This window comes from Bos javanicus, chromosome 26 (assembly GCF_032452875.1).
Source record: "Bos javanicus breed banteng chromosome 26, ARS-OSU_banteng_1.0, whole genome shotgun sequence".
Lineage (NCBI taxonomy): Eukaryota > Metazoa > Chordata > Mammalia > Artiodactyla > Bovidae > Bos > Bos javanicus.
The window spans coordinates 8,663,970-9,202,257 of NC_083893.1; the positions used below are offsets into that span (position 1 = coordinate 8,663,970).

A 538,288-nucleotide genomic window follows, 5' to 3' on the forward strand; every position below is an offset into this window, starting at 1 on the left:
CACTACTTTTTGCAATCACTTTCTACAACATGAATACAAACATATTCTGCCTTAATTTAAAATTGGCACAAATTCTTGAGGTGTATCATAACTCTTAGCTTTGCCTCCATGTAAACACAAGTATGGACCCTACAGCGACCTGTCTCCTATTTGCTATATAATAAATTGGGGAGGAAAAAACCCAACTCAGTTCAATAAGTACCGAGAATAAACATGCATTATTGTGTGTGTCCTCATTCTGTCATCTCATAAATAAATATAGTAGATATTCATAGTCTTATTCACAACCCATAAAAGATCGATTTCCAAATTACAGAATGTTTATTCTTCATAAAATTTTAGTTAGAGCTGCATCATAGCTGACTCACTTGGCTTTTTATTATATGTAAATTAGTTTCAGAAAACTAATAGTCTGTGATAGTGATGGATGATACTCACTGGCAGTCAGCGATGTAACAGATGAGACCTGTTGCAAAAAAGCGACCATATTATCCGGGAGAGGAAAGGACACATCTCCTAGGTCCTCCAAACTGGGAGCCTCAAAAAAGTTTCTTTTGGCAAGGTGCCTTAATCCACTGGCCAGTGAATTTGTTTCCTAGAATTGCCGTAACTAAATGCCACACACTGGTAGGTTTGAACAACAGCTATTTCTTGCCTCATGGTTCTGGGGGCTGCAAGCCACCAGGGTTGGTTTGTTCCAAAGACTGTGAGAGAAGATGTGTTCTGTGCTTATTTCCTTGATTCTGATGGTTTACTGGCAATCTTTGGCATTTCTTGGCTTGCAGACCCAGCACTGTGGTCTCCACCTTCTGGTTTACACGGTAGTCTCCTGTGTACACCTCTTTACGCGGCATATTTTGTGTAAAGGTACCAGTCATTTTGGATTAGGGACCTACTCTACTCCAGTATCGAAGAAGGCAAAGGCACCCCACTCCAGTACTCTTGCCGGGAGAATCCCATGGATGGAGGAGCCTGGTGGGCTGCAGTCCATGGGGTCGAGAAGAGTCGGACACGACTGAGTGACTTCGCTTTCACTTTTCACTTTCATGCATTGGAGAAGGAAATGGCAACCCACTCCAGTGTTCTTGCCTGGAGAATCCCAGGGACGGGGGAGCCTGGTGGGCTGCCATCTATGGGGTCGCACAGAGTCAAACACGACTGAAGCGACTTAGCAGCAGCTACTCCAGTATGACCTTGCTTTAACTAATTACCATCCGCAATGATCCTTTTTCCAAATTCTGAGGTACTGGGGTTGAGGACTCAGCATACCTTTTCAGGGAACACAATTCAATCCATAACAGGCAGAGAGTCAAAAAATAGAAAGAGGTCACCATACTGTTTTCTTTAGGTCAGCTAGTAAAGATCTGCTTTCTGATTTTATGCAAATATATTGATATTTGTTCTAGCTACAGCAGAAGAAAGGGTCAAAATTACAGTCCTCATGGGGGTTATAATCAGTATACCAGTTAGAATACTGCTTTCAACTGTTCTAACAACAAAATGTAACAGTGGAAAATGAGGTGGAAATTTATTTTCTCTTCACTTAACCATCTGAGAATAAGCAGTCAAGGAATGATTTGATTATCAGGTACTATCATGGACTCAGGCAAATAGTGGGGCGGTAGGCTGCCTGTTCTTCTCTGACTAGTGTTAAGCCAATACCCCAAGCTTCTAGTTTGCTTATTATCTTAAAATACAGCCAGAAATTTAAAAAAAGAAAAACAGAGACTGGGAATTATGCATGCCAATGTACTGTGAAATTCATGTGGGCAGATCAGTTTTTTCAGTGCTTATAAGTACTTATAAGATACAGGATATGGCTCTGGAAGTCCATCCAAAGAGAGAGTGGTCTTTATTGGCTACATTTGACAACTCAGCAGGTATGAAAAAGCAAAAGGAACTCAAGATTTGAAAACATGAGATGTACAGAAGCAAAGGAGTCTCTTAAATTCAATTCCAAGAACAATCCATGAAGACAGACGGGTGGTATCCAATATCACTGCAGACTGAGAACCAAAATCAGTTTCCTTGGGTATAAAATATGTCTTTTACCAGCACAGCAAAGGGGAAATACATTCAGGCATCTTTGTAAGTGACAAGTCTCAAGGAGAAAAAATGCTAATACAAATCTAAAACCAAATTGCTTTTATGAAGGCAAAGTTCAATGCTGCATTTCTGACCACTCCTCCCTTGCAATCTAATTACAGCCTTGAGAAACTACTTGGTATTCCCTCTACCTAGAATAGTTACTTCTCTTGCACACGTGCAAGCACGCACATCACACATGCACACACCCTGTTACCTTCCTCCTAGCTAATACTCTTTAGGTCTTAGCTTAGATGTCACTTCTTCCACAAAACCGACTGCAATATCACCTTCCAACCTGATTTATATATAATCTACCACCATTTGCTCCATCTCTTAAAATGAAAAAAATGGCTCAAGTGTCTACACCTCTCATTAGAAAATAATGTCCCAGGTGCAATTATTAATTTATTAAACATTCTATTGAATACTAACAATTACATAATACTGATTGAAAATATAGATGGATCATACAGTACTTTTAAAAAAGTCATAGCATCCTTAACACCAGAGTAGACAGAGTACAACAAATGAAAAACAGACACTTTGACATGAGAAACAAAATCTTCAAAAGAATTCTCCCACACACTCAATCGTCCTTTATACATTCTCCACCAATTTTCAGTTTCTCCATGTGCTTTGGCTCCAGTGAGCCACTCCCAGCAACACCCCCAGACACTGACTGGATCTGTTTTTATGTGGACAGATCAGATCAGCATCTATGTGCTGTTTTTCACGTTCAAATGAATAATTATAATATCTATGATGTAGAGATCTGGTTCTGTTTTTACTTACAAACTGCAGAAATGGAACTTCAGTTGGAAGAGATGGCAGCAAGTGAGAACACAGGTTTCTGGGGTTACATGTGGCCAAGAGCACTGGTGGCAGAGGGTGGGGTGTAGAAGGATCAGTAGGCAATAGAACAGCTGCTTTGGCGCAGCTGCAAGTAAACAGCAGGGAATCACAGGCCGGCTGAGAAAGTTTCAAAGGGAGGCACAGAGGTGGTGGAAAATAATTCAAAAGCTCTTCTGAGTCATAAGAAATACTTTTAAAAACATTATCATCAGCTGTAACATAATTTGTCTTTCTGAAATCAACTACTTTCAGAAGCATCTACTCTTTTAGGTCTCTGAATTTTTATCCTAAATAGTGTGGTGTCATTTGGAAAAATGACCATTACCCACTGAAACTGTAACTAGTTAATTCACCACAATTAACTTGCACAGAAACAGCCTCTAGAACAGCAGTCCTCAACCTTTTTGGCGCCAGGGACTGGTTTTGTGGAAGATATTGATTAGGAAGAGGGGATGCTTTCAGGATGACTCAAGTGCACTGCATCTCTTGTGCACTTTATTTCTATTATTATATCAGCTCTACCTCAGATCATCAGGCATTAGATTCTGGAGGTTGCGGACCCCTGCTCTAGAGCACTGATTCATAAAAAAATGTTCCAGGTACAATATAGCATGTTAAGTCTTATGTAAATAGATGTAAATATTATTGTTGATATCATTATTATTTTCAAACTTGAAAGCTATTTTTGAAAGAAAAGTTGATTTTTCCAAAAAATGCTAAAGCATTTATACCCATGCAAAAGCATGACTCAGCTTTAAGAAATTTATTTTGCAACCTGGAGCTCCTAGCTAACTTGGATAATTTTAAATGCAATTACTTTCAGGCAATCAATGTCAGATCATCATAGCTTATTCTCTGGGACATTAGACTGGATATTTCACAATACCCAAAAATAGCTTTCAAAACAGGTTTTTCCAAATTGCCTGGAGCCTCAGTTTACCCGCTAAATAGAATACTCAACAAAGGTGATATACAAGATGTGACTTGAAGATTATTGATTTTTCAATGCCTCCCCAGAATTTACACGTTGAATTGAATATTTTCTCCTTTGAAATAGTGACCTTTTGACACATACATTCAGCCTAAATATGATCTGTCAGAGCCACACTAGTATAGTGCTGGGAATGAGAATATGCCTTCATAAATATTCTATGATTGAACAGGTCCATGAGTGAGTGAATAAGTAATGACAGATAAATGACAGATAAATGAATCCAGAGCCTCTTCTTTGAGGACTCCTTTTCAAGCCCATATCACTTTCATATTAGTATCTACACTAGTAACAAAACTTTGTGGGTTTTCAGTGAATTTGATTAGTGAAAACAATCCAAAATCACTGAGAACAAGTCATGGGAATATGAGACTCAATTCAGTGGGATAAGGGCACTTAGAGAAACATAGGCAAGATCAAAATATTACAAGTCTGACTTTCCCACAGTTGGGCTCTGAAGGCAATTCCAGAAATGATTTGAACATTCAAAACAACTCTGGATCAGCCATCTCAATGCCAGGGTGACTGCTTGGAAAGGCTACCCCTCAATATAGGAAAAACTGGCATGCTAACTTTCTCTAACTGGGCTTATACATTTATGGTCAATGTTTATATAAATACTTTTTAAATGTGACTGAAGGGAAAGGCCCTAGCCTTATGCTAATCTTAAATCCATAAAACTTCATTTTCCCATCTATAAAATGAAGGATCCAAGTAGATAACCTCTTTCAGCTTTTTAAGTGCTAACATTCCATAATTTCTATAAATAAATAGTTTAAACATTGTTCACACATCTTCCACCACTCTCACTAACATCTCAGAGGTTCCATATTGAGGGGAACTGTCTCTTAAAATAGCCACAGGGCCCCAAGGGAAATTATGCTTTAGGCAACAACCATAAGGTAAAGTAAGCTACAATAGCAAGGTAAACAGGATACACCTCTCTCTCTCTCTCACACACACACACACCACACACATACCTGTCCCATTAGCTGTAAACCATCTGTCCCCAAAGGACAATTATTGAAGTCATCATAATAGATTACATTCACATGAAATCAGTCATATAAATCATACAGAGTACAGCTGCTCTTTAAATGTTTTATCAACTTTCACCAAATAGTTGTGACTTCAAAAACAGAGGGAGTGCTTTCAAATGAAAGTAGAACAGCGGGCTTGAGTAAGTCCTGCTTCCGACTGTGTCCAAAGTATTTTATTCTGTAGGTTCCAGGCTGGGCAGTATCTGGAATGTGCCACTGTATCGTCGCATTGCTAAGACCCAGTGAGCCTTTGTGCCAGTAGAAACTGTTGGTAGGAAACAAACAAACCCAATTTTACTCTTAAAAATGTGCGATTAAAAAGTGTTCGATTAGTCAATAAATGAATATTAAAAGAATACTGACAATAAGCAAGGCACTCTACTAGATATTGAGAATATAGCAATGAACAAAACAGAGATAAATATTTCCTAGAAGCAGATCTTCAAGAAACAGTCATTTGTAGAAATATCTTGACTTGTTCTACCTAACCTCCTAAATTCTATCCATCCTAGGATAGCTTTACCTGATATTCAGAACAAAGGATGTCCCCTGCTTTAGAACTGCTACAGCTTCCCTTCAGCCCTTGCCATCCTCTACTTCAACTTGACACTTTTTGCATCTAGATTCATTTGTTCAAAATATGCATTTCATGAGCTCATGTGCCAGACGCTATGCTAGAGGTACTGAGAATACCGTAGTGAACGAGACAGGCATGGTCTAAAGTTTCACAGAGCTTATGGTCAAACTAGGACAAGATAGTAAAAAAGCAATAAAAAAGCAAACCAACAAATAATTTTAAAAGGGAAATGTGAGGGGCTTCCCTCGTGGTCAAGTGGTTAAGAATCCGCCTGCCAAGGCAAGAGATATAATTTCCATCCCTGGTCTGGGAAGATCCCACATGCAGCAGAGCAACGAAGCCCAAGCACCACAACTTCTAAGCCCATGTGCCCTAGAGCCTGTGCTGCCCACAAGAGGGGCCACTGCAAGGAGAGGCCCATGCACCACAATGAAGTGTAGTTCTTGCTTGCTGCAACTGGAGAAAGCCTGAGGGCAGCAAGTGAAGACCCAACGTAGCCAAAAAGAATAAATAATTTAAAAGTAAAGCTAAAAAGATAAGTGAAATGAAGAAAGTAAGAGAGGTATCTCTAAGGAGATGTCCTTTATACTGAACGCACACCTGTCTAGTGGAAGAACATTCTAGAAAGAAGGAACAGAGACTGCAAAGTGTCTGAAGCAGAAGCAAACTTGGTGCAGCCAAGAGACAGAATGCATGTGAGCAGGATCAGGGCAGAATGGTTGAGATGACAGAATCGGATGGAATCAGATCACGTGGCTCCTTGTAGATCATGGCAGGGAGGTCAGCTACTAAATACCGAGAGGCACAATGGGCAAGCTGACTGATGCCCTTGGTTATGTAGAGGATAAATGCCCTGCGCAGAAAGGATGTGCTCGGCATCCTCTGTTTCCTCAGTGACAGGTCCAGAGTTCCCTAAAACAGCTGGTAACACTGCTGCTCGCGAACAAGGCTGACTACTACATTTCCTGGGTGTTAACTACCGTTCTGACTTCAGGCTTTTGAAACTAAATTATCCTTTTTTGTTACCTGTATAACCATATTTTAACAATAAATATGCATGTATTACTTGTTTAAATATTACATAGAGTCTTAAAGATCAGAGTAAACATTATGCCCATAATTTTGGGAGGCTATCAAATAGGCCACAATAAGATCAAATCTCTATTTTCCATTAACCATGGAAACCAAACTAACATACAAATAATCACTTAGTTTGAGGTCATTTGAATTAGACCAAATGACCAAAAATTTTGCTCATGTCCATACTACTGTTCCATGGTGTAAAATTTATATACATAAGAATGGAAGTATTTCCAAATGTATTTTAAAATCTTCATATTATCTATTCAGCTCAGGTATTTGATAGCAAAAAGTACAGAGAAAAGTTTCTCTGAGGAAATTCTATAAGCATATTCCTTTCCTACTGGGTCAGCAAGAATTAAACACTCAAGCTTATTGTATTTTAGTAATTCAAATGAAGAACCACTGACCACATATAAGCATGCAACACATGGTAAGTATAGACTCATTATTATCTCAGGAGAAATATCAAGCTCCACAGAACTATCTCACACACCTTCACCCAGCAGGCCTTGCAACCACTTTGCAGGAAGACTAATTAGCTTTTAGGGGTTGTGTCTGCGACCATGGAAAAAACAAAACTAACAGATATTTGCAAGCATGGAGGTCATAACCTCATTAGCACCTAATCTTACAGACACACAGCACATTGTTTTGTAGAAAAATAGGATCAAGATGAAATCTAATAAATCAACTAAATAAAGCCAGAAGGCTTTTGGGGAATTTGATATCATTAATATCATGCAGTGAGCCAGTCTTGCCATTTGTCTTCTCTGCATTACTAACCAACTCTTTTCAGGGCTTGAAAGACAAAATATTCAATAGACATGCTCACCGAGTCTCCCAGGAGGCATCATTATGCATTATCTGCCATGTTGCTGATGTGGCCTCATATTTCTCCACAGTGAGGAAGGTCTGATGGGTCTGAAATGCAATTAATATAACTAATCAGACACTGCAGAGTCACAGAAGAAATCTAACTGTAGAAACCCCATAATCCCCTGTTGACCATTGCTAACCTCCCAAGACCTGATGAGTATACGTATTAGAATTTCATACAAATCCTCAGTTGTTCCTTTTAACAATCTATGCAATGTCTTCAGAATGTTAACTCATCCAGTCTATTAAAAACCATGACTTCTCTTTAGAAAATTGAATGAAGAACAATTTTAGAGCTGACAGCAAATTTTGGAAATTATAGCAAAGAAAAGAGTAAATAAAACAAGATTTAGAAAAGGCAGCAAACCATTTCTGACACGTTCACTGATCTGTATTCTAAGACTTTCTCTAAGTCACCTCCAGATTCAGGGGGGGAAAATGGGATAATTTCCTCATCTTTACATCTCCAGGTAAATGAGTTATTAGTATATACTGTCTGAGTAAAAGAACTGAAAAGCATATGTAAATCTTCTTACTCCTGGGGAGCTAAAAGCAATCCTTATGTTTTGTCATAATGGATGCCTAGAAACCACATCATAAGCAGATTTTATTTTCCCAGTGGAAAATAAAATTTTCCACATTGGTCATAGTAATTTGTTTTAGACCAAGAATTCAGCTTCAAATAAACCACATATTTAAATAATATAATAATAAAACATACAAAGGCCATGAATCTCCAATTTTCCTTAAAAATCTTTAGATCGTGGCCCTTAAGATCAGGTTGTTGTTGTTTAGCTGATAATTTGTAGCCGACTCTTTGGTGACCCCATGTAGCCCGCCAGGCTCCTCTGTCCATGGGATTTCCCAGGCAAGACTCCTGGAGTGAGTTGCCATTTCCTTCTCCAGGGGATCTCCCCAACCCAGGGATCAAAGTTGTATCTCCTGCTTGACAGATGGATTGTTTACCACTGAGCCACCTGGGAAGCCAGGACTTGTGTCTAATTCACCTTTATCCATTACAAGCTTGTCATTTACAGGTGTTCAAATAAACCTTTGCTGAATGAATCACTTATTTATAGCTGGACCATAGGATTCTTTAAAATTCTTCTTTAATTACTCAACTTTAATTACTCAACTTTAATTACTCAGTTGTGTCTAACTCTTTGTGACCCCACTGACTGACCCCTGCCAGGTTCTTCTATCTATGGGATTCTCTAGGCAAGAATTCTGGAATGGGTTGCTGTTTTATTCTCCAGGAATTGAACCTGGGTTTTTGCATTGAAGGCAGATTCTTTACATCTGAGCTACCAGGGAAGCCCCGATTACTCAACTAATGGATAATATTCAATAAAAAAAAGTTTCCGTAACTACAGTGACTTGAAAAGAGAATTGTTCATGGCCATTTAGGGCAGAGTGACACTGGGAAGGCCTTCAGTGGAGAAGGAAACAGAAGGGCCCCAGTGTATGGTCTAGAGTGCAGATCAGAGAACAAAGCTAGGATGCCGAATGTGCAAACTCTGTGACCATCCTCTCCTCGCCTCCCAGGCTTAATCTCTTCTAGATACACAATTAGTTTGTGCAAGTTACTTAATTTCTCTCAGTCTCACTTTATTCATCTGTAAAACAAAGATAATAAAATGTATCTCACTGAGTAGTAGGGAGGATTAAATAGATTCATGTGATGATGTATGTAGATAAAGCCTTTAGCCTAGTACCTGCACATGGTAAGCATTCAGCACAGTGGTAAGGATGTGATGATCACTAATAGTACAGGGTACCAGAAATAGTTTTATGCCAAGTCCCAAAACAGCCTCAGGAATTAATTCTGTTCTCATAGTTCTTTAAGTAACATAGTCTCCTGCTTCTCCAGGCAATAATGATGATAGTATTTCTCCACCCTAAGGATGTCAGGTAAGAGCTAATTCTGCATTCTTGCTACAACACTTTAACATCTTTAGAAAATAATGCTGTAAACATGTAAATATTCTGGCATGACTTGACTGCCTAGAGAAATTATTTCAAACAGGTGCATGTTGACTATCCAAGCAGTAGAAAAATCTTTCCCAATATAATATCTGACAATGTCACATTGTCACAACTTTTGTCAAAGGAATCCTATTTTAATAAACAGAAATGGGAAGGCTCACTTGAAAGAAAGGCATTTTGGATTATAGGCAACAATGGGCTCTGGGAGGAATGACTCTTCCATAGAGTTAATGCATTCTCTGCCACAGAAAAAAATCTCACCTTGAAATCACTTTCATGGACCCATTTTCTTTTTCCTCTATATATTTCTCTATTGTTTGAAATCTTACAGATAGAACATATCTAATTATTGCTTGTATAGTTATAAGAACATTTCAAGGGAGTTCCAGAGGAATAAAACTACTTCATTTTATTCATAGATATTATATACTTTATCATATACATAAATACAGATATATGACAAAAAAGTATGAAATGGTATGTAAGAAATTGGAAACAGCATTGCCTCTAAAAATGTTCATGAAAAGAGAGATGTTTCCGCAGTCTATTTTAAGAACTTCTGTACTGTCTGTTTTTACATGGAATCTGTATTTCTTGTGTCATTTTTCAAGATTAATAAATAAACACTCTATTAGTGCCTGTAGCAAAGAGTAGGGAAAAGGCCAGTGCAAGAAAAAGGAAAGCATGTGGGCCAGGGCTCCAGTCATTAGAGTGTCCACTCAGGGATCCATGGTCATCCCACAACAATGGAAGCAGGACCAGAGTCAGGAGTGCAGAAGAGGAGAGGAGCCAAAGAGGGGTGGAAAGGAACCAAAGATACACTTCACACTGGCTCTTGGATTATTTAACCAAATTCAGTAGAGTTTTAAAATTGGGATTCGTAAATGGGAATTGTATTCAAATCTACATCATCTCAAGAGACCACGCAGTTTTCTATACATTGTGCTCTACGTGGTCCTAAGTAGAGTCAATTGAATATTTCCTGGCGTCTATCTTTTTAGACCCAACTCTACATTAACTGTTCCCCCTGAAAATTTTCACACCTATAAAATACAATGAAAAGCAAGTTGAAACATTTTATCTTTATTTTTTAATCTTCAGAGGGATACGCAAGTGAAAGGCTAAAGAAGTGGACTTAAATTCATAAAAAGAATCATTAATGCTTACCCGGTTTTCTGCTGAATTCTTTGGGTTAGCACCTACAAAGGTAACTTCAACAACTTCTCCCTGAAAATAAAAACTGATTTCATGAGTTCTAATAATAGTACTTTTCCATGCTCATATTTGGGCCATTATTTATGAAACATTCCTAGGAATCTGGGTACCTGTAGAGATTATATTGTATTTAATTGAATCTTCTGAGAATATTAGAGAACATATCCTTGTAACATGGGAACAGGAATTTGGACCCAGTAAATTACTTCAGAATTTTGGACAAATAATTTGCTTTTGGTAGATTCAGATATAGATGAAGATATAGAGCTATATATCTACAAATTCAAATAAATGAAATGAAATGGAAAAATTCCTCAAGATATAGATTACTAAAGATTACTCAAGAAGTAGATGCCCTTAATAGTAAAAACTTACCAAACTGTACTCTTTAAAGATGTATTACTGTATGTCATTTATACATCAAAAAATATTTTTAAATAACAAACTAACAAGTCTTCACAGGACTTACCATGGTATACAAGACCTTTTACAGGTAAGTTCCCACCTGCTGCTCCACCTTAAGCCCTCTATAGTCTATATACCTACAGGTGGTATGTCTTGGGGCTTCCCTGGTGGCTCAGCCAATAAAGAACCTGTCTGCAATGCAGGAGATCCAGGTCTCTTGATGAGCACTATAAACTCCTACCTATTCTCGAAGACCTAGCCCATATTAAAAACATTTTTTAATAAAAATATTCCATGGGTTCATAATCAATGATTACCATCTAAATAGAGATGTGCAGCTCAATTACTTACTGTTAACTCCCCTGAATAACTATCATCAATTTATTTTTTCTAATTTTCTTCATTTTCACCAGTGAGATTATCAAATTAGCCAGCCTCACCAATGGCCAGAAAAATGTTTCAACAGCAGTTAGAATTTTCTGCAAAAATCACTCTATTCTTTATATAGAGAAATCATCCCTGCAAACCATACCATGGTTCACTTAAAAAAATAAAATTTTCATGATTAGCCAAATTTTCCTAATCCTTACATGTTCTTGTCCTTGATTTTTTTCCTACCATCACAATTCCTGTTCACTCACACTCATCTTAACAACAAGAGACAACCCCACTACAGATATAATGTGCCAATTGAAATGGTGAGAAACGTCTGTTCAGCATGACAGCATGAGGAGGTCAGTATGTCCTCTCCCTGAAAAGCAACTATGTATACTGACAAAACTATCAAAAATAACCACTTTTAAATTTTATTTTATTTTTTAAAATATAGTCAGTTTACAATGTTATATTCGTTTCTGGTGTACAGTTATCAATTATATATTTTTTTCATATTCACTTTCATTTTAGGTTATTATAGGTTATTAAAGGAGAAGGCAATGGCACCCCACTCCAGTACTCTTGCCTGGAAAATCCCATGGAAGGAGGAGCCTGGTGGGCTGCTGTCTATGGGGTCGATAAGAGTCGGACATGACTGAGCGACTTCACTTTCACTTTTCACTTTCATGCATTGGAGAAGGAAATGGCAACCCACTCCAGTGTTCTTGCCTGGAGAATCCCAGGGACGGGGAGCCTGGTGGGCTGCTATCCATGGGGTCGCACAGAGTCGGACACGACTGAAGTGACTTAGCAGCAGCAGGTTATTAAAAGATATTGAATATAGTTCCCTGTGCTATACAGTGGAACTTTATTGTTTATTTTCTACATAGTAGTTTGTATCTGCTAATCACAAATTCCTAATTTATTCCCCCCATCCCTTTTCCCTAATGCTCAAAATTCTTCAAGCCAGGCTTCAGCAATACGTGAACCGTGAACTTCCAGATGTTCAAGCTGGTTTTAGAAAAAGCAGAGGAACCAGACCAAATTGCCAACATCAACTGGATCGTGGAAAAAGCAAGAGAGTTCCAGAAAAACATCTATTTCTGCTTTATTGACTATGCCAAAGCCTTGGACTGTGTGGATCACAATAAACTGTGGAAAATTCTGAAAGAGATGGGAATACCAGACCACCTGACCTGCCTCTTGAGAAATTTGTATGCAGGTCAGGAAGCAACAGTTAGAACTGAACATGGAACAACAGACTGGTCCAAATAGGAAAAGGAGTATGTCAAGGCTGTATATTGTCACCTTGCTTATTTAAATTATATGCAGAGTACATCATGAGAAACGCTGGGATGGAAGAAGCACAAGCTGGAATCAAGATTGCTGGGAGAAATATCAATAACCTCAGATATGCAGATGACACCACCCTTATGGCAGAAAGTGAAGAGGAACTAAAAAGCCTCTTGATGAAAGTGAAAGAGGAGAGTGAAAAAGTTGGCTTAAAACTCAACATTCAGAAAACGAAGATCATGGCATCTGGTCCCACCACTTCATGGGAAATAGATGGGGAAACAGTGGAAACAGTGTCAGACTTTATTTTTTTGGGCTCCAAAATCACTGCAGATGGTGACTGCCACCATGAAATTAAAAAACGCTTACTCCTTGGAAGAAAAGTTATGACCAACCTAGATAGCATATTCAAAAGCAGAGACATTACTTTGCCAACAAAGGTTCGTCTAGTCAAGGCTATGGTTTTTCCAGTGGTCATGTATGGATGTGAGAGTTGGACTGTGAAGAAGGCTGAGCACTGAAGAATTGATGCTTTTGAACTGTGGTGTTGGAGAAGACTCTTGAGAGTCCCTTGGACTGCAAGGAGATCCAACCAGTCAGTTCTGAAGGAGATCAGCCCTGGGATTTCTTTGGAAGGAATGTTGCTAAAGCTGAAACTCCAGTACTTTGGCCACCTCATGCGAAGAGTTGACTCATTGGAAAAGACTCTGATACTGGGAGGGATTGGGGGCAGGAGGAGAAGGGGATGACAGAGGATGAGATGGCTGGATAGCATCACTGACTCGATGGACGTGAGTCTGAGTGAACTCCGGGAGTTGGTGATGGACAGGGAGGCCTGGCGTGCTGCGATTCATGGGGTCGCAAAGAGTCGGACACGACTGAAGGACTGAACTGAACTGAAACTTGGGATAAGCACAGTACAAGTTCTTGGTTTTCTTACCAGGGTTGTGCTCACCCTCTGTGTTACTACAGTTCAACCAGAGCGGGGAAGGCTATCAGATCTGTACTAAAGTGTCTTTCTGGATGAAAATAAGATGGCTGGTGGCTGGGGGCTTCTGCATAACCTCAGAATGGGAGCTAGTTGTCAGGGGAACAAACCAGGTGATTAGAGAGTTGGAACTTTCAACTCGAACTCCCTGATCTCCAGGGAGGGAAAAGAGCTACAGAGTGAGTTAACCACCCATGGCCAGTGATTTAATCAATCATGCCCAGGTAAGAGAGCCTCCACAGAAGTCCCTGAAGCATGGGATTCAGAGAGCTTCCAGGCTGGTGAACGTGCAGAGATTCTGGAAAGCAGAATGACTGGAGAAGCTCTGCATTCCTTCCCCTATACCTTGCTCTACGCATCTCTTCCATGGGTTGTTCCTGAGTTGTATCCTTTTATAATCAGCTGGTGATCTAGTCAGTAGACTATTTTCCAAAGTTCTGTGAGCTGTTCTAGCAAGTTATTAAACCTGAGGAGGAGAATCTCCAATTTATAGCCAGAGCATCTTCAATTTATAACCAGGCTGGTAGATGCACAGGTGATAACTTGGATTTACCACGGGCGTCTGAAACACGTGTGTATGTTGGATTTACCACGGGCGTCTGAAACACATGTGTATGGGGAGGAGGAGGTGGGAAGAGAGGGTGCTGTCCTGTGGAGCTGAGCCTTTGTGAAAAAAAACAAACAAACAAACAGTGGAAGTGTTAGTAGCTCAGACAGGTCCAACTCTTTGCAACCCCATGGACTGTAGCTCCTCTGTCCATGGGATTCTCCAGGCAAGAATACGGGAGTGGGGTAGCCATTCCCTTCTCCAGGGGCTCTTCCCAATCGAACCTGGGTCTCCTGCAGTGCAGGCAGATTCTTTACTATCTGAGCCACCAAGAAAGCCCACTGAGCCCTTAACTCCAAGTAAATAACATCAGAATTGAATTGAGGGCATCAAATTGGTGTCCACAGGGAACAGGAGAACCTCTACACAATTACTGTGGGGGGAACCTCCACACAATTGCTGTCAGAAGTATTGAGAGTGGAAGGTTAAGAGCAGAAAGAGAGTTCTTTTCCAAGTCCCTAATATCAGGAAAATAGCTAAAAATATACATAGTAAAAAACCAACAGAGGAATTTATAAAAGGACACTACACATAAAAATAACCTAAGCATCCACCTTAAGAGATGAGAAGTGCAAAATAAAATCAAAGCAGGCAGAAGGAAGGAAATTAAACACTAGAGCAAAAATCAATGAAATAGAAAAACAACAGATAAAATCAATGAAGCTAAAAGATGGCTCTTTGAAAACACAAGTCAGCAAAACCAGGAAGAAAGAGGGGACATCATTATTGACCTTACAGGAATTAAACGAATTATAAAGGAATGCTATGAACAAGTTTATCCCAACACATTAGACAATTAAATGAAATGGGAAAATTCCTAAAGACAAATTAAACTGCTAGAAAGACATACAACTGACACAAGAAAAAATAGAACATCTAAATATGCCTAAATTGTGTAAAGAAATTGAATTAGTGATTTAAAATTTTGCCATAAAGAGAAACCCAAATTTAAATGACTTTGCTGGTAAATCTGATCCAATATTTAAAGAAGAAATAATATTAATCTTTTGCATACATTTTCAGAATATGAGAGGAAACACTTCCTACTCCTTCTCGGATACCAGTATTACCCTGATAGCAAGAGCAAAGACAACACATGAAAAGACGAGAAATGCCCCTCATAGACACGAGTACAAAACTCTCTAGAAAGATATTAGCAAACCAAATTTGTGAAGTGAAGTGTTGGTCGTGAGGCGTTAGTTGCTCAGTTGTGCCCGACTCTTTGTGACCCCGTGGACCGCAGCCCACCAAGCCCCTCTGTCCATGGGATTTTCCATGCAAAGATAACTGGAGTGGGTTGCCATTTCCTTCTCCAGGGGATCTTCCCCACCCAGGGATGGAACCCGGGTCTCCTGCATTGCAGGCAGATTCTTTACCAACTGAGCTACAAGGGAAGCCCACATGTTGTTAAACCAAATTTAACAACATGTAAAAAGTATTGTATATCATTACTGCTGCTGCTGCTGCTGAGTTGCTTCAGTTGTGTCCGACTCTGTGAGACCCCATAGATGGCAGCCCACCAGGCTCCCCCATCCCTAGGATTCTCCAGGCAAGAACATTGGAGTGGGTTGCCATTTCCTTCTCCAATGCATGAAAGTGAAAAGTGAAAGTTAAGTCGCTCAGTCGTGTCTGACTCTTCGAGATCCCATGGACTGCAGCCCACCAGGCTCCTCCGTCCATGGATTTTCCAGGCAAGAGTACTGGAGTGGGGTGCCATTGCCTTCTCTGGTATACCATGACTAAAGGGTATTTATTTAATATGTGAAAATCAACTAATAAAATACACCCTATTAATAGATAAAAAACAAAAGCCACATGATCATCTCAGTAGACACAGAAAAGCGTTTGGAAAAAAGTCAACACCATTTCTTCATAAGAACTCTCAACAAACTAGACATAGAAGGGAATTTTTTAACCTAATAAAAGGCATCTACAGAAATTCTGATGAAAACATTATACTTAATAACTAAATACTTTTCCTCCTAAGATTAGAAACAAGATAGGGATGTTCATTCTTACAACTTCTTTTCAACATTGCACTGGAGACTCTAGCCAATGCAATAAGGAAAGAAATAAAAGGTATCCAGAAAAGAAACTCAAAAAGAAGTAAACCTGCTTTTATTCACAGATGACATACTATACATAGACATTTCTAAGGAATCCACACCAAAGAAAATCTATTGAAACTAATAAATGATTTAGCAAAGTTACAAGAAACAAGATCTATATAAAGTACTAGGGGTAGAAAACCTGCTTCATTTCCGTGTTTTCCCACCCTTGATTTAAGAAACCACTTTTCTATGCTGCAATGAATGGTTCCATGTCTATCTCTTAAAAAAAAAAAAAAAAGGAATAATTTGAATTTTAGAAATTCAAGTTTTCCAAAATTGCCATCTGAAAAATAAATACTTCCCCATTCTCATGTGTGCAGAGCCTCTGCAGAGATAAGAACAATTTTCAAAATCATTGCTAACAACCGGTCCGTGGCATGATTCAAGGCAGGTGGTGACTTTTAAACAACGTCTTTCCCCCACCTTCAAGTATAGGCCTCATAAGGATCCCAACATCCCTTTCCAAGTCTTACCACTCTGTATATAGTGTTCGCTGGTAGCAGGACATCCCCAAAAGTTGTGCCTTCAGGTGCTCTATCCACAATATTTGGAATTAATGGAGACATCAGTTCTTCAAAAAATGGAGGCTTTGGACCACTGCTCAAATTGGCTACAGTATCCTAGAACAGAGAGTATTTGCTTAAGGGGCGTACAATACAGAATGGAGACCTTTTTCCCTGACCACTGCTTCTGCTAAGTCGCTTCAGTCGTATCTGACTCTTAGCAACCCCATGGACTGCAGCCTACCAGGCTCCTCCATCCATGGGATTTTCCAGGCAAGAGTACTGGAGTGCGGTGCCATTGCCTTCTCCACACCCTCCCCAAAATGTCTTCACTGGAACACACACACACACACACACACACACATACATTCACTTTCACTTTTTCTCTCTCTTCCCAAGAGCTAACAAATGTAACAAAATATGAGGGGAACTTTGCTGAAATTGGAGCCTAGAGGTCCATAATTTTAACTTTTGTGACAGAAGAACATTTCGGTCACAGGAAACACTTTCACTCCCCTCGTCAGTATAATCTGAGTGTAAGCTAGGAATCACGATACGTGAGTTTAGATTCTGGGACAACCATTCTTTACGTGTATGACTCTCAATAGGAACACATGGTCAGCCTCTGTGACATGACATTGTAATTATTCTTTTAAATGTTTAAAAAGTGTTAAGTCTCTCTTAACCAAAGTCACTACCAAGTATTTTCCTAAATTCTTCTCTGTGCTAATTAATGAATATAATAAATATAGTTTTAATTTAAAAGTTAAGATCAGCCTATAACATGCCCAGTTTAATCTATGTTTTCCATAAAATGTGTCACCTTTAATAGTGCCATCAAAATTCTAATCTCTAATCTCTAATAGCCCTTCATACGTATTTAATATACTTTAACCTTTGCTCTATATACTTAATCTTTATACCAGCCATATAATCTACTCATCATCATTCCCATTTTGCAAATGGGAAAATAGGTTTGCAGACACTCAGTGGTATTTTTGCCCAAGATCACATAGATATTCTTAGACACATAACCATAATATTCTGAAACAAATTTCTGCAAAGTGAATCACACTTCCTAAATATCACTATAAAATTTGATGCCTCTCTTTCTATGGGAAGAGCTATAAACCTGTAATTGCATGAAAGTTAAACAGTGGTTATCTCTGCTGCCGCTGCTGCTAAGTCGCTTCAGTCGTATCCGACTCTGTGTGACCTCATAGATGTCTGGCAGCCCACCAGGCTCCTCCGTCCCTGGGATTCTCCAGGCAAGAACACTGGATTGGGTTGCCATTTCCTTCTCCAGTGCATGAAAGTGAAAAGTGAAAGTTAAGTCGCTCAGTCGTGTCCGACTCTCAGCGACCCCATCGACTGCAGCCTACCAGGCTCCTCCATCCATGGGATTTTCCAGGCAAGAGTACTGGAGTGGGGTGCCATTGCCTTCTAGGGTGGTTATCTCTAGATATAGCTTATAGGTTTATACATATCTTTATAATCTGGATATTCTACAAATAGGTACAGGTTTTATGATAAAAACTAAAAATAATTGAAAAGAAAGTATCAGATTTAAAATTGAAAGGCATATTATGATAAAACAATAATCAGGTAATTAAGATATTGGGTTGGCTAATAAGTTTATTCAGGTTTTTGCATAAGATGTTACAGAAAACCTGAATGAACTTTTTGGCCAACCCCATATACCTTAAAGTAGATTCCTTCTACTGAGATTTCAAATACACAGTCAATAGCTAATTAGGTGGAGGCACATGAAATTTCCAATATTTCACTGTTTTGACCTACAGAAATAGCAGTTTTGTTTCAATTTGATATATCCAAGCTTTTTCTTTGAAAGGGCTTTATTGTCTTGGCTAAGCCATCCCTGCCTCACAGCCTTTTGGGGCTTATGTGGTATTATACAAGGATCATTTATTATCTTAAAGTCGTTATCCTGCATATTGACTAATCTTCTGCCACCAGAACGCATCTTTGTATATAAACTATATACCAGAGGTAAGATTTACAGGAGTGTTGTTTCTTTAAATAAACTCATTTAGGTGTACATATTTTAGGTAGATACAATGTATATGTACATTTGAAGACAACTCTTATACTTTATCAAATCTAAGGCTCTATTGATTATAATAACTATTATTATTTTTGAGCCACCAAGAAAGTAAAAACATGCTAATGTATAATTGTAAGATTCCTTTGATTGGAAGATACATCCCAATTTCAGAGATGTTCTAATAAAGAAAATGGACATGTCAGAATTGATAAACCACTCAATTCATGAAGCAAATGGAGAGAAACTGACCAGGGTTAGGGAGCACTGGTTCAACTCTCAGTTATAGTAAGCTTGATCACTTCTCATCTCTGAACCTATTTGCTCATCTGAAAAATGGGGAAAAATGATAACTCTATACTTCACACATTGATTGCGAGACTAGTATGAGATAATATATATGAAAAAAGTGGTCACCACCAAAAGATGACTAACTGACTCTGAATTCATTTTATCGGTTTCAATTTTTAGAGATACCTCACAGCTATAATATTTTTAAATATAAAGGAACCGAACACTCAAAGCGAAGGTCTTTTTGACTTCCCTCTTCATCTCCCCACTCCTGAGACATGCAAACACAATGTTTGATTACCGTAGCAATGGCCTTGGCAAGGACTCTGTAAAGCTGGATGTAGGCAGACAGAGTATGCGGTCCATAAATTGTGGATGCGGCCTCGTACCGCTGCGCCTGCAGGAGGGGCAGAGCAGAGTTGGACACCATCCCGCACAGTTCGATCCGTCTGCAGGTGCTGATTTTAGTGACAGGTGATGATTGTACATCTTGCATATCCAAACTGATGTCATTCAAAGCTAATTATGACAAAGGAGGGCGAGCATTTCCATTTACCAGCTGAAGTGAATGGTTCCCACCAACTATTCGTTAAAGGCAATGAATTCTCTTGGCGCGTGCCATTTGGAGAGTCAATCCATTTTATTTGAAAGAGGGATTTATTTGAAAGAAACCATCCTGAATAAATTGGATGGTTATAGAACCATCTGGAAAAGGACATTTAACCCATCCTCTTCTTGTTGTTTAGTTGCTAAGTCATGTCTGACTCTTCTGTGACCCCATGGATTGTAGCCTGCCAGGCTCCTCTGTCCCTGGGATTTCCCAGGCAAGAATACAGGAGTGGGTTTCCATTTCCTTCTCCAGGGGATCTTCCTGACCCAGGGATTGAACCAACATCTCCTGCATTAGCAGAAAGATTGTTTACCACTTCCACCTGGGGAGCCCATTTAACCATCACAGAACTATAAAATAAAATCAAATACATCTCCTTTCACCTGCGGTCCAAAGATTTGGTTATTCACAGAAACCTTCAATTCATCAAATCTAACATGGAACTTATCCCTCCAAATATATCCGCTTTCCCTGTAACATTCTTCATCTCAGTGAAGCCTATGCCAGGATCGTCTGGCAGTCATCCTGTAAGTCTCCAAGTCATCATTCCTTAAAAACCTCTTGAATTCTTTCATTTTCCTCTTTCTTTACTGCTTTAACCTTGGTCAGACCCTTACCTCTCACCCAGATCATAACTACAGCTTCTTCATCAGTTAGTTCTCTGCCTCCACAGTTCTCTGCCTCCACACTTGCCCTTCCAATTCATTTTCTACACTGCCATCCTAGTGAGCTTTCTAAATCACAGCATTCCTTCCTTTGAATTGGACTAGAGTGCCCTAAAATCCTCCTTATTGAGTCAGAGCTCTGTGGCATAGCACAGAAGATTCTCCATTGACTAACCCCTGCCTCCCACTTTAGCCCATCTCACTACCCTCCTCATGTTTATCCCAGGGTATTCAGTTAAGTACAGCCCCTTAAATATACTAAGCCCGCCCCTCTGGACCTTTGCATATGTAACTCCCTCAATATGGAACACTTTCCATTAACTTTCATTATATTTGCTTAATCAGTCCTTATTCATTCTCAAGAACCTGGACAAACAATATATCTTCATGAAAATTTGCCAGTCCCCAGTGTCAAACACCCAGTCTAAACTGCTGCTCTTTCTCTTTGCTTTCATAACACCTTGTGCATCTCTTTCACAGAAATGGGAAATGGAATCATCTGCTTTCTTCTATGTCTTTTATGTCTTCTACTGACCCATAAATTCTAGTGGGCTTGAGGGCAGGAGCAGATTCATAACCATTGTCATGCCCAGATAGTGGCTAATACAATATCTGTCACAAAACACATCTGTTGAATGAATGAGTGAATAAATCAATTAATTAATACTAATTTTTGCATGTCCCTAATCAGGAGACAAGCTAGTAGGAGTTTCTAACTATTTGTACCATGGTCTCCTTTGGCAGACTGTTGAGGCAATGGACCCTGCTAATAGTAATGTTTCTAAACACATAAAATAAAATAAAATACATAGGTAGACAAAGGAAACCCATTAAATGTAATTGAATAATAAACTAGCTTTGTGACAGAGCAATGTTTGTGTTTCTGTGTGATGCCCTTGAATAACAAGATCTTGTAGGAGATCTAATAACTACTGTGATTTTAAAATAGCAACGAGAATAAAAGACTTCCCTGGTGGCTCAGCTGGTAATGAATCTACCTGCAATGTGGGAGACCTGGGTTTGATCCCTGGGTTGGGAAGATCCCCTGGAGAAGGTAATGGCTACCCACTCCAGTATTCTGGCCTGGAGAATTCCATGGAGTGTACAGTCCATGGTGTTGCAAAAGTCAGACACAACTGAGTGACTTCCACTTTCAATGAGAATAAAAGATATTTCCATATATGCAGTAACTAGGTGGGATATAAAAATACTCATGGTTCCTATTGATGACAAAAGTCATAGTACTGATCATGTTACTGTCATTTGTTGGCTACATTCATAATTGAAAGAAGTGCTAAATAACATGCGAGCCTGCTCAGTCACGTCTCACTCTTTGCAACACCATGGACTATAGCCCATCAGGCTCCTCAGTCCATGGAATTTTCCAGGCAAGAATACTGGAGTGGGTTGCCATTTCCTCAGTTCAGTTCAGTCACTCAGTCATATCTGACTCTTTGCAACCCCATGAACCGCAGCATGCCAGGCTTCCCTATTCATCACCAACTGCCGGAGTCTACCCAAACCCATGTCCATTAAGTCAGTGATGCCATCCAACCATCTCATCCTCTATCGTCCCCTTTTCCTCCTGCCCTCAATCTTTCCAAGCATCAGGGTCTTTTCATATAAGTCAGCTCTTCGCATCAGGTGGCCAAAGTACTGGAGTTTGAGCTTCAACATCAGTCCTTCCAATGAACACCCAGGACTGACCTCCTTTAGGATGGACTGGTTGGATCTCCTTGCAGTCCAAGGGACTCTCAAGAGTCTTCTCCAACACCACAGTTCAAAAGCGTCAATTCTTCAGTGCTCAGCTTTCTTTATAGTCCAACTCTCACATCCATACATGAACACTGGAAAAACCATAGCCTTGACTAGACGAACCTTTGTTGGCAAAGTAATGTCTCTGCTTTTGAATATGCTATCTAGGTTGGTCATAACTTTCCTTCCAAGGAGTAAGCATCTTTTAATTTCATGGCTGCAGTCACCATCTGCAGTGATTTTGGAGCCCCAAAAATAAAGTCAGTCACTGTTTCCACTGTTTCCCCATCTATTTCCCATGAAGTGATGGGACCGGATGCCATGATCTTCGTTCTGAATGTTGAGCTTTAAGCCAACTTTTTCACTCTCTTCTTTCACTTTCATCAAGAGGCTCTTTAGTTCTTCACTTTCTGCCATATGTCATGTGCGTATCTGAGGTTATTGATATTTCTCCCAGCAATCTTGATTCCAGCTTGTGCTTCTTCCAGCCCAGTGTTTCTCATGATGTACTCTGCATATAAGTTAAATAAGCAGGGTGACAATATACAACCTTGATACACTCCTTTTCCTATTTGGAACCAGTCTGTTGTTCCATGTCCAGTTCTAACTGTTGCTTCCTGGCCTACCTATAGGTTTCTCAAGAGGCAAATCAGGTGGTCTGGTATTCCCATCTCCTTCAGAATTTTCCACAGTTTATTGTGATCCACACAGTCCAAGGCTTTGGCATAGTCAATAAAACAGAAATAGATGTTTTTCTGAAACTCTCTTGCTTTTTCGATGATCCAGCAGATGTTGGCAATTTGATCTCTGGTTCCTCTGCCTTTTCTAAAACCAGCCTGAACATCTGGAAGTTCATGGTTCACATATTGCTGAAGCCTGGCTTGGAGAATTTTGAGCATTACTTTACTATAATGCTAAATTACAGTTACAGATAAGGCAAAAATGGAATTATTCTCATCTAACTTATTATTCTCATCTAAGTTTATCCCAGTTAAGAATCTTTATTCAACAGGAATCACTCAAAAGCAGGGACCTTCAGTAAAGTCAACAGAGGGCAGCAGGGCAGACTCCACTGCTGGAATTACTGAGCATTTGTCAAGAGGCAGCCTGTGTGCCACACCATGAATTGCCAAGTTATACCTCAGATCTATTAGAAACTAGTAAGTATGGACTTCTACCCTGTTTTCACGTTTTTAGCTACTGGTGTTTAAAAGTACTTAGGCTACTTTTTGTACTATTTGTAACAAACAAAATAAAAACATCACCAGTCAGCAGCCTCCCTAATTTTTTGAGGCTCTGTTTCTTAATCTGTATCACGCTATAATAATACCCTACTTCAGTCAGGGCTAATTGAGAGGATTACATAAAATGACATTTGCAAGGTGCTTAGCCAGTGCTTTCTCTAGATAGTAGCTGCCAATGGGCATTTTCTCAGGTTCTACAGAAGCTTAAGGCACCAAAAGCATTATGGATCGAGTTAGAAATGTTGTATGCCATAACCCAGGCTTATTACCAGTGCCCTTGACCAGGTAATTTATTTCAGGGAAAGTGGAAGTTAATGAGACTAGAATTCTCTACTGAACTTGGAAATGGTCAACCTAGAACTCCCAAATATGACCTCTGGCTTATCCTTTTCTTACCTGCTCTAAAACAAAATCATCTCTCAAAAAACATGATTAAGGAAGTCCAGAAAGAAAATCTGCATTTGATACAATAGTCTTGACCAGGATATAATTCATTTAAATGATGAGAACTTTCTACTTTACCTGGTATTCTTCATATGTGGTAATGTAGTGTGTATATACATTACATAGACCTGAAATAACAACAGTCATATTCAGCATCCCATAAGCTTCAAATTCCTAGGGCAAAGGGGAGAGTGCACTAAAATTACTCTTCATCTTAAAGTGTATTATCATTTTTGTTATATTTAACATACAATTATCAATATGAATTTTTATTGTAATATATCTATCTTAATATTTTTCCAATGGTCAAAATTGCCCAGGAATACAGGAGTATCAGAGAGTCCTTGGTGAAAAGTTAAAAGCCTTAACTCTGCACTCCAGTTGGACAAGTCAATGGATCTATGAACACCCTAATGACTCTACTTCCTAATGCAGAACTTTATCACTAAAAATATAGATGTTTTATCAATTTCCTAAAAAGTCTAAAGGGAGCATTATTAGCTAACCACAGTAGCTATTTCCAGCTCCAAATAATAAGACTTTTGATGGTTATGTCATTTTAGAAACATGGACAATACTTTCTGAAATAAAAAAAATCACAAATACAGATAAAATACATAATTTTCAATGTGTTAGATTTTTTTATATAGGACTTTAAGATATTAATGAACTTGGGGTCATTTACTACTGAATCCATAAAACTCATAAATTTTAAAGTATTAGTACATAAATACAAATAAACCATTTTAATCCTACTATATTTCCTTTATATTTTTAATTTTATTCTTATGCCATCAATATTTCATATTCACCTCCAGCCTTTACTTTCAAGAAGTGTAAAACTCTTATCATCTTAGCAAAGATTAATTTAAAAGGTATCAGATCACAAGGATAGGGAATTCTTCTTCTCTTTTCCAAATAAAAATGCATAGGTATATTATTTCATTTGTAACTTACTTCTCGAACTGCCTGCCGAAGTCTCCGTCCAGACATGGTCCTGAGTCAAGAAAACAGAATTATCTAAGTGGTTTCCTATTCAGAATGTAGGCAAGGTACACAGAAAGGAACAGAAAAGGTGCGAGGTACACACAAACTTGTAAGGAAAGCCAAAAAGTTAGCCTGGCTACACCACAGTAAAGTGTAGAGAAACAACGCAAGTTCTGGCTGAGCTTTTTTCCACACTGCCCTATCTTCAAAATAAATCCTAAACCAAAACCAGATAAGTTAAAGGAGGAAAACAGAATCAGTGAATATCACTGGCAGAAGATCACAACTGTCTTCCATTCATCGAGTCAACAATTGGTTACATTCTATGTTAACAAGAGCTGAGGCAAGTAGAGTGCACACTATTCCTGCCTACAGAGAACTTACGCTTCATTCATTTACTTAGCTCAGATGGTAAAGAAACCACTTGCAATGCAGGAGACCTAGCTTCAGTCCCTGCGTCAGGAAAATCCCCTGGAGATGGGAATGGATATCCACTCCATTATTCTTACCTAGAGAATTCCACGGACAGAGGAGCCTGGGGGATTACATGGGGACACAAGTGAGCTACTAACTTTATACCAGACCCACTTGAAATTGCTGAGGACTCAACAGTATGGAGCTTACATTCTTGGAAGAGAAGATGGTCAATAGAAAATTAAAAAGTGAGATGACAATAAGTGCAATGCAGAATATAAGGCAGGATAAGGATGAAAGAGGATGGTGGTGGTCATTGTGGTGGTGGTGGTAGCGATGCAATGATGCTGGTAGAAGTACTGAAAACAGTGTCATGTACTGTAAGCAGGACTGGCATCTCTGTTAGAGTTTTCAGCAGAGAAATGAAGGAATGAAAGAGTTGGCCATGGAGATATATGGAGGGTAAGTGTTGCAGGTAGAAGGAGCTGTTTAAGTTCAAAAGCCCTAAAACAGGAGCATGCTTGGTAGTCTGAGAATTGTAGTGGAGCCAAGGTGGCTGCAGCAGGTGTGACTGAGGCAAATTAATTTTGTACAGAGTGGTACAAAATCAGATCAGACAGTTTGCTGAAGAGAGGATCGCAGAGGGCCTTGCAGCATATTATAAAGGTGTGAAGGTTTCTCTGGAGAGTTGGGAAGCTATTGAAAGGTTATGATAAGTGACATTATTTCACTTAGCTTTATAGGGATATCTCTGGCTATAATGTTGAGAAAAGACTATAGAGGAGTAAGGCAGAAGCAAGAAAGTGAGATGGTTATTGCAGTAATCCAGGGAGAGGCAATGGTGACTTAGACCCAAGTGGGGAGGAGGTGGGTGGGGGCAGAATGATGGAAAGTGTTGAATAGAACATGCAGAATTTGCTGAGGGATTTAAAGCAGGGAAAATTGAAAAAGAACTCAAGGATGACTGAGATTTAGGCCCTGAGCAACGGAAAGACACAAAATTGCTACTTATTAAGACAGGAAATATGGCATAAAGAGCAAATTTAAAACATGTTTCCATGCTTCTAATACCTAAACTGATTGTTTCATGTTCCTGTATTTTAATATTATTTAAAGTCTTTCTGCTAACATAATAAGTCACTGCACAATTTTAATCTAGAATGATAACTTCTCAAATTTTTACATTTACTTCAAGATACCCACTCAGTTCAGTTCAGTTCAGTCGCTCAGTCGTGTCCGACTCTCTGCGACCCCATGAATCGCAGCACGCCAGGTCTCCCTGTCCATCACCAACTCCCGGAGTTCACTCAGACTCACGTCCATCGAGTCAGTGATGCCATCCAGCCATCTCATCCTCTGTTGTCCCCTTCTCCTCCTGCCCCCAATCCCTCCCAGCATCAGAGTCTTTTCCAATGAGTCAACTCTTAGCATGAGGTGGCCAAAGTACTGGAGTTTCAGCTTTAGCATCATTCCCTCCAAAGAAATCCCAGGGCTGATCTCCTTCAGAATGGACTGGTTGGATCTCCTTGCAGTCCAAGGGACTCTCAAGAGTCTTCTCCAACACCACAGTTCAAAAGCATCAATTCTTCAGTGCTCAGCTTTCTTCACAGTCCAACTCTCACATCCATACATGACCACTGGAAAAACCATAGCCTTGACTAGACGGACCTTTGTTGGGAAAGTAATGTGTCTGCTTTTGAATATGCTATCTAGGTTGGTCATAACTTTTCTTCCAAGGAGTAAGTGTTTTTTAATTTCATGGCTACAGTCACCATCTGCAGTGATTTTGGAGCCCCCCCCCCCAACAAAAAATAAAGTCTGACACTGTTTCCACTGTTTCCCCATCAATTTCCCATGAAGTGATGGGACCAGATGCCATGATCTTCGTTTTCTGAATGTTGAGCTTTAACATTCTAATATTTCTGCTTTATTGACTATGCCAAAGCCTTCGACTGTGTGGATCACAATAAACTGTGGAAAACCCTCAAAGAGATGGGAATACCAGAGCACCTGACCTGCCTCTTGAGAAACCTATACGCAGGTCAGGGAGCAACAGTTAGAACTGGACATGGAACAACAGACTGGTTCCAAATAGGAAAAGGAGTACATCAAGACTGTATATTGTCACCCTGCTTATTTAACTTATATGCAGAGTACATCATGAGAAACACTGGGCTGGAAGAAGCATAAGCTGGAATCAAGACTGTCGGGAGAAATATCAATAACCTCAGATATGCAGATGACACCACCCTTATGGCAGAGAGTGAAGAGGAACTAAAAAGCCTCTTGATGAAGGTGAAAGAGGAGAGTGAAAAAGTTAACTTGAAGCTCAACATTCAGAAAAAAAAAGATACCCACTAGTGAGAGGCATAAAGAGGTTTATTCTTCAGAGGCCCCACCAAAAGAGGGTTGGGAATATTTGTCACTATTGGCCATACATAGCACAGTAGGATACAAAAGAGTCAGTACAGGGTTATCTGCCCATGATAAGAAGTGATTTCAAGAGAAACACATCTACAACTATCACAAAAATCTCACAAAATAAAAAAGAGGAACTTACGTGAACTCCCCAGGGATGGCAGTGATGGCCAAGAACCCAAGAGTAACAATCTGAACGTCAACGATATCTGGGTGCCAGGGATGAGGATTTAACAGCTAGGAACCAAAGCATGAAAACTGTGTTAGGAATATTACTCTCTTTGCTCGAGACCAATGCTGCTCACAGAATTTCCTTTGTTAATGGATATTCAATGTTTCCAGTTGTTTGAGTGTCTTATCCTACAGTCACAGGTGTTTTTCTAAGTCATGTAGTATTAAATATTCTATCTAGAATTAAAATGTGAATTTCAAATACCAGTGTCCCATTAACCTGGAATTATGTTCTCATCAATGAAGTTTTTGGTGGCTTTATGAAATCACAATGTGTAACAGATAACCAAGGTTCTCCTATATTACCATGGTGACTATCCTTATACAAGACAAACAAGGAATTACCATCATTTGAAAATACTTAATTATTTCTCTTTTTACTCTAAATAACACTTTAAATCTTCAGTTGCTAACTCTTGCCTTACTTTTCTTCTCCAAGAGACTATATCCTTTACCATGTTCAGATTAGCACAGAATCTTTCCCTCTATTCCTTCTATTTCTTCATTGCCTCTCCTTCTTGAAGAACTTCTAAGTAAATGTTAGAAAAAAAAATTATATTTAAAAATTGTTTCTACATCAAAAATTCATGGTATTATGAACACTGGCATGAATATGAAAATCCATGTTCCAAAGGGTATTTAAAGAATATTGCTTTAGTTAATAATGTTGCCTGAGTTCTGGAAAATAACCTGAGATGTCTTTCTCTGTGAGGAATTCTGTGCTCATACATCTTAATCTTATTCTTCCTTTTCCTCTGTTCTAATTGTTTCAATTATTTACTATGGATGTAAAAGTCTAAGTCAGTATATTTAGTAATCATACCCCTTATTTCCTTAAACTTATGGCATCCATATTTTTAATATTAAAAATTTAATTTGGGAACATTTGTATAATACACAGATCTACTATTCAACACGGACCTATTCATATCTGATAATTCATAAATTTAAAAATAACAATATACTAATTTCACCATGATAATCCAAATGCATTACCTCTCCAGTCTGAAGAAGGACTGGCTTTGGTTTATGGCATTCTTTGATTTCTTCAGATGGCTTGCCCAGAACCTGATCCCGAAGAGTGTCCCAAAATGAATTGCCTTCTGTCATCCCTATTAGGAATGTTATGATTAATATGATTGCAACCCTCTGAAAAATACCATCATTTTGACAAATGTTGTACAACAATGCTTTCAGAACTTTGAGAGATTTTATTAAGTTTGCTGTTCAATGATTTCAAACAGTTTGCAAAATAGAAGAGGTAAAATTTCCTGTTCATATTAAAGTAGGAGCCATTATTTAATTAGATCCTCAATGTGGTTGATAGAGTAAAAGAATATACATGTTCTACATCTTTCAGGTTTTGTTTTTATTGCTCTTCCTCAACCATGTTGCCAATTTTTAAAATATGATATAATTAAATGCAGGTCAATGAGCTGAATTATCCTTTTCCTATTTTGAGAGCTATAAAAGATATCTCCAGTTTGAAGTACCAGTTGTTTAACTTGTGGTCTCTAAAGACCCTCTCTTGATCTCCACTTAATTATGTGTATACACACACACGAGCAATTAAAAACCACCAAGCCTAACACCCATAATCTAGGAAAAAGCTATGTTAACTACAAAACCTAAGAACATAGAATACATAATCAGGAAAATATAATTACTATGAACTTATTTGGACCTACTTATAGAGCACACATGGGACTCTCAAAGAACTCTTCTAGCTCAGTAATAAAAAGACAAATAGACCAATTTAAAAATAAGAAAAATACATGAACAGATATTTCTCCAAGTAAGACACAATAATGGCCAACAAACATAAGAAAAGATGGTCAATATCCCAGGAAAACGCCAGTTAAAACCATAATGAGATACCACTCCACACCCCAGGGGTAGCTAGAATCAAAAAAAAGGAAGATAAACACAAGTATTGGTGAGGATGTGAAAAAATTAGAATCTTCAGAGAGAAACTGATGAGAACATAAAATTGTGCAATGATTTGAAAATACTCTGGTAGTTCCTCAAATAATTAAACATAGAATTTTACCATAGTGATCCAGCAATTCCACTTCCAGGCATGTATCAAAGAAATGAACTCATATGCTCACACAAAAGCCTGGACGTGAATATTTATAACAGCATTATTCCTAACAGCCCAAAACAGAACAACCCAAATGTCCATCAGCTGAGGAATGCATAAATAAAATCCGACAAAACCATACAGTGAAATATTATTCAGCCACAATATGACATAATGAACTTATCTACAAAATAGACTCACAGACATAGAGAACAGACGTGATTGCCAAGGGGGAGGGCTGGATTGGGAGTTTGGGATTAGCAGATGCAACTATTATATAGAGAATGGATAAAAAACAAGATTCTACTGTATAACATAGGAAACTATATTGAATATCCTGTGATAAATCACAAGGGAAAAGAAAATGAAAAAGAATATATATATATATACATTATATATATACACATTTGTGTATAACTGAGGCACTTTGCTGTACAGCAGAAATTAACACTACACTGAAATCAACTCTACCTCAATAAAACAATTTTTAAAAAGAAAAAAGGCAATGAAATTATTTTAGAATCCATGATACAACAGGGATGAACCTTGAAAACATGATGCTAAGTGAAATAAGCCAACACAAAAAGCCACGTATTTTTATGATTCCATTTATACGAAATGTCCAGAAGAGGTAAATATAGAGATAGAGATTCGTGGCTTCTTAGGCCTGGAAGAGATGGGGACTGGGCTGTGATGGCTAAAATGTACAGGGTTTCTCTTTGAGGTGATGACAACGTTCTACAATTGATGGCAGTGACGGTTGCATGTATCTGTGAACACATTAAAAACCACTGAATTTTATGTTTTGTGAATTACATCTCAATAAAGCTATCAAAAATTATTTTTTTTAGAACATTAGACCAAGCTAGATGAAATATTGCCAGGCAAGATGATGCCAACTGTATTATGTTACAATTGTATTTATTTTTCAACTAATGGTTCCAAAATATACATGTATATAGAAGACCAGAATAAAATAAGCCAAAATATTGCCTGTTGGTGCTACTTTCCAATTTTTTTAACTTTGTGTACTTTCCAATGCATGTTATCACAGTGATAATCAGGATAAAGTATAAAACCTACAATAATCATGGAAATACACACAGGAAGAAAACCCAGGATCACATGCTTTATGCTTCTAAAGTCTTCTGTTCTGAGGAATTTGGGCTCCAATAAAGAATTCCAGGAAAAAGACACTAATAACCAGATGGAAGGGCCAATTCATATTGTGGGTGTTAAAATGACACTCCTACTCTGCACCATTCCAACTCCATTCCTGCCCAATTTAAAACTATTCCTCCACAGGTTGAAATGCAGAGAGAATCTCTGATTCTTATCTGAATCCATGGAAAGCTAAATTATGAAAGATACTGACCCTTGAGAAATCATGTACAAACCTGGAAAGCCTACCTACCCTTAAATTTTAGAAATTAAAATAGTAAATGTAGTGGCTATGTGAAACCCTGTTAAGGAAAAGAATCCTGAAGTTCAGAATCTAGAACCATAAACCTGATCAGACTGCACCTCACCCTGAGTAAAACTGACGGTTCCAAATCCATCGATTGTACCAGCTGCAAAACTGTAGCCCAAGGCTGGTTTACACGTTTTTACCTAAAGGAAAAAAAAATTAAAACAAACAAAAGAAACAGAAGTTGAACTTCAATGATAAGATCAGCCCAGAGCTTTTCCCTTGTGGCACATAATCAGTATGACTCAGTGACACTTACTGTGTGTGTTGAATTGAGCCAGACAGTGACATCCGTCATATTCACCCACTGATGAGCTGAAGCCAGTGGCCCAGTTACCTCCTGGGAGGCAGACTCATACAGTTCCTAGAAAACCCACACAGCCTTACCATGAAAAGCAAACGAGCTAAAATGAATACTATACACTTTTACCCAAAAAGTGCCAATTTGGAAAAGCATCTTTCAGTCAAGTAATGTGGTGCTGGCTGATTAGCCAGAGCATTTTCAACTCTCCACCAAACCCACAGTGACTTCCCAGAAACCTGAAGGCCCTGAGACTGTTGACCTGGGTTTATTGCCCACAAATACGACATTCCAGCAATGCAGGCTATGGCACAAGATGCTCCAACCTCACTGGAAAGACAGTCAAGAAATTTTAAGGTTAGGAGTGAAAGCCTTAGTTGCTCAGTCATGTCCAACTCTGCAACCCCATGGACTGTAATGTAGCCCACCAGGTTCCTCTGTCCATGGGATTCTTCAGGCAAGAATACTGGAGTGGGTAGCCATTCCCTTCTCTAGGTGATCTTCCTCATCCAGGGATCAAATCCCAGTCACCTGCATCACAGGCAGATTCTTTACCATCTGAGCCACCAAGGCAGGTTAGGAGTAGACGGACCAAATTATCTTCTTTGCAGAGAACAAGAATTTTTCCTCAGGGACTCTCATGGAGTTTTCCCTCTCATAGTCCTTGAGTTCTCTGGCAGGGGCTAATACCAAAGAGGGACTTGAGAGAATTAAGGAGCCACTTCATCTGCATCAGTTCTCTCACCCACTGTCCATCGTTTGATGGTCTTTTTTTCCAATAGGATCAATTGATGCTTTTTTAATCTTATGAGAAATATATGAATTCCTTTTTTAATCTTATGGGAAATGTGAATAAAAATATATTTAGAAATGCTTGTGTTCTTTCAAGTCTTTATTGTATCGGTTACAGTATTGCTTCTGTTCTGTGTTTTGGTTTTTTGGCCTGAGGCATGTGGGATCTTAGCTTATCTACCAGGGATCAGTCAGCACTGGAAAGTGAAGTCTAAGCATTGAAACACCAAGGAGGCCCCTGGCAATGTTTGTTTTTATTCATCTCTATCCTACAGTAGAGGAGGCAAACCCTGCTTCAGCACCAGTGCCCATGCCTGACACCTAACTCATTTTCATTCTATTGCCATTCCAGTTTCCGCTGCTGTGTGGGAACTCAAGAGATAAGTCAGAAACACCAGCTGCAGCCCACCTCCCCTGATTTTGTTGTTGTTGTGTTGTTGAGTCTCTTAAGACCTGTACGACCACCTCCCTCATTAAGAGGAAAGTTGTGCCTTGCTGAGAATGTGGGACCGATCTCAATGTCTCTAGGCTTAGAATGGTATTAAAATTTCTGATGCCAAATTGTGTCACAGGTGTACACCCTAAATAGAATCTGTTAATTTAGAACAATCCGCTGATGAGACCACAGTAATTAAAAAGAAACTGCAGCAATTAGGCTGGCTGGTGTCTTCTGTTTTTAAAGGTGCTTTTGTTCTTCCTTAATTGCTCCTGAAACAGTTTAGAACCCTTGAGACACAATATTTACATAAACACACACACACACACACACACACACACACTGATGGGCATGCTCATTAAAGCCAGAGGTTAAAGTGACTGCCTGCAGTGCGGGAGACCTGGGTTCGATCCGTGGGTTGGAAAGATTCCCCTGGAAAAGGAAATGGCAACCCACTCCAGTATTCTTGCCTGGAGAAACCCATGGATGGAGGAGCCTGGAGGGCTACAGTCCATGAGGTCGCAAAGAGTCGGACATGACTGAGCGACTGAACTGAACTGAACTGAAGCTATAAAAAGGCAGAGATTTAACTATCTTTATTAGCGATGGTTGAGCTCAAAGCTATCCTTTGTCTTTTCCCCTGGAAACATCTTCATGGGAGCTGATACAAACTATGTGAGCATACTAGAAATTTAGGAGAGGTAAAATTTAGGAGAGGAAGGAGGGTGGAGTAACTGGTAGTAAGCTCTCTGGAAACCAGATTCTTCATCAAAAGATCTTTTAAATAAGATGGATGATCTGTGCCATATCAAAAAAGACCAAGGGCTAATCTGAATGCAAACTGCAAGAACTGGGAATTGTGCCACTCAGCTTTATCTTGTCCCAAAAGAAAAGATAGGAAATGGTCAGGGGACTTGGCAGGCAAAGGCCCCAGAGACTTCTGAGAATTTGGGTCAGTATGGTCATATCTGATACTACATTAATTGAAAACTACAATCTATCATCTAACTGCCTGAAGCAAGCACTCTGGCTGAAAGAATGTTTTCCTGATTACCTGCTTTTAAATGTACTTCCTGTAGGAAGTCAGTCACAAGCAGTCAGAGAGAGGCTCCTGTGCGGTATGTGAAACAACCTTCCTGATTGACAATAAACAGCATTCATACCTTCAGACTCCTTGGCGCAGCTTGAGCTCTTGCTGTCTTCCTCACAAAGACCAACTTCCCAATGAAAAATGTCAGTGGATTTTAAAGTATAGTTTTGAATGACGATAAAAGCAGCAGGGCCCACAGCTTACCTTTGCTTTGTCATATATTATCCGTCCTATGATTTGTGTACTTTCGAATATATCCTGCCCAGGTCCCATAGCCACACACATGCTAGGCTGGAACAAAATGACGCGAGATATGTTCTTAGTGAAATAAGTGATTCTTTCAAGGGATGGAAAATGAAAAGCGAATCTGTGCAAACAGACTTTCTTTTTGGCTGTGTGGCCTGTCGGACATTTGTTCCCCAACCAGCCAGGGACTGGATCCAAGGTCCCTGCACAGGAAGCGGAGTCTTAACCACTGCACCACTAGGGAAGTCCCGGCAAAAAGAGTTTTTGTAAAGCCACATTCCAGCATCTCTTTCCAGATGTTCTCCCAATTTACAGATTATGAAAAACAAAATCATTCTGGAATTAGAGCAATGAACGTTGCTAGAATTCATCTATTTCAACATAAGACATAAAATTGATGCATAATATTCTATTGCAAATACGTATCATAATTTATTTAACCATTTCATGTATGAATTTTGGAATTTAACAAATAATCATCCACTCTAATGTGAATTAATAATGTGTAAAAATTTTGTAAATGAAGGGTAACAAAGACTTTTTTTCATTGAATTATAATTGATTAAAAATGTTGTATTAGTTTCTGGTGTAGGAAGACTTTTTTCTTACTTTTTTAAAAATTGGGGTATCATTGCTTTACAATAGGAAGACTTTATAAAATAGTAAAGTATAAGAGAAAAGTATAATTGTTAAAAATATATTTCTCATTGGGTGGATGAACTTGACTGGGATAAAATAAATAGCCCAAACATAGTGTTTGATAAAAGCAATACCACAGGTGAAATATTCTGTAAACACAAAGAATAAGAACCAGAAACTAGACCCTGCTGCTCATGTCAAAGGTGGAAAATCTAAATGCAGATGAGGGGAAGCAGTTAAATAAACAGTGGTATAGCCTCACTTGTTGAGTGTAAAGCTTACTACACAGAACTATCTCGAGTGATAAAGAGATTTTTAAAAGACAAATTAGGTAGAAAACCCAAATTCTGGACAAAAACAAAAAAAATCTCAATAAATAAGTTATAAAATATTGTTCATGGATGCACACATGTAGGAACAGGTGTGATAGTGGTAATTTGGGGGAAAAGGAGCAGGTGGAGGGGAGGAAGGTAAGCAGGGACTTTCACTTTTTACTGCTCTTTAAGATTTCCATGTGGTTTGAGTTTTTGTGGTGGTGGTGGTGTAGTTGCTAAGTCATATCCGACTCTTGCAACCTCATGGACTGTAGCCTGCCAGGCTCCTCTGTTCATGGGATTCTCTAGGCAAGAATACTGGAGTGGGTTGCCATTTCCTTCTCCAGGAGATCTTCCTGATCCAGGAATTGAAACTGGGTCTCCTGTATTGCAGGCAGATTCTTTACCAACTGAGCTACAAGTGAAGCCTCAAGTTTTCACAGCAACACTTTTTTTTTTTTGTTTTGTAATTTATAAGAAAAAGAATTTTGATGTTACATTTTTAGAAAAACCCTAAAGACGTGATAATCGGAGAGAAATGTCTCAGGCAGGCAGTTTTTGTACTAAATTGTGACTTCAGAAATGCCAAGGCAAAATGTATCAAGCTGTCCAAGTTTAGGAAAGGATATTTAATCTGTGACATTTACTAAATTGTCTTACCATTCAAAAAATATAAGCATCAAATGGAAAACTATAATTTTATCCAATCAAAATTTAGTGGGTGCTTTTGAGAAGAGCAAATGCTAGCAGTAAGTAGGCCAGAGTATACTTGAGGAGAACATAATTGTAAATAAACAGTGATTACTTAAACATAAAATGTCTGTGAGATACAAAAACAAAGATTTAATATCATTATTACCTACCCCACCAATGGGACAAGAGCTATTGGCGTTATCACAAGACTCTCCCGTATTGGTGCATTGCGGGCCAAGAACATTGGGGGAAACATCTCCCAGATTTGATGAAGCAAAAGCTGCTACATACGGTCCCTGCCAAAAGAAACATCCAATTGCCTTGTATACTTTCTTATTTACTGCAATGAGTTCCATTAAAAAGGCAGACATTCAACCCACTCTGGTGAACTATTCAAAATCATTTGCACAGGATAAAAGGAGGATATTTCTCAGGTACAATATTCTGAGAAAGATTTTTGTTTCTGTAAAGACTCACATTGCAGTCAACATATATATTATTACTCATAATATTCCAATTATCAGTGAAACTATTTTAAGAGAGTTTCAAATTTGTGTCTCAAACAGCAACATTTTGACAAGAAATACAATGTGCAACAAGTTATAAAATGCCAACCCATGATCTCATGTTTGGTGTTGTACCTGGAACTCAGAGACCCATTTTTCCTTTAAAAATAAATAGCCTATTGGCTTAAAAAGTAAAGAGTCAATCTGGATGTTTCTGCTGTACAACTGAACCTAAATATTAGCATCCACCATCCAGACTTGCCCTCCACATATCTTTTCTCTATCTCTTCAACCAGAAATAACTACATATAATCTTTTTTCAGTAGGGTAAGACCTTAATCTCAACCTAACTGGTCTACCATTTCACCTTAAGTGTCTTAAATTTACTTAAGGAAAGAGATAATCAAGCATAGGAGACTATGTGTCATTTCTTATACTAAAAAAAATAATGGGAAATTACTTCCTTTTTCCTAAAAAACAGGCTAAAATTAAAAAACAAATAGAAGATTGTCAATAAAGGAGCTAAAAAGTCAAGCCAAATGTTCACGGGGCTAGTATTGTTATAACAGAACACTTAGTCTAGTCTAGGGCCTGGGGTTCTCATCTCGTCATATATCCTCCTGCATTTCGGGTTTGGATGCTGTGGTCAAGCAGAGCAGGGTCCTTCCTCACCACTTACCTATCAGCAGTCCACAATCTACACAGAGCCGACAAGCTTCCTGAAGTACACGGACTAGATTCTGGGACCGCCCCCCCCCCCCCAGCTCTGATCCCATCACTCACTGCATTTCAAATACCAGTCTAATGGATTAGGATTGTCTCTGACTTAGGCCATATTGCAGGAAAGTACGGAGAAGGCAACGGCACCCCACTTCAGTGCTGTTGACCAGAAAATCCCATGGATGGAGGAGCCTGGTAGGCTGCAGTCCATGGGGTCACTAAGAGTCAGACAGGACTGAGTGACTTCACTTTCACTTTCATGCATTGGAGAAGGAAATGGCAACCCACTCCAGTGTTCTTGCCTGGAGAATCCCAGGGACGGAGAAGCCTAGTGGGCTGCCGTCTATGGGGTCGCACAGAGTCGGACACGACTGAAGCGACTTAGCAGCAGCAGCAGCAGCAGGAAAGTAGAACAAAGTCTTTCAAAGGAACTTAAGAGGGAAGGCTGGACCAGAGAAGAGAACTCATTCCCGGCCCTCATTTGGATTCCTACAGCATTAAGAAGGTGCTTAATAATTTTATATTTTTTGAAAACAAAAGTAAACATCAACAGTTTCTCATATCTCATATCCAAGTTGATCAAAAACTATTATATGTTGCAAAAATCTTTAATTTGTTCTTCCTAATCCAACTAACTGAAACTTTATGAAGTCATCAATATAAATAGTATTTGACACAAAGTCAATAATCATTTAAATTTTTTCTTTCCTGATAAGAGAGGATGGAGAATTCTCAGTATGTAATATCCATGATGACACTTTCCTCTGAAGATCTGAATCAGCTATTCTGAACATGCATGAATGATGATACTCAGTGATTAAGATGAAGCTTTCAGTGACATAAATTCTCACCTCTCCAGGTAGATAACCTTTGTTCTTCTCTTGCTCAAAAAGGTAAGATGCATAACCTACGTTGTCACTATTTACAAGATGATTGGTGTTTTTCATGCTAACTGGGTGGATGGCAAACCAGCTGTAAAAGAACAAGAAGACCCAAGTTAATGGTGAGAACCAAATAAATGGAGGCACAAATGATATCTGGGAGCTTAAGTTTCCACCAGCAGGGAAAAAAAGGGCTTTTGACAATAGGTATTCTTTCATTGTTAATGAACTTAAATTACAAATAATATACTCAAGAAGTCTGATCACTTAAATTAACAATACAAAATTATTATTACAAATATTCCATTACTGTCATCTTCATTGTAAGCTTTTAACAAGAGCCAATACTGGTTAGTTACCGGACAATATACCTACAGAATTGTATCAACATAGACTTTGTCCTTCAAGCATGTACATACATAATAATTATTTGAATCAATCCTATCCAATTCAATAGACATTTACCAAGAGTCTGCAGTGTACCAAGCACTGAATCAATCAGTTTACTCTAGAATCCTGCAGAAGACAAAGATGTAAACAAATGGCCTTGATACAGTGTGACAAATGCTATAAATAAGGAGTCATAAAGTGTTTGGGGACCACAGATGACTAGCAATTAATTCTTAAAGGCATTCCAGGGAGAAAGAACAGCAGAATAAATGCACAGGGGTATGAAAGAGGATGCTATGCCTAATTCAATATACCCTTATGCATGGTAATACCTTGTTTAATTGTAAAGCTATAGAGTTTACAAGTTAATTTCACATCTGTTACCTCATTTTAACTTCACAGCAACCCTGAGAGGTAGGCTCTTATTACCTGCACGGTACCAGGTATCTCAAAGAAGCAATATGGTGGCCCACTTGTCATAGAGGACCAAGGCTAAAGCTTGGGCCTTGTGACACCTTGTCCAGTGGCTTTCATAGGATCAAACCTCCACCCAGGTGAAAAAGGTGTTTACAGGATAGAGGGCTGTGAGGCAGACTATCAGGAATACTCAAGAAAAGAGAGATTCCAATTCATAACTTTTCAAGCTAATTTAGGATTTTTAAAAAATCTTTTGATTTTTCTTCACAAAAAGCTTTTAAAATATTTTTACCCAAGTCATACGGTGCACAAAACTGAACATTCAATAGCTCGTTCAATATACATGTAGTTAACTCTGGCTCTGTGCCAGACACCAGGAACATAGAGATGAATGAAGCATCACCTCACCCTTGAAAAATGCTTCACCCTTGAAAAATGTGACATCTGAGCTGGCACTTAAAAGATGAGTAGGAACTTGGCAGGGGAATGACTAGAGAAAAGTCATCTGCAGCAAAAGTATAGAGATAGGAAGGAAAAGATGCAGTGTGTTCAGAGACTGGATGGTCAGGGGCACCAGGGTAGAAAGGATGAGGGGAAGGAGAGAGGGCAGTTGATCTTTTCATTCAATCAAAATGAATGCATAATGTGGTTGGCATTATGTTAAACCTCAACACTAGAGTCAGGTATGTTCTCTGCCATCAAGGAACCATAATATAATATCTGCCATCAAGGAACCATAATATCTGGGGAGAAAGCAAAAGCAAAAAATTTTGGTCTACTAATTAGACTATAAACTTGAATTATTAATTTTTATTTACTTTAGGCCTCAGAAAATTGATTGAACTTTTCTCTACCAAACTGAAAAAAATAGTAATCAGAAAAGTTATTTGCATTTCAGAATAGGAAGATGCTGTATCTTTCCTCCTCTGTCCTTTAAAATATATGCTATAAAAATATCAGGCTTGTTAAAGCAAACAAAGTAGTTTGGTAAGAGATGAATATTTATAAAGATATGCAGAAAAGTGGTCATTTTAATTTTAAAAACACTTACCATTTATTTTATCTGGTCAAAAAATATTCATCTAAGTAAAGTTCAAAAGAGAGGAAGAAAGGTTTAGGTAGTTTCAAAAGAAGTGAGAATACAGCCATAAAAAGATGTCGATGTCCTTGATAATAAGCATTTCGAAACAATGACTTTAAAATAATGTCACAGCTAGAGCAAGACTCTACTTGATTCACCATGACGCAATCCCGGTACTGAGAAAAGTCAAGAGATTTGAGATCTAATCATTGTAAGTAACAAAGTTAGTTCAAATTTCTAAAAAACTTCTGAAAAATCAATTTCAATCATGCTCAATGGTAAAGAATCTGCCTGCCATTGCAGGAGACTCAGGAGACAGGGGTTTGATCCTTGTGTTAGGAAGGTACCCTGGAGAAGGAACTGGCAACCCCCTCCAGTATTCTTGCCTGGAAAATTCCATGAACTGAAAAGCCTGGCAGGCTACAGTCCATAGTATCCCAAAGAATCAGACACAACTGAGCACACACACACACACAGTGAATCGATAAACTGCAGATTAATACAGAATAATTATCCTCTCCTCCTGTGTAACTGAGGTATTTCTAGTGTTTCTTTCAATTCAGACATTGTGTATTTCCTGTTGTGAAAAGCCAAATGCAGAAATGAGCTATTTAAACATTCTGAAACAGTAATAACCCATCGCAGGTTCTGTTCTCTCAGATCTGAGCTGCCCTCTTCACATGGAAGCCAAGGTCTGAACAAAGGTGACTGGCAAAGGGGTAGGTGAAGGCTGAAATCTGGCTCCCACTCAGCTCCCAACTGAAGCACACCTCCATCAGCCCAGAGAACGCAGCCTCTTTATGTGCTATGCAGCAAGTCCTATGCGCCAGGTATGGCCATCTCCAACCTAAGTGTCCACCAAAGGGGAGAACAAGAACACTGTACCTCCATTCAAAGGCAGTGGTCATGGAAATGTGTGACAACATGGGAGATCTTTGGACAAATACAATATAGTACACTGTTCAGTTCAGTCGCTCAGTCCTGTCCTGCTCTTTGAGACCCATGAACCACAGCACGCCAGGCCTCCCTGTCCATCACCAACTCCCAGAGTCCACCCAAACCCATGTCCATTGAGTCAGTGATGCCATCCAACCATCTCATCCTCTATCGTCCCCTTCTCCTCCTGCCCTCAATCTTTCCCAGCATCAGGGTCTTTTCAAATGAGTCAGCTCTTCTCATCAGGTGGCCAAAGTATTGGAGTTTCAGCTTCAACATCAGTACTTCCAATGAACAGCCAGGACTGGTCTCCTTCAGAATGGACTGGTTGGATCCCCTTGCAGTCCAAGGGACTCTCAAGAGTCTTCTCCAACACCACAGTTCAAAAGCATCAATTCTTCACCACTCAGCTTTCTTTATAGTCCAACTCTCACATCCATACATGACCACTGGAAAAACCATAGCCTTGACTAGATGGACCTTTGTTAACAAAGTAATATCTCTGCTTTTTAATATGCTGTCTAGGTTGGTCATAGTTTTCTTTTCAAGGAGTAAGCATCTTTTAATTTCATGGCTACAGTCACCATCTGCAGTGATCTTGGAGCCCAAAAAAATAGTCAGCCACTGTTGCCACTGTTTCCCCATCTATTTCCCATGAAGTGATGGGACCAGACGCCATGATCTTAGTTATCTGAATGTTGAGCTTTAAGCCAACTTTTTCACTCTCCTCTTTCACTTTCATCAAGAGGCTCTTTAGTTCTTCTTCACTTTCTGCCATAAGGGTGGTGTCATCTGGACTCAAAAGTGTCACCCCAAAATTCATGCCTAGCAGAACCTCATAATGGGATCTTATTTGGAAACAGAATTTTTACAGATGTAAACAAGGTAAAATCATACTATCTTTGGTTGGGTCTTAAGTCCAATGACTGGTGCCCTCATAACAAGAGGAAAGCGACAGAGAGACACCCAGATATGAGGAGGTAGGAAATGTGAAGATGGAGGCACAAACTGGAGTGATGTATCTACAAGCCAAGGATAGGATTGCTGGCAGTCACCAGAAGCTAAGAGGAAGGCATGGAAGTGATTCTGCCTCAGAGCCTCCAGAAATAACCAACCTTACCGTTAGGTAGGAAGTTAGGCATGAGCAGCCAGGAGTGTCCTAGACAAAAAGGATGCAGGTTGATCTCTAAACCCCATCCCAGACACATCCAGGAGGGCTCACAGATATACTACAAAAATAACCACAGAGACTTTTCCAACTTCTACGCAGGTGCTCTCTGCACACAGTGGATACAAACTAACCTCGGGGGCTTCCTCAAGTAACCTTAGACATCTAGGAGCCCATTAAGGATTCATAAATATTCTACATATGTATATGTCTGATTATAACAGACCGAATTATGGGAAGACATGTGCAACAAAGCCTGGTGTTACATAAGTTGCAACTGTCAATCAGCCTTGAGTATATGCCCATTTGCATTTCCTTTCCTTATTGGTGGTGGATACAAGCCCTATGTTGCACAGTTCAGTTCAGTCGCTCAGTCGTGTCCGACTCTTTGCGACTCCATGAATCGCAGCACGCCAGGCCTCCCTGTCCATCACCAACTCCCGGAGTTCACTCAGACTCACGTCCATCGAGTCAGTGATGCCATCCAGCCATCTCATCCTCTGTCGTCCCCTTCTCCTCCTGCCCTCAATCCCTCCCAGCATCAGAGTCTTTTCCAATGAGTCAACTCTTCACATGAGGTGGCCAAAGTACTGGAGTTTCAGCTTTAGCATCATCCCTTCCAAAGAAATCCCAGGGTTGATCTCCTTCAGAATGGACTGGTTGGATCTCCTTGCAGTCCAAGGGACTCTCAAGAGTCTTCTCCAACACCACAGTTCAAAAGCATCAATTCTTCAGCGCTCAGCCTTCTTCACAGTCCAACTCTCACATCCATACACGACCACTGGAAAAATCATAGCCTTGACTAGACGGACCTTTGTTGGCCAAGTAATGTCTCTGCTTTTGAATATGTTATCTAGGTTGGTCATAACTTTCCTGCCAAGGAGTAAGCATCTTTTAATTTCATGGCTGCAGTCCACAGGGCACCACCAAAAGGAGGAAGAGATGGGAAGTATAAAAAGGGGAAGTCAAGAGGGATTGCTACAATTCCTATGTCTGTTTAATAAAAGATCTGTCTGCCTGCGCTGTAATTTGTCTGTTGTTTTAAACTCTTTCGTCCATCGCTCCACATCTTTGTAGGAATGAGACAAGAACTGAGGGAGAGAAATCAACTAACCTGACACTTCCAAGACCCTGACTTCAGACTTCTGGCACTTCTTGATCTGCGACAGAAAAAATTTCTGCTGTTTTAAACCAGCAGGTCTCTAGTGATTTGTTATGGAAACCCTAAGAAACTAATACAGAGACCATACATTTTAGTGGCTTAGAGCTCTGGCATTGGACATAAGTTATTATACCTAACCTATTTGAAACTCAGTGTTCATATCTGTAACATGATAGGTAGTATCCACCTCATGGCATTTGACAATTAAGAGAACAAATGTATCTGAAGTGTTTAGCACACAGACTGGTCTATGCTAAGAATGGAATAAATCTTCACTGTGATGATGCTATGTTGATTTTGACACTGCTGCTGCTGCAGTAAAGATGATGATTTAAAGGAAAAAAATTATACAAAGCTATGTGTACATATATGTATAGTTAATAAGATAAATACAATATTAAAATATATGATGCATGTGCCTGTGTGTATTCAACACATGTATATCACCCCATATAATATAAGCTTTAAATAATTAAATGAAGAAACCCTTTCCTCTTATGACAGGGACTTGAGAGCTTACAAAATACCAGTGTGCCCTCTAGTTCTCAACTCCACTAGTAGGGTGGAGCATGTGAATCTTGCTAGTAACATATGAGCAGAAGGACCACCCAAATTTTATGACATTTTGCATGAATGGCAAATGTGTACATTAAAATCTGTCATGTGTTAAGCCACTGTAATTTCAAGGTCTATGGCATCACCTGGCATTAGTTAATTCGTCTCTTAACACACACCTAATCAACACATCTCTTTTTCACCTGTCTTATGTTCCTCCTTGCCCCACCCCATGACAGACAGTTGGGAAAAGGAAAGCAAAGAATGTTTCATTGTGCTATATTGGAAGGGCTATTAGACCCAGAATTTTATGCAAAAGACAGCTTGAATGCAAAACAAGCAGATGCCATGACTACAGACCAGATTGCTCAAATTAAAGAAGGACAATGAGCCATAGCCAGAGAACAGCTTCTGAAGTCATAGGTAAACTCGGTGGCCAGTATCCTGGAGAACTGACCATCTCTACTCCAAAGGAGAGATGTCCATTCTCACCTACTCATTTTGTTTTCTTTAAAAGTCCTGGATGGGAAAAAAAAAAAAAACTCCCAATAATGTTAATGGAGAGATATTTGGTTTGGGTGGATTTCATTAAGTTCATTAAGTTACTGCAATCAAAATTCTTGCAACCTAAATAGTATGATTAAACAAGCAACAGTAGTAAAGCAAGAAGTGGCCAATAAGAGTATTTATTTTAATTCAGCCTAACCACCCATGGGCGGAGGAGCCTGGTAGGCTGCAGTCCATGGGGTCGCGAAGAGTCGGACAGGACTGAGACTTCACTTTCACTTTTCATTTTCCTGCATTGGAGAAGGAAATGGCAACCCACTCCAGTGTTCTTGCCTGAATCCCAGGGACGGCGGAGCCTGGTGGACTGCCGTCCATGGGGTCCGCACAGAGTCGGACACAACTGAAGCGACTTAGCAGCAGCAGCAACCTCTACCTCTAACTTTTAATTCGCAACACACTACCTCACTGTCCTCTGTACTTCAGCCACACAGACCTTCTATCAACTCCTCGAACAGGCTACATGACTTTTGCACATATTTTTCTGTGTTAAATGCTCTTTTCCACCCCCACATTTTGCCAGTTAATTCTCAACCTGCCTTGGTCTTCAGTTCCACTGTCTTATCCTTGGGGACAACTGATGTCTGTGTGTGTACTCAGTCATGTCTGACTCTTTGCAACCCTTTGGACTATAACCTGCCAGGCTCCTCTGTCCATTGGGATTTTTCAGGTAAGAACACTGGAGTGGGTTGTCATTTCCTCTTCCAGGGGATCTCCTGACCCAGGGATAGAACCCGTGTCTCCTGTATCTCCTGCATTGCAGCTGGATTCTTCACCCACTGAGCCATCAGGGATGCCTTTCCCAACTTCCCTGATCAAGTCAAGTTCCTTCACAGCTCTGCATACCTTCCTTTTTTAGCACTTAATGCAGTTATAATTATACATTGGTTTGTATGACTACTTGATCACCTTTGTCTCCACCAATAGACTATAAGTTCTATAAGGAACAATACCTAGGACATCGATTTTTTTTCTCATTAGTGTATTCTATAGTATTAGTTCAGTTCATAACACATGTATTCTACAATATTTAATAAATAAATGAATGCATAACAATCTGTATGTGAAGGGATGTTATCATATTATACATCTACATTTGAGAAATGTACAAGTGGAGTCTCAGATTTTAAAGGATTTGCTCAAGAAGCGCAGACAAAGGTATTTGACTTCTGACTTTAGGACCTTTTACTAGAAATGAATCATTTCAAGGACTGGAAAGCACTGCCTGGCATACAGTAGATGAGTGGTGCAGACTTTTAAGTGAAGAAATGAAAATGAGAGTAGCGAAGAATAAATGATGAGCTTCAACATGGTTTTCATAGTGAATAGTCTTAGCCATGACACTGGGCAGGTTGCATCACTTCTGTAGGCCTCAGCTAAAATTTAAACTTGGTGACTTTATACTCTGTAAATCTGAGATGCTGTGCTTCCAAACTCCTCATACCTTGGGATTCTATCTCACAGCAGGTACCTACATATGGTGGCTGAGTTACTTAGCAGCCCAGATTTGACTTTATGTTTTGGATCATTTTTAATGTATTCAGAGAGTAATTATCCCTATGCAACAAGAGGCAATTGCAAGGGCAATTACATCAAGGATAACATATGGGAGCTATAGAAACAATAGAAAGTTATTGCAGGCTGTTAAGCACAGCACATGGAGAAGCATCATTATAACCTTGACAGTTGACCCTGGGACTTCCAGATATATTATATAGTTACATGCAAGGAAGCAAAGAACACCTGGCCCCCAAAGTATCCCTGAGTGTTCTCTTGGCATCGTTCAATGACTCAGAAACTAATAAAAGGGAATTGTGAGTGATCTCAGTCATTCAGCCAAGAATTAGGTAGAAACTATAAGGGAAAAGACATCTTTTTCTAACAAATTTGGGGATTTTCCATCTAACTAGTCATACATACTAGAGAAGGTGATGGCACCTGACTCCAGTACTCTTGCCTGGCAAATCCCATGGATGGAGGAGCCTGGTAGGCTACAGTCCATGGGGTCGTTAAGAGTCAGACACGACTGAGCAATTTCACTTTCACTTTTCACTTTCATGCACTGGAGAAGGAAATGGCAACCCTCTCCAGTGTTCTTGCCTGGAGAATCCCAGGGACGGGGGAGCCTGGTGGGCTGCCGTCTATGGGGTCACACAGAGTCGGACACGACTGAAGTGACTTAGCAGCAGTAGCAGCAAGTTAGAATAACAATGTTCATCATCATCTTTAATGTTTCTCTTCACCTCTTATTTCTTTCAAGTTACTTAATTTTACTCACATAGAAACTTTCACCTAGATAGTTTATAATCCTCCCTGATAGATCCCTAGTTCCTTTACAAAGTTAGTATCAGTATCTAAGGACTCATTTTATCCCTCAATTTTAGAGTAAGAAAACAGACACAGAGAAGTTAAGAAACTTGACCAAAGTCACACAGCTGCCAAGAATGAGAGTCCAGAATGAACCCAAGCCATTTGACCCTGGCACCCATGTGTTATCATCCACCTCCTTAGGACATTCGTGCATCAATCTGGAAGTCCACTGGACAAAGTGTCTGGGACTGTTTCCTACCCAGGCAACTCCTTAGCCAGTTCAATCACAGCAACCCAAATCACATAGGAATACAAATGACTTATTGTCAAAGAAAACAAAATCCATGTGTTTTCTTACATATAAAATGGAGCCTAAAGTCTCTGCCAAGCTGGAATTTTACCTCATCTGCTTCCATTGGGTGGTCTCGGTTCTGCTTTCATCACTAATTGGCATTGTACCGCATTAGACTTAACTTATTCCTTTTAGACGGAGAAGGAAATGGCAACCCACCACAGAACTCTTGCCTGGAAAACTCCATGGATGGAGGAGCCTGGTGGGCTGCAGTCCATGGGGTCGCAAAGAGTCGGACACAACTGAACGACTTCACTTTCTTTCTTGCTATAGTTCCTTTTGGAGAAGGAAATGTGGACCCACTCCAGTGTTCTTGCCTGGAGAATGCCATGGACAGAGAGGCCTGGTGGGCTGCCATCTATGGGGTTGCAAAGAGTCGGACACGACTAAGCAACTAACACACACACACACACACACACACATTCCTTTTAGAAAAACAAAGGTCAATAACCTCAAACTCATAGTCACTTGCCTGGTTGGTCAGATTGTTTTCTCATTTCCAAGAGATCACTGTCCTCTATCTATGATTATCTTGATAAAGTAATAATAACCTCCACATGAGATCTTGATACAGTAATAACCCCTAGCATTTAGGTTTATGAGTCTATCATATGTCAGACACTGTGCTTAACTCCTTCACTCAGATCCTTCATTCATATAATCCTTTTATTAGACCTAGGATGCTGAGAACCATACCCGAGGGCCCATGGCTGGATCCCAGCTCCAACTCAAACACTCAGCCAATTCTTAGCCTCTGCTGCCAATATTCTGGTCTCCTTTTCCCCTCTCTGTAATACAAAGAAATTTATCCAAACAGAATTTTTTTTTTTTAAAAAGTAAACAGTACCTGATAAGACCCAGCTCTTCTCCATTCAGATCTACCATTTTCAGGAGCACCATTTCCTTGTCTGTATTTGAAGAATACCTAGTCAGCAAAATAAACAAACTTAGTGAGTTCTAGGCTAGAGCCTGGCCCTTGTGTATGACGAAGCAGAAGCTGACACAGAAAACAAAATGACTCTCAGTAAGCAAGGTTCCCTGACACCTGTAATCCTATGAACTGTATCCAGGGTCTTATTTCTTAGCTAAAGAAATGTTTGCAAATGTGACCAAAGTTAGGGGCATAGGTCAGCTAACTGGAGATGAAATATACATTTTTGAAATATTATAGGACATATATTATTTCTCATGGAAAGGATTAGTTTTTGAAATTTCTATTCATGTAAAATTTTAGTGAAATCTCTTAAAAATAGCAGGGAATGTGCAAAATCAAAAGCATGCCTGACCTACAACTTAAAGTGTTCTTTTATGTCTTTTGAAGGGAAATCAGAGTATATTTTCTAAAAATCAACTTTGAAATCTATCAAAAAATATGTAGACAAATGTAAAATATCAGGTTGGACTGAGATATTATTTTATTCTGCCATAGTAACCAAGTACTTCTCTTCTGTCAAAAACCCAGTTTATCACATTAAAAAAATTTTAAATAATGGCCTTTCTTAAGTTGTCCCATTCAATTATGCCAGTTTCATGGTTTGCTCTTCATGCCAACTTCTTTATTTTTTTACCTTATCTATCTTCCTACATTCCCTTGGACTAAAATGATTTCTTCTGAATAATGTAATAAAAAGAGCTATTCATTAATTGAACAAATATGCATATTTTTATATTTTATAGATGAGAAGCTGAGAGCCAAGAAATTAAGGTTTAAGTAAATCAATAAAGGTCACACACCTACAAAGTGATAAAGACAAGACCACAGGTGCACCTGATTTGAAAGCCTAGAGTCCTTCAAACATTCACATCCAATTCCCACAGCCAGCAAAGTGGGAAGATGCGTACACAGGTTTTTCTGTGCTTCTACAGTCTCATTTCTGGTTGTCTTAGATTATAGACATGCTTTTAAATTATTTCAGCTTTAATACTCTTTCAGGCTCTCACCATATCCATCAACTAACAACGCTGTTCTTAGATTTTGTTAATAGTTCCTAAAGGAAAGCACATGCATTTCATTCTGATAAGTGGACCCCTCACCTTGCTCTCTCTGACTGTGGATTCCAAAGGTAAGAAGTAGGACTTCGGTTGATCTGTGCACCATCCACAGTCCCTTTATTGATAAAGATTTTGCCTGGTTTCATATTTTTGTGTGCTATCTCAATGCTCTATGGGTTAAAAAAGAAAAAAGTTGTAAAGTTAGAAATCCTAGTGTGCATAAGAACTTAGTTGACATAAATAGAAGAGCCCTGTGGACAATTTCTTTCGTCTCCAACTTATCCCTGCTATGGGATGAAAGCTGGAGAGCCACAGAGCTGGTGTCATTCTGGGCTGGTATCCAAGATCCTATAGGAACACTCTGTGTCATAAGAGACCTCTCCTAAAGTGCTGTAAGCAATGCTAAACAACAGTTGCCTCTAAGTCCCCTTGCCTACCTCCACAATGCCAGTGACCATGTACTCAAAAGTTCGATTGCTAAATCCTTCACTGGCAATTACAAATGTTGTGTACTGGAAATATCCTGCTGGACCCGAGTGTGTATGAGTGCCACTCAGAATAACGTTGTCTCTTCTGTACAGGGAGCCGTATTTATTCTGCAGCCTGCTCAGGACCTTGGAGGAAAAAAAAGAACAATCAGAACTAAGAAGAGGAATAACGCAGGTGCTTAGCCTGAAAAAAGCTCTGATGAGGCTAATCACTGCGCCGGACATCCCCGTCAAGAGACCTTTCACTCTGTGCTTGAGTTCATCATCTCAGTAACAACGACATCAACAATTGCAATTGCTAACATTTTATAGATTCTTGCCGTGTGCAAGCACAATGCTAGGTATTACATCATGCCATTTAAAAATCTTTATAACACCACCAAGAGGTAGGTGTTTTTAATCTTATCTTTTAGCTAAGAACATTGATGTGTCCAGAAGTAAAATAAGTTGCCCAGTGATATAATAAATAACAGAGTCAGAGTCTAGATCCAAATCTCCCTATTGACTTAGGAATCTCACCAGTTCATTGTCCAGACACTGTTTTAAGTACTAGGGACATATGAGGTCCCTACCCTGAAAAAGTTTTTATTCTAGTGAGGGAAAGATAAATATGTAATATTATATTACAGAGTGATAAATGATAAGAAAAAATATTGCTAGGTAAGGAAAAAGAATGTGATAGGCATTAGTGAGGAAAGATCTTTCCAGAGATGTTATCTTTCATCAGAGGCTTAACCAAAGAGAGCAAGATGGTCATGGAATGCCAGAGTTGGGTGGGGCAAGCACCCTGGGAGCAGTGAACAGACAGGGGAAAAAGCCCCTTTACTGTCTCATTTCCCAAAATGAAGAACTCAGTATTCCCAGACACAAACACTTACACTTTTGGTCTGGGGAAGACCGCCTGCTATGACCTGAGAACACCCCAGCAACCCTGTGGGTAGGTCCATGGGGAAAGGAATCATCATGCCATCATGAACTTGCCAGCCACTTGGTGAGCAACCATAGAAGGTGATCCTGCAGCTCAGTCAAGCTTCAAACACCTGCAGTCGCAGCCAATATCTCGAGTCAAACCTCATGATAACGAAAGTAACGATATGTGACTGTGGCTCTAACACAAGTCAGACTCACCCAACACAGCCATTCACCAAAATCCTGAGCAATAATACATAATTATTGTTACTTTAAGCTACTGAGTTTTCTGATGACTTGCTGCACAGCAGTAGATACCTAATTCAAAGAGTCAGTAAGTGTTCATTGAATTAGTCAATGAACATCCAAAGAAATAATAAATAATTAATGTCTTTGAAGGATATACACACATCAAGAAAACAACAGAAAATTAGTGATGTTGCCGAGTACCTATTTCTCTCTCTCTCTCTCTTTTTTTTTTTTTTTTGGCTAAAATGTCTCTTTTTATTGAAATATAATCGACTTCAAAATACTGCATTAGTGCTGAATACCTATTTCTAATTTTGCTTTAATCATCTGAAATATAAAGCTTGGTATCAGTGCGGTTTGTGAAAGATGTTTTGACTTTTTTGTGTCAAAAATTATTAAAATGTTCCAGCAAAAGTGTCAATCCCAAAGCAACCTTCTTCAATGTAAGATACTATAACCTAATACCAGGGACAAAAGTGAAAACTCATTTATGTCAGAGCTGGCAAATAGTGCTTATCTTGTGCATTTAGTCCTGTTTGTGGGTGGCTACTATCAGAAGTAGTATGCTGAGAAGGATTCTGAATCCAAATCTGGGCTTAGCAAAAAACAGTACTTTTGGGGTGGGGGTGGCATGTCATGGGGCTTGTAGGATCTTAGTTCACTGACCAGGGATCAAAACCAAGCCCCCTGCAATGGAAGCACAGAATCTTAACCACTGGACCACCAGGGAAGACCCCAAAGAGTGCCTTTTTTGATTAGCAGTGCTGTCCACTTCCAGTATGGTATAGGCAGTAGTATGCTGATAAACAGTTTTTCTGAAAGATAAAAGAAAACCCTTATTTGTATTATCTGCCAATTTCCATGGTGTAAATACTCTCACCATAGTGAATTTCAAGCTACCAAAAGTTTAACCACCAGTTCGCAAAGTTTCTAAATATTTAACAATCAACCCTCATGAGGTGGTACCAGCCAGTTCCAGCACACCACGGGTACGTAAGGAAGCAGCAGCAACTGGTGTGTTACCTACTGATCCCACATAAACACATCAATGTAACTTCTTCTATTTTAGGTAAAGAGCTCCACCACCCTTATTCTAGTCATGTGGTCATTGAATCAGGAAGAGATATCACAAACCATCTTGTCTCCTTAACCTCTCCATGCCTCAGATACTGATTGCTAGGTTTACCACATCCACGTAAGCAACCATACCATATCAGGAAAATGTGGAAAGGAAATTGAAAGTAATTAGACCAACACTGGGCTTCCTTGGTGGCTTAGTGATAAAGAATCTGCATTGCGGGCCAATGCAGGAGACACAGCTTTAACCCCTGATCTGGAAAGATTCCCTGGAGAAGGAAATGGCAAACCACTCCAGTATTCTTGCCAGGAGAACCCCATGGACAGTCCATGGGGTCACAAAGAGTAGGATACAACGGAGTGACTGAACAGCAATAAAGACCAACATTACAAGCCCACATTCTCCATCCCAGTAAGGTTCCATATTCTTTCTGTTTGATTCTAATTCCAGCCCAACTCTTCATCACTCTTACAAATTCTTTTACACAGTAGCTATTACTGCTTCATGAAGAAATGTCTGTAGGGAGAAGAGGAAATCATCAATGAATGGACAACATGAAAGCTTAAGCAAAGTTAAAAAGCTGATGTTCTACACTGCTATACTTAAAATGGTTAACCAAGAAAGACCTACCAGAAAGCACAGGGAGCTCTGTTCAATGTCATGTGGCAGCCTGGATGGGAGGAGAGTTTAGTAGAGAATGGATAAGTATATATGTATGGTCGAGTCGCTCTGCCGTGTACCTGAAGCTATCACAACATTGTTAACTGGCTACACCACAATATAAAATAAAAGTTTTATTAAAAATAGAAGCTGATATTTTTACAATTCTGTAACCAAGGCAAGAAGATCGTGGAAAAGAAAGAACTGCCAGTCAACTTTAAAGCTCTAATGTCCCACCCATTTTTATTTCTAATGAACTATAACAGGATTTTTAGAATTAAGTACATTAAGTACATTCTATGCAAGAATCAAGCTCTTAAAAACATAGAAATTATGAATCTTGAATTTTAAAATGAAAAGACTACAAACAGCTCACAGAAATCTTCTCCTAAACTATAGTCTCTGAGATGAAGTCAGACATGTGAGACTTCTGGAAAAAAGAAAAAAATTAAAGACTCCATCATCTAATAACAATGCCTGCCAATAACCATTATAAGTAGCATGTTTCCTACTTCATGAAAAGAGGGGTATTTTTATCATAGACCTATAAAGTTATATTAATGTCTATAGCTCAATTGACTTCAGTTTCCATTCCATTTCCTATTGCTGACACTCTTGGAAACGTGACATAGAAAGAGCTAGAAAAGTCATTCTGTTTTCCTGTCCAGCATCACTGCTTGGAGATCTTTTCTTTAATCTTTTCTCCATGCTGAAAATGTTATCACTCTTAAAGGTGAGACTGAGAACCTGACTAAAACTGGGTGTTATAATAAACTTAATGGCCTAGTCTAGTTAGATTTATTTTTCACACTTTCCCCTTGGATTAACTTGGGATAAGTAAGTGGGTTCATTTCAAAGTCTTTCTTCTGGGTCTCAAATTGCAGGGGGGAAGTAAACATTGGAAGAGATGGTTAAATGGTGCTAACTATTGACTGGATAGTGATCTCTAACCCAACACATTAAATCCCCATCCCCTCCATACTGTACCCCCAAAGGTAGAGTGTGGAGAGGACAGAAGTTCAAAGTCTTATTTCCACTAATGACCCCACCATTTCCCAATCAGAACCATTTTTGATTCCTCAGAAAAAACATTATAGTGCAGTGGTAATGACCATACTCTCGAGCAGGAAGACATCAGTGTTTGAATCCCAGTTCTGATGGTTCCTAGCTGTGTAGCCTTGGACAAGTTACTTGGTCCCCCAACACTCAGTTTCCCAATCTGTCAAATGACAGAATAATAGTATGTCCCTCATACAGTCTTTTTGAGGATTAAATGAATTCATATATATGGAGCACTTAGAACAATACCTGATTTATCACAGGAACTATGTTAAGTGTTAGTTCTTATGCTAACTCATCCCCAAATCACATTAACATTTGACTTTCTAGCACCATATAGTCTCACTGCTGTCCCCCTGGCTTAAGACTTTTCTGCCAGCATTACACAATACAGGGGGGAATTGCCAGGAAAAGTGGGAATCCTTCCTGCAGAGCTAGTTTCCCTTTCCAGTTCTTTTAGCCTTCTAACACCTTGTGAAATCTCCCCATTCCTTATCCCCTGTTTGAAATGCCTGGTGTGATAACTGTTTTCCCAACTGAACTCTCATCGGTAGAGCCTTGATGTTAATTTAAGGACTCTCCCGATGTGTGTCTTCACCTCTAGCTCTGGTCTATTTCAACCCACTTCAAACATCACTGTCTGATTAATCATCCTAAAGCAGAATTGTGTTTGCATCACTTCCTTGCAAAAGTTTCCTAAGAATCTCCATCACCTAGAATCATTAACAACCAAGCATTCCAGAGACCTACAAATTATGACCAACATATCTTCCAGGCATATCTCCATTTGCATTTCTCCCTGTGTTTCTGTGTATATGATTTGTACATGTACAAATCAAGCTGTCCCCTTGAGTTGATAGCTCTCTCCCCCAAATCAACCAATTCTACTCTTTCAGGGGCTTCCCAGGTGGTCCAGGGCCTAAGACTCCATGCTCCCAATGCAGGGGGCCTGGGTTCAATTCCTGATCAGGGAACTAGATCTCACATGCTGCAAGTAAGACCCGGTGCAGCCAAATAAATAAATAACAACAAATATTAAATAAATAAAACTCTACCCATTCAAGTGTCATTTCCACTGCTCTTTTGAGTTACTCACTGTAAGGGAGGCCAGTTGCTCTGTCATGAGGATATGGACAATGAGGAAATGGTCAGTAGCCACAAGAGTGGATCATCCTGAAAGTGGACCTTTTAGCCTGCTTGAACCTTCAGATGACTGCAGCCTTTGCCAACACCTTGACTGCCAACTACCCTAATTCAGAACCACCTAGCTAAGCCAGCTCCGAATTCCTCATCCACAGAATGATGAGATAAAACAACAGATGTTCATTAAGTCCCTATTTGGGAGGAGCTATTTATTATTCATGAATAGATAACTATAATAAACCATTGTCCTTTATTCCAATAAATTAAAATTAGTTGTATTTCTGGTACAGTCCTTCCTTTAATCCCCCGACTAGGTAGTGAGTTCGTCAACATGGCTTATGATTCATTTAGCTGTGTGCCCTCTGAAGTGACCAACAAAGTGCCTTGCAAAAAGTCAGTGCTCTCCAAGATAACAGAGTGACCTCCTTTTAAGAATGTAGGCTCTGGTACCAGGCATATATATGTGTTCAGAATTCAGCTCTACCACTTGCTAACTGCATGAACTTTGGAAAGTTACTCAACCTTCTCTAAGACTCAGTCTCTTTATCTATAAATTGGGGATAACAACAGATCCACCTCATAGTTGTGGTAAGTGCAGGGCTTGGAAAATCACTGCATTCTCTGCTCAGCATGTTTCCACAGATGTGAGAGGCTCCCATCCTACTCCCCATAAGTGGGTGACAATGGAGACATGTTTTTAAGCTCTCTCGTCACCCCTCTTCCTGGCTCCTTCACACAGCCCTTTCACACAAGAGGAGCAACTGTTTATTTGGTGAGGTTAATAGAACATGACACTGAATAGTGGATATTTGATGGCCATCATTCTGGATGTTCTAGACTCTCCTCTTTCTCACATTTGTGAATATGTGAGAAGACACTGAGAGTATACTTTCTTTCTGTGTCCTGATCCGTGGAGAAAATACAGTTGGATCAGGGTCTAGAAATTGGCTGAGAGACAGACTTGGAAGTCCATCTGTCTATCACCATTTCTCTCTCCCTCCTTTGCCCCTTGCATCTTACGAGCTGCCTGCCCAGGGCTCCCAGGTACCTTGCTGCTGAGCTCATCTTTCCCACAGTGGGGTAACATGATCTAAATTGGGGGAAAATCACAGGCCCTGCGATATTCCACAATACAGTTTAGAGATTAAGAGAGCTAATGTTGTATTCTTCTAAATTTTATTATGGACATTTTCAAACATGGGCACATCAGAATAGTACAATGTGTCTTTCACCCAGCTTCAGCAATTTATGGTCAATTTCATCTCAGAGTTGCATTTGAATTCTCTTTCATTCCTTGCAACTATTTTCAATTGTCTAAAACCTTGAGGGAAGGGTTAATAATTAATTGGCACTCTCAGACTTCTAACAAGGAAGATTAAATGACAGTGTACAGGAAAGTAACCTGGGACATAATAAGCTTGTGAAATATATTGGCATTAATGATGATGACAAGCCATCAGCAGTATGGAAAGCAAGTTCTGACCAAGCTGACTTACAATGGAATAATGAGGCTCATCCTCCTCACTTGATTATCAGCTGGATTGTCAAGAGCTTATAACCCTGAGGGTAGTGGAAATTCACTGGGTGAGAAACCCAGGAGAGCTTAGATACTTAGTTAAATTCACCTGCAGGCTTTACCTTTAAACCACGGCAACTCTTTCTCACTTACCTCCAGCCTGAGTCGCTGGGATACCATGCCTATGTCGATGCTGACAAACACTATGCGATTGGACCCATCCGGCTCCGCCATGATGAACGCACGACTGTACAACCTCGTGAGGATGCCCCGTGCATACTGGCCAGTTTTGGCGTAGCCCATCTAAAGAGGAAGAGAGCATCAGACCACCCTTCACTTCTTCTCATTCCCCTGCTACCAGAAGCCAGGCACAAACACACAAGAGACTACGTAGGCAAAGCAAAGCAATCCATGTGACACTGTGGCTCTGAGTGAGACAGGATATGTGTTTTCAAGAGTAAAGCCAACATCACACTCACAAGAAAAGTCTTTACTGTTCTGTGTAGATAGAAGCAAAGCAATGGCCGGGTTGGAAGAAGTTATTCGCTGGCCTGTGGGCAAGGCAGGAGCTGGTGTGACTTGGGAATTGTGTTATAATGCTGGAGACCTTTCAGGGTTTTTCTGTTCTTTGAAACAGGATCTTTTCTCCAGCCTATGTAAGGACTACAGAAGGAAATACTTCCTCAACTATCATCCTACATTTCCAGGAATACCCTGAAAACTGAAGGCCTCTTCACTTTGGTTGTCTGGTGTGTGGCTTTTTTTTTTTTTTTTCCCCTAAAGAAAATGGTTTCTTTAGGACACAGTTATCTTTACTGAGGGTACCTCACCCTGGCTTTTACAATGTTGCCCCTCCCAATGTTGTAGCCCACCAAATACATCAATCTTAAACCCCTTCTCTCACCATGTCACGAAGCGTACCCATAAAAGCTGCACCCAGGTCTTCAGCATGGTCGCTCTGCTGCTTGCCTTATCCATCATGCAAGTGCTCATTTAAAGTTTACATTCCAGAGCCACTTTTCAGAACAGACAACAAGGAATACTTCCTAGAATCTAAAGATTATTTGGTTGGAGGGGGGGAAAAATCCTATCAGGAAATCTCATGCTCTGATTCCCTAGGAAAGGGTAGCTAGAAGTGTGTGTCTAACGTCACCGCCAGGAGGTTGCATGCCAGCAGCCCACAGGCCACCCCTGGCCCCGAAACCGGTTTTACTTGCCTAACACAGTGTTGGATCACACCAGATTTCCGGTTTTAACTAGAGTTGCTTACATTCTCCAACAGAGAGATTTAAAACCTCAGATTTTCAATCCAGAAATGTTTTCACTCTCTCTCTCTTCTGTGTCTCTCAGTCATGTCCGACTCTTTGTGACCTCATGGACTGTAGCCCGCCAGGCTCCTCTGTCCATGGAATTCTCTTGGCAAGAATACTAGAGTGGGTAGCCATTTCCTTCTCCAGGGTATCTTCCCAACTCAGGGATCGAACCCCAGTCTCCCACATTGCAGGCAGATTCTTAATCTGTCTGAGCCTCTAGGGAAGCCCTGGCTTCTCTTTAAAAAACTGTAAGGTGAGGCAGCCCTAGTTTCACACTCTTACATGGCAATGATCGCTAAAACCACTCAGACTTTCTAGTTGTACCACAGTCCCCACCACTTTCTGTTGCCCCCCACACTTCAGATTTACTAGACATTTCTCTTGTATTGGCCTGCTTCAGTCATTTAGGGTACCTGCCCATCCCCTGTAGTATCAGAGTTTGCCCACCCTGCCACTTTCATTCATAAAAAAAGGGCCAGTTGAATTTACAAGGGAGTTGTGCTTAAGTAAAAGGTCCCTCTTCCTTATAGTACAATATTCAAAATGTTAGATAGCAGTGAAGGCAATACAAATGGAGAAGATTAAGACATGACAATTAGGAATAAATGCAGAGTATTAAATAATAAAATCATTTGTTTCACAGTCTCTTCAAGGATCCCATGATTTACCTACCAAATTAATATCTGATACTTGTCCTGTGCAGTCAGCTCGCCCAACACCAATATGGTAGCCACTGAAGTTCTGAAACAGGGTAGGCTCTGGGGTGCTGGGTGTTGGAGATGCCTGGGTAGTTGTGGGGCCCCGGGAGGGTGTTGAGTTTTGAGGGGCTGCAGAGCCCTGGGTAGCTGGAGGGCTCTGGGTAGCTGGAGGGCCCTGGGTGGATGGAAAACCTGAATCAAAAACCAAAATAAGATATTTAAGAAACAACATTTCAACCCACACACTTGGCCTCAGTTAGGACACACAGATTCAGCTTCCTAAGGAAGAATCTCTGTATATTCTCTTACATTCAAGATACACTGTGAGACACATCTCAGGAACTTGGTTTATATCATAATCCCAAGGAGGATCTTTTTCATGGCTCAGAAATGTTTCAGCCTAACAATAAAGGTCTCTGACAAATGTCCTTCAACTTCTCCCTCAGGCTGTTCCTGTTAAACCTGTAGCCCTTCATTCACTCACCTGGCACTTCTACTCCAGCCAAACAAATCAGGCACCAGGCTCCTGGCACACAGTCTATTAAACCCGGCCTCTGGGTTCTAATGTTCTCTCCATCCAGAGACCTTACTCCTCTCTGTTTTACCAGTCAATCTCCACTACATTTTACAGGGGTTCATTTCCACCCTACCCAAATCCAGCTCAACCCCTTACCTCCAGAATGTAACCCCAACTGTCTCTACCCTGCTCTAGATGTTTATTCTTAATGCAACCTAGATCTTTTATTCTTAAGGCAACTTAGATTATCGTATACTTGCTAACACAGTCCCACCTTATGTCAACTGTTCTCATATCACCACATAGGTATGCACATTAATATATATACCCTATATTAACATCATACACACACCCCAATATAAGGGAGGCAAAATGGGATAGAGACTAAAAGGGCAGATGTGAGAAACAACTGGGGTTTGAAAATTAACTCTACCTTTACAAGCTGAATAAGTGACTTAATCTATTTTACCCCAACTTTTTTCATCTATGAAGAAAAGTAACATAACTTTCTCATAACATGAATCATCTCCTACTTACTAGGGTTTATTGACAATTAATATCTTAATACATAGTCAAAATTTAGAACAATGGCTGACATATAGCCTCAGTTTTATTTACACATTTAGACATCTTATATATTTCATTTTGTCTGTTTCTACTCCAGAAAACAGCCAGGGTTGGCCAAAGGAACACATGTCAGTGTTACATGTATTAGTGGTCAGAAAGTACTTAGGCAAGAGATTAACAGCAGACTTCTTCTGAGTTCCAGAATTCTGGAACTCAAGAAAGTTTAGAGATCACATCATTCAATCACCTACATTTTACTTATAAAGAAACTGAAACCCGGAGAAATGATTTAACCAAGTTTCCACAGAAAGCATATGATGAATCACGTGCCCAATCACACCCTCCAACCCAGAATCAGCTGCTCTTTCATCCACATTTAAGCGCAGTTAGAATCCATACCTTCCCACCCCTAAGCCCAAGTGTTCTACAAAACATCAAGTATTGCAAGGAAGGAAATAGGCACCTTCGCTACTGCCTCACTGATACCAACATAGAAATGTGGTGCAGGCCAACGCCAAATCTAGTCACATAGCCAAGCGGCTTATTTTCCATCTCGGAGTTTCAGAAGTCTAAAATGTCACTAAGGCTAGCACCTACTTTTATGGGAGTTTTGTAGGAATTAAATGAGAAATTTACATAGAATGCTTACTATTTTCATCATAGAAGTTATTGTTTATTAAAGGATTGCTTCCCATCAACCACTATGGTAAGCATTCTATGTAAATTTCTCATTTTATCTGCCTGCAGTGCAGGAGATTTGGGTTTGATCCCTGGATTGGGAGATCCCTTGGAGAAGGAAATGACAACTCCAGTATTCTTGCTTAGAGAATCCCATGGACATAGAAGCCTGGCGGGCTAAAGTCCATGGGGTCGCAAAGAGTCGGACACGACTGAGCAACTAAACACACCTGTACACTAAATGAAAATAGTGGCTAGTATTTTCACTATTACCTCTCTGAGCCTCAGACTCTAGATTCTCTAATTTTGAAACAGAAAACTAGGTGAAGTCCCATGGATTCTTTCATTTCTAGCAATAGAACTCATTCTGTCCACTGCCAGAAAAGAGGATCTCTGTTTCTCTGGGTTTTCAGGGAATCTGAAATATGAAGACAGGTAGAGAACACACTAGAAAAGAAAAGAGGCCGCAAAGGAGAAAACTGAGCTGAACAACACTGCCTCTTTCTCCAGGGGGCCTGAGGACAGCCCTCTCTCCGCCCTCCCCCCTTTTGTTGGAATGCATTTGCTTCATAATGTTGTGTTAGTTCCTACTCTACAGCAAAGTGAATCAGCTGTATGTATACATATATCCCCTCTGTTTTGGATTTCCTGCCTATTTAGGTCACCACAGAGCACTGAGTAGAGTTTCCTGTGCTACACAGTAGGTTCTCATTAGTTTCCTATTTTATACACGGCAGTGTTTATATGTCAATTCCAATCTCTGGAATCTAGCAAAACGATAGAGGCAACCTGTTTGTAAAGCCCACCCTTTACTTTGGTCAAAGCATTCAATCCCCACCTGTCTTTTGCATTGTTAATTAGTTGTTGTTGTTCAGCCACCAAGTCATGTCTGACTCTTTGCAACCCCATGGACTGCGGCATACGAGGCCTCCCTGTCCCTCACCATCTCCCGAAGTTTGCCCGAGTTCATGTCCATTGCATCAGTGATGCCATCCAGCCATCTCATCCCATGATGCCCTCTTCTCCTCTGCCCTCAATCTTTCCCAGCATCAGGAACTTTTCCAACAAGTTGTCTGTGCGCATCAAATGATCAAAATACTGGCACTTCAGCATCAGTTCTTCCAATGAGTATTTAGGGTTGAATGCCCTTAAGATTGACTGGTTTGATCTCCTTGTTGCCCAAGGAACCCTCAGGAGTCTTCTCCAGCACCACAGTTCAAAGTCATCAATTTTTTGGTGCTCTGCCTTCTTTACAGTCCAGCTTTCACAACCATATGTGACCATTGGTAAGACCAGAGCCTTGACTATACGGACCTTTGTTGGCAGAGTAATGTCTCCGGTTTTCAACACACTGTCTGTCTGTCATAGCTTTCCTGCTGAGAAGCAATTGTCTCAGCAGGAAAATCTCTGCAGGTTTATTAGGTATATAACCTATCAAAGAAGAGGCACCATCAAAGGCCTATGGACCTGATTGCCTGTAAATGTAGCCTAGATAGTTTCCAAAATCTAAATTAGTTTCCAAGGTTAAAAAAAATTGGAAGGGATCTAAACTGCCTCCCCCAGTTTCTAGCTTTCACTGAAAACTCAGGAGAGTTTGAGTCCATGTGACACCATGACAACAGTTGGCACTCAGGAGGGCCTGTGGACCCTTTTCACCAGAAATACACCTGTCCCCACCGTGGGCCATCTCCCCTCCTTTATGGAACTTGATTGACCTTCACAGCATTTGAGTTCAAGATCCCTTCTCTAAAGTTTCACAGACTAATTGACATTCAGCAGGCCTTTCCTTCTCCTTTTGCCCCCCAGGAGAAGATGATGCCAGAAAGAAGGCAAAGAGAAAAAGAAGAGGCTCAGGAGTCACTGGGTCTTGAAGACTCCTAAGCTGTACTTAGATCAATGGAAAAGCGAAACAAATAAGTGCATGTCAGAACACCACACTGGCTATTTGGGAGCAAAGGTAAACGTGATAAAAATTTCTATCATTGCGTAAAGAGCAACTAATGGAAAGGCTGGATGACCATCCCTTGGTGCTTAAGTACACCGTGAACTGCCCTATTATCAGCAGTATCAGTACACTGTTTCTTGCCTTGGTATTCCCCACAATGAAGACATTTCCTACTGGCTAGGAACAGCATCTAAGAGTACTCACGATACTTGCCTGTGTGATTTTCAATGGTCCCACTGGTGATAAACAACAGGCTGAGAAGAGCCACCGTGATCCCTGTCGTTATCACAAGGAGGAAAATCAGGAATATTTCGAAGCTGGAAAAGGTGCGTTTGGCCATTTTTTCCGAGGAAAAGAGTCAGAAGGAGAACTGTGAAAGAGACAGGTAAAAGAAAAACAAAATACACAGGTTTCAAGCTGCAAAGGCAAAGGTATCTTAGCTCTTTCATAGAACAGATTGTGCCAGGAATGCCGCTAGGTCCACGTCCCATATCCTCCATGTCTTCGTGGAAGACATGACCAATCAATTACAGCACTGTGCGATGAATTCACACGGGGTTTCCAAATGCTTTTCAGCACAGTGCTCATCTTGGGAGCCCCCACCCGTCATCTGGTATTGACGCCAAAGCTAAAACCTATATGTACTCCTAGGATACATCATAGTGCTTTCATTCACGGCAGTGCTGCTCTCTGTATACTGGTCTAGGCTGAAGCATTTCTGCCAACAAGGATAACTGATGTACCCACATGGCTTGTACTTGTAAGAAAGCTGGCTGAGGTTAGGGCCGCGCTTCGTGGCCAGTTAAATAACTTGTCAACAAGGAGGTGAAACACATAACTCTGGCCTTTAAACCTCCTGTCTTAACTTTTGATTTCTACCCGAATAGAAAACAACATGGAAAAGGAGATTGGCATCTCTGATCTAAAGCCAGGCATTTGTAAAATTTCTCTCTTCAGTGATTGGAAGGATCCCACACATTTTGCAAACCCCAAGTCAAAGGATGAGGATAAAGAGAATGCTATTGTGTGCTACAAAAGCAGAAAATGTCCTTACTGATTCATGAAGACATTTTAGGCCTGGAATTCATCACAACTCAGAGGGACTAGAGAAGCTTCATAAATATGTGAATTATGCAGATTCACATAATGCAGCAGGAGAAAGTATAATATGGTTACAAATTGGGTTGTGAGATCTGGTGTCAGAGTTCAAATCTCACGTCTGCCACTTACTAGATGACCCCGGGAAATTATGCCTGACCCTGAGCCTCAGTTTCCCCATCTGGAAATAGGGATATGACGATGATACTTTTGGTACCTATCGTATAGTTTTTATAAAAATGAGATGACACAGTAATACTTTGTTACAAGGAATGTAGTAAGTGTTCAGAATGTTAGCATTTATCAATTAGGTTCTAAAATAGCAAAGGGTCTGTGCTCCTCACTGGCCTAAGAGAGTTTGTATGAGAGTAGTATTCAAGAATCCCAAAACCAAGGTGGGAACTTCAGAATCTATTTTCTTAACCTTAAGGAAGCTTGCGTAGTTGGGTGGGACTGGAGTCCCAAGCCTTGGGTAAGATGGTGCTACCCCCAAGAGCTGTAAATTGGCAACAATCAGCTGTGTTTATTATGGCCCAATTTTTCGTTTCAATTTGACTTAGTCAACAAGAGGAAAGATAGAGGTGACAATTTATTCTGTAAAAATAGAATCTATATTTACAAATATGAATTTTCAGGCTTCCTTTCAAAATATTCCATAATATATGGCAACACTGAGCCAGCATTCCTGTGTGCCAAGAGTTTTGTAAAGCTTATTAGCTGCTGTTCCCTTTCGATGGGGCAGCCCTTCTGCAGCCTGCCACTGTCTGTACCAGTGAGCCTTATCTATATGGTCTTTGTCATCATTTGATTTGGCAACCCTTGGACTAAAGGTTACTAATCGGTCTGACGGCAAACACTTCAGAGGTAGTGCTGAACTGGGAGTGGACGAAGAGCTTGAAACATCTTCTTGTACCTCCTGGTTGTGGGTAGGCATCGCTCACCATTTATCACCACTGCAGTCAGTCTCACCACCACCGGTAGGGACATCTTCAAATTCAGGGCAAAACAACTTTCACTCTCAGCCCTGAGTCAGAAAGTACATCTAAGATGAGCATCTAAAATTTTGATAACTCAAAGAAGTTTGCTAGTCCGTTGCTGTTGTTTTCAGTAGCAGACTTCAGACCTTGTAAACCTAGTTCTTGCTTAAAGCTTTGGTTCCTATGAGCCTTCCTGCTAGCTGAGATAGCACAAAGAAGGCCATTAAAAATGGTCCAGACAGGCAGCTAGACCCCTCAACCCTAAAGCATGTATATGCAGATCACATGTGGAAATGTGGCTACATGGTAAGAGCCTATGTAATAGACATGATATGAAATATGTACATGCCCGTGTGTATACAGATTTTCTTTTCTACCTTTGCTCTGCTGAACTAATTGTCACCACTGACCTTTTACACAAGTCAACAGTGGCACTTGATTTAACATTACAGTTTGCTTCTTACGTGGATTACAGTGATATATCTCGTGTATTTCACCACTCTATTTAGTTGCCAAAATTACCACCAACATATTGGGTTGGCCAAAAAGTTCATATAGAAAAACCTGAATGAACTTTTTGGCCAACCCAATATTACCATTTTTTTTTTTTTTCAACGCACTATCCTTCGAAAATGATTAAAATCTGAATTTAAACATGAAAGCAAATGCCGTATACCTCTCTTTAAAAGGTAAATGTGCCTTGGAGAGTTGAACCGGTGATTATATTTTAAAGGACTGTTATACTTCCCGTGGTGGTCCTGCGGTAAAAAATCTGCCTGCCAATGCCAGGGGACATGAGTTTGATCCCTGGTCCAGGAAGATCATACATGCTGTGCAGCACCTAAGCGCATGCGCCACACGCGCTCTAGCGTCCATGAGCCGCAACTGCTGAGCCCAAATGCCGCTAGGGCCCGTGCTCTGCAACGAGAAGCTACTGCGATGAGAAGCCGTGCACTGCAACTAGAGAGCATCCCTGCTCACTGCAACTTGAGAAAGCCCACTCACCACAAAAAGTAAAAAAATAAGTAAATTTTAAGAACTGTACATTTTCAAATACTTCCCACCTACTCTAGAATAATCCTGCAAGGTCAATGGTAGGGCACAATGATACACTAGCATGTCACTTGCCATATCACCCTGAGGTCCCCTACTTTTCAGGACTGCAACGGTAAAAAGTAGTGTTTTGGCAAAAAGGGTTTCCAAAGCTAAGAAAACCGGGTGTAATTAAGATCCCTGAGACAAAATGATTCAAAATCCCTCCCTCCAAAAAAATGCATTCTTACCGACTCAACCACTCAGATGAACTTGTGTGTCCTGGTAAAGCAAATGGTGGCCCAGAATCTCGTCCCCCGTCCCCTGGAACGCTGCTCAGTTGAGACTGCTCAGCACTTTCTGAAACCTACCCAGGAAAGATCTTCACAGTCACGTTCAAGCAAGTTAAGAGTTCTCATTAGCACAGTTTTGTGGGTTTGGTATTTGGAAGAGATTAGTGTATTGATAACAAATGGCTTATTAGCCAATTCTCCCCTGGCACAGCCTGATACTGAGGAACTGAACTGCAGAAGGCCTGCCAGGCTGAAGGTCATTTCAGATTTCAACACAACTCTTCCAGCCCATCAAGGTCTGTGCAATAGCTCTAGCCTGGATCACATACACACACACACACACACACACACACAGAGTACCTGCTTTATTTATTTACCCCTGGTCACTCAGCCAGTTTATCAAGAGGGAATGAAAATGTATGCCGGACCTTAGTGTGGGCTATGGGCTCCACTAGGCAACATTTACAACAATTTCAAGACATTTAATTTTTTTCACATCATTAAATTTTCAGAACATTATGACCTCATTTTTGTAAAATATACAATATTTACAATATTTTGCAAAATATACAATATATATAAAATGTATAATACTTATGTGTGATCATAAAGACTATAAAAAAGTATAGCAAAAAAATATTAAGAAGCAATTATCTGGTGAGAAGATCATGGGTGAGTTTTTTTTCAACTTTTTGGTTCTTGGCATTTTCTATAAGCCACGTAGCTTTTTTTGTAAGTATCTATCTTACCTCATCTCAGAGAATGTATCCTATATAACAGCATGAAGTTAATCAATGGCCCACAAAAGACAGAGACGAGAAATAGACCAAAGTTCTCCTTCTTTCCTGGTAAATCCATGTTGTTCAGGAAGCAATCTGAAGACCACATAGGCTGCTAAGTTCTACACAGAGTTTTAAGAGAGACCAACTCCAAAGTTCTGTGGAAACATTAGATTCAAGTGCTTTCAGATGGGGCATTTAGTAATGTGTCTTAGCTACCTCTGCTACAACAGAGTGGAAAAGGCTAAACTATAGTATTAGATAAGATTTTGTTTCACCTTTTCATGCTTATTTTGTTTGTTGCTTGACACCAAGAATTCTGAGACCAAATCTAGCTAACTTAAAGATAGCTGGGGAAAGAGAAAGAAAAAAATTTACCAGAAAGCATCAAAAGAAGTTCAAAATGAAGGCTAAGGAAGGCCAGAGGGAAGCTCTAAGGATCTATGTGGCAGGAGCTATTGAATCATCTCTTCAGGGCATCGCCATCAAGATGGATCCATGCCCGCTATGTTAGGTCTTTCGATTGCTCCACTCTGGATTCAGTACCTAAGAGACAGCATCTGCCTGACTTAGCTCAGATCATATACGTGTCCATATACATACCTCCCCATCCCCATATTCCACTTGGGGGATATTTAACAAGACCACACCCGAAGAGGGAAGGTTAGTTCTCCAAAATACAATCAAGGTAGAACAGAAACAACATATCCACTAGTGACTTGGCATTGGACGTCCTTCCCCCGTCCTTCCCTCTTACGGGGGAGGCCCTCTACACTGGCCCTTTGATCTAAAATGTGGTGTCTTCGGGACCTCTCCAGCCATCTTTCTCTCTATAATATGGAGCCATGCCATGATCGTTCCCACTGAGTCTAGCAAGATGATCCACCATGGAGTCAGATAAGATCACTTTAACCAGGGTGTTAGAAGATAATCATGGCATAATATACCATTTCTCCCATGCAACAGTTGAATGCCCATACCAGAACACTAAGGACGTGGGAATCAAGGAGATTCCAAGCACTGTGACACAGTCAGTGAAGGAAAAATGTTGGGCCAAGGGGATTTGTGGTGTCCAGCAAGATGCTGGGCTCCAATAGTCAGCAATAAGACTATCTCCGGGTGAGGGGAAAATGTCATCACTGTGAATATTTTGTACATGTATTTTATTTCTGTCTGAATGGCCACACAGCCATGATCACATAGTAGTTAGTACTCTGCCTTGTGAATGGCCAGACAAATCCTGTTTGGATAAGGATGGCTATCCTTTTCAATTCATCACCCCAAGACACTCACTTATGTTCTACTCATTTTACAGATGAGGAAACACACAAAGTTTAAAGGGCTTCCAGAATAAGAAAGGATGGTTAAAAGTGAGCATGATTAAATAATAATTATTCTAGGATGTGAATCCAGGTCTCCAGATTCCCAGACAAGACCTCTTGCCTTTCATCAAGTGTCTACTGCACTCCCACCCTGGCCCTGGCATTGCAGCCTCTGGGGATAGATAAAGTCATGTGTTCACTCCTCATCAGCAGATGACAAAGCTGACCATGCCCTCTGTCTCTTAACATCCTGACACTGAGGGAGACTTTCCCAAGTACCCAACTCCTAAACCATTAACCAATAGTTATTAACACTAGGAATTCTCTTAATATTTTACTTATGCCTGTGGGGTAGGGGCCTTAAAAGGTTTCACGCTAATTTCATATGCTCCATGCTAATGGTCACATCCTTTTTCATTCTTTAATTCTTGGAATACTTGAAGAATAACTTACTTTTAAAAAGGAAAGTTATGACCAACCTAGACAGCATATTAAAAAGCAGAGACATTCCTTTGCCAACAAAGGTCCGTCTAGTCAAGGCTATGGTTTTTCCAGTGGTCATGTATGGATATGAGAGTTGGACTGTGAAGAAGGCTGAGCGCCAAAGAATTGATGCTTTTGAACTGTGGTGTTGGAGAAGACTCTTGAGAGTCCCTTGGACTTCAAGGAAATCCAACCAGTCCATCCTAAAGGAGATTAGTCCTGGGTGTTCATTGGAAGGACTGATGTTGAAGCTGAAACTCCAATACTTTGGCCACCTGATGAGAAGAGCTGACTCATATGAAAAGACCCTGATGCTGGGAAAAACTGAGGGCAGGAGGAAAAGGGGACGACAGAGGATGAGATGGTTGGATGGCATCACCGACTCAATAGACATGAGTTTGGGTGGACTCCACGAGTTGGTGATGGACAGGGAGGCCTGGCATGCTGCGGTTCATGGGGTCGCAAAGAATTGGACATGACTGAGCGACTGAACTGAACTGAAGTATTTCGTATAACACCCAGATTGTGGTCTCCGTGGAACCTGATTCAAACTGTTTTTCAAAATTATGAGACAATTAGGAAAATGTGAACACTAACTAGCTATTTGGTGATACTAAGGGATTATTATTTAGAATGTTAGTGAGATAATGCTGATGTGATTATATATTCTTTGAAATCTTTATCTTTCAAATACATTCAGTATCAGGTTTTGTTTTTGTTTTGTTTTGCAAAAGGAAACAATACCAAAAGTGCAAAACTCAGATCAATGGGTGGGTGATAGACAGAGAGGACAGATGAGAGGACCAGTGGAAGGGAAGTCAGCTGTGCTCTTTAACATGCCGGTGGACAGCAGACAGGCAGTTTAAAGCCCTGCAGCAGCTACTGTGGCAAACTTCACTCCACACCCTTTCTAGGCCCACCTGTGTGCAGAGGCTGGATCCTCATTTGCCTTGAATGCCAGATGTAGTTTAGGTTTTGCCTTTCAGAGGCACTCGGTGAGACCTTGATTCAGAACTGAGCTACTTGGGGAGAGAGGGCATGGGACATCCGTCTTACTAGTTTATGGCATGGCAGCATGACTCTGAGCTGCTTCCTTATTCCATGACTATGACCAAGACAGCCCATCCCTAACCAGATGAGTTCTGCAGTTTAAGTTGATGGTGGCGGGGGTGGGGAGATGTTCCTAGAAGCTCAGGTCTCAATTCTCTGTCTTCAACCTTCACAAAGATTCTGCAAGTGATCTCTCTCCCTTCATAAAGTCCTTTCTTCTTTAGCTAACAGGAGGGGACTCTGTTATCTCCAGTAAAGAATTCATCCAAGCTAAATCTCACAAGAATGAGTATTGGACCTCTTTGGAGAATATGTGCATTGGACACTGTGTACGCCAAACCACCTCTGGGAACACTTTTAAAGTTAAAATTGATGAGCAGTTTGGCACAGTGAACTTTTCATTATGCTAGCAAAGAGATTAATTTTAAGTACACAGGGCTGACATAGTGATACCTTACCACGTTATGGGTTTTACAAAGGACTGAAAAATCCCTTTGAACCCAAAAGCAGTCCCATCATCAGCGGACTGATGTTTTCACTTGTTGCAGCTGAATCTCGACCTCAAACCACAAGGAATAGAAGAGAGAAGAGAGTTCTCACTGTTCCAAACTGGAGAGAATGTTTATTGATTTCCTTATGTACCTGTCATATGTTCAACCTAGAAATACAACTAAGGAATGTCATTCTCTTCAGTTGGGAGCCCAAGTTCTATAAAGGAGGTCCCAGCTCTGACCATAATGGAAGGAAGACTGTGTGTGATAGAGGAACTCACCATAGCTCTCCTTCCCCTAGGAATTTCCAAACCCATATTTCCAGGCATGTTCCCAGGCTTCTCAGGTGGCACCAGTGGTAAAGAGCCTGGCTGCCAGTGCAGGAGACATAAGAGATGTGGGTTCGATCCCTGGGTTGGGAAGATTCCCCAGAGGAGGAAATGGCAACCCACTTATGTATTCTTGCCTGGAAAACCCCATGCACAGAGGAGCCTGGCAGGCTACAGTCCATGGGGTCATAAAAGAGTCAGACATGACTTAGCTTAGTCAGAAGCAACTTAACATTCACACACATTCCCAGCAATACTGACAGTCCTGCTTTTCTCAGACAAAAGGGTAGACACACTATTCCAAGTCTACAGAGCTCCTCTTCACAAATTTACCCCAATCCTACTTTCAACACAAAGGGCAAAAGATAAACAGAAACATAGGGGATATGGGAAAGATTGTGATTTGGAATCTGAAGATTGAGGCTTTTTTCTCAGTGATCTTCATCCAAGTTTCATTTTCCTTGTGTGAAAAATAAAGACTAACACAAAAATCACCTGATTAATATAGGTGTTTTCTTTTAAGTTCTTCGCTAACTCTACAGCATGATGCAAATGAGTTATTAAATTGAATGTGGATGCCCAAGTGGGCAGGTTCCGTACCTTTAAAACCTTATAGCACAGTCATTTTCTTGGTGTATTCCTCAAGCTTGGTTCTATAGATCTCCCTATTAGAGTTTGACATACTCAACCTTGGGGAGAAGGAGATTTTTGCTATTTTTCAAAACTTCCAGAGGATTTTAAAATTTAGATAAAATTGAAATTGCCAAACTTCCCTATTTCTCTACCATTAGATAAACAGTGTGGAGCTATATACCTTGGCAGAGCATTTGGAAATTTTTCTGATGATTTGTCTCTTTCCAAAACCACCCATAAGAATCTACTGCCTTTGGCAGTGACAAATTTGACCTGTTTGCCATACAAGATTATGAAGGCCGATTGGAGGAAAGCGGGCTACAGCTGCATTTATCATGATGATTTCAGGGACAGAGGACAATATCTTTGATGTAATTTTTCCTTCCACATAAATCTCAGATGCATAGCATCTCCCACCTGTACTGTGCACTTGTAGGGAAAAGTACCTCACTTTCCTTTTCGTTGCTGTTGAGGTTTTGGCTGCACCTCACCACATCTGAGATCTTAGTTCCCCAGTTAGGGATCAAACTTGTGCCCCCTGCATTGGGAGTGCAGAGTCTTAATCACTGGACCACCAGAAAAATCCCAGCACAATCCTTTGATAGAACTTGGGGAAAAAGAGGACCAAATGAAACGGAAAGCAACTTGCTTATCAAAGTCCAATGGGACTCAATGCTCTCTAGGGCCTAAAGCACATTGTCGGAACCTCCCTGGTGTCCCAGTGGCTAAGAAGCCCCTGCCAGTGCAGAGAACACAGGTTCGATCCCTGGTTGAACTAAAAGTGCCACAGCTACTGAGCCTGTGCCCTCTAGAGCCCGTGCTCTGCAACTAGAGAGCAGCCCTCCACTGCTTTAGAGAAAATCTGCCACCTAAGAAAACCTAAAGGGCAACAAAGAGCCCATAAGCCAAAATGAAGACCCAGCATAACCAAAACTAAATAAAAGTAAAATTTTTTAAAAAGAGAGATAAGCAAAAATGTTCTTATTATTATTATTACACTGTCTTTCTTGTATTGAGCAGAACCAGCCTGAGGAGGAAGCTTGCCTGGTGAGAACTACTGTCTCCCCTGCCTAGAGCAAATGTACTCGAACCATTCACAGAGGATTCTATCCCCCCTCCCACCCACCACCCACCCCCGCCTTGGATCAGCCAAAATGCAAAGGGGAAGGGAAGCAGGCCATCCCCATGCTATGGAGCAAATGCATACCAATCTCATGCTCTTTCTTGTTGCAGTCTGTCTGACTTTTTCCCAAGGATAACCCACTTAAGATCTAGGGGAAAGAAGAAAAAGTTCTTACTCATGTGTTCTACCTGGAGTGATAAAATGTCTGCAGGAGAACTTAACATTGTGGGTTCGTCATCGATTTGGGATGGTTATCACTGCAGATGGTGACTGCAGCCATGAAATTAAAAGACGCTTACTCCTTGGAAGGAAAGTTATGACCAACCTAGACAGCATATTCAAAAGCAGAGACATTACTTTGCCAACAAAGTTTTGTCTAGTCAAGGCTATGGTTTTTCCTGTGGTCATGTATGGATGTGAGAGTTGGACTGTGAAGAAGGCTGAGCACCGAAGAATTGATGCTTTTGAACTGTGGTGTTGGCGAAGACTCTTGAAAGTCCCTTGGACTGCAAGGAGATCCAACCAGTCCAGTCTGAAGGAGATCAGCCCTGGGATTTCTTTGGAAGGACTGATGCTGAAGCTGAAACTCCAGTACTTTGGCCACCTCATGCGAAGAGTTGACTCATTGGAAAAGACTGATGCTGGGAGGGATTGGGGGCAGGAGGAGAAGGGGACGACAGAGGATGAGATGGCTGGATGGCATCACTGACTTGATGGACATGAGTCTCGGTGAACTCCGGGAGTTGGTGACGGACAGGGAGGCCTGGCGTGCTGCGATTCATAGGGTCGCAAAGAGTCGGACATGACTGGGCAACTGCTCTGATCTGATCTGATCTGATAAGCTTACGTGGCCTCTGAGACAGCCAGACTCAAATGGTATGGCCAATGAATTGAGAGGGGTACCTGTCTGATACTCCCTCCACTGTGTGAAGCCAGAACCAAGCCTCACTGTGAACCAGAAGCTGAGGAAGGGTTTTGATCCTGAGAGGCTGAGATTAGGGTAGGGAGGTCCCACTGGAGGTAAGTGGATTCCCCAAGAATCAAGGAGGTCGGCCTATGAAGTCAGAACCACGCAGGAATCTCAAGCTTGCAGGAGTCAAAGGCAGGATCCATCAGATATGGAGTCAAGACAGGTCCAGGCAGGGATGAAGTCTAAGCTAAAGCAGATGAGACACAAATCCCAAAGGGTGAGCAGTCTTGTGTAAAGACCCAGATCACCTATAGGTAGTGTTTGTGACTCCATTTTGCACATCAGTAGATTAAGGAGATTTGCATGGGTTGGGCTGGCTAATCACACCAACACAAAGGGTGACAACTTCCTGAGCTGCTGCCACGTAGAAATTTATTAAAACAGGACAAGGAGGACTTTTTAAAATAATAATAAAAAATAAAATGAAATTAATTTATGGAACTCTTTGTATGTTCCTGACCTCTTCTAAAAACATGGCACAACCTGCCTCATTTAATACTCATACTTTGAGGATGGTATTATTCCTATCCCTAGTTTCCATTTGGATGAAAAGAAAAACAATCATAGAGAAGTTAAATAGCCAAGACTCCTACTGCCAGTAGGAGATGAAGCTGGATTCAAAACCAGATCATCCGTCTTCAGAGCCTTCCAGCTTGACCATCAGCTACACCATGCAATACAAGTCTTTTACTACTAATAGTATTAACGTACCCGACCTCCTTTGTGAAAGTGAAAGTGTTAGCCACTCAGTCATGCCTAACTCTTTGCAACCCCATGGACTGCAGCCCACCAGGCTCCTCTGTCCATGGGATTTTCTAGGCAAGGATACTGGCGTAGTTTGCCATTTCCTTCTCCAGAGGATCTTCCCAACCCAGGGATCAAACTCAGACCTTCTGCACTGCAGGAAGATTCTTTACCAATTGAATGACCAGGAAAGACCAACCTCCTTAGGGTAACAATCAAATAATTCCTATAAAGTAGTCAAAAGCACAGAGCTGGGTCTTCCCTGGTGGTCCAGTGGATGGGAATCTGCTTTGCAATTCAGAGGACATGGGTTCGATCCCTGGTTGGGGAGCTAAGATCCCACATGCCACAGAACAACTAAGCTCATGCACCACAGCTAGAGAGTCCATGGGCCAAACAAAAGGTCCGAAGTGCTGCAAGTAACACCTGACCCAGTCAAATAAATATATAAATATTTTTTATAAAACCAAGGCTAATAGGAGGTCAAATATTTAGACTCAGGAATTGTGAGAAGAGGTAAGGATTCTAAAATCATCTAGTCCAACCCCCATGTCATACAGATGAGTTACTTGCCCAAAGTCACTGTCATTGAGACTTTATACTCATCCATATCTGATTCTCCATTCCTCTGCAGACACACAGGAAGTTCACACTTCCCAGCCCTCTGGAAGTCATTTCATTGGTCAATGGACTGGAGATGGCATTGACGGGTGTCATCTCTGGATTGAAGTATTAATGTGGAGGCATTTGAGACCAAGTGTGAGTTCTCCATGATCTCTCTGCTGTGGTGCAGAGATCATGGTAACTGCAGATCCCCCAGGTTACAAGATCTCCGAGGCACCATTTGGAAGAAATGTACCTCAGAGTCCTCAGACAGAAGTGTGCTTTGCATAAAGAAGGAAATGCCTATGTGTTAAGCAAATAAAGATTTTACCACGGCAAAGACCCCCATCCATCATGATTAACACAGCCACCTGATTGAATTAGCTAATGACACTGACTTCTTATCCAAATTATAAATCTTCTTTTACAATTTCCTTCAGTCCAATAAATGCCATGAATCAAATGGTTTTACATCCACATATAGAAAATTGAAATCGAAATCCTATCTCACAATACTCACACAAATTAACTCAAAATAGATGAAAGGTTTACACATAACACCTGAATCTATAAAACTCCTAGAAGAAATATAGGGAAGATCACTGATCTTGGCAATAATTTTTTGAATATGCCCCCCCCAAAAAAGCACAAGCAACAAAAACAAAAATCAATACTATAGCAAATGGAAAAGCTTCCCAACAGCAGATGAGACAATCAACAAAATGAGAAGACAGCCTACAGGAGAAAATATTTGCAAACCATATGTTAGATAAGAAGTTAATATCCAAAATATAAAGAACTCATACAACTCAACAACCAAAAAACAAACAATTCCATTGAAAAATAAGCAGAGGAAATACAAAGATTTTTTTTCCCAAAGACATCCAAATGATGAAAGGGTATATCAAAAATGCTCCACATTACATTTTGAAATATATTAAAATTTCTCTAATTTAGAGATCACATTTCATGTACTCTCAACTCTAAGACATGGCTAAAATAGGGAGGAAATGGGCTCCCAGGTCATAGAAACTTATGAAAGGAAACCCATGCATTTTATACCATAGGAGAGTCTCTTCAGCTCATGCAGGGCTTGGTGATTTTTAATTTACATAAAGTTCTAACCAACCTTTCTCTGTCTTCCAATCACAGATTGTTTCTAGAAGCAGGCACACAGGTAGCAAAAGCGATAGCCAAAAGAGGGCTCAGATGAAAAATAACTCAGTCTATGACAACAGTCAGTGATCACAGAAACAGCTTGAGTCATTTTTGCTTGATAGTCTGTAAATCAGCAGAAGAATGTGTACCATATTTGAAAACATTTTCCTCCAAGATTTTTTTTTTTTAAGTTTGGGGTTTAAAAGAAAGAACTTCATGTTTTAAAGCTATTTAGAAAGTAAAAATGAAGATGGAGACAAAAACAAACAAATCTGTTTCCAAATGCTACAAGGTTTTATTAAGTCGGGATTTGGAGAATTTTTATTTTCTGCATTTTACTTAAACATTTAATTTTTGTGCTATGATCATGTATTATTTTTGTGATACAAAGATAATTTTTTTAAAGGATGAATGCAGGGTATGAAAAAGTCACACTGAGTAACTAATTCAACTAGGTTAAAAAAATGGTGTCAACCCTGCTAATCTACTCTTGGACAAGGACATGCTTGCATGCTTAGTTGTGTCCAACTCTTTGCAGCCCCATGAACTGGAGCCTGTCAGGCTTCTTTGTCCATGGGATTCTTCAGGCAAGAATACTGGTATGGGTTGCATTTCCTCCTCCAAGGGATCTTCCTGAGCCAGGGATCAAACCAGCATCTCCTGTGTCTCCTGTATTGCAGGCGGATTCATTATCCACTGAGCCAATATTCAGTTCAGTTCAGTTGCTCAGTCGTGTCCAATTCTTTGCAACCCCATGAATCAAAGCACGCCAGGCCTCCCTGTCCATCACCAACTCCCGGAGTTTACCCAAACTCGTGTCCATCGAGTTGGTGATGTCATCCAGCTATCTCATCCTCTGTTGTCCCCTTCTCCTCCTGCCCCCAATCCCTCCCAGCATCAGGGTCTTTTCAAACGAGTCAACTCTTCATATCAGGTGGCCAAAGTATTGGAGTTTCAGCTTCAGCATCAGTCCTTCCAAAGAAATCCCAGGACAGATTTCCTTTAGAATGGACTGGTTGGATCTCCTTGCAGTCCAAGGGACTCTCAAGAGTCTTCTCCAACACCACAATTCAAAAGCATCAATTCTTTGGTGCTCAGCTTTCTTCACAGTCTAACTCTCACATCCATACATGACCACTGGAAAAAGCATAGCCTTGACTAGATGGACCTTTGTTGGCAAAGTAATGTCTCTGCTTTTGAATATGCTATCTAGGTTGTTCATAACTTTCCCTCCAAGGAGTTTAATTTCATGCCTGCAATCAGCCAATCTTAGGCATCATCAAATGAAAAACACCACTGAAAATAGTTTTTTGTGTTTTTTTTTCCTTGGAAACGAGGCAGACAGTGCTCACCTTACTCCATCTTGGTTGAGCTCCTAACCAACCAATCCATCAATGATCAGATCATGTGGTACTTTTAGAAAAACTAAGACATCAACTAGTGTAGTCAGGTCTAATGGAACAGAACAGGTTCTACCTACTTATTAATTTCTCTAATCAGTAAACAGGCTGAGCTGCCTCTTCATGCCCAGGTGAGCTAAACCTTGGATTCATCATAAGAGAGCAAGGTTATCCTGAATTTGATAAGGATATTGGTGTTTTCCTAAAAGAACAGGTACCACAATGTGACATAGGGCTCTGACCATTGCCTAACAAATGAGTCCACAGATAAAGATGGGATGGAAGATTCATATTGTTTCCATTCCATTGTGTCAATTCCCACGTTGGTATACTCAGAAGATTTAATTACTGAGGTTCAGCCTGATCACTGACATATTTGAAGAGATGCCAGGGTAAACAACCGGTCTGTTTATATCAATGCATTCTTGCTGAACATCAATCAGCCTTAGTGAGTTTCTTTTTAAAAGCTGGAATTGTGAATTGGCTGAGGAACTATTTCTTTCAAAAACCAAACCATTGAGCTATAAGCCTTTTAAATAGAATGAGCAGTCAACCAAAAAAAAAAAAAAAGAAAAAGGGCTTCCAATCTCACCTCACACTGCTGAAAAACTGCCTCAGAATATCTTGAAAGAGACAGGCCACCAATAGCAGGTTTATGTAAGCCCTTAACAGCACCATTAAAGGGAGAAAAAACCATCAGAAAATTGGCATGATGTTCCTGACAGTCTGGCCAGCACTGCTGGGAGAGGACATCTCTAGCCAAACCACAAGTCCTGCCATAATCAAACTGAATTATGAAACAAAAGAAAACATCTTGCTCTAGTTTAAGCAGGTCATAAGCCAAATTATCCTTGAAAAGTCTTTGCAGGGAGAAAAAACAAACCCAATTTGTAGAGGAGAAAATGAGATGCTAAGCGATGCTTAAAATCTTGCCCAGGAAGGAGGCTGCCTGCATCATACACGCGTTGAAGGTGGAAGTAAACAAGTGGACGTGTGTATCAGCAACTCTCCCAAGGACTGAGGTGTGCTTTAGCTGACTGAAACTCAAAGACATCTGCAAGATAAGAGTATCATAGCAACACTTGGTGCTGAGGAGAAAACGGGATCAGTGAGGACTGTCACAGTCAGAAAGCGTGTGCCCGTCTGAAGGGCACGAAAGCCCGGTGTTGATGGGTTTTCTCATTTTTTAGTGAAAAGTCAGTAGGTAAAGTATAATTGATCTATGACGTTGTGTTACTTTCAGATGTACAGCAAAGTGATCCCATTATACATACACACATGCAAATACATACATATACATATTTCTCAGATTCTTTTAAATCATAGCTTATTACAAGACACTGTATATGGCACCCTATGCTCCAACAGGTCCTTGTTAATCTATTTTATATGTAGTAGTGAGTTTGCTAATCCCAAACTCCTAATTTATCTCTCCCCTCCCTTCCCCTCAGGTAATCATAAATTTGTCTTCTATGTCTGTGAGTTTGTTTCTGTTCTGTTAATATGTTCCTTTGTATCATTTTTTTTAGATTCCACATATGAGGTATCATGTGATATTTGTCTTTCTCTGACTTCACTTAGTATGATAACCGTTATGTCCAAAAAGCCAGTGATATCAGTGTTTATCTTAATTTCTTGATTTCAAATGCAGGCAAACAATTCTGAATAAATATTTTATCATTATTTAGGTCAACACTATGTGTGACAAACTTAACACATGTCAACCATAAGTTGCAACTGCCAATTTAATCCATTGCTTCCTTTATTCAAAATTATTTTCTGAAATAAACTCACAGACATAGAAAACAATAAAAATTAAAATGAAAAAACTAGTGAAAAATAAAAAAATAATGAAAAATTAAAAAAAAACTAGTCAGATAAGGAAGGGATGTAGAGAGAGGTTGGGGTTACAAGATGTAAGCTTTTATGTATAGAATGGATGAACAAGGTCCTACTATAAAGCACAGAGAACTATATTCAATATTCTATGATAAACTATAATGGAAAAAATATTTTAAAAAAGAATGTATATATATCTAAATCACTTTGCTGTATTGTAGAAATTAATACAAAATTGTAAATGAATTATATTTCAATTCTTAAACATTGATAATAAGGAAAAAAAAAAGGATGCTGAAAAATATTTTGGAAGCTAAAAAAACATTTTGGAACCTGGGGTTAGAGATGGACAACCGTTTATAAAGAAAGGTGGAATCCCATTTGGGAGGGAAGCAGAACCAAGGTGGTGCATGGAGGTGGCAGTGGGAATGGAAAGAGGGCATACATTTGAGAAGTACTGGTGAAGCCTGTCACCAGGATTTGACAACTGCTCAGTGTGGGAGGTGAAGGACGGGGGAAACCAGACGTCACTTTAATTTTTTTAAGATTGAGAGAATTTGATGCCACTAACCAAAGGAGATGTGGGAAAACAAATTGTTAAAACGGATTCAATTTGAGTACCGGCTATTCAGGCAGGTCTAAAAGCATTAGAGTGAAACCTGAGGTTAATGTTTGTGACTACAACGCAGAACAAAAATCTCATGAATATAGCAGTTCTTCCAAGATTCTAGCAAATTGGAATTTAAAAAATGCATATGGGAGAGAAATAGATTTAATTTCCCCTAAACGTATTACAACCTTGTTCAAGATTTCTGGCAGAATCCAGAAAAGGGGAAAAGGTGAAAAAACATGGTTGCCCAAGAGTGTTGTTTTACTTTTGCATAAGAAACACCGGGAGGAATGACTCCTGTTTTGCCTAATGGACCACAGCTGAGCAAGCTGAAACCTGATGTTTCACATTCCATCTTCCAACCTCTGCTCTGTGTCTGAAGTTTGCACTTAATGAGATACATGAGAGACTCCAGTAAATTATGAAATCTGCTGCTGGCTGAGATAGGTTTTCATGCTACAAAAGTGGGGTCTCATGTTCAGAGGAAAGAGGCTGGAGTTTTAGCCCTTTCCTTGGGGTCACAAAGAGTTGGACATGACTGAACATGCACGCACATCAAATTCGCATGGAGAGGATAAATAACTGTGGTTTAGAATACGGGTTTGGTAAGTTCAAATCCCACTACTGCCCTAATGAGAGGAAGTCACTTAACTTCTCTATGCTTCTAGTCTCTCATCTGTAAAATGATGAGAGACTAGACAACAATCACCTTTAACGGCTGTTGTGAGGATTAATTGAGAAACAAATGGTAAGTGCACTTAAAAATTATTAAATAGGATTGCTTCACAATTACTCTTTTTGGTGTAGATACTTTTACCGAGCACTAATGAATAATTCCTCTCATACTTTAGTCTTAACCCATGAGATCTCCTATTTTCTACAACAAAAATTTCCCTTGACTTGGCATGAGTATTTAAGACCCGTGAATGAATTAATGCCTTCAGTAAAGGGAATTCTCAGAGGCCTCCCCACTCTGAGGTGTCTTTCCTGTATAGGAAGTTAGGCAGACAATTACTTATCCATGAAACAGAATGAAATAATGCCATTTGTAGCAACATGGATGAACCTAAATATTATTATGTTAAGTGAAGTAAGCCAGACAAGAGAAAGATAAATATCACATGATGTTGCTTATATGTGAAATCTAAAGAACAAATAAACTTATTTTCAAAACAGAAAGAGACTCAGACAAAGAAAACAAATTTATGGTTACCAAAGCAGAAAGGGCAGGGGATAAATTAGGAGTTTGGGATTAACATATACACTCTACTATGGTTTTTCCAGTGGTCATGTATGGATGTGAGAGTTGGACTGTGAAGAAGGCTGAGCGCCAAAGAACTGATGCTTTTGAACTGTGGTGTTGGAGAAGACTCTTGAGAATCCCTTGGACTGCAAGGAGATCCAACCAGTCCATTCTGAAGGAGATCAGCCCTGGGATTTCTTTGGAAGGAATGATGCTAAAGCTGAAACTCCAGTACTTTGGTCACCTCATGCAAAGAGTTGACTCACTGGAAAAGACTCTGATGCTGGGAGGGATTGGGGGCAAGAGGAGAAGGGGACGACAGAGGAGGAGATGGCTGGATGGCATCACGGACTCAATGGACGTGAGTCTGAGTGAACTCCGGGAGTTGGTGATGGTCAGGGAGGCCTGGCGTGCTGCGATTCATGGGGTTGCAAAGAGTTGGACACGACTGAGCGACTGAACTGAACTGAACTGATATAATATATGTAACCAATAAGGACTTACTGCATAAAACACAGGATACTAATAACCTATGAGGAAAAAGAGTCTGAAGAATGTGTGTGTGTGTGTGTGTGTGTGTGTATAACTGAATCACTGTGCTGTATACCCAAAACTAACACATTATAAATCAACTATACTTCAATTTTTTTTAAAAGCACACAACACAAAAACTACTCCTACCATGGCTGATTTCAAGCAACCAAAGGAATGTTAAGTTGGAAGATCTATGCACAATTTGCTCCAGTGGGCCAAAAAAAACTTTTTCTTCAATAAATCATTGTCACTACCCAAACCACCTCTTAAGCCACCAAGGATGCATTTCTCATGTATAGTCTCAGATGACACTGCTGTCCTGGGGGACACCTTTTGGAAAAGTTTGGGGAAAATTTCCTCATCTGAATGGGAAATTAGCTGAGAGGCACAGCCAGAAGCATCCTGCACCACAGGGAGCCTGGGTGTCACAAATCCATCTCTTTAGGGTGACCTCACACATTCATGTCCAGTGACATGGGGTAGTTGTCCTCCTGATTTGGAGTTTTGATCTTGGGAATGGAAAACTGGCCATATCAAAATTCCTATTACAATTTTTTCAGGGATACCCATTCTGCCCTGATGCCTGCCCTGAGAGATGGTCCACTTAAGCTTAGTTCCTCCCATTCCTCTCAATAAGGTATTTGCACTCGATATTTGATGTGTTCTCCATTTTTTCTCACCTAGTGTTGACTTGTCCTTGGCTCTTAGCAGAGAACCAGGCACCTCCTTCTCTGATGGGGAGATGGAGAGACTAGCAAAGAACTCACTGCAGAAGAGCTCTGGAATGGTGCCTATTTGGAAGGAGCGGTGGTGAAGAGCTACCCCACGTCCAAGGTCAGGGGCGGCAGCCAAGAGGAGCTACCCCACATCCAAGGTCAGGGGCGGCAGCCAAGAGGAGCTACCCCACATCCAAGGTCAGGGGCGGCAGCCAAGAGGAGCTACCCCACATCCAAGGTAAGGAGCAGCGACTGTGCTTTGCTGGAGCAGCTGTGAAGAGATACCCCACGTCCAAAGTAAGAGAAACCCAAGTAAGATGGTAGGCACTGAGAGACGGCATCAGAGGGCAGACAGACTGAAACCACAATCACAGACAACTAGCCAATCTAATCACACGGACCACAGCCTTGTCTAACTCAGTGAAACTAAGCCATGCTGTGTGGGGCCACCCAAGATGGACGGATCATGGTGGAGAGGTCTGACAGAATGTGGTCCACTGGAGAAGGGAATGGCAAACCACTTCAGCATTCTTGCCTTGAGAACCCTATGAACAGTACGCAAAGGCAAAAAGATAGGACACTGAAGAGGAACTCCCCAGGTCGGGAGATGCCCAATATGCTACTAGAGATCAGTGGAGAAATAACTCCAGAAAGAATGAAGGGATGGACCCAAAGAAAAATCAACACCCAGTTGTGGATGGCACTGGTGATAGAATCAAGGTTTGATGCTGTAAAGAGCAATATTGCATAGGGATCTAGAATGTTAGGTCCATGAATCAAGGCAAATTGGAATTGGTCAAACAGAAGATGGCAAGAGTGAACATCGACATTTTAGGAATCAGCAAATGAAATTGGACTGGAATGGGTGAATTTAACTCAGATGACCATTATATCTACTACTGTGGGCAGGAAATGGAGTAGCCATCATAGTCAACAATAGAGTCCGAAATGCAGTACTTTGATGCAATCTCAAAAATGGCAGAATGATCTCTGTTCGTTTCTAAGGCAAACCATTCAATATCACAGTAAACCAAGTCTATGCCCCAACCATTAATGCTGAAGAAGCTGAAGTTGAACAGTTCTATGAAGACCTACAAGACTTTATAGAACTAATACCCAAAAAAGATGTCCTTTTCATTATAGGGGACTGGAATACAAAGGTAGGAAGTCAAGAAACACCTGGAGTAACAGGCAAATTTGGCCTTGGAATACGGAATTAAGCAGGGCAAAGGCTAATAGAGTTCTGCCAAGAGAACACACTGGTCATAGCAAACACCCTCTTCCAACAACACAGGAGAAGACTCTATACATGGACATCACCAGATAGTCAACACCGAAATCAGATTGATTATATTCTTTGCAGCCAAAGATGGAGAAGCTCTATACAATCATCAAAAACAAGACAGGGAGCTGACTGTGGCTCAGATCAAAACTCCTTATTGCCAAATTCAGACTTAAATTGAAGAAAGTGAGGAAAACCACTAGACCATTCAGGTATGACCTAAATCAAATCCCTTATGACTATACAGTAGAAGTGAGAAGTAGATTTAAGGGACTAGATCTGATAGACAGAATGCCTGATGAACAATGGATGGAGGTCTGTGACATTGTACAGGAGACAAGTATTAAGACCATCCCCAAGAAAAAGAAATGCAAAAAAGCAAAATGGCTGTCTGAGAAGCCCTTACAAATATCTGTGAAAAGAAGAGAAGCAAAAAGCAAAGGAGAAAAGGAAAGATATACCCATTTGAATGCAGAGTTCCAAAGAATAACAAGGAGAGATAAGAAAGCCTTCCTCAGTGATCAATGCAAAGAAATAGAGGAAAACACCAAATGGGAAAGACTAGAGATCTCTTCAAGAAAATCAGAGATATCAAGGGACATTTCATGCAAAGATGGGCTCAATAAAGGACAGAAATGGTATGGACCTAACAGAAGCAGAAGATATTAAGAAGAGGTGGCAAGAATACACAGAACTGTACAAAAGGATCTTAATGATGCAGATAATCACGATGGTGTGATATCTCACACTCACCTAGAGCCAGACATCCTGGAATGTGAAGTCAAGTGGGCCTTAGAAAGCATCACTACGAACAAAGCTAGCGGAGGTGATGGAATTCCAGTTGAGCTATTTCAAATCCTGAAAGATGATGTTGTGAAAGTGCTGCACTCAATATGTCAGCAAATTTGGAAAAATCAGCAGTGGCCACAGGACTGGAAAAGGTGTTTTCATTCCAATCCCAAAGAAAGGCAATGCCAAAGAATGCTCAAACTACCACACAATTGCACTCATCTCACACGCTAGTAAAGTAATGTTCAAAATTCTCCAAGCCAGGCTTCAGCAATACATGAACCATGAACTTCCAGATGTTCAAGCTGGTTTTAGAAAAGGCAGAGGAACCAGAGATCAAATTGCCAACATCTGCTGGATCATCAAAAAAGCAAAAGAGTTCCAGAAAAACATCTCTTTCTGCTTTATTGACTATGCCAAAGCCTTTGACTGTGTGGATCACAATAAACTGTGGAATATTCTGAAAGAGATGGGAATACCAGACCACCTGACCTGCCTCTTGAGAAACCTGTATACAGGTCAGGAAGCAACAGTTAGAACTGGACATGGAACAACAGAATGTTTCCAAGTAGGAAAAGGAGTACGTCAAGGCTGTATATTGTCCTCCTGCTTATTTAACTTCTATGCAGAGTACATCATGAGAAGCGCTGGGCTTGAAGAAGCACAAGCTGGAATCAAGATTGCTGGGAGAAATATCAATAAACTTAGATATGCAGATGACACCACCCTTATGGCAGAAAGTGAAGAACTAAAGAGCCTCTTGATGAAAGTGAAAGAGGAGAGTGGAAAAGTTGGCTTGAAGCTCAACATTTAGAAAACTAAGATCATGGCATCCAGTCCCATCACTTCATGGCAAATAGATGTGAAAACAGTGGCTGACTTTAATTTGGGAGCTCCAAAAGCACTGCAGATGGTGATTGAAGCCATGAAATTAAAAGACGCTTACTCCTTGGAAGGAAAGCTATGACCAATATAGACAGCATATTAAAAAGCATATTACTTTGCCAACAAAGGTTCATCTAGTCAAGGCTAAGGTTTTTCCAGTAGTCATGTATGGATGTGAAAGTTGGACTATAAAGAAAGCTGAGTGCCAAAGAACCGATGCTTTTGAACTGTGGTGTTGGAGAAGACTCTTGAGAGTCCCATGGACTACAAGGAGATCCAACCAGTCCATCCTAAAGGAGATCAGTCTGGGTGTTCATTGGAAGGACTGAAGTTGAAGCTGAAACTCCAATACTTTGGCCACCTGATGTGAAGAGCTGACTCATTTGAAAAGACCCTGATGCTGGGAAAGATTGAGCGCAGGAGAAAAGGGGACAATGGAGGATGAGATGGTTGGATGGCATCACCGACTCAATGGACACGGGTTTGGGTAGATTCCGGCAGTTGCTGATGGACAGGGAGGCCTGGCGTGCTGCGATTCATGGGGTCACAAAGAGTCGGACACGACTGAGTGACTGAACTGAACTTGGAGCTTGCTCTTGACATCTCTGCTTTAACCAATGGGGCTCAGTCTCCTGGTATGCCTTCACAGCACAACTGTTTCCTTTTGGCAAAGATGACTGGGTGGGGGGCATGCCTTTCCTCATCTTCCTGTCGAGAACCTACTTCACAGCATGTGGGAGCTGTACACAGAGAAAATGTTGATATTGCTGTGAAAGCTGCAGAGTGCTGGAAAGGCATTAATTATCCTAACAGTGATCCCCCAGATGGAGTCAAGGGCTTAATGTATTTCTTCCTCTTAAACTTTATACACTCTTCTATTCAGGAACTTACTATTTAATGAGCATATGTCAATTTGGTGTTCGAGTCCCATTCTGTTCTTCCCTCTATCACTTGTACCATCCTAGAGTTTCACACACAGAGCCCAAGGTTTACCAATGACGCAACTGAGGCTCAAGGAAGTTCAAAGAGCTAGTAAGTTGCAGATACAGGGTGTGAATTCACACCTTTGGATTCCAGTTGCAGCTGCCACATCACCCTGACACAGGAGAGGTGATCAATAACATGCCCGATAAACCCTCCTCTTCTTCAGCCCTTGCCTGATGAAAATTTTGCTCTACCATTCACACTCTATCTTCAAATCACCAGGCAACTACTAAATACAGAAATCAATCAATCAGCTGGTTCATAGAGGAAATGATATGGGGGCTGAGTGATGGAAATGGCAGGATCCTGAAGCTGGGGTTGGGGGTAAGTAAAGATGCAGGAGGCACAAAACAAGGAGACTCTGGGGCTCTCTGAGGGCAGAGGCACTTGCTGTCAGGCAGGCATATACAGGCATATCCTCAAGGATAATACAGACAAGTGGTCTTCAAAAGCTTTGGCTCCTGAAACCCCTAAAAGAAATTTCTACTTCCTTGTGTATTTTTTTTTATTAATTTATATTTTAATTGAAGGATAATTGCTTTACAGAATTTTGTTGTTTTCTGTCAAACCTCAACATGAATCAGCTATAGGTATACACATGTCCCTTCCCTCTTTAACCTCCCTCCCCATCCCACCCCTCTAGGTTGATACAGAGTCCCTGTTGAGTTCCCTGAGACATACAGCAATTCCCACTGGCTATCTATTTTACATTTATGGCAATGTAAGTGTCCATGTTACTCTCTTCATACATCTCACCCTCTCCTCCCCTCTCCCCATGACCATAAGTCTGTTCTTTATGTCTGTTTCTCCATTGCTTCCCTGAAAATAAACAAAAATATGGAATGCTTCACAAATTTGAGTATCATCCTTGTGTAGGGGCCATGTTAATCTCTGTATTATTCCAATTTTAGTATATGTGCTGCCAAGGTGAGCACTCTCGTGTGTTTCAAAAGAGGACATCTAAAGCTCTTACATGCTGAAATACTTATAAAAATTGTATTTTCTAAATTCCTGTATACTGTACACATATTTCAAATTTATTTTGGCCAAACATAAGCAGAAGAATCTGTATGTTAGATTTACCAAAAAATATCCACAGACCTTAGTCAAACCCATTTTTATCAAATTGGGCTGCCAAATAGTAACCAGAATTACTATTAGAAACTATCAGACTTCAGTTTCAATTTCAATAGACATATTCATATATACACTTCAACTATGTGATAACCTTCTCACTCCTTCACTGAAACTCTGAGACAAGACACAGTACTTGGCACGAGTTTGAAACCTAGAGAAACAAGATGCGGTCTGTTTCCGCTTGCTTTGGGCTTACCAGTCTCCCTCTCTGGAACAATCTGCTCTGAAATCATCTCTGGGGTGATGCCCAGGAGATTTCTATATGTCTTAAAACCAGAGTGAGACTATATGCCCGGAGTGAGACTATACGCCCGGAGTGAGGCTATACACCCGGAGTGAGGCTATACACCCGGAGTGAGACTATACGCCCGGAGTGAGGCTCCAGATGAGTAGACGTTTGCCTTTACTTTCTGAAGCAGAACTCATATGGATCCTCCAGCAAAAAAAGTTCTTGGAAAACAGTTCAAATGCAAGTTGAGAATCTGAAAGTTGATCCCCTTCAATGCTAACTATGCCCAGCAGCCCCTTAAATCTTTAGGTACCTTCACCTGCACCGCTGCGAACGATGCCTTCTAGACTCTGCTCTCACATCCCAAATTTCCCTCTTTCATGACTCAGGATTCTCAAACCGGCCCCCTGGCCACTACTGCAGTACCCATCTAGATTTCTCTCTCTAACCCTCTGCCTTCAGAACCTAGGCTTCAAATTCCTGATTCTCACCACCTTTCCTTCATTCTGGAAAAACGCCTTTACTTCAGGAAGAGAGATTTTAAAGAAGCACTAAACTGATTTGTATGAAGGTATTAAGGACTGAGACAGCTCACCTAAATCTTAAAGTATTGTTTGCATTTTTCAAAGAAAAACTTGTTTACCAGAAGGAGTCTCCCATGGGCTGGGAATTCAGGTGAATATATGAGAAGCTGTGGGCACTGGGGGCTTCCCTCATAGCTCAGTTGGTAAAAAAAAAAATCCACCTGCAATGCGGGAGACCTGGGTTTGATCCCTGGGTTGGGAAGATCCCCTGGAGAAGGGAAAGGCTACCTACTCCAGTGGGCACTGGGGAGGAAATATTCTAGGTTAATTCCAGGATGATTAACGACCAGTTTCGATCACTGTGCTGAGAAGCAGTAACTTGTTAAGTAGGGTCTGAGCCTGACATGGGCTTCCCTGGTGGCTCAGTGGTAAAGAATCCTCCTGACAATGCAGGAGACACAGGTTCGATCTCTGGGTCGGGAAGATCCCCTGGAGAAGGAAATAGCAACCCACTCCAGTATTCTTGCCTGGGAAATCCCATGGACAGAGGAGCCTGGTGGGATACAGTCCATGGCTTTCAAAAGAGTCAGGTATGACTTAGTGACTAAACAATAAACTCGACAAGTAGCAACCCCCCCGGAGAAGGCAATGGCACCCCACTCCAGTACTCTTGCCTGCAAAATCCCATGGACGGAGGAGCCTGGTGGGCTGCAGTCCATGGGGTCTCGAAGAGTTGGACATGACTGAGCGACTTCACTTTCACTTTTCACTTTCATGCATTGGAGAAGGAAATGGCAACCCACTCCAGTGCTCTTGCCTGGAGAATCCCAGGGACGGCAGAGCCTGGTGGGCTGCCATCTATGGGGTCACACAGAGTCGGACATGACTGAAGTGACTTAGCAGCAGCAGCAGCAGCAGCAGCAACCCCTCCCCCCAGCCCTGCCACCATTTTAAATCTTGCAGGTACTAACTGGTGAAAAGGTCATCAGTGTCAGCTGATCGATGTTGCTGCAGAGTCAGAATGGAGATACAATGAGATGCAGACAAACTTAAGTCCCTGTATCCCTGGAAATTCGATCCAATCCAAGTTTTGGGAGTAGTTCTAGTCCACTCTAAATCTGAGTTGTTCTAAAATCAACAGAATAGAGAAAGTCACTAAAAGTGTTGGGAAAGCCCAGGAGATTCAGATGAGGGGATTCATTTAAAAAAAGAACTGAGATTCTAAAGGTTATTTCAGGTCATGCTGCACACACCTGAGATGAAAGTCAAGCTGTAAGAAAGATAAATACCACATTCAAATGCGACTGGTCTCACTCAGGCATTTGGTAAATTTGGAGAAGTTTGTTCTTTAAGCTTAAGAATATGAACCTCGCTTTCCAAAATGAGGTAGGAAAGTGGATTTCTGCCACTTGGCTTCATCCATTCAGCAAATAATTCTGCAAACTCAATCCATATCTCTGAATGTAGATATGATCATTCACTGAAAGAATTGCCAAAATGATACCTTTTGAATTCTACTATAACCATGACATTCAAATGACCTGACCACACAGCACCAGAATTCATATAAAAATTAAAGAAACTCAGCCACTGCAATCAGAAACATAATGAGTATTAAGAATCTGTTTCCCTGCCCCTCTATTATTTCATTACAAATAGCAGCTAATAAACAGCTGTTCCTTTTCAGTGTGCAAGGGTTCTTGTTTGCAAACATGAAAAACCACTGCTTTGTTCTCACGGGAGAAAACAAAACACTATCAATCAAAGCAAAGCTACGTACGTACCTAGACCCACTGCGGCAGCTGCTTGTTCAGCACCGCGTGTCACTGCTCCCTCAAGCCCGAGTGCCAGGACGCTTCTGAATCCTCGGCCCCTGCTCTTCTGAGTCAGGCTGCAGGCTAATGCTCCGAGGCTGAATGCTCTACCCCAGCAAGCCAAGGCTCGCCAACCAACTTAACTACTTACGTGCTGACTCACGCACGGGGCAGGGCGCACCCCAGCCGAGCCTGCTTACGGACTGAAGTCCTGCACCATCCTTGAAAGGTCACACCTGGAGCTCATCTCATCTTTTTGCATCCTGCATAGTCGGGGAAGGATCATTCATTGTCTCACACTGAACTGCTCCTTCCATTTGATTTGGAAAATACTAAATTTTTCCCCCACCACACCCACCACACAACACTAAGAGAAGACTTTGCAGGACAAATCAGCACAGAGATGTAAGTTAGGACCTTGTTAGATGAATGATTTCAGCTTGGCATCCCTGGTGGCTCAGACGGTAAAGTATCCGCCTGCAATGCTGGAGACCTAGGGTTTGATCCCTGGGACGAGAAGATCCCCTGGAGAAAGGAATGGCAACCCACTCCACTATTCTTGCCTGGAAAATCCTATGAACAGAAAAGCCTGGTGGGCTAGAGTCCATGGGGTTGCAAAGAGTCGGACATGACTAGGCAACCAACACTTTGGGCAAGGAGATGCCCCTTCTTTTCTAGAAAGCTTGTGACCAGAGAAACTTGATTATACATAGTCACCTTGGTAATTTGGAGAAGCATCTACTGGGACAGTGTTTACATTTTCCCTGATGTCTTTCCCAGGCTAAACCAAACATCAGTTTCCCACAAGTGTCTTTGTTTTCATCACATGGTTACTAGGATCCCTAGTGAAAATGTTGTTCATTCTTCTAACCCCTTGGGGCCCAGATCAGCAGGTATCGAAGGCAGGGAAAAGAGAGCAAAGCAAAGATTTCTAAGGCTTGATTAAGTCTTTGAAGTCCATTTCATTCCACCCAGGTCACACACAGAAGGCACAGAAGGTTAGAATTCCTAAAGAAAACCCATACTGCTTTTCCAGTTATTGGTGGGCCCCTTGAATTAGAAGCTTTCGGGGCAAAAACTTGCTTCCAGCCTAGGTCAAGTCCTTGTTTTTCTTCAGGCTCTAGCTGAAGCCTAGGATTCACATGGAGAGGAAGTTGAGGAGAGAGGAGTTTACAGGGATGGGCATTTGTTTGGAAATGATTATTGCAGGCAGGCAGGAAATAGACATCCAATTGTGTGGGGACTTAGTGCAAGAGTTCCCTCTTCTTCCCCCTTTGACTGTAGCTGCAGAGTTGCCAGCTCAGGTTTATCAGCTACTAATTGGGCTCCAAAGCTCTAGGGCCTCCTTTGCATAAAGTTGCATCTACCTGGGGGCCTGTAAGCTCCAGCAAAGGTAGTATAAATCCATCTGTGCACAGAACACAGCCTGTAAACTGACTGTAATAATGGTGATATTGTAGCAATAGGAACAGCTACTATGTTAAATGCTTACTGTCTGCCAGCCAATGAACTAAATGCTTTACCTATGTTCTGTAGCAAGAACTCAATAGTTCTTGTTACAGAATCTGTGTTCCTCTCTTCTTCACCTCCCCTGCCATCAGGAATAACCATGCAACTCGAAGTCTGACCAATGGAAAGTGAGCAGAAGTGGTATGTACCAATTTCATTTTTAACCTATAAAATCTTCCTGTGTGTGATCTTCTGGGCTCCAGGCAAAGATTTGGAGGGAGGTACTGCTAGTGACCTTGGGGTTTTGGGAAGAAGAAAGTGAAAAGCCTCCATCAGCCTGAATGACCACATAGAGAGAGTGGCTAACCTTTGTAATGACAGGCATACTTCATTTTATTGCTTCACTATACTGTGCTTTGCAGCTGTTGCAGTTTTCATCAATGGAAGATTTGTGAGGACCGTGAAAGGAGCAAGTCTAAAGGAGCCATTTTTTCCAATAGCATTTGCTCACTTACTGTCTCAGTGTCACATTTTGGTCATTCTCACGATATTTCAAACTTTTTCATTATGATCAGTTGTCATGGTGATTTGTGATCAGTGAGTTATCTTTGAAGTTACTATTACAAAAAAAAATCACAACTTTCTATAGGTTCAGATGATGGTTAGCAATTTTTAGCAATAAATTACTTTTAATCAAGGTATATATATTGTTATTTTAGACATAATGTTGCACACTTCATAAACTACAGTATTATATAAACATAAATTTAGGTGCACTAGGAAACCAAAGATTTCATGTGGCTCTGCATGGTGCTGCAGTATTTGCTTTATTGAAGAGGTCTAAAACTGAACCCACAATGTCTCTGAGGTATGCCTGTGTTTTTAAATATGAGGGAAAAAATTGGATGCCAACCTAAAAATGCATGTTTCTGAATTCTTTTAGAGATATGTAAGCAGAACACTTTAAAGACCACTTGTCTACAGAACAAAGACTAGACGCATTAGCCAGGTATTCAGACTCACCCAGTCCAAGCCCTTTCCTTTATTTTTGATATTTCTCCTGCTCAGTCTCCCACTCTGGGCACATGGATTCTCTTTACGGTTCCTAAATGCACCTGTCATATCCTACCCCTGCTCAAACTTTTACCCTCACCCAGAACACTTTCCCAACTACTCCTCACTTAACTGAATCATACTTTGCTGAAGCAGTTTGAAAACGTGGTTGCAAATCCTCTGACATGCCATCCATAGAAAAGTGGGGATCTATGTCATCTTCCCTTGAGTCTGGAGGGCCAGTGACTGCTTATGTCTGACAATAGAGACTGTAGAAGTGAAGCCACGTGACTTCTGAGGCCAGGTTGTAAAAAGGCATGCAGCATCCACGTTTCCTAGAACACTAGCTCTTGGAAATATTAACAAAATTCAACTGAGTACAATGTAAAGATCTTACTAGGTTTCATTTAGTCATTCATGAATCAGGGAGCATGGAGATTTTGCTCCAGATCAGAAAGTCATCACAGACTTTGGAACAGTGCAGCTGCATGATCTGGCTTTTAGAAAGCTTACTCTAGTATCCATCACCTGGATTCTATGTCAAAACACACACAATGCACAGGTTTTAATGTGGAGCCTTTTGCAATACCCAAGCAAGAGCCTTAGACTAGAACGCTAGAAGAGGAGATAATGTTAAGTGGTTATCACATGGATGTGTTTTGAAGGCAGAGTCAGCAGGGTCTCCTGTTGGGATTCATAAACGACAGAGAAAATAAGAGTCAAGAATGATTCCAAAGATTTCTAGAACTGGTAGAATGGAGTTGACTTCTGCTGAGATGGGGAAGAATATGAGAGAAGTAGGTTTGGTTGAAGAGAATCAAGCACTGGGTATCTGTAAAAATAATTCTGGAGGGATTCTTTAGCTCAAGACCTTACGAAAATGACCAGCAGAGGCTAGTCAGAAATGATGTAATATCTGCAAAGATAATGAGAGCAAAACTCTGTCCCAGAAGGTAATAGGATTCTATGTGGTACAAGGTGGACATTTTTGATAGCTATGAATTGGTTTTTATGTGAATTAGAAATATAAATTATAGAGTGAATTAGAAATATAAATTATAGAGTCAGGCTAAAGCAATTTTTAAAGGAATTTATTGCAAGAAAGGTATTAATTAATAGTACATGATAAACAGTTATGGGGAAAAATCATATCAACTATTCACTAATGGATGAACTTTGGGACAAACTGGTATATAATTTAATATCCAATTAATTTAAGTATCTTTAAAGGTCAGTCTCTGAGAAGCCTTGACCATTGAATCTGTTCTGTTCCATCCAAATTCTTACTCATTTACTGTTGACTAATTGTCTTCGGTAATTTTCCCCCAAACATAATTTTTTTTCACATGAGATTAGTGCAGGAGGGGTGTGTTCTATATCAAAGGCCAAATATAGAATTTGTAGATAATTCTCATTCGGAAGTGAAGTGAAGTCGCTCAGTTGTGTCCAGCTCTTTGCGACCCCGTGGACTGTAGCCTACCAGGCTCCTCCGTCCATGGGATTTTCCAGGCAAGAATACTGGAGTGGGGTGCCATTTCCTTCTCCATCTCATTCGGAGATTATATGCAATTATTCAAAGTACACTCTAATTGCCGTTCTTGTAGTTCATTTCTGGAAAAGAAGATGCTTTGCTTCCTAAGTCCTGCCTTAACCCCCATCCTCACATCCCAGCAAAAGTCCTCACCTGAGTCTGTCGGCAGCTCCTGTGGCCCCATGATCTTCAGTGCTTTCAGTTCAGTTCTGTTCAGTTGCTCAGTCCTGTCTGACTCTTTGCGACCCCACAGATTGCAGCACACCAGGCCTCCCTGTCCATCACCAACTCCCGGAGTTTACCCAAACTCATGTCCATCGAGTCAGTGATGCCATCCAACCATCTCATCCTCTGTCGTCCCCTTCTCCTCCCACCTTTAATCTTTCCCAGCATCAGGGTCTTTTCCAATGAGTCAGTTCTTTGCATCAGGTGGCCAAAGTATTGGAGTTTTTAGCTTCAACATCAGTCCTTCCAATGAACACTCAGGACTGATCTCCTTTAGGATGGACTGGTTGGATTTCCTTGCAGTCCAAGGGACTTTCAAAAGTGCTTTAGCCAACAGCATTTCCTGGGAAGAATTCCTTCCTGCTTAGGGTAGGAACTGGAAAGAAGTTATCCCACAAATCCCAGAATATGACCCTACTACTGCACCCCTTAAATACACATAAGTTCTTCACCCTCAATCCTCAAAGCAACCCCTGTGAAGTAGCTACTATTAATCTACCCAACTCACAATGAACACCCAAAGCTCAAGTACTGGCACAACCAAAGTCACATGGCTGGTGAGTGACACAACTCGTTTTCTGCCCCCTACTTTTTCACTGTTCAGTGGAGACAGCAAGCACTTTGCTGGGTCCCTTTCTCATAGTTTTGCCTCCTTCTCAATTCCCCTCACCCGGCACCCAGGACATCTTGGGGGATATTTTCAGGGATTACTATTTTAGCTAACGATAAAGCTTTTGCCTTGCTGAATAAAGCATACAAACGGAGAGGAATATGGAGAGAGAATACAGAAGAGAAACCTGTGCCAGTAGCGGGGCTGCAAGAGGAGGTTTGGGGGAGAGAGAAGCCGGGAGAGAGCTGGAGGAGGACTGAGGGGTTTCTAATGCGGCTGTCGGTTTCATCTTTGTGGAGCACTGGTATAATTTCTTTTTCCTGAAATGTTTGGTAGAATTCACCAGCAAACTCCATGGGGCTTCCAATTTAATTTTTTCACATCTAATTCTGATGGTGTGTGATACAGCCCTATTTCCTCAAGGCCCGTGATACAGGTAATGCTGCTGCTCCATCTGGTGACCAGCTACGCAGGTATGCTCAGTTTGTGAAAATTAATCTGTGTATACTTTTCTGTGTGTCTGGAATACTTTGGTAGATTTTCTAAAAATAGTTGCACTCTGTTCAATTTTTTTAAGTATCTCTGGTTCAAACTGACTTAATAAGGAACACTGTTAACCCACATAACAAGTCCAAGGAAGGAAGCCCCAGAGTTGGTTACTTAAGCATCTAATAAAATCATTAAGGACCCAGTTCCTCAATGATACTAAGTCAGTTATGCCCTCAGAACTTCTAGGCATTATATCTAGACTCAACCTTGCCAACGTGAAGTGGGTATTTTCAATGTTGGGTCCCTTTTTAAGAGCAAGAAACATTTCCTGAAAGTATAATAGGTCTGCTAATTTTTTACAGAATCAAACACACCCTGACCCAACAATTCCACACCTGGCTATTTACCTATGAGAAAAAAAAAACATATCTACACATGGGCATACCTCAGAGATCTTGCAGGTGTAATTCCAAACCATCGCAATAACACAAGTCACATGAATTTCCCAATGCTTATAAAAGTTATGCTCACACTATCCTATATTAAGGGTACAATAATAGTATGATGTCTAAAAAATGCATATGCCAGGATGTAAAAATACTTTCTTGATAAAAAATACCAACTGTCATCTGAGCCTTTCTGGTGGAGGGTTTGAAATATTGCAAAAATTACCAAAATGTCAGACAAATGCATGAAGTAAGCAAAAGCTGTTAGAAAAATGGTGCTAATACTTGATGAAATGCAGGGTTGCCACAAACCTTCAATTTGTAAAAATAAAGTATCTCTGAAGCACAATAAAGCAAAGTGCAACAAAATGAGGTATGTCTATATATACAAGCATATACATATACACATGCACACACAGAAAACGTATACAAGACTGTTCTGACCTGCCTGATTTATAACATCCAAAATTTGGAAACAGTCTAGGTATCAATCTATAGAAGAGTGGATAAACCAACTGTGATATATTTATTCAATGAAATACTAATAAAAAATAAATTATCAGTACACATGACAACATGAATAAATCTGAAAATATTATGCAGAGTGAAATAAGCGAGACACAGAGTGCTTACACAGTACATGGTAGGAACAAAAAAATCAATGGCGGAAAAAAAGGATACATGCCTCTGGAGTGAGAGGGAGAAAGACTGGCCAGGGTTGACTGGGAAGGCAAAGAGCTCTCCAGGGAGATACTAATGTTCAAGGTCGCAACAGGTGTTTGAGTTGCATTTGTCAACTTGGTAAATATGCACTTAAGATTTGTGTATTTCTTCAGTTATAAATTTTACCTTGAAAAAAACTGAACAAATTTTGAATTTTGATTAATGAATGCCAAAGTATTTAGGCAGCAGTAAAGTGACATCAGCAATTGACTTTCAAATGAATTTGTAAAGATAAGAATAACTGACAGATAAAAAGATAGACAAATGGATCGGTATGTGTTACAGCAAGTTAAAAAAAAATTAAGGTAGAAGCTGGGTGGTGCCTCCAGGGGTTCTCAAGGTGAAATTCTTCTCAATTTAGTGCACACTTATATTTTCTCATAATAAAACATTGGCAAGGAATGAGTTACAACAAAAAGGATTTCAACGCCAGATAAATTTGGGAAATATTAGTTAATGAAATTTAAGTAGATTTCTTTAAAGGGAAGATTTATTAGAGTCTTAAATACACTGATATGAATGCTGAATTTATATACATGTGTGTGTGTGCCCGTGTGTATTTTCTAAATTAGATTTTCTCCAACATTGAAACCAAACTGCAAGGGAAGGGAGAACTGGGAAGTAGAGAATGCTGTGCTCTCTGGTCCCCAATGGCCCCTTGCCCTCCAGGGACCACCACCCAATGCCTCTCATCCCCAAGGCCTCAGCCCCAATTCCACCAGCTCATTTGCCTTCAGTCCTGGGCATATGATACAAGCTGCTCTAAATCAGAACAGAAACCAGCAGGTCTTTCTAGTGAGCTTGGCTGCCTTTCCTGCTCTGACCTCCTTTCAGCAACAGGAAGATTGCCATCCATTCCTCATCATTTTTGTCAAATGAAAAAGACCTGGATTCAGACTCCTTTCATTCTCAAGAAGGAAATGAATTTCCTAGGGTCCAAGCAAATTCATTGTCATTACTGATTTTAATTGGTACTTAAGCTCTGAACATCTTGAGAAATTAAGCCAGTTTTGATAGCCCAGATCTATGGGAAGCCAAATTGTCACAGTTCTCCATACTCACCATGTGTTAAAGTGACATTTCTGCTACCTTCCAATTTTGGTGACTTTGTTTGAATTCGGACTTGTGTGGAGGTTATATGTGCTGAATGCACCGACATTTTCTCTCCTGAAGAATCGTATCACCACCCCACACCCCCAACAACAACTTCTGCTGTGTGTTGGGTGCAATTCGTGCAGAGGATTGTACAAGAACAAGACCTTCTGGCTCTATTCCTGGCTTCAATTCCTCTGCCTCCAGCAGCAGCTTCCCTCAGGGCTCAGGCAACAGGAGCCCCAGGGGAAATCTCCCCAGGGCTCTGAGTGTCCACTGCAAGCTGAGTGAACAGGAACATGAGCTCTGTGGAATCATCCAGTGTCAGCTCACGAGCTCAGGAATGCGCTCCAGCATCCAGAACCAGCAATGCTTCCAAAGCACACATGTGCCAGGGGCACTAATTGGACACAATTCCTTTCAAGCCATTCGCTTTTACATGTTCATCCCTGGAGCCCGTGAAGAAACAGAGCTAGCAACCACCTGCAGATTTATCTGCCCGCCTCTGGTAGGGAGCCTGCAAGGGTCATTGAAACAGTGTGTAATGTTGCCTGCTGTAAAAAGGAAGTTTATGCTGCAAACACTCTTGTCTTCTCACTTCTTAGCCCTGTCAGGGGCCTCAGTTGCAGCCAAACACCAGCCAGAGGTCAAAAGTCTCTCGGCCAATAAGGTGTATAATGAATACATTATCAAGCGTGGCAGTGATTTGACTGTGGCCTCTTAAAGCCAAAAAGGAAAAAAAAAAAAAAAAGGAAACAGACAAAACCCCTAAAGGCCAATGATTTCAGAGACAACTTCAAAACAAACATTTTAAGTCAGATTATGCATTTTCCAAAATGACTTTTTCCCCACTTGAACCACCATCCTAAAGTATCAGGAAGTTTTTGCTACACATCCCAGTGGGAAACCCAATACTTGTCTTTCCACGGTCACAGGCTCTTCATTACATAAAAGAATGCATAAAAGACAGACTGCTTTGGCTGAAACCATCTTTTCCTCTCCTCTTTCAGGCTGATAAATAGTATTAGCAGAAAACAACTCAAATACAGTTCTTTCACGTGACAGCACAGAGCTAGCCTAGTGAGCAGACTCTTAAGTGCCAACAAATCAAGGTAGCCCATCCATGTTTTTCTTCATTGCTGCCCTGGCTCATCCACAAAGTGTTGTTGCCATGTGTTCCGGGAAATAAACTCACTCAGAAGGACAATGCAGAGAGTGGAGGGCAGTTCATTACACTGGTGGGCCCAAGGCAGAGTCTTCTCTTAGCCAAGGACCCCGACCAGTTTTTGTGAAAACTTTATATACCCTAAGTGTACGTGCACAACCCCACCTCCCCAAATTCCCTGACAATCAAAGTTAACCCGTGATTCATATGCCTTAAGCCTAGGTAGTTCAGTTCCGTTCAGTCGCTCAGTTGTGTCCAACTCTGCAAGCCCATGAATCGCAGGACGCCAGGCCTCCCTGTCCATCACCAACTCCCAGAGTTCACTCAAACTTACATCCATCCAGTCAGTGATGCCACCCAGACATCTTATCCTCTGTTGTCCCCTTCTTCTCCTGCCCTCAATCCCTCCCAGCATCAGAGTCTTTTCCAATGAGTCAGCTCTTCGCATGAGGTGGCCAAAGTACTGGAGTTTCAGCTTTAGCATCATTCCTTCCAAAGAAATCCCAGGGCTGATCTCCTTCAGAATAGACTGGTTGGATCTCCTTGCAGTCCAAGGGACTCTCAAGAGTCTTCTCCAACACCACAGTTCAAAAGCATCAATTCTTCGGCACTTTCTTCACAGTCCAACTCTCACATCCATATACGACCACTGGTAAAACCATAGCCTTGACTAATCAGAACTTTGTTGGCAAAGTAATGTCTGCTTCTGAATATGCTATCTAGGTTGCTCATAACTTTCCTTCCATGGAGTAAGTGTCTTTTAATTTCATGGCTGCAGTCACCATCTGCAGTGATTTTGGAGCCCCCCAAAATAAAGTCTGACACTGTTTCCACTGTTTCCTAATCTATTTCCCATGAAGTGATGGGACCAGATGCCATGATCTTTGTTTTCTGAATGTTGAGTTTTAAGCCAACTTTTTCACTCTCCTCTTTCATCAAGACACTTTTAATTCCTCTTCACTTTCTGCCATAAGGGTGGTGTCATCTGCATATCTGAGGTTATTGATATTTCTCCCGGCAATCTGGATTCCAGCTTGTGCTTCTTCCAGCCTAGCGTTTCTCATGATGTACTCTGCATATAAGTTAAATAAGCAGGGTGACAGTATACAGCCTTGACGAACTCCTTTTCCTATTTGGAACCATTCTGTTGTTCCATGTTCAGTTCTAACTGTTGCTTCCTGACCTGCATATAGGTTTCTCAAGAGGCAGGTCAGGTGGTCTGGTATTCCCATCTCTTTCAGAAGTTTCCACAGTTTATTGTGATCCACACAGTCAAAGGCTTTGGCATAGTCAATAAAGCAGAAATAGATGTTTTTCTGGAACTCTCTTGCTTTTTCCATGATCCAGTGGATGTTGGCAATTTGATCTCTGGTTCCTCTGCCTTTTCTAAAACCAGCTTGAACATCAGGAAGTTCATGGTTCATGTATTGCTGAAGCCTGGCTTGGAGAATTTTGAGCATTACTTTACTAGCGTGTGAGATGAGTGCTATTGTGTGGTAGTTTGAGCATTCTTTGGCATTGCCTTTCTTTGGGATTGGAATGAAAACTGACCTTTTCCAGTCCTGTGGCCACTGCTGAGTTTTCCAAATTTGCTGGCATATTGAGTGCAGCACTTTCACAGCATCATCTTTCAGGATTTGAAAGAGCTCCACTGGAATTCCATCACCTCCACTAGCTTTGTTCGTAGTGATGCTTTCTAAGGCCCACTTGACTTCACATTCCAGGATGTCTGGCTCTAGGTCAGTGATCACACCATCGTGATTATCTGGGTCGTGAAGATCTTTTTTGTACAGTTTTTCCGTGTATTCTTGCCACCTCTTCTTAATATCTTCTGATTCTGTTAGGTCCATACCATTTCTGTCCTTTATCGAACCCATCTTTGCATGAAATGTTCCCTTGGTATCTCTAATTTTCTTGAAGAGATTTCCAGTCTTTCCCATTCTGTTGTTTTCCTCCATTTCTTTGCATTGGTCGCTGAGGAAGGCTTTCTTATCTCTTCTTGATATTCTTTGGAACTCTGCATTCAGATGCTTATATCTTTCCTTTTCTCCTTTGCGTTTCGCTTCTCTTCTTTTCACAGCTATTTGTAAGGCCTCCTCAGACAGCCATTTTGCTTTTTTGCATTTTTTTCCCATGGGGATGGTCTTGATCCCTGTCTCCTGTACGTCACAAACCTCAGTCCAAAGCCTAGGTAGTTAACAGTGGACAATTATCAATAGGCCTGTGGTCATACCGCAATAAGCGTAACAGCATGTATGATTCTATTCGGTTACACAGATAATTAGGGTATTTTTTTAGCAAAGGAAGAGCCCTGGGGCTCTTCCTTCTGGGGGTCTGGTTTTCCAGTTGGTATGTTGTTTCCATAGATACTGGGCAAAAAGCTCAAAGTCCACAGTCCAGCCCAAGATGGAGTCCTGCTTTCAAGATAGTCTTCTTTTGAAGGAAGAAACAGAACAGGCTCTAAGTCACACTGTTTCAGAGTCAACCAATTCTTCTAACAACCATTGTGCATGCACATCAGACATTCAAAATTCTGGGGCAAGTATTTTACCAGAAACACTAAGATATATGAGCTTCTCTGGTGGCTCAGCAGTAAAGAATCTGACTGCCAGTACAGGAGACCCAGGTTTGATCCCTGGGTTGGGAAGATTCCCTAGAGAAGAGAATGGCAACCCACTCCAGTATTCTGGCCTGGAGAGTCCCCATGGACAGAAGAGCCTGGCAGGCTACAGTCCATGGGGGTCTCAGAGTCAGACACGACTGAGTGGCTAAGCAGGCAGGTTCAGATCGCTGATAATGTATACTCACTCGGAAGTTCAAATAAAGGATGAGAGTGGACTTGGTTTTTCTCGGTGTTTCAGTCTCTCTCTGGCTGGGGCCGGTCTTTTCCTTGACTGGGACTTCTTTCATGGCTCCACACGGCCTTCATCTCTCTCATTTTCCTCTCTAGAATGACAGTGGTTATCAATGAGCACTTAACTTGAATGCATGCTGCATCACTGCCCCACGTTACACCACAACGTAAGTAAAATCATCTCTATTTTATAAGGGAGGAAACAGGCTCAGAAAAAATTGGTCCAGGCATACAGCGCCTATAAGCTTTCAAAGATGGGATTTGAACACATCTGAGTCCCCAGTTCATGCCCTTAAGGATACACCCCATTTTCTCTTTGAGTTTTTATCCTGCCCTACAAAATTACTTCCATTCTTCATAAAACAATGGAGCCATTCATTTATTGACCCTTTCAACTACCATGTCTTTATCAAATACCTAATACAAATTTAAACAGAAAGAAGTGCTTAGTTTACTTCCCAAAGAGAAGGTTTTTCCTTTGAACCTGTTATTTTCCTCTACTTCCGCCCCAAAAGGCTTTTTCAGTTTCCACAAACAAGCAGGCACCTACACAATCCACGATGATCTTCAGAGTCCATGGTTGCATGGTTTTGATTCCAAAATGGCGCAAAAGTAGATGGTCACATTAAGGGTTTCTAGAGAATGTGTGACTACAGCAGACTGTTAAAATCAGAATGTCTCTAGATTAGATTACTCTAACAATGACCTAAATGATTTGTGTCCTTTTAGGAAGCCCCCTGGGTTTATATCTGAATGTGCCTTCCTGCGTCTAAGAACTAATGCATCTAAGACTCAAATTCAAGAGAGAGGAATTGGACACAGCTCTAGTTGGGAAATAAAGGCAAGTGTGATATCATGGTTGAAGTTTTTGCTGGAAATAATATGGGCTGGGATATCTAAAGACATAAAAAACAACAACCCTTGCTATTTCCTACTCACACAGGAAAAATGTGTTGGGTTACCAGATTAAAAATATTTAGAACTTGTATTCAGTTCAGTTCAGTCCAGTCGCTCAGTCATGTCCAACTCTTTGCGACCCCATGAATCGCAGCATGCCAGGCCTCCCTGTCCATCACCAACTCCCGGAGTTCACTCAGACTCACGTTCATCCAGTCAGTGATGCCATCCAGCCATCTCATCCTCTGGCATCCCCTTCTCCTCCTGTCCCCAATCCCTCCCAGCATCAGAGTCTTTTCCAATGAGTCAGCTCTTCGCATGAGGTGGCCAAAGTACTGGAGTTTCAGCTTCAGCATCATTCCCTCCAAAGAAATCCCAGGGCTGATCTCCTTCAGAATGGACTGGTTGGATCTCCTTGCAGTCTTCTCCAACACCACAGTTCAAAAGCATCAATTCTTCGGCACTCAGCCTTCTTCACAGTCCAACTCTCACATCCATACATGACCACAGGAAAAACCATAGCCTTGACTAGACGAACCTTTGTTGGCAAAATAATGTCTCTGCTTTTCAATATGCTATCTAGGTTGGCCATAACTTTCCTTCCAAGGAGTAAGCGTCTTTTAATTTCATGGCTGCAGTCACCATCTGCAGTGATTTTGGAGCCCAGAAAAATAAAGTCTGACACTGTTTCCACTGTTTCCCCATCTATTTCCCATGAAGTGATGGGACCAGATGCCATGATCTTCATTTTCTAAATGTTGAGCTTTAAGCCAACTTTTTCACTCTCCTCTTTCACTTTCATCAAGAAGCTTTTTAGTTCCTCTTCACTTTCTGCCATAAGGGTGGTGTCATCTGCATATCTGAGGTTATTGATATTTCTCCCGGCAATCTGGATTCCAGCTTGTGCTTCTTCCAGCCTAGCGTTTCTCATGATGTACTCTGCATATAAGTTAAATAAGCAGGGTGACAGTATACAGCCTTGACGAACTCCTTTTCCTATTTGGAACCAGTCTGTTGTTCCACGTCCAGTTCTAACTGTTGCTTCCTGACCTGCATATAGGTTTCTCAAGAGGCAGATCAGGTAGTCTGGTATTCCCATCTCTTTCAGAATTTTTCACAGTTGATTGTGATCCACACAAAGGCTTTGGCATAGTCAATAAAGCAGAAAGAGATGTTTTTCTGGAACTCTCTTGCTTTTTCCATGATCCAGTGGATGTTGGCAATTTGATCTCTGGTTCCTCTGCCTTTTCTAAAACCAGCTTGAACATTGGGAAGTTCACGGTTCACATATTGCTGAAGCCTGGCTTGGAGAATTTTGAGCATTACTTTACTAGCATGTGAGATGTGTGCAATTGTGCGGTGGTTTGAGCATTCTTTGGCATTGCCTTTCTTTGGGATTGGAATGAAAACTGACCTTTTCCAGTCCTGTGGCCACTGCTGAGTTTTCCAAATTTGCTGGCATATTGAGTGCAGCACTTTCACAGCATCATCTTTCAGGATTTGAAATAGCTCAACTGGAATTCCATCACCTCTACTAGTTTTGTTCATAGTGATGCTTTCTAAGGCCCACTTGACTTCACACTCCAGGATGTCTGGCTCTAGGTCAGTGATCACACCATCGTGATTGTCTGGGTCGTGAAGATCTTTTTTGTACAGTTCTTCTGTGTTTTCTTGCCATCTCTTCTTAATATCTTCTGCTTCTGTTAGGTCCATACCATTTCTGTCCTTTATCGAGCCCATCTTTGCATGAAATGTTTCCTTGGTATCTCTAATTTTCTTATAGAGATCTCTAGTCTTTCCCATTCTGTTGCTTTCCTCTATTTCTTTACATACATCACTGAGGAAGGCTTCCTTATCTCTTCTTGCTATTCTTTGGAACTCTGCATTCAGATGCTTATATTTTTCCTTTTCTCCTTTGCTTTTCGCTTCTCTTCTTTTCACAGCTATTTGTAAGGCCTCCCCAGACAGCCACTTTGCTTTTCTGCATTTCTTTTCCATGGGGATGGTCTTGATCGCTGTCTCCTGTACAATGTCATGAACTTCATTCCGTAGATCATCAGGCACTCTATCCATCAGATCTAGGCCCTTCAATCTATTTATCACTTCCACTGTATAATCATAAGGGATTTGATTTTGGTCATACCTGAATGGTCTAGTGGTTTTCCCTACTTTCAATTAAGTCTGAATTTGGCAATAAGGAGTTCATGATCTGAGCCACAGTCAGCTCCCGGTCTTGTTTTTGTTGACTGTATAGAGCTTCTCCATCTTTGGCTGCAAAGAACATAATGAATCTGATTTTGGTGTTGACCATCTGGTGATGTCCATGTGTAGAGTCTTCTCTTGTGTTGTTGGAAGAGGGTGTTTGCTATGACCAGTGCATTTCTTGGCAAAACTCCATTAGTCTTTGCCCTGCTTCATTCCGTATTCCAAGGCCAAATTTGCCTGTTACTCCAGGTGTTTCTTCACTTCCTACTTTTGCATTCCATTCCCCTATAATGAAAAGGACATCTTTTGGGGGTGTTAGTTCTAAAACGTCTTGTAGGTCTTCATAGTTCAAACTAAAACAGGGTACTCATCAAAAGAAATGAGAAGCTACTGACTAAACAAATAGAAAATACTGTACAAATATAAAGAGTAGAACTTGGTAGATATCAATTCAAATATATATATATATATATATAGTAGCTTAAATGTGAAAGATCTAAATACACTAATTAAAAGGCAGAGATTCAAAATACATTTAAAACAATCATATACTATCTATAAGATCAGATCAGTCGCTCAGTCGTGTCCGACTCTTCACGACCCCATGAATCGCAGCATGCCAGGCCTCCCTGTCCATCACCAACTCCCAGAGTTCACTCAGACTCACATCCATCGAGTCAGTGATGCCATCCAGCCATCTCATCCTCTGGCGTCCCCTTCTCCTCCTGCCCCCAATCCTTCCCAGCATCAGAGTCTTTTCCAATGAGTCAACTCTTCGCATGAGGTGGCCAAAGTACTGGAGTTTCAGCTTTAGCATCATTCCTTCCAAAGAAATCCTAGGGCTGATCTCCTTCAGAATGGACTGGCTGGATCTCCTTGCAGTCCAAGGGACTCTCAAGAGTCTTCTCCAACACCACAGTTCAAAAGCATCAATTCTTCGGCGCTCAGCCTTCTTCACAGTCCAACTCTCACATCCATACATGACCACAGGAAAAACCATAGCCTTGACTAGATGAACCTTTGTTGGCAAAGTAATGTCTCTGCTTTTGAATATGCTATCTAGGTTGGTCATAACTTTCCTTCTAAGGAGTAAGCGTCTTTTAATTTCATGGCTGCAGTCACCATCTGTAGTGATTCTGGAGCCCAGAAAAATAAAGTCTGACACTGTTTCCACTGTTTCCCCATCTATTTCCCATTAAGTGGTGGGACTGGATGCCATGATCTTCGTTTTCTGAATGTTGAGCTTTAAGCCAACTTTTTCACTCTCCACTTTCACTTTCATCAAGAGGCTTTTGAGTTCCTCTTCACCTTCTGCACCCACTTTAAATATAGACTAAAAGAGTCTAATGATAAAGGGATGGAGAAAGATCTATCATGCAAATATTAGTCAAAAGAAAGCTCAGTTATCTTAAATTATCTTAATTTCAGACAAAACAGACTTCACAACAACAAAAATGATCAGGAATAAAGAGAGAGACGGCTGGATGGCATTATCGATGCAATGGACAAGAACTGGTCAAACTCCGGGAGATGGTGAGGCACAAGGAGGCCTGGCGTGCTGCAGTCCATGGGGTCACAAAGAGTCAGACACGACTGGGTGACTGAACAAATAAACAGAGAGATGACAGATGATATAATAAAGGGGTCACCAATATTCATTGCAGCACTGTTTACAACAGCCAAGACATGGAAGCAACCTTTATGTCTGTCCATTGATAGAGGAATGGATAAAGAAGATGTGGTACATACATACAATGGAATATTACTCAGCCATTAAAAAGAATGAAATAATGCCATTTGCAGCAACATGGATGAACCAACTGTCATACTGAGTGAAATCAGTCAGAGAAGGAGAAATACTGTATGACATCCCTTTTAAGTGGAATCTAAAAAAGAAATGACACAAACGAATTTACAAAACAGAAAGAGACTCACAGACTTAGAAAACAAACTTACAGTTGCCAGGGGGAAAGGATAGTTAGGCAGTTTGGGATGGACATGTACACACTGCTATGTTTACAATGGATAACCAACAAGGACCTACTCTATAGCATATGGAACTCTGCTCAATGTTATGTGGCAGCCTGGATGGGAAGGGACTCTGGGGGAGAATGGATACATGTATATGTATGGCTGAGTCCCTTTGCTGTTCACCTGAAATTAAAACAACATTGTCCATCAGCCGCACCCCAATACAAATTAAAAAGTTCAAAAAAAAATAATAAAGGGGTCAGTTCTCTAAGAAAATGAGAACAGCCCTAGTATGTGCACACCTAAGAACAAAACATCAAAATACGTGTGGTTCTGGGCCACCATGGGGTTACGAGGGGACTCTGGGTGGGCTCCTCTGGGGTGCTGGAGCCTTTCCTTACCCTCACCTGAAATGCCATTCCTGCTCCCTGTGGCCACACACCTTTGACACAGAAACCATGACGCTGGAGGTTACACAGGCCTCTGGATCTGCACTCTTTTTTTTGGTTGTTGTTAAACTTCTGGGGGAAAAAAAAAAGGGACCCTGCCTATTTCACGGAACTCTGCCTTATAATCTCCAGTAAGCTTTCCCCAGGAAGTCTCAAGAGATCCTCCAATCTTTAGACACAAAAGCCTTGGTGTGTTAATGGAGCAATGGCTCTTATAAGTACTGTTCCCAGTGACCACAGTCCACATAAGCTACTGTGATTAACAAACCACAGGTTCTCTCGAGGACGTTTCTAATTCGTAAGCGTGAATTTTCTCAGTCATTTGATGCTAAACCATACCTCTGTGCCACATCAGGGCTCCAGAATTAACAGGATTTCTGAAACACACGATAAGTAGGAACTCTTACAATAAATCCGCACTACATTCTTCTCACCAAGAGCAAACCAGAGCCATCTGCAACGTCCTTCTGTGCCTTCCTGGAACGCTGCGGCCTCAGCCACTCTCTGAACCCTCTACGTCCTCTGGGGCCCAACTCCAGCCTTCTTGTCGCTTCCCCTCTCTTAGTCCACCTCTCACTCTTTACAGCCATCTCTGCCCTCCTGTGGGAGCTGGAGTCTGGGCCCTGTGAAGGCAGGCACTGTTTAAGTTTCTGCTTATTTGTTCTCGCAGACAGACAAGAATGTTAAGGGGCTGATAAACAGAATTTCAGCTTTGATTTGTTCAAAACGAGTTTCCCCACCAAAAAGAGAAAAAGTGTGTCAATGTGAAGGGCTCCAAGGAGCATATCCCATTTCCCAGTTAATTGAAAACCTGACTTTTTGTATAGTGGTGGTCAAATTAGTGTTAGCAGGCTGACAAAGGAGGCAAGAATATACAATGGAGAAAAGACAGTCTTTTCAGTAAGTGGTGCTGGGAAAAGTGGACAGTTACATGTAAAAGGATGAAATTAAAATATTCTCTAACACCATGCATAAAAACCACCTCAAAATGGATTAAAGACCTAAATGTAAGGCCAGACACTATAAAACTCTTAGAGGGAAATAAAAGCAGAAGATTCTTTGACATAAATCACAGCACATCTTTTTGGATCCACATCCTAATATAATGAAAATAAAAGCAAACAAATGAGACCTAATTAAACTTAAAAGCTTTTGCACAGCAAAGGAAACCATAAACAAAATGAAAAGACAACCCACAGAATGTTAGAAAATATTTACAAACAAAGCAACCAACAAGAGATTAATCTCAAACAGCTCATGCAGCTCAAAAAAAAAGAAAGAAAGAAAGAAACTTCATTCAAAAAATGGGCAGAAGATCTAAACAGACATTTCTCCAAAGAAGACATATGGATGGCCAAAAAGCACATGAAAAGTGCTCAGCATCATTCAGTTCAGTCGCTCAGTCGTGTCTGACTCTTTGCGACCCCATGAATCACAGCACGCCAGGCCTCCCTGTCCACCAACTCCCAGAGTTCACTCAGACTCATGTCCATTGAGTCGGTGATGCCATCTAGCCATCTCATCCTCTGTCGTCCCCTTCTCCTCCGGCCCCCAATCCCTCCCAGCCTCAGGGTCTTTTGAGTCAACTCTTCACATTAATTATTAGAGAAATGCAAATCAAAACTACAATGAGGTATCACTTCAAGTAGGTCAGAAAGGCCATCATCAAAAAAATCTGCAAACAATAAATATTAGAGAGGGTGTGAAGAAAAGGGAACCCTCCTACACTGTTGGTGGGATGTAAATTGGTACAACCACTAAGCAGAACAGTATGGGGGTTCCTTAAAAACCTAAATACAGAACTACCGTATGACCCAACAATCCCACTCCTGGGCATATATCTAGAGAAAACCATAATTCAAAAAGATACACACACCCCAACATTCACAGAAGCACTGTTTACAATGCCAGGACACAGAAGCAACCTAAATTATCATCAGTAGAGGAATGGATAAAGAATATGGTACATATATACAATGGAGTATTACTCACCCATAAAAAAGAATGAAGTAATGCCATTTGTAGCAACATGGATGGGCCTAGAGATTGTCACATGGAGTGCAGGAAGTCAGAGGAAGATAGATAGGTGATACTGCTTATACATGGAATCTGAACAAATGGTACAAATGTACTTACTTACAAAACAAGAAACAGTCACAGATGTCGAAAACAAACTCATGGTTACCAGAGGAGAGATAAGAGAGATAAACTGGGAAACTGGGATTGACATATACAGATATAAAATAGGTAATAAGGACTTACTGTATTCCACAGGGAACTCTACTCCATATGCTCTATATAATGATCTATATGGGAAAAGAATGTAAAAAAGAGTGGATACATGTATAACTGATTCACGTTATGGTACAGCTGAAACAACATTGTAAATCAACTTAAAAAAAAAAAGCAGGCACTCTTATGTAATATTTATAATTTTGAGATACTTGTATTTATCAATTTTGGGTTTTGCTTGGGATACAAATAAAACAAATACAATGATCAGAAACTGGCAAAATGAGTCTCTCTACCTCATGGTGTGAATTTCCTGCTACTTGGTTCACGGTAAGTCACTCTACTTAGCTTGACTACCACAGTCAGATTTCTCTCGCTGTGGACTTTTTTATTTTTAAACTTTACAATATTGTATTGGTTTTGCCAAATATCGAAAATAAATCTGCCACAGGTATACATGTGGACTCTTGCTGAAGAATTCATGAAAGCTCACAGTAAGTGGGTGGAGAGGGTGTTGAGGAGGGTGTGAAAACTTGAACTTCAATCAGATTTTTATCAGCTGCACGCCCTTGGGAACGTTATTAAACATACTTAAATCAACCTCCATAAAATGGGGTTAATAAGGAACCTTGTGGTGATGTAAGGGTTAACAAGATAATGCTTGAGAATTGCCTAACTCTGAAAGAGGGTTAGATAAAGAAGCTATGGTCTAGGGCTCTGGCTTATAAAACCGAAGCACAGAAAAGCATGTGTCCTCATTCAGCCAGTCATGATCAAGTGTACTACAATTCTCCAGAACATAAGATTTCTCTTTTCCTACCTGGAAGTTGCAGACTTGAGAGCCACAAGATATGTCAGTTAATGATTCTACACAGCCAGGCATGAAGCACAACTATTAAGGGAACTTCTTGGTACAAATGTAGTAGGTAAACTTAAAATAATGATCTTTTAAATATAACTTTTGATTTAAGGGAAAAAAATGTTGTTTTTAGCATATGTCAAGAATTCATTTCCATTATTCAAGTTACTTACCTTTTTAATATACAGCACCTGGTCCCATGCAGGAACTCTTTCTGGTTTTACAGCTGTAAGACAACAGCTTCCCTTCATAAGAACAGGTTTCCACTGTTACCATCATTTTTTCCCCACATCAAGAATAACATATTTTTTTCCTTTTTAAAAAGTTTTTCTTACCATTGATTCTCAAAGTACTATGACCATATTCTCATTTCGGAATTTACTTTCCCTTTCCATCTAAACTGAAAAACTTATATTACTTTCAGTTATAGGGGAAAAAGTCAGTGACTTGATTGAGAATTGGAGGATTGAAAATTATTGGTAAACAGTGGTCTGCAGCTTGAACTTACCTGTGTCTTTTCTTAAGTTTTTTAAAATATATGCTATCTGTAGAGGTTATACTGAGTTTAGAGTACATTTCAAGGCATCTCAAGGGAAAAGAAACATGATTATAAAGGCCCTCTCTCAAAGAAACTCAGCGAGGAAATGCCAAAACTTGTTTTTACATCTTGCTTCAAGGACTTCGTTTATGACTCTTGTGAAGAATGTGAACACATTAGAAAGAATAGACATTTTTTAAGTACCAGTTTTTATTAAAAAGTGCATCTTGATTAATTTATGATCTAGGTAAGCTGTTAAGATAATCAGTATACTCTCTGGAATAATAACTTTACAAAGATTTAAAACAAACAAAATTTTAAAAGCCTTTTTATTTCCTTCACCATTATTGTTTTACAATACAAATATCACCTTGTGAATACACAAAAAACCCTACGGAAGATAATTCTGCGGCACATAAAATACAGAATGGATATATATACTTCTTCATCCTTAAAAAACTATTTTGTTCTCCACATTGGCAAGTATAGAATAGAATACTTCCCCAAACATACTTCTGTTAGGAGTAAAACTTAGAACTACATGCAGTTCCTGCACAAATATATTTTAAAGAAATAGATCTCTTTTTTGTTGTTCACCAACAAAATTGTCATGAGAGTATGGATAACTAATTTATAGCTTTCAAGTTTTAGTTAAGTGATCATTTTCAAAACTCTCTTTTTAAAAACAAAGTATTCATGGCTGTTTTCGTTGTATAGTTAAAATCGAACTACCAAATAGATGGTAAAATAATTGAAGTGGTACATGTCATCGCCGCCTGCTCACAATATGGGAACAGGCTCTGACTTTCCAATTAATTCCCCCATTCTTTAATTCATAGCAGTTTGAGAACCATAAACAGTCTTCTGATTGAATTTAGCTATAAATGCAAAATTTAGTAGTGTATACATACATTTATATTTTCATGGAATATTTATTTTAAATAAAAACATTGAAGATTGCCTACTGACCATACAATCAAGACAAGAAAGGCACTAGAAACATAGACAAATTTCTCTCCCAAGAAGCATTTTTAAATTTTAACTCTCTGTTCTCTGACATGTAAAAATCTTTAAATTTGGTTTTCATAACATCATTTTGAAAAATAAAGTTAGGAAATACTTAGAAAATCACTTTATAACAGAATCTTTTTTTTTTTTTTTTTTGCACTTTTTGACACACTGTCTCTGCTGATTTTTACAAAACCCAAAGTTACCAAACCTTCCTGTGTCTGTCATTTTTATTTGAATATCGGTGCAACAGGTAGAAAGATTTCAGAATCGAACCCCATTCAGGTACTTAAGAAACCTTCATAGAGACATTTGCTAGAAAATGGCTTACAGCCCAATCTTTGGGGCAAGAGATATGAAAAGTATGTTTTCCCAAGAAAATAATACGCTTTATTTCCAGATGTAACTGGAAAGACCAGAACTGATGATATAAAAGCTTACATTTATGCTGTTGCATCATATACAAAGGAACATGGTGGTCGCAGATTATGTAAATCCCAAACTTATGGACAGGAAATGTGTACAGTGTATGATAGGTTGAGTTTTCTTTATTGTTGTCCAACGCAGGTCCTTTGGAGAGAAAAAGAGATCACAGTGCTGACCAGGTAACTCAATAGGTTAAGTCAAGGTAATTGTTGAAAGATAATAGGATTAGGGAGTTGTTTATTTTATGGCATCTTCTCTCATGGAGTTCTTAGCACTTCGGACAGTTCCTCTTTCTCCACCATGTAGAACTGTTATGTGTCATTCACCAGTCGGCTGTATTTAACTTGCCTACTGAGGTGGATTACCGGCCAGGGGAAGGGCCAATGGTAAGATCGAGGTACAATTCCTTGGACATTCTTTTCAAAGTACTGAAATGGCCTGTACCACCACACTCTGGCCAGGAGGTTCATCTGGGAAGCTTCTTTTAGCACCTAAGAGAACACAGAAAGAGAAAACCGAGTCAGGAAGAACAACTGATTGTTTCAGCCCCGATAGGAACATACACATGATTCTTATAATTTTTCACTTTAGATTCAAATATTTTTCATATGACAATTCACAAAGGCCCCCAGATCCAGCCCCTGATCACCTTTATGTCCCCAGGTTCACACTCACACCACCATTCTACACTCTGTACCCAACTGCAAACCAGACCACACCTGTTTCTCTAGCAGAGAAACAAATAACTCCAATGCCAGGAGTACATGGAGAACGTGTGGCTTACGTAAGTCTCTTGTCTATAAATAAATACTTCAATTAGTGCTTTAGTTACTCTCTTATGATGAAAATGGAGAGACTTAATTAAATGTTAAGTATTAAGCTGGTGAGGGGCCCAACATGGAAAAGAAGGTAGGAATGCAAGATCAAGCAAGAGGTGGGCACAGCTTAAAAAATATTTTCCAGGGACCATGAGAATGTGATACTTGTTCTAGAAGGATGCCATCTCCTATGTCATTATAGAAACACTTCTGGTTCAGCTTTGATTCAGAAGTGGATCAGCACCACAGGAGACAATATAGTCTCAGGTGACTCCCCCTGTTGCCACACCAGCAACAGCTAGTCAAGAGCATCAGGAGTTAACACCAGAGGAGGAGAAAAACTCACTTGCTGATTGGCCATAGTGTGGTACCACCAGAAGAGTCTTGTGGTGATGTAGTATGCCACCACGACATCCACAGTGTAGTGGTCATGCGCTAAGAGAATGCAGAAGATGCCCACCACGCTGAGAAGCCAGCAGAGCCAGTGGTACCACCACAGTCGTCGAGGGGAATCTGAAAAGGAGAAATGTGCAAGAAGAGTCCTATTATTCAAGTATGACGAAGGGCACCCAACCACGCCTCAACTGAAAAAAGATCGCTTAGGGTGGCAAATCCAAGGGCTTTGGCTTCTATGTAATCAAGGTTAGAAGGGAAGCAGCTTATTTCATCAAGTGATTGTATTAGCCACAGTAATTTATATGTGGTTATTACTTGACCCATATAACCACAAATACAGTTTCAAAGGACAAACAAGGACAGGTTAATGCATCACACTCCATTAAAACCAAAACTATCTATTGATAATTAAATTTACCTGGAAATAATATGGGGTTAATGCTCTGTACAAAAATCAATACCTTTTGGTCTATGGATCCTTATACACAGACTAGGCAATTATAATGGATACAACCACCCTATTTGCTTTCCAAGCTCTGCAACCATATTCTACTTTTTAAGTCTTTGAGGTGTCCTTTTCTCAAATAGAAATAAGAGAATCCAAGTGACCAGGAATTCTAGCCCATGTCCACTCCCAAGGGCAGGACAGTGTCTGGGAAGTCATTTGATGGGAGATTCAAAACCTCTACTGATTGTAAGCCCTCCTACCTTGTATTCTCCATGAATGGGCTTCAGAGGGTCTGACACGTTAGACAAAAATGTTGCCTACCCTCCTCACCCTGGGGAAGATAGTTTAGCCTTTTATAGGATTCTCAGGGGGTCCAAGTATCAGTCATTCATTTACCCACTATTTATTAAGCATCTACAATGTAGCCAGGACAAGATCTAGTCACTAGATCTTGGTATCAACTAACGTCACAGGCAAACAGTTTGCCTTTGTGGGGAGATCCCTTCCCAGTTAATGAAAAGAGACAATTAATAATAATTATCATCAAGTAACTTGTACTCTATGTTAGAAGGTGTCAAATGCTTTGGATTTAAGATAAGTGGGATTAGCAGCAGAGAGGGTGAAGGGAAGGAGGTTTGCAATTTTAAATGGCATGGTCAGGGGTTGGGGCAGAAGTCTGAGTATATGTACAGGGCTCCATGTTCCCTTTCCAGGAACAGTTGTATTTGATAACATAACAATACAGCAACAAAGAGCAGCTACTGTTCATTCTCCCAGCTCCTCTATTAGTGTCCCCATATGCCATCTGTTTTTATTTTCACAACCTCTCCCTCATTGATGAAGAAGTTGTGTGAGTATACTTAGCTGCTCAGTTGTGTCTGACTCTTTGCAACCCCATGGATGTAGCCCGCCAGGCTCCTCTGTCCATGGGATTTCTCAGGCAAGAATACTGGAGTGGGTTGCCATTTCCTCCTCCAAGGATTCTGGACCCAGGGACTGAACCTGTGTCTCCTGAACTGGCAGGTGGATTTTTTTATCTGCTGAGCCAGTGGGAAAGCCATGAAGGAGCCATTAGTATCTGATTCTAAGGATGAGGAAACTAAGAGATCAGAGGTTTTTCCCAAGGTCAGAGGTTTTATCTGCTGAGCCGCTGGTAAAGTTATGAAGGAGCTCTCAGTATCTGATTTTAAGGATAAGGAAACTAAGAGATCAGAGGTTTTCCCAAGGTCACAGAGTGAGTGAGTGCACCAGGATTCAGAATCAGTTTGTGGCCCACGTCATCCAACTTGGTTTACAGGCTCATCTTCAAGAATAAAGCTTAACCCCATTGAAGTATTTCAGGGACCAACCAGCAGCAGGTAGGAATCTGGCTCCAGGGCTGCTGACATTAGGCCTGTTCTGTGCCCATTTTTCCATGCGCAGTTATACTCCAGTGCCAGGACCAGATCACGCCCTAACAGTTCTGAACAGACACTGCTCGAATTCACTCTATCTGGTCACTTACTGAGAACAAGCAGAGCACCCACTGTCTCTCCTCTCACTCAGTGCCCCAAAGTATGTCTTCCCTTCTCTTCCTGTGTTCCCCATCTCAGTTTTTAGACCAAAATTGGGCTTTCACCCTTCAATCCATCACCTGTCCCCTGTACCCCCACAATCAATCCTGTTACCTGTAGACGCCTTTTTGTGAATTCCTCCCAGTTTCCCCCACTTCTCTCCACACCAATGTCATCCTGATAGTTTGGGCCACTCCCCTCTCTTTCCTGGACTATAGCGGCAGCCAGTCTGCGAACTCTACTCCTGCTCTGCCCTCTCCAATCCGTCCTGTGAGTCATTACAGGACTGGTTTCTCCCTCTCTAAAGGGTAAGTCAGATGACACCGCCCCAGTGATTACAGCCTCTCAATGGGCACCTCATGTCTCTCAGAATGCAAATTCAGACTCCTTCCTGTGACTCAAGGCATGTTCCACAGTCTGGTTCCTACTCACCAGTTCACTTTCCAATTCTCATTATTACCACTGCTCTGAATTCCAACCACAATGACGTTCCAACAGGTGCCACAGGCTCTCAAATACCTTCAGAACGCATGTGTGTCCTGCCTCTGTGATACCCGCAACCTGGCTTCTCCTGTTGCTCTTCATGGGAACTGCCTAGATAAAGCTCACTGAAACTATTTCTAACAGTAGAATATTAAGGACAATGGAATTTTCTACAAGTAGAGAAAGGACTAAAACATACTTGAGAAATAACAGAGGAAAATGGGAGGGGGAAGGAATGAAAACTTTAGATACATATTAATATTTTATTATTATTATATTAATGCTGCTAAGTCGCTTCAGTCGTGTCTGACCCTGTGCGACCCCACAGACGGCAGCCCACCAGGCTCCCCCTTCCGTGGGATTCTCCAGGCAAGAACACTGGAGTGGGTTGCCGTTTCCTTCTCCAATGCATGAAAGTGAGAAGTGAAAGTGAAGTCGCTCAGTTGTGTCTGACCCTCAGCGACCCCATGGACTTCAGCCTTCCAGGCTCCTCCATCCATGGGATTTTCCAGGCAAGAGCACTGGAGTGGGGTGCCATTGTCTTCTCCATTATATTAATAATACATATTATAATTATTGCCTTAATATATATTAATAATAAGAGAATATGTATTAATATATATTTATATATAATTTATATATAATTTTATATATTATAAATATATTTAATAAATATAAATATATTAAATATATAATTTATATATAATAAATGTGGACCGTTGCTTTGACAAGGGTCATCTGAAACAGATCTGACAAATACTTATATCTGAGCAGCATACAGGGGTACCTGTAATATTATTTTTTGTATGTTTCATAATAAAATATTTTAAGTACATTTTGTTATAGAAATTTCCCATTTAATGTCTGCATCATTTAGCTTCCCTGAGACCAGAGCCTGTCTGAGGGAAGAGACACCTCCAGCCCCCACGCACTTCTTTGGAGCAGATGGTACAGTGCCCATGCCTGAAAAATGGCTGCCAAGTGAATACAATGTCTACCATCATCCAGCCAGGCCTGGAATTTTGTCTCCTCCCTTCTGGTTCCTTCCAGCAGTCATAAAACACCCTGATACCACAGCTGACAGCTAAGGAAACGAGACACCTCTCCCAAGAAGTGCAGGCACCTGTGACATATATTTCCCTGGGTGCCTGTGAGCACGCTCGTGAGACGAGGGGCTGCCCTCCCCAGATCCCACCTTGCTCCCGTGGGGAACGGCAGGTGAGGAGATTCTCACGCGAGGTTGCTCTAGACTTACACTCTTTTATAAATAGGTAGGTGAGTGTGAGCATGACCGTGTGGCCGCTGTACAGGTAGTCCCCACACATGTTGTGGGAGCCTGTGATGGACAGGCCGCCGCCAGCGATGAGTTTCATTATCCTCCGCAGTTGGGCTTCCCAGTCTCCAAAAAGCTGGGGGGAGAAGAGGAAATTAGACTCATTACTAACCCACACACAAGTATGCCGTGATTACAATTTGTGTTCAGAATTAAGTTTTATCATATTGTGATTTATAGTAAGAAATATATATTTGGTCTTCATTCCTGTTCCTGGCATAGAGCTCCTACAACCTTTGCAACTTCCTAAGAAGGACAAGATAAAGGTGTCTGCATGCGTGCTCAGTCATCTTAGTCATGTCTGACTCTTTGCAACTCTGTGAACTATGGCTCGCCAGGCTTCTCTGTCCACGGAATTCTCCAGGCAAGAATACTGGAGCGGACTGCCATGCCCTTCTCCAGAGGATCTTCCTGACCCAGGGATGAAACCCGCACCTCTTATGCCTCCTGCACTGGCAGGTGGGTTCTTTACCACTAGTGCCGCCTGGGAAGCCCAAGGAGCCTTTTGTTATTCATCAAAGCCCTTTCACCCACACCCGAGTGTTTCTGAGTTTAAAGTGACTTTTGGAAAGTCCCGAAAGATAGGGGGTGATTGCCAGGAGAACCAACCAGGTGACTAGAGGGTTAGAGTCTCATTCCCACTTCCTCCCACCTCCAAAGAGGGGAAAGATGCTGGGGGCTGAGTGAATCACCAATGGCCTATGATTTAATCAACCATGGCTATATAATGAAGCCTCCACAGACATCTAAAAGGATGGGGGTTTGGAGAGTTTCTAGGCTGGTGCACATGTGAAGATGTGGGGAGTGCAGTACACACTCCTTCCCAGATACCTTACCCTACATGTCTCTTCCATGTGACTGGTCCTAAGTTATACTCTTTTATAACAAAACTGCTCAACTAATAAGTAACATGTTTTCCTGAGTTCTGTGAGCAGCCCTAGCAAATTAACTCACTCCAAGGAGGGGGTCACAGGAACCTCCGATTTACAACTAGCTGATAAGCAGTACAGGCAACCATCTGAACCAGCAATTAGCATTCTGAAGTGGGGTGGGGGAGGCACTTGGTGTGAGACTGAGCCTTTAGCCTGTGGGATCTATTTCCAGGTAGAGAGTGCCAAAATGGACTTATATAGAGACATTTGCTTGTTTGGAGGTAAAAACCCATACATCTAGTTACAGAAGTATTCAGCAGGGGATTTGAGACGACAGGAGACACACTGGAGTGTTTTTCCTTTATAAATTTACATTAGGACGTGTAAAATCCACCCCACCCCCCAATGAAGTGTGCCTGCTCAACATTCACTGCTGTTCCAATGGCCCCAGAAGACTGTGGTCCTAGAGATGAAGCATGCAGCTTCAGAGCTTTCCTTAGATGTCAGCTCTTTTTACAGCAAGTGTTAGCAGATGGTTCAGTTCAGTTGTTTAGTCATGTCCAACTTTGTGACCCCATGGACTGTAGCACGACAGGCTTCCCTGTCCATCACCAGCTCCTGAAGCCTGCTCAAACTCATGTAAATCGAGTTGGTGATGCCATCCAACCATGTCATGGTTAGTTACTAAATATTTTTCTGTATACTGTAAACACTGACTAACTTACTACCTTAACTGACATTTGGGGGGAAAACTCTGAGTTAAAGATCTAGTTCACACACTTGGCCTAGGGCAGCAGTCCCCAACCTTTTTGGCACCAGGGACCAAGTTCATGGAAGACAGTTTTTCCCTGGACTGGGGATGGGGACGGTACCAGGATAATTCACACACATTACATTTATTGTGCATTTTATTTCTATTATATTACATCAGCTCCACCTAAGACCATCAGGCACTAGATCGCGGAGGCTGGGGACCCTTGGCCTAGAGGACAAATGTTCTGCTGATTTCACAGCTAAAGCAGGTGGAGACTGGAAAATCAAATAAATGAATTTTGGGGGGTATGTGATTTTAGGGGACCAAACTAAAGCTAGGGACTGAGTAGAATGTACTTTCAACCTTCTGAAATTATGTGGGTAGTGCAGTTCAGTCGCTCAGATGTGTCCGACTCTTTGCAACCCCATGAACCGTAGCACGCCAGGCCTCCCTGTCCATCACCAACTCCCTGAGTTCACTCAGACTCACATCCATCGAGTCAGTGATGCCATCCAGCCATCTCATCCTCTGTCGTCCCCTTCTCCTCCTGCCCTCAATCCCTCCCAGCATCAAAGTCTTTTCCAATGAGTCAACTCTTCTCATGAGGTGGCCAAAGTACTGAAGCTTCATGACTACTGGGAAAACCACAGCCTTGACTAGATGGACCTTTGTTGGCAAAGTAATGTCTCAGCTTTTGAATATGCTGTCTAGGTTGGTCATAACTTTCCTTCCAAGGAGTAAGTGTCTTTTAATTTCATGGCTGCAGTCACCACCTGCAGTGATTTTGGAGCCCAGAAAAATAGAAGTGTATGTTTTCCTTTTAATAAAAGTTTATAAATAAATCTGTCTTTCTCTGAAAGACTGGATACTAGAGCAATCAATGGCAAGAACAACTTATTCACTGAAGCTTTTATTTGCTCTGGCAAATGAAATGCATGACTATCTGCATTCTATGTTTGTCAACACTCTCTTAAATTCTGGTTAGCCAATTTAATGACCATAATCCCCTTCTGACATTTAAATGATAATATTTCAGGCTCTGGGAAGCATGTTTTATTATAATTTCCCTTCTAAAAACAGATCAAGATTTCTAGTTAAGGATGTCATATTGAACATACCACATAGAGGAAATGGATTTCTAAACTGCACGGGATCAATGAAAGCCCGGCTCGATAGAAGCAAACAGATTACACAGCTAAACTCAGCTGTGTTAGGAACTTCAGAAACTTGGGGTTAACAAGAGACCATAAAGCAGCCAGAGATCAAAAACAAGCTTCACACGAAAGATCAAGAATCAGGCTTTTTCAAAAGCAGTAAAAGGAAAGAAAAGGCTTCAGAAAAATGCCTCCAAATTCTGAGGGAAAATGATTTTCAACTTAGAATTCTATTCCCAGCCATATCATTAACTGTGGTGATGGTGCTGCAGTTGCTAAGTCATGTCCGACTCTTTCGCCACCCCATATACTGTAGCCTGCAGCCTGCCAGGAATCCATTGGCTTCCCCAGGCAAGAATACTGGAGTGAGTTGCCATTTCCTTTCTCCTTGGGGTCTTTCTGACCCAGGGATCAAACTCTCATCTCCTGCACTGTAGGCTGATTCTTTAGCGACTGAGTCACCAGGGAAGTCCCATTATTAACTGAGCATAAACTTAAAGAACAGATCAAGGATAGATAAACTAAAGCCATTTCACATATATAAGATTTCAAAACATTTATCACCTATGACTCTTCTTGCAGGAAATTACAGAATATACATTCTACAAAGCAAAGGAGTAGACAGAAAAAAGAAGAAATGGGGTTTGCTAGGATGTTAAGAAAGGGAGGACTGAGAGCTCCGGCCTAGAGAGGGAGCCCTCCCTAACAGGACACCCAGTCCTGTGGCTGGACTGAGTCATAACGTGGGTTGGGGGTGGGAGGAGTAAGTACACAGAAAACTAACGGAACAAAAAGCAAGGCAATTACCAACTCTGTAGGAAACAAAATATTGTGATGGAAAGGAAAAGTAATTATAGGAAAGTATATGACTAGGCTATGAATAGCATTTACAAAACTATAATAATGTAAGTACTGAATATTCAGTTAAACCAAAGACAGAAAACTACACTGGGGAGATAAGGCAAGAAGCATTAACTCTGGTAGTGGGCTGGTTGGGGAGGGAAAGAAGGCAAGGAAAGGGCACTGAATGCATGCAAGCTGGTGGATGTGGGGATGTAGAGCGACAGGGCTCTAAATCCTGACCTTCACCAGCAGGACGTGGGTAAGTGCTTGTATTAGAAACGATACAGAAACAGCATTGCCTTGTCACTTAGACACCCGAGGATAAGCACATACACAAAAATCCTGTAAAAAGGGAAATGAAGGTAAATATTAATACCATGAGATTGAGTTAAAAAGAGTTGCAAGAAAGTAGGAAAGTGGGTTGGAATAGAGGAATAGGGTTAGGGTAAGGGCTGGGGACTACTGTTTGCCATAATAAGTAGTGTAACACAATTTTGTTTCTTAGATTACATGCATGTATAAACATGATAAAAATTTTCTGAAAGTTTTATGTTGAAAGCTTAACATAAAGCTTATGATTCCTATGATAAAGCTTATCATAGGAATGGATAATACACAGTAGAAAATTATGGAAAAAAATGCTCAGGGAGTTCTTCATTTTACCTTATTTCACATTGTCCTTCCCAAACTCCCTCTGTGTTCTGAAAACTATAAATCACATCCTTGAGCACCATCCCTCCCAAAATCTGCCCTCCCATTTTCGCAGGAAAATGTCTGTGGGGAAACTGTATGAGAAGGAAAAGGGGGAGAGATTATGAGGTAAACATGGCCTTGAGGAAAAACAGCCCCAAACTGCTGCATTTCTTACAAGTACCCTTAATACCCCTATGTATGCTTTCTTTTTAAAAATATCTATCTGTGATTGTCAAGCCTCTGTAAGGGGGAAATCTCTTAAGCTCAGAGAGCAACAGGAAAAGAAAATGGATAGTTATAGCTACATTAAAATGTTTAATTATGCTTTAGAAAAGCAAATAAACTGTAAGACAAATTACAAAACAACTGGAATAGAAACAAGTTAACATCTTTATCATGTACACAGCACATATCAATCAAGTAAATAAGACCATCTAGGAACCAACATTTATCAAAGGACACAGGATGTGACCAGCTGAAGGCCCGGGCTCTGTCAAACAAATAGAAATAAAAATTAACATTAAGAGGAGCTCATTCTTTTCTATATCGAATTAGGAAGGCTAAGGAAAGAGCCAACTGTGCGGCACAGGCAATGTCACTGATCTTCTCAAAAAGGCTCCTTTAAGAGGAGGGAACGAATGTGGTGGCTGCAGCAGCCAGCCAGCCAGCCAGTATGCAGAGAAGAACAGGCAGGGTGGCTTCTGAAGCAGACGGGCTGGGCTAAAATCATGGCTCTTCTACCCATCAGGTGTTTGATCCTGGGCAGCTGAACCATTCTCAGCCTCAATTTGCTCATCATCAACCTGGGGAGTAATATATTTATTACAACTGGCAAAAATCCTCTGCAAAAATAATCATCAATGTTGACCAGCAATCCAAACAGCCAAGACTTATGTGTGAGTCAGTGCTTAACTGCTTCTAGGAATCTACCTCCAAGAAATGATATGGAATAGGAAGAAAACCTTTATGAAAAACAGCATTTATAAAAGCAACAAACTGGAAACAACCTAAATGGGAATTATTAAATAACTGTTCCCTTGCTATTCAGAATCTGGGCCAAGGGAGTACTGGCAACTCCAGGAGGTGGCTGTGATTACAGACAGACCTTGGGGACATTTTGGGTTCAGACCCCACAATAAAGTGAATATTCCAGTTCAGTCAATTTCACTAATTTTTATGTTTTCAGTGCATAAAAAGTTACATTACACTATATTGTAGTCTATTAAGTGTGCAATAGCATTATATCTAAAAAACAGGCCTGAATTATAAAATACTTTATTGCTAAAAATGCCAACTATCATCTGAGCCTTCAGCAAGTGGTAACATCGAAGATCACTGGCCACAAAGCACATAACACACACAGGAAGTTAAAAAATCGTGCGAACTACCAAAACATGACACAGACACGAAGTGAGCAGGTGATGTTGCAAAATGATGCTGACAGACTTCTTCAACCCAGAATTGCCACAACTTTCAGCTTCTAAGAACTGCAGTATTTGTAAAGTCTAGCAAAGTGAAGTTCAATAAAATGAGGTGTGTCTGTACCCTCTCAGGACCTAATGAACCAGAAGCTGAAGTACTTCAGAAGTATACTATAGCAATTCAAATGCATTGAACTAGGCCATAATTATAACTTAAATAAATTATTCAAAAGTAAGTATACAGTGACCATGTAGTAAGTAAAATATCATACTTTCTTCTACCAAGAGGAAAAAAACAAAACAAAATGTTTGGTATAAGTATCACTGTTCAAAAACAACATACACAGAAAAAGTCTAGGATGTACACACTCCATGCTAGCACGGTTTGCATGGGAATTGGTAGAAATTCTCCTAGTCTCTGCCCCAAGGTTAACTTCCATTCAATTCCCCTGGAGTTGTGCAGTTCTGAGATGTAGGCTGCTTCTGAGTATAGGCAGGAGATATGAGACGAAAACAGAAGAGGAGGAGGAGGGGAGGAGAATGACAGAAGAGGAGGGGGAAAGGGAAGGGGGAAGAGAGAGCAGGGAAAAGGAGGAAGAGGGAGGAGGGGAGAAAGGGGAAGGGGAAGAGGAAGAAGCAGGAGCAACAAGAACAGGAGACTCCCAGCTGGATTCTCCTTACTTCTCACTTCTCATTTCAGTTCCCTTCTCCACTCTGCCCCTACCATTTTCCAGAGTCATCAAACAGCTGCTCCAGACATCACGGCCTGTGTTGGGTTGTGTTCAGTGGGAAAGAGGGTGGAGTATCCCTGGAGCTGTAACCTCCCCACCAGGAGGCTTTCAAGTGTTCATTTCTGAAAGCACAGCTATTTGGGGGACGTTCACACAAGCACTTTCCCAGTGGGCACTTCAAAGCTGTGACAAGGTCTTGTATCTACATGCTTATGTCTCCCAGGGTCAGAGGAAAATCACTTTTCAGGAAAAACAAAGCAGTTTTCTTTGACTTCTAATAAATGGTCAAGAAATTAAGTAAACTGGCCAAAGCACGTAAGCAATACAGGACATGGGAACTGAGAGCAGAAGGCAGAGGGAGAGGCCTCTGAATGAGAAAGACCACTCCAGAGGGGTTCGAACCAGTGAGCCTTTGGTTACTAAACACAGGTTTCCCCCAAGTATGTTTTCAGTGCTGAGTACACAGCTCTCTAGTAATGGGCTGTTAACACCATTCATTGTGCAGATGGCCTTGTGTACTTGCCTATCTCTTAACCACATCTGAAAAGCCAGCACTTACACTTAGGCTTCACCACCTCCTGGCAGCAGAGGGAGAACCTGGAACCCAAACTCATCAAACAACAATGCACGATTCCAGGGCTTTGGTGTAACTTGAAGGAAGGGCTGAAAGTGAGTGCTCAAGAGGGGAAATGCTTTTTAATATAATCATTGCCTCTTACCAATGCCTCATCTTACAGCAGCCCTGAAAAATCAGCTAGGCAGGCTTTATTTTACACGTGCCATTAAACATAGCTGAATAGTTTAAAAACTTTGTTCCTTATTCACTAAAGATTTCTCATTGCTTTTCCACTTAAATCAGACTTCTCATTTCTAAAAGTTATTTTCATAGGAATCTTTCACAAACAAATTGCATATCTTTTGCCTTCTTAAACAAGGTGTTTTCAGTTTGATTTTAACTTTCCTTGCTTTATATTGTGCTGTATTGGAGGAAGGCTCCAAAGATCTTGAAGTTTACTTTCATATTTGCATGTGATGCAGGGAGCTCAGCCCGGTGCTCTGTGACAACCTATAGGGGCTAGGGGGCATGGGAGGGAGGCTGAAGAGGGAGGGGACACGTGGCTGTTGATGCACAGCAGAAACCCGCACAATACCGTAAAGCAAGAATCCTCCAATTAAAACAAAACAAACAAAAAGAATGACAAGGAGCATAGTCCAGTTTGGGGCCAGCTATCCAGGTGGCTCTGGACAAACCATTTTATCCACTCTAGCCCCAGTTCTCTCATCTGTTAAATGGTGACAACACTACCTCCTCACCCTCAACCCTCACCATCAAACGGAGATAATGTTTGCAAAAGTGATTGCCAAAATTATAAAGAGCTATACGATATCAGACAGCATTACAATGACCGTGTTAGGTCCATCTTTTGGGCGAGGGGTTCCTTAAGTGAGAACTCAACGCCTAGAAGCCAAAAAGTGAAATTTGGATTGTTCTTTTTAAATACAGAGGCCTCATGCATGTTCATCTGTGATCACTTTTATGAATTCTTCCTCAGATGGTAATCTGAAAGACTTAGTTTCACCCCTGGAAAGATTAAGTTTCATCTGCAAATATTATATCACCTCAAATGATCTGAAGTAGGGAGAGTCCCCTATGCAATAACTCTGAAAAAACACTTTCCCTCCACTAAGTTCTGAGGGGTTTGTTTCTGCCCCATTATCCAATGTAACCACCAGTTCCTATGCCGGCTAGGCCAGGTGGGGAGGCGGTCTTTAAATAATTTATTTGTTGTTTAGTCACTAAGTTGTGACTGATTCTTTAGTGACCCCCATGGACTGTAGCCTGCCAGGCTCCTCTGTCGATGGGATCCTCCAGGAAAGAATACTGGAATGGTTTGCCATTTCCTTCTCCAGGGGATCTTCCTGAATCCAGGGATCAAGCCTGTGTCTCCTGCACTGCAGGCAGATTCTTTACCACTGAGCCACCAGGGAAGCCCATTTGAAATAAATGCAAAAAGTGAAACACTAATCCTCAATCAGCCTCCTTTTTTCCCCAGGAAAAAAACGTGAAGAATTTTGTCATGGCCATCAGTAATGAGACATCAAAAGCTTCATAAAATCTTAAACAAACATCAGCTATGGATTTCCATTTATCCAGATACTTATTTGCCACATTAAAGAAATTCCATTATGTTAGTCAGGTAATATTTCCCTTCAACAAAAATTATCACTTAGGTCCTTTAGCCTACCTGGTCATGAAGTGAAAAAATATTCCCTCAGATATTAGCTTTGAAAATGCATAAATCTAAAGAAAAGAATGAACATCCTTAGACTCTTCACTCAGACTCATCAATTATCATGGTTTGCCACATTTGCTTCTCCTCTTTCTCCTAGTTTTTCCCCTGGGCCTCATGAGAATTGAGTTGAATATTTATGACACTTCACCTTTAAAGGTGCCAACAAGGAGATTTTCTTCTATAATCACACTCATGAAACTTAACAGTGATACAGTACCACTGGGGTTCACACACATCCTTATTCAGACTCCCCCACAGTTTCAACAGTGTCCTGTATAGCGTCCCCCCAAATCTAGGATCCAATCAGAGGAGATGAATAGAGGGTACCTGTCGCCCTCTTGAATTTTCTTGTTCTACAACAGTTTCTCAGTCACTTTTTAATGACAATTTTTAAAGAGTGCAATCTAGTTTTGTTGTTGTTTTTTTTTAATAGAATGCCCTTCCACTTAGTTTTATCGGATTGTTTCCTTATGTTTTAATCCAGGTTCAATGTTATTGGCAGGCATACACAGAATGATGTGCCCTACCCAATGTGTCAAATCAAAGAACGTCTGGTATCGCTTGTCCCGCAGCTGGTTTATCAGGTGGCCGCCAGAATGTCTGACGGACTTCTCAATCAAATACACACCTTTGCCCCTTTGTTATTAACAAGCTGTATGTGACTTTTTGAAATGATCTAAATATTGTGGTGCCCCATCTTTCACCCAATGGTTTTAGCATCTATGGACGATTTTTGTTTAAAATATTACTATAGCGCTTGAAAAATGGAGACTTGCTATTTCCAGTATTTCTTTAATATCTAGTATTTCCAGTATTTCTTTAATATCTAGTAGTTAATTTCTTCTCCCTTATCACTAATTTTTTCAATGTTTCTTATTAATGTATAATTACTGTCATGATTTCATTGTGATACTCAAACTGTCTCACACGTGGCCTGTGGGAGTCTCTCGAGCAGGACTATGGCTTCTGAGTCAAATCCACTGACCTGCAGTATCTGGAAAGATCTGGAAACTTCCTTGGGATGAAACCCCTGCCGTCCAGCTGCCTGTACTGTGGATCGCGCTTCATGCAGTCACACAGCGTCAGCTCTGCAGCTCTTTTGGATGTCTTTGGCGAATGCTCTCTCTCTTCACGCTAGATGGCCGCTGCCATGCAGGAAACCTTTGTCACCTTCCCCATGTCTGCCCTGGTCTAGATCTTCCTCTTCTCTAAATTCAGAAAAAAACTGCACAAAAGCAGCCTCGTCTGTCTCCCTCACGTGAAGTGCCAGGAACAGACACAAGGCCGAACTTCTTGCCTCTGCCACTTAGTACCTGCAGGACAAGAGGCAAGTCCGGAATCTCTGGACCAACTGCAACTTCCTCTCATTCACGACTGTGAGAATGCAATGAAGAAACATCTAGAATCACACCTGGCATGAAAACAGGTACACATAAACTGGCACTACTCGAAGTCTACCTCCTTCCCCACCTCCCAAATAGCTTACTTTCCATATTATAGGAAAGATGGCTTTCTAAGAGACAGATGTCATCACATCAGATTCCCTGCTTCAACCTTTCTTGGCTTCCTGTGGCCAGACTCCTTGGAAAAAGTGACCAGACCTCTGAAAATCTGCCCACAACTTCCCTCTCTGGCGTAATCTCTGGCCACGCAGCCCACAGGATCACATGCCAGGTGTGTCTAACTTCACTGCGTTCTTAAGACTCCCTTTCACACCCTCTCTGTTTTCTCCACCTAGCAATCAACTCCACTTGGCCAACTGCCTCTCATCCATTTCAGATTTGGCTCGGACAGCACCCCCTCAGTGCAGCCAACACTCACAGGAGAGTTTGCCACCTTCTTCCCTGTTTCCATGGCAACTGAGCTCCAAACGTCTGTTAGAGTGGGGACTGTAGTCAGAGATAATCTTACATGTTACATGTCTTTCAGGGTTTCTGGATGCCCATTTGTCTGATACATTTGTTATTGTTCAGTCACTCAGTTGTGTCCAACTCTTTGTGACCCCATGGACTGCAGCACACCAGGCTTTCCTGTCCTTCATTATCTCCCAGAGTTTGCTCCAATTCATGCCCATCAAGTCAGTGATGTCATCCAACCATCTCATGCTCTGTCACCCCCTTCTCCTCTTGTCCCCAATCTTTCCCAGCATCAGAGTCTTTTCCAATGAGTCAGCTCTTCACATCAGGTGGCCAAAGTACTGGAGCTTCAGCTTCAGCATCAGTCCTTCCAATGAACATTCAGGGTTGATTTCCTTTAGGATTGACTGGTTTGATATGGGCTTCCATGGTAGCTCAGCTGGTAAAGAATCTGCCTGCAGTTCAGGAGACCCTGGTTCGATTCCTGGGTTGGGAAGATCCACTGGAGAAGGGATAGGCTACTCATTTCAGTATTCTTGGGCTTTACTGGTGGCTCAGCTGGCAAGGAATCTACCCGCAATGCGGGAGACCTGGGTTCAATCCCTGGGTTGGGAAGATCCCTTGCAGAAGGGAACGGCTACCCACTCCAGTACTCTGGCCTGGAGAATTCCATGGACTGCATAGTCCATGAGGTTGCAAAGAGTCAGACACAACTGAGCAACTTTCACTTCATATTTTGTGACTGACTGATACATCTGTGTACCCTCAAAGTTTACCCCACACAGGACAAGTCTTCTAGAAATCTTTTTTCAGAAATCAGCAATCTGGGCTTCACTGGTGGTTCAGTGCTTAAGAATCTGCCTTGCAATGCAAGGGACATCTGTTCCATCCTTGGTCCAGGAAGATCCCACATGCCAAGGAGCAACTAAGCCCGTGTGCCACAACTACTGAGCCCATGTTCTAGAGCCCTGGAGCTGCAACTACCGACCCACATGCCTGGAGCCTGCATTTCAGAAGAGAAGCCACTGCAATGAGAAGTCTGTGCACAACTAGAGAGCTGCCCACCTACTCACAGCAACTAGAGAAAGCCTGCATGCGGCCATGAAGACCCAGCACAGCCAAAAAATAGATAAATAAATGGACAAATCTTAAAAAAATGGAAGTCAGCAATCTGCTTGTTTATGAAAAGAAGTCATCTATACTCTCTCTGCCTCACAATCCCTAGTGACTTCTCATAAACTAAAACCATTTAGAAGGTTTATAAGATCATGTAAAAATGCATATAACAAACATTAACTATAATGACACAGGAATAACTGCAGAGAAAGCATGATTAGAACTATGCAAGAAAAATATGCATAAAGAACTAAGAAATATATTGAAACATAAGGTGGAGAGTGTATAATTTTTTTTTTTTTTTTACAATGTCTCTGCAACAACTGAAGAGTTTCTTTAAAATGGAGGAAAAAACATCTTTTTTTTTTTTTAAAGAAAAAAATGTGTGACTTAGTACATTTCTTTATTTTTTCTGTTTCATTCCTGAAAAGGAACAGAACAGTGAAGAGAGAAAAAGGAAAGTGAAGAGGAGACTTGGAATGGGGAAGGATATCAGAAATCATAAGCAAGAATTTTTTTTTAAAAAATGAGAATGAACAAAATGAAAACTATACTGACAAAAAGAAACTGGGAGGCAAGCAGAACATCAGGTAAAATCAAGCAGTGACAATTCAAATTCCACACAATTCAATGCGATGACATAAAGTTATTTTTGGTAACAGAGCAACAGCCATATTCTCAAATGCAGATAAGGTCAGCAGAAGCTAATCAGAATATTAAAATTTGTCAGCTAGGAGGGCAGCTTTCAAACATTCAAGCTGTTACCTAAGAAAGCAGGAAAGAACTTAAAAAGATAATACAATCCTGAAAAGCAATGAGTCCTGTGTCTTATAAGACTGAACACATGCCAGTAAAGAGACCCGGGAGAGGGAGAATTACTACACCGTGGCTTAGCAGTGAACTGAAGGAGTGCTTTGATCGTTCTAATTTGTGCAACACACACACACAAAAAGCTGAGAGTGGCAGTGAAGAATACGAAGATCTCTCTGTTATTATATATGTATTTTATTGTTCCGCTGAACAATTACTCTCGGATGACACCCAAACATAATCCTTGTCCAACAGTGGGCTATGTTCAAGTACGTTGAAAGGAAAAATAAAAAGACATATCTTTGCAGTTCAAGAGAATTATTTCACTGAAAACACCATGTCAGATTAAGGCCTTAGCCAGCTAAGTACCCAGGCAGGAACATAACTCTCTCGTTTTGAAGGTTTTCAAATCTAAGGTCACCGTGGAGACCAAATAACAGAACCAACATGAATCTCACTTTAAAGCGCAGCCACTCGATTAACACATGTGATTAACAGCATAAGTTATACCCTCTCTTTCAATAACATTAGTGTATCCGTATATCCGGGGCCTGGGGTAGATTTGGATTTTTTTTTTCCTTTTCTTGAAGAGTCTGCTAAAACAGCAACATTTTTTCTTACAGAAGTCTTAGGACACAGAAGAATGCTTCTGCTTTTTTGTTTGTTTTTAAAAACGGAATCCTAGAAACTTGGAAAAGATGACAAGAGGATGTTTTCTGGTTTGGATACATGCTCCTTGGAGAAAAGCTGTGTTGAGATAATTAACAAGGGGTAATCAAAGGGTCACAAACTTGGCCACCTCCTAAGCCCAGCACATCACATACTGGGACACTAGTCGAATGCCTCCCAGAAGCTCCTGACCCAGGAAGGGAATGCCTCCTTCCCTTCCCACGCCCCAGCAGCTCATCTCTGTTACAGGAGTATTTGATGACATGCCTCCTCTTCCTCATCATCATTTCACAGAACAATTACTTCCCTGAGCTGTAACATTTTTATGAAGTAAAGAGAACACTGCCATCAAATGAATGAGCACTAGGGACGATGTTCATAATTAATACTGTATACCTGTTGGAACATTTTTCTTAGAAGCCATGCGTTTTGAGAATGGGCATTAAGAGAAGAATTAAAATATACTAATTATGGAGCTTTGTATGATGACAGAATCAAGTTTAAGTTCACACACTTATGTTAAACGAAATCATATTCTAAAGATCAACTCTCTACCCTTGGAGTTTAATGATAATTGATAATCATTAAGAGTATCCACCAGCCAACAGGCCTTGGATGGTGTTTAAAGTCAGGGGACACCCAGTTCTGGAAGCCTCGTACTTTTGTGTCCTGTCTCTGGCCTTTTCATCCATATCCATCCCATCCAGGATATGATGAATCACAAATATTTAATTTCTAGCACTGATTCCACTCTCAACTTCAGACGCACACTATTCATTGGTCTGGATACCACCAGTGAGATGTCTCACAAGTACCTCAATCTCTATTTGTTTAATCTAAAGTCACCTTTGAAATCCTTCCTTTCTCTCCTCATTCCCTGTATCAAATGTATTGCGAAGCTGCACTGATTCAGCTGCTTAGATTGGTTTCCTCCTCTCTATCCCTAGGCCCAGTGGCTTAGCTTAAGGCCCTCAGATAACAGCATTTCCCACATTATATAAGATGCAAGTTTGGCTGAGGTGGTCTTCAGGTGTTTTCCACAAAGGCAGGGACTTCCGTCGACTGCTCGCCCTTGCTCTCCAGCACCTCAGTCACAGCAGGTGCTTCATGCATGTTAAGTACATTTTCAGGGGATGAACCACACTCTAGGGGTGAAAGCATGGTAGTGACACCAAAAGCTTCCTTCCTTCCGTACAGCATTTTACAGCGACAGACCCTGTGTATTCACTTCCGTCTTTCACTCTCACAATTCCTTATGACGATACAAAAAGTGTCATAAGCCCTGTCTTGCCAACAAAGGGACCGAAGCTCTGAGATGTCAGATGCAACTGCCACACAACTAGCACACTCCGGCTGACATCACCCTCACTCTGACCCCAGCACTCTTTCTACTGCTGGGCAGGTTTGCACTGTTACAGGTAATAACTCCCTCTCTGTGCAAAGGTTCAGACAGAATTTGATTAAGATGGTGGGGTGAGGATATCAAGACAGTGGACTGGATGACTTTCAGTAAGGTTCATTTCTGTTCTGACTAACCCAGCCCCAGCTATGGCTCCAAGGCAGGCAAACCTGGTCTCTGGCATCTCTCTAGCAATCCCCTTTGGACACTGTTCCCCACTGCGATATTCTGGCCCTTGTCTGACCTCCAATTTCTTAGGCTTGATCTGACTCCAAGAGGTACCACCAAGCCTTCAAGACCTTTTCCAACGCTTCTGTCTAGCTTCAGAAATCACCCTTGTTTACCCATGAAGTGTTCTCGCCAAAAAATTAAAGTGACTGAATCAAGTCTCCACGACAGCTTCTATTTAGAGGAAATATGGAAGAGAGAGGAAGAAGTTTATTGAACTACAAAGAAACAAACAGACAAATCCAGAATGTGGTGTCTTCTACAGGACAACTGCTAGATCTCTACCAGTTACTGATGGGATTTAAAAAAGGGTAGGGTGGGGAAGCAGAGAAGGCAATGGCACCCAACTCCAGTACTCTTGCCTGGAAAATCCCATGGATGGAGGAGCCTGGTAGGCTGTAGTACATGGGGTCGCTAAGAGTCAGACACGACTGAGCGACTTCCCTTTCACTTTTCACTTTCATGCGTTGGAGAAGGAAATGGCAACCCACTCCAGTGTTCTTGCCTGAAGAATCCCAGAGACAGAGGAGCTTGGTAGGAGGCCGTCTATGGGGTCACACAGAGTCGGACACGACTGAAGCGACTTAGCAGCAGGGTGGGGAAGAAAGAACTGCTCTAGAATGTAAAGACTTAACAGAACAACTAAATGTTATATACAGTCTTTGGATCCTAATTTACACTAATTGACACAAACTGTTTTTTAAAAAGGGCATTTTTAAAGACAATCAAGATATTCCATGAACTAGTACTTGCCAGTACCAAAAAATTACGGTTAATTGTGCTGAAGTATCAACAGAATTAAAATGTCCAAAAATTTAGATGCATATTAAATGTGAATGAAGCAATGAAGTAACATTGTCTGGGATTTGTTTTAAAATACTTCAAAAGAAAAAAAGAAAGTAAGATGAAGCAAATGTAAGCAAATCTTGATAAGAACTGAATCTGGGTGTTAGTATATGAAGGTTCCTTATACTGGTTTCTCTTCCTTGGGACACAGTTGGAAAATTTCAGAATAAAAAACTGTCATTTGAACCCATTCTTCCATGAGTTCTGTTCTACAAAAGAATTAGATTTAATGAGTTTTTACTCATAATTTTTGCTAACATTTCACTCCCTCCTGTATACTTCACTTTAAAGACTCCAATGTCCAGAAGACTGTCACAGAAAGATGGCCCTAGTTGGGGTCTCTGGCAGCGTGATAAGCAAGTGACATGTTTGGGTTTGGTTGGGCACACAGTTCCTGTTAACCTCTATCTTTACCAAGAAAACCCACAAGCTATTTTTACCTGCAGGATCTTGGTTTAGACTTGCTGATGACTCAAGATGTAAGTGCCAGTGCTAACCAACAGTGGCTTTGCTGGTGACTAGTGGAGCCGCAGGGGTCCTAAGAAGAAACAGGCTGCAACCGGATCTGGGAGAAAGGCTATACAGCACGACTCCTTGCTGCTGGGTCTATCTTCAACACGGGCTTGACCAGACTCCACTTGTACCTAAACTGGTATGACATGCTCCCTGGTGGAAAAACTTCCCATGCACAGATATATATATATATATATATATATATATATATATATATATATATATATATATATATATATATATATTAAAGGATTGAACTAAACCATCAATCAGCTGACTACTGAAAACACACTGCTTGTCAAGCCAGCCTCACCGAGGGAGTCTACTTCACTGGATCCTCAGTGACAACAAGAAACTTCCTATGAGTCAGGAGCTTCAGGCAAGCGCCAAAGAGTTCTCACTGAGGATAAAGAAGATATGAGCCTGGCTTTCTCTAGAAGGGCTGAAGAGCAAGAAGGGGGTGCAGGGAGGCAGTACTGCTGAAGGAGACAATGGACCCTCGGGACCATTCCTTCTCTAGGGTGGCTTCTCTAGTTACAGACACAGATTGCAGCAAGAATGCAAGAGTGGAGTAAGAAACGAGATACCTCTGAGCACATGTGTTACGTCTAGGAAGGAAGGGGACCCACAATAAGCAAGCAACCTAAACAAATCCAAAATTTCAAATGATAAAGTACCACTTTAAAAATCCTTCTTTCAAGGGACTGATTTTTTCCAGCCCTCTTCCAAGATTCTATCAAAAAGAATGTCTCTTATGGAAGGAACACAAGGGCAAATGAATGAAACTGAAAGGGTGTTTCACTAGCACAAGTGTGATACAAAGAAATGCTTCCAAACATTTCAAACATACAATCACAGCATTCCACATTTTCTCCCACCCAGATTGAGGAAATGAGCTGCTTCTACTTCTTTTTGCACTGAAGAGCTTTCATGAAGTTAAACATTTTAAAAACTAAATCTCCTGCTAATTCTTTCATAAAGTTAGGAAGATCTTCCCAGTTGAAATTATGCCAAGGCAGAGGCTGGGGTAAGGAGTGTTAGGTGAATCTGATGGGAAGGTAGAGACAGTGAGAGAGGAATAGTTTATTTTAAAGAAAAGCTTATTTGCTACTAGAGAAGATCAGGACAGTGAAGTGCCCCACCAGGGAGGAGAGATCTTATTTGGTGGGTGGAGGACATGAGTTTGAGCAAACTTTGGGACATGGTGAAGGACAAGGAAGCCTGGCGTGCTGCAGTCCATGGAGTCGCAAAGAGCAACAACAAAAGGGTGCAAGGAAACAAGAACAGTGTCTCTGGCTCTGCTCTTCTGTATCCCCACTGTAGGGCTTAATAGAAAGAAGGAAAAAATATTATCTGAAATTGAACTTTCCATCTAAGAGAGGGGAAAAGCATATAAAAGCTTGTGGAGCTGTTAACAAGGGAGCGAATGATATTTTAAAAGTTTGGCAGGAAACCAAACAGCTACACCCACACACAAAGCTGAACTGCTTCCATCAAACTAAGTAGACCACATATTCCCCCAGCTGGGAAGCGCTGGCAGGGTCTGGGAATTTTGAGGAGTGGCGTCACCTAACTGTATTGCTCAGTAATGTTCCCAGATGAAGGCGAGGGGGGTTGCTTCTAAAGAAATGTTCACCTCTGGCCTAAATCAAAGGACCCCCTGAACAGGATGAGAAAAAACAAAATGGGAAATTACAGCGAGGAAAGCTTTACCTTCGGAGAGCAGTTGAAATGCATACCGGGCACTGGGAGTGTGGTTACATACATTGTAATACACCGATACAGGTACAGCGTGCCAACTATGCAGAAAAATCTTCTGCTAATAATAGACCTAGAAAAAGGGAAAAACAGGGCAGACACTCAGTCAGCAAATTCTGCAGGTTCATTGAAGTTTTCAGTGCTCCAACAATACAAACAAACCCCCAAACAACCTGAGACATTGCTATCAGAACGCTGAAACTATAAGAGCAGATTAAGGTGAAGCTTTTGAGAATGATACTGTGTTTTTTTGTTTGTTTGTTTTACATTAACTTTAAGGTCAAGGGAGTTTAAAACACTCCCCACTGCTATTAATGGGGCTTCCTGAGGCCTGAAACACCAGTTGACATTCAACTGATGGACAAGGAGGGTTTAAACTGATGGGCCAGAGCTGAGTCAGGGTCTGTGGTTAAACATTTAGGGAGTGTCTTTTCTGTCATAAAAAAGAAGATGTTCAGAAAATTACAATGATATTAGATTGTAATGAATTTATGCCAAGAGAATTCAAAACTTTTCTGACATTTAGTGAGTCAAAGGCATTAAACCACTGGACTTGTATATCCCAGAAACTGTTTATCTTAGCTGATCTCCAAAGAAGCATGATGCCAAGAAAAGAGCCTGTCTGAATGACAGCATCCAACCCACACCTCTCTCTCCTAACAGTGTGGCCTTGGGATAGGCTATTGACACTCTCTATCAGTTTCCTAGTCTGTAAACCAGGGATAAGAACATGAGAAATAAGGAATGGACAATCTTTGCCATTTACGCACAATGATAGTCATCAAGTGTATGGATTACGTGGGTGAATAACCAAATAAGCAAGAATTAGGCATCTTTTCCATTTCAAATTTATTGGTGGTTCTGGTGAAATTATTTGATAGGTACACATGAGCATGTATATTGAGTCTGATAGCTTCTCGTAACAGTAAGTCTCACGTAGGTTTGGCTTTAACTAGATTAAGTTGTACAAACTTCAGTGTCTCCTTGGACAAGAACGTTCCTTCCCTCTCTACTTCAACCTGTTCTAGCCTGTTCTGCTGCTGCTGCTGCTGCTAAGTTGCTTCAGTCACGTCCGACTCTGTGTGAGGCTGCCCCGTCCCTGGGATTCTCCAGACAAGAACACTGGAGTGGGTTGCCATTTCCTTCTCCAATGCATCAAAGTGAAAAGTGAAAGTGAAGTCGCTCAGTCATGTCCAACCCTCAGCGACCCCATGGACTGTAGCCCACCAGGCTCCTCCATCCATGGGATTTGCCACAGGCCAAAATCTCAGTCCTGTGGGTCTCCTCCTCCTCAACTTTGAGAAGTTCAAGTTTTTCCTTGGCCCAGGGCATTCTGACTTAAACACAAATATTTCTAGAAACAATGAACAGGCTTTCCTCTGAGGATACTGAACACTTAATCGCTCCATAATTGTACAATGTAGCTCTATTTTTACACAGGCTGGACATTCCTACTGGAGTCTGGTTGTTGGAGGAGTATCTGTGTTATCTGTACTTTTTAACAAGAGGGATGAAGTGGTATGTCACTTGGTTGACTGAAAATTAATTTAAAAATAATCCATGTGACTGTATTAGTGTTTCATTCATAACTACACAGTCCATGTAAGGTCCTCAGGTTGTAAACGTACGGTTCGGGTCTTGTGACTCTTAACCCCAATTTTAGACACCGGGTCCAAACATTGCTTACCACAGAGAAATGTCTTATTTTCTCTTATTAAAGCTGTGCTTGTCACCTCCAAGGACAAGAATTTATTCAGTACAAAGCTGTCTTTTATAAAGGTATGTGCCTCTAATTCCAGGAATTATGAAAAGCACGGTATAATTAAGCCATATACAGAGGGACAATACTAGATCACATTACTAGATTATAAATGTCTGATCAAAATACCTGAAATAACCAACTGAATTTTACATTGTAAGATACAATGATCATTTTTCTCAAAAAGAAAATGCCCTCTCACGCCATCCTGTTCAAAGAAACAGAAATTACTTTCAATTTTACGTGAATGATACAAGAAACATCTACAACAGAAAACTGTTCAGTCTATTTAGATACGCCAGTCTCTCTCTTCAGAGGAAGAGAAACAAAATGACGGCTATCGCTCCATTTTGATGAATATTTTTACCTTAAAATCACTTTGCCTGATGGTTTCACGGTGCACACGAGACATATACATGCACAAACCACCTATTTCCATAGCTCAAACCTGAGTCACATCTGAATAGCAGTGAAAAGACTCAGGATTACCTGAGAATGAGGTATACAAAAAAAGGATAGAGGATGAGAAAAGTTTTTGTTTACAAAAAAACAAAGCAAAACATTTTAAAGGTAACAAACATTAAAGGTTCAGTCACATTTACTCTTTGAAGTGAAAAAATCAAATGACTCACACCCATGTGACGTCGTCAACATTAACACGGAGACGAGATGGAAGTGGCTGTTACTGAGAATCTTCTCATCTTTGGCATTTACTTATCTTTTTTGAAATTATGCTTAGAGTATCTTCAGTGCATAATTTTAAACAAGAATTTCCTACTGTACACTTTAGAAAGCAGGATATATATATATATATATATAAAAGTGTTTCAAAATCTTGTATCCTGTTAAGGTATTATTTACTTAATCAAAGAATTTCACACAGTAGAATTCTTTCTTAAGTTTCAAAGTTCAAGATGTGTTTTTTTTTTTAAAGATCTAAAATAGTTAAAAATGTAACTAAGGCAACAAAAAAGGCACAGAAGAAACATTAATGAGGTATTTCTAGAGATTAAGCAAATGCCAAGGACAAGATGCACATTACAATTCTCAAAACCACAGTTATGTTCTTCTCACATGGGAAATGTCTCTTTCGTGTTAGAAAGAAGTCTATTTCCTATCTGCTCACACTCTGCAATGACTGTCATATCATAGACACTTGTGTATGATCGTGGTTATCTATTCTTCTCCCAAGTAGTTGAGTAATAGGGTCATTACTACTTTCTCTGACATAAAGAAAAACATACGTGTTAAATCGGATATATATATATATATATATATATATATATATATATATAAAGAAATATGAATAAAAGTGTTAATATTTTTTAAGATCTGCAAGAAGAGTATGCTATGTTCAGAATAACTTTATTAAACTTTTTATTCTCCCAACTCAAAAGAGAAAAGAGTATTCAGAACCTGATCACTTACTACACCACATATAGGCTTAAAAGAGCAGTACTACATTGTTTTTGGCATTTGAAATGATAGTCTACAAAGTTCTAAAGGAAAAACGAAGAAAGAAATGAATACACTGGAGAGTAAAAGGAAAATACTGGGAAGTTCCATTGTTTCCCACAAGTTTTCTCAACTAAGCCACAACCAGAATACGCATAGTTCTTTCAGCGCTCAGACCTGCTCTCCCAGCTCCTGAGAAGTTACTGACTTTTAGAAACAAACAGGTCCTGAGACATGGCAGTGCATCCAAGTGACAATTCCAAAGCAGGAGGCGATCAACAAGGGGGAGGGCACACGAATCTGTGGGCAAGGATCGGGGGCCCCGCGTCTCCGGAGAAGCCACGGAAGCCAGCGCACACGGTTCAGGTCCTTCCGGTACTGCTGAGGGACACAGCGTCTCCAGCTCATCTACACACAGATGCTGGCTCTGCCTTTCACAAAGGCCAGCTTGATGAACTGAATCATCTCAATTAACTTCCTTGGAAACTGGCTTCCTAACCAGCAAAAGGATATTTTCCTTATGATTCAGAGAAATGCTACTGAAGAATTTCCCCAGACTGTTATTAACAGTAACTAGGGTTTTGCCAAATTCCTCCTCTATGCCAAACTCTGAGCCATTTAGCTCTTAGAACAACCTGCATTGCAATGCTATGACCCTTATTTTACAGATGGGAAAACTGCAGTTCAGATAATTTAAGCTGAAATATAAATATATTACCCAAGACAAAAAGGTTCAGGAAATGGCTTCAGATTGTGTAAGAAATCCCAATTTTATTTTGAGACTACACTGCTGTGAACCAATAGATGAGCCAACATTCGATCTCATTTAAGTTACAAAATCTACCTAACTCACATTTTTCACTTAGGGTTTTAAGTCATATTTCATATTGACCCAGACCTCTGCAAAGCATTTTTGACAGTTATTTTAATGATAAGCTGTTAGTTATTAAAGTACTGAAAAAGATTCTTCTAGGTATCAAACAGGAAACTGTTCATTTTCCATTATTGTTTGCACAGTCTGTGCCCAGTAAGGTTTGCTTACATCCCTCCAATGACTGATCAGTCTGGTCGCTCAGACAGTAAAGACTCTGCCTGCAATGTGACAGCCTGGGCTCAATCCCTAGGTCGGGAAGATCCCCTGGAGAAGGGAATGGCTACCCACTCCAGTATTCTTGCCTGGAGAATTCCACGGACAGAGGAGCCTGAAAGGCTATAGTCTATAGGGTTGCAAAGAGTCAGACACAACTGAGCAACTAACACACTGTGCTGAGATGTTATCTACTTCTCAACATTCTATCTCACCTGAACTGCTACTGTGACCTTTGACCTACTGTCCCTAATTCCATTTGTACCTCCATAAAAGCCTTTCTACAGAGAGAAGCCAGAATCATCTTTTTTAAAAGTTAAATAAAGCACACCCTTTAAAAACCCCCCAATAGTTGCCAAATATATTTTGAATAAAATCCAAATCCTTTACCAAGCCCACGAGGTCCCAGATGATCTGGGCCAAGCTCCCCTCCCTCTGCTCTCCCCATCATTCCTAAACTTCAGTCTGACGCCCTTGGTGCGACTGAACACATCGCACCAAGTCCCTCCACCTTAGGCAGACCTCTGTGCCAGCCATGCCCTCTGCCGGACCCTGGAAACACTGCCCGTTGTCAGGTTTCTGACAGACCACCGACTCTAAAAAAGGTACCTGGGGCCACCTTCACCCACTTCCCTTTCTTCAGAGCCTCCCACTCCCATGCCCACACTCTGCTGAAGCTAACGCCAACAAGTTTCTTAAATCTGTTTTCCTCCCTTTAACTCCTGGCTACTAGCCCTGGGATTCCCTGGATTATGGTAACCGCTTGTCATCATCTGACGTTCCAATTCCCATCACGGGCTCTTCTCCACATGAGCCCAAGCTACTTCCCATTTTATCTCACAGATATGAATTCTATCACCCTGGGCCAAAGGGGCTCCACTCACCAAGTATCTTGTTTTTGCCAGCAAATCTCTTTGCCTGGCCTTTCCTGTTACCCAAACCACCTAGCTCATATAACAGCTCTGCATGCAGCTTCCTACCAGTTTCCAACTGGAGAGAGCCACTTCATTCTCCAGATCACTTCAAAACTTGGTTTCTAGTTTATGGTATTTTTTAATAGTGAAATTGGGATTACCATTATCAACAGAGGCCTTCGTCCCTTCTATCAGAGAATGCCCCTAAAGAAAGCTGCTCCTTACTTATGTTTTAGTACTAGTGAGACTTCTGACGGTGCCTGTAACATGGGCAATATCCCGCAGCTCTATGCTTTAGAGCTTCACTTCTTACTACTTCTGATAGCGCTTTCCTGCTTCTTCCCACAAATGTTTGTCCTTTAAACTCCTTCCTCTGCTGGAAATAACCTCTGCTGACACTCACCAGTCCTTCACTCTGCATCGTTCCTACACTTTAACTGACAGCAGTTGTCAAGATGGCTGCATTCATCCAAGCAGGGCTGTGGGTCCTGCCATCTTTCTCCCTGGCCTCCCTTGTCTCCTCACTGCCCTCAAGGCCCTTCTGGCCTTTCTACCCATCACAGGAGTCACAACTCTCCAGACGATGGATCACGAAAACCCAGGGCTTAATTTCATACTTTAAGAAGGAAAGTCCCAAGGAAGGGGTTGTAAAACAAAAAGGAAAGAATAAATGCCATAGAATGAAAGCAGAATAAACAGAAAAGTAAAAATAGATGCTCTCCGGGGAAATACAGAACTCATTTACTATTTCCTAGTGTGTACACAGGAGGATGGCAGTTTGCGAATCAGGAGAATGAGATGGAACTATGCACCCAGCTCAGAAATGAGTCTGTAAAGCACAGTCCTCCGCCTTACAAAAGTTCAACTCAAAGAGACCTTTGCATTTTTGGTATTAATTATTTTAACCACATTACTGTTCAGCATATACTGTCATCCCATTTTACAGAAGGAAGAATCAAGATGTAAAGACTCTCTAGCCTGGGGCCAGAGAGTCAGTCAAGAAAGAAGCAACAAAAAACAAGTCTTTATCCTTTCAATTGGGCTTCCCTTTTGACTCCTGGCAAAGAATTTGCCTACCAATGCAGGAGATGTGGGTTAGTTCCCTGGGTCAGGAAGATCCCCTGGAGATGGAAATGGCAGCCTACTCCAGCATTCTTGCCTGGAAAAACCCAAGAACAGAGGAGCCGGTTGGGGGTGGTGGGGGTGGTGGGGGTGAGGGGGTGAGGTGACAGTCTGTGGGGCCCCGAAGAGTCACGTACGACTAAACAACAATAATAATACTTTTGATTAGCTGCTGTTTTCACTAACAAAGCTGTCAAGTTAAAAAAAAAAAAAGGTACCGACTTATATTTTTTTCTAAGCCTCATGTAAAAGATCTGCAAAATAATGCAACAGATGATTAGATTTAGAAAATGATCTGTACTGGTTTAGGGAATCTGTAAAGAACAGATCAGATGATAAAACTGTCTGCACTAAAGCCACCTTAAAAAATTTATTTCCTGAGTTAAATATAGATTGTAACATGAGATAAAGAAAAAAATATTACCCTCTAAGATTGTATGGTCTATGTGAGAGAGTTAAAAAGAATCACAATCAAGCATCCTCCAGAAACCGCAGCACACGTATGTATCAAACAGAAGAAGTTACCTTTCTTGTTAGTATTTCAGGCTATTAGCAAAAATAGTATGTGTGCATACATACATACCTGTGTATAATACAAATACATGTAATTGTGTGTGCGTGCGTGCTCAGTTGTGTTCGACTCTCTGTGACCCCATGGACTGCAGCCCACCAGGCTCCTCTGTCCGTGGGATTTCCCAGGCAAGATACTGGAGTGGGTTGCCGTTTCCTCCTCCAGGGGATCTTCCTGACCCAGGGATTGAACCCAAGTCTCTTGCATCTCCTGCACTGGCAGGTGAATTCTTTACCACCGCACCACCTAGGAAGCCCATGAGAGTGTACACATAATGCAAATATGTGTATCTTTCCTCATTCCCTTCCTTCATGAAAACTTACCCACCCTGAATCACATTCTTAATGTCTGTTCAGTTACAGCTGGCTGAACTCAACAATTCATGTTTGCCCTTAAGCTCATGGATCACCCTTGATAGTAACACTTTTGCTTTAACAGGGGGTTGGTTTCTAGAAACATCATAAGCACATACATCACCACCAATGGCTAACATTTATTAAATTCTAGGCACAGTACTCCTGCCTGGAAAATCCCATGGACGGAGGAGCCTGGTAGGCTGCAGTCCATGGGGTCACTAAGAGTCAGACATGACTGCGTGACTTCACTTTTTTCACTTTCATGCACTGGAGAAGGAAATGGCAACCCACTCCAGTGTTCTTGCCTGGAGAATCACAGGGATGGGTGGGCTGCCGTCTCTGGGGTCGCACAGAGTCGGACACGACTGAAGCGACTTAGCAGCAGCAGCAGCAGGCATAGTAATCAGCACAGTGCAATCCTCAATAAATGTTAGCTGCTGTTATTATTTATTTACTCTCCTAATGAACATGTGTATGTGCCAGGCCTTATTCTGGGACTACAGCAGTGAATCGAATGGACAAAAAGCTGGCCTTGCGGCATGTATATTCTAGGAGAGGAAGCAGACAATAAACATATAAGTAAAATATAGAGCATGCTGGGAAAATTCTAAAGGGTAAAATTAAGCGAGAGTGTCACTGGGGGATAGGACGTTACAGATTGGGGGTTAGTTGATCAGAGAATGTCCCTACATGTGAGGAGGGTTAACCGTGAGGATATCTGTGGGAGAAGATTCTCTTTTTCTTTTTTTAAAAATTAATTGATTCATTTTCACTGGAGGGTAGTTGCTTTACAATGTGGTACTGGTTTCTGCCACACATCAACATGAATCGGCCACAGGTATACATTTGTCCAGCCCCCCATCCTGAGCCCCCACCCCCAGCCCCGCAGCGCCTTCTTCGGAAGGAGATTCTAAACAGAGGTCAGTACGTGAGGGCACTGGAGACTGGCAGGAGGGTCGGGGGGAAGCAGGACGTGATGACCTGCAGTCTGGGAGGACCTCCTTGGTCACCATAAGCACCTCCAACCTAAACGCTGTAATGAGATGAGGAAGGGTCACACACACCCACTCACTTGTGAGGTTACACGTTCTGTCTGCGGAGCTGACACATGACGTAAGGGGAGCAAGAACGGAAGCAGACTGGGAGGAAGCTCCTGTAACCACCCAGGCAAGAGACGGCACCAGTGACTGCAGGGCAGCGACTTGGTGAGAAGTGGGGGGATGAAGACCAGACGTGGTGACCGAGACGTCTGGCCTGAGAGTCGGGGGAAGACAGACACGCTGTTCCCAAGTGGTGCGAGGGGGAAAGAAGAAGCCTGCAGATACAGGAGATGCGAGAGATGTGGGTTCAATCCCTGAGTCAGGAAGATTCCCTGGGGGAGGAAATGGTTACCCACTCCAGTATTCTTGCCAGGAAATCCAGTGAACAGAGGAGGCTGGTGGGCTACAGTCCGTGGAGCTGCAGAGTCGGACAGCACTGACCGACTGAGGGTAAGATGGGAACGGGGGCGGGGCAGGCACAGGAACCAGGAGGGCACCAAGGACTCGTTAAGTGCTCCATACATATATCTCACTCCATCGGCACAACGACGCTGAGACGGGCACTATTTTTATTGTTCCCATTCTGTAGATGAGGAAACAATGCTACTACAAGTAGTTAAGTAACCTGACCAAACTCACCTCAAGTCAATAGGTGCCTGTAGATTATCTTAAACTAAGATTTACAGTATAACTGATGCTTAACTGCCACTGCCCTGATACAAACAGGCTGGGAGGGACAGATGCAATGACTTCTAAATAAGATCATGAATACTTAGACAGACATCCATGACGATTTTTTAAGAGAAAGGGACAGAGATGATCCTGAGGCACATTGTAAAATACAAGGCAAATATGGTACTAAAAATACACACATATACAGATTACACCTATATGAGCATACAGGAAAATATTAAGCCAAATATGAAACCAGATGTTAGCATTATTTATCTTAGGCACCATCAGTAAATTTTTCTTTATTTTTACCTTCTAATCTGCCTATAAGCGAGGTACATTAGTTTCTTTAGTGTCATAAATAAAAACTAACTTATGAAAACTGTAATTTATTGCACCTCTGTATTTTTTTTTCTTTCTCTCCCTTTTATCCTCTCAGTTTAAAAAGCCACTTAGAATATTTATGCTCATTTAAAACCTAAATTGCTGGGATTACTGAATTTAGTTTCCTGACAATTCCTAGAGTTCAGGCTAATATTTAGGTCTTGAGACTGACACTGATAAAGGTGAGAGCAGGTAAGACCATCTGTTCGCTACTGTGAGGATAAGAAGTAAGCCTGGCAGCGAATCCATCACTGAGGGCTCAGAGTGGCTGTTCTTCCCCATTCCCAGGGAGCTGGAGCAGAAGCCGGCAAACACCTAGGAGGTCCAGATTACACGGGAGGATAATGAGACAGGAAAGGTCCCCAGAATGAAAGCAGGATCTCAGCCCAGGCTCTGCAGCCCAGACGGACAATGGGGTCAGACTCAAGGGGCGAAAATGAGCTCGAGACAGCAAGGAGACATCAAGGAGAAGAAGAACCTATCTGCAAGGCAGCAACGGCGATGCAGATAGACAGGAGAGGCTTGTGGACGCAGCAGGGGAAGCAGAGGGTGGGACAAACTGAGACAGCAGCACGGAAACATACACGTTACCAAGGGGAAAACAGACAGCCAGTGGGAATTTGCCATGTGATGCAGGGAGCTCAACCTGGAGCTCTGTGACAACCTAGAGGGCTGGTGTGGGGTGGGAGGTGGCAGGGAGGTTCAAGGGGGACGGGACATACGTATACCTACGGCTGATTCACGTTGATGTATGGGAGAAACCAACGCAATACTGTAAAGCAAATTATCCTCCAATTAAAACTGAATAAAATAAAAGAACAAGGTTGGGCACTCCTGACTGGTGGTCTGCAGTGGAAAAGCGTTACTGCACTTGGTGGCACCGGGGGTTTCCGAGACCCGTGGTGAACAGGGACCACACCATACCCGGCAGGTCAGAGGACAGCAGTCAGCTGGGACAGAACTCAGTACACTTCCACGAACGACGGTGGAACAGCAAGACAGGCTGGCCTGCGGGTGTGGCAGGTCCAATCCTGGCGCAAGTAGGAATGTCTCCTGGTTTGTATGCATTGCATAAACCTTATTATTCAAAGCAGGACTTACCTCTTTTCATTCTTCTACCGGTCCTCTGCTTGTCTGATCAATGGTACTACATCTGCTAAGAAAATACACTTCCCCAGGACATTTCCGTGGACTTACACTGAAAAACTTTCAATTTTCTAAATATTCAGTGTGGGATTCTGGGGAAGTCAACATACTTTCTGTGTCTCAGTTATCTTCACAGAGACAAGAGAATAGTACTGCTCGTCTTAAGAGCTGACTGGATCAAATAACTCAACGCATGTAAGAAAAAAAAATTCCTGTTATTCAAATGTCTGGAATGTGCCACGTGAACAGGGTGATAATGATTTTCGACAACATGGATGAAAAGGGACAGAAGAATACAGACTCTGAGTTAAGTATATAACAGATACAGGTACATGTGTAGAGAGAGAAGCAAGGGAGGGGAATGATGACTTCTGAGCTCTTATCTTGCTTTATGGCTGGAGAGGAATATGCTGGTTTATCAGCTGATTACATAAGGCACTAGGTGACCCTACAGCTGCAACAGCAGAAGGGAATTTTTGTCCTCATGACTTTTGTACTTTAGGATAGTGTGGGACAACCCACACTTCAAAAACCTGAGATGTTACCGTGAGAACACACAAAAACTCCCAGAAGATAACTATGCAGCTTTGTTTCTATGAGGCTTTGTTTGCTCAGTGCGACATCTCTAGCACTAGTCTTCAATAGTCCTTGATAAATTGCTAAACGTAAAGACGCCCTGAAGTTCCATTTAGAGACCAGCCTAGTGGCCCACAGGGCACCGTTGATTTCTAATAAAGTGAAATGGCTTTTTTAAAAAAAAAGGCCCTTCTGGAACTTGAAGAATAAACATTATTGGAGGGAACTCCTTCACATTAAATGCTCTACATCAACAGCTTTTAAGGACTTTACTTAATCACAATCATCAAAGACTTGAAAACAAAATTTTAAAAATGTTGACAATAACTGTGGTCATAAACTACTTTGAGGATTAGAAGATGAAAGAGATAAGTACTTTAAACCAATCAACTTAGTGTGAAAAGAGACACTGATGGAATTAAACAGGGGTGAAATGAAAGATACATGCTGATGGAGAATCTTCTCTACTGAATAAAACACAAAACAAACAACAACATTAAATTAGCATCTGAGAGCAGCAGCTGCCAATCAGCACAAGGATCATGTCCTTGGAAATTAGATTCATCCACAGGAGAGAGGCAAACACCGCAGACACCCTCCTAACAAATAAGGCCTCCAAACCCAGGGCATGTTATCAAAGGATAAAATACAAAGTCTTTTCCGAAGTGGTCTCTGAACATAAAAAACACACTGCTGCCAAACACCTAAAAACTCTCAGACTGTAATCCTGGGAAGCCACGCTGGAAACCTGTACTTGTTCCTTCCTGCGGGATCAATGAAGCCCCGACAAACAGTTCTGAATAGAGACATCAAGTCTTAATGCAGGATCGGCCAACACCATTCCCTTCTCCAGTTCCTTCCCTTCTGGCCTGAGATCAATTTTCAAAGAACCTACGTGGTGACCGTTCTCTCCACAATGTCGCACAACGGTTTATGCCAGATTATGCTACCCCATGCCCCAAATGCTCAACCACGAAGTTCTTTCAACTCCACCTCATGTCCCAAGTATCCTGTGGCTCCTTTTCTTTTTTCTTTCTTCAAATCTTTTCACCACCAGTGGACCAATGCATCCTGCAACATTTAATTCATCTTTATACCATCCACTCCCACCCCCCAAACGACTACTATTCACTGTAGGCAAATGTGTGTGCTCAGTTGCTCAGTCAGGTCTGACCGGCCCTTTGACAGCCCGTGGACTGTAGCCCACCAGGCTCCTCTGTCCATGGGATTCTCCAGGCAAGAATACTGGAGTGGGGTGCCACTTCCTCCTCCAGGGGATCTTCCCGACCCAGGACTGAACCGCCGTCTTTGTCTCTTTGTCTCCTGTGTTAGCAGGTGGATTCTTTACCGCTGCACCACCTGGGAAGCCCTGCAGGCAAATATCTGATCCAAAAGCAGCCGTGACAGAAAACAAATATCAGAATATACACATCACCCGACTTTGCTCTGAAATAAAATATATTCCAGCAAAGCTGTGAGAGCTCCCAAATAAGTGAATTCAATCTCAGTCTTCGATTCATTCCTCATTAAACTTCATATAAAATTCAGAGATTCAGAGACAGACCCAAAAACCTTATGTGAGTCTCTGTAATGCAAGCCAGCCCTGTGGCTATAAATGATAAGGCACTCTAAATGTAACAGAAGCCATGGCTTCTAGAAAGAGTTCGTCCCTTCCCACCATCCCAGTACCAAACGTATTCATTGGCGAAACATGAGTCTATCTCATGGTCATCTCCCAACTGGACCATTTGTAATAGCATCCTAACCCATCCCCTGCTTCCAGTCTCGTTGACCTGTTCTCTTCACTGCAGCCAGAGTGCTCCTTTTAAAATACACATCTGTCCACATCATTCTTCCCTAATGACTTATCACCACACCTGGAACAAAAATCCTGCCTCTTTTTTCCATGACCCATATGCCATCCACACCTCCCTGACTCTGTATGGCCATTTTCTCCCAGTTTGCTTGGCCTGTGGCTTTTCCCCAGGTAAACCTCAGAGACTCTGCCTTTGCTGTGTCTCCTACCGGGACTCCTGCCCGAAACACCAACTGGTATCCCCCTCATTGATTCAGGTGTCTATTCAATGGTCACCTCATTAGAGGCCTTTTCTAAACACTTCATCTAAAATACCACCCCCTCCCTACTGTCTCCAAAACTCTCTAACCTTTTAGACTGCTTTATTTTTCTCCATTTCTCTTACCCACCTGGTAGTATATATTCATTTGTTCACAAACTGTTTCACCCTGGTGAGAATACAAGCTCCGTGTGAGCATCAAGGGGCCTCTGAGCACTGCAGCAGCCCCGCATACAGGAGGGTCTCAGTGAATGAACTTTAAACAAGCACTTTCTATGTGCCAGACTCTATATGAGGCAGTGGGATACCAAGATAAATGACAAATAGGATCTGGTCTTTTCCCTTGGGGAACTTAAAGTCCAGCAGTAAAGGAGACACACACACACACACACAAAGAACAGAACGGAATGTGACATGAGCTTGGAGGGTTCAAGGGAAACCACTGAGCAGAGCAGCTACAGATGAGGTCGAACAGCCTGGGGCCAGATATGAGGACCTTGAGCTTCAGGCTAGGGAACTGGGCCTCCGTCTGAGTACTCACTATACTCAGCAGGTAGGAATGAAAAGAGGTAATGAATCTGCGATTAGAATCGACAGAACTTAGTGACTATTTATACGAAAGGAACTGAGAAGTTCTAGGTTTCTAGGAAATGCCACTGCCTACAAAAAAGGAAGAAGTTGAAAGAAAAAGATGATAAATCTGGTTTTAGAAAAGCTGAGTTTGAGTGGAGGCTAGGGAGAGGGGTCAAGTGTCAGAAGAGTTGAGCACAGAAAAAATGAGAGGGTTACTGCTTTTAAACAGAATATTCCATAACCAGAAGGATCCATTTTCCCAACATGATGAATAAGACTGCTACACTGTCAGAGCCAAATAACTGGAATAAGGGTGTCTCTCTGCACTAGGAAACAGTTCAGCCCTCATGAGGGCCAGGGAAAGGGGGCTCATTAATAGCCGCTGCTTGGTGTGTCCACCTGCATCTTTCTTCCTGCCCTTCCCAGGTCTGGTGTGCCACACACACTCCAGAGAGGTCTCAAGGAGGGAGATGGCAAGCTAGGGATGTGCCCCAGTAGTAGGACAGGGGGGCGGATGCTGAAGACTCTCATGAAAATGACTGGGTTATCCTGCCAACGCGGAAACCAGAGAGAGGACTTTAAAGAATCTTTAAAGTTGGACATATTCTGAACTACAAATGCTCTGCAGCTAATAACACTCAAATGTAACTGGCTCATTCAGTGATTTTCTAATCAAATAAAACAGTGGCATAGAGCAACAGAAATCATCTAGACTGAGAGGTCTTGACTGAATCTGTGAGAAAAACAAGGCTCCTGAGATTTGGAGATTCATCCACTCTATCAGCATGCTAGCACACGGCTGGGGCTGGGGCCAGGGCTGCCTGTGTCCCAGCCTTGGGTTAATTTTGCCCCAGGCATGAATTAAGTGATTTATGGCTGTAGAAAAATTTAAACGTGCAAATGACTATAGTATTAGCAACAAATACCAGTAAAAGACAAAATTAGAAAGCCTCAAGAGAAACAGATTAGAGGAAAAGTCCCTGCTGAGAGAAATACCAACAGTAATATACTTTAAAGAAATTATCCCTGTGGTTAGGACATTTCTTAGAAACAAGAATAAAATTATTCAAAACTCACATTTCTGTGAAAGGTTTTGATGTGTACATACTAGTACATAAATGTTCTTTTCTGGGCAGTAAATTATTAGCTGGCATGTAAGAATTTTGATAAAAATCAGAAAACAAACTCATATAAACAAAACAACAAAAATCAGGAAAACCCCAGGAAGCCTAATTTAGAGTTGACCTTGCCTTTGTTAAGGGAAAATATATAGACATTTTTTTTTTTTTTCCCCTCTAATGAGCTTCTAGGGGAAAAATTTTGAAAGTCAAAAGCAGAACTGAAGTCTGACAGAAGAATATAATTAGTAAATTTTTAGCATCTCACACTTCTACGGCCTATTCTTACCTATTCAGCCTCTTAAAACTAAAGCGAACAAGAAACAGTCTTTCTTCCACAAACTCAAACGCATCCCAGACTGTTGCTCCTGTATCAAATTTACCTTAAACTCTTGTTTTTCAGTGGTTCAGTCATGTCCAACTCTGTGTGACCCCATGGACTGTGGCACACCAGGCTTCCCTGCTTCAACTCTGGGATAGCCAAACCAGCCCCCAGATGAAAACTGACTACTTGAATAGCTTCCTACATACAACATAAAGATAGTCCTTTACTGGCAAAGACTCGGGAGTTGCTTTTATTTCCACTTGTAGATATCTAACGTATAAGGGAAGAAAACACAGACTTTATAAAACATACAAGAAAAAACTCATCATTTCCATTAAAGTTCAACATAAATTCTCAGTCTGCATTTTGTTTTCTTTACTTAAGATGATTTCCTTAACATTCAACCACACTGTGGGTCATGCAACAGAGTCTACCAGAGAGACACTCATTCCTTAGCAAACCAATTTCCAACTCCCATGCGTGGAAGCCATAAAGATGTTCTGCTAATGGAAAAATCAGACACCCGTGATGAGGGCAAAGCATGTGTTCAGTTTGCTATATGCAACTCAGGCAAATAACTTTGCTGCATTGAGTTTAGAGCCTGGGACATGAAAGCCACTTTGGATTTACCTGAAACTAAAAGGAGATGCCTACTGAAAATCCTGAGAAACCAGAATGAAATACTGCTCTAAATGCCACACATTCTAAAGAAAGGTGGAAAGCCATGCAGGTTCATCCACATCCCACCTAAACTGGGTATCACTCTCCACTAGCTCAAGTCACTCTGGACCAGCTGTTCTGAATTCTCTGTGTGAAGCATCTTTAGATACATATCACAATGGTTCAGATATCTGATTCTGTGTGGAAAAAGCTATAGCGTCATTCATAGCCCACAGGCCAACTGTCAACCACTGATTTGACGGGTTACACACACCAAGACTGGATAGTTTTCTGTGGTTTAATAGCCTGTACTCTCTGAAAATGTCTGAGGGTTTTCCTTCCTGTGATGTGAAAACATAAAAAACCTCATCTCTAACAATCCTGTTCATCACTGTATGAATCTGGTATAAAACACAGCACTTCCTTAAAGCTGCCAGAGCTCTGGTTGGTTCAACAGACTACGTGGTTAAAAAACAAAAAAGAAAGAATGTGCTTTGATTCCTACTGCTTGATCAATTTCATTTCCCAGTAATGAATATTAAACATCGGTCGTGCCACCTCCCAATCCCTGAAACTGCAGACTTGTGCTTTACTTACTTGTACTTTAAGAGCAGCCACTGAATTAACCAGAGTCCCACAAGGATCATGCCATTAATTTCACAAATAGAAAAGGCCCACTGCACCCGGTTAAAATGGTCAAAAAACGTGTCCGGTAGTGGAGGCTGCACCTCCTTGGGAGGTACTCGTTCATGGACGACCGAGATCATCACTGTGGTGAGAACAAAGCAGGAAAGTGCATAAAGAAAGGCCAGGAAAGTCTTGCCCCACTCCATGGGGTACTGGGAGCGCTCCGGTTCTGGCATGGGGATCTTGATCATTTCCTTCCTATACCCATTGGGCATCCCGTTGGGTTTGACCTTGATGCTGAAGCTGCCGTTAGGGGAGGGGCTGCCGGTGCCAATGCTGAGGTGCCCGTTGGCGTGGCCGTTCTTGTGTGCTTCCAAGTGGTGCTCCATCTTCAGGGTCTCTATCATGTGCAAGAGCCGCTGCCCGTTGTCAGAGGTGACCAGGCACAGCGGGGGTTTTGTGAAATCCTCCTGGGTGAGGTTGATCAAGTCCCGGCCTGTGAAATGTTCCAGAGGCTCACAGTATTCTGGCATAGCATTCTCCTGCAGCCAGTCTGCCACCTTCTCGGGTGACCAGTAGACCACTTCCTTCATTGTGCTGGCAGACAGTGTGAGGCCCCCTGCTTGCTCCCGGCGGGTCAGCAGTCACCGTTCCGACAGGGCAGGACACTGTCCCTCCACGCTGCGTTCATCCTGTCAGGCCTCATAACAGAGCTGTGTGGCGAGATGATCAGGGCAGGTTTTAAACACCTCATGTAAGCTGTCCAGGGTTCTTGAGTGCCTGAGCATTAATTCACCTCATTTCTGAAGAACATTCTTCCTTCTGCGGAGGCAAGAGAAACAAGTCAAGCTACTGGGACTTTCAAATTAATCCCTCAAGATTCATAACCTTCACATGCATAAGGAAAACGGAAAACCAGTTATTGGTGGAGTCCATAGTTTTCAAACATATATTTGTTTTAAGGAACCAATGACTCCCTGGTTAGTATTCCCCAAAAGAGGCATTAAATTGGACCTGAGATGGATCAAGTCAAAGACAGTGGTAAATTTGCTGAGAAACAATTCAACAGTGCTTTGAACATCGCTCAGCACTGATCAGGGATTATTTTTGTGCTTATTACGTGGTTCCTGAGATCAGCTGAAAGACTGCAGCAAATCTGCTTATCTACCACTCTAGATTAGTGTAGATTGGTGAAGAAATGTTCTAAATGTACAGAGCACATGTAACAGACATCATAAGAGAGAATCATAGAAGTGGCGAGCTTCAGGATCATCAGGTCCAAAAATTTTATACTCTTCCACAAAAAATCAGTGAGTTCCTCTTTGCAAATGTGCTTGGACCCCAAATCTATAAAAGAGTTATAAGAGTGTAAGCTTGAGTGAAAACAGATGGGAGTAAAGGGCCAGGGTCCTCTCTGCTCTGATGACATCTCTACCCCTAGCCCGCAGGAGACTGTGTAGAAAACCATAGCTTCCAAACCAGTGATCTGATCCTCACTTATCCACAAGGAAATGAGTTCCAGGAAGGTCAATGAACCTGCCTACAGTCAAGCAGCAGCTTGTATAAAAGAGCTACAAGTTTCCAAGTCCTGGTTCAGTGTGTTTATTAAAATACTTTATCAGTGATGTGGCAATAACCAAAATGCACATCTGTAGGGAGATTAAAAATTATATAATATAGAGTATAAAAATGTATATATGTTGTACATACATATATTTAACCACAAGTATGGTTAATGAATATAACATTGCATAAAACAACGGAAAAGAAAGACTGAAGTTCTTCTACTTGATGATGAGCTTGGGGGGGCATTTTCTAATTCTCTCTCACCTACTTATCTTTAGTAAATATATATTAATTTTGTAATAATCATTTAAAAGTTTAAAAAAGCAAGAGAAGTTAAAAATAAAAGACTGAGCTCTATAACAAAGCATTATGGTTAATGAAATGTGGCCTTTGGCAAAAGGCAGACCATAGTTTGACTTTCAGCATCTCCATGCATACTATTTGAACTTCAGCTTACTAATCTGCAAAACTGCCACAATCAAATGTCTCCTTCACAGGGTTGTTGTCAGTACTTTAAAATCCGTATGTGAAAGTTGAGGATACACAATCCAGCACTGTTTCTGTTTTCTACAACTGAGTAGTACTCCACTGTGTGTGTACACAGGCACACACATCTTCTTTATCCATGGATCCATGGACAGACACTTAAGACTATTTCCAAATCTTGGGTATTATACATAATGCTGCAATGAACAAAGGGAATATACATATGTCTTTGTGAATTAGTGTTTTCGTTTTCTCCAGATAAATACCAGAAGTGAAACAGCTGGATCACATGGTAGTTCTCTTTTCAATTTTTGGGGGACCCTCCATACTGTTTTCCATAGTGACTGCGCCAATTTACATTCCCACCAACAGCGTATACTGCCATCTGTGACAAGTCTGTCACAATATGTATGAACCTAGAGGTTATTAGGCTAAGTGAAATAAGTCAGACAGAGAAAGACAAATACTGTATGATATAACTGATCTGTGAAATCTAAAAAACCAATTAATAAACACAACAAATTTTACAGAGAAGAGACTGGTGGCTACCAGAGGGGAGAGGATTGGAGGTAAGTGAAATAGACAAAGGAGAAGTCAATTATACAGTGACAGATGATAACCAGACTTACTGTGGGGATCAATTTGTAGTATATACAAGTAACAAATCATGCTGCAAATATAAAACTAAAATGTTATATGCCAATATGCCTAAAAATAAAACGATATTATCTTACTTTCTCAAATTTTCTATCATAACCAATAGCTACTGTTCAGTACAGCTCATGATGAAATGCACTGGCCAGTTGTGGATTAACTTCTTTTCTCAAAAGAACGTTGTGTTAACTGAAAACAACTTGCACAGATTTGTAGGTTTAAGAGCTAGAAATTAGGAATGACAGTGTTCCCTAAGTATGCTTTGTGGAATAATAATCTGAGAAAATGCTCCATGTTTTAAAAATCCAAATGAGACTAGGAACTGCAGAGTAATCCTTCCAAGGGCTAGCAGTACACATTAGTATGTCAGAAGCGCTTGGAAATCCTCCAGTAAAGAAACTCTATCGGGATTTCTCAAACTGACCTCATCCGGGCTGTCCTGCTCTGAATCCTGTTTCCTCCCTAGTAAGTGTGAGCTCCCAGTGGACCCACTGGGAGGTCCAGGCACAAACAAGACCTGAACTCAGGCCTTCCGATTCCAAAGACCAAACTGTCTCTACTGAAGCCCTCAAACCCAGCTCTGGTATGAAAATGGACAGTATGTCTAACTCCCAACTTTCCAGACTAAATAACAACCAACCAAATGGTGGTAGAGCTTGACAGCTAGTCCAGGCTTTGGGAAAGAGTTCTCTTCTGAGAGCCCATAGAGCTTGGCACCTTCCTGACGTATCACCTCATGCTTAAGGGTCTGTCTAGACTGCCCCAGGGGACTCTGAGGGACCATGCAAGGGCTACAACCTTAAGCATCCACATGTCTCAACTTCAAAGGGGCCAAAAGGTGCTCAGTCAATGTTGTCTCAGTATCCAAGGAAATGTCCCTTACGACTAGCAACATGTAGATGGTTTAATGCAAAGTAAACCTACGGAAAATGCCACTGATACTCAAAACTACTTCCAAAAAATTTGAATGGTCAAGGAGAATAAGATGGGTATCCTCCAGAGAGAAATGAAAGTGAAATGAAACCAAAGTGAATCTCTGGCCACTTGAAAACCACTACAGAGGGGCTTCAATCGCCACTAACCCACCTAGAGCGACAAGAAGACATCTGCCAAACGGGAGTCCTCGCAGAAGGCCCCGCAGGGAAGGAAACGGGAGTCCTAGCAGAAGGCCCCGCAGGAAAGGAAACGGGAGTCCTAGCAGAAGGCCCCGTAGGAAAGGAAACCTCCTGGCATCAGACCCGGGCCTCTCCCCAGATACCCCTCAGCAATCAGGACAGAGCCAAGGGAAGGCTCAACACCTCGAAGTGGCTATGAGAACTCTAAAGAATAATTAGTGATTGAATGTTGAGGCTCAAATAAATGAACATGGGCTTTTCATATACACAAGTTCTTCATTTCTCCCCTTGCCCAGTACAGGAAGTCTACCAGGAGGGGAAACCCCTCAGAACCACAGAGACCAGACCAAGGACAAGGTATTATTTCACTTCTCTTTGATGGGGAAACACAGTCAGATAATATCCTCCTCAGACACAATCTTCTTCAAAGCAGAACAATATCAAATGGTAGGCGATAATACAGGGCCATGAGATCCACACACACACCACACACACACATTCTGGCACTGTAAGCTTCTATCCAAATGAAAGAACACTAATCTTGCAAATAACAAGTCCATCAGGCAGTCTGAAATAACCAGTGGAATTCTTAAAGAAACAGCAAAATAAACCAATAGCTTCCATTAATTAACTGGAACAAAAAAAACTCTTCACTCCTTAAGACAATCCCTGTGATCCGCCACCCCTAACTTGGAGTGCTCCATCTACTCCTCTTCAACAAGTCCAGATTCTTCCCTTAGTCTGTAAGGTCCTCTGCAAAGCCTTTCCTGGTCACTCCTTCACAATCTTTCCCCACTCTCTGAATTTGTACACCTCTAATATCATTGCCACAGAATACAATTTAACCGTCTTGTGTGCAAGATGTGGTCAGAAGAGCTCCAGCTACCTCCTTTCTTGACAAAATCCTTTAACCTCTTCAAGCTCAGCTTCTGATGGGAAATGGCATTAACAACTAACTACCTTACCTGTCCCTCACATGGGTTGCTACTGCTGTGACGATCACGTAGAAGGAATGAAAGCTGTTAAATACTCCAAGAAATATGTCTTGTTCTTTTTGTAACATCCTGCTTTCTTTCTAATGCCCACCAGGGCCCATAGTGACATCTCATTACTATTAAATGAAGCAGCCACTCCCAAATGGCAATTTTAAAAGCCCAAATCATTGGGACACAGGAGTAAGCACATCTTTCCAAATTTCATGAGAAAACAAAGTTTCTTTTTCAAGCAAGATTTGAAGCTTGAAAATAAAAGTATACATGTAGCTTTCTTGAAGCTAATACTGAAATCACACGATAAGGAAAAAACTCATTTCTATGGAAGTAACCATTAGGCAGCTACTCAGTACTTTCCTGGAGAAGGCAATGGGGGCTGGGGTCACACAGAGCTGGACACGACTGAAGCGACTTAGCAGCAGCAGTACTTTCCAGCCTTTTGGCTAAGGCTAAGATTAAGTGTAGTATGGGTGCTTCCCAAGTGGTACAGTGGTAAAGAATCCACCTGCCAATGCAGGAAACACAAGAGATGCAGGTTCGATCCCTGGGTCAAGAAGATCCTCTGGAGTAGAAACTGGCAACCCGCTCCAGTATTCTTGCCTGAAAAATTCCATGGACATGGGAGCCTGGTGGGCTACAGTCCATAGAGTCGGACATGACTGAGCATGCATACAATGAGCACTTCAAAGGCCACAGCGAAAAGATGAGGACTTACTCAGAGACCCCAGAGCCTGGCTGTGGGAGGAGAAGTGAGACAGTGACTATCCCTTGGGCCTACACAGTCAATTTCTAGCATACTGTTGTGTCTGAGACGGGAAAGGCAAAGTGCTTTCTCATCTAGACCCAGAAGACCGCATGTAAGGCTGGACTCAGAAAACTACTATTACCACCATCATCCAGAGGTGCTACCCTGAACCCATTACTGGGAGAAAGCTGAGAAATAATGCAGAGCTCAAATCTTTAAATTTAGCTCTCAGAACTAGGAAGATGTAAAAGAAGAATAAAAGCTGCACATAAACTCTTTATTCCATAACACCACAGAATTTGAGTGTTACAGTTGATCAGTTGTGTCCAACTCTTTGTGACCGTGTGGACTGCAGCCCATCAGGCTCCTCTGTTCATGGAGTCCCCCATGTGTCCCCCATCCCGAACATGTCTCTTCCCATCCCATCCCTCTGGGTTGTCCCAGTGCACCAGCCTTGAGTGCCCTGCATCGAACTTGGACTGGTCGTCTATTTCACATATGGTAATAGTCTATTTCACATATGGTAATATACATGTTTCAATGCCATTCTCTCAAATCATCCCACCCTCGCCTTCTCCCACAGAGTCCGAAAGTCTGTTCTTTCTATCCGTGTCTCTTTTTCTGTCCTGCATATAGGGTCATCATTACCATCTTTCTAAATTCCATATATATGTGTTAATATACTGTACTGGTGTTTTTCTTTCTGACTCACTTCACTCTGCATAATAGGCTCCAGTTTCATCCACCTCATTAGAACTGATTCAAATGTATTCTTTTTAACAGCTGAGTAATATTCCATTGTGTATATGTACCACAGCTTTCTTATCCATTCGTCTGCCAATGGACATCTAGGTTGCTTACATGTCCTAGCTATTGTAAACAGTGCTGCGATGAATATCGGGACACATGTGTCTCTTTCAATTCTGGTTTTCTGAGTGTGTATGCCCAGCAGTGGGCTTGCTGGATCATATGGCAGTTCTATTTCCAGTTTTTCAAGGAATCTCCACACTGTTCTCCATAGTGGCTGTACTAATTTGCATTCCCACCAAGTTAAGAAGATTCCCTTTTCTCCACATTCCCTCTCCAGCATTTATTGTTTGTAGACTTTTTGATAGCAGCCATTCTGACTAGAGTGAGATGGTATCTCACTGTGGTTTTGATTTGCATCTCTCTGATAATGAGTGATGTTGAGCATCTTTTCATGTGTTTGTTACCCATTTGTATGTCTTCTTTAGGAGACATGTCTGTTTAGTTCTTTGGCCCATTTTTTGATTGAGTCATTTATTTTTCTGGTATTGAGCTGCATGAGCTGCTTGTATATTTTTGAGATTAAGTCTTTGTCAGTTACTTCATTTGGTATTATTTTCTCCCATTCTGAAGGCTGTCTTTTCACCTTGCTTATAGTTTCCTTCGTTGTGCAAAAGCCTTTAAGTTTAATTAGGTCCCATTTGTTTATTTTTGCTTTTATTTCCATTACTCTGGGAGGTGGGTCATAGAGGATCTTGCTGTGATTTATGTCAGAGAGGGTTTTGCCTGTTTTCCTCTAGGAGTTTTATAGTTTCTTGTCTTACATTTAGATCTTTAATCCATTTTGAGTTTATTTTTGTGTATGGTGTTAGAAAGTGTTCTAGTTTCATTCTTTTACAGGTGGTTGACCAGTCTTCCCAGCACCACTTGTTAAGGAGATTGTCTTTTCTCCATTGTTTATTTTTGCCTCCTTTGTCAAAGATAAGGTGTCCACAGGTGTGTGGATTTATCTTTGGGCTTTCTATTTTGTTATGTTGATCTATATTTCTGTCTTTGTGCCAGTACCGTACTGTCATGATGACTGTAGATTTGTAGTATAGTCTGAAGTCAGGCGGGTTGATTCCTCCAGTTTCATTCTTCTTTCTCAAAATTGCTTTGGCTATTCAAGGTTTTTGTGTATTTCCATACAAATTGTGAAATTATTTGTTCTAGTTCTGTGAAAAATACCATTGATAGCTTGATAGGGACTGCATTGAATCTATAGATTGCTTTGGGTAGTATACTCATTTTCACTATATTGAGTCTTCCAATCCATGAACATGGTATACTTCTCCATCTATTTGTGTCATTTTTAATTTCTTTTATCAGTGTTTTATAGTTTTCTACATATAGGTCTTCTGTTTCTTTAGGTAGATTTATTCCTAAGTATTTTATTCTTTTCATAGAAATGGTGAATGGGATAATTTCCTTAATTTCTCTTTCTGTTTTCTCACTGTTAATGTATAGGAATTCAAGGGATGTGAGAAAATAAATAAAATAGACAAACCATTAGCCAGGCTCATCAAGAAAAAAGGGAGATGAATCAAATCAACAAAATTAGAAATGAAAATGGAGATTCACAACAGACAACACAGAAATACAAACGATCATAAGAGACTACTATTAGCAACTATATGCCAATAAACTGGACAACTTGGAAAAAAAGGACGAATTCTCAGAAAAGTATAACCTTCAAAAACTGAACCAGGAAGAAACAGAAAACAGACCCATCACAAGCAAAGAAATTGAAACCGTAATCAAAAATCTTCCAACAAACAAAAGCCCAAGACCAGATGGCTTCATAGGTGAATTCTACCAAAAATTTAGAGAAGAGCTAACACCTATCCTACTCAAACTCTTCCAGAAAATTGCAGAGGAAGGTAAACTCCCAAACTCATTCTATGAGGCCACTATCACCCTAATACCAAAACCAGACAAAGATGCCACACAAAAAAAGAGAAAACTACAGGCCAATATCACTGATGAACATAGATGCAAAAATCCTTAACAAAATTCTAGCAAACAGAATCCAATAACATATTAAAAAGATCATACATCATCACCAAGTGGGGTTTATCCCAGGGATGCAAGGATTCTTCAATATTTGGAAATCAATCAATGTGATACATCACATTAACAAATTGAAAGATAAAAACCATATGTGTATCTCAATAGATGCAGAGAAAGCCTTTGACAAAATTCAACACCCATTTATGATAAAAACCCTCCAGAAAGCAGGCACAGAAGTAACATACCTCAACATAATAAAAGCCATATATGATAAACCCACAGCAAACATTATCTTCAATGGCGAAAAATTGAAAGCATTTCCCCTAAAGTCAGAAACAAGACAAGGGTGCCCACTCTCACCACTACTATTCAACAGAGTTTTGGAAGATTCAGCTACAGCAAACAGAGATGAAAAAGAAGTAAAAGGAATCCAGATTTGAAAAGAAGAAGTAAAACGCTCACTGTTTGCAGATGACATGATCCTCTACATAGAAAACCCTAAAGACAGCCAGAAAATAACTAGAGCTAATCAACAAATATAGTAAAGTTGCAGTATATAAAATTAATACAAAGAACTGAATTTTTATGAGTTGTTAAAGGCACAATGGACCCAAGATTGAACAAATATAGCTGGCATGTCAGGGAAGAAACTACAGGGAAGTTTCAGAAGTTTCTAAATGCTGATAACAGCAAAAGAAAGTAGGAAACAAGGCATGCATAACTGCAAAGTAAACTTTTGGCTCCATGTATCAAATCTCTAAAAGCAAAAGCAACCTGGGGTATACATGTGGTTCTACTCCACTGGCTTACAGAATCAACTTAATACAAGATCAAAATTTGGTGAGCATGTAATATTTAGCTCAGATTTTATAACATGAAACTACCTGTGGAAATCTGCTAAAGAGAAACACAAAGTATTGATGTCATTTTATTAAGAAATAGATGAACTGCCTTTTTGTAAACACTTCTAGTCCAGATAAAGGTCTTTACATCTACTAGAACTTTCCATAAAAGTCAATAGTAACCTAATGGAGCGCCGAAGAATTGATGCTTTTGAACTGTGGTGTTGGAGAAGACTCTTGAGAGTCCCTTGGACTGCAAGGAGATCCAACCAGTCCATTCTGAAGGAGATCAGCCCTGGGATTTCTTTGGAAGGAATGATGCTAAAGCTGAAACTCCAGTACTTTGGCCACCTCATGCCAAGAGTTGACTCACTGGAAAAGACTCTGATGCTGGGAGGGATTGGGGGCAGGAGGAGAAGGGGACGACAGAGGATGAGATGGCTGGATGGCATCACGGACTCGAGGGATGTGAGTCTGGGTGAACTCCGGGAGTTGGTGATGGACAGGGAGGCCTGGCGTGCTGCGATTCATGGGGTCGCAGAGTCGAACACGACTGAGCGACTGAACTGAACTGAACTGAACCTAATGGACGTTTTAGGGCAATGCAGCCCAATGAAAGACTCATAAGGTAGGTGTTTACATCGTCTCTCCAAACCAATCTAAGTAGCTATAAAATTTTTTTTTGTTACTTAACAAGTAAAGAATTCACTTAAATAGGCAGAAGTTATAAAACTGTATTTATCAGAAGAAGAAAAAAATGGCTAGAATAACAATCACATAGCTTCAATCTACTGTTGAGGAAATTTCAAATTACTTCTGATGCCTTAATCTTTAAACTATATAACTTATTTTAAATTGCTATTATGTACAGTGTTCACAATTCCATAGCCAGACTCTGGTTAGCAAATAAAATCATTCCTTTTGAAATGGATCCTTGAAATTGAGAACTAAATACATCATGATATAACAGAATACGAAGCCTCCACTGAAGACTAGACTGTACTTCTATATTTACTGATACATATTTATATGTATGTATGTGTAGTTTTGTCAAACAGGTTACAAAGAGAATGATACCATTTTTGGAAACATGAATCACAAATATCCATAGCAGAAAAGTCTACAAGGTGTATATCACCTCTAAACTACCTTTGGGTGACAAAACTATCAAATAATTTTCAACTTTATTTTTTCCAGTGTTTCCTAATTTCCTTGATAAAGACACATTACTTGTGTTTAGAAAAGAAAAAGCTTGTTTTTCCTTCAAGTATGTTTTATGTTTTTAAATGCACAGGCAGCATTGCAAAATTGAAAATAGATGCTTCCCACATCTGCTTTCTTTAAAAATATGAAATGGGCTTGCAGACTTCTCTAAATAATTGGAACTTTTGCCCTCTGTGTATAATTAGGTTCCAAGGTCATCAAATTCCCCAAACATAATAGTCTCAGGATATGAGCCAAACCACTGACAAGGATAAAGCTGAAATCTGAACCTAAGCGCAGAAAAAAATTCCGGTCTTAGATACTGTCTATCAATCCAGAGAGAAAACAACAACAAACCATCAGAATGACAACTCTTCTATCATCTAGATTTTCTTCAATATCCATCTCTCCAGCCTACTGGCAAAATGTAAAACCCATGTGAAAATTCTGCCTTACTGTCATTACAATAAGGAAAACTTTGCATAACACTAATGACAACTAATCACGATAGTTTTCCCCTGGGTTTTCATTCTTAGAACACAATTACCAAATCTCTGAAGAGTCTATTCCCTCTCAACTGATGAACTGCCTTTCTAGGTCTGAAACAGCAGGGCTATTTTATAACATTCATCAAGTTAATCTGTGCTTCTGGGACATGGACACAATCTGGCAGCACTCGAGATTGTTAGGACATAACTGGTGTTGCCAAATTCCATTGGCCCTCATGTCCAGCTGATGTGCACAGTAGTGATCTATCTGCCTCAAGAAGCCTGGGAACCGCTAACCCAGGCTCGTATTTCCACAACACCTCACTCCATCTCTCTTCTTTTTTTCCCATTCTGCTTTTTCAAAATAAGAGCTAAAACCCTTCCTTGTTTAGCTAGAATTAAAAAGATTGCACATCCCTCTGAATCTATCATAAATGAGGGCTGTGAAAAAAGTCACTGGCTTAGGAAAAAAGATGAGGCCATGTTTTACTATCTTCTGTTTTAAAGAAACTTCAAGAAATTAATGTAAATTACAAAAGAGAAGTAAATGCATAACAGCCCCTTAGAGACTCTTCAACAAGCAAGAGTTCACAGATTTCCCACGGAAAAACTGATCTCAGGGATAAACAAGTTACTGAAAAGTATAAATCATATAAGGACATAATCCACCATGAGGTAAACCTAGCAGGTGTGACAAACAACACGAGCTTGAGAAAATAAGTTTAAAGAGGTGGTTAAGTGAGTACACTAATGATATAAAAGAGAATTCAAACATTAATAAAAGAATAAGACATGGCAGGGAAAAGAGAAAAGACAAGACAGGTGTGTTGAAAGAAAATACAGGAAAACCCCAGCTTCTCTCCTTGGCCTGCAGTGGGCTGATACCTCAGGATGAAAATGAGAAAGCAAAAGGTTACAGCGAGGTCAGAAGAGAAGGGGAAATGAGCAAAAAAAATATACAGTACATGTTTAAATGCAATTGACAGGTTTTTTCCAATCCCCAAACTCAAGCAATCCAGCACCCATACACTCTTTATAGGCAGAAAAGGAGTGGAAAGTGGAATCCAGTCCATCAAAAGATAGAACTTATTTTCTAAAAATGTATTAATATCTAACTAAACATGGGCATTGGGGGCTTCCCAGGAGGTACAGTGGTAAAGAATCCACCTGCAATGCAGGAGACGTGGGGTCAACTCCGGGGTCAGGAAGATCCCCTGGAGAAGGAACTGACAACCAACTCCGGTATTCTTGCCTGGAAAATCCCATGGACAGAGGAGCCTGGTGGGCTGCAGCCCATGGGATAGCCAAGAGTTGGACACAACTGAGCACACACACACAGATAAACACACACACGCATTAATCCCCACTGCCTCTTAAAACTCTCCTGAAAAGATAATACAGGGATGAAAAAGGAGTGGGGAAAGGGAAAAGAGAACAAGAGACAACTAATTTAGGAGGCTGGGAAGCTGATGGACTGAGTAGTAGCTGAGAGAAAACCCAAGAAAACAAAATCCTAAGCCAGTAAGGAGGAGAAATGAAAAGCAGTCTGTGTAAAAAGAGGCCTTAGAAGCATGAGGAATTGGAGGAATACATCGGAAAATGGGGGTGAGGTGGAGCTAAAAATAGGACTGGTTGAAAGACCATCAAAAAAGTGACCTTCAGATTCTCACTTCCCACAGTCGAACAACTACCTCTGCCCAACACCAAAGAAGACGGGAAGTGTATTGTCTCCAAAAGGGGAATGGAGAGCTGCCAGAAAAGGAATAGGAACACAGCTGAAAGTGGGGTACTAACTACAATGCATTGAATAAAAGTTACAAACACATGTTGCCAGACCTGTCCTAATCCTTTACCTCATTCAACACCCAGCATGCTGGGAGCCAGAATGAAAACTTCCAGGCAGACCTCCCCCTCCCCACAACTCCAGACACTTTACAAGAAAAGAGCACTGATTATCTTGCACTGAAATCCATGCAAACAAGTTCCACTCATGCAAAGTGCTTTCAAACAGCATTTTTAGTGCTTTTTAAAAAATAAGAGTGGGTCAAAAAAATTAATAGACATTTGAAGAAACTCTAATAAATATGAAAGCCAGAGCTTAAAACAAAAAAGAACTTGGAAGAACACACTAAGGAGGGAAATTGTAATGTTAAGAAAAACTATTATGAACATTCTCAAAGAAACATTGAACAAGAACATAATGGTACCCAAAAAATTCATTATTTTTAAAAGGTCTTGGAAACTCATAGTAAATATGAAAATTTCAATAGAAAATAAAGTTGGAAAAAATATCTCAGAAAACAGAACAAGACAGAAAGATGGAAAACTGAGAGAAAAGGTAAGAACGTTAAAAAAGTCATCTAGAAAGTTTAGTATGTGACTAGTAGGAGCTCAAGAAAGAGCATGGGAAACAATGGGGAAGTTGTAACCAGAGAAATTATTTAAGAATATTTTTCAGAACTCAAGGGCTATGAATTGCTATACTGAGAGTCCAGCACATATTCAAGAAGAGTGATTGAGAATGTTTGTTACTATTATTCTGTACTAATTTATTTCTTATTTTTAAGGAGACAAAATCCTGAAGAATGCTCTATCTCCACCCTGGCTGTGTTTTCTTCCTCCTTACCTCAAACCACAAGGAAAGCGCCTGCCAATGCAGGCAGACATAAGAGATCCGTGGGTAGGGTAGATCCCCTGGAGGAGGGCACAGCAACCCACTCTGGTATTCTTGCCTGGAGAATCCCAAGGACAGAGGAGCCTGGTGGGCTACAGTCCACAGGGTCACAAAGAGTCAGACACGACTGAAGTGACTTAGTATGCACGTACCTCAAACCTCAACTGCCAATCTCCATCCTTGACATTCCTTACTGGTATATCTGTCCCAGGACTACTGCAGGCTTAAAGCACAAAGACCGTGTTCTGGCCTTGAAGGGGAGCACAATATACTACTCTGGCAAACGATTATTTTGAGCTGAAGGCAACTGAGAAGTGAAACCAAGTGGGATGCTGTGGGGCCCTCCCAGGCACAAGAGCCTCTCGAAGTCACCTTCCTGTTTGTAGCAAAAAGGCTTTCAGGTTCCTAGACCTACTCTGAGCTTCGAAGGGCAAATTTAAACTGTAACTCTGGATCATCAAAAAAGCAAGAGAGTTCCAGAAAAACATCTATTCCTGCTTTATTGACTATGCCAAAGCCTTTGACTGTGTGCATCACAATAAACTGTGGAAAATCCTGAAAGAGATGGGAATACCAGACCACCTGACCTTCCTCTTGAGAAACCTATATGCAGGTCAGGAAGCAACAGTTAGAACTGGACATGGAACAACAGACTGGTTCCAAATAGGAAAAGGAGTACGTCAAGGCTGTATATTGTTAACCTGCTTATTTAACTTATATGCAGAGTTTATTATTTTTTGATTATTACATCATGAGAAACGCTGGGCTGGAAGAAGCACAAGCTGGAATCAAGATTGCCGGGAGAAATATCAATAACCTCAGATATGCAGATGACACCACCCTTATGGCAGAAAGTGAAGAGGAACTAAAAAGCCTCTTGATGAAAGTGAAAGAGGAGAGTGGAAAAGTTGGCTTAAAGCTCAACATTCAGAAAACGAAGATCATGGCATCTAGTCCCATCACTTCATGGCAAATAGATGGGGAAACACTGGAAACAGTGTCAGACTTTATTTTTGGGGCTCCAAAATCACTGCAGACGGTGATTGCAGCCATGAAATTAAAAGACGCTTACTGCTTTGAAGGAAAGTTATGACCAACCTAGACAGCATATTAAAAAGCAGAGATATTACTTTGCCAACAAAGGTCCATCTAGTCAAGGCTATGGTTTTTCCAGTGGTCATGTATGGATGTGAGAGTTGGACTGTGAAGAAAGCTGAGCGCCAAAGAATTGATGCTTTTGAACTGTGGTGTTGGAGAAGACTCTTGAGAGTCCCTTGGACTGCAAGGAGATCCAACCAGTCCATCCTAAAGGAGATCAGTCCTGGGTGTTCATTGGAAGGACTGATGTTGAAGCTGAAACTCCAGTACTTTGACCACCTCATGTGAAGAGTTGACTCACTGGAAAAGACCTGACGCTGGGAAAGATTGAAGGCAGGAGGAGAACGGGACGACAGAGGATGAGATGGTTGGATGGCATCACCGACTCGATAGACATGAGTTTGAGCAAGCTCTGGGAGTTGGTGATGGACAGGAAAGCCTGGCATGCTGCAGTCCATGGGGTTGCAGAGTCGGACACAACTGAGCAACTGAACTGAACTAAGGGCATAAATTTGCAGACATATTCCCTCTTCCTCTACAAGGAAGGACAGAAGTTAGTCATTGGAAACAACTTTAAGAGCCTAAAAACGCATCAGCCCAGAGATGGTGCAGGCGAACTCTATATAACAAACCCTGCTAACAGTAACCTTTCTCCACCATTAGTTTCCCCATGTATTTGCCTTCTCACCTTTGCCTCCCCTAGAAGCTCAAAGTCTTTTCCTTTCTTCTGTCGCTACTCTAAAAATTTGCTGGAGAGTAACAGTACCATTAATTTTAGATATATTTTCTAAACAATAACCATTTCCCCATATTTTCTAAAGCAGTTCAGTTTTCAAATGTATTTTTCTCATCTCATACATCATCAAAATGTACAAGAAGGTTTACTAGTTCAGTTTCTAAATTAATTCTCTCCCAGAATGCTTATGCTACCTAGAAATTGTTTTTAAAAAAGTTTTAGTTAGATGTGTGCTAATAATTTGAAACAGAAGCATCACATTTTTTTTTAAAAGTCTCTATTGAATTTGTTAAAATATTGCTTTCGTTTTATGCTTTTTGGCCATGAGGCATACGAGATCTTAAGTTTCCTGGCCAGGAATCAAACACACACGCCCTGCACTGGAAGGTAGATTCTTAACCACTGGACCACCAGGGAAGTCCCCAAAGACTACTTTTTAAAAAAATCATTTTATTTTATTTTGGTTGTGCTGGGTCTTCACTGCTGTGTGAGCTTTCTCTAACTGAAGTGAGCAGGGGCTGTTCTTTGCTGCAGTGGCTTCTCTTGTTGCGGAGCACAGGCTCTAGGGCCCGTGGGCTTCAGCAATGCAGCTCCCAGACTCTAGAACACAGGCTCAGTAGTGGCTCATGGGCTTAAGTGGCTCTGTGGCATGTAGGATCTTCCCAGATCAGGCATCGAATCTGCATCTCCTTCACTGGCACGCGGTTTCTTTATCACAGAGCCACCAGAGAAGCCCAGCACCACCACTTTTAATAATTGACAGACTTTGGAAGCCTGATGGGGGCCCTGATCCCCATGTGTAATAACAAAACACAACTAATTTAAAATACACCTTTGGTGTTTACACTGGGACTGCCTAGTGCTGGTAACAGATTAATAGTAGGTCCAGAGAAGACACAGTTTCTTGATTAATGCAAAATAAAAAAACCTGATCTAAAGTGAAACAACTTTTTATAGTCTACTGAGGATCAGAAATCCCCACTGGCTGGGAAATGAAAGCTTTTCCCTTTCAGTGAGAAAAATATCTATCAAATCTCTTCTAAATCTACACTATTAACAAATACATGTGACTCACGGAGTAAAAAAAAAAGCTAATATAAGGAACATGACCCTGGTGACCAACACCACACTGCAGAATTAACAAGGCACAGGCCCATATAGGAGAAATCAAATTCAAGTCTATGTTCCCAAATAAATTCTAATACTAACTTTGAGAGCTAGGTGAGTTTTAACTATTTTCAGCCTAGAGGTGATCTAAAGGGGTAACTTCTAAATTGACGGCACCTAAATGTACATCCTGTGGTTGGTCCTAGCCAGAAAGGTGATGTCTGTGTCCCATCGTGTTTTATTCTTCTCCAACAAATGGCTCCCTGTGCCAGTCTCCTTCCCCGGTCTCTTGGATTTCAGGAAAAGCAAGTGTAGGTCTTCTTTACCTTTATCTCCACACTCAAAAAAAAAAAGCAAAAAACAAAAAAAAAAACTAAGCAATTATACTAACTTAAAAATGAATACCCATCATCTGGTCAACTCTTGTCTAATGATCACTGGCTGTTGGAGCCAGTCTTCTTGGCTCCAACGATCTGGTAATTTCCCAAATTTCCAGGGTTCACCTTCACTGAGCTTCTTTATCAATTGGCCAATGGTTAGCAGAACCACAGCTCAGCTGCACAAAAGGGATGCTCCTCATTCATCAAGCCAGTCAGCACGGGAACACATATTCAGATTGTAAAGGGATCTGTAAAAGTTCCAGCTGTGGACTAAGGTAGAATACCACCAGGGGGCAGCAGAAAGCCTATGAAATTACAGACTCATCTTAGCACCCTTCCCAAACAGAAAGCAATGGCACCCCACTCCAGTACTCTTGCCTGGAAAATCCCATGGGCAGAGGAGCCTGGTGGGCTGCAGTCCATGGGGTCGCGAAGAGTTGGACACGACTGAGCTGACTTCACTTTCACTTTTCACTTTCATGCACTGGAGAAGGAAATGGCAACCCACTCCAGTGTTCTTGCCTGGAGAATCCCAGGGATGGGGAAGCCTGGTGGGCTGCCATCTGTGGGGTCGCACAGAGTCGGACACGACTGAAGCGACTTAACAGCAGCAGACCATGAAGGGTTTGACAGACATCTTCCAACAGAGACCCTACACCTAAGCAATACATCTAGGGGTGAAACTGCAAGAACTAGAACCCCTCTTTGCTAAACCATCAATTGAGGCTCCTTTCACTATACCCACGTGATTCGAACGTGGCTCTAGTGACTCTACAATTAGTCACATGGCCATTTCCACAGTCTCTCAAACATACTGCATATCTGGGCTATTCTGCAATCTCACCCAAATGAGACTATGCCTAGGGTGCAGGACCTCAAAGAAGTGCAAAGGCCTACAATTAAAGAATACAGCTTATGAGAAGCACTAACTAACCGTAAGACAATCACTTAAATATTTATTGTTGGTTTATATAGAAATGTAATAGGCTTTGTTTTCTGGCTTCCTTAACTATAATTTAATGCAACAAAATTAGAACCCTGCAACTAAATCAGTGATGTAAAAATATGTAAGTTTACAGAAGTTATTAAATTAGTTAACTTTTTCTAAGGCATGATAAAATTGAAAGATCTGAACAAGCACACTAAAGCTATTGTGCATCAGGTGAAATAAATTCTTAGTTCTTAAAAAGCCTTGAACATATATTACTATGTTATGTTATAGTGAACTAATTTTAAAATAAGTCATATATAAAGTATTATCTCAACTGAATGCACATTTACATGCATTTCTGAAATCTCTCAACATGAACACATGTGACACCAAATGTATAAAACACGGCTTTAAACAACCGTAAAAATATCAATCAAAATATTCCACAGATAAAAAAAAAACACAAGACAAAATATTTTATAAATTTGTCATAGATCACAGATATCAAGATCTCTTTAAAAATCAGTTAAGGAAATGATTTTAAACAAAGATTGCAAATAGGCCACACACAGACACAGAATTTTTTTTTAATCTCACAAGGTAACAAATAAATAAATATATAATAGCAAGGTACCATTCTTCAGTGATTGAGTTGGCAAAGATGAAAAAGAACTATAACTTAAAACAGCAAAAATGTCACCAAGGATTCAAGTTCTGCCAACTGTACCACAAATCCATTTATTTCTCTTGACTTCATACAACCACCATAGTTCAGCCAAGGCTACATTTCATTTAAATTACCGCCATGGCCTCCTCAATGACGTTCTTGTGCCCAAACCAACTGTATTTGCCATGGGGCAGCAAAGAGAGCTTCTTCAACTGTGTGATTCCCGTATTTGAAATCCTGCAGTGTTCGCCAATGCTCTGGGAATAAAATCCACACCTAATTGTTACACAACTTGTAAGCCTGGGCCTGCCTTCGTGTGGCCAAGCGCCTCCACTGTGCACCACACGACAACTACGCTGGTCTATTTTCAGTTCCCAGCCACCCCAGGGCCTTGAAACACGCTGCGAACACTCTCACCCTACTCCTTCTGCACTACAGACTTCCACTCAGCTTTCAGGCCTCCACTCTTACACGTCATCTCTTCACCAAGCCTTTCATGACCATCCTCCTATTGACATCATCTTCCTTGCTGAGCGTCTTTCTGCCCAGCCAAAATGGAAGCTCCAAGACACAGGGTCTCTTGTGTTTTTTTCATTACTGTATCCTTGGGAGCTAGCACACAGTAGGCATTCAATGTTAGTATCTGTTTCACGAGTGAAAAAATAAATACTAGAGAAGGAAGGCAGCTGACTGTATTTGATTCTAAGAACACAGGTGTTAAACACAGATTCTTTATCATCTAAGGCTGACCACATCATTCTCAATAATTTTTACAACTCCCACCTAACTAAAAAAAAAGGAATAAATTTATAAAACCATTTCATCAAAAAGTTACTTCAAAATATAATCTCCTGAAAAGAAATACAGCTAGGATTTTTTTCAGATGGGAAAACACACTTCCTTTAATCATACCATTTTTTCCTTTTAGACTTTCTTTAATATGAGAAGAAAATAACATTGGTCCCTATTGGCAGGAACTTAATTCCTTAAACATAGAAAAGGAATCACTATCCAGTTGTTATGCCTAAACAGAAGGCTCAGAGAGGTTCCTTAATTTTTATTCTTTTATGAGCAAATTAAAACACAATGCAGAGTCAATGCCATAACACAAAAACCAAAAGTATTCAAACATTTATAATTTCATATTTATACGATAATGAATTAAGTAAAAATACTTGTTTTTTTTCCCCCAAATTATATACACAGCTATTTTCTACCTAAAACTAAGCCCTCACACTTTTCAAAGTTACCAACACCCTCCTCGGTAGTATGTTTAATCAGATTTTTAAGTGTCACAGTGGGAAAGAGCCTAAATATAAGACCTTACAGATGTTTCCCAACCGTTTCTGTAGGTGAGACTCCCAGATTCTTTTTGGATGCGCTGTTCCCATTAATTTGCGTCAGCTGTTGAGACACTGGCTAGAATAGTAACACAGGCACATCTGAGCAAATGCATGGAGATGGCAAGTCCCTAATTACTCAGTCCTCATTAGGCCCTGGCCACTAAAATAGAACTACAAGGATCACCGTTCTGAGTTGCGTTTCTTAATGTTCAGATCATGTAGTCTCATCTTTCTTTCCAAATTCTATATGCATTAATACCTAAACCATTTGACAAAATGTCAGTTTTACATACAATGAGAACACTGTGTTATCATAACCTGAAAAGGTGACATAGCTCATTGAAAGCATTTCAGAATCCTGTCAAATGATCTAAAGATGTAAAATGTGAGATCAAAGAATTTAACTTTCAAATGTCACAAGTTATTTCAGTATAAAAGAGAAAGAGGAGCAGGGGAAAATATGGATTTAATTTGCAAAGACATAAAGCACGAGTCACAAGGATGGAAAATGGAAAAATGACTAAGAGCAATGGTAGACTACATCTGGGACAAAAGAATCTCTCAATGTCTCATCAGCGGGAGGGCAGATAAAATTTTCCCCTAAAATGCCCCAAACGGCACTTCAAAGTATTTCTGAAAACTACATTCTTACCATAAAATAACAATGGCAATCCTCTGGGTTTCTAATCCACATCTGATTATGTTCCACACCTGTGCTACAAGAAGCAACTCACACGCATAATAAAAGATCTGCACACCTAAATTCTTTTTGTAAAGAGCTAAGTCTGTATTATAGAGATCCAGTTCATTAAAGGAACTTGATGATCAGAATTCAGAGAGCCTATTAACAAAGCACTCTGGCAAGGTGCGAGGCACATCAACTTCACTGAAAACACAGCTCAGATTTATTTTCTGTTTATATTCATAATGAGCTTTTCTTTTTGGCATAAACAAAGCCAGCACTAAAGAGCCAAGGGCTGAAAAGTATACATATTAATAAAAGCCAAATCACTGAATCCAAATAAAATCAAACATTAATTACGTGTGTACTATGCAGAAAGCACTGTCATGGGCATCCTGGGAGACAAGGATGCATACAGCATGGTTCCTGCCTAACTAGGCTAAAAAGTCCAAAAACCAAATTTCAACTCTTCTCCAAACCTACTCCTTGTGCATGCCCTCTTAAGCTTAGTAAATTTCAATTCCATCATACTATATGCAACGAGAGATTAAATAGCTAACATCTGTTGGATCAGCGAAAAAGCAAGAGAATTCCAGAAAAATATCTACTTCTGCTTCACTGACTATGCTAAAGCCTTTGACTGTGTGGATCACGACAAATAGTGAAAAATTCTTCAAGAGATGGGAATACCAGACCACCTTATCTGCCTCCTGTGAAACCTGTAAGCAGGTCAAGAAGCAACACTTAGAATTGGACATGGAACAACGGGCTGGTTCCAAATTGGGAAAGGAGTACGGCAAGGCTGTATACTGTCACTCTGCTTATTTAACTTACGTGCAGAGTACATTATGCAAAATGCCAAGCTGGATGAATTACAAGCTGGAAGCAAGATTGCCAGGAGAATCATTAACAACCTCAGATACATAGATGACACCACCCTAAAGGAAAGGGTGTCTCTGGTGGCTCAGATGGTAAAGTTTTTGCCTGCAATGCTTGAGACCTGGGTTCGATCCCTGGGTTGGGAAGATCCCCTGGAGGAGGGCATGGCAACCCACTCCAGTATGCTTGCCTGGAAAATCCCCATGAACAGTGGAGCCTGGTGGGCTACAGTGCATGGGGTCTCAGAGTCGGACATGACCGAGCAACTAAGCACAGCACAATGGCAGAAAGCGAAGAGGAACCAAAAGACCTCTTGATAAAGGTGAAAGAGGAGAGTGAAAAAGCTGGCTTAAAACAACATTCAAAAAATGAAGATCACGACATCTGGTCCCATCACGTCATGGCAAATAGATGGGGAAATAGTGACAGACTTTATTATCTTTGGATCCAAAATCACTGCAGACAGCAACTGCATCCATGAAATTAAAAGACACTTGCTCCTTGGAAGGAAAGCTATGATGAACCTAGACAGCATATTAAAAAGCAGAGACATCACTTTGCTGACAAAGGTGCATATAGTCAAAGCTATGGTTTTTCCAGTAGTCATGTACAGATGTGAGAGTTGGACCATCAAGAAGAATAAAGAGCGCCAAAGAATTGATGCTTTCAAACTGTGGTATTGGAGAAGACTCTTTAGAGTCCCCTGGACTACAAGCAGGTCAAACCAGTCAATCCTGAAGGAAATCAATCCTGAATATTCACTGGAAGGACTGATGCTGAAGCTGAAGGTGTAATACTTTGGCCACCTGATACAAAGAGCTGACTCATTGGAAAGGGCCCTGGTGCTGGGAAAGATTGAGGGCAGAAGAGGGCGACAGAGGATGAGACGGTTGGATGGAATCATAGACTCAATGGACACGAGTTTGAGCAAATTCTAGGAGATAGTGAAAGACAGGGAAGTCTGGAGTGCTGCAGTCCATGAGGTCTCAAAGAGCTGGACATGACTGAGTGACTTAACAACAACATATATTCTAGCAAAGACATCGCTGGCAAGCTTTACCTGCCCCCATTCAATCCATTAGCGCATACGACCCATAATACTCAAAGAAGTGAAAGTGAAGTCGCTCAGCTGTGTCCAACTGTTTGCCACCCCATGGACTATAGCCTAACGGGATCCTCCGTCCATGGGATTTTCCAGGCAAGAATACTGGAGTGGGTTGCCATTTCCTTCTCCAGGGGATCTTCCCAACCCAGGGATGGAACCCGGGTCTCCCACATTGTAGGCAGATGCTTTACCATCTGAGCCATCAGGGAAGTCCCAAGAAGTATCTGTGAACTAATGGAAAATTTTTATTCCGAAATACTCCAAACTTGAGTAGAAATAAATAGTCGTACCTAAAACCTTCAATGGACTAGTATAACATCTAGCACAGCATAGGCATTCAATAAATATTTGTTGAATGAATGAATGAATGGAGTGGAATTAATCACTAATAGTGTCTAGTATAACTAAGCACTTAATTGATAACTAAGCACTTTAACTGATCAATTAAAGTATTTTGTTTTGTTAGCTTCTGGTGGACAACAAAGTGATTCAGGCATATATCTTATCAATAAAAGGCTATAATAAATAAATTGAAATAAATAGCTATTTTAAAAGTGGATGCCCTCCCCCAATACACACACTTTCCTTCTCCCTACTAAAAACCCTCAGACACACCCCCATGTTCTCCATTATCAACAGAAACTGAGAGGAGAAACTGTCAAGCTGACAGACTAAATTTAGCAGACAGATCCAAGTTAAGAGTTCCTCTCAGAGCACCCCCAGAAATAGCTCTGGTTTTACCAAACTAAATTTCCTCGGTCTGTCACTCTGGGCTTCATTTTATGAGCTTCTGGTTTTATCAAATGGCCACAAGGAATTATATACTATTAAAAAATAGTACCACAACATGCTGGTTGGTGTAACGTCTTGGCAAAGAGAAACTTGCTTTCTGACTTTCCTTGAAACACCTAACACATGTAAATCAAAATAACAAAGGTCAAAGTCTTCAGAAGCAAGCAACTTCAGGACTTACAAGCAGCAGTACAATAGATTCTTAATAAGAAAAAAAAAATGTTTAAATCTCCTATGTGAAGGTATATAAACTATAAAATTATCCAATTCTTTAAGCAAAATTTTTGGGTGAGTTTATTGTACCCATTTTGTAGCTGAGGACATGGAGGCTCAGAAACTAAGCAACCTCAAGTTAGATCTTTAGCACTAGAATACTGCCACAATTCTATACATCAAAGAATTATCCAGAATTTATCACTAAATTATTTAGACTTGAACAAAGCCAACCGATCCACTTCTTTTTGTCTTTTAGTTTAAAAAGGCTTCCACTATAATTATATTTTATCAAGATTTTTAAAACTTACAAAGGATTGTTTTTTTGTTTTTTTTTTGCATTCTCCTATTTGGCCTGAAGTTTGAAAACAATTTATCCATTTTTTTCCCCAAAATATCAATCTTTTAATACGACAAAAATATGGCTTTCTTCTTGGCTCTTTTGCATTAAACAGTATTAGCTTCACTGTGCCAATGACATTTATAGAAAAAAGTTTGAGAGAGCTGGGTAGCAAGAAGAGACAGAAACATGATATTTTTAATTTGGAGATGTAGGATGTAGAAATTATTTGAAAAAAATAAGAACAGTTTTATAATGAATAGTTTTCATTTTTGTTGGTAAAAATTTATATAACTTTGATTTAAAATTCCCTAAAGTATAAAATTCCCTATTAATATTGCTCCATATACACACACAAAATTTATCATGTAATTTTATAATAGTAATGAAATATATGCATAGCTTTTTTTCAACAGGCACAAAGTTGCTGGGTTTTTTTTTTCCTCCTAGTATAAGGTCTATCTAATGGGGATGGAGTTTAGGTAATGTTTTGAACACACATATTTAAACATGCTGCTGGTGCTAAGTCGCTTCAGTCATGTCTGACTCTGTGCAACCCCATAGACGGCAGCCCACCAGGATCCCCCGTCCCTGGGATTCTCCAGGCAAGAACACTGGAGTGGGTTGCCATTTCCTTCTCCAATGCATGAAAGTGAAAAGTGAAAGTGAAGTCGCTCAGTCGTGTCCAACTCTAGCCACCCCATGGACTGCAGCCTACCAGGCTCCTCCGGCCATGGGATTTTCCAGGCAAGAGTACTGGCATGGGGTGCCACTGCCTTTTCGATTTAAACGTGAGGCAGCCATAAAGCATGTGATTAAAATGAGCTTTGAAAATCTCCAAGACTGAGTTAGAATTCTTCCTCATTCCTTCACTAACAATAACAACCATTTGTATGATCTTAGGTGAGTTACCTAACAGTTGAAATTTGTGTTGCCTCATCTCTAAACCGAGAATATATAATACTGATCTCAGATGGCTTAAAATATTTTTTATTTTGATATAATTGTAGATTTATATAAAAGTTAAAATAATAGAACAGAAAACATTTCTCCTGTATTAACAACTTAACTACAGTAGCTATCAAAATCAAGAAATTAACATTGCTATATTATTAACTTAAAAACAGATTATACTTGAATTTCACCAATTTTCCCCCAATCCCCTCTTTCTAGTCCCACAATCTCCTTAATCTCCTCCAATATGTGGTAATTCCCCAATCTTTCTTTGCCATTATGACCTTGATACTATTGAAAAAAAAAGTTATTCTGTAGAATGTCTCTCAGTTTGGGTTTCTCAGATGTTTTCATGATTAAAGTTATGCATTTTTGGCAAGAATACCTAGAAGTGATGTTGTGTCCTATTCAGTAATCATATCAAGAGTTAATTACATGAACTTTATATATCATATCGGGGCAATGCAAACCATGATTCTTTAAGAAAGTTGTTTTTCTATGCGGTGGTTCTGGGAACATACCTTCAACCAATGGCAGCTATTGTTATGGTAAAATCAAAATTAAGAACAAAAGTTTTGGAAGTATGTACACTCGGGTTCCAATGTTCATTTTATGAGTTCCTGCCATGTGACCGTGGACAAGATTTTTTAATTTCTCCAGTTCCCACAGCGTGCAGTAAAGACAAAACTACCTGTGAAGCTGTTACGAAGCTGTGATAAAGAAGAGGAAATGAAATAATGTAAGTAAAGTACTTAGTGCCTGGAATTTATGCATGTTCCATGGAATCACTCACTACTATTATTTTTTAAGTAAAGTTACTATTTGTCTGCAAAACAAGCGCTATGGCTTAAGACAAAGAAACCTGAGATCTGAGGGGGCAGAACAGTGAGTTAGAGCATCGTGGGAGTAGGAGTAGGCTGGAACGATGTCAGATTGAGGGAAAGGCATGGAAGAACAAAAAGCACATCCCTTTTATTTCATCTCATCTTTCCCTGCAGAAACCAGCATGACAAGTGGGGCCTGAGAACCCAAAGGCATTCGTGCTTGATTTCTGGCAGAGAACCCCATGATGCAAGAGACAATTATCTGCTCTGTGCCACGGAAGCTCCTCCCTTATTTAATCTGCTCTTGTAAAATCACTACCTTCTGCTTGCCAGGGTCTCTTGCAGGGATTTTTAGGCTGTGGACACATGACATCAAACTAGTTGCAGCTGCCTCTGCTGTTACACTCGGGTGTAGACAGGAGAGGAATTCTAACACACCTAACACACGGTAGTTAAAATACATTCTTCCTTTTAAAAAATAAGCCTTACCCTAAAGAAACCAAAAAATAAATGTAAAACTAATCCTGGGGGCATCTGGACTTTAAACACTTCTCAGACCATATGAAGAATCATAGAAGTAATTACTGCGCCACAGCCTTTATGGATTTAACCTCAGCTTTCGAAAGCCACGTCATTATTCATAGACATGAGAGAGCAACAATAAGAACTGTGTTACTTCATAGAGCATAAATACTGATTACAAAAGTATCAGAGCATCATTAAGTGTTAAAGTATTTATAACTAGAAAATCAGCCTTCGATAAGATACTATTATTACTAGCTGAGCTCTACAGTATCCATACCTTAGAGAGTGGGAACCTGTATGTCCACAGAGCTGAAATAAAATGCACACGTGGCTCTCTGAAAAAACCAATCTGCCAGATGGAGCCTGATGCTACGGCTCCCAGGCCAGGACGAGGACCATGTGACCTATAAATGACAGTGAAGAGCACTGAATTTTCAGAGGATGGTTTAAGCAGAAAACTAAGTGGGATCAAGAGTCCAGGGTCCCTTCTCAGCACATTTCTGCCCCACATGTGAGATGGAAGGTCCATTACTTACTTGCTCTCTCACCTTCCTGCTCTATCTTCTAGCTAACAGTAATGAGAGTTTACTAGGACCTAGTAAACATCACTTCATGGCAAATAGATGGGGAAACAGTGGAAACAGTGACAGACTTTATTTTTCTGGGCTTCAAAATCACTGTGGATGGTGATTGCAGCCATGAAATTGAAAGACGCTTGCTCCTTGGAAGGAAAGTTATGACCAACCTAGACAGCATATTAAAAAGCAGAGACATTACTTTGCCAACAAAGGTCCGTCTAGTCAAGGCTATGGTTTTTCCAGTGGTCATGTATGGATGTGAGAGTTGGACTGTGAAGAAAACTGAGCGCTGAAGAATTGATGCTTTTGAACTGTTGGTGTTGGAGAAGACTCTTGAGAGTCCCTTGGACTGCAAGGAGATCCATCCAGTCCATCCTAAAGGAGATCAGTCCTGGTTGTTCACTGGAGGGACTGATGTTGAAGCTGAACCTCCAATACTTTGGCCACCTGATGTGGAGAGCTGACTCATTTGAAAAGACCCTGAAGCTGGGAAAGATTGAGGGCAGGAGGAGAAGGGGACGACAGAGGATAAGAGGGTTGGATGGCATCACCGTCTCAATGGACATGGGTTTGGACTCTGAGAGTTGGTGATGGACACAGAGGCGTGGTGCGCTAAGGTTCATGGGGTCACAAAGAGTTGGACACGACTGAGCGACTGAACTGAACTGAACTAGGACCTAAGCTTTTTAGACTCTACCCTCATTGAAATCCAAGCAATCCTATCAAAAGGGTTAAGAATGCCTGTTGACAGGTGAGGACTGAGGGCCCGGAAGTAAGGCCCAGTGCTCAAGGTCACAGGCCAGAGCAGGGCTCCAACACCGAGCAGCGCGCCGCTAGTGTGACGCTGTCCCTTCCCTTCAAACCACAGGGCAAAGCTGACAGAAGACTCTGGAACGCGTTTTCAGTTCCTTAAAATGAGGTGCACTGTTGCCACAAGCCCCGTAACTGACAATTCTTCTCTCTTCTTTCCCTGTGGTCTCAGTCACATTGCTTCTGGGTCAAACACCCCACCCACTGGAGAGACCTAAAACAAACACAGGCCTCTCCCATGTCCTCCACCCTCTGCCACAGCCTGGCTCCATCTGCTGGAGACAACTGCAGGCTTCCTATGGAGCCTGAGCTGAGGACGCCGCCTTCCTCCCAGGCTCTGAGCGCCCCTCCTGCTCCAGGGCGCCACCTGCACACACCACACAGGCACGTCCTGAACACAAGTCACATGTGCAAAGGTGTGGGTCACATGGGGGATGAACTTCCTAGAGAAGGACATTCCACACAGGCTCACCTTCCGGGGGATTCTTTCAGACTGCTCCCTTGCCCAGGTCAGAAAGCTCTCCCCACCCATATTACTACTCCCTCAGGTCCCAAGCCTTAAGGAGCTATTCAGTTCAGTTCAGTTCAGTCACTCAGTCGTGTCCGACTCTTTGCGACCCCACGAATCACAGGACGCCAGGCCTCCCTGTCCATCACCAACTCCCGGAGTTCACTCAGACTCATGTCCATCGAGCCAGTGATGCCTCCAGCCATCTCATCCTCTGTCGTCCCCTTCTCCTCCTGCCCCCAATCCCTCCCAGCATCAGAGTCTTTTCCAATACATCAACTCTTCACATGAGGTGGCCAATGGAGTTTGGCTGGAGTTTCAGCTTTAGCATCATTCCTTCCAAAGAATACCCAGGGCTGATCTCCTTTAGAATGGACTGATTGGATCTCCTTGCGGTCCAAGGGACTCTCAAGAGTCTTCTCCATCACCACAGTTCAAAAGCATCAATTCTTCGGTGCTCAGCTTTCTTCACAGTCCAACTATTAAAAGGACCAAATGACTGATTTACACCTGTTTGAATGAACTTATTTACCTTATGCTATTTCTTTCTTCAAAAAAGACTTTCCCTCTTATAAAACCAATATATTCCCTTAAAAGAGATTCGAATGATACAGCAGTACATTCAAGTTAGATAGGAAGGAAGAGGGGGAGGGAGGGAGGGAGCGAGGAAGTGCAAGCAAGCTTCCTCGACCACATCCTTCAGAGATAACTAGTTCTAACAGTTTGATGTTCAGCCTTCAGGACTTTAAAAAAAAATGCAAATCTAAATGTTAAAAGAAAAAAGAAAGGGATCGGACTTACCTATATCGTATAATATCATCTGTCTAAAGGAGAGGGAGGGAAGGAGATAGATACCTATTTGTTAACATATCAAATATATACATAAAACATCACTTGAAGGCTTCAAAATAAGTAGTCATAGCAACTGACTCCAGGAGCAGGACCTGGGTGGCGAGGATGGGAAGTACACTCGTCACTGTACATCCCTTCTTACCATGTGAACTTGAAACCATATGAATGCATTATCTACTCAAAACACTAACAAGAGTTAAACATACAATGGAGAAAACGGACTTATTAAGAGTCCAAACAGTGCCTAGCATAGAGCCGTCACTCCATGGATACGGCAGAATGAAAGAAGCAAATGAGTCTATGTCTTCCAATATAGTAGGAATTATTCTGCCTACTGTAAGTCACAAACAGCAGCAGCAGAACAAAAACACTTGGCAACTGACAAGGAAAGGTGACCATGATCGGTTCTTATAAGAGAAATGGTATGCACTAAGAATGAGAGAAGATTTTAGATTTCATCTAGCAACTGGCAAAGATATCAATTACCATTCTAACATCTCCTCCCAAGATTCCTGTTGGCAAAGAGAGTAAAATACAGCCATCCAAAACTCTGGGTGCATAGACTCTGCAAGAGGGACAATTTTTATGTTTAGTTGACCTTAAAGTTACACGTAAATTTTGTATTTTGCTCTATAATAAGGGTTGCTGCTGCTGCTGCTGCTGCTAAGTCACTTCAGTAGTGTTCAACTCTGTGCGACCCCATAGATGGCAGCCTACAGGCTCCCCTGTCCCTCGGATCCTCCAGGCAAGAACACTGGAGTGGGTTGCCATTTCCTTCTCCAGTACATGAAAGTGAAAAGTGAAAGTGAAGTCGCTCAGTTGTGTCCGACTCTTAGCAACCCCATGGACTGCAGCCTACCAGGCTCCTCCGTCCACGGGTTATGTTCATACAAAAATCACTGTCTTTGCCCAAATCTTTAAGAAATATGTTTATCATGTTACTTCACACTTCTTGACCCACCACCTCACATATGGGGGAATTCTAGCACTCCAATGTAAAAGTCAGAAACTAGCTGAATCTTCAAATCTTAAATAAACTGGGGTCATCAAAACCAGTGCTTTGCCCAAGATCACATGACAAAGACTGGCAAAGCTAAGACCAGGCTGTGAGAGCAGTTTCTCATGAGAGCCTAAGTCTTTCTGGGTGACTTTCTCCCCACCTCCACCCATCCTGCACACACCTCCCACTGACTCCCCCAAACAAAAACCCTCTCACATTCACCTGGGTCTGTGGGCCCACATCCACTCTGCAGAAACACTCAGTCCAGCTGCGCCATGTTTTATGTTTATAAAACCTCCCACAAGCTCTGTATCTCATTAGACTTTGTATGCAGACATTTTTTGTTTTTATAAACAAAACTGTTCCTACGTACTTTAGTAATTATCCTGGCTGTACCATTTGCATATTGGTTAATGCACTAATTGCAGATCTGCATGTTTTATTTATTTGATAAGACCAGAACCTTGGTATGAAAACATTTGGTTAACCAACCATTTTGATTAACTTAATGTTTGAAAACAGTACAGTCCACAACCCCGTGGACTGTAACCTACCAGGCTCCTCCATCCATGGGATTCTCCAGGCAAGAATACTGGAGTGGGTTGCCATTTCCTTCTCCAGAGGATCTTCCCGACCCAGGGATTGAACCCGGGTCTCCCGCCTTGCAGGCAGACGCTTTAACCTCTGAGCCACCAGGGTTCTTGTCTATTGCTTAACATCTTCCACCAGCCCCCTGATTTTAGTTGGATTTCCCTTGACTGTTTGAAAGCAATGTCATTAAAATTAGGTTAACCAGCTTTCCCTGGTGGCTCAGTGGTAAATAATCTGCCTGCCAATGCAGAAGACATAGGTTTGATCCCTGATCCGGGAGGATCCCACATGTCATGGGGCAACTAGCCCAGGCGCCACTACTACTGAGCCTGTGCGCTACAGCTGGGGAGTCGCAACTACTGAAGCCCGCACGCCCTACAGCCCGTGCTCCGCAACGAGAGAAGCCACGGCAGTGAGAAGCCAGCGCACCACAGCCAGAGAACAGCACCCCCTCTCTGCAACTAGAGGAAAAAGTCCATGCAGCAATGAAGACCCAGCACCGCCCAAACTAAATAAATAAAATTATATTTGAAAATTAGATTATGTTATACAAAGAACTTCTTGAATAATAAACATGGGTTAAAATATCTGCACTGAAATTATGTTCCATTCTTCCTCAAAATATTCGGTACTTTATGTGTGTGTAATGTCCATAAATCAAATGCATAAATCCTGTTTTACAAAAGACACCTGCAGCAGGCAAAACACTTTAGCAGGAAACCAATTTTAACTGGTGAAAGAAAAAAAAAGTTATCTCTGGGAGAAATAAGTATACACATTTTTAGATAGCTACTATAAAAATGTCCTGAACAAAGCGTCAACTCTGAAGAATCACTGTATTCCCTCAGGGAATTTAAGCTAATAGAACATTCGCATCTAGATTTTTTTTTTTTTTTTTTTGGAGCTTGCACAAATTCCAATGGGAGTGAAGGAATGTCTGAATAATTTCTCTACTGGATCAAATATCTCTAGTCCCCAGGAAAAATTTCAGAGATTTTAGGCTCAAATGAATTCTACTCTGTCACAAAAGTAACCAGTGCATGAAGGTACAGATGGCAATGGGAGTCTGGGTCTGGGATAACAGCGGAGAGAGGCGGAAACCAGTGTCATGGGGAGGGACGCTGATGACGGCAATCAGACAGCTCCGCAAGGGTTCTGCTTGCTGCCCGGGCCCTGCCTGGGAATAAGACCCAGTAAGAGTATGGCCTTCCCCAAGTATCTCCAAGACCTCATCCGAGGTGGTGCAAATTTCCAACATTTAAAACAACAATGTTTAAGTACAAAGGAAAATGCAAGTTCCAATTTCACAACACAGTCTAAAGCAACTCAAAAACCATCCAAAGCATAAAGACTTCTAGGCAAGGAGACATAAGACATAAGTCACGTCAATGACTACCTCTCTCATCTTCCAATGTCTCTGTTAGTTCATTGAGCAGAAATTTCGTATCTTTCCTCCCTCATAATGCTATTGTAAGACTTGAATATGACAAACCTCCCAAAACCGTGAAATGTTACACGTATCACTACAGTACTCAAAGGATGGCAAGTTTATAAATGATTAAATTGTAATATCAACAATTTAGTTTCCTGTCTAGGTAACTAAAGAAACAAAACAGGATCCACACTCAATCCTTTAGACAGTTTTATTCAAAGCTATGCTTTCTGTATGAGCTTAATAAATAATACAAATCATTATGACTTAGATTTGGGTCTACTTCTTCTAAACGTACCATCACACAATAAAGGCCTAGCCGCACACCTGACTCCACAGGCTAAGGAGGCAACAGGCATACCTCTGGGTTCTACCAGTAACTGGACCATGAGCTTCACACCAACAGTGTCATCCTCCCCGGGATCCCTGAAGACCAGCCCATCAAGCACCATGCAGAGGACAATGCCTCCAGAAGAGCACACCTTCATCATGCCACCATGGCACAGTCCAAGAGTTATTTCAATAACAAGAGAAAGATAGGTCAACAGACAAAGAGTAAATAACAACAAACATGAGAACAAAGTACTGGGAAGGAAACGGCGATGATGTCTGAAGTTTGCTTTGGCTCCCTCTTCTGCCTCCCCTGACCCTGAACAAAGTAGGGCAGAGGCAAAGATGGAACAAGAATCACGGAAAGCCTGTGATGTCAATGCTGGGTGATAAGCATACAGACTGAGCTACCAGTCACTCCACATTCTCAAAAACTGTCACTGCAAAAAGTTTAAGCCATAATACAGTATGGATTCAATTTTTGTTTTGAAAATTACACACAAACACACACAAAAACATAAGGGACCTGGGGAAAAAAGAAATAAGAATGGTGAAGATAATTAAGAAAGGAGATCTTATGAAAATCATAAATGGGGACAAAGTTTTACATCTTGTGTTGAATACTCAAGGGAAACAACTCTTTGCCTCAGGAGAAATAAGGTTTTAGCAAGTTGGAATTAAAAAAAAAATTAAAGAAAACATGCAGCTAAATTGTTCTAACTAAAGTGAAATTCTCACCAAAAAAGGCTTTTTAAGAGTCTATTCTGAAGCCTTTAACCACTGGGCCATCCATCACTATCCATTTATTAAGTGATAATTCCTATCATTAGCATTTAGACACAGGCCATGTGAAAGAGAATCTACTGAAAAGAGTAGTAGTGAATATACCAGTAGTAGTCAACCAATACCAAGTATCTAAGTCATGATGTGGATGAGCAGTATATTATTATTCTTACTTTTCCTCAGAGCACAGTTATTTTTCAGGAACTACCTTTGATAAGAGTTTTCCATATTAAAAAAAAAAATCAGTATGCCCGTTCTAGAAAATTTTATACAGAAAAGAATAAAGAAAAAATATATAATTATGTCATCAAAGGCAACCTATGCCAACATTTTACTTCCTTCCTTCTGATACTGCTCCACATCATGACTGTACACCCTATTACTACTCTTCCTGTTACCCCAACTGCAGTTACTTCCACCACTTTTCACCCATCATTTACTCAAAGTAACATTGTATTTTTACCACTCTTCACATATTTTTTCCAGTTTTATCAAGAAATAATTGACATATATCACCATATGTATTTAAACTGTACAAAACAGCATGATGGTTTGATTTACATATTGGGAAATGATCATCACAATAATTTTAGTTAACATCCACCATCTCATGTAGGTAAAATAAAAAGAAAAACATAGTTAAATTACCCTTGTGGTGAGAACTCTTAGGATCTACTCTCAACTTTCTTATGTATTATATGGTAATTAACTATAGTCATTATTTCACTAGTCATGATTTCATTATGTCACTGGTACTTATTTATCTTATAACTGGAAGTTTGTACCTTTTGACCATCTTTTCTCAAATTCTTCCTCCCCCCACATACCACCTCTCATAACCATAAATTTGACTTCTATGAGTTTTTTTTAATTTAGACTCCACATAAAGTGAGATCATAGAGTATTTGTCATTCTGTTTGATGTATTTCACCTAGCATAATGCCTTCTAGATTCATCTATGTTGTTACAAATGGTGATTTTCTCATTTTTTAGAGCTAAATTATATTCCATTGCCCATCTGTATCTATACACACCACAACTTCTTTATCCATTCATTCATCAGGCATGCTTAGGTTATTTTCAGGTCTTGGCGACTGCAAACAATTCTGCTATGAGCATGGTAATGCAGATATTGTTTCCAGTTATTGTTTTCACTTCCTTTGGATATATTCACAGAAGTGAATGGCTGGACCATACGGTAGTTCTGGTTTTAATTTTCTGAGGAATCACCATTCTGTTTTTCATAGTAACAGTACCAATTTACATTCCCATCAACAGTGCACAGGAGTTACCTTTTCTCTGCATTCAAACCAGCATTTGTTATCTCCTGTCTTTTTGGTGACAGACATTCTGATAGCTATGGGGGTGATATCTATCGTGGATTTAATTTGCATTTCCCCGGGAGTTGGTGATGGACAGGGAGGCCTGGCGTGCTGCAATTCATGGGATCGCAAAGAGTCGGACACGACTGAGTGACTGAACTGAACTGAATGACTAGAGATGCTGAGCGTCTTTTCATGTCCCTGTTGGCGGCTGGTAGTTTTAAATACCATTTTACAGATGATAAAATGAAAATTCAGAAAAGTAAAACCACCTGCTCAACGTTTAATACATGTCAGGCCTAGGATTGGGACTCAAATGTGAAAGCCTATTTTCTTCACATTTCACACACACATACTTTCAAATTCTAAAAACAATTCTGTATCCTGCTTTTTCACTTAAAAATAGTATAATAATTCATCCTATGTCATTAACACTCTTCATAAAGAATTTAATTGCCTCACAACAGTCCATTTTAAGTACATTTTTCACGTTAATAAATTTTACATTGTTTTCATTTTGATGTGCACCTTTTTATTAACTCAGAACCAAATCATCACAAAACATCATGTGTGAAGGCTGGAACAGCTGGACTGAGGCCGAGAGTGGAGGTCAGGCAGAACTGGGGGGTGCGGACGCCGTAGTCAGCGTTCACCACCGCAAGTCGCTTCCCTAAAAGCCACTCATTGAGCAAATGAGGATGAAGACTGGCTTGTAGCCAGATGCTTTCCAAACTAAGATGTTTAACATAAGATTCCAAGTGTGTTGCTTACCCTCCACCTGTGCTTACCCTGTGTTGCTAAGGTCTTTCTGTTTGTCCCATCCAGTTTCTGACTACTCTGACAATACTCTGTGTAGCTCCTGACACAGTATTTCTCCTTTTCCCTCTACTTTGATTTTTAATCCCAGGAAGTCATCTGGCACTTCTTATCACAAAGAATTAAATGATCACCCTCTTTCAAGTTCTGAAAAACTGTCCTGTTAACCATGGATTCTCAGAGAATCTGTAAACATGTTCCCCACCGGCTACCTCTTTAATCCCATGTCCAGGCCATGTTGTCTAAAACAACTTGTTCAGTAGAGTTTTATCTGCCTGTTGGCCTGGTTACCTCAATTTAAGCTGCTTGAAGAAATAAATATTCAACTATCACATTTATACCATTTATTCCTAACAGCTAATTAAGTATCAATTCTATAATATTTTTTTTTTTTTATCCAACATACTTCTTGAACATCTGTACTTTAACTGACATACTAGACACTGGACGCATAATAGAGAAAATAAAGATGACCCCTGCCTTCATGGAGTATATCATCTAGTGGAACAGGCACCCAAAAGATAAACAAATTGTGTTTTACTGTAACTGTGTGTAATACATCGTGATATTCTTTATAGTATATAAACATGGAAATAATACTGTGTGTTCTATAAAGTTTTGTTGTATTTTGTTCCTATTCATTCTTTAAGTTGCAAGCTTCAGTTTAAAATGTTTGTCCACTGACTTGCCCATGATCTTTGGGTTTAAAAAGGTCCTAAAACACAATGGAATTGTGTAATTTTGCTTATTTGTTGGTCCCATATTCATTAAGTGATAGTTAAAGGTAAATTTCTCAAGGTCTTTCCTGCTTCCATGGAAGTACTCTGTTCTCAGGCTGGTCAGGAAATTATTGGATTGCTATGGATATGAGAGTTGGACTGTGAAGAAAGCTGAGCGTCAAAGAATTGATGCTTTTGAACTGTGGTGTTGGAGAAGACTCTTGAGAATCCCTTGGACTGCAAGGAGATCCAACTAGTCCATTCTAAAGGAGATCAGCCCTGGGTGTTCTCTGGAAGGAATGATGCTAAAGCTGAAACTCCAGTACTTTGACCACCTCATGCGAAGAGTTGACTCATTGGAAAAGACTCTGATGCTGGGAAGGATTGGGGGCAGGAGGAGAAGGGAACGACAGAGGATGAGATGGCTGGATGGCATCACTGACTCGATGGACCTGAGTTTGAGTGAACTCCAGGAGATGGTGATGGACAAGGAGGCCTGGCATGCTGTGATTCATGGGGTCGCAAAGAGTCGGGCACGACTGAGCAACTGAACTGAACAAGAAAATGCCTTTGCACTATGCCTGACACTCTCTGGCTCTGCTCTACCTCAAAAACTGAAAACACTTATCAGTTGTGCCAGTAAATCTTCTCTCTCTTACCACAGGTCCAAGAATCTCATAAAGGAGATCCAATGACAATGACTTTATGAAGAACTTGGAGCTGTCGCATATCCAAGAGATTGTGGATTGTATGTACCCAGTGGAGTATGGCAAAGACAGCTGCATCATCAAAGAAGGGTCACTGGTGTATGTCATGGAAGGTATGCTTTGTAACCATGTTCCCCTGACTTTCAAATACTCTTTCATCTTATCAGTCTGTATGCGGATGGCAATGCATTACATGAAACAATTCCATTTTTCTTTTTGTTGTTGTTGCTGTGAAGCAGTTTGAAAAGAGGAAGAACACTGCTTAGACACAGTTGATCAATCGTTTGAAGTGTCTGTGTTTAGAATTACTAACGTGAGAATCTAGTATTTTTTCAGACATGGGGAAAGGACGATAATATGAAAGAAAGAGTTGCTATTTATCGCACTGAATAAGACCGCACACTGTCAGATCATTAAGGAAACTCACAAAGCTTCAACAGAAGTTCAAGTCTGTTTGGAAGTATTTTGGGTCATATAATCAAAGTGTCTTCAACTTTGCTTTTACATCCCAGTATATGACTACCTTTCCCAGTCATAGAGAATATTGTATTCTGTAGAGAATAGTCATAGGAAAATTCTCTTTCCTAGAAAGAGAATACTTTCAGTGTTTCCTATGTGTCTGACAGAGGTGGATCATAAAGGCCGGATGGTATATTAGCTGTAAGAGTAATACTTTTTTCATAAATCCTGTACAAATTAAGATAGAATCAATCTTCCTTGGGGGAAAAAAAAGTGAGGCATGTGCTGTAAAATTTTCTCAACGTGTATTTCTAACTTGAAACTTATAACGGCATGTTTTTCTTTTGGGGGAAGAAAAAAGCCTGAAATCATGACTGAATCAAGTGAGAAGAAAGTGAGTTCAGAGATGTCTGTAATAGAAGACAGACAATCCATTTGAAGGCAGTTAGTGTTTTACTGAAAGCATTCATGGCAGTGTCCTGTAACTGTCCGGTTTACAGGTCACTTAGGGGACGGGTGTATTTGGGCAAAACAACTGACTTTTTAGAGTTTCATCCAGCTTATGAAAAAGGAGATACTATTTCTTTCTGGCCGTGGTTCTCCACTGGTGATGATTCTGTCCTCCAGGGACATCTGGTGATGTCTGGAGACATTTGGTTGTCAAAATATGGGCGAGGGTGGGGGTCGGGAGACTCCTGGCATCCTGTAGGTAAAGACCAGGGGGTGCTACTCAGCAGGGCAACGGCCCACAACCAAGAATGACCTGTCCTTAGTGCCTGTGCTCAGAAACCTTACTTTCTACCTTCTTTGCAGGACTGTTATGAAGTCTTTGTGGAATAAACTGTGTGGACGTGTAACGTAAAGTATAAAACACTGCAGAATAACAATTAGTATTATTATTTCTATTATATACTTGACTGTAAGAAATGTTCTTTCTACATGTCATTCACCTTTTAATTTTTCTTCGAGTCTTTTTTGACATGTATCAGGCATTTGATATTTAAGTATTAATTTCTATCATTTTTTATTTCTTTGTAGTTTTCAGTTACCATTTTGTGTCAATGGTATCAAGTTTTTTTCCCCAGGCCAAAACTACATAAATGTTCAGCTAGGCTTTCTTCTGACAGAAACAAAATACAATAAATAAAAACACAAAGAATATACACTTGGCAGAGTTGGAGGAGAAGGAGGTGAAATCACAGGGCAAGTGTGTATTTGGGTAGTGAGCAGGAAGGATGAGGTAAATGAAAGAAATATACAGACGCCAAGTGGAGACTGTTAGTATAGAGACAAAATGTTAAGGGCTATTTAAAACAAATACAGCAAAAAAATTATGTTGCATAAGAAACTACTAACCAGAGCGCCAGTCAGAAGCTCTTTCCACCAAGCCTCATGCGTTCACCAACATTTACCGGAGCGCCTACCGCTTAATTGTTTTTTTAAGTTGCACGATACAGGGAGTTGATACACAATATACTGTGTGAAACCACTGTCTATTTCATAACCTACCCACTCACACAACATTTTCTGAGCAAGGTGAGACCCGAACCTAAAAGTATACCCAAATATTACCCACCCTGAAGTCCCCACAGGCAACGGGGCTTTTACAAACTCTTCCTCAAAGAATGAAAATATTTCCAGATTCCCTAAAGAAACCTCGATGTCCGCTGACAGATGAATGCACAAAGAAACCGTGGTGCATACTTACAATGGAACACTACTCCGTCATAAAAAGGAATGCATTCGAGCCAGTTCTGATGAAGCAGATGAACCTGGAGCTTATTATACAGCGTGGAATAAGTCAAAGAGAAAAACAAATGTCACGTATTAACGCATATATACGGAGTCTAGAAAGATGGTGCCGATGAACCTGTGTGCAGGGCAGAAGGGACACAGGGAACAGATGTGTGGGCAAGGGCGGAAGAGAGGAGGGAGAGCGTGAGGTGAATGCAGAGAGCAGCATGGAAGCATATACACTGACATATGTAAAACAGACAGCCAGTGGAAACTGGCTGCATGACTCAAGGAACTCAAACTGGGGTTCTGCAATAACCAAGAGGTGTGGGAAAGCGTGGGAAGTGGGAGGGAGGTTTAAGAGGGAGGGGACATGTGTAAACCTATGATTAATTTATGGTGATGTATGACAGAAATCAAACCAATATTATAAAACAATCAATTAAAAATAAATAAATATGATTATATATATAAAAAAAACAAAAATCAGGTCAACAAGAGGGGAAAAAAAAAGGCAAAAAGGTCAAACTGACAAGAACACCTCATATCAGATGGATGATAAAAATCTAAAGATGCCAAAATCACCATCTGCCATTTACCAGGAAGATACACACTGAAACTTTATTCTGTGTGTATGTGACAGGGGTGGGGTGGGGAGGTGTTATCATTCTTACTATTTCCTCACTCACTCCACATTTCCTTTTTAGGTTCAGAGGCTGATAAGGAAATCAGGAAATATCTGAGAAACTCTAGTACTGGGAGATAAGGAGGCATTGTTAAGCAATGATACACCAGAAATTCCATTTGATAAAGTTCCGAGAAGAATTACTGGGGATAATTACACAGACTGTGGATCTGATATCTGTCTCTCAACAAGAAAAAAAGATTGCCTGGGCAAAATGTTTTCTATTAGGATGGACATCCAGGATACAGGTAACCAAAGCGATGGCTGAACAGGCAGCTGAAAAAGATGTTGCAGATGAGCTGACAAAAGTCCCAAAAAAGGAGAACCTTATTGCTCATATGTGTCCTCGGGAGACTGTGCTCAATCTTCCTTGAGCAAGGTACTGCCTACCCAAATGTCCAGATTCCTCACCTTTGCCCCCTGAGTCATACATCCTCTTTATATATAGACACGTAAAAACTGGAGGAAAAACGGTCACGTAAGGACATTCTCTGGGTTAAAGGGCAAAAATATTTATATTCCATTTTCACATCCTTCCTTTCTGAACTTTTTTTGGGGGGCCATGCCTTGTGGCATGTGGGATCCTAGGTTGCGAACCAGGGTTCAAACTCAAACTCACTTTGTGCCCCCTGAAGTGGAAGTGTGGAGGCTCAACCACTGGACCGCCAGGGAAGTCCCTCTCAGAACTTTTAGAAGAAACTTGTTTTTCTTAAAAAAACTGGTCAGTTCCCATCTTATGGATAATATGAATCTCACAAGGTTTCTCATTTTGCTGTGCCCACCAGGAATCCCTGAGCCAAATCTAACAACTGGACTAGACGTGAAGATTCAGCGCTGATACTTAAAACAAGTCTGAGTGTGTGTTATGTGGATTCCAAAACAAAGTGTCACCAGCCACGAGAACTTCTTCTTCAGGAGAAATGAGAGTCAGGGTTGGTGACATGGGTGATGGCATAATGCTGGTTTTCCCCTGGTATGTTAGATGCCTTCTGGACAGTATTTTATGACACACGACAGGGAAGAATTTTTTCCGACTTGATCAAGAACCATATCCACTAAGAAACTTCTCTTGTTATGCAATTATCGGTAACTTTCCAAGTGTGAATTTTCTCAGAAGGTGTGGTCTTTCAAGAGGTCTGTACAAATTCTGGGGCCAGGCACTATGAAATGCAAATAAAAATAAATCTGAGATTATGTGAAATAAACGTGCAACAGCAAAAAAAACTAGAGTTTTTTTTTGTTTTTTTTTTTTTTAAATAGCTGTCTATACATTCTGCTTTAAGTCATAGCTAATTTAATTTGAGAGACAGGAAAGCAAGACAAGTTTGACCCCAGCGTTCAGGCTGTTAAGAGTCAAAGTTGCTCTTTTTCTAGGTTTTTGCTTCTCATTCAACACCAAATGGTTGACCAAGTTATGAGTGGTATGAACTTTTGTCTAGTGTTAGTTGCTTAGCCGTGTCCAACTCTTTGCGACCTCGTGGACTGCAGCCCACCAAGCTCCTCTGTCCACGGGATTTTCAAGGCAAGGATACTGGAGTGGGTTGCCATTTCCTTCTCCAAGGAATCTTTCCAACCCAGGAATGGAACCCAGGTCTCCTGCACTGTAGGCAGATTCTTTACTGACTGAGCTACAAATGAAACTGCTGCCTAACTAAAAAGCAAAAACAATGAAGTAATGTACCAAATTAACAAATCACGACATGAACTGATTACACTCTGTGAACTAATTATCATAAATAGAATAACACTGTAATCTGCATGGATTCCTTTTAGTTTTTACGTAACAGGAAGAGCTTGGCAGAAGCACTTGAGTTAGCTGGGAGTTTTGGCTCACGTCTAACTCATGAGCTTATCCCTCGACTCCAGGGATATCATGAGATAGCAAGCCATGTGCTCAGCTGTTCAGTTGTGTCCGACTCTTTGCGACCCCATGGGCTGTAGCCCACCAGGCTCCTCTGTCCAGGGAATTTTCCGGGCAGGTATGATGGAGCAGGTTGCCATTTCCTTCTCCAGGGGATTTTCGCAACACAGGGATCGAATCTGTGTCTCTTGTTCTCCTGCATTGGCAGGCGGGTTCTTTATCACTGCACCCCCTGGGAAGCCAGCAAACCTTGAAGTAATGGCAAAATCCATGCCCTGCTCACTCTAGCCACATGCTTACTTGTTTTTGTTGATTAGATACCAAAAAACACCTTTATGGGTTACTGTGATGATTAGCGTCTTGAACGTCTACAACTCATCACGCAATTCATAATAAAAAGCATAGTAATGAGTTGGTAGGGTCCCCTGGATACCTTAAGCAATCTTAGACTAGATTAACCCCTCCCTCACAACATACTAAAGCATGTGGATGGCTAAGTAACCACTCACTGTCACTGACTGGAATTAACTAAGACCAGCCTGACAGCTCTGTTCCTGCTGGCAGATGTGCAATGCTTAACCAAGACTCAAGTTACATCCACTTCTAAACCTGTTTATGCAGGTTTACCTGTTTCTGTTATTACATAATTTAACAAAACATGAAGTAATAAATGAAATCTGAGTTTGAAAAAAGTGTGCTGTTGTTTTTATAAAACTAAACTGAATGCTTTAGAAACACCTGAAATATGCAAATAGCTAAAAATGACTGCTGAAAAATCAGGTGTCTTGGAGGTAAGACTCTAATGGGAAAATGTAACTTAAAATCTAGACGGATTCAGTACTGAGCTGCTTGGAAAGTCTTCATGTTCTGGCTTTAAAGAAATAAAGACTGGACATCATCGATGGCGCATCAGATTATGGTTTGTGAAGGAAAGACAATATGGAACACGAAACAGAGGGCTGACAGCCAAAGAAAACACTCTCAACACTAAATGAAAGACTAACCGATCCCTTTAGCATTGATATTTCTAAGTTTAATAAAATGTTGATGGTAGGCATATGTCATTTTTTCATTATCTCTACTCTCATATGATTAATCATCCAACTATGGGTCTTAACTGTACTTGAAAAAACCTTCCCTAAGGAACTAAACCAAGATCTGGACTCTCCCACTCTATTTTCTTTCTTTGATAAAGAACTTGATCTTTATCTTTCCTTGATAAAGAACTTGAGCAAAAATGAAAGGGAGACGGCTGGCCTTGATGAAATCTCACCCCCTTTTCAGCAGTCATGTCCTCTGGAGGTTGCACGTTCCTGGGCTCTGAAGGACCCCGACTCCAGTACTCTTGCCTGGAAAATCCATGGACGGAGGAGCCTGGTAGGCTGCAGTCCATGGGGTCGCAAAGAGTCGGACATGACTGAGCGACTTCACTTTCACTTTTTACTTTCATGCATTGGAGAAGGAAATGGCGACCCACTCCAGTGTTCTTGTCTGGAGAATCCCAGGGACGGGGGAGCTTAATGGGCTGGCGTCTATGGGGTTGCACAGAGTCGGACACAACTGAAGCGACTTAGCAGCAGCAGGCTCTGTAGAGGGGGCTCTAAGGGCAGTCTGTCTGGAGGCCAAGGTTAAACACTGCCTCTTCTCTATCCTTTGCATTTACAACCCTCTGTATCTCAAGTCCAAGTCTGCTCAGCTAGGAGCTGGGCAAAGTAAAGCAAAGTCAACTCACATTACAAAGGTGTTTCTTTTCCCCAGGACATGGGCATTTCAGAAGATCTATCTATAAGTGGTATAAGCACTATCTATAAGCACATTAAGAGTATACAAAAAGGAAGTTAAAACACAGGACTGTAGAGGGGGAGATATTTTGGAACCAGGGATAGCAAGGAACAGGTTAGTTTGAAAGTAAATGAGTTACGAAGTAGAAAGAACTAGATTTAAACTCCATCTGTGACTTTGGGAAAATTAACGTTTCTAGGTCAGTTTCCCTGTATGTAAAGATACAGACACCACCACCTACTTCATAGAATTAATTGAAATAAATAATTATAAAGTATCTATTACAGTCCAGGCATACAGTAGGTGCTCAATCAATCATAGCTGCTTTTAGTAGTATACTTCCTCACATCAAACCCTTCTAACAACCACATCCCCCAAATGGCATTATTTTTCACATCTTGCCTCCTTAAAGAACTCAAAAGATTCTCTTATAATTAGCTGGGTTCCCACACCTCAATGATTCCCTAAGCAAGAACTCAGGGGCTCTGTTAGAAAGCTATATATGGCAAGTTAACATTATTTACAAGACATACACTTGGAAATAATGCACAGTCTTGTAAAAATATGGGGCACTCAAAATGTGAACATCAGTTGATTTATTAAATTTACTCAAAATTAATGTGCTATAAGATCAAAAACAAACAAAACTCCCCAGAAAACAGTTCATCCTCTTTACATCAATACTCCCACAACCTGTTCTCTTGCAGTGAATCTGACCATCTAAGATACCTGATGCAGTTGCTAAATTTAGAGATTCAAATTGTACACTCTTTGCAAACGGCAGATCATCATCCTTGAGGTGCTGGTTCACTGCACACCTAGGTAAGAGCTCACTCAGGATGGGGTGCTCTGTGGGTACCAGGCAGGACACATGGTCACAAGCAGTGTCTGCTTACACTGTCCCTGCCCAATTCAAGAAAGGATCTTGCAGCTTGAAATCGTACACATGCACAATAAAGCACGATGAAAGCACTGAATGGTACAGGAAAGAGTAAGTATGGGACGGACCGGGTCCAATCCTTAAATGAAAGGCATTGGCCATGACACAAAATCAAAAGAGAAAGGGGAAAAGAAGAGGGCATAGCCAGCTTTAACAACATTCCGATGACACTCAAGGACACACACAGCTGATCACAGCTCACTCCCCTTCCATGAAAAGAGAAAATCAATTTCTAAAAGTTCTGAAGGACAAAGTGCCTGGGTGTACCTAGATGTCTACAACTCTCTGCCTCTATACACATGAGTTACCTTTTCCGGGTAAGCATCGACAACTCTACATTGCTTTGGTTTTTTCTGTGTAGGACAAACACAAGTTGAGAAAGCTTCCTTTCCCATTTGCCAAAGATCATAAGATGCAACAGCTGTTACCTAAGCAATCATTCAGGTTTCAAAGGTATTCAAGATAAATCTGTTATTGCTTTTAAAGAAAGAGCTTTTCCCTTCCACAGAAGTTAATCACTGACTCATAAAGGAGCCGCTAAAGGCAAATGAGTTTGGGGGCCTATGCAGGGATGATGGTGATGAAATTTGCCTCAACAAGTGATGTGGCATCTGAGAACTGTGATGCTGAATCATTTCACATCTCTTCAGTGTATGACTTCGGACTATCTTTTCCATGAACCAGATACTTTCAAAAGACTACACACAGAAATAATCTCACACCTGGACCTCACGTTCTGGTGTGCTAACAAATATTTTAGCATATAGTTAATAGCATACTGCATTTTTTCTCATCAATAAAAGAGGCAGGCTTGTTCCTTATTTCTCTACTCTCTCTGAGCTTCTTAAAAATGAAAAGCTCTTTGGGCAATAGTAATTACTCACTTGAAATAACAAAAATAAATATGTGTGTACTTCAAATGGAAATCCCAAAACAGACGATATAAACATAATCAGATTATTCACACCTCTACAAATGCAGGGAGCAGGCATCTAAAGTATTTGCAGGGATAATCAGATGTTGAAATAATAAATATTGAAATGAAATTATCCTTTTAAAATTATCAGCTTTTCATTCAAAACAGTTTATAAAAGCACTGAATGGCAACTGTAACTTTTACAATTTTTAAATTGTTTTAACACTACAGAGTTGTTCAGTCCAAATGGGTTGCCCAACTTTTCTAAGCAATATGAAGGTAACACTTAGTACCCCAAACTGGTTTGGGATATCACAGCTGAGAACTTTTTGGCATCCCTTCTCAAAGGTGAGGTTCTGGTAAGTTCTTGGCATGTCTTAGTAGCATGTCTTCTGTGAAATCAGCACATATTCTCAAAGTCAAGAATCTCCATTACTATCAAGCCACCACATGAAGAAATTAACTAAACAAGTTGAAAACCACCAACAGTTCTCTTTTGATATGGCAAGGGTTATTGAGGACGCCTCGCAATCGCAGCTTGAGGAACATAAGATAAAAATGTATAATAATAATAATATTCAAGAAAGACAGTACTAAGCCCTAATATAATGAATTAATTCTAGCCAGGAGTTTATGTGAGCCAAATTATTCCAGAATAAGAAAAGAAATACTACTCATGGAGATTAAACTCTTAAAAGTGACAGGGTATGTGAAATGTCCAGAGAAGGCCTGTAGAGACAGAAAGTAGATTAGTGGTCATCTGGGGCTGGGGATGAGGATGGGGAGTAAGTGTAAAAGGGCAAAAGGGGTCTCACTGGGCCAATGAAAATGTTCCATTAACATAACTGGTTTATGGTGGTTTCTTAACTCAGTACATTAAAATTCTTTGAACTATACACTTAAAAGAGGTGAGTTTTACATTATGTACAGTGTATAAAATATATCTCAGTATTAAGTTCGGTTAGGGACTGGGAAGTAACTAAGTAAGGATGTACCCACATCCTCAGTTGTGAGAACGTTCATCCTAGTACGTTCTAACAACCTGAATCTCATAAGAGGAAAGTTAGTTATAGTAATTTCACATAGTAAAATACATGCAGTTACTGTAAATGGCGTAGGGAAAAGTGGGCAACGATCTAAATGTCCATTAATGAAAGCAGTACACTGGAAGAACCATGGTACAGTCATCCTCTGAAGTAGTACAGTTCATACTAAATTATCAGTCAGAATACACGTGTTAGATGATATACAATACATAGAGAAGTATGCCCAGCACATACTAAGTGAAAATGTGCCTTGCAGAACAATACATATAGTAGGACATTAAGAAATGGATGTGAATTATCTATGCCTGTGCACGTGTTTGCATGTATATTTGGGAAGATAAATAACAAGCTGTTCACAATGCTTCATTAGCCCTTGGAAGTAGAAATGGGGAGAGAGGATTTTCCATCAAAGTTCAAGGAAGAAATTTAGAAGTAAGTGCACCAAAGTGCTGAAAATGGATGTCACCGGATACATAGGATTTAGATGTTTTTCTTTTTTAATGTTCTTTTTAACTATCTTAATTTTCTTATTGAAGAGGAAGGTTGATATAGTAGTAGTCAAGAGATGCTGCTTCTGCTGCTTAGTCGCTTTAGTTGTGTCCGACTCTAGCGACCCCATGGACTGCAGCCCACCAGGCTCCTCTGTCCATGGGATTTTCTAGGCAAAAGTACTGGAATGGGGTGCCACTGCCTTCTCCGAGTCAAGAGATGACCCAGATTTAAATCCTGGCTCCTCTGTTTATTGCTGTGAGATCTTGAGCAAATTACTCAACCACTCTGTGCCACAGCTTTTTGTCTCCGTAATCCAAGGATAATAATAATAGCGCCTACACTATAGTTTATGAGGACTAACTAAGTATATGATATACACAAGGCACTCAGAGTACAGTACGTAATAAGTATTACCTGTTAGCACTTACATATATATAAATACATCATTAGTTAGAAAAAAACATGAAAAGAAAGTTTACTTTTGTGGGGGAAAAGAAAGAAGTATAAAATCACATGCACTGGTGTGTGTGTGCACACGTGCATGCGTGCTCAGTCTCTTCAGTTGTGTCCAACTCTTCGCAATATGGACTACAGCCCGCCAGGCTCCTGTATACACCGCTATATTTAAAATGGATAACCAACAAAGACCTACTGTGTAGTTCATGGAACTCTGCTCAAAGTTATATGCCAACCAGGCACATATGGATGTGAGAGTTGGACTGTGAAGAAAGCTGAGCGCCGAAGAATTGATGCTTTTGAACTGTGGTGTTGGAGAAGACTCTTGAGAGTCCCTTGGACTGCAAGGAGATCCAACAGTCCATCCTAAAGGAAATCAGTCCTTAATATTCATTGGAAGGACTGATGCTGAAGCTGAAACCAATACTTTGGCCACCTCATGTGAAGAGTTTACTCATTGGAAAAGACTCTGATGCTGGGAGGGATTGGGGGCAGGAGGAGAAGGGGACAACAGAGGATGAGATGGCTGGATGGCATCACCGACTCGATGGACATGGGTTTGAGTGAACTCCGGGAGTTGGTGATGGACAGGGAGGCCTGGCGTGCTGCGATTCATGGGGTCGGAAAGAGTCGGACAAGACTGAGCGACTGAACTGAACTGAACTGGTTGAGAATGGATACATGTATTATGTATGGTGAGTTCCTTCACTGTTCACCTGAAACTACCACAACATTGTTAATCAGCTATATGCCAATGCAAAATGTTTGTGGGGTTAAAAAAAAAAATCACACGCACTGACTTTTTGTTCCACTGCTGCAAGTATGTTCAATATGAGTATGTGATCAGGATGTATCAGGCACTGATCGAAGTCTGGACTGTCATCAGAGCCTGCTGACCAACAATGATGTAATCAACCTCCCTGTGAACCACACGGAGGCCAGAGGCTACCTGGGAGGGAAGCTCCCAAATGCCCTGGCTCAATGTGTTGTGACCAAGTTTTAATGCGGCTGCCGCCAAGGCAACTTTGCTGTCTCACAGTGGCGATAATTAGCCTGTGTGACCAGACCCAGTGGCAGAGGACTCCAGAAACACAAACGCCCCAATATAAATACTTTTGCCTATAATTGACCTCAGTGGGACTCGTAGCTTCATCTCGAGACGTACAACATAAACCAGGGTCAATTATCTGACACTTGAGGCAGCAATGGGAAAAATCATTAACTATCACATTCTAATAGCAGAGCACATCTCTGCCTTCCTGAAAAACAGCAAGTTCTGAAACCCGATGTTGTAAGAGGTCCATTCAACGTCAGCAGACCCAGACTGTTACTGGCAGCTGCTCTCTCCATCGGCACATACCAGAAGCTTCCTTAGAGGAAGGACACGTATTTCTCCAGTGATGACTATCTACCGAATTCATCTACTTCTCTCAAAATTCTTTGACGTAGGTCTTTTAACCTCTGCTTTTACAAACTAAAAAAACAGGGGCTTGGAGAGAGTGTATTCCCTATTTGGGAACAGCCCTGAGGGGCAACACAGAATCAAATGCAGAAATTTCCATTTTCAAAGCCTCTGCTTTCCCACTCACTGCACATCTCACTAGCTTCATTCTCAAGTGGGTCATATTTTTTATTTCAACTGCAAAGCATTCCTCCAAAAGGTGTATAACCACCAAAACTTTACACCAGTTAATCAAAAATATCCCACAAAAGTTCTGCATTTTCTCAAAGCATCTTTTTTTTACAATGGTAACTGTTGATATTAATATTTTATTTTTCATGTTTAATTTATCTAAGGCCCACTTGATGCCTTTTGACAAGGCACCAAGTTCTCTCACCTGCCAACCCACCCTCACTGAGTGGAACAAAACCACAGACATCCCTGATTTTACAAACTCATTTTTCAAAGTAGAGTCCATTTGCCTTATTCATTTATCCTCCTGTATAAAATGTCAAAGACAAATTTACAAAAGAATTTCTGTCAGCCTTATTTAGTCAACTTGATTAATAAGCTAAAGCTGGAGATACAAAGTGGATTACAATGGTACAAAACCACTGTGCCCAAGAAATCATTTGAGAGCTTCCCTTTGTCACAACCAGGAATTTTTAAACATCTCCATTTATCTTTCATTTCGATATCCTGTTTAGAAAAGAAAAGTGCCATTATCAAACTACAAAAAAATTTATCTGGTTAAGACCAATTAATGACATCATCACTTATTTCAGCAGTCGGCACTGAAAGGAGGGCTTAATGAGCACCATGATCATCCAAAACAACAATGGCTAGTTCTCTAAATGTTCTGATGTCCAATTATTTTTGCACTGAATATCACTGAACAGTTGCAGAAGTCAAAGCGTAGCATTAGCTTTCTCAAAAATAAATCCGTCTTCTATTGTAAGGCTCTTATTTCAGTAAATTCTGCTTAACAGAATCAACTGCCTTCATGGAACTATGAAGAGTAAACAAAGCCATTAGACATCTCATCTTAGGTCAAATGGTTTGAAGAAGAGGCCAGGATCCTACTGGAAATTAAGATTTATTGATACTTTTCAAGGAGTAGCATTGTAGGTCAAACCAAGAAAATACTGTACCATAATACTGCCCCTTACAGGATACCGTTAAAAGGTTTTCTGTATGTGTGAAAGTATGAAGTGTATATTATATTTATATATATATATATATAAACTTTTAAGAAATCCTTAAAAGCTTCTCTGGAGATATTTAATTAAATAAAGAACTAGTGAAATAAATATTTTCCTTGGATACAGGCTGAGTCATAATTTATATTATATATATAAAACAAGCCTTTATACACTCAATTCTTGTTAACCAGAATCTTTTTAAATGTTCAAATGAGAAGTCTGCTCTTTGAAGAAATTTGGAGAGCTATCCATTCTTGATCTCTTCATGATTTTAAAAGTAGATTAAAAAAGATTGTTTTGGTGACACTCCATTCCCAAGAGAATAGATATGATTCTGACTGGCCAATGGACAGGGAACCATGTGAACACAAAGAAAGAAGAGGTTGGTTCCAGTGAACTTGGAGCCAGTTCACTATTTTCACATTCAATATTCTATAAAATTTATCATGAGATAAATAATATATCATTACCTTAGAACCACCCCTGCTGTCTAGAAGCTAAATGAAGAGGGGTCACGATGGTAGGAAATGAAGTGCTTTGGCCACTAGGGATATACGTAGGTCAGGCATGCACACATCAAGCTGACTAGAGCATTCTAAAGTCAACCCTTCACTCAAGCTCATTATTCCTGCTCACCTCTTACTAGAATTTCTTGCTACTCCTGGTCTCCATCCATAAATTCAACACACAGTGTTTCATTTCAGGAACTGTGCTGGGTGCTGAGATACAGAAGTGAGAATTACCCATGGTGTCTGGCCACCAGGAATGATCTCATCAAGTGGCCAAATTTGGCATTTATACTTATGGCTGTTCATTAGCTCACCTGCTCTTAAGAAACCCAATAAATTACTGAGGACCTAGGCAAATTTGGAGGTTGGAAGGACACCAGTACGCATTACTCCTTCTGAGTGGTCTTGGTGTGTCAGATGGCATGGGGCTTCCAGGGCTAAGAAGACACACTCTCCCAAACCACGACTACTAGGACTTAAACACAGCACAAAGTATGGCCAACTTTTCTAAATTTCCACCCTTCTTTCATTTCTTAAAAAAAAAAAAAAAATGTTTGATATTCCTTACAGCAACAATGTTTTTAATGAACACTGAAAGACAGGATATAACAGGAGAAAACATATTTGCAATACCGATATAAAGGGACTAATTTCCCTAATTTAAAATGAGCTCATATAAATCAATTTGACAAAGATAAAGAACCCTATAGGGAAGAAGAGGAAAAAGAGGAGGGGGAAGAGGAAGAAGATAGTACAACATAAAGCACAAGAACGGACAATTTACAGAAAGAAATTCAAATGCTCAACAAACCTATAGGAAGATATTAAACCTGTAATTAAAGATAAGTAAGCGAATACACAGATAACATTTTTAACTTATCAGACTGGCAAAACTGTTAAAAGTCTGGTGATTTACAGGGGCTGGGAGCGGAAGATTGAGAAGGATACAGCCTTGGTAAAAGATAACAAATCTCTGTAGCCTTTCTGGAGTACAATTTGGTAATGTTTATCAAAGTTAAACACCAGGCCACTTCACCTGTCTTATGAGAAACCTGCATGCAGGTCAAGAACCAACAATTAGAACTGAACATGGAACAAGGGACTTGTTCAAAATTGGGAAAGGAGTACATCAAGGCTGTATATTGTCACCCTGCTTATTTAACTTTGAATATATTCAGAGTACATCAAGCAAAATGCTAGGCTGTATGGATTACAAGCTGGAATCAAGACTGCCAGAAGAAATATCAACCTCAGATACATAGATGATACCACTCTAATGGCAGAAAGAGAAGAGGAACTAAAAACCCTGTTGACGAAGGTGAAAGAAAAGAGTCAAAGAGCTGGCTTAAAACTCAACATTCAAAAGACTAAGATCATGGCATCTTGTCCCATCACTTCATGGCAAATAAAAGGGGAATAAATGGAAACCATGACAGATTTTACTTTCTTGGGCTCCAAAATCACTGTGGACAGTAACTGCTGCTGCTGCTGCTAAGTCACGTCAGTCGTGTCTGACTCTGTGTGACCCCATAGATGGCAGCCCACCAGGCTCCCCCATCCCTGGGATTCTCCTGGCAAGAACACTGGAGTGGGTTGCCATTTCCTTCTCCAATGCATGAAAGTGAAAAGTCAAAGTGAAGTCGCTCAGTCGTGTCCGACTCTTAGCGACCCCATGGACTGCAGTCTACCAGGCTCCTCCATCCATGGGATTTTCCAGGCAAGAGTACTGGAGTAGGGTGCCACTGCGACTGCACCCATGAAATTAAGAGGCAATTGCTCCTTGGAAGGAAAGCTATGACAAACCTAGACAGTGTATTAAAAAGCACAGACATCACTGCCAACAAAGGTCCATGTAGTCAAAGCTATGATTTTTCCCATAGTTATGTAGGGATGTGAGAGTTAAACTATAAAGGCTGAGTGCTAAAGAACTGATCCTTTTGAACTCTGGTGCTGGAGAAGACTCTTCAGGGTACCTTGGACAGTGAAAGTGAAAGTCACTCAGTTGTGTCTGACTCTTTGCGACCCCATGGACTATACAGTCCATGGAATTCTCCAGGCCAGAATACTGGAGAGGGTAGCTGTTCCCTTCTCCAGGGGATCTTCCCAGCCCAGGACTCGAACCAAGGTCTTCCACATTGCAGGCAGATTCTTTACCAGCTGAGCCACCAGCAAAGGCCAAGAATACTGGAGTGGGTAACCTATCACTTCTCCAGCAGATCTCCCCAACCCAGGAATCAAACTGGGGTCTCCTGCACTGCAGGCAGATTCTTCACCAGCTGAGCTACCAGGAAAGCCCTTACAACAAGGAGATCAAACCAGTCAATCCTAAAGGAAATCAACTCTGAATATTCACTGGAAAGATGATGCTGAAGCTGAAGATTCAATACTCAGGCCACCTGATATGAAGAGCTAACTCACTGGAAAAGACCCTGATTCTGGGAAAGACTGAGGGCAGGAGGAGACAGGGGTGACAGGGGATGAGATGGGTAGACAGCATCACCAACTCAATGGACGTGCATCTGAGCAAACTCTAGGAAATAGTGGAGGACAGGGAAGCCCGGCGTGCTGCAGTCCATGGGATCCCAAAGAGTTGCACACAACCAAGTGACTGAATAACAACAAAGTTAAAAGTGCACTTATTCTCTGACTTAGCAATCTCACTATTAGGAACGTAACCTACTGACATATCAGCAGGATGTTTATTTACAAAAAGGCAAACTACAGTAACTCCACTAGGTAACCACAACTCCTCCCCACAAATACCCGGCAGTTACTAAACTAGCTAGAATTAAGACATAGTAAAAATCAATTACTACACACTCATAATGTGGAGAAATAATGAAATCTTAATCATATCATATTAAAGTGAATAAAGAAGATATCTGTATGTTGATGGGAAAGAGCTCTAAAAAAAAATAAAAAACAACACACACACACACACAGGAAAAATACCAAAAATAGTACAGAAAATGTGTCATTGAATCCTTTTATGAAAAAAATGTGAAAAGCAGAGACAGATACAGATATACGCCAAAAGCATTTTTCCCCTGGAAGAAATCACAAGAAACGTAACAGCTGCATTTGAGGAGAGGCTTTTCCTTCTCTTTTTGTACCTTTTGGTGCCATTTGTATGCTAGCCACGTACCTGCACTGGGTTTTATTTATCTTCAACATCAACATGGGTTACCTAAATGTAAGATTATGGGCAGTTATCTCTCTATACATTGTTTTTCAAAAAAATCTAATTTTTAAAAAATTTAAAGTCTGAACCTCCGAAAATATATTCAATGAGCTAAACATTTCTTTAGGAGAATTCTGAGGGAGAAAAACACACCAAAATAAAAAGTTACGTAGAGAAAATGAAAGCAGCACAGAGAGATCAAGTATCAACTTGCGTTCAAGGTAAAGGCTGGGTATTTGTCCCTTTCAAATGTTTCAAACAAAATGATAAATTATGCATTGCATGGGGTTAGGGAGCAAGAGACTGCCATGAAATGTAGTAGTTCAAAACCATGGAACGCAGAAAGCAACCTGGGGGAAAAATCTTTAAAAAGCTTTTCTGGAAGGTCTGTTCTTCCAAATTCACAAGAAAGCAGTAAAAAAAAATGCACTGCTGCTGCTGCTGCTAAGTCCTTCAGTCGTGTCCGACTGTGCGACCCTACAGACGGCAGCCCACCAGGCTCCCCCGTCCCTGGGATTCTCCAGGTAAGAACACTGGAGTGGGTTGCCATTTCCTTCTCCAAAAAAAAAAAAAAATGCACTAGCAACCAAATAAAACACCCAGTACAGACAAAAACATAACCCTATATTATACTGTGACATCCTTTGGCAAATATTTATAAAGCCTCAGAGATAAATCTCAAATTGAATTATTTCACATGTTATTATAATTCAGAGGATGAGATGGTTAGATAACATCACTGACTCAGTGGACATGAAACTAAGCAAACTCCGGGAGACAATAGAGGACAGAGGAGCCTGGCATGCTGCAGTCCATGGGGCTGCAAACGTGATTTAGCGACTAAACAACAATTATAATTCTAGTTAGAACAAACATCTTCACATGCATTAAACAAAAAGCATGGGATGTCATCTGGTTGGGATGCATTTCATAAATGGCACCAACTCTTGATTATCCATGTATTTATCCAAGGTTTAAGAGGCAAACAATAAAAAAGAAAAGGAAAGAAACAATCTTCAGCACTCTTAGTGATAAGTCTCTATATGGATAACATAGGTAATCACACTATATTGTGTTCAAAGCCTGAGGATGTTAATTACTGCCCATGCAGCATGGGGCTGCCAAGGAGCACAACAGACCCAGGAGGCACAGGGCCTTCCTCCCAGCAGTGTCCTTCTGGCGTCTTCTACCAACAGTGGTTAACAACATCATGCAAGTGAGCTAGTGAAAAACTGTGTCAGGGGTCCAGACCCATTTTTGCAGATCAGGCAGTAAAGTGTGAGCTTGTGACTGGCAAGCCGTAAACTGATAACTGGCATAAGGAGGGGGAAAAGCCCACCCTTTTCTCAGAACTTTCTTCTTTCATTCAATCAGGCCTTAACATTCTGCAATTCTGTCCCTGTTTGCATGGCCTTAAACTTACCAATATTCTCTCATCCTCAGTTGCTCACTTCTAAAATATATATATATATATATATATATAAAATTTTGCTATCTATAATATAGCGCTGTGAGGATTAAGTTAAGCTAGCATAGGCAAAACACAAATCCAGCACCCAGCCCACAGTACCTGACATGCCTTCAGTTATCCACACCTGGCACTCTGACACACAGAGAACCTGAGCCCTACTCTGCTGAGTACTCCAGGCTCCAAAGATCAGGAGATCTGTTCAGAAAACAAATACAGCTAAAAAGGGAGACAAGAAAAATCCAACATTTCTATTCCTCACTTTTCAAGTTATTCTCTCCACAAAACTCTAAGTAACAGTCATAGAAGGGCAGAAGGTAAGAAGTTCTATGATTTGTTGATTGTATTACAACTGTTTCCCCACTTAGATGAAAAGTACTTTGGGGGAAAAAAGTGTGGTTCTCCCTAGAGGATCTCCTGGTTAGATTAGACCCGTGTAATTAATTGTAAGCTTAAATTCCATGTCGTGAAAAAAAGGATTTTTTTTGGAGTATGAGGGAAGGAAGAAAAAGAACAGTAGGGAAAGGTACTCTCTCGTAGGTCAAGAATGCCATCACCCTGCCCCACTCCATCCCTTCCTCACATAAACGTGGTCACCAAATCCCACCGATTCTACTCCACAGATTTCTCCTAAATGGAACACGTCCCCTCCTGCTTGGAACCACTGTCGCTGCCTACACCGTGGCCTTCAGAGGGGGTCATGTGGGTGATTACAATCCAGGGAGATGTAAGATCCTCCCTGCCATCAGAGCTTCTCGGCTTAAAAACAAAATTGTATAATGTTATTTAATCGCCCCCGTGACACCACCATCGTCCTATAGGAGACCACTCTACCTGCCTCTGAAATTGGTCTGCCTGAGTGGCTCAAGGAACCCCAAAGTGCCGGGCTTACACAACAGCTGTGAAGGAAAGAGACAAGGCCCAACCATGGTGAATACTGCTATGCAACACAGTGTAGATAATGAAACACACGGTTTAGATCAGCACTCTCCACAGGGACTTCATGTTATGAAAAACAGCCAAATGCTCTAATTATGACTCCTAACCATACGCCCATTCACTTGGTGAACATATATTTATCGAATACTTTCTTTCCGCTAGGTGCAAATTTACTATTATCATAAATCATCACATGAGTCAGGACAGTAGTGGGCTCAGTGTAGAAAATCTGAGATTAGAATAAATTTTAAAATATTGGGAGAAAAAGTCAAAGCTGACAGCATACCAAGAATTGGTTTCTCTTCTATAATACCAGGAATTACATTTCTGTATAATCAGTGTCTAGTATTTTTAGTTGCCAGGGCATGTTCTTTTCAGAGGCCTCTGCTTTTCCCTAGTTGGGGCCAAAATGACAAACTGCAGGGATTCTGAGAAGCTAGCCCTTGTGATAAGTAGGCTCATCCAGACATTTATTTATGAGACCCTAATGAACTCCCCAGAATGTTCCTACCCTGGTTCCCTATCTCCGGGCCCTCCCCTCTCCTGCTCTTGTTCTTACTCGTGTTAAGATAGTCCTAGGTTCCTCATCCTTCCTACCCTCTAGGAGAAAGTGAAAAGTGAAAAGTGAAAGTGAAGTCACTCAGTCATATCCGACTCTTTGCAATCCCGGCAAATGCAAACATACTCTTTAAAAAAAAAAAAGAAAGAAAGAAAAGTTTTCTGAGAAACACATCTTCCAGAGAATGTACTTTAGTAAGTTGCAAACCAATCTGTTAAAAACCTAAACATGTACCCACTATATGCCAGGGACCCGAAATACCTAGATGCTTGTAACACAGTCCCTGCCGCCAAGGACTTCCGGTTCCTCTCAAGAGAGAAACACAGAAAGCAATCTGGTAAGTGCTATACAGAAAACCCCACGATTGTGCATGCCTGCCAGGGGCCACCTTAGAGGCCACCTTATATATAACAGCCATCTCTATCAACAGATACCAGTTGTGTCGGCCCTGGGCTAACAGATCCATCCCTCTGGTCCCCAACTCTGCTCTGCAGAGTCACAGGGAATCAGCCTGCTGGATTCAACCAACAGGAGGCAGTGGCGGAAGACTGGAGAGCAGAGCGGACAGCAAGGTGGAAAACCTCTCACCTTTCTATCTGCTACTATCTGCTGGTATCTTGGGTTCTCCTCTGGGGCTTTGGCTCTTATCTGCCCCTGAGCTTCAGTAACAGCCTCCACCACTAGTCCCTCCAGCCTGAGGACAGTAGTGACTTCTGGCTGGGGCTAATCTCTGGGTTTCTTCCTTGGGCTTCTGCTGTACCATTACCTACGGAGGAACTTCACTAAATACCCTCAACTGTAAACAAAACGGCTTCTGTTTTCCTACTTAGTCCCTAACGAACCAGTTACATTATAATGTGCTGATAATTCACCTTGACTCAAAAGCAGTCATGCTCTGCTGGAATTCAAAATTGAAACTGGAGGAAAACTATGATGTTCAATAATATATCTTCATTTGGCCTAAAAGACTCAACTGCTAGATCCTAGAAATGTTTTGGTTTATATAGGAATTCCCTGGAGACGGAGCCAGTCCATAAGAAAATGGATCCAATCCTTTCTTATGGCTGAATCATCTTCCTGGGGTGAACTGATGAAAATGTTCTATATCAGCTCCACCCCACGATGGCAGCCACCAGGCATGTAGCTCCTGAGTACTTGGATGTGGTTAGCATGACTAAGAACAGAATGTTGCATTTAATTGTATTTAAATATCCACAAGTGGCCAGGGGCTACAGTGTTGGCCAGCAGAGGTCTAGCACACGGTCATCTCTATCGTGGGGAAGGACTCCTGCTGTGGGTGCTTTTGTGGACTTTGGTGGGGAACAGGTGGCACAGAGAGAAGCACAGTAACTGTAGAACTATCAGCCCTTTTGTTCATTCTATTCACAGGGTAAAAATCTAACCACCTCTGGCCTACCTTATCCCCAACCACAGGAGCACACAATTTACTCTGAGACCTTGGTGAACAAATTTTTTAGAGAATAAACCTCTTTTAAACACAATGACAGCTTGAGAATGAAGGTCTGGAGGAAATGTGGGTTGTTGAGAAGTATAGGCTTCACTCCAGTAAGAGAAGGAACTCTGGAATTGTTGCTCTTTTCCTATTTTCTTGTTCCCTACTTTTCAACCCAATGGGAACTACGCCATGCTTACTCCACCCCATGCTAATTTCCTACTGTCCCAGCCCGATCCTTACTCTCTTTCCAAGACGATTCCTCTAGAGCCTTCCTGGGACTGTGCCGTTGCCACATGACATACCTTCGTCTATCCTGGCGCTGCTGCAATTGTGAAGGACATTCCCTTTGATATAGACCAGCCATGACTAACTTCTGGGTTAGAAACATTCCCTTTCACATCTCTGACCTTTACATGGACATCATCAGTGTAAATGACATCAGGCTCCTGCTTCTCCTGAGAATTCTGCTCCTGGAAGTAAATGTTAAAGATTTAAGAAGGTGACTCTCCCAGGCTGGTAGACTGGTATTATCCAACCATGCCTCAACAGCACACAATCACTTCCTATCAACAGTACTTAACTTCAGGGAATTGCTTCAGTATATCTGTGGAAATATAATAATATTAAAAGGATAGTTTTATGTGAATAGACTTTACAAGTACCACAGCTTTTGGAACCCAAATGCCCCCAAAGAACCGGCCATGTTATCCTGAGAACCAAATAGAAGTATGCTTTATAAATCTACAAGAATCTTAGCCATACTAAATCACACTGCAAAATGCTACTGTGAAATGCTGGCTATGAACTTCTTTGACTGGGGACTTTTGTAATTGTTTAGTAATCTGTGCCATCTAAATGAGAATTATAGGATAAGCTAACTAGCAAAGTAGGAATTAGTTTACACTGTAGTTGTAACGATAACAACGTACTCTAGTTAGCTTTATTCATGTTTATGTGACTTACTAACAAGAGACCACCGCATTTCCAGCATGATAAAGCACTGTTATACTCGTATTTCTTCTCACCATTTTCAAAAAAGCAAAAAAGATACTACCATTAGGATGGGCATCACCTTCTTACGTTGCTGATCATACAGAAAAGGGTACTCAGGGCAAAGACAAACACTGGAGAAGCCAGCTAGTCTCCACAGAGTACCGTCATCTTGGTGTGGACTTGCCACAGTTCAAGGCTGACCCCTGAACGTTGCAATTCATAAATGTGGTCATCAGGAGATGGCTTAGCCTAACCACACTCAGGGTGACATTCAAGTAAAAACGTCAATTTAATACCATCAATGTAGACTAGATGTTGGATGCTGATATGTGCTGATGCTATGTCTCCCGAAAAGCATAATTCACGAGGAACCGAAAGTATAATCACAAGAATGCACCGTGGGCACAGAAGGGCTTCTGTGGCTTCCTGTGTGGCCTGACGCTGCACATGAGTGTTCAGGTAGGCTCAGGGATGTTCAGTGATGGCAGCAAGATTACAGTCTAAGTCAGGTTTGGAACCCAACCAATTGATGTCAACCCACAGGTGGCCCCACCATTGGGGTAAGATCCATAGGCAGATCCAGTGATGCTATATGAGGCGCAGGGGACCTTCTCCGATAGAAAGGCCAACATGTCCTCTCCAAGTTTTACTCCACTAAACTCCCCTTCAAAGGGATCCCTTTTCAGACTAAGATGTCAGTACCTTTGACTAAGTTATAATTTTCCCCTGGAAGCCATTTAATCTCTACTTACTTCACCTATCTTTTCTGTGATTCATTCATTATAGAGTATTTTACAGTTTCTTTTGGGGTCTCATCTTTTAATTCAGGTCAGAAAGCAGAAGCGATCTCCTTGCTGGCCCTCATGTATGATACGCACACCACACTTAGGGTAGAAGCCAATGATTCCATAGGGAGATGAAGGCTTTAGGAAGTTCAGGGAAGGGGGATGGACTGCTTTAAAAAAAACAACCGCACTCACAACTTATACTGAAAGACGTACACTTTTTAAAGATCATTAAATGACAGAAGTGCAAACTAACAGGCCCTAGACGTGGAGGGTGAGCTATGCTGTTGCACTCTACTTTGACATTTTAAATCTCTTTGTTCCTTTTATGTCTAACATTTGTTGGGGTCTCTTGGTGAGATTCTAGTTTCAAGACTCAAAGAAATCTATCTTTAGATCCGTTGACTCAGCACAAGGTTCAAAGTTGGATTTTGGTACCCACTACTGCACAGTTTCACTAAGCTGATGCCCAGGGGCCTTGGCAAACCCATAATCAGCCTTCCAACACTTTCAACAACACTTTCAGCAGCTTATGGAATTTTCTGGTCCCACCCACATAGGAGAAATCAAAATGATATATATAAAGACATACCTACAAAGTGGAGCAATCATCTAAGCTGTCTCAAGAACTGTGGTCACTGGTACTATCTAAAATTGTGATGCCTCAGTTAACCTCATTTAGTTTATTATTAACCTGACTTTCCATTTGGCTTGAATATCAAACTCTTGCCTTCTGACCCCACAGAGGTATGCAATTTTGTGTAACCAGTTCAAGATTCTCCATTAGAATCATTGAGCTTTCACCAAAACTGCTTACCAAGCAACTCAAGGGCAGCTGGAGACCACGAGGGTCTGGAACACCACCTTCTATTTCTGTACGATCAGCAGAGTTAAGCAAGCTTGAAGGTTAGCTTAATGAAAGCCTCCGAGCACTAACAGGGTTTAGTCTGTGTTATAAATTTCTCCTAAGTGTAAGCTGGTCCTCCAGTGGCTGCTGCACTTCACCTCGGGGCTGCCATCGCTCTCGTGGTGTAAGCCAGCCACGAGTTCTCCCCACCGCTCCAGGAGGAACGTTTCCTGATACCCACAGAGAGGCCAGCTGTCGGGGACTAACACCTCCTCCATCTAAGGGCTCAGCTCATGTGTTTATGTGAGTTTTAAACAATTCAGTTCCAATGCAGTGAGGATTGTGAGAAAAAAGTTAGGAAGCACCCTCTCTTTAAAAAAAACCCACTAACTTCCACTCTCCAACCTGAGTAAGAGCCCCTTTCTAACTCAGGGAACCTTTCATTGCTACCTCCTTGAAAGCTGAACATTCCTACAAAGCATTCTGCTTTTACAACGTAGACAGCAGGTGGGTTATATACACTTGGGGATCTTTCAGTCCAAACCTTCTCTCTCTCACACACACACACACAGTGAAACTTGTAAGTCAAAGACATTAACTTTCAACTGATTTTAGGGATATGCTAAAGAAACCTGCTCTAAATCACACAGCTAGTTAAACTGGAAAGGCTGAGACTCAAGCACAGACTTATCAGATTCTCAAACCACCATAATCTCTCTCTCCCTGGAATGGAGCAAGTGATACTTTACTGTGTCACTGCTGATAAAACGTATATGCTGTACACATCTGCAGATTTCAGAATACGTTAACTCTCAAAGGCCCTTTCATAAACATACTCTTCAAGCTACTTTGTGATGTTGCTAAAGCCAAGATCAGTACTCAGATTTCACAAAGAGAAACACATATATTGAAGAGGTAAGCCAGGGTCTCTCAAATGTTGGCACTTTCGACATGTGAAAAGGATAACTGTCAGTTTGGGACCGTCCTGTGCGTTGCAGGACGTCAGCAGCATCCCTGGTCTCTACCTGCTAAATACCAGCAGTACTCTTCCCACCCTAGCTGTGTCCATCAAAACTGCGACCAAATGTCTCCTGAGGGGTAACTCACACACCTGGAGAGCCACCGTGTTAAGTTAATGGCCTGGTTAAAGATTGCACTGAAAATCAGAAAAGAATCCCACTAAATCCGAGTTTAACGCAGACCTCTTTTATACCAAGCTACAATTCCTTAAGAGAAAGCACTTAGCCTGGATGAAGTGTCTCAGAATTCAGAAGTGATCACCTCTCAGTATATGATTACTGTCTCTAAGCTGTTACACTATGGCATGCATCCTTAGCATCTTTAACCACTCTTCATAGAGTTTCTAGACCCTCTCCAAAAACCTGATTACTCCATTCTGGACACATACTTAAACATAAACCCAGAAATCGGCACAACACTACCATAGGAGAAAAAGCAGTAGCAACAAAGAAGACTAAAACACAGCACACACGATTTCTGGTCAGGCTCTGTTTTTAAGCAGTTGGGTTGAATAATCCAATTTGATCCTTACCATCTTCAACAGCCGTGTGAGGGAAGTAGTATCACCTGCATTTTATGAATGAAGAGACTGAGGCAAAGAGCACTCAAATAACTTGTCCAAGATCAGGCTCTAAAATCCCTGTTCTGAACCAGTATCTACAGGACTTCAAAGAACTGTGGGGTTATCACCTCCTGGGTTCTAAATTCTCTGTCTCTACTAGTGAGTTTTGTTGTCCAGTTGTAGTAAATGCCCTCAGCAAGGCATACTGTGGGCACCTTATTCAAGTCTGAGGTGACTCTACTGATAATCCCTCCTTGGGTATGATAAGACACAAACCCACTTACTGACACTGCTGTCCACCCCGTATTTGTCCATCTTGAGTAAAGATGTAACAACACAGCATGTTGTTAAATGTTTTGCCAGAGCAGACATGTCATATCCATAGCGTGGCCTGTCCACGTCCTTGTATACTTTTTAAGTAACAGGTGTGGCACAGGTGCTAAAGAATCTGCCTGCCAATGAAGGAGACACAAGAGACGCAGATTCCATCCCCAGGTAAGAATATCCCCTGGAGAAGGGAATGGCAACCCACTCCAGTATTCTTGCCTGGAGAATCCATGGACAGAGAAGCCTTGTGGGCTACTGTCCACGGGGTCACAAAAAGCTGGATGCGACTGAACGCAGGGCACGCACAAGATCCAAGAAATTGAAAAGGAAAGGAGGTCTGTTGGAGATGAGTGATGCTACATACTGATCACCACCACTTTTTAAAAAAGTGATCCCAATCCATCTTTTCAAAAATGTGATTTACTCTTCTGCTAAACAGCAACATACACTCTGCAGCTGAAGTTTCCATAATTTACTATCTCCCCAGTTGTGAAAATCAAAGTGGACTGGCATACTTCCTCCTCTCCACAATTTTCTCAAGATCACCCCCAAACGGTTTTATCAGCACATGGGCATGTCCTTTCAATACCCTCAAGAATTCCATTCACTTAAACCAGCTGGGAGTTCAGAGAGGTTTAAGGAGGAAGCCAAGGCATCCTTGTTTTGCCTGGGAAGGTGGGTGGGTATTCAGTGTCAAATAGATGCCAAGAACAATGAGGTGGCATGTGAGCCATATTCCATCCTGGAACAGACAATGTAGTTCTTTGTCTTCTAAGAAAGTGGCATTGTTCTGTATCATGTGGCATCCCAAGAGATGATCCCCTGGTGGCTCAATCGGTAAAGAATCTGTCTTAAATGCAGGAGACATGGGTTCAGTCTCTGGGTTGGGAATATCACTTGAAGAAGGAAATGACAACCCATTCCAGTATGCTTGCCTGGGGAATCCTATGGACAGAGGAGCCTGGCAGAGAGGCTCTGTGAGGTTGAAAGTCAGACACGACTTAGCGACTGAACCACCACCAACAGATGATCCAGCAGATGGACTCTCAGAACTGGCCACCCCTGGTGAGACGAGCTGACCTACTCCACCTTCAACAACAACAACAAAAATCTTTAGCACTCACAGAGCATGCTTTCCACAACCCTATCATTCCTAACAAATAGGTTCAGCACTAACCTAAATGCTAGTAGAAATTTTAAAACATTTCACATAGCATATAAAATGCTGCAGGAGTGCTCTTAGACATTCACCCACTGGATGACCATGAACTCTGTTGCTTGGTATTAAAATCAGAGAATGGGCGAGCCATACTTGGTTAGAAACAGAAGAATCTACACACACTCACCTAGCAGGGCTTCAAGAAAAAAGGGAGGAGAAAGTTCCCCCAAACCAACAACCATGAGGCCGCCTCAGGTACCAGTAGGGCTGGTGAAGAAGAGGGCTTGCTTAGTAAATACTTGTAAATGGCAAGCTTCCAAAGTAAATGCATTATTCCTTGAACCTTGATATTCTAGCACTGGGGCAATGAGGAGTTTAAAACCCCTTCGAAAATCTGCTTTGAACCCAGAACCTCCTCTGGATTACTTCACACAGAAAAATCAACACTATATTAGGAGCAATTGGGGCCACACGGGGAAAAATGACAAACTCTAAATGTTACTTTGTAAACTAAATTAACCAGCTGCAAAATTTGGAGATGAGGTAACCCTCTTCATCTAGAAAGCAGAGATGATAATACCTCTACCTCTCAGCATTACTGGGAAAAATGAAAATGAGGCCGCAGGTGTGAAGCATCTCACTTAAATGTTCCGGTCTGTTATAGCTACCAGGTGAAACTCCAGGCAAAATTTAGATTTAATTATCCCTTTAGATTTTAGACATCTTAGAGTTAATTAAATATTTTCCCATTCTCACCACCTGGGGGAGGGGTGCTTTTCCAACTACCCCAGTGGACTTATGGTCATTTGTGTCAACATCACAGTCTGTTTTCCAAAAGAAATGGGATCCCAAGATGTCACCTTTCACTCAGAAGCCTTTGATTAGTTAAAACTCGAAGCAACTGAATTTAACCATGAGTGTATGAGCACAAAAGAAGTGGAACTTGGAATTCAAAGTGCAACTGATTAAAAATTCTAGCAAACTACTTTATTCCACTTGGAAGCGATTTCTTTCCAGAAGCATTTCCTTTATAGAGTTTTAAAAAGTCAGCTGCTTAAGCACTTAACTCATTCTCTCTGTGGCATTAGTTTGTATCTTCAAAAATGAAGAGTAAAGGTACTATTCATACCTTTATAATTCGCAGGTGTAATTTCATATTCATTTACATTTTCCTGTCATTCTTTATGCTCTTGTGGTATCTTCAGCCTGACTTTTCAGTACAGAGTTTCTGGTGGTGACAACTGTCACACTGTGTCCTCAATAAAACAGCAATAATCACAGAAGTAATCTGCTTCTCCTCTATACCTTTATAATTCGCAGGTGTAATTTCATATTCATTTACATTTTCCTGTCATCCTTTATGCTCTTGTGGTATCTTCAGCCTGACTTTTCAGTACAGTTTCTGGTGGTGACAACTGTCACACTGTGTCCTCAATAAAACAGCAATAATCACAGAAGTAATCTGCTTCTCCTCTACCTCCTCACCCCTCTTAGAAGAAAATATTTGCCTGCACCATACAAATGGCTATGCACGTGCTGATAACTTCTTACATAAAAAGCAGTTTTAAATAAAAGCAGACTTTTCAAAGAGGCTCACTCTCTACATAAATTGAAAAGTGATCAATTCAACAGAGTCAACAGACCTTAGGTCTTCTGGCTCCCGTTACAACTTAAGTAACATCTACACACAGCATACACAAGCAGGTGGGGCAGTGGGGGGAAGCAAGTACCATGCCTTCTTCTCAGTGTTTTTCTTTCCCCAAATTGCACAGGAGTAGTTACCACAATAAACAGAAAGCACGGCTGTGGAGTAAACACGCTCATTCCAAAATACCCGGAGCACGTGCTTTCTTCTGGCACTGCGCGCTGAGCTCACTCACCAGCTGCTCCCAATCAGGCAAAGGAGTTGGCTGAAGGACCTTTCTGTACCAGGACTGGAGTTTGAGAAAGTGAGTACCTCCCCAAAACGGAGCAACCAAGCTGTTAATACAACCCCACTCCCTCAAAACCCTCCATTAGGAAAGCCTGATAACCCCAAAGTGAAACCACCTCCTGGCCCCTTGACTCTCAAACGTACCCCAACACTTGGAGCATCTGTTGATGCAGCCTACCTACCTCTACTGGGACCCCGCTTTCTAAAATTAACTACCACGTTAGAATTCTCAGTTATCAATAGCAATTGCCTGTTTGATCATCAAAGCGCATCCAGTAAAAACTAAGAGTCCCTTAGGAGAGGGATAGCAAAGCCTGCGACACCAAGGATTTTCTGCAAGGCAGGGAAGGCTGTTTCTCCCAGCTTTTAACCAGGTCTCACTGTCTGAGAGTGTTACCACGCGGCCCCCAGAGAGCCTATTAATGAAGCCAAGCATCCCAGAATGAGCAGTACTTACGGTCTCCCTCCCTGGAGGCCAAGTCTCCAGAAACTTCTTGGGGCGCCAAGTCTGCGCGCGGGTACGGCGCGCTCAGGGTGCGCGCTGCCCGCCCGGACTCCGGTGGAGAGGCGAAGGCGGCCGGCGGCGCGCCGACCCCCGGCCCCGGCTCCCGGGCGCCCCCGCGCCTCCGCCGGCCCGGGCCGCCTTCTCCCGCGGCCTGCGGGGCGGGCGTGCGAGGACCGCGGCGCTTCGCAGCCGGCGCCCTAGCGGGCGGGCGGACAGACGTGCGGCGGGAGGATCCTCTCTGGGGGACAGCTGTGAGCAGACACACGCCGGGTCTAACCCCAGAGGCTCCGGCAAGGAACCCACGGGTGTGGCCGGGCGGCAGAGGTTTTTTTTTTTTTTTTTTGGAATTCAGGGTGTGGCCCTCTAACACAGCAAAAAAGAAATGAGTCAGCCCGTGCGATCCTAACCAATAAGCGTCCAATAAGCGTGTTCACAGTCCGTTAAGGCGGAACTTGCCTTTCTTGATTTATGTCAGGTTTAGGAGCCTTTTACAGACCTTTTTTTTGGGAGGGGGAAACTTAAGCCTTTCACAACGTCACGAAAAACAAGGATAAATTCTGTTATGATAACTAACTTGATCAGTGGACATATGTTAATTTCTGTTACTTAGTAAAAGTTAATTGAGTTAGGCAGCGATCCTGGATGTAATGAGCTTGGAATCTGGCGTCAGAGCAGATTGGGATCTAACCTCCAAGATCGAGATCTAACCTCTGACACTGTTTGGTCTTGTGGGGTTAATTATCTGCAATGAGGGAGATAAAATCCAGCACTTTGCTGGACAGAGTATATATAATAATACAGGTCGACTATTTGACACAGTGGCATGTAGACTAGGCAGTCAGACAATGTTGTCTGTCCCTCTGAGTTGGGACTCAAAATCTCCAAACTTGTGGACAAACTGGCCCGTAATTTTTCTGTTTAAATTCTGGTTAAGTTAAAATATCCAAAAAATTTTCTAACTCAAATAGTTCTTTGGTATTTGCATGGTGTGAGTGTTCCTTATTTAAGCGGTAAAAAAAAACTCAAGGAGCTTTTGGTTTAGAATTCTTGAATTTGGTGTTCTTGTTTTACCAGAGAAATTTAATTAGTAGCAAGAAAGGAAAAAAAAAAAAAAGCTTAGAATTGGAATGATTCCACTTATGCCACAGTTAAACCAATTTTTAAAAAGTAAGCATGATTTTGGAAATATTCATTCTATCTGGGTCACTGTACCCTAAACACTATTTTGGAATAGAAAGATTAAAAAGAGAAACTTTAAGTAGTTTGGAATTGGCAAATCAGGAGCCCACAGAACTGCTAGGTCCTGAGCACCAGTTGATTACTAGTGGGGGCAGAGTTTTTCAGAGGAATAATTTTTTTATTTTTTAAGTTACCAATTAAACCACCTTGGCTTTGGAGAAGATCTCCTAAATTTAACTTCCTTGTATTTGTTTAAAACCGATCGATCATTCCATAGGCCAGGATTTCTTTAAAATACTCTTTTAAGGCAAAGATAAAATCTCAAGGGAGATCCAGGGCTTTTTATAAAATGCTACTCTTTTCTGTGAACCATCATGGAAGAATAGAAAGAACGCTTCACCAGGATTGTCCAAAGGTCCTGTCCTCATCCCAGCTCTGCCAGTAAGTGATCAGGTACGTGGCCCTGCGTAAACTGCTTCATCTCTCTCTGCAGATTCCTAAGCATTCTTTCATTTTTAAGAGCAAGTTACGACCCCATACAAGGCAGGCACAAGATAAGCCTATGACCTAAAATTTAACCCTGGCAACAGGCATAGTCAGTCAGTCAGTCAGTTGCTCGGTCATGTCCGACTCTTTGCGAGCCTATGAACTGCAGTCAGGCTTCCCTGTCCATCGCCAGCTCCTGGAGCTTACTCAAAATCATGTCCATCCAGTCAGTGATGCCATCCAACCATCTCATCCTCTGTCGTCCCATTCTCCTGCCTTGAATCTTTCCCAACATCAGGGTCTTTTCGAAGGAGTCAGTTCTTCGCATCAGGAGGCCAAAGTATTGGAGCTTCAGCTTGAGCATCAGTCCTTCCAGTGAATATTCAGGACTGATTTCCTTTAGGATTGCCTAGTTTGATCTCCTTGCAGTCCAAGGGATTCACATAAACTGGGCCTATATCCTAGATGATGAAACTGATAAATCTCTCTTGACTCTCATATTCCTTATAATGCTAATTTTATGGTCTTAGACATTGTAAATTAAATTCTAGAATCATCTGTGCTCCCTCGCTCCCTATTGACAATTCACTATCACCCGGCATGATGACAGCTTCTTAATGTCTTTCATATTTGTACTGGTTTTTCCATTCTGGTTCAAGTGACCCTCATGCCAGGGTCACTAAAGTTCAGTCTCCTAACTGCTGCTCCTGCTGCCAGGTCCAATCCTCTCTGCTTCCAGGACATCACTGTCACATGATAACTGTCAGAGTCCAGCATGCCATCATATCATAAACGCTTCCTCTCTCTTATCAGTTAAACAAGTAGAGTTTTGTCGTAGAAATCAAAAGGAAAACATGTGCATTGCAGGCAACTTTCTTCAAACAGTCATTGAAATTAATACTGATTTTTAGGCACATTGATTTTCTGCTTATGAAACCATTATTGTCAATTATACTGGCCAAGCTGATAATATGTTGGCTGTTACATCAAGAACTATAACTCTTTTATATTATATGAAAAGACTATATATATATATGTGTATATACATATATATAAAACCTATGTGAATATGAGCAACTCAATAAGCTTCATAACCTTGCAGTTTAAATGTGCAGTTGGGGACTTGCTTGGTGGCCCAGTGGTTAAGACTTCATACTTCCAATGCACAGCGTGGGTTCAGTCCCTTTTGGGGGAATTAAGATCCCAAATGCCGTGAAGCATGGCCAAAAAATAAAATAAAAAATAGAATAAAATATGCAACTGTATGCATGTGTGCAGCCACATGTAGATAAAAGAGGACGGGAAAGGTAACCCACACAGGAAAAGACAGAGATACTCTAGGTTGTTTCTATTATCTGGGATCCAGTCAAGCTGAAAATGTATAGAGTGGGTGCTCCATTCAAGAAGAAGGAAGGTTCATAAATAAGTGCACCTGTGATCATAGTTCAAAGCACCTGAAAGATGTTTACAATGATCCTTATGCTTTGGAAATAAGGACACAATTACCAACGTTATCAGAATGGTCTCACAATAGAAAAAGGGTCACTATTTCTAGGATATCTTTGTTGTCCAAAGTTAAAATGACAATCTTTGTACTTTGCAATCTATGGTTAAAAAAAAAGAAACAATTAGCTCCAATCCCAACGCCATGCTGCTGCTGTTGTTTAGTTGCTAAGTTGTGTCCGACTCTGTGACCCCATGGACTGCAGCACACCAGGCTTCCCTGTCCTTCACTATCTCCCAGAGTTTGCTCAAACCCATGTCCATTGAGTCGGTGATGCCATCTAACCATCTCATCCTCTGCCTCCCCCTTCTCCTCCTACCCTCAATCCTTCCCAGCACTGGGGGCCATGATGTTCAGTTATTCAAAAGCTGGCTTTCACCTCTTCAGCCCCCATCTTCCACTTAAAAAACCTTTGGCCAAAAAATCCCACCAGCCTACTTCTAGTCCCTCTAAAGCAACGGGCACATTACCACTTCCACACCTGGGCCCACGCCATGGCCTCTCTCTCTCCCACTCTCCTTACAAGTTAACACCTTTCAGAACCTCTCAAACCCCTTCCTCTTCTGGAACCCTGTTGACTGGTTCAAATCCCAGGGAACTCTCCTCTCTTCCAAATGCCTACAGATTTATTCTTTAATACCTCCATCTCAAAACTAACAGAGAGCCTAAGTGTCTTCCTTCTGTTTGAAATCTCTGGCTTTTCTCTCTCAGATGACAAAAGTCCACTGGAGACAGAGACAGTGTTTCAGAGGCCTTGTCTCCCCAGGACCCAGCAGATTCTGAATAAATAGCCGTGGTTGATATAATGGTGTTTAAGTTATATAACAGCCACAAAGGAGAAAGGAAAACTTTCCTTTTAACTGCTGATACATCAAGAATACACAAATATTATAGCTGTTCAACCCAGTTGGCAATCAGAACCCAAGCGACAGATGTGAGTCTTTGCTCTTTACATGTTCCAACAATAAAGAATGCCACTACTGAGAAAGCAAATCTGATACTTCCTAAAAGGAAGTACAGTTTACAAAAGAGTGTCAGCACATACCATCTCAGTTCCCCAAATACTAACCCACTCACAAGAACAGAGAGATTAAGTCATTCTATCTTCCTTTTCAAATAAGGAACACATACATACATATTTGACAATCTTACCAAAGACCTATTCCTCCTTAAATAGAAATATCTTACCTGTTTACCTTAAGGTGCTCCTAAGCATAAAAGTTAGCACATTGCAGTTGTCCGAGGCAACATATAACTGTTAGAACCATCATAAGTTTCCATTTGCTTATATGGTTTAAAATAAAAAATTATATGACATTTGCATTAGAGCAAGCCTCTATTCAAGAGTCATTCTCATCCATACAGAGTCACTCATATCTTTTGATTAGTGCTAATACAGTTCTACTTTTATAAATGGGAATAAACACTATCGTTGTTTTAAAAGAGCTGTGATAAATCAGCTGCCCTACTATGCAATTACATTTATTATAACTGCTCATGACAAAGACACACTTCTTAAATATTCCAAATATAAACAACCAAATTGATTAGTATTCTTTAACTTGCAGGTGTCATGGCACTTGAAGCAGCAGAGGCAAAAGTAAGATAGATCGACTGACTGTGCTTAGTCGCTCAGTCATGTCCAACTCTTTGCAACCCCACGGACTGTAGCCCACCAGGCTCCTCTGTCCATGGAATTTTTCAGGCAAGAATACTGGAGCAGGTTGCCCATTTCCTCCTCCAGTGGATCTCCCCGATACAGGGATCGAACCCACGTCTCCTGTGTCTCCTGCATTGCAGGTAGATTCTTTACCTGCTGAGCCATCAGGGCTAGCAACGTGAAAGCCACAGGGGTGGCTGGGCTTTAGGGCTACTGTGAACTCCACCAGGACAAGAGGACATCTTTGCTTCTACATGTTGGCTTTGTTCTCCCTTCCTAAAATCTGCCTTCTTCCACTTAACTCCCAGCTCTGGCACTAAGCGGGACTATTCCATAGTTATAATCTTAAAATTTCTGAAGAAAAACTCACGCTGGTCAGCGTGGGCCATGTAGCCACCCCAGGGGCCGAGGTCCCATGACTGACTAGTTTATACTAGAACTACCTAGAGCAACTAAGTTCTCCAGAAGGTGTTTACTTCCCAGAAGTAGAAAGCAGGGCTCCTTTGTCTGTCCCCCAAACATCAGCACCTATCAGGAAATTCCATTTCAAGTCTAACACAAAAGCTTATCTAAACAGTCTTCAACCTGGCAATAAATTACATTCTGAAAGTTGTTTAATGAACTCTAAAGTTAATGAACTCTTCTGTGGCACTTGAAATGCATTTCACTAGAGACCAGATGTAGGGAGACTGGCTTCTCTGGCCAGTCTTTAAAGGCCTATTTAACTCATGATTTATCTGAGGTATAATGTTAATAGTTCTAATATGATACTCAAACCCCATTCATAACATTGTTCCTATAGGAAAATGTACTTGAAATTCCACCTACAGCAAGAAAAACATGCGCAATTCATTTACTGAGGATCTAATAATGATGGTGGCTTCCATCGTGCGCATATCACTTGACATTTAATCTGTACACAGTACAGCAAGGCAGGTTTTAACAACTGTACTGAACACATGAGGAAACTGAGCGTTCGAGAAGGTTTTGAAGCCTAAGGTCAATCATGAAGACGTGTCACAGCCTGCTTCAGAGCTATGAATGTCCGACCCCAGAGCCGGCAGTATTCTGTCCGATATCCATAGCAGCCAGACAAGAGTGGGCTTTTAGTTCAGGTGACTGAGAGCTGAGCTAACATTGCCAACTCTGTAAGTATCTAAATTTCCCTGCAGAGAAGAGAAGGAACTAGTGGGCAGTCATAGTCAATAGCCAGACATCAACTTTCTATATCTTCCCAAGAAAAGGTATTTCTCTGTGGCAAAACAAAAGAAAATATTTCTCTGGGGAAACCTTAAGTTATACAAATGCTGGTATTGACATGAAGATCGTCTGAAAATTAAGTGTCTATAGATACTGTCTTCATAGAAAATTTGTTTTGCCCTGTTGAAAAAAGATGGCACTATAAGAGGGCACTTAGACAGGTGTTTTAAAAAAGATTAAGATTGCAAAAATAACTGAGGTAAATCAGTTCTGCCAAAATAAATGTGATGGATGCACTTTACAACTTCAGCTGTATATCACATTTTTAAAAATGTGTTTGGTTAAGGAGTATTTATTACATATAAGAGAATATATTTAACATATTGGTCAGGAAAAATAATAATAAAATCGACAATCATAAATCCATCACCCAACCTAAAAGCAGACCATTAGTGATAAATTATGGCAGGTCCCTGAGTCTTCCTTCTCATCTGATGGAGGTGGACAATCCCTTCCTTCTGTGCATCTTGGACAAAAAGTTTAAAAGCCCTTGATCTAAGAGGGGACTTTAATAATAAATTAACCTTGTTATGCCTTTTGAAATCAAACTCGAGAGATGGCCAGAAGTAATATGATAGAAAACAGTTGAATTCAGTCATGAAGCAAAAGTATGGCTAGATTGTACACTGTCTTAACCTAGCAACCGCTGGCCAGACAGACTTGTGAAAGCTTCTGGATTTACTCCATCATCCAAACCCAGGACTAGTCATTAGTCACACTATTAGGCATGTGATTTGAAATATGACAAGTCATCTGGAAATTATTCCAAATTGAGGCAAGGTGTTACTAAGCCAAGACAAACTGGTTCTCCCATGCAGAGCCTTAAGCACATCAGATACCAGAAGAAGAAGAAGAAAAAAAAAAAAAAAAAACGAGCACATGGATTAACAACCATGAACTTCACTTCATATATCATGGTAAGAAGAGCTAAAAACTTGAGAGTGGGAAAAACCAAAGAAAAGAGTCAATCATTTATTAAGAATATAATTTTGTTTTAATAGTGTGTTAAGCAACCCACTCCAGTGTTCTTGCCTGGAGAATCCCAGGGATGGGGGAGCCTGGTGGGCTGCCGTCTATGGGGTTGCACAGAGTCAGACATGACTGAAGTGACTTAGCAGCAGCAAGCAACTTAAGTTATGGGGAAAAATTGAGGTGAAGAAGTTAAAGAGTCTGCAATCCCATGGACTGGGGCCTGTCAGGCTCCTCTGTCCATGGAATTCTCCAGGCAAGAATAATGGAGTGGGTGGCCATTTCTTCCTCCAGGGGATCTTCCCAACCCGGGGATGGAACCCAGGTCTCCTGCATTGCAGGCGGATTCTTTACCAGCTGAGCCACCAGGGAAGCCCGAAGAGTTTACACCATATGTCAGAAAGAAAGGGCATACACTCAGTGAGTGAGTCAGTATACACTGTTTGACTAAAAACTACATACTGAGAATAAGGAAGCCTAGCACATAGTACAATTAAGTGGCACAATAAATACACGCTAAGACATGGAGAAAGGAAGATAAGCTTAACTAAGAAAGCAACAATACTTAAAGAACATCTCAAGGATGGCATACAACAAAACGGCGACACCCATATGAACACCTACAGACACCTTCATCAAAGTTGCACTCTCCTTCACCACCCGACACTGCCTTCTTTTAGAGCTGTTAGGATTTGCTGTTGTTCAGTCGCTCAGTCGTGTCCGACTCTTTGCATGGACTATAGCTTGCCAGGCTCTTCTGTCCATGGGGGGTTTCCAGCCAAGAATACTTGAGTGGGTTGCCATTTCCTTCCCCAGAGAATCTTCCTGACCCAGGGATCAAACTTGTGTCTCCTGCATTAGATACACAGCATCTGACTGCATCAGACTCTTTAAGATTTCTAAAGACCAGGACCAAGGCTTGGATTTTTTAAACCTCTAGATGTCCAGACTTTGACATGGGACACGTTCTACAAATGTTTAAAGGAAAAAAATAATAAGGGTCAAGTTGGTCAACCCTAAGTACCTTATTTAAATGCCTTATTTAAAGTACTAACCTCTGATGAAGGTTGGCCTCTTCAATGCAGGAGAGGGAGTATAATACAACTGATGCTGGGGAGTGCTGTTTCTCAACTTTACAAAGGTGCTCTCTATACAAAGTGTGTGTGTCCTAAAAGGGCGAGAGAGGATGGTACTTAAGGGGTGAAAAGAGGGTGTATCAGTTCAGGCTAAATTATGCTGCAGTAACAAGTAAAACCAACATTTTAGAAGCCAACAACAGAGGAAGGTTTATTTCTGACTCCTGTTTGGTTCTCCGCAGGTGAGCTGAGATTGGCTCCATGTCCTTTTCCCTCTGTGACCAAGGCAGAAGTGGCAGCCCTAACTGGGACAGGTTGATCTCATGCAAAAAGAAAAGAGAGATGGTAGAAGCAGGCATTTGGATTCCATTTCTGCCTGGAAATGGCACATGTCATTGTTATTTACAAGTCCAAGGGCCAAGACAGCCATGGGGCTCAACCCTCAGTGGGTGTGACAGCATAACTCTCACGCAGGATGGAGCATGGGTAGGAAGGAATAGCAAATGTTTTGATGGTAATCGGAAAAGGCGATGGCACCCCACTCCAGTACTCTTGCCTGGAAAATCCCATGGACGGAGGAGCCCGGTAGGCTGCAGTCAATGGGGTCACTCAGAGTTGGACAGGACTGAGCTACTTCACTTTCACTTTTCACCTTCATGCTTTGGAGAAGAAAATGGCAACCCACTCCAGTATTCTTGCCTGGAGAATCCCAGGGACAGGGGAGCCTGGTGGGCTGCCGTCTATGGGGTTGCACAGAGTCGGACACGACTGAAGCGACTTAGCAGCAGTAGCAGCAGTTGATGGTAATGTTCAGTTCAGTTCAATTCAGTTCAGTCACTCAGTTGTGTCCGACTCTTTGCGACCCCATGAATCGCAGTACGCCAGGCCTCCCTGTCCATCACCATCTCCTGGAGTTCACTCAAACTCACATCCATTGAGTCGGTGATGCCATCCATCCATCTCATCCTCTGTCGTCCCCTTCTCCTCCTGCCCCCAATCCCTCCCAGCAGCAGAGTCTTTTCCAATGAGTCAACTCTTCACATGAGGTGGCCAAAGTACTGGAGTTTCAGCTTTAGCATCATTCCTTCCAAAGAACACCCAGGACTGATCTCCTTTAGGATGGACTGGTTGGATCTCCTTGCAGTCCAAGAGACTCTCAAGAGTCTTCTCCAACACCACAGTTCAAAAGTGTCAATTCTTTGGCGCTCAGCTTTCTTCACAGTCCAACTTTCACATCCATACATGAGCACAGGAAAAACCATAGCCTTGACTAGACGAACCTTTGTTGGCAAAGTAATGTCTCTGCTTTTCAATATGCTATCTAGGTTGGTCATAATTTTCCTTCCAAGGAGTAAGCGTCTTTTAATTTCATGGCTGCAATCACCATCTGCAGTGATTCTGGAGCCCCAAAAAATAAAGTCTGACACTGTTTCCACTCTTTCCCCATCTATCTGCCATGAAGTGATGGGACCAGATGCCATGATCTTCGTTTTCTGAATTTTGAGCTTTAAGTCAACTCTCCTCTTTTCACTTTCATCAAGAGGCTTTTTAGTTCCTCTTCACTTTCTGCCACAAGGGTGGGGTCATCTGCATATCTGAGATTATTGATATTTCTCCCGGCAATCTTGATTCCAGCTTGTGCTTCTTCCAGCCCAGCATTTCTCTTAATGTACTCTGCATATAAGTTAAATAAGCAGGGTGACAATATACAGCCTTGACGTACTCCTTTTCCTATTTGGAACCAGTCTGTTGTTCCATGTCCAGTTCTAACTGTTGCTTCCTGACCTGCATATAGGTTTCTCAAGAGGCAGATCAGGTGCTCTGGTATTCCCATCTCTTTCAGAATTTTCCACAGTCAGCAAAAACAAGACTGGGAGCTGACTGTGGCTCAGATCATGAGCTCCTTATTGCCAAATTCAGACTTAAATTGAAGAAAGTAGGGAAAACCACTAGACCATTCAGGTATGACCTAAATCAAATCCCTTATGATTGTACAGTGGAAGTGAGAAATAGATTTAAGGGCCTAGATCTGATAGATAGAGTGCCTGATGAACTATGGACGGAGGTTCGTGACATTGTACAGGAGACAGGGATCAAGACCATCCCCATGGTAAAGAAATGCAAAAAAGCAAAATGGCTGTCTGGGGAGGCCTTACAAATAGCTGTGAAAAGAAGAGAAGCGAAACGCAAAGGAGAAAAGGAAAGATACAAGCATCTGAATGCAGAGTTCCAAAGAAGAGCAAGAAGAGATAAGAAAGCCTTCCTCAGTGTTCAATGCAAAGAAATAGAGGAAAACAACAGAATGGGAAAGACTAGAGATCTCTTCAAGAAAATTAGAGATACCAAGGGAACATTTCATGCAAAGATGGGCTCGATAAAGGACAGAAATGGTATGGACCTAACAGAAGCAGAAGATGGTAATGTAACCTACGGTAAAGGGAATGGAAAATGGCTAGAGAAGTGCTTTCTTCCCTTCAGTAATGAGAGAAGAAGGTGTCCTATTATAAGAAGCAGTCCTCATTTCTATGGTGCTTTATGCTGTTCTCATAAGCTTGCAGATATTGTCTCACTGTATTCTGACAACCATCCTAGTGCAATCCCAGGACTTGCCCAAGGCCCCAGTGGCACCTGAACTGGAACCCAATTCTGGTGATCTCTCACCAAAGCAGCCTTGGAGACTTTGGTTTCACCCACAAAATGGAGATAATCTTAGACACTTTCTAAGACAGTTGTTGAGAGATTAAGTAAAACGATGTATTTAAAACACATAAGCACATAAAAGTACTCGCTAAATATAAAGTGGTATTACTATTAAATTATGATATTTATCCCTTATCCCATATCTTTCCCAAATTATCTTTAAATTTAATAATAAACAGTTTGTTTAAATTTCTTAAGTAGAAAATACATTTATTAATGGTATTTTCTTCCCCTGTCAAAACCATAAGCTCCCCTAGTCGAGTTTTTTTCTATGCACACACACGTACTTTCCCCATGACTTCTCTTACTTGTTTACTTCCTGACTAGTCAGTTTCTTAAGACTCTCAAGAAGTTTCAGAAGGCACCACTATTAATTTTTTATTTTTTCCCAAACAAGAGAAATGGAGGGCAATTAAAGACAGTCTTCATTTCAAGTATGATAGAGATTCCACACGTGGCCCCCAACTAAGAGTGAATACAGGGCTTAACATCAAAGATGCTCCTACCTCTGTCTTCTACCTCTAGTCCGAATTAGCAGGACCTGCCTTCTCTCTGCATTCAACCAAACTACAATTCTGGCCTTTCCCGAGAATGGAATCTTCCTTTCCCACCTCTCCCTCTTGGCTCAAAAACTGTTCTACCTACACACTCTGTTCAAAGATCCTGTCCAAGTAATTGGCTAAGTGTACCACAGTGCATACACAAAGATGTTCATCACAGTGGGCTTTAAAAGAATGAAAAGTTGAAAAGAAACTAAATGCTCACTAGTAAGGAAATGGCTAAATACATTACAGTTCACATATACATGGGATGCTATAGAACAGTAACAAAAATGATGTAGATTATATCTATTGATTTGGCATGGTCTCAGTTTATTATTAGTCTAATCAGGTTTCAAAGTAATATTGATAATGATCCATTTTAGGGAGAAAAAATATCTAATTTGGGCACAGGAACAGTATGCAAAATATATAAAAAAAACAAAAACCTAATAATCGTATCTCTGGATAGTGATAATGAGTTTTCTAATCTTAATAATTTTCACATTTTAATATTCTTTCCAATTAGCATTGTTAATTTTATAACCTAAAAAAAGGCATTTTAATTAAAAGGCATTAATCATTAAATACGCAATTCAAATGTCATTTGCTCCTGAACACCCCCCCCAGCCCACTCTTATCACACAGGTAATTCCTCTCTCTTGTCTGTTTCCTGAGTATTTAATATATCATAACATTTACCACGCTTGTTTTGAAATGACAGTTTTCTTGGTTCAGACTTGATTATCAACTCTTGAATAAGTGGAATAAGCCTGTTTTATTTTTAGTGCTGCTTAGTCATTCAGTCCTGTCCGACTGTTTGTGACCCCATGGACTGTAGCCCTCCAGGCTCCTCTGTCCCTGGGATTTTCCAGGTAAGAAAACTGGAGTAGGTAGCCATTCCCTTCTCTAGGGTGTCTTCCCAACTCAGGGATGGAACCCAAGTCACCTGCGTTGAAAGCAGATTCTTAACCATCTGTGTCACCAGGGAATCTACCCTAATGACCCATGACTCTCAAGTCTCCAGACACCACTGAGTATGCTGATGTGAGCATAAAGCAAGGCTCTAAAATCTGCACATTTGACATTTGTACACGCAGTGCTCTAATCAAAAATTAATCTACTGTGGGGATGTTTGGAAGATGCATAGGGTCCATTTTGGAGGGAGAAATTATCAGTCAGGATATTTTATCTGTGGGAACACTTCTCTATTAATCATTACTCCCATGTTTGCTTTCAGAGTTACCAAAGACACCCTGATTCAACTTAAGATATGTCAATATTTCTTACTCCAGAAATTAGCCTCTCAGACTTTTACCCATGAGCTTCCTCTTCAAAAGGACAAGAATTACTTTTATAATAATCCAAGTCCAATCCTGACTCGGTAGGAAATATAAATACCTATTGTTTTAGGAAGAAATAAGGGAAATAAATGTTTTAAGATTATGTAAGTCTGATTCAGGGAATTGACATAAACAAAGGTTTTGAAATAGCCAAGGCATTTTTTTTTTTTGAAGGTTCAATAAAGAATGTGTTTTGAGAACTAGGTGGGTGAGATTTAAAATAAATACAAGCACCACGATCTTAGCTGTTACTTAGCAATTTCAGGCTTCAATTATTCCCTTCTAAAGGGCAAGTGACAAGACTAAAGAAATTGCTTCCAGAAGAAACACTGAGATATCTGATCCAGTTTCCTTTCTTCTCTCCATTTTACTCCCTAAGATCTTAATCCAGCCGGTATGAACTTTAAACTGCTCAGGTTTTTGGTTTTGGTTTGTTCTCTCTGGAGACAATTCCTTTTTCTTAATTTCTGAATCAAAAGTGAAGCTACGTGCCATCATTAGTCAAGAGACACCTTGGCTGCTTGTCCCCAAAGTGTCACTACCTGAGGAAATGCAGACTCGCCAGAGTACAAAGAAGGAAAATAAAAAAGTTCAAAAGAAAGTAAACAGTCTGACTTATCTCCACACACTATCACTCAAAAGCCAGAAGAAGTGAGGGGTGCCAGGGGCCAGTTACAAAGCTGAGTTAATAACATGAGCACTATAGTCACACACTTAAAAAAATAGATCTAAATTCTGGATTGATCTTGGCACTTATCTTCACGCCAGAAGCTGTGGGGGCATGACAACTTGGGTTACCTAGCGTGGATTCAAAAGCAGATCTTGCTTTTATCAACCAAACCAAACTCTTACCACCAGGGCTAAGAAAGATAATTGAAGATTTCTGGCTTGGAAATGTCTTCACAATAGGAAACTTACCACCACTGGTGTGCTGAGGCCAGCTCATGTATCACTCCCTTAAAACCTTGCATATTCTCAGGACTTGGGGCAAGGTGATTGTTAAACACACCATCAATAAATGCTAAATTATATAAACATACAATTAAAATGCTGCTGCTAAGTCACTTCAGTCATGTCCGACTCTGTGCGACCCCATAGACGGCAGCCCACCAGGCTCCCCTGTCTCTGGGATTCTCCAGGCAAGAACACTGGAGAGGGTTACCATTTTCTTCTCCAATGCATGAAAGTGAAAAGTAAAAGTGAAGTCGCTCAGTCGTGTCCGACTCTTAGCAACACCATGGATTGTAGCCTACTAGGCTCCTCTGTCCATGGGATTCTCCAGGCAAGAGTACTGGAGTGGGTTGCTATTGCCTTCTCCAAAACAATTAAACTATACTAGAAACAAAAACACATCATTTCCTGTTTTACTATGATCAATGATCTTTGATGTTCTTTGCAACTATTGTACCTGGTTGGTAGGAAATCATATAAAGGTGTGCTCCTGCAATCACTTCTCAACTCTGCTGGCAGTAATGCTTGATGGTAGCATGAAATCAGCGATGGTGAAAGTGTTCACACTACAGAAATTTGCAAATGCTACAAACCACTGCCCGCCCCCCGCCCCCCAATCAGGACTGACTCTGAACATTTACTTGCATATCAATATCTGCAATGTTTACCCACCACTGCCTGGCAGTAGCTCAGGAAGTTAAGCTGGTCAGTCTCCTAAATCAAAATAAAGGTCTGTAAACTATAAATCATGATGCAAATATAAGGATGGAAAGTAACTACTTTTACTGTGGCCCTGTAATGTAACAGTCACAGCACAAAGTACTATCCTAATAGTCTTTCATTTCATGAGAAATATTATCAAATCCAGGATACTGATGAGTCAACTGAGGTGGAGAGGCTGAGTAACGACTAAAACCACAATAGCCAGAGTCAGGTGTGTGAATGTCTGACTCAAAAATGTATGATCTTTCCACTAACCATTATGACTACCATAATGAAACCAAAACCAATCACATATAACTGTCACGTAATTTGCAAATACTAACGGCCTTTTATGTGTTAAAAGAAAAAAAAAAAGGTACATTGAAGAGGACTAGACAAAGAGCTCAATTTTTTCATATTCACCAAGTTTATTCATATTTACCTCCAAAATGTACCCACAAAAAGTGAGTAAGAAATAAGGCCCATGGCACCAGTGGAAGAAAGAATGATCTGCATTTGAGACAGGCTAAGTCCAAGGTTAATGTAAGAGGGATCCCCTTTCAGTTTTTTAAATATTTATACTCTATCCACCAAGCTGACACACTCAACTTAAAATGAGACACTCTGCCAAGAAAGAACAATGCAAAAGAATCTCTGAAATGTTGGCACCAAGTTTCTGAAGTATTTACATACTCAGATACTTACTTTTCAAAATTTTCTTTTTTAAACTTTTAAGGTATTTAATTGGGCTATTATTTTAACTTTGTTTCTTACAGAAAATTCACCCTGTAGTCAAAAGAATGCCAAAGAGCTAACAAAATTTTACTCACTGATTATTTTTTAAAATTCTTGTCATCTTGGCTTCCTATAAGTTACCGGCTTCTCCCACTGTTCCTGTACATTTCCATCACCTGCCATGAGAAGAGAGAATCTGATTATATATCTCATAAAGTCCATTTCTTGGTTTCTACTACATAAGTCTTCTCCTTTCTTTGTAACTTAGAGAGAAATATGGTCGTCTCTTCCTTTCTCTCCAAAATCAAAACGGCAGGAGAGAACAACACAGAAGATCACCTCAAGAGAAAAGACTTTAAAGAGCACTATTTCTACTGTTCGGGGGTTGGGGTGAAGACTTTTAAAATACCCTCCCTTATGTTTTCGGGAAGAAATTTTTAGTCTGTCTCTTGGAAGGAAGCAGTATTAGAGTAAGCCACTTTCTCTCCCCTTCCCCAAACCCCTTCTTCCTTCTTAAAAGTGAGTGACTAGCCACTTGGGCTTCCCTGGTGGCTCAGAGGGTAAAGCATCTGCCTACAATGAGGGAGACCTGGGTTCAATCCCTGGGTCAGGAAGATCCCCTGGAGAAGGAAATGGCAACCCACTCTAGTACTCTTGCCTGAAAAATCCCATGGACAGAGAAGCCTGGTAGGCTACAGTCCATGGGGTCGCAAAGAGCTGGACACGACTGAGCAACTTTCAACCACTTGAGAACTCTAAAGGAACCACTGGTGTGGTGCTGAGGCCCCACTCTGAGCTGGGCAGCAAGGGTCTCCCCCCAGTTTTCTCCAACACCGGGAGTCAAGCTAATTTCCCCACAGTAAACAGGACAACAGCAGCCAGTTTCTGGGAGGACCAGCCAGCTCTCTCTGTTGGCTTCTCTCCAGCAGAGTTGCTGGACTAGGATGACTCCATTAGGGTTACTGGGGTCCAATGCATGTTTTAGAGACAGAGCGAACTGACGCTTCTGAGTTTTCCAATCCTGCTTTTATCAATAATTAAGTTACTACCTATGTTGATTTCCATTTGAATTGTTGATCTATTTCACAAACTGTTTAAAGATTACAAGATAGAAGACAGAAATGATTAGGCAACCCAAACCACCATCTGTCAAAGGACAATGCCTAGATAAAAGGTTTGCTCAAAGTCCTACCACTTTCTAGTCACATGACCTTGGGAAAATCCATTCACGTTCCCCAGCCTCAATTTCATTATTTCTGAAAGAGGATCAAATGGCCCCTACCATACTGTGTGGTTGTTCGGATTAAATGAAATGAAAGCCATGATGTGCCAAAGTCAAGCATGCTTTAATCTAACAAGGGACACTCGGTGCTCAGACTTGCTAGTTTGTCCATACTTTCAGTTCAGATATTGGTGATCCATATAATTTGTGGACTAATGGATTACACTGGACCAGGCATAGACTTGGATTACTGTGATATTGAATGGTTTGCCTTGGAAATGAACAGAGATCATTCTGTCATTTTTGACACTGCGTCCAAGTACTGCATTTCAGACTCTTCTGTTGACTTTGATGGCTACTCCATTTCTTCTAAGGGATTCTTGCCCACAGTAGTACATATAATGGTCATCTGAGTTAAATTCACCCATTCCAGTCCACTTTTGTTTGCTGATTCCTAAAATGTCGACGTTCACTCTTGGCATCTTCTGTTTGACCACTTCCAATTTGCCTTGATTCATGGACCTGACATTCCAGGCTCCTATGCAATATTGCTCTTTATAACATCAGACTTTACTTCCATCGTGGCTCAGCTGGTAAAGAATCCACCTGCAATGTGGGAAACCTGGGTTCGATCCCCGGGCTCAGAAGATCCCCTGGAGAACGCTACCCACTCCAGTATTCTGGCCTGGAGAATTTCATGGACTGTATTGTCCATGGGGTCACAAAGAGTCGGACACGACTGAGCAACTTTCACTTTCACTTACTTCCATCACCAGTCACATGCACAATTGGGTGTTGTTGCTTTGGCTCCATCTCTTCATTTTTTCTAGAGTTCTTTCTCCACTGATCTCCAGGAGCTTATTGGGCAACTACCGACCTGGGGAGTTCATCTTTCAGTGTCCTACCATTTTGCATTTTCATACTGTTCATGAGGTTCTCAACGTAAGAATATTGAAGTGATTTGTCTTTCCCTTCTTCAGTGGACTACATTTTGTCAGAGCTCTCCACCATGACCCGACGGTCTTGGGTAGCCCCACACAGCAAGGCTCATAGTTTCATTGAGTTAGACCAGGCTGTGGGCCATGTGATCAGATTGGTTAGTTTTCTGTGATTGTGGTTTTCAGTCTATCTCTCCTCAGATGGAGAAGGATAAGAGGCTTATGAAAGCTTGCTGATTTCATAAGAGACTGACTGAGGGGGATACTGGGTCTTGTTCTGATGGGTGGGGCCATGCTCAGTAAACCTTTAATCCAACTTTCTATTGATGGGTGGGGCTGTGTTCCCTCCCTGTTATTTGCCTGGGGCCAAACTATGGTGGAGGTAATGAAGATAATGGCGACCTCCTTGAAAAGGTTGAAGACCTACAGTTCAGTTCAGTTCAGTTCAGTCGCTCAGTCGTGTCCGACTCTTTGTGAACCCATGAATCACAGCACACCAGGCCTCCCTGTCCATCACCAACTCCCGGAGTTCACTCAAATTCACGTCCATCAAGTCGGTGATGCCATCCAGCCATCTCATCCTCTGTTGTCCCTTTCTCCTCCTGCCCCTAATCCTTCCCAGCATCAGCATATTTTCCAATGAGTCAACTCTTCACATGAGGTGGCCAAAGTACTGGAGTTTCAGCTTTAGCATCATTCCTTCCAAAGAACACCCAGGGCTGATCTCCTTTAGAATGGACTGGTTGGATCTCCTTGCAGTCCAAGGGACTCTCAAGAGTCTTCTCCAACACCACAGTTCAAAAGCATCAATTCTTCAGCGCTCAGCTTTCTTCACAGTCCAACTTTCACATCCATACATGATTACTGGAAAAACCATAGCCTTGACTAGATGGACCTTTGTTGGCAAAGTAATGTCTCTGCTTTTTAATATGCTATCTAGGTTGGTCATAACTTTCCTTCCATGGAGTAAGCATCTTTTAATTTCATGGCTGCAATCACCATCTGCAGTGATTTTGGAGCCCCAAAAAATAAAGTCTGACACTGTTTCCACTGTTTCCCCATCTATTTGCCATGAAGTGATGGGACCAAATGCCATAATCTTAGTTTTCTGAATGTTAAGCTTTAAGCCAACTTTTTCACTGTCCTCTTTCACTTTCATCAAGAGGCTTTTTAGTTCCTCTTCACTTTCTGCCATAAGGGTGGTGTCATCTGCATATCTGAGAAGACCTACAACTAACACTCAAAAAAGATGTCCTTTTCATTATAGGGGCTGCTGCTGCTAAGTCACTTCAGTCGTGTCCGACTCTGTGTGACCCCACAGACGGCAGCCCACCAGGCTCCCCTGTCCCTGGGATTCTCCAGGCAAGAACACTGGAGTGGGTTGCCATTTCCTTCTCCAATGGATGAAAGTGAAAAGTGAAAGGTAAGTCACTCAGTCATGTCTGACTCTCAGCGACCCCATGGACTGCAGCCTACCAGGCTCCTCAGTCCACAGGATTTTCCAGGCAAGAGTACTGGAGTGGGGTGCCATCACCTTCTCCGCATTATAGGGGACTGGAATGCAAAAGAAGGAAGTCAAGAAATACCTGGAGTAACAGGCAAATTTGGCCTTGGAGTACAGAATGAAGCAGGACAAAGGCTAATAGAGTTTTGCTAAGAGAACTCACTGGTCATAGCAAACACCGTCTTCCAACAACACAAGAGATGACTCTACACATGGACATCACCAGATGGCCAACACCAAAATGAGATTGATTATATTCTTTGCAGCCAAAGATGGAGAAGCTCTATACAGTCAACAACAACAAAAAGGCCAGGAGCTAACTGTGGCTGAGATCATGAAATCCTTATTGCCAAATTCAGACTGAAATTGAAGAAAGTAGGGAAAACCACTAGACGATTCAGGTATGACCTAAATCAAATCCCTTATGATTATTCAGTGGAAGTGAGAAATGATTCAAGAGATTAGATCTGATAGACAGAGTGACTGAAGAACTATGGACAGAGGTTCATGACATTGTATAGGAGGCAGGGATCAAGATGATCCCCAAGAAAAAGAAATGCATAAAGGCAAAATGGTTGTCTCAGGAGGCCTTATAAATAGCTATGAAAAGAAGAGAAGCGAAAAGCAAAGGAGAAAAGGAAAGATATACCTATTTGAATGCAGAGTTCCAAAGAATAGCAAAGACAGATAAGAAAGCCTTCCTCAGTGATCAATGCAAAAAAATAGAGGAAAACAACAAAATGGGAAAGACTAGAGATCTCTTCAAAAAAAATGAGAGATACCAAGGGAACATTTCATGCAAAGATGGGCACAATAAAGGACAGAAATGGTATGGTCCTAACAGAGGCAGAAGAAATTGAGGTGGCAGGAATACACAGAAGAACTATACAAAAAAGATCTTAATGACCCAGATAATCACGATGGTGTGATCACTCACCTAGAGCCAGACATCCTGGAATGTGAAGTCAAGTGGGCCTTAGAAAGCATCACTACAAACAAAGCTAGTGGAGGTGATGGTATTCCAGTGGAGGTATTCCAAATCCTGAAAAATGATGCTGTGAAAGTGCTGTACTCAATATGCCAGCAAATTTGGAAAGCTCAGCAGTGGCCACAGGACTGGAAAAGGTCAGTTTTCATTCCAACCCCAAAGAAAGGCAATGCCAAAGAATGCTCAAACTACCGCACAATTGCACTCATCTCACACGCTAGTAAAGTAACGCTCAAAATTCTCCAAGCCAGGCTTCAACAGTATGTGAACTGTGAACTTCCAGATGTTCAAGCTGGAATTAGAAAAGCAAGAGGAACCAGAGGTCAAATTGCCAACATCTGCTGGATCATGGAAAAAGCAAGAGAGTTCCAGAAAAACATCTACTTCTGCTTTATTGACTATGCCAAAGCCTTTGACTGTGTGGATCACAATAAACTGTGGGAAATTCTGAAAGAGATGGGAATACCAGACCACCTGACCTCCTGAGAAATCAGTATGCAGGTAAGAAGCAACAGTTAGAACTGGACATGGAACAACAGACTGGTTCCAAATCAAGAAAGGAGTACATCAAGGCTGTATATTGTCACCCTGCTTATTTAATTTATATGCAGAGTACATCATGAGAAATGCTGGGCTGGATGAAGCACAAGCTGGAATCAAGACTGCCGGGAGAAATATCAATAACCTCAGATATGCAGATGACACCACCGTTGTGGCAGAATTTGAAGAAGAACTAAAGAGCCTCTTGATGAAAGTGAAAGAGAAAAGTGAAAAAGTTGGCTTAAAGCTCAACATTCAGAAAACAAAGATCATGGAATCCGGTCCCATCACTTCATGACAAATAGATGGGGAAACAGTGACAGACTTTATTTTGGGGGCTCCAAAATCACTGCAGATGGTGACTGCAGCCATGAAATTAAAAGACGCTTACTTCTTGGAAGGAAAGTTATGACCAACCTAGATAGCATATTAAAAAGCTGAGACATTACTTTGCCAACAAAGGTCCATCTAGTCAAAGCTATGGTTTTTCCAGTAGTCATGTATGGATGTGAGAGTTGGACTGTGAAGAAGGCTGAGCACAGAAGAATTGATGCTTTTGAACTGTTGGTGTTGGAGAAGACTCTTGAGAGTCCCTTGGACTGCAAGGAGATCCAACCAGTCCATCCTAAAGGAAACCAGTCCCTAATATTCATTGGAAGAACTGATGCTGAAGCTGAAGCTCCAAAAATTTAGCCACCTGATGCAAAAAACTGACTCATTTGAAAAGACCCTGATGCTGGAAAAGATTGAAGGCAGGAGAGAAGGAGACGACAGAGGATAAGATGGTTGAATGGAATCACTGAGTCAATGGACATGAGTCTGAGTAAACTCCAGGAGTTGGTGACGGACAGGGAGGCCTGGTGTGCTGCAGTCCATGGGGTCGCAAAGAGTCGGACACGACTGAGCGACTGAGCTGAATGGCTTACACTCAGCAAACTGTCCCCCTTTTACTGAAAGTAAGTGATCAGAGTATGTTTTACTTCTGTTTTTCAATTTCACAACAATTTAGGGCCCACCAGTAAGGGATATGAAGTTCCAGTTTCCCTTTACAGTACAGCCCAAATGAAAACATCTCACTTCTACCAAGCAGAACGCAAGGACTGCTCCTTTTATGTGAAGAACATACGGCTCCAAGTAGACGACACTTATAAAAGAAGAACCTGTTAACTTTCCTCGCTTGAAGCCTCAGTGTTAAAGGAGTTCAGAGACAGGAGATAATATTAATGATAAAATGCCTCTACGCAGAGATACCGTGAGACACGGTTAACCTCAGTTACAGAACAGGCAGAATCTCCTAGTTATCCAGACCTTTAGGGTGTATGTGTGTGTGTAAAAGGGGCATAATGGGAGAGAAATGAAAAACACCACACCAATACAGAAAACTTCGTAGTTCTTGTCAACACCAACAAAAATAGCAGGGAAGGAATGAAGAGTCAAAGATCTGTAGATTATACCCAGCACAGAGGAACTTGCTCAAATGCAGAGGATTTGATGTAAGTTTAAAACACATAAGCGTGAATTCCACCTTTTGCTATTTAACAGCATTGGTCTTTGCCAAGTAATTTAATTATTAAGCCTCAGTTTCCAGGTCTGTAAAATGGGGACAATAATACATCCCCCTGGGGAGTAGTTGTGCAGATGAGAGATAATACATATACAGTGTCCACCACAGAATATGTCCCGCAAATATAATTATAATTATTGTGTTATTGTGCTAGTGCAAGCATGATAGTCTATTAAATTCATAGCTACCAGCACAATTATGGTATTGAGTCCATTAAATTCAGACTCTTTCTGTAGGTGAACAGTTTGGAAGGAGTTTCAAGTGATACTTTTGACAGCAACATGGAACATTTCTATTTTGATCCTAATGAAGTGTTAAATAAAAATCTCCACTTTCGTTGGCAGCCTTTACTAACATGCAAACCAAAAGTTCTAGTTATACATTTGTTGGCATTCTTTGTATCAGTACCAAGTTTCTTTTTTTGATGATAAATTCTTAAAAGAGGGAATGAATCATTTCCACTAGTGTTAATTCTTCTGGTTTGCATTATAATGTGAACCACTTGGCGGGCATTTGTGGGACATAAAAGCCACATTGAGAGTGGCAGGCCAGCTATTTATCTCCAAGGTAAACTTTGCATTACAGCCTCATCAACAATAGTAAGAATTTATCAGCTACGTTTTCAAGGAAAACAAAGGCCAAGAGGTGAAGCAATACCCACGTTTAAACAGAACTTTGTATCTACAGAAAGTACTCCTTGATCCCCTTCATCTCTTTGGGACTCACTCCAGTGATGCTGACTGCTCAGAGTAAACTGTATACGCTTCTTGTACCTTCAAAACCCACGAGTAAATGTCTCATTACAGTTTAGTTGCTCCTGATTTTTTAACAAAAACATATTCTTTGCTATGATGGAAAGCATTTTAATAGGTTCTAGGAATCAAATTCTTTCTCAAAGATGGTCATTTGCCACCACCATGGTTATCTGAAAGAATTATAAGTGACTTCAGCAACGGACTCTGCAGCTGGCAGAGGACACTGCTCACTGCTGGAGGTGGGGAAGGAGTTATAAGGTGGTTGAGGTGACGTTCATTTAAGAGAACGCAGTGCAATGGCAGTTTCACCAGAATACAAGCAATTAACTTAGCTGAGGCACTTAAGGAGAACAATCTGGATGTATAAAATCTTGGGTGGGATAGTTAAAAACCCAGTATTTCTTAATCACACCTCATATACGATGTTAAGATTCTACAACAGTCATGAAGAAATCTAGCTAACAAGAACACAGACCTTTCAGAACACCTGCTTTATCTTCGAGGGTGAGGCCAAACTTCCCAAAGGTAGAAGGTGACTGGAGGGCATCAAAGTCAAGATCATTTGAGAGCCGAGACACTAGAGGATGGCCTTTGCACTAAGACTGCAGAAGGAGATAGGAGCTCTTGTATCATAAGACATGATTGCTTTGCATTTTTGGCCTCTTTTCTCCTAAAGAGTTCATGAAAAGTGCTTAGATTTCTCTATGGCAGATGGTGTCCTTCCGTCACTAAAAGCATGTGCTTTGCAGTCACACAGAACCACACTCCCCAATCTACCTTGAAGACCTTGAGCGTGTCATTAAATTCCCCTGAGCCTCGGTATTCCTGCCTAGAGAGTCCCATGGACAGAGGAGCCTGATGGGCTACAGACCGTGGTGTCTCAAAGAGTCAGACATGACTGAGCGACTTAAACTCACTTTTCTGTTTCATCAATAGAATGGGAGTAACAGTAGTACTACAACTTATTGTTGCTTTATGGGCTAAAGATATACTGCCTGCACACAGCTTTATAAGGCTCATGACAAACACTAAGTGCTCATTAAATGTTGTGCTATTGGAAGAAGTAAACTATTCTCATCTTTAGGAGGTCTGTAGGTTCCAAGGCAACAGTAATCAAAAAAAGATGTTTCCTCATAAGCTCAGAAATGTTCTGGCCTACTTCACCAGAAAAAAAGGCTTCATCTAAAGTTTCAGTGAGTGGTAAAGCACACATCACTCTAATATCTGTGCACGTATCTTGGGAGCACAGTGAGAGCAGCAGCAGCGAGCAGAGGCTTGCTGGCCAGTGAGAAAATCAGAACAGTTCACAGCAGCCACCTGGAAACAAAACCTCATCACTTGCTCAAGATTCCTCAGCTAATAAACGGCAAAGCTGAGATTCAAAACCAGGGAGCCTGGCTTCAGTCCTTGCTCTTAACCTGATACTATGCTGTCTCCTCAGCAATGAGGAAGAGCAGTAATTGGAGACTGACCAAGTCACAGGCCGGGAGCAGGCCAGAGAAAGGCAAGAAACCCTGTAAAGATGACTGAAGGGAAGAGGGTAATAAGGGAAATGACACAAATGGGCAGCTAATAGGGCCAATGATTCTAAATTAAAATCTAAAACATAGTCATAGCAAGAACTCTAGAAGGACGACACTGGGAAAGTGAACTAGCTTCGGGCTTCAGCACTTGTTTAAAGACAACAGTGAACAGAAGACATAAAAGCTGAGAAGATGCCTCCTAAGTCATTATGTTAGCCGCATCATGACTTAGAAACACCTGCCAGGAATCACATCACACACACAAAACACGAGTGTTACAGGAGAGCCCCCAAAGCATGAGAGTTTCTTATCAAGACTGAGTCTCCTACTACCTCTTCCTGGTGTTTCTACAGAAGAAAAGAGTGAAGAAAGGCCACCAGGGTGTTGAGTTCCCCATGTTGGTCAGAAGGAAGGGATAAGAAAAAAGAACTGTGCCCCCAAGTTAAGTAGACAAATACCCAGAGAGGAAAAAAAGTGATAAAAAGAAGTCATATTCCTGCCAGACTCCAAAACAGTCCCCATAACCACCATCTCTTATTATCCATGCTTGTGAAATCCTCTTCCCTTGACTGCAAGTGGGACTTGTGAATAAGACAAAAATGACAGGGCACATAGTTATGTCACATGAGACAGTAACATCCATTCTGCAGCAAGATTCTCTGGGGGAAAGCTGAAGCAAGCTGCCAAGCAGTGGACTGCCTATAGAGAGAGCCAGCGGAAGGCAGCCTCCAGCTGACAGTGAACAAGCAACTGGGAGCCCACCAGAAACTGAATTCTGCCGTCAATTATGCGATCTCAGAAGAAAGCCCTTCCACATTCGAGCCTCAGATGAGACCGCAGCCCTGGCTGACACCCTGGCTGGAGCCTTATAAAGTACCAAGACAAACCACAGCCAGACTCCTGACACACAGAAGCTGTCCCAGAGAGTTATGCACTAATTCAGCAGCTAAGTTGGTAGTGGTGCTGTCACGCAGCTATGCATAACCAATATAGAAGGGAGTTCGCACAGGCTCCTAATGCAACCACTTGTCCTTCGGAGACAGGAGGGGAAGGAAGGAGGTCAGGGGCCAGGGCCTGGGAGAGAGATCGTGCCGTCACACTGGCACGCATCCTCCCATTCAACTACCTCTGACTCAGACCCTCAGTTTCCTCTCTTACCACACACATCCTGTCATCCTTTTTTTTTAATCATTTGGAAGACAAAGTAGATGATAATTACCAAGGAAATAACAATTTTATAAATGGCAGTCAGGTTCCCTGCCTGGACTGCAAAGGCTATTTAACATGCCAAACACTGACACAATTAAATGTCATTGGTAGCAACATGGATGCACGTAGTGATTATCATACCAAGTCAAGTAAGTCAGACAAAAAAGACATACCTGATATCACTCATATGTGGGATCTAAAAAATGATGCAAATGAACTTATTTACAAAACAGAAACAGACATACAGACATAGAAAACAAACTTACGATTACCAAAGGGGAAAGGGGCGTGGGAAGGGGATAAATAAGAGTTTGGGATTAGCAGATGCACACCACTATATAATAAAATAGATAAACAAGATCCTACTTGCTTATTCCCTATAGCACAGGGAGTTATTGACTATAATTGACTATAATAAACTATAAGGGAAAAGAATCTGAGAAAATATGTATGTATGTGTATGTGTGTATGTATATATATATATATATATATATATATATATATAAAATGTTGCTGTTTAGTAACTAAGTCATGTCCAGATTCTTTGCAACCCCATGGACTGTAGCCCACCAGGCTCCTCTGTCCATGGGATTTCCCTGGCAAGAACACTGGAGTGGGTTGCCATTTCCTTCTCCAGGGGATCTTCCTTACCCAGGGATCTAGCCTGCATCTCCTGCACTGGTAGGCAAATTCTTTACCTCTGAACCACAGGGAAGCCCATATATATATGTATATATATGTACACATATATACATATATACACAGACACATATATACAAACTGAATCACTTTGATGTACACCAGAGACTAACACATTATAAATCAACTATATTTCAATTTAATTAATTAAAAGAAAAGAAACAGCGAAAGGACTTTGACCATCTTATGAGCTACACTATGACCCTACCTATAAATAATTTTAGTAAAGGTGTGTCTTAAATCTGATATAATGGACTAAACACTATAAAAAACATATTTAGAGAGACACATTAGAGACTTTCTACTTTCTGTAGCAGTGTTTTTGAAGACAGAATAAAAACTCAACCATCTAAAGTTCCATCCAGTTGCTAATATGGGCTCTTGAAAAAATCAAACATGTAGTTTGAAATCTGCTGAGCAAATATCTAACAGCTTCTACAAATTAATTCCAGTAACAATTCTCAGGCAGAGCAAACAGCTACAACTCACTGAACCAGACATCTCTTACCTAAATAGGCCATCTTGCTACACACAGAAACTGGTAGGGAAATCCTACAATCACATCATTTGAAAGCTGGAATATCCTCATTAGTTTTTTTTGTCTTAGCCTCAGAGTTGACAGATAATGACACATAGACCCAAAGCCTTGAGGAAACCTGTTCAGGGTCACCCAGCAGCACAGCCTGGACCTCCTGTTTCCCAGGCCTCTTTGTGCTCACGTCTACCAAACTCTGAGGCTTCCTTGGTGGCTCAGACAGTAAAGAACCTGCCTGCAATGCAGAAGACCCAGGTTCAATCCCAGGGTTGAGAAGATCCTCTGGAGAAGGAAATGGCTACCCACTCCAGTATTCTTGCTTGGAGGATTCCATGGACAGAGGTTCTAGTGGGCTACAGTCCATAGGGTTGCAAAGAGCCAAACACAAGTGAACAACCTAACGATACCAAACCTTATCTTCAACTCCAAACATAACAAAATCAGTGGTATCAAATATTCTGTGAGGAAAAAAATTGGGACTAACTTTCTCTGACTCTCCAAAGCCCCGACTTGTAAAAACTAAGATCTGTGAGGGAGTTTGGGATCGACATGTAGACACCGCTATATTTCAAATGGATAACCAGTAAGGACCTTCTCTACAGCACATGGAACTCTACTCAATGTTACGTGGCAGCCTCGATGGGAGTGGAGTTTGGGGAGAATGGAAACATGTGTATGTATGGCTCAGTCCCTTTGCTGTTCACCTGAAACTACGATAACATTGCTAATGGGCTATCAGTTCAGTTCAGCTCAGTCACTCGGTCATGTCCGACTCTGTAAGCCCATGGACTGCAGTACACCAGGCTTCCCTGTCCTTCACCAACTCCCGTAGCTTGCTCAAACTCATGTCCATCGCGTCAGTGATGCCATCCAACCATCTCAACCTCTGTCATCCCCCTTCTTCTCCTGCCTTCAATCTTTCCCAGCATCAGGGTCTTTTCCAAGGAGTCAATTCTTTGCATCACGTGGACAAAGGTATTGGAGTTTCAGCTTCAGCATTAGTCCTTCCAATGAATATTCAGGACTGATTTCCTGTAGGAAGGGCTATACCACAATACAAAATAAAAACTTAAAAAAAAAACCACTAAGATCTGTGGCAAGAGGGAAAAATAACATTGAATAGACATTCACATTAAATGTTCAATCCATTTTCGAAAGCAATGCATGGAATTTTTTAAGTAAACTGTTCAGTTCAGTTCAGTCGCTCAGTCTTGTCCGACTCTTTGCAGCCACGCCAGGTCTCCCTGTCCATCACCAACTGCCGGACTTCACCCAAACTCATATGCATCGAGTTGGTGATGCCATCCAGCCATCTCATCCTCTGTCATCCCCTTCTCCTCCTGCCCCCAATCCCTCCCAGCATCAGCGTCTTTTCCAATCAGTCAACTCTTTGCATGAGGTGGCCAAAGTATTGAAGTTTCAGCCTCAGCATCTGTTCTTCCAATGAACACCCAGGACTGGTCTCCTTTAGGATGGACTGGCTGGATCTCCTTGCAGTCCAAAGGGACTTGCAAGAGTTTTCTCCAGCACCACAGTTCAAAAGCATCAATTCTTTGGTGCTCAGCTTTCTTCACAGTCCAACTCTCACATCCATACATGACCACAGGAAAAACCATAGCCTTGACTAGACGGATCTTTGTTGGCAAACTAATATCTCTGCTTTTTAATATGCTATCTAGGTTGGTCATAACTTTCCTTCCAAGGAATAAGCGTCTTTTAATTTCATGGCTGCAGTCACCATCTGCAGTGATTTTGGAGCCCAAAAAAATAAAGTCTGACACTGTTTCCACTGCTTCCCCATCAATTTCCCATGCAGTGATGGGACCAGATGCCATGATCTTCATTTTCTGAATGTTGAGCTTTAAGCCAACTTTCTCACTCTCTTCTTTCACTTTCATCAAGAGGCTCTTTAGTTCTCCTTTGCTTTCTGCCATAAGGGTGGTGTCATCTCCATATCTGAGGTTATTGATATTTCTCCCAGCAATCTGGATTCCAGTTTGTGCTTCTTCCAGCCCAGCGTTTCTCATTATATAATCTGCATATAAATTAAATAAGCAGGGTGACAATATACAGCCTTGACGTACTCCTTTTCCTATTTGGAACCAGTCTGTTGTTCCATGTCCAGTTCTAACTGTTGATTCCTGACCTGCATACAGGTTTCTCAAGAGGCAGGTCAGGTGGTCTGGTATTCCCATCTCTTTCAGAATTTTCCACAGTTTATTGTGATCCACATAGTCAAAGGCTTTGGCATCATCAATAAAGCAGAAATGTTTTTCTGCAACTCTCTTGCTTTTTTGATGATCCAAATGATGTTGGCAATTTGATCTCTGGTTCCTCTGCCTTTTCTAAAACCAGCTTGAACATCTGGAGGTTCACGGTTCATGTATTGCTGAAGCCTGGCTTGGAGAATTTTGAGCATTACTTTACTAGCGCGTAAGATGAGTGCAATTGTGCGGTAGTTTGAGCATTCTTTGGCATTGCCTTTCTTTGGGATTGGAATGAAAACTGACCTTTTCCAGTCCTGTGGCCACTGCTTCATTTTCCAAATTTGCTGGCATATTGAGTGCTGCACTTTCACAGCATCATCTTCCAGGATTTGAAATAGCTTAACTGGAATTCCATCACCTCCACTAGCTTTGTTCGTAGTGATGCTTTCTAAGGCCCACTTGACTTCACATTCCAGGATGTCTGGCTCTAGGTGTGTGATCACACCATCGTGATTATCTGGGTCTTGAAGATCTTTTTTGTACAGTTCTTCTGTATATTGTTGCCACCTCTTCTTCATATCTTCTGCTTCTGTTAGGTCCCTATCATTTCTGTCCTTTATTGAACCCATCTTGGCATGAAATGTTCCCTTTATAGGGGGCTGGAATGCAAAAGTAGGAAGTCAAGAAACACCTGGAGCAACAGGCAAATTTGACCTTGGAGTACAGAATGAAGCAGGGCAAAGGCTAATAGAGTTCTGCCAAGAGAATGCACAGGTCATAGCAAACACCCTCTTCCAACAACAGAAGAGAAGACTGTACACATGGACATCACCAGATGGTCAACACCGAAATCAGATTGATTATATTCTTTGCAGCCAAAGATGGAGAAGCTCTATACAGTCAGCAAAAATAAGACCAGGAGCTGACTGTGGCTCAGATCATGAACTCCTTATTGCCAAATTCAGACTTAAATTGAACAAAGTAGGGAAAACCACTAGACCATTCAGGTAAGTAAACTGAGATGACCCTAAAATAGATTGCCTTTTCTTATGAATGCTCTGCCTTTTTTTTTTTTTTTTGATGAATCCTAAGTACGAAGGAAAATCAAAGGAGGCACAGAAAAAACACTTATTCAAGTACATTTATTCTACTTCTTCATAAATCACCACTCCTAAATTAATTGATTCACTGCACAGATATATTCATTACACAAACACTTTGGCAGAGGCATAGTAGGTGCTGTATAAAGGGAAACTATTTAGACCTAAATAATGTTTACTAATATTTGCAGCAGAAATAGCCCCATGTAAACAAGGAACCACTGTACAGACCAAGATTCCCGGCGGTCTTTTTTCTTTCGGTAGATTACTAAACATGGAGACTTAATGGCCTGCTCCCTATTCCCCCAGAACTTCCGTATTTAAAATAAAAATCAACTTGTTTTTCTGTGTAATAATACTGCCTATAGGGCAACAGCAGGAGTTATCAAAATGAAGGGGTTAAACGTCCCCAGGTGGTATCCTTCTAGAACTCTCACTGGAGAACACTTTCCATGGCCTAAAAGAAAGTGGTCTTTCACCCCACATTCTCCTTCCTCATCTTTTCCTCTCAGCACCAAGAACAAATACATGTTTAAAACAAACAAAAAAGAAGTAGGTCTCATTTTCTTCTAGGTAGCCAGCAGTTTTCCCTCCTCAACATGAACTTATACTCTATGGGTATTACCCTCGCAGGGACTGATTTAACCCTTGTTTCAACCCCATGTGAATGCTTTGACAGAGTATTACAAATACTGATACTACTCAAGGTAAAAACAAACTGTTTACCACATGCGGGACTTTTTCTAACCGTTTCACAGGTTCATTTAATCTTGACGAGCACTATGAGGCATGTTACTATTGTTATCCTAGTTTTACAGAAGATAAAACTGAGATACAGTTACTGACAAGGCAGACACAATTACTCAAGAGGCACATTTAACTGAAGCCTTAGCAGAAACCTCCACTCCCCCGGCATCAAGTTTCCACGTGGAGGACTTTCCATTAGCCCGGCAGTCCAGTCTCCTCCCAGCTTCCTGCCCAGGTGAGAAGTGAACTCTGTGAAAGGAGAGTCTGGGGGCAGGGTTTTCAGTGCTGGCCTGCCCACAGATGAGGCCAGGGGGCAGTCCAGGCTGCTCCCTCCAACACTGTGAGGGGAAATCAGTCTCAGTGGAGTGTGAAATACCAGAAAACCCACTTAGCCACAGTCCTCTAATCAGCTTCAGTCCTAATAAACTTGTGCTTGTCTACCTCCCATTGGTCGGTCTAGCCATTGGTCTCAAAATTGGGTGAGAAACAAGGGTATTAGTCAACTGTCCATCCTCTCAAGCCCTGGCACCAATAAGTTTTAAAACAGAAATGGGTGACAAGATCTTGGTGAAAAAGGTAAATATTTCTTTCACAAAATAAGTAAAACAAAACCCTCCTCAAAGAGATACAAGCACATACACAACACAGCTCAGCAAAGCATCTGCAGAGCGGGTCATTAGTGAACTCACTATCATGTGAGACAAGGCTATTCCTCCACTTTCTTCTCTGCGTTGGACCTCAAACCACCATCTCCTTTCCAGACAAAACCACGTAGGTAACCTTCTCTACTGCTGTACCCTAATCCAAGGTAATGGAAAATTCCTTAGCTTTGGTAGTCACATTATTTTCAGAAAACAGGTTATACGTTTCAATAATATATGTTATCTTCAGCCTGGCCAAGTCTGTATTTTTATCAATTGCATCAATTTCTACCATAGAAAGTACAGTGACAAAAATACTACCCACAATTCTGTCATCCAGGAATAAAAATGTCTCTAGTTCCTAGAGTTATCATCTGATCTTTCCTTTAATCTCAAAAAGCAATTTGTCTGATTTTAAACATACATTTAAAAAAGCTTTCATTCAGTAATATTGATTAGGAGGGGGGTGTTACAGATTTTAATGCAAATAATTTGAGCATTTTCCATAAAGGACCAAATAGTCAATATTTTTGGTTTTTCACAGCATAGGATATCTTTTGAAACTATTCAGATCTGCCATTACAGTCCAAAAGCAGCCATGGGTAACGTGAAAATTAATGAACATGGCTGTATGCCAATAAAACTCTATTGACAAAAACTAGTCTCCGGCCAAATTTGGCTGTTCAGCTTTTGTTTGCTAACGCCTGGCCTGGACAGTCACTTGGCCTCAACAGGAAGCCTATGACATACTAAAGAAGCAAAAAGAAAGATGCTGTAGCCGACAGAAAAAAATCTAGGAACAACACAATCATTCTGCTGGTAGCAGGTAGCCTGAGTGCTTGCCATTCCCATAAGTACCGAGTCTGCTGGGGACTTAGCATGGCCTTTTGATTAGGTGACTGAGTGATGCCCTTGTTCAGTAATAGCTCATCTGAAGTTATTCCCATGCAAAAAGCCAATCTGTAAAATACTGTGTTGATTATGATTCACAGAACTGTTAAGTCCAGGCTTACCCTATATTTTACATGGATGATTATAGGAAAAATCATCCCAATGTTTCAAAAATAAATACAAAAGAAAACTGAGAAGCAACAGAAGCAACTGAATGAATCCTAGCTTATGTCTCTGACAGTTCCTTCACCTGGAAAACTCACCCTGACTTTCCCTGTCCCATTTCCCTACCTACATCTTGTTCCTCATTTAGGTGTCTATTTAAACACCCTTTTCTCCAGAAAAACATGCCAGAGAGGTCAAGACACCTGCCATACACTTCAATGACACTGAACTTCATTACTCTTCTATAATTCCTTCCTAGCTTAATGTCTGCTTCCCTTCTAGACCACAAAGTCCAGAAACCTGCCTTGCTCAACACCTGGGGACAAAGCTGGAAATGAGACCTGGATTCAGTAGAAGGCTTGAGTGTTTCAACCTGACACCCTGCACTGAGTGACTAAGTATACAGCTGGTGACGATCAGCAATGCATGACTTCACTCTGGGTCTTTCCCAGCCTCAGCAATGTACGATATGATGAAGTGGAAGAGGGAAGGCTATGACTAGGTGCCAGTAAGCAAACTGCCCCTACGTTTAAACAGAATCAGAGCGGGCCACCCATTCTTAGAAGTTTGAGGGGCTGGAGGGGAAAGCAAACGTGGTTTTAGTTAATGATAAAATTTTCAAGAGCCTAGGCCCTAGCATATTCAAAGATATTTAGCAGGATAGATTTAAAAGAAATATGTGCACAGTTTCTTTATGTTTAAATACATACACACAGCATACATACATAAAAGCACAAATATTCACGTGCCTATAGAATTCCTTGAACTACTTGGGTATGAAAAATGGCTTATAAAATACATAAGGGTACAGTCCAAAGCAGGAAAATAACTAAATGTATGCCCTCCCCAAAGTAGTTGTACCTGGTAGAGGAATTTGGGTTAATTTAAATTTTTTCCCTTTTATTTATCAGTATTTTCTTCTTTCTATACAGTGATCACATAATTTAAAAAGAATTTTTTTAAGTCATTTAAAATAAAAATCCTTGATGATTAGACAATACTTCAAAGTTGTTTGAAAGAAACAATATACATAACGAAAATGTGAAACAGGACAATGCTGTATTACTTAACACAGCTTTGCTGACAGAGTTTAAAAAAAAAGTTTCTGACCTCCTTAAATGTTCACCCATTCCTACCAATACCATAATGCTGATACATCTTACCATGGCGAGCATCAGCAGACAAAAGCGAAATAGTACCAATGCTGAGGGTGTTAACTTCAGCTTCTAACTACATCCTTACTTTTCCTGGAGCATGATATATTTTAAGTTGGCCTAATTTCTTTCTGGTCTTGGACTCTGAGAACTGCACTAACTTACCTAGCCAATTTTAGTGACCAAAATGCAATAGGAGCAGATAAAAAACTTTAAAAGTGAGATCTTCTTTCTTAAAGGTTATTTATATAGGTCAGAAATTGGCAGCCAGACATTGGAAATGCTGAAGTATTTACTTGAAATTTACTTCCATTGCTTACACTGGAGTCTTTAAATACATATACTAAGTATCTTTCATTAGAATTCTTGTGGTTATCTAACACCAGCCTATGACTAAATCAGAGAGATTATCAAATTTCCCATCTTAGAGTATGCTTTAATAGGTTACATTTCTTTTCATAAATACTAATCATTTCATAAATATTGTCTTGTGTCTAAACAATGTTCTATTGGCCAATAACAAAAGTTTAATCCATTATGCATGACTTAAAGGTATTTTTAAACTCCAGATGAAAATGAGATTCAACACCTCTTTACAAATGACTGAAATAAACCACACAAAACAAATTATTTAAGAGACTAGCTTTATGGTAGCAGAACTGCCCTCCAACCAATAACAATTATAAACAAATATAAAAGGCAATTTTGAAGGCACTGGAAAATAACCAAAAGCAGGCGAAAAGCGGATAATCTACAGCCCTTAAATAAGGGAGCCACACTGAGGAATAATTTACATTTGTACTGCTTATTCTGTTGGGGCACAACCAAGAGGTTTATGTTGAAGCAGATGGAACTCAAGCGGCAAACCACAGCCTTATTGGTCAGAATATAGGTCAGCCAAGGTAGCTAAACAGTAAGAAAACTCCCACCAAATGAGGAAGTCACGGAGCCCCAGATTTGCAAATGAATTCTACACTTATTGGCTACACCCATAACTATAAGACTTCCAGAATCCCAGAGAGGAAAAAACAACAGTGGAAAAGTTTTCAGAAAGCTGGCAAATTCTAACAGCTGCCCACCTCGGACTTTGAAGCTCAAGTTGTACCAGGTGTCAGGGGCCTGGTAAAGGCCTCAGACTTTTCTGTGATGCCACAAAAGCATCATGGATTGAGAAAAAAGAACATCCTGACTACTGGATATTTTCTGGGAAATATAGGCAAAATGGAAACAGCATAAAAAAGAGCCTGTGTAACATTCAAGATGATTCCCAAATTAATACTTGTTGAACAAAACTCACCTCTTCTCTAGGGAACACAACAGAATCCCCAAGTTATAATGTAGCATCTGCCGTGTCTAGCATACAATGAAAAATTAATAGATATTTGAGGCAAATGGAAAATGCAACCCCATAATTAAAGATAAATCAGTGCACAGAAACAGACCTAAAAATAATCCAGAAAACGGAATCAGAGGATAAAGACTCTAACAATGCAAAACATATTAAAAGAATTTACAGGGAAAGACAGATTTACTGGGTAAAGAAATAGGAAATGTCAGGAGACATATAGAAACTGCAAAAAGTAAAAATAAAAAAAAAGAAGGTCTAGAACTTAAAACTACAATATCTGAAATAAAAACATACTGAATTAGATTAATAGCAAGTTGAACATAATAGAGAAAAAGGCCTGGTGAATTGAGGTGTACCAGTATAAAGAATTAAGGCTGGGACTTCCCTGGTGGCCCACTGGTTGAGACTCTGCCTTCCAATGCACGGGGTGAGGGTTCAGTCAGGGAACTAAGATTCCACATGTCTTGTGGCCAAAAAACCAAAGCATAAAACAGAAGCAATATTGTAACAAACTCAATAAAGACTTTAAAAATGGTCCATACAAAAAATATCTTTAAAGAAAGAATCTAGGCTGAGGTACAGAGGAAAAAACTATGCTTTTAAAAGAGCTTCAGTGATCTGCGGGGCAGTATCAAGTGGTCTAAACATGTAGACAGTAAAGAAGAGGAGAGAGAAAGGGGCAGGAAGAAATGTGTAAAGACACACGGGCCAGAAGTTTCCAAAATGGAGCAAAAACAGCACACCACAAAAGAGAAATCTTAGCCACAAGAAAACCTCATATAGTCATGAAAACCAAAGGTAACAACAATGAAACCTAAGAAGCAAAAAAGGACGTATTACACAGTGAGCACAATAATCAGAATGAAGGCAGACAGCTCATCAGGAACAGGACCAAACACAAAAAACAACATCTTCAAATCACTGAAAGAAAGCAGAGGAAAAACGGTCAACCTAGAATTCTATTGACAACAAAATTATCTTTCAAAAATAAAGGAAAAATTTAAAATCTCCCCATGAATGAAAACTGAGAGAATCTGTCTGATTGCAAGAAATACTAAAGAAAGCTCTTCAAACTAAAGAGAAGTGATGCCAGATGTAAATTTTAAGTGACAGAAAGAAATGAAGAACCTTGGAAAGAGTGAATTTATCAGATCAGATCAGATCAGATCAGTTGCTCAGTCGTGTCCGACTCTTGGCAACCCCATGAATCGCAGCATGCCAGGCCTCCCTATCCATCACCGACTCCCAGAGTTCACTGAGATTCATGTCCATCAAGTCAGTGATGCCATCCAGCCATCTCATCCTCTGTCGTCCCCTTTCCCTCCTGCCCCCAATCCCTCCCAGCATCAGTCTTTTCCAATGAGTCAACTCTTCGCATGAGGTGGCCAAAATACTGGAGTTTCAGCTTTAGCATCATTCCTTCCCAAGAAATCCCAGGGCTGATCTCCTTCAGAATGGACTGGCTGGATCTCCTTACAGTCCAAGGGACTCTCAAGACTCTTCAACATGAAAGACTACTTCTCATAATTTCCTTAAGATATACCAATTAGATATATTATATTAAATATAAATACAGTTTATGTATACAAGTATTTTCAGGATTTGAAATAGCTCAACTGGAATTCCATCACCTCCACTAGCTTTGTTCATAGTGATGCTTTCTAAGGCCCACTTGACTTCACATTCCAGGATGTCTGGCTCTAGGTGACCCTAAAAGATGATGCTGTGAAAGTGCTGCACTCAATATGCCAGCAAATTTGGAAAACTCACCAGTGGCCACAGGACTGGAAAAGGTCACTTTTCATTCCAATCCCAAAGAAAGGCAATGACAAAGAATGCTCAAACTACCGCACAATTGCACTCATCTCACACGCTAGTAAAGTAATCCTCAAAATTCTCCAAGCCAGGCTTCAGCAGTACGTGAACCATGAACTTCCAGATGTTCAAGCTGGTTTTAGAAAAGGCAGAGGAACCAGAGATCAAATTGCCAACATCCACTGGATCATCAAAAAAGCAAGAGAGTTCCAGAAAAACATCTCTTTCTGCTTTACTGACTATGCCAAAGCCTTTGATTGTGTGGATCACAATAAACTGTGGAATATTCTGAAAGAGATGGGAATACCAGACCACCTCACCTGCCTCTTGAGAAACCTGTATGCAGATCAGGAAGCAACAGTTAGAACTGGACATGGGACAACAGACTGGTTCTAAATAGGAAAAGGAGTACATCAAGGCTGTATATGGTCACTGTGCTTTTTTAACTTATATGCAGAGTACATCATGAGAAACGCTGGGCTGGAAGAAGCACAAGCTGGAATCAATATTGCCGGGAGAAATATCAATAACCTCAGATATGCAGATAACACCACCCTTATGGCAGAAAGTGAAGAGGAATTAAAAGTGTCTTGATGAAAGAGGAGAGTGAAAAAGTTGGCTTAAAGCTCAACATTCAGAAAACAAAGATCATGGCATCTGGTCCCATCACTTCATGGCAGATAGATGCAGAAACAGTGGAAACAGTGTCAGACTTTAGTTTTGGGGGCTCCAAAATCACTGCAGATGGTGACTGCAGCCATGAAATTAAAAGACGCTTACTTCTTAGAAGGAAAGTTATGACCAACCTAGATAGCATATTGAAAAGCAGAGACATTACTTTGCCAACAAAGGTCCATCTAGTCAAGGCTATGGTTTTTCCAGTAGTCATGTATGGATTTGAGAGTTGGACTGCGAAGAAAGCTGAGTGCTGAAGAATTGATGCTTTTGAACTGTGGTGTTGGAGAAGACTCTTGAGAGTCCCTTGGACTGCAAGGAGATCCAACCAGTCCATTCTGAAGGAGATCAGTCCTGGGTGTTCTCTGGAAGGAATGATGCTAAAGCTGAAACTCCAGTACTTTGGCCACCTCATGTGAAGAGTTGACTCATTGGAAAAGACTCTGATGCTGTGAGGGATTGGGGGCAGGAGGAGAAGGGGACAACAGAGGATGAGATGGCTGGATGGCATCACCGACTCAATGGATGTGAGTTTGAGTAAACTCCGGGAGTTGTGATGAACAGGGCGGCCTGGTGTGCTGTGATTCATGGGGTGACAAAGAGTCGGACATGAATGAGTGACTGAACTGAACTGATAGAAATATTTTATATATATTTAACATATTATATTAAAAGTAAAATATTGTATTATACAATTTGTAACAAATACAGATGTAAAATGTATGAAGACTAGAGTGCAATGGATGGGGAGGAGCAAATGAAACCACATGTTGTAGGATTCTTACATTTTTATACAAAGTAGTAAAGTATTAATTCAACAAAGACTTTTTATTAAGGATAAATATCATAATCTTCAGAGAAACTACGAAAACTATGCATAATAGTGTACCTGAAAATCTGAGAAATTAAAATGTAAATTAAAATATATTCAACTAAATAACAAGAAGGCTGTGCTTTGCTTATTCACTCAGACTCTTTGCGACCCCATAGACTACAGCCCACCAAGCTCCTCTGTCCATGGGATTCTCCAGGCAAGAATACTGGAGTGGGTTGCCATTTCCTCCTCCAGGGGAATCTTCCCAACCCAGGGATCAAACCCAGGTCTCCTGCATTGCAGGCAGATTCTTTACCATCTGAGCCATCAGGAAAGCCCAAACAACAAGAAGGGAGAAAAGGAATTACAGGATTTAAGAAAACATTTAAAAGATAGGACAAATTGGAAGCAACAAAATGATATATATAAAACTAGCCATATCAATAATTACAGTAAATAGACTGAACATTTCAATTAAAAGGCAGATTGCCAGAATACATCAAAAATAATCCCCAACTATTAAAAACACTGGTTTTTAAATGCAAAGATAGATGCGTTTTAAATGTAAAGACACAGATAGAAAAACCAGTGGATATACCAATACTACCGTAATACAAAAACCAGGCGAAGAGAGGAAAAGAAAACTGTAGGCCTCTATCACCCAGAAAACATATATGCAAAAATCCTTAACAGAATACCATAAGGTATAGGGCGGATGAATAGAACAATGCAGGAGAATAGAAGTCAGAATAGAGGAATGCATAGATGGTCAACTGTTTCTGGTTTTTTTTTTTACCAGGAGGCCAAAATAATTAGTTGGTTTAAGGATGGTCTTTTCAACAAATTAGACAGCAACAAATAGATATCCATATGGAAAGAATAATGAATCTTGACATCAACATCTCACATAGAACTGAAATGAAGTGAAATAAAAGTAGCTCAGTCGTGTCTGACTCTTTGTGACCCCATGGACTATACAGTCCATGGAATTCTTGAGGCCAGAATACTGGAGTGGGTAGCCTTTTCCTTCTCCAGGGGATCTTCCCAACCCAGGGATTAAATCTAGGTCTCCAGTATTACAGGCAGATTCTTTACCAACTGAGCCACAACTAACCAAAGTTAAAACTATAAAGCAAGAAAACAGGAGAATGTCTTTGTGACCATTAAGTAGGCAAAGCACTATCAGTTCAGTTCAGTTCAGTTGCTCAGTCGTGTCCGTCTCTTTGCGACCCCATGAACCACAGGCTTCCCTGTCCATCACCAACTCCCGGTGTTCACCCAAACCTATGTCCACTGAGTTGGTGATGCTATCCAACCATCTCATCCTCTGTCGTCCCCTTCTCCTCCTGCCCTCAATCTTTCCCAATATCAGGGTCTTTTCCAGACAGCTCTTCGCATCAGGTGGCCAAAGTACTGGAGTTTCAGCTTCAACATCAAGCCGTCCAATGAACACCCAGGACTGATCTCTTTTAGGATGGACTGGTTGGATCTCCTTGCAGTCCAAGGGACTCTCAAGAGTCTTCTCCAAAACCACAGTTCAAAAGCATTAATTCTTCGGTGCTCAGCTTTCTTCACAGTCCAACTCTCACATCCATACATGACTACTGGAAAAACCATAGCCTTGACTATGTGGACCTTTGTTGACAAGTAATGTCTCTGCTTTTGAATATGCGGTCTAGGTTGGTCATAACTTTCCTTCCAAGGAGTAAGCATCTTTTAATTTCATGGCTGCAATCACCATCTGCAGTGATTCTGGAGCCCCCCAAAATAGCCAGGAACTGTTTCCACTGTTTCCCCATCTATTTGCCATGAAGTGATGGGACCAGATGCCATGATCTTCGTTTTCTCAATGTTGAGCTTTAAGCCAACTTTTTCACTCTCTTCTTTCACTTTCACCAAGAGGCTTTTTAGTTCCTCTTCACTTTCTGCCATAAGGGTGGTGATATCTGCGTATCTGAGGTTATTGATATTTTTCCAGGCAATCTGGATTCCAGCTTGTGCTTCCTCCAGCTCAGCGTTTCTCATGATGTACTCTGCATATAAGTTAAAAAAGCACAGTGACAATATACAGCCTTGTCGTACTCCTTTTCCTATTTGGAACCAGTCTGTTGTTCCATGTCCAGTTCTAACTGTTGCTTCCTGACTTGCATACAGGTTTCTCAAGAGGCAGGTCAGGTGGTCTGGTATTCCCATCTCTTTCAGAATTTTCCACAGTTTATTGTGATCCACACAGTCAAAGGCTTTGGCATAGTCAATAAAGCAGAAAGAGATGTTTTCCTGCCTTATTAGGCAAAGCACCATGGGTAGGAGAAAACACTGATAAACTGGACTGCATCAAAATTAAAACTGCTCCTTTTTGAAGGAATCAAAAAACAATCAAGAAAATGAAGAAGCAACCACCATCTGAAAAATCTTTACAGTACATATATCTGACAAAAGACTTGTACCTAGAATACACTAATTATCAATACTAAAAGAACTGAAAAGCATAAAAAGTCAAGAATAAAAGTCACAAAACCCAGTTTTTGAAATAGAAAACAACTTTACTAGATACTTCATAAAAGAAGACACAGGAATAGCCAATAAGTACAAGCAAAGTTTTTCAACATCATTATCATAAAGGAAATCAGGAAACCACAAGATATCATCCACTAGAGTGTTAATATTGAAAAGACTGACAATAATAGCAAGTGCTGGCAAAGGCTTGGATCATATTGGAGATTCTCATATATTGCTGATGGGCATGTTTAATTATATAACCCCTTTGGGAAAATATTTGACAATTTTTTATAAAATTAAACATACACTTATCCTGTGATGCATGTCTAAGTGTATATCCAAAAGCAATGAAAACATGTGTCCATAAAGAGACTTGTAAAATTATGTTATATTCATAATAGCCAAAAATTGTAACCACCCAAATGTCCTTCAATAAACAGATAACTTCATATGATGGAATACTATTCAGCAACATAAAGAAACACCTATTGATACATGGAACAAACAGAACTCTCAAAAACACCATTAAGTGAAGCAAACACAGCCAGACACACAAGAACACTCTGTATAACGCTACCAAGTTCTGGAATAGGCAAAACCAAGCTTTGTTGACAGAAACCACACTACTGCTTACTTCTGAGGTGGGACAGCGGACTCAAAATGGCAGAAGGGAATTTTCTGGGTGACGGAAATGTTCTATAACTTGAGAGAGACAACAAAATTTGCACATTGTATAGTATGCAAAATTATATCCAAATTTTTAAAAAGTTCACAAACAGCTTCCTTTGACGAAGGAGATGTGGTCTCTCACAGGTCAAAGCTATCTCTCTTATTATCTTTGGGGAGAACTTCTAAAGCCTCAAAACCAGAAGGTGTATATTTAGTCACGCCGTTTTTTTTAATATACACCCAAACAAAGCAAAGGAAAAAGAACCATTATCTGATTCCTATCAAAATTCTCTTTTTGATATTTGCTCCAACTTAGTGGAATTAAAACAATCTTCCCTTTGAAAGTGAAAAGTGAAAGTACAAGCTGCTCAGTTGTGTCCAGCTCTTTGCGACCCCATGGACTATACAGTCCATGGAATTCTTCAGGCCAGAATATTGGAGTGGGTAGCCTTTCCCTTCTCCAGGGGATCTTCCTAACTCAGGGATCAAACCCAGGTCTCCCACATTGCAGGTGGATTCTTTACCAACTGAGCTATTTACCCCACTAACAAATTAAAGTTTACTTCTAACAGCACAATGAAAAACAGAAGTCAAAAAGTAAGTTATGAAACATAAATCCAAATGTTCTAATATCTTACTATTCTAAAATATTTATTAAATTCCTACTGTATTCCAGGCAAGATGATAGTTACTAGGGAAATGAAAATGAAAAACTTCCACCTTATTATTGAAGAGTTCTCAGTCAGGGGGAAGATAAATTACTGCAAACTGTAAGTAAATAAATAGAATATAAGTTGGTAATTTACAATTACCAATTTAATTGGCAATTAAATTTAAATTGGTAATTTAAATTTCCCCACTGGGGGAAAATATATCACTTCTTTTCCCTCTAAAACCATAATATTTAATAATGATCAATAATATACAAGAAGTAAACATAGTAAATTCAGTTATTCTTTTTGAAGGACAAACCTTTTTGTAACCCAAGAAAAAAAGAACCCCAATACATTTTAAAGGAAATGATCTCCACAGCAAAGGGGATTAGATAATTTGTACCACTTGCCCACATCCTCCATTCTAACCTCACAGCTGGTTTGCCTTAGGTGGGTGCGGATAGGAGGTAAATCTGAAGGCTGGTCAGAATATGCCTCAAAATCAAGCAATGGGCTGAGTCAATTCTCACCCTCAGGACACTAATTGTGATACAAATCCCTTCCTCTCTGTTCTCTCCTGAGCCAACTTTTATTCCCTCTATTGAAATTACCCATTTCAAAACCAGCGGTGACCTCCAACATTGCCAAAGCCAATGGTTGATTCTCAATTCTCATTTAGTATGACCTATTGGCAGCACGGGACACGGCTGTCCTCTTGCTTGCATTTGAAATGCTTTCTTTACTTTGTTCCCAGAACACCGTACACTCCACTGTCCGCCTTCCTTCCAGCAGTTTCTTCTCACTCTCCTTTGTGTGCTCTTTCTTATCTCTGTGAGTTCTGCCCAGAAGTTCCTTCAATTCTCAGATCTCTTCCTTATTATCATTCACTCTCTAGGTCAGCAGTTCTCAAACATGTTGGTCTCAGGTCTCCTTTACACTTTAAAAATTAATAAGAAACTCAAAAAGTTTTTTGTGTATGAGCATGATACCTATAGATAATTACTATGTTAGAAAACAGAAAATTTTTAAATATTAATGCATCTAAAAGCAACTATCAGTTCAGTTCAGTTCAGTTGCTCAGCCGTGTCCAACTCTTTGCGACCCCATGAATTGCAGCACGCCAGGCCTCCCTGTCCATCACCAACTCCCGGGGTTCACCCAGACTCACATCCGTCGAGTCGGTGATGCCATCCAGCCATCTCATCCTCTGTCATCCCCTTCTCCTGCCCCCCAGTCCCTCCCAGCATCAGAGTCTTTTCCAATGATTCAACTATCAACATAAATAACATACTTCAATAGAAATACATTTTCCAAAATAAAAATATATACATTAGTAAGAAGAATAGCATAATTTTACATTTTTAAAACATATTCCTCACACCTAGCTTAATAGAAAAAAGCAGATTCCCACATCTGTGTCAGCATTCAATCTGCGACAATGTCACACATGCTTCTAGAAAACACTACTGAATGGCACATTCAGTATTATTATAAAAAGTTTTAACTCTGCAGACCTCCTTATAGAGGTCCAGGGAGCCCACAGATCCCTATTATACTTTGAGAACTACTTTAGATGCTCTCATCCAAGCCCATGGCTTTTAAATACCATCTCTTCTAGGACAGCTCTCAATTAAAAAGATACCTCTGGGCTGGATTCTTTAAACTCCAGGTTCAAATAGCCAACTGCCTATGCAATATTCTCACTCAGATGTCTAACAGGTAAGTATTTTAACTAATAAAGTCTTTACTCCCCACCTGCCCTATGACTCCAACATTTTCCTCCTGCACTTTTCTCCCATCTCAGTAAATAATAACTTTAACTTGCCAACAACTCAGGTCAAAATCTTGTGAGAAACCCAGGATGCCTCTGCTTGTTTCAAATCCACATCTAACCCTCTATCCAAATTAGATGAGCTTCCTTCAGGAATATATCTGCAATCTCGCCACTTCTTATCTCTCCACTATTCCTTCCACCCTGGTGCAGAATTACACATCTTGGCCTAGGCTTTGGCAACAGCCTCCTACCTGGTCTGCAAGCATCTTCTTGTGTCCCCCTAGGCATAATCTTCACACAGCAACCAGAGGGACTTAATGTATAAGTCAGATCATAAGTCACTTCTCTGCTTAAGACTGCAGGTACCTTCTCACCTCACTCAGAGCAAAAGTCAGACTTTTCATCAGAGCCTACAGAGGTGACAGCTGGGGCAGGACTACTTCTCTAAACTCTAAAAGCTCTCCCCTTGCACACTGCACTATAGCCACCCCGGCCTCTTGGTCTACATGCTTACACTCTTTCCTCAAGGTCTTTGCGATTACAATTTCTTCTGCCAGAAGCCCAATCCCCTCAGATCACCTTGACTGAGGTTTGTTCCCTGGATCAGCACTCAAACAATCCACCTGGAAGATGCCATTCTCACCGCCACTTCATAACCTTTCCCTGTTTTATTATTCTTCCTAAAACTTGCCATTACCTGACACATTTGTCTGCTCTTTGTCTATTTTCCCTGCCCTCATGCAATGAGAAGATGGCCTTTGTCTGCTTCAGTGCTATATCCCAGTACCTAGAACATTGTCTACTGGAGAGCAGGTGCTCAATGTGTATTGTTTGAGTGGATGAACAGAGATGTGAGTCCAAGTAGCTTTGGGAGTTGAAGGCAGATGTGATGAGGTGGAAAGGCCAAGAGAACCACATGTGAACCAGCACCGTGAAGAGGAAGAAACCATAAAAGTGGAAAAAGCAGCACTACCAAACAGAGGCTATAAATAAGAGGAGACAAGAACTACTGTTGGATAGCCCTCCTACAGGTCAGAGAACTCAGTAATTACCAAACATTTGTTCATCCCTAATAGTAGCTCTCAAAATTCATTCAAAATACACAAACATATTTGGAACATGAATGTTTCCTTTGACTGTCACCTGAATCAATTCAGTACAATGTTCTACTCTGTATGGACATGATTCTTTTCTTATACAACAAAGAAAGAAAGGCCCGTACAGAGGAAAATGATTAGCCTACTTAGCCTACTTGCTTCTCAGTCATCTTCACAAAGTGGTTCCAAGAGAGAGACGACACTAGAATAGAAACTAGGTTCTTACTGCCGCTGAAATTCACGGAAATGGACCAGAAAACCCCACAGTAAATCACTCTGGTCACAACTCTAAGAATGGGTGTCAGGGTTACTTCATCAAAATTAATATCAAATTCACAGTGCCATAAACAGCACCTACATTAACAAATGTTTTATCCAAAAAGAGTTTTTTAAAAATATTTTTCTTCATTCTGACCAAAAAAAAGAAAAGCAACACATACGGACTCAAATCACAGCCAGCACACCAAATTCAGGTGATGACAGCTGTGCCCAGTCATCAGCTGTCCCTCTTGGAGGAACCATGAGAATGTTAGAACAGTAAGCATACCTTTAAATGTTTGTCTTAACAGTTGTTTTTCTGACTGTGTGGAAGTTTGAAAACGACTGCATTAATAATTGACATTTTCCCATCAAATATTTAGGAAAGAAAAAAAATTCTAGAAATGAGCTATTACTTATATAATCTTCATTTCATTTCTATTATAGTTTCTTTCCCAAATTAACACAGGCAGCAATAAATATATGCCGTCAAAAAATACTCACATATCTTCAAATGTGATATTAAAAAAGATATCAGAATAGTGCTTCAAGATTAAAAACCTCTGCATAACAAAGAGAAAAAGACCTATTCACATCAAGAAAGCTTTCTTCATTTTATTAAAAGGTTTCTTAAGAATTCATCTAAAATTAGTGAACTTTCCTTGTCAATTTATTTAAAATATCAATGGTATAACTTTCAGAAATGTACTCTGCTGAAAAATATAACTGTGATGAGAAAAAGAAAACACTAGGAGAATTCTATGTTCTCAAAATCTGAGCAAAAATAATAAATAGTGATCCTTTGGGTTGAATAGTTTGAAAGTCTGAATATATTTGCAACATGAGATGCAAACCAGTTTCCTCTTTAGAAACTATTTCCACCAATTCCAATTCAAAGTAAACACTACAATATTTTTAATACAAACAAACAGCCATTTTTTCAAAACTAAATGTGAAGATCTGTTAAGCTAACACATTTTACAAAATTAAAACTTCCAAACACAGCTACTCAAAAAAAATCATAATAAACATTCCTAAACCCCTGAAATATTAATCTTGAAATTTCTAATCATAATGTGGTCTTATGTAAATGTACAGTGGACAAATTATGCTATTAATCTAGCTGGCATGCTTACCAGGTTATTTTTCTGATTCCTTCCACAGCAAATATTTAAAACACAATACCAATTTTCATAACCTCAAAATACATAAATGTTTCAGGAAATCGTTATCCCTACTGTAGTCATCATAACTTGAGCTTTCTTCCAATTTAAATTAACATTGATTCCATTTAACATTTGCTTAGCACCATACTACATACTGTGGAAAATTCTGAAAGAGATGGGAATACCAGACCACCTGACCTGCCTCTTGAGAAACCTATATGCAGGTCAGGAAGCAACAGTTAGAACTGGACATGGAACAACAGACTGGTTCCAAATAGGAAAAGGAGTACGTCAAGGCTGCATATTATCACCCTGCTTATATAACTTATATGCAAAGTACATCATGAGAAACGCTGAGCTGGAGGAAGCACAAGCTGGAATCAAGATGGCTGGGAGAAATATCAATAACCTCAGATATGCAGATGACACCACCCTTATGGCAGAGAGTGAAGAGGAACCAAAAAGCCTCTTGATGAAAGTGAAAGAGGAGAGTGAAAAAGTTGGCTTAAAGCTCAACATTCAGAAAAGGAAGATCATGGCATCTGGTCCCATCACTTCAAGGCAAATAGATGGGGAAACAGTGTAAACAGTGTCAGACTTTATTTTGGGGGGCTCCAAAATCACTGCAGATGGTGACTGCAGCCATGAAATTAAAAGATGCTTACTCCTTGGAAGGAAAGTTATGACCAACCTAGATAGCATATTCAAAAGCAGAGACATTACTTTGACAACAAAGGTCCATAAAGTCAAGGCTATGGTTTTTCCAGTAGTCATGTATGGATGTGAGAGTTGGACTATAAAAAATCCTGAGTGCCGAAGAACTGATGCTTTTGAACTATGGTGTTGGAGAAGACTCTTGAGAGTCCCTTGGACTGCAAGGAGATCCAACCAGTCCATTCTAAAAGAGATCAGTCCTGGGTGTTCATTGGAAGGACTGACGCTGAAGCTGAAATTCCAATACTTTGGCCACCTGATGCAAAGAGCTGACTCATGTGAAAAGATCAAGATGCTAGTAAAGATTGAAGGCAGGAAGAGAAGGGGACGACAGAGGATGAGATGGCTGGATGGCATCACCGACTCAGTGGACATGAGTCTGAGTGAACTCCGGGAGTTGGTGATGGACAAGGAGGCCTGGCATGCTGCGATTCATGGGGTCGCAAAGAGTCAGACACGACTGAGCGACTGAACTGTACTGAACTGATGAAAGCATCAAAACCAGAACCCTGGTAACAATTACATGGGGCAAGAGAGGAGATAAAACCAGGACTGCTCAAGCTCATGAGTTTAAAGACATCCCATCTTAAAACTGGAACTTCACAGAACTATGCCCTCAGGATATGGGCAATGAGAAATAAACTTGCTCCACCATAAGAGAAAACAAACTGCTTTTTAACCCTAGCAGCGTTTGGAGGGGTGGGGTGAGGCACAGCAGTGGTCTGGGTGGAAAATCTCCCTTGAGAATTCATAGCCAACAACTACTACTCATGTGGTTTGTGGTCTAAGTTTAAACTATGTGCTTTGAGAAATCCCAAGCAGAGAACTTAATTTAAAGACTATCCAGATTGATGGTACCTAGAGGTACCTGGCAGAAGCAAATATAAACAAACCCTGGAAAAACCTCTTGTTAATCATGACCCCAAAGAACTCGCACAGATAAAATTTTCAAGGAACATGAGCTCACAGTCAATAAATCATAAACACAAGGAAACAAGATACTATGAATGAGCACCAACATGAAATGGGCAAATGAAATCAGATCTGAAAAGACTTGGAATCCTAGAATTATCAGCATAAAATAAGTGTACTTAATATATCTCAATAAAGCAAAATTTGAAAAGAAGCTAAGTTTTATTTTAAAAAATATTACTAAGCTGTTCTTTAGGGAAATTCTTTACTTAATCCGCTGAGCTGTGACACAAACATAGCTAAAGTGTCTGATTCATGAAGGCTCAGTCTGTGACTCATTACTATCCATGTTCAATTTAAGACAGCCCACCCACAAAGTTTTAAAAGAATCTAGAAACAGATAATGAAGATTTCACAGAATGTCAGGCTCAGTTTCACTACCACATCACCTGATGACAAGAAAACCTTGTACTACCCACATCAACCAGAACACAGAGGGCTAACCAGTCTCCTAGGGCTAAACTTTCAGGCATTACACTTGGCACCATTCACTGACCCCATCACCAAAGATTACCTTCAACCACCAATGACTGTAAGGTTATCACTTCATCTCTCCTAACCTTAGAACTTCTAAGGCACCTCTAGGGAAACCATTGTCCTAAAGCAGGTCAGTCTATAGGAATTCCAACTGGAAGGCCTATGAGTTAAGTACCAAATCCAAGACTGATTGTGTCCCTACAGGAGAATTATAGGCATGATGAAAACTGGAAATAATACTCTTGTGAACATGTTTTACTTCTTCGTAGGTTTTTTACTTCTGTAGGTTTACTTCTGCAGGTTTTACTTCTGTAGGTTCTTTATGCCACAGTGATTCTCAGTCTTTACTTCCTCAAGGAAGTAAAGCTTTCTTTAAACACAATTTTGTGGAAGTTCACTACATAAAACATAGAAAAGCAGAGCTGCTGGAGGTCAAAAGTCTTGCCCTCCTCCCTCAAGGTATATTTGGAATCCGAAGGGCAATACGGAACCATGTCTGAAAAACACTGGCCTGGAATGATGGTATAAGGACAATGATGATAATTTAATTTAACAATGATATCTTTACAGAAGAACAATAAGCATCAATACAGTATAGTCCCACCTCCATGTCAGCCTGTTCTGAGTATTGTGTATACTCAGATTTGTTGGACACTTTGCGACCCCTTCAGGCTCCTCTATCCATGGAATTTTTCACACAAGAATACTGGAGTGGGTTGCCATTTCCTCTTCTGTGGGATCTTTCCCACCCGGGGATCGAATCTGTGACTCCTACATTAGCAGTGGATTCTTTACCACCATGCCACATGGGAAGCCGTCCTGAATAGAAGGCATGTGTTAAATGCTGACCTGTCTCAGTTATCATTACTTTCTCTGTTTCAGAACTCTGACTCCTAGAAGCACAGAAATTTTCAGTTCAAGAGAAGCCATATTTGTACTGTGAACGTCTATCTAAGAGATTGCAAAGCAGCATCACTCAGGTTTCCACAGGTCACTACAGCTGCCTGACCTAGTGTTGAACACTTATAAAATATTTAGGCAAAAAAAAAAAACGAAAACAAAAAACGAGGAAAAAGTGCTCAGCTAACCAGTATATGAAGCATCAAGTACCTTAAGAAGCTCACAGGACCAAACTATCTAAAATCAGGATTTGAGAAGTTTCTTGTAAACGGGAAAAACTGAAGTTACCTGTCATAGATGGGTTACCTCAATGAAAGAAAAACGAGATTTCAAATTTTACAGGTCAATGGGGAATTTCCAGGACTTCCTTCATGCATTTGTAATGGGAAATTCACAAGTCAGGTTCTTTGTATAATGTGTCAGAAGTGATGTGGGTTTTCTCATCATATTCTTAACTGGCATTTGTTATTTTACAAGATACCATGAAAACTAGTGGCATTTATGGAGTTCTTGTTTCTTTTAATATTTCTGTCCTGCCACAGTGTCCTAATGTGGAGCGGTATTAACTGAACTGAATGAGAATTAGGTCTACCTAATAATGGGATGGAATAATTTATGTTATCATCCACATGGAGTACTTTGTTGCCACTTTTTAGCATGATGTAAAAGAAAGCTTAAAAACGGGAAAAACACTTAAGTTATACTGAGCAAAAATGGATCTGCTGCTGCTGCTAAGTTGCTTCAGTCGTGTCCGACTCTGCGCGACCCCATAGACAGCAGCCCACCAGGCTCCCCCGTCCCTGGGATTCTCCAGGCAAGAACACTAGAAAACTTTAATTCTAATTTTGAACTTTTTACAAGGTATACACAGTCCTGAGAATAAAATCTTGAAGCAGCCACACCAAAATATTATCAGTGGCTACCTCTGAATGGTGGCTTTTTTTGTGTTGTTTTAACTTAATACTTACCAAACTTTCTACTTAGAATCAGGAAAACAGTACATTTAAAAATAAAAAGAAATTTCCCTTTTAGTAAAATTGATACAATATACCAGAAGTTCCAAGGTTTGCATATTTCATAAATTTTGAGACTCATATCCAAATGTCAGACCTGTGTGCCTGTGTAGCCAAACTCCAGCCACACCTGCTTTGGAGGCAACAGCTGCTCATCAGGGCTCAGGTGAGTCAAGCCTAATTGTTCCTGGCAGCTTCCCTGGTGACTCAGTAGTAAAGAGTCCATCTGCCAAGCAGGAGACGTGGGTTTGATCCCTGGGTCGGGAAGATCCCCTAGAGAAGGGAATGGCAACCCACTCCAGTAATCTTGCCTGGGAAATCCCACAGACAGAGGAGCCTGGCGGGCTGGAGTCCATGCAGTCACAGGAGAGTCAGACATGACTTAGTGAGTGAGTATGCAACACGCAGTGTAATAGGCTCAGTGTGGGAAAGGACACGCAGAAACAGGGAGGCACACTTCCCAGTTCTCAGCCCATCACAACAGAACTGACACTGTTTGGCTGTAACCCCATCAGTGACTGCACCAGGCCTATCTAGAAGCCTTTGCTTCTGTGAGGATGAGGCCTATTTAACTGTTTGTTTTAAGACTGCCTTTGTATTAACACAAAGCAGAAAAAAATCCTTGGACACATTTGCAATCTGAATGTCACCATGGTGTAATCAGTGGGGCAGAGTAATTGTTCAAAGCACAGTCCGTGAAATCAGACAAATCTAGGTTCGGGTTCTGGCTCCACCATTTTCTAGCTGCACAGGCTTGGGCAAGCTTTGTAATGTCACAAGCTTCAGGTTATCCATCTTTCAAAGAAGGTTGCCACACCAACCCGCCCAGGATTTTAGTGAAGATTCAAAATACTTCTCGGTATACAGAGCCTCTGCTAATTTAATAAAAATATTTTAGAAGTCTAAATATACAGATTTTCAACTCATGCAGCCCACTACTGGGGATCAAAAAAAGAGATAAGATTTATTCCTAAACTTAAAACACATCTTTCAGGGCAATGTCCAAGCTATATACACACTTCAAAACAATCATCTGAGCCAAAACTAAGCACTTGAATAGATGGTTCTATATTTTAAAGGATTCAGGCTCTGAAACAAGTTTGTGAACCATGCAAGAAGATTTCTAGCAAAATCTCATCATTCCTTATCTATATCATCTTCAATAACTATATTGAAAGTATCTATCTGGGCACTGGTGCAAATGCTAGAGACACAACAGGATTATATCAGAAACATCAAGGTCCACTCTCACTCCCAATGAAAGTGAAAGTGTTAGTCACTGAGTTATGTCTGACTCTTTGTGACCCCATGGACTGTAGCTCTACAGGCTCCTCTGTCCATGGAATTCTCCAGACAAGAATACTGGAGTGGGTAGATATTTCCTTCTCCAGGGGATCTTCCTGATCCAGAGATTGAACCTGGGTCTCCTGCATTGCAGGCAGATTCTTTACGGCCTGAGCCACTGGGGAAGGCCTGTACTTCCTATATTGGCCGCATAAGCAATTCAGAAGGCATCAACAAAGATAACAGAGCCTCTGTTAGAAAGAGGACCTATTTTAATGATGTCTCATACCAACAATATATTCTCAGTAAAATTATAAGTTAGAAAATACTTGATTTTAATTTGCTAATTAATGCTATAAATATAAACCAAATAAGAATCCATGAAATGGGAAAAAGTAACAAAAAATTGTGAAGAAGGTAGAGCAGAAGGTTACAATTCCATAAACATTTGGATCTTTTTCCAACCCTGCTTCACAAAGGGGAAAGGGCATGGTATCCAGTCTTTATTGCACACAATACTGGACAGGCAGACCTAGTGCTGAATCCCACGTCTGCCTTTCCTCTCTCAGAAGTAGTAGGCCGGTTATTTAACCACTTGGAACCTCAGCAGCCTCATCTAGAAAAGCAGGACTTGTTTAATGTTCTCATGATGGTGTGATGACTGGCACAGGGTACATTTAAAGTATTCTACATTGGTAGACGGGGAAAAAACCCTCAAGTATCAACGTGACTTACAACATGACACAGGCTATGCCATAGAAAAAGAGCCAGCGAATCAAAAGACAGCCATCCATGAAAGTCACAAAATACAAAATAATGAATGGCACTGACCCTGATGATAAATTTAGTTGAGGAGATGAGAATTATCGCTATGAGCAAGAAAATGAAGTTTACCACTTAACATTGTAACTTGGTTGGAGAGATCAAGGAGACTAGCAGGTCAAAGTCAGTGACTAATAAGGAACTAGCAAATCCAATGGAGAAGGAAATGCCAACCCACTCCAGTATTCTCACCTGGAGAATCCCAGGGACGGGGTAGCCTGGTGGGCTGCCGTCTATGGGGCCGCACAGAGTCGGACGCGACTGACGTGCCTTGGCAGTGAATCCACTGCAGCCGCCACCCAGTCAGACTCAGATATGGCCTTGATGTCACATAGGTTAGAGAAAAAGCCCATAAGTAACAGCCGATTCAAAGGACACATTCACTGAGCTTTGATACTGACTGGCCCAGTCTCACAAGAGAAGACAGTGAGGTTTCTGGTTAGAAATTTACTATCGTTTTCAAATGTCCAGAGTCAAATATTGTCTCTTTTGTTTATCGTCTGCCAAGCAATAAGAAGGGCTCCAGAGGGACTGAATCAGAGCTGCTTAAGACAAAGTTAACACATCCCATTACACAGTCAAGTTCAGAGAACAACAGCCACTAGTGTATTTGAGGCCAGAGACTGAGGTTCTGCTCTCTGAAGGTTCCCAGAGAACGGCTCAGCTTGACTTCCTATAGCAGAGTGCGCCACACCAGGTTCAATGCAAGTTCTAAGTCATGACATACCTCCAACAGCTACTGTTTTGCATTTATCGCTGGGTTCCTTTAAAATTATTCTCATGTACGCTTCCTGAGGCAGGATCTTGTCTTCTATTTCATAAGCTTTCTAGTCAGATACTTTTGTGTATTCCAAAGAACTTAATGGTGTACCTAGAATAGAAGAGCAATTTAAGCTTAATCACCTTGAAAATGGAATCATGAAATTCCTATGTGGAAAGACATTTTACCAATCAATATACTTCACTGTAAACAAGAGCATCAGTAAGTTTTAAAGTATCAGGCTGGAAACAAAAAATTCACAACTGACCTTCCCCACCCCCATATTTTCTCATTCCCAGCTTTTCATTTCTTTCCCTCTTTCTTTCAAGCTTTTTATAAAAATTGTCATAAAATATGCATAAGGTAAAACCTATCCCATCTTTTTTTAACTGAAGACTAAAGCCTGTAATCCTCTATCTACGCCTCTATAATAGAGGCATTTCTCCCTCTATATATCATCTGTTATCTTCAATTGTCAACAAATAACTGATATTCACAAATTATAACAGTTTCACTATGAAAACAAAGGGCAATTACTAAATTACCCACTTTACAAGCTGGTTGATAAAAAGGTGGTCATTCCTCCAGGCTAAAACATTACCCTCATAAATGATACTTTTTATAGTTACATATGTATAAATGGGTGGGTGCATAATTAGGAAGCTGGAGATAATGTTTTGCATCCAACAAAGAACTAAGAAAGCTGTTCATTTAGTCCCTCACTGATGATCATTTGTACTCACATGTGAAAGAATGCGGAATCCAATGGCATCTATGTTGATCATGTTAGATCTAATCAGTAACATTCTATTTCTTTTCTTTATATTAATCTATTAGATGTGGGTTTTCAATTCTTTTCAGGATCACATAAGCCCTGCATCATGGGATATCTGCTGATAACTAAGCCTGTTCTGAAGTGAAAGTGTCAGTTGCTCAGTCAAGTCCGACGCTTTGTGACACCATGGACTGTAACCCACCAGGCTCCTCTGTCCATGGAATTCTCCAGGCAACAATACTGGAGTGGTTTGCCATTCCCTTTTCCAGGGGATACCACCACTCAAATTTCAGGAGGATCTTGAACTCTTTGAAGCCTATCCCTGGACCCCTGGGATAAAAACCCTAGGGATTTACACGGACCAAAGTGGGTTCCTATCTTAAGCCAACTAGCAGGCTTAATTCTGTGATAGTCCCTAAGGACCTAGTTACACTAAGTAATCTCTCCTTTTAGCCAATCTTTATCCTATCTGTAAGAAATAGCACCACCTTTGTAAATAATCAAATACAGTCAAAAGAAAGCTGTCATAAACTAAAAACAAACAAACAAGACTCTCTTGCCATTACCTTTGAAGTGTTCAATTAAAGCTTCAGAGAAAAATATATTTATACAAAAGAACATTATCATCTTCTATTTTCAAGGGGGAGGGAGGGGTATGCCAAATGGCTTGCAGGATCTTAGTTCTTCGACTGGGGGTTGAACCCGCACCCTCGCCAGTGAAAGCATAGAGTCCTAACCATTAGACTGCCAGGGAATTCCCAAGAACATCATCTTTTGACCAAAATACAGTGTAAACACCTAAAGGTAAATCAAGGGCTCCCCCGCCCCTAAAAAAAGTAAACCCCAGGAAATAGGGTGTCACCTTATATTCAAGACCTCACTAAGTCTCATGAACAAAAATCTGTTTACTTTGAATAGTGAAATAATGTTTGGGAAAATAACTTTAATTACTGCTATCCTTGGATGCTTATAGGTCACTTGACAGTGGTTAATAAAAAGAATCAAAGAAATAGATTGAACAATTATTTTCAGAGGTAGGATCTAACAATAGCAAATGTGAATTATCATTTTTTTAAAGCATTTAAAATATCACTTTAAAAAGCAACATGGATTTGGGGATTATGGATGCCCAATGAAATATGTCTGTTTATCTCTACTTCCTTCTGAATCCCATCAAAATTATAGCAAAGAGGACAAAAGATATAAATCTGTAAGGACAAAGAGAACAGAAAATGAGTGAGGACAACAGACGTCTAAGCTGAAAGCAGAGATGACCGCTGAGCAGAGTAGAGCAGAGGAAAGCAAGCTACAAGCTCACTGCCTTGGAAGCAAACAAAAATCCCCCTGAGTGCTCCAGAAAGGCTCAGGAAATGCAGCTTCTGGTTCCTGGGAGAAGACGGTAAGGTGCTGAGAAGAGGGAGATGGACTGACAGGTTGTATAAAAGGCAGTTGGACCCTTACTTTATACTTTAATTAAAAATGAACTCAAAATGGATTAAAACCCTAAATGTAAGACCTGAAACTATAAACCTCGTAGAAGAAAACATGGGGCAAAATCTTCATGACACTGGATTTGGCAACGATTTCTTGACTATACATCAAAAGCATAGGCAACAAGAGCTTTCAAAAGAGACAAATGAGACTGTATCAAACATAAAGGCTCCTGTGAGGCAAAGGGCAGAGTGAAGTGGCAACCAATGAAACAAGGAAATATTCGCAAATTATGTTTGTGATAAGAAATTGCTGCCCATAATATATAAAGAATTTCTACAACTCAATACGAAAAGTCAAATAACCCAAATAAAAAATGGATATAAAACCTGAAGAGACATTTCTCCAAAGAAGATGTATAGACAGTCAACAAGCATATGATAGTATCCTCAACATGACTAATCATGAGGGAAATGAAAATCAAAACCAGATAAGATACCATCTCACACCTGTGAGGATGACCACCATCAAGACACAAATAACAAGTGTTGGCGTGGAGAAAAGGGAACCCTCTGTGCACTGGTGGTAGGAATATAAAATAATGCAGCCCCTTTATTGGCAACAGCGGGAAGGTTCTACAAAGAATTAAAACTGAACTACCCCATGATCCACCAATCCCACTTCCCAGGCCCAAAGCTGAAAGCAGGATTTCAAAGAGGCATTTGCACAAGCTTGTTTACTACAGCTTTATTCACAATAACCAGGAGGCAACAGATGCATGGATAAAGAAGATGTGGTATGTAAATATAATAAAATAGTATTTACTTTTTTTTTAAACACATGAAACTCTGCTAAATGTTATGTGGCAGCCTAGTTGGGAGCGGGGTTTGAGAGAGAAAGGATACATGTTCATGTATGGCTGAGTCCCTTCACTGTTCACCTGAAATTATCACAGCATTGTTAACCAGCTCTACTCAAACACAAAATAAAAAGTTCAGAAGGTAAAATGTTATTTACTCTTAAAAAAAAAAGGAAATCCTGTCATATGCTACAAGGATAAACCTTGATTGAGGATACTACACTAAATAAAATAAAGTGAAAGTGAAGTCGCTTAGTCGTGTCCGACTCTTTGCGACCCATGAACTGTAGCCCACCAAGCTCCTCTGTCCATGGGATTCTCCAGGCAAGAATACTGGAGTGGGTTGCCATTTCCTTCTCCAAATAAGCCAATCACAAAAGTAAATCCTGTAAGATTCCACTTATATGAGGCAACTGAAGTAGTCAAACTCTTTAAACAGAAAATAGAACAGTGGTTGCTAGAGGCTAGGGCAAGGAGAGTTCATTAATGGGTATACAGTTTTAGTTTTCTAAGAAGAAAAAATTACAGAGACCTGTTGCATGACTATGCGAATACACTTAACACTACTATATTACACACTGAAAAGGTTAAGATAGGATACTTTAAGTTGTGATTTTTACTCAGTAAAAAAATTACGGAGATTATCCTGATTTATTTAGATGGGTTCAGTGTAATCATGTGCTGTGTGCTTAGTCGCTCAGTCATGTCTGACTCTTTGCAACCCCATGGACTGTAGCCCACCAGGCTGCTCTGTCCATGGGGATTCTCCAGGCAAGAATACTGAGTGTGTTGCTATGCCCTCCTCCAGGGCAACATAATCATAAGAGTCCTCAAAAGTGAAAGAGGGAAGCAGAAGAGGAGGTCAAAGAAATGCAACATGAGATGTATTCGATCTGTATTGCTCCTTTAAAGGAGGGGGTGGGGGTGGGCCGAGAGCCAAGGAATGCAGCCAGCCTCTAGAAGCTGGGAAAGCAAGGGAATGGACTCTCCTCTAGAAAGGAATGTAGCCCTGTAGACAACCTTGACCCTACCCCAGTAAGACCCATGTCAGACTTCTGACCTACAGAACTTCAAGGTAATAAACTTGTGTTATTTTAAACAACAACAAAAAATGTAGGTAATACCCCAGGTCTTCTCAACTGGTAGAGCCAGACCAACCATCCCTACTTCCATGACGGAAAGCAGTTTACTCTCTGGAGAAAATGACATAGCAAGATTTCAGACTTAGAGGGCCAGAATAGACGCATCAAGAGCTCACATTCATAGGCTTGGGTGGTGGACCTCTTGCCCCCTCCTCCTACGTGGCTCACCCAAATCCTCACAGGCAGGCTTTTACCCCACAAAAATATGAACAAAAGAGGACCTTTTGGAGACATAGAGAGATCCAAGAAAAAAAGATTTGCGGATTCTGATATCTAGGAGTCAGCAGCTCAAACATCTGGGTTCCTACCCCAAAAACCTATAGTGAAGCCCACTAGATAAACAAGTTTCCAGTCCACTTTTTATAGTCTCACTCCCAAATACAAACAGGCTATTAAAGTCTCACCATTAGAGAAAAGCCTCTAACGTTAAAATCAGGGGCCAAAACAAGCTGATAAAAAGAGGAAACACACATCAAGCTGATTAAAAAAAGGATGAAGAGCAGGCAAAAACTATTCAACAGCAAACTAATTCAATTCGTATTCTCGAGTGAAAACAGAAAACATTATTTCCATGAAATAAGACCGGGATCCCATTTTTAAATGAAATATTCAGAGGCCAATGAAAAATTAAATTTGAAATGAAAAATATGCTGGCAGAAATTAAAGTTCAGAAAGTACTAACAAAACCTCTTGGGGGGAAAAAAACACAAAGTTATTAGATAGCTAAGAAATATACATAAGAAAATTAGAAAATTAAGCCAGTAAGTCCCAAAATCCAACTAACAAACACAGGAAATAGAGACGAGGGTGTAGGAAAGGAAATTATCCAAGAAACAGTCAAAGAAAAATTTCTAAATTAGAGAACATGAGTTTCTGAATCGAAAGGATCATGTACATGGATAAACTATAAGACATACGTTCCAATATGGATTTCAGAATTCTGGGGATAACAAAGAGTCAAACATTTTCCACAGAAATCAAACAGTTCACACACAACCAACTAGAAAACAAAATGGCCTGAGATACAGCTGCATAAGTCTCAAAAAATTCAGTCATAAAAAAAAAAATACTGTTACAATAGGCAAACATTAAATATGGATTTAACCGCAGACTGTGACATGACTGCATGAGACAGGCAGTGTAGGTGAGCACTGATGTAAAGGATTGTGTATGAGAGGTAAATCCTCAGAAGAACAAGTGTATCCGTCTAAAATTTAAACAAATTCAGTGAATGCACTTAAAGCAGACATCATGCCATTTAGAAACTGGAAGGTGGGTATCAGAAAATATAACTAGAAGAGCTGAAAAATACTATCTTTGGATAAAGGAGCAATGGGGATATAAGAAGAATAGGAGCGGCTGCACTATTTTAATTTTCAACAATGTACATGCAATTACCACACAATAAGTAAAATAAATGAATAAATGGATGGAAGGAAGAGAGGGAAGAAGGAAGGAAAGAATACTTAACAGAGCGAGTCTACAAACTATTACACAGTGGGGATCTCCAATGCTCATCTATACAGAAAGAATGAAAATAGCAACTGTTCTAACATTATGCAAATATCCTTGTGACTTGGAACAAAATTTCCAATTACAGCACCATACATGAAATCCAAAAGTGCTATATCACCAACAAGTCAAATGATAACATACTTGGAAAACAGTACTGGATGCCTCAAAGATGACTCTAATAATAAAGACATTGACATCAAATCTGGTATGTAAAGAATTGGAAGGAAATTATCCTGAAGTAGGAAAAAGTATTACTTGTAAAATTATGTTTCATATAAGTATGCTCTTATTAAATACACACGGGTAAGTAAATTAATTAAATGGCATAAGTATGTATCTGACTAATACCTCTATATCCCTAAAACATCTCTTATACATTGAAGTTGACCACAAAAATTGTTTTGTTCTTCTCAGTGGGAAAACCTGAGAAATGTAAGCTAAACATAAAAGATACATAAAGAAATTAATTCCATTTACCTGAATCATCTTATTTCTCTTTATCAGTCTTCCAATCTAGAAGAAAACAGGAAGTAAATTAAAGTGCATTCTTCTGGTAATGAGCTGCTTATAAGGGGGGAAAAAAAACTAATAAAATCCAAGGTAACTATTTACTTCTTGTTCCCTCGCCATACCAAAAACTATTCTTTTGTACTTGCCAGCTAATTCCCAGATGTAATGGTATTCAGAGTAAACTTTACAATACAAAGCCATGCAGAAGCAAGCACAGAAAGTCAATGCCAATAAAAACTGCATCCAAGTGCATCCAATGGTATCACATGAGTTTTTTTATTTTTTAAACTTATATATGTATTTGTTTTACTTTTCGCTGCACTGAGTCTTCGCTGCTGCGCACAGGCTTTCTCCCGTTGCTGTGCACGGCAGCGGGGAGGGGCGCGCGGGGGGCGGGGCGGGGGGGATGCTCCCGGGTTGCAGCGCACAGCCTTCTCATTGTGGTGGCTTCTCTTGCGGAGTGTGGGCTCTGGAGTGTGTGGGCTTCCGTAGTTGCGGTGCGTGAGCTCGGCAGTTGTGAAACACAGGTTTAGCTGCCCCGTGGCATGTGGAACCTTCCTGGACCAGGGAGGAAACCCGTGTCCTCTGCATTTGCAGGTGGAGTCTTAACCGCTGGACTACCAGGGAAGTTCTCACAAGAGTTTTAGAATCATATATTAATATTGTATAAATTATCTTATCACCATTCAGCTAAGTAACTGCTGACAACAGTGAGAAAGATAAAGAAGCAATAAAGTATATTTTCAAAACATAAGAATTGTAACTCTGGAGTGAAAATGGTAGCAATGTGTTTATATTCAGAATCCTGTGATAAACCATAATGGAAAAGAACATGAAAATGAATATATGTATGTATAACTGAATCACTTTGCTGGACAGCAGAAATTACTGCAACACTGTAAATCAGCTATATTTATAGAAAATAAATTTTAAAAAATAGCATATCAAGTGAAAGTATAGACCATGTAAATATGTTTATGGGTGGCTCAGTGGTAAAGAATCCACCTGCAATACAGGAGAAGATGAAGGAGACGCAGGTTTGATCACTGGGTCAGGAAGATCCCCTGGAGTAGGAAATGGCAAGCCACTCCAGGATTCTTGCCTGGAAAATCCCATGGACAGAGGAGCCTGGGAGGCTATAGTCCATGGGCTCGCAGAGCTGGACACGACTGAGCGACTAAGCATGCACACGTGGTCAAAGAGTTTATAAACAGACTTAAACCCACATCATCTTAAAGGTTTAGAGATGCTTCCTCACTGACATTCATGAAAGACTTTATCAACTAAAAATGAAATATAACCCTTTGAAAATATACATGTGAATTATAGCATCTGCAAAAACAGGGGGGAAATTACCGTTTAAAAAATAAACATTAATGCACACACAAAGAAAAGCACAGAAATCTTGTGTGTGTGTGTGTGTGTGTGTGTGTGTGTGTGTACTCAGTCATGTCCGACTCTTTGCGAGCCCATGCACTATAGCCCACCAGGTTCCTCTGTCCATGGAATTTTCCAGGCAAGAATACTGGAGTGGCTTGCCATTTCCTACTCCAAGAAAAGCAGAGAAGTCTTGAGTGGATTAATTTTACTAAAGTGAACACATACATGTAACCACCACTCTCCCCCAAAGGTCACCTGTTCACTGCGACAACTTCAAATACCACATGTTAGTTTTGCCTATTGGATCAAGGGTTTTTCTGAGAGTCTAAGAATCTCTGGGTCTGAACCAAAATAAAATGCTTTAGGAAGAGAGAAGCAAGTAGTCAGAGAGAGCAAGAAGATATTATTTCAGAAAGATATTCATGTGCCTAAGATTGTACGGCTGTTTGACTGGCTGCGTGGTTGTGTAGAATCAACCTGCAAGGTCTCCAGAGACTGGAGGAAACGGAAGCTGTTTTGTGATATAAATAGCAGGAAAGGGCTTCCTTCCTGTTGTCCAGGATGAGTGTACTGCTGGGAGTGAGATACAGGAAGTGGGAGCAGAACAAAGAGGGGGGAGGGCAAGGCAGTTTGAATTTCCTTTCTATAGACACAAAAACACGTATAAAATAAAGATAATTACCAAACTAGTAGGTTTAATCTGTTGTTGTTCAGTTGCCAAGTCATGTCTGACTCTTTTGACCTCATGGACTGTAGCCCACCAGGCTCCTCTGTCTATTGGATTCCTCAGGCAAGAATATGGGAGTAGGTTGGCATTTCCTTCTCTAGGGGATCTTCTCGACCCAGGGATTGAACCCATGTCTCCTATATTGACAGGTGGGTTCTTTACCACCTTCTAACAAGCTCCACTAAGCTACTGAGTCGTCATCTCATTTGATCTTCAGATTGCTCTGAAGATAGCCTATCTTATCTGCCTGTAGACAGGGAAGGATATTGAGTCTCAAAGCAGAGTGCCTAAAGTTAAACAGTTAGTAGGTGCTGCAAAGCTGTTCTTCTTTACAGCTTGTACGCAGGGCTAGAGATACCAAAAACAAAAAGGAAAATGTTCACAGAAAAGAAGCCATTGTCATGAGATACCGAATATACTGTGTTATCCCTGCCCATGAATCATTAAAGGAAAAAGAACCAAGTAATTCAAATTCCCTAAAGTCTTTCTTCTGAATTACTAAAAAGTTAAATGATTCTTTTGCTTGTAAAGTAGGTCCACTCATCCTTTTGTGCCTCAAAGGAGAAGTTTCAAACTGCTGCTGCTGCTAAGTCACTTCAGTCGTGTCCGATCCTGTGCGACCCCAAGACGGCAGCCCACCAGGCTCCCCCGTCCCTGGGATTCTCCAGGCAAGAACACTGGAGTGGGTTGCCATTTCCTTCTCCAATGCATGAAAGTGAAAAGTGAAAGTGAAGTCATTCAGTCGTGTCCAACTCAGAGACCCCGTGGACTGCAGCCTACCAGGCTCCTCCGCCCATGGGATTTTCCAGGCAACAGTACTGGAGTGGGGTGCCATTGCCTTCTCCAGAAGTTTCAAAAGTAATGCTTAAATTTCACAAGGTATACATTTCTGACATGCAAATTTGTTTTAGCCACTCTGTATGGGGACTTGAAAAGAACAAGGTATCCCTCAGAGAAAGCCACAGATGCAGAAGGCAAGTGACTGCCAGAACCTATGAGAATGTCACCTTCAAATGACAAGCCAGACCTACATGAATATCCAATGCTGTAATAAGTACTTTCAAAGAGCTGAGGCCAAAAAGGGAACACTCTTCAAAACGGGAACTTTGTATTCCACTCCTTGAGAGGGAGAGGAAATAAAATATCTAGAAAAGCTGTTATCAGACTGTGTGACAAGGCCTTCTTGCATCCTCACTGATAAATACAAAATACTGTGCCAATGACAATAACTATGATTGCCACACATCATGAAATGCCTTCACATTTCATGTGCTCCCATAAGAACCCTGCAAGTGGGGAGGGGTGAGCATCACCAACTAATCAAATGCAGACACTGGGCCCAAACAGGTTGTATATTTAACTTGTCCAAGGTCAGAAAATTGTCTCGTGACAAAAGTCACGTTTGTCCAAGATCACAATGCGAGGAAGTAGGAAAGGGTCCCAAATCAAGTGTGTCGAATGCCCAAGACACATGACAGTTTGGGCTTAATGATGAAAGCAACCAAATTTGGCTTTTCAATCTCAAATCATTTAATGATTATTTCACTATTTCCCGGTTTCAAGTTGTTTTTGATATGTCCTAAGCAAAGGTTCGGAGAAGGCAATGGCACCCCACTCCAGTACTCTTGCCTGGGAAATCCCATGGGTGGCAGAGCCTGGTAGGCTGCAGTCCATGGGGTCGCTAAGAGTCGGACACAGCTGAGGGACTTCACTTTCACACATTGGAGAAGGAAATGGCACCCCACTCCAGAACTCTTGCCTGGAGAATCCCAGGGACGGGGGAGTCTGGTGGGCTGCCGTCTATGGGGTCGCACAGAGTTGGACACGACTGAATCGACTTAGCAGCAGCAGCAGCAGCAAAGGTTATTAACGTGTCTTCCTTCTGTGAGATGGGGGACGTGTCTCGTTTGCCACTGTCTTGTGGACAGGAAACAAAAATAGGTCTGGATGGAGTCTTTTTATAGATTAGATAACTGCTTAAGCAGCTGAGAGCTCTCCAGTGATTGTCTTTATATGGGGTCCAGGACAGGGAAAGCATAGTAAAGGCAGCAGGCTTGATTAAGCGGACACATGCTGAGAAGACACAACGTGAGTTCTTCTGAGACTAGTGAGTGAGAGAGTTAACTAGGTTCACCTTGTACACTAAAGCAGAAAAAAAAAATTACCCAAATTACACTTGGACGGTCGTGGCTCTAAATGTCCAATTCTAACGAGTGTAGTAGGGCAAGGGTCTCTGTAGACATTAAGCCAGTGACACTCAGAATCATATTGGGGCAGGCAGGACAGAGGAAGGTCCCCTTTGCTTATTCACAATAATTCTGGTAGACAAATACTCAAACTCTTGTGTTTTTACCACTGGTGACCTCGTCCCAGGAAAAAACCACACTGAAGAAAAAGATTCCAAGTAAAAAGGAATGATCCTGAGGAGCAAGTTGGAGGAAGGAAAAGACTTGAGTTCACAGCATTCTCTAAGGCCTGGCACACTCCCACTTTACAAGCTTGTGTTTGTAGGAGGGCCAGTCCTTCCAAGGCTTATGACCTCCTCTGAGATCAGAGAGGACAATGGTTCACCTTGGGGCTGCTTGCTAGAGGGACAGGAAGTGGTTGCCCAGGAAACAGCACTGGGAGACAATGCTGGAACCAGCTGCCACTGTCCACATGGACATAAGACACAGAAGTCACAGCAGGCATGCTTCGTTTTGTGGCAGCTGTGTCCCAAACACGACTATTATAACTCAGTTGCTTCTTCTCAGGGGGAAGACGGTGTAATTAGACTTGAATAATATAGAGAGACCAATAACAGCACAAGATTGATTTAATTATATTTTTTCTATTTTTATGAAAATTTCTGTTAGAATTACACTTTATTAGAATACTAAAAACCACTGAAAGTTTCCTCACTGTCACTCATAAACAGCATGCTATGCCAATTAAATCTTAATTTTAAGAGAATTCAAAATCCAAAGTACAGAGTTCATGCTTTCTTCCTCTAATATCTAACTCTCAGTAAACACAGTTTAAGTGAAACTTTCTTTTCTTTCTTGGCTTGGAGAGGAAACTTTACAGTCTTAAGACTACAGTTGCAAAGCCCCAGGCATCCTGTCAAGTTCATGGTGACTGAAAGTTGTAGTCTCCTGCTGGAGATACCGCAAGGCTTCCTCCTGCTAGCAGCTGGAACCAGCACTCTTAACCAGGGAGAACATGGTTCAACTACACTCAGTGAAAAAAAAAAATTTAGTTGCTCAGTCGTGTCCAACTCTTTACGACCTCATGGACTGTGGCCTGCCAGGCTCCTGTCTATGGAATTCTCCAGGAAAGAATACTGGAGTAGCCATTCCCTCCTTCAGGGGATCTTCCCAACCCAGGGATCAAACCTGGGTCTACCTGCATTGCAGGCAGATTCTTTATCATCTTAGCCACTAAGGAGGCCAGCCTTATTCTCTCCTTCACTGCAGCACATCCTTACTTTTTCCAGATTAAAATAATATCACAAAGAATAAACTGAATGTCTCCTCTCAGCCCTTCCCCAAAGCCTGCCTCAATTTGCAACCCGTCTCGATTCTCTTCAGTAAACCACAAGAGTTCTTTCTTTGAGTTGCTTGGCTGAGGTGTAAGAGAAAACACAAAATATAAAAGACCATCCATTAACTAACTTCCCTGGGAGTTTAGCAACTGACCAATTTGCCTCTCAAATGGCCTTTCCTTTTCCCTTTTCCTCTCTAAAATGCATTCGAATAGAGAACAAGTTCTTTGCAAAGAAAAGGACAGGCTAACAAATAGCAGTCTATTAAAATGTGGAAACTGAAGGAGAGGATTTAATGGGGCATATCCACTCAGCATCTAGACACTAAGTGGGGCTCCACTGAAAGATACCAGGGGAATATCCACCCAGTGGAAAGGTACTGGTAGGCTGGGACGGGGGTGCGGGTGGAGTTTGATTCAGAGGTATTGAGGAATACCTGGGGCTCGGCTGAAAGATACCAAGGTTGCTCAGTTGTAGGAGACTGGTCTGTGTTGAGTATAAGGTAAGAGGCTGATCTGATGCTTTTCCTCAATTCAGCTGCCATAATAGAATTTGTGGGGAAAAAAGTGAACATATCGCATGAGAGGTTAGCTCCAAAGAAAAGGGACAAGACTTCTGCCGGCCAGTCATGGTTTTCTCAGGTGACTGAGAAATTTGCAGGAGTGGTGCAGACCAAGTCTTCGTACCATGCGGTGGTCCCACAGGGAAACCCACTTATTAATTAAAACACTTGTTTACCCATTCAGCGACCCGAGCACCCACAGGTAGTCTTAGACTGCCGCAGGGAGAAACCATGACATGTAAAACCAAGTGAATTGACTCTGGGGTGATTCCCAGACAAGTCAAGCTCGCAAAAATCACACTGGCCCACCATATAATTTCACTAGTAAATTTTATCTAGTGCTAAAATTCAACTTAAAATGGGAAAAAGAGCCTCTCAAACAGAGAAACAAGGGGCATCAGAAACCAGCCTTTAACTAACACCCCAGCAAGGGTTATGTACATACAAAACTTATACTTCCAAGTACCTACTTAGTTGCGGAAATTATACTAAAGAAGATCTCAACCTAAAATGGCTAAATGAGGTTTTTGTTGATACTTTAAATGGATATTTTTGTGCACACAGTTAGAAAACCTGGCTGTACGATCAAACATATTGAACAGAATGCTTACTTTGGTATCTAGAAGCTTCTAAAAGAGGAAATGACAAAGTAACTTCTTTGCAGGAAACCAACTGCTTATTTAACTTATATGCAGAGTACATCATGAGAAATGCTGGGCTGGAAGAAGCACAAGCTGGAATCAAGATTGCTGGGAGAAATATCAATAACCTCAGATATGCAGATGACACCACCCTTATGGCAGAAAGTGAAGAGGAACTAAAAAGCCTCTTGATGAAAGTGAAAGAGGAGAGTGAAAAAGTTGGCTTCAAGCTCAACATTCAGAAAACTAAGATCATGGCATCTGGTCCCATCACTTCATGGGAAATAGATGGGGAAACAGTGGAAACAGTGTCAGACTTTATTTTTCTGGGCTCCAAAATCACTGCAGATGGTGATTGCAGCCATGAAATTAAAAGACGTTTACTCCTTGGAAGGATAGTTATGACCAACCTAGATAGCTTATTAAAAAGCAAAGACATTACTTTGCCAACAAAGGTCCGTCTAGTCAAGGCTATGGTTTTTCCAGTGGTCATGTATGAATGTGAGAGTTGGACTGTGAAGAAAGCTAAGCGCTGAAGAATTGATGCTTTTGAACTGTGGTGTTGGAGAAGACTCTTGAGAGTCCCTTGGACTGCAAGGAGATCCAACCAGTCCATTCTGAAGGAGATCAGTCCTGGGTGTACATTAGAAGGACTGATGTTGAAGCTGAAACTCCAATACTTTGGCCACCTCATGCAAAGAGTTGATGCACTGGAAAAGACCCTGATGGTGGGAGGGATTGGGGGCAGGAGGAGAAGGGGACGACAGAGGATGAGATGGCTGGATGGCATCACCGACTCGATGCACATGAGTTTGGGTAAACTCCGGGAGTTGGTGATGGACAGGGAGGCCTGGCGTGCTGTGATTCATGGGGTCACAGAGTCGGACACGACTGAGCGAGTGAACTGAACTAAGACCATCTCCAATTTCCGAAACTGGAGGTAGGCGGGTGGCAGGCAGGGGAGGAAGAGGGGAACAAACCCTTTTAAAATTTTCTTATTCCAACTGTTATTTACAATAAGTGAGTTTTATATTGTGATATCTGATTCATGACTAAGTTTAGAAAATAAAGAAAGATCTTTGTTGTGTCTGTCTGGATATATGTATGTCTCAGTATATATGTTTGTCTTTGGATAATATTGCTGAGGTTAATTTGTAAATGAGCTCTAATCTAACTGGCCTAAAGAAAAGTAAGTGCTAACAAATCAAACAATTCTAAATACAAGAGAAATTAAGCTAAGTGAATTTCAGGTTCATGTGAACTGGGAAATATTAAACATGAAATTAATACCTAGTATTAATGTTTGTGGATCTAATTAATATAGACATGTCTAAGAGTCATTACAATTAAGTATAATATTTCATTGTACCTAGGTTTAATATGTCTTGTGATATCTGTTCTAAATTTGTCAGCAAGGAAAGTAACTCGAGCAATGAAACTTCTAAGAAAAGAAAATGTAAACAACATATGAGCATTTAGATAAATTCTATTAAAAATAATTAGGCTTTAGGAATATCTGTTTAAAATAGTCTCTCCAGATTTGGGTAACTTAATTTCTAGGGTTGGGCTAAACTAAATGATGAAAGTTTATGGAACAGCCAGGTCATTTCCAAATAAAATAAGATTCTGAAACATTAATTACTGAACACTAACTTCCTCTCACAGAGAAACAAAAGAGATTCTGAACTATTAATGAATATTTTTGGTGCCAGTCTGAGATGTTCTCTATAAGAAAGCAAATGTTTTTATAAATTATCACTGGTATTTATGTTCACCAATCTACAGAATATTAATATAGAGGACAGTTCATGATTGCTTAAGAAAAATGGGATGTGTGTTTTTAGTTAAGAAGGTATGAAGAATGACATTGCATTTTGTTAACAGAAAGGGAAGTAGGTCTGACTTACAGGTGTCTGCCTCTGAATAGGAAAACAAAAGTATGAATACAGAAAGTGATAAAAAGGTTTGTGGAAAGTAAATCCTGAGAAAAGAGTTTTGTGCATGGTCTGGATTGACTAAGTTTAAAATAAATTCAATTGAATAAATGAATTTAAAAGTAAGCCAATATAAAACTTGAATTTGGCTTTCTCTCTGTTAAGAAGACAAGCTTTCTTCAGATGTTGAATTACCCTTGATAATAGATTTTCAGCTTCTTTACTTAAGTGATCTGTTTTGTATTTGCCTTTGAAATCTTTTATTGTTACTTTGGCTAAGTGAATAACTATTGTTTCACAGTGACCTATGATCTTACCCGACTGATTGTTTTTAACCCTTTTGATATTTATTGACAAAACTTCCTAAATCAAATTCTAATGAAGTCCTTTTGACCTCTAGCTAACTTTGGGAGGCTTCAGTGGGCCCCTAAAACATCCCCAAGAGAGATATTCAACTAGTTAGGTTCATTTGATATGTTGAACTACAAGGAAAAGTATTGTCAATGAGTAATAAATCTCCTCAGGTTATAGTGTATGGTAAATTTCAGTAATATATATATCCTAGGAATTATATGGAGTTCCTAAAATTCTGATATGTCCCAGTAAAATGTTATCAGTCATACATCTTGTTACTATCTTAAAGTGTTGTCACAGCAGTAATTGTCTCTTTGTCAGTGGCATTGTATTCAGATTTTAAACATGACTTCTTAAGTTTTTTGTCATTATAGACAGTTATGGTTTATTCTGATGCTTTTGTAAAAATTCTTCCTCTTCAAGAAGATTTATAGAAAAGACTTTTGGATAAATGCAAGTTTCCGACTTTCAGACCAAAATGCTGGATTGGGTAAGAAATTAAAGGATTCTAATGGGAAACCTGATGGCTTCATAAAAGATTAACAAATGGACTGAATGAAATGGTGAATATGCTTATAATTTTTATAGTTTCTATCTGAAAAATTACTGGTTTTAATCTGTGTTTTCCAGGTATATGGAAAACCCTTCCCCTCAAATTAATTATTATTTACAGTAATTTGGTAAAATTATACCTTTGTAAGCAGAATTGAAACATTTCCCTTTTCTCTCTATCTGATCCCTCCAGAGACAGGAAACTGTAATGTTTCCAGTAGCTTTATCAGAGAAATTAGGAAGGCTATCTCAATAACAGGTACAAAAATCTCAAGGAATTTTGGAGATCTTGAGAAGGGAGGAATTCACCTAGATCTGTTAGGTATGACTTTCCTAGCCTGAGAGGTTTTTTAAAAAAGTTCAGTCTGAAACTTTTATAAAGTTTCAGCAAAGCAAAATAATAAAAAGGTCTATGATCAATTACAGTTACATAAATGATTGGGCCAAGTTTATTGAAATCAGGCTTATTTTGCAAACAAACTAGTCTAAATTTGGTTACATTTGGTAAAAACAAGGGTAATTTTAGGGGGAAAATAAAGATGTTTCAATGAATGTTAAATCCCAGTTTTGTAAATGGAGGTCTGGATCTATTAAGACTCATTCCCTGGATAGTTCTTTGCTGTTATATTAATGTAAAATTTAAATGAATAATTAAAGAACATTCTAAGCTTGTTTCTGAAGCTTCTTTCAGTAATCTTTGGATGAAGATCGGATGCCCCATGACCTGCAACAGGAAAATTATGTGTACTGGAAAAGACATAATTTAAAGGACTGTCTTCATTCTGACGGAAGGACTTTTTATCAAGTACTCTGACATAGTCCATGCACAGTGAAACTGAAGGAAAACTGACTCTTCAGTTAGTGCCCAGTTCTAAAGACCCCCACACAGACTGGCCTATAGAGAGGGCTGCTGACCTCAAACTCATCTTAAAATGGCACTCAGAGGAAACTAGAATACACCAGGATGCAAAGAAGACATCAGAAGTAGGCTGCTTACCCAAGATGCTGGACCTGATCTGTATGATCATTTATAATGTTTTCTTGACGTCTTGGACCTTTGCGTATAAAGCAAATGTTTTCTATCACGCACACAATCCTATGCTAGTTTTCAATCCAACTGTAATACAATTATTGGGTTTGTGGCAAATTACCTGTGTCTAGTACTTCTAAACTACCTAGGTGGATTTCTCCACTCCACAGCTGTAGTTGGGTAGCCTTTAGGAAATTCATTTAGAAGAAAGAAAGTTCAGTTCTGTTTACTTCAGTTCTGTTCAGTTCTGTTTAGATCTCTTGGTGGGATCCCATTCCTAGGTGTGATCCTCTTACCTGGCCAATTAATAATAGCTGCCATGACCCTGGCCATGATATGAACTTTCCTCTAAAGTTATACAAGCTCAATCAGAGCAATAAGCAAAAATTTAACCAAGGAATAAAGTGAAAGAAAGTGAAGTCGCTCAGTCGTGTCCGACTCTTTGTTACCCTGTGGACTGTAGCCTATCAGGCTCCTCTGTCCATGGGATTTTCCAGGCAAGAGTACTGGAACGGGTTGCCATTTCCTTCTCCAGGGGATCTTCCCAACCCAGGAATCGAACCCGGGTCTCCCGCATTGCAGGCAGACGCTTTACTGTCTGAGCCACCAGGGAAGCCAACCAAGGAATAAAACCCCCCACAATTCTGGGATGGATTTATGTGGTTGACACCAGGCTGTGGTCATTTAAGTTTTAAGCTCCCTCCTTTTATCTTGGGAACAATCAAATTATACTAAGGATAAATCAGCCCAGTAACACTAGGAAATTGGGCTGGGAGCCTTATGAACAATGCCTGCATAACTTCCCAAAAAGAAAGATTGGTAGAGAATAGATTAAGTCAACCTAAGGATATACTGGACTGCACCCAATGGAAGTTTCTGGCTTAATTCTCACTTATGACTTTAATAATACTGCCAGCTGTGTTACTAGTACTTTTGAAGTATTAAGACCTAGTCCAGTAATAGCACACTGAGCGGTCTATCAGCAAAATCTTTACCAGATCTAGGAATGAGATTTCCTAGCCCTGTGGGAGAAAATGGTCATGAAATCCCTCCCAAAGCACGGTCGAACTTACAACCATGAGGGAATCCTCTCAATGACAAAAGAATCACAAGAAGAGATAAGAAAGCCTTCGTCAGTGATCAATGCAAAGAAATAGAGGAAAACAACAGAATGGGAAAGACTAGAGATCTCTTCAAGAAAATTAGAGATACCAAGGGAACATTTCATGCAAAGATGGGCTCAATAAAAGACAGAAATGGTATGGACCTAACAGAAACAGAAGATATCAAGAGAGGAGGCAAGAATACACAGAAGAACTGTACAAAAAAGATCTTCATGACCCAGATAATCACTGGTCATAATCATGACCCAGTGTGATCACTGACCTAGAGCCAGACATCCTGGAATGTGAAGTCAAGTGGGCCTTAGAAAGCATCACTACGAACAAGGCTAGTGGAGGTGATGGAATTCCAGTTGAGCAATTTCAAATCCTCAAAGATGATGTTGTGAAAGTGCTGCACTCAATATACCAGCAAATTTGGAAAATGAAGCAGTGGCCACAGGACTGGAAAAGGTCAGTTTTCATTCCGATCCCAAAGGAAGGCAATGCCAGAGAATGCTCAAACTACTGCACAATTGCAGTCATCTCACATGCTAGTAAAGTAATGCTCAAAATTCTCCAAGCCAGGCTTCAGCAATATGTGAACCATGAACTTCCTGATGTTCAAGCTGGTTTTAGAAAAGACAGAGGAACCAGAGGTCAAATTGCCAACATCTGCTGGATCATTGAAAAAGCAAGAGAGTTCCAGAAAAACATCTATTTCTGCTTTATTGACTATGCCAAAGCCTTTGACTGTGTGGATCACAATAAACTGTGGAAAATTCTGAAAGAGATGGGAATACCAGACCACATGACCTGCCTCTTGAGAAACCTGTATGCAGGTCAGGAAGCAACAGTTAGAACTGGACATGGAACAACAGACTGGTTCCAAATAGGAAAAGGAGTACGTCAAGGCTGTATACTGTCACCCTGCTTATTTAACTTACATGCAGAGAACATCATGAGAAACGCTGGGCTGGATGAAGCACAAGCTGGAATCAAGATTGCCGGGAGAAATATCAATAACCTCAGATATGCAGATGACACCACCCTTATGGCAGAAAGTAAAGAGGAACTAAAAAGCCTCTTGATGAAAGTGAAAGAGGAGAGCGAAAAAGTTGGCTTAAAGCTCAACATTCAGAAAATGAAGATCATGGCATCTGGTCCCATCATTTCATGGGAAATAGATGGAGAAACAGTGGAAACAGTGTCAGACTTTATTTTTTTAGGCTCCAAAATCACTGCAGATGGTGACTGCAGCCATGAAATTAAAAGATGCTTACTCCTTGGAAGGATAGTTATGACCAACCTAGACAGCATATTGAAAAGCAGAGACATTACTTTGCCAACAAAGTTCTGTCTAGTCAAGGCTATGGTTTTTCCTGTGGTCATGTATGGATGTGAGAGTTGGACTGTGAAGAAGGCTGAGCGCCGAAGAATTGATGCTTTTGAACTGTGGTATTGGAGAAGACTCTTGAGAGTCCCTTGGACTGCAAGGAGATCCAACCAGTCCATTCTGAAGGAGATCAGCCCTGGGATTTCTTTGGAAGGAATGATGCTAAAGCTGAAACTCCAGTACTTTGGCCACCTCATGTGAAGAGTTGACTCATTGGAAAAGACTCTGATGCTGGGAGGGATTGGCGGCAGGAGGAGAAGGGGACGACAGAGGATGAGATGGCTGGATGGCATCACTGACTCGATAGACGTGAGTCTGAGTGAACTCCGGGAGTTGGTGATGGACAGGGAGGCCTGGCATGCTGCGATTCATGGGGTCGCAAAGAGTCGGACACAACTGAGTGACTAAACTGAACTGAACTGAAGGGCACTTGCCATCTGCCTCTGCAGGGATTTAATCCTGTGGTGCTTCAGCTGTTGACCTCTGACACGTCCTCAAGGGAGTTCAGAGTAGATAACAGGAATGAGGCATTTTGTGCTCCAGGAAATCTGGTGGAACAGGTCTTTAGACAGTTAAGTAGTTTCAGGAACTGAATTTATGAGCCCAATCCTTGCATCTTCTCATATCTAGAAAAAGCATTAAATCCTTTCGTGGTGACATCAGCAGAAAACCTTTTTGTAAGATAAGTTCTTGACTGTATGAACTCCGTCCTTCACCAAAATCACATATATTGACCTCACCCCCCTCACAGCCCACCTCTTGGGAGCAGTGTCTCAGAGCTTTCTGAGGTGCAGGTTCTTAAGCTGCAGTCCTCATTTTGCCCCAAATAAAATTTAACTCCCAACTTTCAGGTAGTGATCTTTTTATAAGTCAATATAATGAAATCTTCAGATACTCCCTACTCGTACCTCCAAATACAGTTTTAAATCCCTATTTTACCTTTTGCAGGCTCCTCAGAAGAGTCTCAAGATCCCAGAACTTTTACTGAGAAACCTACAAATTGAAGAAAGGGCTTTCTAAAATCACAGGTCTTATTATCAAGGGCTCCATCAACAATGCCCTGTCTCTACTTTACTGGGGCAGGTTTGAGTTGTTATTAAATCCCTACCCATAGATGTGCCAACATAACCTTCCTCATATGTATTTAATCGCGGCTCCCTGGAGGTAAGTACCATACTTGACCAGTGTTCATGTAATGCTCTCGGTACGCAGACAAACGCTGGAGAGCACGCAACCAAACCTATCATGATTCTCTGTTACCAATTTTAGCAAATTAAGCTTTTCAGTTCTAAGACCTCAGTTCACCTACATTTACTTTTCACATTTAGTCATTTTAATCAAAACAGGATTGCTACCCACCCTCAAAAGATTTATTCATTGCTAAATGCTTGCCTCTGCAATTCCCTATAATGTCCCTCACCACCCTGCTCCTCACACTGTTTGTCCGTGTCGGTCCTTGGGCTCAGTGAAAACAACAGAAATAAACATATTTGTAATAATGAAGGAATAGTCCACATGCTCTTTTTTGACTTAAGAACTTTTTGCTGAAAATATTATATGTACACCAATAAATTCTGGATTGATAATTACGTCTACATAGTATTTTGTTATAGTTTATCTTTCAGTAAAACCAACTTTACAATCTTGCATCACTATCAAAAAAGTTTCAAATAAAGTTGGATCAGAAACTACAAATGCCTTTTAAAAACTTATCTGAACCATGTCTAATCTTATGATATGATCTGATCTAATCTCTGAAACAGTCTCATATCTATCTCCCTAACTAGTCAGAAAGTCTTACAGAGGTTATGCCATATCCCAAACATACAGAATATACAGGTCAGCAATGTAAGAGAGATTTTTAAAATGAAATATTTTAAAAATGCTTTGCCTTTTGGTTCTGGATTCTTTTCAGATACTGAGAATAAATATTTAATGGAAATTAAAGGAACTCAAAACTGTGAGAATTCTCTATTAACAACTTCCTTTTTAAATACTTTGAAGTAACATTAGAGCTTCAAAAGAAAATGCAGCATGAATTGTCAAACCAAGCTACCATAACAAACTTTGCAAGTCACAAAAGCTATCGTCTATGTTCCTAAAAAAGACAAAATTTAGCTGCCTAATAAGAATATATGATGAACTAAAAACAAATCCCAAATGAACGTCAATGTTGAAACAGATTAAAACATTAAATTCCAAAGGAGATTATGAGAAATGTTTCTTTAACTGAGAATCAACTAATCTACTGAAATTAAATTTGCAGTAGACACATCACCATGTTAGTTTACCAACTCCTATAAATATTTCTAGGGAATTCTAACACACCCTCAGGCTCAGTTGCTCTTCACCTGCCATCTTCTATATCATATGCTACAAGTCCCGAAACACAGCCCTAGCTAATCAGACCTGGAGAAACATACAGCCACATTCATCAGTTCACTTCAGTTCAGTTGCTCAGTCGTGTCTGACTCTTTGTGACCCCATGGACTGCAGCACACCAGGCTTCCCTGTCCATCACCAACTCCCAGAGTTTACCCAAACTCATGTCCATTGACTTGGTGATGCCTTCCAACCATCTCATCCTCTGTTGTCCCCTTCTCCTCCCACCTTCAATCTTTCCCAGCATCAGGGTCTTTTCCAGTGAGTCAGTCCTTCTCATTAGATAGGCAAAGTATCTGAGTTTCAGCTTCAGCATCAGTCCTTCCAATGAATATTCAGGATTGATCTCCTTTAGGATGGACTGCTTGGATATCTTTGCAGTCCAACGGACTCGCAAGAGTCTCCTCCAACACCACAGTTCAAAAGTATCACTTCTTCGGCACTCAGCTTAGTTTACAGTCCAACTCTCACATCCAAACATGACTACTGGGAAAACAATAGCTTTGACTAGACAGAACACTGTAGGCAAAGTAATGTCTCTGCTGCCTAGGTTGGTCATAACTTTTCTTCCAAGGAGCAAGGGTCTTTTAATTTCATGGCTGCAGTCACCACCTGCAGTGATTTTGGAGCCCAAAAAATAAAGTCTGACACTGTTTCCACTGTCTCCCCATCTATTTGCCATGAAGTGATGGGATCAGAGGCCATGATCTTAGTTTTCTGAATGTTGAGTTTTAAGCCAACTTTTTCACTCTCCTCTTTCACTTTCATCAAGAGGCTCTTTAGTTCTTTACTTTCTGCCATAAGGGTGCTGTCATCTGCATATCTGAGGTTATTAATACTTCTCCCAGCAATCTTGATTCCAGCTTGCGCTTCATCCAGCCCACCGTTTCTCATGATGTACTCTGCATATAAGTTAAATAAGCAGGGTGACAATATTCAGCATTGAAGTACTCCTTTTCCTATTTGGAACCAGTCTGTTGTTCCATGTCCAGTTCTAACTGTTGCTTCTTAACCTGCATACAGATTTCTCAGGAAGCAGGTCAGGTGGTCTGGTATTCCCATCTCTTGAAGAATTTTCCACAGTTTGTTGTGGTCCACATAGTCAAAGGCTTTGGCATAGTCAATAAAGCAGAAATAGATGTTTTTCTGGAACTCTCTTGTTTTTTCAATGATCCAGCAGATGTTGGCAATCTGACCTCTGGTTCCTCTGCCTTTTCTAAAACCAGCTTGAACATCTGGAAGTTCACGGTTCACATATTTCTGAAGCCTGGCTTGGAGAATTTTGAGCATTACTTTACTAGCATGTGAGATGAGTTCAATTGTGTGGTGGTTTGAGCATTCTTTGCATTGCCTTTCTTTGGGATTGGAATGAAAACTGACCTTTTCCAGTCCTGTGGCCACTGCTGTGTTTTCCAAATTTGCTGGCATATTGAGTACAGCACTTTCACAGCATCATCTATGAGGATTTGAAATAGCTCAACTGGAATTTCATCACCTCCACTAGCTTTGTTCTTAGTATGCTTTCTAAGACCCACTTGACTTCGCATTCCAGGATGTCTGGCTCTAGGTGATTAACCACACCATCGTGGTTATCTTTTTCATGAAGATGTTTTTTGTATAGTTCTTCTGTGTATTCTTGCCACCTCTTCTTAATATCTTCTGCTTCCGTTAGATCATTCATAGGCTTCTGTTAGGCATTCTGCTTCTGTTAGGCATTCATAGGCTGGCCAAGAGCTTTCAACTTCTGTTTACTGGCTAGAAAGACAGGGTTAGCCCATCAAGATGCTCTGCCTCAAAAACTGGAATTAAGAAACTCCAAAGGAAATTGCCAGTTAGAAGCTGGGGTAAAAGGTCAAGAGAGACACTCACAGCCAATGAGAGCTGAACCTGACCCAATTCCTGGGATTAGACTTACATCTTGATCTCCCTCTTCACCCTCTACCTTTTCTTGAGTGAAACTCACCTGGTGTTTGCAACCCCCAAATTACCAAAATACAGAGCTTATGATAAAATCCCAAATTAAATGTGTCTGTAAGACCTACTACTGACGTGTTTAGTTAGAATAAAAACACCCATTTTTAGACTAATTGGGGGAAACAAACAGCTCATAGCACTTAGTAAGGAATCTGAGGTCAAATTTTTGGATAAATACAGGTTTACTATTTTCAACTTTACCTTTCTTCTAGACTTCAAGTCTCATACCTAAGAAATAAGGTCAAGTCATCAGAAACTCTATAAATCCTCCTGTATTGCTTACAGTCTAAGTATAAGCAGCCTCTGGTGTATCAACATGCTCTTTTCAGACCAAGGGAGAATTGTACTTTGAGATAAAAAGTCTTCAAGCAGCAATGGAAAACATTCTCTCCTACCTGTGCTGTCACGTGATGAATTTTCATTCCATTAAATTCATAATTGGAACTAACAAATTTTTCTGTAGAAACTTAAAATCCATCACTTCCAGCAAGGAATACTCAGCACAGTCGAAAGAAAGAAAATTACACATATATAGAGGGCTCCCCTGGTGGCTCAGTGATAAACAATCCACCTGCCAGTGCGGGAGGTGCTGGTTCAGTCCTTGATCTGGGAAGACCCACAAGCCACGGAGCAACTAGGTCCACGCACCACAACTCTTGAGCCTGTGCTTGAGAGCCTGCTGGTCCCATCCACTGAAGCCCATGTGCCTAGAGCCTGTGCTCTGCAACAAGGGAAGCCATCACAACAGCCGCTCCTGCTCACCACAACTAGGGAAAAGCCAGAGCAGCAACAAAGACGCAACCCGGCCAAAAATAAACAAAAGTATTAAAAAAATGCATCACTTCCCAGGCTATCCCATTTTAGTCAAATGTGTATAGAACACTAGAACTGTATATACTGTTTTTAATTGCTCTATTTTTTTCATTTAACATATAAATGATACCACAATCCCCTACCTCTCCCTTAAAGAAACTAAGAAGCAGAGAGTGTATTATTCAATTTGTACATTAGAGGAAATATTTAGAAAGATGGTGCCACCACCTTCACCATAATATTTTCAACACTCCCCTTGTGTGAAGTGGGGCTTGGAGGAAAAATAGTATCAAAACAAGACACTGGAAATCCAAATACCTACCTTAAATATTCTTGTCATTCATGCAATTTTTAACACATTATTAATAAAAGAGCATTAATCTCATCATAAGCATTCAACAAATGAAATTGCTGGAAAAGTATTTTTATAAATGTCCAAGACTTTCAATAATATCAATAACCTGAGGTATGGAGATGACACCACCCTTATGGCAGAAAGTGAAGAAGAACTAAAGAACCTTTTGATGAAAGTGAAAGAGGAGAGTGAAAAAGTTGGCTTAAAGCTCAAAATTCAGAAAACTAAGATCATGGCATCTGGTCCCATCATTTCATGACAAATAGATGGGGAAACAGTGGAAACGGTAACAGACTTTATTTTGGGGGGCTCCAAAATCACTGCAGATGGTGACTGCAGCCATGAAATTAAAAGACGCTTACTCCTTGGAAGGAAAGTTATGACCAACCTAGACAGCATATTAAAAAGTAGAGACATTATTTTGCCAACAAAGGTCCGTCTAGGTAAAGCTATGGTTTTTCCAGTGGTCATGTATGGATGTGAGAGTTGGACTATAAAGAAAGCCGAGGGCCGAAGAATTGATGCTTTTGAACTGTGGTGTTGGAGAAGACTCTTGAGAGTCCCTTGGACTGCAAAGAGATCCAACCAGTCCATCCTAAAGGAAATCAGTCCTGAATGTTCATTGGAAGGACTGATGGTGAAGCTGAAACTCCAGTACTTTGGCCACCTGATGCGAAGAACTGACTCATTTGAAAACACCCTGATGCTGGGAAAGATTGAAGGTGGGAGGAGAAGGGGCAACAGAGGATGAGATGGCTGGATGGCATCACCGACTTGATGGACATGAGTTTGAGTAAGCTCCGGGAGCTGGTGATTGACAGAGCAGCCTCGTGTGCTGCAGTCCATGGGGTTGCAAAAAGTCGGACATGACTGAGCAACTGAACTGAACTGAAGAATTTGAAACAAGCGCAAGACATTTCTAGGTGCCTATCCCTTCAGTGAGTGTTAGACATCTCCCAGAGGGCCTTCTGGGGATTTTCTGAGTCAACAGGGCAATCCATCTCTAACCCACTGTTAATTTACAACTCTGTAAAACTGACAGTACTTCCAAATAATTCTTATTCATACCCATGCAAATAAAATTTGACCTGCCTGAAATGAAAGATGACCCAAATGTTACATCTTATTGTTCTGTTAAAATTTGTTTATCTATTAATAAATTTATTATAGCATTTCTGCTTTTTATTCAGTTTTTCAAATACTTCTTTAATTCTATAAATTGAACAAAAACTATGATATATGGTCACTTTATACCTACATTCAATACTTTTTAAACTTTAGCAATGATGATTTTAAAAATCACTCTGTTATAAACACCTAGAAGAGAGTTTGCAGTCACTCACAGCAACTGGTCATGGTATAACCTCCCAGCCTATGAATAACTGGTCTGTGCTGTTTGGGAGCCAGATTCTTGCAATACAGTGACAAATGGAAATGACATCACAGCAATCTCATCAGTAAAGCAAGTTATATTCTTGGTCTTTTATGTACCTCAGTGGGTATCAAGCCTTGAATCCCAATTGCATAGATACATATCATGCATCTACTTCTTAATGGACACAACATAAATAAAATCCAAATAAATTCATATAGAAAACCATATGAATAGGTGTGTGTGTGACAAAGAAAAATACAAATAAAGATACAGTCAGATCCATGCAACAAAGACCAGTGGGACACATAACCTACAACGTGAAGCAACCCTATTTGTTCAGAAAAAAAATAAATAATTTTGGTTGTAATCTGTTGCTCTTATCCTGTTGCACTTGTCCTTTCATTTTCTGAGCTAAATAAGTACACATCTAAATTAGCAAAGCAAGGCACATATATGTAGGCAATTAAAAAAATAATTCTTGGCAACCTTTAAACTCCTCAAAATTGGGGGCTTAAGGTTCTCTACTCATCACTTGATAGTCTGTCTTAAAAGAAAAACATTAGCAGAAAACGGGGCTGAATGATTCCACTTTACAGAAACAGTGAGTGGGAGTAATTGAATCATTCATTTTTCTAAATGTTATAAAAAAGAAAACACCCATCAACTGAGAGTCAATAGGAGTTTCTTGATATAATATGATGCATGAAAATGTATTTCCACTAACCATTTATGTAGCCAAAATCACAACAATTTGCAAGTCACAAGTGTCCTACTAAGACTTAAAATAAGTTTATGTAATTTATAAAATGTGATTGAAACATACTTCTGAAGGCCTTGATAACTCTTCAGGAAACCACTTAAAACTTCATGACATGTAAAACTGCTGCTGTTGAAACTACATCCATGAAACCCCAAGTTTCATGTCACTCCAGATCTGTGCAGGGACTCCCTTAATGCATAAGGTCTTTTCCTCCTCCTTTTCAAGGACTACTCTTTCCTTTCAGCTCCACCCAGCTCCCCATTGCTTAGACAAATTCTGCTTTTTAAAAACCCTTCTTTGGGGACTTCTCCAGCAGTACAGTGATCCCTGGTTGGGAAACTAAGATCCCACATGAAGTACAATGTGGTCAAAAAAATAAAAATAAATTAAAACTTTCCTTTGGCAGTAATCACCTTTGCTCTGGAATCTCTCAGAAGCTCGAACAGACTAGTGAGCACGAGAGTCTCCAAGAAAGGGCTGCAGTAACATACCGCCTCTCACTTCTCAGAACTCCAAAGACTAGATTTTGGAAATTAAATTCCTAGGGAAAATGATGCTCTTGGCTTGGCTCCTGAGCTTCCTCCATCAGGTTTATTTCTCAGCCAAGAGTTAAGTATCCATCCAGGCCAGCCACATGCAGGGACAAGGGGGCCTCACCTCCCAAGTGTCACCTGAGGACGTGAAGAACTGCCCAAGAAGTATGCATCCATTCACTCAAGGTCCTGATGTTCTAAGTCTGCATCATTGAAGTAGTAACAACCTCGGGCTACAACGCATGGCCTCCCTTAGGGGACCTGGTTAAACAAAAATCCTCAAACGGCTCAGTTATCAAACAGTAAAGTGGAGGCTTAACCGCCCAGATGAAAGAAAAGTGACTTTCTGGGACAATTTTTTTGTTTTCTCTTTTAGTAAGTGAAGATCTTTCCAAAATGTATTACATTTTTTTTCCTTCCTTTCCCCTGTTAGTAAAAGTAACAGATACTCTCTGAATGATATTAGAAAATACACACACAGACTAGAAAATATACACATAGACAAGAAAAATTACCAATAACCTCAGCCCTCAGTCAGAATCACTTACTATTTGGAAATTTTTCTTTATAGCCTTTCAAACAAAAATCCTTGTCCTTCTGGTGTCCCAAAGATATACATGGGCTTCCCTGATAGCTCAGTTGGTAAAGAATCTGCCTGCAATGCAGGAGACCCTGGTTCAATTCCTGAGTCGGGAAATCTGCTGGAGAAGGGATAGGCTACACACACTCCAATATTCTTGGGCTTCTTTTGTGGCCCAGGTGGGAAAGAATCTGCTTGCAATGTGGGAGACCTGGATTCAACCCCTGGGTTGGGAAGATCCCCTGGAGAAGGGAAAGGTTATCTATTCCAGTATTCTGGCCTAGAGAATTCCACTATATTATATATATATATATATATATATATATATACAGACACACACACACATATGTATATATATAGGTTGTTTAGTCACTCAGTTGTGTCCGATTCTTTGCGACCCTGTGGACTGTAGCCTGCCAGGCGCCTCTATCCAAGGGATTCTCCAGGCAAGAATACTGGAGTGGGTTGCCATTTCCTTCTCCAGGGGATCTTTCCAACCCAAGAATCGAAGCCAGGTCTCCTGCATTGCAGGCATGTTCTTTACTAACCGAGCTACAAAGAAAGCCCGTAAATAAATACTTTTTATTTCCTGTATAAATTTTGTGTATTTTTTGAATGACATCATATATTTTGTGTAATCTTTATACACACTTTTGTTTACTTCTCACCTTATAAATTCATTCATTTTACAAATGTAGGGCTATGTATACTGTTTTGTAATAATTTTTCAGGTCACAACATGTAGATATGTTTCCAGACTATTAAACTATTAAATATTCCTCTACATCTTAGCCCTCTGCCCCTCCTCTATTTTGAGATGGTTGCCTGACTATTTGGTGGAGAATCAGGATTTCCTCCCAACTTCTAGTAATATTTTTTTATAAGAGTTACCCAGGTTCACTGTAAAATTTTGGAAAATGCCTTTGGGCTTTCTCAAATTGAGGATATAGATACATGCTACTTTGTAATTTGTTTTTACTCACATTATATCCTAAGTATTTTGTTACCTCCTTAAACACTTCTGGGGTTATTTCCTGATTTTTCTACAAAACAAGAAGAATACTCAGAACCATTATTGTAATACATTGTAGCTCTGGATGCAAATCGTATGTTATGCAAATCAGAGTAATGATGCCAGGAGATACCAGTAAGTTTGGGCTGATTTATCGGTTTGTTTATGTTGTTTTTTAAAAGAGTTCTCCAATATCAAGCTCTCTAATCAATGATCTCTTCCTCATGAAAGTAAAAGAGACATAAAACTTCAATCAGTTGACGTGTCTGCCAAGTAAGTTATTAATTCAAACAGACTTTTCCCAAGTCATGTTCCTGTTCTCTTAATAATCATAATAATGAGGAAGGGAAAACAGATGAGAATGAGAAAAATTATGTTCCTGTTACTATGACTTGGGTGATTTCAAAACAACTTCTACTATTTCTGAATCACTAATGAAAAGTCAATGTCAACAGTTTCAATGAACATTTTCTTTTCCACAGTCAGTAAGAAACACATATCCCTCATCGCCTTCAAATTTGTATATGAGTATTTGGAGCAAGTTTATTCCAACATCTGCAAATTCTCTCTCATCATTCATCAGAAGACAATTCGGCACTGGTCATGGTTTCTTCAAGCACTGTGACTTAACTGATTAACCAAGATCCATACTGAGGCCCAAGAACTCTGTGAGATTAGAAATGCTTTTTAAAAAGATAGGATCATCTGACGACCCTCCCACATAATGAATCAGCTTTCTCATTAAATCTGTTCCCAAAAACACATTTGATATTCTAGAGGCATACACTTAAATCAGTGAGACTGGTACTATCAGGCGAAGACGGTTACCAGAACAAACCTGTAACCCTGGTCCTATACAATAGACAATACGGTTGTATAGTGGCCTCAGTGGATGTAGGCAAGTCATCTTTTTTTTTTTAAGGTGTCTTTTATTGAAGATACAGAAAGGGTTTGGAAACAATCAGCACCACAAACAACAGGCAAAATCTATGCCCACCTCATCCATGAAAATTAAAACCTGTATCTGCCACACAATAGGCATTGAACAAATTTTCTGAACAACTAAAGGTTCTCAAACAATAACATCTTTCTTTCACCAAAATTCTTTGCTCCATGAGAACCATCAGGATTAATATATATGAGATTATTCAACCTACCTGTTATTCCACTTAAATCTGATGGGAGCTTGCACATTTGCCAAGGTAACAGTGACAGGCCTCATCAGATGTGTCCAGCTTTGCCGGCACTATCAAGCTGTAAAAAGCCATGTGCAAAATAACTTTTCCAAAATCGCCGCAATCTTGTATTGCAGTCTCTTGGCTTGCCTTTTCAACTCAACTACATCAACCCTCCAAATATCGCCCTTTAAAAGGTCAAAAACACTCATTAGAAAATAAACACAGCTCAATCAAATACATTTGCCTGAAATAAACTAATACAAAGAAATGCCAATCAGCCCCCCACAAATAGGGGTCAAGTCTAGTAAGCTGCCAGTGTATCTTTTAACTTTGAGAAAGTCTTTCCGGCCACCTCTGTGCTTCATGCAAAAATGAGCACAATAAAGGACAGAAAGGGATGGGCCTAACAGAAACAGAACATGCTAAAAAGAGGTGGCAAGAATACACAGAAGAACTAAACAAAAAAGATCTTCATGACAGAGATAATCACCATGGTGTGATCACTCGCCTAGAACCAGACATTCTGGTTGGTTGATGTCTGGTTTCCAGACGTCAGCCATTCCAGACATCACCCACTGCCAAGTCAAGTGGGTCTTAGGAAGCATCATTTAGAACAAAGCTAGTGGAGGTGATGAAATTCCAGTTGAGTATTTCAAATCCTCAAAGATGATGCTGTGAAAGTGCTACGCTCAACATGCCAGCAAATTTGGAAAATTCAGCAAAAGCCACAGGACTGGAAAAAGTCACTTTTTATTCCAATCCCAAAGAAAGGCAATGCCAAAGAATGCTAAAATTACTGCACAATTGCATTCATCTCACACGCTAGCAAAGTAATGTACAAAATTCTCCAAGCCAGGCTTCAACAGTATGGGAACCATGAACTTCCAGATGTTCAAGCTGGATTTAGAAAAGGCAGAGGAATCAGAGATCAAATTACCAACATCCACTGGATCATCGAAAAAGCAAGAGAGTTCCAGAAAAACATCTACTTTTTCTTTATTGACTACACCAAAGCCTTTGACTGTATGGATCACAACAAACTGTGGAAAATTCTTCAAGAGATGAGAATACCATACCACCTGACCTGCCTCCTGAGAAATCTGTATGCAGGTCAAGAAGGAACAGTGGAATTGGACATGGAACAACAGACTGGTTCCAAATCGGGAAAGGAGTAGACCAAGGCTGCATATTGTCCCCCTGCTTATTTAACTTATATGCAGAGTACATCATGTGAAATGCCAGGCTGGATGAAGCACAAGCTCAAATCAAGATTGCTGGGAGAAATATCAATAACTTCAGATATGCAGATGACACCACCCTTATGGCAGAAAGTGAAGCAGAACTAAAGAGCCTCTTGATGAAAGTGAAAGACAAGAGTGAAAAAGTTGGCTTAAAAATCAACATTCAGAAAACTAAGATCATGGCGTCTGGTCCCATCACTTCATAGCAAATAGATGGGCAAACAATGGAAACAGTGAGACACTTTATTTTTGGAGGGCTGCAAAATCACTGCAGGTGGTGACTGCAGCCATGAAATTAAAAGACGCTTGCTCCTTGGAAGAAAAGTTATGACCAACCTAGACAGCATATTAAAAAGCAGAGACATTATTTTGCCAAAAAAGGTCCGTCTAGGCAAAGCTATGGTTTTTCCAGTAGTCATGTTGGATGTGAGAGCCGGACCATAAAGAAAGCTGAGCGCCAAAGAATCGATGCTTTTGAACTGTGGTGCTGGAGAAGACTCTTGAGAGTCCCTTGGACTGCAAGGAGATCCAACCAATCCATCCTAAAGGAAATCAGTCCTGAATATTCATTGGAAGGACTGATGCTGAAGCTGAAACTCCAATAGTTTGGCCACCTGATGCGAAGAACTGACTCATTGGAAAAGACCCTGATGCTGGCAAGGATTGAAGACAGGAGGAGAAGGGGATGACAGAGGGTGAGATGGTTGGATGGCATCACCAATGCGATGGACATGAGTTTGAGTAGGCTCCAGGAGTTGGTGATGGACAGGGAAGCCTGGTGTGCTGAAGTCCATGGGGTCGCAAACCATCGGACACGACCGAGCGGCTGAACTGACTGACTGTGCTTCAGGATGGGTAGAGGGGGTGTGTGTGTGTGTGTGTCTGTGAGCATGTCTGTGAGTGTATTTAACCTATAAAATAAGGATCTGGATCTGGAGGAGATGCTCTCTCTCATCTGTGATTTTGTACTGAAGTGATTTGCATTAAAATTATTCCAATTATTCTAACTATCCCAAATTATGAGCAAGAGGTGAGTTTGATTACTGTTGATTAAAAAATTGCCGTGGGAGGCAATGTAGTATAACGACAAGAGACAAGTTTGAAATTAAGAAATGTAAATATGACACCTAGTATAAGAGGAGGAGACACACGTGGGGACGTGTTTGGCTGGCACAGTGAGAGAGGTCCCTAGTGGAATTTAGTGAGTGGGCTCCAGGGATGCTAAACATCCTGAAAATGTGGGACAGACCCACACATGAGGTCCTCCCTTAAATCAAAGCTGTGAGCAACAGGGAAGAATCTGGATTTCAGATCACATCATCTCTCAGGAGTTGTGACCTTGAATGACCAGTGGTTAAAGTCATTTACTTTTGAGCCTCAAGCTCCCTGAAGGTAAAATAGGAATATAATTATCAACCTCAAAGGTTTCTTTTGTAGACTAACGTATAAAACAGCATGAGCAAATTGCCCAGATTCTAATCCTGGCTCTATAAACGGTAGGCCCTTGTATGTTTCAGCTTAACCTCCTCACTGTCCTTACCCATTAAACTTAGTCCAAAAAAGTGCAGGGTTTTGATGAGCTGTGGCTCAAGGCATGTTAGCTATTATTATTAGTGCAGGGCTGATTATTAACAGGTGTTCAATGGGAACTCCAGCTCCATGGCCGCTCAAGGCCATATTACAGACCCTATATACACAATTTCAAAAGCTTAGTAACCATACCCATCTCAGGTCACCACTAACAGGAACAATCAGTAAAAAGAAGTAGGGCTTGTTCTTCAATGATATTAAACTGACATTTCAGCAAATTGTCTTTCAAAACAAATCTGTATGCTAATATTTTTTTTGAAGACATACTAACCGCATTGACTAATGAGGCATAGCTTACACAAGGTTTCCAGGTGTGTCCCAAAACATAATTAATAGTTGAGAGGATTAAATGGCAAAGTCCAGGTTCCACACCCATACTGAATACTGAAAAATACTGAAAAATCTAAACATAAACAAAAACAAAAACCCATTATTAGCTTCTTAAAACCCCTCACACCCTGTGAATAACATTTAATTTTGGAAGGATGGTGAAAAATCACAAACACCATTTGCAGAAATGTTTTAACATTGATCAGGAGTTTAAGCCCCCAGCCCACTCGGCAGGTTGACAAGCATGAAGCTGGCAGAAAAATGTCCCATGAACTGGTGACACAGTCCTTTGGCTCCAATAAACTGCAGGTTCCTCAGCAGCTGAAGGCTGTCCTTTCACAGCCGTACTCCAGGATCACGAGGTTTCTCATCAGGAACACGAATGGCCCCTGTGCTCACTAGCTTGAAGCTCTTCGATGTTAATGGGGAAGAGGGGCGGAAGAGGCTGGGGGCTCAGAATCAAGATTGTATTCTGTCAAGGGCAGGGCTTAATTAATGATTAAATTGTATCTTCCTGAAATAACATTTGATTGAAATACTTTTAGGAGTAAATGTTTAAATAGATGTGATATATTTAATCAGCATCTTTTCACAACTGCTGCCCTGGCATGATTAAAAACCATGTTAATCAAGCAAAATTCTCCAAAATAACTGATCTTTCACGCAATAGGTGTTCAAATTCTACTTTCGCTAAGCCCAAGAGTAAGTCTTCTAAGATTTCAAATTTAACTATACTTTGACAGAGAAGTTTACTCTATACATGTACTCGCACAGTGAGAAATAATGAGGACACAGAAGGATATACCTCTCAATAGTAGTTCTAAAGGCATTAAGGTCTCAAAGTATGTTAGTTGCTTAGTCATGTCCGACTGTTTGCGACCCCATGAACTGTAGCCTGCCAGGCTCCTCTGTCCACGGAATTCTCCAGGTAAGAATACTGGGGTGGGTTGCCATTCCCTTCTCCAGGGGATCTTCCCAACTCAGAGATCGAACCTGGACCTCCTGCATCATAAGCAGACTCTTCACCGACCAAGTCATCAGGGAAGCCCAAGGTCTTCAATGGGGTCTGGTAAATAAATTCTGGCTCTTCCATTCATTGGAACTATATAGCTATTAAAACAAACGGGATAGATTTATATGTGATGACACGAAATCATCTTGAAAAAGTATAATATTACACAAAGAAAACAGCAAAGCACTGAATAGTGTGTATATTTATGCAGGATACAGTTACAGTAATACAGTTCAGTCGCTCAGTCATATCCAACTCTTTGCAACCCCATGGACTTCACCACACTTGGCTTCCCTGTCCATCACCAACTCCTGGAGCCTGCTCAAACTCACGTCCATCAAGTCGGTGATGCCATTGAACCATCTCATTCTCTGATGTCCCCTTCTCCTTCTGCCTTCAATTCTTCCCCGCATCAGGGTCTTTTCCAGTGAGTCAGTTCTTAGCATCAGGTGGCTAAAGTATTGAAGTTTTAGCTTCAGCACCAATCCTTCCAATGAATATTCAGGACTGACTTCCTTTAGGATGGACTAGTTGGATCTCCTTGCAGTCTAAGGGACTCTCAAGAGTCTTCTCCAACACCACAGTTCAAAAGCATCGATTCTTCGACACTCAGCTTTCTTTATAGTTCAACTCTCACATCCATACATGACTACTGGAAAAACCATGGCTTTGCCTAGACAAACCTTTGTTGGCAAAGTAATGTCTCTGCTTTTGAAGATGCTGTCTAGGTTGGTCATAGTTTTTCTTCCAAGGGGCAAGTGTCTTTTAATTTCTTGGCCATGGTCATCACCTGCAGTGACTTTGGAGTCCAAAAAAATAAAGTCTCTGTTTCCATTGTTTCCCATCTATTTGCCATGAAGTGATGGGACCAGATGCCATGATCTTAGTTTTCTGAATGTTAAGTTTTAAGCCAACTTTTTCACTCTCCTCTTTCACTTTCATCAAGAGGCTCTTTAGTTCTTCTTCACTTTTTGCCATAAGGGTGGTGTCATATGCATATCTGAGGTTATTGATTTTTCTCCCGGAAATCGTGATTCCAGCTTGTGCTTCATCCAGGCAGGCATTTCGCATGATGTACTCTGCATGTAAGTTAAATAAGCAGGGTGACAATATACAGTCTTGACATACTCCTTTCCTGATTTGGAACCAGTCAGTTGTTCCATGTCCAGTTCTAACTGTTGCTTCTTGATCTGCATACAGATTTCTTAGGAGGTAGGTTAGGTAGTCTGGTATTCCCATCTCTTTAAAAATTTTCCACAGTTTGTTGTGATCCACACAGTCAAAGGCTTTGGTGTAGTCAATAAAGCAGAAGTAGATATTTTTCTGGAACTCTCTTGCTTTTTCAATGACCCAGTGGATATTGGCAATTTCATCTCTGGTTCCTCTGCCTTTTCTAAATCCAGCTTGAACATCTGGAAGTTCATGGTTCACGTACTGTTGAAGCCTGGCTTGGAGAATTTGACCATTACTTTGCTAGCATGTGAGATGAATGCAATTGTGCAGTAGTTTGAGCATTCTTTGGCATTGCCTTTCTTTGGGATTGGAATGAGAAGTGACCTTTTCCAGTCCTGTGGCCACTGCTGAGTGCTCCAAATTTGCTGGCATATTGAGTGTAGCACTTTCACTGCATCATCTTTGAGGATTTGAAATAGCTCAACAACTGGAACTTCATCACCTCCACTAGTTATGTTTGTAGTGATGTTTCCTAAGACCCACTTGACTTCACACTCCCAATGTCTGCCTCTAGGTGAGTGATCACATCATCGTGGTTATCTGGGTCATGAAGATCTTTTTTATATAGTTCTTCTATGTATTCTTGCCACCTCTTAATATGTTCTGCTTCTGTTAAGTTCATACCATTTCTGTCCTTTACTGTGCCCATCTTTACATGAAATGTTCCCTTGGTATGTCTAATTTTCCTGAAGATATCTCTAGTCTTTCCCATTCTATTGTTTTTTATTATGCAGGATATGTTTGTATTTGCATAGCCCATACATGAAAAATATACCCCAAAAAACTGAAACTATCTCTGGAAAAGGCATGGGAGGACTAGCATGAAAGGAGGATTTCTTTTATCCTTTTATGTTGCTTTGGAAATTTTTTAAAACCATGTGCCTATTTTTAATTTTTTTGTTTTATTTTGGGGGCGGTGGGTGCTTAGCCACAACATGTAGCTTTAAGGATTTTAGTTTCCAGACCAGGGACTGAACCCAGGCCCTGTGAGTGAAAGCACCAGGTCCTAAACACAGGACTATCAGGAGAAGTTTTTGCATTTCATTTTTTAATTAAAAAAAGAAACAATATATTTAACTTTTAAAGCAAAAGAGCAGATGCTCCCCACCTGTCAGTTTTCCTTTAATACTAAAGCCAACACATTAAACAATAAGCATGACCAAAGGCAGGTAGATTTTTAAAAACAAAGTGGAAAATTACAGTTTGCTGCTTCTCTATAAAACTGCTAACTGCCTTTCCTAAATTTTAAGGGACGAAATAAACAATTTCCACAGACCCCTACAAGAAACAGGCCTATAAAACACTTGAAAAGACCATGTTTGTTTTCTGGTATAAATAACTCAAATGCCTCTGAATTTCTTGCTGCCTCTCTTGTGGAACAGGTTGTAATGCCACAGTCTTCCATGAAGCAAACATTACAAAAAGCACTCCACAGCTTGTTGACTGTTTGTTATCTCACAACCAAATGCCTAGGGGACTGACAGAACCTGTTCACATCAATAAACACCCACAAAGAGCTCACTCATCAATCAGAATTACACTGTGTGCTCTGCCAGCACCCCCACACTTCGCCCATCACCCCACCACTGCCACACCCAGAAAAGCAGCCAGGTACCTGGGAGCACACAGCTCCAGTCCACACCCCTACCTGGCCCATTCCTCCCCAAAACTCAGGCCAACCTGGTTGATCCTGGACAACAGCTGCCATCTATCCCAAGAAGGAAGAGATGTGGTCAGGGATGCACATGGCTTCCAAACCCCAGTTTAAACACAATCAACTGTCTCTGCTCCTTCCTACACTACGTTTCTGGTGATATGTGGCTTTGGAAGAATGAAAACAGCTCCTCTCCACCAGCTCCTAGTTCCCACCATCCTGGATCCATTCAACACAAGCTGTGTGATCTTAAAGGGAAAAAAAAAAAAAGATTGGTTTCTTTGTTCCTGAATTTTGTTATCTGTGAAATGGTACCAATAATGCCATAGACCTACATATAGCTCACAGAGCGAGGACGAGACAAATAGAGCTTTTGGCACAAGGTAGCCCTCCATGTCAGAGAAGGCAGTGGCACCCCACTCCAGTCCTCTTGCCTGGAAAATCCCATGGGCGGAGGAGCCTGGTGGGCTGCAGTCCATGGGGTCGCTAGGAGTCGGACACGACTGAATGACTTCACTTTCACTTTTCACTTTCATGCATTGGAGAAGGAAATGGCAACCCACTCCAGTGTTCTTGCCTGGAGAATCCCAGGGACGGGGAGCCTGGTGGGCTGCCGTCTATGGGGTCGCACAGAGTCAGACACGACTGAAGCGACTTAGCAGCAGCAGCAGCAGCAGCAGCCCTCTATGTGTGTCAGCTACTATCATCACCATCATCTTTGTATACAATCCTGCAGAAGCCTCCTGTTTGGTCTCCCTAATTCCCTATTCCTAATTCTAGTTTCTATCCAGCAGTATAAGTAGCCTTCAAAGTGGGGAGCTTGAGGAAGAATGGATACATGGATACGTATGGCAGGGTCCCTTTGCTCTCCACCTGAAACTATCATGACATTGTTAACTGGCTATACTCCAATATAAAATAGAAAGTTTAAAAAATAAAAAATAAATACAGGGAAAGAAGCACGGAGGGATTCAATCATCCTGGCTACATCTACCCTCCTCTCCCCACTGAAAAGTGATAACAGCCCCTATTTGCTAAAAGCCCAGAAGCCTTGGGGCAAACCTCTCCAGGGAGCCCTTTAACTCGGGGCACTCTGGCTCCACCCATACTCCTCTCTTCCCAGAGAGGGTAAAGGCCTGTGCCAGATGCTCCCGATACTTGATCAAACTTTTCCCACCTATGAATCAGAAGATGCCAAATAAGGACCATTCTGTGCTAGACTGTGAGCTCCATTCACCACGAGACACCTGCATTCATAGCTGTCAACCAACAAGAAATGTCAAGGCCCCTCTTTTCAAGTATTACAGTTCTCACAACCATAGAAAGCTGGAAGTCAGGAAAACCAGCTTCACTGTTGCATCATGTTAAACTTTTGGAATTGAATAGAACCAGTGAGACTCTGAACAATAAACCTAAAGTAACCAGATATTAGTCAAATTCCACATCGTTCAGTTGACCTGCTCAGACTAGATGATTCATCCATCCATCTACCATCTAAAACTAGGCCTAATTCAAGAGTATGTAACTCTCGGTTACAAGTTTCACTTCTGGAAGCATCTCATTTATCTATTTGAATGGGACCCCTGGCTCTACCTCTCAGGCTGAGAAAGCTGCTGGTAAAGTACTCAGAGTGAAAATCTCCTGATACCACCCTCCAAAGAATTCAATTTCTAAGAAAAGTCTAACTCATTTTGCATTGGATAAGATGAAGAGAATGAAGGCTTCAAGCAAGTTGGGGGTTAGGGAAATAAAACTCAACATCTCCGTGATTTTCCACCACCCTTGCTTTTCCAGTGAATGCTGTTACGGTGGGCTGGGATAACTTAACCTGCGATATATGTGACTAAGATAAAAATCCCTTTTATCCTTCACAAGGAAGAGTTCACTGGCAGTCACTTCACTCTTTCCCCCAACCTTTTTTCAAACTATTATTTTCAATTGTGATATAATACACATAAAATGTTATGTTAAAATAAAATTAAAATAACATTCCATCTTAACCACATCTAAGTCAAGTTCAGTGGCATCAAGAACATCCACATTGCTGTGCAACCATTACCACCATCCATCTCCAGCACTTTTTCATCAACCCAGACAGAAACTCTGTTCTCACTGCACAATAACTCCATTCCTTCCTCCCTCCAGATCCTAGAAACCACCTTCCTACCTTGTCTCTACAACTCTGACCACTCTAGGTACCTCATATAAGTGAAATCATATGATGTCTATCCTCTTTCAACTAGCTTATCTCACTTAGCATAATGTCTTTAAGTTCATCCATGTTGTTGCATGTGTCAGAAGCTCGTTCCTTTTTAAGGATGAGTAATATTCCATTGTGAGTCTCTACCACATTTTGTCTTCCATGCACCCATCGATAGACATCTGGGTTGCTTCTACCTGTCAGCTATTGTGAATATTGCTACTATGAACATGGGTGTGTAAGAATCTTTTCAAGACCCTGTTTTTAATGCTTTGGGGGGTATATGTCCAGAGCTGAGATTTCTAGATTATATGTTAGTTCTATTTTTAATTTTTTAAAGGAACTACCATATGGTTTTCCAAAGCAGATGCACCACTTTACATTCCTAGCAATCACGAGGGATCCAATTTCTCCACATACTTGTCAACACTTGTTAATTTCTGGGTGGATTTTTTTTTTTCCTTTCTTCTTTCTTGATAGTAGCATCCTAATGGCAATCCTTTACTTTTTTAACTCTAAAATGGTTGACTGAATTAACTTTTTTTCCACCTATAGAGTTTGCTAAGAATGTTAGCAAATCTGATTCTCGTGAGTGTGTTAAATATTCATCTTCTGAGAGGTAACTATAATAAAGCATCTAAGATTTAGAAAGTTTTGGACACAAAAACCACCTTGTATTAAAATCTGAAGCTGCCCCTTCTGAAGTACGGAAAGTACCACCTCTGAAGCTTAGTTTTCTCATCTGTGAAATGAAGCTATATTCATTTCTTACAGTTGTGGGAGAACTGAATCACAAAATTGTATAAAGTACACATTAGCGTGTGCCTAGCACCTAATAAACACTAAATGAACGACATATGATGATAAGGAGCAGGAAGGTTTTGTTATTACTAGAATACTACTAATACTAGTAGTAATACTAATACTGAGAATACTTACTTAATACTTAAAAGATAAGTCACAAAAAGATCTTTCATTTTGCCTTTTATATATGCCTAGCCTTTCCTCGTTTATTCAGGTATTGTTCTACACAATTTATACATCTACTCCTCAAATCTCAAAGGTGTTACTGTGGCCAAGGAAGCAGTTGTCTTATATATAAATATATAAACATAAATATCTTCTCCAGTGCAGGCAGGATATCAGAAACTAAGCAATAGTAGCATAGCCCCAAAATGCACTTTCCAAAACTTGGGAAAGCAGTACCAATAACTTGTCACATAGTTCAAAGTATACCTCATCCAGTTAGAGAAAAAAGGTGGAAGTACAGTGTGAGATAAGGTTTTTTTCTCTGTTCTTTTAATTAAAGAGTCAATGCCAAATGGTTATCTTCTGAAGTATGGCTTAGGCTAAATTTGCACACTATATTTTAAAAAAACAAACTTTACTTGTTGAAGCCTCTCCAGGTATTTTTTAAAATTTATTTATTTTATCTGACTGTGCCAGATCTTAGTTGTGGCCTGCAGGATCTTCACCTGCAGCATGTGGGATCTAGTTCCTGATCAGAGATCGAACTAGATCAGAGATCCAGGCTCCTTACATTATGTGGGATCCTTGCAGCATGTGGGATCTAGTTCCTGATCAGAGATCGAACTAGATCAGAGATCCAGGCTCCTTACATTATGTGGGATCCTTGCAGCATGTGGGATCTAGCTCCTGATCAGAGATCGAACTACATCAGAGATCCAGGCTCCTTACATTATGTGGGATCCTTGCAGCATGTGGGATCTAGTTCCTGATCAGAGATCGAACTAGATCAGAGATCCAGGCTCCTTACATTATGTGGGATCCTTGCAGCGTGTGGGATCTAGCTCCTGATCAGAGATTGAACTAGATCAGAGATCCAGGCTCCTTACATTATGTGGGATCCTTGCAGCATGTGGGATCTAGTTCCTGATCAGAGATCGAACTAGATCAGAGACCCAGGCTCCTTACATTATGTGGGATCCTTGCAGTATGTGGGATCTAGTTCCTGATCAGAGATCCCTGATCAGAGATCCAGGCTCCTTGCATTAGGAATATGGAGTCTTTGCCGCCAGACAACCAGGGAAGTCCAATCTCTAAGTATTTTTTACTTTACATCTTTATCTGGATTCTTGTTTAAATTCACAGGACCTGAGAAAAAGACTTAGAAATCATATAACCACTTATAGTTAGATATGTTTCGACTGACTTATTGATAAATTACAGTAACATACAAAACACTTGGGAACCTAAAGCAGGTGGAAATGATGTATGCACACTTCAAATTTAAGCAAGTCAAATAGATAGAAATGAATTTTTTTTAAAAAGTCAAATCAAAAGGGTACAGATTCATCATCAAAACACTTCAAGACTTCTCAGGGCGTGTGCACATGTACATTAGGCATTCTAAGGACTTTACATTTATTAACACTTTTGATATCTATAAAGGGTTCTGATTTAGGTTCCATCAATATTATAAATGTATTTTAAATTATTCCTTAAAATTTGGACATTTTACTTTCTTTATATACTCCACTGAGAAATATTCAGGTAAAACAATACTCCAAAACCTTAATTATCTTACTGGCTTCAGATTTCTAGATGGTCTTCATCTCTGCATCTTGGCTAATACAAACTCATACTAGACTCTTTCTCCCACCCACCCAAACAAGTGGTTCAAAACACTGGGATGCCCTGATAATGGCATTTATTTCAGTTTATTAGTTCAGATTTAAACCAGCAAATTCTGTTTCAACCACTGTTACCTTATTTCAATCTTTTAAAAGATTTTTTGATGTGGACAATTTTTAAAGTCTTTACTGAATTTGTTACAATATTTCTTTTGATTTTTATACTTTGGTATTTTGGCCTAGAGGCATATGGGATCTCAGCTCCCCAGCCAGGGATTGAATCCACACACCCTGTGCTGGAAGGTAGTCTTAACCACTGGACCACCGGGGCCCACAACCATTATTACTTTAAACTGTTTTAAAATTATTTTCTAGCTTCAAAAATTAATGCATATGGGCATATAATTTTTAACTCTTTCTTCGGTGTTTTAAGATTTAATGAGTGATCTCAGCTGATTTTTCAACAAACTCTTTAATCCTAGAAAGGCTCATGGTCAATGACTATTGTCACTGGCTCTCAGTGATCACTAGAGTCAGGTAGAAGGAACTGGGCTGAAGTTATTGCCCTATAAAATAAATCCCTGCAATTAGCTTCACTACTTTAAATGACAAAAAGACCATACATTCTCCCCAAAGCTGTATGTTTTGAATCCTAAGCTTTTCTCTGTGTCTCCACCTCCCTCTGAGTTTTCACTATGATCTGACCACCAAGAAGACACCGACAAGTAAGAATAAGAACGTCAATGCTAACAAACAAGACAGCCTGTTAGGTCACTGTGTTTATTTTTTCTTTCTTTATTGGTTTTTGCACTGTGAATCCCACCCGCAGAGGCGGCCACAGTTGACCTGTAGGTGTTCCTATCACCTCTGCCTGCCTGGAGTTCACAGCATTGGGGCTAAGTCTGCTGCTCAGACTCAAAGTTATGTAACGGCCAGAGTCTCTGAGCCTCAGAACCCCAGTCTCTGAGAAGAAACCATGGGCCAGCAGCTCAGTAGCAGGGCCAGGTCTCCAGAATCCCACGCCAGGGCTCCTTCTCTTAGATCTTTCCTCTGCTGCCCTGGGTCCTGAGGCACGGCTCAGGGCACCCAGAGACGCAGCTTCTGAATCCTGACAATTCATCCAGAGTTCAGCTGAACAGAAGTACTCTAGCTCACAGTTTGTCCCCTCTCCCCTTGCATATTTTGCTTTCATCAAATATCCTAATGTCCTTCACAGAAGTTTTCTTTTTCCCGGGACCCAGCATAGGATCAGAAATGCATTTAACTCTTAGGTCTCTTTAGTCTCCTTTAAACAGAAACAGTTCTTCAGCTTTTGTCTTTCAGGACATTGGTATCTTTGAGAAACATATGCCAATAATTTTTAGAGAATATCCTTCAATTTAGGTTTCTCTGGTGTTTATTCATGATTGGATCTGGATTCCTGACTGGGGTGTGACACCCAGAGACATGTGACACTCGCTATTTCTTATGTGCGAGTTCCCGCGTGCTCAGTCGCTTCAGTCCTGTCTGACTCTTTGCGACTCCATGGACTGTAGCCCATCAGTGCCTCTGTCCATGGGATCTCCAGGCAGGAATACTGGAGTGGGTTGCCATGCCCTCCTCCAGGGGACCTTCCTGACCCAGGGATCAATCCTGTGTCTCTTACATCTCCTGCACTGGCAGGCAGGTTCTTTACCACTAGAGCCACATGGGAAGCCATGACTGGTGGATTTTGACTCCTTGTTTACAGCGTTGTCCAGTTTCCCCACTGAACTACTACTTTTTTTTCCGTTTGTAGTCAGTTATTAAATCTGTGAGGAGAACAATGACACTGATTTCAGAAACCAACCCTTACATTTGATTGGTTAATAGTCACTTGCTGAGCACCTGCCAGCTGCTGGGCATGGTGGTGGCACTGGAGATGCTACACTGGGAAAAGAGTTATATCCCTGCCCTCAGGAGGCTTACATTCTAGTTAGAAAGGCAGATAATGGGCAAATAAATAAAGCATACACTGTGTACCCTGGTCACAAGTGCTTCTAAGGATATAAAGCCGAGACAGGCAGGCAGGACTGGAGAAAGAGTAAGTTGAGCCAGTGTTGCTGTTGTGGCTTTGAGCCCAGGATCCAAAAAGGTGCAGAACCGTCTAAAGCAGAAACTGCATCTTGCTCCTTCCTGCTTAAAATCCAAAGAGCGCCATGCTCTCCGGACATCCAGGAACCTGGAGGAGTGCCCCAGCCTTGCCACATTTATCTCTTGTCATCTTCTCACCATGTTTTGTGCTGGCAGTAACATCTCTGCTTCCCTCAATGTGCCCCTAATTCCTGCACCCCTCACTCACATGGAGGAACCCCTCTTCTTGTCCATTTCTAGCATGTCTCTGGGACCCATGCTTCAATACTGAGGACTAGAGAGAAGGAAGGAAACCTGTCCACAGACTACCATTCTTACTTATAGCTTTTCATTGTAGACATTTTATACAAAATGTTGTATTATATCCAAGAGTACTTTGTTACATTTTTAAATTACCCTGCTGCTGCTGCTAAGTCGCTTCAGTCATGTCCGACTCTGTGCGACCCATAGACGGCAGCCCACTAACCTTCCGGTCCCTGGGATTCTCCAGGCAAGAACACTGGAGTGGGTTGTCATTTCCTTCTCCAATGCATGAAAGTGAAAAGTGAAAGTGAAGTCGCTCAGTCGTGTCCGACTCTAGCGACCCCATGGATGGCAGCCTACCAGGCTCCTCCGTCCATGGGATTTTCTAGGCAAACATACTGGAGTGGGGCAGCCCACTCCAGTATTGTTGCCTGGAGAATCCCAGGGACCGGAGCCTGGTGGGCTGCCGTCTATGGGGTCGCAAAGAGTCGGACACGACTGACATGACTTAGCAGCAGCAGCAGGCAGAGCACTTAATGAAACTTAATGTTTGATTTTTTCCCTCTTCTCTGGGTTAATTAAAGGAATTAATTTGCAGAGATAATTCCATATGATTCACACACAAACTAAGAAAATTAGCAGGCATTTCTTTAGCTTAGACAGCTTGTAAATAAACATCATGAATATGTGAACACCCACAAGCAAGTGATGCAGAATCCCACCAACATAAATGGACTGAGTCATGCTTCAGTCCAATTCAACAAGTCGCCTCTAAGTACTTACAAGGTGCTCTGTTCTCTATTCAGTACCACAGGAGTTTCCAAAAAAAGGGTAGGATAGGAACCTCAGGTTCCTATGTTACAAGGTGAGACAATGTGGTAAGATGTTAAAATATATGGTATCATTAAAACTCTAGCCAAAAAAAAACAAAAAAAAAAACCCTTAGGACTATTTCTTAAATTATTACACATAGTTATATAAATAATTGCAATTTTAAGTAGGGTTATTTAACAAAATTAAAATTGCACATCTTGCATCGTTGTCCATTTTTGTTGTTTATAGGTATATTCGCTGGAGGAAAGGCAGAGTTGGTTGGTTTTTAATTTGCTTAAACAGAGGTCTGGCTTTGTAGACAGTGTCTTTATTACATGCTGTATTTGCACTTTAGAAATGCCTGGCTTAGGCCCTGGGCCTTGCCTCCTCCCTGTCAACAGGGCCGGAGGGCCTTCCCCAGACTTCCTCCTCCCTGAGACGCCTCTTACCTGACAAGATAGGAATCTGTGACTATGGCTGATTAGAATACCACTTACCTGGGTAATCATCTCTACTCCTTGTGAAAAAGAAGACTCTTAATTTCCACCTCCAGCCTCTCCCCACACAAAGATGATTTCAGATGAGGACAGAAAAAAAAAAGCTGAAACAGCAAGAGAAGTCGGGAAAGAAAGCTGCAGGCCCAGACTCATCCCATAACCGAGCTCCTGAGGGAGTTGAGGGGAGTCCCCACTTCAGCTCTGCTTCCTCTTATCAGCCCACAGGACAGAAGAAGGAAAACTCACCTGCACACGGACCCGCCTCCTGCCTGTCCTCCTGGGAAGGTTCAGTCCTTTAGGTCTGCCCACAGAATGACAAAGATCTGCCCACATTTCACATTTCCCGAATGAGCTCTTCTTAAATTCACTAAAATTTCAGGATTCTGTTACTTAATACTGTGCAGATAGAAAGTTTTGTCCGCCGAGACTATTAGGATGGAAAAGAAAAGAAGAAACGCCTTTCCTATTCCTACCAACCTCCAGATCCTCAACTTTCACTTCATCCAGGTGGGTGTCCTTAAGAACTCACAGGCTTTTTCTAAGGAAGTAGCAATGTGCAAATTCATAAATGTATGTCAACTTTTCCATTTTAACAAGATCTACAAACAGTGGATTGATTTGCTACAGGTCAGAAAATGAACTTATCATCCAAATAAGATTCTCAGCATAAATCAATTTCTCCCACAATAATGTAAATAGAAAGATACAGTTAAGCCCAACCTGAAATTAAACTATCAATATGAAACCATGACCATTATGAATAATGGCTGTTGAAGAAAATTCTTTACTAATTTTTCTTTTTTTGTCCATGCTGTGCGGCACGTGGGGTGAAGACCTTAGTTTCCATCAGGGATGGAGCCCACGCCCCCTGTATTGGAAGCATGGAATCTTAACCACTGGACTGCCAGGGAAGTCCCAGAAGAAATTTCTTTTACGCTTCATAGACTCCTGTGAGACAACAGCTACCCCGAGCTCCACCCGGTATGGGGAGGTACCACCTTCGAGACAGTGAGAATCCTGTATTCCTTAGGGAGGTGTCAACTCCACTTGTGATGCCTGTAGAAAGCTCAGCCTTCAGAATAAAAAGTTTCAGATGTTCATCTTCCTTTGTCACTGATTCATTAATGCCTGGGCCAAAGAAGGGAAATGAACTTGCAGGCTTGTGTGAAAACAACAAAATGCTGTTTTTCCAGAACAGTTGATTAAGAACACACTGTCCTGAGTGCAGTGGAGTGCAACGTTCCTTCCTGTTCCCAGCTCTCAGGGGAGCAAAGAACAGCTCCTCGGGCTTGGCCTCCACTGAACAAAGCTCAGGGGTCGCCTCCATGCACAGACACCGCATCCATGGTCACTGCCACTTCGACAGCCTGGAATAACTGAGACCTTCGAGACTCTGGAGGACAGAAGGCTGCCAAGATACTTAAACATGTCCCTGCGTATATTTCACAGAGCAGATTAATAAGATCAGGTAGGTTTTGTAATGAGAAAGAAAGGTAGCCAAGAAAGCTGAGTAACTTATACCAACATGGCTATTTGTAGCTATACAGCCTCTCGTGTTCCTTGGAACCCAGAAGCATGTTATGTCTTCTTTGATTAGAAAGAAGATTCTGAATAAGATGGCATATATAAATGGTGACGTTTCCTGTCTCAAAATTGGGACAGATTCTTACAAGTATAAACACACATCTAGAATCTAAACAGAATATCAGAAAGAAAAGACAGTCTCCACCTGCATTGCAGGAGATGTGGGTTCAATCCCTGGGTCAGGAAGATCCCCTGGAGGAGGGCATGGCAACCCACTCCAGTATTCTTGCCTAGAGAACCCCCGTAGAGAGAGGAGCCTGGTGGGCTACGGTCCATGGAGTCACAGAGTCAGACATGACCGAAGTGACTGAGCACAGCACACAGCATGGCAGTCTCACAAAATCCAGGCCATGTCACTGCCCTGCCTACCTAGCAAAATTCCCAGGCTTCCTCCTCTGGAGATTGAGTCAGTAAAACTGGGAGGTGCCTGAGAATCTATATTTCTCACAAGCACCTCAAGTAGAGTCTTACATTCTGGCAAGTTTGGGGAACACTGAACTGAGTCAATTATACTCTATAAAACTTAGTTCTCTTTAAGATACTTCTACATTTAAATCCCATTTAGTAATACCATCAATCATGTTAAGCTTATAAATGGTAACAATAATGAGTATCTGTCTTCTCCTAACTCCTCAAATAATAATACAATTTTGGTAATATCCATTTTAAAGAAAGAGGTTAAGTAACTTGTGCAAAGTTACAAGCTAGCAAATGATGGTGGGAGGGAGGGTGGGGAGGGATTCAAATAGAGGTGTGACTCCAACAGCTGCACCCTTAACCATTATATGTACAACCTCTTCTTTTACAAGCAGAGAATCTGTTTACAAGTGGTAGCAACTGATTTAGAACCCAAAGTAAAAAAGATTTAGGAAACTATTTACGAATTGCTAGTACTTTCAAACTACCAGCCCTGTAGAGATCCAGGGATCCAGCAATATCTCTAACAAAAGGTTTTTATTCTGTTCCGCCCTCAGATTTCGCCTTTAAGCAAGTTTGGATCCTGTTCTCCATACCTTTCCCCAGCAAGTCGAAAAGATGTAATCAAAAAGTCAATGACCACACCCCTCCCAAAACATAATAAGCTCAGAGGAATTACAAAATGCTATAATTTAGCCCCCAAATCTGAACAGTAGATCAGATGGAGGGCTAGATGTTTATACTCATTTCTAAAGAACAAAAAAAAAGGTATGATGTTCAAATATTTTCATAACTGCCCTCTTCTATCACTTTAACACTAAAAACAAAAAAAAGAAGAGAATCAAAATTTTCTACTCATCCTGCCTAGATTAAAAAAAAAAAAAAAAAAGACTTGATATGTCAAATGAACAGTGTCCCTATACCTTTTCCTGGGCTTGGGTTAATTAGAAGTCACTCAAGTTTAAACAGGATATAAAAAACCAGAATGGAAATAATACTCCTGATTCATTCAGTGAGTATTTATTGAGGGCCTTCTGTATGCCAGGCACTGTTCTGGGTGCTATGGATACACAACAGAGAATAAAACAGACAAAAAACTGCCTTTAAGGAGCTCACATCCTTTTAAGAGGATATATACTCTAAAGAAATAAGAAAATAAGCAGTTTGCCAGACGGTGACAGGTGTTACGGGGAGGACTGCTGCAGTGGTCTCCAACGGTCTCCCTAACAAGGGGCTGTCTGAGTAGAGGCCTCAGGGAAATGGAGGGGGAGTGCATCCCCAAAGAAGGAGAACTGTGTCCAGCAGACACTCCTCCATCCCCGCCTAAACCACAATCCCCCCAAATTTTCTATCTGCCCAGATAGGACCACCCTTCTCCCAGATGCTCAGGACAGAAACTGCACTGGGCTCCTTCCCTTCCCTCGCATCTCCCCATCCCGTCAATCAAGGTGGTCCTGTGGGCTGCGCCTCCTAAATACTCATTTCCATTCCCCACTTGAGAACAGGACGTCGTAATAAACCTGGATGGCTGCAGCAGCTTCCAAACTGGTATCCCCATATTTTCTGTGTTCCTATCCCCAAAAATCTAAGCTCCAGTAAGAAACCAGAGTGACCGCTTGGAAACACATATGCAGTTACATCAAGGCCCTTTTCTAGTTCAATGCTTCCCACTGCTCTTTGGAATAAAATCTGGATCCTGTTAACATATACACACTGCTATACATAAAGCAGATAATCAGTAGGGACCTACCCTAGAGCACAGGAAACTCCACTCAGTATTCTGTAATGACCTATATGGGAAGGGAATCAGGGAGAATGTTTATGTATACGTAGTATGACTGAATCACTTTCCTATATACCCGAAACTAACACAACACTGTAAGTCAACTATACTCCAATATAAAATAAAAATTAGAATAAAAAAAATCTGGATCCTGGATGCCCAGGCCTGATGGCACAGTCCAGCCCTTGCCTACCTCTCCAAATCATTCACATCCTTGTCCCCAGAGCGCACCAGCCTCTGAGCCCCCTTGGCCTTCCTCCAGTCTCTCTAACAAGCCTCGCTTCTTTCTGCCTTTGCCGCTGTGCTCCTTCTGTCTGAGGAGATGCATCCTCATTTCCCCTGGCACACTTTCCTCTCATCCTTCGGACCTTAAACTGGAAGCCACTGCCCCAGGGTGACTTTCTGATCTTCCCATCACATGCAATCCTACATTGCCCACTTATTATACCCTGCATTTCCCCCGGCACCATCACAACTATAATTAAATCATTATTTCTATAATTTAATGGCTGCCCTGTTCCAATAAACTAATCTCTACGGCGACAAGGACCACATCAGTTGAATTCACTTTTGCATCTCCAAATGCCTTAAAAATAGCGGAGTTCAATACATATTTGGCAAGTTAAGCCTTCTTCCTCACACGTCTCTGTATTCTCTCTCAAGAAAAATACGGGGTTGCATTTTTCCACCCCATCATCTACGCCTCACAAACCTGTCTTCTCATGACTAAAGCTAGGAACTATGAAAAGGCCGTGCTGAAATAATGAAGTTGCAAACTGAGAAGTCCCGAGTGGAGCCATTTGGGTCATGTTTGTTTTTTTAGTTTTGTTTCATGTTATAAAATTGTCTTCCTAAAGGGAAGCCCAGTTAAGCAGAGCCCACTCCTCAGACCACACAGGACTCCTCAAGGAGCAAATTAAAGTAACAGCAAAGAACAGAGAACCCTGGGAACAGAGAACCGCTGGTTCACAGTTATCAGAATTTTTTCATTTTAATTAAAGCTAATGGGAGCCACTCGCTCTGTGACAAGCAGTAAAAGGACAGTGTCACAAGCCCCTCATATACCAAACAGTTCACAGCTAACGGTGGGCAGCTACCCTGAGCTGCACCCTAACCAGGTACTAGACCCTTGGCAGAGTGCCTTCCCCACACACCACCTCACTTAACTGAACTGAATCTTGGCAGCCACCCCATGATCGAAGTGACTTATCCCCAATCTGATCAAGGAGACCAAAGAAATAACGTCACTTGCTCAGGCTCATGGAGGTCTAAGTGGCACGACCCGGGCATCAGAAGCAGCTCTTTCAGGCTCCAAATCCTCAGCTAAGCATGTCAATGGGGACACAGTGTCCTAGCACCAAGTGTGTCCAGAGTGCTGGTTCTGAGTGTGAATGACTTGGCTGCTCTCGTCCCAGTTCCCCAGCTTACAGGACCGGAGAAGGGGAGTGACTGGCACAAGATCACACAGCTTGATGGTAGCTAGAGGCAGCCAAGAGTTCCATCCCCGCTGTCCTTCTGACAGATAGTACCTCTCCTCACAAAAGATCCCTAAAACCCTCAGAATAAATGTCCCAAGTCAAGCTTTCCTAAGGAATGCTGTAATGTTATAAAAACCCTAAAGTAGCTTTTAGAGTTGAGCAAAAGCAAAACAGAAGGACTTTATCACTCTCCTCTCTTGCAGCTGCCACTGGTCGGAATGCACACAAGCAGCCCCTTGTCTCCTGCCACCATGCAGCTCTTCTAAGCGACAGAAGCCCAGGAACACAGAGGCCCTGGGCCCAGGCCAGCTGGAGCCATGCTAAACAGGCTGAAAAGCAAGCAGTTCTGACATCCCTTCATCAAACGCTGTTCACTCTGGAGAAGCGATAAACAATTTTGCACACACTGATCACGCTTCTTTCTGTATAAGAGCAAGTTCAGGAATAAGACCTGAACCAGGGAACCCGAACCTGCACCCTGAAACAGCCTCCTGATTTTTATGACCCCAGAAGCAAAACCATCACCACATCCAGGTCAATGTACCATGGAACCCAAGCCCTTGCCCTCTTCCCAAGTGAGCCGGCAAACAGCCAACAGCCTGGTATCACACTGGTTACCAGCCAGCATGGCCCTGCCAGGCTGGACGGAGGCAGCAATTACACGTGCTTGGTGTTTGGAAGCTCTTCTGGAAAAGCAGCCCTACCAGGCTTCATGCCATCTTCAAGAGGGTCAAACCCCAACTTGTGAACACCCCGCAGTGGGAGTCCCAGGAGAACTTCTGTTCCAACCAGGCCTCCAGACCAGTGGTCCCATGGCAACAGGGACCCCCATCTCAGCCCAGAATAGGGTGCAGCCCACGTCAGCCCCCACAGCAGAACTCATCAGGGCGACTCTCTGAGTGTCCTGAAGGTCGCCCACTGTCAGGAGCCCCCACTGCCCAGCCAGAGCCACTGGTCACAACACACAAGTCCCTGGAGGGTGCTGTGTGGCAGCAATGCCAGATTTAAAACTGCGGTCACTCATTCCCTGAGACCTTTTTTTAAGTGCAAGTGAGGATGCACATGAGGGCACCTCAAATATTCAAAGAGTTAAACAATCTAAGGGTGTCGGAAGAGTCACCACTTGGTAGGCTGCCCACATCTGAGGACTGAGCTGTAGGGGGTATAACTTGAAGGGGTCCCCATTGTCTTTGGGGAGGCAGGGTGATGTGGACCCTGGAGCCGCAACCTGGACCAAGTTACATGAGCTTCTACTGCTCATTTGCCTCATCAGTAGCCTGGGGCTAACAACAGATCTCTTGGTATCACCATGGAACATGATGTGACAAAAAGGAAGTCATCTGCTAGCATGGTGATGGGCATATAATAAACCACAAATTAATGCTCGTTTCCTTCTTCAATGTTTTTAGAGAACTTCCGTTTGTATCACGTATTCCTTTTCTTTTCCCATTTTATTAATTGCTTACAATCTTCTTTCAGAATTAACAACCCACATATATTCATATTTTCCTTACGAATGTGTGCGGAAAAGAATATAAAGATATATGTCCAAAGATGATCCCTCCAGCATTAATTGTGATCTTCAAAAAAAAGTAATATCTGCTCACTAGAATGGAGAATCCCAGGGACGGGGGAGCCTGGTGGGCTGCCGTCTATGGGGTTGCACAGAGTCAGACATGACTGAAGCAACTTAGCAGCAGCAGCAGCAGAATTCAATTACAGCACTTGAAATAAACGAGACAGTTCAGTGAGTGCTAATAAGAGGAAAGTACTTTAAGGTATGGGCTTTCCTGGTGGCTCAGAAGGTAAAGAATCTGCCTGCAACACAGGAGACTGGGGTATGATCCCTGGGTTGGGAAGATCCCCTGGAGGAAGGCATGGCTACTGACTCCAGTATTCTTGCCTGGAGAACTCCCGTGGACAGAGGAGCCTAGCAGGCTACAGTCCGTGGGTTGCAAAGAGTCAGACACGACTGAGTGACTAACACTTTCACTTTCATAAATAAATACATTATGTATATGCTAGCTTTGGTATCCAAATAATTTACCAGAGGGGAGAATAAAAAGAATAAGGGTAGGCAGATATGGTGCACAAAATAATGGCCCCATGTCCACATCCTGTGGACAGAACCTGTGACTATGTTACCTAACTCTGCAGATGTGATAAATTAAGGATTTTGACATGGGAAGAGTATCCTGGATTATCCAGGCTGCCCCAATCTAATCACATGGGTCCTTAAAATCAGAAACCCTTTCCTGGATTTGACTACAAGTAAATGTCAGAGAGAAGATGGAGGAAGAGGCTACAGGCCAAAGAACAGTGGCAGCCTCTCGAAAGTCTCAGACACGCAGATTTTAACCAGGAAAAAGCCAAAAGTCTCAAGACATGCTGATTTCAACCCAGTGAGACCCATGTTGGGTTTCTGGCTTAAAGAAACATTACGATAATAAATCTGTGTTGTTTCAAAACAGTAACATTGTCGTAAAAATTAATTATACCAGCAATAGAAACTAATAGAGGACTAAAAGGGGTAATTTACTTATAATTTTATATCCTTCTTGTATTCCAGTATTTCTAGTATAATTTTATACATTTTTTCTGGTATTTATATCTATCTATATTCTAGTCTGAATAATTGGGAAGAAAGAGAAGAAATTCTTTACCCAGCTTCAATATGATGATTCCCTGATCACAAAAGCTTTCATATGGCACTTGGCTCATCCTGCCTGAAAAACCGAGTGCTCTCTTTCAGGCCCAAACAAAAGTCTACTTACAAGGCTCAACTGAAGCGACGCATCCCAGGTCAGGGCTTCCTCCATAGGGGGTCTCTCCTGCAGCTGGACTTAAGGGGGCTGCACACAGCTCAGGTGACCACGCTGGATGGCGAACTTCTTGAAAACAGGGCTTGCGGCTTATTTGGCTGTGCAAACCCAACCCTCATAATAGGCATCACAAGTGGTTAATGATTAAGTGTTTGCTCCGCTGAAATACTAGATTGCATTAAATCCAAACCAACCTAGTAAGTCCCGGTTTTAAATTAACAAGGAGTCTTCTACTGGGAAAAGACTGCTGCAATATCACATGCATTATCCAGCTATCTGTTCCATAAAGGGAAAAGTTATATCCTTCAACTCCACAAATCAAGCAAAGAGTTCAGAGTTAAATCTTCCTTCAAAATCAAATTTTGACTTTGATTTACAGAAGATGGTGATTATTAAGAGATACTGCTTCAGAGCTCCACTGAATTTTCAGTCTGAATCTTCTAATTCCTGCTACCAACATTTGCGAGTTATATTTAAATTATACTGGCTATAGTGATGAAATAAGCCTTCCTTCTTCCCATCCAAATCAAAACTTGGGTTTTTCCCCATACAATATTGTATCATCCATTCTAGGAGGAAAAAAAAAATCACAGCCCAGTTGTTATAGCTTATATTTAAAACAATCTAAAAATGCATGTAAGTCTACTCCATTAATGACTGTTCTAACAGCAAAGAAGCCAGGAAAGGAGATAGAGCGACAATTGATTACATGTTCACACACTAAAGACTGGATCTGCTAAAGCAAAAGTCAGAAGCTTTTGTTTTAATCTCCCCAAAGCATTCTGTTTAAAAATATTAGAACACCCATCTCTATAGTCATAGCTATTTCCATTGCTCAATTAGAGGCCAAAGTACTAAAGAGGCTACACTTTGGAGTTTGAACAAGACATCACTGTAATCAATGACTTCACAAATCTTTATCCAATCATGGGCAAGTGACAGCCACTGAACCCTTCATGAGTATTTAAGCTAAAGAACATCATTCATTATTCACTTTTGTTGTTGGTGGTGTTTTCATCTTAAAGTCAGATTTTGGGGATATAATTTACATGCAGTTATCCATCCTTTTTAGGTAACAATTCCATAAGTTTCAACCAAAGCATATAGTCATGTCATCATCACCACAGTTAAGATACAGGTAAAAGTTCCCTATAACCTTTGTAAGTCAAGCTTCTCCCCAATTCCCAGCCCCAGGAAACCATTGGTCTTTTTTCTAACCCTATCAGATCAGATCAGATCAGTCGCTCAGTCGTGTCTGACTCTTTGCGACCCCATGAATCGCAGCACGCCAGGCCTCCCTGTCCATCACCAACTCCCGGAGTTCACTCAGACTCACGTCCATCGAGTCAGTGATGCCATCCGGCCATCTCATCCTCTGTTGTCCCCTTCTCCTCCTGCCCCCAATCCCTCCCAGCATCAGAGTCTTTGCCAATGAGTCAACTCTTCGCGTGAGGTGGCCTAAGTACTGGAGTTTCAGCTTTAGCATCATTCCTTCCAAAGAAATCCCAGGGCTGATCTCCTTCAGAATGAACTGGTTGGATCTCCTTGCAGTCCAAGGGACTCTCAAGAGTCCTCTCCAATGCCACAGTTCAAAAGCATCAATTCTTCGGCGCTCAGCCTTCTTCACAGTCCAACTCTCACATCCATACATGACCACAGGAAAAACCATAGCCTTGACTAGATGAACCTACTTTTGCCTTTTCCAGAATGTCATATAAATGGAATCATGCACAGAATGTATCTTTTTGAGCATGGCTTCTTTCACATAACATAATGCATTTCAGATTCATCCAGTTAGTTGTGTTTGTTCTTTGTTAGTACTGAGTAATATTTCATCAGTGCCCAGTTTGCTTATCCACTGTCTTGCTGAAGGACATGTGAGTCTTTTCAAGTCATGGGCAATTAGAAATAAAGCTGTTGGGAGCTCCCTGGTGGTCCAGTGGTTACAACTCTGATCTTTCACTGCTGAGGGCCTGGGTTCAATCCCTGGTCAGGGAATTAAGTTCCTGCGAGCAGCCAAACTAAATAAATAAAATAAATAACACTGTTGCAAATATTAGCCTACAGGTTTTTGTGTGAACAGAGGTTATTTCTCTGGGGTAAGAATCTAGGAGTGAAATTGCTCTCTTGCATGCTAAGTATATATTTTAGTTCCGTTCAGTTCAGTCGCTCAGTCGTATCCGACTCTTTGCGATCCCATGAATCAAAGCACGCCAGGCCTCCCTGTCCATCACCAACTCCTGGAGTTCACTCAGACTCACATCCATCAAATCGGTAATGCCATCCAGCCATCTCATCCACTTTTCTTCCTGCCCCCAATCCCTCTCAGCATCAGAGTCTTTTCCAATGAGTCAACTCTTCACATGAGGTGGCCAAAGTACTGGAGTTTCATCTTTAGCATCATTCCTTCCAAAGAACACCCAGGGCTGATCTCCTTTAGTACATATTTAACTTTGTAAAAAACAAAAACAAAAAAAACCCAGGTTTTCCAAAGTGGCTGTACCATTTTACATTCCCACTAGAAGGCAATGGCACCCCACTCCAGGACTTTGCCATGGGATTCCATGGACGGAGGAGCCTGGTAGGCTGCAGTCCATGGGGTCGCTAAGAGTGGGACACGACTGAGCGACTTCACTTTCACTTTTCACTTTCATGCATTGGAGAAGGAAATGGCAACCCACTCCAGTGTTCTTGCCTGGAGAATCCCAGGGACGGGGGAGCCTGGTGGGCTACTGTCTATGGGGTCACACAGAGTCAGACACGACTGAAGCGACTTAGCAGCAGCAGCAGCAGCGCAAGAGAGTTCAAGTTGTTCAGTATCTTTTCCAGGACTTGGTAATATCTATTTTTATTTGCCTTTAAATAACATTTTTTTGGCCGTGATACACAGCTTTTGGTTAGTTCCCCAACCAGGGATTGAACCCTCGCCTTCAGCAGTGAAAGCACAGAGTCTTAACCACTGGACCACCAGGGAATTCCCAAAATACTTTGAGACTCATACAGAAGTTACAAAAATAGTGGAGAGCTCCCATGTATGCACCTTTTATCTTACATGATCATAATATAAGTATTAAAAGCAAGAACTTGACATTGGTACAATACTGTTAACCAAAATACAGATCCTGTTAAGATTTCATTCATTTCGACATGTTCAATTCTTGCCCCTTTCTTTTGTGTGCAGTTCTATAGTATTTTATCACATGTATAGATTCATATAAGCACTACTATAATCAGAATATATATCTGTTCCATTAAGCACATTCTATTTTGAAAAGACATTTTTGGTTCTGTAAACATCATCTGCTGGAAGGGACTTCAGTAAACGATGACTTTCTTCTGCCCTTTTTCCTTGACCAAATTAGAACTCTGTTATCCAAAATTTAAAAGGAAAAAGAAACAGATTCACAGATATAGAGAACAAAACAGTGGTCACCAGTGGGAAGAGCGAAGAGGGGAGGGCACAAGGTATGTAGGGGATTAAGAGGTATAAAGTCTAAGGCATAAAATAAGCTACAAGGATATACCGCACAACAAAGGGAATACAGCCACTGATTTTATAATAACTATAAATGGAGTATAATCCTTACAAATTGTGAATCACTATGTTGTACACCTGTGTACATCAACCACACTTCAATCTGAAAAAATTTAAAAAAAAATTTTACCCCACCATTGACTTTTCGGTTCACTTTTCAGGCTGGGTGTCTGCCCTGTTCATTCTTTCCTTATTATATGCCAAGCCCAGTGGAGGCAATATGGACATAAGGTTGAAAAGGAAACCAACAGTTCTCATCCCTAAAAGAACTTAAGAGTGGAGACATACTTACATACACACACAGTTACAAACCGGGGCAAGTACTATCCATGAATGAGAAGTAAAACACGATCTGGTTTGGACTGGGAGGTCTTTGTATTCTACGCTCATCCTGAAACTCAGTATTTATGGGGTCTTCCCACAAAAACACAGCATCTAAATATCAGGGCCATTAAACAGTGAGTACATAACCAACAAACTCTTAAAGAGGAAGAATATAAGGAAGTCCTCCATCTCTGAGAAACTGTACCAAGGACCATTCACCTTCTTAGGTCAAAGCCTACCCATGTTGTTACTTTAGGGATAGCTGCAGCCTCCCAAATTCCTTTCCAACCCTCTGCCGCAGTGAGCCAAATCCACCATTAGAGATCCTTTCGTTATAGAGGTGTCCCCCTGCCCTAGGCTAGTCACGGTGGAATCCCATTGGGAAGGGGCTGAGTCACAGGAACGCCCCATCCGCTTCCGGCTGATGGCTGCTATGACCCTCTTCTCCTGTCTCGGGGCCATACTTACACACCTTCTGGGACCAAGCTGCTCCCTCTCCCCCTGTGTCCTCACTATAGCTAGTCCATGTTCTTACTAGAAGTCGTCTCTCACTATTTGCTCCCACATTTCTCTCCCCTTCTCCACCAACAGCACAAAGCGTCTGATTCGTCTCTGTATCTCCTGGCATCTGCACACAGCTGCTGTGTGTACACAGGAGGTGGTCAGTAAATGTTTTTCTGAATATTCAAGGCACGTCTGTCAGATTATAATGTGTGAAGTGTGGCTGTGAGGGAATGAATGAGTCTGAATGTGAAAGACACCGCTGGAGGCATCGGACAGTTGACCCATTTCAAGAATCGTACAACAGGGTAGCGAAATGGAACAGCAGCATGCTCGGACGCCTGACAGAGGGGAGGGCAGGACAAGGGAGATGTGTGAGGAGGAAGAAATAAGACACACCTGTACCCGATGAAGCTCAGGACCAGCCCAGCTGTGGCACCTGCCAGGAGAATGGCAGCTAGACTGTGGCAGAGAGGAGGAAGGCAGAGGGCAGGCTCTGTCCCCACGGCTTCATTTCTTTCTTTTTTAAAAAGCATTTTATTTGCTGGCTGCATCGGGTCTTATCTGCGGCACAGGGGACCTTCACTGCAGCACACAGGCTCTCTAGTTGTGGTGTGGGGACCTAAGTGTCCCATGGCACGTGGGATCTTAGCTCCCAGACCAGGGATCGAACCCGTGTCCCCTGCATCAGAAGGCAGATTCTTAACCACTGGACCACCAGAGAAGTCCCTCCAGGGCTTCGTTTCTGAGGGCATTTGCCATGGGCTGGGCTAGGGGAGGCCAGGAGTTCAAAAAGGAGCAAGTGCATGCAACAGCTGCTGTGGGAGTCAGCCCAGAAATCAGTCAGAAATGAGAGTGAAAGCAAAAAAGTCCCAAAAGCAGCTAGTACGTGCTTCTGCCTCTTGCTAATCTTTTCCTTAAAGTCACACGTGGCTTCCAAAACACCCTGGGGCCCTCCGTGCAAGAGGCAACAAAGAGTGTTTGAAGGCCTGGGAGGGCTGGCTACAAGCCTGAAATGCCTCCTGGGCCCAGGCTTGCTAAAGAGCTGATGAAAAAATACAGTAAGGCACAGCTCTTGGCTAGTGGAGCCTCCTGATCAGAGAAATCGTTTACATATAGTGATTAGTCAATGCAGGAAATGCCAAATCAAAACACTCATTGTTTTGCCATCTTAAAACAACTGTTTTGTTCTTATTTTAAAGCATCAGAAAAATATTCCAGCCCATGTTTTCAAAACTGCTAGCTGCTGCAATGAATGACCACGTGGCTTTTAACTAAGACTTTTGCTGAATCAGCACCCTAACCTCTGCCACCATATGGATGTGATTGTAAACCCCCTAAAGAGGGAAGTGCGCTACGGGCAAGCTCACTTTTGCCTCCTGAAACACCTAGCAAGTCTCAGGGATATCCTGCTTGGAGAACCACCGGTGATGATCTGAAATGTATTCAGAAACTAACATAGGGCCAAACCTTCCTATCAGTTTCACTTACAGTTTTTCTGTTATGCTCATATATGTGTAATAAGTGCTACCATTATGATGCTAGTTGCTAAAAACTTTTGAGTACCCCAGATCCAGGCTGCTTAGTACCAGGAGGTTTGTGGTACCTCAAGTTGGAGTCACAAAAAAATTGCTTCCACTCTATTTTAACTAAGGTTTCAATCCAATTCCTGCTAACACAGTACACCATGGAGCAGAGCAGAAACTGACAATCCCTAGGTAGTTTTCAGGGGCTGCTGGGGAAAAGAGCAAAGCGAGTAGAACTGCCCTGACCACCTCCAGTTCACAATCGTAACCAGACACTGCAGTGACCCTCTGGCCCCCAGAGCACTGTCAACTGAAAAAGACGCACAACCTAAAAAGTGGAGAGTTATGTCTGTCCGCAGTCCTTACTAAGGACTATAGCCAGGGACTGCTGTCTGCCAGATAGCTTTGAAAAACTTTCCAAGAGATAAGGGAGGAGCCAGGAGACACAGGAATTTTTCCTACAGGGAAAAAAATATCTAGTTAAACATCAAAAGATTGCTGTTAATAAAAAAATCCAGACATCTCAGCTAATTTATGTATGCGGAAGATACAAGAGTCTGGGTTTCTTGAAGCCGTTCCTTTGACAAGCATCTTAGCTATCCAGGGCCAGTTTTGGGTTTCCTCCACCCTGAACTCCCCTCCCTGTGCACCATCCAGGCGCTGAAGGGGCTGGTGGCCTGATGGTTAGCAGCCTGTTCTTCTGCATCCTGAGCTCCCCTCCGGCTACAAGGTCTGGGTGGCTGCTGCAGTGGTTGATGACTTTATGGCCGCCACAGTCCTTACTGAATCCTTTACTAAAACAACAGGCAGCATTTTTTGGTCTGTTTTTGGTCCACAGTACCCACCAGTCAGTACACATTTTCCCCAAGGAAACATCAGGTACACATTTTCCCCAAGTGCTTGAGCCTCTAAATTCTGCTTCTTCTCCTCCCCCACCCCCATCCCAAATCAAAACTTGTTTCCAATCAGTTCAGTCAGGAAATAGACAGTCAACTCTGTGAAACATACAAAGGATTCTCCCACTCCAGAGGTTGAACTAACCATATTTGGGATGTTAAAATATCTTCCAAGTCCTTATTCACCCAAAAGCTATTACAATAATCAATTTAAAGATGAGGATAGCACTAAAAATGCATTAAACACATATCATCAATTAATGAGATCAGTATTAAGCTTTATATTAAGCTCAAAATCATGCCACTTAACGCCAAACTGTTTTTACTGTATTTACATACATTTTTTTTTAAACTACAGGCTACTTTGCACAAATATTCCTAAGTGCTCTTTCACATCAGAAACTGGACCTGGGTTATTCTTCAGCAAAAGAATACTGAGAGGGAGAAGCAGGAACCATCTACAAAATGACCAAGAGGGAATGTTACTCCCCGTGTAGTTTCAAACCCATAAAGGACAACTACGAATCAAAGCTAGGCTGAAGTTCAATTTCAACCATAATCCTACCCAAGGAAAGGAAGTGCATTGTTAAATTCAAAAGACCCAAACAAGGCATCAAAAGCTGTCTGTGAGCACCAAACAAAAGATATTTCATATAATCAATCTACAAATGCTAAAAATGCAACTCTCTGCAGTTATGACTCCACCTACATGCCATTGTGTTCCACTGTAGGTATTTCTAAAGGATGTAGTCTAAGCAGAACGCCCATTTTTCCTAGCTAATATGAGGACAAAGAGAAGGGAAACCAACATTTTGGCAACTGTCTACCCACCATGGGTATCAAACTTTGATATATAACAATCAATGTCCTTTAATGTCCCTTTCTAAACCCTCACTTTTAAAAGCTGGCACCTAGAATAAGAATGGCAATTCTCAGACTCTTGGCAGCTAGACATAGCTATGTGGCTATGTTCTAGCCCAGATGTTCTCAAAGTAGGGTACTTCTTGAGAGGCCTATTTTATAGGTAATCCATGAGGCCAAAATTATTTTTATAATAATGTTAAGACAGTATTTGCCTTTTCAATGCTCTTTCTCTGTGAATATATTCAGGGGAGTTTTTCAGAGGCTACATGACACGTGATACCACAACAAATTGAATCCAGAAGCTGATTTGAGAATCCAGGTACTTTCTATTAAGCCAGACATTAAAAGAGATATATAAAAATGTATAGCAGTGGTAGTTGTCTCACTAACAGTTGAAAAATAACTATTCCGCCCCAAAAAAGTAATTGATGCTAACCTATAAGAGTTTATTATTTCTAAATAAATTAATTTTTTAAATTTGTCACTTTTAATTTTTAACAGAAAATATTTGCATTAGATTCCTATTGCTGCTATAACAAATGACTATAAATAGGTGGCTTAAAATGACATAAATTATAGTTCTGGACGTCAGAAGTCTACAAACAGGCTTTCCAGGGCTAAAACGGAGGTGTTGACAGGCCTGAGCTCCTCCTGAACCCAGAGGAGAATGTGTCCCTTGCCTCTTCCAGTTTCTGGAGGCCACCTGCACACTGTCTTCCTCTCATAAGGACCCTTGACTACACTGAGCTCTCCTGATTAATCCAGGATAATCTCTGCATTGCGAGATCCTTAATGTAACCACACTGGCAGTCTCTTTTGCCAGGTAAAGTAACATATGCATCAGTTCTGGGGATTAGGAAGTAGACATCTTTGGGGGGCTATTTATCTGCCTGCCACAAATGCTAGCTATAACTCATATAAGCAAAGCCTTTTGGGGCCCTCAATCATTTTTAAAGAGTATAAAGGGGCCTTAAATATCAATAACCTCAGATATGCAGATGACACCACCCTTGTAGCATAAAGTGAAGAAGAACTAAAGAGCCTCTTAATGAAAGTGAAAGAGGAGAGTGAAAAAGTTGGCTTAAAACTCAACATTCAGAAAACTAATATCATGGCATCTAGTCCCATCACTTCATGGCAGATAGATGGGGAAACAGTGGAAACAGTGGCTGACTTTATTTTTCTGGGCTCCAAAGTCACTGCAAATGGTGATTGTAGCAATGAAATTAAGAGACAGTTACTCCAACCAGTCCATTCTGAAGGAGATCAGCCCTGGGATTGCTTTGGAAGGAATGATGCTAAAGCTGAAACTCCAGTACTTTGGCCACCTCATGCGAAGAGTTAACTCATTGGAAAAGACTCTGATGCTGGGAGGGATTGGTGGCAGGAGGAGAAGGGGACGACAGAGGATGAGATGGCTGGATGGGATCACCGACTCGATGGATGTGAGTCTGAGTGAACTCCGGGAGTTGGTGATGGTCAGGGAGGCCTGGCGTGCTGCAATTCATGGGGTCTCAAAGAGTCGGACACGACTGAGCAACTGAACTGAACTGAACTCCTTGGAAGGAAAGTTATGACCAACCTAGAAAGCATATTAAAAAGCAGAGACTTTACTTTGCCAACAAAGGTCCATCTAGTCAAGGCTATAGTTTTTCCAGTAGTCATGTATGGATATGAGAGTTGGACATATAGAAAGTTTTGGGTTTGGGTAGACTCCCGGAGTTGGTGACGGACAGGGAGGCCTGGCGTGCTGCGGTTCATGGGGTCATAAAGAGTTGGACATGACTGAGCGACTGAACTGTACTGAACTGTAAACCAAAACATTTGAGAACCATTGCTCCAGCATATGAATAGATGAGGTGGGAAAATGAAAACACAGAAAAGCTAAGTGATTAACCAAAGTCATACAGACTTCAAGTAGACATTCAACTTGAAGCCAGGTCATCTGGCTACTGAGGAACCTAACGTGGTTCCCTCTAAATCATGCTTCCCACCCTGAACGCCTGGCCTGAGACAAAGGCAAACAGAAATTATTTTGTGGGCATGTTTGAAGGCATCAGATAAAGGGCACAATAACAAGTATTCAGATGCGAATTTGGTGAGGAGCAAGGAGGGCAGGTTGGAGAAGAAAGAGTTTAAAACAATTCTACTTTTCAGAACCTTCTTTAGAAATATACAAATTTATGATGTCACGTGAGAAAGGAGGAAAATGTTACAAATGGCTAAGTATTCCAGGGTTGAGTCAGAGAGCAGTGAGGAACTGTTCTTGGTCTAGAGAGCAAGATTAGGACCAAAGTCTGGGAGATGTACAGTGAGTGTGAAGCAAAGCACAGCTCTGATTCATACGATGGGGCCTGGTGAGCAAACTCAGGTTTATGGTCACTCATCCCAACAATGCCTGTCAAGCCCTAGTTTTGATGCCCTCACTAAAAATGACACCTGAAAGACAGCATTCTGGAGATCTCTCTCTGCACCATTTTGATACGACTGGAGTCACAATTTTGCAGAAGGAAAGAAACTGCATTCAGGTGAACTGTATTAAAATCATGCTAATGGCTCAAATCACAGTCTTCCAGGGGATACATTTATAGCTAAAAGAGGAGAACTGGGTGGCTCAAAGGGCCAGTTGCTGATCTATCAAATGAACTGGCTGGTCCAGGCCAAGAGAACTGGGGGAAGTGGTAATCAGACCCTTTTCAGACCCAAGCAGTTTGTGCTTGTGAATGATGGTTCCCCGGCCCAAAGCCTGGGCAGGGCCTCCCCGGGGACCCACTGGCCGTTCCTGGTAAACTTCTCCACTTCTTCATCTCTTTCCTAGCTCTCCAGGCAAAGTTCCTGGAGTGTTCAGCCAACCAAACCAAAATGGCAGTAGTAGGTGAACTGACAGCCAACAATAACCAAGCAAATAAGAACGCAAAGTAACCACTCACTAGAATTTGCTACCCAAGGGAGGAAAAGACACAGAATTATCTGATATTTATATTTTCCAAGTGAAGGTATGGGTCCAATAAGAGGTAGCCCCTCGGAGAATCGCTCATCACAGAGCTCAGCATTCCCTGGGGATGTTTTCTGTGCCTACCTTCTCTATGATAACACTAGCATTAAAAATCCAATGCATAACCTGCAAAGCACAAAGATTCTGCAGAGTAGAAACCTGCCTAACATGTCACCGCCAACACAAACTCCTAATCCACACACTCCCATCACATCCGTGTGGTCTCTGAAAAGGCATGATGGCCTACAGATGATGTTTCTGTTGCAGAATGAATTAAAAAACTATTACATCAACACTCTCAGTTGACATCCATTTTGAAATAATATTTTTTTTTTCCCATGTGCTGAAGCACAAGGCAACTTAACATTTTAGAGACCAAAATCTTCAAGCGACTGTCTATGTCCATTAAAAGGGTGCAGAATATAAGCCTGCAGAAGTCTACAGAGATGATGCCTCTCACTCACAGCAGTAGATACCTATTTCCTGTACTCCACATGTGGCAGAAGGACGTCTTCAGTCAGAGATCCACGTATCTAGGATTCTGGTGAAAAGGAAAGTGATACTTTAACAGAAAATAGACTCTGTTCTTGGGAGTTATTCTACAAGTAGCGATTCCACCTTCCAAGGAAGTAAATATTCAATAGAAGAACTAGAAAAAGAACCCAAGTAAAGGTGTAAGGATATAATATGTGAGAACACAAATCAACAAAAACTTCAATCAAAAAGAATGAAGATGAGCAATGAAACCACAACATAATTGAAAGAGAGACTGCTAGACTATTTTCAAAAAACAAAACCAAAAAATAAAAAAAGAAACACAACTTCAAGACTGAAAAATTTCTCTAAAGTCATAACCTCTCCTCTCCAAAGGACACACACACAAAAAAACTGCTCAATCTCACCATTCATTAGAAAGTGTAAATTGAGACCACATTGATATGCTATTTTATACTCATTAGAATGGCAACAAAATACCAGTTGTTAGAAGGAAATGGAGCAACAGATAAACTATGATAGATTTTTGGAGTAGAATTTTATTTAACAATAAAAATTCATTTACTACTATTACATGCAACAAGTGAATCTTAAAAGTACAACTGAGTGAAAAAAATGAAGGCTGCAGAATATCACATGCAATATACTATTCTTATCAGGATTAAAAACAAGTAAAACTAGGCGATTTTTTTTGGATGTATATATGGACATAGTAACATTATGCACCAGAATGGAAGTCAACTACCACTACAAAGAACACTGTTTAGTTCAACTGACTTTTACTTTTGGTAGACTTTTTCTGAAAAGAAGTGAAGAAGTTTCCACATTTAGTTCTAGGGCAAATTCTTAATCTCACGTCTGGGAAGCACTGGCCTAGACTCTTCAACTCCAGAGAAGGAGCAGACCTGGTAAATGTAATCTTCCTGGATAAGGAGCTGCAACCCAAGGCAATTCTGATTAGAGGAAATGACTCTCCCAGGCCTCGCTGAAGCTTCTGATCTGGCAAGGAAGACCCTTTTCTGTCACTTCCAACGACTCGGAGAGTGTTTCCGTGCCCTTTGTTTTCTGTGTTTCTCCCACCCTGGCCCACGTTGCCTTCCACCTCCAATGAGTAAAGTGGCCTCTTCAAACCTTTCTCCTTCCTCCTGCAAATTACCCTGGCCTTTCCTTGGCTGATTTTGACCTGGGGCTGAAGACCGGAAAGATCCCTCCATCCATCAGAGCCTCACAGACCACTGCAAAACTAAGCAGGAGAGATTCTGAGGAACATCAGACCCATGAGATGTTTGAGAACAGATGTTTGAAAACATTCAGTTTGACTTACGTGTCCTTTTATACGCTCGCTGCCATCGCCTACTTCACTGTTCTTGAAATTCAAAAATTACACCACTCCTTTCGTCACTGCAGCTTTGCCTAGAATAATAAAGGCAGGGAATTAGAAACGAGGCAACCAGAAGGAATAAAGAGGTCAAGGGGAAAAAAAAAAAAAAAACCACTCTTGTATAATCATTCTTGACATTTAAAAGGAAGAAAGGCCACCTGAATTAAGGAAAGTCTTTACCTTGGTCCAAGGCAATTTTCATATTTAACTAAACTATTAAGAGTAATTTTATGTTTGTAGAAAAGACCATTATTATTTACAAAAAGTTTTCACATGTGTTTTCTCATTGAAGTTTTAAGATATTGAGGCTAAGCAAATATTATTGTAAAATGCAGTGGCCGAATATCCCAAGGTTAAGGAACTTTCCAGTGACCCTTCAGCTGGCAAGCATCAGAGTAGGAATTGGAACACTCTATGACTCCTTAAAGACGGGCACAATAAAGGACAGAAATGGTATGGACCTAACAGAAGCAGAAGATATTAAGAAGAGGTGGCAAGAATACACAGAAGAACAGTACAAAAAAGATCTTCACAACCCAGATAATCACAATGGTGTGATCACTCACCTAGAGCCAGACTTCCTGGAATGCGAAGGCAAGTGGATCTTATGAAGCATAACTAAAAACAAAGCTACTGGAGGTGATGGAATTCCAGTAGAGCTATTTTAAATCCTCAGAGATAATGCTGTGAAAGTGCTACACTCAATATGCCAGCAAATTTGGAAAATGCAGCAGTGGCCACAGGACAGGATAAGGTCAGTTTTCATTCCAATCCCAAAGAAAGGCAATGCCAAAGAATGCTCAAACTACTGCACAGTTGCACTCATCTCACACGCTACTCAAGTAATGCTCAAAATTCTCCAAGCCAGGCTTCAGCAATACGTGAACCGTGAACTTCAAGATGTTCAAGCTGGATTTAGAAAAGGCAGAGGAACCAGAGATCAAATTGCCAACATCCGCTGGATCACCAAAAAGTCAAGAGAGTTCCAGAAAAATATCTACTTCTGCGTTATTGTCTATACTAAAGCCTTTGACTGTGTGGATCACAAGAAACTGTGGAAAATTCTGGGAATACCAGTCCACTTGACCTGCCCCCTAAGAAATCTATATGCAGGTCAGGGGGCAACAGTTAGAACTGGACATGGAACAATAGACTGGTTCCAAATCAGGAAAGGAGTACATCAAGGCTGTATATTGTCACCCTGCTTATTTAACTTCTATGCAGAGTACATCATGAGAAACGCTGGGATGGATGAAACACAAGCTGGAATAAAAATTGCCGGGAGAAATATCAATAACCTCAGATATGCAGATGACACCTCCCTTATGGCAGGAAGCAAAGAAGAACTAAAGAGCCTCTTGATGAAAGTGAAAAAGGAGAGTGAAAAAGTTGGCTTAAAGCTCAACATTCAGAAAACTAAGATCATGGCAGCTGGTCCTATCACTTCATGGCAAATAGATGAGGAAACAGTGGAAACAGTGACAGACTTTATTTTGCGGGGCTCCAAAATCACTGCAGATGGTGACTGCAGCCAGGAAATTAAAAGACATTTGCTCCTTGCCAGGGACAGGAGCCTGGTGGGCTGCCGTCTATGGGGTGGCACAGAGTCGGACACGACTGACGTGACTTATCAGTAGCAGCAGCAGCTCCTTGGAAGAAAAGTTATGACTAACCTAGACAGCATATTAAAAAGCAGAGACATTACTTTGCCAACAAAGGTCCGTCTAGGTAAAGCTACGGTTTATCCAGTAGTCATGTATGGATGTGAGAGTTGGACTATAAAGAAAGCTGAGCACCGAAGAATTGATACTTTTGAATTGTGGTGTTGGAGAAGACTCTTGAGAGTCCCTTGGACTGCAAGGAGATCCAACCAGTGCATCCTAAAGGAAATCAGTCCTGAATATTCATTGAAAGGACTGATGCTGAAGCTGAAACTCCAATAGTTTGGCTACCTGGTGCAAATAACTGACTGGTTGGAAAAGATCCTAATGCTGGCAAAGATTGAAGGCAGGAGAAGGGGACGACAAAGGATGAGATGTTTGGATGGCATCACCGACTCAATGGACATGAGTTTGAGTAAACTCCGGGAGTTGGTGATGGACAGGCGGGCCTGGCATGCTGCAGTCCATGAGGTGGCAGAGTCGGACACGACTGAGCAAGTGAACTGAACTCAGTGACTCATCCCAATCTCTTCCACAGCAACAAATGATACAGTGGCTTCAATTTGAAAAGCAGCACTGTTATTTGTTCTTGTACGACATATGCCTTCTTAGGCAATAGATATAGAAATGCCTTTGCCTGCTGAGTGACACTCTGGAGAAGGAAATGGCAACCCACTCCAGTATATTCTTGCCTGGAGAATCCCAGGGACAGAGGAGCCTGCTGGGCTGCCGTCTATGGGGTCGCACAGAGTCGGACACGACTGAAGCGACTTAGCAGCAGCAGCAGCTGAGTGACACAGACACTGCCATAGAATTAAATGTTTATTTACCGGAGACAACCCAAAGGGTAGAAAATTCACAACAAGATAGTTAAGAAACACATGTATCTTTTCCACATACCTTCTTTTTCTCTTTAAGTCATAGAATTGCTAGGCTTTGTTTCTCTCTCTTTTCGGAAATAATTTCATGTGTAGAGAAAAGTTGTAGAATAATAATAATATCAAGAATGCCACGTACTCTTTCCCCAAATATTCACCCACTATTAACATTTAACACGTAGAGTCTTTCACTCTCTGTCTCTACAGACACCTGCATTCACTCAACATTTACACGTAGAGTCATTCACTCTCTGTCTCTACAGACACCTGCATTCACTCAACATTTACACGTAGAGTCATTCACTCTCTGTCTCTACAGACACCTGCATTCACTCAACATTTTTTTGTTTCTGTGCCACATGGAAAAAAGTTCCATACATCACGGCACCAAATACTTCAGAATTTATTTCTTAAGAATAGACATATTCTTATATAACCATAATGTTAGTATTCAATCTTAGTAGATTTAATATTGATACAATACTTTAATTGACAACCACCTTGTTAACCCAATAATGTGCTATACAGCATTTCTTTTTCCTCCAATTCAGGATCCAGTCCAGGGTAAGGTATTGCATCTAGCTGCCATTAATCTGAGACATATAGCTCTTTTTTATCTTTTATGATACTGACACTTCAGAAGAATATTTGTTGTTGTTGTTCAGTCACTCAGTTGTGTCTGACTCTCTTGTGGCCCCATAGACTGCAGCATGCCGTGCTTCCCTGTCCTTCACAATCTCCCAGAGTTTGCTCAAACTCATGTCCACTGAATCAGTGATGCCATCCAACCATCTCATCTCTGTCACCGCTTTCTCCTTCTGCCTTTAATCCTTCCCAGCATCAGGGTCTTTTGCAATGAGTTGGCTCTTCTCACATCAGGTAGCCAATATTGGAACTTCAGCTTCAGCCTCAATCCTTCCAACGAATATTCAGGGTTGATTTCCTTTAGGATTGACTGGTTTTATCTCCTTGCTGTCCAAGGGAATATATAGTCCTCCCCTTCCCTGATAGCTCAGTTGGTAAAGAATCCACCTGCAGTGCAGGAGACCCCGGTTTGATTCCTGGGTCGGGAAAATCCCTTGGAGAAGGGATAGGCTACCCATTCCAGTATTCTTGGGCTTCCCTGGTGGCTCAGCTGGTAAAGAATCTGCAATGCAGGAGACCTGGGTTTGATCCCTGTGTTGGGAAGATCCTCTGGAGAAGGGAAAGGCTACCCACTCTAGTATTCTCTCCTGAAGAATTTCATGGACTGCATAGTCCATAGGGTCGCAAAGAGTTGGACACGACTGAGCAACTTTCACTTTCCTTATATTAACAAAACATTTCCATTTTGACTTGTCTGACATTTCCTCATGATTCAATTCACCTTATGCATTATCAGCCAGAAAACTACAGAGGTGATGTTTTCTGGTGTCATAGCTGAAAGTATGTGAAGTCTATGTACCCCTCCCTGGCAATATAAATTTCAATCACCGAGTCAAAGTGCTGTCCAATTTCTCCCCAGAAAAATTATTTTTTCCCCTTATAATAAGTAATCTGTGGGGAGATGCTTTCAGACCATGCAAACATCTTGTCTATCGTCAAATTTCCCCTTAGATTTAGCATTCATTGGTGATCCTTGCCTGGCCTGAACTTCACTACCATGGCTACAACATGCTGACGGAGCTGATGGCAGCGAAGTCACTGGCAGATCCTCCCAGTTCTGCAAGGTTTGGCTTTATAATTGGTTAAGATGGGTCTATGAGTTATGTCCTCAGTCCTAATGCATGACCCTTAACCCCTAGACGTGGTCTTTCTGGTGTCCCAAGGGAACGGTCAAAGTGCTCAATGAGGTCTCTCCACCCTGGCTAACCCAGAACTCTCCATTTCTCTCCACACTGCATGACCCCTGCCAGGGCCATTCTCTTTCCCACCCAGGAGAAGCTGCTCTCTACTAGGTCTCAACCTGTATGGATACACATCTCAGCTTCTGAGTTCCCCTCTCATAGCTCCCTCCTCCCCAGTCGCCTGCCATACAAACTTCAGCCTCTTCAACAGCCCTGAATTCTGCCGACCACCAGGCTGTAATAGGCTTCCCCTCCTGGTACCCAGACCAGGGAATGTGTGCTCCAGCAGAAAACTGGGGCAAATGTGGGTCTCACTTCACGTGACTCTTCTCTCAAGGATCAAAGTCCTGGCTGGCTGTGTTCCTGGGACTGACAGTAACTGCCTCGCGTGTCATCCAGGTCTCCAGTTTACCAGAGAAGGGCAGGTCCAGCACCGGCTGCCTCTCAATTTCTCTAGATTCCTTCAATGCTAAGTGAGGTTTGAGAGGCACGAGGCTGCTCCATCGGGAAGAGTTAAGAATCAAACGCTTGGAGCATATAACAAATGTTCTTTATTTAAACACTTCAAAGAAACTCTCTAATAATCTGTTTCTTAGAAATGTATGTGTTTACTTTTATTGCAGCACTGTGGCAAGAGGAACACTCTCTAGCAGTCAGGCAATTCTAAAAAATGCAATAAAATGACAGGAAAATGTCTCTGCTGCTTCCAGAAAGCTGATACTCACTTCAGATAGCCAGCTGGCTATCACTCTGACATATATTTCCATAACTCTTCTTCTAAGTGGCACAATAAAACACTATAATCTAGCCAAGGAATCAAAAGGTAGTTGCTACTCATTTTTCTTCCTGTTTACATGCATGTACTTAGGGGTGGGGAGAAGACTCCTTTTCAGATAAGTCATTTCCTGGCCTCCTTCCATTTCTATTCCTAACCACTGGTGAGAAAATAATCAGAAAAAAATAGTCCAAAGGAAAACTTGCAGCCCTAGATACAAAGCTAATCAAAAGGAAAATGGCAACAAGAATGATATTTTCATCTCACATACTGTGAGCAAAGAGGAGTTTGCCATTGAGGAAAATGGAGAATAGGTCTTTCCTGGTACAAGCCAGCAGATCTGTGCCGACAGCATGCATGCACATTCACATGCACACACACACACACGTTTGCACACATGTATACACACACACAGCTTTCCATGCAGTGCGCCAGGCAGCATGGAATGACCTCTTTATACTTCTCGAGCGTATGTTCTCCATACTGGATAGGCACATTGCGTGTGCGCGCTCAGTCGTGTCCGACTCTTGGTGACCCCATGGACTGTAGCCCACCAGGCTCCTCTGACCATGGGATTTTCCAGGCAAGAGTACTGGAATGGGTTGCCATTTCCTTCTCCAGTGGACCTTTCCAACCAGTGTTTCTGTGCTGTGTATTGCCTCACACAGGGGAGGCGTCTTCTCCTCACGCAGGGGAGGTGTCTTCTCCTCACACAGGGGAGGCATCGTCTCCTCACGCAGGGGAGGCATCGTCACCTCACAGACTCTGACTGTGAAGGAGAATATACTACCTCAGGTCATAACAAATATCAGCCAGGCTCAGAGTGACTAACGCTGGGCTCTTAATACTTCTGGGGAAAACTGAAAACAAAACCAGAAAAAAAACGAAGATAAATGAAATCCATAGGGATGAAAAGTATGAAACCCAAAGAAAGAGTTTAACCTAGGAAAGAGAAAATGAAGACAACTCCACACTTAACTCATTTTAAGCAGTACTGAGAGCCATGGACAGCATTTTTCCATTTCCACCAAAGACACCATATAGAAAATAATTTTAAATTTAAGTACTAAAATTTTAGCTTCAATATGAAGACTTTCCCCAAAGCCAGAATTTTCAACAAAGGAATATGTAGTTTGTACACCCATGACATGCTATGATATGATAAACATCAAATATCCAGGGCTCTCACACTTGTACTCAAGTAGTTCTGGTGTTTATGATTCTGCCTCAGAGAAGCTGTAATAATAACAGATAATACAACTGTCTATGAGTGCTTTACTCTAGGCTAAAGGTCACACATCTCAGAGCTGAGATGACAGCTCTGTTGGCGATGTGGGCTTCACAGTTTCCCCTGATTCAAAGTCCTACCTCTTAACTACAGGGGTAGCTCAGTGGTAAAGGAGCCAGCTGCCAGTGCAAGAGACAGAGGTTCGATCCCTGGGTCAGGAAGGTCCCCTGGAGGAGGAAATGGCAACCCACTCCAGTATTCTTGCCTGATAAATCCTACGGACAGAGGAGCTTGGCGGGCTACAGCCCATAAGGTCTCAAAGAGTCAGACACAACTAAGCATGCACAGCTCAATGCAGCATGAAACTTACTATCTGTAAAATGGACAGTACCTGCTTCACAGGCTCTTGAAAGGCTCTGTAAGTTAATCATAAAATATTTAGCCTGTGCCCACCCCACAGTAAGCACTTAATAACTATTGATGATCGACAAATAATTTTAACCTTTCTGGGTCAACTTTTAATTATTCAATCTTGAATCAGAAACTAAACAGAGACCTTATTTCAATGAGGCAAATACCACTTCAGGGTAAAAAAGAACTGGTCATGCATTCAACCATTCCCACCCAGCCACATCCATCCATTTCGTCAATAGACCTTTATGGGATGCCCACCACTGGGGCAGACCTTGTGCAGAATATGAAGACAGAAATGACATGGCCCGTATAGATATGCTCAAAGAACACCATCATCTTATTATCAACTGCAAACACTGCAGAACACTCACTACGTGCCAGGAACTGCTCTAAGCACCTCAAGTACTGTGTGTGTGTGTGTGTGTGTGTGTGTGTGTGTGTGTGTGTGGTGGTGGTGTTATCGTTTAGTGGCTACATCGTGTCTCTTTTGCGACCCCATGGACTATAGCCCACCAGGCTCCTCTATCCATGGGATTTCCCAGGGCAGAATACGGGAGTGGGTTGCCAGTTCCTTCTCCAGGGGATCTTCCCAACCCAGAGGCTGAACCTGCATCTCCTGCTTGCCAGGTGGATTCTTTATCACTGAGCCAGCCACCTGGGAAGCCCGTGTGTGTAGGTATACTCTATTAATCCTCACAACAACTCTTTAAATACTATTTATTATCTTCAACTTACGGATGAGAATCTGAGACACAGAAATAAGTAACTTGCTCTAGCTGACATGGCTTGTAACTGACAGCTCGGATTTAATTCCAGGCTGTCCAATTTCAGAGCCTTGGGCTCTTAATCACTAGCTATACTGCTTCCTCCAAGGCCACTAAGAACTAGAGAGAGGACAGACTACGGAAGGGCCCCGCAGGAACATGAATGAAGTGCAGTGCTCGTGAGTGAGCTGTGCTAGCTCTACACGCAACACCGAGCATGAGTCCTTTTGACTAAGGAATGACATGGTCAGCCATATGATACCAACCCAGACTGAAAGCCATCCACAAAGCACCGACGTCCGCCACTCCGAGGGACCCACTTCTCAGTGATTTAACACATACTAAAGGGAAAGAGGAGCGCTCAGAACCCTCCAATCTGGCCTTGAACAAATTACTTGACCTTTCTGTGCGCTTCAGCATCTTCACTGTAAGGAGTAAATGATATAATTTATACAGAGAACTTCATTCTAGTACTCTGTACTGAGGACTATACAAGTAAAATAATAATATTCATTAATTAAATAATTGCAGATTTGCTTCAACACTGTCCTAAGCCATATGGGAAAATCCCAACAACTAGATAATACCAGTTTATAAATCAAAAAGAATTCAATCTATGGTACCTGAAATACACTGTGGATTCATTATTAATAAATATGAACTACTGTAACTTAAAAATACTATAAACCTGTGTTTCTAAATGCTAGGGAATAAGAAAAGTCTTCCATGTTAAAAGATAAGAGAGGCTGGTGTGTACTAAGGGCAGACTCTGGTCTTAGTCACAGATGTTACTCAGTCTTCAAAACCACTCAGAGGGTCATCAAATGATCCCAACTTTTTATTTATTCATTTATTTTTTTATTGAAGGATAACTGCTTTACAGAATTTTGTTGTTTTCTGTCAAACCTCAACATGGATCAGCCATAGGTGTACATACATCCTCCCCACTTTGAACCTTCCTCCCATCGCCCTCCCCATCCCACCCCTCTAGGTTGATACAGAGCCGCTGTTTGAGTTTCCTGAGCCATACAGCGAATTCCCGTTAGCTATCTATTTTACATATGATAATGTAAGTTTCCGTGTTACTCTTTCCATACATCTCACCCTCTCCTCCCCTCTCCCCATGTCCATAAGTCTATTCTCTATGTCTGTTTCTCCACTGTTTCCCTGTAAATTAATTCTTCAGTACAAATGATCCCAAATTTACAGGTGAGGATTCTGAGCCTCTCACTGGTTAATGATGGACTCCACAATAAGCAGTGGAGACTGCTGCTAAAAATTAGAAGACTTACTAGAGAGGCAAGCAGGTTGGCAATTTCAAATTCAGGCAGTCCCTCCACTGAGCATTTCTTTGGCACCCACCAGAATTTTAAATATTGCGCGCAATCCAGCTCCCATCCCCAAGATGTGTTCTGTGCTTTAAGGAAGACTTCCAAGTCACTGCAAAGTCAGGATACGTCTCCCATTAAAGTGACAAACTACCACAGATCTCATTCTATCATCCAATTTAGTCATTATGGCCCTTGGGAACAAGATCAGTGAGGGGATTTACAAATTGCTAGGGCTTCCTTGGTAGCTTAGCTGGTAAAGAATCCCCCTGCAATGCAGGAGACCCCGGTTCAATTCCTGGGTTGGGAAGATTCCCTGGAGAAGGGATAGACTACCCACTCCAGTATTCTTGGACTTCCCTGGTGACTCAGTGGGTAAAGAATCCACCTGTGATGTGGGAGATCTTCCCTGGGTTGGGAAGATGGAGAAGGAAAAGGCTACCCACTTCAGTATTCTGGCCTGGAGAATTCCATGGACTGTATAGTCCATGGGGTTACAAAGAGTCAGATATGACTGAGCAATTTTCACTTACACTTATGGCTCTCCAAAAGCGACTAGATTTCCACACAAGAACAAACTGGGTTCTGGAGCAAGGATGCTGTGAAAATGAACATTGACAGCACTGCACCAAGTATGTGTTTGGGGTGAGGATATAGAAGGAAAAGGTGAGTTGAAATATCCTTTTCTCATGTGTTTGGGGTGACGATATAGAAGGAAAAGGTGAGTTGAAATATCCTTTTCTCATTTTGTCTATAGCAGAGGATCCTTATCACAAATAGTCAAATCAGTGACTCGCAAACTTATCTGTGGTTCTCCACATCTCAACTCATCCACAACAACAAAAAAAAATGAAGGCAGCAGGGAAGTTCACTGTATGTAGTCTAAGACTTGAGTCTGCTTCTAAAACTTCCAGTATATGAACTCCACCTTTGACCACAGAGTTCACATTTTGGTCACCACTGTATCCTCAGCACAATACATGGACGGGTAGACCACAGGATGCCAATAAATATGGGTGATGTTCATACCCAGAAAAATATAAAACTGTAGGGGAGGGAATTCCCTGGCGGTCTGGTGGTTAGGACTCCATACTTTCACTGCTGAGGGACCAGATTCAATTCAGAGTCGGGGAACAAAGAACCCACAAACTGCTCCAAGGCCACAAAAAAAAAAAAAAATGTAGGGGAGAATGGGTGAGAAGGGCTGCCCAGGAAGGATCACTTAGCCCATTCAAGCACGCCTCAGTGCCAAAATGCTGCTTGCAACTGAATACTTCTAAGAAATGTGAGATTGGGACTTCCCTGGTAATTCAGTAGTTAAGACTTCGCCTTCCAATACGGGGTGAGGGTTCAATTCCTGATTCGGGAGCAAAGATCCCAACATACCTCATGCCCAAAAAGCCAAAACATAAACAACACTGCAACAGTTTAATAAAGACTTTAAAAATGGTTCACATCAAAAACAATTTTTTTTATTAAAAAAAAATAAAGAAATAGGGGATTTCAGGAAAGTAGATTTTATGATTTTCTTTTTTTTTTTTTTTTTTGGAAGGAACACACTGGGAGCAAAAAAAACGCCTTCCAACTCCTCTTGACTATTCAAAATATTTACCAATATTTTGAGATACTTACTGACCTAAAATGTGCCTTCTAACCTGCTATTTCAGAAACATGAATCATATACGTTAAAAATTTACAGCTAGAACTGTGCTTGGTCACAGCCAACACAATGAAGAACAAGGCCTGGCCAACTAGATTTTAATAGAGACAGAGACTGTAAACAAATAATTACAATACCATCTAATTAGAGCTTTTGGCAAAGAGCGCTGAGTGCGGAAGGGTGCAGAGGAAGGCATGACTAAGCCTGCTGTGCGTTTCAGTGCCACATATGAGGAAGGATCTTTCTTTTCCCAAAGTCCTTTGCAATTTCTTTGGCCAATCCTCATTTTCTTCTTTAAAGCAAAAAAGCAGCACAGTTTGTTTATATGCTAAGTACTTTAAACAGTCACCATGCTCCTCAAACATTATCACATCCCCAGGAAAGACTGCACATTAATATACACTAGTTAAATACGAAGTTTCTCAATTAATCATCAGCCATACCATAATACTAGTTGCAAATATAATACAGGTTGCTAAAATACATACACAATTTGAGTGTTTATAAAAGCTGTATCAGAATTTTCTGGCCCCAATGTTTCCTCCCAAATTACTAGCCTTCTTATACCCAATTAAAACTGTACGTAATTTTCTGTCCAAAAATCTTAAAGATACAAGCCAAATGAATTCTTTATCTAAAATCATCACCTCATCATTAGCAGTTCATTTTATTGAATTATTGACATGTTATCCATCTGCAAGAAAGATTTGGGACAACATTCAATAAAAGATACATATGTACTTGAAGTCACAAATATAAAGTTATGAAGTGAAAAAAGAAGTTGGTTTTCCAACTACAAGATAATGTTGCTGGTATACTTGAACAGTAAAATTTCTACAGTCCTAATAGCCAGAGCAAAAGGGGAAATGAGGCAGGCCACAAAATTCTGATCAAAGGAAGAATAGAAAAGGGCCTTTCCCCCTAGGTACCGAGAAACAGAATCTTTTTTTTTTTTTTTTTAACAATGGCTTATCTAATACATGAAGAAGCAGTGTTACATGGTTCCTTATATTTTTACTATGAGTCTAATATTAAAGTGTACTTCAAAGAAGGTGCTCAAGGAGGCACTGATTGTATCAAAATAAATACCTTTTCTTTCTATCAAGTTTAAAAGTACTAAATGTGGGTGTTCATGCTAAGTCACTTCAGTCATGTCTGACTCTTTGCAACCCCGTGGACTATAGCCGGCCAGGCTCCTCTGTCTATGGAATTCTCCAGGCGTGAACAGTGGAGTGGGTTGCCATGCCCTCTTTCAGGGGATCTTCCCTACTCAGGGATCAAACCCAGGTCTCTTACGTCCCCCGCGCTGGAAGGCAGGTTCTTTACCACTAGCGCCACCAAAGTACTAAATAAGATGACCGAAAACACCTCGGGCAGGAAGGTGTCGCAGAGAAGCCGGTCCCCGAAACAAGACCTTCTAGGAAAGACCAATATCCAAAATGCTTTCTAATGTAGCAGCACTAAAAAAAAAAGAAACATGAGGATAAAGTGAAATGAATACTTTCTCCCATACAAGAAAGCATTTGGCATCATGTACCAAGGGCCTTAAAAAAGCTCATATCATTTGATGCAGTTCCAGTTTGAACCTATCTTAAGAAAACCATTAGAATTGAGTATAAACTTTCATACATCAAATGTTTATCCTTGTTTTCACTACTAAAATTTAAACATTTCTAATTGATCAACAGGAAAATGGCTTAAGAAATTGTGAAATAGCCACAAAACAGAATACTATGCCAATATTAAAAATTGCAATCATGCAGAAATGCTTAAGATATAATATTAAATGAGGAAAACAGGATACAAACATATCCTTATAAGATAACATACAAATATGTATACACAGAAAAGGAATAGGCAAAATATACCATGTAAGTTGACAAAATAATGTTTTTGTACCTTTCTTCTTTGCTTATCATAGCAATTAGAACAGCTTCCAGCTCACAGTAGGCATGCAGACATAGCTGAATGAACCATTTCACAATTAAAAACAACAAATACCATTTTTTAAGTGTCCACTCTTTTTTATTTGTGCCTTGGCTATTCATAAGAAATATGTCAAACATTTGTTAGGAAGAGGTGCCTGGGGACCTCCCTGGTGGTCCAGTGGTTAAGATTCCACGTTTCCACTGAAGAGGGCATGAGTTCTATTCGTCACTGGGGAACTAAGATCCCACATGCGGACACTGTGGCTAAAAAAAAAAGGAGGTTCCGGTTTGGAACACCGCAGTGAAAACATCACTTATGGGGAGAGGGAGGTTTTGTCCCATCTGTCAGTAAAAAGCTCACTGCTCCTTTCCATCCCTTTACCAACATGAGTATGACTCAAGAGTTAGGTTCCTGGGAATTTAGTGTCCTTGTTATCTTTAATCTATACCCTGATGTTCAGCAAAAACTGACTTTCTAAGGTTCATTCCAGCTACAGAATTAAATGAGTCTATTACGCTTTAAGTATTCTCAGGAGCCAGAAAATAGAATCATACGAGTATCATTTATCTTGTTTTTCCACATTTGTGACAGGAACCAAACCAAAGTAGAATTATTAAAGAAAGGAAGAGGCGTTTAGATGTTTATTTTCTTATCTAAAATCGCCTTGTGGGTAATGTGTTCCACTTGGTTTTACTAGAGGTGCCAGTAACAAAGTTTTAATTAAAGGTTTATTTTTCAGGAATACTTTTCTTTTAATTCATTTCCCAGAGGGGTCTCATTTGATGAAAACAGGACAAACTGTTTGCTCTTGCTGAACTCAGAAGAGTTGAGCATTTTAATCCCCTGGGTCAAAACCCATTGTTGGCCCACTTCCTGTCACCAGAACCACAAGAGGACTTGACTGAGCTTTGCACCGTGAAGGTGCGGGCTGCAGGGCAGGAGGAAGGGAGCCTGCAGTTCCGTGATGAGCCTCAGAGGGGCCTGAGCCCCAGTGAACCTCCCAGAGGTCTGCTTTAGCTTGAGCTCATGTCAAAAAAGAAAAAGAAAAGATGCACTGCCCAGAGTTATCACTACTTACACTTCTGCAGATTTTCCACATGTATTACTGGCCGCATTTTCACAAGATGAGCACTCTCCTAAAAGGTCTAAAGAGTTTTTTTAATCAGAGCCAATTCCCAAGTGGCAGAGCAGTAAAAAAAAAACCCACCTGCCAATGCAGGAGACTCTTACAAGAGATGTGGGTTTGATCCCAGGATGGGAAAGATGCTCTGGAGAAGGAAATGGCACTCCAGTCCAGGATTCTTGCCTGGAAAATTCCATGGACAGCCCATAATTATGGTCACAAAGAGTTGGACATGACTGAGTGAGTTGAGCACACACGAACAATTTTTACTGAAAATACCTCTTTTCTACACTATCTTTCTATGTCCCTGGTCTTCCGTGTGGGGCCTTATAATGGAGTTTAAGAAATCAAACTCTTATCTCAGGGTGACCCCCGCTGACCCCCCAGACTTAAAAAGTTGCTTCAGTGTTCCAGCCCCAACAGAACCACAGCAGCCAGAGTAGGTGGCAGTGGTCCTGCAAGCATCAGCTCCCAGTCTGACTCTCCCTCTCAGACTTTCCAGCAGGCCCAGGCCCACTGATATCTCAGTATCTCCAGGTCAAGGGGGTCAGCAGGAATCACCCCTGGCTCACAAGCCCCTCTGCTCTCCAGAACTCCTCCCTCCAGCAAGGGAGAGCAGAGAGTTGTCAGGTGTGACAACCAGGGACCCTTCCTCTACAGAATGTGTTAGCAGCCTGTCTACCCTCTTCTTTTCAAGAGGAAATGGCTTGGAAGTACTATATGCCCATTGTCTTATTAATAAAACTTTGAGGGAAGGGGAGCTTCACATAGTAACATATACTCGTGTGTGTGGCTAAGTCGTTCACTCGTGTCAGATCCTTTGTGACCCCATGGATTGTAGCCCACCAGGCTCCTCTGTCCATGAGAATTCTCCAGGCAAGAATACTGGAGTGGGTAGCCATTCTCTTCTCCAGGGGATCTTCCCGACTCAGGGATTGAACTCATGTCTCCTGCACTGGCAGGGGGATTCTTTACAACTGAGCCACCTGGGAAGCCCAATCTAGACTCACGGAAAGGAAATCAGAAGAGAGGGACAAGGCACTAACATTATTAAGTATTTCTTGCCAACCTCAGTCATTCGAGATTTCAACAAAAACAGAATCCTAGACTACGAAGACCACTAAGCTAGACAGACACTTCTTATCATCAAGTGAACTTGGATCTCACTTTACAGTGTTGTTCCCAGAAGAGCGAGGACACACCACGGGTGGAGAAGATTCTTTATTTCCCTGCATGCTTCATCCCCTCAAAGCTCTCAGCTCTAAACTCTAGCTAGAATGAGGATCCTCCCGACAAAAGGCTACCCTAGATTCACATACAAGAGTATCCATCTTCACCTAAATAGTTGTAAAAATCTTCATGCGAAAAAAAAAAATCTATAGCTAACTAAACTTAGTAAACTCAGGGTTAACCCAAACCCAAAGGATGTCTTTAAGGTAAGACCTCCGGAGCCTCAACACACTAACTGTGGGATGTGAGTCACGGCCTGGGGCTGGAGGACATGCTGACCTGTCTCCTTGTCTCCTGTCACAAACAGCTTTCTCCCACCTCCTTTTCTATTGATCCCCATGGAGCCTTTTCATAGGAATAGTGCCCCACTAAGTATATTCTAAGAAATGCTGCTGCAAAGTATTTCCTTCAAATAAGACCTAAATTCTTGACGGACTGATTCACTCACACAGCTCGGTGGCCTCCCTTTTGGGACTAGAAGCCGACCGTGGGCTAGGCCTTGGGCTGGAAATCTCATAGCACGGGAGACGCTCTCACATCGGAGCAAGCGAGTCAAGCCGAGATTCAGTGGGTGCTTCCCGGCCACCCTAAGAGACTGGAGTGTGTGATGGATCAGGAGGGAATTTCCTAAGCAGAGTCTCAAACTGGGCAAATACAGTCATTATTAATGTATTTGACTTAATTTATCTATATTCCTCTCAACAACATTCATATCCCTTCTTTCTTCCCAGCGTTTCATTGACCTTCCCTCACATTTATTCCTTGTGATCAGAACCCTCATCTCATTTCCTCTGTGCTAACGAACCCAGAATAACACAGGAGGGACTAATAGCGCCTCAGAACCACCAGGAATGTGTAGACTTAAAAATGATTAAATATTGAAATATTTTGATTTCCTGCATTAAGCTATTTAACCACAAAAATAATTACACGTGTTCAAATTAAACCTTTTAAGAACTTAAGCCCCAAGAAAGAATTCCAGGTACTTGGAATTCAACCACTTAAAGATACTCCAAGCGAACATTTTGATTAATGCCTTTCCAGGTTTTTTCCCTTTATATTTACTTATTTCTTTATTGAAAATGTTAATGTTATATATTCTATGACAACCTATTTTTTATACATTTTGTCCCATGTCAGTATTTTTCTTCAATATCATTGTCATGGTTACAGAATATGCCATTACACAGATGAATCATAACATCCTCACCCAAGCCACCCATCTGGGCGGCTTCCCGTGTTCAGTTTCAAACAACGCTCACTAAGCATCCTCTGAACTAAGTCTCTGAACAAAGCTCTACTCGTTTGCTTAGAAATTACTCCTAGAAGTGGGCTCACGGAGTCCAAGGAACAACACTCTTGTTTCTCACTGGGTCACGGGGACCTTGGAAGGAAAGCCTGGCCCTCTGAGTCATCTCAGTCTGCGTTCCTCTCATCGTCACGAGGCTGCCTTTCCCCGTCTGTTCCTGTCGCCTTCACTGTTGGTCTAATTATTATCCGGTTTTCAAGGTATTCAAATCCCAGGGTCTAGGGGGTATCCTTAGGTCAACAAGCTTTCTGGTATAACTCTTAGTCTTTTAAAATAAGAGCTGATATCACCCTCTCTTTTGTGTTCCTAAATTTTTATCCATCTCTCATTTCTTTGATAGCTTTAGCTATCACTGATATGAATCACTGATATGAGCACTCACCTAGGATGGCATCCGTGATAAAATATTGAACTTCGTGTCCCCACCCCCATCTCATGGTGTAATATTCAATTTGCTTAGCATCACCCTGTTTATTTTTGTGAGACCAAGGCGTCAGTGGGACAACAGACAGTGCTACTTTTTTTTGCACCAAAGCGTTTGCTGAGTGGACAGCGGCAGCAGCTCAGGCTTACGGTCTGGGTCATAACTCTCATCTGCAGTGTACCATCGGGAAGGGCCACGCTGCAAAGCAGAATCCAAGAACAGGGACAGCTCCACTGTCCGGGCACAACCGCCACTCACAAAAATGGCTTCGACCATTTGTTTATTTTCCCGGCATGCAATTTAGCCCAGACTGCATCTATTAAGTAGTGCAGATTCATCGCGTGATAAACGCTAGGTCTCTTCTCAAGGAACCGCTGGACAAGATGGGGGCAAACCCAAAGAGCTCCAGTGTTTCTCTTGCGGGTGCGTTAGCATTCCAGACAGGACAATCCTTCGTTGTATGCAACCGTCTGCGGTCTGGGGGATACTTAGTACCCACACCCTGGGGATGTTCAGTGCTAAGATACACACCCCCCATCACCACGACAACCATAAATGTCCTCACAGGTTTCTAAACACTAGGGTGGAGAGGGTGGGGTGGGGCGAGGGTGCAGAGGACACCATCACCCATTGAGAATCTCTGTTTCTTTCTCCTGAGATGGAATGAACACTTAGGAAATGACAGAAAACAATTATCAATCTGATACGGAATTATGCAAATTCTAAGCACCATAAAGGGTCACAGGATCAGAGAAAGTGAAAGGTGCAAAGCAGGCTGTAGGCATGGGAGAGAGAGAGCTATAACCTCTCTAAGGAGTCCAGTCCAGGGGGAAGTTTGCCGTGACGTGCTTTCTCACCAGCACCCAGGACTGCCCCTCTCCGGTTAGCTGATTACACCAGTTACTACAAGTAAACCACATCCTACGCGCTTGGCAATGCCACCTTTAAAATGCTGTTATTGTTTCTGCCTGCTGATTCGGGGCAAGTTTTCTCCTTGCTTTCTGGGCTCTCAGGGAAGGCAGGAAATCAGGGAGTCCCGCTGAAGGTGAAGACCCCTGCCAGCCTAACCCTGCTGGGCTGTTCCAGAGACCTAGACAAGAAGCACAGACCCTTCACCGCAGGACTGGCCCGAATTTGCCTTGCCTGATTCCTTTCTGCCCACATCAGCTGTGATCAAAGGACAAGTTTTTACCCAGAGGACGAGTGTGTCTAAGCCTCTGGGAACAATGCCCTTGTTGATCTTCTGTGCTCTGGTCGTATAAGATCATTGACTGATTTCAACCTTGGCCACCATCAATATCTTCACCTTTTACCAGACAGTGTTGGCAGGGACATGTTGTCTGATGTCACCGTTATGCTCAGGTGAGACTGAAAAGGTCAGTGAATCAGGCATCTTTTCTAGATCCTGTTCAATGTTTACTAATGATGCACTGCATACTAGGTATTATATGGCTGTGGTGCTCAGACTTATTTAAAATGCAGATTTCCAGGCCTCAGAAAATCTGCTTCAGTTAAGTTGAGGGGTGCAGGAATCTGTAATTTAACCTATCCCTGGTGTTCCTGATATAGATGATACATGAGGATACTTTATGAAACATGGCCACTGAATGACAGTAAACTGAAGAAAAAACTAGCTTTTTCTTGATACTTTGTATTCTATCACCTTGAAATGTACTCTTTACTAGCAAAATAAAAACTAAATGATACTGGTTTCTCTCTTGAGAGTCCCATGCAAACATATATACTACCATACATAAAATTTAGTGGGAATTTGCTATATGATTCAGGGAACTCAAACCATGGCTCTGTAACAACCTAGAGGGGTGGGATGGGGTGGCAGGTGGAAGAAGGGTTCAAGAGGGATGGGACACATGTATACCGATGGCTGATTCATGTTGATGTATGGCACAAACCAACACAATATTGTAAAGCAATTATCCTTCCATTAAAAAGAAATAATTTTTTTTAAAAAACTGAGAGATCAACTTCATTCTGAGGAAATTAGAGTCCCTGTTGTAAAGTACTTATATACAGATATGGCAATCTTGCAATTAAAACTTGTATTTATGTGTATTAAAAATTTTACATTTTATTCTCCACATAAGTGCTTGATCACAAGATGAGTATTTGTTATACCAAGCACACTGATTGTAACTTTATTACCTTATAATTGGACAGTTTTACTAATTTTTCAGTAATTCTTACTCTATCTTCATGAAAGATTATCTTAGGTAACCGTCAGATTACCTGCATCAGACTACATGCAAGCTAAGGCATAAAGAGTTCATGCCAATGTCTAAAGATCAAAACAAGAACCTACACTTCTGGAATGCTGTATCTTTTCCTGCTACACTGGAAATGGCAAAGAGGGTTTGTGCCACCGGCCAATTCAGATGGGCCAGCAGACCAGAAACAGCTGCCTACACAGTAACTAGGAGAGCCAGCCCAAGAGAAGAGAGTCATAGCGGATGAGCAATGTCTGCCTCGAGCACAGGAGAGAAAAGGCGAGACCTCTGTGCACACCTCTTCATTGGCAAAGACCCTGATGCTGGAGAAGATTGAAGGCAGGAGGAAAAGGGGATGACAGAGGATGAAATGATGGGATGGCATCACCGACTCAATGGACGTGAGTGTGAGCAACCTCCAGGAGATGGTGAAAGACAGGGAAGCCTGGCATGCAGTGGTCCATGGGGTCGCAAAGAGTCCCACACGACTGAGTGACCGAACAACAACAAATGTGCACACAGACCAGATAGGCCACCCCTCGGAAGGTTTAGAAGCAGTTAAACTGATTGTAAATATCACTACTTTCCTTCACTGAACAAATATCACTAAGTGCATGCCAAACGCTATGCTGGTACCAGGGATATACGAAGAGTGCTGAGTCTACCGGTGGGATGGACTTAGTCTATCAATGGGATGCAGGACGATGGTACCTAACCCAGGGCTTTACCTGACAAGATGGTAGGTTAAGGGCTTCCCAGGTGGCTCAGTGGTAACGAATCCACCTGCCAATGCAGGAGACACAGGGTCAGTCCCTGGGTTGGGAAGATCCCCTAGAGGAGGAAATGACAACCCATGCCTGGAAAATCCAATGGACAGAGGAGCCTGGTGGGCTACAGTCCATGGCATCGCAAGAGTCAGATGTGATTTAACAACTAAACAACAACAACGACGGCATTTTAAGGGGAGAGCTGAAGAAAAATAGAAGTCAACCAAATCTTAAAAGGTCGGGAGGAGAGTGGAAGTGAATGCTATTTCTGAGGAACTGAAACCAAGCCAATCATGGCTGGATTACTGACGGTAGGGCAGGGGTTGGTGTGTAGGCTGGGGTGGACCGGCAATAGCCAGGTCACACAGGACTCTAAGATCATAATTTCAACTGAAGATTATGGGACATTACGGAAAAGCTGAGCAATGCCTGTTTGTTCCCCAGTTTTGTTTTGGGTTGGGTTTTTTGGGGGGAGTGGGAATAGCAAATTCACATTTCAAGAAGATGGGAAAGAGTCCCAGTAAACACAGAGAGGTGTGTTGACTGAGGTGACCCAAGTGACCAGAACAGGTGGGTGGTAAACAGTTGGAGAGAAGTAGGTGGATTTCAGATACGTTTTGAAGATGGAATCAATAGTGACTTGGTTTGGGAAAGAATATAGAGCAGCGGTCCCCAACCTTTTAGGCACCAGGGACCAGTTTTGTGGAAGACAATTTTTCCACAGACTGGGGGTTGGTTTCGGACGATTCACGCACATTCCAGTTGTGGTGCGCTTTATTTCTATTACTGTTACGTCAGCTCCACCTCAGATCGTCAGACATTAGACCCTGAGGGCTAAGGACCCCCGATACAAAGCATGAGAGGAAAGGAGAAGATCAAGATGCAGCTGGGATTAAAGTGCTTTGAACACATTCAGCTGGAAACTCCACAAGGCAGCTGGACCAACCACGGCTGGAGATCTTAAGAGATTTAAGATTTGAAAGGCACAGAAGAAGAAAAGACCAAAAATATCAATCGTGTATCTTCTGCTTTCCAATCTAGTTGAATTTTATAAGAGTTCTGCTACTCCACCTGTAAAGACTTAATGCAGCAGAAATGTTATCACCTAAGTGTCTGATTTTCTAAATTACAGCACTTAACTGCAATTTTTCACATCTCATAACAACTTAACTCAAACAAGAAAACTCCTGTTGTTGAAAATATTTCCTAAAAATTTTGTACTTTTCTGGCTTCTTACATATGGCACACCAACATAATTTTGTCTTTCTCTGGAGATTAAATACCTTATATACCCTAACAACATCCTCATAAGGGGCATTAACTGACATTTCAGAGCTTGGCCTATATGATGATCTTGAGCCCCTCCCAGAACATCCCCCCATTCGGTGAATGGGGACCACCTAGCTCTACTTGCTGTCATCTGTCATACTCCAAGTGCATAGAGCTGTTGTAAGTTGCCAGACTTGGATTCAAGGATAGGAGATGGGGCCAAGATCCTTGAAACTGTAATAGAGCCAGCCACTCTCAGGAGATTTTGGGGGATAAAAAGGCTTGTTGCAAATTCAATCAAGAGAACTAGAGTAGCATCTCCGAAAGTCATGACTAGAACCAACTGTAGGACTCATCCACCTTAAAAAAAAAAAAAAGAAGAAGACTGACATTTTCTTTTCTGATAAAATACAAATCTGCTAGGAAGAAGGCACTAAAACTGACAGTTATTTCACTTCAGAGAATTTCTGATTTTTTTCCCTGCAAACAGGTTTTACTAGGAAAAGCTCAAGATGCTGGTGCATGGACATGGAAAAGGCTGCATGTCTCACACCTTTGCCTAAAATCACTCTGGTGGAAACTGTTACTTTTTCTTAAAATCCTCCCACAGCCACCACCACTAACATCAGATTCTCAGGGCACTGCTTTGAAGCTCCAGCAACCAAATTAGACCTTGTGGGAAAGACAGTTGAAGGCAACCACACCCTATAACTTCTGCTTTTCATTCTTCAAAGACTTGCACTTCATCCAAAAGAGGTGTGTAAACAAAATTTTCCAGGTTCTGTGTGTCTAAAGTGACCAGACGTGCATTTCATCTTCCCCTCCAAATTATTTTTAGAAATTCAAAAAGATCTGACACACATATTTACAAACCACTGTTTTGAAGCGCTGCCACTCATTGAATTCTTAGACATCTGTTTAAGAATAGCTTGTGAGACACCTGAAAACTGAGAGAGAGAGCAGAGAAACCAGAATTTCTATGCCTTCATCCATCTAGGCTAAAGCAGAAAATATGCATAAAAATATTTTTTGTCTGTAAATACTAAAGGTCAGAAGAGGGAGAATTTATAAATAGCATGAGTCAAAGTAAAGTGGTTAAAAAAAAATTGTTTTAAGGACCATAAAGAAAAGTTTGTGAGAAAACAGAAAAGCTAAATGTATTTAATACATAAAATGTATAAAACCATACATATGCATATTATATATAACGTATATTATATATTACATATAAAAATATAAAAAGCTAGCTGTCTATAAATTACATACATATATATCACAATGATATATATTGTTCAGAAAGTCCCAATTTTATTTGTTAATTTGTTTTTATTTTTCAGCAAACATTCATGCATATTTTTGGAAGAGGGGTTAGTTACTGCAATGTAATGCCAACTGTGAAAGAGAATAAAGTTTTTTCTAATCTCCTAGTTTTTACTGTTTTTAACATGATCTGCCACCATCCAGACAGCACAGAGGGAGTTATGTTAGTACTGAAACCTTCCTGGAGACCAAGTGTTGACTTTCTGCAGAGCAATGAATGTTTCAAGGTAAATAGATATTTTCCATTACAACATGCTGCTGGAAAAACTGACTCTTAGCGGGGCTGGCAACCTGACTTAGGAGTGACTCTAAAGTTGAGGCTGATTTTTCGTATCACTTGGAATCTCGGTGAAGAGAGGGAGGGTGCAGAGAGGAGGAGACTGAGGACCTGAGACAGTCTGCTCCAGCACATCGTGCATCAGGCCTGACAATCAAGTTATTTTAAAAAGCCAAGGCAATTGGATATACATGTTACATATCTAGTCATAAAAAAGTATTAACCATTAGAACAAAAGGGTTTGGGGTAAAAATTCAAGTAAAAAGGAGTTTTCGTAGGGATATAACCTGCAGACGAGTAAACCCCTGAAACAAAGTTGAAACAGGGAAGTAATGTTCTACTTTCGGAGGAGAAAGGGAGGGCAAAATATCCAGGCATGAAGTAGTTGCTTCAGCAAGAAGTAGATATAAACTACCGGCTCCCAAAGTGAAAAGTGAAAGTAAAAGTCACTGAGTTGTGTCTGACTCTTTGCAATCCTATGGATTGTAGCCCCCCAGGCTCTTCTGCCCATGGAATTCTCCAGGCCAGAATACTGGAGTGGGTTGCCATGCCGTCCTCCAGGGGATCTTCCCAACCCAGAGATCAAACCTGGGTCTCCTGCACTGCAGGCAGATTCTTTACCATCTGAGCTACCAGGGAAGCCCTTGGCTCCCGAAAGCCAAAGCGAAATAATCTGCATGTTGCCACCAAAAACAGTGTGATCCAATGACCATGCTTGTGAGTACACTTTACAGATAAGTTTTTAAAGCAAATCATTGTTTCACTTGACTTGATTCCAAATATCTTTTAACTTAAAAAAGATAAATAAATTCAAACCTACAGTCACTCAAGTGACAGGAAACTAGCCAGTAAAGGAGCCATCACAGGCAATCCCAGGGCATACACCCCCAAAATGTCCCGCACAGGCAGAACTACCACAGTCAGGACTCACTTTCTACCGGAGACCATTGTGAGGAAGAAAATGACCCATCTGGATGTACAAGTGCCGATGCGTCTATTTCTTAAATGTCTGCTGTGCTTACCTGCTATACTCCCATGTGCTGACACAACTTGTAGGAACGTGATCATAAAACAATATCATGTAACGGTTACTGAATGCTGGGCGTGTCTGAAGTGTTACGAATTAACCCATTAATCCTCGCAGTAACTCCGAGAGGGTTACTTTTATTGTCCCATTTCACGGGTCAGGAAAGGGAAGCACAGAAAGGAGAGGTGAGGTGTGCAGGTCACACAGGGAGGGGATGGACCACAGCATCTACTCTTGCAAACACTCTCCGACACTGGAACCCGGAGGTCTATACCCCATACTTCTACCCCTAAACCTAAACACTCTACGAACCATGTCACAAGCCCGCTGCAGCGAAGGCAAGTCAGCTGAAGAGTCTTCTTCACTTCATTTGTGTTCCCATCTCTAAGCTAGATTCTCAGTTGCAACTAAGAGTTTACTTATCCTCATTTCAGTTCTTTTCTTAACAGAAAATTAAATCAAAAGCTTTTACTGAAAAGCTAAGACAGACCCAATGTATCAGGTCCAGCTAACTTCAAATCCATGAAGTAAACCTGAGACAGACCCTTTGTTCAACAATACACTAAAATGCAACCCTGCGGTTACAGAGGGTGAAGGGTTTTGATGATGTAAAGGAGAGAGAAAATGAGAAAGTGTAAGCAGGGGCTAGCATGATGCCCAGGGCGCCTGCAGCACGCAGCCCGTGCTCTGTAAGCTCTGTCCAAACATGCCGTAAACCCTGAGGATGTGAACCTGAGGAACCACCCCTCTTCATGTGCCCAAAAGGAATTGAGAAGTGTGTGCCATTTATTTCCATTTATGTGTTCGATCTATTGAAATCACCTTCATCTTCAATTTGCAGCTGGTAAATAATTTGGTTAAATTTTCATACGTTTGGTCTGAAAGGAGGAAAAGGAGATGAAAGGAAAGCAGCTGAGGCATGGGTGGTCGCTCTACGAAGATGCGTACAATATTACCAAAGTCAAGCAAAGGGGAAGTGATGAGCTTTGAGGATGCCAAGGCAGCTGTTTCTCTGAAACATGTGTGGAAAGAACATTGGGAACCTGTCTCAACAGGGCAAGTTTTGTAATGTTACAGGCAATCACAGGGCCCCTCTGTGCCTGGCATATCTGAGATTCCTGCCCTTAGCAGAGCACAGAGGAAGTGGCCATCCTCAACAGTGCTTTTAAAAATTCTCCTTCCCGTTCCTATAAGCAGTAAATTTGGAAAGAAGTGCTGGTGTGTCCCTCATTGGTGATTTTGTTGTTTGGATGATATGAGAAGAGACCAAAGGATTTCCTTTCCCGAGGATCTGTGTCATATGATTTTTCTGCTAAATAAACAGCACTCTGTAGCAACAATGGCACCCCACTCCAGTACTCTTGCCTGGCAAATCCCATGGATGGAGGAGTCTGGTAGGCTGCAGTCCATGGGGTCACTAGGAGTCGGACATGACTGAGCGACTTCACTTTCACTTTTCACTTTCATGCATTGGAAAAGGAAATGGCAACCCACTCCAGTGTTCTTGCCTGGAGAGTCCCAGGGACAGGGGAGTCTGGTGGGCTGCCGTCTCTGGGGTTGCACAGAGTCGGACACGACTGAAGCGACTTAGCAGCAGCAGCAGCAGCAGCAGCTGTAGCAACAAACACAAGGCATAGCCATTACAGCAAAATCCAGAGACAGATTTAAAAAAAAACAAGACTATGTAGAACACGAGGCACTTGAATTTCATCCCTTAGACCTTCTAGGAATTTTTATCCTCATTAAAAAAAAAATTCTTGGAAGTTCTCTTTAACAAAATGTTGTTTCCACCCCATAGAGGTGTCACTGCTCAGAAAAGAGCCTAACAGAGGCTCCTGGTTGATAGATATGGGCAGGTGGTCACGTGAATGAGGATGACCTGGTTTATTAAATTCATTCATTCTCACCTAAAGAGGACTGATGCGGAAACAAGGCAAAGGAGAGCTACTCACTGCTTCTATTGAACCAAATGCACAAATCACAGCATTTGAGGCTGGCTGAATTAAATAATAAAATAGGACTCTATTTCAGAATCAGGAGTAATAGGGCGATTTTTAAAAGTTTAGATCATACCACTAATTTAGTGAATATGCTTCCCTTTAATAAAACAGGTAGATTCAAGTGTAGGAGCACTTATCCTCCTGCTGCTGCTGCTAAGTCGCTTCAGTCGTGTCCGACTCTGTGTGACCCCATAGACGGTAGCCCATCAAGCTCCCCTGCCCCTGGGATTCTCCAGGCAAGAACACTGGAGTGGGTTGCCGTTTCCTTCTCCAATGCATGAAAGTGAAAAGTGAAAGGGAAGTCGCTCTGTCGTGTCCGACTCTTAGTGACCCCATGGACTACAGCCTACCAGGCTCCTCTGTCCATGGGATTTTCCAGGCAAGAGTACTGGAGTGGGGTGCCATTGCCTTCTCCAATTTATCCTCCTAGTTGTACGAAAAAGAAATGATAAGTTCAAAATGCCAGCAACCAGTGAACAGTAAGTATTCCCAGGCTTATTCTCTCCGCAAGACTGTGGCTCAGTAAGTCTCTCTCCACCATCAGTTATCTCAGAAAGCATCACAACTTTTAAAACAAAACCACCACCAAAAGAGGATGAAGCAGGAAGTTCCGTGGGAAATCATTCTGAAACTGACTGGAGTCAGCCTATGAAAACCAAATTTAAACTTCATATCCCATTAACTTGGATTGTGTGAGCTCCAACCTGGGCGGAGCTCAAGTTCATCTCTAACTCTTCTCCAAGAAAAGGAGAGAGGCACACATAACTACAACAAGGCAGGTAGGCATTTTAGGACAATCTGGCTTTTGTTTGTTTTTCAGTTAAGCACGTCCAGTGACTAGAAGAACCAGGAACCAACAAACCCAATGCAAATAACAAATCACAGGTCTAGCTGCTGCTGCTGCTGCTAAGTCACTTCAGTCGTGTCCGACTCTGTGCGACCCCATAGACCCCTGGTGGGCTCACCAGGCTCCCCCGTCCCTGGGATTCTCCAGGCAAGAACACTGGAGTGGGTTGCCATTTCCTTCTCCAATGCATGAAAGTGAAAAGTGAAAGGGAAGTCGCTCTGTCGTGTCCGACTCTTAGAGACCCCATGGACTGCAGCCCACCAGGCTCCTCCGTCCATGGGATTTTCCAGGCAAGAATACTGGAGTGGCTTGCCATTGCCTTCTGAGGTACCTTCCTAATCACATCCATCTTCATCAGCTCCAACCTCTCTCCTGTCTGAACAAAGAAACCTGCCCACCAGTTTCTTTCTTTTTTTCTTTCTTTCTTTTTTTTTGGCCATGCCACATGACATGCAGGATCTTAGTTCCCGGACCAGGGACTGAACCGGCACCCCTGCAATGGAAGCATAGTCTTAACCACTAAACCACCAGGGAAGTCCTAAGACAGCCTGATTTTTTAGTTGTTTAAGCTTATTGTTTGTAAGCACAATGCTTAATCACTAATTCCACTTTTTTTTTCTTCATATTATGGAAAAAAAACCTAGTATATGCAAAAATCTGTGATGGGCTAATGGTCCCTTAAGGGTCCCACATTTCTGCAACATTTCTCTAGACAACTGTTTCTAACACAAGTTCTGAGTCCTCTATCTAATCTGCGTAGGGCTGCCAAACTAATTATCCTAACGCACCACTCTGCTCAGCCCTCCTCCTGAACACAGAGGCAAATTCTATTTGCTATTTGTTTGCAAGGCCAGACATCTAGCCCCCACCTTATTTCCTACTGCTCTTCCTTCCCAACCCTCCAGTCCAGCCAGATTCCTACACTATCAATCCCTAAACAATGCTCTCCTTGACTTACAAGCATACTACCACTCTCCTACTCTGAAACACTCCTCGACCTGGGAGGCTGTATTATTTACCACTCCTGTTAGCCACCTGCTTCTCTTACCCCTCCTCCTCAGCATCCTTTGACAACTTTTATTTCTGCTCAATCCCTAAATGGACAGCCACCTCCCAGGATCCTACCCCTTTCCCTTCTTCATTTAAGTAGTAGAAGTTTGTGAGTCAGAAATGGAGGCAGTGCTGTCTTACCCAGAAATTTCAAAATTCCCTTTGGCCATGGCCCCTTGGAGAACTCGCTGATTCTAGGCTGGAGCAGGAAATACACAAGATGAACCTAAAAGGTGCTGTAGGGCCAGAAACATTGCTAAAGTGCACACTTGTGCATTGTATACACACGCATACACTGCTGCTGCTGCTGCTGAGTCACTTCAGTCGTGTCCGACTCTGTGTGACCCCATAGATGGCAGCCCACCAGGCTCCCCCGTCCCTGGGATTCTCCAGGCAAGAACACTGGAGTGGGTTGCCATTTCCTTCTCCAATGCATGAAAGTGAAAAGTGAAAGGGAAGTCGCTCTATCGTGTCCGACTCTTGGCGACCTCATGGACTGCAGCCCACCAGGCTCCTCCGTCCATGGGATTTTCCACACAAGAGTACTGGAGTGGGGTGCCATTGCCTTCTCCGCCTCCTTATGTGTAGGCTGTACAAATTGATTTCTGTCCAAAGAACAGAGGATGGAAAGGTGGGCGGAAAGTAACTTTACAGTGGGGAAACTTGACAAGCATTATCTCAGTCAAGGGATCAACGTCAGTATCAACAGCGTAAGACGTGCTGGCAGTACGTACTGTGGACACAATGAGAGTGGATAACCCAGTCAAGTCATGAGAAAGCATCAGACAAATCCCAAATTAGGGACGTTCTATAAAATACCTGGGAAAAAAATGGTACTCCTCGAAGCTATCAAGGTCATCAAAAATGAGTAATATCTGAAAACAGCCATAATCTAACACTCTAGGAGATATGACAACTAGATGTAACATGACACCCTGAATGGGATATTGAGACAGAACAGGGATATCGTGTAAAAAATTAAAGAAATTTGAATAGAATGTGATTTTAGTCGCTCAGTTGTGTCCGACTCTTTGCGACCCCATGAACTGTAGCCTGCCAGGCTCCTCCATCCATGGGATTTTCCAAGCAAGAATATTGGAGTGGGTTACCATTTCCTTCTCCAGGAGATCTTCCCAACCCAGGGATTGAACCCAGGTCTCCCACACTGTAGGCAGACGCTTTACCATCTGAGCTACCAGGGAAGTCCATTAATATTGAATTATTAGTTAATGACAGATGTACCATACTAATATAAGATGCTAACAGCAGGGAAAACTGAGCAGGGGGAACATACAGGAACTCTCTGTATTGTGTTTGCAACTTTTCTCTAAATCTGAAACTAATCTAAAATTAAAAGTCTGCTTTGAAAGATTATCTTTGGCTCCTCCATCTTCCCTGCTGTCATCCAAAATGTCTCTTTCTGTTCTCTTCTCTCCCGTTCCCTTGGTTGTCACCCTCTCTAGTCTTTATTCCCCAATCCATCCCCACACTGTTGTCAGGATAAGATTTCAAACACACAAATCTGAGGATAACGCCTTCCTTATCAAAGCCCTTCAATAGCCAACCCCTTACCTCTATCAGGAGCAGCATACCTTTTCCGTATAGGCCCAGACAGTAAGACTTTTAAGGTGGGCAAGCCTGCCCTGCTCTGCAGTACTAAAGCAGCCATGGAAGACAGGTAAACAAACGGTTGTGGCTGTGTTCCAACAAAGACAGGCATAGGACTGGATTTGGCCCACAGGGCCACACTGACAGTGTGTCGAACCCTGGCCTAGTGAATCAAGTCTAAACCCTTAAACTAACATTCAAGGCATAATCCACAGAACCCTTGACCCTCCTCTCCAGACGAGCCCAGCTTCCTTTGGCTAAGCTCTTTGCTCCTACATGGATGCACCCCTGCTTCTCCTCCGGCTAGACGAATTAGGGTCCCTTTTCTGGGAAGGGTCTTCAGATCATTCCATACGAGAAAAATTTCTCCCTTATCGTAACTCGTAGCACATCCGGACCCTTGTAACTCATTTGGCACAACATCAGTGAAAATATTAAAAATCATCACGGTATCATTCAGTGTTGTGTATTTGTTAGGGTTGTTCTTTCAAATCAATCCCAAGTATGTTTAAGATATTAAGTAACACAAAGTCAGTAAAGACATTCCCCCATGCCATCCAAAGACTAGCAGGTAATAAATACTAGTACCTGCTTATTAGTACTATACTTCCTAAAGTGTGTTACAAGTACATCATGGCATGTTAATAGGTGTACCTTTAAAAGGAAGTGCTTTTTAATCAATTATGTCTAAGGAATTCTGGGTTCAACTAAGTTAAGCAACTTTCTCTGTCCTAGGAATTTTCAAAGCCTTCATTGTACATTGTGAATCTCCTTAAAGAGGGATATATTACACAATAACTCTCAAATCTGTTAGACCATGAAATTTTTTTCACATTTTTAGCATCTGTGTCCTGGAGAACAGTTAGGGAATTGTTGAAATTAAGCGTACTTCTACAAGGTGGACTGAAAGTTCTAATTCTTTCTATTCGTCACCATGGTAGGCTGAATAATGCAGGCCCCCCACCCAAAGACATCTATGTTTCAATCCCAAGAGTCTTTTGATGTTACCTTACATGGAAAAAAAAAAAAAGACTTTACATGTGTGATTAAGGTTCTTGAGATGGGAAAATTATCTGGATGGGCCCTAAATGCAAACAAAGGTATCCTTATAAAAAAGAGGCAGAGGGTGATCGGACAGTGGACAGAAGGAAAGATAACGTGACCAGGAGGCAGAGACCAGAGGACAGAGGCCACAAGCCAGGGAGTGTCAGCAGCCGCCAGCAGCTGGAAGAGCCAAGGGACTGCCTGTCTCCTGGGGTCTCCAGGGGGAACACAGCCCTGCCAACACCTTGAGGTCAGCCCAGTGAAATGAATTTTGGAATTTTAGCCTCCAGAACTGAAAGAAAATAAATGTGTGTTGTTTAAGTCGCCAAGTTTGTGGTAATTCATTACAGCAGCCATAGAAAAGTAATACAGCCACAGCACCTATCACGATGCTGTGCTCTTTGCTGAGGTTAAACATTCCTAAGTGAAGTCAAATTAGCCCTGTCCACAATAGGTCACAGTTAGCCTTAGCTAGTGAGGTTTCCAGGCTTTCCTGGTGGCTCAGTGGTAAGGAATCCACCTGTCAATGCAGGAGACATGGGTTCGATCTCCGGGTCTGGAAGATCACCTGGAGAAAGAAATGACAACCCACTGCAGTATTCTTGCCTGGAGAGTTCCATGGACAGAGGAACCTGGCAGGCTACAGTCCATGGGGTTGCAAAAGAGTCAGACATGACTTAGCAACTAAAAATGACAAAGTGAGGTTTCATCATCCATTTAAGGGAAACAGGTTGAGCCAGTGGTCAGGAATCTGGACCTGGGTTAAACCACCTCAGTTCAAATGCCAGCTCTAACATTTACCAGTTAATTACATGACCCCGGTCAAGGCATTTATCCTCTTTGTAACTCAGCTGTCTCATCTGTAAAATGGGACCATCTTCATAGAGTTGCTCTGTGGATTAGATAAGATTATGTATAAAAAGCACTTAGTTTCCTGGCATTCGATACTCACTCAATAAATGAAAATCACTATTATTACATTACAGTAGTATTGTGACTTAGAGGCAAAAAAAAATCTACTTTCAACTCCAAGCTAAATGTCATATTCTTTTATTTTCAGTTTGGCAAACTAAATATCTTTACCAAATTTCTAACTTAGGACATTTAAAATTACCTCAGCAGGGTAAGGCAAGTGGGAAAGTTCATGCTTGCCTCTCTGAATCATGGCTGTTAATATCAGACTTGATAAATTTTGACAGCTAATAGCTCTAAGACAGGCGCTTAGTGTCACGCATTAAAATAACGTTGTTCATTAAAAAGCCTACAGCTATTTCTCTTGTAGGGGCTATCTATATTAGTTAGTTCAAAGAGCCAGCAAAGATGTATTTTCTTAATTATTAAGCTGCTGATGCTCCATTTACTAGTCTTTATCTTAATGTGTGGTTATGCTTACATTAAGAGCAACAGATGGAACAATTCTGATAGGCCCCAATACAGGGCTGTCACAAGGCCCTTGGGAACAGCAAAGAGATGAGGGTCGTGGCGTAATGTAGAAAAGCCCTCCCAGCATGTCTTCCACCTCTTGGTCTCGCCCCATCTACCACTATTCTCTGCAGACAACCTAGGCACCACTTGCTGTCACATTCTACAGTTAGACCAGCCTACGTGAGTGAATTAGAAGTTTCCATACAACGTACCTGATTGTAAATATTGGCTCACCATTGATCACAGGTGCTTGAGACACAGAACTTCAGCTCCTAAAGCCTTAAAGAGACTTCTATGAAAATGCAGGAATCCTTAGCAAAATTAGTATTTTAATACTAGTTCCATACTTTAGTATTCATTAGAGTAAAAGAGTCAAAGTAGGGCTGTAGAAAGAAACTAGGAATTTTCTGAAAAAAGATATAGAATAAAAAAATCAAACCACCTTCACTCTCCTTTTGGGTGTCACAATCAAGAATTCTTAAAAAAATTATAGTTCAAGCAACTTAATCTATAAATTTCCTAGAATTCTGGTGAAGCAGGATGGGCCATGATGACTTGAATTTGCATGAGAAACCAACAGATATCATAAGAAAAATGATCAAGATCTCCTTAAGACACAGGAACTAAGAACATTCAACAAAGGTGGAAAAGGGCCTCCTCAACTTCTGGGGGTGTGGCAGGCAGACAGGGCACCCACTGATAGAGCACAAGAAATAGACCACAGGTGTACAGAGAACTGCCTGGTCACATGGGACGAGGACGCAAGAAAAGTGTCATCAACACAACCAACAAATTTCACACGCCACCACACCCCTAAATGCCAGTCCACAATGGTCTGCCCCGTGAGGGATAAAGGAGACAGCTGAGCGGGGGTCAGCTCTAGGGACTAGGCTTGGAAGAACTTAAAGGATCTTGAGTCACTCCTGGGATCTGCAGAGAGAAACAGGGCCTTAGCGAGAAGCACAGAGAGGAGGAGTCTCAGAGCACAGTCGGTGGGAGTTCAGAATATCTGCATTGATTTCTACACCCTCACAGTCCAGCCCCTCACAACAGAGGAGCTACAGAGGCACCAGCCACACTAACAAGTTATGGCAGAAGTGGGGCTGTGGGAAAAAAATGAAAATAAGTCACCTCTCCGACCACATTCAAGACAGAGAGATAGCATCACCCTCTTGGCAGTGACAAACAGATGCACAGCATACAGCATACACGTCAGTAAACACACAGCCAAGCTGTCCTGGTCTGTCGATCGGGGACCACCAGAACCTCAGTGAGGTCTGCTAGTTCCAAACAGCTTCAACTACTGAAAAGTTAAAAGTTAGGGAGTTTTAAGAAGCACTTCCTTTATTTTGATCTCTCCCTGGTAGCTCAGTGGTTAAAGCGTCTGCCTGCAATGGGGGGGACCCGGGTTCAATCCCTGGGTTGGGAAGATCCCCTGGAGAAGGAAATGGCACCCCACTCCAGTATTTTTGCCTGGAGAATCCCACGGACGGAGGAGCCTGGTGGGCTACAGTCCACGGGGTCGCAAAGAGTCGGACACGACTGAGCGACTTCACTTCACTTCCTTTATTTTAAAATTTTAAAACAGAGGTTGCAAACCCAAACGCCAGTGGAGTCAGGCATGGAGAGCAAACGGCTGCAGCTGGCAGGTATGAGGAACCAGAAGGAACCTCCAAGCAGGCAACCACTGCTCAGCCCAAGGCCACTGTGGCCATGGGAGTGGGGGTGCGGGGGTCCCCAGAGATGGCTCCAGGCTGTCGCCAGCACAGGCCATTGAGACAGTCACAGAATCACTGACACTCTGCTTGCTTTCCTTTTAAGACTATAAAAGTCATATGGGTGAATAAAATATAGTTCCAAGGAATATAAATTAAGTGAAAATCCTTGCCCTTGACTCCCCCACTGGCTAATAGATTAGATTACTATGTATGCTTCTTATTCTAGACGCACAAAATGTTCTACAAGTTGTTTCACTTAACAATATGTCATGGACAGTCTTCCACATCAGTACATGCAGGTCTACTGCATTCTTCTTACCATAACTATCGTTAGAATACAGAATTTCCATGCTAGAAGATGACTGCAGAGTCTCTAGGCTGATCCCTTCCCTTCTGTGACGTGGTCTCCAGGGGTCCCCAGGTCCTTCAACCACACAGGAAAGAAGCAGAGCCCCCCAACACGGGGTGACATCGGCAGTGTCACCAGTATCACATCATCATCTCAGCTTTTCAGAAGAGCAGAGCTTCCAATATGGGACATGAAGAGCGAAAGGAGACCTAAAGTATCTAAGAACAGGGTAATGAATTGTAATCAGTGAAGAACCTCACAGCCATCAACTTTGCTTTTTTTTTTTTTTAATTATTAATAGCAAATATCTGGAATCACTCTAAATTCACCCAAGTCACTGAGAATTCCCTTAGCAGTCATGTTCTATCTATTTCCAAAACACACAGGAAGTGGAATCAACTGACATTTTCATGAAATTCACCATCTTCCTGATCCAGGGCTTAAAGAAAGAGGGCAAGGCCTGGCCTCCAAGTAAGCTGTTTACTCCAGCCAGCCATAAGATGCCAATTCCTGGACCTCAGGGGTAAATCCAGAGGGAAACTAGTGGAATAAAGGATGTGGTTGAGGCCTTTGCCTCAGAGGCCATTCTTATAGAAGGAAATAGTTCTTAAAAGAAAGAACTCTAAACTTTGTATTTGAAACATTAATTCTGTTACGAACTCAAGATATCCAAAAAGCTAATTAAGTATTCAGACCTTCAGAAAATCCAGTTTAACTCCCGGATATAGAAAAACCTCTCTGTCTAAAGTTATAAATTCCCTGGAGACCCAAACCTCCTGGCATGGCTAGCTTTCAAAACATTTTAGGAAACTTGACCTCAAATTAAAATCAGCATTTCAGCAAGGGTTACTTACAGTCTTTGAGAAACTGTATTTCAGATAAACACAAATTGCAGAAATAATTTATTTCTTATCCTATTAATACAATTTGCTTTATAAAAGAAATGCTTAGGGTTTTTTTTCTGGTATACTTTATTGCCAAGCTAGCAACAGGGAATATTCCACATGGCTCCCTTTTCCCTCTTTTTTATTGCCAAGTGGAATCCACCATCCTAGCCACCCTGTCTCCTGACTCTCTTCTCCACTCCAGCCCCTTGGTTTAGGCTATCACCAAATTTCAGGGTGACCACAATAAGAGCCTCCTCACTCGTCTCTGTCACCAATCCCATTTGTTCCCTACAAGACTGCCAAGAATCCCTTTCTCTCACTCAACAGATATTTACAGAGCCCCTCATATCTGACAGATACAAGGATGGAGCAGGCACACCAGCAATCTTTGCCCCTCGGGACCACCCCAGAGTGGTATCAGACAAGTGATCAGTACTGTGGAGAAAAAGAAGGCAGGGAGGTGACAGGAAGAGGCGGGGCTGGGTTACTTTATTTACGTGGTCAGCAAATGTGAGCCTGTCCCGACGGAAGGGGAGAGGACCAAGGGGTCAGGGAAAGAGTATTCCAGAGGGACAGGAGCACGAGCCTGTGCACCTGAGGCCGGCAGAGGCCAGGGTGACTGGACCACAGCGAGCAGGGCGAGACTCCTAAGAGGTGTGATTAGAGAAGGCCCACACACAGGGTGTGTGGCTCACGGTGACCACCAGCTGGAGTGAAATGGGAGCAATGCTTTCCTGCAGCAATTCCTATCTGGGATTTCTTGGAAAATGTACAGTTCTTCCAAATCTTGAGAAAAATAAGTTGAGAAATAGGAGGAAGGCATCATAAATCTCCCGCTTGTTCAGCCATCAACCTAGAATCCAAGGACATCAAATCCAAAGGAGGAGCAGAAATGCTGACGTGCAGAGGTGAAGGTTAAGGCCAACATTTTCCAGAACTGGGCCAGGAGCACGTAGAAGCGAAGCTGCCGCGATCCGATCACCGGGCCTTGCTTACAGCTGTTAACCCTGCTCTTGGCGCTGTGTTCTCAGTCCCGTCCGCTGCCAGTCGGCCTCACAGAGTCCATGTTAATACGCTACACAGAGTACGCCATCTACAAATCCTGGCTGTACAGAGTGCTGTTAATCTTGCTGGAAGACCCAAATGTTAACATCATTTAGACATTATCGGATCATGTTCAGAAACATGTTTTGGTATCTGAATATTAAAAATACAGTACTTTTTTGGTAAATGTACTAAACAATATTTCTTATCTATTCAATATTTTTTAGATATCCATAATAATGAGTAAAGAGCAATAAGAACACACTGGAAGTACTTTAAGAGAGGTTAAGCAAATTAACTAGCTTGTTGCTAGATATGCTTTAAACATTGTAAAATTTTTAATATAAACGAGGAAATGTTTAAGAGGAAAACGTGCTTACCAGAAGAAATGCAAAGAAAAGATGCAACTGTTGTAGAAATCAGACTCTAATTTAAAAATCTAAACTAGCAAAAATAATAATAACAATATTTCAACAGCAAAAGTAAACCAAGGCAACCAGGAAAATAATTTTATTGCTTGAGAAGGAAATGACTTTATAGGAACTTAGGGAACCCAAATCTTTTATAAAAAGCAATGGGTACGCCTGTCCATTGCTCCAGAGACACTGTATATTTCAAGGCTATTCTCTGTACAAACATGGGAAATCATTGCCTCCATAGACAAGAGAAACCCATGGCAACATGCTTCCCAACTGTAGGCAGGTGGACAACAGGAAAAGACAGAGGGAGGCTATGGGAGTTGGTAAGATTAAAGGTTACAGAGGGAACTAACACAGACATACCCAATGACAGAAACTATTCCTGCCACTTAACATATATTTATTTATATAATCCTCACAGTCACTCAAAGAGATAAGTGCTATTATTAAACCTACCCCCATCTTATAAGAAGAAACTGAGGCACAGAGAAACAAAGCTAGTTTTCACACAGCTACTAAGCAGTAATGTGTGTGTGAAAGTCACTCAGTCATGTCCAACTCTTTGCAACCCCATGGACTATAGCCTGCCAGGCTCCTCTGTCCATAGGGTTGTCCAGGCAAGAATACTGGAGTGGGTTGCCATGCCCTTCTCCAGGGGATCTTCCCGACGCAGGGATTGAACCCACATCTCCTGTGTCTCTGCATTGCAGACAGGTTCTTTACCATCTGAACCACCAGGGAAAAGCCAGACACAAACACGGATTCTGGCTCCAAGTCCATTCTAGTAACCACTACACTTTCCTGCCTCCATGCTACTTCAACGGGACCCTATGATTTCAGAGTACGATTGGCAAGTTTTACATGCTAATGGTTCAATGAACTCTCATTAACACCATCATCACCACCATCATTATCACTGCTTACCTCTCTATTTTTTTAATTATAAGAACATTTTACTTAAAGGTACCACACAAGCTTTTATCCCCATGTGCTGAATCTAATTTCCCAGACTGGAAGCTTCCCCATTCTTGCCATAAAAAATAAACAAGTCACTCCGGGCTGCTTAAATTTCATGCCTGAAATATCCCAGATAAGCAACTTGGAATGAGCCAAAACACCAGGATGAAAAATGGCAGCTGGCAACCTTTTGATTCATTGGAGAACTGGATGCTGTCAGTGTTCCAGGATATGACATTGCAAGGCCTTGGACCTAATAGTCACTGCTTTAATGTAAGTATGCATTGGTCTGGAAGCTATTGAGGGCAGCTCCACAACAATCCACCGAGACCACACCTGGAAAAGAGAAATCTGCCCCGAAGCAGACCACAAAAGCTAAGGGAAACTGGCAAACGTGCCACAGAGTATACACCACAGATCAAAGACCTGTTACTGAAACTACAAGGCTTGGACAAAGAAGACTCCTAATTGTTGCTTTGTTTACCACAGTCTTTTACCTCTAACTTGCTGTTGCTTCTTTAGCAACAACAGCGTCCCGTCCACTGACTGTTTACCCAGGAAGCCCACTCCCATCCAGCTGCCAGAGGTGTGCCCGTATCCCTCCTCTCAGGCCATCTGCAATCACTGATCTTCTGTGTCTGCTGTCCTCCTCTCAGGTCATCTGCAATCACTGATATTCTGTGTCTGCTGCCACATGTTCTGCTGTCCACAAAGGCAGTCACACGCCATAAATACACAGACTGCTTTGGGAGTGAAAGTGGAAAAGAGAAAGGATTAAATGTAGTTATCTTGGCCTAATGTCTGAATATGGGAGATCTGTCTATCAGATATATTCTAGATTTAAACCCATTTAACTGCTAAGGAAACCGAGTCCCAGAGAAGTTAAGTAACTTGCTCATGGTTGTAAAGGTCTATCTGTCTATTATCAGCAGTTTCAGCAGGCTGATCCTGCCCGAAAGACACAGGAAACATTTTCACCAGCGGAGGAGAATGAAGCTTCTCGTACAGTGAGCTCTGGGGAGACACCCACAGCATGGAAGGGGCACTTAGGAGTCACACAAGGGATAAGATTATATTCAATGTATGTCCCATCACTTAGAAACTCCTAAAAACAAAACCTGTTCTCTCCAATCTAAAACTATAAGGAACTTCAAGTCAGCTATGTAAGCTGGAGGAAGCATCTGACATCTCTTACTTAAACACAGGAAAGTTTGTTAAGACGGAAGAAAGGAAATAGGCAGCTATAAATAGCTCAGCAAGAAAGTGATTCTTAGTGGGAACTTTCACAATTTTTCCCTCAATTTACTGTAGACACATACATTCATACATATACATTTGTACGAAGTGTGTGTGCGCTGTTTTATATTTTTCCTTGTCGATTCTAGCAATACAACACCCAAGTCTTAATGCCAGGCACTGAGAAAACAAGGAAAGAATATTAACAATGACAAGTATAAGTCAAATCAATGGAGCGCGAGAGGCCCTTGCCACAAATTTCTGGTGGCCCAGTCCTTTCAGGAAAAGATCTGGCAAGAACCATAAAAGGCTCATACTCCAGATGACCAACAAGCACATGAAAAGATGCTCAAGATCGTTCATTATTACAGAAAGGCAACTCAAAACTACAATGAAGTAACACTGCACACCAATCAGAACAGCCATCATTTAAAAATCTATAAACAATAAATGCTGGAGAGTATGTGGGGGAAAGGGAACCTTCCTACACTGTTAGTAGGAATGTAAACCGGTGCAGCCGTCGTGGAGAACAGTATAGATGTTCCTTAAGAAACTAAAAACAAAGCTACCTCATGATCCTGCAATCCCAATCCTGTGCATATATCTGGGAAAGAAACTCTAATTTGAAAAGACACGTGCACCCCAATATTCATGTAGTACTATTTCAGTAGCCAAGACATTCACTGAAAGATAAATGGGTAAAGAAGATATGGTATATATGTATACAGTGGAATACTATTCAGTCTTAAAAAAGAATGAAAGAATGCCATTTGCAGCAACCTGGATAGACCTAGAGATTATTAATCTAACTGAAGTAAGTCAGACAGAGGACAAATATCATATGATCTCTACACTTTTATGTGGAGTCTAAAAAAATGATATAAATGAACTTAATTACAAACAGAAAGAGACTTACAGACTTGGGAGAGCAAGCTTGCGTTGACCAAGGGGGATAACAGTGGTGGGCTGGGGCAGGGGGGTGGTGCAGAGGGGCAGAGAAGGAGGAAGATTAAGTTTGGGATTGACGTGTGCACACTGCTGTATATAAAACAGATAAGCAGCAAGAATCTGCTGTGTAGCACAGAGAACTGTGTTTGATATCTAGTAACTGTATGGATGTGAGAGTTGCACTGTGAAGAAGGCTGAGTGCTGAAGAATGGATGCTTTTGAACTGTGCTGTTGGAGAAGACTCTTGAGAGTCCCTTGGGCTGCAAGGAGATCCAACCAGTCCATCCTAAAGGAGATCAGTCCTGGGTGTTCATTGGAAGGCCTGATGCTGAAGCTGAAACTCCAGTACTTTGGCCACCTCATGAGAAGAGTTGACTCATTGGAAAAGACCCTGATGCTGGGAGGGATTGGGGGCAGGAGGAGAAGGGGACGACAGAGGATGAGATGGCTGGATGGCATCACTGACTCGATGGACGTGAGTCTGGGTGAACTCCGGGAGTTGGTGATGGCATGCTGAGATTCATGGGGTCACAAAGAGTTGGACACAACTGAGTGACTGAGCTGAATAACCTATAGTGGAAAAGAATCTGAAAAAGAATACATTTACAGCTGAATCATTTTTGCAGTACACCTAAAACTAGCACAGTGTTGTAAATTACTACATGTCAAACTTTTTAATGGTAAAAAAATAAAAATACTTTTAAAAAAAGCATCATACTCTTCGACCCAGTATTCCTATTCCCTTTGCATGTCATAGGCACGAATTTCCTCCCCATTCTGCATATCATGTTTCTACCCAGTTAAGATCAGAATCCACATATAGTTTCTGTATCCAGCTACAGTTTTCCTAACAGCAGTTTTCAAAGACTGCATGACTTAGTAAGGGGCCCATCACTGGGATGGAAGAGACCTGCTGTGTCTTTTTGTGTTGTAATCATGCCTTGTTATTCAAGAACAGTCTCTGAACTAAGCAGCGTGTCACCCAATTTAGTGCTCACACTGGGCAGATAAAAACTTTTAAATCATAGTTTAGGAACCAGTAAACTAGAATAGTCAATAGGAACAAAAGAAGACTTGGAGCGAAAAAGGCCTAGTTTCTGAAATATGAAGTAAGGATTTGACCTCAGGCAAATCAGAATTTCTCTGGGTCTGTTTTTCCATCTGCGATACAGTCTGTGAATGTTTACCGTACACTGGACACTGGTCAAGCATTCCGCACACCTCGGCTCACTGGAAGCCCATCACAGCAACACGAAGAGCGGGTGTCATTTGTCACCCCCATTTGACAGCTGAGGAAAGAGAAGCATGAACTTACAAAGTTTGTATCAACTGGCAGAGCCAGGACAGAGCCCAAGCCATCTGGAGCCAGATCTTGCTGCTAGATTAGGGGATTTCTGGGGTTCCTTAAATCTCAGACCCTCGATGATTCTGACAGTCGAGTGCTTAGTTGGTCACATTCATGCCAGTTTTTTGTAGTTGGTCAACGCTGGTCACAAGTAACTAATCTTTTATCTTCAAACACTGTGAGATTTAAAGCAGCTACCAAGACACTGACTTCAAACCCTGACTTTAATTAAAGGGCAACCTAAAACAAACTAGAAATCCATATGGTGCATAAAATGCTTCTTGAAGATTCAACTCTCCATTGATGTCAGAACAACTGAGTTATCAACTAACTTGAAAAGCAGAAGGATGCAAGATAGAGAAACATTTGCTTCTGAAATAAGTGAAACTGGAAATATAACCACAGACAGTTTCCAGGCTCACAAGCTGGTCTCTGCTCAACAGTATTTCAGATGGGCCTCCCCCACCCCACTACTGAGGACTCCAGAAGTCTGCCCATCCTCCACGACCAGGCAAAACAAGAAAGGAGAGACTGAAGCAACATTTCCAAGCCATCAGAGACCATATCCTCGTCTGGGATCAGAAAAGCCCACCCAAGTTCACATGCATTTCTTCTTTTCAGATCAACAGTCTGAGGCCCACCCTTTCTTTTCTTTCTTTTCTCAAGTTCCAGTCTCTTCTCAGTCCAACTCACCTCACCCAAATAAATGAATGAAATGACCACTTTCTAGATCAGAGATTCTAGGAACTCAGCTGTGCACAAAGTCCAGGTGTCTGATTAAAATGCAGACTCCCAGCCTCTATACCAGTAGACTATGGTTTGCTGGGCCTGCTTTGGGACTCAAGAATTCATATTTCCCCTAACACTCCCTGCATGCATGCCTCACACACACAAACACACCCCTGTCCTCCTCTGCCTTGTACACAGGTAGAAAACCACACTTTGATAAACAATGCTATAGAGAATGCAAGAACAAAGTTACATCTCTTTAATTTTTTTTAACTGAGGTGACATTGGTTTATTACATTATGTAAGTTTCATGTATATATCATATTTCAACTTCTGTACAAACCACAGAGTGCCCACCACCGGAAGTTTAGTTTCCATCCGTCACCTTACAGCTGACGCCCTTTATCCATTGGACCCACCTACCCCACCCCCGCCAAACCCTTCCCCTCTGGTAACTACTGCTCAAAGTCACATCTCTTTTAAATCATAGCCTAAACTTCGTGTCCAAACTGTTGATGAACAGAAGGGTTTTCTCTGGTTTCCCCTTTCCCTGTGCATCTGCCCGTGATTCCCAAATCCACCTTCTAAACACACTTCCCTCCCCTGATCTGAGCACTGATCTGTGGCCCTCACTGGGTGAGCTCTAGCCGTTGCTGTCAAAAAAAAAAAAAAACACAGCAACAGAGTTCCTGGCAGCCTCAGCAAATCATTCCTAGCACTGAACAATTGCCTGGAAAACGTCAGAGCAGTAGCTTCACTCGGGAACTATATAAGTGGATGCCAACTTCCTATCGAGCACTCTGGGGCACTTACAAATGTGTGGAGGGATACCGTGGACCACCTGGGCCTGGCGACTAGCTCCTGACGATCACTGCTTCTGAACCCAACATTCTCTGGCCTGATGGAAGCCTCGAGTTTCCACACACACAGACCGTGCCCATAGGAAGGGCGTCCTGTATACACGGGACAAGCAGTCCTGTGACTACTGGAAAAAAAATAATGCCAAGAGGCTGGTAATTCAACTAAAGGAATGTATTACACCACAGTTAAAATGAACCTTGCTAAAATACCACCATACCGAAAACCATGTTAAATCCTCTTATATAAGAAACTCTTTTTATGGAACTCGTCTACTATGCAATCAGTCCCTTAGTGACTGGGGTTTAAGTTACAGGAATCCACAGGTGCAGGGTTTCTGCTTACACTTGTGCATCCCTTGGAACAAAGGGACTGACAATCTCCCTCGCCATGCCAGAAGCGCACGGATGACGGCTCCCAGACCCGGCACCTCACCAGGGAAGTGTTACAGGGGCTGGAGAAGCTCAGACTGAAAAAAAAGCAAGCATCTCTCAGGGCCTTGGGCCACATCAGGCCTCCAGCCAAGCACAATAACCTGTGACCTATGTGACATTAAAGCACAACAGGAACGCAGCACTCTGGCACCCAAGACCACTTACAGCCACCTGGAGTCTGCACATCAGAGCCCTGGCTTTCCTGAGTCCCCCAGCGAGGCGCAGTTAGAGACGTGAGGTGGGAGAGAGGATCTGGTGCAGCGTGCAATAGCAAACCCAGGCCGCAAGGAGGTGAATAGGACAAGGAGGCCGCCCTGTGGGAAGGGACAGGGTCGTGATTGGGAAGAGCACAAGGGAGCTTCTGAAATGTGGCTTTCTTGGTCTGTGAGATGATAACGTGTTCACATCGTGAACATCTTTTTTCTATGTACTTTGATCAAAGCGTCCAGCTTTTTTAAAAGACACCTGAGATATAAAACTATACAAGAAGACCAGGCTCCAGCTCTTGGGATCACACATCCCTGACGGACACCTGGCTGGTCAGACTAAGCACATGTGACACCCAGAACTATGAGCGATGTTCCCACTGGTGGCCACATGCCCGGGAGCAGCGTCCATTGACTACAAGGTTCTCCAAACTCCACAGCTCAAATGTAGGGCTGGCCAGTGTGGCACTTTATGAGCAGAAGAGAACGTATGAAGATGGGAATTACCGAATTACCCACAGTTAATGGATTACAATAAACCAGTGTTTTATCCACTGGGGGGGAAAAAAAAAAACATCATAGAGAAAAGAATGAGACAAGGGCAGATAAGCAGATTTGAAAAGGCTAGTTCAGGGAGGACATACCCTGAGTGCTCTCACTGGTCTTGTGTCCCCGCTTGTCTGTGGCTGGCTGGCCTATTTCCTGGCACCCACTCTCTTCACCCCCATGTCATGAGTCATGGGAGCACTGGGGGAAGGGTGAGCATAAATGATTTTCTTCTTTTATGAGATGGACTTCCAAAAGTTTTTACCCTCCAAAGTTTTTCCTTTGTCATATTTTTATGAACTAAGCAAGGGGTTTGTATATTGTTCCATAGCCTTTTCTTCCCCCTAAAGTACGTTCTGAAGGGCAGAAATGGTCCTTCTCAATTCGGTAGGATATCTTTGGACTTTGCACAGTGTCTGGGATCCCTTCCACACAGGCATTTTTATATACAACCATGTGTCCAAAAGCATCCATACCAACACTGGGGAACTTCCCACTGCTGCAAAGCAGATTACATTGTAATCTATGCCAGGGCAGCAGCACGGACTTCCACCATGCCGTCTTAGAACAGAAAGTACCAGCACCTTTCAGCCTGGAGACTGAGGAAGGATTCTTAACTGCTGCCATTGGTGTTACAGGAAAGATACATCTGGATACGAAGTGAATTAGTAAGTAGTTAAAGGCCTGGGTTTGGGAGTCCAGTACAAATGGGTTAAAATCTAACCCAACTCTAGCATAAAAATCTTGGGCAAGTCGCTTGACCTCTCTGAACCCTCCATTTGGTCACAACGTCCCAGGTCCTAGAAAGGACAGGACATCTGACTCATTTATCTCTAGGAAGATTCCACATCTCCAGCCTCTCTCTCTGCGGGTGATTTAAAAATCAACACATGCGGGCATCCAACATCTGCATCTACTCTGTTGCGGTGCCCTCCTCGATTAGTGAGCACAAGTGGGAGGGGACCCCACCCCATTAGAGACACTGAGAAGAAGAGCCATCGTCCCCTCCATCCCTGGCATCTAGTATGTACATGTGTCACCAAGGCCTAGACAATCAGATGCTTCCAGCCAGGACCCTGAATCTGGAGTGAGTGACCCCGGGAGACAGGGACAGAGGAGAATGTAGCAGAGTGGCACCACGGTGACTGCGCATCCAGGGCCTGGCTGGAGCCAGCAAGCATGTCCTCACTGGGGTGTTCATAACACACGGTGTCACTGTTCCGGGTTATGGGGTTTGCTGTGCTTCTGGTAACCCAGCCTCCTTTGGCAACTGCGGGCTATCCTTTCAGTGTATCCTTCCCCTGCTTAAGTTCTTACTTGCTACCAAGAACACATGGACACAAGTGGGAAAATTCTGATGACCTTTGGCACTGAGAAGTGCAAGAGGATGACAAAAATAAAACATCAAAAGGAGCCAAACCAGAGAAGTGATGGCTCAGAAAATAAGACCAAGCAAAAGATTCATGCTGCTAAAGTGGTATTCAATGACTCTGCCTCCTCTTTTTCGCAGTGTAACCTTTACAACAGCACCCTCCGTTTTGAAAACTGATGCTCTCTCTATTTGCTTGACACAGTGGAGGATGCTACAAGCGAAAACACATTGATTTTCTTTGTTTTATTCTGTTGACAGCCTCTTCCGTTCTCAAATTTCTTGCCAATTCTTAGAAACTGGAAGGTGATAGCTTATTAAACTCCTTAGCATTCAGTTCAGTTTGTTGTTGCTGTTCCGTAGCTAAGTCATGTCTGACTCTTTGTGACTCCATGAACTGCAGTATGCCAGGATTCCCTGTCCTTCACTATCTACCAGAGTTTGCTCAAACTCATGTCCATTGAGTCGGTGATGCCATCCAACCATCTCATCCTCTGCCACCCCTTTCTGCTTTTGCCTTCAATCTTTCTCAGTATCAGGGCCTTTTCCAATGAGTTGACTCTTCACATCAGGTGGCTAAAGTATTGGAGCTTCAGCATCAGTCCTTCCAGTGAATATTCAGGGTTGATTTCCTTTAGGAGTGACTGGCTTGATTTCCTTGCAGTCCAAGGGACTCTCAAGAATCTTCTCCAGCATCACAATTCAAAAGCACCAGTGCTTTAGCACTCAGCCTTCTTTATGGACCAACTCTCACACTGTACATCATTTAACAAATCTTTATCCAAGGCCTACTGTGTGCAAAGCACCATGCTATGCATTAAAGCTAAACTCATAACAAAGGGAGATACTTCAAGTCAAATTCAACTGGAAATTTCATAATTAATGTTTGAAATTTTTATTTTAAATGTAAAACACCAAAGTAATTACTGCGTGAGCACTTATTACACACAATATATTCCAGTGCTATAAAACTAAAAGGGTTCACAGCGGTGACCTAGGAGTCAAATGCAAACCACAGGCTGGTTCTGTTTAAGCCACATGGAGTTGGTGTATCTTCAGGTTTTCTATCAGTTACTTAAAAGTCTGTATATCTATGAAAATTGGAAGATCCAGTTCCCTATTCCTGACCTGGGCTGCCACCTGACAACATGGAGAGCGTTCTGTCCACCTCTGCTCCAGTTATAAGGGGCAGACAGCTCTCCCATGAGTCTCAGGGCCCAGGCTCTGATATTTTATTTAATATCAAATCCACTTTGCAAATTTATTTTACCTGCTGGGTCCCAAGAGGCACTGTGGATTCTTATTTTAGATACATCATAAAGTGAACTTTTAAAAAAGAGACACAAATATAATTCAGATGCTTCAAAACTTCCGTTTTCCACAAGGGGGAAAAAAGGAAGAACAACATTTTTCCCACTTGAAACATTTCCTGGATTTTAGACTTTCTGGAAATATTAATTTATAAAGTACTTTATCTCTTATTGCACCACATTTTGTACTTAAATACTTGTTTTCAGGAAATGACAAGACATTCTGCCTTCGTGGTTTATACACATCCTACCCTTTAGGCGCAGGGAAGGGCCTGGGAACACCTGTCAAGTTTAGAAGGAAAAAAAAGCAGGTGGGGTAAGAACCTCATGACTTTTTCAACACTCTTGCCTTGACCATCATATTTCTCTAATATATCAAACATCCTTTTTTTAAGAGCAAAAAGCATCTGATGCTATCAAGGCAATATTTTCACACTGTTGCATGTACATATTTCTATTTCTTCCAAATTTCCTTTTTCTCTCATTAAGAGGAGGCAGGCAAAAATTGCTCATACCTTTAATTCACACATAGCACTGCAAAGAGCTTGAATAGTCATTCAGTAACCCTTGGCGAATGCCTGAAAGCTTGAATGAAAAAGGGAATGAAGGAATGAACAAAGGAACAGAAACGGAAGAGAACAGAATAACATTATTTTTGAGGCAGAGGGAACCACAAGGAGCCCTCACTGCCTGCTCTCCAGGGCCGGCAGCTGCCTAATGCCCTTCTTTTATCTATCCAAACCCAGCCCATCAGCTCTCCCACCACTGCCGTCCACATGCTAGGATTCATACTCTATAGGCTCATTTTCCTAAAAACCTTTACTAAAAGTAAAGCCTGGTTTATAAAAATCAACACGCAAACTCACATTTATGCTCCTGTGATTACTTTTTCCCTGCATGAATAATGAAAAATAATCTACAATACACTGAGGTGGTATTTTCTTGTCCCAAAGAAGTGAGGGCTATAAGCACTGCCCGGGACGCCTACAGATGTAGTAAATGGTGTGGATTGGAAGCTTTTTATTTTTTTGGAAGGGATGCACAGTAAGGATGCCAGGGCATGGGGCCAACATGGTTCAGCGGAAAGAACCCAGGTTTTGGAGATAGCACATCTTTTTCCTAGCTAGGAGGGAACAAAGCATGGTAGTTAAAAGTATGCACTCGAGTCGGATGGCCCTGGAGCCAATGCTGACTCAGCCACCAAAACACAACCTGGGCTGAACCTCCCGAGACTTTCTGTCCCCTGTGAAGAAGCTGGGGGGATCCCCACCCTGGGAGGCTGGCGTGACAAGGCCACAGGATGGCACCACCCGGCACCCAGTCTGCCACAGTGGCGGAAATGTGGCTAATCTTCTCCACGGCCTTTTTTCAAGGTCTTCCGCTGACCTTCTAGGAACGTCTGGTTACATTTTCCAAAACAGCTGTGTGTGTGCTGGCAAAGCACTGCACGCTGTGGACCTTCCAAGGGAAAGACGCCATAAAGACTCATGGAGATTTTGTCAAGGCTTCTGGCTTCTCATCCCCTAAAGGAAGTCCAGGGAACGTGGAAGGTAGTGTCTGCGATTTTACTATTTGAAACAGCCTTCCTCGCCTGCTGAAGAAGTCACACAAGAAACACCTTCGATTCTGGGTCCCTCGGTAGCAGACGTAATAAAGGACTGGAGCTCAGTTACACAAAATCACTGAATATAACAGAAAACTTCTCCTGGTAAATCGGCGGCTGAGCCTCAGGTTAATTCTGCCAACGTTATTCCTTGTGGACCTTCAATTTTCTGAACATATTTTGTTTTAATAATCCCAAAAAACATCAGCATAACCCGGACCCTTAAAAGTATAGCTAGTAGCACTACATCACACATGAAATTTTCTTCCAAAGTGAGAATAAAGACCCAGTGAACAAATGAGAGATAACGTTCAAGGTATATGTGCTACTGCAGAGTAACTACAGTTCCTTATTAGGTTACTAATCACATCATATAGTGGGCCCTTCAATTTTTTATTTCAAAAAGGGTAAAAGAAACCACTTCTGTCTCCTATCCTGCAGTGATAGAATGGTCTGCCTCCAGCAAGAATTTTCTCGACTTCAACAGCAAACACCAGTTTTCTCTTGCTACCCAAGGATCAAATTACTGACAAAAAGTAGAAAAACAAACAGCGGCCTAATAAATTGCTTGTTTTGCAAACAAACTGCCTTCGTGGATGGAAACATAAACCTTAAAAAGTCAATGAAGAAACACGTCTTTATAAGGCCACGTTGCCAGTGCCTGGGCAGCCTATGTTCCCCGCCCAGAGAATTGTCATGTCCATTTTAATAGTTAAGATTTTAAGAGAACATGGGGAACATTAAGAAAGGCAAGAGCTGAAGAGTCAGAAGAATAAGAACTGAGAAAAGCAAATTCAAATCTGGACGCAGTTAAAACAAAACCAGACATCTTTTCCCCTTCCCCACGGTGAGCACTGCTGCATCCAGAAGCGGGGCACCCGGGAGGGCCGCTGCACAGCACCCAGCATGCCACAGCAGTTGGGCATAACTACAGCACAGTAAGGGCCGCCCTGGGGGCTCAGACGGTAAAGAATCTTGAGCATAACTACAGCACAGTAAGGCCTGCCCTGGGGGCTCAGATGGGAAAGAATCTGCCTGCAGTGCAGGAGACCTGGGTTCCATCCCTGGGTTGGGAAGATCCCCTGGAGAAGGGAATGGCTACCTACTCCAGTATTCTTGCCTGGAGAATTCCATGGACAGAGGAACCTGGTGAGCTAGAGTCCATGGGGTGGCAAAGAGTCAGAAATAACTGAGCAACTAAAACTTCACTTTTCACAGCATATAATATGTTATACTATGATAATGAGTCTGAGCAAACTCTAGGAGACGGTGAAGCTCAGGGACACCTGGTGTGCTATGGTCCATGGGGTCGCAAAGACCCAGACACGACTTAGGGACTGAACGACAACAATGATAATAGCATTCTCTGTTTATTTAGCACATACATGCCAGGTATTGCTATGTGTGAATACAGTACACATGACCATGTACACATACATAACATAGATACAAAAATCTATATATTCACACAGAAAACATATTTTACATATTTAACATTAAATATATTAATATATTTACAATTAATACTAAATATGTATGTAAAATCTCATTGAATCCTTAAAATAACCTTGAAGCAAACAACAACCCCATCTTAAAAGATGAGAAAACCGGGATTAGGAAGGTTAGGTAACATTCCCAGGGGCACAGGCAAGACATTAGGATACACACGCAGATAAGTTTTATCTAATTCAAAACCTGGGCTCTTATACACCATATCATCAAAGAAGGTTCCAACAGTAACCCCACCAACACAACCACCTAACCTGGATCAGCCCCAGTTTCTGATCGGAGATACCCCACAGAAAGGTGGGTGATAGACGAGCTGAAGCAGCTCACCCTGCAGATGAGACCCAATTTCTTTCAATAGAAGCACAGCCAGTTCATCCTCATCATGGACCCAACAGTAAATCTCTCAAACAAGTTTATAACTGTGGCCTCCATAAAAGGCATCAAATCTGGGTCTCGCATGAAAAGCCAGCAACCTCGGAAACCCCTCACCAAGTACCTGACCTTAGAGCCTCTTTAGACACCCTTGACTCCTCAGTCCTCCCAGCGGCCTCTACGCTGTAGCTGGAGGAACACACTCCCTTCAGCAAAACAGCCATAAATGCCACTCTTTCATCTCATCCTCCTGCAGGAGCTGGGGGAGTCCCACAATGGATAGAATATTTCATTCACACTCTGTCTGAAGAACAATTTTTCCCATAGAGAAACTGGGTAGTTAAAATTCTCAACCAGATGAGGTTGAGAATAGGCCCCAGATGAGGGCCTATTCATGCAATCTCAAGTCACAAATAACAAAACTATAGTCCATCTCATAATTTTTTTCAATCACAAAATTATTTCTCTCATAAATTTAACCCTTCATTTCTTTTTCCCACTTTATTTTTTTAACTGAAGTATGTTTGCTTTATAGAATTTTGTGAACTTCTGTCATACATCAACAAGAATCAGCCATAGGTACACTCAGGTCCCCTTCCTCCCAAGCCTCCCTTTTTTGATATTATACATCACACTGTAATGTATGTATGTGATCAACCTCTGCCAACAGAAGTTTGTTGAAGAATACAAACCATAACTATCACATACTAAGTGCCAACATCATGTTGGCGACAGAACGGAATTTTAATAATAAAATGCCACAAGGGATATAATAGAAATCACTTGGAAGCTACACATATTTGGTTCTTCCTTGATTCTTTATTCAGGAATCTATAAATACTGCACAGAGCTGGGATTTTAAGCCCTGGGAGTGGAATAGCTCTAGCAAGATCAGAAACTGGCAGTTTCTGCAAAGAACATAGTTCTCCTTTTAATTAAAAAAAAAAAAAAAAGGTTTGTTTTCCATTGCTGACCCTCAGAATGTAGAAAATAGAAAACCCAGGCTGCCTCAATTAAGCTGAGAGGAAGCAAGGAAATATTCTGCTCATGCCTAGGGTAGAGCTTAAAAGTGGAAATGTGACAGAGGCAGCAATGCTGATAATCAACAAAGATGACAACACTCATAAAACTCAGGCTGGACACTGATCGGCTAACCTGTCATCATTTGCAAGTCTCCCTCTTGCACTGAGAACTTTAGCCTCTGCCTGTGAATAAAAGATACAGTGCCAGGAGGTCATGCTGCTCCAGTATATATTAAGGGGCAAAGAGACAGACGTATATACAGAGAGAGAAGTAGCTAGTTTAACAAAACGGGTCCCTTCCTAACTGACAAGAATTCATAATTTATTTCTATTCGCTTGTTTAAAAAAACACAGCAACCAACCAGGCATCTCTACCATACTGTGCTCCTTTTAATTTTAATTCAGCCTCAAGACAATAACTAAAATTACCCCTAGATTGTCAGTAGCTTTAATAATAAGAGTAACGGACTGCCTAAACTTAGGAAACATATGAATCTGATTTCCCCAAAGGTTTGTAGAGTAATAAAAGGCCAATGCTTTTAAGTAGAAAGCAATTTCTCGGTTTTGCGCACAGCCCAGCACGAAAAGAAGGCTCTTGGGCAAGCTTCCACAGCAATCAGCATGGAAGCAGAGATGTTTTCTTTTCCTTTCCCAGTGGTGAAGTTAGAGCTATTGAAGAGCTGCTGCGTGCCGAGCTGCAAGTCTTCTGAAAGGAACTGTTATCTAATCACCACCAGGCCAGGCACTACCATCTCAGTTATCACCGGGTGACCAAGCCATTCCTCTGAGGGGCTGTGTTCCAATGAGCGGGAAGCAAGCATGAGTATTTGACACAGGACACACCCAACACTCAGGGAGGAGAGAAAGCCACTGAACCTATCACCACAAGGGGCACAACAGGAAATAACCCAGGAACCCAGGGTCAGTTAGTTGGCTTATATTAAAAGAACCACACCAAACTCCCCAAAACCGCTTAATTTTAGCAGAGACCTGCTATCAGAATAAAGGCTAGTTTTTCACCTACTCTCTGATGATCTGAGTTTGAATGCTTTGTTGAAGCATCAAACACAAACGCTGCCTCACTCTCCATGCTGTATTTGCGTCCCATCTCTCTGGCCTGCGGCAGTGCCCTTTGTGGGTGGTCAAGGACAAACGGCATTAAAGCCTGTTACTGGGCTTTTCATGTAAGAAGGCTTAATGTGTCAGCTGCATTTTAATCTCAGGATTAGGCGCTTACCCTCGGAAAATTCCTTTTAGAAACATCAATAAGGATTTTTTTTTTAAGGATTGTTTTTTTTATCTTAAAGCCCAATGATGTATAAATTTATTGGTATTTTACATCTGAAATAAAAACCTTTAACCAAGAAAATGAGGCAGCTGCTGCAATGTTAACAAGAAAGCCAAGATCTCTACTGAGGCAATCTAAATATATATCATGCCTTAAAAATAAAAGAACACCAGCTAAGACTCACCACTGCAGGTATGTGTCTGACCAAATAACCAATGCTACAAATCATGCCCTGTATTTTTCTTAAGACTTTCCATACTGACTTCTGGTTAAATACAGTGGACAGACACACATATTTAGTTCCTCTCTCTCCTAAACCCCCAGTACAAACATTTATTGCTTTTTGAAGGTATAAATCCACAAGGACAGAGAAAACAAGAGAGATTTAAATTTTAAACTTTTTAAAGTTGGGAATCAATTGGATAATGGCAACTGATTTTGCAGACCCAAAGAAGCCATATCTTCCAATGTGTGAAACCCCATTCTTACACATGGGTTTCCCCACAGCTCAGCCAGTAAAGAATCCACTGGCAACGCACAAGACACAGGAGACATGGGTTCGATCCCCCGGGGAAGGAAATGGCTACCCGCTCTAGTAGTTTTGCCCAGGAAATCCCATGAACAGGGGAGCCTGGAGAGCTACAGTCCATTGGGTTGCAAAGAGTCAGACAGGACTGAGTAACTGAGCATGAATGAAAGAATTCTTAACTGTGAACTTACACTCAAGAGTCACCAGGAACCGAGAGAAAGTATCTAACATGAAAGGCAGAAACAAACAGGGGGAAAAAAGTAATTTGACACAAATGAGGCACGCACACACACACACAAAAAACTTTAAAAAAGAAAAAACAAAGTATAATTAATCTCCTAAGAGAACTAAGAGAATAGCTAAGAAAAGTGAGTAACAGTCACTCAGTCATGTCCGACTCTTTATGACCCCATGGACTATAGCCTGCCAGGCTCTTCTGTCTATGGAATTCTCCAGGCAAGAATACTGGATGGTGTTGCCATTAAGACTCTATAAAATAGAAGCATCAGAGAACAACAAACCAAAAAAAAAGAGCTGTCAGAAAACAAAAACATAACAAACAGAGAAAATTTAATAGGCTAGAAAGTAAAGTTAAGGAAATATTTTAAGACAACATCTTAGAAACAGAGGTGGGGAAGAGAAAAGATCACAGCACAGGACAAGTCAACATCTAACAGGAATTCTAGAAGGGAAGAATGGAGAAAATAGAGGGGGACGTAAATAACGACAGACTTCAAGAAAATTCCTAAAGTGAAAGAAGTGAGTTTCCAGCCTGAAAATGCCTATTGGGATCTCAGCACAATAAACAAAAACAGACCCTCCCCACCGAGGAATATTATAATGCATTTCAGAACACTGACGATAAAGAGAAGAACTAGAAGTCCAAGAGAAAAAGTCAGAAAGATTGGTCACCTGCCCAGGACTGGGACTTAGGCTGTCTTAGACCTCTCGCCACTAACACTGGAAGTCAGAAGGTAATGAGACGTGCCTCACTATTCTGAGGTTCAGAGGCTTCCAGTCTGGACGTCTACGCCAGCCAGTGCGTGAGCACGCATGCTAAGTCACTGCAGTCCTGTCCAACTCTGCAACTCTGTGGACCGTAGTCCACCAGGTCCTGGGTCCATGGATTCTCCATGCAAGAATACTGGAGTGAGTTGCCATGTCCTCCTCCAGGGGATCTTCTTGATCCAGGAATCGAACCCGCATCTCTTATGTCTCTTGCATTGGCAGGTGGACAGCAGCCAGTCTGTATATTAAATATAAATGTGATGTTCTCAGACCTAAAACAACTCACAGACTTACCTCCTGTGTAACCTGTTTGGAAGATTTTAAAGCATGTGGTTTGCAAAAATAAGGGAATAAACCAAGAAAGAAGAGAATATGGAGTGAGAAAAACAGGGCAGCCCAAACAGAAGATAAGAGAAATCCCCAGAATGCTGTTGAAGGAAAAGTCCATATCAAGGCATGGTGCACAACAGGCCTGGAGAGGAAGCAGTCTAGACGGGGGCAGGGCCTAAGACGTCAGGCGAGAAAGTGTCAATAAGATAAAGTTGATAAAATACCTAAGATATTGGGAAGAGATTCACATGGAAGGCTCTTTGAGGCTAACTTAGTGAGAAGTGCACAAAAATTTTAAAAACAAGACAATTATTAAATCCAAGAAAAAAGTGTGTGCAGGAAAGTTAAGGTAATCGGCATATCTGTGAATGCTGTTTACACAGTAGAAGATAACACCAAATAAACTGGGGGTGAGGGAGGAGCAAGAACACATAGGGGTAAGAGGTCTTGCACAGATCCTTTAAAAATCAAGCTTGTGTAACTTTAATAAAACAAAAGCTAAACTTTAAAAATCTGGAGAAGGAAATAGCAACCCACTCCAGCAGCAGCAGCAGCAGCAGCAGCAGCAGCAGCCAGTTTCTTGTCTGGGAAATCCCAGGGACAGAGGAGCCTGATGAGCTACAGTCCACTGGGTTGCAAAGGAGTTGGACATGACAGAGCAACTAAAAACAATAAAACGTTTCAAAAAGACATCTAATATTTCATTAGAGACATTAATATTTCATTAGTACACCACCTGACAGCTTATAAAGTACTTTCACAGATGTCTAATCATTTAACTTTTACCAAACTCTGCAAGTTAGGTTACCTCCTTTATGGAGAGAACAGAACCACCACAAGGAAGTTAAGCAACTTGATGACAGTGACTCAGAATAACAGGGGCAGAGGCAGAACTGGGCAGAGGGAGGCATGCAGAGGGTGTATTTGAGAGTCACAGTAGGAGCGACTGAACAACAAATGAACTGTACATTCAACAAAGATTACGCTGGTGAAGTTTATGTTTTTTATAACTTAAGGAAAAGAACTATACAGACAGCTCGTCAAAACACTGATGGCTAGACATCACCCCTAGAATTTCAACTCAGTAGGTGTGGGTGGGACCTAAGAAGTTCTACGAAGAAGTGACCAGATGATGCTGATGTTACTGCTCTGGGGACAAAATTTTAAGAACCACTGCTCAGGTTCAAAGGTTCTCAGTCTTGAGTGCGCAGCACTTTCACCAAGACCCCAGACCAAGTAAATAAAAACACGAGGGCAGGAAGTGGGAGAATACCTGGACACGGAGGGTTCTGACAGCCTTAAGGGCGATTCCAATATGCAGGCATTTTGAGAGCCCCTGCCTGGATGCCAATACGCGGTGTAGCATATGTGAGCCCTGCAAGGAGGCCTGGGCTACTCAGCCACATCCTGGCTGTGCCTCCATTTCATCATCTATAAAATAATAGTTATGGAGTTGTTGAGACTGTTAAACAGAATAATCAGCAAAAGAACTCAGGGCAGTACCCATCACACAGTGAACAATAAAGGTATTACTTTTGTTGTTGACTTACAGGAAACAAGGTTGCTCCTGATTTTTCAGCTATGAAATGGGTCAGGTTAAAGACAATGAACAATCTATTAGTATTCAATCCCAGGCCACTAAGCAAGACAAAAAGCTCCCAAGGACCTAAGAACAAAGTAAGGGGGATTAAATCTAAGAACTTTGTATGATTCCCACAAGCATTTGGCAAACCAAGGGTCATTTCTATAGAATTACTAGTTAATCCCTTTACTCTCTGAATAGGTGGTGTTATCTGGAGTATAATGGTAAAAAGCAGGTGTTAGAATCAATACTCAAACACCACCCCTTATTAAAGAAACAACATAATGCAGTGAGTTCACACAGAAGGTGATGCAGGACTCAGAAGAAACTCCTGGAGACGCCTACATGGTAAACGCGTTCTTGTCAAAAGAAACTGAAAATGAAGACAAGGGCACAGTTCAAAGAGGTCTGTTCATTCAAGAAGTATCTGAGTGCCTCCCACACACCAGGCACAACGACGGCGGGGGAGGACACGTCACTCACTGCAGGGCAGAGTCTGTCTTGCAGGGAGGTCTGCCCATGTGGATCTGCCCAGAAAGCAAGCTTTGGGAATGCTGAATCGCACCCTTTTTCCTCAAAAGCACTGTAGGGAGAGGAAAACTTATGGTTTCTGCTCATTTCTTTCTTGCATGTGAAGCTGCATATTGGGGGGAGGGTGGGTCGGTTATAGGTCATCCACAGTGACACAGTGTCTTGAGTCCACAGTCAGTACAAAGAAATCACTGTCTATATCCTCAGAAAGCAACATGACCCTCCAGTGTCTGGGTCATGCCAAAGCTGAGTCCCCAGGGCAAGCCTCCTGCATTAAGTCATTTGAGTAATTTCCCCACAAAACCTCACTGTTAAGGGAATGCATTCTTAATGAAGAAAATAGTTTCTTTTTCTAGACAGAAATGGTTAAAACCTTGGAAGTATTCTAGGGGTGGTCGGAGCCTCTCTGTCAGAAGTTACATCCTCACACCATACTGATGGGTTCAAATCACCTCCCAACCACCCAAGTCTTGGTTTTCTCTAAAGCTCAGAATTATATGCTCTCGTGTGCTCAGTCATGTCTGACTCCTTTGTGACTCCACGGACTGTAGCCCGCCAGGCTCCTCTGTCCGTGGGATTTCCCAGGCAAGAATACTGGAGTGGGTTGCCATTTCCTCCTCCAGGGAATCTTCCTGACCCAGAGACTGAACCTGTGTCCCCTGCATCTCCTGCATTTGCAGGAGGATTCATTACCACTGAGCCACCTGGGAAGCTCAAAAGCTTAGAATTACTGGATCCGATTAAGCAATCAGCAAACATCTCCCAAATGAGTGCCAACTCTGGATACGGCTAATTGTGCCAAGCTTGTGCCCACCAGAAAGAAACAATGCCAGTACGAATGTTCCTCCCAGCAATGTCCCCTAAATATCCCTGGGGACACTCTATACCTGAGAAGCTAAAGATCGGCTTGCAAATCGAATATGTAACACCGCCCTGCTTGTACATGTAGATACTTCCAAACAGCAGGCTTACTTTGCAGAAGTTCTTACCTCACTGCCTCTTTGATTTATTATTAATCCAAGTGCGCCACAGTCATTACACAAAGGTGACGCTGCAGATCAGGAAGCAGCCAGGATATGTGGCTGCTGTTGGTGCTTCCCTCACAGGCCATGTGACTCTGGACTTCTGCAAGCACACCCGTCAGTCTGCTGGCACGTTTGTCTCAAAGATCAACAACAAAAACAAGAGAGAGGGGCCAGCCTGCGTCGGGTAATATTCTAAATGCCCCACAAATACCCCTTAATTTAATCCTTCCCAGAACCCTATAAGGTGGATACGTTTACTCCACACTGCACAGTTGAAAAGACTAGGGCAAAGAGAGGTTAAGTATTTGTCAAAATCTTATGTGGCTAATAATTGACCCCATGCAGTCTGGCCCCAGGATCCATGTTCTTAATCATTTCTTTATCCTGCTTCCCTTACACTTCTTTCAGGTCAAACAAGAGAATACACCCATATATTTATGGCTGATTCATGTTGTTGTATATGTGGCAGAAGCCAACATAGCACTGTAAAGCAAGTATCCTCCAATTAAAAAAAAATTTTTAAACAGAATATAAAGCAAACCATAAAAAGATACAATTATTATTATTACTATTACTATTATTATTTTGCCTCCCAGCATCCACTGATCCTCCCTGATTTCTGTAGTTCTGGTAATGACATTCTCCACTGTCATTAATGCTTCACCTTCAGCTGAAGAGGTGCTGATCTCAGACTCTAGGTGTGAAGCACATGACCTGGGCGATCCAATCAGGAGAGGCCAGTGTCCCTATCCGCAGGGACCGTCTAGTGCTAAGCAACCAGGCCAAGAGTATTGTCTCTGCAGTGTCTTATTGTCTCTGCCATGACAGAAATTTGAAGATGCTGGAGGTCCCACCTGTAGCCCAAGAACGTTCAGCCAAGAATGAGCCTCCCTCCTGACATTGTCTGGATCCCCAGTCTAGTGCTTCCTGAAGCCAGATTTATCTCAAGGCTTTCAACTGCCTGAACCAATTTTTTTTACTTAAGATAGTTTGAACTGGGTTTTCTGTTACTTGTAAAGAGAATCATCCTGATCTCTTTCTAAAACATGTTTCATTCTATCAAGCTATATTCAGCACCACTTCAGTCCTTTCCTGCTCTGAAAATAAAACTTGAGAGACTGAGAAAGTAAATTTTAATTAGCTAGCCTTGACAAATTAAACACTCCTGAAGCTGGAGTTCCTGACAAAATAACTCCATATTATGTAGAACAGAAGATCCAGGGTTTGGGTTTTTTTTTAATGCCATATTTCAAGTGACTTGGCTTATCATCAAATTTGTTTCATAAAAATTTATTTTTAACCAAAACAGTTAACCCTGGAGTTTTCAGCTCTGTAAGGAGAATAACTGTGATATTTCTTTCTTCTTGGTCTTCTGATTTTTCAGTTACCCCCTAAATCCAAACCATTACAAAAAACTACTAAAATGAAGAACAGGGTTGATTTTTTAAAAACATTTTAAACACAACAGAAAGTTATGTATGGATATACATAATTTCTTCCTTGTAAAGAAGAGAAATGAAACCTTAGCCTTATTTATTGATTTTGGTAACAGAAGAAACCAGTATGGAGTTTTAATCACATTCATGAAATTATTCATTGCACCAGCTAACATTCCTTCCCTATAGTTCCTCAGACAAATTCTTATAATTAGATTTCAGAGGAAAGCACCATTGGGCACCCAAATCAAACGTGCTGCCCGACATCAGACGGCTCCTAAGACAACGAGGAAACACCGTCAGGACATTGTGCATTCTCTTTTGATCAGTTCAGTTCAGTCGGTCAGTCGTGTCCGACTCTGTGACCCCATGCACTGCAGCACGCCAGGCCTCCCTGTCCATTACCAACTCCTGGAGTTCACTCAAACTTAGTACACATAGCTAAATAACTATGTGTGACAGCTGGGTAACAGGTCAGTCACCTGTGCAAGTATCTGCCCATAAAACATATATGAGCATATATGAAAATGCTAATTCAGTGAAAATGATGTTAAAAACCAGATTCACATTCCTCAGGCTTCCTTGACAGTTCAGTTGGTAAAGAATCTGCCTGCAATACAGGAGACCCTGGTCCGATTCCTGGGTCAGGAAGATCCCCTGGAGAAGGAACAGGCTACCCACTGCAGTATTCTTGGGCTTCCCTTGTGATTTAGCTGGTAAAGAATCCACTCACAATGCGGGAGACCTGGGTTCAATCCCTGGATTGGGAAGATGCCCTGGAGAAGGGAGTGGCTACCCACTCCAGTATTCTGGCCTGGAAAATTCCATGGACTATATAGTCCATGGGGTCTCAGAGTCGGACACGACTGAGTGACTTTCACTTTTCACATTTCTTGGAGAAAATTTTTAAGTATTTCTCTCTTTTCTATGTTCATTGCATCACCCTCTATGTGTGCTAAGTCGCTTTAGTCATGTCCAACTCTCTGTGACCCCATGGACCATAGACCACCAGGCTCCTCTGTCCATGGAATTCTCCAGGCAAGAATACTGGAATGTGTTGCCATGACCTCCTCCAGGGGATCTTCCCGACCCAGAGATCGAACCCAGGTCTCTTAAGTCTCCATGTTGGCAGGCATATTCTTTACCACTAGCACCACCTGCTCCTATTAAGAAGAGACAAATTTAACAGCCTCGAATAAACAAATAGATAAGCATACCAACAAAGATAGATTAATCTGTTTAACTACATTCTAAACTTTATTACCCTGTATGTGGTTCTTTCCTTTGAGGCTTATTTTTTATTATTATCATAACCTAAGACTGAAGGTTGACTTGGCTTGCTTTGGAGAGCTCTTCAAAGCACACAGCACTATCCAGACAGTCTGTTTTCAAACCATCTTTGTTACCACGTGTGAACAAGTAGGATCTTTAAACACACAATTGCTTATATGATGTCATACTACATATTTTTCTAAAATGGAGTTAACCATAAGTTTGGAGAAGGAAATGGCAACCCACTCCAGTGTTCTTGCCTGGAGAGTCCCAGGGACGGGGGAGCCTAGTGGGCTGCCGTCTATGGGGTCGCACAGAGTCGGACACGACTGAAGCGACTTAGCAGTAGCAACCATTAGTTTACATAGAATGGTTCATCAAAGGTACAAAATTAGCAAAAATAGCCAACATATTAATTTAAAATTGAGGACTTAGTTAAGTGAAAAGTGAAAGTGAAGTCGCTCAGTCGTGTCCAACTCTTTGCGACCCCATGGGCTATAGGCTACCAGGCTTATCCATCCATGGGATTTTATTTCCATAATACACTTTTTTTTTTTCCCCCAAAAAAAGCACAATCCTACAATGGAATTTTAAATTCACAGGGGTTTCTGTAAAGTCCACAGGGGCCAGAATCATATCTATCACCATTTTACACCTGACATACAATAGGCACTCTGCAAATATATTGTATGTTGGATAAATAAATGAATCCATAAAGGCATTAAAGGACTTCCCTGGTGGTCCAATGGTTAAGAATCCATCTTCCAATGCAAGGCACATGGGTTTGATCCCTGGTGGGGGAATTAAGATTCCCACATGCCGCGGGGCAACTAGGCCCTCGAGCCACAAATAGAGAAGCCCCTGTGCAACTAGAGAAAGTCCACTCACGAGCCTGCGTGCCACAGTGAAGACCAGTGCAGCCAACATAAAAAATAAATAAATGAATAAAGACTACTTCACACCTCTGCACGCATGCCAAGTCGCTTCAGTCATGTCTGACTCTTTGCAGCTCTATGGACTGTAGCCCACCAGGCTCCTCTTGTCCACAGGATTCTTTGGGCAAGAATACTGAAATGGGTTGCCATTTCCTTCTCCAGGGGATCCTCCTGATCTAGGGCTCGAACCTATGTATGTCTCTTCTGTCTCCCGCGTTGGCAGGCGGGTTTTTTACGGCTGGTGCCACCTGGGAAGCCTAGAGAGGTTATTATTACTATGTCCTTGCTTTGATAAAGTAAAGAGAAAGTGGCAAACTTTTATGCAAAGGGCCAGATGGTAAACATTCTAGCCATTGTGGGCTATATGGTCACTGCTGCAGATATTCCAATCTCTCTCACAACTGTTCAATTCTGCTGTTGTAACACAAAAACAGTCATAGAGGATATATTCACAAAGGAGCCTGACTGTGCTGTGTCCAAATAAAACTTTATCTATAAAAACAGAATTTGGCTAGAAAATCATTCAGATCGCATGAGAACCACTTTCTTATAGTGAACACTCTATTCTAAAGGCTGGACATTGGTGGACTTGCTAAATTCAGCCAGACATGTTTTGTTGGGTCAAAAACTGGGCAGGACATATATAATCATTCCTCACAGCTCCATCCCTCCTTACTGAGCAACCCTGCTCCCTACTAATTTCCATCATGTTACAAGCCAGTCCCATGCAAGCCTCTGAGTTTACATCCTAAACTTTATAGCACAACTGGTTTCCAGGAATGTGGCCCATATCCGTAACTGTGAATCCATAACCACAAGATAGGCTCCTCAAGAGCAAGCCCATGACTTTCATCTCTTCGCGCTTCATCTAATACCAAATATCAGCACCCAATGAACTTTAAATATGACTGATTGCCTAGTGTTTGATATAGTCAAACTATAGTGTTTGATATAGTTTGATATAGTCTCCTAGGAGGGGCTGCAGAAAAAGTTCTAATCGCTGACAAAAGAATGGACAAGACACATGCCAATGGAGACCAAAGAGAAAAGGGACGTGGTGAGTCACAGGAAAAACGACAGGACTCATCACAGGACTGAAACACCAATCCTTTCCAGCTTGTTTCCAGCAGATACAAGGCTCAACCTTGTATCTGCTCCCAGGATTTCTCCTTCACATCACAGCAAAGCTGGGCAGAGGTTGGACAACTCAGGACATCTCAATCATGACCACAGTGAGGATAAAACCTTGGTTAAAGCTTCAGAGTGCCTTCCCCCAATCACCAGCAACTAACTGAAGGAATAAACTGCTGAATTCACAAATGGAACGCTCTCCAGCAATGAAAATGATCCATCTACAACTAAATGCAACAATACGCAGGCATCTCTGTAATGCATTGTTGACTGAAGAAGGTTGGACACAGAAGAATATAATCTGCGTTGTATAATCATGTTATCTCTCTCTTTCTCTCTCTCTCTCTCTCGCATGTGTGCGCACACACACACACAGAAACACACAAAGAAAAACAAGAAAAACTAATTTATGCTCTTAGAAGTCAAGAGAGTAATTCCCCACCGAGTAGGTCGTGTCCAGTATCGAGCGTCGAGAGGAGGCGTGAGGCGGCGGTAAAAATGCTGCTTCTTGGTCTGCCTCCTGGTGACATAACTGAGCTTAGTTTGGAAGCTGCATTGAACTATACACTTACATCATGCATATTTTCTTACATATATGGTCTATTTCAATAAAAAGTTTAAAAAATAAAATAAAAACATTCCACCACTTGGAAGTGGTCCAGAGAGCCGTATGAAGGCCCCACACAGAGCCCCATAAGGCTCTTGCCTCATATGGAGCCCCAACCTTCCTTTTCATCATCTCAAAGCATAACCAGACAGTGAGAAAGCCAACTAGGTCATTCTGAGATATCTGTAATTCCAGGCTAAGCTCCTTCAAAATGTTAGTGCCCTTCAGAAACTTTACTGCTATCACTAACTTTCTGTTCTAAATGAGAAGTGAGAATATTAAAAAGGACTCCACCGCTCTAAGTGGCTCACTTAAATATACTTCTTTTAAAATAATGCTCTGAATAGTTAACTCCAGTTCATAAACTTCTATGAAGAAATGCTTCAATACTCAGGGAAGTATCTACTTGATACTATGGTATCTACTTGAAGAAGATACCATAAATGAAACGTAACTGAGATTAGAATGTAGAATAGCCAACAGCCACCTTGCAAGAATTACATAGAATTGTAATGAACAGTTGTGTAACTGGCCTCGATATAACTGTAATCAGAACAGAACACACATCTCTAAGAATGCATGTAAAGTTTCAATGCAGGTAGTCAAATTACAGGGCTGGGAATCATTCTGACTCTTTCTAACGTTGATTTTACTATACTAACCTCAACTAGTACCTCAATGGCATTACCGACTCGATGGGCATGAGTTTGAGCAGGCTCTGGGAGTTGGTGATGGACAGGGAAGTCTGGCGTGCTGCAGTCCATGGGGTTGCAAAGAGTCGGAGACAACTGAGCGACTGAACTGAAACTCAACTAGACATCACTACTCATGTTCTTTTCATATTCTCCTGTAAGTTTCGGTTTAGAAAAATCAGTTAAGACCTTTGATCACATTAGATCACAGAGACTGGTCTACGTGTGAAGGCTGATTAGGAAGGAGGAAGAGCAGTAATCTGATCACCTGACCTAAGAACAAACATCAGCCACAGTGGGGCAGACCGGCACATTACCAGGAACAGAGAAAGCACAGGAATCCTCTGCTACACAGGGCACATGCAGAGTGCAAATTCCAATTCTTTATATTCAGATGTTTTTCATACCAAACAAATTCATATTACAGGTCTGTGTATTTAGCAAATCACTGCCTAAATGTAATCATACTTAACTAAATGATTCTGCCATAGAGTTTATGCATGTTCTAAAATGCCTCTCAGGAGAGAATATCCTTATTTTTAGGAACTGTATCCCCAAGAATCGAGGATAAAAACATCATGATCTCTTAAACTTACTTTCACATGTTTCAGCAGGAAAATGTGGAAACCTGAACACACACACAATATGGCAAAATGCTAACAAATGTTAAATGTAGGTAGTGGACACACAGAAACTTGCTGCTCATCCTTTAACTCTTCAGTAAGTTTGAAAATTTTTGTAATAAAAAGACACATGGAAATCCTCACTCACCTTTCAAGTGGATGGCCCTCTTCTTTCCTCTAATCAAAAGCGAATGGCTGAATATGCCCAGAGGCACACTTAGGGATGTTCATGCTGTCCTCACCCTGCAAGAAGAAGCAAAACAGCATGTTACCATCAATGATCTTTATTAAGTTAATGCTATTTCGGTTGACACAATGTTCTTAATCTGTGTCCAGCCTGTAGATTAAAATACTGTTGTAATTATGTTTCAGGCAAGGAGAAAAGTGAAAGCAGAAAAAATCGATCCCATCGCATATTGAATGCAGGGAACAACCACTGGCCTCACCCACTCAAGGAACTTCTGGAACAAAGGAATTCCTCAGTAAATTTCTTTTAATTCACATAAATTTCAGGGCAGTGATGTAGCCCAAACTCCACTGGAACAAAAACTGAGGCTTTATTAAGGACCTGAACTTGACTCTGACTTGGTATTCTGAGGCTACACTTGGAAGGCACTTACTTACCTCGCAGAACCACACTGAGACCTGCTGCGCCTCCAGGCAACGCCCCTCCCAGCAAAGGCATCCAGGGCCGGTCTATTACTACAGGCTACCACACACGCTCCCTCGACCACTGCGCTCCCTGGGCACAGTGACCCAGGGGCCTGCCGGTCACAGACCTGATGCCTCCACCACGCCTCACATTATCTGTTACATTTGATCTTGCCACAGCCCTGTGAGGCAAGGGATGTTTACTGAATGCATTTTCCAGAGAAGGCACATAAGTGTCAGAGATGGTACAGGGCATTCAACTAGAAAACACCAGACGTGAAACTGCTACTTGGACCTTCTGACCCCAAGCTCGGGGCTTATCTCACTATACAGGCTGTCCCCACCTTCCCCAGTCTACCCCTCAACACAGCAGCACCCTGAAAACCAACCTCAGTGCCAAATGACCAAACAACACAGCCACATGTCATTGTGGGGGGTGGGGGGTGGGGAAAAGGGAGTGGGATGGATGGAGGGCACACACACCCTAAGAGTATCTACTAATAATCATTCTTAATAGTATCATGAATATTGTACTCATGATTACCAATTACTATAATTACTATCAGTAATTATACTTCCCTTTGAAACACAATAACCTTTCATGTATTTTTGACATTTATATATATATTTTTATATATATATATATATATATTTCATTTTTCTCCCTTCTTTTTCAAGACGGCACACTATTGGCCAAAGGAAGTAAAACAAGCCTCACATGGCACCCCAGGTAATTTTCACCTCTGCCACAACAATAGACAATTACCACGCGCTGTTGAGGATTTTTCCATTCATTTTTTATAAAAGGCAAAATATAGTAAAATACAACAGGACAGACACCGACTGTTCTGCCAATAAAGATGGAAGCGGTATCAAAACTACTGGAGAAGGGAGTAGCCCTCCCTGACAGCCTCAAGTGGCCCTTCATCTGCTGGTCACCAAAATGCTGGAGGCAATACACAAAGGTTTAGAGGTCACGAGGTCTGCCGTGTGACGGTGCTGGTGTACAAAAGTCAAGGACCCCCTCCCCTGGATTTCAGTCCTGCCTCCTCACTCACTAGCCTGATTAAAAACTGAGAGAACCTCCCCAAGCAGCCACCTCTCCTGTGGGTTGGAATACCTGTTCACAGGGATGTTGAGGCTCACAAAAAAGATAGGATGTGACTTAACACCCCACAGACAAGAGCACTTGGAGCCCAGGAATACTGACCAAGAAGAGCAACACTAAACCAAGGGAAAAAACATGATGTACCTTTGGAAGCAACAACTTTACTCACAGATTTGGGGGAAGGAAGGATAAGCACATGAATCTGTGATACTAACACTATTATGAAACACATACGCATCATGAAGTTGAATGCAATCGTTGCATAAATTTTTAAGCTAAAACACCTACCCTTACTTGCCTAGTTCATTTCTAGTTACACCCTGGCATGTGGAGGAAGGGAGTGAGGGCTGCAATCTCTCTCTTTCCTTAAAGATGGCCTTGAGAGGCAGTGTCAAGCTGGCGGGCATTTTAATATCACAGTACACCCAGAAAACTCCTAATGGTCTCTGTTTCAGAGTATTCTCTTCAAACTCAGGAGTCCCAGATCTCTGCCAGATCTAGGTACATGTGGGATGAAGTCTGCTGCTGCTGCTGCTACTGCTAAGTCGCTTCAGTCATGTCCGACTCTGTGCGACCCAGGCACAGAGACGGCAGCCCACCAGGCACCCCCGTCCCTGGGATTCTCCAGGCAAGAACACTGGAGTGGGTTGCCACTTCCTTCTCTAATGGGATGAAGTCTAGATACATACAATCCCATCTATACCACACATCCTGGTATGTTACGAAAGATCCTCTTTGCTCTGCTCTGCACCCTCCATTCTCTCCACCAGAGATAACCCACTAGCCTGAATTCTGACTTACTTCTTTGCTCCTCTTATGGTTTTATCACATCTGTATGTTCAATATATTGTTGTGTTCTGTCTGGTTTTAATTAAGTGTTTATACAAAGGAAACCAGGACTGTATTCAGACTCGTCTCTTGAGATTTTGATTTTGAGATTCATCCCTCCTGACTCATGTGACTGTAGCTGATTTTTCACCACCATATTGTTCTCACTGTGTGACTTTACCCACAATTTACCGCTCTGTTCTACTGCTGAGGATCATCTGGGGATTGTTCGGTTTTCGCTATTAAGAATAATGCTGCCATTTAGATTCTAATGCTCGTCCCCTGGTGCACACAGCAAGAGTTTCTCCAGGGCGTATCCCTAGAAGAAGAGAGCAGGGCTTGGGATCACATACGTTCAGCTTCTCCGAAATGCCAGATCATTTTCCAAAGTAGCTGCCACAATTGACTATTTAGCCACCCTTCCCTTCTCTCTCCAAATAAGAGGCTTGCTTGTTTTGCTAATCACCAGCAAAGCTTTCAACCAACAAAAGGGAAAGCTTTTCCTATTTGCAGCATCGCCGCTACAAATAAACAGTACTCCAAAGTAGTGACCCAGACAGCTGGAACATATTAGTCACAGGACAGACTTCGGAATAATGATGCAGACCCAGCCGGCACCACACACTGCCCATGGGTATCAGTCAAACAGGATTTCTAGAACTATGTTAAATTCAGAGGTTGTCTTCTTCCTGGTGGACTCACAGCTACGGTCCTCGCCTACTACTGTCAACTTGAAGGGGAAAAAAAATGAACTCGCATGCAATCCAGCCAAATTCAAGTTTGAATCTGGGGAGTCAAATCATTTCAAAGAAACAGTGTGTTGCTGTTGTTGTTTTTTAATACAGAGTTGCCTGTGTTTTTATATAGTCACCTAAAAACTCTTAGGTATTCTCTAGACAAAAAGACATTCTATTTAGGTTTAATTATTTCAATGTCTTAGGTGGAGATAGTAATTTTGTGACAATTTAATCTGTATTTCCAGTAAAATCATAGTATCAAACATTTCTGTTGCCATTAAATAGAAAAAATGAGAAATTCTTTCAATCTGGGCAGGAAGAAGAGAAGAAAGTGAAGTTACTCAGTCGTGTCCGACTCTGCGACCCCATGGACTGTAGCCCACCAGGCTCCTCGGTCCATGGGATTTTCCAGACATGAATACTGGAGTGGGTTGCCAGGACATAAGAAAGGTTACTATGAATTTCAAGGAGGCTCTTATCATGTCACTGAAAGAAACAATGGTGTTAGTGATCAAAATGGGGTTGTTTCAACTCAACCTCTTGCCAGTTCTTGTCTCTTTACAATCACTTCTCCCTGTGAGGTAGCAACTACCGCTACACCCGTCTCACAGATGGCAGAAACCGAGGCATAGACAGCAATTAGGCTGTGCACAGCACACCGCTGATAAGTGGTAGAACAAGGATTTGAACCTGGTTTACCCCAGAATCCACGTTCTAACCACTACTCTCAGCAGCTTTTTCAGCCTCCTAAGACCAGCTAGAAGGCCCTGCCTGCCATGGTGACAATAGCTACCAGTTACAAAGCATCAGCAACGTGCCAAGCACTTGCTAAGTGCTCTGTTGTGTTATTTCTATCCCCACATCTCCACCAGCCCGTATTACTCCTATTTTACAGCTGAAGAAATCGATGCTCTAGGAGTTTACATAACCTGGCCAAAGACACACAGGCAACAAAGACCGTGGTTGAGACGCCACTTGATCCTTGTCTTTGACTTAAAGTTCATCTTCTTTCTACTGTGGACTTTCTGGACAAAATAAAAGCACCTGACCCCAGGGCTTGGGGGAGACAATTGTTGACCATGGGTCTTGGGAACAGCTCCCATGAAGGAAACAGATGCCACAGAGGGAGAAGATGTGCCAGTGTTCTTGGCACTCGGCAGGCAGCAGCTGTCATGGCTCCATGACAGGCACTGAGGCAGAGTGGTCTCCAGCAGGAGCAGTGAGCATGGTCAAAGATCCAGCGGTCACAGGGTGCAAGTCAAATGGCCACTGCACACAACGTTTCCATCTGTAAAATGGGGCTAACTTTTATTTCAAAGGGTTACTGTGAAGATTTGGGGGCTCCAAAAATCACTGCAGATGGTGACTGCAGCCAGGAAATTAAAAGACTCTTGCTCCTTGGAAGAAAGGTTATGACCAACATAGACAGCATATTAAAAAGCAGAGACATTACTTTGCCAACAAAGGTCTGTCTAGTCAAGGCTAGTCAAGGAAATCAGTCCTGAATATTCATTGGAAGGACTGATGTTGAAGCTGAAACTGCAGTACTTTGGCCACTTTGTAGTGAGTCACTACACAGAGCAACATATTTCTTAAAAATCAAAAGGCTCATTCTTGTGTTGGTTCTAATATTTGATCCAGAGTGGAGGAGGAGACCTGCTAAGGGGCAATTTTCCAAAGGAAGGTAGCCAGCAAAGGGCAGAAACAGCCTCAGTACAGTATGAAGTGTTTGAAGAGAATAATAGAAGCAGCCACTGCCAATGTTTTCTCAATATATACCATGGACGACCTTCTACGTTCTTCTTTAAAACCTTTGCTCATGGGGACTTCCCTAGTGGTCTGTGGCTAAAACTCCCGATGCAGGGGGGCCTGCGTTCAATCCCTGGTCAGGAAACTATAACAGATCTCCCATACCACAGCTAGAGATCCCACCCACCACAGTGAAGATCGAGGACCCCACACGCTGCAGCTAAGACCCGGAGCAGCCAAAGAAAGAAAGAAAGAAATTTTTTTGACATAATTTTTTTTTATAAAGTGGTTTTTCTTTTTCCTTTTTAAATGTTTACTCGTTTCTTTAGGCTGCCCTGGGTCTTCACTGTGCAGGCTTTCCCTAGCTGTGCCAGGCGGGGGCTGCTCTCTGGTTGCAGCGCACAGGCTTCTCGTTGCAGCCGCTTCTCTTGTGAAGCAGGGGCTCTAGAGCGCCAGCTCAGTAGCTGTGGTGCGAGGGCTTAGCTGCCCCGTGGCATGTGGGATCTTCCCAGACCAGGGATCAAACCAGTGTCTCCTTCATTGCAAGGCAGATTCTTGACCACTTGAGCTCCAGGGCAACCCTAAAAAAATAATCTAAAAAAAAAAAAAAAGAAAGAAAGAAAACCTTTGCTCAATATCCCTGAGAGAAAATACTGTGATATAGATCCCTATTAAACAGATAAGAAAAATGACTCAGAGGTGAAATGACTTGCCCAAAGTCACTGAACTTGTCAGTGAGTATAATAATGGCTCATAGCATACATACAGTAGGCATTCAATAAATATCTGTTGAACATGGGCTCTTCAACATAAAAACAGAAGACAACCACTCACCTCACAAGGGTTTTATAAGCGTAAAATGAGATTACGTATACAAAGTTCCCAGCTCAGGCCTTGACCTTGGAGTGTACTGTGCGCCTGGGCAACAATGCTGACATAGAAAGTCAGGCACGATAACCGATGGAATAGGGATATGATACGATGTGGGTCAAACAGACATCATAAAGGACGAAAGATACACAGATATACCTAACAGGCAAATCTGCACAGCAAATGCACGCATGAAAAGATGCTCAACATAATTCATCACGAAAGAAATGCAAATTAAAATCACAATATCATTACACATCTATCAAAATAGCTAAATTTTAAAATCTGGCAATATAAAATGCTGACAAAAACTCAGAGCAACTAGGATTCTCACACATTGCTGGTATGATGAGTGAACACCGAACTGTGGTATATCCATATTGTGGAATTCCACTTAACAATAAAAAGGGGCAGATTATTGATACACACAGCAACATGCATAAATCCCAAAGGCATTATGCTAAGTGAAAGGAGCGAGTCTCAAAGGGATAGACTACACAGTCCCACTTACATGACTTTCTGGAAAAGGCCAAACTAGGGTGGCAGAGAACAGATCAGTGTTGCCAGGGGGAGGAGGAAGGTCTAACTACAAGGAGGCGAGCAGCACCAGGGGGTGCGAGAGGTGCTGGGTTATTCTCTACTCCGTTTATATGCATGTGTTAAAACTCACAGAACTACATGCTCCAAAAAAGAGAATTTCACTATTGGTAAACTTTTTTTCATTATTAAAGAATGAAATTGTTACAATAGAAATTCTTACACATGTATACCTGTGGCGGATTCATTTTGATATTTGGCAAAACTAATACAATTATGTAAAGTTTAAAAATAAAATAAAATTAGGAAAAAAAAAGAAAGAATTGGTAAGTCCTGGTGAATGGATACTTGACATTTGGTTTGTGGTGATGGAGGGGACACATGAAAGCCAAGTAGCTCTGAAGTTCCTTGCAGAGGGAACAGTGATGGTTCAGGAGACCATGAAGAGTCAACGTGTGAGGAGGGATCAACACAGAAGCTCTGAGGGCTTCTAGCCTTGCTCTCACGTTGGTTCTAGCCTGATTTCACTAACTGATGACTGAAATTACACAAGCCACATCTCCTCCCTGAGCCTTTTAATTCTAGCATGAGACAACAAGGCAAATGATCTTAAAGGTTCATTCCACCACAAACACTGCAAAGTCAGTTTGTTTTTAAGCTACCGAGTCTGGGAAGACAGCAGGAAAAATAAGTAAAAATACCCAGATACAGAAAAGTGGCTATGCACCCACACAGACACCATCAGGGGCCAAAACAATGAGAAAATCACAGATGAGTGTGGACGGCGGAGTGATGGTGGTAGAAGCAACCAGTAGCAGGCGAGAGACTGCACAGCAGAAGAAGGAGAAGAGAGACCAGAGAAGACCGAGAATACCATTTTTTGCATAGCAGAAGAAGGAGAAGAGAGGTTGCATGCGGGTGGAATGTAGGGGGAGCTGGAACAACTCAGTGACCAAATGCTGAAAGAGTTGAGAAGAATGAGGAATGACAAGACAACCAAACTAGACACATTTGTCAGAGATCAACAGAGTGAGTGTTCAACCCCCTGTCCCCCAACAAAGTAAAAGACCCCCACACAAGGCTCGCTGCTTGTCTGAATTTATCTTGTGTCCTAACTGTTCTACCCTTGCATTTTCAATCTCATTCTACCTTCATCTTTGCTGTCAGAAGCCCAAAGTTTAATTTAAACATGTAGGTGTGGTTCCTCTGCAATAGCCCACTTCAGAGGCTGCAATTTTCAAAATTTAGATATTCCTGGAAATCGACAATGTGACTGTTGAATGCTAGCAAGCCATTTTCTTGTGCTGCATAAGTTTATGCAACGACTCCAGAATTTCAAAACAGGAAAATGAAAAAATCATTTTTAAAGGATTTAGTAGAATGTCAAGAGTACACCTGAAAAACGACTAAGATTTTATTGTTGTCACTTTATTGGCTTGTGAAGCAGGAAAATTGTTTGAATTCAATCATATTCCCAAACTGACCAACTGAAACGAGGCAACTTCTTCATTTCTGCCCAGAACAGGCCTCAGAACCCCACCTCTTCAGCCAATCTTCCTTTTTAATGATTGTAGGTGAAAAGAGAAGGCGATGGCACCCCACTCCAGTACTCTTGCCTGGAAAATCCCATGGACGGAGGAGCCTGGTGGGCTGCAGTCCATGGGATCGCGAAGAGTTGGACACGACTAAGTGACTTCACTTTGACTTTTCACTTTCATGCATTGGAGAAGGAAATGGCAACCCACTCCAGTGTTCTTGCCTGGAGAATCCCAGGGATGGGGAAGCCTGGTGGGCTGCCGTCTATGGGGTCGCACAGAGTCGGACACGACTGAAGCGACTTAGCAGCAGCAGGTGAAAACATCAATCTGATACAACCCAGTTCTACCAGTTATAAAAAAGGAGAAAGAGCAAACGACTTCAGCTCAAAATCTGGTCTCTTCCACCACTAGACTGAAGTGAAGTTCGCTCAATCATGTCCGACTCTGAGATCTCATGAGGCCCACCAGGCTTCTCTGCCCGTGGAATGCTCCAGGCAAGAACAGTGGAATGGGTAGCCGTTCCCTTCTCCAGGGCACCTTCCTGACCCAGCGATCAAACCTGGGTCTCCCACACTGCAGGCGGATTCTTTACCATTTGACCACTGGGGAAGCCCTTCCACCACTAACGACTCACTAACTTTGGGCACATTCTTCACTCCTTATCTCCCTCTCTGCATCTACAAAGAAGGGGTCGTCATCATTGCGTGCTCCCATACAGTAATCAGGCTACAGCCCCTCGCACCGGATGAGATCATGTCTGCAGAGGCACTTAAGGAGAACACAAATAAAAAAACAAGCATGAGGTGTCATTACTGTCATCCTGTACGGGGTGGGGTGGGAGGGCAGGTGAGTGTATTTCACACACAGTCACATCCCAACTGCCTCTTTCAAGTCAACCATATGCTTCTCCCCCGTCACAGCTGGCTGTTGAGCAGATGCTGGAATGGATACAGGCAGAAAGGTGGGGAGGAAGAATGTTTCGGTTACCCAGCTTCAGTCCTCCTGGTTTGAGGAAGATAAAAAAGTAATTTCTTATCCATGTATATTTCACTAATCTTTTTTGAGAACCGTCAATGTGTCAGACACCAGGCTAGGTACAAAGAAGCATGAGTTTTTTTTTGTTTTTTGTTTTTTAACAAAACAGGCTGTGCTCTCAAGTGTGTTCACTCTGGAAACAGCTAAGTAGCCCATCACAGCCCAGTGTGCTTGGTGGCATAATGGAGGCAGGCATAGGGGAAACCCCAGCCCGGACCACAGAGTGGGTTAGGAGGGTGGTGAGTCAAGTCTTGAACCATGAGAACAAATGAGATGAGTCAAGCAGGGGAAAGGCATTCTAAGTGGGCAGAAGGTGTGGAAGCAGGACCCACGCAGGAAGGGAAAGAGTACCTGAGAGGATGACAAGGGGCCATCAGTGGAGACTCACGCTCAGGCTTTCTCCTGAGGGCACTGGGAAGCATGGACATATTTAAGCAGGACTCACATGGTGACCCTTGCAGCTGAGGAAAAGGACTGTGACAACATTTGGGAGAATGGAACGAAGGCAGGGCAGGAGGTGGAGCGCTGTACGTACAGAAATCCAGGCAAGCAGCAATGAGGCCTTGGGAATACAGATGAACACAAGAGATGGTAAGGAGGTGGAGGGACCTTGCTCTGGGGCTGGAGAGACGGGGGTAACAGGGCAGGAATTCTTGATGCCTCCCTGGTTCTGTCTTAACGACTTGGAAGAGGATGGTCTTCTCACAAGACCCTCGAGAAGTACAGCCATGGCGGGCACGGCGAGTTCACTTGTGCTGTGTCATTATACATGCCTTCACGTGTCTGAGGTCATCCTGTACATTTGTGACCAACCGAAAAGTCACACTCTTCAACATTTACCTGCCTACTGTGAATTCCCACAGGTAAGATGGAGTGTCTAGGCAAGATGGAAGGTCTGGGCAAGAACTCAGTTCAGTGCTCTTACCTTCACTAGCCAAAATAGGAACGGCCCTCACATCGGACTTGACGCTCAGAGAGGTTACGTGGCTTACCTCAGGCCACACAGTTAGCAAAAGAGGGAACTTCACTTTAATCCTGGATCGTATGCTTCCAGAAAGTCAGTTTTTCACCTAGAATACTACACTGCCTCATTAAGGGCCTAGTCATATGACTCACATGTAGTAAGAGCCCAGGAGTCTTGTTCCGCGGCCACGTTACTCTTCTTTGCCACTGCCTTCCAATAACAGAGTCCAGGCCTGAACTACCTCCTTCCAGTCCCTGGAAACACTGTTCCCACTGCTGAGCTCAGGCTCAACTGTCCTGTCAGCCTACAGAGTCCAGGCCCATCCATGCTCATTAAAGTTCATTCCAACAGTTACTTCCGATAACCAGCTACTCTGTGGCTCTGCAAACGCAGGGAGAATGTTCTGATTTCTATAGGAGCTATTTCTGAATTCATCTGTCCTATCTTACATCATGGCACTGAAATCCTCAAGGGTGGTCCTGATTTTACACATATTTGTATCACTGGCTAAACCCAGCATGATATTTCTCCTCCTCCTTGCTCTCCTACCAGTGTTACCTCTGGGAAGAAGAGAGGGCCAGGCCCTGGAGAAGGACGCACAGAGCTTATCTGGAGCCTGTCGCTCACCTAGCACTGTCTTAGGCACCAGACAGCAAGGTCTCTGAACTTATAGTCCAGTGGAGATAGGATATTTAAACTAATAATAATAATAACACATGTACACCAAAACACATCAAACAAACACCCAACAAAATTGAGGGTTCATTATATTATTCTGTTTTCTAGTTGTTCAAAATATTTTCATAGTAAAAATATTTAAAATGAGGAAAAAATAAGTGAAAAGCCTCTACTCCCTGGGGAAGGAACTAGCTAGTCGGACTGATTCATTTACAAAGGTTCTATACAGAGAAAATCTTACTGTAACTTGTTTTTAACACCATATTTCACAGGCGGGGGAAAGAAGCAATCAGGGGAAAGAAAGAAATGCAGACACGTAGATGGTATAAATTTAATCCAACAATAAAATGAGGTTCTCAAGTCACTCTAGACTCTCCTCATGTCTACCTCCATACCCTCAAAAGTGGTAAATGATAAAAGAAAATAACAGAAAACTATAATCACTTTCTAGTACATTTTGGCCTCAGGAGAGGAAGTGCTAGTATCAATCACTACCATTTACTCTACATCCTCGATGTGCTGGGCGTTTACAGACACGACCCCATCGTGACTCTGTGAGATGAGCCTTATTGCCCCCATTTTACAGATGTGACAATTAAGATTCAAATAATTCAAGCCATTAGATCAACATCCTGCTGTCAGGGATGGCAGAGCAGGCACCCAAACCCATCTCTGCCAAGACTCAAAAGCCCTGATTTTACTTTCATTACACCGTGCTGTGTGCCTTCCAATAGTCGATATTCCCTTTCATTTTTCATAAACATCTGGGCTCCACAAATGAGTGAATCTGATAAAGAAAATCTCCACCAGGCAGTTTAGTAAATTAAAAAAAAAAAAAAATCCAAGAAACTATAGTCTTGAAGTATACAGTGTCAGAAATAGTACCTCCAAATGTTAACTCAAAGTAATAAGCAAAATTGAGTGGTAAAGAACTCAACTGTACAATCCTCTACAGTCATAAAAGAAATACCGTGTAACTATTTTAAACAGCCATAACATCTGAAGGGATCTTAAAGATGCAACTGGCAACAAATCGATGAGAGGAAAAAAATGAATTCTTAAAGTCACTTTCTAATACTATTTATCTTTAAACATTTCTTACTGTGGACAGTGTACAAAACTCACCCTCTACATGTCAACAGAGGAATAAGACAAACCAGAGCCTTTGTGAGCAGGCTGAGATTTTATTATTTACTGAATTCTCAAAAATTAGAAAGAGCATTAAATTTGAAATACAGACCGCTGCTTATTCCAGTAGTAGTAGCATTAACAAGTCTGGAAATGAAATACAAATTAGAAAATGGAACGATCAAATTTAATCTATATATCAATAAATTTACTCCTAAAATAGAGACCTAGGTACAAACAGGTCTGCACTTTCTCCGCCACTTCTTCCCACACAGTCTGGGTATCAGGACCTAAACTACTCTGACCACATGTCCCAAACTATAAGGAACGAGAGCTCCTTCTACCAGGTGGACCCCAACCTCCTCCATCCCACCTCTGAGAAAGGGAAGTGGCCCCTTGCAGGAATCTGCATAGGCCAAGCTGCTGAGCAAGGAGACTTGAGGGTCGTACCTCAGGAAACATGCACACGTACATACAAATCAGGTAGAGGAAATAGGGAAGGAGTCAGAGAAGGAACAATTGGGAAGATCAGAGAACAGGAATACACGGAGTCCCCAAGAACCAAAGAAGGAAAAGGAAACGAGAGAAAGGAGCTCCCTGACAGTCAAGAAGGAAGATAAAGAAGCTTTTGCCTAGATACCCGACACACTGCCAGGTAAGTGAGCCACACTCAAAATGTTAATGACACAAAAAGACCCCAATTATCTTTTTTTCCTAAAGACACATCCCTAATTATATCTTGTATTTTGAATCAAAAAATTGATTCAGACAGTATTACAATTATTCTTTGAAGTAGAATATTTGACTGATGGTCAAAAGATACCATCAGTCTCTTTTGCATATAAAAATTATACGACTGAGGATTAAACATGTATGTTATTTTGTTCCAGAGATCACCTATTAAAATCGAGGACCTTTTAAAATCTATTCCACAACTCTACAAACCTATACACATATGTGTCACTAAAAAGACCAGGAGAAATGACAATAATTAATTGAACAAAAAGAAAGAGCATGCAGTAAGGAAACAGACCTTTAGTATAAAACTATAATTCACAATGCTAGGACTTCGCCGGTGGCCCAGTGGCTAAGACTCTATACTCCCAATGCAGGCGACCTGGGTTTGATCGCTGGTCAGGGAACTAGATCCCACGAGGCACAGGTAAGAGTTCCCATGTCACGACTAAAAAAAAAAAAAAAAAAAAAATCTTGAGTGCCACAAGTAAGGCCCAGTACAGCCAAAGAAATAAAACAAAATAAATATATATTTTTAATCCACAATGCTACCAGTAAACTCATGGACAGGGTTCAGATACATCCTTTGTCTTGAGAAAACATGAGCAGCTTAAGCAAACAGACTTGACTGGCCTCATTTAAACCGTGGTTAATTACAGTTAACTGTTATCTACCCTGCAAAGTACAAAACATTTCACTTCTTTTTCCACAAAACAGGAAACGAACCTCAATTTCCCACTTCTCCAGAAATTATCGCAGATGTCATTGAAGGATGACCAGACACCACTAAGCCAGGGGCCCACTGAATGGAGTCAGGGGAGAGTCTGCTGCCCTATATTCTCCAGCAGACCTCCCCTACCACACTGATTTGAAAAATATGTAAGTTTAAATTTAGAGGGCTTGTGGGATACACAGAGCCTGCAGCCCAGACCCTGAGCTCCCCTCCAGACAGAGAGACAGGCTCACTGAAGAGCAAACCCCTTACATAAACCCTATCTATATATCCAGAAAGGGTTCAAATGAGACTTTCAGCAGCTAAGACTGAGCTGAGGAAGCAGGGCTACTGCCAGATTTTTCCTTCTTGAGGTACTGACAGGCAAAGCTAGCAAGGCAAAAGGTATGAAAACATCAGGCCGTTTTCCAAGAACCCTGACAGGCCTCACTCAAGGCTGCTGCCAAGTCCGCTGACGAGACCGCTCACAACTCCTATGAAACTGCTCTCTTGACCTCAAGTAAACACTAAAGCTTTCAGCTGAACGCTGTTGAAAGTACTTGGGTGTTTTTCATGTCTGTGAGGTAGGCATTTCCTGGACCAAACTTGGACGTGGTAGCCCTCTAATAAAACTGATCACAAAATGGCACAGATTTTTCTTTTTTTAAAGTCTATTTAAAGATGATTCACTCCAAGAAATTCACAGCAGCAGCATTATTCACACTAAAAGGTAGAAGAAACGTCCCAGAAGCAATCCCAGCGTCCACCAACAGACAAACAGAAAAGTAGGGTGTCTACATACAATAGAATATTATTAAGCCTTAAAAAGAAAGTAAATTCTCATATATGCTATAGTATGGGTGAATCCTGAAAACATGCTACATGAAATAAGCCATATATAAGGACAAATACTGTATTATTTCATTTATATGAGGTACCTAGAATAGTCAAATTCATAGAGCAAGTACAATAGCCAGAGGATAGAGGGGGGAGGGAATGGAACGTTATTATTTAATGGGCACAAAGTTTCAGCTTGGGATGATGGAAACATTCTGAAGACAGATGGTAGTATTGGTTGTATGTAAGTGTGAATGTCCTTAATGCCACTGAATTGTACACTCAAAAATGGTTAAAATGGTAAATTTTAAGTTATGTATATTTTACCATAATTAGAATAATAAATAAAAGATGTTTGTACTTTCTAAAAGCAAACTATAGATTTGCTTAGTCACATCTTAGAAATATATTTTAGACCTATACATATACAATGTATATACATATATTTCTGTTTGAGGATCCAATGCAATTGTCTCCAGTAACCATTCTTGGCTGAAGTCCCATCTTTGATTTTAACATAGAAGGCCAAAGAGCAGAAGGCTTTCTTCAAATGTCATTCCTAGCATTCGTGAGCAGGCATGTGATCAGTGACTGCTTCACCACTCAGGTTACACATCAGCATGGCAGCATCAGCAACATGAACAAGGCACAGCCTTCAGACAGTTCCTGTTAACATCCGAAGACTCATTTCCAAATGCTGGGGAGCATTCCAGAAGCATACCTCAGAAGAAAACACTCCTCCACCCAAAGGCAAACCATGTGACGCCCAAGGGATTCTGTCATGTACTTACACAAGATGTTCAAAGACGGGATGGGAAGGCTGGTTATTACATATTTGAAAAGGCTGTTTGCATAAAAGGAAATTCTAACACTGCACTTTGCAGATAACAGCATTGACACAGGACACTTACTAACAATATCAAAAAGCCCGCTTGCTGACAACCCAGGGTTGCTTGTAGGCAAAGTAGTCGATTGTTGGGAACTGAGCTGCCTTGAAGGAGCAAACATTTCTCACATATTACCTCCGTAAAGATTCTTTTGTCATTCTTCCCCAGGGGAGATGCTGAAATTGGTGTGCAGGTAGTGAAAGCTGAGATGCAGATGGAGATTTGGAAAACAGCTTTGTTACCTTAAAAGCCAATTACACTGCCCCACTGCCACACTTCCAGAGCCCAGGCTTAGGGATGCGCTATTCTCTCAGCTGGCTGTGGGAAGCGGCAATCACAGGCCAAAATATCAAAGGAAAATGTGTATAAGATTTTATTTCTGCTTCTGAGATCATCTAGACATATTCTCCTCTGCATACCACACTAAGCCAGGGTGAGGGATAACTTCAAAGGAAACTGTAATATCACCAAGGAAATCTTTATGTCCAGGAGTTAAAGAGGAAATGCCAGTCACTGCTCAAAAGTTCAGTAAGCTGGATACAAACTACCCCTTACAGCATCTTAGATGGACAGCTAGCCAAAATAATAAAAAACAATTCAAAAACCAAACCAAATAAATAAAATAAATGAATAAAAGCCTTGCTCCTACCTCCTCCACCTCAGCTGAAAGTCAACACCTACCCAGGTTCAAAAATGTTCACAACACTGATCATACATGCTGAAAAATGAAGTTCTTGTGGCATAATGTCAAACTCTGTTATAATTTTTCATATTAGCATTGTTAATAACATTTATAAAATTTCAGATTTATATTCCATATCTCAGAAGTCAATTTTAGAAACAGTGATATTTAGATTTTAACATTTCCATCCTTGGGCATTTGGTGAAAATGTTTATTCAATGTCACATCTAGTATTTACAGAAAAAATAGAAGGGAAACACATCCAAACAACAGTATTAATAGTTATCTCTGGGTAGTGGGATTATGAAGGATATTCTTTCTGCTTATATATTTTCTAAATGAAAGAGGAGCAAAAGGAGTCAGAGAGAAAGGGAAGGAACAGGCTAAGATGGGGAGAGGAGGAGGAGGAGGAGAAGGTGAAAAAGTTTTTCTAAAAAGAGAAGCCAAACTTAGGTTAAAAGGCAAATAAGTGCTGAGCAGCCTTGAACAGCCAGCACAGGCTGCCCCCTGCCTCCAGCAGTTACCTTCACACGGATTCTGACAGTAGCTGTGACCCTAGTACTCTTGCCTGGAAAATCCCATGGACGGAGGAGCCTGGTGGGCTGCAGTCCACGGGGTCACTAAGAGTCGGACAGGACTGAGCGACTTCACTTTCACTTTCACTTGCATGCATTGGAGAAGGAAATGGCAACCCACTCCATCGTTCTCGCCTGGAGAATCCCAGGGACAGGAAGCCTGATGGGCTGCCATCTATGGGGTCGCACAGAGTTGGACACGAGTGAAGCGACTTAGCAGCAGCAGCAGCAGCAGCAGGGACCCTGCCCTCAAAGCCACCCTTCCCAGGGATTGCCTTCCTGAACATTTTAGCCCAAACTGTTAAGAGTCCCTGTGACCGCATTTTCGTCACACGGGCCCCACCTCACTGTGACTCAGGCCCTGGCTTGCTGTCGTCTATGGTGTTTGCCACCATGTGGAGGAACGCTTCATTCTTAGAAATCATCTAGTTTCAATCCCTTCCTGGAGCCTGGCGAAGCCTGGACTGGAACCTATGCGTCCTGACTCCCTGCTGGGCATCTTATCCACTCAAGTGCGTGGTCGTCAGACCCATCTCGACTGCTCTGTCTGGAGAGGGACCCCTGACAGCAGAGACCCACATACCTTCCTGTGTGGATCCCAGGAGCTGGCCTGCTCGCACACGGTAGAAGCTCCCAGGGTTTGGCCAAGAATGCAGCCCTTTCACATGCTCACCAAATGACAGTCTGACTGGGTCTCAATACTGGGACAGGCAGCCACACTACCAGATTCAGTGATTCAATTCCTCTTCCTCAAGAAATCTGCTGCCCGTTTGTCTTTGAAGGAATCTAGCTTTCTTGAAGCTTTGTGGGGCCACCAATTTGAAATGCAGGCTGGTGTTGGGTACAGACCTGCTTGGAAGAGCTGTCCCTGGGTGACTGGGAGCAGCCACACTGCTGCCTCGTCGAAAAGATGCCCATCTGGGCGTCAGGATGCACGGATTCCAGTCCAGGCTTTGCCAGGCTCCAAGAAGGGATTGAAATTATTTGATTTCTAAGAATGAAGCACTCCTCCACGTAGTGGCAAAAACACCGCAGATGACAGCAAGTCAGGGGCCCAAGTCAGAATGAGGTGGGGCCCACGAGAGAAGACAGTGAACAAGAGGCGATTCCAGGTGACTGCTGACTGGGCTTGTGACAACTCGAGCCCTGAGAACAGAAGCCAGAAGGGAGAGCAGGAATGTGCCCCATTCCCCGTATGACGGTGGCTTCACCACCCTCTCACCCGCAGAGCCTCACACTGCAGTGGCGAAGGGAAGATGGTTTAACACGAAGGCGTTATCAGTAACATATCTCAGTGACTGACCTCAAGCTCGCCAGAAAATCAGTGATTTCAGGTCAAGGATGTAGCCAGTAACGGGTATAACAGACAAAATCTGACTTCACAGGTGGTTGATCGTGTCTGTTAAGGGGTCACTGTTTTTATAGTCCTCTTATGAGCATTTATAAAACTTAATGAGAGAGTCGATATGGCTTGACTATTTTGCTAGGATACTGTACGCTAGTCAAAGAGCAGGAACCATATCTGCCTAGTTTATCCCTGTGTCACCAGCACCCGGCAGGGCTCCTGGCGCATAGGAGGCTCCCAACCAGTGTTTTCTGAAGAGTGTATTTCTCACGAATGCTGTATAGAACTCTTTATACATAACAATGTGTTTTGGAAAACTTTCTACAAATATTCCTCTGGTAATCTTTTTAACGGTTGCCCAGTATTCCATTATTTGGATATGTGTCATTTGCTTAACCAACCCCAAACTGTTGTATACTAGCTTTTCAACTTTTCACTATGACAAACATCTCTGTGATAAATAATGGTCTTAATTATTGCTTAAAATAAACCCCTAGAGTAGAACTGCTGAATCAAATAACAGTATTAATGCCTTTCCTCTTAAAGTTACCCTCATCTTGAGCACCAACTGTCATGAACTCTATTATTTGGGTAAACTACTGTGGAAGTCTCAAGCAGAGGAGTCTCCTAAGACAGGAGACTTTGACATCAACAGCCAAAGTCCTACACTGTCCTCTCTAGACCTGTGTACCCATCAGACCCAGAAATCTGAGAAGCAGTATCTGCTCAGGTGGTCTGCTCTCCTCCCGAGGCTCAGCCTTCTCCTGCTCCGTGGAGGACAAAAACACACTGCAGCATCACACACGCCTCCCCTCCTCCTCTCCCAGTGAGCTGGCTGGTCTTCCACCATGCGAGCTTCATCTTGTGCTTCTTTTTTGCCAGAGGAATAACTGAATGTGTTCCCACCATAAGACATAGCAATGTCAAGTCCCAGATAACTGTGCTGAGGCTCTCAGCCTGTGTCTGCCTCCCCGCTTTAGGCAAATCACATCTCATTAGTTCCTCTAAAAGGGGGACAGACGGCAATAAGGAGAAGCCCTCAACGGCCCAATTCTATCTTTTCATCCACTTTCATAAAAATAAACCTTTCAGAGCTCTTCCCGGTGGATTTAATGAAAGCTTTAGACACTCTCGCCAGAAAAATGCACACCCAGAATGACAAACCGGATTTAAGTGGCTTCCTGAAATTCACCTATGGACCCCGATAAGAACCCCCGAACCACTGATTGGGTCTTCAAACCCATGGCCAAAAGGAGGCCTGAGATATTCCTGGGGTGTTCATGCGACCCTATCTCTGTCTCTAAAATCAGAGGGAGGGGAAAGTCCACCATGTCCAGGGCCCCTTGGAAACCTGGAAGTCAGCTCAGCACAACTGCTGCTAACTCTCCAGGGCCTTTCAAAGGAACTCAGGTGTCACTGCACAAAGCGTGGCAGTGCAGCAGATGCCGACGACCCACCCTCTGAGGGGCACAGAGCCCTTGCACGGCACAGGAAGGCTTTGACTCCCGACCTGCTGCCAGGCCTCACACTTGCTACCTTGACCGTGGTGTTCACCCTGTCACCAAGAACACTCCACGCACACGGAGACTTTGTTCACACCTGTATCCTCAGCCTCGTCCAAGCCGGAGATGCTGGTCCCAGTGAGTCTGAAGGCCTACACCAGAGACCGAAGCTGCCACGGAGGCTCCCACGGAGGGCAGCGACATGCATGGGCCATTCTGTGCACCTGGGACCTTCGGGTGAGGAGACTGAGGTCAAACACGGGGAACAGGCACAGGCTCTGGGATAAGACGAGGAAGAAAAACAAGGGATCGGATGACAGACCGCAAGGTAAAAAAATCCCAGCAGTTCACGGCCACTGAGCTGGGGACAGATGGACAGTCCCAGGGCACCAGCTCTCAGTCTCCCTCCTGGACCCCCTAGTCAAGCGAAGGGCCAACCGTAACCCTCTGCCACCACCTCCGTCACCTCACAGCCAGGAAGCAGCCCCCCACAGCCTCCTGCGTGCCCCAAGGGCCTCAGGTGACAACACTGTGACGCAGTGCTTATTGCTGCCATTTCCCACAGGAGAAGGTCCATGCCTCAAAAGGACAGCACCTGTCCCCTCTTGCCCTCTCTTGGTCTCAGGTGACCGCAGCAGCCTGTCTCAGGCTAGAGGCCACGGATTTTCTCTCAGGACAAAATGTTTCTCTCAGGATACCGAGCAGGCCGGCCGGAGGCTCTCCTCTCCTCTTCCACTCACCCAGCCTGCCCATCCCTCCTGGTTTCCCTCAGAGCAATAGACTCTGCCCTTCTGGCCTCAAGCCCCCTTTTCAGACTAAGTCGCTTCAGTCGTGTCCGACTCTGTGCGACCCCACAGACGGCTTTTCAGACTGGCCTCAGGCAAACCCTCAGCCTGTGTTTGCCGGGAGGGTAAAAGCGCCTCTCCCCTCCAGCTGCTTTCTCTCTCCCCTTTTTGATCCTCTGGCCTCTGCTACTGTCCCCCGCAGCTGGAAGGGGGAGCCCTTCGGCCAACCCTCCCCTCCTCCTCAGGGGACAGTCTTCGTGACTCTCTCTCCACCTCTCAGCTCCTGGGACTTTTTCCTTCCACCCCCAAACGTCACTTGACCTGTGACCCTTGGAAGTTCCATTCCTAACCTGAGTATCATCCAACCAGCCCCGCCCGCCCCACCCCCACCAGCTTAGCTGAAGAGCACCCCCCACCCTCACCCCATAACCTGAGATTAATGGTAACATCCCATAGCTTTGTCCTCAGGTAACATTTGTTATAACATCCTTTGCGGATTCACACAGCGGGCCCGTGAATCAAGCACTGAACGCTGCACATTTTGCACCTTTAGCTCAGACAGCCTGCCAGAAGGGACATGGATCACAAGCTGTAAAACATGATAGTGGAGAATCAACCGCTTACTGCTGTTTCTATAAAGTGGTTTGGATACACAACTAACAGGATCCGGGAAGGCCGTTCTGAAATAACTTTTTTTATTAAAAGAATAATAAACGGCTGATGAAAGGAACTTCGCCAGTCACTCTTTCAGGTGTCCCCCAGTGACAGGACTCACGGATGTGGGGACCAGGTGACTAGTAGTCAGCTAATCCAAGCTCTCCACTTACAGATAAGGAAGCTGAGGCCCAAGTTCACCAAGTCATAGCCCGGCTGGCAGGGTATTTGTAAAGGCATTAAGGAGAGGAGGGGGAGGAAGAAGGGAGGACAAGGAAAGTGAGAAGTGCAAACCACCGAAAACAGAACTGAAACTGGAATTTAGCACTTTGCCAGAAATTAAGGGCAAACAGAACCTTGCTTTTAATAAAGAATCTTCCTTTTAAAAGCTGATATACCTTAAAGATAGAAAGCCATTCATCTTCTGCAGGTTTTATGTTCCTAGAAAATAGCTAAAAATTAGCCACAGTTGTCAGTCAACTGGCACGCACCCCCTGACCTCCTGAGTGGCTCAGAAGGGCACTCCCAGCTCCGGATTCTTACAGCGTCTGTGGGCCCTCTGCAGTCAAAATCCCCTCGCTTAAAATGGAAACCACAAAAACAAAAGGAAACAAAACCAAAATATGCCAGATCTAGTTCCATCTGTGCTACCCTATGGTATCAGCGTCTCACGTGCTCTGGCACGTGGGGAACCAGGAGTGGGCCACCTCCCTGTCCAGCTCCCCTGGGCCACCCCAGGGGGCTTGGTGTGCAGCTGCCATCCTGTGCCCACCACTTGGTGGTGGCTTTACCTGCAGATGTGCCTGTCTCCCCCACGAGCCCCTTGGGAACCCAGACCCCGTCTCACGCATTTCTGCATCTCAAGGCCCCACAGGGGTCTGGCCCATAGCTGACCCCCAGCACACGTTCACCCTCCACTGCTGTAAAGCCCAGGTTGAGAACACCTGGCCTGTCTGGCCGCCCCAGTCTCCCTTGGCCCTCTCCCATCCTCTCTGCCCTGCCACATCACCTCACCAAGCAAACCAGCTAATCCCAGCTGCTGGGGCCACAGGAGAGCCCCGACAACGAGCACAGGGAAAACTCTGGAACGTTTCCTCCCAGTTTACCTGCACGATCTTCTCTGAGGTGATCCTAAGTCACCATCTCCTAAAAAACCTTTCAATCTGAAAATGTTCTGATTCCTCAGTTTCACGTGTAACACTGCTGACATGAGGGAAATGCCCTCTTTTTTAATCGCAAAACAGAAAACTTCACCTGGAGTAACAGTGGATCATGCATTTGGTGAGGGCTTTCCACCTGCGAGCTAAATGTGGACACAGTGTGGCTATTTTACCTCACAACTGGAGACAGGCGCAGCCCTTCTCTTTAAGTGCTTTCCTACAAACAGGTAATTTTCTACTACAATTAGTCCCATCAAATAAGACAATCTTCTGTCTCTCTACTATCAGGCTACGCATCGTCATACATTTTTAATTTCTCCACGTGTAAAGTTTCCCAGACGGGTAAAACGATGGACACCAAGCCTTTTTGTGCCTATGGAAGGGAGAGGGGAGGGTGGAAAATAACAAAATAAAAACAAATCAGGCATCTTCCTAGGATGAAATGCACCAGATGGCACTTCATGCTTCTAATATTAAGCCTTAACTTGCATTTCCAAATTTTCTCTCCACCCTGGGTCCTCATCCATCTAACCCATATCAGAAAACACTGGCAAGGACAGAAAGCATTTTCTCCACTGCCCTGGCCTGGCTCAGACATCCCTCTGCTGGCCTAGATAAACTGGACCACGTGAGTTCAGTTTTTATTTCATGAGGTGGACAGTATTTAAAATTTCTGAATCGGCAATCGTCTCACCTGACTGTAAGTAGAAGTAAGAGCAGCTGACTTCACTTACGTGAGTACTGATTATGGAAGTGGTTCTCAGAGTGGTCCCAGGCCAGTAGCACCAGCATGATCCGGGAACATGTTAGACATGTAAACCATCAGGTCCCAGCCCAAGCTATCGATACTTGCCTCCAAAACTCTGGTGGAAGTGGACCCAGCACAAGCGCTTTAACAAGCCTCCAGGTGATTCTAATATGTGCTGAAATCTGAGAACCATCTATGTAGGCTGATAAACCTCCAAGGTCACGGGATTGCCCTGCTAGGCTAACGTGTGTTTCCCGATTCTATGTAATTATAATGGCACCATACCAACAGCACTTACCCTGGTAAGTGCTGCCAACTGGCAAAGGCCTCAAACACTAAACTTCCTCAGGGCCCTCCTACTTAGTTGGGCAAATTACTTGTACTCCACACTCATCTCTAAAAGGGGATAATAATAACAGCCATCTTACAGGACGGTCACAAGAGTCCAGGGCTTACACAGGGTCTGGCACACAGTTAATCTTCAACAAGTATGAACCCCTATAATTACTACTTTGCTAAAAGGTCTATATATGGAATTTAGAAAGATGGTAACAATAACCCTGTGTACGAGACAGCAAAAGAGACACTAATGTATAGATCAGTCTTATGGACTCTGTGGGAGAGGGAGAGGGTGGGGAGACTTGGGAGAATGGCACTGAAACATGTATGAAACGAGTCACCAGTCCAGGTTCGATGCACGATACTGGATGCTTGGGGCTAGTGCACTGGGACGACCCAGAGGGATGGTATGGGGAGGGAGGAGGGAGGAGGGTTCAGGATGGGGAACACAGATATACCTGTGGTGGATTCATTTCGGTATTTGGCAAAACTAATACAATATTGTAAAGTTTAAAAATAAAATAAAATTAAAAAAGAAAAAGAAAAAAATAAAATAAAAGGTCTAATCAAAATAGGAATACAGCAAAATAAAACCTGCTTTTAGCATGCTAATGTGAAACAGGAAAAGATGAACATCACCTCTCCTTATAGGACATCAACTACACCCCAGCGACTCAGTGAGTGAGAGACTAACATCACTCTGAACTCTCACCTTTTTCCAATGGACTTTCCTTCAAAACTACCCTTCTAACTTCCTCCTTTTTTCTCTATAAAATAGCATACCTCTCCTTTACCTGTTGGACTTGCCTATGATTTTTGCCATGGCTTCCTTGTCCTGAACTGCAAGTCTCTGCTATTCCCAAGGGACTTCCCTGGTGGCTCAGACGGTATAGAATCTATCTGCCTGCAATGCAGGAGGCCCAGGTTCAGTCACCTGCCTGAGGACATTCAGGACCAAGAGACAGCGCCTGAGAGACAGTGCCTGGCTTCACAGTCTATCGTGCATTTACTTGCTCAGCCTACAACGTAAGTTCCCACTATATGCCCGGCAATCTGCAGGGGAAAAAAAAAAATTCTCTCTACAGGACTGTGCCTCCAGCAGTCTTTCTGGACATCCAACAACTCTGGAGCATAAGGCCTCACACACCTCAAGGGAGACACGAGAGGAAGACAATGAATATTAGCAACAGTAGTCATAAGAACAGCATTTATACTGTGATGACCTTCTGCCAGGGACTAAGCACCTGACAAAGGTTTACTTACGGTCCTCAACCTCTGAGGTACCTGCTGTTATGAGACCCACCAGTGAGGGTTAGGGAAACTGAGGCATGGAAGGCCTGCATAGCTTGCCTAAGGTTCCACAGCTCCTAGATAGTAAGGCCAAGACTTAAGCCCAGGAACAGTGCTCTTAACCTCTATATTAAATGACAGAGAGCTGTTAGTTACCTAGGCAATACTAGTCACTTATCACTGATTCCAAAGCAATGACTTTTAAGTCAAAATTCAGGCACAAAATCTACTGTCATATCGTTCAATACCAGGCTCCCGAAATCTTGGACAGAAATGCTAATTACACTTTGTTTCTCAGGCCCCTTCACTACCCTGTAATCTAATTCTACTCAAGTCAAGTCAAAACTCTTCCAGACTGGACAGCTACATGCAAAAGAATGAAATTAGAACATACACTAAAGTTATATACAAAAGTAACCTCAAAATGAACTTAAGTCCTAAATGTAAATAAAACTCCTAGAGGGGAACATAGACAGAACACTCTTTCACATAAATCACAGCAATATCCGTTTTTGGATCTGTCTCCTAGAATAATAGAAATAAAAACAAAAATAAACAACTGGAATTTAATTAAATTTATAAGCTTTTGCACAGCAAAGGAAACCATAAACAAAATGGAAAGACAACATACAAGCTGCTGCTGCTGTTGCTCAGTCGCTTCAGTCGTGTCCGACTCTGTACGACCCCATAGACGGCAGCCCACCAAGCTCCCCCGTCCCTGGGATTCTCCAGGCAAGAACACTGGAGTGGGTTGCCATTTCCTTCTCCAATGCATGAAAGTGAAAAAATAAAGTGAAGTCGCTCAGTCGTGTCCGAATCCTAGTGACCTCATGGACTGCAGCCCACCAGACTCCTCCGTCCATGGGATTTTCCAGGCAAGAGTACTGGAGTGGGTTGCCATTGCCTTCTCTGAACCTACAAGCTAGGATAAAAATATTTGCAAACAATGTTACCGACAAGGGCTTAATTTCCAAAATATACAAACAGCTCATACAGCTTAATAGCAAAAAAAAAAAAAAAAACTCCCTATCAAAACAGGCAGAAGACCTAAATAAACATTTCTCCAAAGAAGAGATATAGATGGCCAACAGGCATGTGAAAAGATGCTCAACACTGCTAACTATTAAAGCAATGAAAATCAAAACTACAATAAGGTATCACCTCACACCAATCATTAAAAAGTCTACAGGTAACAGATGCTGGAGAGGGTGCAGAAAAAAGGAATCCTCCTACACTGCTGGTGGGAATGTAAATTGATACAGCGACTATGGACTACAGTATGGAGATTCCTTAAGAAAGTAAAAACAGAGTTATTATATGATCCTGAGATCCTAATCCTGAGCAAATATCTGGCATATCCTGGACATACATATATATCATATATATCTAATTTGAAAAGATATATGCACTCCAATGTTCATCATAGCACTATTTACAACAGCCAAGATATGGAAGCAAGCTAAATGTTCACTGAGAGGTAAGTGGATAAAGAAGATGTGGTGTGTACATATATACACCATATATATATATATACATACATATATATAAAGTCAGCTATAAAAAAGAATGAAATAATGCCATTTGCAGCAACATGGAGGACATAGGGACTTCCCCAGTGGCTCAGCAGTAAAGAATCCACCTGCAATGCAGGAGACCCGGGTTTGATCCCTGGGTCAGGAAGGTCCCCAGAAGGAGGGCATGGCAACCCATTCCGGTACTCTTGCTTAGAGAATCCCATGGACAGAGGAGCCTGCCAGGCTATAATCCATGGAGTCGCAAAGAGTCGGGCATGATGAAGCAACTGAGCACACACACACACACAGATGGACCTAGACATGTTGTGAGCTAAGTCAGATATTTGTCTTATGTGAGGTAAGACAAATATCATGTAACATCAATTACATGTGGAATCTGAAAAAATGACACAAAAGAACTTACTTACAAAACAGAAATAGACTCACAGATATAGATACAAACGCATGGTTACCAGAGTGGGTAGCAGGAGGGGGACGGGTGGGGAGGTGGGTGACAAATTAGGAGTTTGGGATTAACATACACACATTACTATATATAAAGTAGGTAAACAAAGATGTTCTGTTTAGCACAGAGAGCTATATATAGTATAACAACATATAATGGAAAAGAATCTGAAAAAGAATACATGTACGTGTATGTGTAAAATTTAATCTCTTTGCTGTACACTTGAAACTAACACAACATTGTAAATTAACTATACTTAAATTTAAAAGACTCTTGCTCTTTGGAAGAAAAGTTATGACCAACCTGCTGCTGCTGCTGCTGCTGCTGCTAAGTCGCTTCAGTCGTGTTCGACTCTGTGCAACCCCATAGACGGCAGCCCAGCAGGCTCCTCTGTCCCTGGGATTCTCCAAGCAAGAATACTGGAGTGGGTTGCCATTTCCTTCTCCAATGCGTGAAAGTGAAAATGAAAGTGAAGTCGCTCAGTCGTGCCTGACTCTTAGCGACCCCATGGACTGCAGCCTACCAGGCTGCTCCATCCATGGGATTTTCCAGGCCAACCTAGACAGCATATTAAAAAGCAGAGACATTACTTTGCCAACAAAGGTCCATCTAGTCAAGGCTATGGTTTTTCCAGTAGTCATGTATGGATGTGAGAGTTGGACTATAAAGAAAGCTGAGCACAAAACAATTGATGCTTTTGAACTGTGGTGTTGGAGAAGACTCTTGAGAGTCCTTTGGACTGCAAGGAGATCCAACCAGTCCAACCTAAAGGAGATCAGTCCTGGGTGTTCATTGAAGGGACTGATGTTGAAGCTGAAACTCCAATACTTTGGCCACCTGATGCGAAGAGCTGATTCATTTGAAAAGACCCTGATGCTGGGAAAGATTGAGGGCAGGAGGAGAAGGGGACGACAGAGGATGAGATGGTTGGATGGCATCACCAACTCAATGGACATGGGTTTTGGTAGACTCTAGGAGTTGGTGATGGACAGGGAGGCCTGGCATGCTGTGGTTCATGGGGTTGCAAAGAGTCGGACACGACTGAGCAACTAAACTGAACTGAACTGAAATTTTAAAAATTAATAAAAAACCACTCCTCACCGAGCAGCATTTCTCCCTACTCCTTACTCCCCTGGCACCACACCACTTAACCTTGATTATAAGCCATCTGCCACATAGAGTTCCTTAATTGTTTCTTTCTTTTTTTTTTTTTAAGATTTTTGATATGGACCATTTGTAAAGTCTTTATTGAATTTGTTACAACATTGCTTCTGTTTTATGTTTTGGTTTTTTAGCCACAAGGCATGTAAGATCTTGGCTCCCAGACCACGGATCAAATCGCCATCTCTGAGCAGGAAGGCAAAGCCCCACCGGACCAACAGGGAAGCCCCTGACTGTGTCGTATATGTTGGTCTTTCTTCCCCAGTCACAACGAGGTAGAAGCATGGACTTACGTGAGTAGACTTGGGGAGCGTTACACAGTTCATCAGTAGACTTGTTCACTTTGCTTTTCTGACACTTCTTTATTATCAGTCCCTAAGAAGTAGAAGTATGAAGTCTGTTCTATTTAAAGTCAGCACGAGGGGAGGTACTGGGCTTCCCTGGTGGCTCAGCTGGTAAAGAATCCGCCAGCAATGCGGGAGACCTGGGTTCGGTCCCTGGGTTGGGAAGATCCCCTGGAGAAGGAAAAGGCTACCCACTCTAGTATTCTGGCCTGGAGAATTCCATGGGCTGTAAGTATAGTCTATGGGGTCACAAAGAGTCAGACACGACTGAGCGACTTTCACTCACAGGAGATATATGACACCTACATTCACTAACCAGCAAATGTTTCAAAGTTGTACTCCCTGCCTCTCCTACATTATCTCATTTAAAGCCCTCAGCGGCTCAGCAGCCTTGGGGAGGAGGCTGCAGGCATCCAGCCTGAGGAAGGAGAAACCTGGGGCCACCAAAGGAGAGAACTTGCCCAGTGTCACTTAAGGCAAGTGAATGGAGAATGGAGATTGAAACAAGATCTGTCTCCCAAGCCCATACACTCTGCCTTCCTCTAAAGTTCAGACTAAGTCCAGGTTCAAATTCTCCTCAAAACAATACATTACTTTTGTTTTAAAACAAAATCTTACGATAGAGAAAATTTAAGCTCAATTGAATGTCATTAGAAAAAGATGGGGCCACTATGTTCATGGACAGCATTACAACTGGGGAGGAAGAGGTGTCGATTCTCCCCCGTGTTAGACTATACATTCAATGCAATGCCACTGCGTTTCTAAGACGTTGTTAAGAATTTGATAAGCATTCCAAAATGTATATGAAAGAGGAAAGGTCCACAAATAAATAAGCTCTGAAATGCAAGACACTGCAGAGCTATAATAATAAAAATAATCTGGCACAGAAATAGACAGATGACTGGGACAGAATAGAGAACTTAAACCCTGTGAAGAATCTCAAAATCTGAAAATGCAAATGAACCTGTTTGTGGCAGAAAGCAAACCAGTGGTGGCCTCCTGAGTCTGGAGACAAAAGTGAGAGGAAAGGCAAATGAGAAGTTTTAGTGTGAGGGCAATGGTCTGGATCTTGATTGTGGTGGTTTCAGAGGTTCACATCCTGTCAAAATTCATCAAACTGGGGGCTTCCCTAGAGCCTCAGATGGTAAAGAATCTGCCTGCAGTGCAGGAGACCCTGGTTCGATCCCTGGGTCAGGAAGATCCCCTAGAGAAGGGAATGGCTACCCTCTCCAGTATTCTTGCCTGGAGAATTCCATGGACAGAGTAGCATGGTGGATTACAGTCCACCAGGTCACAAAGAGTTGGACACCTCTGAGCAACTAACACTTTCACTTTCTGGTGGTCCAGTGGTTAAGACTCCATGCTCCTACTGCAGAGGGTGCAGGTTCAACCCCTTGTTGAGGAAGTTCCACGTAGCATGAGATGTGGCCAAGGCCAAAAAAAAAAAAAAAAACCATTAGATTGTACACTTTAAATATACAAGTGAAGTTTACCAATCATAGATTATAAATCAATAAAGTAGAAGAAAATAAACATAAGGGAATCTGATGAATGATAGACGCAGTTCCACATTTATCCCTAAAATACTAGGGATATAGTTTAATGATTTGGGGGAAACTGGCTCACAAAATGGAGAAGGCGACAGCACCCCACTCCAGTACTCTTGCCTGGAAAATTCCATGGACGGAGCAGCCTGGTGGACTGCAGTCCATGGGGTAGTGAAGAGTCGGACATGACTGAGCAACTTCACTTTCACTTTTCACTTTCATGCATTGGAGAAGGAAATGGCAACCCACTCCAGTTTTTCTTGCCTGGAGAATCCCACGGACGGGGGAGCCTGGTGGGCTGCCATCTATGGGGTCACACAGAGTTGGACACGACTGAAGTGACTTAGCAGTAGCAGGCTCACAAAATGGAAAGGAAAAAAATAACACCGAATTCCTTACTTATACCATGTATTAAGACAAACCTCAAACAGATCACAGCCATCATTGTGAAGGTAAAAGTAGGCAGTTGATAAAAGAAACTACAGAATATATTTGTAACTTGGAGTAAGGAAGAACATCTTAAGATTCTTACTGTGAAAAAGGCAAAAAGTAATGGCATTGGGCTGTATCAAAATTTTAAATTTCTGAAATTACCACTGAAATTGTCAAGAAGCAACAGCTAGAACTAGACATGGAACAACAGACTGGTTCCAAATCGGGAAAGGAGTACGTCAAGGCTGTATGTTGTCACCCTCCTTATTTAACTTCTATGTGGAGCACATCATGCAAAATGCCGACTGGATGAAGCACAAGCTGGGATCAAGATTGCAGGGAGAAATATCAATAACATCAGATATGCAGATGACACAACCCTTATAGCAGAAAGCAAAGAGGAACTAAAGAGCCTCTTGATAAAAGTGAAAAAGGAGAGTGAAAAAGCTGGCTTAAAACTCAACATTCAAAAAACTAAGATCGTGGCATTCAATCCCATCAATTCATGGCAAATAGATGGGAAAACAATGTAAACAGTGACAGACTTTATTTTCTTGGGCTCCAAATCACTGCAAATGGTGACTGCAGCCATAAGATTAAAAGACGCTTGCACCTTGGAAGAAAAGCTATGACAAACCTAAACAGTGTATTAAAAAGCAGAGACATTTCTGACAAATTCTGTCTAGTCAAAGATATGGTTTTTCCAGTAGTCATGTATGGATGTGAGAGCTGGACTATAAAGAAAGCTGAGTGCTGAATAATTGATGCTTTTGAACCGTGGTATTGGAGAAGATTCTTGAGAGTCCCTTGGACTAAAAGGAGATCAAACCAGTCAATCCTAAAGGAAATCAGTCCTGAATATTCATGGGAAAAACTGATGCCAAAGCTGAAACTCCAATACTTTGGCCACCTGATGTGAAGAACTGACTCATTGGAAAAGACCCTGGTGCCGGGAAAGATTGAAGGCAAGAGGAGAAGAGGACAACAGAGGATGAGATGGTTGGATGGTATCACCGACTCGATAGACATGAGTTTGAGCAAGCTCTGAGAGTTGCTGACAGACAGGGAAGCCTGGCGTGCTGCAGTCCATGGGGTGGCAAAGGGTCGGACACAACTGAGCAAGTGAACTGAACAGAACCATTGACAATCTCATTCTGCCTTTAGATAACAGAAGGAAATTAATATCCAAAATATGTAAGACATCTGCAAATCAACACATTAGAAAAACAGACTAAAGTCAAAGAAATTGTAAAAACTAACAAATACATTAAAAGGTGCTTAAATTCATTAAGAAATTACCTAAATTCACATTACAACAATAAGGAGCCACTTTATAGCCATCAAGTACTGAAAAAATTAGAAAGATGGTTAATACCAACCACTAGAGAGGATGTGGTGAATCAGGAATCCGTCATGCACTGCGGTGAGAGTGTCAGCCAATCCAGCCACACTGGAGACTAACTTGGCAGTATTTAGTAAAAATCGGGGTTTGTTCTCTTTAACCCAGCCTTCCCACTCCTGGGTACATACACTGAGAGCAGTGGTCTTCAAACTTTCCTAGGCAACAGTCTCCAAGCTTGTTCGTTGTTCAGTCACTAAGTCGAGCCTGACTCTCTGAGATCCCATGGACTGCAGCACACCCAAGACTTGCCCTAAAACACAAACTGATGGTCTCTGTCCCCAGGGTTTCTGATTCAAGAGGTCTAGGTTAGATCCTGATTGTATCTTCCCAGGTGAGGCTGATGCTGCTGAGTGTGGACCACTGTAAGAACCACTGCCCTAGAGATAGTCTCACAGGTATCATTAAGAGATGCTCCAGGATATTCCTCCATCACAGCTTTGCTCATGGTAGCAGGAATGGAGGTGAGCTAAGTGTACATAATTAGAAAAATGGTGAGATTAGTGGGTATATAGCAGGCCAGCCATACCATACTGGATAAACCTATGCCAACCACAGGTAGCAAATACATTGCTGAATGAAATTCTTCCAACTTTTATGAATGTCTGAAAATTTCCATAATAAAAGTTTTAATATTGAATGGAAAAGCAACTGAATGAAACTATAGCAGCACAGCACTATTTACCTAAACTAAAAACATGCACACAACACCTTTGACAAGGATACAGACATACCCCAGAACACCCAACTCGAGAGGAAGTTCCTCTGACAAAGAGGGAATGAGACTAGGAAAGAAGGAAAAATACAAAACAAGAAAGGGGCTTTGTACAGGGAGATCTGGTGCCCCAAATTGAGGAACGTTAACTCAACCCCAGCACCAGAAAGTCTAAAAGGTGAAAACCACTTCAGTTACATCTACATTTAACGTTTGCTTCAGTGAAAGCCCCCAGCAGCTTTGCGGGTTAAGCGGGACAGATCAGCTTGCTGTGGAAAGAGAGAAGGGGAATCTTTCTCAAATACATGATTAGGGTGATTTCAGATCCCCCAAATTCAACCTGCTACTGAGCCCTGTGTGACATATTGGTTTTAAAAACAAGTTGGGATGCTTAGCTTTTGGCAAAAGATACATGTGTCTACATCTGTGTCTGTGTCTCTTGTTACTATGTGTGTGCATGTGTGGGTCTGTGAATTTGTCTGAGGCCATGTGTGTGTGGTGTGTTTACTGGCGGAGGGAAGAATACTAGAGAGGGCAGCAGAGCACTCCAGCACAGACTGAGCCACACACACTGATAAGATACTTGATTCTGCTTTACTGAAACCAGAAGTCATAGTTACAAAACCAAGCCATCTCCCTGACCCCACTCACTGTTCTCTTCCCCTTTCTTCATCCGCACCTCCCCCACATCCAGTGCTGCTTCCCAACTCCCCTGTCTAAATGGGCTGATACGAAATATGGTCCTCTGGCAATTGGGTAGCTTATTAAAGTGGCATATTTTACAGTCAAAATTCATGGGATGTGGTTCAGTTCAGTTGCTCAGTCGTGTCTGACTCTTTGCAACCCCATGGACTGCAGCCAGACTTCCCTGTCCATCACCAACTCCTGGGATGGGATGTGGTAAGAGAGGATAAGTGACCATTGATATTCCCTACCAAGAGCCTTAACAGAAAGTCCAAAATCTTTAAGACTGGGCATATTTTAACAGTCCTTCCAGAAGAGATTGCTGTGGCTACAGAGACCATCCAAAAAAGGCAAAGAAAGAGCCAACTATAATCTGTCACATCCCCTTCCCCAGCATCCCCCACCAACTCCACCATTCCCCATTTTTCCAAGGACCATCGAACAATTATCATATGAAGTGGTGGGAAAGTGTATGGGACAATTAAAAAATAAAGGCCATTGTTAATAGAAATTATGTGAGAAAATGCAGCAGCTTTAAGTCAGCAAGTCCATGCCAGGAAAGTATGTCTTTAGATGAAGAAGAAACAGCTTAACAACTGGAGGAAGGAACAGAATAGCAAAGGCAAAACACAGAGAGAACTGGACAAACACTCCAGCCGCCCTCGAAGACAGGGCCAACGATCCCCCGTGCAAATAAGCGAGAATTTTTATTTTCCAAACACTGTTTTGTCTTTTCTATGGCAGCACTTTTCATTGATAATGTGATAATAAATGCTTAGGAACTCTACAGTTGTCCTGAAACGTTTTGTACAAAATGAAGTTTTGTAAATAAAGCATTTTGATATGCAATTAGACCACTTTCTAGGTTTAAAAAAAAAAAAAAAAAATATATATATATATATATATATAACGGTTATATGTAGGAGTCTTCAAGATTTTCATGAGATAAGTTAGCAAAACACGCCTGCCTGTTTTTTCAGCTGACCTGAAGGATGTGTCACAATTTGAAAATTAAGGGGCCTCACCTGGAAAAAGTAAAAGGGTTGAGGCTTCAAGCTAAAATTGAATGTCTAAGGTCAACATAAGCAATTCTGACATTTGAAAACATACAAAGTTCTTTAGGTGTCAAAACTTACCAACAAGCTTTTATTATGAAAAATTCTTTAAATTTCAGTCGAATAAACATTTATTGAGTTAGGCACTGTGCAAAATGCTAGAGATCCTCCAATGATTAAGACACTTTTAATAATTGTGTCCTTTTAATGTCAATTTATCTATTCCTTTAATTAATTTTTTCATGCTTTCTGCTATTTGAAATAGCTCACTACCAGCAATGAAGAGTTGCAGGAATAGACCCTACTATTTAACTAAAAATGTAAATTCCTAATCTCTGAAGCAGAAACAGAAGGAACAGACTATTTCTCTGCTTTACATATTGCTTTTTCTGCACATTAACTAATAAACTGTGAGTGGTGGCAGCTGCCACTTCCTGCTATTCAGAGGGTAACAGAACTGGAGAGGTTCAAAAACATGCTACACATTTTAAGAGAGGCGGGGAAGGAACCCAAAAGACCAGGGCCTCCTGTCATACACAAAAAGCAAGATAAGGAAAGTCAGTTGCTACAGGCAGAAGTCTCCTGGAGATTCCCCAGAAGCTGGCGCTTCTGACAGCAGGCACAAGCAGCTGCCGCTGGCTTGCTTGGCCAAGGTATGGCTTCAGGGCTGGAAAGTTGCCACCTGCTGAATCACTAAACATCCCTGGGCTTCCCTTGGAGCACTGACCAGACAGGGACCCATCCCCCGCCCGGCTTCTCCCGTCAACACCTTACTCCCCGAACCAATGAAACGCCCAGCCCTCTCCCCTTCCGCACCAGCCAAAACAGCCAACCAACCTCGCTCCGTCTGGGCAGCCCTAGGCAACTCCCACCGCTGCTACGTCACTAGTCCCACTCCTCTCTTTCTGCCCGCTCGGTCCCCAGCTCCCTGAATGTTCAACCCCCGGTGCCTGGAAGCGTGGGGAGTTCACAGCACACCATGATAGGCACCTGCCACTTCCACACCCAGGGAGCCAACCCCAAAACACCCCCAAGTCTGCACGGAAAATAACCTGCAAGCAAAATAACCTGTCCAAACAGCTCTGAAGGCCCGGGAAGGTAAATGTCAACGGAGCTAGAATAGTAAGCAGGCCCCATAACACAGAAAATAAACTTCCTTTTCAGAAAAGCAGCCTTCACTCTTCGTGTCGTAAGAGTGTACCGCTGAAGTCGCTACTGTCTGAAGGTGAAATGAAACATCTGAGAAGCTCCTGCAAGGATTCTCTTCACTCCCTCCACCCCTGGCAAGCCTCATCCCGAATTTTACTCGAAGCTCCGGAGACGGAAACAAGCTTTAACAAGAAGCCTCCAGTGTGTATCCGTTAGTGGACCAGGACACCGTACCAGACCCACCAGAGGAAGCAGAAAACCCGAGCCTGGGCTAAGAAGGTGGGAGAAACAGCCCTGCTGTCGCTGCTCTGCCCTTGACAAGTCGCCTCGGAATCGCGGAGACCCCTCATTCACGGGAAAAGCCGCGTCCTGGAAAGAATGTCCAGCTCCAGGCTGGCTGATGGCTCCTCCAAGGCCTTACTTACCCCTAAGCACCCTCAAGCGTGGGGGGCAGCCCCGCCGGGTGTCAGAGCCGCCCCCAAACCTGGAGGCTGGCTCAGCGAAAGGGGTCCCACCTGTTATGTTGTCCACCGACATCGAGCGGGGGAGGGGGGCGGGGAGGTACCCCGAAACTCAGAGTGCCTGGCCGGCTGCGATCGGACCCAGAGGTACCAACTGTCACGCCGCCACCAGGTGGGGGTAGGGCCGTGATTTGGGGTCGGATCTGCGGGTCTCCCGACACCCGCCCGCCACTGTCCGAAGGTTCTTCGGCCCCGCTACAGTCCGCTCGCCCCAAACCGACACTAGGCAGCCTTCCAGTCCGCACGCAGGACCTCTGAAAAGGTGCCCGCTGACGCCCCCGCCTTTCTCCCCGCCCCAACTAGGTCCAGGAGCCCCGCAGGCGGCCCGCCCCCTCGTCGCCCCGAGAACAGCTGCGGGACCGCCCCCCCCCCCCGCACCCCCCGAGCGGCGGCGCGGGGGGAGTGCCAGCCAGGTACGCGCCAGGCACTGAGCGGGCTGCGCTCACGCCCCCTCGCCCCGGGGTTGCCGGCACACCTTTCCTGGCGTCAGGCCAGGCCCCGGAGGTGGGTGTCCGATCTGCTCCCCAGCGATCGGCTCTCTCCCGCCGCCCGACTCACTTGCACCGGAGTCGCGGCAGCCGCCGGAATTCCGCTCGCCGAGCCCCCAGCCGCGGAATGAAATCCGGGGCAGGGCAGCGTTGGAGCTCCGTACCCGGATTGCGCTCTCTGTCCGGCTCGCCGGGCGCTAGGAAAGAGCAGCCTTCCCTGGCCGGCCCTTCCCGCTCCCGTGCTGCCCCTCGCTGCCGCCGCCGCCGCTGCCCCGGCCGCTGCCTAGCTGGTGCGAACGCTTCCGACTAGCCACCGCGAGCCTCCCCGGCTGCCGAGCATGCCCAGTCCGCTGCCCGAGCCGGCCCAGCTGCCGGCGCTACGCAAATCCGCTCCTCCGGGTGTTCGCGGCAGCTGGGAGGGCGGGGCGGACGGGCGGGGTCTGCAGGGAGCTCGTCCCCGTACCCAGAGGGACCCCGGCCAGATCGCGCACCTAGGGGCATGCGAGGCTTGGCACCGTTATTTCATTTTCGTAGCTGAAAGCTCGGGAAGCGGCCGTTTTCTCCACCGAGGAGAGAGGCCCTGCTTGCACATTTTTCGGGGGCCGTTTAGTGAGGCCGGACGGAAGCCAGGTTTTACGGTTGGGGACAGTATTCCACTTGGGGCAAAACCAGAGTGTTGAAGAGCTGGAGCTGGTCAGAACAGAGAACGCAAACTCGGCCTTCTGGAGACCCTGTTCGCAGGCACGAGTTTGCCGGCTGACCGAGGATTCTCTTTCCCACGGAGCCTAGGAGTACAGCACTTGGAATTAACTCGTGATTGATCATATACAAACAAACAAAATTTAAATGGCGGACCTCAGACTCTACGGTTCATTTTCAAACCTCTATTCACAGACTCCCACCCCAAAAACAGGGAGCGAAGGCGAGCAAGGCCTGGAGTACCTTCAGTTGGAGGGGGTAGACTCGGGCCCGCCCCTCGCCCCTTCCCGGCCCCACCTCCTGCCGACCCGACGGAGCTGCGGGAAAAAGCTGGAGAGCCGGCGCACTCGGGCCGGAGCACTGCGCATGCCCAGTGGCCGGATCTGGTGCAGGTCGCTCCAAGGAAGGTTTTTTTCGGCTGCCAGAGCCGGACCCCTGCGCCCGGGAAGCGGACGCCCGGGCGAGCTCTCGGCTTTCTGCAGTGGGATCCTCCCTTCCTGTCTGTACCGCTCGGTACCCGGGTGGCGGAGAGGCAGCTTAGGGCTGCGCGTCCCGCGGGGTCCGGGACTCGGCGAGCGGGGGAGGGGGCGTGCGGCGGTATCGCCGTGACACGTGACTGTCCGCGGCGCTCCGGGCAGCCATCTTCCGCTGGGCCCTTGGTCGGTGGGCAATCGGGACGGACCGGAGAGTTGGCAGAATGGGAGCAGGGAGCTCGGCTCCCCGCCACGCCCTCACGCCGGGCTCCAGCTTCTGCTCCGGACCTGCCTCCGCCCCGGCCGAGGGCGCTGGAATCCGGCCTCTGGCCCTAGGTTTCTGAGAGGACAGGCTCCCGCGAGGGCTAAAAACAAACGGCTGCGAAATCGAGAGGGCAGGATTCCGGGGGTGCATGGCCTGTGCTTTTTCCCAGAGGCGCAAGTTGGAGAAAGGGGCCCCCTTCTGTAAGGCAGTGACGCCGTTGCTCCAGCTGCTTCCCTGTTCTGATCTGTTCCCTGCGGAGATATGGTCGGTCGGCAGGAACATCTGGACAGAGGCCATCGCTATCCCTGAGATGTAATATCCCCGGGCCCCGGCCAGTGCACAGCTGGAATAATGATGCTAATAGTGAACCTTTATTCATGTCCTGCCACGAACCACTTGGGGGTCCCTGTGGCCTTAGGACCAGATGAGTCGCCATCACCCGAGACTTTTTTAGAAATGCGAAATGCTAGACGTCCAGCATTTTGAATCAGAAACACTACTGGAGGAGAGGGGGTATCCTGCCACCTCAGTAAGCCCTCCAGCTGGTTCTAGTGAACATTATACTTATTTATTTCAACTAAATGTTAGGGCTCCTCACTTTATAAACGAGGAATTGAAATTTTGCCCCAGAAGAGGGTGAACTGGTCGGACAGTGTGACCCAGTGCCGGCGTTTAGTCGCACCCTTCACTCTGGCTGCTTCACTGTTAAGTCACTACACTGCTCTTTCAGGGAGATTTTAAAAAGTACATTTGTCACGTAGGAGTTTAAAATTAAAACTGCAATTCAGTTCAGCAACATATTTTGAGTGTACAGAGGGCAAAGCTCTTTGAGTCACAGTAGCCCTACTGAATATTTTCATCAGTTTGCACCAAAGAAGTGCAAGAAAGGCTTGCTTTCTTGTGATGAAAATTTTTTCAAACTGAGGAAGTGCCAGAAAACTGCTGGCTGATTTCTCTGAAGTGCTGTTTATGCAGAATGGCCAGACTTTGGACTTCTAGAAAATGCCCTTCAAGGAAGCAGATGGTATTGACATGTGTCAGGGAGTCTTTCAGTTCAGTTCAGTTCAGTCGTTCAGTTGTGTCCGACTCTTTGCTACCCCATGGACGGCAGTACGCCAGGCTTCCCTGTCCATCACCAACTCTGGGAGCTTACGCAAACTCAGGTCCATTTAGCTGATGATGCCATCCAACCATCTCATCATCTGTTGTCCCCTTCTCCTCCCGCCTTCAGTCTTTCCCAGCATCAGGGTCTTTTCCAGTGAGTCAGTTCTTCCCATCAGGTGGCCAAAGTATTGGAGTTTCAGCTTCAACTTCAGTCTTTCCAATGAATATTCAGGACTAATTTCCTTTAGGATGGACTAGTTGGATATCCTTGCTGTCCACGGGACTCTCAAAAGTCTTATCCAACACCACAGTTCAAAAGCATCAATTCTTCGGCGCTCAGCTTTCTTTATAGTCAAACTCTCACGTCCATACATGACTACTGGTAAAACCATAGCTTTGATTAGATGGACCTTTGTTGACAAAGTAATGTCTCTCCTTTTTAATATACTGTCGAGGTTGGTCATAACTTTTCTTCCAAGGAGCAAGCGTCTTTTAATTTCCTGGCTGCAGTCACCATCTGCAGTGATTTTGGAGCCCAAAAAACTCTGTCACTGTTTCCACTGTTTCCCCATCTATTGCCCTGAAGTAATGGGACCGGATGCCGTGATCTTAGTTTTCTGGATGTTGCGTTTTAAGTCAACTTTTTCACTTTCCTCTTTCACTTTCAACAAGAGCCTCTTTAGTTCTTCATTTTCTGCCATAAGGGTGGTGTCAACTGCATATCTGAGGTTATTGATATTTCTCCCGGCAATCTTGATTCCAGCTTGTGCTTCTTCCAGCCCATCATTTCTCATGATGTACTCTGCATATAAGTTAAATAAGCAGGGTGACAATATACAGCCTAGACATACTCCTTTCCTGATTTGGAACCAGTCAAAAGTGCCCCAACCCTCCACCCCCAATGTAAAGCTGAACTGAGTTTTGTAAAATAGTGGTGGGTTTTGTTTGTAAGTGCTTTTACTAGGGTGATACTTGTAATTTTTTTCCTTAATTCCTGATTTTCCTATGTTTGCAGTGTTTCATAATAAAAAGCATAAAAGCATTCTAAATTCCTAAGCAAAGTATAAAACTATTTCCAATTTGTTCCAATTTCATAAGATAATTCAAAGAGAGCTATAATAAACTAGGGAAAATAAATTGAAAAGCAGTGAAAATAAATTCTAGATGAGATGATTTTAAGAAATACTTGAAATGATCCTCCTTGATATTCAATGTAAATTCAATGTAGTCATGGTCGTTAAGTCACTACTATTAAATAATTGCCCTTCTCCAGTCCTCCCAACACTAATGAGTTTTACTAGTATTTTTCTGTTCAAAATTTAAGTAAACAGCATACTGCTTGGTTGTAAAATTTTAGGATTCTCAAGTACATAGAATATAAATTACATTGTTGTCAAGACAACTATGAAATAAAAATGAATCATCTCCAAATCACAATCTGTCATTAAAATATATTTTAAATTAGTATTAAGAGCAAATACTTCAGTTGAGTTCAGTCGCTCAGTCGTGTCCAACTCTTTGTGACCCCATGAATCGCAGCACGCCAGGCCTCCCTGTCCATCACCAACTCCCAGAGTTTACTCAGACTCACGTCCATCCAGTCAGTGATGTCATCTAGCCATCTCATCCTCTGTCGTCCCCTTCTCCTCCTGCCCCAATCCCTCCCAGCATCAGAGTCTTTTCCAATGAGTCAACTCTTCCCATGAGGTGATCAAAGTATTGGAGTTTCAGCTTTAGCATCAGTCCTTCCAATGAACACCCAGGACTGATCTCCTTTAGAATGGACTGGCTGGATCTCCTTGCAGTCCAAGGACTCTGAAGAGTCTTCTCCAACACCACAGTTCAAAAGCATCAATTCTTCTGCACTCAGCCTTTTTCATAGTCCAACTCTCACATCCATACATGACCACTGGAAAAACCATAGCCTTGACTAGATGGACCTTTGTTGGCCAAGTAATGTCTCTGCTTTTTAATATAATATCTAGGTTGGTCATAACTTTCCATCCAAGGAGTTCAGTTCAGTCGCTCAGTCGTGTCCGACTCTTTGTGACCCCATGAATCGCAGCACGCCAGGCCTCCCTGTCCATCACTAACTCCCAGAGTTCACTCAGACTCACGTCCATCGAGTCAGTGATGCCATCCAGCCATCTCATCCTCTGTCGTCCCCTTCTCCTCCTGCCCCAATCCCTCCCAGCATCAGAGTCTTTTCCAATGAGTCAACTCTTCGCATGAGGTGGCCAAAGTACTGGAGGTTCAGCTTTAGCATCATTCCTTCCAAAGAAATCCCAGGGCTGATCTCCTTCAGAATGGACTGGTTGGATCTCCTTGCAGTCCAAGGGACGCTCAAGAGTCTTCTCCAACACCACAGTTCAAAAGCATCAATTCTTCAGCACTCAGCCTTCTTCACAGTCCAACTCTCACATCCATACATGACCACAGGAAAAACCATAGCCTTGACTAGACGGACCTTCACTGGCAAAGTAATGTCTCTGCTTTTGAATATGCTATCTAGGTTGGTCATTACTTTCCTTCCAAGGAGTTCAGTTCAGTCGCTCAGTCGTTTCCGACTCTTTGTGACCCCATAAATCAAAGCACACCAGGCCTCCCTGTCCATCACTAACTCCCAGAGTTCACTCACACTCAGGTCCATCGAGTCAGTGGTGCCATCCAACCATCTCATCCTCTGGCGTCGCCTTCTCCTCCTGCCCCAATCCCTCCCAGCATCAGAGTCTTTTCCAATGAGTCAACTCTTCGCATGAGGTGGCCAAAGTACTGGAGGTTCAGCTTTAGCATCATTCCTTCCAAAGAAATCCCAGGGCTGATCTCCTTCAGAATGGACTGGTTGGATCTCCTTGCAGTCCAAGGGATGCTCAAGAGTCTTCTCCAACACCACAGTTCAAAAGCATCAATTCTTCAGCACTCAGCCTTCTTCACAGTCCAACTCTCACATCCATACATGACCACAGGAAAAACCATAGCCTTGACTAGACGGACCTTCACTGGCAAAGTAATGTCTCTGCTTTTGAATATGCTATCTAGGTTGGTCATTACTTTCCTTCCAAGGAGTAAGCGTCTTTTAATTTCATGGCTGCAGTCACCATCTGCACTGATCTTGGAGCCCAAAAAAATAAAGTCTGACACTGTTTCCACTGTTTCCCCATCTATTTCCCACGAAGTGATGGGACCAGATGCCATGATCTTCGTTTTCTGAATGTTGAGCTTTAACCAATTTTTTCACTCTCTTCTTTCGCTTTCATCAAGAGGCTTTTTAGTTCCTCTTCACTTTCTGCCATAAGGGTGGTGTCATCTGCATATGTGAGGCTATTGATATTTCTCCCGGCAATCTTGATTCCAGCTTGTGCTTCCTCCAGCCCACCGTTTCTCATGATGTACTCTGCATATAAGTTAAATAAGCAGGGTGACAGTATACAGCCTTGACCTACTCCTTTTCCTATTTGGAACCAGTCTGTTGTTCCATGTCCAGTTCTAACTGTTGCTTCCTGACCTGCATATAGGTTCCTCAAGAGGCAGGTCAGGTGGTCTGGTATTCCCATCTCTTTCAGAATTTTCCACAGTTTATTGTGATCCACACAGTCAAAGGTTTTGGCATAGTCAATAATGCAGAAAGAAATGTTTTTCTGGAAATCTCTTGCTTTTTCGATGATCCAATGGATGTTGGCAATTTGACCTCTGGTTCCTCTGCCTTTTCTAAAACCAGCTTCAACATCTGGAAGTTCACGGTTCACGTATTGCTGAAGCCTGGCTTGGAGAATTTTGAGCATTACTTTACTAGCGTGTGAGATGAGTGCAATTGTGCGGTGGTTTGAGCATTCTTTGGCATTGCCTTTCTTTGGGATTGGAATGAAAACTGACCTTTTCCAGTCCTGTGGCCACTGCTGAGTTTTCCAGATTTTCTAGTATATTGAGTGCAGCACTTTCACAGCATCATCTTTCAGGATTTGAAAGAGCTCAACTGGAATTCCATCACCTCCACTAGCTTTGTTCGTAGTGATGCTTTCTAAGACCCGCTTGACTTCACATTCCAGCATGTCTGGCTCTAGGTGAGTGATCACACCATCGTGATTATCTGGATCATGAAGCCTTTTTGTACAGTTCTTCTGTGTATTCTTGCCACCTCTTCTTAATATCTTCTGCTTCTGTTAGGTCCATACCATTTCTGTCCTTTATCGAGCCCATCTTTGCATGAAATATTCCCTTGGTATGTCTAATTTTCTTGAAGAGATCTCTCATTTTTCCCATTTTGTTGTTTTCCTCTATTTCTTTGCATTGATCACTGAGGAAGGCTTTCTTATCTCTCCTTGCTATTCTTTGGAACTCTTCATTCACATGTTTATATCTTTCCTTTTCTCCTTTGCTTTTCACTTCTCTTCTTTTCACAGCTATTTGTAAGGCTTTCCCAGACAGCCTTTTGCTTTTTTGCATTTCTTTTCCATGGGGATGCTCTTGATCCCTGTCTCCTGTACAATGTCATGAACCTCCGTCCATAGTTCATCAGGCACTCTATCTATCAGATCTAGTCCCTTAAATCTATTTCTCACTTCCACTGTATAATCATAAGGGATTTGATTTAGGTCATACCTGAATGGTCTAGTGGTTTTCCCTACTTTTTTCAATTTCAGTCTGAATTTGGCAATAAGGAGTTCATGATCTGAGCCACAGTAAGCTCCCCATCTTGTTTTTGCTGACTGTATAGAGCTTCTCCATTTTTGGCTGCAAAGAATATAATCAATCTGATTTCGGTGTTGACCATCTGGTTATGTCCATGTGTAGAGTCTCCTCTTGTGTTGTTGGAAGAGGGTGTTTGCTATGACCAGTGCGTTCTCTTGGCAAAACTGTATTAGCCTTTGCCCTGCTTCATTCCGTACTCCAAGGCCAAATTTGCCTGTTACTCCAGGTGTTTCTTGACTTCCTACTTTTGCATTCCAGTCCCCTATAATGAAAAGGACATCTTTTTTGGGTGTGAGTTCTAAAAGGTCTTGTAGGTCTTCATTGGATCGTTCAGCTTCTTCAGTGTTACTGGTTGGGGCATAGGCTTGGATTACTGTGATACTGAATGGTTTGCCTTGGAAACGAACAGAGATCATTCTGTCGTTTTTGAGATTGCGTCCAAGTACTGCATTTTGGACTCTTGTTGACCATGATGGCTACTCCATTTCTTCTAAGGGATTCCTGCCCACAGTAGTAGATACAATGGTCATCTGAGTTAAATTCACCTATTCCAGTCCATTTTAGTTCGCTAATTCCTAAAATGTTGATGTTCACTCTTGCCATCTCCTGTTTGACCACTTCCAATTTGCCTTGATTCATGGACCTGACATTACAGGTTCCTATGCAGTATTGCTCTTTACAGCATCGGACCTTGCTTCTATCACCAGTCACATCTAGAGCAAGCAATTCACTTGCCATAACAGCTATTCTGAAGTAGGGGTTTAGTTCCTGATGAATGACTCCTTCTACATTTAGAAGATAACGTGGTGGTAGTGGTGGCAATTTAGTTGCTAAGTCGTGTCCTACCCTTGTGATCCCATGGACTGTAGCCTGCCAGGCTCCTCTTTCCATGGGATTCTCCAGGCAAGAATACTGGAGTGGGTTACCATTTCCTTCTACAGGGGGTCTTCCTGACCCAGGAATCAAACCTGGGTCTCCTGCATTGCAGGCAAATGATTTACCAACTGAGCAATGAGGGAAGCCCAGAAGGTAATGTATCTGATCAAAAATGCAGTGGTTTTATCCAGTTGACTGTTGACCTATAAGCAGAAGCTGTCACTCGCCAAACCATAGTCAAAGTTAATAGTATTAAAGAAGTAAGGAGGCTTCTGTGTGCCCGTGGCAATTTGTCTCAGTTGGAGAATCTAGAACCACAAAGTCTGAGGAGCAGAAACAAGACCTTGTAAGCTTTCTTAGGCCTTCAGAGGCCTTTTTCAAGGTCGTCATCTGGCCAACCCACAGCCCAGTTTCCAAAACAAGTCTGATCAGATCAGAAGAACCAGATGCAGACAACAGGGCTGATTCCAAGTGTTTACCCCGAGGCTTGGATCTGGTAACCTCTGTCTGGGCCTCTTCCTATGCCTGTGGCTAGGATTCCTGGCTTCTATGACTGCTTGGGTTCTCTCCCTGGTCGGGCCTTCCCAGGTGGCTCAGAGGTTAAAGCATCTGCCTACAATGTGGGAGACCTGGGTTCCATCCCTGCGTCAGGAAGATCCCCTGGAGAAGGAAATGGCAACCCACTCCAGTATTCTTGCCTGGAGAATCCCATGGACGGAGGAGCATGGTGGGCTACAGTCCACAGTGTCACAAAGAGTCAGACACGACTGAGCAACTTCACTTTCACTTTCTCTCCCTGGTCAACAAAAAGCTGGAATTTATTTGAAGACACTGAGGTGAATCAGGGATGCAGCTGAGGTTCAGAGATCAGAACCAGGAACTGGACTGTTGCCAGGAACCCAGGACGTCTCCCTCTGTTTCCTTTTCTGTTTCCCTCTGTTTACTCTCTCCCCTCACACTAAGGGTTTTTCCATCTTTCTAAGTAGATAAGGTAGGAGAAGGCAATGGCACCCCCCTCCAGTACTCTTGCCTGGAAAATCCCATGGACGGAGGAGCCTGGTAGGCTGCAGTCTATGGGGTCGTGAAGTCGGACACGATCGAGCGACTTCACTTTCACTTTTTTCTTTCATGCATTGGAGAAGGAAATGGTAATGGAGAAATGCAAGGAAATGGCAAGGAAAATGCAATAGAGAACTCCAGTGTTCTTACGTAGAGAATCCCAGGGACAGGGGAGCCTGGTGGGCTTCCGTCTATGGGGTCACACAGAGTCGGACACGACTGATGCAACTTAGCAGCAGCAGCAGCAGGTAGATAAGGTAGGAAATCCCGGGAGAAGGAAAACCAGGCATGGCTTTCTTGACATGCTGTGTGCTGTGTGCTTAGTCACTCAGTCATGTCTGACTTTTGTGACACCATGGACTGCAGCCCGCCAAGCTCCTTTGTCCATGGGATTTCCCAGACAAGAATGCTGGAGTGGGTTGCCCTTTCCTCAGGGGCTCTTCCTAAGATTGAACCCGGAGTCTCCTGCCTCTCCTGCATTGGCAGGCAGATTCTTTATCACTCTGTCACCTGGGAAGATACCTGGAATATGCAGGTATCCTTAACTTAAAACTTCCCCAATTTGCTGTTAGAGAGACATTGCTTTGGGAAAGATCCTTGGTGTTCTCCTTACTTGCTGCAAGTAGTAAGTTGTTCCTTCTCCCTATCTTTGTCTTGTGTCTTTTGGTTCAACCCCCACCAAGAAGCAAACCCAGTTTTAGGGTAACACCTTCAGTTTACAAAGAAGGAAATGACCACTTGAGAGCTCCCAAATTTTTCTCTTCCAAAGAGTAGCAAGATTCATTCTACCCATATTCATTAGAATTGATGCTTTTGGTGCTGGAGAAGACTCATGAGAGTCCTGTGGAGCACAAAATCAAACGAGTCAATCCTAAAGGAAATCAACCCTGAATATTCAGTAGAAGGACTGATGCTGAAGTTGAAGCTCCAGTAATTTGGCCACCTGATGTGAGGAGCAGACTCTTTGGAAAAGACCCTGATGCTGGGAAGGATTGAAGGCAGGAGGAGAAGGGGACAACAGAGGATGAGATGGCTGGATGGCATCATCAACTCAATGGACGTGAGTTTGAGCAAACTCCAGGAGATAGTGAAGGACAGGGAAGGATGATGTGCTGCAGTCCATGGGATCACAAAGAGTTGGACACAACTGAGCAACTGAACAACAACAACCCATATTCATTATCCCTTTTGTCTAGTTGAATCTTATTTCCCTTCCCCAGATTCCTACTGTCTGCTAGAACCAGTCTTACTAATATTTCAAAACCCATCTCCAAGTCTACCTTTTTCATAAAAGCTTCTCTCCCTTCCAGGACATAGAAATCGCCTATTTACACATTTTGGCATTTACTTAAGTTACATTGTGTCTTTAACAATTCTCTGTATGTTTCCTGCAGATAAGTCTTGAGTTACAGCTTACCTATTAAATAGCATATTGATGATATATACTTATTTTTAATCTTCCATAGTACCTAGCACAGGAGTTAGCATCAGGTAGGTAGCCCATGGTATTTCTTGAACTTTTACACTTTTCTCCTTTTTACTTTTCTGTTACTGCGTTTTTATTTAAAAAAGGTAAACCACTAGGCATGGCAATGTCCTTGCAGTATTGTTCTCTAATTAGCAACCACTCTTCACTATCTGCTGTGTGCCTCTAAAAAGGATTTTGAAATTAGACATTTATGATTGGGCATTAACCAGGGTCTGATGAATCAGTACGATCAGCAGAATGCTACACTGACAGACACATCACAATTGCCAAGAGTTGTAATTTGCTCCCAATTTTTAAAATAGTGTGTAACTCCAGGCAAGGCTTGATTATCGCCTCTTAAAATGGGGATAATATAAACCACCTCCTCTTTGCTCCCCATGGGTTTCACAGAAGTTAATTAGGTCTTTAATATGAATACATTAACTGTCTTATAACTAATTAGCAGTAAACAGAATGAAAATATCAGATACTGTCAAGGTATTAAGAATGTTTATTGTTGTATTTAGCAATCATCTGCCTTCTAAAGATAATGATTACAGCAACAGCTGTAGTACAGAAAATAATGACTGCGTACTGGGTCAGTGTCTCCTCCAACTATCATTTGTAAACAACTCCTGAGTGGCCAGAACTAATTGGAGGGTTGAGAATAAAATTCTCTCTCCCACACTAAGGGAGGGATTTACATAGTGCGATCACTTGGATTTCGGTGATTCTACCCAAACTCCTCAAAGGCTTCCAATCTAGGACACGCTAGAAAGAACAGCAGCAATTGAGGACTGGCGCTTTTCCTGGAACCTCCACAGCGCCTCCTTTGCTCTGTAAAATGGTAAAGGAGCATATAAAAATTCTTCCATGATTGCCTTTATAGTACAGCAAATCGAGGACATTCTCTCTGCCAGACTGACACCTGAAAGACGTATCTGGAGTAACTTAACAAAAGGTCTGTTAAATACTGTGCGCTGTGACCTAGACTAGGCTCTCTCAACCTCGGCTCTGTGGACATTTTGGACAAGAAAATACTTTACTGTGGGAGGCTGTCCAGTATATCGTAGAATATTTAGCAGTATCCCGGGCCTCAACCAACTAGAAGCCAGAAATGTCTCCAGACATTGCCAAATGTCCCCTGGGTAGGGGTGGAGGTCGGAATCACCCTCAGTTGGGAATCACTGATTTAGACGGTAACAAAAATGAAGTAACAGAAAAGAAAAATCTTGGGCTCTCAAGTTATCAGGCATCCTTCTTTGGGGTCACTCAGTAATTTTATATACTGTGTTTCTACCTTAAGTATCCATATTGAATTAAATCAGCCAATGATTGTTCAGCTCTTGATGGACAAGTCTGAGGGTCGTTTCTGTGTATCCATAAATAGAAAGGGATGGAATATGTTCTATTTCTCCAAAGCAGGCACATATGTCATTCTCATCCTAATATCTGCCCCATGATCAAGATTCTCAATGAATGAAACATATTTATATCTTAAAATTATTCATCATTTATCTGAAATTCAAATTTAACTGAATGTCCTGGGGTATATATATTTTTAATGGCTAAATCTGGCAACCTTATAGACTGAAAATTTATGCTTCTCCCTTGAGTTCTGGCTCCAGAAACTTTATAACTTGTCTTCGTGAAGAATAATAAAGACCAGTTATTGGAAGGAATTTTTAAAAAGAAGAAGAAGAAATGCTGGTAGAAGGAGGGACATAACTAAATTTAACTATGGTAAATTTCCTTTGAAAAATATTTGTTCTCTTACTGAAAATTGTGGCAACTTCTTAGAACCCACTCAAAGCCTAATGGGATTCACTGTGTAATTCATTTCAAAATGCTTCTGATGCTCATAGAGCACGTAGCATTTACCTGGCAAATGATGATGTTCTAGTGTTCTTGTCCAGTGAGTCATCGTGTGAGAAGTCATGGAGCAGACTGAGACATGCCCCTCGTAATCTCCTAGGCAGGAAGAAGAGAAGCTCAGAGCAGTTTTACTTTTCCTTCAGCTCACCTTCCTAGTCACCTGGGAACCGATTAGAAATGCATAACCTTGGACCCTACCCCCAAACTACTGACGGAAATCCTAGGGATGAGTCCCAGCAATCAGGTGTTTAACAAGCCTTGCAGGCTATTCTGGTGCACATGCAGGTTTGAGAACCCCTGGTTCTCAACCGTGAATGCAGAAGAGAAGCACCTGCTACCTGGAATCCACACCCAACAGATTCTGATTTAAGTGGTCTGATGTGCAATTCAGGCATCAAGATTTTTTAAAGCTCTCAGTGTGCACCACTGCTTTACAGTATTTAATTTCAAATGCCAAAGGGAAGAGAAGCTCCTGATATTGCAAATATAATGCTTTCTACTTCTGGGCCCAGGTCAACTTTACATAAAGGCAAAATGAGCAGGCGTTACATGTTTAATATGTGGTCTCTTCCTCAAAGCTCTAAATCCACTCTTTAAGGACCTCCTACAGTCAATTTGATATAACAGAAAGAGAGAAAAATAATTTCCTGATCCCCAAGTCCTGCCTAAATATTCATTAACCTCTTGGAGCCACATTCTCTTGTGTCTACACGAAGGATGATATTAACTCTCCACAGGGCTTTGAGTGTGATTGAAAGAGACCATGTAGATAAAAAAGGCAGAGGATCAATAATCACATCTGAACCAAAGGAGGCTTCATGGAAGGAGGAAATTTAAAAGGACAAAACTCAGTAAATTCACACATTTCAATGTGTTTTTCTATAATAATTATTTACATTATTTTCTCATTTTATATTCCCTCACTTTTTTGTGTGTCTCCCCTACTTCCCCAACCTAATCATTTTTCCTGTTTTCAGTGCAGATACTTTGGTGACCCATCTGTATTTTTGGTTGAGCTACTAAGAATGGTAGTTCTAAAGACTGAAAACAGTAGCTACACATCACTATTTCGAGAAGGCAATGGCACCCCACTCCAGTACTCTTGCCTGGAAAATCCTATGGATGGAGAAGCCTGGTGGGCTGCAGTCCATGGGGTCGCTAAGAGTCAGGCACGACTGAGCGACTTCACTTTCACTTTTCACTTTCATGCATTGGAGAAGGAAATGGCAACCCACTCCAGTATTCTTGCCTGGAGAATCCCAGGGACAGAGGAGCCTGGTGGGCTACCGTCTATGGGGTCGCACAGAGTCGGACAGGACTGAAGCGACCTAGCAGCACACACCACTATTATGCTCTATTATTCCTTGGGGCCAAAACAAAGTTAACATGACAAGTGTGTGTGTGTGTGTGTGTGTGTGTGTGTGTGTGTGTGTGTGTGTGTGTGTGTTTAACACGATTGCCTGTTGGGCAAGCTAATCATTTTAAGCCCCTTATTCATCTCAAGATGGATGTAACAGGCTTCCCTATGAGCTAAAAACCCTCAGTGCGTTGGAGCTGCCCTGCCTGATTCAGTGCATGGTGCATATTCTACCATTAAATGGAATAGTTCTTTACAAGACTTCTTTTTAAATTATGTATTTACTTTTCATTGTGCTGGGTCTTTGTCGCTGCACATGAACTTTCTCTAATTGCGGTGAGCCGGGACTACTTTCTAGTTGCGGTGCGCAGGCTTCTCTTCGTGGTGGCTTCTCGTAGCAGAGGACGGGCTCTAGGAGCGAGAGCTTCAGTAGTGGCAGCACATGGGCTCAGTAGTTGTAGCTTGCAGGCCCTAGGGCGAGTGGGCTTCAGTAGGTGTGGCACACAGGCTTCATCGCTCTGTGGCATGTGGAATCTTCCCGGACCAGGGATCGAACCCCTATGCCCTGCACTGGCAGGCAGATTCCTATCCACTGTACCACCAGGGAAGTCCTTTACAAGGCTTCTTAATATAGAAGCTTGAAATGTATGGACATACTTCTGTTACCTGTTGCAACATGGGATGGTGGCCCCCTCCCACGGTACTGCTGAGGCTAACCATTCAAACACTCACCAAGTAGCCTTGGAGAGCTGGGCATGGTGTGCACCTAGAAAATGAACAAAGGAGAAGTTTTCAAGAAAACCTGATTGGCAAAAATGAAGTAACTCAGATGAGCCCTTGGCATGTACTCTAGCTAGCGTCTGCTGGATCACCCTTAGGGGCTACTGCAAATCTGAAGCAGAAATTCCTTCTGGGACATGTGTCATGAACCAGAAACCAGACACTGGAGCAGGGCCAGAGGCAATGGGTTTTGGAATCAGAAGCTGAGTTTGTGCTCTAGCCCTGCCACTTACTAGCTGTGTGACATTGTGCAGGAGACTAAACCTCCTGGAGACACCTCTTCCTCACCTGTACAATGTGGGTTCTCGCCCTTGTGCTTAGCTGCTCAGTTGTGTGCAACTCTTTGTGACCCCATGGACGGTCGTCTGCCAGGCTCCTGTGTCCATGGGATTCTCCAAGCTAGAATACTGGAGTGGGTTGCCATGCCCTCCTCCAGGGAATCTTCCCAACCCAGGGATCGAACCCAGGTCTCCCACATTGCAGGTGGATTCTTTACCGTCTGAGCCACAAGGGAATAATAATTTATTTCTGGGTTATAAGGATTACTTGATAATCCACACAAAGCAACATCTAGAATGTGTGAAGCATGTAATAAATGTTATTGTTTTAAGATAATATTTTGAGATAATTATGTTCTTTAACTGTAGGTCCCCTTTTCCTTCTTTTCCGTCCCCTTCCACCCAAACCCTACTTGAGCAGATCTACCTTCACAGCCTTTGTTGAGAAAAGAAAGAGATTATGAAACTTCCTCAATTTTGTTTACAGAAGTTTGAGTCCCGGTAGACTGAGACAAGGCATCTTAGCCAGAAACAGAGAAGGAAATTGATGGGGTTTCTTTTCACCCCAAACTAGATTTTGTTTGGATGGAAGGAGACAAGAGAGAGAAGGGTGCAACATCAGCCTTCCAGCACAGCTGTCAGGAAGAAAATTAGACCAGAGAGGGAAGGGCCACTGAGATACCTGGACAGCTAGGAATGTAAGCAACCCAATAAAGATCCCAAAATCTAAACCATGGGTCCAAAGAGTGGAGCTGCCAGACACCAAGGACCTTGCCCCCTTCCACCAGCATGGGAAGGGAACTCAAGAGCCTGTACACCCACAACCCCCACGATGCTCTCCCACCCTGTTGTTGTCTAGTCGCTAAGTCGTGTCCAACTCTTGCAAACCCGTGGACTATCGCCTGCCAGGCTCCTCTGCCCATGCGATTTCTCAGGCAAGAATACTGGAGTGGGTTTCCATTTCCTTCTCCAGGGGATCTTCCTGACCCAGGGATCAAATGCACATCTCTTGCATTGTCCGCTGCATTCTTTACCTCTGAGCCACCGTGGAAGTCCCTCTACCACTCTGAACCTTGATAATTCCAGGGAGCATTTGCAAAACATTGACCCTTCAAAAAATAAAAAGGGAGGTTTTCCATCAACTAGGGAGAATGGGCAGTGGTGGTGGTAGTGACGGTGGCATAGAAATGGAGATTAAATGGAGTTACCAAAAATAAAGTTATATCTCCCACACAATAGTGTTTGCAGATTTGTGCACCAAGATTTGTATAAAATTCCAGGATTTGCAATGCCTCAAGGCAATAGTTTAAAACATTAATTATTGTGGTCTCACTAGAAAAGTTGACATAGATGCTTGGGGAGGGGGGCAATAGGAGAAAATCAGCATAAACCTCAAGAATATCTTGGAATTTGCTACCTTTGGTGTCTATTGGCATCCTTTCACTTGCTCATGAAAATTAAGTGAACCAGGCTGGCTTGATGAGCAGCACACAAGAAAGACATTCTGTAAATGTGCTTACTAGGTTGTGAGGCTGGAAGCCTCCTTTCCCCCAGCTTTTCTCCTTCCCTAAAATTCTTTGTCAATGCCTTTATTTTTTTTAGCTGCACTTAAAACATTTTTTATTATTTCTGCATGAGTAAGACTATGTGTCATTTCAGCCTCCTTGTCAGCTTCTGTTTCACTTTCATTAAATTTGTTGATTGAGTGTGAAGGAGGAGGCAGCGTCATCACTTTCGGATTTTGTTCTTCTGGGCTAAATCTCTCTAGGAGCAGCGCTGTGATCTCTACTGCAGTTTTGTAATGATGCTCTGGAAAGATAGGGTGAGACGAGGGAAGGCACTTTATCCCTTCCTTCTCTCTTTCTGTGGCTTCAGAGAGGCAGTAAAGGAGGGGAGGAGGATACTCATGTTTCCCCTCCATTCGTTCTTTCATTTCTCATCACATATGTTTACCAGCACTTTCTAGCTGGCAGACACTGCTTTGGGAGCTGGAGGAACAATGGACAACAAAAACAGGGCTGGTTCCTGCCCTCATGGAGCCTATGGTCTGGTGGTAAGATAGACCTTTTTTTTTTTTAATTTTTTAAAATTATTTATTTATTTGGCTGTGCTGGGTCTTAGTTACAGCATGCTGCATCTTTTATCTATGGCATGGGAACAGCTGAGGCATGTGCAATCTAGCTCCCTGACCTGGGCACCCTGCACTGGGGGTGAAGAGTCTTAGACACTGGACTGCCAAGAAAGTCCCAAGTTTATCCTCTTCATAATTTTTTAATTTTTAAAATCCTTATTTATTTTGGCTGTGCTGGGTCTTAGTTTGCAGCATGTGGTATCTAGTTCCCTGACCAGGGATCGAACCCGGGCCCCCTGCATTGGGAGCTCAGAGTCTTAGCCACTGGGCCACCAGGGAAGTCCCGAGACAGACTTCAATCAAACGAAACATGAATTAGTGTCTAGTTACCCCTAAAGATCCAAATCTAATTGAGCTGGAGGAGGGTCCAGGCATCAGTATTTTTTATAAGCTCCGTAGGTAATTCTAACAGGCTTCCAGGGCTGGGAATCACTGGGCTAGACCACACAGTTCTAATCAAGCACCATGATGCATTTTTATTTACCTTACAACAATGGTGAAGCTACTGAAAAGAGGTGATATAGTAATATTAGGGTATTATTATTTTTAATAAGCTTTATTTTGAAATAATTATAGATATGCATAAAGTTTTAAGAAATAATACAGAGAGATCCTATTTCCCCTTTATCCAGTTTTCCCCAAAGGTCACATGTTGCAAAACTATTGATATAATACAATATCACAGCCAAGATACTACCGCTGATACAGTCAAGTACAGAATATTTTTAACACCATAAGGATCCTTCCTGTTGCCCTTTGATAGCCATGCAAATTCCCTCATGTCCTCCCAACTGCTGGTGATCATTAATGTAATCTCTATACTTTCGTCATGTCTATAATCTTGTCATTTTCAACAATGTCATAGAATGGAATCACACAGTATTTAGCATTTTGGGATTGCCCTTTTCCTCGCAGCATAACTACCTGGAGATTCATAAAGGTTGCTGCGTGTATCAATAGTCTGTTCCCTTTTCCACTGAGTAGCAGTAGGCCCTGGTACGAATGTACCGCAGCTAACCCATTCATACACTAGAGGACATGTAGGTTGTTTCCAGTGTTTGAAGATCATAAATGGAGCTGCGAAACGTTCATCTGAATGGAAGTCTTTATTTCTCTGTGATGAAACCTCAACATTGTAATTGCTGTGTTCTATGATATTAGCGTGTAGAATCTGTCATGCATAAACAAACCATCAAGTTGTTTCAGAGTGGCTGCACCATTTTACATTCCCAACAGTAAAGAATGAATGATCCAGTTTTTCCTCATTCTCATCAGCAAGTAATGTCACTATTTTTTTTTAATTTAAACTATTCTGATAGGTATGGACTTCCCAGATGGCACTAGGGATAAAGAACCTGCCTGTCAATACAGGAGACATAAGAGACACAGGTTTTATCCCTGGGTCAGGAAGATCCCCTGGAGGAAGGCATGGCAACCCACTCCACTATTCTTGCCAGGAGAATCCCACGGACAGAGGAGCCTTGTGGGCTACAGTCCTTGGGGTCAAAAAGAGTCGGACACGACTAAAGTGACTTAGCAGCAGCAGCATTCTGATAGGTATGTAGTAATATCTTGCTGTGGTTTTAATTTGCATTTTCCTAATGACTAATGCAGAGAAGGCAATGGCACCCCACTCCAGTACTCTTGCCTAGAAAATCCCATGGGCAAAGGAGCCTGATAGGCTGCAGTCCATGGGGTCACTAAGAGTCGGACACGACTGAGCGACTTCACTTTAACTCTTCACTTTCATGCATTGAAGAAGGAAATGGCAACCCACTCCAGTGTTCTTGCCTGGAGAATCCCAGGGACGGGGGAGCCTGGTGGGCTGCCGTCTATGGGGTCGCACAGTGTCGGACACAACTGAAGCGACTTAGCAGCAGCAATGACTAATGAGCCAAGCATCCTTTTGTGTGCTTACTTGCCTTTCAAATATGCTCTTTGGTGCAGAGTTTCTTCATGTCTTTTCTAATTAGATTGTTAGATTTTAATGCTAGGTTTGAGAGTTCCCTTTTATATTCCAGATACTACTCTTTGTTGAATATGTGGTTTGGAAATACCTTTTGCCATTCTGCAACTTGTTTTTCATCCTTTTAACACAGTCTTAGAGAGCAAAAGTTTCTAACTGTGATGAAGTCTAATTTTTTTCCTTTTATGAATCATGCTTTTGGTGTCAAGTATAACTCTGTCTAGTCCAAGATCATGAAGAATTTCTCCTATGTGTTTTACTGAAAGTTTTATAGTTTTCTTTTTTACATTTAACTGTTGTAAACCATTTGAGTTAATTTTTCTGTAAAATGTGAGTTTGGAGTCAAGGTTCGTTTTTCCCCCTATGAATTGCTCAACACCATTTGTTAAAAATGCTGTCTTTACTCCATTGAATTTCTTTACATCAATGTCAAAACATCATTTGTGCACATTTGTGTGAGCCGAACTCTGGGTCTTCCTGTTCTGTTCCATCAATCTACAAGTCTACCCCTCTGCCAGTACCACAGTCTTGAACTCTGGGTCTTCCTGTTCTGTTCCATCAATCTACAAGTCTACCTCTCTGCCAGTACCACAGTCTTGAACTCTGGGTCTTCCTGTTCTGTTCCATCAATCTACAAGTCTATTCCTCTGCCAGTACCACAGTCTTGACTATAGTGGCTGTGTAATAAGTACTGAGCCTAGGTGAAAGTGAAGTCTCTCAGTCATGTCCGACTCTTTGCGACCCCATGGACTGTAGCCTACCAGGCTCCTCCCTCCATGGGATTCTCCTGGCAACAGTACTGGAGTGGGTTGCCATTTCCTTCTCCAGGGGATCTTCCCGACCCAGGGATCAAACCCGGGTCTCCCGCATTCCAGGCAGACGCTTTAACCACTGAGCCACCAGGGAAGCCCTAGGTAGAGGGATATATTTCCTTTTGGTTAATAATACAAGTCAAGAGAAAATATGGATAGACTGTACAATGGCAACAGTTATTCTAGACAGAAGTTTTGTTACTTACAGATAGCTCTATGTCCCTAATACAGTATTTCTGATAAAGGAAAATGTGATAGGCAAAATTTCTCCACACCAAGGATTTTATTTTATGAGAGGCCTGTGCCTGTGTGACTGTTCAGTTGATTCAGTTGTGTCTTTGAGACCCTGTAGACGGAACTAGATATTATCATACTAAGTGAAGTCAGATAGATAAATACCGTATGCAGTCACTTATGTGTGGAATCTAAAATACGACACGAATGAACACATATATATGAGACAGAAACAGAGAACAGACTGGTGGTCGCAAAGGGGGAGCGAGTAGGGGGGGAAGGACTGGGAGTTTTGGGTTAGCAGATGCAAACTATTATATAAAGGATGGATAAGCAGCAAGGTTCTACTGTATAACACAGGGAACTATACTCAATATTCATAATGGAGAAGAATATTTTAGAAAAATGTACATATATATATCTAGGTATAACTGAATCACTTTGCTGTATAGCAGAAATGAACACAACATTGTAAGTCAACTATATGTCAATATTTTCTTTAAAAAGGAATTCAAACCTTTAGTTAACCAAAGGAAGCCTATGAATGAAATTGTGCCACAAATCAAAAGGGTGTTAACTGAAAGAGAAGTCCTGATGCCAATGGGGGGACAGTGAAGATATTCGGGACCCATGCCCCACTGCAGAAAGAATATTCAAGAGCAGAGGCACAGAAGAGCAGACACGGTGTGGCTCACTTGAGAGATAATAAAACCTTTTCCAGCAGGGGAGCCACCAAACAAGAATGTCATAGTGTTAACAAGGGGTAGATTTTAACAGAGAAATAGCACTTTCCCTTAAGTAAGCAGCCTGAAGTAACCCACAATAAGTAGTAGACACCCTACAGCTATCAAAAAAATTCTGATTGGCAACTGGGTGACAGACATTCATGTTTAGGTAAGAAAACTGTTAAAATGTATTCACGATGCCACTTCCCTTTACTTGGTGCAGTTTGCCCAGGTACTAGGATTTACCTCTCAGATGCTATGGTTAGATCAAGAAGCCCATTCTATATGTCATATAATGTCTATATGTATAATAAGTCTATTATAATGTAATATAAATAATAAGTTGTTATTCAACAAAAGTGTTTGTCACTCAGTCCTGTCCGACTCTTTGTGACCCCATGGACTGTAGCCTTCCAGGCTCCTCTGTCCATGGAGTTCTCCAGGCAAGAATATTGGAGTGGGTTGCCATTTCCTTCTCCAGGGGATCTTCCCAAGCCAGAGATGGAACACGGTTCTCCTGCACTGCAGGCAGACTCTTTACCCACTGAGCCACCGGGGAAGCCCTACTTCTCACATCTCCCCAGGTGGTTCTAATGTACAGTCGACAGTGCACGCTTCTGTTTGTAGTTTTCATGTGCACTGTTGACTGTACATTAGAACCACCTGGGGAGATGTGAGAAGTATTCATGCCAGGGGGCCCACTTTCAAACATTCTCATTCAGTAAGTCCAAGAAAGGTCCAAATTTGAATATTTATTTTCTAGAGAGACATCTAAAATCCCATGGACGGAGGAGCCTGGTAGGCTGCAGTCCATAGGGTGGCTAGAGTCGGACACTTACTGAGCGACTTCACTTTCACTTTTCACTTTCACGCATTGGAGAAGGAAATGGCAACCCACTCCAGTGTTCTTGCCTGGAGAATCCCAGGGACGGGAAGCCTGGTGGGCTGCCGTCTATGGGGTCTCACAGAGTTGGACACGACTGAAGTGACTTAGCAGCAGCAGCAGCAGCAGAGAGACATCACCATACACTAGCTTCCCGAAACAGAATTAATGATCAGCTATTGTTGGGTTGCCATCAAACCTGTGGAGCTGTAAACCTTTAAAGTTCCCAACCTTGCTACTTTTCCCCATCATTTGGAAACATAAAAATCTTGAGGTCTAGCTGCACCCACATCAATAAAATCAAAACTCTGGAAAAGGAATTCAGGTATCAGCTTTAAAATATTTATAGACAAGGTCCAGAGTCAGGATTTAAATAAGTGGCTTTATTATTAGAGACACTCCACAAGAATTAGAACAGGCGGTCCTTAGGTGTTGGCCCTTATGGAAACTGATTGATCAAAACATTTCTTTAAACTTCTGATCCTCATTGCTTCAGTTCTATTAACTATCACTCTTCACCTAGGGTTTTTAAAAGGCACTGGTTGCCTAAATGTACGGTCATTTTAATACCTATCATCTGAGACAGTATTCTCAATGTATGGAGGCTCTTTTACAAATTCATCAGGCTTCTGTTGTGGCTAAGTTCTGAAGCACAATTATCTCAGCATTGACCTAAATTAGACCTCTAGCAGGGAATTTTAAGTCTATAATTTACTGCATGCTTGTGCAGTTAAAGGACAGAACTGTTTTATGAAATAGGCAGTAATGAATACAAGAAGTCTCATTTTAAACAAACATATTGCTAAGCACATGACTGTAATTAATGAATTTGCTAACAGTTCACTATTTTTAGGAACAATAAGCTGAGAATAGCACTAAATCTGTGACATAGTTTCCAAATTTAAAAAGAAATATTTCTTTGTAAGCAAATGATTTTTTTTAATAGTAGAAAGCCGTTTTCCATGGGCATTGTTCAGAATTGCTTTTTTATTCAGAGCAGTCAACACATGTTATAATATCCCTGAAAATCATTTTAAACTCAATTTATTCCAATGCATGGACAGACCATAAATACAGCTTTGTCTGAGTACAGCAGTGAGAGAAAAACAGCGTCACATTTATGAGGATATCTGATAACTTGAATTTCAAATTTAAAGAAAGAAAAACAGACAGAAATGCACTCAGTTTTAATGTTTACCTTTAACATGCATGGCCCTAAGCAAAACTTGGAAGTAGATCTAGATTGGTTTGTAGTTTCCCTACGCTTCTGGGAGCCTAATCAGTTGCTTTGAGCCTTTTTTTTTTTTCTGCTTCTCCTCTCCTTATCAGAGCTGATAGCCTCCTCTCTCAAATCTTACCTCTAAAAAGAAATCAAATCTGTATTGTTTATTTGTTCCCTAATAGAAATGTTCTTTTTCTAATAAAAGCCCTCCCAAGGATATTAGCATTTTAAGATGTTCTTCATTATTCTTATAACAATAATAATGGTAGCAGTTGTTGTTAAAAAGGAACAGTCGTACCCTGAAGGAAATGAGTTAGAATAATATTGAATCAGGAAATTTTTTTTGTGCTCCCAGCCAGAGTTGCTTGGAAAAAGAAAAAAAAAAACAAACATTACATATACTTACATCTTAAAGAGAAAAAAGAATTACTATACAAATGCCTTGTTGTGTCAAAAGGAGGAAAAACGAATTTAAAATGTGCCTGTGTGTGACACACACACACACATACACACACACACACACACACACACACATATATATGGATTTAAAGATGCTTCTCAGACTACCATCTAGAATGCATGACTCAGAAAAAAGAGATCTGGGAGCTCAAAGAAGCAGCAATTATTATGAATTCATAGAGGTGGTGATGATTCCATGGAGATGGTAGGATACAAATTAGACATTTATGGGATGGAAAATTTCATTTAACAATTCAGTCCATCTGTAATTTGATTTCATGCAGACTGAACATCTAGATGATTGACTTATTAAACCTATGACAAAATGAATTTTGGGTTTTTGTTGTTTTTGCTTTAAGAGATGATATGTTGGAAAAAATTGAGGAACTATTTCCTCAGAGGCAGAGATCTTTTGACATGAGGAGATATTAAAGAAGTGAATTTTAAGATGCTTCAAAGAAAGAAAAACAGAGATAGAAATGAACTTGATTTTAATTTTTTACCTTTAACATGGATGGCCTTAAGCAAACTGGGAAGTATATCTAGATTGGTTTGTAGCTTCCCTACCCTCTGGGAGCCTAATCAGTTGCTTAGATAAGACTATGCTTTAAGCTTAGTAGTTTAATAAATTTCGATTCTTGCTGCCTTCTCCTTTAGTTTGCACATGAGTTACCTCCTTGTATAACTTCACGCCCTTCTCCAGACTTCTCCAAGATTATTTAATGATCTACCTTTTTCTCTTCTACCTTCATTGACAATATCACCTCTACTTCTAGTCACTCTCTCAACTCTGAAGTCTGACCACTGCTACCACCATTCTGACAACATTATTCTTTATAAAAGAATGTTCAGGGTTATCTCTCTCTAGAAATGTTAACTTAAACCAAGGCTCATTTCTATCTCCCCATTTCAGTCCACCCCTGAGGAGACGTCTGAGCCTCACTGTCTAATTTTAGCTGAGGAAGGACTGTAGATTAAAATGAATTAGTAAGAATGAAGATACTTTTAGCAAAATTTTGAAATATTATTCCTCTACATGTTGTATCTAGGAATAATCAAATTATTAATTGCATTTGTGATAAGCATATGAATCGCTAAATAAAACATTGTTAATATGTTAACTATTCAAAAAAAAAAAGACATCTTGATATGTCAAGATACATGATGAAAGGGGAGGCAGAAATTTAGAATCAGAGGCAGAAAAAAAAGAAAGACAACAGACAAAACTCTGGTGGACGGGGAAGGCTCAGCAAGAGGAGGCGCCTGCACAGCACACGTAGTGGGACAATCATGAGGCAAGGCTTGACTGAAGGACTGTCCTGTTCTGAGTAGCCAGTGAAGGAGCAAATGTAAAGTTCTCCTTCTGTCCCACCCAGGCTCAGAACATCACTGCTGTTTCTACTCCCAGACATTCCCCGTGTTACTGCAGTGTTACTGCATATAGCTTAGTCTGAGTACAGCAGTGAAAGTTCACATCAAGAATTATTCCTGAGACCCTCGCTGTCATCATCACACAATTTGATCCCACTCCACTGTTGGGAGTTTGTCTCTCTCTTTCTCTTTTGCATCTGAAACTCTGGCTAAAGAAAACAGTTGTGGCCCAGATATGCGCCATATTTTCCCATCTTTAGGTCTCTGCTTAGTATTGACTCCACATAATGTCTAGCCCCATCATTTCTACCCATCCTTCAAGCCCAGCTCAACTCTTTAATGCATAAGTGAATAAGAGAACAGAGGCTTAAGGACAATCTTGATCACAGTCACGTCGCCTAGACTTTCTGTGTGGCCTGAAGTTTACCAGCGGTGCTGTCCTTTGAATATATCACCACTATACATTTTTAATCAGCATTCATGGCAATTCCCATGGCTTCATTTACCAAATGTCAAAGGGAAAATATGTACCCAAAGTTCCCATACCCAAACCATAAACTGCTTTTGCAAATATAGCAGTAATCAAAAAGTGCTCACGTTTCCCTTCTGAGCTACAAAGGCAATGTCCTGCCTGCCCTCCTCCCCTTAGCTCTATGTGTTCAACTTTCTCCTCTCTCTCTTGCTCATTTACTGATTTTAGTACCTTTCCTGCTACTAGTTTGTGTGACATAATCCTGTAGGGAATGAAGTTGATGCTTCCAATTAGATTCATTACAAGTTCCCTTAAGAAGCGATTAGAAAGACAGAATCCCAAGTGGCAGATTCCCTCAGCAATCCCAGCATCATTTTCGGGGTGCTTGCCAACACAAGACCAGGTTTTAAATACCACACTTACCACTCTATCACCAAGGGATCCTGGGAAGCTTTTAAAATTGGGAGTGCAATTGCGCTTTACTGGAAGCCCTCATGTGGTGATAACAAAGAAAGGAGAAATGTGAAAGCCTCATGGATAGGTAGTTTGGAGTGGTGGTTAATCAGTGCATGTCCCTGCAGTCAGTGATGCTGGGCTTAAACTTCAGTGATACGACTCACTAGCTATAAGATTTGGGATTATTTAATTTCTCTGAGACTCAATTTTCTGATCTGTAAAATGGGTATAATGATAGCACTTTGGAAAATTAAGTGAAGTCTGCACAATAGTTTGTATACAGTATTCAAATCAATAAAAGCTACTCATCACCATGAAAAGTGATCATCTAGGGAATCATGAATTGCCTCCGATTCCAAAACCATGACCTTGCAGTTGCAAAGCTATTTGTAATCACTTCAGACAATAAGGAAGATGGAAAAAAGGGAAGGAAATGGGAAAGAGGTTTGCCTATTCTCATGACTCCAGGCTCTCACTGTTGCCCAACTCTTTATACAAGTATAATTGATATAATATTGCGAAAATACTTTTCTTTACTTTCCTTTATAAAACTGGTTCCCTGCAGCCATTCCACTAGTAGAGCCTGAGGAAATCCTTAATTGGAATAGAGGGAAATATGATGTGAGTGAATTCCTCCTTTTAGCCTGATGGGTTGTGGGGAAAAACAAAAATAAAGAAAAAAAATAACAGGAAAAAGGACAAGCATTATGCCTCCTGTATATTGTCACCCTGCTTATTTAACTTATATGCAGATACATCATGTGAAATGCTGTGCTGGATGAATCTCAAGCTGGAATCAAGATGGCCGGGATAACAAGAACCTCAGATATGCAGACTGATTTCATTCTAATGGCAGGAAATGAAGAGGAACTAAAAAGCTTCCTGATGAGGGTGAAAGAGGAGAGTGAAAAAGCTGACTCAAAACTTAACATTCAAAAACTAAGATCATGGCATCCAGTCCCATCACTTCATGGGGAAAAAGTGGAAGCAGTGACAGATTTTATTTTCTTGGGCTCCAAAATCACTGCAGATGGTGAATGCAGCCATGAAATTAAAAGACACTTTCTCCTTGGAAGGAAAGCTATGACAAACCTAGACAGCATATTGAAAACCAGAGACATCACTTTGCCAACAAAGGTCCATATAGTTAAAGATACGGTTTTTCCAGTAGTCATGTATTGATGTGAGAGTTGAACCATAAAGAAGGCTGCTGCTGCTGCTAAGTCACTTCAGTCATCTCCAACTCTGTGCGACCCCATAAATGGCAGCCCACCAGGCTCCCCGTCCCTGGGATTCTCCAGGCAAGAACACTGGAGTGGATTGCCATTTCCTTCTCCAATGCATGAAAGTGAAAATTGAAAGTGAAGTCACTCAGTTGTGCCCAACTCTTAGCAACCCCATGGACTGCAGCCTACCAGGCTCCTCCATCCATGGGATTTTCTAGGCAAAAGTGCTGGAGTGGGTTGCCATTGCCTTCTCCTTAAAGAAGGCTGAGCACTGAAGAATTGGTGCTTTCAAATTGTGGTGTTGGAGAAGATTCTTGAGAGTCCCTTGGACAGCAAAGAGATCAAACCAGTCAATCCTAAAGGAAATCAACCCTGAATATTCATTAGAAGGACTGATGCTGAAGCTGAAGCTCCAATACTTTGGCTACTTGATGTGAAAAGCAAAATCACTGCAAAAGACCCCAAAGCTGGGAAAGACTGAGGGCAAGAGGAGAAGGGGGCAACAGAGGATGAGACGGTTGGATGGCATCACCGATTTGATAGACATGAGTTTGAACAAAGTCTGGGAGATAGTGAAGGACAGGGAAGCCTGGCATGCTACAGCCCATGGGGTCGCAAAGAGTCAGACACAACTTAGCAACTAAATGACGACGTTATGCTCCCTCAAGGTCACAATCTTGAATAGGATGGAAGGAGAGATGAAACATAAACTGGTAGAGAGCCAGACTCAGAAGCAGAGGGAATTGTACCACAATTTGTTTAGAACTCTGAGAGGAGACTGCCATATAGAATGTCCTCACCGTACAGAACGACCACAGTACAATGAAGATGGCAAGGTGTACAGTTCAGCAGAGAGAGGACCTGTGTGCCCCTTTCCATACCTGCTCTGGCTCTTAAGTGTCAGAGTCCAAGAATTCCCACAGTCCCCTGTGAGAGACCTGGTAAGTAACAGAACTGGCAGCCTTGAGAACAGCTATGGTAGGGCCTCAGGGCTAGGTGTGACATAACCCTAAAATTGGGGCTAGAGGGGAGATGCTTCTCAGTCAGGGGTCAGAGAGAAGTCCTGATTGATACTTGATGAAACTGTTCACCTTAGATTGGGACTTGAACTCATGTGCCAGAACTCAAACCTTGTCAAAACCCAGCTTGGGACTCTAACCCACATGGCCAGGACTTGAACTCGGCCAAACCCCACAGTCTTCCAACTTAGATCACATGCCTGGTTTCAGGACCTATTGAAGCTCAGGCTCTTGATGTCTCACGGCAGAAAGAATTCAGTGAGAGACAAAGTGATAGGTAAGAAGTGGATTTACTTAGAGAGAAACACACACCGCAGACAAGAGTGTAGACTGTTGCAAAGGATGAGTGTGGCTATAAAATGTGGTGTGGTTAGCTTTTGCTGCTGCTGCTAAGTCGCTTCAGTCATGTCTGACTCTGTGCAACCCCATAGATGGCAGCCCATCAGGCTCCCCTGTCCCTGGGATTCTCCAGGCAAGAACACTGGAGCAGGTTGCCATTTCCTTCTCCAATGCATGAAAGTGAAGAGTTAAAGTGAAGTCGCTCAGTCGTGTCCGACTCTTAGCGACCCCATGCACTGGAGCCTACCAGGCTCCTCCGTCTATGGGATTTTCCAGGCAAGAGTACTGGAGTGGGGTTAGCTTTTACGGGCTGGCTAATTTCATAGGCTAATGAATGGGAGGATTATTACAACCATTTTGGGGAAAGTGCAGAGATTTCCAGGAACCGAGTCACTACCCACTTTCTGGTCTTTGATGGTCAGCCTTGGAGCTGTCATGGTGCCTCTGGGATGTCATTTAGCTTGCTGATGTGTTACAATGAGGGTATGCTTCTGCTACTGCTGCTAAGTCCCTTCAGTCATGTCCGACTCTGTGCGACCCCATAGATGGCAGCCCATCAGGCTCCCCCATCCCTGGGATTCTCCAGGCAAGAACACTGGAGTGGGTTGCCATTTCCTTCTCCAATGCATGAAAGTTGAAGAGTTAAAGTGAAGTTGCTCAGTCGTGTCCGACTCTTAGCGACCCCATGGACTGCAGCCTACCAGGCTCCTCTGTCCATGGGATTTTCCAAGCAAGAGTACTGGAGTGGGGTGCCATTGCCTTCTCCACAATGAGGGTATACTGAGGATCAAAGTCTAGTCAAAGTTGACTTGTCTGCCATCTTGGACCCATTTGGTTCTAATCAGTATATGTTGTATTCTCAGGCTATCCTATTCTTTTAAATGTGCCCTGCCCCTTCCCTCCTGTTTCCTTAGGGTCTGTGCTCCTGACAGATATAGAGTGGAGTGGGTCTAACTGAACCAAAGAACAACATTGAACTTAGGGAAGCATCATTCTAAGACTCCAGAAACCTAACTAGATCAGCTACCCTGCAGCAGAGGCACAGGTCAGAGAAGGGCCTGTACTTAGATGAAAGCCCATCTCTCTTGTCGTAATGGGCTGCAGATGTCCAGATACCATGCTGACAGAGAAGTGGGAAATGAATAGGGAGGAAACTGAAAAAATGGCTCATCTCCCCGCTTTGGAAAATAATTTTGCCCAAAGAAAAATCTGGCCTTTACTCTGGGAGGTAATACCTAAGTCATTGGAATGTCCTGCCTGATAAGAGTGTCTGTTTACCCTGGGAGCCTTAGGGGCACACAAGATAATCTACGTTAACAATGTGATTTATGGTTGGGGCTTTGGGCCACTCCATCAGCACAAACCCCTGGAGAAGCTGGAAACTAAGATGCAGGTGGTCAATCATATCTATGTGACTGAACCCCAGTAAAAACAGTGGTTGCTGAGGCTCAAGTGAGCTTCCCTGGCTGACAACACTCTGCGGATTGTTACATGTCATTGCTGGGAGAAGTTAGCCCTGTCCGAGACTCCTCTGGGAGATGGCAATTGGAAGGTTTGTGTTTGGAACTCTCCTGGACTCAGACCCAAGGCATTGCTTTCCTTGGTCAATTTCAATCTGTAAACTTTTGCTGTAATAAACCATCATCATGAGTATAACAATGTTAAGTGAGTTCTACAAGTATTCTAATGAATTATTGAAATTGAAGGTGGTCTTGAGGACTCTCGATGTCCACACACTTCAAGGAAATGGAGTCACCTGGCACAGTCAGTGAGGAAAATCACATCCATTAGAGAAATAAAGAGGCCTTATTGGTCTTGTCAACTTTGAGTGACTCTTTGTAAATACATGAGCCTACTAGCAAAGCAGGTAAGGTCTCTACCACTCCAAATGAAACATGGATGAAGAAATCAGGACTGGTAAGTCCTTCTTCCCTCAGAGTAAGGAAGACGACATGAGGAGCGCCTTCAAATGTTTAAAGCTAGAGAAAAGAACTAGAATTAGTTTGTCTGGAGAAAGGGGCTATATAAAGCCCAGCAGAGGGACGTTACGGACGGCCAGGTTTCAGTTTATTCTAAGACAAACTTAGTGACAAGAGGCCTCCAAAAACAGATGGGATGGGCTCAAAGACAGGTGAGTGCTCCACCATCAGAGATCTAGAAGTAGAGGCTGGATGACCCCTTGAACTGATTTTGTATAAGAGGCGAGACTTGACTCAAATGTTCTTTAAGATGCAGTCCAAGTTAAGAGGCTATGATTGGGATGTAAGAGAATGTGGCAGAAAGGTGAGTCTATATATGGGTATGTTATTCTTTCAACGTTTCTGTAGGTTTGAAATTTTTTTAAGTTGGAAAACAAACAAAGAAGGACACTACTTGGTGGCTAAAAGTCTTCAATCATTCTAGAAAGAAACAGAAAATTTTGTTTGTTTGTTTCAACACATTAAGTTTAGACTCAAGGATAATGGGTATTCCATCTGACAAAAAATATATGATATTACCTGCCTTTTGCCATTACTGACTCGTCTTGATATTAAGTCCATTTGTAGTTAGTGATTGTTATGGACTGAATTACATCTCCCCCACATTTATGTGTTGAAACTTTAATCCCCAAGGTGAATTTATCTGAAGTTAGAAATATCTATCAAATATCTATCTATATCTATCTATCTATATCTATTATTATCTATCTAATAATATCTATCTCCTCATTATCTGGAGATAATAAAGGTTAAGTGAGATCATAAGGGTGGTGCCCTAATCTGATAGGATAGGTGGCCTTATAAGAAGAGGAAGAGGAAAAAGCTTTCTTTTTCTCGCCTCCATGTGAAGACACCACGAGAAGGCAGCTATCTACATCAGGAATAAAGCTCTCACCACAAACCTGTTGGGCCTTGATCTGGAACTATCCAGCATACAGAACTGTGAGAGAATAAACACCTATTGTTAAAGCCACCTAGTCTATGGCATTTCATTATGGCAACCCTGGTAGACTAAGGCAGTGGTCCTTTACTGATTTACTAACTTATTTCCCCCCTATATAACATTATTCATATTACTGCAGCTTTTATATATAATAAGGTTTATTAACATACCTTAGTATATGTACAGAGACAGAGAAAGCATTAACAGTGGCATTTTTGGAGGTAGATGCTGGTGTGCTCCCTTGCAAGCATGCAGTGAAGAGCAAGTGATGGTGACAGCAGTTACTGCAGGACCGCCTGAAGAACCTCTTGTCATAGGAGGAAACAGCAAGGGAAAATCAGGAGCCTTGCAGATAAAAACACACTATACGAAGTAAGAATGACCCAGGTAGGCAACTATTGTCGAACACAAGCTTTTGTATATATATTAACAGCTGAAGACACAAGATTGAAATTTTACTATGGCAAAAATCTTATCAGTTCAGAACTGTAAACAGGATAAATTGCATCTTAGGAAACGAAATGATTTTTCTGCTCTTTGCTGGAGCAGCACCATCTGCCGGACTTGCTCAAAATGCAAATTCTCTAATCCTGAAGAAACTAAGCAAAGTCACCAGACTTGTCTAGCTGCTCTTTTCTAGACCCTAACATCCCTTTTCTGTTTCCTGTCATTGGCTGACACTTCCTTCCTGTGCTCATAAATCTAGATGTCCTATTTATATTTCACATTTTCACTGGGTTTCCTAGAGATTTGTTACCCATACGTAAGGTATGCTACGGAGAATGAATGCAGGGAATCTATTAGAGAATTTTTAATAAGAAAATTAGTCTTTGGGGGGATTCCCTGGCGGTCCAGTGATTAGGACTCAGTACTTTCACTGCTATGGCCTGGGTTCAATCCCCGGTCAGGGAACTAAGACCTTGAAAGCTGAACAGTGTGGCCAAAAAAAAATCACTTTTTAATTTTGCTGGGCAATCCTTGGAAAGTGGAGCTAATTAAAATATATATTGCTCCTTAACCTCGATTCTTTTCCCAAAAGCAGCAGTGTGAGTACGTAAATGCTGACTAACTTGCCTAATTTCCTGTCTCTACATTTAACACACTGACCAGATTCTAGGCTCCAAATATCCTTTCTTCTCTTACTGTATCTTTATACCCTTCCAACTCCCCAGACTCTGAGATGAATCCTGACCCCAGCCAGAGGATGTTCAACAAGCTTACTCAATACTAAAGCTATTGCTATTTCAACCTTCATCTTTATCCTGGTTCTAGTAGATAGACCTCTGCCTTGTGGCTAAGATTACTTCCCATAGCTCAGTCTTCAGTCCCCATACTGAGCTCTGCCTATTTTCCCTTATGCTTGTATCACTTTCTGGATTATTTGCTCAGATCTCCCATTTCCAGGGCTGTCAGGGTGGAAATCATTGGGAAAAGAAATCAGGAAGGATATAGAGCAGTACATTGCAGAGCTGAGCTCTCTGAGGAGCCCACTCTGAGATGGAGATTAGCATGTGGCAAGGGAAGAGAGGGGAGCCAGTGGGACAGAGACAGAAGTCCAGTTATTAATTCAGTCTCAAATAAAGCCTGAACTGATCCTGTGGGGAGTTCTGAAAATGGGATTATGCCTTCAGAGGTCACTTGGCAGGGCAAGAGGGCCAGACCTTCATACCTCCAGTCCATTAGCCACTGGGTGTGGGCCGCCAGCAGGAAGCATGACCTCAGGCAAGGGGCGTGGTTCAGCTGAGACCCAAGGGGTTAATCCAGAGGGCATGCTTCCAGAAGCACTCCTAGCAGCTAGGAGAATAAGTCCTAAAGAGATTTCAGTCAGTCAGTCACTCAGCTCAGTCATGTCCAACTCTTTGTGACCCCATGGACTGCAGCACGCCAGGCTTCCCTGTCCATCACCAACTCCTGGAGCTTACTCAAACTCATGTCCATCGAGTCGGTGATGCCATCCACCCATCGCATCCTCTGTCGTCCCCTTCTTCCACCTTCAATCTTTCCCAGCATCAGGGTCTTTTCAAATGAGTCAATTCACCATCAGTCCTTCCAATGAATACTGAGGACTGATCACTTTAGGATGAACTTGGAGAAGGCAATGGCACCCCACTCCAGTACTCTTGCCTGGAAAATCCCATGGACGGAGGAGCCTGGTGGGCTGCAGTCCATGGGGTCGCTAGGAGTCAGACACGACTGAGTGACTTCACTTTCACTTTTCACTTTTCACTTTCATGCATTGGAGAAGGAAATGGCAACCTACTCCAGTGTTCTTGCCTGGAGAATCCCAGGGACGGGGGAGCCTGGTGGGCTGCCGTCTATGGGTCGCACAGAGTCGGACACGACTGAAATGACTTAGCAGCAGTAGCAGGATGGACTAGTTGGATCTCCTTGCAGTCCAAGGGACTCTCAAGAGTCTTCTTCAACACCATAGTTCAAAAGCATCAATTCTTCAGCACTCAGCTTTCTTAATAATCCAACTCTCACATCCATACATGACTACTGGAAAAACCATAGCTTTGACTAGACCGACCTTTGTTGGCAAAGTAAGGAAAGAGAGTTAGTCTTTCCTAAAGCAGAATGTCTTTCCTGAAGAGAGATCCGGACCAGTATCCCAGTGCCCGCCAACCCTACACCCCCAGGAAGTGCCATGCAGAGAACTTTTTTTTCTAAATCCCACTTCCAGTTTGGAAGTCACTCTGAATCCTGATCCCAAACACAAGAAGGATTAATCCCTTCATGACAAGCAACCAAGGAAGAAGGTAGATAGACAGCACTTAACAGCAGGGAGAGTATTTGAAGAGAACAAAGTGAAAAGAAAGTGAAGCCTACTCTCAGGTAATGAGAAATCCATAGCAGTCATTTCGCAGAGTATGCATCATGAAAGAGAAAACACCATGAGGAGAATGAGCTTTGAATGGGTAGGGATGGAGGACTTCCTGCAATTGGGAAATTATTGCCTCAACCTAGAACATGGGCATAGTCAAAAAACAAGAAGAGGACTTCCCTGGAGGTACAGTGGATGGGAACCTGCCTGACAATGCAGGGGACACAGGTTCAATCCCTGGTCCAGGAAGATTCTACACTCAGAGAAACTAAGTCTGATCACCACTACTACTAAGAGCCAGAGAGCCGCCACTACTGAGCCCACGTGCCGCAACTACCAAAGCCTGTACACCCAGAGCCGTGCTCCTCAACAAGAGAAGCCACTGCAGTGAGAAGCCTGTGAAACACAACCAAGAGTAGCCCTGCTTGCTGCAACCAGAGAAAGTTTGCGCACAGCAATGAAAACCCGAAACAACCAAAAAAAAAGAACAAGAATGACAGAAGAGAATGCCAGACTATAAAATATGTGAACAGAAATCCATCCTTCTAGCTTCACCAGGCTAAGGGTTTTCCCGCTTCCTTAAAAACGAGAGCGAGAAAGCTAATTTTATAACTTTCCTTCTTCCACAAATAATTTGCTACAGCATATCCACAGTGAGCAGGAGAGAAAACTTATATCAGAATCTCCTACTTGTTTTGTATAATTCCTGGTAAATTGAGTATAATTCTCTCACTACATCATAGCCAAAGATAGAATAATTATTGATACATCCTTTAGTCATTGTTATAGACTGGATGCTTGTGTCCTCCCAAAACTCATATGTTGAAGTTCTAACCTGCAACGTGATGATATTAGGAGGAGGGGCTTTTGGAGGTGATTAGGTCATGAGGGTGGGGCTCTCAAAAATGGGATTAATGCCCTCAAAAGAGACTGTACAGAGCTCTCTTATCAGTTTCTGCCATGGAGAACACAGAGAAAAGACAGCTGTCTATGAATCAGGAAGCTTGTCCCTACCAGACATTGAATCTGCTGGTGCCTTGATCTTTGACTTCTCAGATTCCAGAACTGTGAGAAATAAATGTTTATTGTTTAAGCCACTCAGCTTATGGTATTTTTGTTACAGCAGCCTAAACAGACTAAAGCAGCCATCTTGTAAAGTCCTGGGTTAAAGTTTCTTTCCAGGATTATATTTAGTTCTGCTCTGGATCACTCATTAACTTGATAATTATCTCCAATGTCTAGAGAAGATCTCTAGTAAGCTGCCTTGTTACACACAGCATCTTAAAGGGACTCATTCCTCCTTGTGTAGGCTAAATACTACACAAGCAAAAGAGGATGGGCCCAGAAATAAGGTTACAGGAAAGAATCAACAAAAAATTAATAAAAAAATTAATTTAAAACTTAATAAAAATTAATACAGATATCAGAAAGCCCAACATTAGCCATCACACATGACTACAAGCAAGTGCACATTACATATAAGGGTGAGAAAACAATCCAGATGCTTGCCATTTGGGGGCTTAGCCAACAAAAAAGGAAAAGTTAAAAACTAATAAATACTTTAACTCTTAAAAAAATATGTGCCAGGTACTCTGTGCTAGATGCTGGAGAGAGATCAGAGGATAGAAACAGACCAAAATCTCTATTCTCATGGAGCTTTCAGTCTAATGAAGGGGAAAAAAAAACAATAAATTTTTTAAAGGAATACAAAGTATGTTGATGGAGATGAGACTATCAGAAAAATCAAGCAGGAAAGAGGGAACGCTGGGGTAGAAGCAGAGTCAGTGTCAAACAGGGAAGACCACACTGAGAAGATGACACTGAAGCAAAGACCCACAGGAAGTAGAGTAGTGAGCCATTCAAAGGAGGAGTGTTCAGGCAGAGAGAACAACAGGGCGAAGCCAGGGAGGAGGACCATACCTGTGTGCTGAGAAAAGCAAGAGGACTGGAGCAGCTCAAGTAGGACATTGTGTGAAAAGCAAGTGTAGATGAGGTCCAGGAGGCTACTGGGTGGGGAATATAGACCAGGAATCACGAAGGTGATTCTAGTGTGCAGCTGGCCTTGGAAGTGTAGTCCATGGACAAGAAGCATTGGTATCACCTATGATCTTGTTGGGCTTCCCTAGTGGCTCAGATGGTAAAGAATCTGCCTGCAATGTGGGAGACTGGGGTTCAATCCCCTGGTCAGGAAGATCCCCTGGAGAAGGGAATGGCAACCCACTCCAATATTCTTGCTGGAGAATTCCATGGACAGAGGAGCTTGACAGGCTACAGTCCCTAGGGTCACAAGAGTTGGACATGGCTTGGTGACTAAATCACCACCATGAGCTTGTTAGAAATGCAGACTCTTGAGCCCTGCCATGAATCAGAACATAAATTTTTATAGATGATTTTTGTAGAAAATGTTTGAAAGGCACTGGTATAGCAACTTGTAGAAAAAGCAGGACTTTGGCTAACTTTGAGAGAAAAGAGAGAAAAAACACTGCAGGGTTTGTGATCCTGGATATACTGACACACACAAAACAACTTAGATTACCATGTGTGGTGCAACCTGACTTTTTTTTTCCTATTTCTTTTTTTTTCCCCCAGTGGTGATTTAGATGTCATAAACAATCAGTTTGGAAAAAAACTATGGTAGAAGATGCTTCAGGAAATGACACCTTCGACTGAGCAAAGTATAAAGAATTTTGACATAATGCCTGGGTAAAATGATAAATCCCACTCTGTGGACTGAAAAATATGTGGTCCAGAAACACAGTTTCCCATATTCTTGGTTAATGCAAATATTTACATGAAGCTCACTTTGGACATAGACTAATTCAATATCCTAAGACACAATAATTTAGGTTGCTAAAAGCTAAAATTAAGTATATTTCAAATATAGCAAAACAACAGTTAACACATGATAGTCTTTACTATGTGCAGACATTGTTGTAAAGAACATATATAATATATATATAAAGAGTATATGTATGTGTACCTATAAATATACATATACAAAATCTTTAACCTTAAAACAACTCTGAAGCAGATACTGTAGCTATCCCCATTTCACAAATGAATAAATCAATAAACAATAAATGTAGTATCTAGTCAATGTGAATTTTCAAAAATGTTATGATCAATTTGTTCTTAGCAGTACAAAGGAAAAAAGCTTGGTGCAATCCCAGATCTCTGACTAAAGCTCTGGCAGAGGCAAGAATTAAAGGGCCGCAGCGTGTCTGGTCTCCCAGTTCCCCTGAGAGTCCCGAGGAAAGTTACCTCAAGAGTAAACACATTTTGACTGGCCCCAAGGAGTGAATGGTTGTTCTCTTCACAGGGGCAAGTAGAATCAAGGGAAGTTAGACAATCCATCTTTGCTCTACTTTTAGCTTCCTTTTTAACCCATTACACGCCTTTTGGGTTCTGCACAATAGCTTTCTTATACCTCTGACCAAAGCTGGTTCCCTGTTCACTTTGGCCAGAGGTTGGTTACACAACTCCTTTCTGCTTTCACATCAATTAGAAGATTCAATCTTTTGTTTTCCTAATAATCTTTTTTTTTTCTATACTTGATTGTGAGTTCTTTAAGAAACATAACATATTACTTACTGGGTCTTGTGTGCCTAGGACAGAGGCTAGATTGAAATGTTTGAAAGGAGTTGGATATTCATCTGCTGGGGCAGGCTAAAGCTAGCCCACGAAAGACACTCCCTTTGGATCTAGAAGTCAGACAACTCAATGGTTTAAAACTGGTAGGGGGAGACCTGGGCTGAACTGGGCTGACAGAGTAATTTTTTTAGGAGTTTGTTCCCATTTATAAAGTGCTACATCCTCAAATCAAATAATCAAATCAAATCCAAGCACAGTTGGTCCTCCATACCCATAGGTTCCAAAATAGCAGATTCAACCCACTGTAGAAGGAAAATACTTGAAAAAAAAATTCCAGAAACTTCCCAAAGCAAAACTTGAATTTGCCACATGCTGGCAACTATTTACATAATATTTACATTGTGTTTATAACTGTTTATATAGTTATTACATTGTATTCAGTATTACAAGTAATCCAGAGATGATTTAAAGTATACAGGTGGGTATGCTAGGTTACATATACCATTTTATTTTATTTTTTAAAAATTTTTTTAATTTTTTAAATTTAAATTTATATAATTGGAGGCTGATTACTTTACAATACTGTATTGTTTTTGCCATACATCAACATGAATCTGCCATGGGTGTACACATGTTCCCCATCCTGAACCCCCACCTCCCTCCCCATACCATCCCTCTGGGTCATCCCAGTGCACCAGCCCCAAGCATCCTGTATCCTGCATCGAACCTGGACTGGCAATTCGTTTCTTATATGATATTATACATGTTTCAATGCCATTCTCCCAAATCATCCCACCCTCTCCCTCTCCCACAGAGTCCAAAAGACTGTTCTATACATCTGTGTCTCTTTTGCTGTCTCACATACAGGGTTATCGTTACCATCTTTCTAAATTCCATATATATGAGCATCCGTGGACGTTAGTATCTTCGGGGGTCCTGGAACTAATCCCCATGGATATCAATGGACAACTCTATGTCCATTTGGTATATTTATTCTTCCCTTCCGTCTGGCATAGGGGGTGGGATATAATGGAAATAGCTTTTATTTCCCCTCTAATGGTGGTATGATTCTGAACCTAATAGACCATCACACAGCTCTGTTGGTTGATTAGTTTATATCTATTCTACCCTGCAAGGAGACAAAATAAATAACTTTTGAAACTTCATTTTTTAGTCCTTGGAGTTTTTACAAATAAAATGACACATGTGCTAAGACAAATTACATGCTTAAAAATCTGTCACTAACATCAGTTTTGCATAAAAAAACTATTCAGCAACTGTTACAGTGGCATTTCTCTGTCAGTGGTGGAAATAATGTGTGAATAGCTATGCTAATTTAGAGGCAATTTTCATGTTTTGAGGCTACATAAAAAGAGCTAAGAGTAGTTCAATAGGAAATGCTTGTGGGCCTGTTGTTGGTCGACTTTCTTTTTGATTTATTATGTAATGACAGGGTGATGTGATTGAAATGAAATAAATATTAGACATACTTAACATTTTTATGCTATATGTCATCATAATGGCAAAGTACATAGATCACATTATTGACTGCCTTTGGATTTTAAAAATAAAGATTGCTGTTCTTTTGAATACTATTTCATTATTGTCTGCCTTGCTCTGTCAAATTAAAAAATATAATAGCTATCTTTATTCCCAGTTTAAAGGGTGGCAATCAAGAAAATGTTGAAGTCTATCACAGTATATTAAAACGAAAGTCATTTTTATAGGTGGGTTATAGAATATAACAAGGCCCTCCAATGAGAAAGTCAATGTTTTCATGGAGATTTCAGAGCCTTACTTGAGACACCTTAGCACCAATGCTGTACCAGTTCCCAATCCCATATTTGTTGCCAAATGCTCCTCATCCTAAACTCCTACGGATTACAAGAATTTGGGGAAAGGGATGTTAAAAGTATCTCTTTGTGGGAAATTCTCTGATAGTCCAGCAGTTAGGACTTCTTTCACTGACAGGGCCCAAGTACGATCCCTGGTTGGGGAACTAAGATCCTGCAAGCCCCTCAGTGCAGCCAGGAAAAAAAAACAAAAAGGATCTCTTGTTTTCCAACAGGGTGCTTTAGCTTGGAAGTGGTAGATACCTACTTAAATTATCTTATGTGACGAAAAAAATTCATTATAAAGAAACAGGGATAATAAAAAGAAATGAAAAAGATATGGAGGAAGTTTAAATGCATACTACTAAGTAAAAGCAGGCAATCTGAAAAGGCTACATACTGCATGACTCCAACTGTATGACATTTCGGAAAAGTGTGCAGATGGTAAAACTCTGCAGACAGTAAAAAGATCAGGGGTTGCTGGGGAAGGATGAATAAGTGGAAAACAAGGGCTTTTAGGGCAGTGAAAATATTTTGTATGATGCTTGTCGTTATACATACATCCAAATCCATAGAATGTACAACACGAACAGTGGAGCATAACGTAAACTATGGATGGTAATATGGCAAACTGCTCGGTGACTATGACTTGTTAGTATAGATTCATCAGTTGGAACAAAACGGACCACTCTGGTAAGTGATGTTGAAAATGGAGGAGGCCGTGCACGTGTCGGGACAGGGGGTATGGAAAATCTCTGTACTTCGCTTTCAATTTTTCTGTGAACCTAAAACTAATCTAAACAAAATTAAACCCTTAAAAAATGCAGGGGTGTTTCTTGGACATCAAGAATGGAGGTATATTTCCGTCTCACGGGGGATTAAAATCTGGAACTCTAAAGCAAATTCAAATAACTGCATCTGTTTCTACATCTCTCCTTCAAAGACTTCAATCCTGTGTGTCTGACTTTCTTTGTGAATGGGCATCATTCTAGCTCCGGAAAGCAGGCTCATTTTTTCCTACAGTACAAAATAGCCTTGCTTTGGTGCAGCAAGCCACAGAGCCTGAACAGCACCTCTGAATATGGAGCCCCTTTCTCACTCAAATTTTTTCTTAACCTGGGTCCATGTAGAGGGTCCATGAATTTGATGTTATTAAGAAATTACATATTTATTTTTACCAACTTGTTAGTCAAATTCATTTTCTGCAAATATGAGTGTAAGCAACAAAGCACAGTAGGAATTGCAGCAGCTGTAGCTTTGTCACTGTGATGGATGTTAGGATGTGCCACTCAGATTCCCTTTCAGGAATGAGGACTTATCCCCCAGCTGCTGGGAAAGCTTTTGGCAGTGTCCTCAGCTGCCAGACCCTTCATGGATGGCTTCAGCTGCAGAGTCACCTCACCCTGGCTCATCACCTTGCTGGGCTTGTTTACAGCCAGCAATTGACCAGTGCTGGGAAGGGGGACTGTGGTTGAGAGGAATCTCTACAAACCTTATAAACTAACTCTCATCTTCCCAGTCACTTCTCTACCATTAACAACCCTAGCTCAAGCCCCCTCAGCATTATCACATTTTCACAATTCACTACTCAATCCAGCTCAGTATACAAGTGTTCAACTCTAACTGCTTCTTTGGATCTTAATTTCCTTATGAGGGCTTCAGTGACACCTAAAAATTATATATATATATATATATATATATATATATATATGACTCATAATGAATAATTTTGCATTTATTTGCATGTTTGTCTCTGCCACTAACCTGTTAAGAGACTTGTCAGTCTTGTTCAATAATCTATACCTTGTCTCAACAGAGTGCCTGGTACATAGTAAGCTCTCACTAAAATGTACATATAATATATATTTTTCAGAGGTAAAAGTTTAAATGTAGAAAGAGCTGTTACTGCTGCTGCTAAGTCGCTTCAGTCGTGTCCAACTCTGTGCAATCCCATAGACAGCAGCCCACCAGGCTCCTCTGTCCCTGGGATTCTCCAGGCAAGACTACTGGAGTGGGTCGCCATTTCCTTCTCCAATGCATGTATGCATGCTAAGTCGCTTCAGTCGTGTCCAACTTTGTGCGACCCCATGGACAGCAGCCCACTAGGCTCCTCTGTCCACGAGATTCTCCAGGCAAGAATACTGGAGTGGGTTTCCATCTTCTTCTTCAGTAGAAAGAGCAGTTATATTAAATTTTGAAAAGGATGACCTGTCTTATTTAAACATTTAATGTTCCTGACTATAATAACAGATGTGACTGTTCATCAGCACTAACTGATGAGAGGCTGATAAGTTATTTCAGATCATCCATTGAAAAAAAAGACATCTTCTTTCCAGCATATAAAATTTCTCCCCAATATCCACAAGAGCTAGAACTTTATAACATACTTTTCTTTGGTTATACATGTAATTTTTTTTCAAAAATTCTCTGGAAGTAATTGAAATCATCAATAAGAATTCAGAAAAATAGATAAGCAGCAAGCAACAAAGCTTTACTCTATAGCACAGGGAACTATCGACAATATCTTGTAATAACCTATAGTGGAAAATAATCTGAAAAATAATACATGTGCATACGTATAACTGAATGACCTTGCTGTGCACCTGAAACATTGGAAGTCAACTATACTTCAACTATATATATATAAGAAACTCCGTTGGCTTCTTTTTTGGAAACGTTATGAGTGGGGTCCTAGAAACCTATCTCTAAGACAGTCAGTATAAAACAGTTGTTTCCCATTACCATGAAGTGTGGCCAGTCTAGCATTTATTTTATCTGAACCAGTTCCCTGCCTCAGACTGCTATCCTGAAATATCACTCTAGGCTGAATCTCTACTGCAATGTGTATAAAATGGAATTACAGTTGCTACAGTTACTGACATGATGGATTATAGGTACTCAACCAGAGTGCATTTAGCATTATGATTTAGTAAAGTGGCCAAAAGAGGAACATTTGTTCTCCTTTTGTTATATAATAATTTTTTTATTAGAAACGCAATATATGTATAATGTTGAAAATAGGAAAATACTGAAAAGTATAAGGAAGAGAATGAAAATTGCTGATCATCTTACCACCAAACAATAATAACCATTAATATTTTAGATTATTTGATTTCAGATATTTATTCCATCAAGAAATTACTGCTGCATGATCCTTTGACCTACAGAAATGCTAATTTCATGTAGTTTGCTCTAAATAATATCATATACATATTATTTTACATAAAAGCATACTAAAAAGATCATTTTGTAGTTTGCTTTTTTCACTTACATGATAATTTAAGTGTTTGTTCATAATACAAAAACTTTCTGAAAATATTATTCTGAGTGACTATTATATTCTCATGTATGAAAGTGCCATAACTTTGCCTAATGATTCCCCCTCCATTGGACATATCTGTTATTTCCACTTGTAACTATTACAAACAGTGTTCTGAAAAACATCTCTATGTATAATAATTTGTATCTATTTGAGATTATTTTCATTTTTGGAAATGGAATTCTTGGTTACAGGTTATATATACATCTTTTAAAGTCTATTGATCCTGATTGCAGGAATTTGATTTTAAGAAGAAACATGTTCTATGAGTGCAAGGGCCATTTCTGTTTGCTCACTATTTTTTCAGTGCTTAGAGTATTACCTGTTACGTTGATGATATACAATAAAACATTTGTTCAATGGATTAACATATGGCAGCAACTATTGGAAATTTCAAAAGATAGCACCTATAAGCCTTCTGCATGTATTAGAGATATTTTACAGTGGTTGAAAATCTGAATTCTCAAAGTAGATAAATTGTAGTTTAAATTTAGAACCCCCAACTTACTGGCTGTGTAAGTAAGTATTTTGCGGAGTATATTTAAAGTTTCTGGGCCCCAGTTTTCTCCTCTGTAAAACAGGAAAATTGACAGCATCAAACTCACAGAGATGTTGTGAGGATTAAATGAGATAATTTTGTACCGAGATGTATTATGGTGCCAAGCACACAGTAATTGCTCAATAATTTTTTTCTATTACTATTCTGCATAACTGAAAGATTCTGACAGTAGATACATAAGAAAAAGAGATGATTCTATGCAAACATCTCAAAAAGGTTGAGAAATATAGATGAGAAACACAGCTTTGAAAATTTTATCTTTCAAAACCTTTCAAAGTACTTGGCTTTTTATTATCCCAGGTCTGTTTCCATCTAATGCCTGGCAGAAAAATCTTCATAGGTTAAAGAGCTCCTCTTGCAGAGGAGTATAGAAGGGGCAGCAGGGGAGACTGGATCCTGTCCTGTAGCCAGTCTTCCCTGGGGAGAGTTGCCGACTGAAAGACAGGAGGACATCTGCAGCGATGTGGACAGGAGCAAGGGCAGGGAGCAGACACAGACTGTGAAAGGACTTTGAGGCTTGAAGAGTTTCAGATCCAGACAAGTTGCCGACGTTGGATGTCTGGGTTAGGTCATGGGCAGCAGTGGGCATTGACACTGAGCAATCCCCAGACAGATTTTCTTCGTAACAGACCCCTTTGTGTTCTCCACCTCTTGCTTAAAGAAAAAAACCAGTCTTATGACCCTTCCCTGAATTTCAAAAAGTCTGACTCAAGGGTTAACATTCAGAAGAGTGAGAATATGCAGAGGCAAATAGCAGTTGGGCAGAGAATTGATAACAATTTAAACAATAAAACAGCCATACAGCCGAGTCACGGGACCTTTAGTTTCTCCCTGAAGGACATGGATAATAATGTCTGATGCACATTCCTAAGTTATTTTTACGGAGACCAGGCTTCCACCAGATGAAAACGGCTCATCACAAGCAGGTGGACGTCAGACTAGTTAGTGTCAGAAGGTTGATGACTGAGATTCCTGAACGATTACCCTCTTACCTCACTATCAGAGAATTGTGCAGAGGAAGCCCTCCACAGAGGAACTTGTGGGCGACCCTGGGGAAATAAGTAGGAGGTGAAGTTGATGCCTGGATAGATCCTCCCTGAGCATTTGCTTTAGAGATTTCAAATAGTTATAAGACTTTGGCTGCTGGGTCCAACTCCCATGCTCCCAAACCTTCTACCCCTTCAAGGGTATAATTGGTGACCCCCAACTTTCAAGAGAATATGACTTTCCCTGAAGACTCCAGTATGGAAAGAACTGGAAAGAACTTGCTGAAGTAGGAAGGTCAAATTCCCCAAAAGGAAATTGAATCTATGGGAGCATTTCCACTAAAAGGATCTTTATAGTGATTAACAAAGACACTCACCATGATGAAGAGGAGGTAAGTACAATTAAGGACTATGATTATTCAAGATCTTTGTAAGCAGATGTATTACTTCAAAATTCTTCAAACACAGAAAATTCTCTAGCTTGGGAGTTAAGAGCTAAAGCATTATTTACATTTTAAGATTTGCGGGCTGAAAATATGCTTTTAAGACCTGTTTACAATTTTGTCATTTTTATTCATTTCAGACTTCTTATTTTCAAACATGTGTGCTCTCTCTATGGAAATGTAAAGCTTCATTTATTTAACTTTCAGGGATATTGAAACATTAAAATAAGTATTTGGAATTCACATTATATATGTGATTTCAATTCATGTGAATATATATAAGATACAACTCTAAATAGCTTAAAAAAAAAATCAGAAAGACTCTGACAAGAAGTGGGAGTCAAATGAGGAATAGCCACCTAGTTGGAATTAAGCCACTTTGAGGAGCTACTCTTTCTGGAAGCTTATTTATTGATCACCTTAGGAAACACTTCTCTGTTGGTGTGACAGGTTGCTGACCTTAGATATCCCCTTCTGGATAAAACTTCAGTCAGATCAGCTTACTCAGAAGAATGCTTGCCAGTCTGAGCGTACCCTTCCAACCAGCAGCTGCAGAGGGACAGGCCTGAAACCACCCAAAGGCTTGGCTAGTAGGCTCGCCCACATGTTCAACACCAAATTTTCCCTCTGGAACATGCCCTCGTCAATCTTCTCATCTCAGGAAATGGAACTCTCTGTTACTTGTTTAAACTAAAAATCTAGGAGTAGTCCTTTGACTCACTACCTCTCCCCGTACCCCACCATATATATCTAATAAATCAATTAATCCTAGCAGCTCCATCTCTGAAAGATTTAGTGACTCTTTACTCTTCCTTTACTGATACACTCTTGCTCTAAATCTTAATCACCTCTAGGTTTAGTTATGAGCTGCTGCCACTACTGCTGCTGCTAAGTCGCTTCAGTCGTGTCCGACTCTGTGCGACCCCAGAGACGGCAGCCCCGCAGGCTCCGCTGTCCCTGGGATTCTCCGGGCAAGAACACTGGAGTGGGCCACCATTTCCTTTTCCAATGCATGAAAGTGAAAAGTGAAAGTGAAGTCGCTCAGTCATGTTTGACTCTTAGCGACCCCCTAGACTGTATCCTACCAGGCTCCTCCACCCATGGGATTTTCAGAGCTGCTTAAACAATCCCCATGCTCCTTTTCTCAACATAATAAAAGTCATTTATGACAAACCCACAGCCAGCATAATACTCAACAGTGAAAAGCTGAAAGCCTTCTCACTAAAATCTGGAACAAGACAAAGAGGGCCACTCTCACCACTTCTATTAGACATAATATTAGAAGTCCTGGTTACAGCAAGAAAAAGAAATAAAAGGGATCCAAATTGAAAGGGCAGAGATTAAACTGTCATGATATGCAGATGGCATGATACTGTATATAGAAAACCTAAAGACTCCACACAAAAACTACTAGAACTAGCCAACAACTTCAGCAAGGTGGCAGAATACAAGATGAACATACAGAAGTCTGTCACATTTCTTCACATTAATAATGAAATATCAAAAAGGGAAAGTAAAAAAACATCCCTTTTAAAACTGCATCAAAAAAAATTAAGTACTTAGGAATAAAGCTGACCAGGAAGGTGAAAACATATGCTGAGAACTATAAAACATCGATAAAGGAAACTGAAGATGATTCAAAGAAATTGAAAGATATCTCATGCTCATGGGTTGGATGAATGAATATTGAATTAATATTGTTAAAATAGTTACACTACCCAAAGCAACCTACAGATTTAATGCAATCCTTATGAAATTACTCATGACATTTTTTACAGAATTAGAACAAATAATCCTAAAATTTATATAGAGCCATAGACCCAGAATTGCCAAAGCAACCCTGAGGAAAAAGAACAAAGCTGGAGGTATCACCATCCCAAACTTCAGAGACTACCACAAAGTTATGGTAATCAAAAAGCATGATATTGGCACAAAAAATAGACATATGGATCAAGGGAACAGAATACAGAGCCCAGAAATAAACCTACATACTTAAGGTCAATTAATCTTTGACAAAGGAGGCAAGAATATACAATGGAGAAAAGATAATCTCTTCAGCAAGTTGTGTTGGGAAAGCTGGACAGCCACATGTAAATCAATGAAGTTGGAACACTCCCTCACGCCAAACACAAAAATAAACTCAAAATGACTTAAAGACTTAATTATAAGACATGATACCATAAAACTTCTAGAAGAAAACACAAGCAAAACAGTCTCTGACATAAATCATAGCAATGTTTTCTTAGATCAGTCTCCCAAAGAAATAGATATAAAAGCACAAACAAATAGGACCTAATCTGACTTATAAGCTTTTTCACAGCAAAGGAAACTATAAACAGAATGAAAAGAAAACCGATGGACTAGGAGATCATGGATCACAGCCTTGTCATGGTGAAGGGGCTTGCATCACTCAGTGAAGCTATGAGCCATGCTATGCAGGGCCACCCAAGATGGACAGGTCATAGTGGAGAGTTCTGACAAAACGTAGTCCACTGGAGGAGGGAATGACAAACCACTCCAGTATACTTGCCTTGAGAACCCCATGAACAGTATGAAAAGGCAAAAAGATATGACACCAGAAGATAAGCCTCCTAGGTCAGAAGTGTCCAATACACTACTGGGGAAGAGCAGAGAAATCGCTCCAGAAAGAATGAAGAGGCTGTATATTGTCACCTGCTTATTTAATACACGCAAAGTACATCATGTGAAATGTTGGGCTAGATGAATCTCAAGCTGGAAACAAGATTGCTAGGTGAAATATCAACAACCTCAGATACGCAGATGATACCACCATAATGGCAGAAAGCAAAGAGGAACTAAAAGAGCCTCTTGATGAAGGTAACAGAGGGGAGTGAAAGAGCTGGCTTAAAATCAACATTCAAGAAAGTAAGATTGTGACACCTGTCCCATCACTTTATGGCAAATAGATGAAGAAACAATGGAAACAGTGACAGACTTTATTTTCTTGGGCTCCAAAATCACTGTGGATGGTGACTGCAGCCATGAAACTAAAAACCATTTGCTCCTTGGAAGTGAGAAAGCTATGACAAATCTAAACAGTGTATTAAAAGGCAAAGACATCACTTTGCCACCAAAGGGTCATATAGTCAAAGCTACAGTTTTTCTAGCAGTTACATATGGATGTGAGAGTTGGACCATAAAGAAGGTTGAGCACTGAAGAATTGATGCTTTCGAACTGTGGTGCTGGAGAAGGCTCTTCAGTCCCTTGGACAGCAAGGAGATCAAACCAGTCAATCCTAAAGGAAATCAGTCCTGAATACTCTTTGGAAGGACTGATGCTGAAGCTGAAGCTCCAATACTTTGGCCGAAAGACTGAAGGCAGGAGGAGACAGGGGCAACAGAGGATAAGATGGTTAGATAGCATCATCAACTTGATGGACATGAGTTTGAACAAACTCCAGGAAATAGTGAAGGACATGAAAGCCTGGGGTCTACAGTCAATGGGGAAGCAAAGAGTCAGGATAAGATGGTTAGATAGCATCATCAACTTGATGGACATGAGTTTGAGCAAACTCCAGGAAATAGTGAAGGATATGAAAGCCTGGGGTCTACAGTCAATGGGGAAGCAGTCAGGATAAGATGGTTAGATAGCATCATCAACTTGATAGACATGAGTTTGAACAAACTCCAGGATATAGTGAAAGACAGGGAAGCCTGGCATCTACAGTCAACGGTGAAGCAAAGAGTCAGACACTCCTTGGCGACTGAACAGCAACAGCAAAATGAACCAGGAGAAAATATATGCAAATGATGCAACCGACAAGGGCTTAAAATATACAAACAGTTCACACAACTCAGTAATAAAGAATCCCAAATAACCCAATCAAAAATGGGTACATGATGATGTTTGACAGAAAACAACAGAATTCTGTACAGCAATTATCCTTCAATTAAAAAATAAATAAATTTTTAAAAAATGGGTGGAGGACCTAAATAGACATTTCTCCAAGGATGACATACAGATGACCAACAGAGCCATTCAAAGATGCTCAACACTGCTAATTATTAGAGAATGCAAATCAAAATTACAATGAGGTACCTACTCATACTGGTCAGGATGGCCATCATTAAAGAGTCTACAAATAACAAAGGCTAGAGAGGATATAGAGAGAAGTGAATCTTCCTACACTATTGGTGGAAATGAAAATTTGTATAGTCACTATGGCAAACAGTAGGAAGGTTCCTTGAAAAACTAAAAATAGACTTACCATATGATCTAACAATCCCAGCCCTGGGAATATACCTGGAGGAAACTCTAACTTAAAAACCACATGAACCCCAATGTTCTTTGCAGCACTATTTACAATAGCCAAGACATGGAAGCAACTACAATGTCCATCAAGATGAATGCATAAAGAAGGGGTGAGAGAGATATATATATAATGGACTACTACTCAGCCATAAAAAAGAATGAAATAATGTCACTTTCAGCAACATGAATAAACCTAGAGACTAACATTCTAAGTGAAGTAAGCCAGATAAAGAAAGAAAAATAGCACATATTGCTTATATGTGGAATATTAAAAAAAATGATACAAATGAACTTACATACAAAATGGAAATAGACTTGAAGACATAGAAAACTTATGGTTACCAAAGGTAAAAGAGGAGGAGGGAAAAATTAGGAGTTTGGATTAACATGCATATACTATCATACATGAAATAGATAACCAACAAGGATTGATTACAAAGCACAGGGAACTATACTCAATATTTCGTAATAACCTACAAAGGAAAATAATCTGAAAAAGAATATATATATATATAAAACACAAAATCATTTTGCTTTACACCTGAAACTAACACAACATTGTAAATCAACTATACTTCAATAAAAAAATAAAGTTTAGAAAAAGAGAAAGAGAAATACCATATGATATCACTTTTATGTGGTACCTAAAATAAGATACAAATGAACATATATACTGGAAGTTCATGGTTCACATATTGTTGAAGCCTGGCTTTGGAGAATCCAAAATCACTGCGGATGGTGACTGCAGCCATGAAACCATGAAATTAAAAGACGCTTACTCCTTGGAAGGAAAGTTATGACTAAATTAGACAGCATATTAAAAAGCAGAGACATTATTTTGCCAACAAAGGTCTTTCTAGTCAAGGCTATGGCTTTTCCAGTGGTCATGTATGGATGTGAGAGTTGGACTATAAAGAAAGCTGAGCGCCGAAGAACTGATACTTTTGAACTGTGGTGTTGGGGAAGACTCTTGAGAGTCCCTTGGACGCAAGGAGATCTAACCAGTCCATCCTAAAGGAGATCAGTCCTGAGTGTTCATTGGAGGGACTGATGTGGAAGCTGAAACTCCAATACCTTGGCCACCTGACGCAAAGATCTGACTCATTTGAAAAGACCCTGATGCTGGGAAAGATTGAAGGCAGGAAGAGAAGGGGACAATAGAGAATGAGATGGTTGGATGGCATCACCGACTCAATGGACCTAAGTTTGGGTAAACTCCAGGAGTTGGTAATGGACAGGGAGGCCTGGCGTGCTGCAGTCCATGGGGTCGCAAAGAGTTGGACACAACTGAGCAACTGAATGGGAGAATGCAATGGCATTCTCGACTCCAGAATTCTTGCCTGGAAAATCCCATGGATGGAGGAGCCTGGTAGGCTGCAGTCCATGGGGTCACTAAGAGTCGGACACAACTGAGCGACTTCACTTTCACTTTTCATGCATTGGAGAAGGAAACGGCAACCCACACCAGTGTTCTTGTCTGGAGAATCCCAGGGACGGGGGAGCCTGGTGGGCTGCCATCTATGGGGTCACACAGAGTCGGACACGACTGAAGTGACTTAGCAGCAGCAGCAGCAGAGCAACTGTATCGAACTGAACCGAATATATATACAAAACAGAAACATACTCACAAACACAGAGAACAGACTAATGATTGCCAAAGTGGAGAGGGTGGAGGAGAGAAGGACTGGGAGTCTGGTGTTAGTAGATGCAAACTATTATATATAGAATGGATAAACAACAAGGTCCTACTATGTAGCACAGAGAATTATGTTCAATATGCTGTAATAAACCACAACAGAAAAAATATGAAAAAAGAATATATATATATATATATATATATATATACACACACATATCAGATCAGATCAGTCACTCAGTCATGATACAAACACCTGATACAAAGGCTGGAACATATTGAATGGATTTATGAAACAGAAGTAGGCAAGAGTGGCTAGAGTAGAGCACCCAGGGAAGAAGATGAAATCAGAAAGGTAGGCGAGAGGCTACTCAACTAAGTCTTGTGGGCCAAGGAAAGGAATTTGAATTTTATTTTAGTCCTCAAACCTGTTATGTGCAACACTAGCTCCTTATCACTCAGATTTCAACTAAAATACTACTCTTCAAAGAGGCCTTCCCTGACCCCCCAATACAAAGTAGTCCCCACAAGTCAGTTTCTTTCCTATTTTAATTCTCAAAGAAATACTCTTATTTATTTTTCTTTTGTTGCTATCTCCTACCCATGCCCAGAGTGTAAACTATGTGAGAGCAGGAATCTCGTCTATGTAATTTTCCACTATATCCCAGCAGCCGGAACAGTACTTGGCAAGTAGAGGGCTTTCTGTAAATATCTGGTGAATGAATAAAGTGTTATTCTGATGGCTTGGTTTCTGAATCTGACTTTATGTCAGATCTACATATTTTTATGTATTTATATCATGTTATCTTTATAGTCAACCCATAACTCCATACAGCCTATTTCTCCTGGGCCATACAACTGATAAATCGGCATGTTCCCTTCACCACCAGCAATGGGGAAAGAAGGCGTGGTCACAGGAAGGAGGTGGGTGAACTCACTTAAGCTGAATAGCTCAATGCAAAAGACTCAGAACTCATGCTCTTACGTGGACAAACTGGTAGCATTACCTTTTCACTTATTAGAATATTTTACATTTCACTTAGATGAAAGAGAAAGACAAATACTGTATGACGTCACTTACATGTGAAATCTAAAAAGTAAAACAAACTAGTGAATATAAGAAAAAATAAGCAGACTCACAGATATAGAGAACAAATTAGTGATTACCATTAGTGAGGAGAAGGATGAGGGGAGGGACAATGTCAGGGTAGGGGATTGAAAGGCACAAACTATTAGTTACAAAATAAGTTACAAGGGTGTATTGTACAACACAATATTTTATAATTTTACAATAACTATAAATGGAACATAACCATTAAAAATTGCAAATCACTATATTGTACACCTGTAACTTATTATACCAATATAAAAACTATACTTCAATAATATTTTTTAAAAGTTTATTTTGCATTTTTACATAGATGTTCTTATAAGAACTAATATCTATCTCTGTAATTGTCTGTTATCTCTGTACAACAGAAAGGGGGAAAGCATTACTCTCCATTTCCCCGAAAAGCTTAGAGGATACTAATGAAATTATTTTAGAAGCTTTAAAAATAGGTGGTCAGGAACTTCCCCAGTGGTCCAGTGGTTAAGAATCTGCCTTGTAATGCAAAGGACACAGTTTCAATCCCTGCCCCAGGAACTTAAGATCCTACGTGCTGCAGGGCAAGTGAACTCGCACACCACAACTATAGAGCCCACGAGTGGCAATGAAAGAGTGAAAGAGCCCGCATGATGCAACGAAGACTCGACACACCTAAGTTGTGCATGCCACAACCGAGACCAACAGGCAAATAAATAAGTAAACATCTTAAAGACTAGGTGGTCAATGCTATTTTAATATAGAAAATTTAAAACAAGAGTCACATAATCTAGCAACTTAACTTTGGGCTTTGAATCATGAGAAAAGCTAAAGTGATAGTCTAGACAGTAGGCTAAAAATGGAAGTTAATTTTGCACTTCAGGTAATGCCTTCTGTGAGTATTTTGCTTTCATGTTTAAATAACTCTGTGATTTATTCATATTATTATTAATTTATTATTTTTTCCTGATTTATAAAAGTAGTGCATCCTCATTAAATCATTTGGAAAATTCTGGTGCAGTGATAATTTGGTCGGGTGAGAGCTGAGAGCCAGTTGCACTGCAGAGATAAATATGCGGTGTAAGACAACAGTGCCCCCTAGAGGTCTGTGGTGTGCTGCCAGAGACTGCCCAGCCGCTTCTTTCCGGTCTTGGAGGCTTACGGATGCTGAAGCACGCCTACTGAGTTCAACCACGGGAGGGAGTCCCGTGCGAGGGAACTCCATCTGTGATCCACTGCGGACTTCACTCATGCACAGACCTACCTGATAGTCTTATGTTCCTCCCTGAGCCTGGACTGGAGGGAGAGTCTTTAGCCCCCGAGAGAAAACACTGTGAGTGAGGCTCAAGTCTAGCGTCAGCAAGACAGTGGTAGAGGGAGCAGTGTTAGGTTGTTCCCCGGCCGCCTCTGCCTCACTTCACCACGCCTGCGGATGACAGAAGGTGTTGCCAGGAGCCACCTGAGGAGGAGCAGGAGCTCTCCTGGTGAATGAGGTGAAAGAACAACTAAAGTCAGTGGTTCTGAGGAAGCTTTCAGAAGCGCAGCCTTCAGGTTGGGGGTAGCACAGCACAGTGGACAACACAGAGGCAGGAAGTAGAACCCTCAGACGTCACAGAGACAAGCTTCGGAGATTCAGGAAGCTGTTCTGACTTTACCGCTCTGCATCTATTAATATAAGAAAGTTCTCTGGACAAGACATTTATAGTTAATAGAGGAACTGGGACCTCTGAGCACTATTTTATAATGTATATACAATTTCATTTTCTACTTTCTCATTTACAATATCAGCGCTTCTCCTTATGATTAAAAATGCCTTTAACTCTAGAAAACAGACTGACAACTTCTCATGAAGTTAGTCCTTAACACATGACCCAGTAATCCCACTCCTAAGTATTTACCCTAGAGAAATAATAACATATTCACACAAAATCTTGTACATGAATGTGTATAGTTGCTCTATTCACTACTGAACACAAAATGACCCAAATGTCCTTCAATGGCTAAATAAATAAACTATGCTACATTGCATTCGGAGAAGGCAATGGCACCCCACTCCAGTACTCTTGCCTGGAAAATCCCATGGACGGAAGAGCCTGGTGGGCTGCACTCCATGGGGTCGCAGAGAGTCAGACACAACTGAGTGACTTCGCTTTCACTTTTCACTTTCATGCATTGGAGAAGGAAATGGCAACCCACTCCAGTGTTCTTGCCTGGAGAATCCCAGGGACGGGGAGCCTGGTGGACTGCCGTCTATGGGGTTGCACAGAGTTGGACACGACTGAAGCAACTTAGTAGCAGCACATTGCATTTGAATACTACTCACCAGTAAAAAGGGAAAAGAACTATCGACATGTGCAGCAACACTGATAAACCTCAAAGTCATACTGAGTGAAAGAAGCCAGTCCCAGAGGACTGAAGTGCATACCACTGAATCCATTTACATGACTTTTCTAAAAAGACAAAACTATAAATACAGAAACAGTAATGGTTGTCAGGAACCGGGGTGGGGAGGCAAACATAGGGTGTGATAACAACGGAATAGCAGAAGGAGTTTTTTGGGTGATCAAACTGTTTCTTATCTTGGTTTTGGTGGTAGTTATATAAATCTATATAGATGCTAATATTCATAGAACTGGTCACACAAAAAAATCAACTTCATTGTATCTTAATTTTAAAAATAGAATAGGTTGAAATGCTTTTAAGATATAATTTAAAATAACTTGTTAATAGTCATTCCAGCAAGAGGTGTGTATCATAATTTCTTCACCTTTTCCGCTGGTGCAAAACTGTTGGACTGTTCTCATCTCTGCACAAACAAAGCTGTACTGAAAACTTTAAGGCGCACATCTTTGTTCACAGCTAGGATACAGTCACAGAAGTGGAATTACAGAGACAACAGGTATGAACATTTTTAGAACTCTTAGTGTATACTCCCCAGTTGCTTTCCATTCCGGGTTATATCAGTTTTCCCACCTTCCGGCAGTGTCTGAGAATAAGTGGTTTGGATATCCTAAGAATGTGAAATTAGAAGACTAATTCATGGTTGTCTGGAAAACCATTGAAGGGAAGAAAGAGAATGAAGAGAAGCAGAGGTGGGTGAGGGGTCTAAACCAGGAGAGGAACTAGACCTTCAGACCTGAAGGTTATCTGATTCATATTTTTGTGTTTTTCTTATAATATTCCTTACCCTTCTTTGTCCTACTAGCTTTCAGGATGGGTTTTTGTTTCTTATTTATTCTTCCTCCTCTCTTCCAACTTTAATGCAAGAGCAAAGTTAGCAAGGCCATTTTACATAGTTAACTAAACAATCTCTTTTAAATACTAATCATGTGAAAGCACTGTGCTAACCCTTGTGAGGGGTGGCAAAGAGTGATAAGAATGGTCCCTGTAAACACAGAGCTAACAATGCAACAGGAAGAGGTGAAGATAATATTTTTCTAGCCAATATCACCCTTTTCCCTTTAACACTGATAATGATGATGATGAAAACAGTAACACCAACAGATACGGGTTAGTTGTTTGAAGAAAGAGCTATCACTCCAAGTCAGGTTCATCAATTTCACAAAAGATGTGAAATTAAGCCATGCCTTGCAAGATAGGTGTATCCAACTAAATGCATTCTGGGTAGGGAAATGACACGTGCAGAGGTAAGAGCATGGAACTGTGCTTGTTTTCCCCCTGATGTCCTTGTAAGAAAATAATCAGCACTAGAAAAATCTCCTCTCCTGAGGAGAATAGAAGCTGACTCAACAGCCCATTTCCATGCACCAGCTTGCTGGGGAGAAAAATGGAAAGGACTATTCCCCAAAGCTGTGTTCCTCTCACACAGATAGAGATATCATGTATAATAGATTGGGAAAACTTGCGAAATGAAACATCTGTTCTGCATGCTTAAGTACTGAGGCACTCTCAAGATACAAATTTCTATTCAATATTCTAGGTGCTGTGGCGATGAGCTGAGAATGAGTTTGGAAGGTTTGCCTCTTTCCAATAAAAAAAGCTTCATCATCTCTCTAAAATTTTTATAATAATTATTTTGGAACATTATAGATAGGAAATTGAAAGAGACAAGAGGAAAAGAATGAGGACAGAACTGAGGAAGAATTGATGGAAGAGTCAATAAAGCTAAGAAACATTGAGAAATGAATTTTAATGATGAAGTCAACAATGCCTTCAGCTAATTTAGCCAAATCAACAAAGCCATTATACTCTATGTATATGGTGTTTATTTTGCTTCAGATCTATGTAGACAGAAAGGTACATTGTGAAATATAAAAACCTCCTATATTTAGGATCTGAATAATTGCATAGATGTTTGAGAAAATAAGATGTGGATAATCTTTTATTGTATGCTTTTAGAACAAAATGCCTTTTCCCCCCTGTAGTAAACATTTAATTCTTTCTGCTGCTGCTGCTGAGTCACTTCAGTCATGTCCGACTCTGTGTGACCCCATAGACGGCAGCCCACAAGGCTCCCCCGTCCCTGGGATTCTCCAGGCAAGAACACTGGAGCAGGTTGCCATTTCCTTCTCCAATGCATGAAAGTGAAAAGTGAAAGTGAAGTCGCTCAGTCGTGTCCGACTCTTAGCGACCCCATGGACTGCAGCCTACTAGGCTCCTCCGTCCATGGGATTTTCCAGGCAAGAGTACTGGAGTGGGGTGCCATTGCCTTCTCCGTTATTATTTCTGGATGGCCTCAATTTCCCCTACAAGGTAGAAGCTGTATATCACTTTCTAATAATGCATTGTTAATTTTTAATCTAGACCAGTCTTCAAGTTTACTCTTGATCTTATAATATGCAAAAGAAATTCATGGATAAGCAGGTATGATTTTTTTTGAGGCCAGTTTTGGCATAGATTATCTTTTTTCTTACCATGATGCTAAATATTATTGGTATTAATACTACATTTTATAGATTTCAAAGCCTCTTTCCAAATATTATCTCATTGAACTTGACTAGAACTTGGAGACAGGTTGTGCAAATATTTTTATCCATCATTCTAAGAAGAGGAAAACTGAGGGTCCTGGTTGACTTTCCCAAGGTCACACAGGGAACTAGGACAAGACACTAGGTCTTCTAAATCCCCACTGTTCTGCTTTTCTGTTGTGCTTTATACTTCATGTTTGAATATAACCAAGATGAGTTTTCTCTTAGGAAACTCTCAGAAGAAGTGTTTCCTAGCCCCACACCCCTTTGCCCTTGTCTAATTTCTGCTTAAGCCCATATCCTCTCTCCTTTCCCCTTCTTGGCAGACATGTGGTGTCTGCAATGTGGAGAAAGCTAGTGATGCCAGTCCAAAGGACAAAAAGTTCATAGGCACTTTTAATGGTGGCCCAGAGCACTGCACTGAATTACTGGAGCCACCAGTCACCAAGTGGGCAGAGGCACCGGGACAGGAATCATGATATATGGGTACAGAGCCCCACATGGTGAACTAAACCAGTGAGTATCATGGCCTAGCCGCAGGGTGAACTGGTCTACCTGTGAGGGCACTATTCAGAAGGGAGCTTTGAGCAGCAGTGGACGAGGGTGGGCTGTATCATCTTTAAGATTGCCACCATGACAAAGTGGCCATTGGGACAAGGGGCGAGAGGGACAGTGATACCTGCACTCCAGCCTGAAGGGACGGGATAGCATGCATTCTGCTTTCTGCAGTGGTGGCCGTCAGTGCACATGAGGGTACAGTCATTTCTCCTAACTCTTGGATTCTGGTCTCCTCCCTGACCCCTCTTAGCAAAGAGAGAAAGCATGTGAAGGATAGGCAGGAACAGAAAGAAACACTTTAATATTAACAAATAGTGTTGGAAAAACTGGGTATTCACAAACAGAAGGATGAAATTGGATCCTTATCTCACACTACATACAAAAGTCCACTCAAAATGGATTAAATACAATGTAAAACTTGAATCCACAAAATTCTGAGAAGAAAACACAGGGAAAACATATTGACATTGGTCTGGGAAATAATTATTTTGGCTCTGATACCGAAAGCAAAGGAAACAAAAGCAAAAATAGACAAGTGGGACTGCATAGCAAAGGAAACAATTACCTGAGTAAAAAAGCAACCTGTGGAATGGGAGATAATATTTATAAACCATTTGTCTAATAAAGAGTTAATATCTAAAACATTTAAGGAATTCATACAGATCAATAGCAAAAAATCAAGAAACCCAGCTAAAAAGCAATCAAAGGACCTGAAAAGACATTGTTGTTAAAGGAAACATACAAATGGCCAACAGATATATGAAAAGGTGCTCAATATCACTAATCATCATGGAAACATAAATCAAAACCACAATGAATTATCACCTCATACCTGTTAGAATTTCTACTAGCAAAGAGACTGAAGATAAATGTCGGTTAAGATTTGCAGAAAAGGGAACCCTTGTACACTGTTGGTGGAAATGTTAATTGATATATCCATTATGGAAAACAGTAAGAAGGTTCTTCAAAAAATTAAAACTAGAACTACCATGCTGTCTAGGAATTCTACTTTGGGTTATGTATCTAAAGGAAATGAGATTTCTAAGAAATATTTACATCTCCATATTCATTGCCACATTATTTACAAATAGTTAAGAATTGAAAACAGCCCAAATGTTCATCAACAGATGAACAGATGAAGAAAATGTGGTATGTATACTCATGGAATATCATTCAACCTTAAAAAAGAAGATCTTGCCACTTGTGACAACATGGATGAAGGTAAAAGACATCATCCAAGGTAAATAAGCTAGACACAGAAAGACAGATATTTCACAATCTCACTTTTATGTGCAACCTAGAATTGTCAAACTCAGAGAAGCAGAGAGTAAAATAATGGTTGCCATTATTGGCATACTTGGTGGGAAGGGGGACATGGGAAGATATTGGTCAAAGAGCACAGAATTTCAGTTATACAAGATAAGTAAGTTCTGGAGTTCTAATGTACAACAATGTGGCTATAGTTAACAATACTGTGTTGTATACTTGTTGCTGATGCTGCTAAATCGCTTCAGTCGTGTCCGACTCTATGCAACTCCATAGACGGCAGCCCACCAGGCTCCCCCGTCCCTGGCATTCTCTAGGCAAGAACACCGGAGTGGGTTGCTATTTCCTTCTCCAATACATGAAAGTGAAAGTGAAGTCGCTCAGTTGTGTCTGACCCTCAGCGACCCCAGGGACTCCAGCTTTCCCAGCTCCTCCATCCATGGGATTTTCCAGGCAGGAGTACTGGAGTGGGGTGCCATTGCCTTCTCCATTGTATACTTAAAATGTGCTAAGAAGGTCTTAAGTGTTCTCATCACACAAAAAAGAAAGAAATTGATAACTGTGACTCAGATATGCTTATTAGCTATATGGTGGTGATGATTTCACATTGAAGAACTTGCCTGCCAATGCAGGAGACATTCAGTTCAGTTCAGTTCAGTTCAGTCGCTGAGCCATGTCCGACTCTTTTCGACCCCATGAACCACAGCACGCCAGGCCTCCCTGTTCAGTTCAGTTCAGTTCAGTGGCTCAGTCACGTCTGACTCTTTGTGACCCCATGGATTGCAGCATGCCAGGCCTCCCTGCCCATCACCAACTCCTGGAGTTTACTCAAACTCATGTCCATCGAGTCCGTGATGCCATCCAACAATCTCCTCCTCTGTTGTCCCCTTCTCCTCCTGCCTTCGATCTTTCCCAGCATCAGGGTCTTTTCAAATGAGTCGGTTCTTGCCATCAGGTGGCCAAGGTATTGGAGTTTCAGCTTCAGCATCAGTCCTTCCAATGAATGTTCAGGATTGATTTCCTTTAGGATGGACTGGTTGGATCTCCTTGCAGTCCAAGGGACTCTCAAGAATCTTCTCCGACACCACAGTTCAAAAGCATCAAGTCTTCGGCACTCAGCTTTCTTTATAGTCCGACTCTCACATCCATACATGACTACTGGTGAAACCATAGCTTTGACTAGATGGACCTTTGTTGGCAAAGTAATGTCTCTGCTTTTTAACATGCTTTCTAGGTTGGTCATAACTTTTCTTCCAAGGAGCAAACGTCTTTTAATTTCCTGGCTGCAGTCACTATCTGCAGTGATTTTGGAGCCCCCAAAAATAAAGTCTGTCATTGTTTCCACTGTTTCCCCATCTATTTGCCATGAAGTGATGGGACCAGATGCCCACGATCTTAGTTTTCTGAATGTTGAGTTTTAAGCCAAAATTTTCATTCTCTTTTAGTGTAGATTTTGAAAAAGTCACAGACAAAGGATACATTCATTTCCTAATAGTTGATAATAACTAGTGGTTTTCCCAGGTGGTGCTAGTGGTGAAGAAACTGCTTGTCATGCAGGAGATGTAAGCAATGTGGGTTCAGTCCTTGGGTTGGGACGATCTCCTGGTGGAAGAAATGGCAACTCACTCAAGTATTTCTTGCCTGGAGAAGCCCATGGACAGAAGAGCCTGGCTCACTACAGTCCATAGGTCACAAAGGATTGGACACAACTGAAGTGACTTAGCATGCATGCACACAACAATTACTAGTAAGAGAAACCTAGTATCTTCTAATGCTTTTGTCTTATTCTGGTCTTATGATTTCTTAAAATAGATACATTACTAGAAGGAAGAGTTCATGGGCAAATGTCACATTTTTCTTTATTCACCTAATTATACTTTAGCTTGCTTAGGTTAAGATTAATTTTCCTATTCTGCTAATGTATAGCAAATGCCTTTAGTATTTTATGGTAAAAAAGATGCCTTTGAAATTTTTAAGAATTGGGAAATGATTTCAGATAAGCCATCATGTGCATAAAGATTAATTTATTCATGTGAAATGTTCAATAATCAGAAAAGACTGATGTAAATAAAACCATCTCACAATTAAGTAATTATTTTTGTTATGGACATTGATTTCTTCTAAGAAATAAAGTACCTGTCTACATGAAGAAAAACTAAAATAATGGTAAACAAATGTTGATTGGGTCCAGCTAAGTAAGCAGCATCTTTGGTTTTACAGATATTGTTAACTGTCTTTAACTCTATTTAAGTGTTTGTAATGAAACCTTGCAATTGGAATAACAGCCTTATTCCTGAGACTAATAAATATTTTCAGCTCCTCTGTCCTAAATTCTCTGCTTGATAATAATCCTTTTCAAGGGAAAAAAGAACATAATAAGTGATAAATCTATACCAAAACATTGCTTTTATCTGAAAAGTCCACACACCGTCTACTTCTAGTAAACCTAGAAACTAGAGAAAATCAAAGACATTAAAACCTTTTAATACGATAATCAATGGCAGTGTATTTAGGATCTTGTTATATTTTATAAAGATTTTCTTTCATATCACAATGTCCAATTTTGTTTTCCTGATTTCTCACAACTGAGCTAAACACTGTGGGATTTTTTTTAACATCTGTCTTCTCATTTAGACCATGAGCCTTTTGAGAGCAAGGGCTGACTTTATTCCCAGTGCTTATTACATAATCTGCACTAAATAAATATACATTTCCAACCTGCACTACTACCTAAAGTAAGGAATTTTTAAATTTTACTGTCTTCATCTTAGTTACTCAAAAACGTTTTCAAACTTCTAGGGATGCCCCTTTGGCTTATCCTAGGATTTGGTGAGTAGAATATGTCTCTTTGTCTACACCTTTCATGGCTGTCTGGATTTCGATCACGCCCTCGGATTTCTACCTTTCACATCAGTGAGTCTCAATGTGCAGACTGTCCCCCAAAGCAATTTCCTACTGCCCTCATCAGTTTGCTTGGTTGAAGGATGGCAGCCACTATCATCCTTCTCAGAATGCTGAGAATGTAACGAAATAAAGATGGTAGGCTTCCCAGCTGGTATAGTGGTAAAGAATCTGCCTGCCAATGCAGATGTGAACTCAATGAGATGCAAGAGATGTGAACTCAATCCCTGGGTCAGGAAGATCCCTTGGAGTAAGAAATGGCAACTCACTCCAGTATTCTTGCCTGGAAAATTCCACAGACAGAGAAGTCTGGCCAACTACAGTCCCTGGGGTAGCAAAGAGTCGTACATAACTGAGTACCACCATCATATACAATACCAAAGATGGTGATAATAATCTCCTAATTGTATTTGCTCATGATGCTCCCACCCTTTAAGTAATTTTCTACCCACTGGGATTTTAAAAAGTGGTGGTAATGAGATAGTACAGTTCAGTCCAGTTCAGTCACTCTGTCGTGTCTGACTCTTTGCGACCCCATGAATCAAAGCATGCCAGGCCTCCCTGTCCATCACCAACTCCTGGATTTCACCCAAACTCATGTGCATCGAGTTGGTGATGTCATCCAGCCATCTTATCCTCTGTCGTTCCCTTCTCCTCCTGCCCCCAATCCCTCCCAGCATCAGGGTCTTTTCCAAAGAATCCAAAGACTCTTTTCCAAGAGTCTTTTCGAACTCTTTGCATGAGGTGGCCAAAATTTTGGAGTTTCAGCCTGCAGGAGAGATAGGAAAGCCTTCCTCAGCGATCAATGCAAGGAAATAGAAGAAAACAACAGAATGGGGAAGACTAGAGACCTCTTCAAGAAAGTTAGAGATACCAAGGGAACATTTCATGCAAAGATGGGCTCGATAAAGGACAGAAGTGGTATGGACCTAACAGAAGCAGAAGATATTAAGAAGAGGTGGCAAGAATACACAGAAGAACTGTACAAAAAAGATCTTCATGACCCAGATAATCACGATGGTGTGATCACTGACCTAGAGCCAGACATCCTGGGATGTGAAGTCAAGTGGGCCTTAGAAAGCATCACTACGAACAAAGTTAGTGGAGGTGATGGAATTCCAGTTGAGCTATTCCAAATCCTGAAAGATGATGCTGTGAAAGTGCTGCACTCAATATGCCAGCAAATTTGGAAAACTCAGCAGTGGCCACAGGACTGGAAAAGGTCAGTGTTCATTCCAATCCCAAAGAAAGGCAATGCCAAAGAATGCTTAAACTACCACACAATTGCACTCATCTCGCACACTAGTAAAGTAACGCTCAAAATTCTCCAAGCCAGGCTTCTGCAATACTTGAACTGTGAGCTTCCAGATGTTCAAGCTGGTTTTAGAAAAGGTAGGGGAACCAGAGATCAAATTGCCAACATCTGCTAGATCATCGAAAAAGCAAGAGAGTTCCAAAAAAACATCTATTTCTGCTTTATTAACTATGCCAAAGCCTTTGACTGTGTGGATCACAAAAAACTGTGGAAAATTCTGAAAGAGATAGTACAGGACTTGGTGAAATGCTGGCTTGGAGTTCCTCCTCCAAACGTCTAGACTATAATCTTTTCTCTTTTACCTCTTCTTCAGCTTCTTCTTCTATAATAGAGCCCCTAAAGTGCAGAAGGAAAGTTAATTTGAATATGATAATGATTGTCCTGCAGTTTTATCAGGGTGGACATTCTTAGTGAACTCTTATTGTGAGCATGTGTTTCGCTCTCCATGTTAATAACTCCCTGAAGCTCTGTGCTCTTAATACCAGTATCCACTGTTTAATGTATATCCCAGCAAGCAACAAAGACCTTAAGACTTTCCATATCCCTTTTTCTCCAGTATTCTCTTCCCAGTGGTGTAAGCCTCTTAGCCTTATGGGTCCAGTCCAGGACCAACAAACTACTGTATTCCATACATACAAATATAGTGCAGATAATCCTAGACATTATCCCACTTTTCACATTAGCTTAGCAAATAATAACACGTATATAGGAATTCTATAGGTGTGACTCTTAGTTTTAGATTGTATGTCTGATTCATCCTTTATTTATATATTGATTCTAACTCTAAAGCTATTCCTCCCAGGTACTTTGAGAGAAAAAGCAGTAGATCCCAATTCTTCCTTTCTGTTTCATGATTTAAAAGATTCTCTTTAGACCTAGATTTCTTATTCCAGATTGAGTAGCTTCCTTGTCCTGGATGGAGATATTGTCTGTCTTGGACATTCGTCATCCTGAAAGCAAGGTAATTCATTCATGTCTGTCCTCAACTTCTGTCTGTCATCTTTCCCATGTTTTTAATCCCCACTGTATCTCTAAAATAATTCATATTTCTTTTCAATATTAAACTTCTTTGTCCAGAGTTATCCTCCATAGCCTATAATCTTTCTTAAATGCAAAATATAATCTCCCTTCATTGAATTTCATTACCAAATTTATAATGGCAAAATATTTTACTTTTCACGTTGCAGTTCTTTTATTCTTTCATGAGGAGGCACTGTCATGTGATCATCAGCTCAGTTCAGTCCAGTCACTCAGTCGTGTCCGACTCTTTGCGACCCCATGAATCGCAGCATGCCAGGCCTCCCTGTCCATCACCAACCCCCGGAGTTCACTGAGACTCATGTCCATAGAGTCAGTGATGCCATCCAGCCATCTCATCCTCTGTTGTCCCCTTCTCCTCCTGCCCCCAGTGCCTCCCAGCATCAGAGTCTTTTCCAATGAGTCAACTCTTCACATGAGGTGGCCAAAGTACTGGAGTTGCAGCTTTAGCATCATTCCTTCCAAAGAAATCCCAGGGCTGATCTCCTTCAGAATGGACTGGTTGGATCTCTTTGCAGTCCAAGGGACTCTCAAGAGTCTTCTCCAACACTACAGTTAAAAAGCATCAGTTCTTCTGCACTCAGCTTTCTTCACAGTCCAACTCTCACATCCATACATGACCACTGGAAAAACCATAGCCTTGACTAGACACACCTTTGCTGGCAAAGTAATGTCTCTGCTTTTGAATATGCTATCTAGATTGGTCATAACTTTCCCTCCAAGGAGTAAGCGTCTTTTAATTTCATGGCTGCAATCACCATCTGCAGTGATTTTGGAGCCCCCAAAAATAAAGTCTGACACTGTTTCCACTGTTTCCCCATCTATTTCCCATGAAGTAATGGGACCAGATGCCATGATCTTCATTTTCTGAATGTTGAGCATTAAGCCAACTTTTTCACTCTCCTCTTTCACTTTCATCAAGAGGCTCTTTAGTTCCTCTTCACTTTCTGCCATAACGGTGGTGTCATCTGCATATCTGAGGTTATTGATATTTCTCCCAGCAATCTTGATTCCAGCTTGTGCTTCTTCCAGCCCACCGTTTCTCATGATGTACTCTGCATATAAGTTAAATAAGCAGGGTGACAGTATACAGCCTTGACCTACTCCTTTTCCTATTTGGAATCAGTCTGTTGTTCCATGTTCAGTTCTAACTGTTGCTTCCTGACCTGCATATAGGTTTCTCAAGAGGCCAGTCAGGTGGTCTGGTATTCCCATCTCTTTCAGAATTTTCCACAGTTTATTGTGATCCACACAGTCATAGGTACCTAGAATTGCTCATAGTGTTCCTTGTAAGGGCACATGATACATAGATTAAGATATCGCTTGGCAGTTGAATTTTACATGCTTCAAGACACTGCTGGTCCAATCTTAAACACATTGGTCTAATTTAAAAAACAAAACCCAAGCCAAATCTAATTAATAATACATTCTAGATTATTTGGAAAACATAGTTAATTTCACCAACCAGAAAGAATTTACCTTTTTACTTTCAATTTTTATATGCATAAATTTAAACCAATCTATCAAAACGTGATCTGTAATACACACAGCAAGCAAGTGAAGTCACTCAGTCATGTCCGACTTTTGTGACCCTGTGGACTGTAGCCTACCAGGCTTCTCCATCCATGGGATTCTCCAGGCAAGAATACTGGAGTGGGTTACCATTTCCTTCTCCAGGGGATCTTCCTGACCCTGCGATCAAACCCAGGTCTCCTGCATTGGAGGCAGACACTTTAACCACTGAGCCACCAGGGAAGCCAATACACATAGAAAATTGAAATAATCAAGTATTTCTAAAAAACGTATATATAAAAATGGTAATCAGGAATTGTTTTCAATATTTGGTTGTTCATTCTGGTGTATCTTTTCCTCATCTTTAAATAGTTGTTTGGTTTTCTAGACTGACCAGCAAATATTTATTTAGTCTATAAAGTTATCGAAATGCTCTCCATCTTGAACAATGGTGAAATATTGTATCACAATTTTAGTGATTAAACAAAAGTAAAATGTAATAAAAACAAAATTAAAATATTTATCTTAAATATTGAGAACTGACACAAAGTATATTTGATTTTCAGTTGAATGAATATCAAGAGATAGTTGAAAAATTTTATAGATATATGGTGCTTTTACAAAACTTTTTTTGAATGGTGGCACTAGGCATTAGGTTTATTTCATTCCAAAATTCTTTATGGTCAATGGAGGTGTATTATTAACACTAGTTAACACTAGTTAAGTACCGGTTGATATACTGGATATGGAAATGTTAGGTGAGGTCTTAAATACTGAAATATATATAGTACTCAAGCTGTGAATACTCAGCTGGAAAAGTCCCACACTGGTGAATGGCTCTTTTACATTTCAGCTTCCTTTTTCACTGAATTGTGGCTCTGGGGAGCAACCTCGCTATGCAAGCTGATAGCACCACCTGCTGTCTAGTACCCGGGCCCATGCAAAGGGATTTTCTTATCTCCTCTCAGGGTCATTACAGCCCTTTAGTGCTAGAGTCCTTCTTATGTTTCACTACTAAGAATTAGTTTATTTGACTGAAAACAATTATCCACACAATCCTCTTAAACACTTTTTTTTTAAACCTCCCTATGGAGGGATTCCCTGGTGGCTCAGACGGTAAAGCGTCTGCCCACAATGCGGGAGACCCGGGTTTGATCTCTGGGTTGGGAAGATCCCCTGGAAAAGGAAATGGCAACCCACTCCAGTATTCTTGCCTAAAAAATCCCACAGATGGGGGAGCCTGGTGGGCTACAGTCCATGGGGTCACAAAGAGTCAGACATGACTGAGCAACTTCATGGAGGTTTCCCTAGTTAGTTACTTCAGTTAGATCTCATTCTTTCAGTTACTTTCTTTAATTACCATGTTTCTGCTTTGCTTATTCCATTCTCCTTTCCTGGAGATCTCCTTTCCTCAGATCATGAACTCCTTATTGCCAAATTCAGACTTAAATTGAAGAAAGTAGGGAAAACCACTAAACCATTTGGGTATGACCTAAATAAAATCGCTTATGATTATACAGTGGAAGTAACAAACAGATTCAAGGGATTAGATATGATAGACAGAGTGCCTGAAAACTATGCACGGAGGTTTGTGACATTGTACAGGAGGCAGTGATCAAGACCATCCCCAAGAAAAAGAAATGCAAAAAGGCAAAATGGTTGTCTGAGGAGGCCTTATAAATAGCTGTGAAAAGAAGAGAAGTGAAAAGCAAAGGAGAAAAGGAAAGATATATCCATTTGAATGCAGAGTTCCAAAAATAGCAAGGAGAGATAAGAAAGCCTTCCTTAGTGATCAATGCAAAGAAATAGAGGAAAACAATAGAATAGGAAAGACTAGAGATCTCTTCAAGAAAATTAGAGATACCAAGGGAACATTTCATGCAAAGATGGGTACAACAAAGGGCAGAAATGGTATGGATCTAACAGAAGCAGAATACTAAGAAGAGGTGGCAAGAATACACAGAAGAACCATACAAAAACAGATCTTCATGTCCCAGATAACCACAGTGGTGTGATCACTCACATAGAACCAGACATCCTGGAATGTGGAGTCAAGTGGGCCTTAGCAAGCATCATTATGAACAAAGCTAGTGGAGTACATGTGTCTTTTTCAATTCTGGTTTCCTCACTGTGTATGCCCAGCAGTGGGATTGCTGGATCATAAGGCAGTTCTATTTCTAGCAGATGAGTGGATAAGAAAGCTGTGGTACATATACACAATGGAGTATTACTTAGCCATTAAAAAGAATACATTTGAATCAGTTCTAATGAGGTGGATGAAACTGGAGCCTATTATACAGAGTGAAGTAAGCCAGAAAGAAAAACACCAATACAGTATACTAACACATATATATGGAATTTAGAAAGATGGTAACAATAACCCTGTAAACGATTCAGCAAAAGAGACACTGATGTATAGAACAGTCTTTTGGACTCTGTGGGAGAGCGAGGGGGTGGGATGATTTTGGAGAATGGCATTGAAATATGTATAATATCATATATGAAACGAGTCGCCAGTCCAGGTTCGATGCACGATACTGGATGCTTGGGGCTGGTGCACTGGGATGACCCAGAAGGATGATATGGGGAGGAAGGAGGGAGGAGGTTCAGGATGGGGAACACATGTATACCTGTGGCAGATTCATTTTGATATATGGCAAAACCAATACAATATTTTAAAGTTATATAAAATAAAATTAAAAAAAAAAAAAGCTAGTGGAGGTGATGAAATTCCAGTTGAGCTATTTCAAATCCTCAAAGATGATGCTGTGAAAGTGCTGCACTCAATATGCCAGCAAATTTGGAAAACTCAGCAGTGGCCACAGGACTGGAAAAGGTCAGTTTTCATTCCAATCTCAAAGAAAGGCAATGCCAAAGAATGCTCAAACTACCACACAATTGCACTCATCTCACACGCTAGTAAAGTAATGCTCTAAATTCTCCAAGCCAGGCTTCAACAGTATGTGAACCATGAACTTCCAGATGTTCAAGCTGGATTTAGAAAAGGCAGAGAAACCAGAGATCAAATTTCCAACATCTGCTGGATCATCGAAAAAGCAAGAGATTTCCAGAAAAACATCTATTTCTGCTTTATTGACTATGCCAAAGCCTTTGACTGCATGGATCACAATAAACTGCGGAAAATTCTGAAAGAGATGGGAATACCAGACCACCTGACCTGCCTCCTGAGAAATCTGTATTCAGGTCAAGACACAACAGTTAGAACTGGACTTGGAAAAACAGACTGGTTCCAAATTGGGAAAGGAGTACATCAAGGCTGTATATTTTCACCCTGCTTAACTTATATGCAGAGTACATCATGAGAAATGCTGGACTGGATGAGATACAAGCTGGAATCCAGATTGCCGGGAGATATATCAATAACCTCAGATATGCAGATGACACCACTCTTATGGCAGAAAGTGAAGAAGAACTAAAGAGCCTCTTGATGAAGGTGAAAGAGGAGAGTAAAAAAGTTGGCTTAAAACTCAACATTCAGAAAATCAAGATCATGGCCCCTGCTCCCATCACTTCATGGAAAATAAATGGGGAAACAATGGAAACAGTGACAGACTATTTTGGGGGTCTCCAAAATCACTGCAGATGGTGACTGCAGCCAGGAAATTAGAAGATGCTTGTTCTTTGGAAGAAAAGTTAAGACCAACCTAGAAAAAAAGAAAGAAAGTGAAGTTGCTCTGTCATGTCCAACTCTTTGCAACCCCATGGACTGTAGCCTACCATGCTCCTCCGTCCATGGGATTTTCCAGGCAAGAGTACCGGAGTGGGTTGCCATTTCCTTCTCCAATGACCAACTTAGATAGCATATTAAAAAGCAGAGACATTACTTTGCCAACAAAGTCCTAGTCAAGGCTATGGTTTTTCCAGTAGTCATGTATGGATGTGAGAGTTGGACTATAAAGAAAGCTGAGCATCAAAGAATTGATGCTTTTGAACTGTGGTGTTGGAGAAGACTCTTGAGAGTCCCTTGGACTGCAAGGAGATCCAACCAGTCAATCCTACGGAAATCAGTCCTGGATATTCATTGAAAGGACTGATGCTGAAGCTGAAACTCCAATACTTTGGCCACCTGATGCAAAGAACTGACTCATTTGAAAAGACTCTGGTGCTGGGAAAGATTGAAGGCAGGAAGAGAAGGGGACAACAGAGGATGAGATGGTTAGATGGCAACACCGACTCAATGGACGTGAGTTTGAGTATAAGCTCCGGGAGTTGTTGATGGACAGGAAGGTCTGGCGTGCTGCCATCCATGGGGTCTCAAAGAGTCAGACACAACTGAGGGACTGAACTGAACTGAACTGAGCCTTCTTTCCTGTTTTCTAAGAGGTGGACATGTATCTAGTATTTGTATCTAGTGTTTGACAATACAGGAGAAAGGCTGACTTGAAAGTGTGAAATTGGGGGGCTGTTGCTAAGCAACACTGATATACTGAGCAGTGTAGATGACAGGAACAAAGCTACTAAGCACCAACTGAAATCCCAATGTGAGTCAAAGGGTCTTTTAAAGACCCTTTTAAAGAGGGTCTTTAAAAATCTCAACTTTTAAAGAGATTCTCAGCACTGGCAACCAGAGGGCAGATTAAGCTGAAAACCAGGCATACACCTTAATTCACAGTGGCAGAACTTCAGAGAAGGTGGATTCTCAGCCTGGGCAAGGGCCCACAGTCAGAATCAAGGCCCTAATAAGAAAGGAGTGAGACTGTGAAACTTGGGATGCAGATACCTGTTTGTACCATCAGTCCACTCAAGGCGATTGTTTTGTTCTATGTACATCTGCTGCTTCACCTACACCCTACTCACATGACTGACCTTCCTACATACTTGTCCCAGGTCCCAGCTAGTGTGTGTTCTTATCCAAGGCATGGTGAGGGGCATGCCCCTCTGCTAGGACCTTGATTACTCAGTTGCCCCTGAACACACTCTGGCCCTACAGAGGTGGCCCTCTGTCTTGTTGGAAGACAGGAAAAATTTCTCTCTGCTTGAAAATCTAAATAGAAGCTTCAAATTAGTCAAGTATCTTACAAAATGACACTGGCCCTGCTCAGAATTTGTCTTATTTCTCTCTTACCAGCTAATTCTAGATTAAAATTTTAGTATGACCCACCTGGGGAAGTGCAGGGTCTATTAAGGGAAGAGATAAATATATGGCAAAGGATCTGCTGGATCTGGTTGACATTTACCAGCAGGAATCCAGGGAATAAGCCTGGAAGTAGATCACAAAGGATGGAATATGAAGCCGGAAAAGGCGAGCTTACCAATATGGTGGTAGTGTGGTCCAGGGACACACTGGCAAGAGCCCTGGAATGACTCTCGGAAGCTTGGCTATCCCATTTCTGTTACATTAGTCACATTTTAATCTCACCTGCCTCATCTATAGAGGACTTGACATGGTAATTCAACTGTACTTTAATAAAAAATAAATTAAAAAAAGGCAGAAACCTCCCACAACACTGAAATTCAACTATACTTCAACTAAAAAGAAAATTTCTTAAAAAAAAAAAGGAAAATAGAGGACTTGAACAGTGCTTACTAATCAATTGTTTCAGCAAATATTTACTAGCTTTTCAACATACACTAAGTAGTGGGTCTTCAATGTTCCTCAAGATAGACATAGCCCTTCACCTCCTGGAGCTTAGTGGGAGAGGCAGCTGGTAATCAAGTAAACAAAACAATTAAGTAATTCAGATTGCAACAACCTCTCTGAAGGAAATAAGATACTGTAATAGTGACTCGTGGAAGGGAGGGCCCAATTTAGCTAAGGTGATAAGGAAGGGCCTCTCTTAGGAGGTGTTATTAAGCTTACAACTAAAAGATAAGAAATCAGCCATGTAAACAGTTTGAGTAAAAGGTTTCCAGGTCAAAAGGGAATGAAACATAAAGGCCTTAAGGTGAGAAAGGGATTGGTACTGTGCTGTGCTCACTTTTCACTTTCATGCACTGGGGAAGGAAATGGCAACCCACTCCAGTGTTCTTGCCTGGGGAATCCCAGGGATGGGGGAGCCTGGTGGGCTGCCGTCTATGGGGTCGCACAGAGTCGGACACGACTGAAGCGACTTAGCAGCAGCAGCAGCAAAAGATAAGAAATCAGCCATGTAAACAGTTTGAATAAAAGGTTTCCAGGTCAAAAGGGAATGCAACATAAAGGCCTTAAGGTGAGACAGGGATTGGTACTGTGCTGTGCTCAGTGGCTTCAGTTATGTTTGACTCTTTGCAACCCTATGGACTGTATGTAGCCCACCAGGCTCTTCTGTTCATGTTCTGGATTGTCCTCCAGAAACTGATAAAAGGTTAGAGATATACTATGTTCCCTTACTATTGTTTTGCTGCTTAGGTTTTGGAACTCTACTTAACATCAGAAAAAAAAGTGAAAAAAAGTCTAGGCAAAACTACCTTTGATGTATAGTACAAATAAAATAGAGTTTCCCAGGTGGTGCTAGTGGTAAAGAATCCACCTGCCAATGCAGGAGACATAAGACATGTGGGTTTGATACCTAGGTTAGGAAGATCCCCTGGAGGAGGACATGGTAACCCACTCCAATATTCCTGCCTAGAGAATCCTGTGGACAGAGGATCCTAGGGGGCAACAGTCCATAGAGTCCCAAAGAGTTGGACACGACTGAACCAACTTAGCACGCAGGCACGCATAGATAAAATAATTTAAATAATTAAAAGTTACTAATAAGAACTTACATTGTTATTTTTGGATATAAACATAACATTAGATTTCATTTAGTTATCCTGCTAAATACCACATACTTTATAAATACTCCTTAACTTTAATTTCCCCAACAATCCTTCAAGATGGCTAATATTATCCCATTTATAAATGAGGAAACCAAAGCCTAAAGAAGCTAAATAACTCGACTGAGGTCACTTAGTACCAGCAAGAGGACTTTTTTCCTACTGTGCTGTGCTCAGTTGCTTCAGTTGTGTTTGACTCTTTGCAACCCTATGGACTGTAGCCCACCAGGCTCTTTTGTTCATGGAATTCTCCAGGTAAAAATACTGGAGTTGGTTGCCATGCCCTCCTCCAGGGGATCTTCCTGACCCAGGTATTGAACCCTGTCTCCTGTGCCTCCTGCATTGTAGGCAAATTCTTTACACTAAGCCACCAGTAAGCCCTTTTCTCTACTACTTGCACCAAAGCCTACTCCAGCAGACCTGATTGTGTATTTCCAAATACAAAAGCCAAAGACCTTTATTTTAATTTAAAGCTTTGTCCCTGAAATATGGCATATTACTTTATGACAGAGGGAAAAAAGAACTTTTCTTTGATGGATACAATGAACCCCAAGTTAACTTTTCTAGTTTGCATCTAATAATTCTCTTCTTAAGATAACAGGATACTATTTCAACAAATTAGCCAAGGTTCAATATGGATGGCAGGGCTAAAATAATTCAACTAGGCTTAAAAGCTAAATTCAGTAAATAAAGGAGCAAGAACTACATAATAACAACAATAACAAAGATAAGTAACCAATAGCCTATTAAATATTTAAATTTTTAATGATTATGTCCGAAGAGACTCCTCAGTGTTTTATAACCTGAAGGGCTGTTGCTAGCGACTGAGGGAGCTCTGGAGTGCACCAGAGAAAAATTTACAAATTAAACTTGTATTTTAAGGGCCAATCCAAAGGCTATAAATCCAGTAGCTAAAATTCAGATGTGTATAGACATATAAACAAGCAAACTTCGTACTGTTGCTGAGCTTTGGTTTCTTAATTATAGAACAAAAAGTCAATGTTATCTTTTCAAAATTCATAGGAAAATTACAAAGGACTAAATGAAGGAACATTTTCTTGGCCCAGAAATACACTTGTTGAGTTAGCACAGGATCAGAGTCAAAGGCTATGACCAGCATGTACTGAGGCAAGGATAATCAGCAGGTACATTTGGTCAAGTAGTTCGAGGTGGTAAAAGAGATAGTGGCAGTTTCAGCTTAATACGGCTTCCTTGGTGGCTCAGATGCTAAAGAATCTGCAGTGCAGGAGACCTGGGTTTGATCCCTGGGTTGGGAAGACCCCCTGGAGAAAGGGATGGCTACCCGCTCCAGTATTCTTGCCTGGAGAATTCCATGGACAGAGGAACCTAGCAGGCTACAGTCCCTGGGGTCACAAAGAATCAGACACAACTGAGTGACTAACACTTTCCACTCAGCATAATGATGAAGAGAAGACATGCTGAGAGGAGATCCATCTAGTCTTTCTAGTCAAAATGAGAAATATAATGACATTGAAACTACTCCATTATAAATTTCCAGTGACTCTCACTCCACCTGTAATGGAACCTGATGGAACTGAGTGACTAGCAAGGTTAACAGGATAAAGAAGTGGGACCCAGGGTGAAAGGGGCAGAGGTGGGCAGTGGTCCTCAACCTAGACTGGGCGTTGCCTTGGTGGAAGTTTAAGGGGGAAAAAAAGATGCCCATGACCTTACCCCAGAACAAAGGAATCAGACCCTCTAGGTGTGGGGCCTAGGTATTAATAAATTTGAAAAACACCTTAGGGGATTCTAATGTCTAGTATGGATTGAGAATCACTAGGTTAAAGAAACTTAGGAGCTGTAAAGCAGAGTGGAGGGAGAAGGGGAAGTGTACAAAGGGAATGGGTCTTGACAGACTGAAGGAATCATGCCCCTTAAAGTGCTGAGGGCAGGTTGAAGAGGATGAATGAGCCATACCCCAACCCCTTAATCCCCTCTGAACCTTGTATGGTTTGGAAGATACAATTCAAACATACATCAGTTAAAGCACCAAGGCTTCTTCCTGACTTCTCATGTACGTTACTGGCTGAAATAAAGACTGAACCGCTCTTCCTCTTCGCTTTTAAGTGCTTAGTACTGAGGTTTCATTCTTTTCCAAGGTTGTTCTTAAAATGGAAATAGGAAAGTTTCAAATGGATTCACTTTCTCTGCCACCCATCATGCATTGCTTGTCACCTGTAAAGTATTTCAGTTTGAGCTGGTGCCTGAAGACTGGCCAAATATCAGTTGCTAAGTGTCTGTGGTAACCAAGCCCTTCATAGGCTTACACTGGACTGTTTACACTGCAAAGTTTACGTATGAGCTACTTGACCTGTACATGGTCAGTAAGAAAAAATTACAGAAACTCTATCACTTCAAATAATACCTACAAAAAGAAATTCTGAGGAAACAGAAAGGTTCCTCTTTAGACTTTGAGTTGATGCAAGTTCAGAATAAAGAGTAAGCTAAGAAGCTGAGATTTTAAGGATCCCAAGACAGCTTTTTTTCCCCCCAATATAAAATGTCTCTACTGGTCCTTATATTCCCCACATAAATCATGTATTGCACCTCAGTACAAGTGCAAATATTACTTCAGATAAATAGAAGCATTAGTTCAATTTATCACATTAGCTACTCAGCTGGCAGAATCCTGGGAGACCAGGAAGAATCACCAAGTTCTAATAAATGAAGAGAAAGATGTTAGGTTTGGGACGCTATCTTGGACAAGTAAGGCTCTAAATTGGGAGAGTCCAGACTTAAGCAATTTCTCTGAACTCAGTGAGTATATGTGGGTGCCAGACATATATTAGCTTCTTTAAGTCTGGGTTTGGTGACATGGGGGCTTAGTATGAGCATCTCTATTTTGAGCCTGTAGTCTTGTTTTTAATATACTTCTTAATCTGAAGAGTGCTTAAACATAATGAAGCCTGCTCAACTAAGAAACACAAGGTTAGGATAAAGTCTCTTGAGTTCTGTTCCCTGAAGTTCATAGTAAATCTGAGCTTTTTACCAGGAAATATGCTAGATATTCACTTTGAATCAGTCCTGTGATCTTATATTACACTGGAGACTCTACGAATAGATAGAAAGATGATTATACTTTCTTTCCTCTTTGACAGACAAGCGAATATATTGGTTATACCACTCAAAACATTCTAACACTTAAATAACCTCCTTATGTTAGGGATGGAATGTATTAGTTTAAATAATATTAAGGACAAATTGTTGGGGTCCTTTAATGGACCGGAACCTGGTGGTCCAGAGTCGATGATAAGAAAGTGAAAGACAGAGCTGGAGGGAAGGAGAGAGAGAGCGAAAGAGAAAGACACGGGGACCCAAGCTCTGATGGAGCAAAGGCGCTTTAATGATCTCTCTGTGAGTATATATAGGCTGTTATACAAGGAATTTCTTTTGACAACGATAAAGATAAGAAAACCAAATGTACAGCAACCATTACCAAGGGAACAAGGGATTAATAATGGTCACAAGGTCAGGAGACAATCCATATCTCAAGAAAGAGGATCGAGACTAAGCAGTTTTGTTGTAAGGAGAATGTTTACCGAAGGAGATTCAAGCCTGTCTCATCCTATGACCTCAACCTGGGAGCGGCTTGCCATTCCACTGGTTTCTGGCAACAGAAACTGATAAGGAACAGAGGATTTATGAGAAACAGCACGTAGGAATCCTCCTGTTAAACATTCCCTGACAACCAGTCTTTAAGATGTTCTAATGCCATACAGAATAAACTGATATGGAAGCAAAATATTATATGCCTAATATCCCATTTGTTAAACATCTATCCTGATCTCTTCTTTGCCATATTGTAAGTTTTAATATTCTCAAGTCTCCTTTTAGTCTCTAACTAATCTAATGACTTTGAGAATGCTTCTCACAATAAGACTCTCAGGAAGAAAAGAAGAACATATTCCCTTGAGTGCAAAAGAGCACACATTATCCCATATTGTAAAGCCAGTTCTGATGAAGTAAAGAATTTAGTTCAGTTCAGTCACTCAGTCGTGTCTGACTCTTTGCGACCCCATGAATCACAGCACGCCAAGCCTCCCTGTCCATCACCAACTCCCAGAGTTCACTCAAACACACGTCCATTGAGTCGGTGATGCCATCCAGCCATCTCATCCTCTGTCGTCCCCTTTTCCTCATGCCCCCAATCCCTCCCAGCATCAGAGTCTTTTCCAATGAGTCAAGTCTTTGCATGAGGTGGCCAAAGTACTGGAGTTGCAGCTTTAGCATCATTCCTTCCAAAGAACACCCAGGGCTGATCTCCTTTAGAATGGACTGGTTGGATCTCCTTGCAGTCCAAGGGACTCTCAAGAGTCTTCTCCAATACCACAATTCAAAAGCATCAATTCTTCGGCACTCAGGTTTCTTCACAGTCCAACTCTCACATCCATACATGACCATTGGAAAAACCATAGCCTTGACTAGATGGACCTTTGTTGGCAAAGTAATGTCTCTGCTTTTGAATATGCTATCTAGGTTGGGGCAACCCAAGACGGGCGGGTCGTTGTGGAGAGGTCTGACAGAATGTGGTCCACTGGAGAAGGGAATGGCAAACCACTTCAGTATTCTTTCTTGAGAATCCCATGAACAGTATGAAAAGGCAAAATGATAGGATACTGAAAGAGAAACTCCCCAGGTCAGTAGGTGCCCAATATGCTACTGGAGATCAGTGGAGAAATAACTTCAGAAAGAATGAAGGGATGGAGCCAAAGCAAAATCAATACCCAGCTGTGGATGTGACTGGTGATAGAAGCAAGGTCCGATGCTGTAAAGAGCAATATTGCATAGGAACCTGGAATGTCAGGTCCATGAATCAAGGCAAATTGGAAGTGGTCAAAAAAGAGATGGCAAGAGTGAATGTCGACATTCTAGGAATCAGCGAACTAAAATGGACTGGAATGGGTGAATTTAACTCAGATGACCATCATATCTACTACTGCGGACAGGAATCCCTCAGAAGAAATGGAGTGGCCATGATGGTCAACAAAAGAGTCTGAAATGCAGTACTTGGATGCAATCTCAAAAACGACAGAATGATCTCTGTTTCCGAGGCAAACCATTCAATATCACAGTAATCCAAGTCTATGCCCCAGCCAGTAACGTTGAAGAAGCTGAAGTTGAGCAGTTCTATGAAGACCTACAAGACCTTTTAGAACTAACACGCAAAAAAGATGTCCTTTTCATTATAGGGGACTGGAATGCAAAAGTAGGAAGTCAAGAAACACCTGGAGTAACAGGCAAATTTGGCCTTGGAATACTGAATGAAGCAGGGCAAAGACTAATAGAATTTTGCCAAGAAAATGCACTGGTCATAACAAACACCCTCTTCCAACAACACAAGAGAAGACTCTACACATGGACATCACCAGATGGTCAACACCGAAATCAGATTGATTATATTCTTTGCAGCCAAAGATGGAGAAGCTCTATACAGTCAGCAAAAACAAGACCAGGAGCTGACTGTGGCTCAGACCATGAACTCCTTATTGCCAAATTCAGACTGAAATTGAAGAAAGCAGGGAAAACCACTAGACCATTCAGGTATGACCTAAATCAAATCCCTTATGATTATACAGTGGAAGTAAGAAATAGATTTAAGGGCCTAGATCTGATAGATAGAGTGCCTGATGAACTATAGAATGAGGTTCGTGACATTGTACAGGAGACAGGGATCAAGACCGTTCACATAGGAAAGAAATGCAGAAAAGCAAAATGGCAGCCTTACAAATAGCTGTGAAAAGAAGAGAAATGAAAAGCAAAGGAGAAAAGGAAAGATATAAACATCTGAATGCAGAGTTCCAAAGAATAGCAAGAAGAGATAAGAAAGCCTTCTTCAGCGATCAATGCAAAGAAACAGAGGAAAACAACAGGATGGGAAAGACTAGGGATCTCTTCAAGAAAACCAGAGATACCAAAGGAACATTTCATGAAAAGATGAGCTCGATAAAGGACAGAAATGGTATGGACCTAACAGAAGCAGAAGAGATTAAGAAGAGATGGCAAGAATACACAGAAGAACTATACAAAAAAGATCTTCATGACCCAGACAACCACGATGGTGTGATCACTGACCTAGAGCCAGACATCCTGGAATGTGAAGTCAAGTGGGCCTTAGAAAGCATCACTACGAACAAAGCTAGCGGAGGTGATGGAATTCCAGTTGAGCTATTCCAAATCCTGAAAGATGATGCTGTGAAAGTGCTGCACTCAATATGCCAGCAAATTTGGAAAACTCAGCAGTGGCCACAGGACTGGAAAAGGTCAGTTTTCATTCCAATCCCAAGGAAAGGCAATGCCAAAGAATGCTAAAACTACCACACAATTGCACTCATCTCACACGCTAGTAAAGTAATGCTCAAAATTCTCCAAGCCAGGCTTCAGCAATATGTGAACCGTGAACTTCCCAACGTTCAAGCTGGTTTTAGAAAAGGCAGAAGAACCATAGATCAAATTGCCAACATCTGCTGGATCATGGAAAAAGCAAGAGAGTTCCAGAAAAACATCTATTTCTGCTTTATTGACTATGCCAAAGCCTTTGACTGTGTGGATCACAAAAAACTGTGGAAAATTCTGAAAGAGATGGGAATACCAGACCACCTGACCTGCCTCTTGAGAAATTTGTATGCAGGTCAGGAAGCAACAGTTAGAACTGGACATGGAACAACAGACTGGTTCCAAATAGGGAAAGGAGTTCGTCAAGGCTGTATACTGTCACCCTGTTTATTTAACTTATATGCAGAGTACATCATGAGAAACGCTGGACTGGAAGAAGCACAAGCTGGAATCAAGACTGCCCGGAGAAATATCAATAAGCTCAGATATGCAGATGACACCACCCTTATGGCAGAAAGTGAAGAGGAACTCAAAAGCCTCTTGATGAAAGTGAAAGTGGAGAGTGAAAAAGTTGGCTTAAAGCTCAACATTCAGAAAACTAAGATCATGGCATCCGGTCCCACCACTTCATGGGAAATAGATGGGGAAACAGTGGAAACAGTGTCAGACTTTATTTTTTGGGGCTCCAAAATCACTACAGATGGTGACTGCAGCCATGAAATTAAAAGACGCTTACTCCTTGGAAGGAAAGTTATGACCAACCTAGATAGCATATTCAAAAGCAGAGACATTACTTTGCCAGCAAAGGTCCATCTAGTCAAGGCTATGGTTTTTCCAGTAGTCATGTATGGATGTGAGAGTTGGACTGTGAAGAAGGCTGAGCGCCGAAGAATTGATGCTTTTGAACTGTGGTGTTGGAGAAGACTCTTGAGAGTCCCACGGACTGCAAGGAGATCCAACCAGTCCATTCTGAAGGAGATCAGTCCTGGATGTTCATTGGAAGGACTGATGTTGGGGCTGAAACTCCAATACTTTGGCCACCTGATGCGAAGAGCTGATTCATTGGAAAAGACTCTGATGCTGGGAGGGATTGGGGGCAGGAGGAGAAGGGGACGACAGAGGATGAGATGGCTGGATGGCATCACTGACTCGATGGACATGAGTCTCAGTGAACTCCAGGAGTTGGCGATGGACAGGGAGGCCTGGCGTGCTGCGATTCATGGGGTCGCAAAGAGTTGGACACGACTGAGCAACTGATCTGATCTGATCTAGGTTGGTCATAACTTTCCTTCCAAGGAGTAAGCGTCTTTTAATTTTCTAGCTGTGGTTACCATCTGCAGCGATTTTGAAGCCCCCCAAAATAAAGTTGACACTGTTTCCACAGTTTCCCCGTCTATTTCCCATGAAGTGATGGGACCAGATGCCATGATCTTCGTTTTCTGAATGTTGAGTTTTGAGCCAACTTTTTCACTCTCCTCTTTCACTTTCATCAAGAGGCTTTTTAGTTCCTCTTCACTTTCTGCGATAAGTGTGGTGTCATCTGCATATCTGAGCTTATTGATATTTCTCTGGGCAATCTTGACTCCAGCTTGTGCTTCTTCCAGCCCAGCATTTCTCATGATGTACTCTGCGTATAAGTTAAATAAGCAGGGTGACAATATACAGCCTTGACGTACTCCTTTTCCTATTTGGAACCAGTCTGTTCTCCATGTCCAGTTCTAACTGTTGCTTCTAACTTTTTCAAGAGGCAGGTCAGTGGTGTGGTATTCCTATCTCTTGAAGAATTTTCCACAGTTTATTGTGATCCACACAGTCAAAGGCTTTGGCATAGTCAATAAAGCAGAAATAGATGTTTTTCTGGAACTCTCCTGCTTTTTCGATGATCCAGCGGATGTTGGCAATTTGATCTCTGGTTCCTCTGCCTTTTCTAAAACCAGTTTCAACATCTGGAAGTTCATGGTTCACATATTGCTGAAGCCTGGCTTGGAGAATTTTGAGCATTACTTTACTAGCATGTGAGATGAGTGTAATCGTGTGGTAGTTTTAGCATTCTTTGGTATTGCCTTTCTTTGGGATGGGAATGAAAACTGACCTTTTCCAGTCCTGTGGCCACTGCTGAGTTTTCCAAATTTGCTGGCATATTGAGTGCAGCACTTTCACAGCATCATCTTTCAGGACATTCACAAAAACATCACTCCTATATCTTATCCATTGTGAAGACCTGTGAAAGTGTAAGTGTTAATTGCTCAATCACATTCAACTCTTTGCAACCCTGCAAAGCTTCTCTGTCCATGGAATTCTCTGGGCAAGAATACTACTGTGGGTAGCCATTTCCTTCTCCAGGGGATCTTCCCAACCCCATGATTGAACCTGGGTCTCGTACACTGCAGGCAGATTCTTTACCATCTGAGCCACCATGGAAGCCCCTGTAAAAACTACATAATCTACTTTAACCTTCCTCTGTTTAAAAGAAGAGTCTTTTAAGATACCTGAATTTCTCAGTATATTGCTATATCCTGTGAAAGGGACCTTATAGTTGTCATAAATCTGTAATTATGATTGGTAGACTTATGTAATAACTTTTTGCTCAAATAAATAACATTTAAATTGGCTGCTTTTTTCTCAAAAGTATAAATGCTTGCAGGATTTCTTCACTAAGCATGAAGAGCGTCATAATGTCCTTCTTGTTCCTTTATATTTAAAATAGCAATAAACCTATGATTCTGCTCCATTCCTTATTTAAGAGTTTGAGAGACTTTGTCTCATTTAAATTCACACTGCTAAGTGCTATGATGGAGTTTAAACGAAGAATCATAGCTGTCAAGAGGAAGTAACAGTTCTGTCTGAGAATGAGGACCTGAGAAAGCTTTACATAGGAGATGACATTTAAGATGCTGTGATGGAACAGTAAAATCTCTGCAAGCAAAAAACAGAAGAAAGGATTGGGGAGAGAGCAGTTCAGGCAGAAGAAGTTGAAATGCCTTAAAAACATAAAGTACCATAAGTTTAAACAATATTGCCCATTTCAATGTGGTAAGGGATGGCAACTGGTTACTAAATGAATCTGGAAGAATTGATTGAGTCAGATCAAATGTGATATTAAACATTTTGGAGCTTTTTAAAATTTAAGTTGTGATATGCCAACAGATGTGTGTGAATCGAGAAGTAATGTGATTATCCATTTACTTAGAACTGTAAATAGCAGAAGGATGGAAGATATACTGAAGAGGAGAAAACCTAGATACAGAGATACCATTTAGGAAGCTACCTGATTAGTCTCTGTGAAAGAGGACAAGAACAGTAGTAATGAAAAGATAAAGAGATTGAGAATTCTAAAGACATTTCAGAAGTGTAATCCTCTAAAAATAGAAAATGAGGAAAAAGGTTGGATACCCCTAAGGTGTTGGTTACGGAAAGGGGTTACAGTATCTCTTTTTAATTTTACATTTGTAATATTTGCACTGTATACTGATGGACTGTTTCAGAGGTGAAAGAGGAGTAAATTAATTACTTGAAGTTTTCCCTAATTCTATTATTTGTGATTAAAAGTCTATAGCCATAAATGTAGCCTTAGTGGAAATCATCAACAACAATTAAAATATCCTATACTCTCTTTCCAGAGAAGGCAATGGCACCCCACTCCAGTACTTTTGCCTAGAAAATCCCATGGACGGAGGAGCCTGGTAGGCTGCAGTCCATGGGGTCTCGAAGAGTCGGACACAACTGAGCGACTTCACTTTCACTTTTCACTTTCATGCATTAGAGAAGGAAATGGCAACCCACTCCAGTGTTCTTGCCTGGAGAATCCCAGGGACGGGGAAGCCTGGTGGGCTGCTGTCTACGGGGTCGCACAGAGTCGGACACGACTGAAGCGACTTAGCAGCAGCAGCAGCAGCACCAGCATACTCTCTTTCTATGAGACCATCCCAACATTTCTACTCTAGAGAACTTTAATAATATTCTTGCCCTGGAATGCTCACCTTCCACCATAGTGACTTCCAACTTTACTCATATCTCAGAATGTAGCTATGTGAATAATATAACCACTTTTTTACATATGCAAAATGAGTCTTGGCTTTCAGTTCGGTTCAGTCACTCAGTTGTGTCCGACTCTTTGCGACCCCATGAACCGCAGCACACTAGGCCTCCCTGTCCATCACCAACTCCCAGAGTCTACCCAAACCCACGTCCATTGAGTCAGTGATGCCATCGAACCATCTCATCCTCTGACATCCCCTTCTCCTCCTGCCCTCAATCTTTCCCAGTATCAGGGTCTTTTCAAATGAGTCAGCTCTTCGCATCAGGTGGCCAAAGTATTGGAGTTTCAGCTTCAACAGTCCGTCCAATGAACACCCAGGACTGATCTCCTTTAGGATGGACTGGTTGGATCTCCTTGCAGTCCAAGTGACTCTAAAGAGTCTTCTCTGATGCCACAGTTCAAAAACACCAATTCTTCAGTGCTGAGCTTTCTTTATAGTCCAACTCTCACATCCGTACATAACCACTGGAAAACCCATAGCCTTGACTAGACGGAACTTTGTTGACCTTTGTTTTGGCTTTACAGAGGGTCAATAATTGAACATTATAAGATGTTTCTGTAATCCCCTCATTCACTCTTTATTTATCAATTGTTCCCATCCTCTGAATCATTTCTCTTTAATTCCAATTTTATTATTTTTGTCTTTAAGCTTCACTCACTTTTATGGTAAACATTTTTGGTAATATTTTTCATGAAGGATAAATTATGAAAATAAATGATACAAAGTAAGCCATTGATGTGTTACATCATTGGGATAAATGATGCTAGGTAATTTTAGAGCTCTAGTTTGATAAAAGTCGCTAACTTAAGCAACAAGGCTTAGCATTAAGGTGTTTTAAATTGTTATACATTCAGATTTAATTTTAGAGAAGTTATGATCATGGAATATGCATCAACAAAATAAATTGATAAATTATCTTCATCTCCGGCCAACCACATTATATAATTTTCCAAGATGTGAATTTTAATGTAATGCAGGGAAGCTTTATTCTCTGAGCTATCTGTAATACTTGTTATCAGAGACAGATCTTGTCAGCATTTTGATTTTTATTATAAATTCCAAACTATTAACAGAAACAAAAAAATCAACACCAATTTATAAAAGAAGTAGGAGAAGAGGAAAACATGTATATTTCTACATATTTTGGAGTCATTCAAAATGAAAAATAATTTTCTCTGCAAGGGCAAGACAGAAGTGGGTGTTTTGAATGCATATTGTTGAGATAAGCAAACCATTTGGTTCTAGAAGATGGGGGCTATATTGAATAATTGTGTGCATTTGTGTGTGCTCAGTCTCTCAGTCATATCTGACTCATTGTGGCCCCATGAACCCCCTGGCCCACCAGGCTGCTCTGTCCATGGAATTTTCCAGGCAAGAAGACTGGAGTGGGTTGCCATTTCCTACTCAAAGGGATCTTCCCAACCCAGGGATTTATTGACAGATATTTATTGAAGTTCTATCTCTGTGTCAGGCACTGGGATTACAGCAATGTACAAAACTGATAAAAATCCCTGCCCTCATAGAGCTAAACTTCAAGGTGTGGTAAATGTTATAGAGGTAAATGCAGACTGTTAAAAGAACCCATTCAACATAAACCCAATAGTTGTCTAATCATTTGTTCAAATATCTCTTGGAAAGGGCTAGGAAACTGACTTCCGCTATGTTTCCTCAGGAGTGAGTTCAGGCGGTAGTAGACTAGAGAGCCTGCAAATGATGGAGTAGGGTTTTGTTTATGCCTGAAGACCCTGTACCTTGCAATTCTATTTTTTGCAATGTGTAACCACCACATTGATGAGGTGCACTTAAGTTAGTTAAGGATGTCTCTTGCACAAACCTAGACTGGAATACATACAGGAATGTGCCGGCATTGCCTATATGGATGTAAGCATGCTTCAAAATGGAAAAAAAGACAGAAACTTTTTTAGCATAATGATGTATAGAAAATATATAAGACAACAAGGGAGTTGATCCTTGAGAAAACTGGCACAGTTTACTGATATGTTTTGTTGTAGTGAGGGATAATTATTAGGAAACATTTAATGAGCACTTATTCCATATGGGCAGTTTTAAGCCCTCTACATGTTCTAGTACAGGTGTGGGATATCTATGTGTGAATGTGAATACTAGGTGTAAATAATCTAACCTCATGTATTCTTTGAAAACCACAGAGATACAGATATTGAATAACAAAATGGGAAAAGATGACTTCTAAACGAAAGAGATGAGATGAATCTTATAAAGGATATGATTGAAGCTGAAATAATTGAAAGCAACATAGCTTAAAAAAGCTAAGAACTGTTTTCATTAACATGACTGCATTCTAGGAAATTCTTGCCCCAGAAAATAAAGTTACAAATAATTTTTTTGTTTGCTTTAAGAATTTCCTGAAAATCTACAGATCGGAACAAAAAGGGAGCTACTCACACAGCCTTCATCAGTGTAAATAGCTCCCTTTCCAGAACAAGAGATCACTCAAATGACTATTCAAATGGCTTTACCCTTCAAGTATGGCTTCATAATCCTTGCCTCACCTTATCAACAATCCTACCATTTGCCTATCCTGAAGTTTGTCCTATCCAGTCAGACCCACTACCTCACATTGAAAGACATACTCTAAAATTAGTCCAGAGGATCAAAAATATCCACTTTGGCAGATACTTTGAACTGAAGTCACTTACATAGCAAAGGACATTTGCAGATGTAATTAAGGTTACAGACCTGGGGAAATTACCCTGGATTATCTTGGTGGGCCCAATCTAATTACAGGTGTCCTCTGTCTACGATCAGAGGGAGATGTAAAAATTGGAGAAGGGTCAAGAGAAATGAAACTTTGCTGGCTTTAAAGACAGAGGAGGGACTTCCCTGGTGGTTTAGTGGTTAAGACTTCATCTTCCAATGCAAGGGGTGTGGGTTCGATCTCTGGTCAGGGAGCTAAGATTCCACATGCCTCAGGGCCAAAAAACCAAAACATAAAGCGGAAGCTATATTGCAACAAATTCAATAAAGACTTTAAAAATACTTCAAATTAAAAAAAAAATCTTTAAAAAAAGAGACAAAGGAAAGAGACCATGAGCCAAGAAATGTGGGCAATATCTAGAAGCTAGAAACACTGGGGAAACGGATTCTTTCCTAAATCCCCCAGAATGAAACACAACTCTTTCAACACCTTGCTTTTAGTTCAGTGACGACCATGTTTGACCTCTGACCTATAAAACTATAAAATACTAAACTTGTGGATTTGTTTAGCTATAAAATTTGTGGTGATTTGTTATGGAAGCATAGAAAACTAATACATGGTACGATGTAAAAGTTCATCATTTTTGTGTATTGATATCCAATAGAATCAGTGACACCATTTGTTAAGAAGACTATGCCTTCCCTATTGATTTACATATTTGTTGAAAATCAATTGATCTCATAGATATGCCTATTTCTGGACTCTTCTTTACATTTCATTAATCGACATATGTATATATGCATAGTGTTATTATAATATTAGCATTGTAACATATATAATAAGGATTTTCCTACTTATTAGAATTAACAGAAGCTAGGCATAATCTATTCTATTCATCTTTTTATATTACAACTATCATTTTTATACTTTGTATAAATTTTCCTTTGGGGTATCATTAGAAACTCATGGTCTTTTAAAAATTCAGTGAGTTCTAATTTAACATGATTATTATAATTTTTTATTATCAAATTGACTCAACTTGGTTAAGGGAACATCCTTAAACTGGCCTGTTTTGCTTGTTTAGAGTTCCCTTTAATGATCCCAAGAACATCTGACTTTCTTTAAAAAAAAAAAAAAATTCTGGATGCTTCTCATTTTTTCCCTGCTGCAGGACATGACATTAACTATCCTCAGAAACCTCAGTTTCCTCTAGAAGAGAATGACATTAGAGATCAAAGTACAGGCCCAGAGGTGGGTTTTATAAGCATGGTGGTAAGCAAAAGCGCTTCTTCTGTGGCTGCACTGGACGGCCACAGTAAAGACTGCTTTTTATGGCTCGCATTGGTAGTTTCAGTTTAACACATTCTGTCATTGTACTTTACTTATTGTTGTATGGTTCCATCAATCACTAAGACTTTCCTCACACTGGCACTTCTAACAAAACAAAACAAAATAAAAGCCAGAAGTAGGATATCATTTTTCATCTTATACACTGGAGATTAAGAAGATTGATGATGCTCAGTGTAGGCCAGAGGGAAGGGAAACAAGACATTCCCATCAACTGCTGGTGGTAGTATAAACCGGTATTACATTTTTAAAGAACAAGTTGGTAACATCTACTGATAGCGAAACACTTGTTGACTTAGAAATTCCATTTTTAGAAATTTTTCTTACATATAAACTCATATACAAGTATGTATGATTACTGCAACATTGCTTGACATAGTATATAACAGGAAACCATCTAATGTCATCATGAGAGAACTCATCAAATAAATTATGGTTCAGCCATAAGATAAAATGCTATGGAACCACTAAAAAAAATGCATTTCCATGGAAAAATGCCTAAGATACATTTTTGGGTGAAAAAGTAAGCTAAAGAAAAGTTAGTTTAGTTTGATCCCTTGTGTGTGTATGTGTACATATACACATATACACATACGGATCATATAGATATACATGTTTGCATTCTAATAGCAAATGTCGGGATATACAAGAAACAATGGTTTTACCTTAGGAAATTTGAATAGGGAAGATCAGAGAGAGGAAGACTTTTACTCCCTTTTTTATAATCTTTTGTAACAGATTAAATATAACACTTTAAAAAATACTGTCAAATTAAAACAGGGAATAGAAAAGAAGGTTGTGATTACAGTGTAGCAACTTTCTAACAAAGAATTAGCTAGTGAAAGATGCTTTGGAATCTTATTAAGCCTAGGTTGAAACATGAAGACCTATGACATTTATTTACTGGAGATGGAATCCATGGGAAAGAGCTATGATGGGAGAGCTTATATTATCACTGGCATGTGGAATAGCAATGCACCAATATTTCGGCACTTAATGAAGAAACTCCAAAAGATAAACGAGTATATATGACTGTGGCAAAGGACATGGTAGTCATGGAGGCAGGGGAGGCTATCTATTTTCAGCTGGAGACAGCTGTACATGTGTACCCTGCAAAAGAGTGTTTGTGGCATTTTAGGAGAAACCCTTTTACTTCTTCACAAGATTGAAACAACCTGAGGGAAAAAGCCGTACCAATGCAGGAAATCCATGAGGTGGTAAGTTGACAGTGCAAGTCTGAGAAGGAGGAACCAATCACTTCTGTTGGTGGATGGGGTCCAGTGTCACCGTAGGAGGATGAAGCAGAAGAGGAGAGTGATAATGAACTCTCAAGTGTAACAGGTGGTGTGCCTAAGGACTGTCCTGAGACGATCCTATATTCTTGGGGAGAATTGTTAGGAAGATGGTACAGTAACCTTGGTGCATAACAGAAAGGGCTATCTGCTGTGGGAAAGAGTGGTGTTCCTGAAGCATTGAAGGAAGAGGTAATGATAAGCAGGCTGCCATGACAACCGGGCAATGCTGGATAGATATCAATTTCTTATCACAGTGAACTAAGCCTAGGAGAGTGATATTCATCACACATTTCTTGCATATAATTAAAGATACCAGAAGACATGGCCAGGAATTGCTCTACAAGATCTGCAAGGCCTACTCTATGATGAAGACATTCATCAAGAACAGTTTTTTCTTGCTGCTGTATCGCTGCAGCATATGCCAGAGGAACAGTATTCTGTGTTTTGGTGAAAATCAGGAATGACTATTTATGAGACTTCTACAAAAACAGCTTTGAAGACCATCACTGCAAATTCTGTCAGTTAGAGAGACTGTCAAGGGCAGTCACTGGACCTGCACAATCACTTTTCTGATCTGAACCTGGAAGCTCATATGTATGAACCCCAGTGGCTTCTGACTCCTTTTACTGTCAAGTTCCCACTCTGCATGGTCTTCTCTATCATTGACTTACTACTTTGTGAAGGATTGAACATAATCTTTCATGTAGCCTTGGCTCTCCTAAAGACCTAAAAGAGAGATTTTCTGTAAGCTGAATTTGAAGGTACTTAGAAGGAAATGGCAACCCACTCCAGTGTTCTTGCCTGGAGAATCCCAGGGACGGGGAGCCTGGTGGGCTGCCGTCTATGGGGTCACACAGAGTCGGACACGACTGAAGTGACTTAGCTTAGCCTAGCTAAAAGTTCTTCAGAGCTCAGCTTTTTAGAGTTAATTAGAGATGGCAGAGTAGGAGGGAGGCTCAAGAAGGAGGGAATATATGTACACATATAGCTGATTCACATTGTTGTACAGCAGAAACTAATACAACATTGTAAAGCAATAATTCTTCAACTATTAAAAAATTAAGTTATTCAGAGATACAAGGCAGAGAAAAATGTAAGAAGGTTAATGGAGCAGACTTGCAATATTAAGATATCAACTAAGAAACTGAGGAAAAAAGAGAAAGGATATCAATGTGAGAGTCAACTGCAACAGGAAGACCCAGTGGATCTATAGTTTGTATATTTGCAGGTAACTCTCCTCTTGGGTTTATACTAGGAATCTTCATAAGCTGAGAGAAAGAGAGGGAAAAGGAAAGAGAGAAAGTGGATATCAACCACCTTCAAAAATGAGAAAAAAGGAAAATGACAAAGTACTGTTTTAGCTGTGCAAGGTCACATCCTAATCTACTTTAATCTTTTCCTCCATAGTATATTATATCCTTCAAGATCCCAAAGAAAAGCAATGATTTAGTCAAATATTTGGTTAAACATAGTAACTAGTTATATTTGTTCAACTCTATCACTAATAGTGTCAAGTTCCTGCTGCTGCTGCTGCTGCTGCTGCTGCTGCTGCTGCTAAGTCACTTCAGTCGTGTCTGACTCTGTGTGACCCCATAGGCGGCAGACACCAGGCTCCCCCGTCCCTGGGTCAAGTGGAGAGCACTCTAAATGTCCAATACTTAAATTTTAAAACAACTTAAAATGTTCATTGCCTCATACCAAGCTTCACATTTATATGATGCATAAAAGTTATAAATGTCTGTAGTACTTCGAAACATTTAGTGTTGATCAATTTGCAAAAGTTTTTAAACAATTTAAAGAACATTGCCAAACAAGCGAAGTGTGCCTGATGGACTAAAAATGAATTAGAAAGAAAAAAACTGAAATGGTAGAAAAAAATTTTAACCCTTTTTTTGTTGTTACTTTTCTTATATGTACTTTTTTTCATATATTATGAAAGCAAGGCATAACATTACAATAGAAAGCAAAAAGAATACTATGTGCCCCCTAATTCTGTCTATCCACAGATATTAATAGTAGAATTTAACAATGTGGTAGAGCTTTGTTCCTAAACACACACTTCTCTTTCCTCTGAACACAATTATCTTTCATCCTAAGGAGCCCTGTCATTCCTGTCACCAGAGTCTTAATGTTATTAGTTTTTAAACCTGAAGGAGGAAAAGGAAGGCTGAAGGATCCAAAAGGAGCATAGTATAAAGAGGCAAAATGACTGAAACGAAACTTCATAATTCACAGTTTCGCTTTGGATTAATTCTGAGGCCTAAAAACTACCACATAGCTACTCAATAACTGTTTGTCAAACAAACAAATGTGTCAACAAGCAAAATCGATTTAATACATATCGATTAATATTTAATGTTCAATTTCTCATAAGAATATTATTTCTATCTTCAGGATAAAAATTTTAAACAGCTTTCAGCTCCTGACACATTTTTCTTGGGCCTGACACTGGCCCTTTCTGTTTCAGCTCTGTTGTATCACCATATCTGAACCAACCACTCTGAGGTAACTAGCACGTTATCACTTTACATTTTCCTCACTTCCTTAATCCTGTAACAGACATGAATATTTTGTTTAATCCAATGCACTTCAGTTGTTGCTCATGTGAAGAATAGATATCTTATCATTGGGATTTGGTTTGAGGGCATTCAGCTCCTGACATATTTATCTTGGGCCTGACACTGGCCCTTTCTGTTTCAACTCTGTTGTATCACCATATCTGAACCAACCACTCTGAGGTAAGTAGCACGTTATCTCTATCACAGTAATTGGCCCAAATATTAAGAATCTAGAAATGCCTTTAAAACACAAAGCAGCCATTCCTTATCTATATCCCAAATCATCAAATGTTTTCATATATTCTCTTAAAAATTTTTAAACTTCTTTAAAAATGCTTTATTGTATTCACACGTAAAAAAGAGGATAATAAGTAACCCAAAATTAAGCACCACTGCTTCTTACTTCAAAGAATGTCCTTTAGATTTCCTATTGTTTGCAAACTGTATATATATAAAGTAAAAGTGAAGTTGCTCAGTCGTGCCCAACTCTTTGTGACCCCGTGGGATTCTCCAGGCAAGAATACTGGAGTGGGTTGCCATTTCCTTCTCCAGGGGATCTTCCAGACCCAGGGATTGAACCCAGGTCTCCCGCGTTGCAGGCAGACCCTTTAACCTCTGAGCCACCAGGGCAGACATATATATAAAAAATACACATCAAATACTCCAGTAGGAACAATAACAATTATTTAAGAACTTCAATAAGTAATACTTTTGCCTAATGTACAATGTAACAATGTTCATTATAAAGAAGTTTCTCCCTTTTTAAAAACATTTTCATTTATTTATTTTTGGTTGTACTGGATCTTCACTGCTGCGCACTGGCTTTCTCTAGTTATGGAGAGTGGGGGCTCCTCTCTAGCTGCAGTGCACAATCTTACTGTGCTGGCTTCTTGTGTTGTGGAGCGCAAGCTCTAGAGAGTAGTTGCGGCACACAGTCTCAGCTGCCCCACAGTATGTGAAATCTTCCCAGAGCAGGGACTGAATCCTGTGTCACCTGCACTGGCAGATGGAATCTTAACCACTGGATCACCAGGGAAGTCCATGAAGAAGTTTTAACACGGAGGAGAACATTCCCCCGCAACCCCAGAAACTTTAAGAAAATATATTATTCTTCAAGAACATTTACGGTTTCTGAATGTTTGACTTTCAAACACCAAGCACAGATTTTAGTCTTTCAAACACCAAGAACAATTTTCAGTCTTTTTCCCTTGAGGATGATGTTACCTGGGAGTTCGTTATATACAGCCCTTATCATGTAGAGACAGTTCCCTTCTATCTCTAGTTTAATGAGGGTTTTTATCATGAAGAAATGTTGGATTTGTCAAATGCTTTTTCAACATCAGTTGAGATGGACATATGGTTCTCCTCCTTTATTCTATAATGTGGTGAATTATACTGATTGACTTTTATATGTTGAACTACACTTGCATTTCTGGGATAAATCCCCCTTGGTCTTGGTGTGTGATCTTTTTAACATGCTGCTGAATTCTATTTGCTAGCATTTTATTGAAGAATTTTATATCTACTTTCACTAGGAATATTGGCCCACAGTTTTCTTGTAGTGTCTTTTTGACTAGCTTTAGTATCAGGATAATTATAGCTTCATAAAATGAGTTAAGAAGTATTCTTTCCTCTTCTAAATATTGGAAGAGTTTGAGAAGTAATCATGTTAATTCTTTAAATGTTTGTAGAATTCACCAATGCAGTTATGTGGTCCTAGGCTTTTCTGTGTTGTGAGATTTCCAACTGCTGATCCAATCTCCTTATTTGTTATAGGTCGATTTAGATTTTCTATTTCTTCTTTAGTTAGTTTGGGTAGTTTGTGTGTTTGTTATAGGGGCTTCCCTGCTGTCTCAGATGACAAAGAATATACCTGCGATGTGGGAGACTCAGGTTCAGTCCCCGGGTTGGGAAGATTCCCCTGGAGGAGGGATTGGCTACCCACTCCCATGTTTGTTATAATACTTTTTATTTCTGTAAAGTCAGTGATAATATCCCCTATTTAATTTCTGATTTTAGAATTTGAGTATTTTCTCTTTTTTCTTAATCTTTAGATTGGTCCAGTTTGTTGTTGTTTTTTTTTTTCTTTCAAACAATCAATTTTTGGCTTCATTGAGCCTCTCTATTGCTTTTCTAGTCTCCATTTCATTTATTTCTACTCCAATTCTTGTTATTTCTTTCCTCTTTGTGGCTTCAAATTCAATTGAATTTAACATACTCAGGAATTAATTTTTTCTAAAATGCAAGAATAAATAATAATCTCTGAGTCATCGGGCAAAGAGCAACCTATTTGTTAGATTTACTTTTTAAATCCATGTGAACAGCTCTCATATAATTTGCAAAAGAATATTACTATGTCATTATGAAGATACTATATTTAGAAAAGGGCAAAGGTCATGAGGGAAAACTACCATACTTTGAATGTTAAGGCTATCTTGTAGTTTATGAGACTTGTGCCAGGCTGAAAGAAAGTAGTACAAGGGGCCTCTGGGATGTTTACAGGAAAAACTAAAATCAAGCCTCTCATTTTTAGACCATCATGTTATCATGAGACACATCCGAACTTGGTCTGTTTCTGAAGAAAACAAGCATGACAAGCACTCTCTCATATCCCATGAACATTGACTTCTCCCTGGAGAGAAGAACATGGGTTGATGTCACTACTATAATATGCGTTTCACAACTCTCCCCCGAACATATGGCTCCTATGTCCCTAAGACTGGCTCTACTCAGAATAGTTGCCTTCTGCCACGTATGACAAACCCACAGCTAATATCATTTTAAACAGTGAAAAGCTGAAAGCATTTCATCTAAGATCAAGAACAAGACAAGGATATCCATTCTCACCACTCTTATTCAACATAGTTTTGGAAGTCCTAGTCAAAGAAATCAGAAAATAAAAAGAAATAAAAGGGATATAAATTAGAAAAGAAGTAAAATTGTTTGCTTAAGACATGATACTTTACATAGAAAATCCTAAATGCTACCAGAAAACTATTAGAGATAGTCAATAAATTCAGTAAAGTTGCAGGATACAAAATTAATACACAGAAATCTCTTGTATTTCTTATACACTACAATTAAAGATCAGGAAAGGAAATTAAGGAAACAATCTCATTTACCATTTAATCAAAAAGCATAAAATACCTAGGAAGAAACCTATCTAAAAAGACAAAAGACCTGTACTCTGAAAACTATAAGATACTGATGAAAGAAATCAAAGATGACACAAACAGATGGAAAGATATACCATGTTCTTGAACTGGTAGAATCAATAGTGTCAAAATGACTATACTACCCAAGGCAATGTACAGATTTAATGCAATCCCTATCAAATTACCAATGGAATTTGTACAGAACTAGAACAAAAACTCAAAAATTTGTACAGAAACATGAAAGACTTTGAATAGCCAAAGCAACCCTGAGAAAGAAAAACAATGCTGGAGCAATCAGGCTCCCTGGTTTCAGACTATATTACAAAGCTATGGTAATTAAAAGAGTATGGTACTGTCACCAGAAAAAAGAAAACCACCAGAAATATATTCAATGGGACAGGCTAGACAGTCCAGAAATAAACCCATACACCTATGGTTAATTAATCTATGACCAGAAAGGCAAGAATACACAATGGAGAAAAGATAGTCTCTTCAGTAAGTGATCCTGGGAAAATTGGACAGCTACATGTAAAAGAATGAAATTAGAAAATTCTCTAACACCATACACAAAACTAAACTCAAAATGGATTAAAGACTTAAATGTAAGGCTGAACACTATAAAACTCTTAGAAGAAAACATAGGCAGAAAACTCTCTGACATAAACCACAACAGGATCTTTTTTGATCCATTACTCCTAGAGTAATGAAAATAAAAACAAAAGCAAATGGGGACTAACTAAACTTTTTATTTGCATAGCAAAGAAAATCATAAATGAAACAAAAAGACAACCATCAGAATGGGAGAAAATATTTGCAAATGAAGCAACTGACAAGGGGCTTAATCTCCAAAATATACAAACAGTTCATGCAGTTCAATATCAAAAAATAACCCAATCAAAAAATTGGCAGAAGACCTAAACAGACATTTCTCCAAAGAAGACGTACAGATGGCCAAAAAGCACATGAAAAGATGCTCAGCATCACTTATTATTGTTATTGTTTATTCACTAAGTCGTGTCTGACTCTCTCCAACCCCATGGAGTGTAGCCTGCCAGGCTTCTCCAACCATGGGATTTCCCACGCAAGAATACTTGAGTGGATTACCATTTCCTTCTCCAGTGGGTTGTCATTTTCTTCTCACTACTTATTAGAGGAATACAAATCCAAACTATAATGAAGTATTACCTCATATCAGTCAGAACTGCCATTATCAAAAAAAATTCTACAAACAGTAAATGCTGGAGAAGATGTGGAAGAAAGGAAACCTACACTGTTGTTGGAAATGTAAATTCATTCAACTATGGAGGACTGTATGGAGGTTCCTTAAAAAGCTAAAAATAGAGCTACCATAGGTCCAGCGATCCCACTCCTGAGCATATATCTGAAGAATACCATAATTCAAAAAGATGTATGTACCTTAATGTTCCTTGTAACACTATTTACAATAGCTCGGATATGGAGGCAAACTAAATGTCCATCGACAGAGGATTGAATAAACAAGATGTGGTACACATATACAATGGAATATTACTAAGTCATAGAAAAGAATGAAATAACGCCATTTGCAGCAACATGGATGGATCTACAGATTATCATACTATAAGTGAAGTAAGTCAGACACAGAAAGACAAATAGCATATGATGTTGCTTATATGTGAAATCTAAAATAATGATACAAATTAGCTTATTTGCAAAGCAGAAACAGACTCAAAAACTGACTTCAGAAACAGACTTATGGTTACCAAAGCAGGAAACGTAGGGGCAAGGGATAAATTAGGAGTTTGGGATTAATATACACACACAAATATGTATAAAAAAGAAAATCAACAGGGACCTACTGTACAACACAGGGAATTCTACTCAATATTATGTAATAATCTATATGGGAAAGGAATATGAAAAGAATAAACATATGTATAACTGATTCACTTTGCTGTACACCTGAAACTAACACAACATTGTAAACCAACTATATGCCAACATAAAATAAAAATTAAATTAAAGAATAAGTAAAGATTTGAATACTGCCCCCTCCCACTCAGAAAAAAGAATAGTTGCCTTCTCTCTGTTTTCATTTGCATCTCCCACTTGGCTTACATTTCACTTTACCTGACCAGGATCACCTCCATCACCAGGTGTCTCATCCTACCCACTCACTTCCTAATTTTCCCAGTGTTTCCTATGCTTTATTAACTATGATCATTCAGAGACCCAAAGTCATATCTAATGGGTTGTAATCAGAAAATCACCATCAATGATTTTCTATTATTCTCAGTAGATGACTTAAGGGAAATCAAGAAAAGCATGAAAGGACATCCTAAGTGGTTAAGTGTGGTTAATAGATAGCAATACTTACCCCAATTAGGAGGCTTTCTACAGAAAATAAGGAGAAGGAAATGGCAACCCACTCCAGTATTCTTGCCAGGAGAATCCCATGGACAGAGGAGCCTGATGGGCTACAGTCCACAGGGTCGCAAAGAGTCAGATACGACTGAGCGACTTCACTTTCACTTTCACTTTCTACAGAAAATAATGAAACATTGGTTTAAACAGTAAAGGCATTTATCACCTTAGATGACAAGAAGCTCATAGTAAGTATACTCCAGGTTTAATCCATCGGCTCATTAGCATTATCTAAGACAGGTTCTTTTCTTCTGTGTGATCTCATTGTGTTAGCTTTGTTTTCAAGCTGGCTCCTTTCTGGTAGCAAGATGACGTAGCAGGTCTAGTTATCTTCAGACATGGTAGTGTCCAGGGCATTTGCCTCTTCCTTGAGTGTATCTCTTTTATTTTAAGAATGAAGGTTTTTAAGATTATATTTAAAATTATTTACATCTTTGTGCTGCTGACCTTTTTCATCTTTCCAACCTTCAACGGCATCCATTAAAAACAAAATGTCTATGTAAAATACTTTAATAACATTCATGGAACTGTTGCTGAATGAGGTGGGGGTTTTTAGGGGTGGGGTGGGCAGTGAGGTGCACAGGCTACTGGAAGGTGAGACGCTACTGGGGCTTAAGTCCAATAAGAACAGAATATAGAACCAGGAACAAAATTTTGATTCAAAATTTCTTGACCTCTCATTTTTTTTTAACCTCCTTACTTCTAAAAGATTTGTATTCTATAAATTACCTTGGTTAAGCTTTCTTAATCTTATATTCTAAAATGTCTCCATTAATCAATAACCACCACTGTACCACCTCCAAAATATCCATTAAGCATTTCATTCACTAAATACCATTTTCTTTTCTTCCAGAGTATTTTACTGTGCCAACTGCAATATTCCTCTGATTCAACAGAACCTCCAATCCATTGACCATTGACTAATCATCACTCCATCATTTGATTCTTTCTTAGGCCCAAAAAAACTTGCCCAGAAACTTCCCAGTAGACTGACCTTCATATCTTAGTGGCTGGAACTGAATCATACGTTCTTCTTAAACTAAAATTGTTAAGAAAAATAGAGTTACCAGGATTAGTTTAAACCAGTCAGGATGTTTTTCCTGAGGGGGGACTAGTTTAATCTTCCTGAGGGGCAACTACCTGCACATTAATTCCAAGAAAATATGGGGACTAAATGTTGCATAGTTAGCCAATAGTAACTGCTCTAGTGGTAGCAGTGGTTTAGTTGCTAAGTCGTGTTTGACTCTTGTGACCCCATGGACTGTCACCCACCAGGCTCCTCTGTCCATGGGATGTTCCAGACAAGAATATGAGAATGGGCTGCCATTTTCTTCTGCAGGTGCTCTTCCCGACCCAGGGATTGAATCTGTGTCTCCTGCATTGCAGGTGGATTCTTTACTGCTGAGCCACCAGGGAAGCCCAACAACTATAGTATTATACTGTGTAAAATTTATTTTTTAGCCTCAGCTACAAGTGACACTCTTCACAGTCACTGTTCATTTGTCAGGAATATGATAGGCATTAAGTATAGCGCTGTTTCCATCAATCACATTCTAGAACTGGTTCTACCAAATGCTTGTTGGATGACTTTAGGTAAGGCATCTAACCTCTTGATTTCCACACCCAAACATGATAAAAATATTGTTCTTCATATGCCAGGGGATAGCTGGGGAAATAATTACACTGAACAAATGCAAAGCTATATTATTTTAGCTTCTCATACAGCCTGTTCTATTTTATTTATTCATTCATACACTCTTAAAACAAATATTTGTTGACAGTATGCTTTATATAATATATGAAATAAATATTGGGGAATCAAAAAAGGTTTCACCATACCCCTGCATCTAAGGTATTAAGCAGTGAATGATTTAGCAACAACTACTTACTCTTGGAGTACAGAATCAGGGAAGTATTAGATGCCTTACCGTGCAGTGTAAGATGTAAGACAAGAAAAGTAAAGTGGGATAATGAGAGGTGTTGTTTGTGGAACCATAATAGTTGCTTCACTGGCATGTGATCCACCCTATTTTACTAAAGTGGCTGCAACCAAGTGTATGAGTCCAGAGATGCCTACATGGCTTTTCTAGCTTAAGTATTAACTGGGTTTTAATATTTACTGATACATAATATAAGCAAAACAACAAGATGAGTTTATGCTACAAAACAGTGAACAAGAACTAACAGAAGACTGGTTACTGCCTGAGCTAGTGAGAAAAAAGTGAAATTGCCATTAATAAACTAAGTAAAAAAAACTGCCTTCCTGATGAACTAATAAACTTTTGTTCTGGATGTTCCCCACTGTTTGGAATGATAAAAACAAAAACAAAAACACTCATGGTTTCAAAGTCAGCTGACAAATTGTCTAAAAGATCCCACGGGTCAAAAATATTTTTCAATTTTGGAAAACTAACATTTCAGAAAAAAATGTTAAAATACAATTGCTATTGTATGTACTTGTTCTTAAAAAATATAAGGGAGAAGAATGTCAGACTCTTTTTGACCCCACGGACTGCAGCCCGCCAGGCTCCTCTGTCCATGGGATTCTCCAGGCAAGAATACTGGAGTGGGTGGCCATGCCCTCCTCCAGGGGATCTTCCTGACCTAGTGTCTTTTATGTCTCCTGTACTATCAAGCGGGTTCTTTACCACTGGTGCCACCTGGGAAGCAATATATCGATATTTTGGATGGAGGAGACTTCTGGAGGGAATTATGCTTCTGGCATGTTGAAAGTTGTTACAGGACTAGAAAGTGAAAAGCTACAGGTTCCTGCTATTAATGGGAGTAGGAAAGCATAGAAAGAATATTGGTAATTTAAACTTATGATAGTTTTGTATCTGATTTCTCAAACAGTTCTGTGCATTTAGAACCAGTATTTGATGGGAGGGGGAAATTTCCAACATCAACATCCTAGGATTCTGACAGTAGAACACCAGAAGAGAAGCTTTGTCACTGCCAAATAACTCCCTTGCTGCTGCTGCTGCTGCTAAGTCGCTTCAGTCGTGTCCGACTCTGTGCAACCCCATAGACGGCAGCCCACCAGGCTCCCCCGTCCCTGGGATTCTCCAGGCAAGAACACTGGAGTGGGGTGCCATTGCCTTCTCCGAAATAATTCCCTTAGCAGGGTATAATACAGAAAGTAAAATAGCAAGTCACCTCCATTATTGCTGTGTGGTTCAGTGAAGTTCTAATTCATCAGTTGAAACAACTTAAACAATTCACATTAGCTTTGCTATGCTGGAGAACAATATGGCGATGAGCTCCTTTGGAGCAAAGCTATCCTGCAGTCTGTGGAGCTTGTGATCCTTGCAACCTCTACATTCAAGCAAGGTTGAAGGCACTGTGGTTGAAGCATGGACACCTCTTCTGCTGATCTCTTTTTTCACAGTAAAAAGCAAGTAAGCACCAAATCAATTAACTGCAAAGGAAAGATGAAACAGCAGGGCACTGAGATACTAGAGACAAAACTTTCTTGGCAAAGGCACAAGGTAAGTTGCTTGATATAGCTGTGAGATAATAGATATCTATGAAAAACTGGCTACTTGTCAATCTACTTGATTAAAGGAGAAGCAATAATAAACATTTTAATTTTGTTTGCTAAAAGTAACTGATACTTATTTGGGGCCAGGAACTAATAAAGCTAATAAAGCTTTTATGGAAACTGTTTCATTTAATCTTCTGGACAATCCCGTGAGATAATTACTTTCAGTTCAGTTCAGTTTCATTCAGTTCAGTCGCTCAGTCGTGTCTGACTCTTTGCGACCCCATGAATTGCAGCACGCCAGGCCTCCCTGTCCATCACCAACTCCCAGAGTTCACCCAGACTCACGTCCATCGAGTCAGTGATGCCGTCCAGCCATCTCATCCTCTGTCATCCCCTTCTCCTCTGCCCCAATCCCTCCCAGCATCAGGGTCTTTTCCAATGAGTCAACTCTTCGCATGAGGTGGCCAAAGTACTGGAGTTTCAGCTTTAGCATCATTCCTTCCAAAGAAATCCCAGGGCTGATCTTCAGGATGGACTGGTTGGATCTCCTTGCAGTCCAAGGGACTCTCAAGAGTCTTCTCCAACACCACAGTTCAAAAGCATCAATTCTTCGGCCCTCAGCCTTCTTCACAGTCCAACTTTCACATCCATACATGACCACAGGAAAAACCGTAGCCTTGACTAGACGGACCTTTGTTGGTAAAGTAATGTCTCTGCTTTTGAATATGCTATCTAGGTTGGTCATAACTTTCCTTCCAAGGAGTAAGCGTCTTTTAATTTCATGGCTGCAATCACCATCTGCAGTGATTTTGGAGCCCCCCAAAATAAAGTCTGACACTGTTTCCACTGTTTCCCCATCTATTTCCCATGAAGTGATGGGACCGGATGCCATGATCTTCGTTTTCTAAATGTTGAGCTTTAAGCCAACTTTTTCACTCTCCTCTTTCACTTTGATCAAGAGGCTTTTGAGTTCCTCTTCACTTTCTGCCATAAGGGTGGTGTCATCTGCATATCTGAGGTTATTGATATTTCTCCCAGAAATCTGGATTCTAGCTTGTGCTTCTTCCAGCCCAGCGTTTCTCATGATATACTCTGCATATAAGTTAAATAAGCAGGGTGACAATATACAGCCTTGACGTACTCCTTTTCCCATTTGGAACCAGTCTGTTGTTCCATGTCCAGTTCTAACTGTTGCTTCCTGACCTTCATACAGCTTTCTCAAGAGGCAGGTCAGGTGGTCTGGTATTCCCATCTCTTGAAGAATTTTTCACAGTTTATTGTGATCCACACAGTCAAAGGCTTTGGCATAGTCAATAAAGCAGAAAGAGATGTTTTTCTGGAACTCTCTTGCTTTTTCCATGATCCAGCAGATGTTGGCAATTTGATCTCTGGTTCCTCTGCCTTTTCTAAATCCAGCTTGAACATCAGGAAGTTCACGGTTCACGTATTGCTGAAGCCTGGCTTGGAGAATTTTGAGCATTACTTTACTAGCATGTGAGATGAGTGCACTTTACAGAAAACAACTGAGGCAAAATTTTAATTTATTTAAGATATCATAGATATTAAGTGATGGAGCTGGAATTTTAAAAGCCAGGAATTCTAACTTTAGAAATCATGTTCTTAATATTTACTGTCGTTTCAAAGACTATCCTTTTCCACATAGAATTTAGCTTTTTCTTTATCTTTACTTCACCAGAAAGCCATCTTTCATCTTTGTTTTTGGGCGGGGGGGCTACACCTAGAGCATGTGGAATTTTAGTTCCTCAACTAGCGATCAAACCCTCACCCCCTGCTTTGGAAGCACAGAATCTTAAACACTGGACCACCAGGAAAATATTTTAATAACATCTTTAAAAGTATAGTAGGTAGCTGTAATGTAAAATACTAAATATATGTCATCATGTAATCTTGAGAGGAATTACTTTACTGTTTTAAAAGTCCTATGAATAATCTGACAAATAACCTATTCTTTAATGTAGTAATTGATTAGAAAAGAAGTTCTACTTAAGACAAATTAGAATAATATAGAACAATTGTTTTTTTTTTTTTCCCACTCTGACGCAACAGATAATGTTCACTTCTGGATAAAATTGTATAGCCACGTGCAATTCAAGTCTTTCATTTGGGTTGTCTCAGAGCTAACAACCCAAACTTCTGCTTGTTTCCCCTTTTCTCTTCACTACAAACCTAAGCCATTTCCACATTCCATGGGACTTAATTCCCATTCCCCCATCTCTTCAGACAATCTTGCCTCCTGTGTCACTGAAGAAGGTGAGACCACCAGGCATGAAATCCATGAATTCTCTGCTGCTAGACTAACAAATGTATCCAACTGTGTATCCATCCTTCCAATCTTCCCTCAGAAGATAAAGTCTCCTCTCCTTTCGGTCCAAATTGAATTCTCTGTGCTCTTGGTTCCACCCTCTTTCATCTCAAGGAAGGAGAACCATGAATTTTCCATTTCATCTCTTGTGTTGTGGTAGATTTGTCAAATACATTGTTGCCATGCCCACAGCCTCTTATGATGAGTGGATTTTTTTTTTTAAAGAAAAGTTATGAAATGATCTTTGATGTGTGTTTTGTCTGTGGAGGTCATTCACTTTAAGATGAAAGTTTATACTGCACAGTTGCTAGAGAACTAAGCATCTCAGCACAGGAATGATAACAACATTGAACATTATTTACGGTTAAAAATATAATTCATAGCAGTCTGTAGGCTTTAATCATCTCCTATTCGCAAAGAATTCCTGCAGTATAGGTTCTAATATTCCTATTTTCAGATAAGGAAACCAAGCCTCAGAGAACGTAGGTAATTTTCCAAGGTTAATGAGTCACTGAGCTGGGGTCTGGATACAAAGCTTACGAAATTTCTGTTCTCGTCATGCTAGATTTTCCTAGCCAAAAACATTATGGCAAAAACATTAACATGAAGTTAATTCTATTTTATCATTTGCCATTCTGGCTTGACATCAAAAATAATTGGAATTGGTTTATGTAAGTATATAATCAGCATAAATGAACAGGTGAATAATTAGAGGAAGAAAAATAAAATCAAGCTAGGGGCAAATCTAGTGTTTTGGAAGTTAAACAAATTCTCTAAAGATTGTTGCATTAGGAAGGAATGATGCTGTTAGGATTTCGTAGCTCCTGAGGACTCAAAAGATTGGTCATGAGATGTGATCATTATTTATTTATTTATCATTGCACTGGGTCTTCATTGCTGCACTTGGGCTTTCTCTAGTTGTGGAGGGCATGAGCTTCTCATTTCGGTGGCTTCTCCTTGCAGAGCAAGGACTCCAGGTGCACAGGCTTAGCTGCTCTGCAGCATGTGAAGTCTTCCCTGAACAGGGATCGAACCCCTGTTCCCTGCACTGGCAGGCAGATTCTTAACCAGTGGACCACCAGGGAAGCCTGAGGTGATTATTAAATACATGTATGTATTAAGTAAATACATAATAAAATGTATGTATTTTATTAAGTAAAATACACTATGTATTAAGTAAAACAGTGAGATGCATGTGGCACAAATGTTTGCTTAATGAACCGTAACTAACAAGGACCTACTGTACACCACGGTAAACTCTATTCAATACTCTGTAATGTCCTATATGGAAAAAGGATCTAAAAGAGTAGATATATATATAACTGATTCATTTTGCTATACACCTGAAACTAACACAACATTGTAAATCAACTATACACCAATAAAAAAGTTTTTTAAAAAGGAAGTCTATAAAGAAAGAGTAGATGTTCATTAACATTAATTTGAGCACAGCTCTGTGAAATATCACCAACATAAGTATTCAGGCACTAACATTCCAAAACATGGTATAACAAAAAAGAACATATTCTAAAAATGGTTACC

At 41.5% G+C, this 538,288-nt stretch overlaps 2 protein-coding genes, 1 long non-coding RNA gene, 1 other non-coding gene and 1 pseudogene across 31 annotated transcripts; 2 read left to right on the forward strand and 3 right to left on the reverse strand.

Annotated features, from left to right (window-relative positions):
- Positions 1 to 354: 354 nt before the first annotated feature.
- LOC133239117 (putative neutral ceramidase C) lies at positions 355 to 65,528 on the reverse strand. Of its 4 annotated transcripts, XM_061402677.1 has the most exons (21): positions 65,386 to 65,528; positions 62,232 to 62,397; positions 58,295 to 58,512; positions 56,463 to 56,612; positions 49,645 to 49,821; positions 49,250 to 49,377; positions 48,063 to 48,140; positions 38,251 to 38,371; positions 36,344 to 36,469; positions 34,486 to 34,572; positions 31,922 to 32,026; positions 31,724 to 31,805; positions 29,108 to 29,223; positions 28,023 to 28,117; positions 25,019 to 25,058; positions 24,140 to 24,235; positions 19,645 to 19,740; positions 16,961 to 17,107; positions 10,661 to 10,720; positions 7,464 to 7,552; positions 355 to 5,236 (listed from the first exon to the last, which is right to left on the reverse strand). In XM_061402677.1, the coding sequence occupies exons 2-21, from the start codon at positions 62,365 to 62,367 to the stop codon at positions 5,044 to 5,046; spliced, it is 2,340 nt and encodes a 779-aa protein (XP_061258661.1). In that variant the 5' UTR covers positions 62,368 to 62,397; positions 65,386 to 65,528; the 3' UTR covers positions 355 to 5,043. The 4 variants fall into 4 exon arrangements, with proteins under 4 accessions (XP_061258661.1, XP_061258656.1, XP_061258657.1 ...); XM_061402672.1 differs by lacking the exons at positions 62,232 to 62,397; positions 65,386 to 65,528 and having other exon boundaries at positions 58,295 to 59,120; XM_061402673.1 differs by lacking the exons at positions 19,645 to 19,740; positions 62,232 to 62,397; positions 65,386 to 65,528 and having other exon boundaries at positions 58,295 to 59,121.
- Positions 65,529 to 86,225: 20,697 nt separating this feature from the next.
- On the reverse strand, positions 86,226 to 86,329 carry LOC133239687 (U6 spliceosomal RNA). Its single transcript, XR_009733937.1, has one exon. It is a non-coding gene; the product is annotated as a U6 spliceosomal RNA (small nuclear RNA).
- Positions 86,330 to 110,198: 23,869 nt separating this feature from the next.
- Positions 110,199 to 435,467, reverse strand: SGMS1 (sphingomyelin synthase 1). 25 transcript variants are annotated; one of them, XM_061402691.1, is made up of 15 exons: positions 435,197 to 435,467; positions 412,434 to 412,583; positions 402,357 to 405,244; positions 399,726 to 399,820; positions 336,263 to 336,351; positions 276,006 to 276,041; positions 269,774 to 269,917; positions 231,810 to 231,890; positions 224,724 to 224,836; positions 208,782 to 208,949; positions 150,739 to 151,590; positions 134,264 to 134,381; positions 116,274 to 116,427; positions 112,485 to 112,651; positions 110,199 to 111,811 (listed from the first exon to the last, which is right to left on the reverse strand). In XM_061402691.1, exons 11-15 carry the CDS (start codon positions 151,359 to 151,361, stop codon positions 111,632 to 111,634), a joined length of 1,242 nt encoding a protein of 413 aa, XP_061258675.1. In that variant the 5' UTR covers positions 151,362 to 151,590; positions 208,782 to 208,949; positions 224,724 to 224,836; positions 231,810 to 231,890; positions 269,774 to 269,917; positions 276,006 to 276,041; positions 336,263 to 336,351; positions 399,726 to 399,820; positions 402,357 to 405,244; positions 412,434 to 412,583; positions 435,197 to 435,467; the 3' UTR covers positions 110,199 to 111,631. The 25 variants fall into 25 exon arrangements, with proteins under 25 accessions (XP_061258675.1, XP_061258676.1, XP_061258672.1 ...); XM_061402692.1 differs by lacking the exon at positions 402,357 to 405,244 and having other exon boundaries at positions 435,291 to 435,467; XM_061402688.1 differs by lacking the exons at positions 402,357 to 405,244; positions 412,434 to 412,583 and adding an exon at positions 205,628 to 205,723.
- On the forward strand, positions 315,778 to 316,818 carry LOC133239121 (uncharacterized). The gene is made up of 2 exons (XR_009733726.1): positions 315,778 to 316,225; positions 316,552 to 316,818. It is a non-coding gene; the product is annotated as an uncharacterized LOC133239121 (long non-coding RNA).
- An 86,925-nt stretch (positions 435,468 to 522,392) lies between the features above and the next one.
- LOC133239656 (rab GTPase-activating protein 1-like) lies at positions 522,393 to 524,222 on the forward strand (annotated as a pseudogene).
- Positions 524,223 to 538,288: the final 14,066 nt, after the last annotated feature.

What these genes read in the sequence shown, in the direction of transcription:
- LOC133239117 (XM_061402677.1), bottom strand. Translation starts at nt 62,367, where the DNA reads ATGGCCAAACGCACCTTTTCCAGCTTCGAAATATTCCTGATTTTCCTC. An exon ending in CCACAGTCAGAGAGAGCAAG is followed by an intron (nt 48,141 to 49,249) that starts GTGAGGGGTCCA and finishes TTTGCTGACTAG; the next exon opens with GTATTCTTCAAATACAGACA. An exon ending in GCTCTTGTCCCATTGGTGGG is followed by an intron (nt 34,573 to 36,343) that starts GTAGGTAATAAT and finishes ATTTTGTTCCAG; the next exon opens with CCTAGCATGTGTGTGGCTAT.
- SGMS1 (XM_061402685.1), bottom strand. Translation starts at nt 151,361, where the DNA reads ATGAAGGAAGTGGTCTACTGGTCACCCGAGAAGGTGGCAGACTGGCTG. An exon ending in ATTTCAACTGCTCTCCGAAG is followed by an intron (nt 116,428 to 134,263) that starts GTAAAGCTTTCC and finishes TTCTCCCCCCAG; the next exon opens with CTTTTTGGAGACTGGGAAGC. An exon ending in CTACCTATTTATAAAAGAGT is followed by an intron (nt 112,652 to 116,273) that starts GTAAGTCTAGAG and finishes TCTCCTTTTCAG; the next exon opens with ATTCCCCTCGACGACTGTGG.